Source organism: Budorcas taxicolor, chromosome 9, assembly GCF_023091745.1.
Source record: "Budorcas taxicolor isolate Tak-1 chromosome 9, Takin1.1, whole genome shotgun sequence".
NCBI classification, from domain to species: Eukaryota; Metazoa; Chordata; class Mammalia; order Artiodactyla; family Bovidae; genus Budorcas; species Budorcas taxicolor.
This window is the reverse complement of record NC_068918.1, coordinates 11225644-11802359: the sequence shown is the minus strand read 5'-3', so window position 1 is coordinate 11802359 and position 576716 is coordinate 11225644. Positions and strand designations below refer to the sequence as shown.

The window sequence follows — 576716 nt, the reverse complement described above, 5'->3', positions numbered from 1 at the left end:
CTGTCGATAGGGTGTTTGTTGATTATATCAGCTACATGGCTAGGCACTTGGTGTTAATAATATCATTGATTCCTAATCACAACTCTATGAGGGGGTTGCTATGACACACACTTGATAAATGAAACACCCAAGAACTAAAGAATAACAGTGATGTCACACATACTCACTCAGCTAGAATGCGGCCTAACTAAGGTTCAGTCTCTGAATCCAGAGCCCAAGATCATTTTTTTTTTTTTGAGGTTCTTTCTTTTTCTCTTTTTAATTTATTTTTTTATTAAAGGATAATTGCTGTACAGAATTTTGCTGTTTTCTGTCAAACCTCAACATTATCTCATCCACTGTGCACACAGCCTGTATTTACAGAGACCCAACTGCCTCTTCCATCTACTGAACAATAACTGGAAAGTCTAAGCATTCATACCCAAGTACAAATTCACAGAAAATACCCAGCCTCTGCCATGTGCCCAGATGCCTACAAACACTTTTTCTTCAAAATTTCACTCTGGCTATTGGCTTAACCCATGAGGTGAAATTAGGTTACTGCAGACTGACTTATTATGCATTTTCTCTCATCCAAGAATAAGAAATGTTTTCCTTTGATGGTGTAGAAAGTGTGTGGAAAAAATTAATATGACTGGCAAGCCAGCCCTTCCTTCAACACACTTGGCTTTTCCAAGGGAGTTTGTCCCATTCATTCTTTCGGGAAGCCTAGGTTCTAAGGCTGCATTAAACCCAACCCTAAATTAGGCTTTGGAGAAGTCACAAAAGACCCCAGAGACTGGATCCCTGCTCTTGATGGAAAACGGAGCCTAGTCGGAAAGATCAGTAACTTACAAGAGACGTACGCCCACCTATAACTTTCAGCTAATGATCTCCAAACTACACAAAAGTGCCAAGGACAGCAGAGCAGGGAGGAAAATTGCCCCTATTTCTAGACTCAGAAGCCCTTCATTTCTAAGACACAGATGAAAGGGGACAATTTGCCTTTGATTTCCTGACCACTGGCACTCTCCTATCTTTGCCATTTGTGAGGTTTCTGAATGATGGGAAACCAGAAGACAGCCACAAGGAGGATTAGTGAGTAGCAACAGGTAGACAGCAGGAAGGATCCAGGTCTGAAGTTCCCATAGATGTGATGAGTCCCAGGCTGCATCCTCACGGTAAAGAGAGTCTTGCACTTTTTGGCAGGCCTCTGTACAATCGCACATCAGTTCAGGTCACTGCATTAGCACAGGAGTGCCAAGCCGTTCCAAAGAGAGAGGAGCCAGCCAATAGCTACAGCTGGCAGCCAGGGAAGGGAAAATGTGCTCTGAACCCTCAGTGAGTCACCGAGACAGACAGGAGGGAGTATGTACCAGCTTAGCCTGGATGCCGAGCCAGAGCTCACACAATCCACTGGGTTAGGACTTGCCTTGGAGGTGAGTTCTCAGGAGTCAGGCAGTAGCTGTAGGTGACTGGGTGGGTGGAATATTCCACAGGGGCACCAACATTCATTTCTCCTGGTTCTGTAGGTCCAGAGGCTTGCTTCCAAACAAAGCATAAAGATGAAATCCAGCAGAGGTGGCTGGCCAGCCACAGGTCCCAAGCACACATAAGGGGGACCATAGTCAGTACTTCCAATGGCAAGCCACATTCTAGCTGAGGTTCCATCCCCTAGCTCATTTCCTCCTGTGGTTTTGGATACCACCAAATGCATCCATGCACTTCATATTTGCTATCAAGCTATATATTTGAAAGGAGAGTATGTTAGATACATTTGTCAACCTCAGAGGAGGTTGTGCATGGTAATCTGTTAATGATGAATAGGTCTAATTGGATTATTCTCAAAGAAAAATAAAACAGCTGGTTGTGGCCAACACAGAAATAACACAGGAAAGCGTATGGCTGTCAGCACAGCATAATGAACCCAACCTTTCCTCCATAAGAAAACAGGTGGTTCGTGACAGAAAATGTACTTGTCCTAAGGGAAGAATTTGCTTCTCTTCAGCACAGAGATGAAAAAATGCATGCTTTTAACCATAAGAATCCCCCATGGAATTTATTAAGAAAACAATAAGAATCTTCATAGATTCTGATACAATAAGAATCTGTATTTTCAACAAGCATGTAAAGTGATTTTGATACAGGCCTAAGAACTCACTTGGAAAAATACTGTTTTATGGTATTTGGTGGAGAAGGCAATGGCACCCCACTCCAGTACTCTTGCCTGGAAAATCCCATGGATGGAGGAGCCTGGTGGGCTGCAGTCCATGGGGTCGCTGAGAGTTGGACACGACTCAGTGACTTCACTTTCACTTTTCACTTTCATGAATTGGAGAAGGAAATGGCAACCCACTCCAGTGTTCTTGCCTGGAGAATCCCAAGGACAGCAGAGCCTGGTGGGCTGCCGTTTATGCGGTCACACAGAGTCGGACACGACTGAAGCGACTTAGCAGCAGCAGCATGGTATTTGGGCCACTAAAGAAGTAGCATTTAAGGGACATTTGGCAGGAGCTTCTGCCCAACTATTACCTTCATAGTTAAGCACTTAGCTGCTTTGCTTTGGATCTTGGGAGAACTTGCTGATTTCTGTTGAACGACTGAAAAAGAGAGTGGTAGACATGCCATTAGCATTATAAGACAGACTTTTATATTTCAATATAAAAGATTAGGAACTTTCCTGGTGGTCCAGTGGTTAAGAATCCACTTTCCAATGCAGGGTATGAGGTTCAATCCCTGGCTGAGGAACTGAGATCCCACATGCTACAAGGAAACAAAGCCCATGCACCACAGCTAGAGAAAGCCCGCACAACTCAACAAGAAGCTGAGCACTACAAGAGAGGTGCCAGTTCTGTGCAACTGGAGAAAGCCACAACTGTTCATTTGCTTAGCTTTCCCTCATAATATTGCTCACACAGAGCATTTGTAGTAGCATAATATATTGAAGTAGCCCTTAGATTCCTTTTGGCAGCACATAGTAAAAATAGGATATTTGATACAGCCTTTCTTCAGGATCATTTCAGCAGCTTTGACAGGAAATTTCTCATGAACTAAACTTTCTCCCCAAGACCTACCCTGTGCCGTGAGATGGGCCCTACACACCTGCACCCCTTTCCTGTCCACGTCTCCAAGAGCACAGAAGTCCCCATTCCCCACGTTCCTCTTAATTTCTTTTCAAACTAATTCAGCTGTCTCTTTTCTGACCAGCGCACCTCCAAGCACAGGCTGGGTACCTCACTTGTCACACCCAAGGCAAAGTAGCAGGTCAAGGCAGCACGCTAAAGAGAAGCTCGTCAGCTACTCATGCGGCTCAACTCAGTACTTTAAGTAGCAAGTTTGCTATTCATTCTGATATATTCATATCTTTTTTTTCTTTTTGGTATCACCAAGCATAACGCTTTCACAAAGCAGATAATCCTCATCAGCATCTACATGTTGAAAGAAAGAAGAACTGAGAAACAGCAAGGTCCTACTGGATAGCTTGGGGAACTATATTCAATATCTTGTAATAACCTATAATGGAAAAGAATCTGAAAAAGAATTTTATAGATATCCATGGACTTTCCAGGAAAGAATACTGGAGTGGATTGCCATTTCCTTCTCCAGGAGATCTTTCTGAACCAGGGATTGATCCCATGTCTTCTGTGTCTTTTGCATTCTACATTGCAGGTGGATTCTTTACCCTCTGAGCCGTCAGGGAAGCCCATATATATATATACAAGCATGCTAAATTGCTTCAGTCATGTCTGACTCTTTGGGACCCTATGAACCATAGCCCACCAGACTCTTTTGTCCGTCAGATTCTCCAGGCAGGACTACTAGAGTGGGTTGCAAGCCCTCCTCCAGGGGATCTTCCTGACCCAGAGATCTAATCCCCGTCTCTTAAGTCTCCTGCAGGCAGGTGGGTTCTTTACCACTAGTTCCACCTGGGAAGCCCATATATGTGTAGCTGGTGCCGAGTTGAGACAAAGCAAACTCTCTGGAGATGTGTGAGATTTTGACAAATAGGAAATGGAAATGAGGGTAAAGAATTACAGGAATGAGACCATAAAGAAAGGAAAGTGAACGTGTTGGTCATTCAGTCATATCCGACTCTTTGTGGCCCCATGGACTGTAGCCTGCCAGGTTCCTCTTTCCATGGAATTCTCCAGGCAAGAATACTGGAGTGGGTTGCCTTCTCCAGTATATATATATATATATATATATATATATATATGGGTTTTCCTGATGACTCAGTGGGTAAAGAATCTGCCTGCAATGCAGGAGACACAGGAGACGTGGGTTCAACTCCTGGGTCAGGAAGACCCCTGGAAAAGGAAATGGCAACCCCCGTCAGTATTCTTGCCTGGGAAATCCCACAGACAGAGTAGCCTGGTGGGCTACAGTCTGTGGGGTCGCGAAAGAATCAGACACACACTTAGCAACTAAACAACAACAACAAAACTTCAGCTGACAGCTACAGTACATAAAGGAAAGTAAGGTGTCTTTGCATGCCTACATTTTCCCCTCACTTCCCACACATATAACCCTGGTCTTTAAGGATGTTACTCTTGGGAATATGCGAGACACTCATAATGTTAAATGCAAGATGGTTCTATGTACAAGAAATAAATGGAGCACTGGGGGTAGGGGATGAGACTTCTGGTCAATATATAAAATAGGAAATAGGAGGCAAGATGCCTTCTAGCAGGAGTGATTGAGGAGGATTCATGGGTGAAGTGAGGTCTGAGCTCAATGCTAAAGATCAGGATCAGAATGACACTGAAGGGATAATGTGTGAGGAAAGCACAAACCACAGTGGAGGGTCATTAAGGACAAACTGGGCACAAATGAGGAAGGACAAACCAGAGCCAGACGACAGAATAGCTTGCAAATGCCCCTGAAAAGCATAGAAAGGTCTGTGTTAACTTTGGAGGACCTGGCTGGGCAGGGCTAGAGATGTGTAGAGGGCGACCGCTGACACTGTGTGTGGTCTTGCAGACAGATCCGTGCTCACACTGCAGGGGTCTTCTGGGCCCTCGTCTCCTGAGGACACATCTGGAAAGAGAGTTAGGCATCCGCGACCTTGCAGACAATGCTCAGCTCCGTCCAGGTCTCTGTGGAAGAGCAGAGGCCGTGAGGTCAGCGATCCTGACTTCTATTATTTAAGAGACTTACCAACACACAGCACATCCTCCCACAAGTGTTTCACACTGGAGATTCTCCCAGCCTCGTTGCCTTATTAAACAGAAAGCGAAGCTCCCCAGGAGTGGAGCGGGCCAGTGTGTGAGAGCGTGGTGTCCTCCAGCTCCACGAGTTCACATACCACAATGGTGTGCGCCCAGCACCTCCATCAGGCCACCAAGGAAACGAGTGTGACTAATTGCAACTGGAAAGAACGGTGATCCGGAAACACCTTTCGTAGGAGAACCAGAGCAGATGGTGAGGTTCTGTTCTCAAGAGACAGAGCGCATGTTCAGTCTCCTCGCTGGGTGATCCTCTCCGGGAGCCGTGGGCTTTCTAGCACAGGCTCTGCTTCTCGAATTCTCCTCCGCGCTTGAAGTTGTGTTCCTGCCTCTTCTGTGTTCCACAGTCTCGGCCTCTTGGACACCCCCTGAGCTCAATCCTGATCTCAAAGCCACATTTGCCAAAGTTAAATGGAAATTGGGCAGGTGGAGTGGAGGAAGCAGATTTGTTCAGGGGGCGAGGCTACATAAATTCATGATCCTCTAACAGGAGCCCAGATCCTCTCATCATTAAGCTCCCTGCAAAGAGAAGATGAAATACTGAAGCAGCGCGTCACTCAGACTTGTGCTTGTGGAAAACCGAGGCAGTGGCGTGCAGCAGAGGGTGAGGGGCCAGCTGACCCAGACAGTGTTGGAGGAGGAGAATGGAAATCGGGGGACAGGGGACTACTGTGAGGAGCTCAGTGAGTATCTAGGTAAAGCAGGAAGAGATGTAGAAAACGTTGAAATGCACGAAAACTTTTGAAGCTGTGGGGACCTGCTCCCTTCTCGAGGGTGAGGCTCTCTGCGTCATAGGTATAGAACCCACGTCTGTTACTTCTCCTGCATTGGCAGGTGCGTTCTTTACCACTAGCGCCACCTGAGAATTCTCTATATATAAATATACAGACTCCCTGGAGAAGGAAATGGCAACCCACTCCAGTATTCTTGCTTGGAGAATTCCATGGACAGAAGAGCCTGGTGGGCTACAGTCCGTAGTGTTGCAAAGAGTCAGACACGACTGAGCAACTAACACTCTCACTTTCTGGACTGTAGCCCAGCACACTCCTCTGTCCATGGAATTCTCCAGTCAAGAATACTGGAGTGAATACTAGAGTGGGTTGCCATTCCCTTCTCCAGGAGATCTTCCCGACCCAGGGATCGAACCCAGGTCTCCTGCACTGCAGGCGCCACCAGGGAAGCCTCTTCGTGTCACAGGGAAGAACAAATCTGACTCCATATTGGATCTGTTTCTTGTACTTTAACCTTTGTAGTCTATTGCTTTTGCTTCCAGTTGAGAATGTTGCCAGTAGCCCGAAACATACAAGATAGCCCATTCTCAAGGCTCTGACCGTTAAAGGAATAACACTTTTCCATTCATATAGACAGAAGTTGCAGAACAGAGAATAACCTCTTATTGGAGATTTATAGGAAGATCCTGAACTGACCCACATGGACAGCTGCAAGGACAAAGGATTCTGACACTAAGAAGTTTGTAACAACCGGCCACACCCCCTCCCCTTTCAGTATAAAAAATTCCTGAATTGTAACTCAGGTGAGCTGGTTCTTTGGAACACTGGTTCACCATCTTCTCACTTTGCTGGCCTTCCCAATAAAGTCGCTGTTCTTGGCCCCCTGTCTCTCGGTTTATTGGCCCGTCATGCAGCAAGCAGAACGAGCTTGGACTCGGTGATATTTGGGCTTCGTCTTGGCATCACTTCATGCCCCTCCTTTTATTTTGCCATGTCCCTTCAAACCTCACCAACCAAGTATCCAAAGTTCTCAGGGCCTTGCATCTTTCTGACTGTCTTTTCAGCTAAGTTGTTCTGTGTTTCCAGGAGGCCCAGACACATAGGTTTCACTGTGTTGGTCCTTAACACCTTTCACTAAATATTTCTCATTCTTCCCCTTGGATGTACAGCACAGTCACAGCTTCCTGCCCTTGAACAGTCCTATCTTTTCACCTTGTTTTTCCCTTTGTTCTTGAAGTGGTCCCATGATTTATTTTGGCCACAAGATGTGAAGAAGTGACATGTGGCCTTTCCACACAGAAGCTTCCATGCCTGTGCCTGACTCACTATCTGCCACTTTGCTTCTTCAGTCACAATAGAGCCTGTGTTCAGATGCAACCTTCACCAGCCAGAAGCCCTGGGTAACTATGATGAGCAGACCCTCCCAGCAAAACACACACTTAACCTTGTTGGAGATGAAGCAGGAAAAAGGAATAAAGCTCTGTTAGTTTTATTCACCAACATTTTGGGGGTTGTTTGTGAACAGAGCATGGTCTCTCCAAACTGATGTACATATGTACCCTAACAGTGATTTTTTCTGAAAACAGGAGATAAATGCATGTGGTTTCCATATATGGGGGTCCATGGGGGCATGTCTGTGTGTATGTCTGTGTATGTGTCTTGTGCAGAAGGGAATGTACTTTGAGACACATGAAGGTGGAGCCCTGACGGCAGGTGAGAGTTTCTTCACCTGCCATGGAGGGTTTAGGTTGTTTCCATGTCCTGGCTCTTCTTAATAATGCTGTGATGAACACTAGGGTACGTGCGTGCATTTGAATTATGACTTTCTCAGGGTAGCACAGATGTAGAGAATGGAGAGGAGGGCACAGTAAGGGAGGTGAGGGTGGGATGAACTGGGAGAGTAGGCTTGGCATATATACACCACCATGTGTGAAACAGACAGCTGGTGGGGACCGGCTGCAAAGCCCAGGCAGCTCAGCTCCCTGCTCTGTGATGACCTCGAGTGGCAGATGGGGGTGGGCTGGAAGGAAGGTCTCAAAGGGAGGGGATATATGTATACGTATAGCCGATGCACATCGTTGTATAGCAGACGCTTACGCAACACTGTGAAACGAGTATTTTCCAATAAAAGTATATATATATATATTGCAAAAAAAATTTTTTTAAGAGAGTTTCTTGTATGCTAAGGGGTATTAAGTTGCACAAAATTGCTTGTCTCCAAGTCATCCCAAATAGCTCTGGTTCCTGACATTCTGTTTGTACTTGATTTAGTCATTCTTACGACTTCCTTTGCTATCAACTGTCCTGCTTTCCTTTTGTCACTGTTCACCTTCAGAGTGCTCCCTGTTCACCTTCAGAGTGCTCCCTGTTCACACAACCAGCTTTCTACTTCTAATGCACATCTTAGAACTGTGGGTAAACTAAGAGCAATTCGATTTTGAATGGGGGACTGAAAGTACCTCTGTGAGAAAGAAGTTAAGGAGTCCCATGTGCACATTCCAAACTAATAAAATTAACATTTCATAATCCTTTACGATATAGAAAGGATTGCATTTATTTTTACATTTGTGACCACTTTTAATTCTTACAGCCCTGCATCTATTTTGACCATTTGGAAAACATGTTTGTATAGTGCCATATTATATCTCTATTCCTCTTTTGAAAGATATCACATAATGACAGTCTACCATAGATTGCAATCTTTTTCTCAAGTATTTGCACCAACCCCCTTCCCTGTAATAAAACTTTAATTTCCTGCCTTTGCCATGTGATTTGCAGTGTCTCCTCAGTCAGAGAAATGTACATCATTACCCTGTGAAATGGCACTTGGACATATGATACCGTTCCGTCAGTGGAATGTGAGCAAATGTGGTAAAAACACCCCTGCAAGATTTAAGAGACGTCCTCACTTCCTGCAGCTCTGTCAAGTTTTCAGCTCCACAACAAGACTGCACCAAATAGTGGCCACTCCTACAGCCTGAATCCCAAAAGGGGAAGACGCTTGGAGTGGAGCTGAGCGGATGCCCACCAGCCATAGTCAGCTCATTGCCAGAGACCATATTATGAGAAGGAACAAACTGTTGCTTCAGTCCACGGAGATTTGGGGATTGTTTGTTATCACAGCACAAGCTGATTAGTATCCATGCTAAGCAGGATATTACTAGAGTAATGTACTTTCACATTTCCCTTGTAGAAAAAACTGGGCATAATGGGAGAGTGGGCGTTGGTATCAAATAGGCCTGCCACTGTATCAACTACTTCATCCTGGGAAATATGAAACACTCCCCCAGGAAGAATTTTTTTTTCTGCAACTCTTTCTATCAGAGGCAATTTTCCCCTTCCACTCCACCCAGTCAACCAACTTGAATGCAAAAAGACTACAGGGCTGTAACAGTTTGAAATATATTATTATATTAAAATCCATGAGTTCACTGCAATTCTCAAAAAAAGGAAAGCCAAAAATAAACTTATTAGTCACCACTGAGATAGCCTGGGAACCAAATTTTATTGGAAACTAATGGGAAAGATTACACACTTAAGTATTTCAATATGGACTATATAAATTCTTTTCCAGCAAAACAAATAGTACTGTTTGATGGGGGAAGGTTCTTCTTGACAGGAGAACTCCAGGTAAAGAATTTGCAATAGATAACTATTTATCCATATTATACAATTGTAATTTTACAACCCCTAATAAAAGAATGCTTTCAGGAAATGATTAGTAACAAATTCTAAAACCATTTGGTAAGACACTGATGGGGAGCTGAGTATTTGCAATGTGACAAACTATTATGGTATGGGCTGATGCCTTGTTATAAAAAGTGACATACAACTTTACACTGAAGGGGTCAGACTGTCCATGTCATCATCTCTAAAAATAGGACACCTGGACGTGGGGCGCCCCCTGATGTGATGTAATACAAAGTTCGTAGGAACCTATGAAGGATTTTCGACAGGAAAGGTGAACTGGCATCGAATCAAGAGTTCAGATGTAGCTTTGAGTTTATAGGTAACATGAACAAGTAGACTCTGTTTGATATAATCTTGTATTATTTTTCTGTATTAATAATGTTTGATATTTTTAACTATCCACCTGCCCTTGTGAAATATAAACTCCAGTAGCACAGGGACCTTACATAGCTGATCCACCATCTATTCCCAGGGTCTGTTACCATGTTTGGCACATATTGGGTGTTCAGTGGGATTCTCAGGTAACTCAGCAGTAAAGTATCTGCTTGCCAATGCAGGAGAAAAAAGAGACACGGGTTCATTCCCTGGGTCAGGAAGATCCCCTGGAGCAGGAAATGGCAACATGCTCTAGTATTCTTGCCTGGAAAAGCCCACGGACAGAGGAACCTGGCAGGCTACAGTCCTTGCAAAGAGTCAGAAACAACTCTGCGACTGAGCATGCACATGCGGGTGCTCAACGTGAATGTACTAAATCACACATGAACAGGTAATTTTAACTTTGTCAAACTTGTTTCCACATCTGTGGAAGGGAGAAGACAATATTCACCTTAAAGAGTTTATACAGGGTTAAACAAAGTAACAAACAGAGTGCCTGCTCCAGTTTGTGGTGCATTATGGGTGTTTGATAAATGGCCTCTATTTCTTTCCTGATCTTCACAATAACATCTGATCTGCATAATAACTAATATGTTATCAGGCAGGAATTATTGTTCCCATTTAGCAGATGAGAAAACTGAGGCACAGAAGGACAGATCAGAAACGTGACTCTCATCTGGACTTTATCTGAACACAGCCATTCACGCCCAGAAAAACCTGACTTTCACTCTCCAGCACCTGCTATGACCCTCACCGAGTTTACAAGCTTCATCACCGTCATCCGTCCCTCCCACTCTGGACTGCTCGCTCTCCACATTCTGGGACCCAGCCAAGTGCTGCCTACCAGGCCACCCAGCTCTCCTAGGCAGAGCAGGTCTGTTGTCCTGGTGCCAACATGCTGTACAAACACAGGAAACCATGTACAATGTGTTCTGGACCTTCTCCGGAAGGGCTGTGGTGGAGCAGCCCAATTATCCCACCACATCAGACAATGCCCAGGGCTCAGGCTGTGGAACCACAGCCTCACACACACACACACACACACACACAGTGTCAAAGTTGAGCAACTAAGTCAACATCTCATATACAACTGTGCAGTCAATGATCCATCTAAGGTGCCTTCATCTATGGAGTTCCTTTAACTTATTTGGATTTGGGGGGAATGAGTCAATGTTTACTTGCTTTGACAGATTCACTTTTCATGCCACTGAATCCAGAGATTATTTTTACTCCTAGCGCCTTCTTAACTCTCTGGTGCAACCATGGCCAATAAACCTTGCAGTCCCTGAAATTCTCCATAACACATCTTTCCAAACAAATCTCATTCTTCAGCTCTTTGTGCACCTTACATTCTACTCAGTTTCCTGAACGTTCCTTGGAGCACTCCCTTCTCCAAACCCTTGCTCTCTTGAACAATACAGCACAGAGATGGCCCATGGTATGCATTTATTCACTTACATGCTTTACCTCAAACCTAAAAGTTTGATGAGGCTGGTTTGCAGAAAGAGGCAATAAAATAGATGTGTGTTGAATTTTAAAGAGCATATATTGTCAAAGGGAACTGAAATGTTGGGATGTTCCCTTTGGTTGGCCCTCATCTCCAAGTTGCATAAAGTGGGATCCTCAGGGCCGATTCTATAGTCTGATATAAACACACGTATGCCACAAACCTTTATCGGCTTTTGATATGTCAGATGTGGTCTCCTTAAAATCAGCTGCATCAGGTCCTACACTCCATGGAGTGTTGGAATACCCTTTGTTGACCTGAAATGAATAGACTATCAGGTATTTCTCCAGCAAAGATGGGTTTATTGGGAGCAACTGAGAACTGCAATTTGGGGTCTGCCTCCTTGGTGAGCCACATGCAAGTCTCCACACAGAAAGGGAGCATGAACACTTTTATAGGGGGAAACGGAAGTGGGAGGGCAGGAGTAAACATGAGTAGTAGCTTTTCATTGGCTGACTCTGTCTTCATTTTGGGCTCTGCTGTTATCTCAGGGCATGAGAGCTCCCTCTTCTGGTTTCCCAACTCTATTTGGTTGAGGTTTCTGTTTACTGGGGATTTTCTTACACTATATTTTTTTAATATTTTCATCCTCGTTTGGTTTTCTGTTTTAAATGTAGCAGCATGTCCTTGTCAGTCCCAAACTCCCAATCTACCCTGCCATCTCATCCTTCCCCACTGGTAACCAAAAGTTCATTCTCTAGGTCTCTGAATCTATTCTGTTTTATAAATAGATTGATTTGTATCATTATTTTTAGATTCTACATATAAGCAATATCATATGGTACTTGTCTTCACTGTCCAAATTTACTTTACTTAGTATGATAATCTCTAGGTCCATCCATGTTCCTGCAAATGGTATTATTCCATCCTTTTTAATGGTTGAGTAATATTCCATTGTATATGTGTTACCACATCTTCTTTATCCATTCATCTGTCAATGGACTTTAGATTTCTTCCATGTCTTGGCTGTTATAAACAGTGCTATGCCAAAGCCTTTGACTGTGAGGATCACACTAAACTGTGGAAAATTCTGAAAGAGATTGGAATACCAGACCACCTAACCTGCCTCTTGAGAAATCTGTCTGCAGGCCAGGAAGCAACAGTTAGAACTGGACATGGAACAACAGACTGGTTCCAAATACGAAAAGGAATACATCAAGGCTGTATATTGTCACCCTGCTTATTTAACTTATACGCAGAGTACATCATGAGAAACGCTGGGCTGGAAGAAGCACAAGCTGGAATCAAGATTGCTGGGAGAAATATCAATAACCTCAGATATGCAGATAACACCACCCTTATGGCAGAAAGTGAAGAGGAACTAAAAAGCCTCTTGATGAAAGTGAAAGAGGAGAGTGAAAACATTCAGAAAACGAAGATCATGGCAAACGGTCCTATCACTCCATGGGAAATAGATGGAGAAACAGTGGAAACAGTGTCAGACTTTACTTTTTGGGGGCTCAAAAATCACTGCAGATGGTGACTGCAGCCATGAAATTAAAAGATGCTTACTCCTTGGAAGGAAAGTTATGACCAACCTAGATAGCATATTCAAAAGCAGAGACATTACTTTGCCGACTAAGGTCCGTCTAGTCAAGACAATGGTTTTTCCAGTAGTCATGTATGGATGTGAGAGTTGGACTGTGAAGAAGGCTGAGCGCTGAAGAATTGATGTTTTTGAAGTGTGGTGTTGGAGAAGACTCTTGAGAGTCCCTTGGACTGCAAGCAGATCCAACCAGTCCATTCTGAAGGAGATCAGCCCTGAGCTTTCTTTGGAAGGAATGATGCTAAAGCGGAAACTCCAGTACTTTGGCCACCTGATGCGAAGAGTTGACTCATTGGAAAAGACTTTGATGCTGGGAGGAATTGGGGGCAGGAGGAGAAGGGGACGACTGAGGATGGCTGGATGGCGTCACTGACTCGATGGATGTGAGTCTGAGTGAACTCCGGGAGTTGGTGATGGACAGGGAGGCCTGGCGTGCTGCGATTCATGGGGTCGCAAAGAGTCGGACACGACTGAGTGACTGAACTCAACAGTGAACGTTGGGCTGCAAGCATTCTTTTGAACCATATTGTCTCTGGACACGTGCCCAGGGGTGGAATTGTTAAGTTCTGTAGCAGCTTTATTTTACACTTTAACATAGGTATAGATGCAAATATGTTTATAACCCTGCTTATTTCCTCTTCCTTTACATGGTGTCCACTCTGCCATGGGAATCAGCGCTCACTAACAGTCTTACTAGCTCTGTGAATGAATCATCACAGGTCTTGTCCTTTAGGAAAAAGGGGCAATCACAGCAACCAACACAGACTTACTTTAGGCAACAGTTTGATCAACTTTTTATGAACTACTTTAATCTTGGCAATTGGAGGACATGTAAACAAGAGGCAAGGGCTCACTTTGTGCACACTGAAGGTGATTACTGCTTGGAAACAAAACCTTACAGGTTAGAAGGACACTCAAATGATTGTTTTAGGATATTCATTTCTATATGTATAACTGCGGCATAGGGAGTTGGAGGTCATTTTTTTTTCATTTGTCTCTATGGCAAAAAGGCAAAGAAAATGTAAGCAATTCGGGTCACTTCTTAAAGTTTGCTAAAATATAAGAATACAGACTAACATTTCTGAAACAAAAATTGAAACATAATTTGACAAGGATAAGTATGCTCCTGAGGATGATAGAACACAAAATTGAAAGCTTATATTTGCCTCAGAAAAGCTGGATGTTATAGTGGTCATATCCATAGACAAGATGTTAGAAAAATTGTTTGCAAATGCAATGAATGTAGTAAGAAGCTGCTGGATTCAATTTGGTCAGTTATCAAGAAGTTTTTGCGCACCTGCTGAGATGAAGACAATACATACAAGCTCACATAAAGTTCAATTTTAAAATTTAACAATCATGTGGTTTTATTTAGTCATGAAAAAGAAGTGCTAATAGCAAATATTTTGATTATATTAAAGTAATTTTAAACAAAGTGTTGCAGGATGGGGGACCCCTTCCAGGGCCTGAAACTTGGCTCTTGTCTAACACTTGGAAATGAATTGTCTGAGGAGACACATGTGATGTGCTGACAAAATAAGAGACTTTATTGGGAAAGAGCACCCGGGTGGAGAGCAGTAGGGTAGGGGAACCCAGGAGAACTGCTCTGCCGCGTGGCTTGTAGTCTCGGGTTTTATGATGATGGGATTAGTTTCCGGGTGGTCTTTCGCCAATCATTCTAATTCAGAGTCTTTCCTGGTGGCGTACGCATTGCTCAGCCAAGATGGATGCTAGCAAGAGGGATTCTGGGAAGTGGACAGACACATGGTGTCTCCTTTAGACCTTTCCCAAACTCTTCCGGTTGGTGGTGGCTTATTAGTTCCATATTTCTTATCAGGATCTCCTGTCATAAAACAACTCATGCAAATGGTTATTATGGTGCCTGGCCAGGGTGGGCGGTTTCAATCAGTGTGCTTCCCCTAACAAAAGTCTTAAATTTTGAGTTTTTGTCATCTGTATCTAATATTTCATATGTTAGCAATGTTAAGCAAATTCAGAACTAAAGGTCAAATTCTTTCCAAAAATATCAATAATATAATTCTCACTGTCTTTGTTCTGTTTCCCCTCCATTCTTCCTTCTGCATCAGTTCAGTTCAGTTCAGTCGCTCAGTCATGTCCGACTCTTTGAGACCCCATGAATCGCAGCACGCCAGGCCTCCCTGTCCATCACCAACTCCTGCAGTTCACTCAGCCTCACATCCATTGAGTCAGTGATGCCATCCAGCCATCTCATCCTCTGTCGTACCCTTCTCCTCCTGCCCCCAATCCCTCCCAGCATCAGAGGCTTTTCCAATGAGTCAACTCTTCGCATGAGGTGGCCAAAGTACTGGAGTTTCAGCTTTAGCATCATTCTTTCCAAAGAAAGCTCAGGGCTGATCTCCTTCAGAATGGACTGGTTGGATCTCCTTGCAGTCCAAGGGACTCTCAAGAGTCTTCTCCAACACCACACTTCAAAAGCATCAATTCTTCAGCGCTCAGCCTTCTTCACAGTACAACTCTCACATCCATACATGACTACTGGAAAAACCATTGTCTTGACTAGACGGACCTTAGTTGGCAAAGTAATGTCTCTGCTTTTGAATATGCTATCTAGATTGGTCATAACTTTCCTTCCAAGGAGTAAGCATCTTTTAATTTCATGGCTGCAGGCACCATCTGCAGTGATTTTGGAGCCCCCCAAAATAAAGTCTGACACTGTTTCCACTGTTTTCCCATCTATTTGCCGTGAAGTGATGGGACCGGATGGCATGATCTTTGTTTTCTGCATAGTTACCAAAAAAAAAATCTTCCTAAAGTACAAATGTGGTATTAATCTCCTATTTCAAACTTTTCCATGGTTCTCAATGACATATAAGTCAGATTTTAATTTTAATTTTAATTTTAAGTTATTTTTTAATATTGTTATTGAATTAGTTATTTACAAATGTTAGTTTCAGGTTTATAGCAAAGTTATTCAGATAGATGATAGATAGGTAGACAGATATTCTCTTCAAAGTTCAATTTTAAATCACATTGCTCTTGAAAATATGTGGGTTACTTTCAAATGTCTTTTGATATTGATTTCTAACATAATTCCATAGTGATAAGAGAACAGACTCTGTGTGATTTCAAAATCTGTAGACCATGAAGTTTTTGCACCCTGTTTTCTGTCCCTGGATATGTTTCAGTGTCTTCTGGTTTATGATGTGAGAACTTGAATAGAATTTGTATCCCACTATTGTGTGAAAATTGTATAAATCTTTATTATGTTGAATTGGTTTACTGTTGAGGTCCTTTAATGGACCGGAACCTGGTGGTCTGGAGTCGACCAATAAGAAAGTAAAGGAGAGAGAAAGAGGCTGATATTCCTTGGTTTATGCAGAAAGCCAATAAAGCCCCTGCACAGGGCTTGCTCTTGTTCACAAAGGCCTCAGGCGCCCTCTCGATGGGGTGAAGGCACAGAGCACCTTCTCAAGAGGGTCTTAGAAGCCCGGGCAGGAAAGTGAACTCAGAGAGCCTCTACACTCCAGGGGATCAGCCTGAAAAAGAGAGAGGGAGACAGAGAAAGAAAGACACGGGGACCAGAGCTCTGATGGAGCAAAGGTGTTTTAATCAACATGGTGTGGGCATATATACTGTCTTACAAGGTAGTTATCCTCAGCAAAGATAAAGATTAAAATTCCAGACTTACAAAACATAGGTGATCCATATTAGAGAGAGAGTTGTAAACAATCACTTTTACATACTGTTCACAAGAAGGAAGAGGGTACTTATCGCCATATAGAAAAACTAATGAAGGAAATGCCTGGATTCCTCAGCCCCCAGGATTAATAAGGAACAGAGAATTCCTGACAGATCCAAAACAGCACACAGGAAGCCTCCTGTTAAATGCTTCCTGACAGTTTACACTGCTTTTCAGGTCCACTATATCCTACTTTTCTGTCTGTTCATTATATTAATTTATGAGAGTTTGATATTAAAATTCTAACTAAAAATCTTTAAAAATAGCTATAATATATAGTGGAACTATATGTAACTTTGTATTTTCCAAGTCTCTTGTAAATGTGTTATCATACTTCCATAATTTAAAAAAAAATAAAAAGAAAGAAGATTCCCTTTAAAAAAAAAGTCCATTTTTAAATTGCAGCATAAAAATGTCTTCACAATCTAGCTGGCACTTAACCCTTCTAGTCTCATTTACCTCCAATCCAACCCCTCACACCAAGAAAGAAAATATTTTTCCAGCTCACTGAAACTCATAATTCCTAAACATTTTATGATAGGACTATCAAGTTACCCATATTACAATCTATAGCGTAGTGGAAAATATTATTTCTTTATTTTGGCTTTTAGTACTACATAGAAGGAAAGCTTGCTTCAATCACTCTTAGAAATCCGAGTCTGGGCTTAGATGACTCCAGCAGAGACATCCGTGTTCTGTGTATCTACATATATGAGATTAAGGGAGCATCTTTTTTTTTTTTTTTTTTTAGTCTGGATTTTTTTTTTATTTTTTTTTATGTTTTTTTTTTTATGTTTTTTTTAATTTTAAAATCTTTAATTCTTACATGTGTTCCCAAACATGAACCCCCCTCCCACCTCCCTCCCCAAAACATCTCTGTGGGTCATCCCCATGCACCAGCCCCAAGCATGCTGTATCCTGCATCAGACATAGACTAGCGATTCAATTCTTACATGATAGTATACATGATAGAATGCCATTCTCCCATATCATCCCACCCTCTCCCTCTCCCTCTGAGTCCAAAAGTCCGTTATAGACAGCTGCGTCTTTTTTCCTGTCTTGCATACAGGGTCGTCATTGCCATCTTTCTAAATTCCATATATATGTGTTAGTATACTGTATTGGTGTTTTTCTTTCTGGCTTACTTCACTCTGTATAATCGGCTCCAGTTTCGTCCATCTCATCAGAACTGATTCAAATGAATTCTTTTTAACGGCTGAGTAATACTCCATTGTGTATATGTACCACAGCTTTCTTATCCATTCATCTGCTGATGGACATCTAGGTTGTTTCCATGTCCTGGCTATTATAATCAGCGCTGCGATGAACATTGGGGTACATGTGTCTCTTTCAATTCTGGTTTCCTCGGTGTGTATGCCCAGCAGTGGGATTGCTGGGTCATAAGGGAGTTCTATTTGCAATTTTTTAAGGAATCTCCACACTGTTCTCCATAGTGGCTGTACTAGTTTGCATTCCCACCAACAGTGTAGGAGGGTTCCCTTTTCTCCACACCCTCTCCAGCATTTATTGCTTGCAGATTTTTGGATCGCAGCCATTCTGACTGGTGTGAAGTGGTACCTCATTGTGGTTTTGATTTGCATTTCTCTGATAATGAGTGATGTTGAGCATCTTTTCATGTGTTTGTTAGCCATCCGTATGTCTTCTTTGGAGAAATGTCTATTTAGTTCTTTGGCCCATTTTTTGATTGGGTCGTTTATTTTTCTGGAATTGAGCTGCATAAGTTGCTTGTATATTTTTGAGATTAGTTGTTTGTCAGTTGCTTCATTTGCTATTATTTTCTCCCATTCTGAAGGCTGTCTTTTCACCTTGCTGATATTTTCCTTTGTTGTGCAGAAGCTTTTAATTTTAATTAGATCCCATTTGTTTATTTTTGCTTTTATTTCCAGAATTCTGGGAGGTGGATCATAGAGGATCCTGCTGTGATTTATGTCTGAGAGTGTTTTGCCTATGTTCTCCTCTAGGAGTTTCATAGTTTCTGGTCTTACATTTAGATCTTTAATCCACTTTGAGTTTATTTTTGTGTGTGGTGTTAGAAAGTGATCTAGTTTCATTCTTTTACAAGTGGTTGACCAGTTTTCCCAGCACCACTTGTTAAAGAGATTGTCTTTACTCCATTGTATATTCTTGCCTCCTTTGTCAAAGATAAGGTGTCCATATGTGTGTGGATTTATCTCTGGGCTTTCTATTTTGTTCCATTGATCTATATGTCTGTCTTTGTGCCAGTACCATACTGTTTTGATGACTGTGGCTTTGTAGTAGAGCCTGAAGTCAGGCAAGTTGATTCCTCCAGTTCCATTCTTCTTTCTCAAGATTGCTTTGGCTATTCGAGGTTTTTTGTATTTCCATACAAATCTTGCAATTATTTGTTCTAGTTCTGTGAAAAATATGGCTGGTAGCTTGATAGGGATTGCATTGAATTTGTAAATTGCTTTGGGTAGTATACTCATTTTCACTATATTGATTCTTCCGATCCATGACCATGGTATATTTCTCCATCTATTAGTGTCCTCTTTGATTTCTTTCATCAGTGTTTTATAGTTTTCTATATATAGGTCTTTAGTTTCTTTGGGTAGATATATTCCTAAGTATTTTATTCTTTTCGTTGCAATGGTGAATGGAATTGTTTCCTTAATTGCTTTTTCTACTTTCTCATTATTGGTGTATAGGAATGCAAGGGATTTCTGTGTGTTGATTTTATATCCTGCAACTTTACTATATTCATTGATGAGCTCTAGTAATTTTCTGGTGGAGTCTTTAGGGTTTTCTATGTAGAGGATCATGTCATCTGCAAACAGTGAGAGTTTTACTTCTTCTTTTCCAATTTGGATTCCTTTTATTTCTTTTTCTGCTCTGATTGCTGTGGCCAAAACTTCCAGAACTATGTTGAATAGTAGCGGTGAAAGTGGACACCCTTGTCTTGTTCCTGACTTTAGGGGAAATGCTTTCAATTTTTCACCATTGAGGATAATGTTTGCTGTGGGTTTGTCATATATAGCTTTTATTATGTTGAGGTATGTTCCTTCTATTCCTGCTTTCTGGAGAGTTTTTATCATAAATGGATGTTGAATTTTGTCAAAGGCCTTCTCTGCATCTATTGAGATAATCATATGGTTTTTATTTTTCAATTTGTTAATGTGGTGAATTACATTGATTGATTTGCGGATATTGAAGAATCCTTGCATCCCTGGGATAAAGCCCACTTGGTCATGGTGTATGATCTTTTTAATGTGTTGTTGGATTCTGATTGCTAGAATTTTGTTGAGGATTTTTGCATCTATGTTCATCAGTGATATTGGCCTGTAGTTTTCTTTTTTTGTGACATCTTTGTCAGGTTTTGGTATTAGAGTGATGGTGGCCTCATAGAATGAGTTTGGAAGTTTACCTTCCTCTGCAATTTTCTGGAAGAGTTTGAGTAGGATAGGTGTTAGCTCTTCTCTAAATTTTTGGTAGAATTCAGCTGTGAAGCCGTCTGGACCTGGGCTTTTGTTTGCTGGAAGATTTCTGATTACAGTTTCAATTTCCGTGCTTGTGATGGGTCTGTTAAGATTTTCTATTTCTTCCTGGTTCAGTTTTGGAAAATTGTACTTTTCTAAGAATATGTCCATTTCTTCCACGTTGTCCATTTTATTGGCATACAACTGCTGATAGTAGTCTCTTATGATCCTTTGTATTTCTGTGTTGTCTGTTGTGATCTCTCCATTTTCATTTCTAATTTTATTGATTTGATTTTTCTCTCTTTGCTTCTTGATGAGTCTGGCTAATGGTTTGTCAATTTTATTTATCCTTTCAAAGAACCAGCTTTTGGCTTTGTTGATTTTTGCTATGGTCTCTTTTGTTTCTTTTGCATTTATTTGTGCCCTAATTTTTAAGATTTCTTTCCTTCTACTAACTCTGGGGTTCTCCAATTCTTCCTTTTCTAGTTGCTTTAGTTGTAGAGTTAGGTTATTTATTTGACTTTTTTCTTGTTTCTTGAGGTATGCCTGTATTGCTATGAACTTTCCTCTTAGCACTGCTTTTATAGTGTCCCACAGGTTTTGGGTTGTTGTGTTTTCATTTTCATTAGTTTCTATGCATATTTTGATTTCTTTTTTGATTTCTTCTGTGATTTGTTGGTTATTCAGAAGTGTGTTGTTCAACCTCCATATGTTGGAATTTTTAGTAGTTTTTCTCCTGTAATTGAGATCTAATCTTAATGCATTATGGTCAGAAAAGATGCTTGGAATGATTTCGATTTTTTTGAATTTATCAAGTTTAGATTTATGGCCCAGGATGTGATCTATCCTGGAGAAGGTTCCATGAGCACTTGAGAAAAAGGTGAAATTCATTGTTTTGGGGTGAAATGTCCTATAGATATCAATTAGGTCTAATTGATCTAATGTATCATTTAAAGTTTGCGTTTCTTTGTTAATTTTCTGTTTAGTTGATCTGTCCATAGGTGTGAGTGGGGTATTAAAGTCTCCCACTATTATTGTGTTATTGTTGATTTCCCCTTTCATGCTTGTTAGCATTTGTCTTACATATTGCGGTGCTCCTATGTTGGGTGCATATATATTTATAATTGTTATATCTTCTTCTTGGATTGATCCTTTGATCATTATGTAGTGGCCTTCTTTGTCTCTTTTCACAGCCTTTGTTTTAAAGTCTATTTTATCGGATATGAGTACTGCCACTCCTGCTTTCTTTTGGTCTCTATTTGCGTGGTATATCTTTTTCCAGCCCTTCACTTTCAGTCTGTATGTGTCCCTTGTTTTGAAGTGGGTCTCTTGTAAGCAGCATATAGAGGGGTCTTGTTTTTGTATCCATTCGGCCAGTCTTTGCCTTTTGGTTGGGGCGTTCAACCCATTTACGTTTAAGGTAATTATTGATAAGTATGATCCCGTTATCATTTACTTTATTGTTTTGGGTTCGGGTTTATACACCCTTTTCATGTTTCCTGTCTAGAGAATATCCTTTAGAATTTGTTGGAGAGCTGGTTTGGTGGTGCTGAATTCTCTCAGCTTTTGCTTCTCTGTAAAGCTTTTGATTTCTCCTTCGTATTTGAATGAGATCCTTGCTGGGTACAGTAATCTGGGATGTAGGTTATTGTCTTTCATCACTTTAAGTATGTCTTGCCATTCCCTCCTGGCCTGAAGAGTTTCTATTGAAAGATCAGCTGTTATCCTTATGGGAATCCCCTTGTGTGTTATTTGTTGTTTTTCCCTTGCTGCTTTTAATATTTGTTCTTTGTGTTTGATCTTTGTTAATTTGATTAATATGTGTTTTGGGGTGTTTCGCCTTGGGTTTATCCTATTTGGAACTCTCTGTGTTTCTTGGACTTGGGTGATTATTTCCTTCCCCATTTTAGGGAAGTTTTCAACTATTATCTCCTCAAGGATTTTCTCATGATCTTTCTTTCTGTCTTCTTCTTCTGGGACTCCTATAATTCGAATGTTGGAGCGTTTCATATTGTCCTGGAGGTCTCTGAGATTGTCCTCGTTTCTTTTAATTCGTTTTTTTTGTTTCCTCTCTGATTCATTTATTTCTACCATTCTATCTTCTATTTCACTAATCCTATCTTCTGCCTCCGTTATTCTACTATTTGTTGCCTCCAGAGTGTTACTGATCTCATTTATTGCATTATTCATTATATTTTGACTCTTTTTCATTTCTTCTAGGTCCTTGTTAAACCTTTCTTGCATCTTCTCAATCCTTGTCTCTAGACTATTTATCTGTGATTCTATTTTGATTTCAAGATTTTGGATCATTTTCACTATCAATATTCGGAATTCCTTCTCAGGTAGATTCCCTACTTCTTCCTCTTTTGTTTGGTTTGGTGGGCAACTCTCCTGTTCCTTTACCTGCTGAGTATTCCTCTGTCTCTTCATCTTGGTTATATTGCTGGGTTTGGGGTGGCCTTTTTATATTCTGGTAGTTTGTGGAGTTTTCTTTATTATGGAGCTTCCTCACTGTGGGTGGGGTTCTATCAGTGGCTTGTCAAGGTTTCCTGGTTAGGGAGGCTTGTGTTGGAGTTCTGGTGGGTGGAGCTGGGTTTCTTCTCTCTGGAGTGCAGTGGAGTGACCAGTAATGGGTTATGAGACATCAAGGGTTTTGGAATAATTTTGAGCTGCCTGTATATTGAAGCTCAGGGGAGTGTTCCTGTGTTGCTGGAGAATTTGAGTGGTATGTCTTGTTTTGGAACTTGTTGGCCCTTGGGTGGAGCTTGGTTTCAGTGTAGGTATGAAGGCATTTGATGAGCTCCTATTGCTTAATGTTCCCTGAATTCAAGAGTTCTCTAATGTTTTCAGGCTTTGGATTTAAGCCTCCTGCTTCTGGTTTTCAGTTTTATTTTTACAGTAGCCTCTAGACTTCTCCATCTATACAGCACCGATGATAAAACATCTAGGTTAAAGATGAAAAGTTTCTCCACATTGAGGGACACTCAGAGAGGTTCACTGAGTTACAAGGAGAAGAGAAGATGGAGGGGGTAGTTAGAGGTAACTGGAGTTAGATGTGGTGAGATCAAAAGAGGAGAGAGCAAGCTAGCCAGTAGTCACTTCCTTATGTGTGCTCTATAGTCTGGACCGCTCAGAGGTATTTACGGAGTTATACGGGGAAGAGGAGAGGGCGGAAGTAGACAGAGGTGACCAGGAGGATAAGAGAGAGGAATGAGAAGGAGAGAGACAAATCCTGCCAGTAACCAGTTCCTTAGGTGTTCTCCACCGTCTGGAACACACAGAGATTCACAGAGTTGGATAGAGAAGAGATGGGGGAGAAAAGAGACAGAGGCCACCTGGTGGAGAAAAAGGAGAGTCCAAAGGAGGAGAGAGTGGTCAAGCCAGTAATCTCGCTCTCAGGTAAACTTGGGTAGTGAAGTTTGGGTTTTTAAATGTACAAAATTGACAACAGAAACCTAAGAGCAAAGATTAAAAATCTAGAGTAGAGGTTGGATTTTAAAAAATACAATATTAAAGAAAAGAAGCAGAAGGAAAAAGGAAGAAAGAAAAAAAACACACAAGAATTATTTAAAAAACAAACAAACAAAAAAACAAAACAAACCAAAAAAAAACAAAAAACCACCAACAACCATCCAAAGGCTATATATGGTGTTTGCCTTAAAAAAAAAAAAGTCTTTTTTTTTTTTTAAATAGTAATAGTAGGTTATAGAAATAAAAATTAGAGGATAAATAGAAGACTTAACAATTAAAAAAAATAGTTAGAAAAAAAAGAAGAAAAAAAAGGAATGATTTTAAAATTATTAAAAATATATCTGGCCGTTCTCTGATGTTTTGGGCCGTGTGGGATCACTTCCAAGGTGGTTCCCTCTGTTTAACTTCTTCTGTTTGCTGGTTTTTTAGGCTCACTAGTTCAGTCGCGCTGTGGGGAGGGGGAATGCTGCAAACAAATAGCACTGTCGTGTGCACAGTGTCTCAGCCCTGCCTGACTTGTCCCTTCTTGCGGCGTACAAACCGCTCCGGCTCTACGATGCTCAGCCGGGAACCGTCTGGGGCCGGCCCTAGGCTGCGTGCACTTCCCCGGTCCAAGCTGCTCAGGCCGCCCTCAGAGGCACAGATTCAGCTGGGACTGCGTTTTGTGCCCTTCCCGGGTCCGAGTAGCTCAGGAGTTTGGCGAGCGCGATCGCCGCGGCGTGTCACCTTTTCTGCCGCTGCTGCTCAGCTTTCTGGGTGGACCGCTGGCGCCCCCCGTGAGGCAGATTGTGAGTGTCCAGCACCCCCAGAAGTCTTAGCAAAGAAGCCTGCTTGCAGTTAGGTAAGTAAAGTCTCTCCGGGTCTGCAGTTGCCCCTTTCCAGTCCTTACGGCTCTGGCTGCCTGTCCCCGGCGGGGGATGGTCTGCAGCCGGCTTATTCCGTTCCGTTCTTTGTTCTGTGCTCGGTCCTGGCGGTGTCTTATATTCGAGCTTTTCGGGCGGTAGCTATCCCACAGTCTGGTTTGCTAGCGCAAGTTAGATCGTTCTGGTTGCGCGTGGGGCGTTCCTGCCCGATTCTTACAAAGCACTGCAGCCCGCGCCTCCCGCGCGCCCCTGCCCTGCCCCCACTAGCTTGTGGGGGATGCAGGCGTCTGTGCCGCTTTTCCGCTGGGGGAGTTACTGTTGGGCTTGTAATCTCTTGGTCTTAATTATTTCTTTATTTTTCCTTCCTGTTATGTTGCCCTCTGTGTTTCCAAGACTCGCCACTGACTCGGCAGGGAGAGTGTTTCCTGGTGTTTGGAAACCTCTCTTCTTAAAATTCCCTTCCCGGGACGGGCTTCCCTTCCCGGGACGGAGCTCCCTCCCCACCTCCTTTGTCTCCTTTTTCGTCTTTTATATTTTTTCCTACCTGTTTTTGAAGACAATGGTCTGCTTTTCTGGATGCCTGATGACCTCTGCCAGCCTACAGAAGTTGTTTTGTGGAGTTTGCTCAGAGTTGAAATGTTCTTTTGAGGAATTTGTGAGGGAGAAAGTGGTCTTCCCGTCCTATTCCTCCGCCATCTTTATCCCGTCCCGAAGGGAGCATCTTGCACACTGTTCATTAGACAGACTCTCAATGTGCTTACATGACTATCAGATAGTAAAATTTTGGGTAACATTTTGATGAAAAGGCTAAAAATTACAGATCAAATGATTACCTGTGACCTAAGTAAAGAGGAGGGGCCTAGAAGGCGGTGCAGTGGTAAAGAATCTGCCTGCCAATGCAGGAGACGCAAGAGACACGGGTTCAATCCCTGGGTTGGAAAAAATCCCCTGGAGGAGGAAATGGCAACCTGCTCCGGTATTCTTGCCTGGGAAATCCCATGGACAGAGGAACCTGATGGGCTACAGTCCTTAGGGTTGCAAAGAGTCAGACAGGATTGAATGACTGAACACATATCTACAAAGAATAGAGCGCCAAAGAATTGATGCTTTTGAACTGTGGTGTTGGAGAAGACTCTTCAGAGTCCCTTGGACTGCAAGGAGATCCAACCAGTCCATTCTAAAGGAGATCAGTCCTGGGTGTTCTTTGGAAGGAATGATGCTAAAGCTGAAACTCCAGTAATTTGGCCACCTCATGCGAGGAGTTGACTCATTGGAAAAGACTCTGATGCTGGGAGGGATTGGGAGCAGGAGGAGAAGTTTGTTTTGTTGTTGTTGTTCAGTGACCCAGTTGTGTCTGACTCTTTGTGACCCCATAGACTGCAGCAGGCCAGGCCTCCCTGTCCCTCACCATCTCCCAAAGTTTGCCCAAGTTCATGTCCATTGCATTGGTGATGCCATGCAGCCAACTCATCCTCTGACACCCTCATCTCCTTCTGCCCTCAACCTTTCCCAGCATCAGGGACTTTTCCAATGAGTCGGCTGTTTGCATCAGGTAACTAAAATACTTGATCTTCAGCTTCAGCATCAGTCCTTCCAATGAGTATTCAGGGTTGATTTCCCTTAAGATTGACTGGTTTGATCTCCTTGCTGTCCAAGGGACTCTCAGGAGTCTTCTCCAACACCACAGTTCAAAGGCATGAATTCTTTGGAGCTCTGATTTCTTTATGGTCCAGCTCTCACAACTGTATGTGACCACTAGGAAGACCATATAGCCTTGATTTACAGACCTTTGTCACCAAGATAATGTCTCTGCTTTTCAACACACTGGCTAGGTTTGTCATAGCTTTCCTGCCAAGAAGCAATCATCTGATTTCATGGCTGCAGTCACCATCCACAGTGATTTTAGAGCCCAAGAAGAGGAAATCCATCACTACTTCTACTTTTCCCCTTCTTTTTGCCATGAAGTAGGGCATCTGGTCCCATCATTTCATGGGAAATAGATGGGGAAACAGTGTAGGACTTTATTTTGGGGGGCTCCAAAATCACTGCAGATGGTGATTGCAGCCATGAAATTAAAAGACGCTTACTCCTTGGAAGGAAAGTTATGACCAACCTAGATAGCATATTCAAAAGCAGAGACATTACTTTGCCAACAAAGGTCCATCTAGTCAAGGCTATGGTTTTTCCAGTAGTCATGTATGGATGTGAGAGTTGGACTGTGAAGAAAGCTGAGCACCGAAGAATTGATGCTTTTGAACTGTGCTGCTGGAGAAGACTCTTCAGAGTCCCTTGGACTGCAAGAAGATCCAACCAGTCCATTCTAAAGGAGATCAGCCCTGGGATTTATCTGGAAGGAATGATGCTAAAGCTGAAACTCCAGTACTTTGGCCACCTCATGCGAAGAGTTGACTCATTGGAAAAGCCTCTGATGCTGGGAGGAATTGGGAGCAGGAGGAGAAGGGGACGACAGAGGATGAGATGGCTGATGGCATCACCGACTCGATGGACATGAGTTTGGGTGGACTCCGGGAGTTGGTGATGGACAGGGAGGCCTGGCGTGCTGCGATTCATGGAGTCGCAAAGAGTCGGACACGACTGAGTGACTGACCTGAACTGAATGGGGCCAGGTGTCATGATCTTAGTTTCTTTAATATTAAGACTTAAGGTGACGCTTTCACTCTCCTCCTTTACCCTCATAGAGGCTCTTTAGCTCTTCTTCACTTTCTGCCATCAGAGTGGTACCATCTGCATATCTGAGGTTGTTGAGGTTTCTCCCACCTATCTTAGTTTCAGCTTGTAACTTATCCAGCCCAGCATTTCTCAAGATGTGCTCACTGTATAGGTTAAATAAACATGTGACAGGAGGCAGCCCTCTCATACTCCTTTCTCCATCAGTTGTTCCATACAGGGTTTTAACTGTTGCTTCTTGACCTGTGTACAGGTTTCTCAAGAGACATGTATGATGGTCTGGTGTTCCAATCTTTTTAAGAGCTTCCCACAGTTTGTCATGATCCACAGTCAAAGGCTTTAGCATAGTCGATGAGACAGAGGTTGATGTTTTTCTGGAATTCCCTTGTTTTCACTATGATCCAGCAAATCTTGGCAAATTGATCTCTGGTTCCTCTACCTTTTCTAAACCCAGCTTGGACTTATGTAAGTTCTTGGTTCACATAATGCTGAAGTCTAGCATGCAAGATTTTAAGCATGACCTTACTAACAAGGGAGATGAGTGCAATTATCTGATGGTTAGCACAGTCTTTAGTATTACCCTTCTTGGGAACTGGGATGGGCATTGATCTTTTCCAGTCCTGGGGCCACTGCTGGGTCTTCCAGATTTGCTGACATATTGAGTGCAACACTTCGATAGCATCATCTCTTAGGATTTTGAATAGCTGGAGGAGGGAATGGCAAACCACTCCAGTACACTTGCTGTGAGAACCTCATAAACTGTATTAAAAAAGTTTGATTTTACAAGACGAGAAAGCCAAAGTTTAGCAAGTGTTATTCTTAGCTTATCTGTTTAGTAATAACATGACTGAGAGGCTCTTTCTGGTTTTCATTCCACACCCTTAGCATATTGGCTTTTTCCTCAGGTATCTAGCTTCATGGACAAAAAATGGAGGCTTCCGGCACATATTCACAGTTGAAAAAATAAAAGGGGGTGCTCCTAGCCATATCTCTATCTTATCTAGGTTAAAAATCATTATACAGAAGCCACCCCTCCCACTCCAGCAAATTCTGCTTACATCTTATTGATAAATACTTGGCCAAATATTCACCCGAATCTGTAAAAGAGGAACCAGAAGAGATGATCTGGCTTTCTGACCCCATTAATGGCAAGGGAGAATAGGGTTGGCATTAGAAGTTGGTGTCTTTCTCAGTGCGTGTTAGGAGCTGGGAAAGGTGATACTTAAACACCTCGTGTCCTCGCCAATGCTCTGACTGCCTGGCCTCTGTTGACTTCATACATTTGCTGGGACAGCTGGCATTCCTCTTAGCTCTGATGTCTCTTTGGACCCCAACCATACAGAGGTCTGACTCAGACAGGAAAGAGGCAGGGCACAAACTTTAAAAGAATGACACAGCCAGAGGGCACGACATAAACTCATTAGAACCACAAAGGCCCAAGATGGCAGATGAGTGGTCTTCCACTAGACCTTGATCCCCACTACACACTCATTGTAACACATCAGCAAGCTCCAGGACACACTTACAGGTGCCACACGAGTCAATTCCAAGGCTGACCATAAAGGTCAAAAAGTGGGCAATGACCCAATTTCTGGAAACCCCTACTCTTCCTCCTAAATAGTTGGAATATTCCTCCCACTCATTAGTCTATGAAATTGCCCACCCTTATAAGAATTGAAAACCCCATACCCTCCTGCCTCTCCTGCCTTTCAAGATGGCACACAGTCTGTCTCTGCAGTGTGTTTCCTGCCTGAATAAACCTTCTTTCACCTCACTATGGCTTGCTCTTGAGTTCTTTCCTGAACAAAGCCAAGAGCCCACACTTGGTGGCCAGCCCAGGGACTCAGACATGATCTGGGATGTGACCATCCTCTCGCATCCCACTCTATTTCTTGCAACATGACTATGTTATCCCCCTGGTCCCTTCCCAGATGGTACAATCCAAACCATTTGCTGTAGAATTCCTCGTTTCCATTGCAGCAACTTCCTCTATCCACATAACACAGGAATCAAAAATGTTCGATAAAGACGAATATAGCCCCCTTCTGGTTAATCACCCTCTGCTATCATGTTTATCTACAATATGGAAATGTCCCTCAACTGATCTGGAGGAAGCCTACAAGTTATCTCCTTCTAGAACAGAGCTTCCCTCGTAGCTCAGTTAGTAAAGAATCTGCCTGCAAGGCAGGAGACCCCAGTTCGATTTCTGGGTCAGGAAGATCCTCTGGAGAAGGGAAAGGCTACCCACTCCAGTATCCTTGGGCTTCCCTTGTGGATCAGTTGATAAAGAATCCATCTGCAATGTGGAAGATCTGGGTTTGATCCTTGGTTTGGGAAGATCCCCTGGAGGAGGGAAAGGCTACCCACTATAGTATTCTGGTCTGGAGAATCCCATGGACTGTATGGTCTTATGGGGTCACAAACAGTTGGACACAACTGAATGACTTTCAGTTCAGAACAGAACTAAGTCTCCCTGGTTCTTGAAGTTCCATATCTTCTCCAGTATTCAAAGGCATTCTTTCCCCACTAGCTCAATTCCATTCTCACAGCTAAGCCTAACACTGGTTGAAGTAATCTCTTCTATACACTCAGAGAAATAGCTATGGTAGCCATCAGACTCAGTCCTTGATGTTAAATAATAACTAAAATAATTTTAAAAGTCCTTATTCTCTCAATTTATTGCCTGTTGGCAAAATTCTATTTTGAATGCAACAGTCTAATTTTTTAAAATGATACCCTGTTATAATTTTACATTTTTACCTACAGTCTGTATTTAAGACATGCTATGTATACAAGCCTCTACTTCACATGTCTCTTTCTATATTTGGTGATAATCCTAGGCACCCTGAAAAACTCTTTTAAATTTCACCTCCTCTGTGAAACTATTAACAATGCTGAGGGGTTTTTCTACCCTTGCTTAAGATCCCAAAGAATTTTAACAGTGTTATTTACAGGGCTTTCACCTTATAAGTATTGGATTAATACTCTCTTTCCCTTTGAGGGGAACCTACAGCTTATTTAAACTTTGTTTCCCTAAATCCATGTGGAGATTCATGAATATGTGTTGAATAAATGCCCGATAGCAGGCTTGCTTTTTCTGACAATATATTTTACTCTTATGCTAAGACAATCCAAACTGCAGGTTGATTGTTACTACTCTACTGAAGGCTTTGGCAGAACAGTCCAGAACCACTCATGCCAAGCACTGATATTTTCCAGAGCAGTCTGTGGAAATAACCTTTGGATGTAAGCTTCCTTTTAACTTATTTAAATGATTTTAACATCCCCACCCTAATATTACTAGATGAGGAAAGGAAGATTTGGGTATTGCTTTATTTTCTTTAGTGGTTAAGAGCATTTGAAATAATATTTGATTTGATATGAGTCTGAATTTCTAAACTTCTGAAAAATCCTACTGTCTCAGAAGTTGAGACCTACCCAGTGTTCACATTATAGCTGGCCCTGAATAAAATACCTAAAACCATCACAAAGTTTAGATTTATATATAGATAGATAGATAGATATACATGATTTGCTATATTGATATATATATCATCTATTTATACCTATATATCTACTTATGGCATGGCAACCATGCTCACTTATGTCCAACTCTTTCTGAACCGAAGGACTGTAGCCCACCAGGCTTCTCTGCCCATGAAATTTTCCAGGCAAGAATACCAGGGTGGGTAGCCATTTCCTTCTCCAAAGGAGCGTCCCAACCCAGGGATCAAAACATACGTCTCTCGAATCTCCTGCATTGGCAGGCAGATTCTTTGCCACTGTGCCACCTGGGAAGACCACGTATATACTTATAGGTGCATGTATATCACTAAGCAGTCACAAATAATCGTCTAAGCTGTTGCTGCACTTTCAATTTTTATTTCTGAAAAGGATGTTTCAAAGAAGTATTAATACTAAAGAATGCTCATTTATGGATACTCATAATACTCATTTATGGAAGCCCATGGGATTCTCACACACTAGTAAAGTAATGCTCAAGTTTCTCCAAGCCAGGCTTCAGCAATATGTGAACCATGATCTTCCTGATGCTCAAGCTGGTTTTAGAAAAGGCAAAGGAACCAGAGATCAAATTGCCAACATCCACTGGATCATCAAAAAAGCAAGAGAGTTCCAGAAAAACATCTATTTCTGCTTTATTGACTATGCCAAAGCCTTTGACTGTGTGGATCACAAGAAACTGTGGAAAATTCTGAAAGAGATGGGAATATCAAGCCACCTGACCTGCCTCTTGAGAAACCTATGTGCAGGTCAGGAAGCAACAATTAGAACTAGACATGGAACAACAGACTGGTTCCAAATAGGAAAAGGAGTACGTCAAGGCTGTATATTGTCACCCTGCTTATTTAACTTATACACAGAGTACATCATGAGAAACGCTGGGCTGGAAGAAACACAAGCTGGAATCAAGGTTGCCGGGAGAAATATCAATCACCTCAGATACGCAGATGACACTACCCTTATGGCAGAAAGTGAAGAGAACTAAAAAGCCTCTTGATGAAAGTGAAAGAGGAGAGTGAAAAAGTTGGCTTAAAGCTCAACATCCAGAAAACAAAGATCATGGCATCTGGTCCCATCACTTCATGGCAAATAGATGGGGAAACAGTGGAAACAGTGTCAGACTTTATTTTGGGGGGCTCCAAAATCACTGCAGATGGTGATTGCAGCCATGAAATTAAAAGACACTTACTCCTTGGAAGGAAAGTTATGACCAATCTAGATAGCATATTCAAAAGCAGAGACATTACTTTGCCAACAAAGGTCCGTCTAGTCAAGGCTATGGTTTTTCCTGTGGTCATGTATGGATGTGAGAGTTGGACTGTTAAGAAAGCTGAGCGCCAAAGAATTGATGCTTTTGAGGTGGTGGTGTTGGAGAAGACTCTTCAGAGTCCCTTGGACTGCAAGGAGATCCAACTAGTCCATCCTAAAGGAGATCAGCCCTGGGTGTTCTTTAGAAGGAATGATGCTAGAGCATCCAGTACTTTGGCCAACTGATGTAAAGTTGGAAAAGACTCATTGAAAAAGAGTCTGATGCTAGGAGGGATTGGGGGCAGGAGGAGAAGGGGACGACAGAGGATGAGATGGCTGATGGCATCACCAACTCGATGGACGAGTTTGAGTGAACTCCGGGATTTGGTGATGGACAGGGAGGCCTGGCGTGCTGCAGTTCATGGGGTCGCAAAGAGTCAGACACGACTGAGCGACTGAACTAACTAATTGGATTCTCTTGCCTGGAGAATCCCATGGGCAGAGGAGTCCAGTGGGGCACGAGCCATGAGGTCACAAAGAGTCAGACGTGACTGAAACCACTTAGCCTAGAACAGCACATACTCATTTATACACTTCGCTGTACAGCAGAAAGTAACACAACATTGTAAATAAACTGTATTTCAATAAAATTTTAAAATTAGTAGTACTCATTAATCTCTTCTTTGGAAACCTAACAAGGGATGTGTATCTACCTCCATTTTTGCAAAGGGCCTGACTTTCGAGAAGCTGCATTTAGCAGGCTCCTCTGCTTGTTAACCTGCTATTTTCTTCAGCTCTCTTTGAACAACAATCTCCCAGCTGCAGTGAAGCATTTAGCTTAGAAACTCTCAGCCCACGACACTTTCTCTATGATTCCCAAGTTTACCAACAGGGAAGCTGCAGTGTTCTCACAGAAAAAGCCAAAAGTTCTTTGAAGAGTTCCAGTGTAAGTCATATTTTCCATTTTTATTTTCTTCTGATCTGGAGCCTTAGATCAAGACTAATTTCTTTGAAGCTGGTGGTTTTGAGAACCACCGCAGCATCTGACACTCTGGAAAAACTCCTACATTGCATACGTTTTCACCAAACACTTTAATTGTTTTGTGGTTCTAAATATTACGCTATACTTGAGTTGAGGAGCCATGGGACATAGTTTAAAAGTTAAAAGATAGAGAAATATATAGATCGGAAAAGTGATAGTCCCTCCTTTGTGTTCCACTCTATGCCGCAAATCCCTTTCGCCTTGACGGAAGGAACCTTGCTACATCGTCTTCCTGTACTTTTCCCTATTGACTCACGCGGAAGCAGCTTTTCACACTTTGGCTGATGGGGGAGATGAAGCTCATTATATCTGGGTCAACATCTGGCTTCCATTATATGTGAGATATTACAAAAAACGAAGAAGCACAAAAGCACATTATCTCAGCCTTGATTTCTTCCTCTCATCATAAACACACTCGGAAACACACATATGCACACACACATATGCACACACACTCAGAGGCATTTGTACTGAAATGGTGTCATCTCATACACATCGTTCTGTGACACATTTATCTTACTATTTCCTAGTCCTCTTACCATGTCAGAACATGTGACTGTGCCTCATCTTTCTTAATGACAATCTCAAAGCACAGCTTTTCCCAAAACCTATTAATCATTTCTGTATTGTTAGATGCTTGAGTTGTTTACAGCTTTCCTGTTACCAAAAAAAAAAAAAAAAAATCTCAATTCTTGTCTTTTCACATGTGCAAACAGTTCTGGAAGGTGAGTTTCAAGAAGTAAAACCTAAAGGTGATGCAGTCTTTTGTTTTTGATAGATAACCACAAAATAGCTTCTAAAAGACTGCAGTAATTAATTACATTCCACACTGTATGAAAGTCCAAGATTCCTCATACTCTTATCAATGCTGAATAACAAAGGAGAAAACTTTATATTATAGATATATGAAAAATAAATTATGAAACATGTATATTATTGTTTGCATCTCCAATTCAAGAAGAAACATTTTTGAAGTTTGTTTCTTAAGTTTTAAAACCACAAACTTTGATATAAGCAGACCACATCATTTCCCAATTAAATGAAGTTAGAACTGTGTTAGTTATATTAAAGAGTTAGCTCCTCCAAGAAAGAGAACCCAAAATATAATGAGTTACAGAATATAGAAATTCCTTTCTTTTTCATGTAACAGAACTGAAATGAACAGCTCAGATGGACAGGACAGATCAACTACGTTCAATCATTCAGAGACCACATTCCTGCCACCTTGTTGCTTCTCCATCCTCTAAAAAGCTGGATCCCAACCATATCTAGAAAGAGTCTGGAGGAGATTTGCCCCATGTTTTCATTTCCACATCCTGACACATCACTTCTGCTCACGTTCTGTTGACAAGAACTTGGCTATCTAACTGCAGCAGGGCTGGGAAATGTGGTAAAGCTAAGAGGCCTGGAAAGTGAAAGTGTTTGTTGCTCAGTCATGTCCAACTCTTTGGACCCCAAGAACTGTAGCCCACCAGGCTCCTCCTTCCATGAAATTCTCCAGGCAAGAATACTGGAGTGGGTTGTTATGCCCTCCTCCAGGGGATCTTCCCAACCCAGGGATGGAACCTGGGTCTCCTGCATTGCAGGCAGATTCTATACCGTCTGAGCCACCAGTCCCAAAAGGCCTGGTCTCAACTACAATTCCATTTTCATTTCAGAAGGGGAGAATGGATTTGGTGGAGCTATCGGTCTTGCCTAACTTATTACACCCCCAGATATCATAGTAGTGATTCAGTAACTAAACTAAATTAAGGAGAAAGCATTTCTTAAAGTCAAATCCAGGAGAAGACAGAGCTGCTATATTCAAAAGGTAGTGTTTTTATAAACATATGCTTTAAATACACACAGACTTTGATACAAACAGAGCACATCATTTCAAATTACTCAGAAATTTTCTTCCAATGATTTTTTTGTTGAAATGTTTACTACTATGAGGTTCATCTTATGCCATCTAAAGGTAAAGAATCCACCTGCCAATGCAAAAGATAGAAGTTCGATCCCTGAGTCAGGAAAATCCCCTGGAGAAGGAAATGGCAATACATGCCAGTATTCTTGTCTAGCAAATCCTATGGACAGAGGAACCTAGCAGGCTACAGTCCATGGGGTCCAAAAGAGTCAGATACAACTTAGTGACTAAACAACAACTATGTGGTCCATCCTGTGCCGTCTAAAGGTGACTAGGCTTCTTGACTTTCCCCAGTCAATAGAAATTGAGAAGAGGCCAGACAAGAAATTCAGGCCGGTTTTTACTGGGGCTTCTGCACTGGCTGCAGGATGGAGGGAAAACAAGTAACAGGCTCCCTTGTTCTTTCCTCAAAATGAGGCGTGTTCATTCCTTACATGGGGTGAGGGTAGGGGTGTGTCCATGGGTCAGACTGGAGAAGGGGCATAGGTGGTTTTCCCTCACCTTTGTGGTGCTGAGTGGAGGGGGGCATGCACAGTAACCCTGTTTTATGCCCCTGACACCCATTTTACTCCAGGCTCTTTAGAAATGGCAGTTGGTTTTTTTTTAATTTATTTAATTGGAGGCTAATTACTTGACAATATTGTATTGGTTTTGCCATACATCAACATGAATCTGCCACGGGTGTACACGTGTTCCCCATACTGAACCCCGCTCCCACCTACCTCCCCATACCATCCCTCTGGGTCATCCCAGTGCACCAGCCCCAAGCATCCAGTATCCTGCATCGAACCTGGACTGGCAATTCATTTCATATATGATATTATACATGTTTCAATGCCATTCTCCCAAATCATCCCACCCTCTCCCTCTCCCTCTGAGTCCAAAAGACTGTTCTATACATCTGTGTCTCTTTTGCTGTCTCGCATACAGGGTTATCATTACCATCTTTCTAAATTCCATATATATGTGTTAGTATACTGTATTGGTGTTTTTCTTTCTGGCTTACTTCACTCTGTATAATAGGCTCCAGTTTCATCCACCTCATTAGAACTGATTCAAATGTATTCTTTTTGATGGCTGAGTAATACTCCATTGTGTATATGTACCACAGCTTTCTTATCCATTCATCTGCTGATGGACATCTAGGTTGCTTCCATGTCCTGGCTATTATAAACAGTGCTGCGATGAACATTGGGGTACACGTGTCTCTTTCAATTCTGGTTTCCTCAGTGTGTATGCCCAGCAGTGGGATTGCTGGGTCATAAGGCAGTTCTATTTCCAGTCTTTTAAGGAATCTCCACACTGTTCTCCGTAGTGGCTATACTAGTTTGCATTCCCACCAACAATGTAAGAGGGTTCCCTTTTGTCCACGCCCTCTCCAGCATTTATTGCTTGTAGACTTTTGGATCGCAGCCATTCTGACTGGCGTGAAATGGTACCTCACTGTGGTTTTGATTTGCATTTCTCTGATAATGAGTGATGTTGAGCATCTTTTGATGTGTTTGTTAGCCATCTGTATGTCTTCTTTGGAGAAATGTCTATTTAGTTCTTTGGCCCATTTTTTGATTGGGTCGTTTATTTTATGTATATATATCTTTGGGTCCAGAATTTGCCCCAACTGCACGTGCAGTCCGTCATTTTCAGTTCTATACAGTTTCTTTGTATTTTGTAGCTCGAGAAGAGGTGTGTCCAAGTGCAAGCTTTGCAGCACTGCAGCAAAGGGTCCAGGTCCCCTCCCGTCTTAAAAAAAAAACCTAGTCATTTATCCTTATCTGCAGAAAAGTTCTCTAAACATTGCAATGACTCACAAGGGAAGTCCCAGGACATCCCGCTTGTCACCCATGTTTCTTCAATCTGTGACAGTTTCTTCTCATGACTGTTCAATGCTGGGCCACATTTCAAAAACGAATTTGCAATAACTTATCATTTTGAAAAGCAGACACAAACAGGCCTGAAAAGAATTTAGAGTCTAGAAGAAAAGCCACCAAAAGTATGCTCTACTTACAGCAAGATGTCAGTTTCCAAGCAGGGTCTGGGCTAGAGAGAGAATTGAGGAAGCCATAATCCTCTCTGGCTGGACTCAAGCCTGCCCTGGAAGACAGGCCTAACTCCGGTCTTGCTGGCACACTGAACACATTTCACTAAAGACACACAAAAGGTCCTTTATTGTTTTCTGGAAGATGATAAGACCAGCTGAATTGTTTAATGCCTTTTTTGGCAGCAAGAGACGGAGTCAGGGAACTTTGGCAACTCGAAGGGAGCAATAAAATGGCCATGTGAAAAGGGCACTTTGGAAATAGAATAATGACAGTAATATCAGATGCATAAATGTGATCAAGATTTCCTGCTGGAGATGTTACCAGAGCTTCTGATGTGCTATCACTCTCTACTGAGCCTGGCAGGCCTGTTTATCTTTAGAGGAAGAAGGACTCCAAAATAAGCACCCATCAAGGTAACTTCAGGACTTGAGCCTGCAGCCAGCTTCATTCTGACCTCATAAACAAGGGATTCTGTGGAATGCGTGTACGAGCCAAGGCCATATAAAAGGTGATACGATGACTAAGTTCTCGACATAGAACAGAGGAGTAGGTAGTTTACCATTAAATTCACCAGATGGCTCCTTTAAGCACGGTCATAAATAATAAGTGAACGTTATGTAAAAAGAATCAAAGGAAGAGAATGAATGGACAACTTCTTCAGCATGTTTTTTTCTCCTTTTTTTTTTTAATAGGACGTCTAATGTTTTAAAGAAACTTTGCTCATTTTTTTCTGAAGATGCTCACACCTCCATCCTCTGCCCCTTGTAGATTACACTGATTAGTCTCTTCATGCTCATAACCCTCCCACATGCCCAGGTTTGTTACCTAAAGATATATTTTACTCATGTGTTTGGCTTGGTCCATTTTCCTTTCCAAAAATGTGTCTCTGGGACTTCCCTTCACTAGTAATCATTCTCTTTCCAGTTGAATGCCACTCACCTGTGACAAGGACTCATTAGTTGCTTATTGGGAAGCATGACACAAAAGGAAAGCATGACACAAGCCAACTGCCTGCTCAAGGATCTGGCTTTAATTTTCTCGCTATCCCAACTCCAGTCTTTCTCTAGGAGACCGATGATAGGGTTCTGAATGGACTATTGATCTGACGACTTTCTAATAGGGGGATGGTTCCGAGAGAGTGGGGATGGAGAGAACCAATCTTCTGTACACGTATGACCCAAGCCAAATTACAGTCCAGAGGGTCAGTGATGAAAGACAACGCATTAGCCTGCACTGACCCCTGTTCATCTGACACACCCTTTTCTGAACTCAAAAGGTCTGTTTCCTTTGAAATATTTATGGCGCTGAAAGTAAAGGTCATTCCATTCTGGTCTTTCACTTCACATGGTGATTAAAACTGACACTTTAAACAACGAAATCAGTTTCCAAGACAGAGTGTCAACACACAAAGATATGTCCTTTCTACCGGAGGAGAAGTAAATAAAATGTACATATCAGGTCCTGAAAGGTATTTTTAAATGGGATTCTTATTCAAATATCCAAATGATCATTTCTCTGGAGCCTCTTCAATTAGCGCATAGTAAATGGCACCCCACTCCAGTACTCTTGCCTGGAAAATCCCATGGATGGAGGAGCCTGGCGGGCTGCAGTCCATGGGGTCGCTGAGAGTCGGGCACAACTGAGCGACTTCACTTTCCCTTTTCACTTTCATTCATTGGAGAAGGAAATGGCAACCCACTCCAGTGTTCTTGCCTAGAGAATCCCAGGGACGGAGGAGCCTGGTGGGCTGCCATCTATGGGGTCGCACAGAGTCGAACACGACTGAAGTGACTTAGCAGCAGCAGCAGCAGCAATCATATTGAACCGGAGAAGGCAATGGCATCCCACTCCAGTACTCTTGCCTGGAAAATCCCATGAACGGAGGAGCCTGGAAGGCTGCAGTCCATGGGGTCGCGACACGACTAAGCGACTTCATTTTCCCTTTTCACTTTCATGCATTGGAGTAGGAAATGGCAACCCACTCCAGTGTTCTTGCCTGAAAAATCCCATGAACGGAGGAGCCTGGAAGGCTGCAGTCCGTGGGGTCGCAACACGACTAAGCGACTTCATTTTCCCTTTTCACTTTCACGCATTGGAGTAGGAAATGGCAACCCACTCCAGTGTTCTTGCCTGGAGAATCCCAGGGATGGGGGAGCCTGGTGGGCTGCCATCTATGGGGTCTCATAGAGTCGGACACGACTGAAGCGACTTAGCAGCAGCAGCAGCAGCAACCATATTGAACATATTGCCTTATTCTATTACGCCATGGCCTCTTGACTGTCAAATTCTGGAGCATTCAAAACAAATGTGCAAGTAAAACTGAGAGAGGTTAATATTATGACAGCACTTGCCACTTACTAAGAGCTTCTGTGTGCTGATTCTCAGAGACACGTTAATGATTAAATTAATAAAAATAATTTTGTTTTTTTTACCTGACACTTTAGATTTAAATTTTGTAATTTAAAAGAAAAAACATAATCAAGTGTAAAAAGAATCTGTCATTTTGAAATAAAGGTAGTAACGGATTTCTTTTCTGTTCTCAATGCTTTTTGCAATATGCACTCACCTGTGGTCTTATGTCTTTTCCCATCAATCTACTGAAATTGCTATAAACATGAGTGTTAATGACTTCTTTGTTATTAAATCCAAGTGACATTTCTCAGTCCTTAACCTATTTTACCTCTTACTCATACATCCAAACAATATTTGCCAAATATCTACTAAGTGTCAGGCACTGCATTAAATGCCAGGTATAAATGTTGAAGCAGAGTTTATCCTGGAATAGAGGAGTTGGCTAGTAATGAATTACAGGTAGTGTGTTAGCCACTCAGTCGTGCTCAACTCTTTTGCGACCTCATGGACTATAGCCTGCCAGGCCCCTCTGTCCATGGAATTCTCCAGGTAAGAGTATTGGAGAAATCATTATTCAATTGTTGGCTCTAAAAGAATATCTCTTTGCGACCCAGTGGACTGTAGCTTGCCAGGATCCTTTGTCCATGGAGCTCTCTTGACAAGAATAGTGGAGGGGGGTTGCCATTCCCTTCTCCAGGGACTCTTCCTAACCCAGGAATCAAACCTGGGTCTCCTGCATTGTTGGCAGATTGTTTACTGTCTGAGCCACCAGGGAAGCCCCCCAAAAATATAGTTGGAAAATATAACTTGTTAAGAAATGTCAACAAAATTTCCCTGAGGAAATGACTTCTAAGCTGAAATTTTAAATCTATTTACTCAAAAATAACTGTGCACAACTATGTAGCCTACTTATCTTCCTTTTAGAAATCATCAACTAACCAATACATTCACAGATAACACATAATACTGCTCAATACATCTTAACTGGGATAACTTAAATTGAAAAACTGAGGCTAGAACATAGCACTGTGTCTGGTACATAATAGATTAGTGGGTAGGCTGGGGCTGACTGGTTTACAATAGCTTAACTAGCATAGGTAGGATAAGCAATGTGTCTCTCTCCGTCATCATTCTTCGGCCTGCCAGCTCAGATCTATTCACTCGGCAGGCACAAGGCTTTAGGAAAGAGAAGGGAAGCCTGCAAGGTCTCCTAAGGTCCAGGCTTAAGAACTCACACACATCACTTCTTCCACAGGATACAGACCCAAGCAAGTTACAGGTGAGCCCAGATGTAATGAGTAAAGGAAATTGGTAGAAAAAGTTGCAAGGTCACATTACAAGGTCACAAAGAAAAGTTGGAATAACTTGCGCCATTTTTGCAATCTATCACAATGAAAGTGAAAGTGAAAGTCACTCAGTCGTGTCTGACTATTTGCAACCCCCATGGACTATAGCCTGCCAGGCTCCTCTGTCTGTGGAATTCTCCAGGCAAGAATACTGGAGTGGGCAGCTGTTCCCTTCTTCAGGGGAACTTCCCAACCCAGGAACTGAACCCAGGTCTCCTGCACTGCCTGTGGATTCTTCACCCACTGAGCCACCAGGGAAGCCCCTACCACAGCGAGATAGGTGCTATTTCCCCCTATGTTATAGATGGCAAACTAAGGCTAGAACGTAACACAATGCCCGGCACAAAATAATACTCACTATTATAAAAATAAAAGAACACTGTCATGAATAAGTTGAATAACTAAATTAATGCATGTTTAATGAGAGAGATGATTAAGCCCTGGATTGTCTGTTTCCATGGCCTGATTCTTTCTCATTACTCTATTCTGGCTCCTGAATATAAAAAAATCAAATGAGATATAATAGTTGAGGAATGACATGACGGTCTCCAGTTGCAGATTCCTACAGCTAGCCGTGAGACAGCTACATATGAAGCAGTGGTTTTAAAACAGTGGATAATAAACAGCACAGAACTATGATCCCTAAGAGAAGGGAAACTCACGAGGAAGACCAACTTCTAGGCCAACTGGCTGCCTAGAAGTTTCCAGGCTGAAGTACAGAGCGGGGGAATCCAAATAGAGCCTGGCAGTCTCCCTAAATTTGAGATCAACATTCAGAAAGTCAAAATAGATAGAAATTGTAGAAAAGAGTACTGGAGAGGAGAAAACTATAAAGAGAAAAAGCTCCAAAGAACTATAGAAAAGTACAATTGAGTCTATGACTGAGTTCTGGGAGTGCAAAAGACAGAGCTACCCAAAGCTGGGAGGGGGGTGGAGTCACTGAAAAGCAGAAGGGAAACAAGTTGTAGATTCAAATAAGTCTGGAAATAGTTCATATTCCTGCCAGCCAGAGTAGAAAAATTTTGTAATATACAGGAAAATGAGTAGAGTCCCCTTAGCCCTAGTAGTAGGGCTAAGTTAGCTTGAGACAAGAGGCTTTGGACCTCAGAAAGCCTCAGAAGAATTAAGCTGTTTTCAAATAACTACACATTAGAACAAAACTGACACTCTTTACAGAAAATTTTAAAAGATCTAACAATGAAAAGAATAACAATATTCAAACGAGTAAAAAATTACCAGCCTGCAAGAACCAGGAGAAGGAAGTGGCAGTCACTCCAGTATTCTTACCTAGAAAACTCCATGGACAGAGGAGCCTGGTGGGCTATAGTCCATGGGGTCACAAAGACTCAGACACAACTGAGCACATGTGCAAGGATAAGGAAAATATTTGTCCCATAATCAAGAGAAAAATCAATCAACAGAAACAGAGCCATATGCAAAGGAAATGATAAAACTGCAAAGACTTTAGGACAGCTGTTAGGAATGTTATAAATGGTTCATGTATTCACAAAGCAGAGAAACACATTAAAATGATGAAGAGAAAAATGGAAGACATAAAAAAATCACTCAATATAATCTCATTAAAGAAAAGAAAAAAATAGAAGTTCATGAGATGAAAAAAGCAATATTTGAAATTGAAAAAATTATATTGGATGTGATTAACAATAGATTATAAAAAAGATCAGTGAATTCGAAACACAGAAATACAAACTGTTCAAAAGGAAGCTAGAGAGGTAAAAAGACTAAAAAGGATACTTGCCCCCACCTGGAAATAGAGCATTAGTAACCTGTGAAACAGTGTGAAGTGGCCTAGTGTATGTGCAATTGAAATCATAGAAATGGGAATGTAGGGGGAAGAGAAAACATTTAAAGAAATAATGGTTGAAATTTTTCCAAATTTGATAAAAACCAATTAACCCAAATATCCAAGAAGTTTAATGAATCCAAAGCAAAGAAAGGGAATCTCACACAACTGCACATCATACAAAATTACTGAAAACCAGTGATAAAGAAAAAAAAAGAACTTAAAATTGGCCATGATGGAGAAAACATGTTTTTCCATCATGTTTTTCCATCTTTTCAAATATATGAATTATAGCAGAATTTTTGTCAAGAAGTATACAAGCCAGAACACAATGATATAAGATCTTTGAAGCACTTAAGAATTCTGTAATGAGCAAAAATATCTGGCAAAAATGAGGCATATTAAAGATTTTTTTTCAAATGAAAAGGAAAGAAAGAAAAATAGCTGAAAAAATTCATTGTTACCAAACATACACAAAAACAAATATTAAAGGAAGAGCTTAGACATAAGGAAGATGGTAACAAAGGAAACTAAAATCTACAGAAAAGAATAAAGAATACTGAAAATGAACTATGGTGCTAGAGAAGATTCTTGAGAGTCCCTTGGACTGCAAGGAGATCAAACCAGTCAGTCCTAAAGGAAATCAACAGTGAATACACAATGCAAGGACTGATGCTGAAGTTGAAGCTCCAATACTGGGCCACCTGAACTATGGAATGAGGTTCGTGACATTGTACAGGAGACAGGGAGCAAGACCATCCCCATGGAAAAGAAATGCAAAAAAGCAAAATGGCTGTCTGGGGAGGCCTTACAAATAGCTGTGAAAAGAAGAGAGGTGAAAAGCAAAGGAGAAAAGGAAAGATATAAGCATCTGAATGCAGAGTTCCAAAGAATAGCAAGAAGAGATAAGAAAGCCTTCTTCAGCGATCAATGCAAAGAAATAGAGGAAAAGAACAGAATGGGAAAGACTAGAGATCTCTTCCAGAAAATTAGAGATACCAAGGGAACATTTCATGCAAAGATGGGCTCGATAAAGGACAGAAAAGGTATGGACCTAACAGAAGCAGAAGATATTAAGAAGAGGTGGCAAGAATACACAGAAGAACTGTATAAAAAAGATCTTCATGACCTGGATAATCATGATGATGTGATCACTAATCTAGAGCCAGACATCTTGGAATGTGAAGTCAAGTGGGCCTTAGAAAGCATCACTATGAACAAAGCTAGTGGAGGTGATGGAATTCCAGTGGAGCTGTTTCAAATCCTGAAAGGTGATGCTGTGAAAGTGCTGCACTCAATATGCCAGCAAATTTGGAAAACTCAGCAGTGGCCACAGGACTGGAAAAGGTCAGTTTTCATTCCAATCCCAAGAAAGGCAATGCCAAAGAATGCTCAACCTACCGCAAAATTGCACTCATCTCACATGCTAGTAAAGTAATGCTCACAATTCTCCAAGCCAGGCTTCAGCAATACATGAACTGTGAACAACCTGATGTTCAAGGTGGTTTTAGAAAAGGCAGAGGAACCAGAATCAAATTGTCAACATCCGCTGGATCATTGAAAAAGCAAGAGAGTTCCAGAAAAACATCGATTTCTGCTTTATTGACTATGCCAAAGCCTTTGACTGTGTGGATCACAACAAACTGTGGAAAATTCTTCAAGAGATGGGAATCCCACACCACCTGACCTGCCTCTTGAGAAATCTGTATGCAGGTCAGGAAGCAACAGTTAGAACTGGACATGGAACAACAGACTGGTTCCAAATAGGAAAAGGAGTACGTCAAGGCTGTATCTTGTCACCCTGCTTATTTAACTTCTATGCAGAGTACATCATGAGAAACGCTGGACTGGAAGAAACACAAGCTGGAATCAAGATTGCCGGGAGAAATATCAATAACCTCATATATGCAGATGATACCACCCTTATGGCAGAAAGTGAAGAGGAACTAAAAAGCCTCTTGATGAAAGTGAAAGAGGAGAGTGAAGAAGTTGGCTTAAAGCTCAACATTCAGAAAATGAAGAACATGGCATCTGGTCCCATTACTTCATGGGAAATAGATGGAGAAACAGTGGAAACAGTGTCAAACTTTTTTGGGGGGCTCCAAAATCACTGCAGATGGTGACTGCAGCCATGAAATTAAAAGATGCTTACTCCTTGGAAGGAAAGTTATGACCAACCTAGATAGCATATTCAAAAGCAGAGACATTACTTTGCCGACTAAGGTCCGTCTAGTCAAGGCTATGGTTTCTCCTGTGGTCATGTATGGATGTGAGAGTTGGACTGTTAAGAAAGCTGAGCGCTGAAGAATTGATTCTTTTGAACTGTGGTGTTGGAGAAGACTCTTGAGAGTCCCTTGGACTGCAAGGAGATCCATCCAGTCCATTCTGAAGGAGATCAGCCCTGGGATTTCTTTGGAAGGAATGATGCTAAAGCTGAAACTCCAGTACTTTGGCCACCTCATGGGAAGAGTTGACTCATTGGAAAAGACTCTGATGCTGGGAGGGATTGGGGGCAGGAGGAGAAGGGGACGACCGAGGATGAGATGGCTGGATGGCATCACGGACTTGATGGACATGAGTCTGAGTGAACTCCGAGAGATGGTGATGAACAGGGAGGCCTGGCGTGCTGCGATTTATGGGGTGTCAAAGGGTCAGACACAACTGAGCGACTGAACTGAACTGAACTGATGCCAAGAGCTCATTGGAGAAACCTTGATGCTGGGAAAGATTGAAGGTAGGAGGAGAAGGGAGTGACTGAGGATGAGAAGGTTGGATGGCATCACTGATTCAAAGGACATGAGTTTGAGCACACTCCAGGAGATAGTGAAGGACAGGGAAGCGTGGCATGCTACAGTCCATGGGGTCACAAAATGCAGGACATGATTGAGTGACTGAACAACAATTTGCATATATGTGTGTGTGTGTGTGTGTGTGTGTGTGTGTGTGTGTGTGTGTAGCCTTATCACATGGTACAGTGATAATCAGAAAATGGTAAACCAGTGGCAAAAATATGGTAAAGGTGAAATCCTTTTAAAAATTATTTTTCTTATTTATTCAGTTCAGTTCAGTTGCTCAGTCGTGTCTGACTCTTTGCATCCTCAGTCCTGTCCGACTCTTTGCGACCTCATGAACCACACCAGGCCTCCCTGTCCATCACCAACAGCTCACCAGGCCTCCCTGTCCATCACCAACTCCTGGGGTATACTCAAATTCATGTCCATTGAGTTGGTGATGCCATCCAACCATCTCATCCTCTGTCATTCCCTTCTCCTCATGCCCTCAGCTTCCTCCTGCCCTCAATCTTTCCCAGCATCAGGGTCTTTTCAAATGAGTCAGTTCTTCACATCAGGTGGCTAAAGTATTGGAGTTTCAGCTTTAGCATCAGTCCTTCCAATGAACACCCAGGACTGATCTCCTTTAGGATGGACTGTTTGGATCTCCTTGCAGTCCAAGGGACTCTCAAGAGTCTTCTCCAACACCACAGTTCAAAAGCATCAATTCTTCGGCGCTCAGCTTTCTTTATAGTCCAACTCTCACATCCATACATGACTACTGGAAAAACCATAGCCTTGACTAGACGGACCTTTGTTGACAAAGTAATGTCTCTGCTTTTTAATATGCTGTCTAGGCCAGTCATAACTTTCCTTCCAAGGAGTAAGCATCTTTTACTATCATGGCTGCAAGTCACCATCTGCAGTGATTTTGGAGCCCCCAAAAACAGTCAGCCACTCTTTCCACTGTTTCTCCATCTATTTCCCATGAAGTGATGGGACTGGATGCCATGATCTTAGTTTTCTGAATGTTGAGCTTTAAGCCAACATTTTCATTCTCCTCTTTCACTTTCATCAAGCGGCTCTTTAGTTCTTCTTCACTCTCTGCCATAAGGGTGGTGTCATCTGCATATCTGAGGTTATTGATATTTCTCCTGGCAATCTTGATTCTAGCTTGTGCTTCTTCCAGCCCAGCATAAATACATTCAAAAGATAATTATTTTAAGCAAAAATAATGATGTATTTTGGGATTTAGAGCTTGTAGAAACATAGATCCCTGCAGCAGAAAAAAGATCAGAAGGAGGGAAATGAAAGCATTCCATAGTAAGAATAACTAGGTGATTCTTATACTCTATGTAGTGGTGTAACATTATTATTTGAAAGTTGACTATGATAAGTTAAAGATGTGTACTCTAAAACTTGAAGCAATCACTAAGAAAAATAAAAGCCAATTTTAAAAATGAATGATGAAAATACTTAATTTAAATGAAGGCCAAAAATAGGAATTAAAGTATCAAGGAATAGATGGGACAAATAAAAAATAAGAAAAAGTGCTGAGCAAATGGCTAAATGCTCCATTTAAAAGTCAGAGACCATCACACTGAACTTAAAAGAACCACTCAGTTTTACTCTGCTTTTAAGAAAGCCAGTCTAAATATGAAGACACAAATAAGTTAAAAATAAGGGAATGGAATAAAATATAGTATGCAGATATTAAGCATTATAAAGTTGGAGTGGCTATGTTAATTTCAGGTGAAGTAGATCTTAGAATAAAAGATGTCCAACAGGAATAATAGGGGACGCTTCAAAATTAATGTGGGATCAATTCTTCTAGAGGATGTAGTAACTCTAAATGTTTACATATGCAAGGTATATACAAATACATTTGAACTTTAAAATACATGAACCAAATATTGATGGAACTGAAAAGAGAAATAGACAATCCAAAATTAAAGCTGAAATATTGCCAAAATGTTCTTGCAATAGTAGAGAGCAATTAGACAAAAAATCAATAGAATATAGAAAATACAAACAACACTATCAACTAACTTGATCTAACTGATATTTATAGAATATTCTCCCCAACAACCATAGAATAAACATTTTTTTTCAAACGAATACAAAACATTTACAAAGTAAGAGTATATTCTGGGACATAAAAAAGGCTCAATAAATTTTTAAAAAGTAAAATTATTATAAAATATGTTTTGTGACCATGAAATATTAAACTAGAAGTTAAAAACAATAAGATGTTTGAGGAATCCCCCAAATATTTGGAAATTTTTAAAAACATGCTTCTAAACAACCCAAGAGCCAAAGAAGACATCTCATGGAATATTTTAAAACATTGGGAAATTAATAAAAATTAAAATATGAATTACTAAATGATGAAGAGCAGCTAAAGCAATGCTTAGAGGAAAATGTATAGCATTACATGATTATATAAGAAAAGAGCTTCCTAAATCAGTGATCTAACTTTTCATTTTAATAAACCAGATGGAGAAGAACCAGATGGAGAAATTAAACCCAAATTAAAAGGAAGGAAGCAATTAATAAAGGTGAAAAAAGAGGGAGACCGTAAAACAATGAAGAAAGCAAATGAAGCTAAGCTCTAGTTTCTAGAAATGATTGTGCCCGGCCAAGAAGGCAAAATGAATTCAACAGATTATCTGGTACAGTATCAAGTCACCTCATACAAACGTTATCATTAATCACAAAGAATTCCTCAGTCCCTGGCAGATACAGTCTTACTGTTTATCCTTGTTACTAGAAAACATTTTCCTTTCTGTTTTCCAGAAAATCCAACAGACATAAATAGGCCATCTAACTTTGCCTGGTTGCAAAGCAGGGTGATTATGCGTGTGGGAGCTGAACCCATAATGTGACTCTGCTAAAGTATAACCCAGGAGGAAAATACCAGCCTGTTCCAGACCCGTGTCAGCAGTCAGTCTTTGCCAGGAAGGTCTGAAATGAAACAGAAAAATTGGTCCATTTTTCTAACATACAAAGTTGAAGAAAATGCTTCTGTCAGCCTCTAAACTGAAAAAGAAATCCTCTCGCTTGCAAAACAGCAATATTATATTTGTCTCATTTGATTTTTCAAACCAAGAGAACGAGGTTTCAACTCACAACAGTACCTAACCCTTTTCCACGTACGACACAGAGTACTACTGAAACCAAGCAGAACACGGCAGGACATTCTCGGGATACAAAAGCCTTTCTGTGTCCTCCATTTATAGTTTGCAGGAAAAAAGCTTCAGCCACCTATATCTTTCCTCCAAAGGACAGATTCAAACAGTTACTAATACGGGAGGAAGGGAATGCCAATACAAAGGAAAAGTAGCCAAGAAACAATCAGTTCAGTTCAGTTCAGTTCAGTCACTTAGTTGTGTCCAACTCTTTGCAGCCCCATGGACTGCAGCACACCAGGCCTCCCTGTCCATCACCAACTCCCAGAGCTTACTCAAACTCATGTCCATTGAGTCAGTGATGCCATCCAACCTTCTCATCACGTTCTTCTCCCACCTTCAATCTTTCTCAGCATCAGGGTCTTTTCAAACCAGTAAGTTCTTCACCTCAGGTGGCAAAGTATTGGAATTTCAGCCTCATCATCAGTCTTTACATTGAATATTCAGGACTGATTTCCTTTAGGATGGACCGGTTGGATCTCCATGCTATCCAAGGGACTCCCAAGAGTCTTCTCCAACACCACAGTTCAAAAGCATCAATTCTTTGGTGCTCAGCTTTCTTTATAGTCCAACTCTCACATCCATACGTGACCACTGGAAAAACCATAACTTTTACTAGAAGGACCTTTGTTGGCAAAGTAATGTCTCTGCTTTTTAATATGCTGTCTAGGTTGGTCATACATTTTCTTCCAAAGAGTAAGCGTCTTTTAATTTCAAGGCTGCAGTCACCATCTGCAGTGATTTTGGAGCCCCCCAAAATAAAGTCTGTCACTGTTTCCACTGTTTCCATCTATTTGCCATGAAGTGATGGGACCAGATGCCATGATCTTAGTTTTCTGAATGTTGAGTTTAAAGCCAACTTTTTCACTCCCCTCTTTCACTTTCATCACAAGGCTCTTTAGTTGTTCAGTTTCTGCCATAAGGGTGGTGTCATCTGCCTATCTGAAGTTATTGATATTTCTCCTGGCAATCTTGATTCCAGCTTGTGCTTCATCCAGGTCAGCATTTCTCATGATGTACTCTGCATATAAGTTAAATAGGTAGGGTGACAATATGCAGCCCTGATGTACTCCTTTCCCGATTTGGAACCAGTCTTTTGTTCCATGTCCATTTCTAGCTGTTGCTTCTTGACCTGCATACAGATTTCTCAACAGGCAGGTCAGGTGGTCTGGTATTCCCATTTCTTTCAGAAGTTTCCACAGTTTATTGTGATCCACACGGTCAAAGGCTTTGGCATAGTCAATAAAGCAGAAATCGATGTTTTTCTGGAACTCTCTTGCTTTTACCATGATCCAACAGATGTTGGCAATTTGATCTCTGGTTCCTCTGCCTTTTCTAAATTCACCTTGAACATCTGGAAGTTCATGGTTCGTGTACTGTTGAAGCCTGGCTTGAAGAATTTTGAGCATTACTTTGCTAGTGTATGAGATGAGTGCAATTGTGTGGTAGTTTGAGCATTCTTTGGCATTGCCTTTCTTTGGCATTGGAATGAAAACTGACCTTTTCCAGTCCTGTGGCCACTGCTGAGTTTTCCAAAATTGCTGGCATATTGAGTGCAGCACTTTGACAGCATCATCTTTCAGGATTTGAAACAGCTCCACTGGAATTCCATCACCTCCACTAGCTTTGTTCATAGTGATGCTTCCTAAGGACCACTTGACTTCACATTCCAGGATGTCTGGCTCTAGGTGAGTGATCACACCATCGTGATTATCTAGGCCGTGACGATCTCTTTTGTATACTTCTTCTGCTCCTCCTCATGGGATGCGCGTAACACTCCCATGCATATCTCTGAGTTTTTCTGTAAGAACTAAGGGCCCCACCCAGGTGGAGAATGGTAACTTCAGGATGAGCATAAGTATGTGAACTACAAACTGGTTGGTCCCAGAGAAGTGAAAGTGTCGTTCGCTCAGTTGTGTCCGACTCTTTGCAACCCCATGGACTGTAGCTCACCAGGTTCCTCTGTCCATGAATTTTCCAGGCAAGAATCCTGAAGTGGATTGCCATTTCCCACTCCAGGGGATCTTCCTGACCCAAGGATCATACTTGGGTCTCCTACATTGCAGGCAGATTCCTTACCCTCTGAGCCACCAGGCAAGCCCCTGGTTGGAATCAGAAGGCTGATGACTGGAACTCCTGCAAGCCACATTTTTACTTCCATAATAATTAATCAGAAGAAAGTCATATGCCTTGCACTGCTCACCCCAAACTTTGCCTTTACAAAACTCTTCCTTGAAAACCACAGGGGAGTTCAAATCCTTTTGTTGCAGAGACGAACCAAGTCTGACTCCGTGTTGGAACTGATTCGTTGACTTGCTTTTTCTTGCTGTTATTATAATCATACATAATGGCTTGCCTCAGAGGACCCTGCCCCTCTCCCTGACTGTTGGACTAAAGCGCCTTTGTTCATCTCACAGGGAGGTAATTGACCCTGCCCACCTGCGAATGTCTACAGGAAAGAAGAGATTGGCACATGGCCATTCCCAGAAATGTTTTGTAAGACTAGAGACCTTTTTCAATTTACTTCCTCATTGCCTCTCCCTCTCTACTCCATCTTTGGACTTTAGTTGCTCACTGCTCTCTCTCTGGTTCTATAAAAGAATCTGGCAACCAGACCCCAAGAAGATGGTTGAGACAATAGTTTTCCGTTTTCTCAGTCAGCCAGCTTTCTGCATAAAGTTGTATTCCTTGCCTCAACACTTTGTCCTTTGGATTCATTGGCCTGTCATGCAGAACATCTTGGGGAAGAGGTGTCCATTCTCCTTGCTTGATCCTTGCAATAAACCTTCCTCCAAATTCCAATGCTTTGCTTTGTTGGGCACATGAACTTAGATTCGATAATACTGTGAACAAGAAGAAAATGAAATTCACTGATATGTGAATTAATGAGATAGGACTTTTGAGACCCTTGCAGAAGATCATGCTAAAGTGATTGGGTTTCTTAGGTTTCACTGTCATCACCTGCTTATGCAAAGTGTCCAAAACTGTCATGCCTTCCTGGGAATAAAATAACCTAACCCTATACATGACATTTTTAAATCCTTCCATTTCATCCTGCTTTTGCAATGACTTTTATTTTCAGGCACTCCAGATGTAATCCCTTCACTGACCACAAAGTGGTTTATTCTGAAAAATGCTGTAAAGAGCAAATTCTTTGAATCCATGTTTTCTCAGTTGACATGACCAAGCTGTTACAACTTCTCATGACATGTGGCAATTGCATCTGTAACAAGTCATAACCAGAGGAAATTCTGGCAACGCAGTGGTTGCACAATTTATACTCAACCATTGGAGGAGTTAAGTATTTGGTCTTGGTTCCAGTGTGGCCTAAGGAATGTTAGCAGTCTCTTTTTCCCAATTTGTGGTGTACATATAACCCACTTAATTCCCTTACACAAGGCTTAGTCATTATCCCCTGTATATTTTGAGAATGTTTTGTGTGTGGCAAATTAATGTAAACTCATCTTTGTTTGGCTTCTTCCAAGCTGTAATTCATTAAATTCTCTATCAGTGAGTTGTTCCATTTCTTTAGTCTGGGAAAGTCTTTACCGAATAGTCATCTATAATGTTGGTCATTTCTCGCCTTTTGTAATTATAACTTAATTAGTCATAAAACACCACAGGGGATCCATCTAAGCTCCCTTGGAAGATCTGAAGCCAGGAAGACACAAGGACAAGCTTTTCCTGAATTCCTTTCCACTCTCCACTCCAGAGCACAGGGCTCTCCATGCTAAGGACCCAACCATGATTTCAACTCCTGAGTCCTCCAATCAACCTGAGAAATGGCCCCAGAAACACCTGTTTCTAACAATATTAATAGTTTGCAATAGCCCAAGACCTTTACTGGACTTACTAGAAATGAGGTCAACCATATCTCTTGCAACTGAAGATACTTTCCTGTTTCAAGAAGGGGACTGATGAAAGTCTCATTAGTTTCCAGAACAAACTCTCCTTACCAGGAAAAAAGAGACACTCAATACTTAAAATACAGTATTCTGGTAAATACAGCCAAGACTTATAGCTTGTTCTGTGTTTATTTCTCATTTACTTGCTGGTCTTATGTAAAGCTCCTCATCTCTCAGGGTCTCACATCTCTAAGAGCTTTTGAGATCTCAAAGTCCATGATTTCAAATGATGTAAAAATTTAAGGGTTAGAGTAAGGAGATCACTTAATTATTTCTATTTGTTTTATATTAAAAATGGTAAAAGATTAAGGATACATAATAAAAAAGTGGTAAAAGGTGCATAATATAAGATTTGCCAACTGAGTCATTTCAAGTGCATATTTCAATGGTATGAAGTAATCTACATTGTACAGTCATCACCATGAACCATCTGTAGAAATTTTTCATCTCCCAAAACTAAAATTTTTCAGTCTTGAATAATAATAACTCTGTTTCTCCCTGACCTCAGCCCCTTGCAACCACAATTCTACTTTCTGTTTCCATGATTCTGACTATTTTATGTATCTCGTATATGCAAAGTAACACAATATTGGTCCTTTCTGTGACTAGTTTATTTTACTAGCATAATATCCTCAAGTAACATAGACATTTACAATACCATACGTGAAATAGATAACCAATGGGAATTTTCTGTATGACTCAGGGAACTCAAACAGGGACTCTGTGACAGGCTGAAGGGTGAGGTGGGGAGGGAGATCTAGGAGGGAAGGGACATGGGCGTATCTATGGCTTATTCTTGTTGATGTATGACAGAAAACCATAGAATTCAGTAAACCCTTCAATTAAAAAACTAAAAAAAAAAGATTCATCCATATCGTAGCATGTATCAGAAATCCCTTCCTTCTTAAATCTGAATAATAGTCTTTACATAAATACTACTTATCTGTCAATAGAAACTTGTGTTGTGAGAAAATTGATTTTTTAAACAGATTATCTGCTATAGTGCTAACTTCCTTCCAAATCAGGTCGTTGGCCACATGTCAAAATCATATAGTAGTTTTTAAGAATACAGATTACTGGGCTTAACCCTAGATCTGCTAAATCAAAATTTCCATAGCAGGGCCTAGGAATCTGTCTTTTAAGAAAAACCAAAGGCCTAAGTGAAGTCCCTCAGTCGTGTCCAACTCTTTGCGATCCCATGGACTGTAGTCTACCAGGCTACTCTGTCCATGGGATTTTCCAGGCAAGAGTACTGGAGTGGGGTGCCATTGCCTTCTCCAGGGGATCTTCCTGACCCAGGGATTGAACCCAGGTATCCTGCATTGCAGGCAGACGCTTTATCCTCTGAGCCACCTAAGTTCATATCAAAAAGTAACTGTGTATCTGTCCCTTCTTAAAAAAAATTAAAAAACACTGTGGGATGATCTGAGGACTAGTCACTATACCACATCCAATATAGTCCTGGCAAGTTGTAGCTACAATAATACACGGGTGTGGAGGCAGTGGGTGGGTCACTAGTTCTGTCCTGAGGTAAAGCCTTGGAACTGCAGCAGAAACAAGAAAACCCTGGCAGCAGTGCATGCTGGGAGGGTTTGATTTTCAGTGCACTTTTTTGGCTCACAGATTTAAGGACCAAATCACAGGAGTAATATAGAATTGCACCTTGATGCATTAAAGCAGCTCTAAATGGATGCTAATCAGATACTGAAAACCTTTCAATAGGTAAAGATCCTAGAAAGAGATGCCTCCATAAAAGTAAGTGTAAGGTTAACATAGCCATGTAAAAACAACACTGTCTACTGACAATCTCCATTTTGCAAAAATTACTACATTTTAAAGAATGAGTCAAGAGACAAAAATTAACATGGGACTTATAAATTTGACAATGCAAGGAAAAGAGAACAGCACAAGACTCAGATGATAGAAAATTAGAGAAATTTGGTCATTCTCAAAATGATGTCAAAGATATATGACTTTTACAAGGAAAGCAGGGGAGAAAAAGAAATGCATAATGAACAAACAGGCCTTGGATATTAGCTAAGATAATACTGATTGCTATGACAAATAAACCCCTACATTTCAGTGGGACAAGAAATAAAAGTTTATTGCTCTGGTATGTGAAATCCAAAACAGATGCTCCTGATTAGCAGATGGCTCTCCTCCAACTGGCAGTTCAGGGAACTAGGTTCTTTCTACCATGTGGCTCCACCATCTCCAACACATGGCTTTTAAGGTTGCTGTGGAATGAGAATTAGCATGGGAGATCGCATGCGGGAGATTTTTATAGGCCAGGTGTGGAAGTGATTTTAAATCTGTTCTTCATATACTTCTTTGGTAAAATATGATCACATAACTTCAAGAGGGGCTGAGAAATGTTGTCTAGTGCGTGTGCAGGAGAAAGGAGAAGCAGGTTAGGTGAACAGCTAGTCTGTCTCTAGCACCATAACTACAAAAGGGCTACAAAATGAAATGCCCATACAACCACCTAGGGAGAATGAGGGGCTGAGGGAGATAATGATGGCAATAAAAGAGCAATAGCAAACAAAACCCAATGCAGGAAGCAAAGAGGATAACTGAAATGGCAGAATAGGGAAGAAACTTCTGAAGCCTGCCCAGAATACGGGAGAAAAAGATCTGAAAATAGTAAAAGAAAACAACAGACATGGAAAGCGGAAACGTGAGAACAGAGATTTTAATTTCAGTCTCTAAAAGAAGAAACCGGAACAAAGAATAGACAGAAAGTAGCAAAGATGCACCAGAGAAAAAAAATTTAAAACAAGAGGCCCAAATAGGCAGATGTGAATAGCCAACCAAGGTCCAGGTAAATGTGTGAAAGATCCTCATGCAAAATACATGCGGAAGAACTTTGGAATTAGAAGGATAAGAAAAGAGAAACCCTACAAGCATACATGAAGGAAACAAATCAATAACAGATTATAAACAAAGCAATGAAATTAGATTAGGAACTATTTTCCTCTGCTTCTTGAGATCCCAGGAGACAATGTTGCAGCATCTTTTGATTTGGGGGAAGGAGTTTTGATGAAAAAAGAATTTTATAGGAAGAGTCAACGTTTCAATGCTAAGACAGCAGAATAAAATTCTCAAGAAAGGTAGAATTCAGAAATATTTGACTCAAGTAATAGTTTACAAAGTAAACAAAGGAAAGATAGAACAAAAACAAAATGTTTTCACTGAACAGCATACTCTAAATGAGTGCAAATCAAATTAAATGCCTCAAGAATGAGAGTCTTCTGGGTAAAACCTAGTATTGAAAGCAAATATTAAAACACATGAAACTTGGACTCAGAGAGAGAGGGAGAGGGTGGGATGATCTGGGAGAATGGCATTGAAACATGTATACTATCATGTAAGAATCAAATCGCCAGTCTATGTCTGACGTAGGATACAGCATGCTTGGAGCTGGTGCATGGGAATGACCCAGAGAGATGTTATGGGGAGGGAGGTGGGAGGGGGGGTTCATGTTTGGGAACGCATGTACACCCATGGTGGATTCATGTCAATGTATGGCAAAACCAATACAGTATTGTAAAGTAAAATAAAGTAAAAATAAAAATTAAAAAAAAAATAAAAGAAAAAAAAATAAAAAATAAAAAAAATAAAACACATGAAACATAGCTTAGAATTTTTAAACTGTGTCTTTACAAAACTGAATGCAAATGTCCAAGATAATTCTTAAAAGGAAATATATAATATAAAAGAATGTAGTTACATGAATCTGGCTTATATTACCAGAAACTAGGAAGTGGTGATAGGGATGAGAGGTGAATTGTGGAGTGAAAATTTTCAATATTCTTTAAAATGCACCTTTCAGTCTTGATGTTAGAAAGAAAATTAGGGAACTTTGGGCTAAAAGGATGCTTTTAAAGTTTAAAGTTAATGACAAGTATATTTTCAAATATGGTAAGAATTCTGGCTCAAAGAGAATCTGGGTGGCAATCCCCATCACCCTCTTTCAACTTCTAACTTAATAGCTGTTGAAAATAAAATTTGATGAAAATTCTCAATAACAATGAAAACAAAGACTGAAAGACATTTAGAATCTGGGAGGAATTAGCACTAGTTAAAAGACAGTTGGTGGAGCTGTAGTTTCTGACACATTCTAACTTGGCTTCATGGAACGGAATTCCAAAGAACGAGCTTCCTGCCTCTGCCACCATCCATGTGTTCAGAGTCCCAGGACCTATAACCCACCAGGACACTGCAAATATCTCTCTACCCACTGAGAGATGGTCTCTAAACCAGAGTATCCTCTGCCTAACTCCAGATGCTGCAAAGTCCTGGAAAAACTCAGACACAAAGTAAAAGACAATCTCTGGGTGTAGTGCATTTTCTGAGACAGGTAGTCCTGACAGCAGACGAAGTACCTGGGGAGGAAAGACAGAAGTGCAGCGCATGCCTACAGTATAGTCCTTCAGACACTGTTATCAGTTCAAATGAACAATAAGCTAATCACTGGGGATGGAAGTAAGAAAGGAGGGTGTCGGGGGAAGAAAGAAAAAGAAAGTCTGCTAGAACAAAGCAGAGATACACTCCATCAAAGCAAGAAATATAGAAGCGGGGACAAATTCATGAGGTGTGGAGATGAACCTGCTATCTATAGATCTGTATAGTGATGAGCAGAGTGAGATAATCACGTAACCCAGCTGATGCCTGCAAGTTACAAAATATGGAAGGAGAGAAACTAAGAAGAAACTGACAACAAAGAGCTGATTAAAAAAAAAAAGTGCTGCAGAAGAGAAAGAATAAAGTCACATTCGGGACTCCAGGGTAGATTGAAAACACAACGACCTCTGCTTCCTCTTGATAGACCAATCAAATTATTTAAAGGAATTTCAAACATACACAAGCACACACGACATTAACTTAAATTCAAGAGGACAAAGAGAAAAAGAGAAGATGAGAGTAGGCAAGAAATAGGAATAAAAATTTGAAAACTGAAAAGCAGAGAAAGTATCTGACCCTTCAAGGAGCAGGTAAATAAATACAAGTCAGTGGGCACCACGGGAACCAGGAAAGCCTTTAGGCTTTTGTAAGTTAGCATTAAGAGCAGATATATTGCTTAAGAGTATAAAGGGAAGCGGATAGACCCCGAACTGTGTGAAGCCTGGCCAACACTCACTCCTGTTGGGCCAAGCTGAACTGGAAATTCTGGAATTGGAAATTTTAAGAGCAGAGCTAGAGTTCTACAAGACTCAGAAATTCAAACCAAGAGGCCCAGCATACACAACTGTGGCACTCAGGCTCTCTCTTCACACTTGGCTGTTGGCTCTAAACCGTGGCAGCTGCATTTGCGCCCTGTAGGCAGGGATTGGAGTCCTCACTAGGGAAACACACTTGCACCAGGGGCAAGGTGTGCAGGTACAGACAGTTCAGGATCCCTCCCAGAAAGCTGTCTGAATCTCTGTCCACCCAAACTTGAATGAAGCTGTTACTTGAAAAGCCTCTTTCACACTGCACACAGCTACAATCAGCCTTAAGGGGCCCAGGATCACTGGAGGTTGTAGAGAATCTCAAATATTGAGACTGAAATACCCAAACAGAAATAAGGAACCTCAGGAGAGCTAGAGACAACAGAAGTAAAGTTTTTGGAAAAAAATGATTAATTCATATTCTCAGGAAAGATGAAAGAAATATTGACTCCAAAAGAAAAAAAAAACTAGAATTCTACTTTTAAGACATATTCAGGGAAACATGAAGAAACTTCTGGATATTAAGGATTTGATACAATAAATGCAACATTCAATTAAAATGTTAAAAAAAAAATCTGCCAGGAATAAACAAAATGGTAGGGAAAACATAAGAATGTTAGAGATACTAACCAGGACGGTAAATAGCCAAGTAAAAGAAGGACAAGAAAGATTAAAGAAAACAAAAAAGAGAAAAATATCAAATTAAAATAGAAATTTCTAGAACCAGATAGCATGATCTTCCAGGTTGAGGGCCTGCTTCAAATGTCTCAGTGAACAAAGACACTTCCCAAGTTATTTGGTTGTGGCACTCAAGAAACCTCGGAGATAAAGATCCCGAAAGCCTCCTCAAAGTAATGCTAGACTCCACAAATAAACAGAAATGTCAAGTTGTAACAGAGAATATGTAGAAACTACGGTTCTATACCCTGCCAAAGGAGCAAAAAAATGTGATGGCAGAGTAACAACAGCAACACCATTTCTTTACACCTTCAAATTCTCAAAAGTTTACTTCACTTATACCCTCTCTTAGATGTTCCTAGAAAATTAGCTCTACTGAACTACAGTGTTGGAGAAGACTCTTGAGAGTCCCTTGGACTGCAAGGAGATCCAACCAGTCCATTCTGAAGGAGATCAACCTGGGATGTCTTTGGAAGGAATGATGCTAAAGCTGAAGCTCCAGCACTTTGGCCACCTCATGCAAAGAGTTGACTCATTGGAAAAGACTCTGATGCTGGGAGGGATTGGGGGCAGGAGGAGAAGGGGACGACCCAGGATGAGATGGCTGGATGGTATCACTGACTCGATGGATGAGAGTCTGAGTGAACTCCGGGAGATGGTGATGGACAGGGAGGCCTGGCGTGCTGCGATTCATGGGGTTGCAAAGAGTCGGACACGACTGAGCGACTGAACTGAACTGAACTGAACTGAAGCAAGGAAAGAAACCAAGAAAGAGACACACAAGAGTCCAGGAAAGAAAAGGTTTGCCACAGGAAATAAGTGAATTCTGATGAAGGGGATGAGGATGATGATGATGGTAACGGGGAATTTAACATAGTAGGGAAGCAAAGCCTTCAAAACTGTGCTGCTGGTCCAGTGAGCAGAGAGTCCCAATCAAAGGAGAAAGGGCAACTCCAGGAGATACATAAGACTGACAATTTAAGAGGAGATTAATCTTCAGTGAAAAAGTCTGTGTATGAATTAATGTTAGATATATGAAAATTGGAGTAGGAAATGGCAACCCACTCCAGTATTCTTGCTTGGAACATTTCAGGGACAGAGGAGCCTGGCAGGCTATAGATCACGGGTAGCAAAGAGTCAGACATGACTGAGCGTCAAAGCACACACACATATGAAAATTAATCAAATAATAAATAAGCGTTAGGGAGAGCAAAACAATTGTCTTCATGCTATAGTATATGGATAATGGCTCAGTGGTAAAAGAATATGTCTACAGTGCTCGAGACACGGGTTTGATTGCTGGGTCAGGAAGATCCCCTGGAGAAGGAAATGGCAACCCACTCCAGTATTCTTTCCTGGAAAAGCCCATGGACAGAGGAGACTGGAGGGCTACAGTCCATAGGATCAGCAAAGAGTCAGACACGACTTAGCAACTGAACAACAACACAGTAATGAGGAAAGTATATCTAATCATAATAATGTGAACATTAGACACTGATCGATAGAAAAACTATGAAAATGCTCTTGTGGGATACTGAGGGTGGAGAGTATTAGAGAGATAATACTAAGAAGGTAACTCTTATATTCTGCTGCTGCTGCTAAGTCACTTCAGCCGTGTCCGACTCTGTGTGACCCCATAGACGGCAGCCCACCAGGCTCCTCTGTCCCTGGGATTCTCCAGGCAAGGACACTGGAGTGGGTTGCCAGTTCCTTCTCCAATGCATGAAAGGGAAAAGTGAAAGTGAACTTGCTCAGTCGTGCCTCACTCGTAGCGACCCCATGGACTGCAGCCTACCAGGCTCTGCAGTCCATGGGATTTTCCAGGCAAGAGTACTGGAGTGGGGTGCCATTGCCTTCTCCACCCTTATATTCTAGTATGATGATAAAGAGATAACAATATAAGCAGGCTATTTAAACTAAGAAGGTAATCAGAAGAAACTAAAAGATGATGTTCAGAAGTGTTGTCCTTGGATGGCGGGATGAAATGGTCAGAGTTAAGCCAATGTGAGAAAGATAATTGCTTTTCTTTGTGGTAAACTTGTTACAGGCTATCTGTCATTTTAACTAGAATATTAAATATCATAGCTCAGTTGGTAAACCTTCTGCCTGCAATGCAGGAAACCCAGGCTCAATTTCTGGGTCAGAAAGATCCCCTGGAGAAGGAAATGGCAATAGACTCCCGTACTCTTGGCTGGAGAATCCGATGGACAGAGGAGTCTGGCAGTCCATGGGATCACAAGATGATTTAGTGACTAAACAACCACCACCAATAAGAAAAAGGAAATAACTGTATGATAAAAGCATATGAATTTTACAGAGGAAGATTCTAAGTCTGAAAACAATATACTGCAGGATTCAGAAGAATTTTTCAGGAAAATGTTCAGCATCCTCAATTAAAAATAAGATAAAACCTCTATAAACAAGATTCCAAAAATCATAAGTAACAAACATGATAGAAAAGAAAACTTGCAATTAGAAAAGATTGAAACAGAGCTAAGCACATGAAAATAGAAATCAATATTGGAAACTGTAAGCAAGATAAGAATTGTCGCAGAAAATGGAAGCAATAGTATGGAGGACAAACCTAAACAGCCATCCAAGAAGATGGAGGAAAGGGATGATAGATGAAAATGATGGGAAGATCATGGAGATGTAAGTCAGAGAAGAGGACCTATACAAGACGCAGTGTTCATAAAGAAAAGCTCAAAACAAAAGTAATAACCAGGGCCTGCAATGGGCTAAATGTTTATTTCCCCCTCAAGTTTCATATGCTGAAACTAAATCCCCAATGTCATGATGCTGGAGGTAAAGGGCCTTTGGGAAGTAACTAGTGATTAACTTTGGGAATGAGATAGGACCCTTATAAAACAGAACTGCAAGGAGATCCAACCAGCCCATCCTAAAGGAGATCAGTCCTGGGTGTTCATTGGAAGGACTGAAGCTGAAGCTGAAATTCCAATACTTTGGCCACCTGATGTGAAGAACTGACTCATTGGACAAGACCCTGATGCTGGGAGGGATTGAGGGCAGGAGGAGAAGGGGACGACAGAGGATGAGATGGTTGGATGGCATCACCAACTCGATGGACTTGAGTCTGAGTAAGCTCCGGGAGCTGGTGATGGACAGGGAAGCCTGGTGTGCTGCAGTCCATGGGGTCGCAAAGAGTCGGACACGACTGAGAGACTGAACTGAACGGAAAAGAGGTCTGGGAACACTCTGGACCCTTTCATTATGCAAGTTTCAGCAACGCCACGGCTATCTACAAACAAGAAAGCACAGAATCAATGTAGGGATAAAGATGGCGGAGGAATAGGACGGGAAGACCACTTTCTCCCTCACAAATTCCTCAAAAGAACATTTCAACTCCGAGCAAACTCCACAAAACAACTTCTGTAGGCTGGCAGAGGTCATCAGGCATCCAGAAAAGCAGACCATTGTCTTCAAAAACAGGTAGGAAAAAATATAAAAGACGAAAAAGGAGACAAAGGAGGTGGGGAGGGAGCTCCGTCCCGGGAAGGGAAGCCCGTCCCGGGAAGGGAATTTTAAGAAGAGAGGTTTCCAAACACCAGGAAACACTCTCCCTGCCAAGTCGGTGGCGAATCTTGGAAACACAGAGGGCAACATAACAGGAAGGAAAAATAAAGAAATAATTAAGACCAAGAGATTACAAGCCCAACAGTAACTCCCCCAGTGGAAAAGCAGCACAGACGCCTGCATCCGCCATTGGGAAGTGGGGGCAGGGCAGGGGCGCGCGGGAGGCGCGGGCTGCAGTGCTTTGTAAGAATCGGGCAGGAACGCCCCACGCGCAACCAGAACGATCTAACTTGGGCTAGCAAACCAGACTGTGGGATAGCTACCACGCGAAAAGCTCGAATATAAGACACCGCCAGGACCGAGCACAGAACAAAGGACGGAACGGAAAAAGCCGGAAAAAGACCATCCCCCGCCGGGGACAGGCAGCCAGAGCCGTAAGGGCTGGAAAGGGGCAATTGCAGACCCGGAGAGACTTTACTTACCTAACTGCAAGCAGGCCTCTTTGCTAAGACTTCTGGGGGTGCTGGACACTCACAATCTGCCTCACGGGGGGCGCCAGCGGTCCTCCCAGAAAGCTGAGCAGCAGCGGCAGAAAAGGTGACACGCCGCGGCGATCGCGCTCGCCAAACTCCTGAGCTACTCGGACCCGGGAAGGGCACAAAGCGCAGTCCCAGCCGAATCTGTGCCTCTGAGGGCGGCCTGAGCGGCTTGGACCGGGGAAGTGCACGCAGCCTAGGGCCGGCCCCAGACGGTTCCCGGCTGAGCATCGTAGAGCCGGAGCGGTTTGTACGCCGCAAGAAGGGACAAGTCAGGCGGGGCTGAGACACTGTGCACACGACAGTGCTATTTGTTTGCAGCATCCCCCCTCCCCACAGCGCGACTGAACTAGTGAGCCTAAAAAACCAGCAAACAGAAGAAGTTAAACAGAGGGAACCACCTTGGAAGTGATCCCACACGGCCCAAAACATCAGAGAACGGCCAGATATATTTTTAATAATTTTAAAATCATTCCTTTTTTTTTTTTCTTTTTTTCTTCTTTTTTTTCTAACTATTTTTTTAATTGTTAAGTCTTCTATTTATCCTCTAATTTTTATTTCTATAACCTACTATTACTATTTAAAAAAAAAAAAAGACTTTTTTTTTTTTTTTTTTTTTTTAAGGCAAACAACATATATAGCCTTTGGATGGTTGTTGGTGGTTTTTTGGTTTTTTTTTTGGTTTGTTTTGTTTTTTTGTTTGTTTGTTTTTTAAATAATTCCTGTGTGTTTTTTTTCTTTCTTCCTTTTTCCTTCTGCTTCTTTTCTTTAATATTGTATTTTCTAAAATCCAACCTCTACTCTAGATTTTTAATCTTTGCTCTTAGGTTTCTGTTGTCAATTTTGTACATTTAAAAACCCAAACTTCACTACCCAAGTTTACCTGAGAGCGAGATTACTGGCTCGACCACTCTCTCCTCCTTTGGACTCTCCTTTTTCTCCACCAGGTGGCCTCTGTCTCTTTTCTCCCCCATCTCTTCTCTATCCAACTCTGTGAATCTCAGTGTGTTCCAGACGGTGGAGAACACCTAAGGAACTGGTTACTGGCAGGATTTGTCTCTCTCCTTCTCATTCCTCTCTCTTATCCTCCTGGTCACCTCTGTCTACTTCCTCCCTCTCCTCTTCCCCGTATAACTCCGTAAATACCTCTGAGCGGTCCAGACTATAGAGCACACATAAGGAAGTGACTACTGGCTAGCTTGCTCTCTCCTCTTTTGATCTCACCACATCTAATTCCAGTTACCTCTAACTACCCCCTCCATCTTCTCTTCTCCTTGTAACTCAGTGAACCTCTCTGAGTGTCCCTCAATGTGGAGAAACTTTTCATCTTTAACCTAGATGTTTTATCATTGGTGCTGTATAGATAGAGAAGTCTAGAGGCTACTGTAAAAATAAAACTGAAAACCAGAAGCAGGAGGCTTAAATCCAAAGCCTGAAAACATTAGAGAACTCTTGAATTCAGGGAACATTAAGCAATAGGAGCTCATCAAATGCCTTCATACCTACACTGAAACCAAGCTCCACCCAAGGGCCAACAAGTTCCAAAACAAGACATACCACGCAAATTCTCCAGCAACACAGGAACACTCCCCTGAGCTTCAATATACAGGCAGCTCAAAATTATTCCAAAACCCTTGATGTCTCATAACCCATTACTGGTCACTCCACTGCACTCCAGAGAGAAGAAACCCAGCTCCACCCACCAGAACTCCAACACAAGCCTCCCTAACCAGGAAACCTTGACAAGCCACTGATAGAACCCCACCCACAGTGAGGAAGCTCCATAATAAAGAAAACTCCACAAACTACCAGAATATAAAAAGGCCACCCCAAACCCAGCAATATAACCAAGATGAAGAGACAGAGGAATACTCAGCAGGTAAAGGAACAGGAGAGTTGCCCACCAAACCAAACAAAAGAGGAAGAAGTAGGGAATCTACCTGAGAAGGAATTCCGAATATTGATAGTGAAAATGATCCAAAATCTTGAAATCAAAATAGAATCACAGATAAATAGTCTAGAGACAAGGATTGAGAAGATGCAAGAAAGGTTTAACAAGGACCTAGAAGAAATAAAAAAGAGTCAAAATATAATGAATAATGCAATAAATGAGATCAGTAACACTCTGGAGGCAACAAATAGTAGAATAACGGAGGCAGAAGATAGGATTAGTGAAATAGAAGATAGAATGGTAGGAATAAATGAATCAGAGAGGAAACAAGAAAAACGAATTAAAAGAAACGAGGACAATCTCAGAGACCTCCAGGACAATATGAAACGCTCCAACATTCGAATTATAGGAGTCCCAGAAGAAGAAGACAGAAAGAAAGATCATGAGAAAATCCTTGAGGAGATAATAGTTGAAAACTTCCCTAAAATGGGGAAGGAAATAATCACCCAAGTCCAAGAAACACAGAGAGTTCCAAATAGGATAAACCCAAGGCGAAACACCCCAAAACACATATTAATCAAATTAACAAAGATCAAACACAAAGAACAAATATTAAAAGCAGCAAGGGAAAAACAACAAATAACACACAAGGGGATTCCCATAAGGATAACAGCTGATCTTTCAATAGAAACTCTTCAGGCCAGGAGGGAATGGCAAGACATACTTAAAGTGATGAAAGACAATAACCTACAGCCCAGATTACTGTACCCAGCAAGGATCTCATTCAAATACGAAGGAGAAATCAAAAGCTTTACAGAGAAGCAAAAGCTGAGAGAATTCAGCACCACCAAACCAGCTCTCCAACAAATTCTAAAGGATATTCTCTAGACAGGAAACACGAAAAGGGTGTATAAACCCGAACCCAAAACAATAAAGTAAATGATAACGGGATCATACTTATCAATAATTACCTTAAACGTAAATGGGTTGAACGCCCCAACCAAAAGGCAAAGACTGGCCGAACGGATACAAAAACAAGACCCCTCTATATGCTGCTTACAAGAGACCCACTTCAAAACAAGGGACACATACAGACTGAAAGTGAAGGGCTGGAAAAAGATATACCACGCAAATAGAGACCAAAAGAAAGCAGGAGTGGCAATACTCATATCCGATAAAATAGACTTTAAAACAAAGGATGTGAAAAGAGACAAAGAAGGCCACTACATAATGATCAAAGGATCAATCCAAGAAGAAGATATAACAATTATAAATATATATGCACCCAACATAGGAGCACCGCAATATGTAAGACAAATGCTAACAAGCATGAAAGGGGAAATCAACAATAACACAATAATAGTGGGAGACTTTAATACCCCACTCACACCTATGGACAGATCAACTAAACAGAAAATTAACAAAGAAACGCAAACTTTAAATGATACATTAGATCAATTAGACCTAATTGATATCTATAGGACATTTCACCCCAAAACAATGAATTTCACCTTTTTCTCAAGTGCTCATGGAACCTTCTCCAGGATAGATCACATCCTGGGCCATAAATCTAAACTTGATAAATTCAAAAAAATCGAAATCATTCCAAGTATCTTTTCTGACCATAATGCATTAAGATTAGATCTCAATTACAGGAGAAAAACTACTAAAAATTCCAACATATGGAGGTTGAACAACACACTTCTGAATAACCATCAAATCATAGAAGAAATCAAAAAAGAAATCAAAATATGCATAGAAACTAATGAAAATGAAAACACAACAACCCAAAACCTGTGGGACACTATAAAAGCAGTGCTAAGAGGAAAGTTCATAGCAATACAGGCATACCTCAAGAAACAAGAAAAAAGTCAAATAAATAACCTAACTCTACAACTAAAGCAACTAGAAAAGGAAGAATTGGAGAACCCCAGAGTTAGTAGAAGGAAAGAAATCTTAAAAATTAGGGCACAAATAAATGCAAAAGAAACAAAAGAGACCATAGCAAAAATCAACAAAGCCAAAAGCTGGTTCTTTGAAAGGATAAATAAAATTGACAAACCATTAGCCAGACTCATCAAGAAGCAAAGAGAGAAAAATCAAATCAATAAAATTAGAAATGAAAATGGAGAGATCACAACAGACAACACAGAAATACAAAGGATCATAAGAGACTACTATCAGCAGTTGTATGCCAATAAAATGGACAACGTGGAAGAAATGGACATATTCTTAGAAAAGTACAATTTTCCAAAACTGAACCAGGAAGAAATAGAAAATCTTAACAGACCCATCACAAGCACGGAAATTGAAACTGTAATCAGAAATCTTCCAGCAAACAAAAGCCCAGGTCCAGACGGCTTCACAGCTGAATTCTACCAAAAATTTAGAGAAGAGCTAACACCTATCCTACTCAAACTCTTCCAGAAAATTGCAGAGGAAGGTAAACTTCCAAACTCATTCTATGAGGCCACCATCACTCTAATACCAAAACCTGACAAAGATGTCACAAAAAAAGAAAACTACAGGCCAATATCACTGATGAACAGATGCAAAAATCCTCAACAAAATTCTAGCAATCAGAATCCAACAACACATTAAAAAGATCATACACCATGACCAAGTGGGCTTTATCCCAGGGATGCAAGGATTCTTCAATATCCGCAAATCAATCAATGTAATTCACCACATTAACAAATTGAAAAATAAAAACCATATGATTATCTCAATAGATGCAGAGAAGGCCTTTGACAAAATTCAACATCCATTTATGATAAAAACTCTCCAGAAAGCAGGAATAGAAGGAACATACCTCAACATAATAAAAGCTATATATGACAAACCCACAGCAAACATTATCCTCAATGGTGAAAAATTGAAAGCATTTCCCCTAAAGTCAGGAACAAGACAAGGGTGTCCACTTTCACCGCTACTATTCAACATAGTTCTGGAAGTTTTGGCCACAGCAATCAGAGCAGAAAAAGAAATAAAAGGAATCCAAATTGGAAAAGAAGAAGTAAAACTCTCACTGTTTGCAGATGACATGATCCTCTACATGGAAAACCCTAGTACTTCATGGTGTCAGATCCAAGTGGAACTAGTGTAGTGTATTCAAATCATTTCAAATCCAAGCTACATATAGATTCTTCATAAGTTAACTGTATTAAGGTAGAAAACAGATGCAAGTAAAAAAGACAAACTTACAACATACATTATCAAAATATTGGTACAATCTTGGGAAAACCCTGAATCCTCTACACCAGAAAATTACTAGAGCTCATCAATGAATATAGTAAAGTTGCAGGATATAAAATCAACACACAGAAATCCCTTGCATTCCTATACACCAATAATGAGAAAGTAGAAAAAGCAATTAAGGAAACAATTCCATTCACCATTGCAACGAAAAGAATAAAATACTTAGGAATATATCTACCCAAAGAAACTAAAGACCTATATATAGAAAACTATAAAAGACTGATGAAAGAAATCAAAGAGGACACTAATAGATGGAGAAATATACCATGGTCATGGATTGGAAGAATCAATATAGTGAAAATGAGTATACTACCCAAAGCAATTTACAAATTCAATGCAATCCCTATCAAGCTACCAGCCATATTTTTCACAGAACTAGAACAAATAATTTCAAGATTCGTATGGAAATACAAAAAACCTCGAATTGCCAAAGCAATCTTGAGAAAGAAGAATGGAACTGGAGGAATCAACTTGCCTGACTTCAGGCTCTACTACAAAGCCACAGTCATCAAAACAGTATGGTACTGGCACAAAGACAGACATATAGATCAATGGAACAAAATAGAAAGCCCAGAGATAAATCCACACACATATGGACACCTTATCTTTGACAAAGGAGGCAAGAATATACAATGGAGTAAAGACAATCTCTTTAACAAGTGGTGCTGGGAAAACTGGTCAACCACTTGTAAAAGAATGAAACTAGATCACTTTCTAACACCACACACAAAAATAAATTCAAAATGGATTAAAGATCTAAATGTAAGACCAGAAACTATAAAACTCCTAGAGGAGAACATAGGCAAAACACTCTCAGACATAAATCACAGCAGGATCCTCTATGATCCACCTCCCAGAATTCTGGAAATAAAAGCAAAAATAAACAAATGGGATCTAATTAAAATTAAAAGCTTCTGCACAACAAAGGAAAATATCAGCAAGGTGAAAAGACAGCCTTCTGAATGGGAGAAAATAATAGCAAATGAAGCAACTGACAAACAACTAATCTCAAAAATATACAAGCAACTTATGCAGCTCAATTCCAGAAAAATAAACGACCCAATCAAAAAATGGGCCAAAGAACTAAATAGACATTTCTCCAAAGAAGACATACGGATGGCTAACAAACACATGAAAAGATGCTCAACATCACTCATTATCAGAGAAATGCAAATCAAAACCACAATGAGGTACCACTTCACACCAGTCAGAATGGCTGCGATCCAAAAATCTGCAAGCAATAAATGCTGGAGAGGGTGTGGAGAAAAGGGAACCCTCCTACACTGTTGGTGGGAATGCAAACTAGTACAGCCACTATGGAGAACAGTGTGGAGATTCCTTAAAAAATTGCAAATAGAACTCCCTTATGACCCAGCAATCCCACTGCTGGGCATATACATCGAGGAAACCAGAATTGAAAGAGACACATGTACCCCAATGTTCATCGCAGCACTGATTATAATAGCCAGGACATGGAAACAACCTAGATGTCCATCAGCAGATGAATGGATAAGAAAGCTGTGGTACATATACACAATGGAGTATTACTCAGCCGTTAAAAAGAATTCATTTGAATCAGTTCTGATGAGATGGACGAAACTGGAGCCGATTATACAGAGTGAAGTAAGCCAGAAAGAAAAACACCAATACAGTATACTAACACATATATATGGAATTTAGAAAGATGGCAATGACGACCCTGTATGCAAGACAGGAAAAAAGATGCAGCTGTCTATAACGGACTTTTGGACTCAGAGGGAGAGGGAGAGGGTGGGATGATATGGGAGAATGGCATTCTATCATGTATACTATCATGTAAGAATTGAATCGCTAGTCTATGTCTGACGCAGGATACAGCATGCTTGGGGCTGGTGCATGGGGATGACCCACAGAGATGTTATGGGGAGGGAGGTGGGAGGGGGGTTCATGTTTGGGAACACATGTAAGAATTAAAGATTTTAAAATTAAAAAAAAAAAAAAAGTAAATGTGAAGAAAATCTGGAGGAAAAAAAAAAAAAAAAGAAAGCACAGAATCAGAAAGGCGTCTTTCTTCACCAGACACCAAGTCTACCAGTACCTGGATCTTGGACTTCCAGCTTCCAGAACTGTGAAAAATAAATTTCTGTTATTCATAGGGCACTCAGCCTATGGTGTTACAGCAGCCTGGACAGACTAATACAGAACCCTCATAGGACAGAATATTCTGAGCTGAAGGGAACAACCTCTGCACATCGAGAGGCTCCCTCTATTCTAGAAAGTTTATCAATATAAAGAAGCACACTCTTAAAAAAGTTTTAACCGCCAACCCCCCCCCCTCCCAAAAAAAAAGAAAGGCAGAAGAAAAAAAGATCTTACAAATAATCAGGAGGAAATTTTATGTTCCCTTGAAAAGAATGATGGTTGAGGATAATGGTCAATAAAGCAATGTCCTGAGACTATTAGCGGAATAAGGGTGTAACCCGTCCATTTTATGTGTGTGTGCACTTAGTTGCTCAGTTTTGTCTGTCTCTTTGAGACCCTATGGATTGGAGCCCACCAGGTTCCTCTGTCCATGGAATTTTCCAGGCAAGAATACCAGGTTGGGTTGCCATTTCCTACTCCAGAGGATCTTCCCGACCCAGGGATCAAACTCCTGTCTCTTGCGGCTCCTGCATTGGCAGGCGAATTCTTTACTGCTGAGCCACCTGAATTTTATAAGCCCTCTTTCAATTTTATAACTTGCCAGTTTGTAGTTCATACATTAAAGCAAAAAAAGACCTTGTCACTTCTTTTCTTTTTTAATTGAAGTATGGGTGATTTACAACCTTGTTTTAGTTTCTGGTGTATAACAAAATGATTCAGACACTTTCCATATTTTTTTCCATTCTTTTTCATATTTTTTTCCATTACATCTTATTACAGGATATTGAATATAGTTCCCTGTGTTATACAGTAAGAACTTATTGCTTATTATCTATTTTATATGTGTGTATCTATTAATCTCAAAGTCTGAATTTATTCTTCCTACGCCTCTTTTCGCTTCTGGTAACCATATTTGTTTTCTAAAGACATTCTTATTTATTATACCCTTGCTCATTAAACATCACCTTATTAGTTTCCTACTACTTCTGTAACAAATTACCACAACCTTGGTGGCTTAAAACACCAGGAATTTATTTTCTCAGAGTTCTGGAAGCCAAAAGTTTAAAATCAAGGTGGCGGCTAGGCTATGCACCCTCTGGAGGCTCAGAGGAAGAATCCACTCCTTGCCTCTCCCAGCATCTGATGGCTTCCAGGCATCCCTGGTTTTCCTTGGCTCAGAGTTCCATCAGTCCAGTCTCTGCCTCTCTCTTTCTATTTTCTTCTATTCATGTCTGCTGAAACTCCCTCCGCCTCTCTCTAATAAGGACAAATGTGACTGCACTGAGCTCACCCAGATAATCCTAGATAAATTCTTCAAGCTCTTCAACTTCATCAGAGTTTTGCCATTCCAGGCAAGATTTGATCTTTTGCCAAATAAGGTAATGATCACAGGCTCTAGGGATTAAAATATGGATATATCTTTGGGGCCACCATTCAGCTCACTATACCACTTATGTTAATTTCTTGAAAAAAAAATTACTTGTAAATATCTTCCAGCTGATTAAGAGAATAAAATCAAGAGCTCATGAATGACGAAATTGTGGTATAAAGTATTGGCAGATAAAACGTGATTTTCTAAATAATTGTTCAAAGTCTACCATCTTGTTCAACAAAATACAGAAAAATAATTCTCAAGATAGAAGGTCTATAAAGAAAAGACAATTGTCTGTACGTTAAGTCCATGTTATTTTGCACGTTTAAAATTTTGAAACCTATCAATGTATTCTCATCCAAAAATTAGTTAAAAAGAGATGAATATTTTGGAAAAAGAACTTAAATCCTCACCTCATATTATAAACACACATTTTAAGTTAATTGACTATTTAAACACAAAATGTAAAACTGTTAACTCCCTTGTAAATTATTAGTGAACTTAATTTTATTATGCAAAAGGACATTTAAACTATATAGTCATTTGAAGAATGAAGTTTTTCATATAATTAGTTGCATTTTAAAAAATTATTCTCTATGCATTTAAAGCCAAATGGCAGACTGGAAAGCAAACAAAACAGGGAAATATTTATAAAAGTGATGGCACATGATACAATTATTCTTATTATAATTATATGTCAAAGAAAGAGAAGACTTCCAGGGTTGTGGTGGAGAGAAGAGAGAATTGAGGAAGATGTAATACCCTGGAGAGCAGGATGGACATTTGAACAGATGGGAGGTGCAGGTCAGGGCAGTAGTTTGGGTGCTGAACTAAAGCATCTACAGAGATTCGATGGAAACCCAAGGCATGAACATTTCACTGATGCCAAGTGAAGGTATTTTATATAGAGATTTTCAGTAAAATGTATCCATACAGTAGATGTTGCTACTGCTGCTGCTGCTAAGTCACTTCAGTCATGTCCCACTCTGTGCGACCCCATAGACGGCAGCCCACCAGGCTCCCCCGTCCCTGGGATTCTCCAGGCAAGAACATTGGAGTGGGTTGCCATTTCCTTCTCCAATGCATGAAAGTGAAAAGCGAAAGTGAAGTCAGTGAGTCATGTCTGACTCTTCGCGACCCCATGGACTGCAGCCTACCGGGCTCCTCCGCCCATGGGATTTTCCAGGCAAGAGTACTGGAGTGGGGTGCCATTGCCTTCTCCGTACAGTAGATGTTAGTAACACCTATATATATATATATATATATATATATATATATATATATATATATATATATTTCAAATCTAATGAAGATAGCCCCTGCACGCATGCATGATGCATGCTAAGTTGCTTCGGTCGTCTCTCTTTGTGACTCCGTAAATTGTAGCCCACCAGGCTCCTCTGTCCATGGGATTCTCCAGGCAAGAATACTGGAGTGGGTTGCCATTTCCTTCTCCAGGGGATCTTCATGACCCAGGGATCCAACCCACCTCTCTCATGCGTCCCGCACTGGCAGGCAGGTTCCTTACCACTAGCACCACCTGGGAAATCAAGACAACCCCAGGTCCCATATAATTAGAATCGGAGGCCCTCTAGACGAGAAGGGATTTCAAATACCAATTGTTATCTCAATGCTGTTTCAATAGCTTTCTTACAGTTTTCTTTCTTACACAATTTTATCAAAGCCAAAATTGATAAATCACAATTTATGTCTTGTTATCTCCAGAACCCTGAATATTATAAATTAATTTTGTATCTTTAAAATCTTATTAAATAGATTTGATGGTTGAAAGGAATACAAAAGAGATACTTTTTAGTCTGAAGTTCATGATTGTCAAAAATGCATCAAGGATGATAGTAAACTTTTTCAAAATTTGCTTCCTCTTTCTGGAATATGCTATCATTATCATAAGAAATCTATTGACCATTAATAGGCTTTTTACTACGTGGGTTGTAATTTACCACAAGTTAGACTGAATTTGAATATGAAGGCTTCCCTCAAAGCTCAGTTGGTAAAGAATCCAGCTGCAATGAAGGAGACTCGGGTTCAATTCCTGGGTCAGGAAGATCCCCTGGAGAAGGAAATGGCAACCCACTCCAGTATTCTTGCCTGGAGAATCCCATGGACAGAGGAGTGTGGCGGGCTACAGACTCTTGGGGTTGCAAGAGTCAGACACAACTTAGTGACTAAAGAGAGAGAGACTGAATTTAATAAAAACATAGCAAAAAATAGGTAGAAAACGTATGACATGTTTACCTTTTTAATCAGGTGTTAGAAATTTCCTCAAGCCTCAGAGGATTACACTGAATATGCAAAATATGAAACACCTTTTCTAAGAATATAGCTATTGCTAATAAAATAGATGTTAAGGGAATTACAGGGCTCACCATTTTGCAACTCAGGAAAATGAAGAATAAACCTTATAAACCTTATAGCTGGTGGCAAGAAATGTCCTTTAACAGAGAAGTGATGCAGAATTTATTTTAAATATTTGGTTATCAAAAATAACCACAGAAGCATAATTTAGTGGAATGTTTTTAGACATAAAAGCTGCTGAAAGCGTGAAACACAAGACATATCTCAATGAAGATCAGGGAAAATGCTCTTGTTAGAAACCTGCTGACCTCATTAAGTGAGTTTAATATTTAAATACGATGGACTCTGGAGGGAATGAATGACAAACACCATGTAACTGCTAAAAGTAACAGATGGTGAGAAAAAACCTCATGCATAAAACTTTCCTCCGCTTGTGGCTGTATAGATTGTTAATGAAAAGCAAACTGTATTTAACTGCAACACAAAAAAGGGATCTAATATATTGAACACCTGGAATCATCCTAATTCTGGGTCCAGGGTTACGGACATACATTAGCATTTGGTAGTTCTATCCTCAGAGGTGTCATTGACCTTGATGAGATGGGGCCTATCCAGTGTAGGAAGTTATCCCTTATTCAAAAGAGATATTAGAATAACAGTCTTTACAACGGGCCATACACATAAGGTGAAATGAGACTAGAAAGCATCTAAGAGATACAGGGGGGGTGAAAAATAATTTTGTATCCTGAACTGTATACCTACTCTCCAGAACTAGGATATCAATCATATTTTCCTGATACAGATTGAAAAGGAAAATGGAAAACTCTCTATTAGCAGATGACATTATCCTGTATGTTGAAAATCCTAAGGAATCCACTAAACAACTATCAGAATTAATCAATGTGTTCAGCAAGGTTGTAGGCTATATCAATAAGAGCAATACACAAAAATCAGTTGTACTTCTACACAATAAACAGTCCAGAATCACTTTGCTGTGCACCTGAAATTAATATAATGTTGTAAACCAGTTATATTCAAGTATAACATCAGAATTTTTTTTAAAGTCCAAAAATAAAATTAAGAAAACAATATTATTCACAATTGCATCAAAAAGAATAAAATGGGAATCAAAGTTATCAAATGAAGTATAAAGCATATACTCTGAAAACTATAAAACACTGTAAAAATATTAAAGATCTAAATAAATGGGAAAACATCCATGTTCATGGATCTAAAGACTTAATGTTAAGATGGCAACAAAGAAATAAAAAAGATGACAATAATCCTTCAAAAAACTAATCTACAGTCCTTATCAAGAATCCCAGCAGACTTCTTTGTAGAAATGGACAGATTCCAAAATTCACATGTATTGTAAGTGACTTGAAATAGCCAAAGCAATTCGGGGGAGAGGGGGCCTGGAAAAAGTAGGAGAAATCACACTTCTCCATTTCAAAACTTACTACATGAGTAATCAAAACAGTGTGGTGCTGGCATAAGGACAGACAGGAAGACCGATGGGATGGAATTGTGTCCAGAAATAAACCCATGCAGCCATGGTCAACTGGTCTTTTGACAGCAGTGTCAGGGCCACCCAATGATGAAAGAATAATTTCCTCAACAAATTGCACTGCAACAAATGAAAAACCACATGCAGAAGAATGAAGTGAAACTCCTCCTCGCACCATATACAAAAATCAGCTCAAAACTGATAAAAGGCATAAAAGTCAGAAATAAAGCTACAGTTCTTAGGAAAAAAAAAAAAAACATGGGAGTAAATCTTTAATGGCTTTGGGTTTCAAGTGACTTTTGGATATGATACCAAAAGCATGAGTAACACAGGAAAAAAATAGATAAATTGGACTTGAGAATGTAAAACGTTTATGCTTCAAAGAACATCACACACAGACACAAAAAGTGAAAAGATAATCCACAGAATGGGAGAAATCTGCTTTGCAAATCATATATCTGATATAATTATATCTAGAATATATAAAGGACTGTTCCAACTTAATATTCAAAAAGGAATCCAGTTAAAAATAGAGTCAGAATAGACCATTCTGTGTCCCTCTGCCACTTCACTCCCACTGAGAAGCAGTTTTTTACTCTATCAAGACGAGCTACACTTTCAAAATCTTTAATTCCTCTATAAACTGAGTCACATTCCAGCTCTTCCCTATTCCACACTGCTCAGTGTGTCGTTTACAGCTAAAGAAATGCAAAATATCATGCAGCATCTATCAATGTCTAAAACCGTTTCGGTATTTTGTTTTTCACAAGTCCTCTGAGGATGCCTTCTCTGGTCTTTACCAACTTTGCAAGGAGTAAGACTATTTAAGCTTCACTTTCTCCTCCCCATAGGGACAGTTTCTTCCTCTTCTGACCCCATTTTAAATACTATATTGTTCTGTGCTTTATATAACATAGAACTATATACTATACTGTATTATCCTTTAATTATTCATCTACTGGGTCTCCCTGGTGGCTCAGATAGTAAAGAATCCTCCTGCAATGCAGGAGACCCAGGTTCGATCCCTGAGTCAGGAAGATCCCCTGGAGAAGGGAATGGCAACCCACTCCAGTATTCGTGCCTGGAGAATTCCAAAGACAGTGGAGCCTGGAAGGCTGCAGTCCATGGCATCACAAAGAGTTGGAAACAACGGAGCAAGTAACACTTTCACTTTGTCGTGTTTTTAAACCTCAAAAGGATTGACTCTATTTTTTTTTTTAAAGGTAGGAGTTATGCATTTTACTGCTCTTTTATACCTGTGATAGATGCATCAAAAGTTCAATCAAGTTTCTTGAACTGATTAATATCTTGTTTTATTGGCTTTGATGTTGCATAATGAAATGTCACAGAATTGTTAAGACTGCCTAAAGGAGTAGTGTAAAATAGTTTGGGATATCCTCAAATTAGAAGTTTACCATAAATGAAATCTATCATAGAGTAGCCTAAAAGTAAGTCTTCTGTGAAATCTGACTTTCAAATTTCACAAATAACTAGCACTTTTATTTTTGCCAGAATGCATATTTGGATGGAGTGGTCGATACTGGATTCAAAGTTGGCTTCCAATTTCTTGTGCCTAACAGCTCTCTGGGTCACTTTTGGAAGCCACACGTTATTTTGGCATTTCTTTGGATTTCTTTGGATTTATTATACAAGTAGCACATTGTTTCCAGTGCCTGGGCCATCTGAAAAAAGTAAAAATTCTACCTCTGTGTTGCAGGCAGTTAATGACTGGATGAGCCCCAGTCAAGCAAGAAGGCAGTTAGTCATTCCCCTTGCCAAACCTAGAGCAAAGATGGCTAGGAATTGGCTTGAAGGGTCCTATAAAAACAGAAACTGACTCAAACTTCACTTAAATAGAAACCAAATACCAGCATAAGGTTTGAAATCATCTAAACCCCCATCTTTATTAGTTCTGTTTGTCTCTGTGTTGTTATTGTTGTTTTTAACACCGTTGAACCTTTCCTGGGTTTTAGTCTGAACTGCAAGTGCCAAAAAAACACCACCACCAAATACTGCCATTGTATTTCTGTCCTAACCAGAAGTGGGAAGCACTGAAAATATCAAGACACCATAATTAGAATCCATCCAATTACAATTCATGCAGCGAAGAATACAAATAACAAAACAGTAGCCAATGTGGCTTTGAAAGGATTAAGTTTGAGGCCCACTGGCATTTTTTTAAAAACTGCAAATATATATAAATCAGGAAATAGAAAAGAAGAAATGAAACTGCTTATTTGAGAATGATTGAAAGGCAAAGTTGCAAGCATATGTAAGTGAAATCCACTCCAAGCCTCAGTATCCATTTTAACTATTAATATCAAAGCTTTTCCTGTTAAAAGACTTCAGTGAGGGTTAAATACAAATGGATGGTTAGATTTTACAGTAATTCATTGTTTCTGTACAATGTGTTGAAGATACAGTATAAAAATAATTTTTAAAGTGGAAGAGAATAGAAATAGAGACATGGGTCTTCTACCACCAGGACGATCAACTTCTGAGTGGTTGAGACTGAATGCTGAAAATTTGTAACTGGGAGCAGATTTTCAAAATAAACAATAAACTGGCGTGTATTGAACAGGCACTGCATTATCAGCACTGTGCACACTCAGAACCAAGTGACTGAAAATTTTGGTTTCAGTAGCAGAAGCAGGAAGGAACAGCTTTAGGAGGAACATGGCGGCTTTTATTTGAGACATGTTTTGTGTTGGGATGAATTGGCATTTGAATATTCAGAGCCTAGGGGAAAGCTGGGAACCAGAGACAGTAGTATAAATTGAATCTCTGAGGGTGAATAGAATCTACAAAGAAAACATGATGATGATGCCCCAAATGGGAAGGAAATCCAAGGAAAAGGCAATATACGTATACCTCGATATACTGATAAAGTGTGACTGGTTCACTTTGCTGTACAGCAGAAACCAACACATAAAAAGCAGCTATATTTCAAATAAATAAATGAGGAGATGACGACAGATTACACGTGACCCTTATAGGTGGGCAGGGTGAAAGAGAGAAATCAGAGAGTCTAGGGCCGGCTTCAGGGCCGTGACTTGAGCTGTCTCAAGGGCTCCAAGCCTAGTGACAGTCTGTGCTACTACAGTCTCCAAATTCTGCATAATCTGATCTCTGAACTTGGTTTGTAAGGAAAGTTGGATGGGTGCATGGAGCATGTGAATAAGCAGAGGGATACACACCCTGTACATGTTCACCCCTCCTCGCCTTCCCATCGCATGTCATGCTGTCCCCCAACACAGAATTCCAGTACCCAAGATGTGCAGAAGGGAGTTTGGCAAGACTCAGAGGGAGTACCAGGTGATCTTCAACTGAGGAAGAGGGCCATGCAGGAAGGCTGAAAGCCCCAAGAGGCCATGATTTCTGTTCAAACCAGAATTTGCTGGCTTGAAAGAAATCGATGCCTTTCTGAGAAGCATGACTTACCATGAAACCCTCTTATCTTTTCTTACTTGTGCCACGTCCCTGTATTAGCCCATTGCTTGCGCTGAAAATGACACAGACGGAAAGGGATCAATCAGGTGACCCACAGTTCCTTGGCCTCTCAGTCCTTCCTTACTCACCTGTGGTAGAGTGCCAATAGAATGCATGCATAGCAATAAGTGGACTTAAAAAAACAGCAGTTTGTTTTGCGCAGTGATTCCACTCTTCTGGAAAAAATGAAATGAATACGCATGTATCAGCTAAAAAATTCTAACTGTGCAATTTCAATGATTCTACATATAAACTAAATGTTCTTAAATTTACATTTAAAATTGGTAGGATGCTTGGGGCTGGTGCACGGGGATGATCCAGAGAGATGATATGGGGTGGGAGGTGGGAGGGGGGTTCATGTTTGGGAACGCAGGTACACCCGTGGTGGATTCATGTCAATGTATGGCAAAACCAATACAGTATTGCAAAGTAAAATAAAGTCAAAATAAAAATTAAAAAATAAAATAAAATAAAATTGGTGGTGTAGAAAATAAAGATGAATGGTTAAATTTCACACTAAAAATTTTTACTTTTAATTTTTCTTTATTTAGAATGACATTAAATAGGAAATTAAAAGACACCATCACAAGTGAAGAGAGAAATCATGAGAAAGGAAAAGGCTTTTTTAGTATTTTTCACAGTACTTTTCCCTCTTTTCTGAACAAGGGAACTCATCTTTCCATTTCGCACTCAGCCCCACAGATTTTGGAGCTGACTCTGAGACGGTCATTAGGTTGAAGAGGAATCATTATCATCAGTCATGGAAGGAAAAGGAAATGTGTTTGAGAAAGAGAGTGAGCTTTGGGTCATTTGCTCAAATACAAGCCCTGCAACAGCTCTCTTGCTGGCAGTGGGTAGGACAAGACTTGTCATGCCTGCCCTCCTGCCAGCAGAGGGCTAGAGATCAAGGAAGATGGCTCACCTCTGCAGTCCACCTCCCTTCCCTTCTGTCTCTGGGCTGGGGATTGAGAACAGACATGGGGCACGAGGTTAATCTGGCAATCTTTGAGAGAGCAACATGGGGAGAGTAGCTGGATTGGAAGCCAGTTTCAAAACACTAAGGAGTCAGCAAAGAGAACACGAGTGCAGCAAGGACAAACTACACCCTCAAGAAGAGAGGGGGGTTCATGTTTGGGAAAGCGTGGACACCCGTGGTGGACTCATGTCAATGTATGGCAAAACCAATACAGTATTGCAAAGTAAAATAAAGGATGAATAAAGATTTTTAAAAAATTAATTAAAAAGAAAAAGAAGAAGTGTACTGGAAACAGATAGATGAACAGGCAGAGGACTGAAATGGATGGCTGGATGAACGGAGGCTGCATGAACCGGTAGATGGGGGAAGGCTGGATGGATGAACAGATGGATGGGTAAACTGACTTAAATAATTCCCATTCTATAGATGAATGGCAACCCACTCCAGTGTTCTTGCCTGGAGAATCCCAGGGACGGGGGAGCCTGGTGGGCTGCTGTCTATGGGGTCACACAGAGTCGGAATGAAGTGACTTAGCAGCAGCAGCAGCCCTAATATATTATGAAATGGGAAATGGGAGATTATTGTAATAAGATATTTGAAACCCAAGAACATCACTGAAAATGAAAGAGGAAACAGAACAGGCTCCGTCTTGAAAGCAGGACTCCATCTTGGGCCAGACTGTGGACTTTGAGCTATATGCCCAGTATCTATGGAAACGACATACCAACTGGAAAACCAGACCCCCCGGATGAAAAGCCCCAGGGCTTGTACCTAGACTCTCTGTTGCCTGAAGCATATTTTAATGATCTGTGTAACCAAATAGAATCATAAATTCTATTATGCTTATTGGGGTATGACCACAGGTCTATTGATAATTATTGTCCACTGTTAACTATCTAGGCTTAAGGGGAGGTGGCTTAAGGCTTTGGGGAGGTGGCTTTGGGCACATACTCTTTGGGTATACACGGTTTTCACAAAAACTGGTTGGGGTCCTTGGCTAAGAGGAGACTCTGCCTTGGGCCTGCCAGTGTAATAAACTGCCCTCCACTATCTGCATTGTCCTTCTCAGTGAGTTTGATTCCCGGAACACGTGGGCTACAGCAAAAATATTGTGCAAAAAAAATTCTATGTGGAACAAAATATCACTTTTAGGTCAACAGGACATTGATTTATAAGTGAAAATTGGACTTTCATACATAGGTAACTTGGTCAGTTCCTTTCTGTTTGCTAGATTTTCCTCTCACCATGAAAGGGAAATGCTGCTGTCTATGCCTATGGACAGGCACCAGGGCTATTCTAGACAGCAGGCCATATTTGGTACTTTTAGTCCAGTGGTGGAGAAGGAAATGGCAACCCACTCCAGTATTCTTGCCTGGAGAATCCCAGGGACAGAAGAGCCTGGTGGGCTGCCGTCCATGGGGTCTCACAGAGTCAGACACAACTGAAGCAACTCAGCAGCAGCAGCAGCAGTCCAATGGTAGGTATGGGCTACAGTGAACTCAACATCCAGAGTCTTTCTCAGGAGCAAATTGTATCCCACGCTAGGAATCGGCCTGATGTTTGCCTAGAGATGGGAATTCAATCTGTGCCTTTGAAAGATGCTTCCTTCAACATAAAGCCAAGCAGCCCACATGGGACTTGGCCCTACAACTTCTACCTCATTAACAGCTAACGAGTAGAGCTCAAGGCCAAACAACAGGGAAATTCCTGCTTTGATTATTCCAGGTTCAAGTTTATGGCATTGGCCTTGAGACCGAAATTGGCTTGCAGAAAACTGAAACACACTCTGTACTAATAAAAACACAAACTGCACATACCACAGGCATCTTTGAATGATTACACCTGAAGGACCAATACGCGTTGTAGTGAGATCATTTGCTTTTCAAATATTTCCAAGGGTGTCGTATTATAGCTTCCCATTCAGAACGAATTCCTGGCCCTAACTTTGCTTTCAACAGGTTCATTGATTATACAGGGAAAGCCACAGTAGGAGCCAACCTATCTTTCTCTGAATTGCCAACTCGTGGTCCTGTTATCACATCTGTTTTCACAGCGTGAACAAGTTTGGGTTTTAATCTCAGTTGAGAGCCACCGAGTTTGAGGCTCCTGACAAATGATGGCTTTACCTATTGCGGTGTCAGTGGCTGTAACAAAGAGGCTTGAGGGGGAAAGGGGAGGAAGGAAAAGATGTTCTACTTACTTTTGAAACACAGAGATTCTACTTCTTGTAGAATAATACTCCTCTGAAAATTAGTTTGAACTATCAGAAAGCAGAAATGTCCTGCTTCCACCACTTCATGCCTCAGGACCTCCCCACCCCACATCAAGATAGACAGGACCTGGAGCTCCTTTGTCCCCCTATCCATCAAATACCCATTTCAGACCCAACAGTAATGCCCAGTTCAATTATCTGTGCATCTCTGCAAGCCAGCAGTCTATTTCAGGTCCCTGCTTAGTTGCAGTGTGTCTTAAGGATGCTAGCTATTTGTTCTTTCTTTACTCCGTTGGTCCTGTTAGTGTCAGGTTTGGGTCACTGCATGTTTGAGTTCACGTCAGCAAAAAAAAAAAAAAAAAGGATAAGTCAGTGATAAATACTTTCTAAGTCCAAGTGCACATGACTCATACACATTCAGATTTCAAAAGGTGCATAATATCACTGTTGTACAGCTTTTAGTCATTCCAAACATCATAAGGAAGGTTGGGTGTATTCATGAATTCTTTGTAACTCTCACCTCACTGCCTCCAATGTGTGTCAATGGTAGAACCAACAGCCATACTGGAGTTCCCAAAAGTAGCTCCAGTGCTCTCTGTGAAGTCATATCTATCAAGCACAGGGCCCCCCAGATGTCAACCACCTACAAAATTTTTGCCACATTAACATACTCTTTGTACTTTCCATCTCAGTATTTTTATGCAGACCTTGAAGGAAAGCTGCACGCCTCAAAATAGCTTGGAGTTAAAACTCCCCTCCAGGTCCTCCCCACCATTCTATAAAGAACGTTATCCCTTGAAGAAAGGAATGGACATTAAGATTGATAACGTTCAGCTCCCAGGCGAACCCAGTCTCCGGCCGGTCTCAGGAATCCCTCACCTCAGTTGTTGAAAGCTAATTAATCAAAAGTAATCATGAGGAAAAACAGACCCCCTCAAAACGATGCATCTCTGCATATAAAAGTTTTCTTTATATACCTACTCTCTTCTTGACTTAGGGCAGCAGCCCACTAATCTGACCACTGCCCCTTCTCGCCTCATTAAAGGTGATCTGTTCCTGTAAAATGCCGTCTCCTTCTTGTTCTGAACCTCACCTTCTCTAACTCCCTTACCCTACAGACCTCCTCAGAGTTTTAGGAAGTCAAGTTTATTTATTTTAGAAGGAAACGATTTTTACTTAATTAAATTTTGTCAGGTTTTTTCTTTATTTTCAGATGGAACTTTTAAAAAATTTCATTGAAGTATAGTTGATTTACAATGTTGCGTTAGTTTTAGGTGTACATCAAAGTGGTTACACACACACACACAGACACACACACATATAGTCCTCTTAAAACTTTAGTAAGAGAATGCCGTATTCCTTTTGCTCCTCTGGATTATATGTTCTGGAAGGCATGGATTTGATCCTACATTTCTTTTGCAATCTCCTTGGCCACAGCCCTATGCTAGGCTTGCAATAATATAGTTTGTACAACAATGCTCAGAGAATGAGGTCAGCTTTTCTAACTTCAAAGAGATTAGTCCATGAAGAATATTCTACACCCAAAGCATAGAAAATTCAAAATATTAATTTTCATGTGTGATGGAAAGAAAATGAGAAAAAAATTGCATCCAAGACTCTGAAGACTTCAGAATTTCACATTCTGCATGATTTTTTATTTGAAGAGACAAGAAAATAAATGTTTCCTGAAGATAGGCTCTTGAAAACATAATTTCTGGTAATCAAAACCATATTAGCCCTTGACATGGTATAGTAGTCTCAGCCTTTCGAGAAAGGCTCATGTCAATGTGCTCAAACATGTCTCACCAGTGAAAAGCCAGAGAAGTGGGAAACGCAGAATAGAGGCTGAAATAAAAGTAACCTTTTGAAACAACGTTTGCCTTCATGTTTGTGCTCAGATTTGAAGAGCAGTCATTATTTTCTTTGCTAAAAATTTTCCAAGTGTCATCAAACTGAAAACTTGGGGCATCTTGTCTGGTTTTGGGTAGCGAGTAATTACCATCTGCACCCTACAAATGTGGGTAAACTTGCACTGAAATAAACCATCCAAATCCATGACGAACATCAAAATTGTAGACACAAGGAGCAAAGCGGAAAATTGTAGTATGACAAAATAGCTACAGTTAATTATGTAAAATTACATAGAATTGTAGTCTTCTTTAGAGGTGCTTTATTTAAACTTACATCTAAAGGCACGTCTTTGGTTAATGCAACTTTCCTTTCAAGTGAGAAAGTTAACAACATTTATTACATTTAAAATTAAAGCAGACTGCAATTTTGGAAAGTTTCAGGCTTTTTTTTTTTTTTTTTTTTTTTGAGAAAAGTGTCATTTAACGCTGTGAGGCCAACTTGATCTCCTTATTTTTCACATCAAGTTTCGCCTGTGATCCGATCTACCTGCTCTCTCCCACTGTACGTTCACGCTAAGTCACTTCAGTCGTGTCCAACTCTTTGTGACCCCATTGGCTGCAGCCTGCCAGATTCCTCTGTCCATGGGATTCTCCAGGCAAGAATATTGGAATGGGTTGCCATGCCCTCCTTCAGGGGATCTTCCCCACTCAGGGATGGAACCCACTTCTTTTCTGTTTCCTGCCTCTGCAGGAGGGTTCTTTACCACTAGCTCCACCTTTGGGTTGCAGAGTCTACTAAAGTTTTTGTCCTCTAGAAGAGCATCCCAAGAGATCATGTTCCCACCATACAAGCTTTGGCAGGTCCTGTGACAATCTTCCATGGTCCTTATCCCCAGAGAATTTACAATAGCAACCCCTTGCTATGCCAGCCCCAGGAGAGGGACTGTGGGAGGCTTACTGGCTGGTTGAAGGGCTGAAAAATCAATGATATCAACCTTTGATTACACAGGGAACTCAGTAAGCACTATGACGCCTATCACGTACCCTGACCTCTTATGACCCCTTTTGGAGGAAAGCATTGATGTACCTTCTATAAAACCACTTCAATCCTGGCTATAGGAAACTGAAGAATGGGGGGCTCAAGATTTCAGTTTGAGTAAAAATGAAATCAGATTTCCCTGATCTGAAGGACTGAAGGTAAGAGAAGAAATAAGAGAGCATGAAAGGAAGAATTAAGCTGACCATCACAAAGAAATAGGAAGCCAGTTTCCTAGTGCTGCTTCAGAGCCCAGGCAGGCTTCCTGTTTCAGTCATACCTATTCTTGCAATTAATCATCACTTTTCACAGACATCCTAGCACACAGAGTACAATCTAAGTAATGACACAGTAAATAAATAACCAAAGGCTTTGGTTTGACTATGCCAAAGCCTTTGACTGTGTGGATCACAAGAAACTGTGGAAAATTCTGAAAGAGATGGGAATACCAGACCACCTGACCTGCCTCCTGAGAAATCTGTATGCAGGTCAGGAAGCAACAGTTAGAACTGGACATGGAACAACAGACTGGTTCCAAATAGGAAAAGGAGTACATCAAGGCTGTATATTCTCACCCTACTTATTTAACTTATATGCAGAGTACATCATGAGAAACGCTGGGCTAGAGGAAGCACAAGCTGGAATCAGGATTGCAGGGAGAAATATCAATCACCTCAGATATGCAGATGACACCACCCTTATGGCAGAAAGTGAAGAGAAACTAAAGAGCCTCTTGATGAAAGTGAAAGAGGAGAGTGAAAAAGTTGGCTTAAAGCTCAACATTCAGAAAACGAAGATCATGGCATCTGGTCCCATCACTTCATGGGAAATAGATGGGGAAACAGTGGAAACAGTGTCAGACTTTATTTTTCTGGGCTCCAAAATCACTGCAGATGGTGATTGCAGCCATGAAATTAAAAGACGCTTACTCCTTGGAAGAAAAGTTATGACCAACCTAGACAGCATATTCAACAGCAGAGACATTACTTTGTCAACAAAGGTCCGTCAAGTCAAGGCTATAGTTTTTCCAGTGGTCATATATGGATGTAAGAGTTGGACTATAAAGAAAGCTGAGCGCCGAAGAATTGATGCTTCTGAACTGTGGTGTTGGAGAAGACTCTTGAGAGTCCCTTGGACTGCAAGGAGATCCAACCAGTCCATCCTAAAGGTGATCAGTCCTGGGTATTCACTGGAAGGACTGATGTTGAAGCTGAAACTCCAATACTTTGGCCACCTGATGCAAAGAGCTGACTCATTGGAAAAGACCGTGATGCTGGAAAAGATTGAGGGCAAGAGGAGAAGGGGATGACAGAGGATGAGATGGCTGGATGGCATCACCGACTCAATGGACATGGGTTTGAGTAAACTCTGGGAGTTGGTGATGGACAGGGAGGCCTGGCATGCTGCGGTTCATGGGGTCGCAAAGAGTCAGATATGATTGAGTGACTGGACTGAACTGAAATAAATAACCACTTCTTTTATATGTCACCACACAAAGATATTATAGAGCTATGGACTATATTCTTCACATTGTGCATTGTCTTAATTATGCACTATTCAGGACCACTATTTCTTCACAAAAGGTGACCTTTCCTCCTTGCACCAGCTCTCCAGCTCACCAGCATGCCAGGTGCCTGACTCTCTCTCAGAATCTACCTCCTATTCTAGTCCTGTTTCCAATCTATAGTGTATGCACCTCACACCACTCAGAAAGGCCATGATCAAAAAGTCCACAAAAAAACAAATTATGGAGAGGCCTGGATAAAACAGAACCCTCCTATATTGTCAGTGAAAATGTAAATTGGTGCGGCCACTATGGAGAACAATACGGAGTCTCTTTTAAAAACTAAAAATTGTCATATCATGCAGCAATCTCACTTTGGGGTATACACGCAGAGAAAACTAATTTTAAAAGATACATGCACACAATGTTCATAGCAGCACTATTTACCATAATCAAGACATGAAATCAACCTCAATGTCCATTGATAGATGAATGGATAAAGATGATGTGGTTTATTTTTATACACAATAGACTATTACTCAGTCATAAAAAGAATGAAATGTCATTCACAGCAACATAGATGGAGCTAGAGATTATCATAGTAAGTGAAGTAAGTCAGAGACAAATATCAGTTATATGTAAGACCTTTAAAAATGATATAAGTGAACTTATTTAAAAAACAGAAGTCGACACACAGACACAGAAAACAAACTTATAGTTAACCAAAGGGGATGGTAGGGGAGGGTTAAATTGGAAGTTTGGGATTAATTTGTTCCTTTATATAAAATAGATAAACAACAAGGACTGTAAAGCACCTGGAGCTCTACTCAATAGCTTTTAATAACCTCTAATGGAAAAGAATCTGAAAAAGAATATGCATATATATTAAAAAATGGAATCACTTTGCTGTACACCTGAAAACTAACACAACATTGTAAAATTAATTTCAATTTTTAAATGGTTTAAGTTTTCTAAAAATATCTAAAACATGTGACCTCTGTGTGCCAAGATGGCATTTAGAGGGTCACAGAGTCAGAAACTTGTTAATCCCTCTGTCCGTGTGAGGCTCCCAAAGCTTGGTGTAACAGAGGCTCCGTTTTCCTAAATTTTAGTTGCCAATGCCTTAGTAGCTGCTAGAAGCTGAATGACCCTTTCAGAAATCCGGCTGAAGCAGAGAACAAGAACTGTTTCTTGTGCGTGTGTGCTCCTATTGACCACAGTATAAGCAGCACCAGAGGCGTCCCTGGTGGCTCAGCTGGTCAAGAATCTGCCTGCAACACGGGAGACCTGGGTTCGATCCCCAGGTTGGGAAGACCCCCTGGAGAAGGGAAAGGCTACCCACTCCAGTATTCTGGCCTGGAGAATTCCCTGGACTGTAGAGTCCACGGGGTCGCAAAGACTGGGGCACGACTGACAGACTTTCACTCACGAAGCAGCACCAGATAGGGCTTGAAAGAACCCCCACCCCTCAGGCACCCCCTAAAGGAGAACTTGTCATTCACCTGTCACCTAACCTTTATTCACCAAGTTCTGGATAAAATACTTAGGAAGAAACAGGAACAAGGACAACAATAACAATCATCTCCCTCAGAGAGAGAGGGACCGGTCAAGCACGCTCTCCTGGAGACGCCGTCTTTCCCCGGCCTCTGTATGGCGGGCACGGCACACCCGTGCCCACTGCGGACCAGGAGACACCTGACCCCAGCTGGCCCAATTATTGCTACTCCTGGGAACCTGGAATTAAAATGAACAAATATCAAGTGCATGAATTATGTGAAGCCAAGCTAGAAAGCCAGGTAGAGGCTGCCATTTTAAGGCAGCCAAGCACAAGGGGCTGAGTGAATTGAGGAAGTCAACAAAGAGAGAAAAAAAAAATGAAGCTGGCAAGTGGCAGAGAGGAAATACCCAAAGTCTCTAGCGAAAGATAGAGAGAAAGGAGGGGAATTATTTTAAAATGTGTGTCATTTTCTAATTCTTCTAAGTCCTAGAGTTCTCCTGCAATTAGATTTCTTAGTACAAATTCTGCTTTGCATAAATTAATATGAGTAGATCGTCCCTGCAATGAAACACACACGTATCAGCGGATTTCTCAAGAGTACAACTAGGGCCACTAGTGACCTGTGAATATCCAGCTTTTAGTGTTTGTCACAGCTGATAAGAAGTTCTAAGACTACATTACATTTACCAACTTATTTTCTTCCATTTAAATTGCTCCTATAGCAGGAGTGCCAAGTATATCATACAATTATTCATTGGGCTGGTCTGTGCGTGGTGATAACTAAGGCAGGATTTCTTCCTGCTGGAGGCTGGGGGTGGTCAAAGGCATAAACAGATCAATGGCAATGGCATGTGAGAAGCCTGTCCTGGAGGCATGGGCTGAGGTTCTGGGCCTCAGCAGACATTTCCTTATTTAATTTTCACCTACATCAAAGAGAGTTATGAGAATTGATACTTTGCAGGAACAATCACCCAAGATGGGAAAACATTAGCTTAATCTCTAATTTTCACCTGAAGCTTGAGGAGGTATCATGCTGTTCTCTTGGCACAAAAGTGGCATTTAATAAACGTGGGCCTTTCTGTATCCTGCCACTTCTTACCACTTTCCATGATCACTTTAACAGTAAAAACAATCATAAGAAAAGGTCAGCAAATCATTAACTTGGCTGAGAACCCAGTCTACTTCTGAGCTGACCATTCGTTTCATTCTTAGGTAAAATTTCCCCTGAAAAGTTTTGCAAAAAAAAAAAAAAAAGGTATGAGTTAAACCAGCTTATTGAACAACAAACAGGTTTTTCACCTCTCCTTCCTGAGAAGGCATTACCATGATAATGAAGAAAATGTTTTTATAAAGTATAAGCCCCAAGGACAAAAAAAAAACAGGAGAGGGGAGAAGAGTGTAAGGTCAGAAGAAGGAAATAAGAGGTGCTGCCTCCAAGAAGAGCTTCCCTGCTAGCTCAGCTGGTAAAGAATCTGCCTGCAATGCAGGAGACCCCAGTTCGATTCCTGGGTCAGGAAGATCCACTGGAGAAGGGATAGGCTACCCACTCCAGTCTTCTTGGGATTCCCTGTTGGTTCAGCTGGTAAAGAATCCACCTCAATATGGGAGACCTGGATTCAATGCCTGGGCTGGGAAGATCCCATGGAGAAGGGAACAGCTACCCACTCCAGTATTCTGGCCTGGAGAATTCCATAGACTCTATAGTCCATGGGGTTGCAAAGAGTTGGACATGACTGAGCAACTAAGGAAGCCTCAACCCAGAATGGGAAAGACAATGGAGAGCAGGACCAGTCACTGAAAGAGGCTGCCCTTGGAGGGTCTTGGTGTGGTCCACAGCAGAGGTGAGGCCAGGGGAGAACCTGGAGGCATTCCCTTCCTTCACCCCTACAAAGAGAACTGGGTGTCTGGCTGCCCTGTGGAAACCAGGGGTTATCCTCTGGACAGGTTGAGAGAGACAGCCTCTGGGATCAGGAAGATGTGGTCCAGAGTAAGAATGGAATGATGCCCAAGGTAGAAAACACGGAATTGAATGGGACATCCAGACCCCACGTCCAAGTGGTGCTTAATGAACTAGGCTGTCACCCTCTAGGCGGGAGATTAGAACATGTTTTCTGGGGTACAGCCCCAGAGGACACCCTTTCCTGTGCCAACAATGTTGGGGTGCTCTCAAAGTGGGGGGCTACCTGCCTTTGTTGTTATTCAGTCACTAAGTCACGTCTGTCTCTTTGCGACCCCATGAACTGCAGTACACCAGGCTTCTCTGTCCATCATCAACCCCTGGAGCTTGCTCAAACTCATGTCCATTGAGTTGGTGATGCCATCTAACCATCTCATCCTCTGTCGTCCCCTTCTCCTCCTGCCTTCAATCTTTCCCAGCACCAGGGTCTTTTCCAATGAGTCGGCTCTTTGCATCAGGTGGCCGAAGCTGTGGACTAATCATCTGAAAATGAAGGCCACTGCTCATCTTGCCACACACACATACACAACTCTCCCGTCAGCTTTAAAAAAGTAATTTATTGATGTGATAGTCACGAAACAAAATGAACTGCATCAAAATAATCTGGTGGCAACACAAACCCTCTTCTTCTACTTACTCCCACAACGTGTTCATCACTCCAAAGACAGTCCCCTTACCTGTACTCATTAAGCACTTTCTTCCCATTCACTCCTTCTCCCAGCCCCTGGCAACCACTGAGCTGCACTCCGTCTCCATGGGTTTACTTATTCTGGATCCTTAATATAAACGAAATCACACATCCCCCTTTGTGTCCACAGTCTCTTATGCAGCACATTTTGAAAGTTCACCCCTGTTGCCGTGTGTATCCGAATTTTGTTCATTTTTATGGTTGAATAATATTCCATTGCAGGTATCCATCACAATCCAAGTTGGCTTCGGAAGCTCAGTCTTAAGAAATATCAACCGGGAATCACCATACATAAGACAAAAGAGAGAAACCCAAAAAAGTAGAAGAATGGAAACCAGAGGAAACAATACAATTCAGAGAACACAATAAAATTCATAAAAAAGCAATAACTCATATATCCTGAGCAACTAAACACACACAAGTATGCTTAATACTTGCCAATAGTTTAGTAAAGTATGTATTCAGTACCTTTATTACTTTGCATAACCAACATGGTAAAAAATACCTTTTTATTATGATATAACTCATGGCCCTCATTCTAACACTGCTGTTATAGTCTCTAACTAGTCCTACACAAGAAAAATCATAAGTAATAACGGTCATAATCATACGAAATAATAGTTGTAATTATAATAAACATACAATTCCACATCCTGAGTTTTCCATTTAAAAGTATATATTGAGCATGCTTCCATGTTGCTACATAATCTTCATATTCATTACTTGCAAATTCTATATCGAACCTAATCATACAGATATACCATAAATCACAAACCACTGTTATCCTTTTTCCAAGCAATTTTTCTCATAATCTCTATGAAAATTGTTACTATGCACACAATAAGATCAAATAAATCTAAGAGACATGAGATCCTTCCTTGAAGAGTAAACCAAATTAGGACTAAAGTACACTGCCCTGACTTTGATGGATCTGCAGGATAGGAGGGCAAGTTGGTCAATGGTTTCCCTGTACAAGAGAAAAGAGGAGACTTGCAGAGGAGCCTGGTTTCAAAGAAGAAGCTTGGGAACCCAGAATGGACCAAAAATGCTTGAGCTCCCGAGAAGGACAGAGCCTCCAAGTACAACAGCTGGTGAACAGCACATGGCCTGTTTCACCAAATATCCATGAGCTGTTGGGGGCACATGGCTGCACTCTTTTGGGATCCATGTATCTCAATGGGAGATGAGATTTTCTTGCTCCCAGGAAGAACACAGAGTGCCATCTCTGTTCTAGGGGCCCGAAGATGAACAGCAGCCTCAGCATCCACACCTACACCTCGTCCCTGGGGAGGGGCCTCTGAGGGCTTCAGGGGAGTGAGTGTCAGCTGCAGGTGGCCCCTGTCACAGCAGCAGCCCTGCGGCGCCTTCCATAGCTGCCGGGAACAGACACCTCATCAGAGACCTGCAGCCAGAGAACTGTGGACACCACAGGGTGGTTCAAGCAACCCTCCAGCAATTCCCCCGAATAATTAGGGAAACCTTTAGGAGGCTGTCTAGCAGTTGAATAGAATTAAAAAAAAAAAAAAAAGAAAACCACTGCTGCTATTAATGTTAATTTTTCCTCTGATTAGGATAGCCTTAGGGAAGATGAATTGTACTCTGCAATCTTCACATTTGGTGAAAGGTACTCGAACAGTCACAATACGTTTATCCTCTGACTGCCTTGAAACATTTCACATAAAAGATGAAATAGGGTGAAAGTAAACACATGATTCAATGGGAGGAGGAAAATATGGGGAATTTAGATAAAGTATTCTGAGAGAAACATTGGCCATTAGAATGACCACAAGCACATTAAACCTCTGAAAAAGAAAACTCTCAAGGGCTGTTTGGGGCTATCTGGATACATTTAAAAACAGTTCTAAGGTCTCATGACTTCAGTAAAGAATTTTATATGAATAAGCCTCCAAAAAGTAAGGCTTCCCAAAGACAGATGCTCTGGAACTGCTGGTTTTCTTGGCCTAAGGGAAGGTTACCAGTGTTCAACTTTCAGGCTGGAAGCCTGAATTCATTTATTTTATGGCTAAGATACTTTATATTAATACAACAATATCTGCATCTAATTTGCATGTTGTAGATAAGAAAAAAATCAAGCATGATACACACACAGACTAGTCCCAAGGATGGAAGGTTTTCCCCAAGTATACTGTATTAAAAACATGTGGACTTTCTTCTTTCAAACAGAATGTATTCCAAAGCATTAGAATGACTGAATTAGGATGTTTCTACTTGCAAGCAACAGAGAGGACGTAGAACAAAATAAGTGGAAGGATCCTGGGGTGGTTCCTCACAGAGTGAAAGGGAGTTGAGGCTGTGCACGGCAACAGTGGAGCTGGTCGATCAGCCAGGGGCATGACTGACCCCATCTTGCATAGCATCTTTGCTTGGTAGATTGGTTCCTTTCTTTCTCAGATAAACATGCCTTCCTCCACAAGGAAGGCAACAGTAGGTCCTTCCAGAATAATATCATCCCAGATCTGTTTGCTTGTTTGAAAAACCCTAAAAAGGGCTTGGATTGGTTGGTTTGGGTCATCTTCCTCCACCAGTCATTGTGGCCGAGGAGATGGTGTCCTGCCCTTGATCCATTTCTGAGTCTGCAGACCAACCAGAAAGGGGAACAGCACAGATGGGCCATTAGGACAATAACTCTGAACCAGGCTGTTTCTCCATTTGTGACTGCAAGAACAGAGATGAATAAAATCTCATCACCCTCAAAGGAACAGTTTTGAATGAGCATTCTATTCTGGTTTGTCCATTCACAGATACATTTTAATATACAATATTATCTTAGAGCCCCTTAAAAAATGCACAGTTTTGAAATCTAGCTGAAGAAATGGACCTAAAAGTATAGAAACAATACTCATCTCTTGGGGACTTTTGAGGTCAAGCCCTACAGGAAAGATAGCTTCTATTCCTGAAATGCCTTAAGAAATGACACATAACCCTATGTCTCTGATGGTCTGGAATATCAATTGGTATAAAACATCAAACACTATCAATATATTACTTTAAATGTCTATACTTCTCAAAGAGAGCTTCACCTAAGTGCTTTTCAGGTATAGGTCTGATTCAGGTATAGAACTGCATTTCCTTTCATTGGTTTGTTCAGCAGCACATTGAGAGCCTCTGTAGACCAGGACCCCTCCAGGCATTGCAGAATTGCAATAAACACACCAAAGCCTTGTGGCACCAGTAAAACATGTGGAATCTAATTATGACACAAATGAACCTATCTACAAAAGAGAAACAGACTCATGGACATAGAGAGCAGGCTTGTGGTTGCCACTGGGGAGGGTGTTGGAGGTGGAGTGAAGTGGGAGCTTGGGGTTAGCAGATGTAAGCTTTTATATCTAGAATGGATACATAACAAAGTCCTACTGTACAAAGCACAGGGAACTGTATTGAATCTTATGAGAAACCACAATGAAAAAGAATATTAAAGAAGAATGTGTATATTAAAAAAAAAATATATATATATATATACGTATATATACACACACACACACACATATATATAGCAGAAGGAAATGGCAACCCACGTCAGTATCTTTGCCTGGAGAATCCCGTGGACAGAGGGGCATAGTGGACGATAGTCCATGGGGTCGCAAAGGGTCAGACACAACTAAAGCTCTTAGCATGCGCAGGCACACACACACACATATAACTGAATCACTTTACAGCAGAAATTAATACAACATTGTAATTCAACTATACTGCAACTTTAAAAAATTGGGAATGCAAGGGGAAAACCCCCAGGATAATAATTAGGTAGATGTTCCAAATGATCAAAAAAAATTTTTTTAAGAATTATTCTAATTCTTTATAACATGAAACAAAATTCATATTGTATGGCAAGACTAGACAAGTTTAAACATAAAAATGTTCTCTGCCCTTTGACCTTTCTTCCTCCACTGTGCATTGTTAATCTGCGTTTTGAATCAACCAAACCTTTCCCATTGGGAGAAATGTTGCTCAACCATAAAGAGCAAAATTCTCCTAGCATCAACAAGACAACTTAAAAAAAAAATTACTTATTTGGCTGCGTCAGGTCTTAACTGCGGCCCTCAGGACCTTTACTGTGGTGCTCAGACTCTCTAGTTGTGGTGCATACAGGGCTCAGTAGCTCTGCGTCTGGGACCTTAATTTCCCAACCAAGGATGGAACGCCCACCCCCTGCACCACAAGGCAGGTTCTTACAAGGCAGACCACTAGTGAAGACCCTGGGACAGTGTCTTAAAGACAGCATTCCTTCTTGGTATTGTAAGGGGCCATAGATCTGATACCTAGATCTGAACTGTGTACCTTTCAACAATACATCATTTAATGTACAGCCCTCTGCCTCAAAAAACTGGTACAACTGTGCCTTGACTTCTAATGGGACAGTTAAGACTCTTTTTGACCCCATGGACTGTAGCCCACCAGTCTCGTCTGTCCATGGGATTTTCCATTCAAGAATACTGGAGTGGGTTGCCAGTCCCTTCTCCAGGGGATCTTCCCAACCCAGGGATCGAACCCAGGCCTCCTGCATTGCAGGCAGATTCTTTACCATCTGAATCACCAGGGAATCACCCCCACAACAGTTCTCAGAGATTTCTGAGATGCTCTTCCCGGTTTATAATCCTCAAATTTGACTTGAATAAAATTTTCCAGTTCTTTCTTAGACTGACTGATCAAAAGTTCTTTGACAACAGTCACTGTATCTTATGAAAATTCATAGTTAACATAATATTTATAGTAGCCAAGTAGGCTGCAGCAAGAAACTGAAGGACTTAGGAAAACAAGACCTTAATAATTATTTTATTACAATGATCGAATAAAATATTGTAATACAAAGATCTTTGCTTATCAATACTTTGGATAAACAACTAGGTTTGGCCAAATTTTTTCCTATCCTCAAACAAAGGACCCTGGGAATTATTAACTGATATAGGAACAGCCATTATGTTGCCTTTATTTTCTTTCATTAGTGCATGCATGCATGTTCAGTTGGTTCAGTAATATCCGACTCTTTGCAGCCCTATGGACTGTAGCCCACCCAACTCCTTTGCCCATGGGATTCTCCAGGCAAGAATTCTGGAGTGGGTTGCCATGCCCTCCTCTAGCGGATCTTCCAGACCCAGGGATCAAACCCATGTTTCTTGTGGCTCCTGCACTGGCAGGCAGGTTCTTTACCACTAGTGCCACCAGAGAATACATAAAAACGTCCATCTTTGTAGGAAACAGACATTAAAAAATGAAAGAAAAACTTTCATTTTTGCCAAAAAAAAAAACCTTTTATGGTTTTATTTTTCTCATTTGGAATGTTCTGCTTTTAACCTTATTATTCTTTTCATTCATCTTGTGTGTCTTTATTCTTCATCCCTGTATTTTCAGTTATTTTTTTTTGAAGATTTAAAATTTATGAATTTACCACTAAGTAAAATTTTGGCTGAAGTACATCAGTGATCTTATGTTCTAATTATGCTGTAATTGTTTTCCTTCTTGGTTCCACAGTTACTTGGCTAGGTGCTTTTTTATTTCTCAGTGGGATGTGGTACCTTGGATCTTTTTTTTTTTTGAGGAACTTTTATTTTTCTTTGTGCCTTAATACAGTATATGGTCAATTTTTTAAACTGCTGTTTATAGGCTAAAAGGCAATCTATCCTCTGTTTTTGAAGATACAATGTATAAAATATATTTCTATTGACTTAACCGTTTATTTCTTCTTGTCTACCTCACCTATCAAATTGAAAGCAGAGTGACAAAGCCTTCTACAATCGTTCTGTTCACAGCCTTTCCATTTATAAGCTATTTTAATAGTATGCATTTAGAATGTAAAGAATTTTAACTGTTATATTTTCACTGTGATATATTCCTTTTGTCAAATATAGGATGTTTGCTACCCATAAAAAGTGCGTTTATGGGAATTCCCTGGAAGTCCAGTGGTTAAGCTCTGCAGTCTCACTACTAAGGGCCCACGTTCAATCCCTGACTGGGATACAAAAATCCCACACGTCATGTGGCTCAGCCAAGAAAAAAAAAAAAAAAGGTGTACTTATGACAATTATTGATTTATATCTTTTCATCTAGCTTGTTTCCATTTTCACTTCTAGTCTTTTCCACCTATGACTTCCTCATTCTTGTCCTAATTTTATTTATTATCCTGGCAAATATCTTTAATTACCACATTCAAGGAGGTATCAGGTGTCTTCCCTTGTGGCTCAGCTGGTAAAAGAATCTGTCTGCAATATGGGAGACCTGGGTTCGATTCCTGGGTTGGGAAGATCCCCTGGAGAAGGGAACGGCTATCCACTCCAGTATTCTGGCCTGGAGAATCCCATGGACTCTATAGTCTATTTGGTCGCAAAGAGTCGGACACAACTGAGTGACTTTCACTTTCACATCAGGTGTCAGGGTTTCCAAATTTTTGCCCCTATATGAATGTTTCCTATTACTTTCCAAATTCAATGGCCTAAGAAAACATATCAGAGTCTCCAAACCTCACGTTTCTCTAGAAATTCCAATTTGGTGCTTTGAGGTCATGTTCCTCACCCCATCAGCCAAGCATCTCTGCTAAGGCAGGGCTGTGTGCCTACCTGGGTGTACACGTACTGATTCTATCCCGAGTGTACAAGGAGCAGGTTAAAGTGGGAGAACTTGGAATTTAGCTTCGTTGACAAGGTTAGGCCGAGATTCATTAAGCTGTGCTTTTGCATGAGTAACCCAACTTTCTGATCTGTGGTACCCAGCGAGCCTGGGCCGGGGCCATCTCTGTGGCTGGTCTGGATGCCCTGGGATTGGCAGTCCCCCCTGAGCCACATGCATTGGGAGAGGGAGTTCTTTAAACAAACAGCAGTGCTGTTACTAGAAGTGAGGGCGGGGAGGCCAAGCAGCCAGAAGCCACACGAACCCAACACGGGCAGGCTGACGGGAAGGAGGCTTCACGAGACTGAGTGTGGATGCCCCGTGGGACATCTTCACAGGATCCCACAAGAGATTTTAGCTTCCGTGACTTAAATTTTAGGCACTGAAATGATGTCACTGTCTTGCTCCTATGTGTCATTTTCTCCCCCTAATGTTTATTTAGCTTGGATGACATCTATCGATTGTATAGAACATGAATGTGGTATTTTTTTTTCCTAAAGTGTTAGTTGCTCAGTCGTGTCCAACTCTGCGACCCCATGGACGGTAGCCTATCAGGCTCCTCTATCCATGGGGATTCTCCAAGCAAGAATACTGGCCTAGGTAGCCATTTCCTTCCCCAGGGGATCTTCCTGACCCAGGGATCAAACCCAGATCTCTTGCATTGCAGGCAGGTTCTTTTACCACTGAGTCACCGGGAAGCCCTGAAGGAACTGGGTAATTGGAACTACAGAAGATTACATTGACTGTACATTCATGTTGTCACAAGGAGCAGGCTTTATCCTGAAGCTGGGAGTAGTGCGGAGTTCTTTTTAGTGTCTTCCCATTTCTATTTTCTTATTCTTACAATATGGAACAGTTTGTTTCATGTTAAAAAAAAAGTGTATTTAAGATAATTATGAAGATGCCACATGCTATATACTGAGTTTAACATGAACTGTAAGCTGTTTATTTTGGAGAGAAGGGGTCATTTACTGGTGGGCACTGCAGGGCTAACTGGAGGAGGGAAGCAGAGTCAAAGAAAATAATTTTAAAATAGCTAAGGGAAAATTCTTACAATAACAAATGAATTTTAAAAATAGTATTAAAAAGGATACCAATGGCAATAAAACAAGTAACTTCAACTGAAATCATAAATAATATCAACTAAAAGAGTAAGTGCAACTAAAAGATGTTCTTAAAAAAACCATTATCGGCCAAGACGTAGATGACCAGCTCACTTTCTCTGTTCTGCTGGACTGGCCACGTGAGCACAAAGCTCCCTGCAAAGAAGCTCGGAGACTCACTGGAGAGTGAAGGGACAAAGCCAAGGTTCATACCGAGCTTTGGCGCCTTCAACTCAGAATGTCCTGAGTAAGTAAATGGATTCCCTAAATCTTTCAAACTTCTCACTGACTAGTACATCTTTTCCTGTCTTATACTGTACAGGTATTTCTACTTTTAAACCAAGGACAGGGCCTTATTTTCACCCCTAACAAATGCTTTGCTTCTTTATTTTAGCCCCTGCTCTCTAGAATCTGTTCCAATGTGCCTTTACTTTCCTCCAAGTTTCTGGCAGTCTGCAAATATCACTTTCCATATCCTCCTCCAAATATTTGATAAAAATAAACAGAACACAACTTTTAAATTTCAGTTTTAAAGTAACATATACATTTTCAATCATAAAAAAAAAGTCCATTTTTTTCCAGTGTTCATAGAGTAGGGAAAACATTATTTGATGTTATTTCTCTGCTTTTTGGAGGAGGAAGGCAGGGATCTTTCCACTGGAACTGGTGAGGAGCAGCTCTTCTGGGGTAAATGGGAGGGAAGGCAGCCCTTCGGGGACAGGGCTGGGGGTGAGGGCTCCGCAAAGGGGTCCCTGATGCTGCTGTGAGGCCCCTCTGAACTATGGTGAAGGGCAGGAAAGATACAGACGGAAACAAGGGGCCCTGAGAAAGCCCTCAGCAAGGAGGCTTCCTCCTTTCGTAGCTGTTAATGTTGTTTTTAGCTGCATCACAATATAAAGGCCGTGGAAAAACATATTTGCTTTGCAACATCAGGGCCAAAACCAAAAGGAAACAAAAGCGTGGTGATTTTGTAACAAAAGACAGGCTGAGGATGTCCATCTCCCGAGAAAGGAAGCGAGGCAGCAAGGACGATCCTGCCTCCCTACGCGCAGGAGAAAAAGTGAGTTCCCCTTACTACACCACCTTGTTGGAATGAGACGGAAGAAAAGGAAAAACATTCCAGAAGTTTTGCCAACATACAACCATCTTAGCCATAAAGAACGAAACCAAATACAGCAAAGTTGAAAAAATCAACATTTCTGAACATTTCACTTTCATTCAGATTTAATTAACAAGTTACTAGGACTCTTTCACTCTTCCACAAAAGTTTTTTTTAACTAAATAGAAAGAAAAGACACACGCTGAAGACAATCTGATTTTTGCTTTATTGAATAGTGTCCTACATCCAGTATTTACAGACATAATTGAATGAAATTTATAAGCCTACCATGGGCACTGTTTTTTAAAATGAATCTGAAACACTCAATGGAAATGATCAATTCATATGTGTGAATACATTAATTAATTCATGATTTTTCAGCCAATATCCAAGTCGGTTCATTTCATAAAAACTATTTTCAAGAAGAAGGAATATAAAAAATTCAGAAAAAATATTTCCATATCTAGTCATAATCTTCCAGTTTTTCTGCAAAAGAAATCAATAACAATTATAGACATTCTGGCCACCGTGAATTAAACACAGATTTTCTCAATTACATGACTACTTTCTTTAAGGCCACTTTAAATTTTTAGCATAGAAGAGCAGTCTTTTCATCATCTCATGAAAGGTCTAAACTTTTTTTTTAGGTTTAAAAAGAAACACATACTCAAATTTAAAATCAGCACCTAAATATCACTTTAAAAATACCAACAAGGCACAGAGCTGCACATTATTACCTGGACTGTCCCTAATGGACGGTCCACAGAAGGAACAAGATGCACGTAAAAGTGAGGAAGTCCTCCAACCAGACCTGAGGGAGACTGTTGGCGCGGGGTGCGCTCACAGACAGTTAAGAGGACATCAGAAATGCAGCGTCCACCGTCTACCTCTGCGCGTCTGAGAGAATTCCGCGGCATGGAAACTCCTCTCCCTACTAACACCTATGACAGTATCCTCAGAATGTGTTAGCCGCTTAGTCATGTCCGACTCTTTGTGACCCCATGCACTGTAGCCCGCCGGGCTCCTCTGTCCATGGGATTCTCCAGGCAAGAATACTAGAGCGGGTAGCCATTCCCTTCTCCAGGATCCTCAGAATAGAACTACAAAAAATGGTGGGGATCCCGGTGGCAGAGAAGGCATTACTTCCTCTATATGCCTAAATGGAAAGGTATCTCCTTCTCTGCTTTGAGGTGAGCTGATTTACTACCCACACACAGAGTTTAAGAATCACAGTATTTTCTAATCTTAAAACATACGGGCTTTATTATATGAAGCCCATCCTCACTTTTCCTTTCAAAGATGATGGCTCTTCAAAATGTATTAATAATATTATTATTTGGACAACCTAGATATTAAAATGTAAAGCATTTAATCCCTAGCTACACATTTTGAACCATTTCAAAAATGCTAGAGATCAAATAAATCAGTGTATCGTTGATAGCACCTTCTATATTAAAACCCTGAAAACTAACTTAATGGGTTTTCATTTTTTGCTAGAATAACACTGCTGGAGGAACAGAAAAGCATGACCTAGAAAATCACAATGAATAAATACCATGCATTATCCCCCATTTTAAAACATTCACTAGCCAAGAAAGGTTCTGGAAACGGTAGTGGCACTGGATTTTTCTCCCTCTCTTTTTTTTTAAGTTACAGTTTCTCTTATACATAATAGATAGGTTTCCTGCTCAACAAACCTATCTTTCAAGATAATATAAAGGCAAATTTCAGAATGCTATGGATCACACCATATAGTTTAAACAGCTGGGGTCCAAACGAATGGTGCTTAAAGTTATCTTTATATAACAGAAATTACCTCTATTCACAAATGGTTTAAATTGCTGATAAAAATATACAGAAATGATGGTAAAAGTCGGAAAAACGAGGTAAGGTGTATTTAGAGTCATGGCAGATGGCATGTGCATCCCATAATTATTCAGTGGTAACATGAATGTATCTGTTTTCTAGAAATCAGATAATGCATATACTCGATATGTTTCTATTAAACATAAACATAGTATCGTACGTTAATTTTTTTTCCTGAAATCCATACTTTGTTCTGGAAGTTGCCGTTTATGAAAAGACACACACTGATGACAGCTGTTTCTTGGTCAACCGGACATTAATGTCAGGGGCGCTCACTAGCTTCCTTAAAACACATGGCAGACTTACCCGTGGTCAATAGTTGATCATTTTTCGAAGGGCATCATAGCACTTCCACTTGTCTGGGATGTAGAACGGTTCAAAAATGTGAGGGAACGGTGTGTCGTACCCACACACCCTTGATATAGGAGCTTCCAGGTTCAGGAAACATTCTTCCTGCAGAGAAGAATCCAGATGGTTGACTTCAAGAACTTCCCATTCACAGAAATGAAACATTTCACTTCCAAATACAATGGCATTAAAATAGTTATGTATCTTATAATGCGAAAAAAAAAACAGGTGAAAAAAGAAAGTAACACACAGTATGCTTAGCCTTATCCAAGTTTTACTGAAGATATGTTTTCATATATGTATGTGCATTTTATGCCTACATACATATCTGTTGCTTAAGACAAAATGTGATTACACCTAACAGGTCATTCTACAAATATAAATGTAATGTATGACAAAATCATGACAAATGCTCACAGTAAACTCTGCAGCTTGAAATGAATGATGGTATGTGTCTCTCCTGTTTCGTGCATTTTTCAAATTTTATATACCATAAACATGTGTTACTTTCATAAGTATGTGTGTGTGCCAAGTTGCTTCAATCATGTCCAACTCTTTGCAACCCTATGGACTGTAGTGCACGCCAATAAAAAAGTAAATTAATTAACTAAAAAAAAAATGTAAGAGCTCAATCACAGGAAACCTGTAGAAAGTTATCATCAAGAAAAAAAAAATTATTCAAGTGACAAATCCAAACTTAAAAATAAAATTTTTAGAGAGTTAAAAAAACACTAAAAAGAGATACATGATTAGACTATTCTTAGGAAAATGAAGTTACCATTCACAGCTATTACCTGAAATCAAACCTTTGGTTTTTACGTATCCACTTTCTACATTGGCTTGTGTCAAAAATGCTTTGAAAAGGTCCACATTTTCTTCTATTTCACTAACTGTATTTTTACATTTTCACTTGAGCAGAAACCTTTGAATGTAGTAGTGCTGATGCGCTGTCCCTATCTTCTGTATATATTTCTTCCAGTGACAAGGGCATCCAGGCAGAAAGAGTCAGCTCCCTTACACTCTCCCTGCACCCCAAAACCACTGCGACCAGGTGTTAAAACACCATCATATGACATTGCTTATATGTGGAATCTAAAAAGAATTGATACAAATGAACTTACAAAACAGAAAGAGACTCACAGACAGAAAATGAACTCATGGTTGCCAGGGAGAAAAGGATACTTAAGGACTTTGGGAAGGTTATGTACACACCGGTATATTTTAAATGGAGAAGGAACACAGCTCTATTGTACAGCACATGGAACTCTGCTCAATGTTATGTGCCTGCCTGGACGGGAGGGGGTCTGGGGAGAATGGATACATGTATATGTATGGCTGAGTCCCTTCACTGTTCACCTGAAAATGTCCCAACTTGTTAATCGGCTATACCCCAATACAAAATGTTTTTGCTTTAAAAAAAAAAATAATACATTAAAAAGAAAAAGCATCAAACAACAAATCGTGTTGGCTTTTTCCAACAGAAAATCCTCATCAATAACTTGAGAACGTTGCAGACATAGGGTTTGAAGAGTCACCTAAGAAATTCCACTACTAATAAGCTCAAAAGAGATGACAGACTGGGTAGACTGCTTCTTGACTGAAATAAGTAATTTTAAAGGCATTTAATTGTCAACTTGGGACTAACTCAGTTTATTACTTTAGTTGACATGAGCTGTTTTTCTACCTCCCCTGAATACTACATTCTTCATAAACAAACTTATCCATGGGTACTGCAAAATACAGAAAAGCCAAGGCAAAGGATTTCACTTAAATGCCCTTGATTTTACACCTGTTATAAAATATTATTCTTTCAAACTAGTTCCCTGGAAAGCTGGTTTATGATAAAATGATGCTCCAGTGTTCATGAAAACCACTCCTTTTAGCAGAAAGACCAACATTATCAAACTTTTTTTTTCAATTAACAATGCATCTAATTCTGCAGGAATGTAAGAATCACTCTATAGGAAGACATCTACATGTTTTCAGGGGCATAGAAAAAGGTCTGTGAGGTCACCCTTCAACTGTCAACAGTGGTCACCCTTGGAGGTTAGGAGTGACAAGGAGGGGACAGCAGACTCCATGTGTACATTATACGTACTGCTGAAGCTTTCATGACACGGTATTACTTCTGTGGGCTTTCCAGGGGGCACAGTGGTAAAGAATCCACATGCCACGCAGGAGACACAGGTTTGATCCTTGGGTCAGGAAGATCCCCTGGAGAAGGGAAGGGGAATCCACTCCAAGTATTCTTGTCTAAGAAATCCCATGAACAGAGGTGCCTGCCGGGCTACAGTCCACAGGGTTGCAGAGTCAGACACAATTTAGCAACTGAGTGATTACTTTTGTAATTAACTGGCACTGATACAAAAGAGTAAAAAGAAGAATCATTTTATGAGAATAAAAGTTCCCATTTTATGTTACACAAATTTGTGATTTTACACATAGCACTTTCTTAATTTGGAAACAATTACTGTTAGGTATGTGGAATTAAATGATTATAAAGTACTATATATAAATATATAATATATATTATAAAAAATCGCAGAAGATAATTCAAAAATATATGATTCAGTTTTATAAAGGGGTGTGTGTGTGTGTGTGTGTGTGCTAAATCACTTCAGTCGTGTCCAAGTCTTTGTGACCCCATGGACGGTAGCCCACCATGCTCCTCTGTCCATGGGAGTCTCCAGGCAAGAATACTGGAGTGGGTTGCCATGCCCTGTTCCAGGGGACCTTCCCGACCCAGGGATCAAACCCATGTCTCTCATATCTCCTGCACTGGCAAGAGGATTCTTTACCACTAGTGCCACCTTTATAAAGATGTATCTTAACTGATGAAAACAGTATGAAATTTTAAAGCATTGCTAACTAAAGTGCATTAAAGAGGCAAATCTCTTCTACAGACTTGTATTAAAATTTCCTTTTAAAGCAATTGGAAATAAGATGTTTGGGTCAAGCTGCTTTACAGTTACTTCCCACTGAACTGGTTCATATACAAATGATTTATATGTGACTCTATGTTTTTCTGGTCAACGATCAAAATAAGCATCCTTTTCCAAGCTCAGTTTATTTTCCACATTGAAGCTATACACACAAACACAGAAAAAGAATATTTGAAACTCACTGGCAGATCTGTAGACCAATGGGCCAGATTAATCCCACACAAAGTATATCTCTTTTCATTAAATACATTATGACACCGTAACTATAGCAACCATAAGCTCTGAATTTTCAAGATACTCTAGATTCATCATATTCTTCTTTTCCATTATTACACTCATACTTTTCAAATTGTAATGATTTTTTGATTCCAAAATAGCAATCCGCATAATATTAGGAATGAATAATTACCTAACTCGCGGGGCTGTCGAGAGGATTACAGGTCGTTTCCATCACTGGGGCTAAGATGAGAAGCACCAGTTTCTGGTCTCTCTTCCTGGAGAGCCTGTATGTGGACTGGCTCAAGTGACATGGAACAATGACAGATGGGATGGTGAGGTTCCAAAGCAGATCACAGTGGAACAGGTAACCAGGGGAACAGAAGAGAACCCAGGCAGGTGCCAAGGGAAACTTTCCTCCAGCTATTCATGATCCAAAGTTTCACCTTGGATCCAGCGAAAAGGATTGAAAGCAAACCCTAATGTTATCAGGTGGTTAACACTTCCACATACTGCGCTTGTGGGATGTGCTTTCACATAAATACTCAGATGCTTTGAGAAAAACAGATATTTCTTCCAGAAGACCCTTGCATGAAACTCCAGTACGTGGTATTTGAATTTACTTCTGAATATGTCTTTCTGTAAGTATGAAAATTTTCTTTCCAAAATATGTTAACCATGACAATGGTAACAAGTACTTCTGATGTAAATGAGTTCTATCCTATCTCATTTAAACATTTCAACACACCTATGAGGTAGGTATGATCATCCATTTCACAGATGAGCAAGCTAGGTGAAGGAAGCTGCCCAAGGCTGCAGAGCTCATACAGAGCCAGGACAAGACTCCAGCCTGACCACCTTCATTCTGCGAATGTTGAGGCACAACTACTGAGAAAAGCAACAACAGGAAGCAAATGAATAAATAAAACAGGAGGTAGGCTGGGATTAAAGGCTCACAACAGAGCCTTGGGAAGGTTAAATTCAGTCTAAGAAACTTGTCTCATACATAAAAGGAAGGCAGAGGTTAAGACACGTGAGAAAGCTAACAGCACACATAAGCATAAGCGTGAAGGTAATACACAGAGCAATAAACACATGGTCCTGGGCATCAGAAAACTCCTAGGCTATCCTAAATGATTTAGAAAAGCAGAACTCAAATTATTTACATACAAGCCATCTGGGTTGCTATGCATGTTATAACCAGAAAAGGAAGCAAACCATGTGAAATAACAGTTCCAAATCATAAAAGTCATAGCTGCAGGCAAGGGCATTTCTTTATCTGCCTATCTTCTATACCAAAACAAAATAAAAATTTAAGTATTTTGCAGAACTGCAGAGGGCAGAGATCCTGTAAATTTTTAAGGCAAATAAAAATTAATAAAATAGGATTCATGGTTGTCAAGACAAAATATTGATAGGTTTTAAAATTAAATGTACTTAATAGTAACTATATTAACACTGTATTGCACCTTTGCAAGTTGCTAAGAGAGTAGATCTTAATTAACAGTCCTCATCACACAAAAAATTGAATACTACATTTATTCATATATTTTTCATAAATATAATACAGATTATATGTTAGTATATGTGCACGTAAATACATACATGTTACGGGTTTCATGGGATCGCTCAAAATGTCTCAACGTTAACCTCACTTCCCCATGCAAGTTTTACGGACATCCAGCCATAAATTCTCCTGTCACTGTGTCGCAGCAGTTACAGCACTGAAATCAGTCTCAACATTTCGCACTGTAGCTGTGGTCACTCCCAACAAACCTTTTTGTTGTTTTCATGGCAAGGCTGTATAATATAATTGATACAGCATGTAATTTGGAACTCTATCCGAAGGGAATCGTTGTTCTACTAGGATTTAATCTTTCCAAGGCTCTGTTTACTCAACAGCAAAAGCATTAAAAATTCTGTCCCTATCGTTTTTATACTCTACTATTGCCTTGCCTCTTTGCCTCCCTAGCTCGGGCAGCAGCCTGAGAAGTACCTGCTTTGCACGCCTGACACAGCACAGTGCTCAGTAATTGTAGGGTTTTTGTTTGTTTTTTTCTCCTTCTAGTTTTACTGAGATATGACAGACATACAGCACTGTATAAGCTTAAGGTGTACTGCAGAGTGATTTGACTTACGTACATCATGAAATGATTATCCCAGTAAGTTTAGTGAATATCCATCATCTCATCTAGACACAAACTTGACAAAATAGAAAAAAAAAAAATCTTTTCCCTGTGAGAGAACTCTTCGGATTAATTCTTAACAGCTTTCATGTATAACAAATCGCAGTGTTATTCATAGTTATATTTATCATATTGGTCATGGCATCCCTAGTACTTAATTATTTTAAAACTGGAAGTTTGTGTCTTTTGACCATCTTCATTCAATTCTCCCTCCCCCATCTCCTGCCCCTGGTAACCACAAATCTGATCTCTTTTTCTGTGAGTTTGTTTTTGAAGTACAATGGACCTAATAATTGCTAGGTTTTGTTCTCCTCTTAAAAATTTTCGAGCAATAATAAACATAAGGTATCAGAAATAGCCCAAATCATCATCAAAGATAAAGATTCGGGTACACAGAACCGTCAAATAGATTGAGATGTAATATCCATCATAGCTCAGTGACCGAGAGCTACCATTTATTGGACACTTACTAAGCCTTAAAAAATGCAACAAAATACCAAAACAAGTTTCAGTGCGCTATGAGGAAGGAGGGTGGGGACCACTGAGGTTACTGAAGGAGCCAGGCTGCACCCAATGAAAGACAGGATCTGGTGCTGCCTCCTGGTGGGGAGCAGGGAGCCTACACCCTGTCAGTTCCTGGGCCTAGAAGGACAGATTAAGTGTGGCCAGATGACAGATTAAGTCAGAAACTCTGGAAATGGTTGAAAAATCCCCCCGCACCCCGCAAAAGAACGCAATTTCCAAGCATTACTGTAGAAAAGGAGCCTGTCAGTCAGGCACTGGAAGGTTCCATGTGAAAATGTGCCCAACAGATAAGTGAGTAACCAAGGCACGAACACTCCAAAAAACAGTGAAGAATAAAGACCATATAACATCATTTGATTCATTTTTAAAGCAGTCGTTTGGCTTTTGGTTTTTTTACTTCAATGCAATTTCAGCCTCACGTTTCTTTGTAAAAGCAACTTTACAATACTTTTTATCCAGTCCTTCTAATGACAGAAAGCTGGATATGGCCCACTGTATAAGACTACATAGTATCTTGAGCTGGAAAGTTGTGAAGTTCAAAGTGTGATAAGAAAAATTTAGGTCTTGCATACGTGTTTCTACTTTCTTACAGCTGATTACAGGATGAAGAGTTCCTTTCACTTTCCTGAAAAACTATCCAATTAATTTTCCTAAACATTTAATGGAAAGGTAGACAAGCAGGTCACTGCAATGAGAAACATATCAAAGTCAAAGTACACTGCCTACAGGGTTACCTTATAAATCTGGATATCATGGTCTTCCTTGGAACAATGAGAAGCATTATTCCACAATTTAATTCCAAGTAACCATGGAGAAAATTGATTTTTAAACGACTTTAAGGTCCAGGTTACATCACATAAACATTTTGTCATCATAACACATTTAAACTAGGAGAACATATTTTGTTTCTAAGAGCGGGTTGGGGTGAGGGTAAAATAAGCTATACATGTGGTAAGTACTGAACAAGACATATAGATCACAGAGTTATCATTTCTTCTAGAGGGGAAAACATTAAGAAATAGCTTTAAGTGTTTTGTGAAGTTTTAAACCTAAATTCCACTATCATTTAGTCCCTGTTAGTTATTATTAGCAATAATGTTTATGTGATGTAACCTGGACCTGAAAGTCATTTAAAAATCAATTTTCTCAATGGTTATTTGAAATTAAATTAAGGATACTTTCTTCTAAATGCAATACATTGTCTAGGGATCATAATGAGCAGGACAAGAGTTAAACTAAAAAAATATGAGAAAAACTAAATTAATATACCAAAATGAGGCATATTTGATAGCTTGGAAGTCCATGAACTTAGAGACTTACATGTTGGTTTTAGGTTGATTAGTTCTAGTTATTTATGTAAGGTGAGACATCATCTGGCTTCCAAAAACTATCAGAGAATATTTGTTATTAATAAATGTAGATTTAATCTACCATGAAAATGTGCCCATAGTCAAAACAGTTTCAGCAGCAGAGAAAAAAATGATGCTGGTGTCTTGAATGACAAATGAGTCACAGAAACCTGTGAAGGTACTATGCCAGCAACTGCAAATTAATTTCACTACTGGATTAAATAAATACAACTTTACTAATGCAAAATGAAGTAGGTTTCATTTAAGTTAATGGTTTAAACAGAAGGTATCACATTTTTAAAACGGAGCTTAAAATATACATTTTACGTCTATACCAATTTTCTGTAGAGACCTATGACATAGACCTGTGAAATTTATTCTTCACAGACAGCTGAGTCCCTAATCTATCTCCAAACTAACAGGGTGCTTCCCATTAATACAGCTTTTTATTTTACTTTTCTAATACTATGCACATGAGATGTATTCAACAAACACTGGTTGATATGATGTCTCTCACTTCTAAAACACAGTTGAACGAATATAACTCAATAAGACAGTATATGAATAATATAATTTCATCCACATTTCTATAGCACCTAAAACATTACACTCAATCCCAATTATTTTAGCAAAGCTTTCATTTAAAATCACAACCTTGACTATATGAAAAGCTAAGATCTCTATTAACTTTATTAGAACACCTTCAATGTCTGCTGACTTTAATAATAACAAAGAATGGAACTGAATTCTAAATTAGGATATTCACTGAAATTCAAACTCCATTTTTCAAATGGAAGCTTCTTTTCTGAAGTTAGAAATATAATTTCTGATTTAAACTGGATACAGTCTAGCTACCTAACACAAGGTTGAATGATATTAAGATATATATAGAAATGATTCATGGTTCAAATTCAATAGCTCTATTAGAATATAAAAATGTTAATATAAAGTTATCTATGAATCTCAGCACATTAACTCTATATTATTGTAGAACCTGAGGTCAAGCAAATTTTAAAAAACAACATTAAAATCAATAATTTGTTATATAATAGAAACTGCCTTTTTTCCCTCCAAATGATACTTTTGTAAATTTCACTATTTTAAAATAGGAAAGAAGTGAAAGCAAGTGAAAACTTTCTATAATTTATAATCTTATCTGAACTCACTTTTTTAAAAAGTACACAGTGCTCATTTTGGCCCAATATTTCACAAATATTAACTCCTTTTAATCTTTCATAAACACTAAATTAGCAATCACAAAGGTAAAACTTAGCATCCCATCCAAACCACTTTGGTTTGGTTCTGTTTTCAAACTTTCCCCCAGATATACTCTTAAACTATGACCTAAAGCAGCCTCACCATTTATAATAATTTCTTCATTAAATCTTCCTGCAACACAGTCTATTGATTTGCTGCAATCCATCTTCAATGATGTTCTGAGGTTTAAAAAGTTAGAAGTCTAAATTCTTTTGAGATATACTATGGGCAAATTTGGACATTTACTATGTACTGTGGCTACACCGCTTTTGTTAAAACACTTTACATTCAATAGAGAGAGGAAAAAAAAAAAAGGGGAATGCTCTCAAGTTTCCACAGACGCTAAAGCTTCTCAAATTTTATAGTTCAAAATTCTTCCTATAGAAGAAAGCATCCACACAGCAGCAAAGTTTGAAAGTGGAATTTCCCTAGAATGTGAATGCATAATGATAAACATAAGCGACCGGCAGCACTGGGTCATCTCATGAACAAACCGCCCTCTGTAAGGTAGGACTTTTGCTTTACTTGGCACTAGGAAATTTAAATTGCTCTTGTAAAGCAACTTTTGATGATCCTACAAAGCATTTGATTTTTCTGCTTGTTTTGCAACAAAATTCTTTGTATAGCATTCTCACTCCACCAAATGGTGCTCGGCAGGCAGAAATCAATTCTGGCTAAAGTGACCTGATGATTCTTTTGTTTCATGACGTAGAAAATATATTCTTTTCAAATCTGGGAGATCGAACCTGCACTCAGAAAATTTCTGAGTGTCCCAATTTTGCAACTTGTTTTTTAAGTTTCAACAGTAATTATAAAACGAAACTACTAAAATAGAGTGATTTCTGCCTGATTGGCACCATCTTTCTAAAAAGTTTAAGAAGCTGGATTTAAAATAAAAAGGAGGGGGTTCTAAAATATTTGCTATCTTACAAATGATACTCTTTTGTTATAATGCATTCTTCTTTACTGCTTTTTCTTATTCTTCATGTTACATTTCTAGTGTATGTTTTAGTTTATGTTTAAAAGAATGCCAAAACAACTTGCTAAATGTAAAGAAAAAGTTAAGGAAAAGGGGAAAATCAACTTTATCTACATAATGCCAAAAGAGATGTGTCAATGTTTCCACTGAAATTAAACCTACGTTTTTTTTTTTAAAGTTAATCTTAGGTGTCATAGCAACACAGCCTTTAAGGTTGGTTTTGCTGAATGAATAAATCAGAGCAAGCTATTTTTCAGCAGTTTAATTCTGTTTACCAGATCACTGCGATTTTAATAAGAAAAGCACAGAAACAAATGTTTTAGGCTACCATCAATTATTAGGGAGATTTCTTCCCAAACTTGTTAATTGGATCCCAGTTGTAGTAGCATTCTCAAGCTTTAGTAATTGAATAAATTAACCAAGCAAACAAGTTTTGGGAAGGAGTCTCTGACCTGAGTAAAGAAAAAGACTTGTAAGAGCGCTCATTATTGATATGCAGATAACTTTTGCTAACTGATGAGTTTAATCTATTCATAAAGTAAATCTAGCCATTGTAATTATGGCCTGCAACCAATAAAAATATCATACAGAATCCAAAATATATTTTCCTATTTACTGTGTTTACATATGTATCTTTCTACCTTTAAAGTTGATTAATATTTCTTACAAAGAAGTTTTCCTGGTTGAAAGTCTATGCATTTGCATACAGTTAAAATTTCAAGAATCCAGAGCTATTTGAGAATTAGGGGGATAATACACATGCCCTTCTTTTCTACTTCAAATTTTGTATAAACTGTATGCTGATTCTCACAAAATCTGTATTGCATGCTCAGAGTGGACAAATTTCTAATGAGCCTGATTAAACCACAGATACAACAGTGAAGGTGTAGTTAGTACCGGAGACCTGCTTCTGGTTACTTTTAGAGTTAAGCGCAAAAATTTAATATTAGAAATGCCCAGAGACACTGTTCACTAATGCATTTTTGATGAACTACATTTATACATTTCCTATAAAGAGGCGATGTTCACATGTTTTATCTGGAATATAACCAGAGCATTTACTTCCTATTTTTTAATCTCCTTATTTGAATCTGAGCTGTATAAAACTTCAGTCAGGTCCCTCAACTAGGCAGCCCGCTAAAGCACACAGCACTGATCCCTCAGAGATCACAGCAGAGCCCGTATTTGTCTCATAGCACAGATAACAATGCACGCAAGCACACACACACACAAACAAGTAATTTCATCTTTGGTCAACACATGATGGATATCCTAAGAAGCAACATGGAGGCTGCAGGGAAGACACGCAGTTTGTCGACACGTCCTCTTAGTCAGGAAGAGGAGCATGCTAACGTGTGGGCAGAGCACAGGAAAGCCCAGAGACTCACGAAATAGAAACCAAGAGATATTCTTTAATAATAAGTGTAATTATGTAATCCTTTCAACAATCTAGGTGGCAGGAGCAAGTGAGGCGCTAAGGCTGGCGAAGGTTGAGTGAGGTAAACAGGGTCACGTAAGTGCGTGCAAGCTCTGGTGGTATTTGAACCAGCTGGCGTGGTTACCCTTGGGTGCAGCTGCCAAAGACTTTAAAAGTGGGCAAGAGAGTCTTGCTTGCATACAAGGAAAACGTGTAGCCAGTGCTACCATTATACCTGGGAAACAGAAACGGGTGGAATTGTTGGCTTGTTTATGTCAAATCTGATCAAGAATTTTTTTTCAATTTTAATAAAAAGCTTAGCAGTTTAGGGCCTTTGTGGGGGTGGGGGGTGATGTGAAATAGATGGATCTCTTAGAGTTACAGGAAGACAAGCTCAGATGTATATGTTTTGAACGTTTTAGAGATTCACTGGGGAGACACTGAGGGGCAGTGGGGACCAGACTGGAACTTGTTGCTAGTTAATTGTCAGCAGCTTGCTTGAGTTTAGGGCACAAGCTGCCACTTTGGGGTTCTGAAGCTGGTCCTACATTCTTAGGAAAAACTGAATGTTCAGTCCACCGTAGGCTATATGTCTAAAGTTTCTTCTTTTAAAAGTTTCAAAAAATAAAAATACACGTATCATTGAAGTGCTTCACCAGGAAATTAAATTTGCTTGCTTTCATTTATTTCCTTACCACTGACAGTGTCTAGATGAACTTAAGGTAACTAAGTCATTGGATAAAGAATGCGACGGCTTCTTGATAGATTGCGAAAATCGTTTCAGTAAACATAGGCTACAAATTGTATCCTAGACTTAAGCTGGACTATGAAATGTAATCCTCTCCTCACAGTAAATACTTTATGGCTCTTCTCCACGATTAAGTCACTTTGTACAACTCTAAAACTACAGAAGAAAGTTTCTGGAGCATTTAAAGAAATGTCTGTTGAGAAGAAAAGTAAATTATTTTCCTCCAGTGACAACAACAGGCCAGACATTGCAATGAAGTTCATCTTCAAGTTAAAATGTAAATGTAAACGTGGTATGGGGTCTGCCAGCTTCGATTAGTGCTAATTGGCACAGTCCACATAGCTCGCCCTGGATGTTGATTAAATAGCCGGGAGCTCTCACTCTAGGTGTGAAGCTTGTCATACACACATAATACGTGTCCTCAAGTGGAGCTGGCCGTGTGCAGAGGGGTCCATCTCCTGTGTGGAAGTGGAGAGGTCCCCGTGGTCTGAGACAAGCAATCTGGGCATCCCTGGGAAAGTATCACTTTGACAGCTGGATTAAAAAATGATTTATGTGGAGAATATACCCGGGTTATGCTACATTAGAATGTCATCGTTTTCAATTAGTGCGCTTCTATGTGACCTTGCAAATCACCAACCCACAAGGATTTTCCTCAGGTTTCCTCAAATGCTAATGATGTAGCAAATCTAATTAAGTTCGTATGATTCACTTCAGCAGTAGGTATTTCAGGGACTCCAGAACTGCCAAAAGGAAATCTGAAGCGTCTATTCTTGCTCCAAAACAATCATGCCGCGTGCCAAACTGATAACCGTTAAACACAGCTGCAGAGCAAATGTGGTGGGGTTTTGGTCCTGTAAATATAGTGTTCATACATCAATCTGCCCTGCGAGCAATTTCGGAGGCAGACCCAATGATTGCTGGTTTCTATTGCAGTTATATGAGGATTATATGTGAGTATTAAGTCACTTGTTTCACCCAGCACAGCTTGGGCAGATTGCGACATGCCGTGAGTTTCTTCTACCTGAGAACACTCACGGAAATGCCAGAAACCCCAAATACTGATAAAAGCATCTGATCAGCATCTTGCTGAAATGGCTTTCCAGTTCTGCAGCTCACGTGAAAAAGAGGAAAGGTGGCTTTGGATGTTTGAGAGCCTATTTAGGGAACGCAATAGATTGAAGTTCATTCCTGAAGAAAATCCCATGTTCTGTGTTCGTTATAAATGCTTTTTAAAAAAAACGTTTTTAAAAGAACACTTGCTTCTTAACAGTTAACGTGGGTAAAACACAAGAGGCAAAACAATGAGGTCCTCCTTCATCACAAGCGGTTTACCATTTGCTGTGTCCCTCTAGGTCTCGTTTCTGCATTCACACAACTAATAAATGCTTTTCTTTTTATCACAGTGAGTGTGCACCACAAACCTATGGACACATCTGAGCTACAGAAATTCAACTCTTTTTATTTCAGTAACGCAATTTCCATGAAAGGAAATTCTTTTCAGAGGGGCTCCCTCCAAACTGGGTGGGATACCGGAAGTAAGGCCATGACCACACTCCCTGCAGAGGCTGTTCGATTGCTATGGCAACCACTCTGATCCTATCAATAAGCAACAGCCCTGAACACTAATATTCTGAGAAACAAACACACACACACAGCTTCCTTTTCTGTGGAGACAGCAACACGAACTAGTTTCGAGTCTGAAATGACCACTCTTGATGCTAAAACAGTATCTTTGCTGACTGAATTATTTCCCCAGAATGCAGCTTTGTAAATAAATGCAAAAAATAGTGAAGTCAGCCATTACACTCCAGTTCCATTTTAAAACACGGTCAAATCTATGGCATAAGTAATCTCAGCACATTACAGAGTGGGTTATGTGTGCAGGTCTAGCCAGGAGAAGAAAATCAGATTTCCAGAGAGCATATGCCGTGTCAAAAGCAACACCGGGAGCAAGAAAACAACGCAGGCTTCCAAGCAGCTCTTGGAAGTTTCGGAAAAGAAGCACACATTTCAACAGTTCTGTTTCTTATCTGCGGTTGTCTCCAGACACACAATTATTACGGTGCAAGGTAATTACCTAAATTGATCACATTTATGAAGTTACATACAACCCACTCCTATGTAAGGAGATAATTATTTGTCTTCACGGGCTCAAGCATCATGGCTAAATCTTTAAGATGTGAAACCTTTTATGCTGGCAAAACCACCACCGCAAAGCACCCTGAATGCTGACTTTTACAGCCCACAGACACAGAGGTGCACTGTGCGACACAGAGTAGGCATCTGTAAACATCGGCTAAGCCAACCCTTCCAGTTTTCACTTCTATTCTGTCTCACTCTGGGGTGTCAAGAAGCCTAGTCACAGAAGAGACAGAAAAATCAACAATCCAATAAGTGGGGTGTGGAGATTTTCACTCCTCAGCGATTCAAATGGAACCTTCTTACTCACCCACCAGATGCCACACTGCTGCCACTGAAATCGGGTCCCTCCCTAGGTTCGAAGCTTTTCCTGGCTCCCCAGAGCTTATTCTTCTTTATCCTCATTTCCCTTCCAGCCCGGTGCAGACATACACAGGCCCACCGCCATTCCAAAACTTTTTTTTTTCCTTTTGGCCGAGTCGCATGGCATGAAGGATATAAGATCTTAGCTCCCTGACTGGGGCTCGAACCCATGTCTCCTGCAGTGGAAGCTCAGCACCCTAACCACTGGACCATCAGGGAAGGCCCCAAACTGACTACTTTCTAACACTATTCCTTGCTATTGTCACACAGATCACTTTTCAAATTCAGTTCAAGTACAGATTTTCAAGGTGCTTTGGGGACTTTGATATTGATTTTTTTTTTAATTCATGCATTTGGACTTCTCTGGTGGTCCAGTGCTTAAAATCCATCTGCCAGTGCAGGAGAGAGGGGTTCAATCCCTGGTCCAGGAACTAGAATCTCACATGCCGTGGGGCAAGCAGGCCCATGCATCACCACTAGAGCCCCCGTGCCTAGCATCCAAGCTCTGCAACAGAAGAAGGCACTGCAATGATGGCTCATGCATCGCAGCTTGAGAGTGGCCCCAGCCCACCAGAATGAAGGAGTGCCTGCTTGCAGCCAGACCGCGCGGCCAAAAACGGCTTTTCAAATTAGTGCATTCCATCATTCATCCATCAAACGTTTCAGAGCCTACCTCCAGAGAGCTTTGAATTCCAGTGGGAGAAATAGGTACGAGGAAATGTTAGGAAAGGGGCAGGCACAGTGGTAAAGAATCCACCTGCCAATGCAGGAGACACAGGTTCACCCAGATCCAGGAAGATCCCACATGCTGCGGAGCAACTAAGCCCGTGCACCACAAAAACTGAGCCTGAGCACTTGAGCCTGGGAGCCTCAACTACCAAGCCTCCGTGCCGAGAGCTGGCGCCCTGCAGCAGGAGGAGCCACGGCAATGCGGAGCCCTCACACCGCGACTAGGGAGTAGCCCAGCTCGCTGCAAGAGAGAAAGGCCCAGGCAGCAACGAAGACCCAGGACGGCTAAAACTAAATAATTTTTTTAAAAAAAAGAAAGGGAGCAGGCAGAGGTCTGTAACAGTTAGCAAGCTGCATGTGCTCAGGGAGGGGTTTCCTAAGGGGGCCACATTTGAAAACCACGAGGAACCAGGAGCATCCCCACCAGCTCACAAAACAGGAGTGGGGAGAGTACACACCCAAACAGAGATGACAGAGCAACGAGAAGGGAAGGGGGCCAGATGGTCAGACGGCCAAGAGACCAGCCCTGGCAGGAAGACCGTGACAGGTGGTTCTGATGGCTTACGTATCTGTGTTCTTCAGAGAACATACCAGAGCAGCTATGGAGGCTTAGATTCTTCAGGTAAACTCAGGGTTCACTGATAGGAAATCAGAAATGTCGTTAGAGATGAACGCTAGAGCTGCTGCTGATGTGAGTAAGACACAAAGACAGGAATGAGGGCAGTGAGTACACGGCAGGACAGGTCATTTCTTGTGTGTAATTTCGAGGAAACTATCACTTCATTTGCTAAGAAGACTTTTTAAGGGTCTACACAAAAACGCTCACTCCTGAGGAAGTTTGGAAAATAAAAACCAGAGATTTTAAAATTGAAAATATTTGACTAGAGTTTGCAGCTACATGGAACCCCATCTTGGCTAGGATTCAAATATCTTTTCTAGTGACACATTTATTACCATGTCCAGTGCCCACTCCAGTACTCTTGCCTGGGAAATCCCATGGACGGAGGAGGCTGCAGTCCATGGGGTTGCGAAGAGTCGGACTCAACTGAGCGACTTCCCTTTCACTTTTCACTTTCATGCACTGGAGAAGGAAACAGCAACCCACTCCAGTATTGTTGCCTGGAGAATCCCAGGGATGGGGGAGCCTGGTGGGCTGCCATCTATGGGGTTGCAAAGAGCCTGACACGACTGACGTGACTTAGCAGCAGCAGCCAGTACCTTAATGATAATATCAATCTCCCATTTATTCACCCTACTGACTTCCTCTCCCTGTCTCCTATCTCTACATCTCTCCCAGTGGCTTTTCATGATTATGTATCGTAAAGAAAAAAGACTCCAAATTGAGTAACCTAGCAACATGTACAGAGATCATATTTTAGAAACGTTTTATCTACTGTTCCTTTGGCAAGAGAAGTAGAAATCCACTGCAAATAGAAACAGATTTTCACATGCTTTATCCGGGGTAGCAGAGAGAAATCTTTCCCCCATATCACATTCGCCCCTCACAACTCGGACTTTTTCTGTGACCAAAGCTGATTATAATACAACAAATTCTGAGCTAGTCCCAAAACAATTTCATGACCTAGCAACTTAAGATGTTGATAATTGTGGGGTAATCTAAAAATGAAGGTGAAATATAACTAGAAAGTTTTCTAGGTACACATTACCCAATGTTTAGAAGGGTATATTTTTGCTTAAGGTTTATTTTATTTCTGATTGAAAATTCTGATTGTTTAAAAATTCTATTATTTGGGGCCTCTTAGAAAATTAAATTCTATTTAGCTACCTTTTTGTGTTGTGGAAAAAAAACATTCTCTGACAACAAAACATCTTGACTTCTTTGGGTTTCAGATTAATACTGTTCTAGAGAGTAGAAGCGGAAAGGCAATGGCACCCCACTCCAGTGCTCTTGCCTGGCAAATCCCATGGACAGAGGAGCCTGGAAGGCTGCAGTCCATGGGGTCGCTGAGGGTCGGACACGACTGAGCGACTTCACTTTCACTTTTCACTTTCATGCATTGGAGAAGGAAATGGCAACCCATTCCAGTGTTCTTGCCTGGAGAATCCCAGGGACGGCGAAGCCTGGTGGGCTGCCATCTATGGGTTGCATAGAGTTGGACATGACCAAAGCGACTTAGCAGCAGCAGCAGCAGAGACTAGAAGACCCAGGTCCTTGTCCTGAGCCCGGTAGAAGCTAGATAAGTGACAAGCCAGGGTGGCTCTAGTTTTTCCCCATCATTCATACTGCAGGTATACAATGATCAGAAAGATAATAAATGAAATTAAATTCCAATTCTGAAAGAGAAAATGCCCTTCCTGAATTTTGTTAACAGAAGTTATCCTAGTATGCAATGTCTGGCACACAGCAGGCACTCACTAATCAGAAGTTGTTCACCCGAAAATTTTCAGTTTTTACTTATCTTCACATCTCTCCAGCTGGAGAGAGGCAAGGATTTCAGAGCTGTTAGCCTTTCAACACTGATAACAGAGGTAATAGATTTCAAACCAAAAGGACTTCACCCTGAATTTTTGACAAAGCTTAGAATGCTGCCTCTGATGACCATTTTGACACAAGTGGCAAAAAGGGCAACAAAATATAGACGGCCACATAGCCAAAACACAACAAGCAAAAAGAAAACCCTAGGACCTTACCAAGCCACAAAATGTTTTGTTTTAGGTATTACTCTGATAAATACTGAAGAAGGCTAACTTCACAGTAACAAGATCATGAGAAGTACAAGATCAAGTAAAAGTACATGAGAGCTGACCATCTTGGCGAAAAATAATCCTATCACCATAAACAAATTGGGTGAGAAAGACATCTAGATAGGAAGCAGACAAATTTACTGAATAGAGAGTACAGAGAAACAGGAAACATCATTTCTTTTGTAATAAAACCTCAGAAAGTTTGACAAAATGTTTCTTAGTGGTAAAATGCAAAAAATAATTTCCTGGATGAAAAGTAGGAGCCATCTCCTCAAGGGAAGATCAGAACCTCTAGAAAATCATCAAATGTTACAGATTTAGTCAATGTAGGCACAGGACAGGCTAGAAGCAAATATCAGCAAAGTACAATATCCGAGAGAGGTCTTACACACATGAGATGTAAACGACTCTCAAAAATCAACAGTGAAAAGATAAATGATCCAATCAGACAGTGGGCAAAAGAAAGGAACAGCAGACATTTCATTAAAGGGGAGGTGGAGAGATAAATAAATACATCAAAAGATGTTCAACATATTAGGAATTGGGAAATGAAAATTATAACCACCATGATGTATCACTATACACTTATCTGAACAGAAAAAAAAAGGCGGCAGCAGGGGCAGCACCACACCCCAGTGAGGATATGAAACCTCAAAGACATAGGTAGTGGAAAGATAGAATAGCCCAGCCACTCTGGAAGACAGTTTGGCAGTTTTTTATGAAACTAAACTTACCAGCTAACCCAGCAACTGCACTCTTGGGCCTTTATCTCACAGAAGTGAAAACTTACCTCCAAACAAAAATGTGCACGCAAACATTCACAACAGTTTTTCCATAGTACCAAAAACTGAAAAAAACTCAAGTGTTCTTCAATGGAAGGATGGCTTAAAAACTGTGGTACAATCATATCTGCTTCCCTGATGGCTCAGAGGGTAAAGCATCCGCCTACAATGCGGGAGACCTGGGTTCGATCCCTGGGTCAGGAAGATCCCCTGGAGAAGGAAATGGCAACCCACTCCAGTACTCTTGCTTGGAAAATTCCATGGACGGAGGCACCTGGTAGGCTACAGTCAACAGAATCACAGAGTCTTACACGACCAAGCAACTTCACTTCACCATGAAAAACTAATCAGTCATAAATAGGAATGAACTATTGACGTACACCACAACAGGGATGCAGGTCAAGGGCATGAGAATAAACAAAAAAAAGTCAGGTCTCAAATATTCCATTTATATAAGCCTTGAACTGACAAAACTATACAGATGGAGAAAAGCTTGGTGGTTGCCAGTAAATTGGGGACAGGGAAAGTGTATCATGGTGGATGTGGTGATGTCTATTCAAGTTTGCATACAGGATAAACCTGCACAGAACTACACACACACACACACACACGCAAATGCAGGCTGGATAAATGGCGACAAGTTCTAGTTAACACTGTAGTATTTTCTGTATGCCATTCAAAATGTCCCTATAAAAAACTATCAATAATTTACACATGTAAAGTAATTCATTGTACAGAATCACCGTGACGTCTATGTATGCAGTGGGCAGTACTGGCTGTCTAGGAGTACCCATTGCCATCTTTTCTTCTTCTCATAACTCCAGGGACTTCCCTGGTGATCCGATGGCTAAGACTCCACGCTTCCAGTGCAGGGGGCCCAGGTTCCAACCTAGTCAAGGAACTAGATTCCCACAGGCTGCAGCTAAGACCCAAGGTAGCTAAACAATTAAATAAACAAATACTTCTAAAAACTCATAAACAACAACAAAACACCTAGGATGGGTTCTACAGGTTCTGTTTTTAAAAATAATAATAATAATATCTGGATTCCTTGTAGGGTTCCATTCTTCCTATACCCTCCCACGTATTTGGCAGGAAGTTGACATTTCCTCCAGCTAAAGGGTGGGTCTCCACTGACCTAGCAAATGGGCATATTCCATTCCCTGCCTTCAGTCACTGGTACGGGAAGTGTGGCCTCCTGATCTAATAGGGCTTAATCTAGAACTTTCGCTTGGAATTGTTACAGATCTTTGACCACCAACAGGGAAGCCGACTCTGAGATCCTGCATCTGATACCCAGGCCCCTCCTTTCTGATCTAAAAGAAAATGGAAAGATAGCCAAAGGTAGGGGGGTAGGCTGGAGAGAGAGGGAAGAGGGGAGAAAGGAGGAAAGCGAGGAAAGGACAGGTGTATTAAAATTATCTAGAAACTTTCACAAACTACTGGTGCACCTCCAACCTCTAAATGGTTGACTCCCTGCCCTAGGGAGTGGCTGAGCCTCACTGCTATATAGGCAAGCACAGACAGGCTAGTGGGTTATCCCTGACATGAGCAATCAATTGCTCAGTCATGTCCGACTCTTTGTGACCCCATGGACTGTAGCCCACCAAGCTCCTCTGTCCATGGGACTTTCCAGGCAAGAACACTGGAGCAGGTTGCCATGACCTCCTCCTCCCAGGGGATCTTCCCAACCCAGGAACTGAACCTATGTCTCTTCCGTCTCCTGCATTGGCAGGTGGGTTCTTGACCACTGTGCCACCTGGGAAGCGGCATTCCTGGTGTGAAGATCCTGTATTTCCTGCTGGAGCTCCTTGAGGTACAGGCCCATCCCTCGTCTTCCCTTCCCCACCAATACATATCAGCATGGCGGCCCACATTTCTTGCCATGGTTTCCCGCTGGTTCACTTGCTCCTGTGACGACTCCAATCTAATCAGGCCTCACAGAACCCTCTCCAAGAGCAGGTCTCACTGACTGAACACTAAAATCACTTGAAAAGCTATAAACACAGATGTCTCATTCCACTCCTGTCCCTAAGCTCTGATTTAATTATTCTGGGATAAGGCCAGGGTACTATGGGATCTCTCTTCATTTACATCAGGATTTTTTTTGAAAACCCTGGAGATTCTAACGTTTAGCTAGGATTGAGAACCAGCGCACTGCTAAATGGCTGGTACAAATAACCTCTGAATCACTGAAATCAAGGGTTTTTCCTCTGCTGCCTCTACTTTCAGCTGACCTGGTGGGGAAAATAATCGCGAAACAGGAGAAATAATATGTTTCTCATGAATAAGATTTCATAAAGTTGGAAACAGAGGAGTGGCAAAATCGACATGCAGGAAAGAACTCTAGGAATGCAGAAGTGAACATGGTGGCTAAGGGTGAGAGTTTTATGATAAAAAACAAGTTTTGAGAAAGTATGTGTTAGGGGAATACTGATGGGGAAAGAAAAAAAAATAGCTGTGTACAAAACTGTTGACAACTTTCTCGTTACTTTGAAACACTTTTGAAGTAGGTCTCTCTACTGGGGTATAGACCCACTTGTTAAATTCCGATTAAGAAAATCTCTTTAAGGTGTTTCAGTAGCTTAAAATTTGTGTTGGGAGGTGGTGCGTGTGTTAAAAGAAAATGTGAAGTAACAGAATTTATCACTTTTTTGTGCAATTTCAGAAAAAAAATGATCATTATAAAAAAAGAGAGATCAATTTGTATTATGCGTTCGCACATAACACAATAACTCAAAAGGCATTACTAGCAGAAAACAAAATAAAAAGTTGTGTTTCTGTAGCTAAAATAACACTAATAATATTATGAGCACATAACAGAAGCAGACTTAAGTTATGTGACCTGTGTTACCTCATTAATCCTTATGAACCCTATAAGTAGGAAGAAGCTTCATGATCTCATTTTAGAGATGAGAAAACTGAAGTTTAGAAAGGCAGGTGACTGGTCCAAGTTTGCATGTGGCAGAAACAATATTTGAAACCAAACCGCCCAATTCCAGAGCCTGAGGCCTTAACTGTTATGCTTGTCTATAAACTGTTATAGATTCACCAAAATTAGTTTAATGTTTTTAAAACCCATAGACACACTGGCCTATATTTTTTAAATGTCACTGGCAAATTACAGAGAACATTTTGGGCAACTACAGGGCAGCAAGAACAAAAGGCAAAGGCAAGTCTAGCCCCAAGATGTAAAATCCAGAACAGTCACGCTGGGGAGCCCCCATAAATGTTTATTGGTAATGATGGAGAAATTATGATTTTATACTCTTCTTGATTCATGCTATTTTTGCAATTTTAAAGTCCTCCCTTTGTGACTATATTTCCCAAAACTCTGGTTTTCATTTCCACACAAATACAAGTCACCAGGCCAAAGTCTTCTCTAGCTAAAGATGGCTAGGCAGATCCCAAATCCTGACGGATCCACTTTCGTTCAGAACACACACACTACAGGTTGGCTTCCATGGACCTGAGGATGATAGCTTTATAGTGAACAAAAGAGAAACGATGGCAGCATTCTACATAAGTACTCACCTCGTAGGTGCTAATTAATGCATATATACCTGCTTTAGTATACCTGTTTTACACAGTGATGATCCAAACTGAAAGACTTCTGCTCGCAAATAAATGCTCCCCAAGGCATGTACCATTTTCTACCCAGCACTGACTCCCTATTGCCCACCACACATGGTCCACTTCATGTAAATATCTGCTGAGCTTATTTAAAATTTGATGTTCACCAAAACACTATATAATATATATATATATATATATATATATATATATATATATATATATATATATAAGATAAGAAGATACATGTGATTTCATGACTGCTCTTCTCCTACTGGAAACCCCAGATGTAATTATTTATATTTTATAAAATGTTATTGGTAGTACAGAGGGATAGAGAATCAGGAGAGGAACACTTTATGTTTTAATTACTACAGTATATTTTACATTTCCCAGGGATATCAGACATTAGTTTCCCATTTCTTGAGATACATTAAGGATGATACTCCATCAGAATAAAGAACTATTCTTTGTTTAAGTGTGATCCCTTCTTTAAAATTTAGGCAAACTGGGTTCTCTTAAAGTTTCAGAGGATTCAGTCAATTATGGACATGTTAATGAAAAATACAAACACTTTAAGGTCTGAAAAGAACATATTAGGAATCTAACATCATTCTCACAACCACAAGGATGGCGACTCGTCTGCTTCCCAGCAGATTAAATTGCCATGACCATTCATTTCCCAGGGATCCTATTCAGGGCATCTTCCTTGAGGAAGGCTGTGCCTACAGAAGCAGGGTTTTAAAGGAAACAGCGTCCAGCAGAATTGGGGAAAGATCCCAAGTTACAAATCAGAAGATGAAGATAAGAGGGCTACTGTTCTCTGCTTCCCTTCTCATTCAAGGATGGAAAACACATGCCGCTCCCCACCCAGGGCTACCAGTCCACACCCACGGAGGATGCCACCAACAGGTCCTGCCACCCTTCTTCTCTGAGCCCGGGAACCTTCTCAGCCCATACTCCACGTAGCTCTTACCACGAGTGCTGTACCTGGTGCGGGAAAGGCTGTCTGCCCTAGCTTAGCTACAGCTGACCCTCGAATGACAGGCGTTTGAACTGTTCGGGTCTACTTATACGCATATTTAAATAATAGATGTTATGGAGCTACACATACCCTGATGCGGAGCCACAGAGAGAGAGGAGACCCACAGACACGGAGGGCCAGCTCTAAGTTATATGCAGAGAGGCAGCGCACCTAACCCCTGCGTTGTCTACTTTTTTATCTGTTAAAAGTGTTGCCACTTTCACAATGTAAACTTACTTAGGTCACAACAGACTCTACCTGGGGGTACCGTGTGCCTCGGTATTTTTACTAGATTTTTATAAATTACATACTTTTTTGGGGGTCATATTCCAGGAACAACGAGAAAATATCTCATTTTTGTGAGAGTATAGAAGGTTTAATTGAATCGGTGGCCCAAAAAACTCTCTCTCTGAGAAGGCATTACATTTTGATTAATATTTCAAAAATACAGTCATTCTTGCACATGTATAAATGTCATAAGAAACTATTTATAGACATTAGGAAGGAAGAAGCTGGAAGAAAATAATATAAAGGCATATATGCCACTATTCACAATATGATACTGTAATAAAACAAATTTTAAAAGGTTAACATACTCTATCAAATTTGGAAGAAACAAGGACTGCCTCATTTATAATAGTTTTATAAAAGTTGAATTCAAGTTCTCCCCATTAAAAAAAACAAACGTGTTCACTTTGATATGACTTAGATTTCATTTTGTTCATTGAAGAATAAGGAGAAAGCATTCATATTTAGTAAATCTTTAATTTGGCAATATCTACGTTCAGCAACATTTATACAATGTTTTCTATTTCACTAAAGATTTATAAGCAAATACAACATATGGTTGACGACCCCCTCAAAACCTGTTTCTACAACTTTGTCTATTAATATTTTAAAAGAAGTTACTTCAAAGATCACTTTATTTAAGATGATAATTATATAGCTTAGAGTAAAACTCAGTATCTTTTAAAAGATCATTCTCATTATCTCTTAAAAACAATAATTACATAATTTAAAGAAAAAATGTGAAGTCAACTTTCTAATAGAAATTGAGCATTATAAATGATCTTATAGAAAACTGATAATTTGTTCAGTCACTCAGTCATGTCTGACTCCTAAACAAACACAACACCTCATCTGGAAGTGGTAGCCACATGGCTCCATTGCACACCCAGTTACGTCATATAACCAGAGGACTACGAGTTTCCTTAGACATCCTAGAGGATAACTCCTGAACCATAAATAAGAGAAAAGCTGGCCTGAATCAAGACATTTCTTCCATATGATTATGGTGGGAAAGTGATTCAAAAGAGATCATGATGATAAACGGTGACAGCAGTACTTTACAAGAACATTACTGAATGTTTTCTGCATGCTGTCTGCCATTCTAAAAGCTCAACATTATTAACTCATTCAAACATAACAATGTGGTGACCTGGGTACCACCTGTGGGAAAACAGGAGGGAAAAGAAATGTATGCAAGACCAACTCTTAGCAAGGGGTCAGCCAGTATTCTGATTTCCTAATGATTCCCCCTAAAAACAAGGGGTGAGAAAGAGAGAAGAGAAATACAGGTTGTGACTTGTAATGTTCTCCATAGCGAAAATTCCACAAGCTGAGCTCTTTCCATAAAGACTGAGGGGAAGAAGAAGACTTCTCTGGTTAGGATGGTCATGCTATTGGCTGTCCAATCGCAGCTTCCTTCAAACAACGTTACTTGAATCCCCCAGGGGAACCTGAGGGCTCACCTTTCCTGAACTCCCATTATAACACACATGTACGTATATGTATATACACATATGCACACACATCCATCCTGTACACAGCAATGATCACACTGAGTATCTCACTCAAACTGTTAGCTTCTTGAGGTCAGGGACCGCCTCTTTTCTCCAATTATCTTCAGTGGTAAAGAACCTGCCTGCCAATGCAAGAGACATAAGAGATGCAGGTTCGATCCCTGGGTGGGGAAGATCCCCTGCAGAAGGGAATGGTAGCCCACTCCAGTATTCTTGCCTGGAGAATCCCATGGACAAAGGAGCCTGGTGAGCTACAGTCCATAGGGTTGCACAGAGCTGGACACAGCTGAAGTGACTGAGCACCGCACATTTGAACGATGCACTGTTTAAATGCCTCATCTGGGTTTTAGGAACTCCAAACTGCTCTTTAAAAGAGCAAAGCTGCATTGCGAAGGAGTAGGGCCTGGCGGGGGTGGGGACTGCTGCCCAAATGCCCCCACTGCTGGGACTCTACTGCCCTGTCCATGGAGGAGAGTGTGTGTGCCCGATGTGGCAAGGTGCAGAAAGCTGCAGGAAGAGCTCCAAACAAGATCTAGAGCTGCCGGAGGAAAGCAGAGGGAGAGAGCCAAAACTCCGGCCTCCTGTGGAACAGAAAGGAAACAGGCAGACGGAGGAGCCCTGGTCTGGAGCCAGACACACTGGGTTTGGGGCTTTGAGGGAGACTACATCCTGGCTCACTGTGGGGAGGGGGAAGGGAGATCGGGAGTCTCTCTTTCAAGTCCCCAGCCTCGTGGGGCCCACTAACAAAAACGAGGAGGTCAAGGCAGGAAGAATAACTGTGCTGACAAATGCCCACATTCTAGAACTCAGCAACTCTATGTTCCCTTAAACAGCACTAAGGACTTGGCAGAAGTGGTTCCAGACCCTGAGATGGGAAGGAGTAATCCAGGGACAGGGTCCCTCTGAATTACATAAATTGGGCTTCCGTGGTGGCTCAGATGGTAAAGCATCTGTCTGCAACACAGGAGACCCGGGGTCGATCCCTGGGTTGGGAAGATCCCCTGGAGAAGGAAATGGCAGCCCACTCCAGTATTTTGCCTGGAAAATCCCATGGATGGAGGAGCCTGAGTCCACGGGGTCGCAGAGAGTCAGACATGACTGAGCGACTTGACTTTCATTTTCTTCATTTTGGAGAACCTTCCCCAGCTGTGGTTAGTGAGCGGGCGATGCAACTCCAGAGGGAGACAGAGGGAGGCAGTGCCACAATCCAAGCAGTGCAAGCAGATGCCGGGAGCTGGGAAAACAAACGTGAGCCCTAGAGAGTCCTCCAGAAAGGAATGAGGCCCTGCGGACACCTGGGTGTGAGCCCCGTGAGACTCATGTGGGACTCCAGACCCATAGAGTGCAAAATAAGAAATCTGTGTTGTTTTAAGCTCCTAAATTTGGGGTCATTAGTTATGGCAACGGAGGAAAAGTAAACAAGGTTTCTTCCAATTCTAGGTCACGTCTGCCCCTCTGGAGGGCTGAGGGAGAAGCCGCGGAGACCCCCAGGGTGTGTGGGAGAAGCCCAGGCCTAGAGGGAAGGCCACTTGGGAGCCCGACAGCTCAACAAAGGCTGAAAGGACCTGCAGGAAAATGTTTTAAAGAATTAATGCAAGCCCTGAAAGAGGGCCTAAAGTCAAAGGGTGACAAGGTAAATCGTCTTCATCTTGGGAGAAAGGCTGCTGTAATGCTAAACCCCACTCCAAGCCTCTCTTCTGAGAAGCCTGACTTGATCCAACTTAGAACAGCAAAAAAACAAAGCAGAATAAAAGCCACTCTGTTAGGTGCTCCTAAATGGTTTCTGCTGTCCTCTGCAATCCAAGGGCAGAGGGGTTTGCGCACGGCTTTCTGTAACCCAATCTGCACCCAGGAGGCAGAGAAACAACAGCTAGCCACTGAGGGATTAAAACGAGTAAGATCACTTTCTTGTCACTTCTGCCAGTACTTCTAGGCAAAGAAAGCAGAAATCATAAGACAAAAGTTGGTGCTATGAAGCAGTTTAAGAGCTCTTTGTGAAACGTTATCTTGATTTCAAGATTTTCTCCTTTAATGACAAGGGAAATTGAACTGCATGAAGGATGGACACCATATACACATTTGCTTATGTTGTTACCCTGTATATAATTAGATGATGTGAACCTAGTGGTTGTTGGGAAGTTAAGTTTTAATGGAAAGAAGTATATTTTTATCCCTGTAAAAAGTTAGAATAATGACTATGTAATGCGGGAAAAAAAAAAAACTAATGTAAAATGAGAAAAAAAATAACAGGTTTATGTTTGAGTTTCATTGAATATTTTGTCTCCTAAGGATACAGAACCAGGATTACTTTTATAAACAAATTAAATTATTATGATTCAAGGAAACTCTAAGACAAGAATAGCTTAAGTACTTAAGATGATTGGACTCTCAATTAAAAAAGAGCTCCTTGAGGTTTGTAAGTGTTTTAACATCTGTTTTATGATTTAACTGTCAAACTAAATTATCCTCAACTGGGACTGTACTACCTAGTGAAGCCTACCAGTTACTTTGACTGTTTCAGAACCTTGAAGATACAGAATATGTAGGAAACCTTATTAGTCACTCTAGTCCAGCAACTTGCCTGATGGGAGCAACATCCTTGACAGATATTTGCAGTTTTTAAAAGGTTCCAATTGACAGAGCATTTTTCCTTATAGAATTTTCTCCAGTTTATGGGTGACCTTATACTACAGACAGGAAAGAGAATGACGTAGTCACTTCTGTGCCTACAACATGTCAGATATTGTGGTGGGAGCTTTACATATTTTTTTTAAATGTGCTCTTCACGGGCTTCCCAGGTGACACAGTGGGTAAAGAATCTGCTGCAATGCAGGAGGTGCAAGAGACTCAGGGTCAATCCCTGGGTGGGTGAGAGCCCCTGGAAGAGGGCATGGAAACCCACTCCAGTATTCTTGCCTGGAGACTCCCATGGACAAAGGAGTGGCAGGCTACAATCCGTGTTGTCACAAAGAGTCGAACATGACTGAACTGATTGAGCACACATGCATGCTCTCTTCAGTTCAGTTCAGTTCAGTCGCTCAGTCATGTCCGACTCTTTGCAACCCCATGAGTCGCAGCACGCCAGGCCTCCCTGTCCATCACCAATTCCCGGAGTTCACTCAAACTCAAGTCCATCGAGTTGGTGATGCCACCCAGCCATCTCATCCTCTGTTGTCCCCTTTTCCTCCTGCCCCCAGTCCCTCCCAGCATCAGAGTCTTTTCCAATGAGTCAACTCTTTGTATGAGGTGGCCAAAGTACTGGAGTTTCAGCTTCAGCATCAGTCCTTCCAATGAACACCCTGGACTGACCTCCCTTAGGATGGGCTGGTTGGATCTCCTTGCAGTCCAAGGGTCTCAGCTTTCTTCACAGTCCAACTCTCATATCTATACATGACTACTGGGAAAACCATAGCCTTGACTTTAAATAGGAAAAGGAGTTTGTCAAGGCTGTATATTGTCACCCTGCTTATTTAACTTATATGCAGAGTACATCAAGAGAAACGCTGGGCTGGAAGAAACACAAGCTGGAATCAAGATTGCCGGGAGAAATATCAATAACCTCAGATATGCAGATGACACCACCCTTATGGCAGAAAGTGAAGAAGAACTAAAAAGCCTCTTGATGAAGGTGAAAGAGGAGAGTGAAAAAGTTGACTTAAAGCTCAACATTCAGAAAACGAAGATCATGGCATCTGGTCCCATCACTTCATGGGAAATAGATGGGGAAACAGTGGAAACAGTATCAGACTTTATTTTTTGGGGCTCCAAAATCACTGCAGATGGTGACTGCAGCCATGAAATTAAAAGACGCTTACACCTTGGAAGGAGAGTTAACCTAGATAGTAACCAACCTAGATAGCATATTCAAAAGCAGAGACATTACTTTGCCAACAAAGGTCCATCTAGTCAAGGCTATGGTTTTTTTTCCAGTAGTCATGCTCTCTTCACTTCATTCCAATGAAACATTACCAGCTACGTCTTATAGGTGAAAAAAATGCCAGGCTAAAATATAGGATAATTCTACTTCCTTGCTAACTAAAATAACTAAAAGCCAATAATATCTGACAAGTAAATATTTCAGAGAAATAATGTCATCAAATTAATGCTGAGGCTACCAAAAACAGACAAAAATAGTAGGACAAACATATTCTTACTTTTCAAATTTACTGTCAAGGATCCATATTTTTAATGAAGTGAAAGCCTCTCAGTTGTGTCCAACTCTTTGTGACCCCATGGACTGTATAGTTCATGGAATTCTCCAGGCCAGAATCCTGGAGTGGGTAGCCTTTCCCTTCTCCAGCAGATCTTCCCAACCCAGGGATCAAACCCAGGTCTCCCGCATTGCAGGCAGATTCTTTACCAGCTGAGCCACAGGGAAGTCCAAAAGAATACTGGAGTGGGTAGTCTATCCCTTCTCTAGTGAATCTTCCCAACCCAGAAATCGAATCGGGGTGTCCTGCATTGCAAGTATATTCTTTACCAACTGAGCTCTCAGGGAAGCCCATATTTTTAATAATAGACCAAAAACTAACCAATAGGAAATATTTTAATAATAATAAAATAATAAAAAACAAGTGAAAGTGAAGTCGCTCAGTCGTGTCTGACTCTTTGCGGCCTCATGGACTGTAGCCTACCAGGCTCCTCTGTCCATGGGATTTTCCAGGCAGTATTACTGGAGTGGATTGCCATTTCCTTCTCCAGGGGATCATCCCGACCCAGGGATCGAACCCAGGTCTCCTGTATGGTAGACAGATGCTTAACTGTCTGAGCCACCAAAGGAGTTATAGTATAATAAATAATAGCAGGTATAAAACAGGTTATATTATTTAGTGTGAGTAAAATTACAAAATCATGTGAGTATGCATACATATACATATATATATACACAACATACATATATATATATGAATGGCAAACTAAATTAGTAAATAAGAAAACCTAGCTATTTTTGTCATTTGATCTGAACAGTACTGTTTAACAATTATATGCATAAGGTATTTAACTTTACTGTTGAAATACAATGTAATGATCAAAGGTAGGAAACTTTGATGTATATAGTAGAAAAGAGATCTGAATATATTTTATGTCAAAAATAAACATTAGCAAAATTCTGCTTTCATTTTTGCTCAGGCTTGAAGTGATGGACAGACAACCTAAATGGTCAAACAGAAGGCTTACATTATTTTTATATAATGGAACACCTGATAGTCATTAAACATTTTTGAACATAAGACTATAGGACGTCATGATATAATGCCAACGGAGGCAGGCGGGAATGATAAGAAACAAAAGGCACACAAGAAAATCCCAACAGCATAAAACTAAAACGATACACACATACAGTTAGGTTCACAGGAACTAATATGATAACGAATAGTCATTGCTTCACGAACTTTAGAATTTAGCGTAATCTTTTTCAATTTTGCTCATTTAATTCTGTTATATAATCAGTGTGTGTTTTATTTCTCATTAGATTGCAAACTTTTGTGAGGCCAGGAATCATCCTTTACATTGCAATTGTAGAGACCTTTGCAGTATTTGTCATTCACAAAGTTTTAGATTAAACCCAATGAAGTGTAAGGTAGTCTATGATTTTCCTTTAAGAAGGGTTTCTTTATCTTTTAAAGTTTGTTTTTATTTGAAGGCACATTTATAGCAGTAAGCGTGTCCAAAGCACATCTAGACACAATTCCATCTGGATAGACTGCCTACAATTTCAATAAATTTCTTCTTTTTAAATGGGTTTATAGCCTCATTTTTTTTTTTTAATCTACTTCGTTGTGTTGTGTAAAATTCACATTCTGCTAAAAAGAATAAGACAAGATATAACAAATGTAAGTTTAGCCATTTAGGTCATGTTCCGTATTAAAGTTCAATATGGCTTCCCAGGTGGCGCAGTGGTAAAGGACCTGCCTGCCAATGCAGGAGACACGGGGTTCGATCCCTGGGTGGGGAAGAGCCCCTGGAGCAGGAAATGATGACCCACTCCAGTATTCTTGCCTGGAGAATTCCATCGACAGAGGATCCTGGTGGGCTACACTCCATGAGGAGGAAGTGTCCGAATAAGTTGCTAGTTCCATCATTTAAGGGCTTGTCTCGTGACTCAGGTGGCAAAGAATCTCCCTGCAGTGCAGGAGACCCAGGTTTGATCCCTGGGTCAGAAAGATCACCTGAAGGAGAGAATGCAACCCATTCCAGTATTCTTGCCTGGAAAATTCCATGGACAGAGGAGCCTAGTGGGCTACAGTCCATGGGGTCGGAAAGAGCTGGACACATCTGAGAAACTAACATTTAACACTTAACTACATCATTCAAATGATAGGAGAGACTTGAGGACCAAGGTTCTGCTTCAAGGGTAGAGAAGGAGTTTTATGAACCGATCTAGATGGGCTGGTACTTGACCTGATGAGGAATGCTTCTGGAAAGTGACCTTCACCTCACTCAGTCTCACAGTAAACACCAGTCAGAACTGTATTATGCTTTATTCACACAGCAAGTCCCTTATGAATGAGTTTCATTCTGAGAGTGTATGTGTAAGTCCAATTTGTTCGTAAGTCCAATAAAGTTAGCCGAGGTACCCAACTAACGCCATCAGCTGTATAGTGCTGTACTGTAATAACTGGTTTCTAATACTTTGCACATAAATAACACATAAAATAACACACAAAAAGAAAACACTTCAATCTTACCATACAGCACCTTGAAAAGTATAGCAGTTCAGTACATTAGCTGGCATACAGGGGCTGGCATCGAGTGAACCGGTGAGAAGAGTCACTGCCTGGGGGAGAGAGAGGAGGTGGGAGATGGTGGAGCTGAAGGATCGTCAGCAATAGGAGATGGAGGGCAAGCTGCAATTTCACTCACGCCTGATGCTGATGTAATAGGTTCAGATTTCTCACTGGATTCAACTGTATCTACCCTCTTGGAAAAAGGATCCAGTGATGTCTGGGTAGCAGAATACCAGCTACATCACTGCTTTTACTCTTGCTTCCAGACATGCTGGGCGTAATATAAAAATACACTACTGTCCTCTGTGCAGTAAAGCACACAAAAGCACAGCCCCTTGAAGAGGGTGCATCCACAGGACAATGTAAGCCAGACACATGAACCAACTTACATGATCACAATGTGAGCACAGTTCGCATCTTTGAGCATTTGTAACTTGAAAGGTTTGTCTGTAGGGGACTTATGGCACCAGCCACTAGTTGCTGGTTGCAGGCAGACCTGGGGCCAGTCTCCAGACGGACCTCTAAGTGGGCGGGGAGCCAGCTCTCAGGAGGAAGCTGGGGTCCCAACATCAATCCATGGCGGCATGACTCTGAGGGAAAAGGCAAACCTGTATCTCTATGTGACAGCATGCTATGTCATCACCTGACTTATTTGTGTCCGTAAGTATCTGTATCATCTACCGTTAATGAAACTAAATTCTTCACCTGTGTCTGACGGCGTCTTTCCATCAACACACATCCTATTGCCCCAACCTTGTAAAGGTCACTAAATACCTACTTCCTATGAACGAAATTCTGGTCTTATCAGCCCTGGCTTCTCTGCTTACATGCCCAGGACACTTTTTCCTCATTCTTCAAATCTCAGAGAAAATCCTACATTCTTTATGAGTCTTCAGGCAGGACCGATTTTTTTTTAGGTTCCTTCAAGCACCTTGTTTCTGTATTTAGATTGTGTTTGTGTACCTATTCCCACTGTATCGGTATCTCACTGACAAATATCTCTGCCCAACTAAACTGATCTTTGGCCTGACAGTTCTTTAAACCCTCAACTTTTAAAGAAGTTTCTATATTCATGTGTCAAATAAATCCACTAGCCATTGTTTTTAGCACTTAAGGAACATATTGTTTGAACACCAGCAATGTAACATTGAATTAAACCTGATGTAGATGTAAAAGCGGGTCAAAAAATGACACACTGATGAAAGCTTTTTGAGAAGAAGAATAATGGTGTAAAGAAATAAAAACACAGAGTGGGGGAAGGAAAGAGTGGGAGGAACAGAGAAAGTAGCATCGATATATACACACTACCATGTGTAAAAGAGATAGGCAGTGAGACCCTGCTACATAACACAGGGAGCCCAGCCTGAGCCCAACACAACACTGTAAAACAATTAACTTCCAAATAAAAAATAAATTAAAAAAAGAAAGCAAAACAGAAATATTACTGTCTACCAGATAATGCTCTGCTAGTTTTATGCATTTTAGCTCATTTGATCCTAACAATGATACTATGCAAAAGAGTAGTTATTGCCCCCATATCCCAGATGAAGAAGCTGAAGCAGAGGAAGATGAAATTACCATGAGATCATCCAACTAATAAGAGGTGGAGCAGGGATTTAAATCCAGGCGGTTTGGCTCTAGAGACCTTGCTCTAAGCTACTCACAGTTGGTCATGTATATACTCCTTCCCGTTTATATATCCCTGGAAGCAGACTGTAAGACATCAGGAACACGCTAGGAGAAGTTAAGGGGAACGTACTCGATCCGGCCCCACGGCTCTGCAGGTGAGCGGAAGGGCACATGCTGTCAAGGCTGTGTGTCTGAGTGCCTTGTGACCACACAGACATGCGTGGTGCCGGTGTTATCCACACGTGGGCTGCTCTTCACATCAACAGGGTATTATCCCTTGCCCCATTTGACCTGTTTGTAGCGTTTGGGGCTCTAATTCTTCCATACAGTTTAGAATCAACTTGACAAGTTTCAAGGAAAATACGTACTTGGATTCTGTTTGAAGCTGAACTCAATCTACAGATCAATTAGATAATAATGAATCTATCTGTAAATATAATCTTTCTAAAAAAAAGTCACTTAAAATTGTTCTTCTAATGAGGTTAAGTTTTACAATTATTCCAAAAAAGTCTCAGATGACTTTTTAAAAGATTATTTCCATATATCTATAACTGCCACTGTAAATACTGATTTTTTAAATTATATTTTCAGTTGTATTTGATGTTTATCTATAACATGTTGTTATACCCTCCAATTAATTCTAATAAGCAATGTATAGATTAAATTTTCTATATAGAAACTCATACCCTTTGCAGGAGACCTGGGTTCGATCCCTGGGTTGGGAAGATCCCCTGGAGAAGGGAAAGGCTACCCACTCCAGTATTCTGGCCTGGAGAATTCCATGGAGAAGTCCATGAGATTGCAAAGAGTCGGACACAACTGAACAACTTTCACTTTCACCCTTTGTCAATAAATGACATTTCCTTCTTTTCTCCTTAAATATTTGTAATTCTTCTTCTCATCTTGCTATCTTGCCTTGGACAGCCAGTCCAACAATAAATATAATTAGTCACAGTGGATTTCTTGGTTTCTGATTTTAAAAGTAATGCTTCCAATACTTACCATTAAATATAATGTTTGTTGTAGGTTTTGGTAGATAACCCTTATCAGGTAAAAGAAGTTACTAATTTGCTACGAATTTTATTTTCTTCTTTTCATTAGTGTCAGGTACGGAAAAATTTTGACTGTTCTTTCTGCATTCACTGAGATGATTATGTAGTTTTCCTTTTTTTAGTCAGCTAATGTAATGAATTATATTAATAGATTGTCTAATGTTAAACCAATCTGCCATTCCTGAAATAAATTCAACTTGGTCTTGAATATTTCTGGCTTCAGTCTGCTATTAAAAAAAAAAAAAACTGCCTCTAAGGTTATGAGTGAGAATGGCCTACAGTTTTCTTTTACTGAATTGTCCTTGTCTGGCTTTAAAGTTATACTAACTCCATAAAATGAGAAGGACCATGTTCTTTCTTCTATCCTCTTGAAAAGAATTTGTCTATAAAACTCAACGCCAGTAGAATTCACCTATAAAATCAATTAGACCCAATGCTCTCTTGAAGGGAAGATAAGCTATTGACTCAATTTCTTTCATACTAGAAGAATATTTTAGTTTTCTTCTCTTGTGTTAATTTTGACAGCTTTTTACTTTTCTAGGACAATCAGAAGTACACAATTAATTGACATTCACAAAAATCAAATTCAGAAGTTTGGGGGATAGTAAAGAAGAAATTAAAATGTATAGAAAATCCAGTAAATCAGCTCCAGAAGTCCAAAGTCCAAAATGTGGCAATGGTAAAAGATGATCAGCAGGTATCTGTCCGACCAAAGATAACGAGACAATCAGAGCCGCCAAGAGCCCCTTATAAGTAAAGAACCAATGAGAGGACCATGACATGGATAACATGTCTGCTTTCTTAGACTTCTTGACATTTTTACAAATGTATTTAGTGCATTTAGGACAGTAACTACTTTTCAATTAATCACTTATTATTACCATGGCCTTCCCTATCTTCAGCAAATTATAGATTATTTTCTAAACTTTACTTTTTTCCCCAACATTCCTGTTTCCAGGAAACAATCTTCAGTTTGGTTCCATTTTTTACTTTTTTTTTTCCCATTTCTAGCATCCCAACTTAAGGAAGATGTGGGTCAAACTGCATAAAACTGTGACACCAAGCGCCTCCCTGGTGGCTCAGTGGTACGGAATCCACCTGCGAATGTCGGTGATGCAGGTTTGATCACTAGGTCAGGATGATCCCATGGAGGAAGAAACGGCAACCTACTTTAGTATTTTTGTCTGGAGAATCCCATGGACAGAGGAGCCTGGCAAAGACACTAAGTAGAGTCATGCCTCAGTCTTAACTAAAAGTAAACATCAGGTTTTCACATATGTCAATCAGAGAAACAGATTATAAATCCATACATGTATGTAACTGATATGTGTCAGCAAGCTACCTTTTCTTCCTTTGAATTTCTGAAAAGAAAGATGAGGTACAATAAATAAACTTAAGGAATTTGTAAGTTAAAAAAGTACACTGTATGCCTTTATGACACCTCCAATTAACCCCGTCTCCATTCAAAGCTCATGCTAGAGCACTGTTACCTTAAAAGAGTCCTTTAGAATCTTGGAATAAAAGAAATTACTTCTTGCTATGGTTTTCTAAAACACCATAATGGATTTGGAATATAAAACTCATATTTTCTAAAAGCCTTACAAAAAGTACTCTAGTTGACATTTTCAGACAATAGCTGTCTTAAAAGAAGTGACACCTTGTTCATCTTCAAGACCAAGGTAAATTCGATCAGTGGCACACTGAGCTCCCAAACTGCTACCAAACAACTCAGCCATCAACTCCACAACAGAAGGGAATTTTAAAGACAACTAAGAAGCCCCCAAAAGGATACTTAAATGGCCTACAAAATATTTTTAAAGGCTTATGAAAGAAACAATAAATGTCAAGAAGGTGTAAAGTGAGAAAAGTGTGGTTTAGAGAGAAAGAGAAAAAAGTAGGGGAGGAATTCATTAATTGAGAAAAACAAGTATGAATTGTAAAGAAAGAATATGTGACAGTCTCAAAGGCATTCACAGATGGTTTTCAACTGCATCCAGTTTACCCTGAGCTGTTAAGATCATGTCCAGTGTTTTCACTTTGACATCTTAAGAGGGTCCTGCAATCTCCACCAGGTGTAGGCTGAAATGGAGTTAGCCAACTTCCCTAAAATATCAGCACAGGCAAACAAACTCATCTAAGAACCTCTGTGTCTACCCTTTCTGCTCCATTTAATAGAAAATATAAAGATGGTACAATAACAAGAAGGTTAAGGCAACAGGAAGTTGAAAACAGAAATGAGAGTAAAAACAGACCTGAAGTAAAGACCTTGCTCCCTTCTCCCTTTCCTAGAGGGATGCTTACAGCTTACGGATGTATCAACATCCTCCTGGGAGGCCGAGTTATAAGCTCTGTCTAACCAGCAAAAAAAGTGCCATCTCAAAGTGCTCTGAAGAAAGCAAGATACAATTTCCCTAAAAGTTTTATGAGTACTTCCAATCTATTCACAATTAACTCAAATAAAATAATCACTAGTAAAATGAAAAACTGGGCACAAAATGAGTCCAAAGAAATCAGTTAGTGACTAGAAAGTACTCAGCACAGAAAAGTCAGTTGTGCTTTCTCGATGCTGTTATTTTTAACTGAGGACTTTGAACTGAGTAAGCAATGTAACAAAAATAAAACAACCTATACTTCTTTCCAAAGTATAAAGATTCACAATGAATCTTATTTATCTAGCTTCTTGTTCACATTTGTTGAGAGTGTAAAAACAATTTTTTAAAAAAGAGATAGCATACAATAAATGCTGTATATATCACTTCTTTTATAATGTTGATTTTAAAATTATTGCTTTTCCAGTCTTCTGGAACATAGAAAAATATAAATTTTATAGAATATTAAAATATAGAAAAGATTCCTTGAGTTATATTTCTATGTTTTAGGTGAGGATCTGATCATCTAACAAAAAAGGTTATTAACCAATGGTGTCAAATAACAATACAAGGTGAACATGAAATTAATGGTCAAATCCTTCACACTCAGTACTCACAGTATACAGACAAACCATCTAACAGTTAACTATACAGCTCAGTGGGTAAAGAATCTGCCTGCAATGCAGGAGACCTCAGTTCAAATCCTGGGTTGGGAAGATCCCCTGGAGAAGGGATAGGCTCCCCACTCCAGTATTCTTGGGTTTCCCTTATGGCTCAGCTGGTTAAGAATCCTCCTGCAATGTGGGAGACCTGGGTTTGATCCCTGGGTTGGGAAGATCCCCTGGAGAAGGGAAAGGCTACCCACTCCAATATTCTGGCCTGGAGAATTCCATGAACTGTATAATCCATGGGGTCACAAAGAGTTGGACATGACTGAGCAACTTTCACTCACTCACTGCCTTTGAAGAATTGTGAACAAAGCCAGAAATTCTCCTAACCAAATTTCTCCCATCAGTAATATGAAAGTTTATTAAAACTTAGATTACCTACAACTTTTTTAAAAGATAATGAAATCTTTTAGGTGTTAAAGAAAAAAAAAAAAACAGTATCATAGACACGATGTTATAAATAATGCCCTTTGTGGGAAAAAAATTCGCCAAAACTTATGACAATATCAACTGTTGCATAATTTGATAATTTTATAATGCTTACTCCCGCAAAAAAAGGATTATTCAACTAGAGATTCTTTTTAGTATATTTTTAACCAATAAAACTTGTATCAGACACATATTAAAACAAACTGAAAAGCCACTGTAAAACCAATTCCAAGAGTCCAAATGCTCCATAAATATTCTCATAAATATTTAATATAAGCATTTTTCAACTTTTACCAGGGATACAGCCTCTGGGTTTTCTGTTAGAGACAGATTTTAGGGAAATTTAACAACATGGAATCAGGTGGCCAAAGTTCAATGCTACCCACAGTCCACGGGGCAGCAAAGAGTCAGATACAACTTAGCAGCGAAACAACAGAACTCACTGTGTGCCCTTGATCAAGGTGCTAAACTTCTTTGTGTTTCAGTCCCTTCATCTGTAAAAATGGAGATGACAGTGGTTCCTATTTCATAGTATTGGCTTTTGTTACAGTTTTGTGTTAACAGTATTTTAAATGAAATAACCCAAGTGAAGAGTTTAGAAAGGGGTTTGGCATGATAACTATTGGCCAAACATTCTTCGCTATATTTTCATTTGCTGTCATTTTCCCTAAACAGACTACTGGTCAATGAACAACAAATGGTTAAAAAATGAACTTAAGGGGGAGAAGCAGAGACATTACTTTGCTGACAAAGCTCTGTACAGTCAAAGCTATGGTTTTTCCAGTAGTCATGTAGGGTTGTGAGAGTTGGACCATAAAGAACGCTGAGTGCCAAACAACGGATGCTTTCAAACTGTGGTGTTGGAGAAGACACTTGAGAGTCCCTTGGACAGAAAGGAGATCAAAGCAGACAACCCTAAAGGAAATCAGCCCTGAATACTCTTGGGAAGGACTGATGCTGAAGCTGAAGCTCCAATACTTTGGCAACCTGATGCAAACAGCCGACTCATTGGAAAAGACCCTGATGCTGGGAAAGATTAAAAGCAAGAAGAGAAGGGGACGACAGAGGATGAGATGGTTGGATGGCATCACTGACTCAATGGACAGGAGTTTGAGCGAATTTCGGGAGATGCCGAAGGACAGGGAAGCCTGGCGTGCTGCTGTCCATGGGGTCGCAAAGAGTCAGACACAACTGAGTGACTGAACAACAACAAAGGGAGGAAAACCCTTTAGAAAAGGAATGCATCACTTTCAAGTTAATTATCTAGTTTGAACTTCAAAAGCCCAATATTATTACCTATAATTGAAAGCCTATGACTTAGCTCGAACATTTTATAACCTTGAAATATATAAGATTTTTAAGAAGTTATTAGAAATCTTGAACATTCCGGGAACACCGTTTAGGACAGGCTGTTTCTATTAATTATTTTCTTGGGACCCACCTAAGTGGACGTTTTAGTTGTGTAAAAAAGCAAAGACAAAAGAGAGACATAGTTATAAAGAGTTAAAACAACTGCACAATAAGGAAAAAGTTGGTCTATAGCACCACCATATGAATTGATACAATTCCCTAAGCAAAAGCAAAGAAATGGACAATGTACACCTCATTGAATCATTGACAAAGGCATCAAAACCAATTAACATCATCAGTTAATATGAGGAAAATGTATATAACAGGAATAATAGAAGACGAACAAAAGCGTAGAATAAAGGACTGACCTTCCAAAGGAAGTATTTAAGTATCCGAAGAGTTTCTATTTCCATGGAATAAGAGAGAGGAGGCAGAGGAAAGTGGAGGGAGGCGACAGGGAGGCAGAGACAGCACTCTCACTATTTTCATTTTATAATGAACTGATTTCTTGAGAAAGAGATCCTGGTACAGGCAGAATTGGCTCTGCAGAGTCTCTTCCTAACTTGCTCTAGAGCTAAAGACCCTTGCTGATTTTTATGCAGATGCCTGTCTGCCCCACAGGTAGTTTTCCAGGAGCAGACTCGTGGGTGTGCAAAGAAATTACAAGGGGATCAAGAGAGATTAGAACAGAAGTGGGAAGCTGAATTGGACATTCTCTAAGATTCTTTTTTTTAATATCATATATTCTATCCTAATTATCAGTTCCTTTTTTCTCTCATATATTTTTGCCAGACAACTCAGTTACAACTCAGAAGTGAACTTCGATAGTTTTGAAAAATACCTACTTTTCTCCATCTAGTGTGCTAGGTTGATTACAGTAGTCCTATCTCAACACTAAAGGATCTTGACATAGGATTATGTAAATACCACTAACTGAAGTCATAAAATATAACAGAACTATCCATTGAGTTCAGGCAATATCATACTAAACTTTTCCCTATATAATTTTATTTTAAGGCCCTATCCACATTGGAAACATTACCTTCTTTAATTCCAGTCTTACGCAAATATAATTGACATCCATCACTGTATAAGTTTAAGGTGTACAGCAGAATGATTTGACTTACATATATCATGAAATGTTTATCATAGTAAGTCTAGTGAACAGCCCATATAGACACAAAATTCGAGAAATGGCGAGACTTATTTTCCTTATGATTGGAACTCTTTGGATTCACTCTCTTAACAACTTTCATATAAAACATATAACACTATTAATTACATTTATCATGCTGTACATTATATTCCAAGGACTTATCTTTTAGCTGGAAGTACCTTTTGACTTCCTTCATCCAATTCCCCCTCCTCCCACTGTCCATCTCTAGTAACAACCAATCTGATATCTTTTCTGGGTTTGTTTCTGAAATATAATTGATCTACCACACTGTTAGTTCCTGCTACACAACACAATGGTTTTGTATTTATGTAGATTTCAAAATAATCACCACAATAAATCTAGTTAACAATATGTCACCATATAAAACTATTATACAGTTATTGATTATATGCCCCACACTGTACATTTCATTGTTGTGCTGTTTTGTCAGTAAATCGTGTCAGACTCTTTTGTGACCCCATGGATTGTAGCCCACCTGGCTCCTCTGTCCGTGGAATTCTCTAGGACATTCTAGGACATTCTCTAGAATGGGTTGCCATTTCCTTCTCCAGGGGTCTTCCTGACCAAAAGGATCGAACCTGGATCTCCTGCACTGGTAGGCAGATTCTTTACCAGTGAGCCACCTGAGAAGCCTGTATATTTCATACTTGTGACTAATTTATTTTGCAGCTGGAAGCTTGTACCTCTTAATCTCCCTCACCTATTTCTTTCTTCTATCCTTTCCCCTCCCCTCTGGCAACTACCTGTTTGTTTTTTGTATCTAAAACACTGTTTCTATTTGATGTTTGTACATTTATTTTGCTTTTTTTCCACACATAAGTGAAACCATAAAGTATCTGTCTTTTACTGTCTGATTTTTCACTTAGCCTAGAACCCTCTAGGTCCCTCTATGTTATCACAAATGGCAAGATTTCATTCTTTGTAAGAATGGATAAGATTTTTCATTCTTTGTAAGCTGGGTAAGATTCCATTGTATATATAAATATACCAGATCTTCTTAGTTCATTCATCTATTGACAGGCACTTACGTTGCTTCCATATCTTGACTATTGTAAATAATGCTGCGATGAACATAGGGGTGCATATATCTTTTCTAATTATCGTTTTCATTTTCTTCGGATAAATACCCAGGAGTGAAACTGCAAGACCATACAGTAGTTCTATTTTTAACTTGTTGAGGAAAACCGTTTTTCGTGGTGGCTGCACAAACTGATAGTCCCAGCAACAGTGCGTGGAGGTTCCTTTTCCTCCACATTCTGCTCTCTTTTGCTTTTAAAGCATCATCTCATTTAAGCTAGCAATGCTATTTGTGAAATTTAAATGTAAGTAGTGCTGTCACACCACAGATCTCAGCTTTCCCATAAACGCTGCTTCGTTCCATATGTGCACATTGCAATGTTTGTTTCACAGTAGAGCCCATATTTCATTTTATTCCAGAGCTTTGTTTCCACACAACTACATATAATATTTTTCCTATCAAACATACATGAAGAAAACAATGAATCCAAAATATAGTTTATAGCAAAACAAAAAAGCGCAATTAATGGTAGAATTGGTGGTTGTTTTCAAAGTCTGCCTTAGCTAGAAAACTCAAATTCTTTTGGATTACAATGACATATAACAAACATAACTTGAGCTAGCTGTATCAGAAAATATGACAACATATGGCTTTGCTAGAGAAGTGAGCATTTCAAACATCCAGTCCTCCAATATGTTTCATGCTAATTATATCAAGGTTACAGAAACACACATCTTACAAAATAAAAAGGTGTGTAACAAGCTTTCAGCATTCACAAGAGATCAGTTACAATACTCATAAGAAACTGTATGGTTCATACTCAAAAATAATTTAGGATAATAGTTTTAATTATGTAATTAACATGAAATATATTTTAATACATGCCAAGATACTGTTCTCCTAGAGTTTTCTACATGAGCTTCACATGCATTTCTGAGATGGATCATGGAAACACTATTAATTCATTTTCTAATAAATGCTTCAAAACTATAAGTTAATCACACTGTAAAAAGAAAACCTACAAAAATGTATTCTATTTTACCTTTCATGATTTTAAAATATGTCCCAAAATATTTTACATCAAACTCGCCAGATTCAAAGGGGAGAGAAGAGCCGCCTTTGCCAAATGTATCAGAAAAAGAGTTGTAAAAAAGCTTAATTGCCACTTTTAAAAATAACAGTTCCTAGAAGAAAGCAAAATAAAATCTATTTTTCAGAGTGTTATTATGCCTCCTTTATAAGATCAACATTTAAATTACTAAAATGATGTTCATATCCATGGTGCAGGGTGAGCAGTAGGGGCGCACTTTAATCTTTAAGGCAAAATAAAAGTTTTCGTAACATTCAATATATTTTGAAACAATGATCAGCTTAATTTAAATGGATTTCATTGTACAAATAGAGAAAATGGGTATTGAGCATACTAAACTGGAACAACTGTGTTTTGGATTAAATAAACAAGAGGAAACAGCATGGTCATCAGACAAAAGGCTAAGTAACACCCACACGGGAAATCCAGCTTCATGTGCTCCATGAGCTTTGTACTTTATTTCCTGAGATTAACTATTGCTATGTTCTCAACACATTAGAAGAGTCAGAGGAGCACACTGGATCCTTCTGTGAGATAGATGTGGGGCAGTTTCCAGTTCCTCTACTTGCCTGCTATCTAGCCTTGGGCAAATTAATTACCTTTCTCGAGCCTCAATTTCCTATCTATAAAAATGAGCATAACAGATACTTAATTAAGAGGCTGAAAGGATTAAATAACAGACGGTGCGTAGCAGCAGAGCAAAGAGCACACAGCAGCTGCGGCGCAGTATCTCCCCTCCTCCGCCCGCTCCTGAGCCTGCTCCTGGCGCTCCCTCACCGATAAGAGCACCCAGGTAAAGGCATGCCCAGCACACCACGCCATTCATGTGACTCCCTTACACCGTCTAGATGTCTGCTAGGTCTGTGATGATATTCCTGCTTTCATCGACTATACTGGTGATTTATGTTTTCTCTCTCTTTTCGTTGGTCAGTCTCACTAGCAGATTATCAATTTTATTAATCCTTCCTAAGAATCAATTTTCTTTTTCTGCTCTCTTTGCTTTTTTATTTCCTCTATGGTCTTTTTTCTATTTTATTGATTTCTGTTCTTATCTTTATTTTCTTTTTTCTACTTACTATACCTGTATTTTGCTTTTCTTTCCTTACCTGAAGGTGGAAACTGAACGTTTTTTTAAGGTTTGTTTTTGTTGTTGTTCTTTCTAATATATATATATATATATAATTTATAGTTATTTATATTCATCTAAGCACTGTTTTAGCTGCTTTGCACAAATTTTGTGTAACATGTTCACTATTATTCATCAGTTCAATGGACGTGAGTTTGAGCAAACTCCAGCAGTTGGTGATGGACATGAAGTCTGGTGTGCTACGATCCATGGGGTCACAAAAAGTCGGACACAACTGAGCGACTGAATTGAACTGATTATTGATTTCATAAAAGTATAATTTCTCTTGTTACTTCTTCCTTGACTCATCATTATTTAGACATATTTTAAATTTCCACATGCTTGTTTATTTTCTAGGTTTTTCATTGTTATTAATGTCTCATTTAATTTTTATTGTAGTCAGACAACATTTTAAACAATCTAAAATGCTTATGCCTTTTTAAAAGTTGTTTATGGTGTAACAAACATCTTATGTGCACTAAAAGAAAGTATGTTCACCAGTTTTTAGTTACAGATTTAACAACTGGTGGTGTTCCCATCAACATGAATTCAAAAGAATTTCCTTTTGTATTATATTTCTTGCAGTACAGGTCTGATGGCAGTGAATCCTCTTATTTTTCATTTATCTGAATTTTTTTCCCACTATCTTGAAGGATAGTTTGACTGACTATAGATTTTTAGGTGGTTACGTTTTTTTTAATTCCAGTTCAGTTCAGTTACTCAGTCGTGTCCGACTCTTTATGACCCCATGAATCACAGCACGCCAGGCCTCCCAGTCCATCACCAACCCCCGGAGTTCACTCAGATTCACATCCATCGAGTCAGCGATGCCATCCAGCCATCTCATCCTCTGTCGTCCTCTTCTCCTCCTGCCCCCAATCGCTCCCAGCATCAGAGTCTTTTCCAATGAGTCAACTCTTCGCATGAGGTGGCCAAAGTACTGGAGTTTCAGCTTTAGCATCATTCCTTCCAAAGAAATCCCAGGGTTGATCGCCTTCAGAATGGACTGGTTGGATCTCCTTGCAGTCCAAGGGACTCTCAAGAGTCTTCTCCAACACCACACTTCAAAAGCATCAATTCTTCAGCGCTCAGCCTTCTTCACAGTCCAACTCTCACATCCATACATGACCACAGGAAAAACCATAGCCTTGACTAGAAGGACCTTAGTCGGCAAAGTAATGTCTCTGCTTTTGAATATGCTATCTAGGTTGGTCATAACTTTTCTTCCAAGGAGGAAGCGTCTTTTAATTTCATGGCTGCAGTCACCAACTGCTGTGATTTTGGAGCCCCCCAAAAATAAAGTCTGACACTGTTTCCACTGTTTCCCCACCTATTTCCCATGAAGTGATGGGACCAGATGCCATGATCTTCGTTTTCTGAATATTGAGCTTTAAGTCAACTTTTCACTCTCCTCTTTCACTTTCATCAAGAGGCTTTTTGGTTCCTCTTCACTTTCTGCCATAAGGATGGTGTCATCTGCATATCTGAGGTTATTGATATTTCTCCCAGCAATCTTGATTCCAGCTTGTGCTTCTTCCAGTCCAGCGTTTCTCATGATGTACCCTGCATAGAAGTTAAATAAGCAGGGTGACAATATACAGCCTTGACGTACTCCCTTTCCTATTTGGAACCAATCTGTTGTTCCATGTCCAGTTCTAACTGTTGCTTCCTGACCTGCATACAGATTTCTCAAGAGGCAGGTCAGGTGGTCTGATATTCCCATCTCTTTCAGAATTTTCCACAGTTTCTTGTGATCCACACAGTCAAAGGCTTTGGCATAGTCAAGAAAGCAGAAAGATGTTTTTCTGGAACTCTCTTGCTTTTTCCATGATCCAGCAGATGTTGGCAATTTGATCTCTGGTTCCTCTGTCTTTTCTAAAACCAGCTTGAACATCAGGAAGTTCACGGTTCACATATTGCTGAAGCCTGGCTTGGAGAATTTTGAGCATTACTTTACTAGCACGTGAGATGAGTGCAATTGTGCAGTAGTTTGAGCATTCTTTGGCGCTGCCTTTCTTTGGAATTGGAATGAAAACTGACCTTTTCCAGTCCTGTGGCCACTGCTGAGTTTTCCAAATTTGCTGGCATATTGAGGGCAGCACTTTCACAGCATCCTCTTTCAGGATTTGAAATAGCTCAACTGGAATTTCATCACCTCCACTAGCTTTGTTCATAGCGATGCTTTCTAAGGTGCACTTGACTTCACATTCCAGGATGTCTGGCTCTAGATGAGTGATCACACCATCATGATTATCTGGGTCGTGAAGATCTTTTTTGTACAGTTCTTCTGGGTATCCTTGCCACCTCTTCTTAATATCTTCTGCTTCTGTTAGGTCCATACCATTTCTGTCCTTTATCGAGCCCATTTTTGCATGAAATGTTCCCTTGGTATCTCTAATTTTCTTGAAGAGATCTCTAGTCTTTCCCATTCTGTTCTTTTCCTCTATTTCTTTGCACTGATCGCTGAAGAAGGCTTTCTTATCTCTTCTTGCTATTCTTTGGAACTCTGCTTTCAGATGCTTATATTTTTCCTTTTCTCCTTTGCTTTTCGCCTCTCTTCTCTTCACAGCTATTTGTAAGGCCTCCCCAGACAGCCATTTTGCTTTTTTGCATTTCTTTTCCATGGGGATGGTCTTAGTCCCTGTCTCCTGTACAATGTCACGAACCTCATTCCATAGTTCATCAAGCATTCTATCTATCAGATCTAGGCCCTTAAATCTATTTCTCACTTCTACTGTATAACCATAAGGGATTTGATTTAGGTCATACCTGAATGGTCTAGCAGTTTTCCCTACTTTCTTTAATTTAAGTCTGAATTTGGTAATAAGGAGTTCATGATCTGAGCCACAGTCAGCTCCTGGTCTTGTTTTTGTTGACTGTATAGCGCTTCTCCATTTTTGGCTGCAAAGAATATAATCTTTCTGATTTCGGTGTTGACCATCTGGTGATGTCCATGTGTAGAGTCTTCTCTTGTGTTGTTGGAGGAGGGTGTTTGCTATGATCCGTGCATTTTCTTGGCAAAACTCTATTAGTTTTTGCCCTGCTTCATTCCAGCCCTTTAAAAATGTCATACATTGGCTTTCATTGTTTCTGATTAGAAATAAGTCACCACTTGTAGTGTAATTCCCTATACGTCATATTTTAGGTTTTTTTCCTCTGGCTATTCTGTACTTAATCTACAGATTCTGTCTGTTTTTGAATTTCCAATCTCTCTCCTCTCCCTCAATGACAACATGATCTTTGCAACAGTATTAATGGAATGTAATTGAGGACTACTCTTATCATCATTTGAAAGAAGTAACAGCAAATACAGAAATAAAAAGAAAATCATATACTAACTTTCTGTTCAATGATTACTGAGTTGGTGATTAAAATTATAGGAAAATCTGAATCATATGTGACCAAATATAGCATTTATCCAAGAAACTAAAAGAGAATTTTTTCCTAGTTACTTTCATAACTACATAATCAGCCTTGGCTATAGAAGTTCTAAATGTTATACAAAATATGGTGTCAGGAAAAAGGTAAAGAAAAAAAAAATAGTAACATCACACCATAAGATACTGAAATCACTCATCCAGGGCATTTTTGTCCTAGCTGATCAATTTTTCTATTTTTGTCTGCTCAGTAAGATATTCTGAAACTATGGTCAGAAGGACATGTTTTTAGGCTGGTGTTTTTTGACCACAATTACATTCATTCAAGGAACAAAAAGATCCCTGAGGACAGAGAAGAATGAAGGGGGCAGAGAGGGCTAGAAAATAAGGAGTTAGAATTTCACTGTGAGGGTGATGGGACACCATGGGGACAAGGGATTGCCATGATCTCATCTGCATTTTGAAAAGGCCATTCAAGCTATTCTGTAGGAAGCACTTCTGAGAAGAAAGTGATAGTTCAGAGAAGAAAGGTGGTGGTTTTCACTGATGTAACAAAGTGAAAGTGTTAGTTGCACAGTTGCCTCTGACTCTGCAACCCCATGGACTATAGCCCACCCAGCTCCTCTGTCCATGGGATTTTCCAGGCAAGAATACTGGGGTGGGTTGACATTCTTTTCTGGAGAGGATCTTCCCGACCCAGGGATCAAACCAGGGTCTCCTGCATTGCAGGCAGGTTCTTTACCACCTGAGCCACCACGGAAGCCTGAGGTAGCAGAGGTACTAAGTTAAATGGTTGGGTTAGAGACTTGTTTTTAAGAGTTCTGCTCCACCAGCGGGACTGAATGCAGGGTGTAAGGGAAAGTCAGGCATTAATGAGGCATCCTAGGAGGCTCAGATGATAAAGAATCCGCCTGAAATGCACTTTCTTTTCACTTTCCAGTTTCTGGTCTGAGGTAGCGAACACTGAGAAAATAGTAGGGTTGGGTTTTTTGGGGTTTTTTTTGACACACTTAATAGACAGCCAAATTGAGAAGGAAGTAAGCAGCTGGAAATTTTGCAAAATGGAGAAAAGGATAAAGGATAAAATTTAAATAATTCATAATATAAACCCTCTACCTAGAAAGAAATATCTGCTAATATTTTAGAATATTTCTTTTGAACCTCACTAAATGAATTTGAAAAGTAACCTTCTTCAAATGATTTTACCAGAGTGACTATAAAAAGCAATTATAACTACAGTATACAGCAGAAATTCTCTTTGATCAGTTATTTTAGCACGATGGTTTTCCCTGAAGAATCCAATAAGAATTCTCCATCAATGAAAATACTAACATGTGGGATAGTATCTGTCATCCCTAAAAACATTCAAGTAAGTTTTCTACTATAGCAAACCAAGATGCTATATGAACTGACCAACTATACCAAGAGACAAATTATTTGTTAGCTATTTATCACTTAAGATTACAAATGATTACTATTTTATAAAATTTATTACCATTGCATGTTTATTCATTGATAAAATTATTATTATCATTACATGTTTATTCATTGATCCTGTTTGCAATTGCAATTTGATAATTACTCTGCCTGCTGATATAACTGGCAGGCTTACTATTTTAAAGAACAAAAAGAACAAACTCAACATTGTACTGTATATAACCCTTAAGGGACTCATGGAATCAATGAAAAGGTGACTGTTCTTAGCTTAAATTTTAGACTATGCAATGAAATTTTATATGCAACTATATTATCTAAAAATGCCTTACTAGAATCACAAAAATATCACACCAGGAAACTTCCCTCCCTCACCAAAAAAAAAAAAAAAAAAAAAGGGATGGGGAGGATTGAAAGTTCTAAACATAAACATGGCCATTCAATAATCTATTAGCAATGAGGATTTCACCAACTCTTGTTTTGAGAACACAACTTCATACTTGTTCACCTGAATTTTAAAATGTGAGATCTGTTTATGACACACAGTTATATTCTGCCCCTTAAACAAAAGGACACTTAGCTACTCATGTTCCCTAAACCTCTACCCCGACCTTAGTCTTCCCAACACTGTGTTACTTCAGCCATTCCATAAATGAACAAAGACCAGGAAAGGAAAACCATAACCTTCAGTCCCAGAATAATTTGTAAAAAGGCCGGGCACTTTCACAAGTATTTTGCCTGGATTTTAAGGAAAATAAATGTGTGTGTGTGTGTGTGTGTGTGTGTGTGTGTGTATACCCCAAAAAAGGTGCAATGCAATAAAAGTTGGTCTAAAAAAATCCTTAAGATGAAGTATAGTCTGTATTAACACAAAACATGGGAGAATGTACTTAATACCATGTACCTTTCATCAGCACATTATGAACTGAAGGGCATTCAGGAGAGGTACTTATACTAGCCTTATACCTATGATTAGTGTCTTTTGGAAGCAGTATTCTCATTTACCTTATTTTAAATACATACTTAAAGTATTTTATTTATTTACTCCTAAATCTCTGTTTTCTGTGAGATCTTGATCTTGCCAACAGAGTTTCTCTCATCAAGGCATTTTTCAAAAACATACTCCCCAAAGTCAGTGTGCCATTGAATACATTTTTATAGAATCATTTCAGTTTTTAATAATACGATTCAATGTAATGAAAAGAAAGTTTACTGAAATATGAAACATACTGAAACAGTTAGTGGATCTCTCCGGATCCTTAATTTACTGTTAGGGAACAATGAAATTTTTTTTCCCTTTGGCAATTGTTTCAAAAAGCCAAACTTGTAAAAAAACAAAAGTTGTTACTGATAGAAAAGGTCATTTATCATTCACTGATTGGTAGATCAGCAAAAAGTTTTTTTTTAAGGCACATATAATTATATTTTCATCTCCATTCTGTACATAACACAAAAAATTAAACACCTAGTTTGGGGGAATGAGACATGTTTTAAATTATTTTCAATATATTTGGTACTTGTTGACATTTTCAAGCTATTAAAGATGACAATTTCCAACACAACAAATACCAAGTCATTTAATAATTCCCAGGTAGTTTGCCAGTAACTAAAAATGAATTACATGTAAGAAAAAGCAGCAGCAGCCATTAGCAAAAATAACCCACCTTAAATTTTTCTTTAACATTATATTTAAAAGAAATAATCACTGAACAATGAAATGGCATTTATGTTCTTGAGTTTCATTATGTTTTTTATCTCTTGGACATTTATGAGATCTAAATTTGATTTGATTTAATTTAATAAGAATCCTTCTCATATAGTTCTAATTCCACTGTACTTAATGGACTTAAGATTTAATGTACTTAAGATTTAATTGTAAAATGTAGTAGGTGACGTCGTCCCATAAAATAGCATAAATAGGTAACATCTTGGTTTTGTATCTTGGCTTGCATGAAACTAGTTTACTCCTGCTGTCCAAGATTGAAAGATAAAGTATACAGTAACCTTTATTCCACTACCAGCTCAAGTCTTGTCTGTTCCTATGACAATCTTCCTATCCAGACAATGGGAAATGAGAACTGATAAACAAAACAACTATTTTAAGAGCTGGCCCTAATGGGCCAACAGAAGTGGATCTCATTTCCCAACTCCCTGTCAGTTCCTCTCTCTCCCTGCTACTGCTGCTGCTAACTTGCTTCAGTTGTGTCCGACTCTGTGTGATCCCATAGACGGCAGCCCACCAGGCTCCCCCGTCCCTGGGATTCTCCAGGCAAGAACACTGGAGTGGGTTGCCAGTTCCTTCTCCAATGCATAAAACTGAAAAGTGAAAGTGAAGTCACTTAGCTCTGTCTGACCCTTAGAGACCCCATGGACTGCAGCCTTCCAGGCTCCTCCGTCCATGGGATTTTCCAGGCAAGAGTACTGGAGTGGGGTGCCATTGCCTTCTCCATTCTCTCTCCTTAGACTGACACAGAAGCTGGAACTCTATGGTCACTTACTGCACATACTGAGCATTTCTTTAGATAAATATACCCTAATGCAAATGCCAGCTCTATCTGATGTACAGATGACCAAGGGTTTCATGAAAATCAATGCAAATATGAAGTCACACTGAAAATGCTTGACTTGTAGATGGCACAGAAAGATCAATATGATTACAGGTCATCATTCCCCACATCTGTGACCCCCACAAAACAAAATAAATTTTCACTAACAAAATCTTCACTGATAACAAAGGTCTTTATATTTTATCTATGAAACAGTTATCATTTATATTTTATCTATGGAACAGTTACCATTTTTAAAATGCCAGAGACAATAGCCTGTTGGCTTTACTGTTGTAAGGGAAAGGACTTTCAACAAACACTAGTATCCACCTGATAAGTCCACCTTTCCTTTCCAGTATCTCAAGGGAAGCATCTCTATTTGTGTAACCTAGAATTCTATCCTCTCAAGAAACACTGTTTTAAGGGTATTTGTCTCCGATGAAAACAAATTTTTAGCCAGGTAGCATATGAGCCAAGGCTTCCTTCTAAAAGAACTTTTTCAATAGAAGCAACACAATGATGATGCTAATTATAATTCAATCTTCCATTCTTAGCTAAATGCTGTCTCGGCAATGAACAAGTAATATTTTGTCTCAATTTTGAGTAATAAGGCAAGCAGTAAGAAAACTCATATTAAATGAACTTTTCAACTACTTAGCAAATTTCTTCAAATGGCATAATCAACATTTCAAAGTGGGATTTTTTTTTTGGAAGAGATTTGTTCTGAAGGAAAAAAAATCAGAATTGGGCTTACTCTTTGGAGAATCATTATAAAATGTTTTATGGGCTCTGCTTGTTTTTGTTCTTCTCTTGATATGTGGAAAAGACTGTCTTTCTTAATTATGTGTCATAATGATCCCCCTCATTTCAACTTTAGCAAATTATCCTCCAACAATATCCTTAAAACTACTGTTAGCTATGCTATCCTTGGAGGAAATTAACAATGCAGGCAGAAGTTTCACATATAACACCCTACTCAATGATACCATTTTAAGAAACCATCAGTAAAAAGGTAAAATCAGATATTCTTTGGTGGGAAGCACATACACACACTTTGTGTGTGTGATCAAATTTTAAAATGCTCTTCAGATGGTATTAAGTAATTCTATAATTTTTTAAATATCATTTTTGACCAACTATGTGAAAAGAAAATATATGCCTACATCCAACCTCAATCCTTTAGCTTCCTCTAGTATTACAGGGCACTTCTGATTCTTGTCTAAAAGGATAGCGTAGAATTACAACTTTGCTGCAAAGATCCATGGGCTTGCTGAGACCAGCATGGAGAATACTGTCAAGAAAAGCAAAGAGAAAGAAAGGGAGGGAGGGAGGAAAGAAGGAAGAAAAGGAGAGAAAGAAGACACTGTAGTTCTCTGAAAGGCTAAGAAGATATCCAGGCAGCATCCAGACCAACAAGCGGCTTCTAGCTTCACCTGTACCTTTCATGACTCATTGTGAATATGGGTTAATCAATGTACTAGTTTTCTAAAGTACATGGATTTTATTAAAATGAACACTATTTATTAGGTAAATTGATAGCTGCATACATAATAAAACATTCCATCATAATAAAAGACTATTTTTATCAACATCTGTATAGTACTTCATTATTTTTGAGGTACCAGAATTATGTTTTTGGAACTGCCACAGCAAACCTGGTTTTAATAAAGTATAGGATGGTGTGATGTTGAAATATTATTCACAAAATACATTCAACTGTGTCTGCCGTGCACTCTGAGGTAGAAACCTATGCCCAGAAAAGTTCATGGTTAAAAAGCGAAAGCATAAATTTATTGTCAGAGTGCAGAGGCTGGAGATTCTTCCATAATGAGCTGCAAAGGTAAGACCAAATTTCAATTTTCTTAACTGTTAATACAAATTGGAATAACCACTGGTACTATTTTTAAAAGGCAAGTAGAATAAAGGAGAAAAATGGTGCTAGAACATTTAAAATTACAAGTCATCTCAGGGAAAACAGATTGTCTGACTGGTCCAGAAAGCATTCAACAGTACAGGCATAGCAAGTATTTCATACCTGCATTCTAAGCTGCATATTAAGAATAAGTTCAGTAAAGAAACACAAAAATGTAGATATTTTGATGGTGAAGTAGTCCTATCAAGAGAAAGGAAATAATCAGAACTTGTTTTAAACAATGGCATAACTATAATTGTGGGTTATAAATGTAAATTTTGAAATGTTAGTCATCTCAGTGCACTTTTTAAAACACAAATAATTAGATGCTTTCAATGGTATAGACATGAATTATCATTTCACCGAGCAGTTTTGCTAAAGACAAATTGATTCATAGTGCCATCTGCAATATGAAACTATCTTTAATAGTAAACATCATTATATGATCCTTTCAAGGATTAAAAACAGAAGGTAAGTCTCTTCAAATGGATCAAGAATTAAAAATAAAATCCCTTCTTCAAAGTAATTTTAAAGAATATATCAAATACTCAACACTTCCCCAATCAAATGTAATTTTTCAGACATTTCTGCAAATTAAAACAACCTCTTGAATGATTTCATTAATATTGATAGATTTGCTTCAAATCAAAACAATTATAAACTACATGATTTCTGTTTACAGCTTTCATTTTCGACTGCTTGTTTTGGCAGTTAAGTGTTGATTGTAACTTGTCTTAATTTTCATAAGTGTTTAGATTCAAATTGAGCAGAAAATTCATTAGCAGTAGTTAATCTCTATTTTCGTGTCTATTTTCAACTCAACTGTGTTTTGGCGAGCTGTGAACTCATTCATGGAGAGAGATGACAGGCCTTGTAACAACTAGTAAACTAATTTGAACTATACATTTAATTATTTAAATTACCAAAATAAAACGAACTTTCAACAGCAGCAACTTTACTGCCCACCAAGAGGCTGACAAAGCAGCTGAGAAATTTAGTTCTATCTCCAGAAGGCTGACCAGCTCCTGACGGTGAATACAATGCAGATAAAGCCTGCCTAAAATTTCGTGCCTGACATAAAATGCTTCTCCGTATTTGCCGAGGACATTGTACAAGGTGACCAAGAACACTGACCGCATCATGGGTACATGCTCTGCTGCATCTCATTTACAAAATTTTAAATAACCTTATTGTAGTTTGAAAAATATTAAGACAAGGCCATACTTGATACAATTATTTTTAATATGTGAGAAACTATTTGACAGCAATGAAGAAAAAGAACTATTTTAAATCAGTTGTAATTCTTTTTGATAACACAACCAGATGTTCAAGAATTACTGCTTCCGAAGGCAGCTATAACTCTCTAGGTGCTGAAATACAATTTAAAGGTACCAAATCACAGAAATCATTAACTTTTTTTTTTTTTTAGTATAGCTGAGTAACGATGTTATGTTAGTTTCAGGTGTACAGTAAAGCGATTCAGTTATACATATACATGTATCTTTTCTTTTATAAATTATTTCCCCACTTGAGTTATTAGAGTGTGTTGAGCAGAGCTGCTTGTGCTATACCTGTAGGTCCTTACTGGCTATTTTATATATAGTAATGTATAAATATCAATCTCAAAACTAAATTTTAAAAGAAAGTAATGCCTTAGGTTCTGAGAACCTATGTTACTCATTAAATAGTCTGTTCATTCTATGAAGCTTCATGGGTAACTATTTAAAAGTTAAGTGTTTCCTTTAGCCTCACTAGACAATTATGAGGAGGAAAAAAAGCACCAGTAGATTATTCAAAAGAAGTTACTTTCTGCCAAAAGGACCGGAAGTAGAAATGTGAAATTCTACAGCGCAGAATATCAGTGCTTATTTCAGAGGTTAACTCAACAAATACAAAGCAAATCTTTTTTTTTTTTTTAATTTTTGGGGAGGGGCGGGGAGCAGAGGACAACAAATTGGAGTGGTGATATACAAAAAGACAACACTTCAATCTAGCAGGTTTTGTAACTAGGATTTCTATACACAATATAAGGCAGCAAGAATATCATTCTTCAAAGGAATTGTTAACAACAGCGATGCCTGGGGAGAAACAACTCATTTAAATTATTTATTGAGCACCTGCTTAGTGTCAGGCAGGGTTCTTAGACACCAGGCTTACGGGAGCAAACATGAAGCTTGCCTTCTTTGGAGGGAAGAAAGACACTAAACAAATCAACAAGACACCTGCACACATTTCTCAGGCTACGAGGACAGGAAGATAGAGCCGTGTGATGGAGGAAGACTCTGGGTTGCGGAGCTCCTGTTGATGCAGAGCTCCTGTTGATGCGGCCTCAGGGGCCCTCTGTGGAGATGCTATTTCCAAACTGAGGTCCTGGAGAATCCATATATTCCTTTAAATTTCTACCCCATGATTTAGGACTACATTTTTATAACATAACCTTTCAGTTGAACACATTTATTTTCAAACATTCCAGCAGAATTAATTTTTCCCATCCAACTGGAAGATCTGTTGGTCTTAAGAGGGTTAGACAGGAGTGGTCTGGGACATCACCAAAAGGACACAACAAAAATTAACTGGAGTTTCCAAAGAAAGGGATAACAATGTATAGGAGGTTTAGTGCAAATGCACCTTTGAATTCAAAGGGGACTACTTCTGACTGGAAAAATATTAAGGATTGTATGAGAGAAAGTGAGCACTTTCTTATTACCCAGAGAGATGGAATGTGGATAACCTTTTTTTTCTGACTGGCTTACGTCCAAAAGGATTTCCAAAAGAAAGATGGCAATCCAACGTAAAGCTAATACCAAAGAAAGGAAGAAAAATCAGCAGGGGATCCAATGTTGGTATCCTTACATACTATTAATGTTAGTTTCAGTATCATTGACTGTTTAACCTGGGAAAATGAAATAATCTGAATATCCCAATATTATGCTGCTTTCACTTTCACAATGAGAGCAATGAATCAAATATACCATGCATGTGGGGAAAGAACTACCTTGAATAATAACCAAATCTATGTGCTGGGGCTTCACTGGTTTTAAAACTGTCCCACATCACAAACCTGAGTTAAGGATTACCACTATGAATGATAAGTCCCCAAATTCAAATGTACATGATGAAGAAACCACACCAATGTGAAATATGAAATTTAAAAAACCAACTCTATGAGCAAGCTCCGGGAGTTGGTGATGGACAGGAAAGCCTGGCGTGCTGCAATCCATGGGGTCGCAAAGAGTCGGACACGACTGAGCGACTGAGCTGAACTGAACTGATGAGCAAAACAAGCTTTCTTATTTAAAACAATTTAGGAAGAATTAGAAGACTTACCATGTCTTGTGAGAGAGATATCTAATTATAAGAAAGCTCTTAATTATCAATACTATAAATTATGATATATGTACATAGAAAATAAATTATAAGAGAGAAAATAAAAGTAATAGAAATTTTTACTTTTATTTTTTTCCTAAGCCCGAAGGCTCAGGGGATACAGAATTCGCCAGCATTGCAGGAGACATAGGAGATGGGGGTTTGATCCCTGGATCAGGAAGATTCTCTGGAGTAGGACATGGCAACCCATCCCAGTCGTCTTGCCTGGAAAACCCCATGGACAGAGGAGCCTGGCCAGCTGCAGTCCAAAGGGTTGCAGAAGAGTTGGACGTGACTAAGCGACTAAACATACATGTGTGTATATTTTTTTTCTTTTCACAAAATTGGGCAAGTAAAACACCTGTAGGCTTGCCTAGTGAGTTTTTCATTATGCTACAATGGTTTTAACTATTCTTTCAATGGTTTTAATAAATCCACAATGTTCGGTATAATTCATTGAACCAGGGCTTCCCGTGGCTCAGTGATAAAGAATCCTCCTGCCACTGCGGGAGATACAAGTTCGATCCCTGATCTGGGAAGATTCCATGTGCCTCAAGGCAACTAAGCCCGTGAGCCACAGCTATTGAACTTGTGTTCCAGAGCTTGGGAGCCGCAACTACTACTGAAGTCAGTGGGCCCTAGGGCCCAGGTGCTGCAACAAGAGAAGCCACTTCAATAAGAAGCCAGCGCACTGCAAATAGAGAGTAGCCCTGCTCACGGCAACTAGAGAAAAGCCTGCAAGCAATGAAGACCCAGCACAACCAAAATAAATAAATAATTTATTCAACTATATTCCTGTTGCAATTGATAACTGCTTCCAATATTTTACTAATCAAACGCATGGCACGGAGAAGAATGCCCTTATCCATTTCTGTGTGTAATTCTAAACTGAGGAGCTGTAGAATTCACAAGTCAGAGTGCTGATACACATCACCAAACCAATTTCCTGGAAAGATGAATCGTCAGTTTCTACATTCACCTTGCACCATCTCAACAATAAAAATAATTTATGTGTAAGTAGTACCACTTTTATGGGTAACAAAGAATAGTAATATCCCATTTTGAAATTTGCATTTTTAACTGTAATAAGTGGTGTATAGTTTCATATTCTAAAAATAATCTGCCTCTGACCTTCAAATACAGGGCTGTTAATTTCCGTATTGATATTTAAGAATGTTTAGCACAGTACACATATTTATCTTTTGCCATATGTTCCAACACTTCTTCAGATGTCATACTCCTTTTAACTGTGCTTGCTTTTGTCACACAAACATTTGTAACTTTATGCAAATACTTTAATCTGTGATAATATGATTGACCCTGCTGCGTTTTAATTTTTTGCTCAAAAAATTTCTTGCCCATATCAATCAGTTATTTTCTACATTTTTCCTTTAAATTCTGTAGTTTGATTTCCTTTTCTTTTTCTTTTCTACTCTATTTATTTAATTCATTGTTATTGGAGTAAGTTGCTACACTATGTCAGTTTCTGCTGTACAGCAGAGTGAATCAACGACATGTCTACACATACCGCCTCTATTTTGGATTTCCTTGCCATTTAGTAGAGCTTGCTCCCTGTGTTATACAGTAGGTTCTCATCGGTCATCTATTTTATGCACAGCAACAATAGCATCTACATGCCAATCCCAGTCTCCCAGTTCCTCCCACCATCCCTGCCTGGTATCCATATGTTTGCTCTCTATGTCTGTGTCTCTATTCTGTTTTTGCAAATAAGATCATCTATACCATAGCAACCCACTTCGGTATTCTCGCCTGGAGAATCCCATGGACAGAGGAGCCTGTGGACTATAGCCCATATGGTCACGAAGAGTCAGACACGACTGAAACGCCTTAGCACACGTGCATGCACACCACGCTCCTAGATTCCACACACATGCATTAACACAGGGTATTTGAGTCATTTATAGTTTATCAGGGGAACAGAAAACAAAGGGCAGGTTTGAGAGACTGAAAACCCGATTGCTAGCTGGATAGAGGTGGAGGGAGAGGATGTGGATGGGGAGAAGGAGGTTCAGGAGAACACCAAGGAAGGATTCGAATCGACAAAATGGCATCCCATGCTCAGCAAATATCATTGTGAGACTGAGCCCATTTCTAACAACTTTATCCCTCCTCTTTCACTCTAAGTCATATTTCTTGAAATAGTTGTCTCCGTTTATTTCTTCAGCATTCAATCACCAGACCACATGCATGTGCTCTTTTCAAAGTCACCAGTGTCTTCTGGTTGCCACACTCAAGGCACGACCATCGGTCTAGCTGACAACCTTGGAAGCAGATAATGTTGTTGGCCACGTGTTCCGCGGTGAAAGTCTCCCTCCTGGTCTTCCGCAGTGGCTCGCGCCCCTTCCCTTCCTCCTCTCCAGTCACTGCATCTTACCCTCCTCTACAGCTCTCGCTCTCTGCTCAGAAATGTTGGCAAGGACTGCTTCAGTAACTCCCCTTTTTAAGACTGCCCTTTTCCTGTGTGATCTATACCATATCTATTCGACCTCAGCCAGCAACATAAGAAGATGGTCGCTTAGACCTATCCTATATGTTAGAATCTCTTTGGAGCTTCCAAGACACACTTTCCTTCCTCATCCCAAAGCATACGAGTCTAAAATGAATCCATCATCTTCCACAGGTGATATTCTTAAAGCTGTTTTCCAATGATATTCCCTGAAAAGGCCACCCCCATTCAAAATTCGCCCAAACTGGAAATCAAGCTAAGCCTTCCCTGCCCAACTCCTCCTTAATCAGTCAGCAAGACTTTCTTTCATACTCTCCTCCTCTCTCTAAAATTCACCTTTCTCTCCAACCTCACTTCTATGTCCTTGGTTTAGAAGACCCTTAAATCTCTCATCTAAATTACCCAAATAGGTTCCTAATCAATCTCTGTGACTTCCCATCTCACCCCACCCAGTGCAACCTCAACATAATATGCCAGAGGTTTTTCTAAATTGTAAATCTGTCTGTGTTAACCTCCTGCTTAAAATCCTTCAGTTACACCCCTTTGCCTTAACTAATGATAATTGCGACCATTGTTCTTTAAATTTGTATAACTTCCTTTTTGCCAGGAAGTTTATAAGGTGTACTTTACATGCATATATGATGTATTTAAGCTGCAATTTGTATCTATGTGGCTGGTTCTGCTCTGGCATGTCTATTTCCTCTACACAAAAACAAGCTGCTTAGGATTGATTACATGTAAGATTTTCCCACTTACCTGTTGATCCTTACCTCATGCTACAAACATCACATACTACACTTCACTCATATCAAAACCATTTTAAACTCTAGAATATCAAATATTTTTCCTGCCTCCTTATTTATATTGTTCCTTCTGCCTGAATCCTCACCCATATTCACTTCTCCAAGTTAACTTAGCCATCAAGTATTTTATAATCCCCGCATAGTCTTCTGAATATTTCTCTATCCTAATATGTACCACAGTATAATTATCTGTTTAGTGTCTATTTCTTCAACTGAATGTTAACTGTCTATAAGATAAGGACTCTATTTCTTGAAAGAAAGGTCCAAATTAAGGATATGCTCAGAAGATTCAGTAAAGGCTGGTTGCAAAAATTATCATTCAGGAAATGCCTAGCAGGCCACTGTGATTGAAATAGGAGGGAGGGGGACAGGGTAAAACCTTTAAAAGAATGATATAGCTATAGGATATGACAAAGACCTGGCTGGTTAGAATCAACTAGGTTCAAGATGGTGGAAGATTTGACTTCTAGTAAACCTTGAGCCTCAGTGTATGCTCATTGTAATACAATAGCATAAGCTAAGTGACATACTCACCCAGCACCATGCCAATTCTGAGATGAATCATAGAAGGCCAAAAATTGGGCAGTGGCCCAATTCTTGGAAATCCCCGCCCCATCCCCAAAATAATTGGAATAATCCTCCCACTCATCAGCCTATGAAATTACCCAGCCCATAAAAACTAACCCCACCATATTTCAGGCGCTCTCTCCTTCTGAGAAGGCCCACATTCTTCCTGTGGGGTGTGTTTCTCCCAAGGTGTTTCACCTTCTAGATGGCCCACATTCTGTTCTCTCTAAATAAATCCACTTCTTACCAATGACTTTGTCTCTCACTAAATTCTTTCTGTGATGAGACACGATGAACTTCAAATTCACCAGCAACACGATCACTGTGGTACCAGAATCATAAAAGGATGTGAGAAATAACACTGCAAACGGTTGGGGCAGATAAGGATCGTGACCTAAAGATCTTATTCCTATAGCCAGAGAACTTCTACTGGAGGTTTTCAAACAGATGAGGGGCAACCTTTGATGTGTGTGTTAAGAAAATAATGCATGGTAAAGTGATACAATGTGAGAGGCTTAGGGACAGTGATAAGAAGACAATTTAATAGGCCCAGAAAGAGCTGAGAGAAAGAGAATTCATTTTGAGATGAGCTGATTTCCAGAAACTGGCAGATATCCATATACTGATGTCTACCTTTTCTCCTTATCTCATGTTAAAAATCTTTCCACATAAACCATTTTATCATACAAATTTCTTATCCTTACCAAAATCAGCATGAAGTTGGAGTTTTCAGTCTAAGGCCCCACAGGCAGAGTCAATCATGAAGGTTTCAGATTTGAAGGTTTCAAGACTAGCCTCGCAAATGGTTGAGATCGCCCAGGGAAGAATGGGGAGAGGAAAAAGAGGGCTGATGGGAGAAGCTTGGCCACGTGTACGCTAAGGAGCAAAGGAGAAAGAGACGCTGGAGGAGGCAATGAGTGGGCAGAGCAAGGGGGAAGACCAACAGAGCAGAGCACGCGCTTCACCTCTAACGGGGATGCAGCAGCTCCGCCCATAACGCATCCCCAGAAAGACTGTCTTTGGTTTCTATTTATGACCACAGAAGCTGTTCACTGAACATTCAACAGGCTTCAGGGCAAAGTTCCATTTTAAGAAGGTCACTGCATATCTGAGTACTCTATTCTGATGCTTTGGCTCCATCTAGATAGACGTTAGTACATAAGTACACTTTTCCTGATTGCTCTTTTTGTTGTTGGCAAATGCTTTGAATCACTCATAGAAAAAGAAGAGTAACAAGATTATGAAATTGTCGTTAACTATTCATCCAATTACTGCCTTGACAGTTTCCTCTGATGACTCTTTATCAACACAGTAATTTTATTTCAACATGTTTTTCACAATGGTAAAAAACGCAAGACCACTTAGGATGTTTTCCCTCTTCTTCAGATTGATGTTTTTAAACCAGAGGGTTGGAAATTTGGTGGTAATAATAAGTTTATAGGAAAAAATATCCTTCTGCATAATCCTTTCTAACATGAAACAGAGAGAAAGACAAAATTCTTTACTTGAAAATCATGAAAGCTTCCTTTTACGTGGGCTAATGTAAACCCTATAAAAGCCCTCTCAAACTTTTAGAATATGATTACCTTAAAAATATATGTCTGTATGCACAATTTCTGGGTTCTCATCCTAAGAAATAGAGACTGCACAGAAAGGATGGAACAATGGTATGGAAATTCACCATCCTCTCCAATTGGACTCTTTATTGCAGACTTATTGCTTCCATGTGTTTAAAAAAAAAAAAAAAATTCAAATCTTTAAGCAGCCCCAATCCCTAAAATTTTTGGCACTCTTATTAAGCACTAAATCCAGAGAAGAAAAAAAAAGATTGTATTATTATCCCAACCTTATCTGAGTCAAGATTTAGTTGATCATTATGGGAATGCATTAGAAATTAATAATAAAGTTGGTTTCTACAAGGCTTAAAGAAATTACACTTTCTAAAACTACTAAAATACCAGAAACTATTTAGTCTTAATATTGATAAATAATGCCTATTCCAAATACTGTATTCTAGGATATATGATACATATAAATTGGGGGAAATATTTAAATGGATGAGGTTAACATATTTTTCTACACAATAAAATTTTTGTGTTTTATTTTTAAGCTGTGATTACACAAAGCTGAGGAATACAAACATCACATCAAATTAAATCATAATTTTCCAAAACAACACAATCTTCACTCAAACTCCACAATGAGGTCAATGAATTAGCTAAACTCCGTTGTCTCTGCACTTTTCCACAAATCAGGGTACAGAATGGAACGTGTAACTCCCTAAAAGAAGCTCTCCTCCAAGTTTCGGTATGTGTCAAAGGAAAGAAGGGGAAAGTTCCCTCACCCCAAAGTGAGAACAGATGGGAATGTAAAGTTAGATGGGAAGAGACAGTGAAGCCTTGGATGACCGACCCAGAAATCATCCCCTGAGGGAGCCAGATATACCAGACCTCACTCAGCTTGTTCTGCCCTTCAGTTAACTTCCAAATTAATCCAGCAGGAATGCAAAGGAGTGCTCAGCTTTGATGGATTAGTTTTGATTTTTCTAAGCATTTACATAAATTTTATGAAGAAACTACTGAGAGATATGTTTCAAATGTTAGCTTTAATTAATACAAAGTACCCTCCTAAACACTTCTGTGACTTTAACATTACTCCCAACCGAGACTGGTAACAATGAATATTTACTGAAATAATAAAATAAATGGCTTTAGGAAAAAGACGCAACGGGCATGAGAAAATTTGTGTACACTGAACTCCTTGTATGATAGAAGAACCATCTGCTATAAATTGGAAAGTTATATAAATAAAATATGGACATATTTTATGTTCATTCTTTTCATATTTTATCTAGCTAAAAATCATCAGTAGGAAAGCCAGCAATACTTCCCATACTAGCAAAAAACTTCCTTTACTTGACATTCAATATTATACAACATGATATAATTTTTCCATCAAAAAATATCAATTATAAACTTAAAGAAATATTGTCTAAAGTGCTGTATTCTCTTCAAGATTTTTAATTTTTAATATGGGATATAATTCAAAATTTGAGGAAAATAGAAAATGGTGCTCTCAGTTTTGAATTTAAAGCAATAGTTCTGTTGTTAACAGTCATTCTCTCAAAATATTATATTTTTAAGAGCAATTTCGTAAGATTAAGCATGAGCTCTTAAAGAACTACCAAATGTCTTCCACAAAACGATGCTTGGGGAGTACATTTTGTTTGTGTTTGTTCACTTTCACATAAAATTTAAATTCGTTGATACAACGAGAATAACTCAGCATTTTAATCCTTAGTGCTCACGTGTACAGATCACTCTCATCCCTAATTTCAAACTTCTTTTCTAGGACAACAATGAAAGGTTTCTCTATGTACCTTTTCCCTGTGCCCCAGAAAATCGCTTTCAAAATCTTAACCCTGCTTTATCTTTTTTGACCTTACAAAATATACACAACAAAAAGAAACAGGGAAGCATGAACTGTTCCAAGTGGTGGAAGCAGCTGCACCTCACACTTAAGTGATTTCAGTTTAAACAAAACCAGGCACTGGGTAATTTGATACAGGCTTCACTTACAATAGGGAATGTGACCGATCTTCCGTAAAGAAGAAGCTCAATACGATATGCCGCATTTATTTGAATATGTGCATGAAACAATTACTGAAAAGTAGATTATATTATTCAGATTATTCTACATTTTAAGCAGACATTACCACCAAATTTTTTTTTTAACCCTCTCAAAGTGTTTAGCATTTCTTTTCTTTCTAGTCAACACACAAAAGCCACAACAGGCAGACTATTCAGAGATACTATGCTGATTATATTTTGCTAAAATTCACTTTCTATCCTTTCCATTTGTACAAGTAATATCTGAATTTGGCAAAAACAACTGTGAACATTTTCTAAATCTTTTTCGTATTAATAAATCCAAATTCGAATTCCCCAAAACATCAAATGAAGATCCCTCTACAGATTTTACATTGTTGCCTTAAATCATTTTGTGATTTGTTGGTAGAAAAGTTCTCACATGGGAAACAGAGAACATTTTATAATGAATCCAAAATTTCTATCTTCCTCCTGTGGCAGGAGGGGTACTCTGAATAAAGAATGTGCACTCAACATTTACTCAAGAATCCTATCCTAGACCCAAATCTTCCCTTAATTTTAAAATTGGTTCAATCACGAGCACTATGAACGAAAAACACTCATCTGTTAAAGGAACACAGTTGGTTTGGCTTCAAAATTTCTCAGACCTCAGACACTCAGGATCAGTGGGCATTTTGGGAGTCTGAGTATTACAAGGTATGGTCTTTGTTTTGGTATCTTCATATTATGATAAAAAATATGACCATATTCTGGATCATCTCTTTCACAAACTTGATCACTGATTATTATCATATAAGTTCAGGATCTGATTTTGATACAGTGTTTATGACCTTGGTGTTAACTTTTTACACTGACTGTATTTAGCTCATAATATGATACTCCTCAAACTAGAATTCACTGGTTTATTCTTAGAGCCCGAGAGACAATTTTCCTTCAACACAAGTCCACATATTTTTCAAGACCAGTAGACACTAGGTTAGATAATCTTTCTAATTCTTTTCCACACTGAAACATATGTTACATTCTATTTCAGCTTATAACAATTACTGGAATTCAAATTTTAAAAGCATATTTAGAGAAATCAGATTTTAGTTATAATTTCTAAATTCCATGTTCTACTTATTTTCCTTTTACCTTTAAATGATAGTGAAATTTTTGAGATAACAGTAAGACGATATTCAGTGGGCAAAATGAAACAGGCTGTCAAACAGAGGTTCCTTTAGCAACAGCCAGTTCCTCTCATTCAAATGGGTTTAGTGGACCACATATTAAGTAGGAATCAGAAAATCCTAGTTTCTTTTTCCAGTTTGCCTTTGACTTGAAATGGAATCTTGGTGTTAGTGATTCATTCTTGCAAGCCTCATTTTTTTTTTCTTTCCAAAGATAGTACATTACATTATTCATGAATAAAATGCACAGTAAATACCAGGTATTCGTATTACATAATGATAAGCAATATGCTTCAAATTGTAGTCTCTATAATAAAGAAAACAAATCTACAAAACTCAAGTATTTTCTTAATTTTGTTAATGATAATATATACAATATGTAAAAATAACAGCATAATTTTTATCACAATTATGAATTCTTTTGATCTAGTTTTAATGCTTTAATTTGATTCATCTAATCTTAAAATATTTATAACATTGTCAATTCATATTTAAAGATATTTTATTGGTAGAAATGATCAAGGTTCATATCTCATAATTTCATATCAAAATTTTAAAACTTAAACTCTTAAAGGAATTTTCAATATATATGTATCTCAACAATAGAATCATCTTACCACCAGTAAGGTAAAATGTTTGCCAGCTACAAAGATACTCTAAATTTAAAATTCATGCAAATTTCCACTTAAAATATAGTTATTTAATTTTTTATTTTAGAAAATTGTAAAGATGAAACATTTAAATAATCTTATTCATATCTAAATATAAATGTGAATGAAAGTTTCAAGTAAAAATCCTCTAAAGAGGTCTGTAGAATTTTTTCCTGATAATCAGCATCTTAACTGAATACTTTTTAAAAAGAGGCTTTTAAACCATTTCAAAAGTGTTCAATAGCATAATGTAATGCAGTTAATCAAATTAATAAATTAATCATTGACTGTAAAATTATTTGCTGAATTTAAATTACTGACTTTTGACAGATTCTTTTTTTTTTTTTGTAAGGTGAAGGCTATTAAAATCAGTCTTATAAACCATTTCCTGATAAAGTTTATCATGAAAAGTTCTATCAAAAGAGAAACATCACATTCAAATTTAAGAGTTTGCTTTTCCGGTTATCCTAGCAAACATAGCCCACATGATTTTCTTAAGATCATTTCAAACTTCCTTCTTCCTATTACGGAATTTTTCAGCTTTTAAGATTTCTTTTTAAGAAGATGTAATCAGACCATTATCTGAAGGACAGTGAACAGCAGTCAAACGCAAAAATGTACATTTCTAAACAGTGCATACTTTTACATATTGTGATAAGTAATTTTGTTCTTGGAATAGACATATGCAATTGCACAAATGCTTACATCAGTGCCAAAAAGTTACTCTACCTGAACCGTTGAGCTGATCTCGGAGGCAAAGCCGCCCGTCAAAGGAGCCTCGTGACTTACTAGCAGTCGCCCTGTTTTGATCACAGACTGAAAGAGAAAAGGAAGTCTGAGACTGAAGACAACTCATATTTCAAGTATACAATGGTAGTTTTAAGTAATAAAAATAGATTATTTATATTCAATAAACAATTTAAAATTAGCATTTCAATTTTATGCCAAATAAGTAGTAACTCCCTTTCAACTTGTTTGATTTTTGCACTGCTAAAAAAGTTTTCAGTAGTTTAAAATCCTATGGCAAAAGAAAAATGAGATTTGTAATTCTATGTGTGTCATTAAAAATGTACTTTTGTGCTATAAATGGAATTATTGTATTTCAAATTTTCCTGAGTATTATTTCTTTTCATCATATGACTTTAAGAATGAAAGTGTCTTTTTGTCCATTTGGGAACATATGTGCACATATATAAGTAGTCTTAGGACATTTTTGTGTGGGTGCTGAGAAGGAAAACATAAAAATAGCATGTAAAAACTGTAACAAAGGAAAAGCTCAAGCCACTAGACATTAACGAAAACCAAGCAAGCAGAAATCACCAGGAAAGTAAAAGGCAATTACAACTCTCTTCATTCAAGTGCACTGAAATTTGGTTAACGACCACAAGTCCATTTTAAAGTAGAAAATGTCACAGACAATAAGGACATATTCTCAACACTGGCTTAGTGTGGTGTGCATGGCATACTCTGTACAATAATAAATCAAAAAGTAGAGCTATGATATCATAGCAGGATGCCAGGGTGGCGGAAGGTTAAAGAATATTAAAATCAACAGCAAGTTACTGCTTAAAATACGTCACACAATCACCATATTACAAAGGAGAAGTTGTAATTTCTCCTCTACATTTCCAATCAGTTGCTATCATCTTCTTTAAATTCTACATTACTATTTTAGAAACATGAAATAAAGGCCTTCCAAACAAAAAGCTTACAGGCAGAGGTCATTTGAGCGCCCCTCACTTTACTGCACTTTGCACGTAACTGCAGTTTTTACAAACTGAAGTTGACATTGTCAGATGATGGTTAGCAATATTTTTTTAATTAAGATGACATACATTTTTTAGACATAATGTTATTATACACTTTATAGACGACAGTGTAGTGTAAGCATAATTTTTATATGCATTAGGAAGCCAAAACATTCATGTCACTCGCTTTATTGCAGTATTTGCTTTATTTTGGCCGTCTGGAACCGAATCCTCAATATCTCCAAGGTGTGCCTGTGTATAAATTAAAAATATTTCCTTCATTCTAGGCAATTAAAGTTTAGAATTTCAAGAGCATGCAGCAGTTTCAGCCTGCAGATGTAAAACTCCAAGAGATGGCCAGTAGCCACGGCAAAAATAAGTTACTATATCTACTATGTAAATAGTGACTGAAGAATGTAAAATTTTATGAACACTTTAAAGAACACCATCGCCTACTAATGAAATATTAACCTTGGAACATGTTGGTTTTTGAATTTTATGACTATGATTAATTATGCCAGTGTGAAAGACACAAATTAAATTTTAAAGCACCTGGTTAGAAATATAAAGCCAAAAATATTCCACAATCAGGAAAAAAATAAATGCATTCTCAAAGCATTTCCTAAAAAGGTGTCCTGACTTCAAAGATTGCCTATTCAATAAACAGATTTGACAATCAAACCTTTCTTAAAGCTCTGAAACCCAGAACTCTGCCAACATAAGAGCGTCTAAGAATGATACAGTCAAAATCCATCTCAGCTAGACTGTGCAACCTAGCTAGTGGGTAGAAATGAGAAACATCTATAAAAATGCTGTCATTATGTTCAAACCTCATACAACAGAGCTGGTATTTTTTATGTGAACTGAGTCTTATCCAAGATCAAATGACAAACTTGAGGATGCTCTCAAAAGGCTAATAAGCAGCCAAGGCCAGTGGCCTACCCTTCCTCTAGCCTGCAGAAGGTAGTAGGGACACTAAGCACACACACATGTACTCAAGGTAGAAGTTTCCAACCTGTGGCGTTCATGCAACATGATGCGTAAGCAGATAAACTCTGTCAACAGGGAAAAGCTAAATAAAACGAGATACATCAGTACAGCAGAGTATTATACAGCCATGAAAAAACTGAGGGCACGCAACAGTGCCTGTGATAGCCAGCTGGTAAAATAAGCAAATTGCAGAAGAGCATCATCTCATTTTTCTGAAAAGCCACCACCTCATTAGTGGGGACACCAGTAAATATAGCCATATACACTGAGCCAACATGTATAAAGAGTCTAGAAGAATTTATTCCAAACTATCAAAACTTGTTTCTCCTGCACACTGACAGTGAAGGGAGTGTGGGGGGAAAAACTTTTGCTTCTCTTTTTTACTTCCTGTGAAAAGTATATTTATGTTATTGAAAATATTCTCAATAAGTCTAAAATAAATAAAAACAAAAGGAAGGATCTTTCCAATTGATGCTGAAGGTAACAAATGCATATGATGTTACAGTCATAATCTGAAAAAAATAATATTTTTATGTTATCTTAGGAGTAGCTTCAGATACAAGGGAACCCTGAGATCCCAAACTCCACCAGCAAAAAGGCAAGTGAAAACATAGGGAGTCAGCCAGCCCTGTGCCAGGCTCTGTATGACTAGCTGAATGTCAAGATCATATCATAACCAGCCCATCTCTTGACCTTCAAGCTGGATCCCAGACAAAATGGGAAATCAGCTATTAGCATCAGAGAAGGTGAAGTTCTTCAACACCTCTGCAAGCATGTTACATAAAAATGCAAGTTCTTGAATCAGGAGTTATGCTGACAGTTCTGAAAGTAATTCTAGAAATTTTTAAAACACCAAGACTTAAAGGGTAGACACAAAATGAAATGTTAACAATGCTGCGAGTCTATGGAAATTGTCAAAGCACCCGAACCAGTGAGAAAGTGAAGCTACAGCAACAAGGAAGGAGTCAGAAATAATAATCAAAATCCCTAAACCACTGATTATCACAGCGGTTGCTCTGTGTTAGGCTCTGAGCCTAGTCTTTTAATTTATTTAACTGTGACTGCACCTAAATTTCATTTCTGCTTCTTAAATTCATCTAGTCCCTGAAAAGTATTAAAATGTATAAAATAAAATTACATCAAATTCTGAAAAATGCCCAAGTATAGACAAAACATTGACATTTTCAAAATAATAACATCCATCATAGAAGGCTGAGTCTATAAACAGAATTCCAAGATTTTGTAAGGTCCATAAAGAAGGCTGAGTGCCAAAGAATTGATGCTTTCAAACTGTAGTGCTGGAGAAGACTCTTGAGAGTCCCTTGGACAGCAAGGAGATCAAATCAGCCCATCCTAAAGGAAATCAATTCTGAATATTCATTGGAAGGACAGATGGTGAAGCTGAGGCTCTAATAGTTTAGCCACCTTAGGTAAAGAACCAACTCATTGGAAAAGACCCTGATGCTGAGAAAGATGGAAGGCAAAAGGAGAAGGGGGCAGCAGAGGATGAGATGGTTAGACAACATCACTGACTCAATGGACACGAATTTGAGCAAACTCTGGGAGACAGAGAAGGACAGAGGAGCTTGGAGTGCTGCAGTCCATGGGGTCACAAAGAGTCACACACGACTTAGTGAACGATCACTGAACAAGTATAAGTTCAACTTAGTATGTGCTTTTTATCATTCATAATTTTAACTTACTAAAGTTTCTGACGATAGCTTCTTTTCTATTTTAGAAACTATTAACACTGTTTGCATTACAATAATGAGATCACTGCAAATATACAAAGTAAAGTGTTACTCTTTCCATGCTTGGTGATTCAACCAGACATTCTGATTAAACTACATCTTCTGTCAACTTTAACAGGCATTTCATTTTCATACATTAAGGCACACTGATATACAGCTGCTGGGAAATTTTTCTGGCCAAATTTAGCATTCTGACCTACTTAGATAGTAAAAGTATGATGCCTTTCAACAGAGATAGCCATTAACCTTTTAAAAATAAATCACTGTAGATATAAACACTAATAAGGGTTTACTAGTCCCTTTCTTTAAAAAAAAAGTGGTATTTCAAGTTTCAAGTTTTCTTCTGAGATAAATGTAATGCTCCACTCGAAAAAAAAAATTAAGAGTTTTTAAAAAACTTTTCAATAGGAAAGCTAAACCTATCACAGCCAGGAAAGATCACATAAGGCTGGATTTTCCAGTATCTGCTTCTTCAGCTTCTTGCCACTGAGACCTGTTCCAGGATCCTGGCCTCAGCCAGAGGGAGCAGTAATGAGTTAGAGACACTAATGGCACCAGGAAAAGCTGAGCCAATTCAAGATGAGAACCCCAAATAACATGTCAGTGTCCCCTAGTAGTCATAGTTTAGTCACTAAGTCGTGTCCGACTCCTGCGACTCTGCCAGGCTCCACTGTCCATGAGATTCTCCAGCAAGAATGCTGGAGTGGGTTGCCATTCCCTTCTCCATCAGTGTTCCTTACCAGAAAACGAACGGGCTTTCCCTGTGAGGGCTGGAGAAATTTGTCAAGAAAACTTAGAAAGCAATTCTGAAAGGCAAGGAGTGAAACAACCTACGGCCGTCAAATCTGCCCTGGGTTTCTCCCAGAGATTCTCACTCTTTCTGTCGTCCCCTCCCCCAGGGCATCAACACGAGGGGAACTATGAGGAGCCACCAAAAGGTTAATGCTGAATGTGCAAGGACATTGCAGCTTAGACGGCAAAGAATCTGCCTGCAATGTGGGAGACCTGGGTTCGATCCCTGGGTCGTGAAGATCCTCAGGAGAAGGGAATGGCTACTTACCCACTCCAGTATTTTTGCCTGGAATATTCCACGGACAGAGGAGCCTGGTGGGCTACAGTTCACAGGATTGCAAAGAGTCAGACACAACTGAGCAGCTAACACACACACAACCAACAGATCACAGCACCCCCGCTCTGAAAGAACCTTCAAAATACCTTGTTCCTAGTTTGTTCCTGACTTTTTCCCATTGCGCATCTTTTGCCCAGACATCACTACTAATGGCCACAACGTCAAGCCATCTATGTGGGACATCTAGCCCAAGGCTTAGACTATGGGAGACACTCCAGGAAAGTCAACTAGCTAAAAGTTCATTAAAGTAATTAAACTATATTAAGTATGTCCTTCTTTAATGTCTTGAAGCTACTGCTTTCTTAGCAAAATCTACTTTCGAGATAGCACAATGGCATACTTTAGCACATCCCAGAACAGTGTCTGCACAAAATAACAGACTCTAAATTGAGGACATTTTAATGGAGATTTAACAATAAGATATCTGTAGTAATAGCAGAGTTGAGAAGTTAAACTCCGGTAAAATGATTGCACAGATTTTGGCTTGCCCAAACACGGGACATATGTTTTAGTGAATGCAGCCTTTAAAGATTTTAGCACAATCCAAGCAGGAAAACTGTTAAGCTGTCATTCCAGGAGAAAATGATACAGAAAGGCAGACCATTAAGCTTGCATATGTCTGAAAGTGCAACACACATTCAAAAAGCACAAGTGTATTTTTTTTTTTAAATCTCTAATTCAAAACCTATAGCAAGATCCTCTTCCTACAAAGTAAATCAACCTGACCTACGCCAAGTTCAGTGGCTTATTCTGATGACTAACAAGATAAAGTAGGAATATTACACTGGATAGGCAATTTACAGCCCTTTTAACATTTTTTATCTGAATATAAAGATAATGAAAAGCAAAAGAAACCTCAGAGCTGGCCTTTACTAGCTCCTTTCGAAACCAAATCTGCTTATAAATACATATGAGCAGAAGGAAGAGTCAAGTTGCATCTTTGTTTCATTAATCAAGAGCACGTCCATAACAACTAAATAATCTAGGAGCATTAAGGACATGATTTTAATTAGCCCCAAATATCACTAAGATAAATTAAATTTTTGAGATGTTTTCTTGTTTAGTAGCCAAGTGCATTTGTCACATTAGCTGAAAAGAAACTTCACAATCAGTCACAGGCTAACAAATGCATTCATATATGCCTAGTAACTACTATTAATCTGCCAGAGTGTCACACACAATCAGACCACTGGCTGATAGTCCTCTGGAGAAATACCAGTGCTGAAAGAGAAGGAAGAGTCATGAACTCCAGGGAAAGTTCGGAAAACTCCATTTTGGCAAGGCTATGAGTAATGGGGTTAGAAAGAGTTTGGTATCATAGGAAATTGGTGTAAACGGAGAAAAACTAAATCCTTAGAGCTTTCTCACCCATGTGGAAAAAGGAGGTAAGGGAGCAAGCGGAGCATAAAGAGAATTGAATAAAGTCAACAGAAGAAGCATGAGCAAATCACTCTGACAAAGGCATGAAGGGTTTGGGAAAATGTCAGACAACTTCACTGGTTCACTCTTGCCTGAGTTACTGGCATAATCGGAGCTGACGAGCCTAGGAAAAAAACACTTTTGCAAAAATTAAAAGTGGAAGTCTTTCTGAAAGTTATTTTAAAGCATGTCAGATGAACGTGCTGCCATCACCCAACCTTACCTTCCCAGTTTATGTCCTTATAATCCCTCCAGGCTCCAGGCACATCAGGCTACTCGCTAGTCCATGCCTGTGACCCATACTTTCCTACCTCTGAGTTTGTTCCCCAAATTCTGGAGGCTAACTGTGACCTAACCCTCTTTCCAGCATCATCTCACACAACCCCTCCCTCCCTGATCCCCCCAACTAGCTAGGCTTCTCCTTATTTTAAACCCTATGTTACCCTTTTCCTTTTTTCTGATCATATTATACACATATTATATACTCTTGAGAGTCCCCTGGGCAACAAGATCAAACCAGTCAATCCTAAAGGAAGTCAATCCTGAACATTCATTGGAAGGACTGATGCTGAAGCTCCAACACTTTGGCCACCTGATGCCAAGAGATAGGAAAGATTGAGTGCATGAGGAGAAGAGAAGGACAGAGGATGAGATGGCGGGATGGCATCACTGACTCAATGGACATGAGTTTGAGCAAATTCCAGGAATTGGTGAAGGACAGGGAAGCCTGGCGTGCTGCAGTTCATGGGGTCACAAAGAGTTGGAGATGACCGAGCAACTGAACAACACTATTATATACCTCCTAGTAATCATTTCCTAATAGAATTTAAGGTGGCCAACAAGGCAAGGATATTCTGTGAGTCTGAAAGGGTTCAAGGGCAAGAATCAGGCACTAGGTCAAGGCAGCACTCACTGCCATACCTCTCTTAGGAGCATCAGCAATTTATCTTCTAGGAGAGCCCTGAGTCCATCTGTCCCATTACCAACCACGCTCAAAACCATAAATTCAAAGACAGGGACTCTTATTTAAATCTGTGTCTACTGCAGAACACAGCACATGACAAAATCTCCATTAAACTGAGCAAACTGTGCTCACTGTATTATCTGGGGACAAACACATATGTTATTAAAATTAAAAGTTTGAAAAATTACCTAAGCATCTTTTTTTTGCTTCTTCATGTGGGGATTTTTTTTTTTAATAGAGGAGGTGTGTGTATCTCTATACTGTCTCTGCCAGCAGACTCCAAATCACTCAAGAGCACAAAATTTAGAAAAAATCAAGTATTCCGTACCTAATTACAATATTTAATATGCAATTATAAACGTAGATACTCAATAAATGTTCTTGATATTGATTTTTTTAAAGCATTACAGAGATTTAAATGAATCACCAACAAGCTTCCAATTTTCTGTTGCCTTGAAGCTGTTGCTGCTGCTGCTGCTGCTAAGTCGCTTCAGTCGTGTTCGACTCTGTGAGACCCCATAGACGGCAGCCCACCAAGCTCCCTCATCCCTGGGATTCTCCAGGCAGGAACACTGGAGTGGGTTGCCATTTCCTTCTGCAGAGGGACTAATCATGCTATAAAAGGCATTGAAAGGGAAGTCCTAAAAATTAAGTTCTAATCATCATTCTAATTCTAGTTAAGGACTACCCTGGGCCAGCTCTGCCTATTTCTCCTACTCTAGATTGGTTTTAGAGTAAGAAGTTAGCAGTACTACATGTATTTCTGCTTTTGCAGGCATCTTTTGTAAATGCGTGACTGGAAGAACACACACAACGTTTCCTTACCTTGGTACTGAACATAAATTTTGAACATAAATTTTCTTTCCTGTTGACAAGAGCTCACATACCATGTGATAAAGGTACTGGACTGGTAGATGTTTATTAGATATGTAGTGAAACATAGGTAAATTTAAGTAAATATCTCTTTAAAGTTCTTTTGTTTTTCCGTTTTCCCCTTTAGCTTAAACAATCACCTATAGGGATCAACATAATTTTTTGTGTGCCAAAACAAATTCTGAAAGATTAAGGTAGCCATTTCCCACATTGTTTTCTAATCTTCATTTATCACTGCCCTATCTTTTTTCAGTGAGAATTAAAATACTTCCATAAACTTACACCCAATCTCCACTACAACTCCATTTCTTTTTACGAAAAGGAGAAATTACAACATGTCATTTGAATATTTATTGACCTCCATGTTGCAGAATTTTAGAAAGTTGCTCACAAAGACAATTAAAAGGCCAAGCTGAGGGACTTCTCTGGTGGTCCAGCAGTTAAGAACCTGCCTGCCAATGTACGCGCCACGGGTTTGATCCCTGGTGCGGGAAGGTTCCACATACACTGGGACACCTAAGCCTGGGCGCCAGAACTACTGAACCTGGGCTTTAGAGCCCATGAGCCATAACTACTAAACTCACATGTCACGACTGTGGACGCCCATGCACTCTAGAGATCGCGCTCCAACAAGAAGCTTCCACAGTGAGAAGTGCCTGCACCCCCACTCCCCGCAACGAGAAAAAGTTCACGCACAGCAACGAAGACCCAGTGCAGCCAAAAACAAAATAAATTCATCTATTGTAAAAAGTCAAGCTGTACGTTGATGCACAATCAGGGTGTTGTGTCTCCTACAGCTTCTACTCTTAGCGCATCCTTGGCTCTTCCGGGCTTCTCTGAAGTGTGCAACACACGCGTGCTAAGTCGCTTCAGTCGTGTCTGAGTCTTTGCAATCCTATGCATTGTAGCCCACCAGGTTCCTCTGTCCATGGGATTCTCCATGAAAGAATACTGGAGTGAGTCGCCATGCCTTCCGCCAGGGGATCTTCCAGACCCAGGGATGAAACCCGCATCTCTTATGTCTCCTGCACTGGCAGGTGGGTTCTTTACCACGAGAGCCACCCATCAAGCCCACTGGCAGGAAACATTCAGAAGTACCATGTACTTAAATCTTACTGTAAATTGCTTATATTCTTGTAATACATGGAAAGCGGTAGTACGATTTCTGTACACACTACCTGGCAAATCAAGAACCTGATTTAGCAACAAAGACCATTGGTGGGGCCATTTCATTACATTTATTATTCACTAATTTAGGGAGCAGCCATGAAATTAAAAGATGCTTACTCCTTGGAAGGAAAGTTATGACCAACCTAGATAGCATATTCAAAAGCAGAGACATTACTTTGCCAACAAAGGTCTGTCTAGTCAAGGCTATGGTTTTTCCTGTGGTCATGTATGGATGTGAGAGTTGGACTGCGAAGAAAGCTGAGTGCCGAAGAATTGATGCTTTTGAACTGTGGTGTTGGAGAAGACTCTTGAGAGTCCCTTGGACTGCAAGGAGATCCACAAGTCCATTCTAAAGATCAGCCCTGGGATTTCTTTGGAAGGAATGATGCTAAAGCTGAAACTCCAGTACTTAGGCCACCTCATGCAAAGAGTTGACTCATTGGAAAAGACTCTGATGCTGGGAGGGATTGGGGGCAGGAGGAGAAGGGGACGACAGAGGATGAGATGGCTGGATGGCATCACTGACTCGATGGACGTGAGTTTGAGTAAACTCCGGGAGTTGGTGATGGACAGGGAGGCCTGGCGTGGTGTGATTCATGGGGTCGCAAAGAGATGGACATGACTGAGTGACTGAACTGACTGAACTGACTGCCTTTCATTCAAGTAATAACTTGTTACCATGCTATTATATACATATTGAGGGAAGAGGTTGATAATTCACAGACAGCTTATGTACCTAGTTTAGCATCTAGGTTATGATTATGAGCTGAATGAAAATTCCATATATGGAATTCTATTTGCTTCACCATTTCCACCATTTTTAAGTACAGTCCTGTGGCATTAAGTGTATTCATAGTACAACCATCACCACCATACAACGCCAGAATTTTTTTCAATTTTTTTCCCAGCTGCAACTCTGTACCCATTAAATAATAACTGCTCATCCTTCTCTTCCCCTAGGCCCTAACAACCACCATGCTACTTGTGTCTGTATGAATTTGTCACTATTCTAGGAACCTCACCTAAGTGGAATCACACAGTATTATCCTTTTGTGACTGGCTTTCTTCCCTTAGCATTATGCCTTTAATGGTCATCCATGTTAAAACTTGTGTTAAAATTTCCTTCCTTAAGGCTGAATAGTAACCCATTAGAGTAATAAATCATATTTTGTTTATCCATTCAGCTTTCAGACTCTTCTGGCTATTGTGAATAATGCTTCTACAGACATGGGTGTACAAATGCCTATTTGAGTCTTGGCTTTCAGTTCTTTGACGTATATACCTGAAGTGGAATTGCTGATCACATGGTAATACTATGTTTAATTTTGAAGGAACAGCCATACTGGTTTCCACAGCAGTTGTACCATTTGACATTCCCACCACCAAAGTACAGGGGTTCTGATTATTCTACATCCTCACCAACACTTGTTTTTCATTTTTTACTTTTTTGATAGTAGCCTTCCTAATGGGTGCGGGGTATATAGTTCATTGTGGTTTTGAATTACATTTTCCTAATGGTTCAGCTCAGTTCAGTCGCTCAGTCGTGTCCGACTCTTTGCAACCCCATGAATCGCAGCACGCCAGGCCTCCCTGTCCATCACCAACTCCTGGAGTTCACTCAGACTCACGTCCATCAAGTCAGTGATGCCATCCAGCCATCTCATCCTCTGTCGTCCCCTTCTCCTCCTGCCCCCAATCCCTCCTAATGGTAAGTGATGTCTAATAATCAATCATTTTTAAAATCTTTTTAATTGTTGAATCAGGCTCTTTGACTTTTATTGTTGATACAGATGGTGTTTTCTAAGTGCTTAATGCATTGAATATCTTTAATTGGTCCCTTCTGGGGACCAGAAATAAAATCTTCTCAGAATATGATATACCCTATAAAAATATATATATATATAAGCAAACTCAATTGTTAACTATGTCTTTTCTGAAAACGCATTACATCTGGTTTCCTCACAAACCTCTATTTTGAAACATACACAAGGACATTTTTTCCTAAGATGATTTATGTCACATAAATCCTTTGCCCAACTGATTATCTAAGACAGCACTCCTATCCTGAAAAATCTTCAGTGGTAAGAGAGCTAATTGGAATCACAAAGATTACCTGTAATCAGTAATGGGACCTTGGTAATCACCATCCAAGGCAACAACAGAGTCTAGTTACATATTATATAAGCTCAGAGTCCCATCTCTTTGCTCCATATTCTTCCAATAACTAGAAGATAGAATAATGTCAACTAAGACAGTTTGAAACATTGGTACAAACCAGAAAATCACTGTCATCATCATATTTGAGTATTACACACAATTTCCCAATTATCTTTTAATGTTGTATAAGTTTCAAAGGTCACTGGTTCATGTCAAAGACAATTTATTGAGCCACTCACATGTGCCAATACTGGTAAAACACAGAAGAGTTAACCCAGGTCCCTATAGGACTGTAATATGGGTTGCCACAATGTCCTAGAACAAAACACGCTCAATAAAGAAAGAAATTAATTTACAGGTTGTTTTTTTCTTTATTTGGGGGGGCTCCAAAATCACTGTAGATGGTGACTGCAGCCATGAAATTAAAACACGCTTACTCCTTGGAAGAAAAGTTATGCATATTCAAAAGCAGGGACATTACTTTGCCGAGTAAGGTCCATCTAGTCAAGGCTATGGTTTTTCCTGTGGTCATGTATGGATGTGAGAGTTGGACTGTGAAGAAGGCTGAGCACCGAAGAATTGATGCTTTTGAACTGTGGTGTTGGAGAAGACTCTTGAGAGTCCCTTGGACTGCAAGGAGATCCAACCAGTCCATTCTGAAGGAGATCAGCCCTGGGATTTCTTTGGAAGGAATGATGCTGAAGCTGAAACTCCAGTACTTTGGCCACCTCACGCGAAGAGTTGACTCATTGGAAAAGACTCTGATGCTGGGAGGGATTGGGGGCAGGAGGAGAAGGGGACGACAGAGGATGAGATGGCTGGATGGCATCACCGACTCAATGGACATGAGTTTAAGTGAACTCCGCGAGTTGGTGATGGACAGGGAGGCCTGGCGTGGTGTGATTCATGGGGTCGCAAAGAGTCAGACACGACTGACCAACTGAACTGAACTGAACTGAAGGCAGAACACGAGAATTAATAATCAAGTTATCTTTGGTGAAAACAAATTGTTTTAAATTTTAAATTTCAACCCCTAAGGTCTTTTTAAAAGTAATACAGAAAAAATGAATTTTTCTCTCTTAATATAAACAATTACTAATACTCTTTCCCTTTCTATTCATAAGTCTCCATTTGGCAAGCTTTTCTCAAGCGTTGACGACAGAGGGAAATACTATGTCTGGCCATCATAAGAGTCTTAAGGGTAGAGACTGACATCATCCCCTGAGTTCCCAGCATACCGTGAATAAAGAAGTGGCCCTAACCAAAACCAAGACTGTCAGCCAGTTACATTTTACACTGCTGTTTTAGGCATGTATCGAGGGTACAATCTTCCCTGAAGCCATCTGGTTGTCTACTAAGGTAATACTTCTCTAAGGAAGGATCAAAAGTATGAACACTGCTACACTCTGCATCACCATGGATAAATGCTTTTCTTTTCTAAGACCTGGTCCAAAGCTGTTGGACTAAATGGATTTTTAGTCCATTATGAAACAAAAATCATGTGTAGCTCATAATACATGGGCAAAACTTAAAACCTTTTGGGTCTTTTTTATGACTCAAAAAGGTGGTAAAGGAAAATTCATATGATATTTCAGCAAAAGTTATACATATATTTGAGTATCTATAACTAAGATGGTACAGAGAGAAATAAAGTACATAAATTTCATTCTTTCCTTTTAACCAAGATGATGGGGAAAAATTATTTCTATGACAGGTGGATTCAGGAAAATAATTCCTTTAGCAGAAATAATAATATCTGCCTACAAAACATTCATTAATTACTTGATAGAGTAGCTAAGGGGTAGAGAGGCATAGAAATCTCCAAGTTAAGAATTATAGTGTCAAATTTCCATACTGAAGGAATATGCATAAGAAGCTAAGATGCAATAATAATAGTTGTCCAGAAATACAATTCAATATCTAAAAATAAATTTACACCTAGACTTAAGCCTTTTTTTCAGGGAAATAATTCTGAAACTCTCTTTACTTTCTTTCCTTGTAAACTACAAAAATACTAATAACCCATTCTTGCTGGATTTACAAATCTCTATTCTGCAACTCTTTTATTGACAAGAACTAATAAAATAGAATAAGATGATCACGGCCATGATACCACAAAAAGTGAGACATACCTATTACAACTTCGGCTGTAAATGATTTAAAAAAAAAAAAAAAGAAACGTTTTTTTGAAGAGTAATCCAAGAAGACTTTATGCTTGGTAACTTACTTTATCATAAGTTCATCATTTTGCCTGTCCTCCAACATCACTAATCATCAGGGAAATGCAAATCAAAATCACAATCAGATAGCACCCATACCTGTCAGAATGGCTACTTATCAAAAAGAATACAAATAACAAACATTGGCAAGAATGAGGAGAAAAGGGAACCCTCTACACTGGTGGTAGGAATGTAAACTGGTGCAGCCACTGTGGAAAACAGTGTAGAGGTTTCTCGAAAACCCCAAAATAAAACAGCCATATGATTCAGCAATCCCACTCTTGGTATATATCCAAAATATACATAAACACTAATTTGAAAAGATACAGGCACCCCAATGTTTATAGCAACATTATTAACAATCACCAAGATATGGAAGCAACCTAAGTGTCCTTCAACAGATGAATGGATAAAAAAGCTATGGTATACATATATATATACCATATGCTATGGTATATATATATATATACAAAATGGAATACTACCTTGCCGAAAAAAGACAACAAATTTTTTTGCCATTTGCAGCAAGCCTGGATGGGCTTGGAGGGCATTAAGCTTAAATTAAATCAGTCAGACAAAGAAAGACAAATAATATATAATATCACTTATATGCAGAATCTCAAACATAAAACAAACTAGTGAATATAACAAAAAAGAAGCAGGCCTGCAGATATAGAGAACATATTAGTGGTTAGCAGAGGCGTGGAAATACAGGGGCAGGGGAGTAGGGGGTACTAACTACTGACTGTAAGGCTACAAGGATCTATTGTACAATGTGGGGAACAGAGCTACTATTTTGTAGTAACTGTAAAAGGAGTACAACCTTTAAAAATTATATATGAAAATAGAAATTTTTTAAGAAAGAAAAAGGAAAAATATTGAAACATAGTTGTACACCTGAAACAAATATAATGTAAATCAACTATACTTCAGTTAACAAAACTGTATTATATCCATATAATTAAATACTACTCTGCAATTTAAAAAAAAAAACTATTCATTGTAAAGCAACTATACTCCAATAAAAAAATTTTTTAAAGAATTATTGAGTTAAACAATAATTTGACTATATCTCAAAATATTACATAGTGCATGATTCCTTTCACATGACATTCTCAGGAACTCAAAGTTATAGTGACCATGAACATGTCCCTGCTTCCAGAGATCAGAAGTAGATGTGGTTACAAAGAAAATGCTCAAGAAAATTTTTTGAAGTTATGTAAATACTATGTATCATAAAAATATTGGTGATTATAGGAATCAATACATGTGCTAAAACTCATAAAACTATACAGTAAGACTATATTCACAAAATGCTTACATAACCAAAAATAAAAGGGAAAATGAACCAAAGAGAAATAAATTTTTATTACAGAAGAGAAAATCATTACTAACTAATGAAAATGTCCCAGTGCTGTAATAATTTTTTAAATAAGTTAAAAAGTAAAAATATAATGGCACCCCCCCATCCATTAGAATCACAAAATAATTTAAATTTTAATTCTGGCAAGCCTATCATAAAATCTTGCTGACATTGCCTGACATAAATCCTGTGACGAAGACTGGGAATATATTTAACAAAAGCTAATAACAGTCCAGATTCCTAAAATAAGCAACATCAGTTCTAAGATTTATCCTCAGAAAAGAATTTTAAAGCTGTAAAATATTGGACATATTGGTTTAAAGTGACCATGTGCACAGCTATTAGATAAGAAAAAGAAATAAAAGGAATCCAGGTTGAAAAGAAAGTAGTAAAACCATTGCAGTTTGCAGATAACGTGATACTGTATAGAGAAAATCCCAAAGATGCCAGCAAAGAAACTATCAGAACTAATAAGTGAATTTAGTAAAGTTGCCGGTTTCAAAACTGATACATAGAAATCTGCTGTGCTTTTATACACTAATAATACACTACCAGAAAGAGACACTACGAAAACAACATAAATTACAATTGCATCAAAAAGAATAAAATATCTAGGAATAAATCTAACCAAGGAGATAAAAGAACTATCCTCAGAACACTACAAGACACTGAGGAGGGAAACTGAAGACAGCACAAACGAAGGAAAGGTATACCATGCTCATGTTTTGGAAGGAGTATATTGTTAAAGTCACCACACTAAACAGGGCAATCTACAGATTCAGTGCAATCACTAACAAAATAACAATGGTGCTTTTCACAGGACTCGAACAAATAATTTAAAATCTGTATGAAAACACAAATGACCTTGAATAGACAAAATAATCTTGAGAAAAAACAACAAAGCCAGAGATATCACATTCCATGATTTGAAACTATACCACAAAACTCCACTAAACAAAACAACATGGTTCTGGCAAAAACAAACAAACAAAATTCACATGGCAAAGAAACTGAACTACTGTCTCACACCATGTACAAAACTCAACTCAAAATAGATTAAAGACTGAAATACATAAAACTCCTGGAAGAAAATATAGGTAGTATGCTCTTTGGCATCAGTCCTAGCAATATTTTTTTGGATATCCTTAGGCAAATGAAACAAAGCAAAAATCAAAAAATGGTACTACATCAAACGAAAAAGCTTTTGCACAGCAAAGGAAACTATCAACACAGCAAAAAAGGTAACCTACTGAATGGAAGAGGAAATTGACAATACATCTGATAAGAAGTTGATATTCAAAATAGACAAACAAACCATAAAAAAGTATGAAAAGTGTCAGTCGCTCAGTCATTTCTAACTCTTTGTGACCCTGTGAACGGTACTCTGCCAGGATCCTCTAACCATGGAATTCTCCAGGCAAGAATACTGGAGTGGGTAGTCATTCCTTTCTCCAGGGGATCTTCCCAATCTAGGGATCAAACCCAGGTCTCCTGCATTGCATAAAACTCAACATAAAAAAAAAAATAAACAGCTCAATTTAAAAAGTGGAACTTGAATAGACAGACATTTTTCCAAACGACATACAGAGAACCAACAGGCACAAGAAAAAATGCTCAGTATTACTAATCAACGGGAAAATGCAAATCAAAACCACAATGAGATATCACTTAACACCTGTCAGAATGACTGTTATCAAAAAGACAAGAAATAACAAGTGTTGGTGTGGATATGGAAGAAATCTGCAATCTCTTTTGCAGTGGTATTTCCATCTATGGAAATACCATAGTAATTCCATGTCTGGGTATTTTCCCAAAGAAAACAAGAATGTTAATTCAAAAATATATATGCACCCCTATGTCTGTTACAGCATTATTTACAACAACCAAGATATAGAAGCAACCCAAGCGTCCATCAATAAATAAGTGAATAAAGAAGATGTGATATACATAGATAGATAAAATGAAATATCCTCAGTCATAAAAAAAGAATAATCCATTTGTGACAATATGGATGGACCTAGATGTATTATGCTAAAGTGAAAACGTCAGAGAAAGACCAAAGGATTTCACTTATAAAGCTAGACAAACAAAGAGAGTTTCGGGCGCATGATTCCATTTATACAAAATTCCAGAAAATGCAAACTAATCTTTAGTGACAATTTGCCTGGAAATGGGGGGTGGGTGGGACAGGGAGTAAAAGGGACCCCTGATGGACATGCTCACTAACTTGATTGTGGTGATGGGTTCACAGATGCCCACCTGTCAAAACTTATCAGATTGCACACTTTGACCTGTGCTAGTCATCATTTGCCAATAATACTTTAGTAAAGCTGCGAGTGAAAAAAAAATGAAATTAAATTAAATTTTAAAATAATATAAATAAATGTATACTAAAAAAAATACAAAATAATCTTATGAGGACTTCCCTGGCAGCCAGTGGTTAATACACTACAATTCCAGTGCAGGGGGCATGAACTAAGTGTCCCTGGTTAGGGAAGTAAGATTCCACATGACATGCAGTGTGGCAAAAAATATATATTTTTAAATTTAAAAAAAATAACATAATCTTATATATCATGTGTATGTATTGAGTCAAAAGAGTTAATTTTGTTTAAAAGGACAAAGCACTTTAGAAATATTCCATTTAAATGCTTTCCACAGTTATCATACATTACATACCATCTAAAATCAGGGGCTTCAATAATTCAGGCCCTTGAGTTGGTAGGGCTGGCAGTGTAAGAGAAGCTCTTCCCCATAAGCAGAGCTTATGTCCCGAATGACAAGGCTGGAAGCTGCAACAGTTTACCCTCTGGCTTGAAAATTTGTGGAAGGTTATCTCCTAGCTACAGAGAGCAGAATCAATGTAAAGCCTCACCCTGCTTTTTGGCAGAGGAGTCTGGACAAAATGATATCACCCCATCTATTCAAAGGTGAATAAAGAAAGCAAAACATACAATAAACCATACAGCCTATTAGGGGAAAAAATGCTGGAAATTATCCTGATGACTCAAAGAAAAAGCATGCCTCTGAAAACCATCTACTGGAGATCTAGGAGAGCATGTTATCTATTGTGCATTCAAGAGAATATAAGACCTAAAAAAAACACAACTGGATATATGCATATGTGTAACTGATTCACTCTGCTATACACCTGAAACTAATACAACATTGTAAATGAACCATTCTGTTGTTGCTGTTATTGCTGTTGTTTAGTCATTGAGTCACTGACGCTTTGTGATCTACGGACTACAGCCCACCAGACTCCTCTGTTCACGAGATTCTCCAGGCAAGAATACTGGAGTGGGCTGCCGTTTCCTCCGCCAGGGGATCTTCCTGACCAGGGATCTAACCTGCATCTCCTGCATTGGCAGGCAGATTCTTTACCACTGAGCTACCAAGAAAGCCCCAAATCAACTAGATTCCAATTAAAAGAGAGAGAGGGAAAAAAAAAAACAAAAAACACAAGATCTCACCTCCAAGAGACGGAATCTACAGATAAGACCTGGCATCTCTTGAGGGAACTAAAACCACACTGTGTTTGTGTGTGTGCTAAGTCACTCCAGTCATGTCCAAACTCTGCGACCCCATGGACTGTAGCCCACCAGGCTCCTCTGTCCATGGGATTCTCCGGGGAAGAATACTGGAGCGGGTTGCCATCCCCTTCTCCAGGGGATCTTCCTGACCCACGGATTGAACCTGCATCTCTTACATCTCCTGCATTGGCAGCCAGGTTCTTTTACCACTAGTGCCACCTGGGAAGCCCACTGGAATAACTAAAAACCACTGGAATAACTGAAACCTACAGTGGTGAGAAGGAAATGGCAGCCCACTCCAGTGTTTCTGCCTGGAGAATCCCAGGGACGGGGGAGCCTGGTGGGCTGCCGTCTATGGGGTGGCACAGAGTCGGACATGACTGGAGCGACTTGGCGGCAGCAGCAGCAGTGGTAGTTCTGGGTACCTGGGTCTCTGCCCTCTGCTTGCCCAGCATTGTGCTACCCACTCAGTGGAATTCAAAACTACCTGAAGAATGAATGAGTATGGATAAACTTGCTTCCTAAAAGTGTCAACAACAACAAAAATACAAGGGCAAGAGTTAAGAGAGGATGGCAAGATGATGAAGCAGTACAACAGATAGGAGCCTTCCATGGGTTCCCCGCATCCCTGCGGATGCCTGAGGACCATGACCAGAGAAACTGGGACAAGCATCCTCCTCGACTCCATCCACTGTCCCTTTTCCCAAGAGCCTGCTGTTGCTTGAACTGGAGCCAAGAGGAAAGGAGCATGAGGCGAAAGGGATCCAGGTGTCTGGGTCTGGCAGCAAATTAAAAGATAAGGCACAGAAATGAGAGACTGCAGATAAAGCGACTTCCTTTAGCAAGAGACACAAAACCAGTGTTTCAGAACCCCAGGAAGGAATGTGAGTAACAGAGTCAACACGCAAGGCGGGGTATGGACAACCAGAGAACACCGTCTCTGACTTAGGTGGTCGAACTCTTTTTTTGCTTGTTTTTTAAATATGTGAAAGCCAAGCAAAATATGTCTCCAAGCTGGATTTTGCCCAAGAGCTTGCAACCTATACTTTAAGGAAACATCTTTCTGGCAAGACGACACTTCTTTTCAAATGTCAAGATGTTCTCTCTGCCATGTTATCTTTACCCACAAAATTATACACTGAATTAGGCAGCCTTCCATTCTGGTCTTCCCAAACATTTTGTGGATACTGACCCGTGTAAACATCCATTTCACTGAACGTAACATTTAGCAGAGCAGACTCAGTGTTTCAAAAGAAAGATATTTGAGCATTTTCTTCATCACATGTTTCCAAAACCCAGAAAAACAATAAGCTATCCAAGATGATGTGTTAAGTTTCAGCTTTCAGACGTCCTGCTGTAGGTTCCAAAATGACATCATAAGTGGACAGTTGCAGTATCTTAAATTTTAAATGTACAGGAAGAAAGTACCTGCTGCTCTGAAACTCTTCTGCACGATGCACTTGGTAACCCTGCACCTGAAGCATTCATAGTATCCTTCAAGGCCTTACCAGGGGACCTCCAGAGTGTTCTAGCGAAAGAATGAACACAGTTTGCTAACTAAATTTAGTCCTCCATAGGAGAAACACTACACCAAGAAATCTGCCATTGATGAGATGTATTTTTGTTTATGAAACTTTACTAATTCTATCAAAATATAATTTTCTAGCAAATTTTCTTACAGAAAAGGCAACCTATAGAATTCTTTTTTATTACCCCTGCCTACACACTCACCCACTACCACCGCTTTCACCAGTTCTGGGAAATGTAAATTGCTAACCTTGGCCAGCAGTACTGGGAGCTGGGCCAGGCCAACAGCAGTGAGACTAAAGCCCGGAGCTGGTGTGTCTCTCTCAAGCACAAAGAACAGGTAGGAACGGGAAGCACAGATGTCACGGCCAACATTTTAAAGCAGAAGAAGAAAATGAAGGTGCCACCAGGAAAATAATTGGGTTTCTTCTGGATCCATGCAGAAAAAGGACTAGAAAATCCAAAGATCAAAATGATGAGGATAAGACTACGGGTTCTCTCAGAGGGTCATGGTGTGGGCTCAGGAAAACAGATTTTTAGCACTTCAGCATCACTGTTACCATCTGTCCTCCCAAAGGTTACCAGTCCCCTAATTGGCACATCTTAACTAGACCGAGACACAATGATCAGATTGGATCTTGGTCTTCACTAATCATAAATCCATTCCTTAAGTAGATAAGCTGATGTTTTTAAATCTATGATACACTACCCCTTCAGTTCTGATGGTGACTCACATGATTACTTCTAATAAAGTAAGGGAAATATACAAGGGTTATATTGTTATACTGTTATTCCTGTGACTATTCATAGTCCTAAATAACTCAAAAGTAACCACTTCTAAATCTCAGTCTCAAAGAAACAACAAAACATTTCTCACATCTACTGTAAAAAAAAAAAAAAGGTATGGCCTTTAAAATATGTGCGCTTGTGTTTATATATGCACACCTTTTCCACATTTTTTTTTTTTTTATCTACATGATTTGAAGTCCATGTATTTTAAACCTCAGCCTGAGTGGAAACAAGAAACCTCAACGAAGGTGGCATATTATCATAACCTTCTGCTTCCTGATCCTGCAGTTTCAGGATGCCAGAGCAATCACCTTATGCCGGGACAGCCAACCATAATCCTGAAATCAGAACACAGCGGGCTCTGCATCACTGACACTGAAGCCATAATATTGAAGCTGGCCTGCATCAGGGAGTTAAACTGCTCACTAAGCAAGGCAGTGGGGCTGGGGAAAGGCATTCGAGACATAAATCTGCAAATTCTCAAAAAGCTGCAGTGATTCAGAGCCAGTATTCAACATGAAAAAAGTGTCCAAAGGCCATTCCTTTGAAATTAAGTGGTGAGATCAGTAATATTAATAAACATATCGGCACTACCTTCAATACTGAACTGTTCCAGCATGACTTTTTCAAACCACCAGATAAGAAGTCAACCAGAAAATGAGATAGGGAAGCTGGCAACTATACTTTAATCATCATTTTTTAAATAAAATACTCTAAAGAGAAATGCAGTTCTCAAAGAGGAATCCCTAGCATACATGCCCATATTTTAAGAAACATACATTCAGTTCTGAAATAGAGACAATGTAAACAGGGAAATGCACACAGGCAGGGCAGGAGGTAGAGGGCAGAAGGTAGCTCTTGCCATTATTAACATCATTTTTTTTTTCTTTTTTTTCTGGCAGTTCCACACAGCATGTCGGATCTTACTTCTCCAACCAGATATCAAACCCACATCCCCTGCATGGGAAGCATGGAGTCTTAACCACTGGACCACCAGGAAAGTCGCAAGTATTATCATCATCACCAAATTTTCTGGGCTTCCCAGGTGGCTCAGTCGTTAAAGAATCTGCCTGCAATGCAGGAGACGCGGGTTCGATCCCTGGGTTGGGAAAAATCTCCTGGAGAAGGAAACAGCAACCCATCCAGTATTCTTGCCTGGGAAAAGCCACGGACAGAGGAGACTGGCTGGCTACAGTCCAAGGGGTCGCAAGAACTGGACACAACTTAGCGACCAAACCACCACCACACCCCCAAATTATCCTATCATAAACACTCTAGAGTGGGAAGTCAGTCATAAAAGGAGAGATGGCCTAACCAATACAAACGTTGAGATTCAAATAAAAGCAACTATGCCTAATCAAATTTAACCTCATTTGAGTTAACTATTTCTAAGGTGACCTTTGGGCTCCAATGGGTTCCAAGCCCTCACTGAGGGCAGAGGGTATAACTGCAGGCCCCAAATCACCATCTGGCTTCAAGAATGAGCAACAGTGGGGCCCCAGGAGATAGGAGTCATCAGACAGAGAGTTTGCTTTCCCAGTGCCTATCCTCCAAGCCAGCACTGTGCAACCTGCGCTCACAGAAGCCTGGCCCAGTGTTTCTCAACTTGATTAATGTTCTGAGAAAACCAATCCTCTAGAAGAAAACTTCTCAAAACTAGTTTATAAATTTAAATTATTCTTATGAGACAGTGGGGAGGGATGTCCAGGAGGAAGGGGACCCGTGAGCATACATATGGCCAATTCATGGCGATGTACGGTAAGAAACCATCACAAAATTGTAATCATTCTCCAATTAAAACAAATAAATATTTTTTTAATTTAGATTAATCTTACAAAACAAGTGTGCACAAAATAAAAATATGTTCTTTGTGCCTATAGCTCATAAACAATCATAAAGCAAAGAAATTTCAAACATTTTTTAAAAAGTGATAAAATTTCTAACATCAATATTAATTTAACGTCACCTCCTGAGTCTTAGCTCCTGAGATAGCCTCAAAACAAGGATAAAATGGCATGTCTGTGTGCTCAGTCATGTCCAGCTCTTTGCAACCCCCTGGACTGTAGCCCACCAGGCTCCTCTGTCCATGAAATTTTCCAGGCAAGAATACTGGAGCAGGTTGCCATTTCCTACTCCAGGGGATCTTCCCAACCCAGGAATTGAACCTACATCTCTTTGTGCCTCCTGCATTGGTAATCGGTTTCTTTACCACTGCACCACCTGGGAAGTCAAGTTTTTTTTCACAGATACAGCATATTAAGCATATTCTTTATGCTCAAGAAGCCAAGAGAGAAACGTTGCCAAGAACATGGACAGGATCTGACCTAAAAGAGGTTAACAATCTTGGTCCATGTAACAATACAGGACATTCTCCATTCCTGGCGCCCTGGTCACAGGATACTACCCCAGGACTTCTTATAGTAACGGTCCTCTATTAAGGAAAAAACGCATGCAAATAAAGCAAACTATAATTGGAGGAGAAACAACATCTGCTCCAATTAGCTCCAGATTGAGAGAAAGTTCTAGCGATGAGTTTGGGAGAGAAGTACAACCCAGAGACGTACAGCATGACTGTGAAGAACGTGGTTTATGGCTTCATGTGTTAACCTGAGCTTCAGTGATAGAAAGGTGCTCGTGCTGCCGAAATGTTGCTTTCTCTGCTAACTCTTGTCCTCATGGAATAAATGCTGATTGTCTACTGTCTATTCTCATCAGGTTCACAAATCAGGACACCTGGGCTGGGAAAAGGTACATCTTGATTCTCCTAGCGCTTGGGTGAGACCAAGAGCCATATAGGCAGCCTGCCTCTTTTATTTGTTTCTTTTTCCTTTAACTTATTAGTAGCAGTAAGTCTCAGTTATGCAACATTATCATTCAACATCTGTATATAGTACAGAATGATCATGACTAACAACGGTTGATTCCCTTCACCCGTTTCACCCCGACCCCTTCCCTGGTAGTAACTACTAATCAGTTTTCTATTTCTTTGAGTTTCAGTTTTGTTTTAGATTCCACATATGAGTGAAATCATCAGCTATTTGTCTTTCTCCAACTGATAGGTTTCCTTTAGCATAATACATTCAAGGTCCATGCATGTCATTGCAGATGGCAGGATTTCATTCTTCCTAAGGCTCGGTAATAGTCCATTGTATATACATACCACATCTTTATCCATTCATTCATCAATGGACACAGGTTACTTTCCTATCTTGGCTATTGTAAATAAAGCTGCAATGAAGGTAGGGGTGCATATATTTTTCGAATTAGTGTTTTCATGTTCTACAGAAAGAAAATTATCTTCAGAGCATTACGTGAATATTTCTCCCGGCAATCTGGATTCCAGCTTGTGTTTCTTCCAGTCCAGCATTTCTCATGATGTTCTCTGCATATAAGTTAAATAAGCAGGGTGACAATATACAGCCTTGACGTACTCCTTTTCCTATTTGGAACCAGCCTGTTGTTCCATGTCCAGTTCTAACTGTTGCTTCCTGACCTGCATACAGATTTCTCAAGAGGCAGGTTAGGTGGTCTGGTTTTTCTGGGCTCCAAAATCACTGCAGATGGTGACTGCAGCCATGAAATTAAAAGACACATACTCCTTGGAAGGAAAGTTATGACCAACCTCTGCATATTAAAAAGCAGAGACATTACTTTGCCAACAAAGGTCTGTCTAGCCAAGGCTATGTTTTTTTCAGTGGTCACGTATGGATGTGAGAGTTGGACCATAAAGAGCGCTGAGTGCCAACGAATGGATGCTTCTGAACTGCGGTGCTGGAGAAGATTCTTGAGAGTCCCGTTGGACTGGAAGGAGATCCAACCAGTTCATCCTAAAGGAGATCAGTCCTGGGTATTCACTGGAAGAACTGATGTTGAATCTGAAACTCCAATACTTTTGCCACCTGATGCGAAGAGCTGACTCATTTGAAAAGACCCTGATGCTGGGAAAGATTGAGGGCAGGAGGAGAAGGGGATGACACAGGATGAGATGGTTGGATGGCATCACCGACTCAATGGACATGGGTTTGGGTAAACTCTGGGAATTGGTGATAGACAGGGAGGCCTGGCATGCTGAGGTTCATGGGATCGCAAAGAGTTGAACATGACTGAGTGACTGAACTGAAATACCCAGAAGTGGAATACCTGAATCATATGATAGTTCTATTTTTAATTTTTTGAGTAGCCTTCATAATATTCTCCATAGTGGCTGCACCAAGTTACATTGCCACCAGCAGCGTAGGAGTGTTTCCTTTTCTCCACAAACTCTCCAACAATTGGTGTTTCTTGTCTTTTCAATATTAGCCATTCTGGCAGGTATGAGGTGATATCTCACTGTGGTTCTGCTTTGCATTTCCCTAATAATTAGTAACACTGAACATCTTTTCATGTGCTTGTTGGCCATGTATATATCTTTTTTGGAAAAACATCTATTCAGACCCTCTACCCATTTTTAACCAGCTTTCTTTTCTGTTGCTGAATTGTATGAATTCTTTACCTATTTTGGATATTAACCCTTGATCAGATATATCATTTACAAACATCTTCTCCCATTTACTAGGCTGCCTTCTTGTTTTGCTAATCGGTTCCTTCACTGCACAGCTTTTTAGTTTGATGTAAGTCTATTTGCTCATTTTGGCTTTTGTTTCGCTCAGATCTACAAAAACATCACCAAGACTGTCAATGAGGTTACTGCCTGGGTTTAGGCTGCCGCCTCTCTGTAACCCCAATGCATCAATCCAACCACAAGAGGAAGGAAGAACAAGCTTCAACGTGCACAAAAGGCAGGAAAAGGTGAGTTAGCAGTCACTGTTTGCTGCTTCGGAATGTTTGATTCCACAGAACAGTAGGTTAATGATCAAAAGATAAAGAATGTGCACAAGGCTGAATTTTTTAAGTAAAGATAAAATTTGGTACAAAAGGAGATCCAACCAGTCCATCCTAAAGGAGATCAGTCCTGGGTATTCATTGCTTTTCTCCTGTACCATTCTAAATAAAGAATGGAGTATCTTAACCCAATGCCATGGCCTCATTCTGTAATCAGAGTTCCACCTGTTTTTCTCCCAGTGAGATTAAACAAATGCCAAAGTTCCTTCAAGCGCCAAAGGCTCTTGAGAACATGAATCCGTAACTCAGTCTAGTGACCTCTTCTCAGCTGACCAGAAGCTGGGGAAAACAGAATCTGTCCCTGATCATTGAACACTTGTGGACTTGCAGGGAAAAAGAATGCAGTTTCATCAGTCACCATGTTTTCCTTTGATTCAGTCACAAGGAAAACTACAAAGTCTATGAACAAAGAAATATGGAAGACAGACATATTATAGAGCCAAAATATTTACTAGAAAATTTGGGATACAAAAGAGGGAATATTTAAAGGCAGAATTCAAATTCATAAAATATGCATTATAGTTACACATAATTAATTCTCTGATTATAGGTTTAAACACAAAAGCATAAAATATATGTATGGGATACCCCACACAGGATTCGTTGCTATATTATATATTATCATATTCTTATATATTATCTTTCAGATTATATGATATATAATAATTACATATTTGTGTAGAATAATATATGATGTAATAGTATATATGTATATAGACAGTATCACATGTATAGTGTACGCATATGTATGCAGGTGTGATACAGGTATCACCAATGCAATGGACATGAACTTGGGCAAACTCCAGGAGATGGTGAGGGACAGGGAGGCCTGGCATGCTGCAGTCCATGGGGCCGCAAAGAGTCAGACACGACTGCACAACTACACAACAACAACATGCAGGTGTGAGTGGAAAATGATGTTAAAGACAGGAGAAATTAGGATTTTAAATCAAAAGAAGTCAGCCAGCCCTACGTAAGAATGTAAGCCCCATGACAGAAGAGACTCATGCTGTGTCTTAGTGCCTTGGTACACAGCTGCTCCATAAACATTTATTGAACAGTTATAAATTATAATTTTTTTCCTTTTTAAAAGTAGTCTCATAAGGAACATTAAAGAAGCTATAATTCTAATTCTCCTATACTATTGTGGGAGTGTAAATTGGTACAGCCAGTCTGGACAACAGAATGGAGGATCCTTCAGTTCAGGTCAGTTCAGTTCAGTCGCTTAGGCGTGTCCAACTCTTTGCCACCCCATGGATTACAGCACGCCAGGCCTCCCTGTCCATCACCAACTCCCAGAGCATGCTCAAAATCATGTCCATCAAGTCAGGGATACCATCCAACCATCTCATCCTCTGTTGTCCCTTTCTCCTCCCACCTTCAATCTTTCCCAGCATCAGAGTCTTTTCCAGTGAGTCAGTTCTCATCAGGTGGCCAAAGTATTGGAGTGTCAACTTCAGCATCGGCCTTTCCAATGAATATTCAGGACAGATTTCCTTTAGGATGGACTGGTTTGATCTCCTTGCAGTCCAAGGGACTCTGAAAAGTCTTCTCCAATACCACAATTCAAAAGCATCAGTTCTTCAGCGCTCAGCTTTCTTTATAGTTCAACTCTCACATCCATATATGACCACTGGAGAAACCATAGCTTGACTAGATGGACCTTTGCTGGCTAAGTAATGTCTCTGCCTTTTAATGTGCTGTTTAGTCTGATCATAGCTTTTTTCCCAAGGAGCAAGCATCTTCTACTTTCATAGCTGCAGTCACCATCTGCACTGATTTTGGAGCCCCCCAAAATAAAATCTGTCACTGTTTCCATTGTTTCCCCATCTATTTGAAATGAATTGACGGGACTGGATGCCACGATCTTAGTTCTTTAAATGTTGAGTTTTAAGCCAGCTTTTTCACTCTCCTCTTTCACTTTCATCAAGAAGCTCTTTAGTTCCTCTTCACTTTCTGTCATTAGAGTGGCATCATCTGCGTATCTGAGGTTATCGATATTTCTCCTGGCAATCGTGATTCCAACTTGTGCTTCTTCCAGCCCAGCATTTCACATGATGTACTCTGCATATAAATTAAATAAGCAGGGTGACAACATACAGCCTTGACATACTTCCTTCCCAATGTGGAACCAGTCTGTTGTTCCATGTCTGGTTCTGCTGCTTCTTGACCTGCAGATTTCTCAGGAGGCAAGTAAGGTAGTCTTGGATTCCCATCTCTTTCAGAATTTTCCACAGTTTGTAGTGATCCACACAGTGAAAGGCTTTGCTGTAATCAATAAAGCAGAAGTAGATGTTTTCCTGGAATTCTCTTGCTTTTTCTATCATCCAATGGATGTTAGCAATTTGATCTCTGGTTCCTCTGCCTTTTCTAAATCCAGCTTGAACATCTGGAAGTTCATGGTTCACGTATTGCTGAAGCCTGGCTTGGAGAATTGTGAGCATTATTTTGCTAGCATATGAGATTAGTGCAATTGTGCAGTAGTCTGAACATTCTTTGGCATTGCGTTTCTTTGGGATTGGAATGAAAACTGACCTTTTCCAGTCCTGTGGCCACTGCTGAGTTTTCCAAATTAGCTGGCATATTGAGTGCAACACTTTCACAGCATCATCGTTTAGGATTTGAAACAGCTCAACTGGAATTCCATCACCTCCACTAGCTTTGTTCGTAGTGATGCTTCCAAAGGCCCACTTGACTTCACATTCCAGGATGTCTGGCTCTACGTGAGTGATCACTCCCTCATGGTTATCTGGATCAGGAAGATCTTTTCTGTATAGTTCTTCTGGGTATCCTTGCCACCTCTTCTGAATATCTTCTGCTTCTGTTAGGTCCATACCATTTCTGTCCTTTATCGAGCCCATCTTTGCATGAAATGTTCCCTTGGTATCTCTAATTTTCTTGAAGAGATCTCTAGTCTTTCCCATTCTATTGTTTTCCTCTATTTCTTTGCACTGATCACTGAGGAAGGCTTTCTTATCTCTTCTTGCTCCTCTTTGGAACTCTCCATGCAAATGGATGATCCTTAGTGAACTAAAAGTAGAGTTACCATAAGATCCAGCAACCCCATTCCTGGGCATATATCGAAGAAAGATGAAAACTCTAACTCAAAAAAAAAAAGACAAATGCACCTCAATGTTCATAGCAGCACTGTTTCCAATAGCCAAGACATGAAAGCAACTTAAGTATCCATGAACTGATGACGGGTTTAAGAAGATGTGTTATATATAGATATGTGTATACACACACACACGGAACATAGCTCAGCTGTAAAATAAATAAATAAAATATTGTCATTTCCATCAACATGAATATACCTAGAGAAGAGCATACTAAGTGAATTCTATCAGGCAGAGAAAGACAGACATTATATATGTCACTTATATGTGAAATAAGAAAAAAGTATACAAATTAATCTCTATATGAAACAGAACAGTCTCAGAGACAAAAAACAAACTTATGATTACCAAAGGGAGAAGGTAGAGGGAGAAGGATAAATTAGGATCTTGGGATTAACAAATACCCTCTACTAAACATAAATATATATGCAAGAAAGATGAACTGTATAGCACAGGGAACTATAGTCAATATCTTGTAACAATGTATAATGAAAAATAATCTGAAAAGACACATGTCGATATAAAACACTGAATCACTTTGCTGTACACCTGAAACTAACACAATATTGTAAATCAACCACATGTCTATTTTTAAAAAGTTAAAAAAAACAACAACTATAACACGAGTGGTTAAACTTATTTTCTTTCCCCCACGTTCCTCGAGATAAAATTGACACATACATTAAGATGTGTAACATAATGATTAGCAATTACCACAAATAATTTAGTTAACACATCCATCACCTCACATATAGTTAACAATTGTTTGTGTGTGTGTGTGATGAGAACTTTGAAGATCTACTAGAAGTTTGTACCCTTTGACCACCTTCACCTATTTCCTCCAACCCTAACTTCCCTCCACCCTAGCAACCATCAGTCTGTTCTTTCTATGAGTTTAAGATTTTTAAAATTCCATATAAAAATGAGATCTTTTTTTGCCTTTCTCTGTATGAAATTTATTGTTAAGAATGTAGGTATTCACGTTTGTAAGTAACTTTAGAAACTACCAGACTGGACTTCTCTGGTGGTCCAGTGATTAAGAATCTGCCTGCCAATGCAGGGGGCACAGGTTTGCTCCCTGGTCCGGGAAGACTCCATATGCCGTGGGCAACTGAAGCCCGTGTGCCAGAGCTACTGAGCCTGCACTCTCTGGAGCCTGTGCCTGCCAACAAGAGAAACCACCACAATGAGAAGGCCATCCGCCACAACTGGAGTAGCCCAGTCGGTAACTCCTCTTGCCGGTTTGCCCAGTGTGCCAGCTGCTAGATTGTACTCTGTATTTTCCAAGGTGCTAAAGCAACAATCCTTTGGCCACCTGATGCAAAGAGCTGACTCACTGGAAAAGACCCTGATGCTGGGAAGGATTGAGGGCAGGAGGAGAAGGGGGTGACAGAGGATGAGATGGTTGGATGGCATCACCGGCTCAATAGACATGAGCTTGAGTAAACTCCGGGAGAGGGTGAAGGACAGGGAAGCCTGGCGTGCTGCAGTCTATGGGGTCCCAGAGAGTCAGACATGACTGAGCGACTGAACAACAATTTTTCAAGGTACTGTACTGTAAGATTAAAAATGTTTTAATTTTTTGGTTTTTTTGTGTGTATTATTTCTGTGAAAAGTACTAGAAACCCATTACAGTACAGAACTATATATAGCCAATTGTATTAGTTGGGTTTAGGTTAACTTTGTTGGACTTAACAAATAAAGTGGTCTCGCGAATGTGTTCTCAGAACAGAACTCGTTGACATGTAAGGGGCTTCCTGCAGTGAGAAAGTAAAGGAGACCCAGAAGAAGGGGAAATGAAGGTGTTTCCAATATGGGGGAAATGAACAAAGGCACACAGCATCAGGCACAGATCAGGTCCCTGATGGTAGAGTCACACTTCCAAAATCCAGAAGTCAAACTTCTGCATCTGGCTTATTGTCTTATTAGTTGGCCATAAATAACTTTAGTGACTAGGATAATATATTTAAGATTTTTACATCCTTTGTGTTTTCTCTAATAAGAACAAAAAACATTATGCACAGTACATGAGGCATTTCCTTTATGCTCAGGAGGCTAAGACATATCCCATAGGAAATTACATAACACAATTCAATTTGGAAAACTAAATTTCCATTGTTCTCTAATCACATGGAGCCAAACCCACGCCTTGCATCACTATATGTTGCAAGACAGGCCTAAAAGCCTTCTAGTTTTATGACCCTATAACATGGAAAACTATTTTCTCCATAATGGAGATTTTCCCCACTGCACACTATATAATAATGGCAGGTTCCTTAGGGAGAAACTGACTGGGCTGATCTGAATTCTTATCCTTCTATTTTTTTTGTAAATCAAAGTATTTGAGAAATGAATGCCAGAGCAGTTTTTGAATACAGAAAAATAGAGGTCACTATTAATGACAAGGTGGCACAGTTGGTAAAGAAACCGCCTGTCAATGCTGGAGACACAAGAGATATGAGTTCGATCCCTGGGTGGGGAAGATCCCCTGGAGGAGGGCATGGCAACCCCCTCCAGTATTCTTGCCTGGAAAATTCCATGGACAGAGGAGCCTGGTGGGTTACAGTCCATGGGGTCAAAAACAGTGGGACATGACTGAATGTGTGCATGCACGCGTACGCACACACACACACTAGTGACAAAAAAGGAATGGGATATAAAAACCCTGACATGGAAGATTGATTTTTGGAAAACTGTGGAAGGATGGCTATTTTAAACTGATCTTGAAAAAATTACAATGATTACTATGTTATAATTCCCACAAAGGATTATATATGGCACTTGTCTCTTTCATGCTGCAGTTAATGGAAGCACAATTTAAATCAGCAAAAACCAATAAGGTACAAAATCAATATAAATAATAATTGGGCTTCACCTTCAAGGAGCTGACAATCTAGAAGTTTGTTGAATATATTCCTTGAAGTATATAGAGAAAACAAATAACACCTGGAGGGATAATATAATACAACTCAAATATTATTCTTCAAAAGACTTACCCAAAGTCTCTGTTATTCTAATCATAAGGCTTTTGTAGAATATTTAGAATTTTTCTTTTGGCATTGCTTTTAAAACTTATTTCAGTTCAGTTCCGGTCATTCAGTCATGTCTGACTCTTTGTGATCCCATTGACTGCAGCACACCAGGCTTCCCTGTCCATCACCAACTCCTGGAGCTTGCTTAAACTAATGTCCATCAAGTCAGTGATGCCATCCAACCATCTCATCCTCTGTCATGCACTTTTCCTCCTGCCTTTAATCTTCCCCAGCATGAGGGTATTTTCTAATGAGTCTGTTCTTTGAATCAGGTGGCCAAAGTACTGGAGTTTCAGCTTGAGCATCAGTCTTTCCAATGAATATTCAGGACTGATTTCCTTTAGGATGGACTGGTTGGATCTCCTTGCAGTCCAAGGAGGGACTCTCAAGAGGCTCCTCCAACACCACAATTCAAAAGCATCAATTCTTCCATGATCAGCTTTCTTTATGGTCCAACTCTCACACTGATACATGACTACTGGAAAAACCACAGCTTTGACTATATGGACCTTTGTCAGTATGATAATGTCTCTGCTTTTTAACATTATTTTTAAATTATTTTTAATATTATTTATAATATTTATGAACAACTAAAAAGATCACTAATACAACTTTACAACTGTACTTCATAATGCAGAAGCTGGAGAGGAAAACCACACCTCAAAAAGAATCTGATTTTTTAAAAAATAACATGCCAAAATGACCACCATAAAAATCTATAACCAATAAATGCTGGAGAGGACGTGAAAAAAAACGAATCCTCCTGCAGTGTTGGTGGGAATGAAAACTCATACACCCATTACAGGAAACAGTGTGGAGATTCCTTAAAAAACTAGGAATAAATCTACAATATGAGCCAGCAATCCCACTACTGGGCATACACCCTGAGAAAACCACAATTCTAAAAGACAGTGTATCCCAATGTTCACTGCAGCAATTTCTATAATAGCCGAGATAGGGAGGCAACCTAGACAACCATCAACAGATAAATGGATACAGAAGCTGCAGCACATATATACAATGGAATGTGACTCAGCCATAATAAGGAATGGATCTGAGTCAGCAGTAGTGAGGTGGATGAACCCAGAGCCTCTAATACAGAGTGAAGTGAACGGAAGTGAAAGGCACTCATTGGTGTCCAGCTCTTCACGACCCCGTGCATTGTAGCCCGCCAGTCTCCTCTGTCCATGGGGTTCTCCAGGCAAGACTACTGCAGTGAGTTGCCATTTCCTCCTCCAGATGATCTTCCTGACCCAGGGACTGAACCTGTTAAGGGACCAGACCTGAGCCGTGACAGGCTCAGCGAGCTACACTAGGCCTAAGTTTTGAGTTCTTGTAAACCTGAGTCACGATTCCGGGAAGCTACACCCTGGGAGGGTCCCGCTCACGCCAAATCCGAGCCAATCAGGAAAGTCCCACTCGCGCCAAACTCTCAATCCGGATAAGGATGCGGGATTTAAAATTCACGGGCGCGTACAGCTTAGCCAATCATTACCCGCCAGCTAGGCTGTCACAGAAGCAAGGAACCGCCTGTATAGAAACAGCTGTGATTCAGAGCTCGGGGCTCTCATCAAGCCTCCACTGCGCTGGATGAGACTTGAGCCCTAGCTCGAGCTAGCAATAAAACCCCTTTATGCTTTTGCATTGCTGTGGATGTCTTATTCTCTCAGTTTTGGGGACTCGGACTTCAGGCATAACAAACCCAGGTCTTCTGCCTTACAGGCAGGTTCTTTACCATCTGAGCCCTTACAGAGTGAAGCAAGTCAGAAAGAGAAAAGCAAGTATCATGCATTGACGCATAAATATGGAATCTAGAAAAAATGGTACTGATGAACCTAGTAGAGAACGGAGTTGTGGACTCAGCGGGGGAAGGTCAGGGTGGGGCGAACTGAGAAAGCAGCATTGACATATATAGAGTGAGTGGTGAGTTGCTATATAACACAAAGATCCCAGCCTGGTGCTCTGTGATGACCAGAAGGGTGGGATAGGGGGCGGAGGGGACGGAGGCTCAAGAGGGAGGGGATATAGAGATGTAATTATGGCCAATTTGAGCTGCTGCACAGCAGAAACAAATGAAACACTGCAAGGCAATTTTCCAGCAACTAAAAAATTTTAAAAAGGGAAAAAATGACGTGAGAAAAAAAAAGTTTACACTTGAAAGAGATGAGGATAGGATTAGGATAAAACAGACATAAACTACTAATATGTTAGGATACTAAGAAATCAGAGAAGAAATCAGAGCAGAAATTATTGCTTTTACAGATTTGATTCTGAAAAGAGAAAAGGCACTTCTATGCCCCATCCTGCTGACCCTATACGTACAGTATATAAGCCTGAATCAAACATAGGCACTGTCATTGATACAATAACCTAGACAGTTATTTTGCAATAATACAGAAATGACCACGTTACCTCAACAAAGAAACAATGACTGATGAAATGTTGCCTAAAGATAATTTGATTCAAGTTTTAAAGATTTTTAAAAACTTTTATATCTTCATAATAATTTTAGGAACCTTGACAGAAATCAATGATCTAAAAAAGTTAAAATTATCCTGTTTTCTCTTTTAGAATTAAAAACAAGATATGGTTGAAAACCTTCTTTTGTCAAGGTTTATTATGAAAACTACATAATATTCATAAAATATTATATATGTAGTCATGAATTTTAGGCCAAAGATCATCTGTGATTAACAAGTTAAGATAAATATTTTTACGTATGATAAAGCGAGATGGCACAGCATGACGTGGTGCCAATTCCCCATCTGCCATCCATGCCCTCTCTCCCTTAGGCAACATTCCTTTCGGAAGTTTATCCTCCTCCATAAGATGACAGATTTGAAAGGACTATAAACCAAAGCACCCAACATTCTCTGGACCAAGGAATGGACATATAGCCCATTCTAGCTTCTGTTCTATCTATCCGCTGTATCTTCTGTTCTAAGATACTTTTCAGGCCTTCTTAAGTCTTAGCGTATGTAAAAACCTAACATCTGCATGGCACACTGCGGTTAGAGGGCTAGGCTGCTCACAGGCCAGAAGCACTGGCCCAAGGACCCACCCAGCTGACCGCAGACTGAGGGGTCAACATCTACTCTCACCTGTAACCCATTCCAAGCATGTTGACGTGCCTCGGCACAGCTCCAAGAGGCCTGAGTCCTCAGACTGTACTCAAACTACACACTACAAGGCGTCCTTCCAAACAGACTGCTCCTCGCTGAACTAAGCCTGAGTAGGTTTTTGTCGCTTGAAACTGAAGCACTGATGTAGATGTGAGGATCCAGTTGATGGAGAGGATGGTGGTGGCAGTGATGCTGCTAAGAGGAAAGGGTGGGGAAGGAGAAGAGGAAGAGGAGGAAAGTCACGCCTACAATGTAAGGAACTTTACCAACAAATACACTTAAATGAGTCTGGTTTAAATGGTGTGATATTAGGTTTTGGTTGTCTAACTACATTTTTAAAGCCTAATATTTATGTTACTTTTAGTATTTGTTCTTCTCTTAGATTTATCAATATATGTAATCATTCTCTGCATAAAATTCAGTATTAAGAAATTCAATTTAGATTGCTTTAAATTATTAGATATTACATCTTCATGGATAAGTAACCATCTAGGATGGTGGCCATACAACACCCTAGTTTTATACAAAATACATTGCTTATACTGGCTTCAGCTCATTTGATGCTTTTATAAAACAAATTTTAAAACTGTCTCCATTTCTGTTAAGTTCAGAAGATTTGGAAAATTTGTTAAAATAACTTGTGACCAATAACCTTGTCAAAGAGCGGTTTCACAACTGAGAAGCCAGTGAGTGGAGGGCTAATGTACTTTCCTAATTCTTCTATAACCACATCCAGTTCGTGACACAGTCTCATTCATCAAATACTAGTGACAAAAATAATCTGAATGATCTCAGCAATAATGTTGTTTGGACTTGAATTTCTCCAGAAACCACCCAATTTGCCACTTCAATTCATACAAACAAAAATAAGTCTCAGTGTTGCATGAAGAAAATTTGGGAAATTGGAATTTAAAAACAGCTTCATCATGAACTTTGGACTTGGACTTGGGCAGCTTGGATCAACCCCTAGCCCTGTTGTTCACGAGTTGTGCGAACTCAGGCAAGTTTCTTACTCTGAGCCTCAGTTTCTTCGTCTATGAAATGAATGGGATAATAACACCTACCTGGAGGCATTCTTGAGATGTTTAACGCTCTTATTTTTTAAACATTTTCATTACAGTATAGTTGCATTTACAATGCTGTGTTGGATTCTACTATAAAGCAAAGTGAACCAGCTCCATGCATACATAGAGCCAGTCTTTTTCAGATTTCCTTCCCCCTCAGGTCACCACAGTGTGTTGAGTCGAGTTCCCTGAGCTATACAGTAGGTTCTCATTAGTTCTAATATCTACTTATACAAATATCAATAGTGTGTATATGTCAATCCCAATCTCCCAATTCGTCCCACCCCCATCCTTTCCCCCTTGGTATCCATACGTTTGTTCTCTACCTCTGAGATGTTTAAAGCTCTTAAAGAAACGCCCAGAACCACAGTAAGCATTCTAGAAACATGAGTTATTGTGAGGGCACAGAACTGAGGTTTTGCTCTGTGTTTATTTTCTTTGTTTTTTAAATTCTTACATAATAAAGTCCCTACTCTTTTTAGTAGCAGTGAAGTCCAATAAGCTAATGCTGAAAGTATTTTTGTGGCTTAGATTTGAGACTTAATAACAACTCCCTATCATTATCGTTAAAACTATTATATATGAGGGAGTCCACCATCTGTTGATGTTGGTTGCTGCACACACTATAAACAAACCGAAATATATCAAGGACAAGTCGGTCGTCTCAGACAGTGAGAGTGGCCATGAGACCAGACAGAATGCTGCTGCTGCTGCTGCTGCTGCTGCTGCTGCTGCTAAGTTGCCTCAGTCGTGTCCGACTCTGTGCGACCCCATAGACGGCAGCCCACCAGGCTCCCCCGTCCCTGGGATTCTCCAGGCAAGAACACTGGAGTGGGTTGCCATTTCCTTCTCCAATTCATGAAAGTGAAAAGTGAAACGGAAGTCGCTCAGTCATGTCCGACTCTTCGCGACCCCATGGACTGCAGCCCACCAGGCTCCTCCGTCCATGGGATTTTCCAGGCAAGAGTACTGGAGTGGGGTGCCATTGCCTTCTCCGCCAGACAGAATGAGAGACACTCAGAACCCCAGGCCTGGAGTGGAAGCTGCTGTCTCTTAACGGCACTCACTCTCCTTGGTTTATACAATACACGCATGGCAGAGGAGGGGAAATCTAAATGCAGAAAGGACACATGATTTCCCCTCCCAAGCCCACCCGGCAGCAACAGAGTGCCTGGAAATTAACAGCATTTAGTTACAGATGTCTCTTAGTAGAATTTTGCCTTTGTCACATATTGAGACAGACTGAGTGTTCTGGAGACATTTTAACTAAGTTTATACCATACTCTAATCTTAAATAGGATTCTTTAGTACACAATTAAGTGGTAAAATACCAGGAAAGCTATTTACTCTATTTGTGAGTACTTACCTAGAAAATGATAGGATTATTTGTCAAAGGCTACTTAACCTAGCAGATGAGTCAAACTCCAGTTAGTTAATAGGTCTATCTTTTTTTAACAAAAAGAGATCTAGGTTTTTAAATAGCCAAACAAAACATTTTCGGAGCTTAGAAAATGAAAGGTCATCAATTTTAATGGTTTTTGAACACAACAAGCAAGGCAGGGGCCACAAAATGAAATGACTTCACCAAGGATACTACCTAGTTAGTGGTGAAGTCAAAATAGAAATCTTGAACAATCACAGAACAATTCTTAAATAGTTATTATACAGTTCCTAAGCAAACAATTTATACATTCACCATTTAAACTATAAAAACTGTGGCTACAACTACTAAGTACTTTATGTAATAATTACATTAAATCTACAGAATCTTGAGTAGGATTTATAGATGAGGAGTCAGGACCAGAGACGTTAAGTAGACCAGGTACACACAGGTAGAAAGTCACTAAGCTTGGAAAAGCATGATCTCTCCATTGGTTTAGCCATACTATCTTCACTCCATCTTCCCCATTCCAAATAAGACTAGATGAGCCCAAACCTAATTTTGCCTTAAATGATAAAATATTGCTCTGGTTTCAAAGTGACCTTAGTCATTCCAATCAAATGACAGCAGAAGTAGCACACAGAAAAGACCCTCACTTCCCCTAACTGTCTAGATCCCACTCTTCCCATCTTTTAAGATGAAAAGCAGCAGAAAGAACTCCAAATTCTGGTATTCCCTCCCTTTTCCCCCTTCCCTCTTGTTTCTGCTAATCACAGGACATGATCAGATTTTGAGAAAGCAGCTATGGGGCTCTGAGTGTAAGCTCAATACATGTTACAAATAAGAAGATTAAGAGGGGAGCTAGAAGTCTAAACACAATCCTATAAAACAGCAGACTGGTTCAAAATAGGGGAAAAGGTACGTCAGGGCTGTATATTGTCACCCTGCTTATTTAACATATATGCAGAGTACATCATGTGAAACTGGGCTGGACAAAGCACAAGCTGGAATCAAGATTGCCGGGAGAAGTATCAATAACCTCAGATATGCAGATGATACCACCCTTATGGCAGAAAGTGAAAAGGAACTAAAGAGCCTCTTGATGAAAGTGAAAGAGGAGAGTGAAAAAGCTGGCTTAAAACTCAACATTCAGAAAATGAAGATCACGGCATCCAGTCCCAATACTTCATGGCAAATAGACGGAGAAACAGTGGAAACAGTGACAGGCTTTATTTTCTTGGGTTCCAAAATCACTGCAGATGGCAATTGCAGCTATTAAATTAAAAGATGCTTGACCCTTGGAAGTAAAGCTATGACAAACCTAGACAGCATACTAAAAAGCAGAGACATTACTTTATCAACAAAGGTCTATATAGTTAAAGCAATGGTTTTTCCAATCATCATGTACAGATGTGAGAGCTGGACCATAAAGAAGACTGAGCACTGAAGAACTGATGCTTTTGAACTGGGGTGTTGGAGAAGACTCCTGAGAGTCCCTTGGACTGCAAGGAAATCAAACCAGTCAGTCCTCAAGGAAATCAGTCCTGAATGTTCATTGGAAGGACTGATGCTAAAGCTGAAACTCCAATACTTTGGCCACCTGATACAAAGAGCTGACTCATTAGAAAAGACCCTGATGCTGGGAAAGATTAAAGGCAAGAGGAGAAGGGGGTTACAGAGGATGAGATGGTTGGATGGCATCACCAACTTGAAGGATATGAGTTTAAGCAAGCTCCAGGAGGTGGTGAAGGACAGGGAAGCGTGGTGTGCTGCTGTCCATGGGGTCACAAAGAGTGGGACACGACTGAGTGACTGAACAACAATGAGGTATATAAAATGCACAGCCACCACCATTTTACAAGAGCTTAGGAATAAACGCCAGCAGATATATGATGAGAGGTAATGCCCCATGGTCTAAACCCCTTGCCTCAGCTCCTTCCCCAAATGGAGTGTCAGGAATACCAGTCTATGACGCAGGGGCCAGTGGTCAGGGAAGAAACAAGAGTGGAGCAGATGCTAACTGCTTCCAGAGGCTGCCAAGTATTAATAACACCACTTCGGGTGCTTGCAATCAACCATACCCTATGTTTCTGTAAACTTGAATTTATATAAGCTGATTCAGCTACTAAGATAGGTTATTTATTCAATGACTTTCTCATATTCTTTTTCTTGATGAACTAGAGAAGAATGTAACTTAAAAAATATTAAGTGTTAGTCCTTGTTTCTAAAAAATTGTTTACATTCAAATTACCGGAACAAGGTTCAGTTCACTTGAGCCACAAACGCTCTTCCCTCCATCCTCAAGCGCACTCTCAGGCAACCCTTTTAGACAGTCTGCCTCGAAATTCTTGAGACACAGAGGAATGACAGCCATCTCTGTGAGATGGCTGAGTCTTCACCACAGCTATTTCAGTCTTTGGAATACAGCGTGTACACAGTGAGACACACATGCAGAAACGCATACGATGAGACGCGCATACAGAAACACATACGATGAGACACACATACAGAAACGCATACGATGAGACGCACATACAGAAACGCATACGATGAGACGCACATACAGAAATAAATGCATACAGTGAGACGCACATACAGTAATACATACGATGAGACGCACATACAGAAACGCATGCGATGAGATGCACATGCAGAAATAAATGCATACAGTGAGACGCGCATACAGAGATAAATGCATACAGTGAGACGCACATACAGAAATGCATACGATGAGACGCACATGCAGAAACGCATACAGTGAGACGCACATACAGAAACGCATACGATGAGACGCACATACAGAGATAAATGCATACAGTGAGACGCACATACAGTAATGCATACGATGAGACGCACATACAGAAACGCATGCGATGAGACGCACATACAGAAACGCATACGATAAGACGCACATACAGAAACGCATACAGTGAGACGCACATACAGAAACGCATGCGATGAGACGCACATACAGAAACGCATACGATGAGACGCACATACAGAAATAAATGTATACAGTGAGACGCACATACAGAAACGCATACAGTGAGACGCACATACAGAAACGTATACGATGAGACGCACATACAGAAACGCATACGATGAGACGCACATACAGAAACGCATACGATGAGACGCACATACAGAAACGTATACGATGAGACGCACATACAGAAACGTATACGATGAGACGCACATACAGAAACGTATACGATGAGACGCACATACAGAAACGTATATGATGAGACGCACATACAGAAATAAATGTATACAGTGAGACGCACATACAGTAATGTATACGATGAGACGCACATACAGAAAGATGAGATTCGATTTGAGAATAGAACTGTGAGTGCTTTTCTGTGCAGCACACAATTTTAAAAGAAAAAAAGAAAAACTATAAAATGATTCAATTGATCCTCTGGGATGAGGAAGCTGCTTCCTAATGCAGTCAGAATAATTACAGAAATGAATGCATTTTGCAGTTATTTGGGAACAGAAGGGCTCCTCCTCAAATGCTTGAGGGCAACTCAGAGGAGAACCTGCTCACATGGCACTGTCTAGCCCTGGGAACAGTTAGCAATGACTGCAGGCTGCGCCGGTTGTCACAACAGTTGGTGGGGGGCGGGGGGGGGGGGGGGAGTTGTGGGGGGAGTGGCAGGAGGTGGAAGGCTACCACCATCCAGCAGGTAGGGCCCACCTACAGTGTACACAGCGCCCCCACATGGACTCATCTGAAATACCATGCACACAGTGCCAAGGCTGAGAAGCTCTGTCCTAAGGTTGTCACTGATTTTCAAAACTGTAGTTTCCAGAAAGCTGATCAGTGACACTCAGCACAACATAATGTATGTCAACTTCACTCTTGCTATTTTTGAGGCACTCTCCCCCACCAGGATATCTGCTTACAGAAGAATAACCACGGGAAGCCTGGTAGTTATTCAACAGGCAATTCATCTTCATTTTCTTTCATTCATTCCCTTGGCTGCAATCACAGTCTCTATGCTAATGATTCCCAGCTCTGTCACTTGGAGTCAGAGCCTCTCCCAGGCTTCACACACAGGACAGGACGCCTCCAACCTTCACCACATCCAAAGCTAACAGCAAGCTCTCTTTACTCCCCCACCCCCCAATTTGCCCAAACCCTCCCTGCCTTCTCCATTTCACCTCTCATATTCTCAGCCTTGGGGAGCAGCACCACCACTGACCATGTAGGAAGCCTTAGTCATTCCCCTCCCCAGAACAATCACTAAATTTTGCATGTAACTGCCATTTGACCCACATGTTGACTACAAATTAATCTTCTTTCAAACCAGTTGGTAAGTGATGAGCCCAAAGAAGACTAGAGACAAAAATAAATAAATAACTAAAACCAGGCAAGAGAGAGTGTAGTTCCTGTTCAAAGAGCAGCACCTTTGGAAATGTACTACATGCTCAAAAACAGCATAACAGACCCAATAGGAACCAAAGAAGTCCCAGGGCATGGCTTAAAGGGTAGAAAAAAATACAGATGGCTCTGACCAGCTTAGCTTAGGCTTCCCTTGTACCTCACATGGTAAAGAATCTGCCTACAGTGCAGGAGACCCAGGTTCAATGCCTGGCTCGGGAAGATCCCCTGGAGAAGGGAATGGCAACCCATTCCGGTATTCCTGCCTGGAGAATCCCAAGGACTGCAGACTCTAGGCTCCCCTATCCATGGGGTTGCAAGAGTTGGACACGATTTAGTGAACAAACCACCACCTGACCAGCTAGGGTGCTGACTCTGAGAAAAGATGACCTTCTTTAAAATTCAAGCTTAACAGACATGCTGCTGCTGCTGCTGCTGCTAAGTCACTTCAGTTGTGTCTGACTCTGTGCGACCCCATAGATGGCAGCCCACCAGGCTCCCCCATCCCTGGGATTCTCCAAGCAAGAATACTGGAGTGGGTTGCCATTTCCTTCTCCAATGCATGAAAGTGAAAAGTGAAAGTGAAGTCACTCAGTCGTGTCCGACTCTTCGAAACGCTATGGACTGCAGCCTACCAGACTCCTCTATCCATGGGATTTTCCAGGCAAGAGTACTGGAGTAGGGTGCCATTGCCTTCTCCGTTAATAGACATGACTATCCCAAAACACTGAAATGAAAGGGAAATAGATGAAGGAAAAACATTGGGTTGGCCAACAGGTTCATTCAGGTTTTTCTTCAAGATCTTACAGGGAAACTCAAACAAACTTTTTGGCTAACCAGAGTACAGTAGTATAGTGAAAATCATAACAATCCCCTAACACTTGCACGGTGCTGAAGTTTGCACCATTCATACACGTTATTCTCTGAAAAACTCTCAGGCAGGCAAGCATGACTTATAACTATCGGGCAATGATACTTAGATTCCCACTGATAAGATCCTGAGTTTTTGAATTGCAATTTAGAAAGAATCATGGATCACTCTGATTGTTAAGTAGCAGAAAGCCTCAAACCACCCTGACAAAGCCAGTGTTCAAGTGGTCCTCATCACCCCACAGACTTCCGGTAATAGCCATCAGCAACAATTCACAATGGTGATTATCCAAGAAGCTATTTCAGGAACTACACAGGGGCCATTTCAAGAACCATTTCTATTCATTTTTCGTCTCTGATAATAGAATTTGGTCGGCTGGTGACATTCTTCCACTGTCTCCAGAAGCACCAACAGTATGTGCTATCGTCATAAGTGAGTCATTAAGTCTGTCTTAGAGATAAGAGTCCGGAAGGTGTCAATAAATTGTAAAGACATGCAAGTGAATCAGAGAGGAGTCAGAATTTAAACTTTGACCAACAATTTCCCCTCTGTATCTAACATTAGCTCATTTTAACACATCTTTGACAAGTAACACTTCAGTTTATAAATATGCATGGATTGCAGCCTGACTCATCCTCACAAAGTTAGGGCTATAAACGGCTGAGTATTCCTCTTGTGTGGTGTAACAACTCAGACAGAGGCAATAAGATCTGACAGGTGAGGTGGGTGACAGGTGAGGTGGGTTTGGTGGGTTGTTTGTTTTTGTTTAATATCATCTGATTTGTTTTTCATTCTGACTGATCTTTTTGTTCTACCCAGTAAAGCTGAGACAGCTTCAGTTTAGAGGGACAGGCATGTTGACACAGCCAAGAACAAAGACAAAGCTGTTCAATTCTAACTTTCAAGATAGAATTGTTTAAACGAGATCAGCAGACGTAACTGTCTTGAACCCACACTTTCTACTGTGACAGCTTCAAAGAAAAACAGTATGTTTGATGTTCCAACAGCGTTTGTCTTGGAACATGTAGAACTGAGAGTTTATAAGAAAGATATCGAGAGAGCATAGCAGTAGCGCAACATGATATGAGAGCAGTTTTCCTGGCTCTAGGAAGAGAGACAAAAGTTTGATGGATTGCAAGAAGAGGTAAGGACCAAAGTCTCTCACTAAATTTAAACATCATCTAGGTCCTCAAAGGTGTGTGTATGCGAGCGAGTGTCTGGGTGAGGGATGAACAGGAGATGGCATGGTAAGATGGCTTAAAAAATTCAGATGGACTGAGCGTATCCACAAACACCAAGGGGTTTGCACAGCTTCCAATCTGAATCCATTTTGCTCAGTCTCTAAGTCATGTCCGACTCTTCGTGACCCCATGAACTGCAGCACACCAGGCTTCCCCGTCCTTCACTATTTCATGGGTCTTCCAAGTCAGTGCTGGTAGATATCACAGAGCCGCAGTGGTCAAGTATGGCAGGGTAGAATGGGAGTGAGAACGCTGAGCCTTCCTGTCCTCCTGGCTCCCGTGGGCTGTCGGCGATCCCAAACCATTCCCACAGCCCCTTCAAGGGAAGCCTGGCAGAGCTTTCGCTGCTACACTAGAGGTAGGGGGTGAGGATGTGTGTGTGTGCATGAGTGTGCACCCCGTGGTTTCTGACTGTTTGCAGCCCCATAGACTGTAGCCTGCGAAGCTCCTCTGTCCATGGAATTTTCCATGCAAGAATACTGGAGTGGGTTGTCATTTCCTACCCCAGGGGATCTTCCCAAACCAGGGAATCAAACTGTGTCTCTTACATCTGCTGCCCTGGCAGCTGAGTTCTTTACCACTAGTGCCCCCTGGGAAGCCCCAGGGGGGTAAGGACAGTGAACATGAGGACTACAGAGCCAGCCAATGGGTCAGCAAAAGATGCCCTAGCTTTTGACACAGCAACAAGGAACAACATGAAGAGAGAGGCCAAAGTCCAAGCAAAATGAGACACACAAGAAAGGCCATGGGACCACGAACTGGATGGACACCTCCCTTCTCCCAGTGCTCTCCCAGCCCTGAGACTCCATCTGGAGCACACTGGGGTGGGGGTGAAGGCAGGGGTGGAGCAAGAACCACAGAATGGGAACAGCAGCCCTAAGAATGACCAAAATTTTTTCAGACTGCGTCACATCTTAAAGTTGGCCGAATAGTTACCCCCAAGTGCTTCATAAAGAGATACTAACTTGAAGTAGCAACATGACCTACTTTCTCACTACTGGCAGAAAAAAAGTTTCCAGAGCTACACTGAATTCAGTCCAGGGAAATAAAGTCACACTTCTGCACATCCACAAATGTATAATAAAATGAGATACTTTTTTATTTCAGCTTAACAGTTTAAAGTTTTCACAGGTTAGAGAATAACAAATTATGTCAACATCCAGAGTACCCTAAAGTATGACTCCCACACATTGGTCTTGAAAATGTCATCCTCTCTCTCTCTCTTGTTATAACAATTCTCACCTCTTTCCTCCTTCATTCATTAGAGCTGACAGAGAGTAGAAGAGAAGAGCCATGACATGAAATTGCTGACCATTCTTCATGGCATTCTTCTAACCCAGAAGGCAGTACTTTACCCAACAGTACAGAGAGCTAGGCTGCATGCATGCGTGCTAAGTTGCTTCAGTCGTATCCGACTCTGCAACCCTGTGGACTATAGCCCAACAGGCTCCTCCCTCCATGGGATTCTCTAGGCAGGAATAATGGTGTGGGTTGCCATTTCCTCCTCCGGGGGATCTTTGTGACCCAGGGATCGAACCCGCGTCTCACGTCGCCTGCATTCGCAGGTGGGTTCTTTACCGCCAGTGCCACCTGGGAAGTCCTGAAAACTAGGCAGAGGAATGGTCATTTGCAGTTCTAGTTATCACAATCCCATTAGATTCAACTAGACTATGAGGACACAAGCGAAAGGCATGCCAGAACTTAAAACCATCTCAGTCATGGTTTTACCAAGTGTCTAAACAGTGGCCACAGTGGCCAGATGCAGTGTTTACCGAGGAAGGAAGCTCAAAAAGCTGCAAATGAACGTCTCCCAGCCTCTGGCTTCATCTACTTTTTGTCTCTGGGACTTCTTGGAGGGATATTGTTTCTTTTCCTATAGAAAGCTTGCCTTGAGTCTTACTCCATAAAACCACCCCTCTAAGACTGCTAACTGTCCCACCCTTAGGTTCCCACAGCAGCTTCTGACCATGCTTTCTTGTCACCATCAGAAAATACTGAAATTGCAGGGTCGCTTACCCAGCTTTCCTGTCTCTCTCTCAACACAACACGAGCATCTTTAAATTCCCAGTCTCTAATCAGTTCAGTTTTGAATCAAAGTAGTAAGCACAGGTCTGAATATACGTATTAAAATTCATTTCCTCCTTAAAATAATTACAAAGGGTAAGGACTACAGTCATCCTCTCCATTTTACAGATGAGGAAACAGATGCACAGAGAAGGTAAAATAATACAGCCAAGAATCAAACTCAGGCTGTCTGGCTCCAGAGTAGATGCTCAATAAATATTTGCTGAATTCTATTAAACCCAAACTGGAAAAGCTGTGATTCAAAAATCCACAGTTCCTTTCTTCCAGACACTGCCTTTGGTCAGCATGTTTTAAAGCCATAGGCCATGAGAATCCAATTAAAGAAACACTGTATCTTTTGTTTTAATAATTTGTCTGTTTCATTACAGATGTCTTTCTTTCACTGCCACACTCCTTCACTTTTTCCAAGATATCATTAGTTTCTTGAGCCAAAAAACATAATAATATAATGACTTTTGTCAGGTCCCACAAGGCTAGCTTTTTGGTTGAGAAGAAACAAATTCTTTCCATGAGTTGTAAAAAGACATTATCTATTACTATTCGAGTAGACTCACACAGAAAAGTACACACCTCACAAACAAAAGGACGGCTACTCATTTTTCCTGTGAAACAAAGACATTTCTGGTCTCTATTTAGATAATAACAACAAAACAAAAAGATGTCTGCCTAATCCTCTTCATGGTAATTTTAACAGAGCTAATTTTTTTAAATATAATTATGTTGGAACCCTCTAAGATTTGACTTATGAATAACGCCTTTCAGTGTCTCTATGGGATACTATTTCAAAAGGACACTTAATTTTCTAACAGGTATTTTAAACCACCTCTTAGTTCAACTACAACACATACCTCTAGGTTACACTATTTTGGGGTTCCAGACTCACAACTACACACAAGAGAGTAATCTCAAGAACTCTCTCTCCATACCTCACCAGCCCTCAACTCCATCTGTCATCAGACACCTCAGCCTTCCCCAAATATCACTACTTGACATGTGTTTCCCAGTGACAGTTTCCCAGCATAAAAGCCCAGTAGCTTTTGTCATTTTATAGACTCATGTTTATAGAATGAGGCAGCAGGAAATAGTATATTTTTTTCAAAGACACATTGCTTACATTTAGAGCTGTGACACAGAACTGACTGAAAGAAAACACTGAGCTGTTCATTTATCTTTATATAAATTTATTCAAGCGGACAAATATAAACATAACCTCCATAATTCTAAGGGCCTACATGAACACTGAGATCCACCTATAGTAAGATTTTTTAAATTATAGATAACCTGAAGTCTTTTCTTACTAATTCTTAGCTGCTGTCAAACAGTGCTTCATTTAATTTGGTTTTATCCAGATATGACTTTAGAATGTTCTTTCTAACTTCCCTGAATCTTCCTGTATCGGACATTTACTGATTTCGGCTCATCAAGGATCATCGTCTATCACAAAACACAGCACTTCCCGCTCCCTCTTCTTTTCCATCCTTAGGATATTTCTACCTTTGGATTTATCCTCACTGACATCCCTGCCTTCACTTTGCTGCTGAAGAATAAAGCATAATAACAAGTAAGCTACTACAAATGGAATGGATAAACAACAAGGTCCTACCATATAGTGCAGGGAACTATTCAGTATCCTATGATAAACCATAATGGGAAGAATATTTTTAAAAAGAATATTAAAAGCCCTAATAGACATTTCTCCAAAGAAGACATACGGATGGCTAACAAACACATGAAAAGATGCTCAATATCACTCATTATCAGAGAAATGCAAATCAAAACCACAATGAGGTACCATTTCACACCAGTCAGAATGGCTGCGATCCAAAAGTCTACAAGCAATAAATGCTGGAGAGGGCGTGGAGAAAAGGGAACCCTCCTACACTATTGGTGGGAATGCAAACTAGTACAGCCACTACGGAGAACAGTGTGGAGATTCCTTAAAAAATTGCAAATAGAACTGTCTTATGACCCAGCAATCCCACTGCTGGGCATACACACTGAGGAAACCAGAATTGAAAGAGACACATGTACCCCAATGTTCATCGCAGCACTGTTTATAATAGCCAGGACATGAAAACAACCTAGATGTCCATCAGCAGATGAACGGATAAGAAAGCTGTGGTACATATACACAATGGAGTATTACTCAGCCGTTAAAAAGAATACATTTGAATCAGTTCTGATGAGATGGATGAAACTGGAGCTGATTATACAGAGTGAAGTAAGCCAGAAAGAAAAACACCAATACAGTATAATAATGCATATATATGGAATTTAGAAAGATGGCAATGATGACCCTGTATGCAAGACAGCAAAAAAGACACAGATGTGTATAGCGGACTTTTGGACTCAGAGGGAGAGGGAGAGGGTGGGATGATTTGGGAGAATGGCATTGAAACATGTATACTATCATGTAAGAATCGAATCGCCAGTCTATGTCCAATGCAGGATACAGCATCCTTGGGGCTGGTGCACGGGGATGACCCAGAGAGATGTTATGGGGAGGGAGGTGGGAGGGGGGTTCATGTTTGGGAACGCATGTACACCCATGGTGGATTCATGTCAATGTATGACAAAACCAATACAGTATTGTAAAGTAAAATAAAGTAAAAATAAAATTTTTTTTTTAAAAAAGCCCTATAGACGGTAAAGAGTCCGCATACAATGCAGGAGACTGGGGTTCAACTCCTATGTCAGGAAGATCCCCTGGAGAAGGGAATGGCTACCTGCTCTCCAGCATTCTTTCCTGGAGAACTCCATGGACAAACAAGGTATACCATAGAGCACGGACAACTACATTCAGTATTCTATGATAAACCATTATGGAAAAGCATATTTTTAAAAAGAATATATATATATACATATATGCGTATTAGTATGTATAACTGAATCAGTTTGCTATACAGTAGAAATTAACACAAAATTATGAATCAACTATACTTCAAATAAATAAATAAAGCATAATAAGCTTTGTTTTCTGGGAATAATCCAGCTCAGCATCATCTTCCAAACATGCCTGTACTTGGGCCACCCTGCTAGGCCATGGCTCCTCCTCTGCCCTGTCACTTCACAGCTCGATTTGACCGTGCTGTCCGGTCTCTCAGTGACTAGACCCAGCCCAGTCACTCTGGGACTGGAACGTGGTACCACAGCTCTGATGTTCCGTGCCTCAGTCCTCTCCCCTTAACCCTTGATCAAGAGGGAAAAACCCTTTGCTTGATAAAGACGTGCCAGTTAACCACATACCAAATCATTCTCTTCTCTGATCTGATCTGAATACTCAGACTACAGATCTATCTTTACGCCGATTGACTTGGGTCTCTGGACACCCAGCTAAAGGCCACACTCTATCTGTCCCCTTCCAGTAACATGAGACCCCATTGCCAGTGGAGCATCTCTGGACATCTCACAGATGCTTCACAGCTACCATTACTGTGCCCTACACAGAGCAGAGATGCTACTCAGTACCACCCTCCCTGGCCTTTCCAACCAGCACCACACTCCTGTCCCACAGTCCCTATTTTGGGAATACATGTAGTCATGTTTTGAAGCCCCAGAGACTAGTGAGTAATACAACCAAATAATGTACTGTTTGAACTAAGAGAGTTTCAAAGGCATTATTATTAATTGTTCTTGTTATATAAACTAGATAACCAATAAGGACCTACCGTATAGCACAAGGAACTATACTCAATATTCTGTAATAACCCTTAAGGGAAAAGAATTTGAAATATACATATTAGGTGAGCCAAAAAAATTCAAGTTTTTCCATACCATCTTACGTGTAATATATAAATATAACACACAACAATATATAATACATTGTAACATATGTACATTATAACTGAATCATCTTGCTAGACACCTGAAGCTAATACACACTGTAAATAAACTATACTTCAAAACTTTTAAAAACTGAGAAAGAAAATTATTGTTCTGAAACAGTAATTATGCTGGGCAAACTGGGATGTTTCATCGTCCTACAAAGGACTAAACCAATGGTGAGCACTAGACCAAAACCAACCAAACAAAAACGAAAAACAGCCAATCTGTGGGCTAGCAGGCAATCTAGAACACTGGTTGAAAAGATGATTGGGCCAACGTCACTGTTTGGAATTTCAAATAAGATGTGGGGACTTCCCTGGTGGTCCAGTGGCTAAGATGCCACACTCCCAAAGCAGGGGGCCTGGGTTCAATCCTGGTCAGGGAACGAGATCCCGTGGGCCACAAGAAAAACTGAAGATCCTGTGTGCGGCCACTAAGACCTGGCACAGCCAAATAAAAAAATGAATACATTAATTAATTTAAAAAGATGTGTAGGAAAACTGCTCGCTGGGCACTGGTGCTACGGTTGAAAGGCTGAATCAGAGCTAAAGAAGTCAGGATGATGAAGCTGGCACGTGGAAAGTGGGGAATCAAAACCTGACAGAGAGCCCTGAGGCCTGGTTGGACTGCCAGCTCCTACAGCTGGACGCCCCCCAGACGCCCACTGGATGCACACAATGCTGTCCGTGCTTCTCCTGAGCTAACGCTCATGAATTCCAGGCCTTACAACCAGAGTGGCTTGACTAAAATGCATCCTCCAATGAACCTTCAGCTATCGCTCTTCAATACTTGCTCTCATGCACCCAATCTCGTCCAGCAGGATCATCCATCATTCCCTTATCGTACTTCCCGGTCTCTCTTTGTTCTCTTCCTTGTTCACCATGTTTGCTTGCCTCAGTCAGCTATGGGACCCTCTTCTTTCTGATGCTACATGGTTCATATCTCAGTATGACCCCTCTATTTAAGGAGCTGCTGCCTCCTCCAAAGTGCCCTTTCCATGACTAATCACTCAACCTCCATATAACTCAGTACTCAGCACTGCAGATGGTGACTGCAGCCATGAAATTTAAAGATGCTTACTCCTTGGAAGGAAAGTTATGACTGACCTAGATAACATATTGAAAAGCAGAGATATTACTTTGCCAACAAAGGTCCATCTAGTCAAGGCTATGGTTTTTCCAATGGTCGTGTATGGATGTGAGAGTTGGACTGTAAAGAAAGCTAAGCACCGAAGAATTGTTGGAGAAGACTCTCGGGAGTCCCTTGGACTGCAAGGAGATCCAACCAGTCCAACCTAAAGGAGATCAGTCCTGGGTGTTGATTGGAAGGACTGATGCTAAAGCCGAAACTCCAATCCTCTGGCCACCTCATGCGAAGAGTTGACTCACTGGAAATGACCCTGATGCTGGGAGGGATTGGGGGCAGGAGGAGAAGGGGATGACAGAGGATGAGATGGCTGGATGGCATCACCGCCTCGATGGACATGGGTTTGAGTGAACTCCGGGAGTTGGTGATGGACAGGGAGGCCTGGCGTGCTGCGATTCATGGGGTCGCAAAGAGTCAGACACGACTGAGCGACTGAAATAACTAACTAACTAACAGTGATAAATAATGTTCCATAGAACCAGTAACAGGAACAGACAATGTAATAGGAACAAACAGATCCCATTCATCACAGCAATTAAATCTCTAAGGTATCTAGAAATAAATCTAACCAAATATGAGCAAGAAGTGTGTGGGAAAACAGATAAAAGATTAAAAGGCTAGAATAAATAAAGAAAGGATATTCATAGAAAGGAAGAATCAATGTGTGTTAAAATGTTGTAGCCCCTATATTATATATAGTTCAGTTCAGTTCAGTTCACCCGCTCAGTCGTGTCCAACTCTTTGCAAACCCATGAATCGCAGCATGTCAGGCCTCCCTGTCCATCACCAACTCCCGGAGTTCACTCAGACTCACGTCCGTAGAATCTGTGATGCCATCCAGCCATCTCATCCTCGGTCGTCCCCTTCGCCTCCTGCCCCCAATCCCTCCCAGCATCAGAGTCTTTTCCAATGAGTCAACTCTTTGCATCAGGTGGCCAAAGTACTGGAGTCGCAACTTTAGCATCATTCCTTCCAAAGAACACCCAGGGCTGATCTCCTTCAGAATGGACTGGTTGGATCTCCTTGCAGTCCAAGGGACTCTCAAGAGTCTTCTCCAACACCACAGTTCAAACGCATCAATTCTTCGGTGCTTAGCTTTCTTCATAGTCCAACTCTCACAGCCATACATGACCACAGGAAAAACCATAGTCTTGACTAGACGGACCTTTGTTGGCAAAGTAATGTCTCTGCTTTTCAATATGCTATCTAGGTTGGTCATAACTTTTCTTCCAAGGAGTAAGTGTCTTTTAATTTATATATAAATTAAATGCAATTCCCATCAAAATTCCGAATGGGTGTGTGTGTGCATGTGACTTGACAAATTATCTTCAAATTTCTACAGAAAACTCAAGGACCAAAACTAGTCAAGACAGAGTAGGGAGAACAAGCTAGGGAAACTTGCTCTACCAGACATCTACATTTATTATACAGCAATGTTGTTATGTCAGTGATGTGTTGAGGAAGGCTCTGAAAAGAAGCAGAGAAACACACCAGAACAAACAAGCAAACCCATGCATATATGATAATGAGGTGATGACAGATGCTGCCTTACAAATCACGGAAAAAGGCTGACTAGTCAATGCATGAAAGTGAAAGTGAGTGAAGTCGCTCAGTCGTGTCTGACTCTCTGCGACCCCATGGACTGCAGCCTACCAGGCTCCTCCCTCCGTGGGATTCTCCAGGCAAGAGTACTGGCGTGGGTTGCCATTTCCTTCTCCAAGTCATTACATGAAAGAGTCAAAAACAAAACAGGATTCCTACCTTAAATCATGCTGAAAACATCACATGTGACTGAAGGAGATTGAAGATCTAAGTTTGAAAGGCAAAACTCTAAAACTACTCAAATATAAAAGAATATATAATATTGGGATGAGGAAAGATTTAAGTGAGACAGAAAAGGCACAAACTAAAATGCAAAGATGAATATAACCATGACAAACTATAAAACTTTGGTAGACCAAAAAATGACATTAAAAGAATGAAAAAGGAAGCCACAAACTGAGAAAGTATACATGAGGGATAGATAGGTAGAAAGAAATAGATATAGATACCATCATATGCACTGATAGAAAATATAAAGAACTCCATAAATCATTAAGAAATTTTCTCCCCAGTAGACAAATGGGAGAGAATTTATAAGGAGAAACTAGAATGGCCAATATACTTATGAAAAGACATTCAACCTTGGGATGTATAATAGTTAGGAAATACAGAACTGAGCCCAGCAAGTTACCATTTTCACACAACTGAATTTATCACAGCAAGATATCTCATACATTGCTGGTGAGCATAGAAATGTTGCAACCACACTGCATCAATAGAACCATTTGACAATATCTACTAAAGTGGAAAATACAGATAAAGTATGACCTAAAAGTTTCATTTGCAGGTATTTACTAGAGAAAAATATTGTGTATACCCACTTCCCTGAAGCATTATATATAATAGAGAAAACTAGAAAACAACTTTAATCTCCATTAAGAAGAGAATAGATAAATCAAGGTATTCATCAATAGAACACTAGCAGTTAGAATAAATTAGAAAAAATATTTTTGCATACATATAAGTAAACAATTCAAAATTGTGCTCTGACTGGACCATTCCCATCACGTTCTTATTTACCCCACCTTTTAAAAATAAAGAAAACAACAACATTCTCCTGAGCCTATTTCTACAATTCTACATCATCCTCCTCTCTTTCCCTCTGCCAAAACACTCCCTGATGATTTTCTCTATTAGCAGTTCTCAGTTCCTCTCCTTTTATTCCTCCTAAACACACCACAGTCAGACTTTTTTTCCCGCCTAACAGTTCACTAAAATATTTCTCATTAAGTTCATCAGTGACCTCGGCGCTGACAAACCAATTGCTCAGTTCTCAGCACTCATCCTAGCAGCACCATATGGCACCGCTGACCACACCCTTCTCCTTGATCCTTACTCCACTGGCTTCCAGGATTTCATGCAGCACGGGTATCCGACTTCACTCATCACCCCTCCTCGGCCTCCTTGCCTGGTGTCTTCCCTTCTGCGCCATCTCCAAAGGCCGCAGTGGCCCAAGGCTGCCTCCCTGTACGCATTCTGTCAATGTTCACTCTTCAGGCAATCTCACCCAGCCTCGTGGATTGCACCGTCCATACACTGATGACTCCCAGGTCAGACCTCCTTCCCAAACTTCCAACTCATAGGAGCCAGAGGAAACACAGCACAGTCCAAACCTCATTCCTGATTTTTCCTCCTCAAAGCGTATCCTCACCATCAGTTCATTCAGTCAGCAGCAACTCTGCCCTTCCGAAAGCGCAGAGTTAAAACTCTGGTCAAAACTTCTGAGTCATCCTTGACTCCTCTTTCCCATTTCCTACACCCAATCTGTCCATAAATCCCACCGTCTCTGTCTTAAAGAAACATCCAGACCCTGACCACTTCTTTCACCACTTTTACTGTTAACCATCTTGGTCTAAATCACCACCACCTCTCTTCCAAATTTAGGGGACAATAGTCCCCTAAATCATCTCCCAGACTCTGCTCAGTGTATTCTAACACAGTAACCAGACAAGCTTTTTGCAGAACATTACAGCATTTCACTCCAAACAGCATGAATTTGTTTAATAGAATCCTGCCTCAATTTTTCTATATTTTTAAAAAATTTTTTAACTGGAGGATAATTGCTTTCCAGTGTTGTGTTGGTTTCTGCCATACAACAACATGAATCAGCCATAGGTATTCACATGTCCCCTCTCTCCCTGAACCTCCCCAAAGCTGAAGTATTAACACGCCACCCTCTCTCACTTCACCCCATATTTGGAGTCACTGTTAATGTTACGGCCACACAAACTTCCTTGGTTGTTCCAAAGTACACTAGGCACACTTCTGCCTTCTGACCCCACTCTGCCTTTCTGCCCCCGGAAAGCTGTATGGCTAATTCCCTCAACTGTTTCAAAACTCACTCAACTGACTGCCCAATGAGGCCTATCCTTACCAATTATTTACAATTATCATCCCATACCCCTACAATACTTCTAATCCTCTATCCTAATCAACTTTCTTCTGCCTTATAATGTCTCATTCTAACATACATATAATTAACTTTTTAAAATATCAATTACATATATTAATTACATATATTATCTGTCTCCTTTAGCTAGAATATTAATGCCAAAAGAAAAAGGATCTTTCTTTTGTTCACCTGATGCACCCTAAGCACTTAGAACAATGTCTAGCACAAAGCAGGTGCTCCATAAATATCTGTTGAATTAAAAATTCTAAAAAATATAATGGATATTTTAATTATAGAAAATGTATATAGTAAGAAACCATACTTTTTATGAAAGGATAACTGATTTATAATATATCAGTTTCAGATGTACAATATGGTGATTCAAAATTTTTAAAGATTATACTCTATTTATAGTTATTATAAAAAATTGGCTACATTCTCTGTGCTTCATGATCTATCCTTGATGCTTATTCACCTTATTCCTAGTAGTTTGTATCTCTTAATTCCCCAATCCTATCCTGCCTCTCTCTGTTTCCCTCTCCCCATTAGTAACCAATAGTTTGTTCTCTGTATTGGTGAATCTATTTCGATTTTCTTATAATCACTTTTATTTTTTAGATTCCACAAATAAGTGATACTGTGCACTATTAGTCTTTCTCCTTCTGACTTCTTTCACACAACACAATACCGTCTATGTCCATACATGCTGTTGCAAATGGCAGAATTTCATATTTTTAAAGCTAACATCCCATATAACTATACATATACATACACACACACACACACACACACACCCCATATCGCATTTTCCTTTTCCATACATCTGTTAATGGACACTTAGGTTGTTGCCTTATCTTGACTATTGTAAATAATGTTGTTATGAATACTGGGGTAGTGGGGTGCATGTATCTTTTGAATTAGTGTTTTCATTTTCTTTGGCTATGTATCCAGAAGTAGAATTGCTGGATCATACGGTAATTCTAGTTTTCACTTATGAAAAGGTAAATCTTCTGTGCTGCTTTCCATAGTAACTGCACCAATTTACATTCCCAACAAGAGTGTACTGGGTCTCCCCTTCCTCCACATCCTGTCATTTGTTGTTTTTATACTTTTTGATGATGGTCATTTAAACCATATTTTAAAAGATAAAACAGCCAAAGCAATGTTACACATATAAGTGTAGTAAAACTATAAAAACTTAAGGCTAAAAATCATGTGATCATTCCACTGGATGCCAAAAATGCATTTGACTACACATAACATCTTCCATGATAAAAATTCTTCTAACAAATTGAGTCTAGAAGGAATGAATCTCAACATATTAAAAGTCATATATGATAAGCCCACAGCCAACATCATACTCAATGGTGAAAGTCTGAAAGCTTTTCCTCTAAAATCAGAAACAAAAAAAGGGTGCCCTCTCTCACTACTCCTACTCAACTAGAAATTCTCACCAGAGCAATTAGGAAATAAAAAGAAATAAAAGATATCCAAATCAGAAAGAAGAAGTAGAACTATTTCTGTTTACATATGATATAATCTTACATACAGAAAATCCGAAAGACTCCACAAAAAAACTGTTGGAACTAAACAAAATCAGTAAAGATGCAGGACACAAAATCAATGTACAGAAATTAGGTGGGTTAATATAAACCAAAAATGAAAAAAAGGAAGAAGCAAAAATAAAGAAAATAGTAAAAAAGAATACTTCGGAATAAATTTAATCAACAAGGTGAAAGATCTGTACATTGAAAGATATTGAAGGAGACACAAATAAATGGAAGGAATCCCATGTTCTTGGATCAGAAAAAGTAATACTGTTAAAATATCTATACTTCAAGACATTTACAGGTTCAATATGGTCCCTATAAGAATCTGCATGGGGCTTCCCTGGTGACTCAGACAGTAAAGAATCTGCCTGCAATGTGGGAGACCTGGGTTCAATCCCCGGGTTGGGAAGATGCCCTGGAGAAGGGCAGAGCAACCCACTCCAGTATGCTTGCTTGGAGAATCCCCATGGACAGAGGAGCCTGGTGGGCTGCTGCCCACGTGGTTGCAAAGAGTTGGACACGACTGAGTGAGTAAGCACAAGAATCTTCATGGAATGCAGAAGACCCGGGTTTGATCCCTGGGTCAGGAAGATTCCCTGGAAAAGAACATGGTTACCCACTCCAGTATTCTTGCCTGGAAAATTCCATGGACAGAGGAGCCTGGTGGGCCACAGTCTACAGGTTGCAAAGAGTCGGACACAACTGAGTGACTAACACACACTTAAAAATCCCAATGGCTTTTTTCCACAGCAAGAGAAGAAACAACCCTAAAATATGCACAGAATCACAAAAGACTCCAAGTGCCCAAAGCAGTCCTAATGCAGAACAAGCCGGAGGCATTATACTCCCTGATTTCAAGCTACACTACGAACCTACAGTAATCAAAGCTGTATGGAACTGGCAGAAAAATAGACACATAAACCAATGCAACCGAACTGGGGGCCCAGACATAGACCCTCACATAGATGTTCAACTAATATTTGACAAGGGAACCAAGAATACTCAATGGGGAAAGGATATTCTCTCCAGTAAAGGCACTGGAAAAGCTGGACAATCACATGTAGGAAAGAGACATTAGACCCCTATATTACACCATTCACAAAAACCATGCTAGTTATAGAAACAGACCAAGGACTTAAACAAAAGAAGTATAACCAAAACACTCCTATTAGAAAGCAGGGGGAAAGCTCTTTTGACATTGTTCTTGGTGATGACTTTGTGATAGGCATTTTTTTCCTATATCTAATGGATTGAGTGACCATAAGTTTCACTGGAAATCACTTACATAGAATTTTTCCAGGGGGTGTGGTGTATACTATGAGTAAAATAACAACAAATATTAGAATAAATAATAATAATAGAGCAGAATGCCCTCTGTGTAGGGTGTTAGAATCACTGAATTGTAGGTTTAGAAGGAACTTCATGTCTGGTCACCAAGTTCTGCTATTAGAAAAGCTAAACACTTGATTATTCTCAGTGGCTTCCCTGTTTCCATTCTACTTTTGATCATTTTGGAAAGAAAAACCTCATCATTTTCTAAGTTCATCAGTGCAGAAGTTTCCACCTTACACTGAGCAAAAAGCTATTTTTCTAAAGCATCCACCAATTGGTCCTAAATTTATCTGCCCAAACTATAAAGAACTGACCTAAACTCTTCACCAGCTTCTATCTTTACATATTTGAAAAACACTTTCAATTCCTTCATAAAACATCCTTAAGATGAAATCTTTACAATATTTTCTATGATAACATGACTTAAATTTCCTTACTCTTCTGTTGGTTCCCTTCCAAACTCTTCCCAAATTACCTAAATTTCTCTTACAGTAAATCTATATGAACAAATTTTATTTTACATCCTATTAAAAGTAGACCTTAGAAAATCAGATTTTTCTGCAAAACATTATATATTTTCCAAAGATGTGATAATGAAGTCCATTGCAAAGTATCAAGAACATCTCTTCCGATCTCTCTTTCTTTCTGGGTATAAGACTCACATACATGCATGCACCACATATAGGCCAGTGAGGCAGCATAGAGCATTGGTTCAGAGCACAAGACGCTGAAGTTGGACTACCCAGGTTCAAATCCTGGCTCAACCCTTCTTGGTATGTGGCTTCGGGCTAGTCATCTGACCTCTCCATACATCAGTATTTTCACTGCAGCTACCTCATGCGGAGGTGGTACGGGATAAATGAGTTACTACATGTGAAAAGCTTGAAACGGTTAAAAAGTAAGGGCATTAATTTCTTCCATATAAATTATAGACAGCCTTAGGCTATATATGGAAATATATGACCGTGAAAGTGAAAGTGAAGTCGCTCAGTCGTGTCCGACTCTTTCAACCCCGTGGACTGTAGCCTACCAGGCTCCTCCCTCCATGGGATTCTCCAGGCAAGAGTCCTAGAGTGGGTTGCCATTTCCTTCTCCAGTGGCTCTTCCCAACCCAGGGATCAAAGCCAGGTCTCTTGCATTCCAGGCAGACACTTTAACCTCTGAGCCACCAGGGAAGCCCATATATGAGACCCAAAATTATATTTTCAGTAAGTCCCATACATACAAACGCGTTCCATTCTGAGAGTGCACTGGTAAGTCCAATCTGTTCATAAGTCCAAAAATTCAGCCTAGGTAACTAACTAAGACAATCAGCTCCACACCACTTGCTTTCATACATCCTGGGCTTGAAATAAAAACACTGTACTACTGAACTCCATACAGTACTGTACAGTCGCAAAAGCACAATCACTTGCAGAGGATCCAGGCACACGACAGTATATGCCAGACACGTGAACTAACTTACGTGACTGAACATGCAAATGCACGTTCACATATTTAAAAGTTCGCAACTTGAAGGTTCATATGCAGGGGACTTGTTGTATATTCACAGATAAAATTTTCATTTTTCCAGCTAAACTGAGACCTGTGGTCTGGGTTAAATTTAAGTGAATGCATATGTACATTTTGAACAAAGGCAAAACTGATTGCAACCTTACCGTCAAAATCAGTTCAACAGTAACTGATCACCTAAAAGTCTGCCACTCATTATAACACAAAACTGTATAAGACAACTCTTCTTTCAAACAGTCCTTGGCTAGGCTGGAAATATGCATGCAAACAAATTACCATAATATGGCTAATGCATTAGCTGTAGATATAAAGTGCTTGGGCAACACCAAAACGCAACAATAAAGATACTAGGCAACAATTAATTTGTGGCCTTAAATTTTATTAGAAATAATAAGACATCTAAATGGCTAGTCTTTGGGCAGAATTAATGTGGCAATCGATAAGAAGAAATAGACCTTGAAGATCAACAACATACATAGAATTTGGTATTAATAGTAACCCAAGTTCAAATCTCAGCTCAGACACTGATTCAAAAATAAGCTCTTCTACTAGGTAGAAAAATAGTCTAGGAATTGGCTTTTGTGTTTTTAACAAGTAACCAAAGGTTAGTTACTCAACTCATCTAAATATGTATTCCTCAAAGTAAAAAGAAAATGAACATATATATACATATACAAGAAAATATATATACATAAATACAACTTCCAGGCTCCTCCGTCCATGGGATTTTCCAGGCAAGAGTACTGGAGTGGGGTGCCACTGCCTTCTCCAGGTAATAATATATAATATATTTAATTATAACATAATTATACAATATATATTGAATATATATATATAACTGAATCATTATGCTATACAGCTAAAACTAACATGATATTATAAATCAACATACTTCAATAAAAAGTAAATAAATGTCAGCATCTATCCCTTTAAAGTTGGAAGGATTAAAAGAGGAGCAAGTGTAATGTCTCAGCCAATGCTCAACACTGGAAGTATTGGGCTTCCCTAGCGGCTCAGTGGTAAAGAATCCTCCTGCAATGCAGGAGATGTGGGTTTGATCCCTGGTTCAGCAAGATCCCCTGAAGGAGAAAATGGAAACCCACTCCACCATTCTTGCCTGGAAAATCCCATGGACAGAGGAGCTTAGCGGGCTATAGTTCATGGAGTTGCAAAAAAGTCAGATACAGTATTAACTACTAATATTGCTGTTGCTAAAATCTGTTCTCAAAACTAAGGAACAACATAATTTTAAGATATCATTTATTATCAAGCTACTAACCTACCCAAATCTTTGCCCAAGTGCTGAATTCACATACAGATGTAAATTCCTGCCCCTCCAGCTATAGTATACTATTCCATCTCTGATAACAGCCAATGGAAAGTTAGGTCCCCAACTACCAATAACCAACTAAATACCAACAATGCTCTTTGAAACTATACCTTGGTCTCTTCATGGAATAATAAATAAGACGACGTGGTAGTGACTGACTGACTCTACGTGTACCATACAACTGTTGCCCTGTATGTTCTGTTTGACCTACTTGAGTTTAGAATTTCAGGAAATACAAGGTATAATTTCTAGAGCCCTCTGAATAAAACTCAATACACATTTACAACTTAGTGAAGGAGGAGGAGGTCTAACATGAGATCCAATATTGGAAGGTGTATTGGAAGAAAGCAGTGAACTGTAAAGTCTGCTCTTAGAATATTCTTAATTAAAGCAATGACTTTGAAACATACAAGTTGAATGTTTCAGCATCATATAAAAACATGTCAATGGATTTTTGTCATATTATTCTATAAAACTGAAGCCATAGTGTCTGTATTTCTCTAAAATCTGCATTTCTCTTAAACAATACATCATAATGCTTTCTAAACTTATGGAATACATTTAAAGTAGTTATTTTAAATAACTTCATAAAATTCCATAGCAATTATACATAATTTATTAAAATAATCTATAATGGAAAAGAATCTGAAAAAGACTATATACATGTATAACTGAATCCTTTTGCTGTATACCTGAAGCTAACATAATGTTGCAAACTAACTATACTTCAGTTAATTTCCATTAGTGTATTTCCAGCTATTCCCAACTACAAACAAAGCACCGTAACATCCTTTATCAGCAGTCTTTGCCTACTCATGCTTTTCTCTCTGTTGCTGCTGCTAAGTCGCTCCAGTCGTGTCCGACTCTGTGCAACCCCAGAGACGGCAGCCCACCAGGCTCCCCCGTCCCTGGGATCCTCCAGGCGAGAACCCTGGAGTGGGTTGCCATGTCCTTCTCCAATGCAGGAAAGTGAAAAGTGAAAGTGAAGTTGCTCAGTCGTGTCAGACTCCTAGCGACCCCATGGACTGCAGCCCACCAGGCTCCTCCATCCATGGGATTTTCCAGGCAAGAGGACTGGAGTGGGGGGTGCCACTGCCTTCTCCAGCTTTTATCTCTACAGGGTATTAAACTAACACTTGTGGAACACAGCCCTTAGTACCTTACTTGTATTATTTAACTCTTCCAACAACACTATAAGGTGGGCACTCTAATTATCCCATTTTACAGAAGAAGAGTACAGCCTCTTGTGACACTGAGCATCTTTTCTTTCAACCACTGGCCACTAGTTTTCAAGAACCACTCTCTTTGTACTTTTTTTTTTTTTTTTACTGAGCTAAGTGCAGAGGCACTTTGCATGTTATGGACTTTAGCCCTTTTCTTCACTATGTTACAAACATTTTTAATAGGCTGTCATTTTACTTCTTTGTTAATAGATTATATGCTATCATATTTTGTTTATAAGTCATCAAAGTTTATAACTTTGCCATACAAATTTTCATTTATATGTAGTCAAATGTTTCTCTTTCTTTACAGCTTCTCTGTTTGTTGTCTTGTTTAAAAATATAGCCTCCACTCACAGATTATACAATATTCTCTTACATTTTCTTATATTATTATATTTTTTACCTTTTATATTTAAATCGTATATACCAAGAATTTATTTTTATATTTTAAGAATATTAATTTTTTCAGATGAATATAAACTTTGCCAGCACAACTTATTAAATTCTCTTTTTCAAATGACTTGAAATACCACCTCTGTCACAAATTTTCCTATCTGCTTGTGAACACTATTTTGTTGTAAGGTGTCTATACCATGAATTGGCAAACCGTGGTTTAAAAACTAAATCCAGTCAAACCCATATAACTGCTTGCATACTATGACAGCAAATATTTTGAACTTTGAGCCACAAAGTTCAAAATATTTGCTATCTTGTCCCATACACAAAAAGTTTGCTAACCCCTGATCTATATGTTTATTGCAAGCCACAGATTGTTCACATGGCTTTGTAGTTAGCTTTAATTTCAGCTAATGGAAAATCTCCTTCACTCTTCTTTCTTGGCTCTTTTGAGGCATTTATTTTTCTATATATTTTCATATATTTTAGGCAGTTTAAAAAAAACTAGAAACTCCCATTAGAATTTGAATTGGGGTTGTATTAAATGGCGTTTATATACTTGGGCATCAAAAAATACAGTATGTTCAAGTTTTGTTTTAAGGCTTTTTAAAGGTTTTATTTTCTGCATACATTCACTTCTTTTGTAAAATGTATTTGCACTATGGTTTGTTTTGGTTATGAATAGAGTCTTTTGGCCATTTTCCCTTTCTAGCTATTTATCCCAAATTTTCCTATAGGAGGTCACTTTAAATGTATTAATTTCCTATTGAAAATCACATCTGGCTGGGGAAAACATCCTATATACCTCATTTATTATAAGTTATTTGGAAGGCTGTTGCTGTTTGTTCAGGGAGGACCCCAATGTCATTCCAAAGAGCCTCATCACCACATTTGGTGGTTGGAAAAAGCAACCGCTCTGTCATGCCACAACCTTAGAAAAGAACATTTCCAACCCCCTACAGTGGTTCTTTCTCCAGTTCATGGGGAATAAAAAGCCAAGGAAATACAGTGAGTCACAGACTTACATTTATTTGATAACAGTTCTACCATTTTTAGAAGGCTTCCCTGGTAGCTCAGACGATAAAGAATCCTCCTGCAATGCAGGAGACCGGGTTCGATTCCTGGGTCAGGAAGATCCCCTGGAGAAGGGATGGACTACCCACTCCAGTATTCCTGGGCTTCTCTGGTGGCTCAGATGGTAAAGACTCTTCCTGCAATGCAGGAGACCTGGGTTCAATCACTGTGTTGGAGGAATCCCCTGGAGAAGGGAATGCTTATCCAGGCCAGTAGTCTTGCATCACAATTCCATGAACAGATGGGGCCCGGCAGGCTACAGTCAATGGGGTCGCAAAGAGTCGGACATGACTAAACAGCACTAACACTTTAGAATTTTCAAAACCTTCTCACATTAGACTTTAGCCTCACTGTTACCTCAAGGACAACACTTTTAGAGCCACAAACAGAGGATTCCCATAAAGGAACTTTATGGTCATAAACCTCAGAGCAGAATGCATTATTAAACTGCAGACTGCAGCTCTGGTTACTGAAGTCTATGGGTTCCCAAATATAAGAAATAGAGTGCAAATGAGCTAATAGGATTATAAAGGCAAAACAGACTTTTGGGACACAAAAGCTGGAATTAAGCTTACACTTTCCCAAGCTAAGTATAAGTCGTTTTCTGTGTGTGTGTGTGTGTGTGTGTGTGTGTGTGTGTGTGTGTGTTTAAAGAACGTAAAATTAAATTAAAAAGTGAAAGCCCTAAAGAGATGCAGTAATCCTGATGCAATTTTCAAATCTGGTTAACTAATGATTCTGGAGGGTCCGCATGAATCGACTAGTCTCCCTGAAGGGAGTTTAAGGTTTTAAGTGACTAAACAATCCTTCAGGGTTCCCTGAAGTTCTTTAATGTTGTAATATAATTTACACGAACGACAAAAATAACTACACTGCTTTTCCTCAAAAAAGACTGAAATGGTTGTTACAAATTAAACCAGACTCACATCCCTTATTTAACATACACAATCTGGAATACATATTGAACCCATGTCGGGGTATTTTGTCTATTTATCCTAGTAATCTGAAAAGTCACCCCATCTATATATAGCTAAAGGATCCAGATAGATGTTAACTCACTCAAGAAACTTATCTTTTATTTAGTTGTTGCAAACATTTTTAAGACTAGGAGAAAAAGAAAGTCTCACTTTCATAAAGTAGGAGAGAAAATCAAGCAGTTGACTCACTCGCCCAAGGCACGAGCAACCAGCTGAACACCAGGGCCTGAGCTCCTTCTCCCATGAGAAGCACTCAGAGCTTGGTGAACTACCCAGACCGTGCACAGACTGGGGACCTACAGAAATCAGGATAGGATGTTTCATGGCAGTTAAGAGGGTATCAGATTATCCTCACAAAAGGCTAAAGGCAGGTGCTTGCTGCAGAAAAGGAGGAAAAAAAAAAACAAAAAAAAACAAAGAGGCTCCAGTTGGAAGCCCCTTCTCATCCACTCTCCAAAACGAGTGAAGCAATCCAAGTAAACTCACTTCTTACTATTCATTTCTGGGGAGTGACTTTGGGGAGACTGTTAGTAAAATCAAGAAATGGGAAGAATTCATGAAACACACCCTATACTTACTTGTCAAAGGAACAATCATGCCGTTTACGTACTCCTACTATTTTCATTGTGGTTACTGGGCCCAAAAGGGATGCCCATTGACCCTACTTTTACAGACCTGGCTTGATAAGATGGCTAGAGGATTCAGTCCAACTAGACCATGTATGCTCTTTCTCAAGATTAATAGTCATGGAAGTTTCGAGGAGCCTCCCATTCCCAAGGGTAGAATTATTACAGACCACAATTTGCTTGGGAGATTTTGGGTTTCCAGGATCCATTCCTTTTAATTCAAAAACCCTCTTCATTATCAGACTGAATATCTCACAACAGCCACACATTTTAAAAATCACCTCATGGGGAAAAAAAAAATTAGACTCTATACACTATAGTAGAAAATTGCTAACATAGTCACTAAGAAATTACTTGTCCTAAAATAGACACCACAAGAGCTGTCATTGCCATCATGCAGCAAAATCTATCAGCTACCCAGACTTCCAGGTAGCTCAGTGGGTAAAAAAACCATCGACAAGGCAGGAGATGCAGGTTGGGTCCCTATGTCGGATCCCCTGCAGGAAGGCATGGCAACTCACTCCAGTATTCTTGCCTGGAGAATCCCATGGACAGAGGAGCCTGGCGGGCTATAGCCCATGGGGTTGCAAAGAGTCAGACACGACTGAAGTGACTGAGCAGGCATGTCTCATCTACCTAGCCCCAAATTTTTAGTAAGGTCAATATATATTTCAATAACTTGACATTGAGTGTAAACAATAGTCCATTGACAAACATATTACTGATAAACAGTTCCAATCATCTATTACAAGAAAACACAGTTAACATAACTCTCATAAAAGAAATGGGTGAGTAGTTGGTAATAAACGAAACAATGCTACAAAAATGCTTTTTAAGGGGTTTTTTTTTAAGATGTAACAATCTATTTGTATTCCCCTAAATGTTGACTCTATAAAGAATAAGTAAATAATGTGGACAAATGTGAAGAAAACTATAGCACTATATGCAGACATGAAGGGGAAATGTCAATGAAATTTTTATAAACTAAAGGTTTTTGGCAAAAGATGCAGTCTTTCACAGAAGCAAAATATCCCTCCAAGCTGATTCAGTGACTGGTCAAAGAACAAAAGTATCTAAGCGATATAATGTTATCACTTCTAAGAGAAGAATATTTTCAAGTATTAATTGCAATATTACACATTCTAATATGCCTTTTTTTTTTTTTTGGTGGAAAAAGATGCTTTATTCAGGAAGCCTTCAACCTAGCATCCCCAAGATCATCTCCTAATATGCTCTATATTTTACAGCTGATATTTCACAAAAGTATTTTTAATCAGACATTTTAATTTATTTAGTAAGGACACTCAATATGCTTTCTATTTTTTTTTATCTCTAATATCCCTGACATTACATGCATCTGCTTAACACATCCAATGACATGGAACTCACTCCTTTTCAGGTATTCTGAAACAGAAGCATCAAAAGCATAAGTCTCCTTCTAGGTTATGATAAACCTCAGGTCTCAGGAAAAAACAAGTCCTTCTAGGCATTCAGCTAGACAAACCATATCTCCAGCATTATTTTTAAGCAATCTGAAGTTAATAGGGTCATAGGACATTGACATTACATCCAGAGAAGAGCAGTCAGTACTGTGAGGAATTGGGAAACCAAAAAGTGTAAATAATAGTGGAAAGGGATGGATAGAATACTTAGTCTAGAGATGAGAAGACTATGAGGAGTGTTGGGAAGCTGCCCAAATATCTGAAAACAAGGTATGCAGAAGTAGGTGCATACATGATCTTATGAGAGAGACAAATAAGAATCAATAAGCAGAAGTCAGAGGAAAGGAAGTTTCAGTTGAAGACTTTATAATCAATAGAGCTGCCTGACAAGAAAACTGGGGGCTTCCTTGTATGGAAAGAGTCTAGTTTGAGATTGAATTCTGTCGTCAGGGTGTTACATTGCACAGGGAGCTGGGCTGCTCATTTTGGGTTGCTGCTGCTGCTGCTGCTAAGTCACTTCAGTCATGTCCGACTCCGTACGACCCCATAGACAGCAGCCCACCAGGCTTTCCCGTCCTTGGGATTCTCCAGGCAAGAACACTGGAGTGGGTTGCCATTTCCTTCTCCAATGCATGAAAGTGAAAAGTGAAAGTGAAGTCGCTCAGTCGCGACCCTATGGACTGCAGCCCACCAGGCTCCTCAGCCCATGGGATTTTCCAGGCAAGAGTACTGGAGTGGGGTGCCATTGCCTTCTCCGCCTCATTTTGGGTTGTTTATTTTTCCTCCAGCATCTTGGGCAAAACAACCAATTTCTGTGCCTCTCAGGTTGTAAAACTATGGTAATACAGAAGTGTTATCATTTTATGAGGGCTTCCCTGGTGGCTCAGATGGTAAAGAATCCACCTTCAATGCAGGAAACCCAGGTTTGATCCTTGGGTCAGGAAGATCCCCTGGAGAAGGGAATGGCTACCCACTTCAGTATTCTTGCCTGGAAAATCCCATGGACAGAGGAGCCTGGAGGGCTACAGTTCATGGGGTCACAAAGAGTCAGACACGACTGAACAGCTAACACAACAACATCACTTTATGGCAGTAGATGCGAGGAGGAAAATACCTTTCTTGAAGAGATAATGAAGCGCTAGGCAGCCCTGTGCTGGTGGGAGATATCAGCTGACCCAATTAAAACACATAGATATCGAATAGAGAAGTGAAGGTATTTATAATGCACAGGATGGCAAGTGAAACCCCATGAGAGCCTTTAGAATCATTAGGGAGGAAGGAGTACAAAAGTCTCAAAGGATTAACATACACATAGTACTATATAGGACCTCCCTGGTGGTCCAGCGGTTAAGGCTCCAAGCTCCTAATGCAGAGGGCATGAGTGCAATCCCTAGTCAGGGAACTCAGATCCCATATGCCTTGCTTTGTGGTCAAAAAAACCCCGGGCTCAGACAGTAAAGCGTCTGCCTACAATGCGGGAGATCCAGGTTTGGTCCCTGGGTCGGGAAGATCCTCTGGAGAAGGAAATGGCAACCCACTCCAGTATTCTTGCCTGGAAAATCCCACGGATGGAGAAGCCTGGTAGGCTACAGTCCATGGGGTCGCAAAGAGTTGGACACAACTGAGCGACTTCACTTTCACTACTATATATAAAACAGACACCCCAACAAGGACCCACTGTATAGCACAGGGAACTCTTCTCAGTACCCTGTAATAACCTATATGGGGAAAGTATCTGAAAAAGAATGAATATATATATACGTATAACTGACTCACTTTCCTGTACACCTGAAATGCTGTGTTTCCTAACACAACATTGTAAATCCACTATACGCCAATAAATTTAAAAAGAAAAAAAAAAGTCCCAAGGGAACCGCTGTAACCCCAGAGTAGAGGGACAGGTTCCACGTGAGTCTCACTCCCAGTGGGAAGTCTGCCTCTCGCTCCTACTTGTGAAAGCTTTTCCAGTTGCCAAAATATTTCAGTCAAATGGAAACTGGGGTTGTCAGGCTTCCTTAAAATTCCATTCTTCCAAAATAAGCCTCTCATCCCCGAGAGACTAATTAAAAACAAAACAAAACAAAAAAAATTCGTATTTCCAACCATCAACGCTTTTGGTCAGAAGAACTAATGAGAAACTAGACTCTCAGATAAAAGGCTACTTAGCAGATTAGTCAACCCCCCTCCACCCTTTGGCACCACCTCCCCTGGAGGAGTTTAACCACACCAAGAGACAGAAGAATCACGTCTCGAATGAGTCACACCAAGAAGGTTAACAGTCCCAGCCCCAGCACGGGGACTTGAAGTACTGTAACTACAAATGGTGTGTGTCACACATCAATATCCCAATCTATGGACATTGAGACTTAATCTTCCCTGTTTTCCTCCCCACCAATCTAGTTTGAAAGAACTTAAAAAAAGAAAGAAAGGAAGAGCCAAGAGAAGGGGTCATTTTGTTACTTTCTAAGTGTGACATGAGAAATTAGAAATTAATAGAAAAAAGCCCTAACAGAATATTGCTACATAACAGTATTAGTAATGTGGATATAACCAAAGGGAAATTAATGATTAAAAGCAAAGCGCCCGTCATCCTGCAGCTTTTAGAAAGAGACTCAGTAAGAACTCATTTATCCAGTACTATAGGGAGTTGAGTTATTCAACACATTTGAGAGTGCACCTGACTCATACCTTTAAGCAGTCAGATTGTATTTCAAACACAGTACAGGAAACAAAAATTAATCTCTTCATGACGACGGATAGGATATGGGACATCAATTATAATACTATGCAGTCAAGGCAGATATCTACCTTGTTTTTAAATTCAATGACTACAAACTACTATAACTTTTTTAAAAAAGATATTCTAGGTACTTTTTACTGTGTTTTTTTTTTTTCTTTTCCTAAAGAGTGCCTTGTTTTTAGGCTCTGAGTATGTCAGCTTTAGTCTTGTCAACATACCTTTGTCAGCTTTTCCTGATCTCATGTGTTGCTTCTGATGTAATGTGAGCTACAACATTAAGTAAACACGTTTGTTAGAATTCTATGTAAAGTAAAAGTTGAAGGTACGTGATTAAAGGCCTCAATAGAATCAATGTGTGTGCTTTTATGGATAGGTTTTATGACAACAAACTGTAAGCACTTGGAAGTCTTTTTCTACCTGCTTCAAGAGTCTTAGAAAACAGAGTCTAAGAAACCTAACCTCTGGATAAGTACAGCGTTCACAGGACGAGAGAGGAATTTTGATCTCACACATCCAATAAGATAAACTAGTACTACATGGGCTTCCCAGGTTGTTCTGTGGTAACGTAGAAGGCATAGGTTCAAACCCTGGATTGGGAAGATCCCCTGGAGGAGGAGATGGCTACCCACTCCAACATTCTTGCCTGCAGAATCCTATGGACAGAGGAGCCTGGCAGGCTACTGTCCCTGGGGTTGCAAAGAGCCAGACATGACTGAGCACACACATGCGCTAGTACTACATACACACACTAGTAGCTGTGAAAGATACAGAGATAAGACGAAGAGCCTAACGGGCATAAGACGAGGAAAGGGAAACCTGCTCTCAGAGATGCAAGGAAAGTGCTGCATCAACACAGAGAATGACTCCAATGCAGACAATGGGAGAACAGGTTCAGAAAAGCTTCCTGGAGGAGGGTAAATGTAACTGAGCATTGAAAGATGCATTAGACCTCAGATCCATCCAGGGGAAAGAGATACAGAGGAAAACAACAAGTGCCAAGGGGTTGCTGCAACAGAAAACATGATGTTTTCAGGGAACTGCTGCTGCTGCTGCTAAATCGCTTCAGTCGTGTCTGACTCTGTGCAACCCCATGGACTGTAGCCCACCAGGCTCCTCCATCCATGGGATTCTCCAGGCAAGAATACTGGAGTGGGTTGCCATTTCCTTCTCCAGTGCATGAAAGTGAAAAGCGAAAGTGAAGTCGCTCAGTCGTGTCCGACTCTTAGCGACCCCATGGACTGTAGCCTACCAGGCTCCTCCATCCATGGGATTTCCCAGGCAAGAGTACTGGAGTGGGGTGCCATTGCTTTCTCTCAGACTGGAGGACCCATTATCTTGAGGCCAACCCACATCCACTGACAGGACTGAACTATAGGATTAGGGACTCATGCAGATCTTCAGTTTGGAAAAATTACCTTGGCAAGAAGGATGGGCTTCAAAAGAGCAAGAGGACACTATGTCCTAGAGAGAAATCATGATGGCTTAAGTAAGGCGTGGAAAATGCAAGGAATAGTTCAAGAGGTACCACAGGTGATCCAGTCTAAATCAAAGTGGATAACCCCAATGAGGCGGGTGGTGAGCAGCTGGGAAGGGTGGAGAGAGAGTAGCTGGGGAAAGTTCAAAGGCAACTGTCAGAGATTCATCATAAAATCACTATATCCATTCATCTGTCGATGGACATCTAAATTGCTTCCATGTTCTAGCTATTGTAAACAGTACTGCAATGACCACTGGGATACATACATGTGTCTTTCTCAATTTTGGTTTTCCTCAGGGGAAGTAAGTCAGAAAGAGAAATATAAATGTCATCTACTGCCACATATATATGGAATCTGAAAAGATGACACTGAAGAATTTATTTTCAGGGCAGCAATGGAGAAACAGACATAGAGAACAGACCTATGGACATGGGGGGAAGGGAGAAGGGGAGCTGTATAGAGAGAGTAACATGGAAATCTACAATTCCATATGTAAAATAGATAGCCAATGGGAATTTGCTGTATGACTCAGGGAACTCAAACAGGGGCTCTGTGACAGGCTGAAGGGAGGGATAGGGAGATGGGAGGGAGGTCCAGGAGGGAGGGGACATTGGTGTACCTATGGCTGATTCCTGTTGATGTATGACAGAAAACCACAAAATTTTGTGAAGCAATTATCCTTCAGTTTAAAAATAAACACACATATGGACACAAAAATCACTATAAAACTAGTGGATCTCTCTTCTACTCACAGAAACTGAAGAAATAATTGACCATTCAATTATGAGAAAAGGAAGATTAAGTTAAGAAAAGTCTGTGCTCTTAGGTATTTTACTAAAAATGAGAAAGAAATTCCATATAAATAGATAACCTCTTATATATCTGTATTATTTTCTTACAGTATTTTATACTGAGAGATAATATTTATTATTTCCCAAAATGCTAAAGGATGATTTTTCTTTAGTTTGCACAACCTTTGACACAGAAGGCTGTTTAGGCCACCCTCTCCAGTTCTTCTCTTAACATCTCTGCCAGATGATCATCAAGTTTCTCCCATCAGTGAGGGTCTCATAATCACAAGAGGCAACTCATTTCATTTTTTGACAGTTCCAAATGATTTCTGGTCCCTCTGTGGATAAAACTGGTACACAGTCTCTTTGACATAAGATTGCTTCCCTGCAACTTCCACCAAGCATTTCCAAATATTATACTCTGGATTTTCATATCATGAATTGGTTTTAATAGCTAAAGGCAATTTCTAAAGCACTTTTAAAAAACAAAAATATTGGTAATTTTTTAAAGAATCTCCACACTGTTCTCCATAGTGGCTGAACTAGTTTGCATTCCCACCAACAGTGTAGGAGGGTTCCCTTTTCTCCACACCCTCTCCAGCATTTATTGCTTGCAGATTTTTGGATCGCAGCCATTCTGACTGGTGTGAAGTGGTACCTCATTGTGGTTTTGATTTGCATTTCTCTGATAATGAGTGATGTTGAGCATCTTTTCATGTGTTTGTTAGCCATCCGTATGTCTTCTTTGGAGAAAGGTCTATTTAGTTCTTTGGCCCATTTTTTGATTGGGTCATTTATTTTTCTGGAATTGAGCTGCATAAGTTGCTTGTATATTTTCGAGATTAGTTCTTTGTCAGTTGCTTCATTTGCTATTATTTTCTCCCATTCAGAAGGCTGTCTTTTCACCTTGCTGATATTTTCCTTTGTTGTGCAGAAGCTTTTAATTTTAATTAATCCCATTTGTTTATTTTTGCTTTTATTTCCAGAATTCTGGGAGGTGGATCATAGAGGATCCTGCTGTGATTTATGTCAGAGAGTGTTTTGCCTATGTTCTCCTCTAGGAGTTTTATAGTTTCTGGTCTTACATTTAGATCTTTAATCCATTTTGAGTTTATTTTTGTGTGCGGTGTTAGAAAGTGATCTAGTTTCATTCTTTTACAAGTGGTTGACCAGTTTTCCCAGCACCACTTGTTAAAGAGATTGTCTTTACTCCATTGTATATTCTTGCCTCCTTTGTCAAAGATAAGGTGTCCATATGTGTGTGGATTTATCTCTGGGCTTTCTATTTTGTTCCATTGATCTATATGTCTGTCTTTGTACCAGTACCATACTGTCTTGATGACTGTGGCTTTGTAGTAGAGCCTGAAGTCAGGCAAGTTGATTCCTCCAGTTCCATTCTTCTTTCTCAAGATTGCTTTGGCTATTCGAGGTTTTTTGTATTTCCATACAAATCTTGAAATTATTTGTTCTAGTTCTGTGAAAAAATATGGCTGGTAGCTTGATAGGGATTGCACTGAATTTGTAAATTGCTTTGTGTAGTATACTCATTTTCACTATATTGATTCTTCCGATCCATGAACATGGTATATTTCTCCATCTATTAGTGTCCTCTTTGATTTCTTTCATCAGTGTTTTATAGTTTTCTATATATAGATCTTTAGTTTCTTTAGGTAGATATATTCCTAAGTATTTTATTCTACCTTATGACCCAGCAATCCCACTGCTGGGCATACACACCAAGGAAACCAGAATTGAAAGAGGCACGTGTACCCCAATGTTCATCGCAGCACTGTTTATAATAGCCAGGACATGGAAACAACCTAGATGTCCATCAGCAGATGAATGGATAAGAAAGCTGTGGTACATATACACAATGGAGTATCACTCAGCCGTTAAAAAGAATTCATTTGAATCAGTTCTGATGAGATGGATGAAACTGGAGCCGATTATACAGAGTGAAGTAAGCCAGAAAGAAAAACACCAATACAGTATACTAACACATATATATGGAATTTAGAAAGATGGCAATGACGACCCTGTATGCAAGACAGCAAAAAAGACACAGAGGTGTATAACGGACTTTTGGACTCAGAGGGAGAGGGAGAGGGTGGGATGATTTGGGAGAATGGCATTGAAACATGTATACTATCATGTAAGAATCGAATCGCCAGTCTATGTCTGACACAGGATACAGCATGCTTGGGGCTGGTGCACGGGGATGACCCAGAGAGATGTTATGGGGAGGGAGGTGGGAGGGGAGTTCATGTTTGGGAACGCATGTACACCCATGGTGGATTCATGTCAATGTATGGCAAAACCAATACAGTATTGTAAAGTAAAATAAAGTAAAAATAAAAATTAAAAAAAATTAAAAAATAAAAAATAAAGCTTACCCTTTCAGGTCAAAAAAAAATTAAAAATAAAAATAAAAAAAATAAATAAATCAAGTGGTTCTTTTCTTCTACATGATAATCAATAACCAGATTTTTTTGTCCTTGCAATGACCCATTGTTTAGCTGCCATATTTATCACAGGCAGGCATCTTTCCAATTAAATTTGTTTCACTGGGTCTTTATTGGCTTTTAGGGTTTCCCTGATGGCTCAGATGGTAAAGAATCTGCCTACAATGCAGGAGGTTCCGGTTTGATCCTTGGGTCAGGAAGATCTCCTAAGGAAGAGAATGGCTACCCATATCAGTATTCTTGCCTGGAGAATTAGGACAGAGCATCCTGGCAGGCTACAGTCCATGGGCTTGCAAAGAGTCAAACACAACTGAGCAACTAATCCTTAACACTTTATTGGCTTTAGGAAAGAAGATCCATTACAGCTGCTAGTTAAGTGACTTATTTTGCTTGATTTACTGTCAAGAAATAATATTCATCTTGCTGCCCAATGATAATTTACCATCTTTGTCATCTAAAATTTGACAAAACTTAATTGGAAAGATTTTTATTTTAGAAAGCTAACTTTCCCTTCTTACCCATCCCCTAGTCTGCAATTGTGGTTACCGGCTAAAGAAGTATAAGAGGTACTCAGGTGATAAGTCCCAAAGCCATTCACTCAAAAACACTACCTGTGCAGGAGATTTCTAACACCTTTCTCAGTAAGCAAGAAATCAATATATAATGCAGTTGACACTTTTCATGTTGTACTTAACAATTCAATCAGTTCAAGATCAGGCTTTAGAAACATCACATTCACAGATAACACTCCACATTGTTCAGCAGTTCTGGCCAAATGAGAAAAAAAATAAGTAAAAATAAATAAATAAATGTGTGTGTGTGTGTGTGTGTGTGTGTGTGTGTGTAGATTTTAAAAGAGGAAACAAAATTGGTCTCACTTGCGGAATAAGATTACAAACTAAGAAAATCGGACAAAAATCATGTAAGAAACTACTGAAGTGAATAAAATTGGGGTGAAATAACATATAGATTAAGACATACAAATCATCAGGCTTCCTGTTTTAAAAAAATAATAATAACTGAGAAGCATTCCAACTCAAGATAACTGACTGAATATATGCTTTTGTCTTCCTTCTCTCCCAAAGCAGGAAATGAATACAAAGGGGAAAAAAACCTGTAATAGCCAAAACAACACAGTGGAGGAGGGGGTAGTGATTATGAGGCAAAAGAGACTGAAAGAAGCCTCTGAGGAGTGTGGGGTGGAGCGCAGGCTAAGGGCAGAGCAAGCTGAAGCCTAGACCTGGGGTGTGGAGTGGGATGGACAGGGAAAGAGGAAGCTAGTGTCCTCAGAGACCCCTATGGGTTCATGAGCAGGTGTGGAAGGTGGGTGTAAGAACTGGGAGTGAAAACAGGGGAATTAAATTAAGCAGCTCTACCAACTGCCCCACAGCCCCAATAAAACACATCTTTCCAATTCTGACCCCAGAGACAATCCAAAGAAACTAGTCTCTGACAAAACCATTCAAATTGCCTATAAAGACAGGCCTCTATGGTGGAGGTTGATGTCCAAGAGTCAGTCTTAGCTCTGCCACACATCTAGAGGCACCCCCTCCTGCCCATTCACTCACCGTGAATAGCAGAGTCTCACCCATGGACACAGATCTACACTTCACCACGGATGAGACACCTACTGAGCAAAGAGACCTATGGGAGAACTGTATGTCTGCTCTCCCAAACAGTCAACAGGAAGGAAAAATAAATATTACCAAAGAAACCACACTTCTGAAGAAACAGAGATAATGTATGGAACAGAACTGTAAAAAAAAAGTTGTTTTTTATATTATATATAAATGTGATTTATGTCAGTATACCCAGAACAAGAGAAGAAGATATGACATAAAACAACACAAACAGGACGCTTCAAAAAGAACAGAGCATAAGAAAAGAAGTTCTGATTGCTGAAATTAAAATAGACAAAGGAAGAATTAAAAGACAAAAGAGAGGCAATGTCCCAAATAATGCAAGAACACAATGGGACAAAACGAGGACAGAAAAGATAAGAGCCACAGAGAATCAGTCTAGAAGGTCTGCTCACCAACGAGTAAGAGTTTTTTTAAAAATAATGTACAAAAGAGAAAGGACATAATTATTTTTAAGTAAGTAATAAGTCTCCAGAGGAAAGTCATGAGAGGCAAATTAAGGTAAGTGAAACAGATAGGCATTTAAACAGAGACCTATGGCATTTCAGTATAAAAGAAAAAAAAAATTCATAAAAATTTCCAGAAAAACAAACACACAGAGAAATCACTTACAAAAGAAAGAGAATCAGGCTGGCATGAAACTTTTTTACCCCAATATAATGTAAGTATATAATGAAGCATCCTCTTCAAAGTTCTAAGTGAAAGTGACTATGAGTGCAGAATTATAAGCACAGCCAACTATCAATCAAGTGTCAGTACAAAAAAATACAAGTCTCCCTCATCCAAATACCTTCCGCTTGAAGAAGTTAATTACGTACTTACCTAGGCAAGATGAGGGAGAAAGCTATGTAATAGGGAAGACTCATAAAAAGATATCTGTAAGAGTGAAATGGAGAAATATCCCTGAAGATTTACAAAATGGTAGTAAAGCCTAGTCAAGCCTGGAACTGGAGACCAGAGGACTCCCTTGAGAAGCAGAGAGAAAAGTAGATTCTAAGAGATATTATTGCTCCTGAAGGTATATCAAAGGCTGGTTATGCTTTCTCAAAGAGGAAACAAACAGTAGTCTGAAACTCTAAAAAATCCAAAATGACCTAGAAGAATGTCAATGGTCCAAATATGAAGCATCTAAAATGTGGCAAGATTTTATATATAATTTATGCACTCTAAGAAACTATAAGAATATATCTTTTGAGGGGCTCAGGGGCAGAGAACACTAGGCCTAAATTTAGAAAATAGAATCTTATCCCCTTAGTCGCCTTAGTAGTGAAAAATATTTATGCTAGCAGAATAATAGCAACCAGTATTTACTGGTTTTTAACTTTTAGAATCAACATACAGACAAAGATAAGAAAATTTACTGCAGTTATAGAACAGAATTTAATGTTATGTTTTGGCAACATAAAAATAAGTAACTGATAAAAAGTGTGAATTGGAAAGGAAGAAAGAGGTGAGAGAGAGGACTTTAATGTCACCTTCTCACACAGTGAAAGGTCCATGTATGATGAGAAGAGTTACTGGAACACAATCACAGAGATTTAAAGAAATAATAAAAAATCAAAACAAATAGTAGAAAAATAAAATATTATAACTCAAAATTGAGGAAATGAGGAGGTGAAGCTAAGAGGTAATGTGAGAACATTGAATCTTCATGTATCAGAGTGGGGAGGAAATTATGTTTAAAACTGATGAATGAAGATCTTTGCTCATGGATATATGTGTTTGTGTGTGAATATACATATGCACATATACGTGTGTTGGACCTTATTCCCAATAACCCAAAACTTTTGAATACACTCTCCGCTTTTGACAGCTTCCCTATTACCCCCACTTTCTCAAGGTAAAATATAAGAACCTAGTTTCCAGTCTCCATCACAGCTAAGATAAAGATGTAACTGAGGCTCTGTCATTCAAGACTAATTCATCAGTGAGCTACATGAGGAACTGGGTGAGAGGAGCCTGTATTTGGGGCACAAGGTGTGGAATGTGTTTTGGGGCCAAAGGCAGCAGCAACTGACAGAGGCATGCTCGAACACAAGCAATTTGCCCTAACACATTAATGTTTCATGCCACAAAGAAACATGGGAAAAAGCATAACCAAGGAGCTGAGAGCCTCAGAGAAAGACCATTCCATACAGTATACCTCTTGGCTCAGGTTGGCCCATCTGCTCTGTTTTAGAAGTATTTATTACATGGTTCTCCCCAAATTAAATGCATTTTGACCTTAACTCCATAACTCAGCAGGTTCAATTCTTTCTGACTCTAGTCATAAATTCTTTCTTGATCCAGATACCAAGTGACAAATTTAAGTAGTCTATCCAACCTATTTTTTCCATTAACCATGTCATTTTTTAGTGAGTATTTCTGTAGAATTCAGGACTTTTCAGAAATAAATAAATTTCCTTACAGCAGAAATACCTGTACAATGTATTACTTAAAGATACAGAAGTAGCTATCAAAAGAACAAAAGAGAAATGGCTAAAAGTAGCTGTGTTTACAATCTCACTCCTGGGCATATATCCAAACAAAGCTAATTCAAAAAGATACATGCACCCCTATGTTTACAGCAGCACTAGTCACAACAGCCAAGACGTGGAAACAACCAAACGTCCATCAACAGATGAATGGATAAAGATGCCGTACATATACATAATGGAATACTACTCAGCCATTTAAAAAAAGACAAAAAAACAAAATAACGCCCTCAGAGGCACCATAGATGCAACTAGAGATTACCATACTAAGTGAAGTCAAATAGAGAAAGACAAATACTATATGATCTCACTTATATGTGGGAATGAACCTATCTACAAGACGGAAACAGACTTACGGACCACAGAGAACAGACTTGTAGTTGCCAAGGGCAAGGGTGGTGGGGGAGGGACGGTGTGGGAAGTTGAGATTAGCACATGTAAACTATTATATATAGGATGAATGGACAACAGGGTCCTATTGTACAGCACAGAGAACTGTATTTAGCATCCTATGATAAACCATATGGAAAAGAACATAACAGCATAGTATACATAGTCAATCACTTTACTGTACAGTAAAAATTAACAGCATTGTAAATCAACTAAACTTTATGGGTTCAGAGGTTGGGCCTAGGGACAGAGACAGAAAACATTATCTTGTATTACAAGCTCTGTGGTGCTATCTGTTTGGCCATCATGTTAATGTATTACTTTATTTTCATCTCTGGTACTGTCACACTCAAAAAAAGAAACATGAGGGCAAAAAAGGGGGAAAAATTACATTATTCACAATATCAACAAAGCACTACAAAATAAAGTTAAAATGTCAAACAGCTACGTAAGAAACTATATATATTTAATTAAAGATATAAAAGAAAATATAAACAAGTAGAGAGCAAAAACAAGCTTCTGGAAGAAAAGTCAAGTTAAACATGTGACAGGAAGTGTACATATTTGGAAGGGTTGACTATCCATGACTGATAACAGTAGCCTCAATTCTGGATTAAATAAATTAAACAGGTAAATGGCATACATTCTAATTTTATTTTTTAAAACCTTTATAGACCACAGTTTCAGTAATTTTTAAGTTAAATTTTAATAGTAAAATACTACAAAACCACTGTGTTTAGAAAAGGCAAAAAAAAGTTACAGATTGTAGCATAAATGCTACAATTTCCTAAGTGTGAATACCAATTTAATGGGAAAGTATGTTAGAGAGTCACCAGAGAGAAACAGATTGTAGCATAAATGCTACAATTTCCTAAGTGTGAATACCAATTTAATGGGAAAGTATGTTAGAGAGTCACCAGAGAGAAACACAAAAATTCAATAAATGTATATTTCTTACATAACATCTCAAATGTTAAACTCTGAACACAATGTACCTATGATCTTTGTTCACCATAAATGAGGTGATGAAGTTCTTTCTTTTCATGCTGCTCCTAAAAGCAAAAGCAGGGAGTTTAAACAAAATGAAAATCTTGAGTAAAACTCAAATCATTTAAGTGTACAGGCATACTTCGAGATATTGTGGGTTGGGTTCCTGCTGCTGCTGCTAAGTCACTTCAGTCGTGTCCGACTCTGTGCGACCCCATAGACGGCAGCCCACCAGGCTCCCCCCGTCCCTGGGATTCTCCAGGCAAGAACACTGGAGTCGGTTGCCATTTCCTTCTCCAATGCATGAAAGTGAAAAGTGAAAGTGAAGTCACTCAGTCATGTCCGACTCTTCGCGACCCCATGGACTGCAGCCCACCAGGCTCCTTCGTCCATGGGATTTTCCAGGCAAGAGTACTGGAGTGGGGTGCCATTGCCTTGACCCCTGCAAAAAAACGACTGTCACCATACCGTGATTCACATGAAAGTTTTTGGTTTCTCAGTGCACATAAAAGTTAGGCTTACTCTACATTCTAGTCTACCAAGTGTTCAGTAACATGATGTGTTAAAAAACAATGTACGGACCTAAATTTAAAAAGACTTTATTGCTTAAAAAATGTTAACCATCGACAAAAGTCAGCAAGTCATAATCTTTTTGCTGGTAGATGGTCTTGCCTTGATGTTGATGGCTGCTGACTGATCAGAGTGGTGGTTGCTGAAGGCTGGGGTCACCGTGGTAATTTCTTAAAATAAGACAATGAAGTTTACCTCATCAACTGACTCTTCCTTTCACAAGTAATTTCTCTGTAGCAAGCAATGCTGTTTGATAGCATTCCCATAGAAATCCTTTCAGCCTCCTCAAACGCTGCAGCTGCTTTATCAAATGTTTATAGTGTATTCTAAATCTTTTGTTGTCATTTCAATAATCTTCACAGTGTCCTCACCAGGAGTAGATTTTATCTCAAGAAGCCACTTTCTATGCTCATGCATAAGAAGCAACTCCTCATCTCTTCAAGTTTTATCATGAAATTGCACTTCAGTCACATCCTTCAGCTCCTTTTTGAATTTCAGTGCTCTTGCTATTGGAGAAGCAAATGGCAACCCACTCCAGTACTTCTTGCCTTGAAAATCCCATGGACGGAGGAGCTTGGTGCAGGCTACTATCCATGGGGTTGCAAAGAGTTGGGCACGACTGAGCGACTTCACTTTCACTTTCTCTTGCTATGTGCATCCCGTCTACAATTATTTCCTCCACTGAAGGCTTAAACCTCTCAAAGTCATCCACGAGCGTTGAAATCAACATCTTCCAAACTCTTGTTAATGTTAATAGTTGCACCTCTTCCCATGAATCACAAATGCTCTTAATGGTATCTAGAAAGGTGAAAATTTTTCAGAAGGTTTTTGATTGACTTTGACCAGATATATCAGAGGAATCACTATCTATGGCAGCTATAACTTTATGAAGTGTATTTCTCAAAGAAAGTCAAAATTACTCCCTGATCCATGGGCTGCAAAATGGATGTTATAATACCAGGCATGAATATATCATTAATCTTGTTGTACATCTCCAACAGAGCTCTTGGGTGACTGGGTGCATTGTCAATAAGCAGTAAATACTTTGAAGAAAATCTTTGTTTTTCTCTTTTTCCTTTTTTTTTTTTAAGCAGTATTTCTGAACAGTGGGCTAAAAATACTCAGTAAGCCATGTTGTCAACAGATGGCTGTCATCTAGGCTTTATTGTTCCATTTACAGAGCACAGGCAGAGTAGATTTAGCATGAGTCTTAAGGGCCCTGGGATTTTCAGAATGATTAATGAGCATTGGCTTCAACTTCAGCCATCAGCTGCATCAGCCCCTAACAAGACAGGCAATCTGTCCTTTGCAGCTTTGAAATCAGGCGCTGGCTTCTCCTCTCTAGCTATGGAAGCCCTAGATGGCATCTTCTTTCAGCAGAAGGCTGTTTTGTCTACACTGAAAATCTGTCATTTGGTGTAGCTACCTTCATTCATTTCCTCCGCTAGATCTTCTGGGTGACTTGCTGCAGCTCCTACACCAGCACTTGCTGCTTTATGGTCCCACTTTGTTGTTAGGGAAATGGCTTTTTTTTTTAAAACCTCACACACCAACCTCGGCTAGATTGAAACTTCTCTTCTGCACCTTCCTCACCTTTCTGAAGCCTCATAGAATTGAAGACAGTTAGGGTCTCCCTCTGGATTAGGCTTTGACTTAAGGGAATGTTCTGGCTGATTTGACCTTTTATCCAGAGCACAAAAACTTTCTCCATTTTAGCAATAACGCTATTTTGCCTTATCATCTGTGCTTCTACTGGGGTAGCTCTTTTAATTTCCCTCAAGAACTTCTCTTCTGTAGGAACTCCCTGTCAGTCCAGTTGGTTACGGCTCTGCACTTTCACTGCCAAGGGCCCAGGTTCAATTCCTAGTCAGGGAACTAAGATCCTACAAGCTGCTTAACCAAGAGGAGAAAAAAAAAAGAAAAAAAAAAAAAGAACTTCTCTGCATACACAGCTTGGGTAACTGTTTGGCACAAGGGGACTAGCTTTATGCCATTCTCAGCCTTGGACATGCCCTCATCACGAAGCTGCATCGTTCCTAGCTTTTGATTTAAAGCAAGAGACATAGCACCTTTTCTTTTACTTGAACACTTAGAGGCCTTGTAAGGGTATTAACTGGACTGGTTTTTATATTTTTGTGTTTCAGGGAATATGGAGACCTGAGGAGACGGTGAGAGACAGGAACAGCTGATCAGTGAAGAGCCAGAATACACACCAAATTTATCAGTTTAGCTCATTGTCTTCCACCCTGCTGTCCCCACAAGATCACAAGAATAACATCAAAAATCACTAGTCACAGACTACCATCTCAAATATAAAAATAATGAAAAAGCTTCCAGTACTGCAAGAGTTACCAAAATGTGACTCGGAGACCCACAGTGAGCAGATGCTGCCAGAAAAATGGCACAACAGACTTGGTGGACACAGGGTTGCCACAAACCTGCAATTTTTAAAAATGTAATATACTGTGAAGCATAATAAAATGAGGTATGCCGGTATAAGGGGACCCCTCAAAAAGGATTAGAAATAGAAAAATACAATCAGTAGGTCAACCTTGCTCTCCCCAGTTCTACATGGAAGGAAAATAACAATGCCAAATGAAACAAAATAAGATGGTGTGATTTCTAAGGTTATGCTGTATTAAGAATGTTACATTCTTTTCAAAGTGTTATCCTGGTGGGCAAATGTGAAAGAAAATTACTGGGATGTTGCAAGCTCAAACTTCGAAGCATTTCACCAGCAAAACTCAAATGATAATTTTTAAAGCATGAAGTCAGTTAACTTTAAAATAACTACTCTAACAGGAGGCACTGTTGTACTGTAAAAATAGCAGGGTTCAGGAAGATCTGAGACTGAACTACCATTATTCTGCCACTTATTAACCAAAAGGCTTAGGGACATTGCTAATTTTTCTGAGACTCAGTTACCTCATCTCTAAAATGGGAGTCCTAATTCTTAGCATATAGGATAACTGAAAGGATTAAATCAGAATATATGGAGTTCTAACAGAAAGCCCACATGAAATAAACATGGACAAAAGGACTACCCATCTCTGGAAATACATTTCTATAGCCAGTATCTTTTATACTTTCAAGTTACATCACAAATCAGTTACTTCATCACATCTTGAAAGATACTTAAAAGATTCTGCTCAAACTCTGCTTGAGAAACTGCATGGTGTAAAAAAGAAAAAGGAAAGACTCTGAGTTCAGTAATCTGGGCGGAGCTCAGCTCTGCCTCTCATCAGCTGGGTAGGAGCTGGTAGGAGCAAGTTACTTTCCCTTTTCCGAACTTGAGTTTCCTCACCTATCAAATAATGATACTGATGTCTAATTAGAAGAACTGTCATGCATACTAAGGGAGATATGTGTAAAACATGTCCCTTTAACTTCTTTTATTCACCAATTATCAGACAATACTTTAAGTCTTGTTATATAAAATATATAACACAAAATTAGGGAAGGCCAGGGAGAAGGCAATGGCACCCCACTCCAGTACTCTTGCCTGGAAAATCCCATGGACAGAGCAGCCTGGTAGACTACAGTCCACGGGATCGCAAAGAGTCGGACACAACTGAGTGACTTTACTTTCACTTTCAGGGGGCACTAGTGGTAAAGAACCTGCCTGCCAATGCAGGAGACATAAGAGTTGTGGGTTCAATCCCTGGGTTGGGAAGATCCCCTAGAGGAAGGCACAGCAACCCACTCAAGTATTCTTGCCTGGAGAATTCTGGACAGAGGAGCCTGGCAGGCTACAGTCCATGGGGTCGCAAAGAGTCAGACACAACTGAAGCAGATTAGCATGCCTGCAACACAAAATTAGATCAGAAGCCAGTTTTTATTTTAATCTTCTTCAAAACATATCTAAATCCTAAGTCATATCAAAAATTTGCCAGGGGGCAGGAGCGATACTTGCTATGTATTTTTTTCTACAGGAATTAACCAGTTTCTCCTTTAACTTTGTTCACTGAAAAGGCAAATTATTATTACATGTTATTTTTGCAGTTCAATAAGATCATTCAAGAAAATTTACTGCAGATCTTCTACATACTAGACACTCTTGAAGATTCTTAGGGATACACACAGCAATAAGCAAGATCTACAAAAACTCCCTGCCTTCATGGAACTCAGAGGAATTGGCCAAAGGCCACCACACAGGGCCATAAATGTCCTTAGTTACCTTCTAGATATAGCATCCAACAACCTGGAACTTGCTCCATTTAGTGTAACAACTAACTAGCTGTGGTCACAACAAAGAAAATCCAATAGGAACAATGACATGGAAGGCGGAATAAAGTTCCAACTTTGGACCAGAACAACCATTCTCACCACATGGAATGGTCCTGCCCCACCTGCCTGCTTTCTCACCAAGGTCAACCTACATGCAAAATAATTCCAAACTAAAAATTAGACTTATTTTCATTACTTCTAAAGGAAAGCACTTAATTTTACCCCAGATAACATGAAATCTAGAAAGATTTTCAAATCATTCCTTAAACAGGTTTTTAATATTAGAAGCTTCTTATAATCACAAAAGAATACATGCAACTTTTAGTATATAACTTAATTTTATAGTCTACCGACTGCAAAATATAAACTGTGCTCAAAGATTAAACACATGTTAAATCAGTAATAATTTTCAGCCTAATATCCTTGCATAGTCAGGGAGATATATAATTTTCATCTGGCCATAGTCTTTGATTACATGTTTTCACTAAAAAGCTTATTTAGACAGTGAAAGTGAAGAGCAGAAAAAGATCCCTCATTTGTTTTCAGACTAACAGATCAGAGATGTTAAGATACATACTTTATAGAAAACATTTGGGTTACATTATATGTTCGAGAATAAAAGCTCTATCATACTATTTATTCAGAACCATAACTGAAAATATTCTTAATTTACAATGATGGAGCCAGGCCCCTCTGAGAAAACCTGGTGATATCAAGCATGAAATTTGGTTTAAGAGAGGCCTCTAGTGGTGATAGAAGTTACTAGCTCCTCTTCTCCCCCAACCCCCACTCCTGGGTCAAGTCTAATGCTCACTCAATCTCATATTCTCCCTTCTCCCTCACAAATATAAAGCCTCAAGCAAATAGCTAGTATTCAATCACTGAATTACTCAATGAAGTCCAGAAATCAACTAAAAAGATGGATATAACTGGTAGTACTGTGCCATGATGGATTCTCTAAGGGCAAATTCTCCAACTTTGTCATAAAACCAATTTAGAACCATTCAGTACAGAGCAGAGATCTTAGCATTACCTTGCTAGGCTAGAACTCTTAATAAAAGTGAAATCTATGGTAGTCTAAGCCAACCCTATCATGATAAAAAAAAACACAACAAAGTAAGAATTGAAAGCCCTAAAATACAACCCATACATTTTTATGTTTATCTTCAGTGGTACTACGAGTCTTCTAAAGATGTTTTGCGCTGTTCACAGTTAACACTAATTACCACCAGGTGCAAATACAAAGACCAAGCAAACTTGGTTCTTTATGTATAAATTATATTCAGATGACCATTTAATACCTTCCCAGTTTCACTCCTACAATATCCCTTGGATTGAGTATAGAATCACCCTCTGTTCCCAAAACCCTTCCACACCCACCCCTCCCTGGCAGCCTGAGAACCTGCCTTACCTTAATCTAGGGTCCCAGTGAAGTCTTTTGAAGCAAGAATGGAAAAAAACTAGGGTGACTGGGTAGGATGCTGCTGCTGCTAAGTTGCTTCAGTCATGTCCGACTCTGTCCGACCCCATAGATGGCAGCCCACCAGGCTCCCCCGTCCCTGGGATTCTCCAAGCAAGAATACTGGAGTGGATTGCCATTTCCTTCTCCAATGCATGAAAGTGAAAAGTGAAAGTGAAGTCACTCAGTCGTGTCCAAATCTTAGCGACCCCATGGACTGCAGCCCACCAGGCTCCTCCATCCATGGGATTTTCCAGGCAAGAGTACTGGAGTGGGGTGCCATTGCCTTCTTCACTGGGTAGGATGATAGGATGGTAAATCTAGGAGCACTGAGCCCTCCCTCCTAACCGTGGTCCCTCCCTTGCCCCAGTTGAATTACTTCATTTCTGTCCTGCAGTCGAGTAATACTGAGGCCCTGACCTGCTCCTTTGATAGCCTAAACTCAAAAATACTGAGACTACAACTGCCTCAGAATGAAAATGTTAGTCACTCAGTCGTGTCCGACTCTTTGTAACCCCATGGACTGTAAGCCCACCAGGCTCCTCTGTCCATGGGATTTCCCAGGCTAGAATACTGGAGTGGGATGCCACTTCCTTCTCCAGGGGATCTTCCCAATCCAGGGATAGACCTGGGTCTCCTGCATTTCAGGCAGATTCTTTACTGTCTGAGCTACGAGGGAAGCCCACAGTTGCCTCAGTATGTAGCCAAAGAACAACCATTTGCATCTATGGACACATCATTATCTTTTGTTATATCACTTAGGTTTAAGAGAGAAAGCAGACGGAAAGCAAAAGAGAGAGGTGGAGAGAAAAGTGAAGGAGGTAGAGAAGATTCTTTTTATGTCAGTCCTAACTTTGTTTAAAACACAAAAACACCTCCCATGTAGATTATACTCCAAAAAAAGTAGATTATAGTTGGGGGTGAGATTTCAACACAGTATTTTGTACCCACAGTGCCCCTGAACAGAGAAAACCCCTGATCAGAAGCAGTGCCTAAGAGCTGTGATGGATGCAGAGGTCACAGGCCTCTCCTAGGGCCAGCAAGAAGGCCCAAGGGAATAGGCCCAGACCAGGCTCTTCCAGCTTTAAATTCCACGATCATGACCCACCTGCAATGCAGACAAGGAAATAACAAGAGGAAGGTTCTGAAAAGCCCAAACTGATATCACAAGGTTTGAAGAGTGAAGCATGTGTTCTCAGTTCATGAGGAAACACTACAGGCCTGCCCTGGCCAATGTACGTGTTCTGGTTACAAAGTTTGGTCATCTGGAACAACATGACACCAAAGAATAGGATAAAAGAAAATTTAAATTTAAAAAGGCCTAAAACCATAAAAATTAAGCATAAAAACATATCAGTGAAGCAAACAGCTAAATACCTCAACAAATATAACTGTCAATAGAGTATGACAATCTGAGTTCATTGAACTTGATTTTTCTTGGTTTTGGGGGGCTTCTTCTTCTCAGTTTTACTATTTCTATTGAAGTATAGTTGATTTGCAATGTTGTATTCATTTCTGTTGTGCAGCAAAGTGATTCAGTTATACATATATATACTTTTTTATACTATTTTCCATTATGGTTTCGCATTGGACATTGAATATAGTTCCCTGTGCTATACAGTAAGACCTTGTTCTTCTCCACTCTATATATAAAAGCTAACATCTGCGAACCCCAACCTCCCACTCCATCTCTCCACCAAACTCCACCCTCTTCGCAACCACCAGCCTATTCTCTATTGGACTGTTAGAGATGAAGTTATATACATCATATTTTCTTTGCAAAAATGTTTTAGAAATTTTGATATCCAAAAGGTTCAGTTCAGTTCAGTCGCTCAGTCATGTCTGACTCTTCTTTAGAAGTTGCTACAAATACTATATAGTGATTGAGTGTTGAGTGAAAGTTGCTCAGGCTTGTCCGACTCCTTGCAACTGCATGGACTATACAATCCTTGGAATTCCCCAGGCCAGAACACTGGAGTGGGTAGCCTTTCCCTTCTGCAGGGGATCTTCCCAACCCAGGGATCAAACCCAGGTCTCCCGCATTGCAGGCGGATTCTTTATCAGCTGAGCCACAAGGGAAGCCCAAGAATGCTGGAGTGGGTCGCCTATCCCCTCTCCAGGGGATCTTCCCGACCCAGGAATCAAACTAGGGTCTCCTGCATCGCAGGTGCATTCTTTACCATCCGAGCTATCAGAAGTCCATAAAGAATATATAGTTGTCATCTAAATAAAAAACTATCCTAAGAAGTCACTTCTCAGAAATTACAGATGGCTGATGTTTACTGTAGTCAATTTCACTTTGCTCTTCAGAATAGATATATTGGTCCTATTTTAAATTGATTCAAATGAGGAAATTCTATACATCATTATGAAAAATGTATTTTAAAAAAGGCCAACTTAAGACTTAAATCTTTTGACTTAGAATAAATTTGAGGATTTATTCATAGAGCAATATTATAGAGTTACTTTTCAAACTTTTGTATAAAGCACCAAGAGTAAGAAAAAGCACCAAATTCAGAACATTTCAATACTATAATGGTTTCGTAGCATAGTATCAAACTTTCTCTTGCTATCATTCCTAATAACTTTTCAATAATTTTTTATCAAACACCAAGCATCCAGCCAGGCATTGTTTCAGGTACTGAGAGTTCAGCATTGAGCCAACAGATAAAATCCCTGACCTGACAAAATTTACCTTCCAATGGGAGAAGATCAACAATACAAAAGTTACATAATATGTTAGATCATGTTCACCTTTCTAGAAGAAAACAAAGAGATGAAAGGGAGTCTTGGCAGGAACAATGGGATTCAATATTTACAAATAAGCTGGTCAGGGAAGGCTTTCGTGAGAAAATGATACTTGAGTGATGACCTAACAGAGTCCCTTGTTTGAGAGTGTCAACTTTAAAAACAAAAGCATAATGTGAGAGTTGTGAGTTAAGCTTTATTGGGGGCAAAATGAGGACTATAGCCCGGGAGACAGCACCTCAGATAGCTCTGAGAAACTGCTCCAAAGAGGCAGTAGGAAAAGGTCAGTATATACGTGATTTTGGTGAAGGGGGAGTACACACAATCAAGCACATAATTTTGCAGATTTCTGCTAGTCACAGTGAGCAGTCACCACCATGAAGGATTTTAGTGCTTTCACAGATATAAGGAGATACAAGAATTGGGCTCATAAAGTCGGCTCCTGAAAATATCCAACTATCTGAAGACCTGTTCTGCCAGTTATTCTCAAGCACAGAGTGCTTCCCTTCTGCTCTCCACCCTGAACTTCTTTCAAGAGATAGTGAAAATCAGCAGCTGCAGCAGCAGATGATTTAATCCTTGTAGAAGTATATGGCTAGTGCCAATTTGTAGTTGACAAGAATCAACCAGGAGCATTTCCTGAAGAGTGGATGGGCAGTGAGGTGTGGAGTGCAGTGAGATCAGGTGAATCCCTGTAGACCTTGATTAGGAATTTGACTTTTCCACTGAGTTGAATGGGAAACATTGATGCCTTTTGAGACTAGAAGGGATATTATATGAATCACGTTTCAAAGGATCACCACTGCCTATGGCAAGTATAGGACAGAAGCAGGGACAGTGGTTAGGAGGTTGTGGCCAAAACCCAGGTGAGAATCGTTAGTGGTCTGGACTAGGATCAAGGGTAATAGCAGTAGAAGCTGTGGTCAGATTTTGTACATATTGTGTAGACAAAGCCAGGAGGGTCTGCTTTGGAATTAAATGTGGGAAAGCAGAGCCGGAGAGAAAGAGAGAAATCAGAGACTCCCAAGATATAAAGGAAGACCCTTATTTATTTCAATAATTAGCATTATTTAATCTTTAACACTGGGAAATTTTGAAGGCAAAAGGAGAAGAGGGCGGCAGAAGATGAGATTGTTAGATAGCATCACTGACTCAGTGGACATGAATTTGAGCAAACTCCAAGAGACACTAAAGGACAGGGAAGCCTGGCATGTTGCAGTCCATGAAGTTGCAGAGAGTTGGATACAACTTAGCAAGTGAACAACAAAAAATCTTCAATTAAAGTGTAAGCATACCAAAATTAGGTGTCAATTTTCTCTATTAGTTCAGTTCAGTTCAGTTCAGTCGCTCAGTCGTGTCCGACTCTTTGCGACCCCATGAATCGCAGCACACCAGGCCGCCCTGTCCATCACCAACTCCTGGAGTTCACTCAAACTCACGTCCATCAAATCCATGATGGCATCCAGCCATCTCATCCTCTGTCATCCCCTTCTCCTCCTGCCCCCAATCCCTCCCAGCATCAGAGTCTTTCCCAATGAACCAACTCTTCACATGAGGTGGCCAAAGTACTGGAGTTTCAGTTTTAGCATCATTCCTTCCAAAGAAATCCCAGGACTGATCTCCTTCAGAATGGACTGGTTGGATCTCCTTGCAGTCCATGAGACTCTCAAGAGTCTTCTCCAACACCACAGTTCAAAAGCATCAATTCTTTGGCGCTCAGCTTTCTTCACAGTCCAACTCTCACATTCATACATTACTACTGGAAAAACCATAGTCTTGACTAGATGGACCTTTGTTAGCAAAGTAATGTCTCTGCTTTTCAATATGCTATCTAGGTTGGTCATAACTTTCCTTCCAAGGAGTAAGCGTCTTTCAATTTCATGGCTACAATCACCATCTTCAGTGACTTTGGAGCCCCCCAAAAATAAAGTCAGCCACTGTTTCCACTGTTTCCCCATCTATTTCCCATGAAGTGATGGGACTGGATGCCATGATCCTAGTTTTCTGAATGTTGAGCTTTAAGCCAACTTTTTCACTCTCCTCTTTCCCTTTCATCAAGAGGCTTTTCAGTTCCTCTTCACTTTCTGCCATAAGGGTGGTGTCATCTGCATATCTGAGGTGACTGATCTTTCTCCCGGAAATCACCTACACTTTGTAAATGGTTATTTCTCATTCCTTTTTGCAGTGCTGAATGTTGTATTCTAAGCTGAATGACAATGAGAGTGAAAGTGACAATCACTCAGTGATGTCTGACTCTTTGCGACCCCATGGAGTCCATGGAATTCTCCAGGCCAGAATACTGGAGTGGGTAGTCGTTCCCTTCTCCAGGGGAACTTCCCAACCCAGGGATTGAACCCAGGTCTCCCACTTGCAGGCAGATTCTTTACAAGCTGAGCCACAAGGATACTGGAGTGGGTAATCTACCTTCTCCAGGGGATCTTCCTGACCCAGGAATCAGAATGGGGTCTCCTGCATTGTAGGTGGATTCTTTACCAGCTGAGCTACCAGGGAAGCCCATATGATACTTGAAATCTAGAGTTTCTTTCAAAGCCCATCATTCTCCTACCAAAATCAAGTTCTTGTTTTTCATGGGCAATTACTCTGAATTTCTACTCATTAAAAAAGAATCTTCATTTCCAGCTGGACAGCACCTCAATGGCTAACTCTGAGCCTGTCCACTGCTTTGTTAGCTTGCATTTCACTTCTAAATGCCTTTGAATGAGGTCTGTATCTCAGCAGGGAAGACCAGTCCAGCCCTTAGCTTAGTGTTAAGGCACAGCACTTAGCCACTGTTCTCATTCCTGGGAAGAGCAGAGCTACCGCTCTTGGGATGAGAGTTCCTGTTCTCATCAATGTGACAGCTGAGCTGGGTTAGAACAACATTTAATGACAAGAGAAACTTACCTTGGCCAGAGCATACCACAGCTTTCCCTGAGTCTACACAAACTCCACTACAACCCAAATTCAAAGAAACTAATCAGTGGGAACACAGTGCTTTTTCTGTGTTTTCATTTTTTTTCTTTTACCTTCTTTTGAAGGATAACATACACACACACAAAGCACATAAATGAGTGCTCTGCTCAGTTTTCAAAATTGAACCTATATAACCAGCACCCAGAACAAGAAACTGTTACAGCATCCCATACTTCTCAGGCCCCCTCCTGATTAACCACCATATGACACTTACCTGACTCCAACACCACAGATGAGTTGTATCTGTCTTTGCACACTATATAAACGGAATCATACAGTATGTACTCATTCAAATCTAGCTTTTTTAAGTCAAACTGTTTGTGAGGTGCATACACATTGTTCCATTAAATTTGTTGGTAATCCATTTTCACTGCTGAACAATATCCTATGATAATGTTTCCGTCTTCTGGCTGGTGTGCATCTAATAGTGTGAAGCACTATGAACATTCTTGAACTTATCTTTTATAAACTTCTGTTGGGTATATACATAGGAGTGGATTTCTGGGTCATAGCAATCAGCTGGATAATGCCCAACTATTTTTTAAATGGTTGTAACAACTTAATATCCCCAACAGCAATATGTGAAAGATAAATTGTTCTATCCTTGGCCACACTTGGTTCTGAGGAGTACTTTTCATTTTAGCCAGAATGGTGTGTTTAATGGTATCACATCGTATTTGTGACGAGATGGCTGGATGGCATCACTAATGCAGTGGACATGAACTTGGGCAAGCTCTGGCAAAAGGTGAGGGACAGGGAGGCCTAGTACTGTAGTCCATGGGGCCACAAAGAGTTGGACATGTCTGGGCGACTAAACAACAATATTGTGGTTTTTATTTGCATGTTCTGATGACTAAAGAAATTGAGCAATTTACCCTATGTTTATCAGTCATTTGGATATATTCTTTCATGAAGTAACCTATCAAGACTTGCATCCATATTTCTACTCGGATGTCTTTTTTTCCTTTTGATTGTAACAGTACTCTATATTTCTGAACATAAATTTCCATTAAGTTTCTCCAAGTGTGTCAATGTACTTTTGAGGCCTTTTGATGAATAAGTTTCCCGTTCGTTTGTTTTTTGTATTTTTTTGGCCACACCACATAGCTTGTGGGATCTTAGATCCCAGCCCAGGGACTGAACCCACACCCTCATCAGTAAAAGCACAGAGTCCTAACCACTGGACCACCAGAGAATTCCCAATAAATTCTTAACAAAATTGAACTAATGAAATCCAGTTTCAACAATTTATTTTAATGTTAGCATTTCTGCATTTTTGTTTTGTTTTGTTCTAGTTAAGAAATCTTTGTACAAGATCATAAAGACATTCATCTGTTCTCCCAAGAGCTTTATCATATTCTTTCTCAGAATTAGATTTGCAATTTTCTGAAACTGACATTTGTGTTTTACAGGTTAACATAATTATTTTCTGCGGTATCCAAAACAGCACCATTTACTGAAAAGTCCATCTGTCTTCTCTGAACTGCAATCACCTTTGTCCCAAATCAAACAACCAACAGGTCTGTTTCTGTACTTTTTAATGTGTTCCATTGGTCTATATGCCCACCTTTACACCAATACACTGTTGTAATTCCTACAACCTTGCAACACATTTTGCCTATAACATATTTGACTATTAATTCCTCTAGCTTTATTCTTTTTCAAGATTGTAAGGCCAAGAATAGCCAAAGCAATAATTAAAATACTATGTTCTTCTGTTTGGGTGGATCTTCTTTAATTTCTCTAAATATTTTGTGGCTTTTCTACATAAAGTTTTTATACACATATCACTCCATTTCTCCCTAGGTGTTTGATTCTTGATGTTTTTAAAAATATTATCAACTTCTGAATTAATTATATTTCAAATTAATTTCAAACATTTCCATTATTATCAAATTTTAAGTATCAATTTCTGTGGCTGGTATATAAAAATACAATTGATTGTATTGACAATCAATATACAAAAATATTGACCTTGCTTCCAGAGACCTTGGTAAATTCATTTAATTCCAATAATCTTCCTGTAGATTCTACTGATCTTTCTTGTAAACAAGTCATGTTATCTATGGATAAGTTTTATTTCTTCCTTTTCAAGCCATATAACTGTCATGTCTCTTGCCTTTAAATATGAGGGGTCGCAAAGAGTCGGACACGACTGAGCGACTGAACTGAACTGAACTGATCCTATTGCAGTCTTGATCCCAAGGGGGAAACTGTCAAAATTTCACTGGGAAATTTTGTCCACAGGCTTTTTATAGCTACTTTTGTAGATATAAGATAAACCTATTTTTTATCAGATTAAATCTTATTTATAAAACAAAGATAAAGTGACTCTTTACCAAGTTAATATAGAATTCCCTTTCACATTTGTAGGTTGCTAAGATATTTGAACCATGAATGAATCTGACTTTTAACAAATCAATTTTTTTGTATTAGCAAGACAATAAGATTATTTTTGCCATTTTCTGTTCATGTGGGGAATTGCATCAACCCCTCTGCGAATGCCGTCTCAAACACCCCTTGCTCATTTGAAATAAACCCTCATGTTGGCCTTTTCAATTGCTGGATTTGATTTTCCAGTATTCTGTTTCTCATTTTCCCATCTGTGTTCACAAGAAAAATGTGTCTATATTTTTGTTTTATATACAGCCCTAAACAGGTATGACACAAAGATCAAGCTGGTTATATAAAAGGAATCTAAAAAAATAAAAAAATAAATAAAAAATAAAAGGAATCTGTAAGTTTTCCCTCTTGTTCTACTGTCTGCAAAACTTTACTTAAATTGTGTTTTACAACACTGTAAATCAACTATACTTCAATTAAATAAAAGTGCTGTGTTTTAAAGAATTCCCCAGTAAAGCCATATGGGCCTAGGGTTTGCTTGTATTTGCTTGATAAAAATGGATTCAATTTCTTTGATACCTGACCATTCTGGTTTTCTAATTCCTCTTTGATTAATTTTGAAAAATTTGTATTTTCCCAGGTATTTGTCCATTTCACCCAAAACTTATTTGTAAAATTATTCATAATACCTTTTCATTGCCTTTCTAATGTCTGTAGACTCTGCCATCATTCTTAATTATACCTAGTATTTGTCACTTTGTTTGATCCATGTTTTTCATTAGTCTTATTAAAGATTTATCAGGTTTATTACTCAAATAGTCTTGTTAAAAGTTTATCAAGTATACTAGTCTCTTCAAAGATCTGAAGTTCATTAAATACATCTATTGCACATTTTCTGTTTCATTGATTTCAACTCTGTATTACTTAATTTCTTCTGTCTTTCTCTAGGTTTGATCATTTTTCTGGAGATGGAAACTGAGATTAATTTTGTTGTTATTATTTTTTTTCCTAAATAAATGTATCTACAACTATAAAGTTCCCTCTGAGCATGAGCTTAGCTGAGTCATTAAACTTTTGATAGGTAGTATCTTCATAACCATCCAGTTCAGTATCTTCTCTAATTTTTGTTGCAATTTTTCTTTTACAACCCATGGCTCTTTAAATATAAATTATTTAATTCCGTCTAGTCAATGCTATGGTTTTTCCTGTGGTCATGTATGGATGTGAGAGTTGGACTGTGAAGAAGGCTGAGCACTGAAGAATTGATGCTTTTGAAGTGTGGTGTTGGAGAAGACTCTTGAGAGTCCCTTGGACTGCAAGGAGATCCAACCAGTCCATTCTGAAGATCAGCCTTGGGATTTCTTTGGAAGGAATGATGCTAAAGCTGAAACTCCAGTACTTTGGCCACCTCATGAGAAGAGTTGTCTCATTGGAAAAGACTCTGATGCTGGGAGGGATTGGGGGCAGGAAGAGCAGGGGACAACTGAGGATGAGATGGCTGGATGGCATCACGGACTCGATGGACGTGAGTCTGAGTGAACTCCGGGAGATGGTGATGAACAGGGAGGCCTGGTGTGCTGCGATTCATGGGGTCGCAAAGAGTCGGACACGACTGAGCGACTGAACTGAACTGAACTGAACTGGGGCTTTTCTGGATGTCTTTCTTTTTCCCTCTCAATTTCTAACTGAATATTACTATTGTCAGAGAACACATTCTAAACGAGTTCAAACTCTGAAATTTGTTAAGATTATATTTGAAGTGAAGTAAAGCCACTCAGTCTTGTCTGACTCTTAGCAACCCCATGGACTATAGCCTACCGGGCTCCTCCGTCCAAGGGATTTTCCAAGCAAGAGTACTGGAGCGGGTTGCCATTGCCTTCTCCAGGGGACATTCCAGACACAGGGATTGAACCCGGGTCTCCCACGTTGTAGGCAGACACTTTACCATCTGAGCCACAAGGGAAACCCATAAAGTTATATTTATGTCCTAGCATCTGGTCACTTTTGACAAATGTTCTATATTCAATTAAAAAGAATGATTTCTTTCATAGTTGGGTGCACAATGAGCACAAGTGTACTAACTGTTCAGATCTTCCATACTATTGATGTTGTCTGCTTGCCTGATCAGCCTTTAAGAGAGGGGTCAAAGTCTGCCCGTGTGATTGTGGATATGTCTATTTCCTTTGATTTTGTTTCCTTGGCTTTATATATTTTGAAGCTATGCTATTAAGGACATGACAGATTTAAGAATGTGACATCCTCTGGTCAATGAATCCCTTCAGCATTATGAAATAGTCCTGTTTATTTTTAGTAACACTTCTTGCCTTAAAATTTTATTCAAAACTAGTATAACTATAGCAGCTTTATTTTTCCATACTTTTCTAATTTTTGTGTCCTCATACTTATGGTATGTTTCTCTTTTTTTTAATTTGTTATTCTCTTTTATTTTTTACTATTTATTTGCTCCCGGTCTTAGCTGTGTCACATGAGATTGCTGACCTTGTTTGTGGCATGCAGGATTTTAGTTGCAGCATATGGGATCCAGTTCCCTGACCAAGGATTGAACCCGGGCCCCCTGCACCAAGAGCACAGAGTCCTAGCCACTGGACCACCAGGGAAGTCCCTAAAGTATATCTCATTTAAGCTGCACATTTATCACTATCATTTTTTAATAAAGTTTGAAAATCTCAGTCTTTTACTTGAATTATTCAATTCATCTACATTTAATCTTTACAAAAATACCTGGATTTTTATCTGTCATCTTACTGTTTTCTATTGACGCAACTGTTTTTTGCACATGTATTCCTCTCTTTCTTGTGGTCTAGTCAATATTTTTATCAATCTACACTTCCCTTTTTAATTTGCTGGATATACAGTTTCACTATTATTTCAGTTGTTACTCTAGAGATTACAACATGTATCATTATATCTTTTAGTGAAAATGCACTGCTGATACATTCTCTCAAATTCTATTTGTCTATTTCTTTCACTTTAATTTTAATGGAATGTTTTCACTGGGTAGAGAATTCTAGGTTGGCATCTCCAACAATTTGAGATGTCATTCCATCATGTATATGGGTGTAATTTTCTTTCAATATATCCCTCTTAGCGGTTCATGAGCACCTTGAATTTGTGGGCTGATGTTACAAAAGTTTCATGAGAAATACTCTTAGATATTGTATCTGAGCAATTCATTCTCTCTTCTCCTTTATCAATCCTACAACAGATCTTTTGATCACATTACAAATGTCTTTTATGCTCTTTTCTATTTTAGTCTATTTTTTTTCCTGCCTGTGCTTCAGTTTAGACATTTTCTATTAACTTGCCTTCTAGTTCATTAATTGTATCATCTGCTAAGTTCAATATGCTTTTAAACACATCCATTGAGTTCTGTCAAAAAAATCTTTTTTGGTTCTACAATGCTTGATACACACACACATACACACTCACTTCAATTATCTAGACTAATTCTATACCTTCTTACCTCTTTTGTTTCTTTTTTCTCTATGTTCCTAACCATAATAATCATAACGTCCTCATCTGCTAACTCCAATATCTGGATCACCTGAATTTCGGCTTTCTATTGCTTTATTTTTCTCTTGGTTTTTGCTCAGTTGGTCCTGTCTCTTCATATGCTTTGCAAAAAATTTTTTTATTGAATGCTGATTGTTAAGAGGTTAAAAGATGCTTGCTCCTTCAAAGAAAAGCTATGACAAACCTAGACAGCATATTAAAAACCAGAGACATCACTTTGCCAACAAAGGTCTGTCTAGTCAAAGCTATGGTTTTTCCAGTAGTCATGTACAAATGTGAGATCTGGACCATAAAGAAGGCTGAGCACTGAAGAACTGATGTTTTCCAACTGTGGTGCTGGAGAAGACTCTTGAGAGTCTGTTGGACTGCAAGGAGACCAAACTAGTCAATCCTAAAGGAAATCAACCCTCAATATCCATTGGAAGGACTGATGCTGAAGCTGAAGTTCCAATATTTAGGCCACCTGATGCCAAGAGCTGACTCATTAAAAAAGACCCTGATGCTGGGAAAGATTGAAGGCAAGAGGAGATGAGGGCAACAGAGGATGAGTTGGTTGGATGACATCACTGATTCAACGGACATGAGTTTGAGCAAGATCCAGGAGACGGTGAAGGATAAGGAAGCCTGGTGTGCTGCAGGCCATGGGGTCACAAAGAGTCAGACATGACTGAGCAGCTGGACAGAAACAACAAAAGGTTCCAGGTGATGGGAAGATGCCTCCGTGCTCTAGGCAGATAAGCGCATAAGGTAAATTACATTGATTCAATAAGGAACTGAGAGGGATAGAGGTGCATGCAGGTTTGGGAAGATGTGATCTATTTCTGACTGCCTCTAAACAAAGACCTGACTCCACAGCTTTCAGTGGAAAGTATAATGGGCCTTTGTCACTTCAGCCTCAAGTGACAGCTTGGCATTTCAGATCATTCTGCTTAGCTGCCATCATACAGAGCCCTAGAATTTGGCAAATATCTTGAGACAGAGACTATGTATTTAAGACCCTTCAAATTTCCAATTCTGTCCTTGAGTGAATGAGTGAAAGTTGCTCAGTTGTGTCCAACTCTTTGTATACAGTCCATGGAATTCTCCAGGTCAGAATCCTGGAGTGGGTAGCCTTTCCCTTCTCCAGGGGATCTTCCCAACCCAGGGATCGAACCGAGGTCTCCCACATTGCCAGCCGATTTTTTACCAGTTGAGCCACAAGGGAAGCCCAAAAACACTGGAGTGGGTAGCCTATTCCTTCTCCAGCAGATCTTTCTGACCCAGGAATCCAACTGGGGTCTCCTCCACTGCAGGCAGATTCTTTACCAACTAAGCTATTTACAACCCCATGAAACAAAGTTTCTATACACCTGGATTCTCAGCTTCTAATTGAGACAAACTGGTAAAGAGCAGGTAAAGAGCAGCTGTAGGTCAGTGTCAATTTACCACTCATTTCGGGTCTTGGCACCCTCATCACTGCTGTTCCTAGACCACTCCACCCCTACCGAAACCCCCAGGCCTCAGCGTAGGTACCTCTCTCCTAAATACTTCAAAACTCAAGGATTTCTATTCTGCTTTCCAGTGGCTTCCAGCTTAACTGTTTAATATCAGGTTCAGAATTGAGTAGATAAACTGACTATGGTTCTTAGGCCCACTCCAGTCTCCAACTTTACAGTTTCTGTGAGCAACAATCAGAAACCCGGCTGTTTGGATGGACCTGGAGCACATCACACTCAGTGAAATAATTCAGACAGAGAAAGATAAATACTTATACGTGGAATCTAAAAAATACATCAAACTAGTGAATATAACAAAAAAAGGACAGACTCACAGATAGAGAAAACAAACTAGTGGTTACCAGAGGGGAGAGGGAAGGGGCAAGAGAGGAGTAAAGAGGTACAAACTACTATGTATAAAATAAATAAGCTATAAGGATATATTACACAGCACAGGGAATGTAGCCAATATTTTATAACTTCAAATGGCACATAATCTATAAAAACTCTGAATCACTGTGTTCTACACCTGAAGCTAATGTAATATTGTAAATCAACTATACCTCAATAAAAAATTAATTAAAAAAAAAACTCTGTTGTTCTGCCTCCAAGCAACTATTCCAGTTTATAACTTTTAAACAAAGCTTTAAAGCTTAAGCAAAAAGTATGACAACGTTTTAAAACCATAGTGAAATTTAGATCACGTTAACCAATGTTCCAGAGTCCTTGTACTATGCACAGTATGGTAATGTTTATGTTCAATAAATTATGTTTACCTTTAATAGGCTTTTTTTGACTAGGTATTCCAAGCGATGTATTTTGGTGTTGAGATTAACATGTAATGAATAAAGCTGAGAGATCTAATTTTGTCATAAGACAAAAACATCCAGTAAAACGGCACTAACTGAAAGAGATAGACATAAATCTTGATTACTATAGAATTCATAAAAATAAAAAAAGTTGAATTATTATTTGGTAGTTATTACTTAATAGTTGAATTATTATTATTAAACAAAAAAATGTCATTTTTAAAATCAGTGTTTAGTTATAGGGTCCTCTTTCTTAAAATCATCTTTGATTCCTAGAAGATGCCAAGTATCAAAAATTTTCTTTTGTGCATGAAAAGAAAACTGAAGATGTACCATGATCAACAATGAAGGGAGGCACAAATATACTCAAAGCCATCAAGAAATGATAAGCTGGCTTTCACTGCTGTAACTGGAGGGTCATCAGCAGGAAAAATAACATGATGAAAGCATCAGTCAGAGGTTCCCTGCATCTCTTCCTTGTCCAGTAGAGGCTTTTAGCCTCCTCTTTCATCATCTCCAGTCATACAGAGCCCTAAGGAACAGGGTCTACATTCCAGGATCCTACAAAGACGCACCCACTAGATTTAATAAAGGGTAGGGGTGGAGACAGGGTTCATGCTCACAGACACAAATTGATATAAAAATAGTTTTCCACTTCTTTCTTCCTCTACTTCTTTTCACTTTACTTTCATGGTTACTAACTGGAGTGTTACTTCATTTGCGTTTACCATAAGCTGCTTCAAATTTTTTGACTATATAACGTATATAAATATTTAAATACGGTTTACCCATGTAAATATGTGTTCCAACCATACATCAGTACTCTCCACTGCACCATGACATAGCATCATGTGCTTCATGCAAAAGCACCATTCACATTATAAATATAAAACCCCCGAGTGAGGGAGACACACTGCAAACAAGAAGCCCAAACCTTTGCCCAACCTCTGGGGCAAAGGTTATCGGCCTGGGTTTAACCATAATTTGGAACACTGGCTATTTGAAAGGAAACAATGTCTGACATGACTTGAAAATGCCTGCTAGAAGTGTTATTTTCATGTAGTTACAAGTAGCTCAACCTAAAACACTGCCCTTTATTATGAAAAGTATAAATATAAGGACTTAGAATATTATTGAAGCCATTTGTAATCATCTCAAGTGATTCCAAAGTGTCCAGTGTGTCTACTGAACATTTACTGAACAAATGTTAAATCTTCCTCTAAATTATCAAACAATCGCTACCTAAAAACACCCTATGCTATTGGAGAAGGAAAAGGCAACCCACTCCAGTATTCTTGCCTGGAAAATCCCATGGACAGAGGAGCCTGGGAGGCTACAGTCTATGGAGTTGCAAAGAGTTGGACATGACTTAGCGACTAAGCATGCGCAAACACCCTATGCTGTACTTTCATAGCAGCAGTAACTGCAGATTATTTCTATGTAATAACCTAAGAAACAGCCTATAAAAACTACAAGAATGCCAAAACTCTTGAATATAATAAACGTGAAATACTCTCAGTCTTATGACTCATTTGCTATAAAAGTAGATCAAGAAAAATTACATGCAATGTGACCTAAACTTTAGTAGACAAGATCATCACATACACAGAAAAGAACTTAACCTTCCTTATATACCCATCTGGTAACAGATGCACTCCAACTCATCTAGACATTAATGCGAAGGATATCAGTTACAGCCAATAAGTGAGAATTAAACTGTATTCTTGAGAAGGGACTACATGAATCCTATTAACAGTAAGAACAAGATCAATCTCAACAAGCCAAAGTTCTTGAGACGACTTAGACAGAAAACTGTAAATCAGAGCAGCCAGAATCCCATGACAGAACATGAACCTATGATCCACATTATTAAAGTTATATAAAGAAGTTGCTTTAAAAAAAAAAAAAATCCACCTCACTTCTCTTTCAGAGAAGTAACAAAATGAGAATTCAGCCAAACGGTTTAGCTGGCTGTATTAAACCTGGGCTTACTGAACCATAACCAATAAGAAGTTCAAAAACCCAGGTGATTCCAAGAGCCCTGATATGGTCTCATTTGCATTGGCCCATTATGCACACAAGTCAACCCGAGCTGGCTGCATGCAGAACAGGAGTTGTAATATTTTAAACACAGAACCGTGGGAGGGAAAAATCCTGAAGCGATTTGTTTCCTTGAGCAGCAAGCTCATACATTTCATTCAGGGTATAAGTTTTGAAGTTTTAAAATCAGTTGAAAAGGCTCAGGAAGCTCACAATTTTAAAATAATTATTTGCAAGGACCCAACAAATTTGGGAAAGGGTTTTTGGTAAACAGATTTAGAGGAAAGAAAGGACACTACCAACACTGTATTCTTACCTTGCAAACTGTATCCACATCCCAAGGTAGTATAGTCCTCAGATCAATGACCTCACAAGACACCCCAAGCTTCTCCTGAGCCATGGCAGCCACCTCTCGGATCACATGAACCTGAAAAAAACAGGAAAACAGGCAGAGGGTGACTACAGAGAAAAGCGAGGTGAATTCTGACATTCTTGAAAGAGACAGTGTTTAAGGTCAGGGGACTTGACTTGCAAGGAGAATTTCTTTTAGATGTAGAAGCCCAGTACTCCAACAAAATAATCAGATATAGACGTCCAGAAAACAGCTGGAAAGAGATTCTTTGAGAAAAGGAAAGCAGTCAGTGCCAGAGATACTGATTCCAAAGATACCAACACAGAGAAGGTTAATCAAGTCAGAGGAATAGGTTGAGTTTCTAGAAAAGGCATGTTGGAGAAGTAAAGGGCAAAAATCATAGGCCCCTGTAGATGACCCACATTAAAGAGGAAAGTAGAGGAACAGGAGCTGAAGAATAGGAAGAGGAGGAAAAGAAAGAAGAAAAGGGGAAAGGAGGAGGTGGAGAATAAAAACAAGCAAAAAAAATAGTTAAAGAAACAGAAAGAAAACCAGAAGGCAATATATCCCAGAAACTAAAGAAAGGCTTCATAAAGACAGCAGTCAGTTGGTGTCTCATACTACAGTAATATGAGATAAGGACTGGATGAGCAATTGGAAAGATTAGCGATATTAGCACAAATAGTTTTAACTAGGGGAAACAGAACTCACAGGTAAATAAGTTTTTTAAAAAAATAATGAAGGAATTAAATATAGGGAATAGAAAGTAGCTGCTCAAGTTTAATGATAAAAGAGGAAGATACACTGATATTTAAAGGAAAGGTGGCAGAGAGAAAAGTATTTTTTTAAATAGAAAAGAGAGAGACACACTTTGTTTTTAATAAGAAGGACATGGAAAAGAGAAACTGAAGACACAGGAGAGGGGGACCAGCTGATGAATAGCAAGCAGTCCTGGAGAAGGAGAAACAGAATATATTCTGAAACAGATTTGGAAAGGTAGCTGTGAAAACCAGACACTTCTTGGAAAACAAAAGGAAAAGAGGTAATAACTGGCAGCAGAGGTGATGGTGTGAAGGAAAAGCAAGTTGCAGTTACAACCCAACACTCTCTAACTTATCTAGTAAAAGGAGCGGCAAGGACACACACCAAGGGTGAGTTTTTTAAGGGGGACTCAAGGAGAGCAGATGAGGTTTGCAAAACCCACCATGGGCAGCACCATCAGATGTGGCACACCAACCAGCCACAGGAGGTGGGAAACCTCGAGGGCTGCAGCTCTCCAGGCCACAAATGAAGTGCAGAAGAGAGAAGGAAGCAGTCAGATTGCAAATGATTTTCATGATGGTCTTTGTATTTTACAGTATTAAATTGCCTAAAATAAGAAGTACCTCCTTTTCACAGAAAAAAAAAACTGATCATTTCTTTTTTTTTAATTTTTATTGGAGAATAGCTGATTTACAATGTTGTGTTATCTCAGGTATACAGCAAAGTAAATCAGTTATACATATACATATATCCTCTCTTCTTTAGATGCTTTTTCATGTAGACCACTACAGAGTAAAGACCACAGTTCCCTGTGGTATAACAGTAGGTCCTTGTTGGTTATCTATTTTACATATAGTAGTGTATACCTGTCAGTACACAGGAGAGAGAGAGAGATAGAAGGCTATGGCCAGAGAATGAGTCCTGAGCTTAAAAGTTTGGAAATAGAGCAATATGATAATAAGCTCTGAGGAAAACCAGATCAGCTCACTAGGGGAAGGTATGAAATAATGAGGCTAAACCAGTGGATGGGTCCATGTAGCCAGCAAAGTAATCACAAGAGATGGAAACAGATGGGATGAAAACATCACTAACCATCAGGGAAATGCAAATCAAAGCCACGTGATATCACCTCTCACTTGTCAGCATAGCTATCATCAAAAACAACACAAATAACAAATGTTGGCAAGGAAAAGGAGAAAAGAGATCCCTTGTACACTGCTGGAATGTACATTGGTGCAACCGCTCTGGAAAATAGTACAAAGGTTCCTCAAAAGACTAAAACTAGAACTACCATATGACCTGGCAATTCCACTCTTGGGTATACATACAAAAAAGAAAAAGAAAAACATTAATTTTGAGGATACATGTATCCCACTGGTCATAGCAATATTATCTACAATTGCCAAGGTATGAAAGCAACCTAAGTATATCGATAGAATGGATAAGGAAGCTGCGAAATATAGATAGATAGATAGATAGACAGACAGATAGACAGACACACACTACTTAGCCATAAAAAAAAAAAAAAATGAATGAAATTTTGCCATCTGCAGCAACATGGATGGACTTGGAGGGCATTCCGCTAAGTGAAAAAGATCAGACAGAGAAGACTGCAGGATGTCACTTACATGTGGAACCTAAAAAGCACAACAAACTAGTAAATAAAACAGAAGCAGCAGCAGACTCACAGACCCAGAGAACACACCAGTGGCTACCTGTGGGGAGAGAGAAGCACGGAGGGGACCTACAGGGATGGGGGATAAAAAAGGAGGGATTTTTTATGGGATTAGATGAAGTCTTGTGCGTGAAACTTTTGAAAATTCTAGAGCACTACAGAATTTTTAAATCTTTAATTCAATAGAATAATAAGAATAATGGCCAAAAAAGCAAGATGTCAAAAGCAGCAACAAGTAGTGAGGATGCCTAATGTGTGCTTCAAAAGAAAGTGTCTAATGAATACATTTTTGTAAACTATCAACATATTTTTAAAGGCTTCACCATATGCATATGAATGGAAAGGCATCTTGCCTTCAACCAGAAATCAGTACCGGATACAGATAGAGCATCAAACAAGATTTAAATATGAGAAATAAGGGAGACATTTTTCATGCTTCAGAGAATCAGAATTTTAAATGAGAGCTTCCAATGGGCAGAGCAGCAATGGAGACACAGACATTGAGAACAGACTTATGGACACAGCTAGGGGTGGGGGCGTGCTGTGGGGAGGAAGGAGAGGGTGAGATGTACGGAAAGAGTGACATGGAAACATACATTACCATATATAAAATAGACAGCCAATGGGAGTTTGCTGTATGAGTCAGGGAACTCGAAACTCGGGCTCAGTATCAACCTAGAGGGGTAGGATGGGGGAGGGAGGTGGGAGGGATGTTCAAGTGGGAGGGGGGCATGGGTAAACCTATGACTGATTCATGTTGATATCTGGTAAAAACCAACACAATATTGTAAAGCAGTTATCCTTCAATTAAAAATGAATAATCTTTTTTTTTTTAATGAGAGCTTCCACACACAAGATGGCATTACCAATGGCATAACCATTGCTGTAATGGTTACTGACCTGAGTGCCCCAGGCAACTAGAGTAACATCACTCCCTTCTCGGATGACTTCAGCTTGGGAAAGGGGGATGTTGTATGGCTCTACAGGAACCTGCTCCACTGAACATAAAACAAGGGGGGAAAAAATGTAAGGTTAGTTATCCTTATGTGTCATTTATGCAAAAAGAATATAAGAACTTCATTGTGGCAAAGCTTTATTTCATTTATTCTTCCTCCAAATTCCAGAAGTTATTCATAACTGAAATAGAATTACTATATGACAGCACTACATGGATGAAAAAGTACAATCAAATCAGCTATAGGGAAAAACTAAGAAAATTTTAATAAAGTCTGTTACTTAGTCAATAATAATGTCAATAATATCATCAGTATTGGTTCGTTAATTATACCAAGTATATCACACATAAGATGCAAATAAAGGGGTATATGGGAACTCTGTAGTGTCTTCATACTTTTTCTGTAAACATAAAACAATACAAAAATAAAGTTTAAAAAGATTTTAATATGCCTGCTAAAACTTTATTGGACTGAATTAAGTACTCAGATAACTTTTCTATCAAAGAAAGAGTAAAGAAATTGATGAGTGCTTGAAAAACAGGAAAAAACACATAATATGGCCTACTTTCTAAGCATATTTTATTTTTGCGTCTTGCAACTATGGACACTTTCACCAACCACGGCAGATGACAACACCTCAGTTTTCAACTCTGAATTCTGTAGACCTCAGAGACAAACTGAATCAGCTCCCCCAAGCCAAAGGAAGAATACATCACTGGTATCCCAGAGAAAACCATTTCATGATATCTCTGCCCAGCAAAGTGCAAGTAACCGAGAGTTGATCAAACTCAAGAGGAAATGGTATGATGATTTTTTAAGTGAAACTGAGTAAACCAAATTGCTCCCACGATGATGGGAAGTCTTCTTGAACTACCACATGAAGCAGGATAACAATGGAAGAGATAAGAAAAAAAAGGTCACTCCCTTTTCTTCATTTTCCCCCAGAGTCCTTTCATTATCATTGTTATATGAATTTGCCTTATTTTGTTTTGTTTAAATTTTATTACAGTTGATTTACAATGTTGTGTTAATTTCTGCTGTACAAATTATATGAAATTTTTTTTTTTAATTCAAGGAGCACAGAAGAGTAAAATAAAAGGTTCCCTGTGCTCTCCAGTCAGCCCTTCCAACTCCACTGTCCAGGAGTAATCAATGCCAACAACTTCCTGGGTGTCTGCAGTGGAAAGCTCTCACTCTTGCTGTTGTCCAGCAAGATAACAAGATCTTAAATATCTTTAAGACAAGATCTTATGATCCTTCCTATGATCCTTATGAAGCAGGGCCCCTTGTCCACTACAGAAGTCAGGTCTACATATTCACTTTCCCAGCTTCCCATGCAGCTAGGACATAAAATGTGGGCTCTGCCCATCAAATGCTCCCGCCCATGATAGACTGTGAAGCAGAAGCCAATGACACAAGAGACCAGCAAGTATTTCAGAATCCTGGCAACTGTGGAGGCAGATCCAGCATCCAAGCTCAGTGGGATCAGTGATTCAGACATCTACCCAGTCCCATGTCCACGGCCATCTGCTGGGATATCTTTGTAACACCAGTCACACAGTGAAATTTGGGGTACTGAATCTAGGTACACAGGGTTTCCCTGGCAGCTCAGTGGTAAAGAATCCACCTGCCAATGCAAGAGACATGGGTTCAATCCCTGGGCAGGGAAGATCCCCTGGAGAAGGAAATGGCTACACACTCCAGTATTCTTGCCTGGGAAATCTCATGGACAGAGGAGTTGGTGGGCTACAATCCTTAGGGTTGTAAGAGTCGGACATGACTGAGTACACACAGAGACACACACACACACACACACAACCCTGGTTCTTAGGTACTCCAGGGATCTCTGAGCTACCTGTTATCCTTTAATGAATCTTTTCTGCTTATATTGGACAAAGTTGATCTCATCACTTAAAAATTAAGAACCCTGGCTGTCACTATCTTTTCAGATATTTACAGTATGTAAGTATGCATACACAGTTAACCCTAGAACAATATTATGGCTGAGGGCGAGGACTCTCTGTGCAGTCAACTATCTGCATACAACTTAGAGCTGATCCTCCACATCCTCAGATTCAACCAACTCTGGCCCTGTAGTAACACAGCAATGGGTACTGTCAAAAAAATCTGCACATAGCTGGACCTGCACAGTTCAAAGACATATGCAAATCTTGTTTTCTTTCCACAAATATAATCACACTGTACATGCTATTTAGAACCCTTCCATAATCTCCTTTCCCACTCAACAGTATATATTGGTCATATTTTCACATCAAAAGTATAGTCTTGAAATCATATTTGTAAGTTAAAAATTATAAAATTTAATGGTGCTGCTATCAGTGATACGGTAGAAAATTTTATTCCTTGTATTTTTGTATATTTCCAATCCAATGACTTGTCTTTAACCAGTGCCAGAGAGAAATGAACATTTTAAATCATCAGTATGTTTAATGAAATAAATGAACAAATAAAATAGCAAAACTTCTAAAACTACTTTTGTGGGTAAACCTCAACACTGATGACGATTAAGCCAAGAAACCTGACACACAGCTGTTAGAAGAGCATCAGAAACACTTTTAAAGGCTTTTTCCTTTGTGTGCGTTTATGTGTGTGTGTAGCACACAAACTAGGTTCATTCAGTCAGATACTTCCAACTGTCTAAACCAAGAGTAGGCAAGTCCACTTTTGTAAACAATGTTTTCTTGGCACACAACCTCCTCTGTTTATTTACATATTACCTATGGCTGTTCTCGCCCTTCCTCAACAAAGCTGAGTAGTTCCAAGAGACATCCTGGCCTATACACCTAAAATATTTATTGCCTATCCCTTTACAGAAAACGTTTCCCACCCTCAATTCTAAACAGTGCTTTCAGAGGTTAACTACAGACCATTCGTTGATGGCTTAAATCCAGTATCAGATGAATGGATGGACCAATGGAAATATGAAGGGATGGGTGGACAAAGAAACAGTCAAATAGGAAAACAGACATATTCAACTGGAATAATATATTTTACTTAGCAGTTCTCAGCTGCTCAGCACTAAAGTGACGGTTAAGAACAACAGTGATAACATCTGGCAAGCATGCCAAAGGTAGCACACAGGCTCCTCGCCATCATCAAGTCTTCTTTCCCCAAGCAGCAGGGTCTGCATGCCAAAAGTCAAGGCTAGAAGCCAGCACACGCTCTGCCCTGCCTGTGAATCAGTGGCCACCATTCAAGAGCTCAGTCTTTCCCGCCTTGTAAATCAGGTGCCAGCTAGTAATTAGCAAATCCCTGGAACACACAACTCTAAGGGCTGGAGCACCGAAAGAAGTGGGTTGGCATCTTGGCCCACCTCCTTTGAAAAACTGCCAGTGACTGACTAACTAACTGCTTCATTGTATTCAATAAATTACGCAGAATAATAAGGCTTCATTACTTTAACAACTAATTAAGGGACAACATGGCAAACAAGGCTTAATCTTCCATTAAAAAAATAAAAGCATGCCAAGAACGAAATTCAAGAAGAGACATATTAAAAAGAACCTAAAAAAACCTATCTCCTTGGATTTGCATAAATTTAATCCTGAGAGGATAAAAATAAGATTACAATTTTATGGATTAAAGACCTAAATGTGGGGGGACTCTCTGTGTCCCTTCTGATATCTATGTTAGAACCTTTCTCTGTCCCTTTTCATATTTCAATAAAACTCTGATATACAAAAGCTCTTGAGTGATCAAGCTGGGTCCCTGGTCCCAAAGCTAAATCGTCTTCTTCAGAGATGACAAATCCGACACCGTCCACTGTAAGCTATCACCTTGGGGGCTCGTCCGGGATCTTCAGGACAAGGCAAGAACACTTCAGAGCGCTGACCTCTCTGCTTTCTCAGTATACACGTTTTCTGCTTTACAAACTCTTCAGTGTGCTTGTGTGAATGAATGACATACTCTGCACGAAGCAAGTGAAGAGCCCTTCTCAGCGGTTTCATGGCGCCTCGTAATGACTGAAGGCAGTCCCGGAAAAGGGAGCCTTGTCGAGGGTTTATACCAACCTGCCCACACCAGGAAACACCCAATGTCCCTGCAAGGGGAGCAGCCAGAAATGGGCGAAGCGTGTGGACCGAACTTCCCTTCCTCGGTCAGCTTTTCCTGGTCCCTTTGACCATATCGTAATTGCCCGGGAATTAGAACTACTAACCTAATCTGTTAGATCATGGACTTTCAAGGGACTTGCGATCCATGCTGTTACTATGGACTTTTACTTAGACCCCACGTATGGAAGCCTAGCCTTGCTACGAGCCGAGTTACAGGAGCACTTTTGGGAGCAAGGCGAAGCTCTAGCCCCAAGAACGTCTCTCAGGCTAGAGGTCACGCTCTTGGCTGCCTGCCTCAGGGGCCAGCAACCTGAAAGTGAGTCTTCGTCACGGCTGTGACGGGCTGTGCCTCCCATCTATATGGATAGAAGCACTGCTGATGACCAGGTTTTTGAGAACACAGGTCAGGAACTGCAGGATCTGGTCAGATTGGAAGTACAATGGGCTTCTTCCTTTGGCAGTGCTAGCTCTCAGTGGATCCGAGGAGGCTCTCTGACGGCTTTTGTCTCAAATCCTTAGATATCTTCTGTGTGTGTGGAATCTGTAGAAATGAACTGGAAGGATTGGCCCTAGTAGCTGGAGGACAAAAATCACTTTCTCCTCTCTGGCCAGCCCTCCACCACCTCTTTTGCTATACCAGTGTGGCGACACTCAGAAGGGACATCTTGGTTGTTGTTCGTCCCTTGATGACTCACCGTTTCTACTGCGGTCAGGAATGTAACTCAGCAATGTGCACAAGCACATGGAAGACGGATGCTTCCCCTGGTGGTCCTAGCTTGGGAAACATTCCAGGATGCCACTCTGGGTGGCATCAGAGAAAAGGGCAAATCAAACAAAGGTCTTAGTGGTAAGGAACTCGAAATCCATTTGCGATGCCATCAGGTCTACCCCTGGTGCATCTCCACCCTGCCTTGGTGGTAGAACCGGGAAGGACGAGTAAGATGCCTGCGTCAGTAAGGGACAGACTAAGTCCGACCAGGGAAGGAAAGCTTCCGTGGAAAGTCTGTCTACACCCCCATCTAGAGCAGAGAGGGACGTCTCCAGAAGAAAGAAGCCACGGCTGTAGATGACGCTTTTTTCTTAGCTCTGGTTAGCTCCGGTTCCATAACCACTCCTTTAAAATGTATTTTTAAAAAACTGGGAGAAGTTTGATCCCCCGAGTTTAAAAAAAAAGACACACCTGATCTTCTGTGATACTGAATGGCCACAGTATCCTTTGGAAGAGGGAACACTGACTGGTTGAAAGGTCTCAATTATTACTGTTTTACAACTAAAACAGTAGTTAGAAAACAAGAGAAATGGGTAGAAGCACCGTATGTGTTGCTCTTTATCCCTCTTCAAGACATGCCAGACTTGTGTCCTAAGGGTGCTGTGAAACCTTCAGCTCCGTCCTGCCTTCTAACTTTGCCCCTGTACCTGGGGCTCCCAACCGAACAGGCTGAGAGTCAGAGCACCCTTCCAAGGAGGGGTTGCCTCAGTCTCAGTAGAAATTCCAACAGTCCCAATTGTGGTTGAGCCTATTCAGAGGATCCAAAAAAGTACATAGAAGCCTTTACAGAACTAACTTTACTTTATGGCCTTACTTGGAGAGATGTAATGTATGTCTTGGAATAGACACTGACCCCTCAAAAACTTAAGAGTTTTGGGAGAAGCTACTACTTTTGGAGATGAATGGCTTGACCATGAGACAAGGGGAAAGAGGGAACAAGAAATAGCCCTCCTTCTTACTGGGAGCCAAGAAATTCCCATAGCAGAGCCACTTTGTCAGATGTATTCTTGAAGGACTCAAGCGATTGAGTGCTAAGACTTTAGACTATGCTAAGTTGGCTGACACAGAACAGGGAGGGAAGGAAATTCCTGGTAAATTCCTAGACAGACTACAGGAGGCTCTCCTCAAGTTTACTGCAATTAATTCCAAAAATTCAAAGAGAGAAATAATCTTCAAAGATAGATTCTCACTCAGTCGGCTCCAGATATCCACCGTAAGCTACTAAAACAGGCATATGGAACAAATCAGTCTTTAGATAATCTGTTCCAACTGGCTCAGACAATCTATTATGGCAGAAAATATGAGGAGGCAAGGTGAAAAAAACAAACCAGGCAAAAGACTGAAGCCCCAAAATGGCTGTTAGACCAGCTCTGAAACAGCCTGAGGGAAAATGCCCAGAGAGACCCAGGATAAAAAGGGATGGACTTCACATTACTGTGGATAGGAGGGGGTACCTCAAGTGGGATTGCCCGCAGGCATCTAAGCCGAACCTGGCTCCATGTCCGGTCTGCAAAGGACCATACTGGAGAAGAGACTGCCCTCTGAAGGGTAGGCCCCAGCGATCGGACTCTCAAGGCAATCAGGACTGAAGGTGCCCAGGGGCCCCCACACAAGCTCCCATCCTAATTGCAACTGAGGAACCCCGGGTATTACTAACTGTGGGGGGCCAATCAGTGGATTTTCTTTTGGACACCAGGGCAACTTTCTCTGCTCACTGAAGCCCCGGTCCACTTTCCTCCTGATCCACTACGGTAACGGGACTGTCAGGGTGAGCGAAACACTACTATTTCAGCCATCCTTTAAGCTGCAGCTGGGGCTCCGTGCTGTCTTCTCACGAGCTTCTGATCAAGCCAGAGTCTCCCTAACCCCTTCTGGGGAGGGATGTACTGAACAAGGTCCAGCCCTTTGTTTTCGTTAAAGTGGAGCCTGCTCTTTCTCTCCAATAATTGGACAAAATGCAAATCCTAAAGTGTGGGCTGATGAAAAACTGTGTGTCGAGCACAAAATGCTATTCCTGTAGTTGTCAAGCTCAAAGATCCACACTTATGTCCACGTCAAAAGCAGTACCCACTGGAGTCCAAGGTTAAGGAAGGGTTAAAACCCATCATGGAAAATTTAAAGGAACAGGGACTATTAATTCCCTGTAATAGCCCATGCAGCACTCCTATTTTGGGTGTAAAAGAAATCAAATGATAAATGGAGACTAGTTCAAGATTCCGGAGAAGGCAATGGCACCCCAATCCAATACTCTTGCCTGGCAAATCCCATGGGTGGAGAAGCCTGGTAGGCTGCAGTAAATGGGGTCGCTAAGAGTCGGACACAACTGAGCAACTTCACTTTCACTTTTCACTTTCATACATGGAGAAGGAAATGGCAACCTACTCCAGTGTCCTTGCCTGGAGAATCCCAGGGACGGGGAAGCCTGGTGGGCTGCCGTCTATGGGGTCGCACAGAGTCGGACACGACTGAAGCGACTTAGCAGCAGAAGCAGTTCAAGATTCACAAATAATAAATGAGGCTGCAGTTCCTTTACACCCCGTGGTGCCTAATCCTTATACTTTATTGTCTGAAATTCCTATTTCAGACAATAAGAAGGCTAAGCGCTGAAGAACTGGTGCTTTTGAACTGTGGTGTTGGAGAAGACTCTTGAGAGTCCCTTGGACTGCAAGGAGATCCAACCAGTCCATTCTGAAGGAGATCAGCCCTGGGATTTCTTTGGAAGGAATGATGCTGAAGCTGAAGCTCCAGTACTTTGGCCACCTCATGCGAAGAGTTGACTCATTGGAAAAGACTCTGATGCTGGGAGGGATTGGGGGCAGGAGGAGAAGGGGACGACAGAGGATGAGATGGCTGGGTGGCATCACTGACTCGATGGATGTGACTCTGAGTGAACTCCGGGAGTTGGTGATGGACAGGGAGGCCTGGCGTGCTGTGATTCGTGGGGTCGCAAGGAGTCAGACACGACTGAGTGACTGAACTGAACTGAACTGATAGACTATTGTCACAATGAAAAGGCTAATGACATTTTTAAGAGGCATCTGTGTAAGCTAACTCAGGAAACACAAGATAGTTGGTTTAAAGTTTTACCCATAGCTTTAATGAGGGCTCAAACTGTTCCTAAGAAGGGACTGTCTCAGCGGCAGACCATTTTTGCACACAGATATTGTCATAGATCCTAAAGCCTTAAAATTAACTATGTGATTCAGCTTTCAGCTTTTCAACAGACATTACGAGAACCCTGGGAGGTGACTCCCGACCCAGCCTCCACAATCAGTCTAATTGCTGGATCTCTGGAGCACTCCCCCTTCTCATCAACTGCAGGCTTCCCATGGTGGGTTTCTCTGCTTCAAAAAAAGGACCTTCTTCAGCTCTGCGAATACCTTCATCAACAACAATCATATTTGACCCCTCTTCTTGATCTGATGACATCTAACAATCCTAAGATGGACTGATGTAACCATGGACATAATGTAACTTTTAATTTTGATTACGTTTTAGCTTGGTTTAATGACTATTCTGCCTTACATCTGTGACTGTATAACGGATTTGTTTCTAACGGTCTGAAAGCTTCTAAGTTACAAATGGTTGTCCAGGCTCCTACAAGAGCCACAACCTCCTCCAATTATAACTTGGTGCCCCTGGATCAGAGACCCTCAATATGAGAGTCAGGAGAATATGCTGCCTCAACAATTAAAGGCCTCTGCCCCTGGAGAGCGGGAAGTAGTTACAGAAAGAGAGTGACGCCCCTTTTCCCTTGGCAGACATATTCTCCTAAAAGAAAAGCAGGGAATGAGAGAGTCAGTTCCTAGGCAGGCTGATAAGAAGTCCAGGGTCCCCAAGGAGGGGAGAGGGATCTGGGGCTCTCAAGGAAGAGACAGGGGCCTGAAATTCTCATGGAGGAGGAAAGCACAAATGTCTTTTTTTTTTTCTTTACATTCCTTAGCCTTAGTCACATAAAATGTTTTTTCTTTAAGCCCTGAAGTGATGATTACACAACAAACAACTCTGTTTAAACTTTGTACTAAGGATTAGGTAACAACAATGTATCCTGGTTGAGGACAGTTTCTCCTCCTGAAAACCCTCTGACTAGTCCTGCTGTCTTAAAATGTATATTATGGGAGTGGGTCTGGTAAAATCTTTCTATTGTTAAGTTCTAATCCTGTTACCTTAAAATGTAAATTGTGGGAGTGCATCTGATAAATTTTTTTCAACCTTGAGACATTCTTTTGATTTGTTGTAATAATTAGTTTAGAAAGTATATAACTCCCTGGCTTAGACTAGTGAGGGGGGCACTCTCCATCTCCCTTCTGATGTCTATGTCATAAGATTTCTTTGTCCCTTTTCATATTTTAATAAAATTCTGCTAAACACACACACACACACACAAACAAAACCTAAATGTAAGACCAGAAATCATAAAACTTCCAGGAGAGAACATTGGCCAAACACTCTTTGACATAAATCAGAAGAGTATTTTCTTGGCTCTGTCTCCTCAGGCAAAAGAAATGGAAGCAAAAATAAACAGGTGAAACCTAATTAAAATTAAAAGCTTTTGCACAGCAGAGGAAGCCAGTGACAAAATGAAGACAATTTACTGAATGGGAGAAAATATTTACAAATGATATGACCAAAATCTAAAATATATAAACAACTCATAAACTCAATAACCAAAAAAGCAAAGAAATGATCCTTAAAAACAGGTAGAAGACCTGAACAGACATTTTTTCCAAAGGAAATATACAGGTGGGCAACAGGCATATGAGAAGATGCTCACTGGGGACTCTGCTGGTGGTCCAGCGGTTAAGACAGACACGGGTTCAGTGTTGGGGAACTAATATCCCACATGCCATGAGGCATGGCCAAAAAATGGTGGGGGGAAGGGGGCAAGATGCTCATCATCGCTAATCATCAGAGAAACGCAGGTCAAAACCACAAGAAGATATCACCTCACACCTGTTGAAACGACTATCATCAAAAAGAACACAAATAACAAACACTGGTGAAGAGGTGGAGAAAAGGGAACCCTTGTACAGTGATGGTAGGAATGTAAAGTGCTACAGCCACTGTGGAAAACAGTTATGGAGGTTTTGCAAAAGACTAAAAATAGAACTATCACATGAACCAGCAATTTCACTCCTGTGTATATATCCAGACAAACAAATAAAAACACTAATTCAAAAAGATACATGCATCCCAATGTTCACAGGAGCATTATTTACAATTGCCAAGATATGGAAGCAATCTAAGCACCCATAAACAGATGAATGGATTAAAAAGCTGTGAGATACATATATATATAATATACACACACTACATATAACAGAATACTAATCAGGCATAAAAAAGAATGAAATTTTGCCATTTTCAGCAACATGGATGGACTTGTAGGCATTGTACTAAATGAAATGTCAGATAGCGAAAGGCAAATACTATATGATTATCACTTCTAAGTGGAACCTAAAAAATACAAGAGACTAGTGAATTTAAAAAAAGCAGCAGACTCACAGATATAGAGAATAAACTAGTGGTTATCCATAGGGAGAGGGAAGAGGGAGGGGAAATACAGGAGTAGAGGGGAAAAAGGGTTTTTATGGGACTGCACAAAATCATGCACATAAAAATTTTGATAATTGTAAAGCCCTACAGAATTTAAAGAAATTTTCATTCAATTAAGTAAATTTTAAATAAAAGTCTACAAATCACAAATGCTGGTGAGGATGTGGAAAAAGTGAACCCTTGTACACCGTTGATAGGGATGTCATCTGGTGCAGGCACTGTGGAAAACAGTACAGAGGTTTCTCAAAAAAACTAAGAATAGAACCACCATGTGATCCAGCAACTCCATTCCTGGGTATACATATATATCTGAAGAAAATGAAAGCCCTGATTTGAAAAGATACAAATACCCCAATGTTCACAGCAGCATTAATTACAATAGTCAATTTATGGAAGCAACTGAAATATCCATCAACAGATGAATGGATAAAGATGATGAGTCGGACATGACTTAGTGACTGAACAACTACTACAAATACAATGGGATATTACACGGCAATAAAAAAGAATGAAACTCTGCCACTTCTAGCAACATACAGGGACCCAGAAACTATTATACTTAGTGCAATAAGTCAAAGGGAGAAAAACAAATACTGAATTTTATCACTTACATGTGCAATAAAACAAACAAAGGTATATAACAAATAGAAACAGACTCATAGATATAGACAACTTGTGGCTATCAACAGGGAGAGGGAAGAAGGGCAAGAGAGAGGTAAGGGATTAAGAGATAAAACTACTGTGCACAAAACGGATAAGCAACAAGGTACATTGCACAGCACAGGGAATTATAGCCATTATGTTGTCATAATTTTAAATGAAGTATGAACTATAAAATTACTGAATCACTATGTTGTATACATAAAACTAATATAATATTGTAAATCAACTATATTTCGACAAAAAGAATACAATTTTAATATGTTCATTTATTTAAACTTGGCAAACAGGTCATCTAAGAAAGCAAGCTGTAATTCACAGGTATTTTTTGTTTTATTACATTAAAAAGATACTTATTTCACAAAAAGCTTATTACTTCCAACCATCATTCCTATACCATGGATTTATGAAATCTCTTTATGAAAGAGAACAGGTAAGAGGAGTTAGAGTGTGAAACTTCAGGAACTGAAGGACCCCTATGCAGTCACAATACAGATTACTGTTTTCACAGCAGTGGGACTAACTGAGCCCCTCCATTTCACCACATGCTGATTACATTCTAATCTTGGCACAAATGAGCATCCCACAGAGAAACCCTTCAGCACCAGAGACTGACAAAAATGTGTGACTTTAAAGACAGACAGAGCTTTCCAAGACCAAATAAAAGATGCAATTTTTTGCTCAAAAATCAGACAAGATGGATTGTTAAATGTATACTCTAAGTTCCAGAGACATGCTCCATTTGTAACTGCAAATACACACATCAAATTACATGCACACTGATGGGCTCATGGCATGAATTAGCTTACACTTGCCCCTTGTAATTTCCCATTCTCTTCCTTCTTTCCTCCCAATTTTTTTCTAATTTAGGGACAGATGTCAGATGTATTCTTGAAGGACTCAAGCAGTTGCGTGCTAAGACTTAAGACTATGCTAAGTTGGCTGACATAGAACAGGGAGAGAAGAGAATGCTTACAGGTCTTCTTAAAGACCATATTTTTAAAATATGGAAGAGTGTATAAATTACAGATATATTATGTGATATAGAATATAAATATATGCTTATTTCTTTAACAGTCACTCTGTACCCAACAGAGGCAGACATCATGCAAGATGCTAGATCATGAAACTGAAAAAGCAAAGATCTTAAGAGATAAAGAAGTACTTAAGAGAAAATAAGGGAGGTTTTTCACGTACAAAGAGGTGTGTACAAAGAAATGGAGCTGTGAGATGTGTCTAAGTGTTTATGTCCAGACTTGCGTATACATGTGTAAACACACATATACTTGACGTTTCAGGTCAAGCTGAACAGTGAAACTTTTGAGTTATATTCCCAAGCTCCTTGAAAAACTTTCTAATGCTTTCTGATTTAATATATTAACAACCTGTGGAGAATCAGCAAGAGAATAACAGCTCACTCTTAATGATGCAAGTTTCCCTGGGAGGCACAGTATTACCGTTACAGAGATAATAGGGTCATTTCTCTGCCCTGGCACTAATGTACAGTAATGCTCATTTCCCCACAGATGTCAAGCTCAGTGGGGCTTTATCATATTGCATTATACATGATGCTGTGATAAAACATTAAATGTTGTTTTTAAAAAGAAAGTGTATTTCTGAATTACTTCACTCTGCTTGATTACTATCAGCAGATTCAAAGTCTCCATACCCGAGGAAGTCTCTCTCATTTGCCAGGATTTACAGTCTGATAGGGGAGGGCAGGCACCCACCTAAGAGCCCATTCCCAGCCCTGTGTCTGCATCTAATCCGCCAATCTCTGACAAAGCATCCTATCACTTCTGTGCCCCAGGCTCTCACCTGGAAACCATGAAAAGCAGCCTGTGTCTACCTGCCACATCTCAGAAGCAGAATGAAGACACATTAAGTTAATTGCTGTAGATGTTCTTTCAGTCCTTAGGAAGAAAACAGGTTTACCGTTTAAAATAATTCAATGGTACAGTCATTAAGACTCTAAAGTTTTCACTCCAAGAACACTATTCTTATTTCTATTACCATTTGCTATACAAAACTGATCTGTAATCATAACTTAATCTCTACATTACATTGTTACTTTCTTGAATACTCCTTTTAAATTTGAGGGTATTAATGATGGTCATATTTCTTGGTGATTTTCACTTCTACACTAACCAATACTTTTAACACTGATGTTACAGATAAGAATACATGAAAAAGAAAACTAAACGCCATTTCTTCTACCAATCAAATACTGTTGTACGCAATCTCCCCGTCCTCTGCCCCTCAAATTACTGAAGATCTAAAGATTAACAGTTTAAATTAGAAAGTCAATATACTATCATAATATTGGTCTATCATATTTGTCTATATTTGTCAATATATTTGTTATAATATTAATAAGTGTGTGCATGCTAAGTTGCTTCAGTCGTGTCTGACTCTTTGCAATCCTATAAACTGTAGCCTGCCAGGCTCCTTTGTCCATGGGATTCTCCAGGCAAGAATACTGGAGTGGGTTGTTATGCCCTCCTCCAGGGAATCTTCCCAACCCAGGGATCAAACCCACAGCCCCTGAGGCTCCTGCATTGCAGGCAGATTCTTTACCACTGAGCCACAGGGCAAGCCCCTAATATTAAATGCTACTATCTAATTAGAAAATAAAATTAACTTTCCATAAATAAAATTATTAGGTGCTACACTTTGATATTACTGAAACCATGTTATCATTGGGAACATGTGTGGACAGCACGAAATGGGTAATGTCAACTACAAATTGGCGCTTACCAAGAGCATTGCCAACAGCTGAACAAAGGCGCTTGCCATCTGCCTCTACGGAGACAGAACCCCATGTTGCTATAGCTGTTGCCCCTCAGCCCCTGAGGGAGTTCAGAGTGGAGTGATGCACTGTGTGCTCCAGGGAATCTGGTGGGACAGGTCTTTGGATGTACTTAGGAACAGATTTTATGATCTCAATCCTTGCATCTCCTCATATCTAGAGAAGCAGTAATCCCTTTATGGTGACATCAGATCCTCATGACTACCAAAAAGCCTTTTGTAAAATGAGTGCTTCATGGTATTTGAATTCCCCCTCACCAAAACCGTATATATTGACTTTCCCCCACTGCTGCTTTGAAGCAGTCTCTCAGAGCTATCTGAGATGCTGCTTCCCGGGATGCAGTCCTCATTTTGCCCCAAGTAAAGTTGGTGATGGACAGGGAGGCCTGGCGTGCTGCAATTCATGGGGTCGCAAAGAGTCGGACACGACTGAGCGACTGAACTGAACTGAACTGAAAACTTAACTCGCAACTCTTCAAGTTGTCATCTTTTTTCAGTTGACAGTAATAATCAGCCTCACTACCACAAGGGAGTAACCAAGAGATGCATCCTGGGGGACATACTGGTTAAAGGTCACAGCCACGTGATGAGCTCTGCCTTAAGGCAATGAGGAAAGTAGAAAAGTGAAAAATCCGATGAACTGGAGCAAACAGAGGAAACCACAAGGAAAGGTAGGTCCTGAAAAATAGATAGATGCACAAAGGCAAAAAGCTGGCATTCTAAGCAGTGTAGTACCATACACGACTAACGGGAACGACAAAATGAGTAAACAAGGAAGGCCATCCATCATCTTACAGGATCCGCTACGAGGGTATAGCATCACTCGTGTGGATTCTTGACCAAAAACAGGCATAACCTGAGTTTAATCAGGAAAAAAGACATTCTACAAGAAAGCAAACTAAACGCAGAGACCACAACAGACCAAAAAAAAAAAATCTGTCCCCCAAAAAAGGAGACTATGGAAAAGTAACAATAAGTGGCGCTTCTAGATCAGTTCCTGATCCATAGAAGAATGTAAGTGGGGACTTCTCTGGCAGTCTGGTGGTTACCACTTGGTGCTTCCACTGCAGAGGGCACAGGTTCAATCCCCAGTCAGAGAACTAAGATCCCGCACAGTGCACAGCACAGCCAGTGGTAAATAAATACAAAACTGAGTGGAACTGTTAATGAAATTTGAGTTATGTGTGTAGCAGAGTTAACAGTGTTATATCATTGCTAATTTCCTGGGTTTGATCATTACTGCTGTGGTTACACACGACGTTAATAACCAGGGAAGCTGAGAAAGGGATATATAGGAATCCTCTGCACAATTTCTGAAACCTTTCTATTTGAAGTTTTAATTGAAACATTTAATTAAATATTTATGAAATTTACATTTGAAAATTCAAATGAAATGAATTTTTTAATTACTAAAACTGAAACATTTAATTAAATTTTTAATGTTAAGTTTTTTAAAAGGAGCTGACCCACCTTAGCAAGCCTCACACATATTTGAGGAAATTAACATATGACATGATGGGCAGGTACAGCAAATTAGAAATGTCCTTGAAAACCAACTATGGGAAACTGAGCTCATGACAGCCATGATAGAGGCACTGTAGACTGATCTTGTGAAACAAGCTCTGTGTTTGGAAATGCTAGTACAAATAGAGAAAATGAGGATCTCGATAAACCTATCCAACTGTAAAAGAAGTCAGGTCACATTTGGTGTTGCATTTGTGAACTCCTAATCTATCTGGATGAATTGAAGTGAGTTCTGACTAGCTAAAGACAAGAAGGTGGAAAGACATAAATTTAGTATCTGTGTGTGCACACCCATCAACTTTTAGCTAGAGACTCTTAACAGCTAAATAAAGACCAATAACCCATCAAACTGTCTAAATATAAATACAACATCAAGCCAGAATCAGCAAATATCTTACATATAGCCAGGAAACTTCTCACACTAACTTTTACAGATATGATTTTAAGATTTCAACTGTTTTACAAGTGTTACTGTTTCAGGAGGTCATGTCACTTACCACTGAAATTTGCTTTTTAATTTACCCATTATTTTTAACTGAACAGCTGGACTAACTTGAAACAAAAAGTCCTGGGTCTATTGAAACTCAAATGCATGCTAATTCTTTTTCTTTGATAATTAGTTATCTTAAAAACCCCACATTTCTAGTACTTTGGGGCAATGAGACAAATAAGATTTCCTCTCAAAATAATTTGCAAAAAATATATCACAAAAACAAAGATGTGATAAAAACAACCATCATATTTCTTGACACAATTTCAAAGTTAGCCTCATTACATTTTCCTGTCTCATGTAATTTAACAGAAAAGCTTTAATGAAATGGATATTATTCCACAGTGTGCATCAGTGTATTTAGTGTATATGCCAAAATTCAACCAGACTCATAACATACCTTGCTCAATCTTTGCAATTACTCTTCAGGGTTTTTTCCTCATGTACTGTATGGCACAGCATTGAATAACCTCATATAAGTTCACCCATCAACCATTTGAGTAGCAATTGTCCATTTTTCATATTTAAGACACTAGAATTCCTTTAGTAACTAGTTTCCTATACATTTGCTATAGTAAGGAACTACATCTGAATGAAATTCATTCATATAGATTCTTACAAGAAAAAGTGGCAAAATAATAAAGAAAATAATGCAATGCTGAATTGGAGGGGAGGCACTATTTTAAAGCCATTCTCCATCAGCATGTCAAGAGTTTAAAAGCAGAAAAAAAAAAAAATCACCTAACAAAAAGAATTATGTGGACATAGAAAAAGAACATTTTCATTTTCACAGTCAATTGCAAAATCACCATTATATTATGAACCTCTAAGAAAGAAAATTAAACTAACAGTTAAATGTAGTTGAACAATGAGTTAAACACACAATATTTTAAATTCTTATTTCTTATTCAAAGAAAAAATCTTTTGACTTAATCTGATGTGAATATTACAGATCACCTTTATATATTACATAAAAAAATACAAGCAAAATAAGTTAGTTAAGCCATCTGTCAGACTCTACTTTCAGAATCTAATTCTTCCCACTCACTTTTTGACTAATAATCATTAGTGTGCCCGTTCTCTACAGAATACCCCTTTCTGCGTCAGCAAGCCCATCAGTGATGCAGCACTTTTTAAATGAATCCATTAAGAAATTCTAAAATAGGGGCTTCCCTGGTGGCTTGGTGATAAAGCATCCACCTGCCAATGCAGGAGACATGGGTTCCATACCTGGTCTGGAATTATTCCACATGCCACGGAACAAGTAAGCCCGTGCACCACAACCATTGAACCTATGCTCTAGAGACCGAGACCTGCAACCACTGAGCCCGTGTGCCGCAGCTCCTGAGCCCACAGGGCCTAGAGCCTACGCTCCACAACAAGAGAAGCGCTGCAGTGAGAAGCCTGCGCACCACAACTGGAGTAGCCCCGCCAGCGGGCTCCGCAACAAGAGAAGCGCTGCACTGAGAAGCCTGCGCACCACAACTGGAGTAGCCCCGCCAGCCGCAACTAGGGAAAGGCCCATGGGGCAGCGAAGACTCAGTGCAGCCAAAGTAATAAACAAGTCAATGTTTAAAGAGACCAAAAAATAGGTGGCGCTTTTACGCTATTTGATGTTTAGCAACTGACTGACCGAAGTATAGTTGATTCATAATATCATGCTAGTTTCAGCTATATAGCACTATGATTCCATTTTACATATTATATAGTAAATATATATATATATATATATTTCGTCCCTTATATGTTATTACAAAATACTGAGTATAGTTCCCTATGCTATACAGAAGGTCCTTGCTGGTTGCCTATTTTCTCAACCTGATACACTAAGTAGGCTTTTTATCCCATAAATCAATCCTTTAAAATGCCTACATTCGTATCAACTCAGCACCTGCCTCTCTGCATAGCTCTATGTCACTCCTCTGTTAGAATTCTGTATTTTTCTTTTATATGTTCCTTCATATCAAATCATGGATTAAAACTACCAAATAACTAAGAATGCTGGGCATACATATACAGAAACTATGATATGTAGTTCAGTGATTTAAGACAAATATCATTGATTTAATAATCATTTCACACCCAAGACATACTCAGTGCTTGAGATAAAGATAAATTAGGTAGAGTCCATAAATTCAAAGACAACACCGGAAGATGCTAAAAGAGTAAAGACAAAATTAATAAATGCTTTAAATTGAGAAAAAGTTCCCAATGGTAATTTTTACAAACCTGACAGCTTTATTTCTATCTGTGAAAAGTAAATATGTATGAGAATTCCTAAATAACCTTAATGGACTTACGTGTTCAGTGCTTTCTACCGTTCTAACCTACTGGCATGGGCAGACCTCGAGTCACACAGTTTCAACTTTTGCACAACACACACTTGTATATATTGAGAATGAAAAATGAAAAAGCGTTTTTTGTGTGCCTTTTACTCCAAATTTGAATTTTTCTAGATCAGCTATGAACACATCAGTTCAAAACATCCCTATATGTTAGTTAACAGTTCTGTTTTGACAGTAATATTATTAATAATATTGTGACAATATATAGCAATGTTCTGTCCTATTAGTTATTATATTTGCCCTCAGTATTCTGTAAGCTAAAAAACAACAGAAAACACACACTGATGCCACCCAAGCAAGTACTACTGTAACACAGAGGTCAGCAAAGAGATCATTTGGAACACTGCACACAAATTTTTCACCTCACTCAGACGCTTCGTGCATTTATTCACTAGAACAATTCAGAAAGGAAAAAAAAATTGAAAGATATATATAATGTTGGTAACTATGTCATTGAAAACTGTATCTAAAAAGTGAGGTTCAAATTGGAATTTTTATATTATCTAAAAAGTGAGGTTCAAATTGGAATTTTTATATTTCCTGTCTTGATAAAGAGAAGTGGGAGGTAGGGTCCTCTAAGTTAAAAATAAGAGATGGAGTACCAATTAGGTTCAAAGTTAAGAAAGAATGAAACATTTAAGAAGAACTAAGTATTATGTATAAAACCAGCTACAAGGATATAATGTACAACACAGGTAATATAGCCCATACTTTATAAGTTTAAGTGGAGTATAAACTTAAGAGACTGTGAATCAGTATATTGCATACCTGTAACTTATATAATATCATATATCAAATATACTTCAATAAAATTTTTTAAAAGGATGAGACAGTTCTAATAAAGAAAAAAGAACTGTCTCATCAACTATTGGAGGAAAAAAGAGGTAAAATTATCATTAGCTATGGAGAATAAGACCTTCTACCTAGAACATCTAAGATAATTAATATTACTAACATTATTATTATCTGAAATATTATTAGAGAATCGAGTAAGGTCTCCAAATGCACTATTAACATAATAAACAAAATCAACAGCTTTTCCATATACCAATAATAACCAATTAGAAATACATACATATGGGTAGGAAAAAATATCCTACCCATAACAGCAACAACAACAAAATGAAACACCTACTAATAACCCTAACAATAAAGTGTGCCAAACATAATGGAAATACCTACAGAATTTATTCATGAACATAAAAAGTTTTAATAAACAGAAACAACCACATTCTTGGAGAAGAAGAATCATTACAGGCAAGCTGCAAAGAACAGAAGAAAAAAGTTCTAATTTTTTTGCCAACTTGAAAATAAAAAAAACCTTAGAAACTATATATTTTCCAAATAATATATTTTTGGAAACAAATATGTATTTCCAAATAACAGGATAGATGCTGCTCTCAATGACAACCAGCCCATGGGTATAGCCCATATAGATAGAATGGTGACATTTCCCAGAAGGTAACATTAAACTATTGAGATCTTGGACTCAGAGGGAGAGGGAGAGGGTGGGATGATTTGGGAGAATGGCATTCTATCATGTATACTATCATGTAAGAATTGAATCGCCAGTCTATGTCTGACGCAGGATACAGCATGCTTGGGGCTGGTGCATGGGGATGACCCACAGAGATGTTATGGGGAGGGAGGTGGGAGGGGGGTTCATGTTTGGGAACACATGTAAGAATTAAAGATTTTAAAATTAAAAAAATAATAATAATAAAATAAAATAAAATATGTAAAAAATAAATAAATAAATAAAATGTTAATAAATCACTAAAAAAAATAAAATAAAATAAACTATTGAGATCTACTTGTTACAAGATGAACTTCTAATAAACAGACTAAAAAGACACTTTTTATAACAGAACACAGAAAGAGAAAGTTTAAAAATACAAGAACAGGCTAAATTCTGATACACAGGAAAATAAAAATGCAAGCATTTTATTCTTAGTATTTCCAAGTTAAATGTCTTGCAAACATTTCCAGCTTTCAATTTTTAGTTCAGGTTATAAATAGTTATATATTGAGTTTTGTCTCCCCACAGTATCTGTGTCAGTAACACCTGATCCTTCCAATTTTTCATTAGTTGCCATTTGGAGATTTGCAGTGTCCGCCTTCATCTATTATTTATTACTCAGGGCTTAATCAAAGAATGTAAGAAGCTTACAGGAAACAAGAATAAAATTAAGAAATATAGATTAAAAAGTTTATACTACAAAAAAACAGGCTTATAATTTTCTCCTTCCATATGCCTAAATATATATAAGTAGGAATGTTTAGTTTAGCACTGTTTAGAATGGGCAGAATTTACAGAAAATTCAAAGCTCCATAATAGGAGAAAAAATAAATTATAGTATATTCTAAGAAACTTTATAAGCTAAAAATCAGCTAAATATTTGTGAACTGACACTAAAAATGTATCCAAAATAAACTGAGAAGAAAAGCAAATTATAGAATAGTTACACATAACACATTTATTCTTATTATTTGTATATATGTGTTCTGTATAACACATATTCGTATAAGTGTAAATGTATGGGAAAAGATTTGCAAAGTACCGAAGAATGTTTATAGTATAATCTTATATATATAGTGTAAGCTCAGGCATTGAGAACGCACCCAGTTGGATTAAGCCAATGATCAAAAATAGACATCTGTTTAATGTTCAAAATTAGCCCAACAAGTGAATGAACAGTATAAAGAGTATTAGGAAAATTCTAGTGGGCCCCAGTCCATGAATATTTCATCTTACCAGCTCAATCACAGAATATATATAAACAAATTCAAGGTAATTTTGTAGTTGTTGTAAACCTTCTGATTCTTCTTGCTTTTCAATACTAGTTCAAGGCCTTTTCACACAAAATGGAATAATGGTCTATTCACTGCATTTTCTTCTCATCTCAAGTTTACAATAAATGCTACTTCACAAGGTTAAGACTGAAGTCTTTGTGAACAATTCATACAAAATAAACAAATATGAAACTAAAAGCATGAAAAGTACAAAGTTACTTGTAATCAAATAAATGAAAACAAATATACTGACAGTCATAAAATGTCTAACGTTATAGATAAAAGTCTAGCAGTATGCACAACAACAACCAACAGCAGTCAGGGGATGGATTTATGAGCTGCTTTTATGATGGCTCTTGTACTTTTCAGAAGCTTCAACAAACATACAAGAGATTAAAAAATAGTCATCATCCTTTAACGTCTGTCCACACCCTGTGCTATGTGACTTTGCACTTGTTCCCATGGAGATGTAGAAATCTCTTTGCCCCTCTCCTGAACTTGGGGCCGGCCTTGTGACTTGCTTTGGCCAACACACTCTAGCGGAGGAGATGGTATGCCCGTTCCCAGCCTAGCACTCAGAAGCCTCGCATACTTCTGCTTGCTCTCTGTGACAGCTGCTACCAGCATGTGAACAAGTCTGAGCTGGCTTGCTGGAAAACGAGACAGGTAGACCAAGGCGCACCAACCGCAGCTCCAGGTACGTGAGACAGCCCAACCAACATCAGCAAATTCAACCCACACTTGACTTGCAACTGATGACAGACCTATTAGAGAGCCCATCTGAAACCTGACCTGTTCAGGTGAGTTCAGCCTACATTGCTGGCCTGTACACAAGCGGTACAGAAAGTTGATTTGGGCCCCTAAGTGGTTTGTTAAACATCAAAGCTTGCCAGTAGACCATGAGGTACTTTTATAATGAGAAAAAACTAATCCTTTTAAGAAAACAATGTGAGGCATTGCTAACTACAAAACTATAATCTTGTCTGCACTGAAATATTAAAACATGTTATTTTCAATAGGCATATTTTTTTTAATTGAAAAAAAGAGAAAACTAAAGTAGATCAGATGGAGTAATTGAACTTTGTTGGACTTTCAAGTTGCATTGAGCAAATTTTATCACTGCCCTCATATGTATAGATAAAATAGCTGATATAAAAATAGACTTTTTTTAATCACATATTGAAGACTAATAATAGAACTGAGTTATCCTTGGGAGTCACATCAACTACAAGCAGCACTAAGAACTTTCATTGTGTTGGTATCTTCAAATCTATTCATTTCATCTTTAAATCAACTTGATGAGATAGATACTGTCATTATCCTCATTGTATAGCTGAGACAGCTAAAACACAGAGGTTAAACAGCTTGCCAAAAGTCACCTAACTGGTCAGCAGTGGAGTAAGTACTTCAAACTCAGGCAGTATGGTTCAAAAATCTACAATCTTAACTATATTAATCAATGGCCCCAAAAAAGAGAGTTGCCTATGGGAAAAAGAAGAACCAGACTGACCACCTAATGTGTCTGAATATAATTTAAAAACAAGATTAGGTTGAGGATAGTAGGAATTATATTAGTCATAGAAACATGAGAAATCAAGCAAATGAAAAGAGAAGAGAAAAAAACATTTCAGAGAAAACAAAGTGTTGTGTACCAAAGAGGAAATAAAACCATACAGTTTTCTGGCTCAGTTGTGAATCATACCAATATAGTCATAGCAAGGTAAACACTAAATAATGACCTGACCAAAAATTATGCACTATAATTATACACTAAAAAATTCAGTTCAGCTCAGGTCAGTCGCTCAGTTGTGTCTGACCCTGCGACCACATGAACTGCAGCACGCCAAGCCTCCCTGTCCATCACCAACTCCGGGAGTTCACTCAGACTCACGTCCATCGAGTTGGTGACGCCATCCAGCCATCTCATCCTCTGTCATCCCCTTCTCCTCCTGCCCCCAATCCCTCCAGGCATCAGAGTCTTTTCCAATGAGTCAACTCTTTACATGAGGTGGCCAAAGTACTGGAGTTTCAGCTTCAGCATCATTCCTTCCAAAGAAATCCCAGGGCTGATCTCCTTCAGAATGGACTGGTTGGATCTCCTTGTGGTCCATGGGACTCTCAACAGTCTTCTCCAACACCACAGTTCAAAAGCATCAATTCTTCAGCGCTCAGCTTTCTTCACAGTCCAATTCTCACATTCATACATGACTACTGGATAAACCATAGCCTTGACTAGATGGACCTTGGTTGGCAAAGTAATGTCTCTGCTTTTGAATATGCTATCTAGGTTGGTCATAACTTTTCTTCCAAGGAGTAAGCGTCTTTTAATTTCATGGCTGCAATCACCATCTGCAGCGATTTTGGAGCCCCAAAAAATAAAGTCTGACACTGTTTCCATTGTTTTCCCATCTATTTCCCATGAAGTGATGGGGCCAGATGCCATGATCTTCGTTTTCTGAATGTTGAGCTTTAAGCCAATGTTTTCACTCTCCTCTTTCACTTTTATCAAGAGGCTTTTTAGTTCCTCAAGAGGCTTTTTAGTTCCTCTTCACTTTCTGCCATAAGGGTGGTGTCATCTGCATATCTGAGGTTATTGATATTTCTCCCGGCAATCTTGGTTCCAGCTGTGCTTCTTCCAGCCCAGCATTTCTCATGATGTACTCTGCATAGAAGTTAAATAAGCAGGGTGACAATATACAGCCTTGACGTACTCCTTTGCCTATTTGGAACCAGTCTGTTGTTCCATGTCCAGTTCTAACTGTTGCTTCCTGACTTGCATATAGGTTTCTTAACAGGCATGTCAGGTGGTCTGGTATTCCCATCTCTCTCAGAATTTTCCACAGTTTCTTGTGATCCACACAGTCAAAGGCTTTGGCATAGTCAAGAAAGCAGAAAGATGTTTTTCTGGAACTCTCTTGCTTTTTCCATGATCCAGCAGACGTTGGCAATTTGATCTCTGGTTCCTCTGCCTTTCCTAAAACGAGCTTGAACATCAGGAAGTTCACGGTTCACTCATTGCTGAATCGTGGCTTGGAGAATTTTGAGCATTACTCTACTAGCATGTGAGATGAGTGCAATTGTGTGGTAGTTTGAGCATTCTTTGGCATTGCCTTTCTTTGGCATTGGAATGAAAACTGACCTTTTCCAGTCCTGTGGCCACTGCTGAGTTTTCCAAATTTGCTTTCACAGCATCATCTTTCAGGATTTGAAATAGCTCAACAGGAATTCTATCACCTCCACTAGCTTTGTTCATAGTGATGCTTTCTAAGGCCCACTTGGCGTCACATTCCACTGTAATTCTATAGAGATATTTCTAAAAGTTTGGATATTCTGAAGAGGAGGAATGGCATGGAGCTGGAGGAAAGAAGGTGGCTAAATTCTCTGTTGTTGCTGTTGTTCAGTCACTAAGTCATGTCCGACTCTTTGTGACCTCATGGTCTGCAGCACACCAGGCTCCTCTGCTCTCCCCTATCTCCCGGAGTTTGCTCAAATTCACTGAGTCAGTGATGCTCTCTAACCATTTCATCCTCTGTTGCCCACTTCTTCTTTTGCCTGCAATCTTTCTCAGATGGAAAGATTAGGGTCTTTTTCAATGAGTCAGCTCTTCGCATCAGGTGGCGAAACTGTTGAAGTTTCAGTAACAGGCCTTCCAGTGAATATTCAGGGTTGATTTCCTTTAGGATTGACTGGTTTGATCTCCTTGAAGTCCAAGGGACTCAAGTCTTCTACAGCATTGTAATATGAAAAAATCCATTCTTTGGCACTTAGTCTTCTTTATGGTCCAATTCTCACGTCCATACCTGAGTGCTGGAAAAACTTTACCTTTGATTATACAGACTTTTGTTGGCAAAGTGATGTTTCTGGTTTTTAATATTCTGTCTAGGTTTGTCACAGCTTTCCTTCCAAGAAACAAGCATCTTTAAATTTCATTGCTGCGATCACCATCCATAGTGATTTTGGAGCCCAAGAAAATAAAATCTATCACTGCTTCCACTTTCTCCTTCTATTTGCCATGAAGTGATGGGCTAAATTCTAGTTCAGTTCAGTTCAGTTCAGTCGCTCAGTCATGTCCGACTCTTTGTGACCCCATGAATCGCAGCACACCAGGCCTCCCTGTCCATCACCAACTCCCGGAGTTCACTCAGACTCACGTCCAGCGAGTCCGTGATGCCATCCAGCCATCTCATCCTCTGTCGTCCCCTTCTCCTCCTGCCCCCAATCCCTCCCAGCATCAGAGTCTTTTCCAATGAGTCAACTCTTTACATGAGGTGGCCAAAGTACTGGAGTTTCAGCTTCAGCATCATTCCTTCCAAAGAAATCCCAGGGCTGATCTCCTTTAGAATGGACTGGTTGGATCTCCTTGCAGTCCAAGGGACTCTCAAGAGTCTTCTCCAACACCACACTTCAAAAGCATCAATTCTTCAGCATTCAGCCTTCTTCACAGTCCAACTCTCACATCCATACATGACTACTGGATAAACCATAGCCTTGACTAGATGGACCTTTGTTGGCAAAGTAATGTCTCTGCTTTTGAATATGCTATCTAGTTTGGTCATAACTTTTCTTCCAAGGAGTAAGTGTCTTTTAATTTCAGGGCTGCAATCACCATCTGCAGTGATTTTGGAGCCCAAAAAAATAAAGTCAGACACTGTTTCCACTGTTTCCCCATCTATTTCCCATGAAGTGATGGGACCAGATGCCATGATCTTAGTTTTCTGAATGTTGAGTTTTAAGTCAGCTTTTTCACTCTCCTTTTTCACTTTCATCAAGAGGCTCTTTAGTTCCTTTTCACTTTCTGCCATAAGGGTGGTGTCATCTGTATATCTGAGGTGATTGATATCTCTCCCGGCAATCTTGATTCCAGCTGGTGCTTCTTCCAGCCCCGCATTTCTCATGATGTAGAAAGTTAAATAATAATGCTTAAAATTTTAAAAAGCTGTGTAAGCATATTATTTATTAATACAAATATGATGATCTAAAATGTTACAAGAAACTACTAGAAATGATTGCCTGTGGGGAAAGAAGCATGAATTTGCTACAGGCTGAAGTAAGGAACTACCATTTTTGGTAACATTATCTGCTTTTTTAAATCCTATGCATCATTTTCATTTAAAAACTAACATCTAACAAATGAATTTTCTCTCATTACTGGATGGAACTTAATTCTTATCAGTGAGCATGCTTAGTATTAAATGTTCGAGTCCACATAAAAATAATGTGCTTAATGATGCCAATCAAAACAAATTTATAACAAAAAATACAAATTCTTTTTTGTGTACACTGGTATTTGGCAGAAATATTTTTAAGTCTACTATCATTCAAAAACTACTTAAAACAATTTTCTTCTCTTCAGAATGTGTGAATTCATATATAATCTGTGTATTTGCTTAAAAGAGAAGAAAAGAAAATCCTCGCTGTCATTATGATCTATTTTTGTCTGAAAGGGTAGCATGATTTCAGGAAATAAGGTAGCGAAAGCTTTCAGTCTTACTTTTCCACACTAGGAAGAATCAGAGATGAAAGTCATATTTCCTTCAGTATCACTAATGTCCTGAATTATTCAATTAAATAAAACCAAAAAGTTCAAAAGACATACAAGAACAGCTTCTCCACAAGATGCTTACATGTGATAATGTCACTGACCCATTTTCTTTTTGAACTGAACCTATTTTGTACATTTTTTACACTGTCGAGATGGCTCTTCCTTATCTACCTCTTCTAAATGTCCCTCTGCCATTTTCTAAAAGTTTAAATGTCATAATCAGAATATGTGTTCCCAAGGACTATTTCCTTTTTCCTTCCAGATTGAGAAGGTACAAGGTTTATATCTATTGTATATTCTAAACAAGTAGAAATAAAATTCAAGAAATTTGCTGTCTAAAGAATGGATGACCGACCTCTTTTTCATCTTGGTACTATAAAAAGTTAGTGGCTGAACTGCAAGAAATCCTTGCTAAATGTTCTGGACCAGACATACAGGAGAGTCACCACAGCACAGATATTTGAATATAGACCAGTGTTTGGGGACTAGGTCCAAAAATGAGGGATCAAAGAGTTTCAGAGGAGCTGTGACAGGCACACAGTTCTACCCTTCTCCCTGAAATGCAGGAAAACTACATTTCTCAGCTGCCTTTGCCTCTAGTTCGGAACCTGAGACCAAGTCCCTTAATGACAACACAGAGCACCTGTGACTACAACGGACTGTGTCATGTAATTTTTATAACTTTCAAAGAAGCAAATTAACCCTATGCCAATGGAGAAGTTAATGCAGTCAGTATACAGTCAAGCCTTGGCCCATACACTGGAGGAAGGATTCACAGCCTTATGAATGGCTATTGAGAGCATATATTTCCATTCAATTAAAAAGTGAATCATTTTAATTCTGTAGGAAATTTTTTTTTTCAATAGCATATTTCTTGGCATGAAACTAGGACACCAAAGCAAACTGTTTCAATGATGCCCTCTACTCAATAGTGTTTAAATGGGATGTAAACTAGGGTAAGCTTTTCGACAAAAAGCCACCTCTGGGGTCAGAACATCTTGGTTTAAAACCTAACTCTATCACTCATTCCTCTGTGAGCAAGTTTCTTAAACTCTCTCAACTTCCGTTTCTGGATAATACCACCTGGCAGAGCTTTTGAGGCAATTAAATAGAGCCATCTGTGAATAGACGCCCGTACTCGACTTGAGAGATGGACTGTCTGGATTTGAATCCTGTTTGTGTGGATTTGGGCAGTGGTTTCATCCTCAGGTTCCTCACGGATAAAGCAGCAATAGCAACAATTTCTTGCAAGGTTATTTTGAGGATTAACAATTGGCCTACATAATACTGCATTGTGTCTAGCATATGAGTATTTGTAAAATTCATAAACAGTGCACACGGATTATCTCACCCTTATGAAGTAATAAGTACTATTATAAACAGATGAGCATCCTGCTTAAGCCTGAGGACAAAAGTAGCATTTACATCAAGCTGTGAAAGCCCACGGCTTATTTTGCTAATCCAACTGGGGATGTTTTCATTTTAAAAGAGAATATCTTTTCTCTATCAGGTTAGATGAGTCAAGGTTACCTATTTTTATCAGCAAAGTTTACACGGAAGACTGAAACATAAAGGCGATTTGACTTACAGTGAGATTAAATTGAAGGACCTGGGGGAAATTCATTAGTCAAATAAAGATTCAAGAAATAAAGGACTCAGGGGACTTCCCTGGTGGTCCAGTGGTTCAGACTCTGTGCTTTCATTGCAGGGGGTAAAGGTTCAATCCCTGATCTGGGGACTAATATTCCACATGCCGTGCAGCACAGCCAATAAATAAATAAATACAAATAACTTTTTAAAAAAAGAAATAAGGAGCTCAGAGAAGTTTAGGGACTAACCTAAAGAACAGGAATGGCGCAGATTTTGATTTTGGGTTCCTATTTCTTTCCACCCACAGTGAACACGTTTGTTTGACCTCACAGTCTTCTACTAGAGACCATCATTTACCAAGTGACATGGCTGCAGTCCCACATCACCCCAGGCAAATTGCCCACAGAAAGTGCAGCTTCATCTCCATACAGAAAGTCCCAGAAAAGTGAGAATAGCTGGGCTGGAGCCACATACCCGTTCCCTGAGATGATGGAGTTCAGCTCCTCCAGAACCAAACGCAGCAGACTAGGAGCAGTGCCCATGGGAAGATGTCCCGCAGGAAAATAAAGGACCAATAGACGCCGAAAAACTACCTACTGGGAGACAGCTGTGCATACAAGCTAAAGCCCTGGATAACTGTTACGCTCTATAACTGAACCATTTCTGAGTAGGATTCAGTGATATATAGATAAAAATTCTCCATTAAGGGAAAACACATCTTTGAGTTGGCAAGTTGCATTTTTTTAAGATGCTTAATACTTTAGCTTCCTAAGGAACTCCTGACTTAGTATCTTTTAAATGCTTCAAGAATCATAGAGAAAACATGACTCCATATTTGGGAAAATAACTGCTGGAGGGCAAAATAAGTAATAGCTGAGGCTCCCCTGAAATATTTCCTATTGTATCCATCTAGTTCCGATCGTATAGAGCAGCAAAAAGACGACAGGGAATTTCTTTGTCAGCAAAATTCTATTAATGAACTTTATTAGGAATCTTACTCAACTCTCTTCTTTAGACATATTCAGACCTCCTCATTCTCCCTTCATACTCAATATCTTTCCTCTTCTCCTTCTCTTTGCTTCTCTAGACGACCTTCTGGTAATTTTATTTTTTTTTACCTTATCTTTTAGTTTACTAATTTTTCCTTTATCTGTTTGTAATTTCTGGTTAAATCAGAGGGCATTTTCTTTTCTTTCATCTTTTATTTCCCTTTTCTAGACATTCTAGACATTCAAATTTGCTTGTCTACTACTTCTATTTTCAGGTGTCTTTTTAAAATAGAAAACCTACTTTTTTTGTATTCTCTATATGATATTCTAATATCTGAAGTCTCAAAGGGGCTGTCACTGTCTATTCTTGTTCCTCCTCAAAGAGACTCTATCTTCTTTCAGGGACTTTATCCGTGGGACTCTTGTGAGGCCTGACCAGACCCTGACTGACAGAGAGTATACAGAGATGTGAAGCATAATCCATCAAACGGAGCCAGTTTAATTTACGCAACCAACCCCAAGTCGCCTAGTATGGGCAAACAGGTTGTTTCCAGTCCTTGTTCTTATAGATGGTGCTGTGATGAACCATTTGTACCAATGTATCATTTTCTCAGACTTTTATCAGTATACTCTGAAATAAATCCCTAGAGGCAGACAAGTCAAACCACATTATTTTAGCCCATGGGCTAAAGTCCATGGGGTCACAAAGAGTCAGCCCTGATGAGGAACTAACACACAGAATTGGGATCAAGAAAAGGTTCAGTTAAGAGTCCCTGAAGGAATTCCCTGGCAGTCCAGTGGTTAGGTCTCAGCACTATCACTGCCAAGGGTTCAGGTTCAACTCCTCATCAAGGAACTGAGGCCCTGCAAGTCACGGGCAGTGGCCAGAAAAACCAAACCACAACACAGCAACAGAAACGAGCCCCTGAAATGGCACAGAATCAATCACAGGGAAACTGCGGAAAAACTTTCGAGCCCCAATCTTCATCTGGCTCTTTCATAATCGCTCCCAGCACCAAACCTAAAACAAATTCCTCAAGCTCATTCTCTTAGCTGGAATCCTATAACATTAAACATTTTTCTCACCAATCCCAATTTCAAAATCCGTAGCAAAGTGAATATTTTCCAAATGTTTCTTACTCAGTCTCTATTATTAAATACTGGAAAAAAAAAAAAAACCTGTATTAATTGATTAGCTTGAATTGGTTGGCCTGACAAATACAATACTCATAGAGTATTCAAAGTAAGTAGAAATCAGACAGCTACTCTGTATGACACTGATGTTCTCCTCTTCACCCAAGATTACAAATTGTTTTGTTAGTCACTTTTCATTCCATAATGGGATAGATAATAGTAGAGCTCTTAAAAAGTATATAGATTCAATTTAAAGTATGCTTAAGAGCAACTGAAAATCTGACAAATTTCCAAGAGAAATGTAAAATGGCAAAAGCACTCTGAAAAACTCTTCAGTAGAGTCTTAGAATATTCAACCTACATCTACTCTGTGACACACCAATTCTGTTCCTAGATGTTTATTTTCCCACCACCACCTCTAAAAAAGAAAGAAACAACATGTTCACAAAAACACTTATGCAAGAATGTCCAGAGCAGCCTTGTACAAAATAGACAAAAACTAAAAACAATGACGGTCATTTGTTCATCAACAAAGGATAAACTGTGAAATATTCACAGTGGAAATGCTACTCAGTAATAAGGAATAAACCCCTGATACAAGTAACATTATGAATGAATCTCAAAACTATCCTGCTGAGCTAAAGAAGGCAAACACAAAAGAATATATACAGCACTGATTTGTTTAGATGAACCTCAAAACTGTGTGCAGCTAATCTGTGCTAAAAGCAATTAGAAAGTAAGGAGAAGGGATTGGCAGAGAGAAGGCAGGAAGGAGCTTCCTGGAGCCATGAAAATTTTTCAGTCTTATTCTACAGAGTGGTTATGTAGACACATAAGACTGTCAAATCTATACAACTGAACACTTAATATCTTTTCACATGTATTGAAATGTACATAATTCACATCACCATAAAACAAAATGTTTCTCAGTTTAACTATTCATGGAAAAGAATGATTTGCCAAAGCAACTGTTTCTCAAATTCAAAATAAAGATACACTTTAGGCAGAATAAACAGTTTGATGATTAAATGTCCTTTATGGCTGAAAAAGTAGCTATCATGGATGAGTGTTTACAGAATGATGATTCTAGATGATGAGCTAGAAGGAGGGTGACCAAACACTTCATCTGCCTCAGACGCCCATCCCAGTGTAGACCTTATGTCACAGCTTAATAGTGGCCCCTTCACTCTCTTTTGAACTGTGGTGCTAGAGAAGACTCTTTAGAAGTCCCTTGGACAGCAAGGAGACCAAACCAGTCAATCCTAATGGAAATCAACACTGAATATTCATTTTGAAGGACTGAGGCTAAAACTGAAGCTCCAATACTTTGGCCACCTGACGTGAAGAACTGACTCATTGGAAAAGACTTTGATGCTGGGAAAGACTGAAGGCAGGAGAAGAAGGGGACAGCAGAGGATGAGATGGCTGGATGGCATCACCAACTCAATGGACATGAGTTTGAGCAAGCTCCAGGAGATGGTAAAGGACAGGGAAGCCTGGTATGCTGCAGTCCATGGGGTCACAAAGAGTCGGACATGACTGAGTGAACAACAATTTCACTCTCAAAGGAATCCTAATTTAGATGAAGACCTATAAACACACTTTGGCTAAAAGGCATTTATTATTTAGTACAATGAGTTCATTCACCTTTTTATTCAACTTACATCCACTTAACATCTACTGTGTAGCCAAACATAATCCCTACATTCTTGCTACCACTTCATATTGCTTCTTTGTTTCCAAAATTAAGATTTAAATAACTACAGAATTTCCCCTTGTTAACTTAAAATATATAGATGAGGACAAACTAAGTATAGAAGAAATCAGATCTTTTTCCAAAATGGAAATACAAATCAAGCTTATTAAAGAAAAATTTTAATTTTGAACTATGCCAAAAAAAAATGCATAAAGATGTTTATAAATATAAAATAAAAAAACTTTTACCTGCTGCCCTGTAAAGTATTTTAGGTTCAAAAAATATACAAGGATTTTTATCCTCTATGCATGATAAAAGAAGTCCCTTGGCCTGGAAAGGGCTTCTGGGTACAACCACCTGCAAAAACAGATTATTTTTAAAGACAATTTTAGTGAAAATGTCTCCCAGTAAACTCATTTATAAGAGTCAAAATTTAAATAACCAATTGTTACTAATATAGAAATCTTGTATTTTTAGACTAATTACTATTAATCATAAAATTTACATATTGTCCAAAACAATTCCATTTGTTTCATAAATATTTATCACATGCCCACCATATTCTGGTAATTAAGATACTGTTATTTTTTCAAGGAGCTAAACTTCCACATACATTAAAAAATAAAAGGAAACCACAAAGAACACTCACCAAAGCAAATGAGTAAAGTTGTCAATATCGTCCTGTACTGACCTCTAAAGTCTTTTCTGCTAATATTCTACTGCTGCTTTCAAAGGTATGCAAGTTTCTTCTCTAGATTTAACATGCTAAATAAAATCTCTTTTCCCATGATAAATCTGGCCTTCACTTCTTAAGTGGAAAAATAATCCACTGAACTTTATGATCGAGGTAATATTACATGTAGTTACTGCAAAAGTTTCTGGTGGATCAGACAGTAAAGAATCTGCCTGCAATGCAGGAGACCCAGGTTCAATCCCTGGGTCAGGAAGATCCCCTGGAGAAGGGAATGGCAATCCACTCCAGTATTTTTGCCTGGAAAATTCCACAGACAAAGGAGCCTGGTAGGGTACAGTTCGTGGGGTCAGAAGAGTCAGACACTGCTGAGGGACTAACACTTTCACTTCTTTTTTTCTTTTTTTCACTTCACTGCAAAACCAAAAAGAAAGTGTGGATCCGGCACACTTCCAGCTGGAGAAAGGGCTCAGGACTTTCTTGAAAAGGAGGTTGACAATGAGGAAAGTGATAGTAAAGGCAGCAGGTAGCAAGTGTGTTAACTGGACTAAACTCACTATGTGGATTAATTCACTTACTGTTCATAGCAATTCCATGAAGTAGTTATTATTATTTTCTCCAACTTAGAAATTAAAAGAATGAGGTGTAAGCAGGAACCAAGTAACTTGCCCAAGGTTACATCACTTGCTACATCAGAGATTTTCACCAGTTCTGACTCATCAGGTTCTCAACTTCTACATCACTTTGGTTCAAATCACAAGCTGTTGTCCAGTTTAATCATTTTTAAATAACTGCATACACCTAAGTGTCACATAGGAAGAGTTATCATCAAAATATATCTGAATTTATCACAAAGACTCAAATAAGATTGCTTGAAGCAAACTGTATTTGACTTTCAAAATCATTTTTATACAGTTTTAGTGAAGGATTTTTATTTAAAAAATAAAATAGCACAAATCTCACTATTTTCTGAAAATAGACTGCTAAATAAACAGCTCATTGTAACACACCATGTCTTCATCTTATGTTCCTATTTTAGCTTTTCTTCATCTGCCTTCTTCATGTTTATTTTTAGCCTTTTGTACTATATGTGTATTCTCATTTAGGATAAAATAAAGGAGAAAATGTGGAGGGGAGCGAGGTCTTAAAAATACAGACATTAAACATGAATTGATCTTCAGCTCAAGCACAAAAATAACTGTTGACTGAAATGTTCCTGTCCCAAACTACCACTTGCAGCTTATATTGAAAAATTAATACTAATTTTAATAATTAATACTAAGTAATGCAAACCATTACTTAACTACAAAATTTTACAACTTTGATTTGGTTGAAAAAGTAGTAAAACATACACACACATCCACAAATGACTCCTGTTTTTGAAAAACAGGCATAAAGCCCTGGGTAGACATATCTATGAGTTTCTATAATGACTCACTGGAAAGCTTTTCAGAAAATAAAAAAGAAAATATTATTAAAAATTGGGACATAAAATAAGCATATATATATATATATATTTTAATCAAAAGACCTAAAATTATTGTGGAAGGCTATAAAAGAGAGAGAGGCTGCAAAATTAATTGCTTGAGGAAGTATTACCTTACCCTGGACTAGAAAACACACCAAGGTAAAAAAGTCTTACATTACTGTATTTAAAAAGTAAGAGACTGAAAGCAAAAGTTTTACTCCTCTGACTATGAGGTCAATATGGTCTAAGCAGTAGATTTATTAAAATTACGCCAGAATCAACTGTTAAGTGAGAAAGCTCCATTAGAAAGAAACAGAGCTTTACACACTGCTATGTTTTTAATGGATAACCAGCGAGAACTTATTGTATAGCACATGGAACTCTGTTCAATGTCATATGGCAGCATGGATGGGAGGGGAGTTTGGGGCAGAAGTGATGCATGTATATGTAGAGCTGAGTCCCTTTGCCATTCACCTGAGACTATCAGAATATTGTTAACTGGCTGTACCCCAATACAAAATAAAGCTTTTCTTAAGAAAATAGATAACCATTAAGAACCTGCTGTATAGCACAGGGAACGCTACTCAATTCTCTGTAATGCTCTATATATGGGAAAAGAATCTAAAGAAAAGAGTGGATATATGTATATGTCTAACCAAGTCACTTAGCTGTACACCTGGAACTAACAACACTGTAAACCACCTATACTGCAATAAAAATATTTTAAAAACACAGAAGAAAGAAACAGAGCTTTCTGCTCAAATGGAATTTGCAAGCATGGCCTTTCTATTGAATAAATCTGTGAAATGTGCCAAAGATAGATAGGAATGTATATCTTACTTTGTCATTTTCATTTTTATGTCTTGGTAAAATATGCTATTTTGATAAATAAATATGATTTTTATTGCAAAAAAAAAATAGAAAGAGTTTGGAAAGAGACGGTCTTATTATTTGACGTGTATGAAATTAACATTAGGGTCAAGCCATTGTCACTTCAAAAAGAACAGTCTATAAACCTAGGCTGGGTGCTTAATCTAAAAGAAATAAAAGCTCTCTTTCTTAAAAACAATTAAATTCACATAAATTCCAAAAATTCTAATTGTTTTTCTCTAGATAAGCATATTAGTTAATACTAATAGAATGAACCAAAATGGAAACATAAATGGAGAGCAAGCAAAGTACATTAGTGAGAATACCTTGATTCCTGGGCAGTGGGCAAAGAAAGCTTCAGGACTCTGGGAATGATAGAGAGCCCCGTGGCCGACACAGCCCCAAGGGGACCGGATGGTGAGGCTTCCACAATTAAAAAGGTCCCCAGACCGGTAGCGATACTTGGCAGCTTCATTAACAATCTGAAGGGAAAAGAGAGAAGAGATATCTCATGATGAGTCCTTTTATTCCCATCCATTTTCTTAAGCCATTTTATCTAATCTTTAAATATATGCCCATAACAAAATAGCTCAAAGGTAACAAAAAGTTCCTAAGATAGAGGGCAGGAGACTGGAGTTAAAGGTTCCAAACTTCATAGACTTGCCTTAGAAATGCTCCATTATGGCAAAACCCAATTTTCTCACCTGATCAAAAGCAGGGAAAATATAATCTGCAAACTGAATTTCTGCTATGGCGGTAGCACCAGTGACTGCGATTCCAATTCCAAACCCAACGATTCCTTGTTCACACAGTGGGGTATTAAAAACTCTATCTTTACCTACAAAAGATAAGAAAGTCACCCTCATATGACAAATGAGAGTAATGTGAAGCATGATACAACGGAAAATTCAGAGTTAATAACCCTGAGGTAGAGGAAACAAGCAACACGTGAATGAGACAGTAAAGAAATAGTACAATGGTTGGTTTCAATGTAAATATAGTAATTATATTAACTAAGTAACCTAAATGTCCTAAATTAAGAGAAAGATTGTCACACTAGGAGAAAAGAAAGTAAAACCCAGCTACTTAAAAAAATAAATAAAGTAAATGTAAGAAAAAGGAAAAAAAATATACACACAAAATGAAAAACCTAAACCAAAAGAAGTTGATGTCACTACATTAAAAGCAAACAAACTAGACTTTAAGGGAAAAGGTACTACCAGAGATAAAGAGGGAAAATCCACACTGTCAAAGGAGCCAGTTCATAAGGATGACATAATTCTAAATTCATACTCAGGTAAGTGACATGCATGCTCAATCTCTGAGTCATGCCTGACTCTTTTCAACCCCATGGACTGTAGCCCACCAGGCTCCTCTGTCCATGGGATCTTCCTGGCAGGAATACTGGAGTGGGATGCTACTTCCTCCTCCAAGAGATCTTCCCAGTCCAGGGATCAAACCCTCATCTCCTGCTTGGCAGATAGATTCTTTACTACTGAGCCACCTGGGAAGTCCCATATAATAGTACAAACTGCAAATAAATAGAAAAAACTAACAGAATTAAAAGGATAATTAGATAGAATTCCCAATACAGTGGGAGATTTTCATGTACAAGTCTCACTGACAGAAAAAGCACATCAAATAAAAGAAAAAGCACCACTACTCTTGCCTAGAAAATCCCATGGACGGAGGGGCATGGTGGGCTACAGCCCATGAGGTCACAAAGAGTCGGACACGACTGAGCAACTTCACATTCACTTTCACTTAATACTTATTAAAGGTAAAAACTGTTGAATATTTGAACATGGTTAACAAACATAACTGACATAGAGCACCCAAGAGCTAACAATATAAATTCTTTTCAAGTAAACACAGAATACACAGACACCAATTGACTACAGACCAAGCTATATATTCAATCAACAACATCCAAAAGATTAAAATCATACAGAGTATAATCTCAGACCAAGGTGGAATTAAGCTAGAAGCCAATAGCAAATTTTTTAAAAGATATATGCATCTGCCCCCTCATGTTCACTGCTATAATATTTACAATAGCCAAGATATGGAAGTAACTTGAGGGTCCATCGATTGATGAATGGATAAAGAAGATGTAACACATATAGATAAATAGATAGACACAGACACACACACACACACACACACACACACACACAATGGAATATCACTCAGCCATAACAAAGAATGAAATCTCGCCGTTTGCAACCATCTTTGGATGGACCTAGAGGGTATTTTGCTAAGTAAAATACGTCAGACAGAGAACGAAAAGCACTGTGTGATTTTATTCATATGTATAATCTGGAGGGGGAAAAAAGAAGCAAAAACAAAAACCCAGGCTCATAAGCACCCAGGCTCATAAGCACAGAGAATAGGTTGGTGGTTGCCAGAAGTAGGAATGAGGGTTATTAAGAATGAGTGAAGGTGGTCAAAGGTTACAAACTTCCAGTTACAAAATAAAAAAGTCATGTAATGTACAGCCTTTTCATACTGCTCATGGGATTCTAAAGGCAAGAATGCTGAAGTGGTATGCCATTCCCTTGACTTCCCTGGTGGCTCAGAGGTTAAAGCGTCTGCCTCCAGTGCGGGAGACCCAGGTTCGATCCCTGGGTCGGGAAGATACCCTAGAGAAGGAAATGGTAACCCACTCTAGTATTCTTGCCTGGAGAATCCCATAGACAGAGGAGCCTGGCAGGCTATAGTCCACAGGTTCGCAAAGAGTCGGACACGACTGAGCGACTTCACTTCACTTCTCCAGTGAACCATGTTTTGTCAGAACTCTCTGCCACGACCCAACCATCTTGGGTGGTCCTACAAAGCATGGCTTATAGTTTCATTGAGTTAGATAAGGCTATGATCCATGTGATCACTTTGGTTAGTTTTCTGTGATTGATGCCTTTGAACTGTGGTGTTGGAGAAGACTCTTGAGAGTCCCTTGGACAGCAAGGAGATCAAACCAGTCAATCCTAAAGGAAAACAATCCTGAATATTCATTGGAGGGACTGATGATGAAGCTGAAGTTCCAATAATTTGGGCCACCTGATGCAAAGAGCCAACTCATTAGAAAAGATCCTGATGCTGGGAAAGATTGAAGGCAAGAGGAGAAGGGGATGACAGAGGACAATACCTCAAAAAAAATTTTAAGCCTAAAAAAAGCATTAAATACATGGCTAAATATCCCATGTCCCAGAGAAGAAATTATAATGGAAACCAAAAAGTATTTTGCACTGCAAAAACTATGCATTAGTACTTATTGAAGAAGGAAATGGAAACCCACTACTCTTGCCTGGAAAATCCCATGGACGGAGGGGCATGGTAGGCTACAGCCCATGAGGTCGCAAAGAGTCGGACACGACTGAGCAACCTCACATTCACTTTCACTTAATACTTATTAAAATTCCAATCTCAGTCATGGCAGAATAGCTTTCTTCACTCAAACACTCCCACATCAAATGATTCAAACATGGAGAGAATATAACCAACAACTACTTAAAGGCATGGGAGAACAAAAAAGCAGGCCTGAACAGAAGGAGACTTGACTCTTGAAGGAAAGGAAGCACGGGCGGGACGGGCTCCCCTGGGAGACCTGCCCAGGCTAAATGACTTGAGACAGCTAAGACGAAGACACACAGACTCAGTACTATCTTTTTTTAATATTTATTTATTTATTTGGCTGTGCCAGGTCTTAGTTGCGGCACACAAGATCTTTGATCTTCATTTAAGCATGCAGGCTCTCAGTTGCAGTATATGGGATCTAGTTCCATGACCGGGGGGGGGATTGAGCCCTGGCCCCCTACATTGGGAGCTCTGATTACTATTAATCTGCAGGATACCTTATCTGCATCATACAACTCAATTGTCACCTGAAATTTCACCACCTCTTGGCCAGTATCAGGATTTCATGAAAAATTCTCATTTCAGAGAGCTAGCCAGACATAAGCAATGGCCTAGCCAACAATCTAGCCAGGGGACCAAAAGTCTGGTGACTGATCAGGATTCATGTTTCATGTCCATAACCCAAGGATACCCATTCTTCTCGGTGCACAGGACTCACTTTCAGTTCAGTCATTCCTTTGACAGTGACCCACACAGAGGGGAAGTGTTGGGAAACACTCTCAAGGCAGCTGCAGAAACTTGCAGCATGATTCATACTCATTGGGACCTGGGACTATCTACTAAGATCGTGACCTCCATCCTTCATCAGTTCTCCATCTGACTGCAAGTAGCTTGATAACTGCTGAAGAGCTAGGCTTCACTAACTGAAAATGAACACAGATTCCAGCTGCCAAGGGCAGAATCCTGAACCCTGAAATACTGGAAGCACCATCACCAGATGAACAGGGCTCCTACCTATTCTCTGCTGCTTTAAGCACCCAGATTCAGATATTTTTCATCTCAGTTAGTATAGCCCTTTTTACTGCTAGAAGGCAAAAGTGGAGTTTCCTACAGCTCTTACTTCAAAATGGTTTGAGGAAACTGTTTAATAACTCTCTCCAATGACTTCCTATGATCTCCAGAAACTGCTTCAACAAGAACTAAATATTAAAAATCTGTTTTGAAAAGAAAAGAAAAACATAAATTTTTTAAAAATCTGCTTCTATTATCTCTCAAAGATGTCATGATGGAGGGTAAGAGCATAAATAAAATGCACAGTACTGGTAACTTCTTACACGCCATATTTCAGTGGGTGAATTACTGCATACAGGGATTGCACTCTCAGTCAAGCCTGTTCTGGGTTTAAGTACTATCACCACAAATTACTACACTTCCTAAGCCATTATCTGCAACAAATCGCTCACAATACTGAAAAGATTAAAACAATTCATACACTTGTTCAAATGTTTATAAAGTACCTAATATTGTCTAGACTCTATTCTTGATACAGAGGACACAGCAGCAAACAAAACCAAAAAAAAAAAAAAAAAAAGTCCTATCCTTATGGAACTTACTAGTCAGGGAAAACAGACAATAAAAGCCAAATAAATGACAAAGGACTTCCATCGTGATCTGGTGGTTAAGAATCCACCTGCCAATGCAAGGGACACGGTTCAATTCCCGAGCCAGGAAGATTCCACATGCCGGGGGCAGCTAAGCTCATGCACCACAACTACTCAGCCTGTGTGTTTTAGAGCCTGTGCTCCACAAGAAAAGCCACCGCGATGAGACGCCCTGCACCGCAACTAGAAAGTAGCCCACGACTCATGGCAATGAGAGAGCCTGTGTGCAGCAACAAAGACCCAGCACAGGCAGAGATAAATAAACTTAATTAATCAAAATAGATAAATAAAATACATGGTGCATGAGAGCATGACAAGAGCTAGAGAGAACAGTAAAGCAGGGAGCATTTAGGGGAGGGGACGTGGGACTCCAGTGGTCGTAGCCAGGAAGATCAGGGAGGCACCACTGCCTGATGACATTTAAAGGAAGAGCTGAAGAAGGTGAGGAAATATACCGTGCATACGTCCCAGGGCATAAGTGTTCCGGACAGAGGGATTGGTGAGTGCAAACGTCCTGGGGTATGAACATGCTCAGCATATTAGAGGCCAGTTATCGAGTCCAGAGGGCCTGGTGTGGAGTAAGAGAAATTGTGGGAAGACATGGAGTGGAAGAGTGAAGGGGATGGGCTGGGGAGGTGGGAGAGGTCAGATAGGGCCTTGTAGGGTTGGGGGGGTGGTCACGGTAAACATTCTGACTTTGCCTGTGAGAATGAGTCAGTAAGCATGTGAGCAAGACGGGAAGACATGGAGCAAAGTCACCCCATCCTCCAAATCACATTCCAGCAGGAGCCCTCTGGCTGGTCCTTGGTGACCAGCCTGTAAATAGGCAAATATGGACCCGGCAAGACTGATAACAGGAGGCTGCAATCACCCCCGCAAGAGATGATGACATAGAAGAGCAGCAAAGGTGTGAGCATTCAGATAGACAGTCTAAAGACAGCATCAGAAGGATTTACTGAGGAAATAGACATGAAGCAGAGTCAGGGAAGTGCGCAGGGCAATTCAGAGACTTTTTGACTCAGGCAGCCCGAGGACAGTTACCACTGCTCAAGGAAGGGAAAATTATGAAGCAGGTGGAGGTGAGAGATCAGAAGTCCCACTGTGGAAATGTTACGTCTGAGCTGTGCCTTTAGACACAGAGGGAAAGCCGTTCTTTGGACTGTTAGGTGTATGAGTTGGAAGTCTTCAGCATGAAGATTAAAAACCATGGGACTGATGAGATTCCCAAGTATATTTAAATGCGTACATAGAGAGGAGATACCCAGTGCTAAAAAAGACATGGTGTGGGACTTCCCTGATGGTCCAGTGGCTAAGAATTCACCTTGTAATGCAGGGACGCAGGTTAGATCCCTGGTTGGGAAGCTAAGATCTCACAGGCCCACGTACATCAGTAATGAAGCCCGAGAACTAGAAAACCTGAGCACCGAACTAAAGACTCCATGCACCACAACTAAAGTCCAAGCGCCACACCTAGAGAGTCCACGCACCACAACTACAGAGACCACGCACTACAAATAGAGAGTCCAAGCATCAAAACTAGAGACTCCACGGGCCACAACTAGAGAGTCCACGCGCCACACCTAGAGAGTCCACGCACCACAAATAGAGAGTCCTAGCATCAAAACTAGAGACTCTATGGGCCACAAATAGAGAGTCCACGCGCCACAACTAGAGAGTCCACGCGTCACAACTAAACAGTCCACGGGCCACAGGTAGAGTCCACACGCCACAACTGGAGAGTGCACAGGCGACAAAAAGAGTCCACGCAACACAACTAAAGAGTCAACACGCCACAACTAGCGAGTCCACGCGACACAACTAAAGAGTCCACGGGCCACAACTAAAGAGTCCACAGGCCACAACTAGAGAGCCCACGCGCCCCAACTAGAGAGTCCACGCGCCACAACTAGAGAGTCCACGGGTCACAACTAGAGAGTCCACGGACCACAACTAGGGAGTACGTGGGCCACAACTAGAGTGTCCACGGGCCACAACTAGAGTCCACGCGCCCCAACTAGAGAGTCCACGCGCCACAACTAGAGAGTCCACGGGTCACAACTAGAGAGTCCACGGACCACAACTAGGGAGTACGTGGGCCACAACTAGAGTGTCCACGGGCCACAACTAGAGTCCACGCGCCACAACTAGAGAGTCCACGCTCCACAACTAGAGAGTCCACGGGTCACAACTAGAGAGTCCACGGACCACAACTAGAGAGTCCACGTGTCACAACTAGAGTCCACGCGCCACAACTAGAGAGTCCACAGGCCACAACTGGAGTCCACGTGCCACAACTACAGAGTCCACGCGCCACAACTGGAGAGTCCACACGCCACAACTACAGAGTCCACGCTCCACAACTAGAGAGGACATGCATAACAACTAGAGAGTCCACGGCTCACAACTAGAGTCCACGCGCCACAACTAGGGAGTCCACGTGCCACAACCAGGGAGTCGACGTGCCACAACTAGAGAGTCCATGGGCCACAACTAGAGAGTCCATGGGCCACAACTAGAGAGTCCACGGGCTACAACTAGAGAGTCCACGGGCTACAACTAGGGAGTCCACGCACCACAACGAGAGAGTCCACGCGCCACAACAAGAGAGTCCACGCGCCACAACGAGAGAGTCCACGCGCCACAACTAGGGAGTCCACGCGCCACAACTAGGGAGTCCACGGGCTGCGCCACAACTAGAGAGTCCACGCGCCACAACAAGAGAGTCCACGGACCACAACTAGGGAGTACACAGGCCACAACTAGAGTCCACGCGCCACAACTAGAGAGTCCACCGGCCACAACTAGAGTCCATGGGCCACAACCTGAGAGTCCACGGGCCACAACTAGAGAGTCCACGGGCCACAACTAGGAAGTCCACGGGCCACAACTAGAGAGTCCAGGCGCCACAACTAGAGAATCCACGCGCCATGACTAGAGAGTCCACGCGCCACAACCAGAGAGTCCACGCAACACAACTAGAGAATCGACGGGCCACAACTAGAGAGTCCAGGCGCCACAACTAGCGAGTCCACGCGCCATGACTAGAGAGTCCCAGCACCACAACCAGAGAGTCCACGCAACACAACTAGAGAGGCCACGCCTAACAACTAGAGAGTCCACGTGCCACAACTAGAGTCCACGTACCACAACCAGGGAGTCCACGCGCCATAACCAGGGAGTCCACGCGCCTAAACTAGAGAGTCAACGCGCCACAATTAGAGAGTCCACGGGCCACAACCTGAGAGTCCACAGGCCACAATTAGAGTCCACGCGCCAAAACCAGGGAGTCCACACACCACAACTAGAGAGTCCACGGCCCACAACTAGACAGGCCACACGCCACGACTAGGGAGTACATGGGCCACAACTAGAGAGTCCAGGTGCCACAACTGGAGAGTCCACGGGCCACGACTAGACAGGCCACGCACCACGACTAGGGAGTCCACGGGCCACAACTAGAGTGTCCAGGCGCCACAACTAAGAGTCCAGGGGACACAACTAGCGAGTCCACGGGCCAAAACTAGAGAGTCCACGGACCACAACTAGGGAGTACATGAGCCACAACTAGAGTGTCCACGGGCCACAGCTAGAGTCCACGCGCCACAACTAGAGAGTCCACACGCCACAACTAGAGAGTCCACGGGTCACAACTAGAGAGTCCACGGACCACAACTAGGGAGTACATGGGCCACAACTAGAGAGTCCAGGCGCCACAACTGGAGAGTCCACGGATCACAACTAGAGAGCCCACGGACCACAACTAGGGAGTACGTGGGCCACAACTAGAGTGTCCACGGACCACAACTAGAGTCCACGTGCCACAACTAGAGAGTCCACGCGCCACAACTAGAGAGTCCACGGGTCACAACTAGAGAGTCCACGGACCACAACTAGGGAGTACATGGGCCACAACTAGAGAGTCCAGGCGCCACAACTGGAGAGTCCACGGGCCACGACTAGACAGGCCACGCACCACGACTAGGGAGTACATGGGCCACAACTAGAGAGTCCAGGCGCCACAACTGGAGAGTCCATGGGCCACGACTAGACAGGCCACGCACCATGACTAGGGAGTCCACGGGCCACAACTAGAGTGTCCACGCGCCACAACTAAGAGTCCAGGGGACACAACTAGCGAGTCCACGGGCCAAAACTAGAGAGTCCACGGACCACAACTAGGGAGTACATGGGCCACAACTAGAGAGTCCAGGCGCCACAACTAGAGAGTCCACGGGTCACAACTAGAGAGTCCACGGACCACAACTAGGGAGTACATGGGCCACAACTAGAGTGTCCACGGGCCACAGCTAGAGTCCACGCGCCACAACTAGAGAGTCCACGCACCACAACTAGAGAGTCCACGGGTCACAACTAGAGAGTCCACGGACCACAACTAGGGAGTACATGGGCCACAACTAGAGAGTCCAGGCGCCACAACTGGAGAGTCCACGGGTCACAACTAGTGAGTCCACGGACCACAACTAGGGAGTACATGGGCCACAACTAGAGTGTCCACGGGCCACAGCTAGAGTCCACGCGCCACAACTAGAGAGTCCACGCGCCACAACTAGAGAGTCCACGGGTCACAACTAGAGAGTCCACGGACCACAACTAGGGAGTACATGGGCCACAACTAGAGAGTCCAGGCGCCACAACTGGAGAGTCCACGGGCCACGACTAGACAGGCCACGCGCCACAACTAGAGAGTCCACGGGTCACAACTAGAGAGTCCACGGACCACAACTAGGGAGTACATGGGCCACAACTAGAGAGTCCAGGCGCCACAACTGGAGAGTCCACGGGCCACGACTAGACAGGCCACGCGCCACGACTAGGGAGTACACGGGCCACAACTAGAGAGTCCACGCGCCACAACTGGAGAGTCCACGGGCGACAAATAGAGAGTCCACGTGTCACAACTAGAGTCCACGCGCCACAACTAGAGAGTCCACAGGCCACAACTGGAGTCCACGTGCCACAACTACAGAGTCCACGCGCCACAACTGGAGAGTCCACACGCCACAACTACAGAGTCCACGCTCCACAACTAGAGAGGACATGCATAACAACTAGAGAGTCCACGGCTCACAACTAGAGTCCACGCGCCACAACTAGGGAGTCCACGTGCCATAACCAGGGAGTCCACGTGCCATAACCAGGGAGTCGACGTGCCACAACTAGAGAGTCCACGGGCCACAACTAGAGAGTCCACGGGCTACAACTAGAGAGTCCACGGACCACAACTAGGGAGTACACAGGCCACAACTAGAGTCCACGCGCCACAACTAGAGAGTCCACCGGCCACAACTAGAGTCCACGGGCCACAACCTGAGAGTCCACGGGCCACAACTGGAGTCCACGGGCCACAACTAGAGAGTCCACGGGCCACAACTGGAGTCTACGGGCCACAACCTGAGAGTCCACGGGCCACAACTGGAGTCCACGTGCAACAACTAGAGAGGCCACAGGCCACAACTAGAGAGTCCACGCGCCATGACTAGAGAGTCCACGCGCCACAACCGGAGAGTCCACGCGGCACAACTAGAGAGGCCACGCCTAACAACTAGAGAGTCCACGTGCCACAACTAGAGTCCACGCGCCACAACTAGAGAATCGACGGGCCACAACTAGAGAGTCCACGCGCCATGACTAGAGAGTCCACGCGCCACAACTAGAGTCCACGTACCACAACCAGGGAGTCCACGCGCCATAACCAGGGAGTCCACGCGCCATAACCAGGGAGTCCACGCACCACAACGAGAGAGTCCACGCGCCATAACCAGGGAGTCCACGCGCCTAAACTAGAGAGTCAACGCGCCACAACTAGAGAGTCCACGGACCACAACTAGAGTCCACGGACCACAACCAGGGAGTCCACGCGCCATAACCAGGGAGTCCACGCGCCTAAACTAGAGAGTCAACGCGCCACAATTAGAGAGTCCACGGGCCACAACTAGTGACTCCACGGGCCACAACCTGAGAGTCCACGGGCCACAATTAGAGTCCACGCGCCAAAACCAGGGAGTCCACGCACCACAACTAGAGAGTCCACAGCCCACAACTATGGAGTCCACAGCCCACAACCACAGTCCACGCGCCACAACTAGAGAGTCCATGCGGCCCAACTAGAGAGTCCACGCACCACAACTAGGGAGTCCACACGTCACAACTAGAGATTCCACGCACCACAACTAGAGAGGCCACGCACCACAACTAGAGAGGCCACACGCCACAACTAGAGAGGCCGTGCCACAACTAGAGTGTCCACATGCCACAACTAGAGTGTCCACGGCCCACAACTAGAGAGTCCACGGCCCACAACTAGAGAGTCCACGGGCCACAACTAGAGAGTCCACGGCCCACAACTATGGAGTCCACAGCCCACAACCACAGTCCACGCGCCACAACTAGGGAGTCCACACGTCACAACTAGAGAGTCCACGCGCCACAACTAGAGAGTCCACGCACAACAACTAGAGTCCACACGCCACAACTAGAAAGTCCAAGCATCACAACTGGATTTCACGTGCCGCAATGAAAGATCCTGCATGACGCAAGAAAGGTCCCAAGTGCCTCAACTGAAAGCCGACAAAGCCAATTCATTCATTCATTTTTAAAAGACAAGATGTGAAAAATAATTAGCAACCTTGGAAAGGACAAAACAGCCAGAATTTGGAGGCAAACTAGCAGAGCGTGCTGGCCTACAAGTCAGACGACGTGATCCTAAGAGACTACAGCGACCTTAGCCACGTGCTGTCTACTGGAAAGTAAAACAGACAGCCAACAGGAACTTGCTGTAAGGCTCAGGAAGCTCAAACAGGGACTCTCTATCAACCTAGAAGTTGGGATGGGGAAGGGGATGGGAGGGAGGTTCAAAAGAGAGGGGATGCATGTATACATACGGCTGATTCAGGTTGAAGTCTGACAGAAAACAGCAAAATTCTGTAAAGCAATTACCCTTCAGTAAAAAATAGATTAATTAAGAAAAAAGAAAAGTGAGATGAGGGCTGACCACTTTCTAACTGGTGACCTGGATATAACAGTGTCTGCCAGGTGAGAGGAAGGGAAAAAACAAAGGCCTAATTCAAGAGGGATGGGAGAATAGAAATTGCAGACAAGGAAATAACAATTTCACTTGGAGAAATTTGCTGTAAAGGAAAGAAGAGAAAAGCAGCAACAACTAGCTGAAGAAGAATATGGAATCAGTAGAGGGGTTATTTTAATATGGAAGAAACAGAAGGATATTTGCAGGCTGGTAGAAATGATGAGTTGGGGTGGGGGGTGGAAACTGATGACTGAGAAAACTAATGAAATGGAGACAAGGATGAGCGAGCGGAACCATGTGCTTGAGACGGTGACAGAGGAAGAGGGGGTCCGGTGTGGAGAGTGATAGGAACCCTTATGTTCATTCAGAGAGAAGGCACGTGTGGGCACTGATGCTGGAACACAGGGAGATGCAGTGGAGAGTCTGCCGAAGTTCTCTGTTCTCTCCATCTGTCTTAGTAAAATGTGAATGAGACTATTTGCTAAGAGAAGGATGGGGGAGCCTGGTGGGCTACAGTCCATGGGGTCTCAAAGACACAACTGAGCAACTCACACACACACACACACAAGGATGGGGGAGGCAGTGTATTTTTTTTTTTGGTCACACTGTGGCATGCAGGATCTTAGTTCCCAGACCATGGATCAAACCTGTGCCCCCAGGATGGACGTGTGGAATCCTAACCACTGGGCCACTAGGGAATTCTGGGGAGGCAGTGCTGAGAAAAGAGCATATGAAATAGTCATACGGGAACATGTAGCCTGGGTGGGCCCTGAAGGTCACCAGTATTGATCTGAAAGTGAGTTCACTTGACAAGATGATATGTTTTGCTCCAACAATATTCAGCTCAGGATTGAGGATACAGACAATGATGGATTTAACCAGCATTGAATTTTGCCAAGCAAATCGTGGCATGGAATTTAAAGTGGGTATAAAGAGAAGAAAGGTCATCAGGGGAGTGAGAGTCAGTGATAGGGTGGCAGGATTCATGAATTTCAAGGATCAAGACAGTCAAAGGATTGTTAGGGTGGAGGCATGAGAGGCAGTGAGCTGGGGAGGTTCGAGGTGGAGGTCAGAGTTGAGAAGGTTTCATACTGAGAGGATGGAGGGACTAGGAATGACAGTCTGGGGCAGGACCATAAGAGTGAAAAGCCAAGGTGGGATGGAACACAAGATCCCTAGAGCAAAGGATAAAAAAGTAAGAGAGCATCCAGGTGGATACTGACAGGAGTGCTGGTGAGGCTGGCGGTGAGCCACACTAGTAACAGAGAGGACTGGCCTGGAGTCAGCAGGCACCAAGGAAGGACAGCATTAGCACTTGCTATTCAATACATTATTGAATTATTTATTGCAAACATTCAATAAATGTTTATTTTGAGAGACTAAATTAGATAATAAGAGCTAGGCTTCTTTGGATTTAGAATTCAACTCTAGGGACTTCCCTGATAGTCCAGTGATTAAGACTTCACCTTTCAATGCAGAGGATATGGGTTCAATCCCTGATCAGAGAACGAAGATCCCACACGCTCTGAGGCCAAAACACCAAAACATGAGATAGAAACAATATTGTAACAAATTCAATGAAGACTTTAAAAACAGTTCACATCCAAAAAAAAAAAAAAGGCAATCAAATCTATATGACTGTGTCTTTACTTTCTGAAATAACCAAACTCAACTTTTTGCTATTTGGAACCAAACTTCTAGAATTCAGTACATTTAAGTAGTGATTATATATCTGCATTAAGGATGTGATTACATAATCTCACAGAGACCACATGGTCACTTTAGGTCAGGTGGTACAAAAATTGGATAGTCCTGAAACACATGATAATTTAACATATTCAACCAAGTGATAAACAAAACCTAAAATAAGCTGCAGTTCCTATGGCAGCTAAAGGCTATAAGGACAAATCTATTTCTGAGGCTCCAAGATCACTGTGTTAGGGGAAGCATACTGACTGAAACCGCCCACCCTGGCCAGGCACCATAGTAACCATTAGCATGAGTTGTTTTATGACAGGAGGTCCTGGTAAGGAACAGGGAACCAGAAGAGTTCAGGAAAGGTAAAAAGGAGACACCACATGTCTGACAACCTCTCAGAATCCTTCTCTCTGGCATCCATCTTAGCTGAACAAGGCATGCACCACCAGGAAGGACTCTGAGTCAGAATGATTACCTAAAGACAACCCGGAAACTAATGCCATCACCATAAAATCTGAGACTGCAAGCCACATGGCAGAGCTGTTCTCCTGGGTTCCCTTACCCTACTGCTCTCCACCTGAGTGCCCTTTCCCAGTAAAATCTCTTGCTTTGTCAGCACGTGTGTCTCGTGTCTCCTCAGGCAATTCATTTCGAGTGTTAGACAAGAGCCCAGTCTCGGGCCCTGGAAGGGGTTCCCCCTTCCTGCAACAGTTGTAAGAGGGACAGATACAAACTACTGCAAACAAACTCAGTTAATGTTTACTTAGGTGATTAGTGGCTGTGAGTTCACATGAAGGAAAAAAGTATGCCTACTCTGAAAGTTTTTCAATGCCCAACAGCCTTGGACTGAGTCAGAAAAGAGTAAGTAATATCTGAATTACTTCTTACTGAACTTAAGATAACTGAGTAAGATTAACATTTCAGGTAAACTTATGGTTACTGATAACACAGTAACAGGAATAGAAGATATTCACTTGCAGCAACATGGATGGAACTAGAGGTTATCATACTAAGCGAGGGAAGTCAGAAAGAGAAAGACAAATACCATATGATATCACCTATATGTAGAATCAAATGCAACACAAATGAACTTATCTATGAAACAGAAACAGACTCACAGACATAGAAAATAGATTTGTTCCCAGGGTTGGGGGGCGTGGGCTGGGGAGCGGGTAGGAATGGATTGGGAGTTTGGGATTAACAGATGCAACCTATTATATATAGGATGGATAAAACACGGTCCTACTGTATGGCACAGGGAACTATATTCAATATCCTATGATAAACCATAATGGAAAAGAATATGAAAAAGAATATATATATATATACATATAACTAAATCACTTTGCAGTACACCAGAAACTAATGCAACATTGTAAATCAACTATACTTCAAAATACTAAATCAACTATACTTCCAACACACTAAAAAATAAATTTTAAAAATTAAAAAGTGAGAAAAGATATTCATACAGCATACCATTTTCTTATATTTTGCTACCTTTGCTTAAGTTTTAGGCTAATATCTTTGTGTAACTCCATGATCCCCTGAGTCAATGAAAATGTGAAGAATGCATTAGTGTAGATGGTTGACCATTTAAATAAACGACTTCAACTTCTCATTTGTTAAAGATTAAGTATAAAGTCATACCACCACTTTCTAACTTTTTTTTTTTTTGTAAAGAGAATGTGATTAAGAAGTTGGACATCCCTGGCAGCATACTCTCTGTTGAAGTTATCATCCACTAAATGACGCCAAACATCAAAACAACAGCGGCTGACTTCTCTGTCCAAAGAATCACAAATGAGCAAATCGAGTCCAGCAGTGAACCCAGTTCCCTATGACATCTCTGCCACAAGCAAAGGCCAGAAACAGTGAGAAGAGTGCAAAGAAACAACAATTAGGAAAAAGAAGTAGTCGTGGTTTAAGGTGACAACCAGTTACCTCCTGGTAGGTTAAAAAAACTGCAGACCTCAGTATCTTCAGAACCCATAGCTAGTTCTAAATTAGCTTTCCTTGTGAATAAGTGGTCCTGTAAGCTATTAAATCTACCCAGGGTAAAAATTAAATATTTTCCAATAAAGTTTTCTGAAAAAGCTGAATCCCGGAAGCAAGGCGGACTGAGGCACAAGCATCGGGTAACAGCAGCGGCAGCAGTGTTTCACTTCCTCAGAAAGCCTCCTGAATCTAAAAAGCCGTCGGTACCAGAGATAGAAGCAGAAGGATCTGTCCTTTTAGGAGATAGAGCACATAAACAAAGAATGGCAGCAAGAGGCAACACTTCAGATGCAGAAGACAACCAGCCTTTGGAGGAGCCTGGTCATTCACAGCTCAGGGGGATAAACCCGCAGATGAATGAGGGAACTGGTTTTGAATTTTTGTCATCATTCATCTCTGCAAGGAATTAACAATGTAAACTGGCAAAGAAACACTCATCCCGTGTGACTGTGGCAGGGCCTGAAATGGAAAATAAGGGAGGCCAGATCCTGGAGAACAGCTCACTAATGGCTGAGCTTCTGAGCGATGTACCCTTCACCTTGGTCCCACACGTGTGCCTTGCAGGGCACCGTCAGTGACCTTCCCGAACACTTAGTCTCCTATGATGTCAGCGAAACCTTACCAAGGTTCTGGTATGATTTCACTCTCGAAAACTCAGTACTCTACGGTTCGTAATCGTTATGTCTATGTGCACCTTAACAAACTTTAAAACAAAAGTTTGCCGATTTTATTTCACTCGTCTGATGTTTTTTGTAAAGGCTCTTAAAGGTTATCAGAAAGAAAATAATAATATATTATTCATTGCTCTATTTTTTTTAGAATAAAGCATATATGTATAAAAACTAAACCTAAGATCAACTTCCTTTTCCTCTAGTAATAAATACAAAGATTAATTTATCAAGGCTTTTGGAAAGGTGATTTTGTCAACCAGTCTCTCAAAATATAGCACTTCACATTTATCTTGGAAAAACTGTGAAAAAGAACTGAGACATTTTTTTAGCACAACTCTGAAATATCTACTCAGAGTGTGACTTCCCTGGTTTGGAGGAAAACTTAATGTTATCCCCTTTCTCCTTTCACTGTGTTTATGAATGAATTCAGACCAAAAAAAAAAAAAGTTGCTAGTTAGCTCAATTTCTTCAGTCTTAATTTAGACATTGATGTGGAAGTTTACAACTTTTCCTGGAAAGCAATAGTAGTTTGCTGAGACAAGACTGCTGTATGAAGAATGCTCTGGATACTGTTTCTTTCGAATGGCAGATTCTCCTTAAGCCCATGGCCGTCTTCTCCACCTTGATGGAGACCCAGGTTCCTGTCCTTATTTTTTTGCTACTTCATGGTTTGCTCTCTCACCAGCTTTACAAGAACATCCCCTGCTTCTGCTTCAGTTGGCATTTTCTCTCCTTACCTCTTGTATTTACAGTTTATAAAGAGACCCGCATTTCCTTCCGACCTCTCTGCCTCCCAAAGAAAAGACACTTATGATATGCATTATTGCTGATAAAGCCCTTATTTAGACATTTGTTGGCCACAATACAGAAGGAAAAGTTTAACTGCCAGAAAAACTACAGCTGATACATTTCCAGCTAGAGTGTAGGCAAAACACCTAGCTAGGGCTTTTAATTTGTGAATATCCACTGTCTATTCTGACCAAAATAGAAAACTGCCATTGGTCCATAAGCTATAAAGGGAAGAGATAGATTATGATAGAGTATTTTCTATGCCATGGAAAATTTAAATCATATTTGTTCTGATTAGTGCCAATACAATTTATTGACTCTGTACCAAATCTTAAATATATTTTTCACAAAGATAGAGTGCCATATCAAAACTAAACACTGTGCACAAAAGTACATGAATTAAGTTTTAATGTGGCATGCATGTTTGTTTAATAAATGTGGCATGGTCTTGATAAACTGTTACATGATTAAGAGTTAAATGTACATTTCTATTGACAAAAATATGCTTTATTTACAAATAATGGTACCATATGAGGTAAATGCCTAAATTAGATCTTTACATAATTTTCATAAAACATCAGTGTAGGAAATCTAACTTATTATAAGACAAAAGTGAACATTTTATAGCAGTTTTTGTGAAAACATTTTTTTTCAATATTCATGTAAATATACCTTAACACCAAATGTAAGCATGTTATCCGTTTATCTAATATGTATTAAATTTTGTCTAAAGTACTTATACATTTCATTTATATGTATGTCTACCATGTCATAACTATGCGTATAAGTATTTTAATTTGTCTATAAAAGATATTTAAGCAAACAAGAATTTTAAAAAACTGAAAAAAAAAATTATGAAAAAGCAGCTGTAAAACTGCCTTTCTCTAAGTAACCAGTATTTCCTCAGGACACAAATCTGAATAGGTCAGACTATCCTTCCAGAAAAAAGATCAACTTCCTCAGAGAAATAGCTCAAGTCCAAGATTCCTTGGATAGAAAGATAAATAAGGACATAAACATTTGTGACTCAGATACAAAATAAACCACAGGAAATCAATGTCATTATACATATTCAATACAATTTTAATGGGGCAAGGGATAGGGAGACACAGGAAGCATATTTCAGTCATTTTAATCACAATAGACTTCTTGGTGGCTCAGTGGTAAAGAATCCGCTTGCCAATGCAGGAGACTCAAGTTCAATCCCTGGGTCAGGAAGGTCCCCTGGAGAAGGAAATGGCAACCCAATCCAGTATTCTTGCCTGGGAAATCCCATGGACAAAGGAAAATGGCAGGCTATAGTCCATGGAGTTGCAAAAGAGCTGGACACAACTCAGCACCTAATGACAAGAAATTTCAGTCACACACTTTTTGGAATATGCTGTGATTTCACAGTTTAAAGTTTGCTGATGAAGAATTTAATCAAGATGAAAGGCATTTGTTTGTGGGTCAAACAAAGTAAAAATACAAAGTTAATCCAGATCACTTCTGCCTCTTTAAAATAAGAGAAAGAAAAGAACAGAATGTTGCATTCATTAGATAAATAGGCCAGAGAGACATTTAGAGGATAAATATGCAAATAAAATTTTCTAAACATACTAAGCAAGATGAGTATACAAGTTATCATCCAAATGGAAAATATGTCTGGGAATGCTAGGATACCAAAGATAATTAACAGATGTTAATTGATCAACAGTCTTAACCTGAGTAGTCCCAGGAAAACGGGACTGTCCTTGGTAAACCAAAACTTATTATTAGAGTAAGGAATATTATGGAAGCTTAGGCTTCCCTGGTAGCCCAGATGGTAAAGACTCTGCCTGCAATGCAGGAGACCTGGGTTTGATCCCCAGATTGGGAAGATTCCCTGCAGAATGGAATGGTAACCCACTCCAACTGTTGATCAGAGAATTCCATGGACAGAGCAGCCTAGAGAGCCACAGTTCAGGGGGTTGCAAAGAATTGGACACAACTGAACAACTAATACACACAAGTGGAAACTTATAGGGGAAATATAAACCATGTACTTAGCCATAACTAATCTGCCATTGATTAGCATCCTAAATTCGGCTACTCATGATCCATAACTAGAAAACGGAAGAGTTGACTTAGCACTCCCACCATCAAGGTAGTAGTCATGGTGTACTACCTGGAGGGGCATTCTGAGGCATGCAGCCCAGCTCCCCCGTGTGAAGAGATTGTTGCTCTGGTTCCTAAGGGTGCTCTCAGCAAACCAACACCAGCTGTCACCCCTTCAGAGACTGCCTCAACCACACCGAACCTCCAAATTCAAGGTCATGCTTGGTGGCCACTATCCAATAATTGATCAGTGTGAGTATAAAGGACTGATCATTTCAGCTCAACTAGGGACAACTCAAAAGGGTCATCATGGCTCCAGAGATCCCACAGGTTGGCCAAGGCCATCCTTTGAACTGTAACCCTTTTGGACAGTTCCTTTCTGCTTTCAGAAGGTGCCAGGTTCCAGGGTTTCCAGATTTAGTAAGTTTGCCTCTATTTACAATGATCTTATAGCAACATTCTCCAAATTGTAGCCTCTAGGCAATAATTGCTAGAAAGTGCTGTTTGGGTGTCTTGTCCTATAGATTCTACCTCTATTATATTCTGAATACTACTGGGAAATAGATCTGGGTTACTATAACCGATAAGACAGGAGAATTAAAGATGATAAAAATCAACCAGAAGCAAATGTGCTTAGTAAATGTTTACTCAATGAATGGATAGATGAAATGCAGACGTCTCACTGTAACTAATGAGTCTACAACTCTAGGTGCAGAACCAGCAATGTCCAGATCCTGCGAAGTCCAAATCCGTTTCAAGGATTTAATGATCAGATTAGAATCCATGAGCTCCTCTACTGAGAATACAGACTACATGTCACTCATCTTTGAACACTCAGTGTACCTAGCACAATGCTTTGAACTTAGCAGTCATTCAATAGTTTTGCTTGAGTGACCAGATTTAAAAGGCCCATCATGCCTGGGCTAAAAGGCACATAGTCTGTGACAATGAGGGTGTAGTGACCCAGGTTTGATCCCTGGGTCAGGAAGATGCCCTGGAGAAGGGAATGGCAACCCACTCCAGTATTCTTGCCTGAAGAATTCCTTGGACAGAGGAGTCTGGCAAGCTATAATCCATGGGGTCACAAAGAGTTAGACACGACTGAACAACTAACACTTTCAGTACAACTTTTCAACAATGATCCACCAAGCATTCTAAACAGAGATATGCCAGGAAGGCAGACAATAGTTTAGTTGAAATCGATATGTAATAATACATACATGAAACTTTTCATTCAAATAATGGGGAGATGTGACCGTGAAGGGACTACAGACTCACCCAGGCATAAAGAAGAGAACTATCTTCAGTCATCCTAGTGACTTATGTCGTCTTTAACATGTAACATTTTTAAAATGTTATAAATGAAGAAACTGAATGACCAAAATAACATTAAAATGAGAAATGATAGCCAACATTTGGGGAAATTATAAAATCAGTGAAAAGAAACTGAAATAGGGAACATCTGGTTGGGATGAGCACTATGTTTGAGGCATAATGACGTTCAATATCTGAGACCACGATTTCTCAGACGAAGTACTAGATGGATAACTTTTAAGGGAAAGATATTCTCTTGTACTTCTAATGTCAACTTAAATCAATTTTAATACATATAAAATTAAACTCAGCATTTATTACCCTTATTAAAAGAAAAAGGCAAAAATCTTAAATACAAAAAAATAAACATCTGATAATTAAATTCAAGTTAACAGCAAAACTGAAGTATAACAAATAATGGTTTTCTGCTGTAGCAATGTAGCGTCAGATCAGATTCTATACATAATCTTCATTTTTTAAATCATTCTGATGAAAAAATCCCTTTTCACTTAAATTCACCATATATAATAATGTATGTAACCTCATGGCTTTCTTTGATAACTGATAATCAGATCTCATACTAAAGAAAGAAGAAAAAAACACCCACAGCATTCCTTGAATGCTAATTTTAAGGAAGGTACTTTGAAATAAAGTTGGTATCACAACCACATTGAAATCCTTATCAAATGTGTAAATATTCAATTACTACTGGAATCAGGTATAGAAAATTCTTCAGTGTTTAATTATTGATATACCAACTACTAATGAACTGTTGAAAGTTAAATGGAATCTGTGAAATTCATCTGTCTGTGACTTGAATGTGTTATTGCTATAATGCTGGTTTCTCTGGGTATGGCACACAGAGATGTTATTAGTATTAGCACAATTCAATCCCTGGATTGGGAAGATCCCCTGGAGAAGGGAATGGCTAACCACTCCCATATTCTTGCCTAGAAAATCCCTTTGGCAGGAGCCTGGTGGGCTACAGTCCATGGGGTTGCAAGAGTTAGATACAACTTAGCAACTAAAGAATAGCAACAAATTAAAGGGGCAGAAAGCAGGAAAACCAATTATAGCATCATCATATCCTACCACTGCTGAATATCTTCTCACCAGCTCCACGTCTTCAAAAAAGGAAACTGAGTCTTGATTTAAGTGTAGCCTTGGTTCCTTTACAAAGACTTGTTCTATTCTATTAGAGAGGTTTCTTTCCTAAATTGGCTGTTGCAAATTACTCAACTCATCAATGCTAAAATATATCAAATTAGAACTTAATGATCTGGCACCACAGTCACAGAAGCAAAATAATTCTGAACATTTAATCTGAATGTAAAAATTCTTTATAAACAATATCCTCAAATTCCCTGATGTTTCTCTAAAAACTAAAGCAAATAAAATAGCAGGTTTAAGCCATCACAGCATGTAACATACTTACCAACAACAAAGTAAAACAAAAAGCATCTTTAAAGTAGTGATTTTAAAAATGATCAAGAGACCACATGAGAATTTCTTTACAAGAACCTTGAAAAGAGGTGCTTAAAACTTTGAGTCAATAATTAATTGCACTGCAATATAGCACACTTACTCTGCATAAGTGTATACATGTTTCTACTTTGAAAAGGCAGTATGAAATCTACAAGTTCAGTTCAGTTCATTTCAGTTCAGTTGCTCAGTTGTGTCCGACTCTTTGCGACCTCATGAACTGCAGCATTCCAGGCCTCCCTGTCCATCACCAACTCCCTGAGTTTACCCAAATTCATGTCCATTGAGTCAGTGATGCCATCCAACCATGTCATCCTCTGTCGTCCCCTTCTCCTCCCGCCCTCAATCCTTCCAGCATCACGGTCTTTTCAAATGAGTCAGCTCTCTGCAATAGGTGGCCAAAGTATTGGAGTTTCAGATTCAACATCAGTCCTTCCAATGAACACCCAGGACTGATCTCCTTTAGGATGGACTGGTTGGATCTCCTTGTAGTCCAAAGGACTCTCAAGAGTCTTCTCCAACACCACAGTTCAAAAGCATCAATTCTTCGGCGCTCAGCTTTCTTCACAGTCAAACTCACATCCATACATGATCACTGGAAAAACCATAGCCTTGACTAGATGGACCTTTGTTGACAAAGTAATGTCTCTGCTTTTTAATATGCTGTCTAGGTTGGTCATAACTTTCCTTCCAAGGAGCAAGTGTCTTTTAATTTCATTGCTGCAATCACCATCTGCTGTGATTTTGGAGACAAAAAATAAAGTCTGACACTGTTTCCACTGTTTCCCCATCCATTTGCCATAAAATGATGGGACTGGATGCCATGATCTTAGTTTTCTGAATGTTTCACTCTCCTCCTTCATTTTCATCAAGAGGCTTTTTAGTTCCTCTTCACTTTCTGCCATAAGGGTGGTGTCATCTGCATATCTGAGGTGATTGATATTTCTCCCGGCAATCTTGATCCCAGCTTGTGCTTCTTCCAGCCCAGCGTTTCTCATGATGTACTCTGCACAGAAGCTAAATAAGCAGGGTGACAATATACAGCCTTGACGTACTCCTTTTCCTATTTGGAACCAGTCTGTTGTTCCATGTCCAGTTCTAACTGTTGCTTCCTGACCTGAATATAAGTTTCTCAAGAGGCAGGTCAGGTGGTCTGGTATTTCCATCTCTTTCAGAATTTTCCACAGTTTATCGTGATCCACTCAGTCAAAAACTTTAGCATTGTCAATAAAGCAGAAATAGGTGTATTTCTGGAACTCTCTTGCTTTTTCAATGATCCAGCATGTGTTAGCAATTTGATCTCTGGTTCCTCTGCCTTTTCTAAAACCAGCTTGAACATCTGGAAGTCCACATTTCATCCAATGAAATCTATAAACTTGTGCATAAAACTACAATGTTACAGACAGTAAAGTTATACTTATATCTATATTACATTGGATATAATTTCTATGTACTTAGATATATGGAAAATTTTGATATAAGGGAGATTTCAGGGAAAGTCCTCATATCAATTTGCTGCTGCTGCTGCTGCTGCTGCTGCTAAATCACTTCAGTCGTGTCCGACCCTGTGCAACCCCATAGATGGCAGCCCACCAGGCTCCCCGTCCCTGGGATTCTCAAGCCAAGAACAATGGAGTGGGTTGCCATTTCCTTCTCCAAGGCATGAGAGTGAAAAGTGAAAGTGAAGTCGCTCAGTCGTGTCTGACTCTTAGCGACCCCATGGACTGCAGCTTACCAGGCTCCTCCGTCCATGGGATTTTCCAGGCAAGAGTACTGGAGTGGGATGCCATTGCCTTCTCCGCATATCAGTTTAGATTCAACTAAATATCTCCAACTGAGTATGCCAATCACAGTTCACACGATCTTAATTATGATGTAGTTATTCAAGAATTTTAATTAAATTCAACATTTCCTACTTGCTATGCTCTTGGAAGCTGGGCATAAATCTTAAAAAGATTTTTTTTTTACTTTTCAATGAATGATAATGAAATCATAAAGGGCAAAATAAAAATGACTTTGGGACTCAGAAGTTGGATCGTCTGTTTGCCAAGAAATGCAATAATATTAGCAATAATCAGTTGGAGACTACTAAAAATATGGAACACTGAAATGAAATTTTAAGATAAACCATAATGGAAAAGAATATTTTTTAAAAAGAAGGTGTGTGTGTGTGTGTGTGTGTGTGTGTGTGTGTGTGTGTATATATACACATACACATATACATATGTATATATATATATGTATAACTGAATCACTGTGCATATAGCAATAATTAGCCCAACATTGGGAATCAACTATACTTCAATTAAAAAAAAATTTTTTTAAAGATGAACAATGTGCTCGATTTGTTGCAAGTTAGATAAGCTCTTCAATAAATGAGCTTAGGATACCTATGAAATAACATAAACTGAGGATATACTAACAAAGGGAGATACCTCAAATTTAACTAAGTTATTAGATGTGGCAAGGTGTACTATCAAGCCCTGCATCCTTCTGACACCATCCGAACTTCAACTCTGACCCAGTGAATATATTACTTGATATAATGTATTTTTCCCCAATGGAATAGACATTCACACAATATGTACTTGGCCATAAACAAGGTACGATAAATGACAGAGATGAGATACCATTTAAAGGATGTTAAACATTTAAATATTCAAACAACCTACAAGGTAAAAAGGAGATAGGACAAATATAAATAACTATGATATAGGAAAGAGATGCAAAAATAAAATATTATTAGAGGAGGGGGAAGAAGAGATTTTTTCAGGCCTGGAGGAATCATGCCAAGTTTCATGAAAGAGAATGTGGTGGAACTGGGCACTGAAAAAATGGGCAGAATTTCACTAGGCACAGGTAGAAGAAGGAACAGCAATCAAAGACACAGAGGCAAGAAATGATGTGCAAATTTAGAGTTGGGAAGTGAATCAAGGCAGATGAAGTACAAAGAGACTAGAGAGTTTGGTTCAGTTCAGTTCAGTCGCCCAGTCATGTCCAACTCTTTGCGACCCCATGAATCGCAGCACACCAGGCCTCCCTGTCCATCACCAACTCCCAGAGTTCACTCAGACTCAACATCCATCGAGTCGGTGATGCCATCCAGCCATCTCATCCTCTGTCGTTCCCTTCTCCTTCTGCCCCCAATCCCTCCCAGCATCAGAGTCTTTTCCAATGAGTCAACTCTTCGCTTGAGGTGGCCAAAGTACTGGAGTTTCGGCTGTAGCATCATTCCTTCCAAAGAAATCCCAGGGCTGATCTCCTTCAGAATGGACTGGTTGGATCTCCTTAGAGTCCAAGGGACCCTCAAGAGTCTTCTCCAACACCACAGTTCAAAAGCATCAATTCTTCGGCACTCAGCTTTCATCATAGTCCATCTCTCCCATCCATACATGACCACTGGAAAAACCATAGCCTTGACTAGACTAGAGAGTAATGGCAGCTAAAGATGGGAAGTGCTCAGTAGCTTAGTCATGTCCAACTCTTTGCAAGCCCACCAACTATAGCCTGCCAGGCTTCTCTGTCCAGGGGATTTCCCAGGCAAGAATACTGGAATGCATGGCCAATTCTATCTCCAAGGGATCTTCCTGACCCATATATACTAGTGAGTAGGGTGGTCAAAAATGTGGGCTTCAGGTCAGAACTCACACTTTCTGAGTGTGTGATCTTAGACTGGGCTTCAGTCTCTTCATTCATAAAATTAGGATAAAAATCACTAACCTGCCTACCAATCAGAATCAAACACAATAGGCATGTACAAGTGCTTTGCAAACCAGAAATATTTTAAGAATGTAAAATATTATCAGGACAGTGGTAATGAAAATAAAATGGAGAAAATGTCTGCGTGACACTAGAAAATCAATGGGATTTAAGCGCTGTGAGAGAAGAGGCAAGTGGGAGCAGAGAAATCCTAAGGGCTGGCACTGAGGCACAGGGGCCCAGAAGCAGTCTTCAAGATCCCCAGACCACCAGCTGGAGGAGCCTACTCAGCACGGCAGATGAAGTCAAGGGCACCTGGAGTCCCTCTACAGTGAGTACTCTCTCCATCCGGGGTGATGGCTGGAGAGGGGAAAGGAAGGAAGGTCAGTCATGGTGGCAGAGTTGTGACAAGCAATTGTAACCTAGAAATCACCATCTTGTTCCATTACAAGACCACGAATAGGCACAGCAGGAGGCCGGCACCCACCTTCATCAAAGACAGAGGTTTACCACTGGGCAGAGGGGGGCTACGCATGCAAACCTGTGTATGTTTAGACACTCAGACGTGTCCAACTCTTTGCGACCCCATGGACTGTTACCCACCAGGCTCCTCTGTCCATGGGATTCTCCAGGCAAGAATACTGGAGCGGGTTACCATTTCCTCCTCCAGAGGATCTTCCCAACCCAGGGACTGAACTCGCGTCTCTTGCATCTCCTGCACTGCAGGCGGATTCTTTACCACTGAGCCACCTCAGAAGCCCTACACACAAGAGGCCCGGCCACTGCTAACCTTCCGCAAGTGAGATATATCCCAGCAGTACAGACGGTCAAAATGGTCTCAGTGATCAAAGTGATAGTGGTGATCATTTCATAAAACTCACATAATATTGCACATCACCTATATTTCCATTAAAAAATAACAATAATAACAACAACAACAACAAAAAGATATCCTAGGAGTGGGAATGAAGGGCTGCCAATCAAGGGTAGGTCCTGGATGGAGGAACAAATGCTCTGTGGCTGCAGCTGTATACGTGCAGAAGCCTGGAGACGATGCAAGTTAAGGACTGAGCCCCAGGCGACCAAAGCCTTCTAAGACACTGCCTGGAAACGAGGGCCACCTGATTCTGGTGGACTGCAGTTCTATCCAAGCAGTTGGCCACTTGGTGCCAGGGCTCTGCACCACCATCCTGACTGGGCGTGAGCAAACCAATGTCTGGTCCTGAACTCCGTGCTGCTCACCTGGCATTTGAGTAACACCCTTCCTTACATGATCCACAGAGTTAACCACCTGACTCTGGCAGAACAGAGCCAACTCAGTACCCCAGAGCCCTGGGCATCTGCAGGAATCGCCCAACCCTGACTGTGATGAGGGCTACAGGCCCATAGGGGACCAAGTATAAGTGGAATATCAACCACTGGTATTTTAACACTTATGTGTAAGCTGAAACTTTGTTTCTGAGCATGATCAGTGTGATTTAAGGAGACCCATTTCCCACTAACAAAATCACCTTGTCTTGCATGAAACTAAATCTAAACAAATGTAATCTGAATGCCTGGGTTTTAGAGGATAGGTACTATACAACCCTCTAAGGTTAAATAAGACTTTTCTTTAACTGACACATGGAAAGAAAAACACAAAAACTCATTTTAGTCAAACTGATGTTTTATTATGTCTCAGAAGAAGAACCAGAGTTTTATCATGTAAGAAATAAAATGACCTATTTGGTTCTTCCTTTTCTGATAATCAAATGGACATACTTATTGATGAAACTATACAAATATATTAAGTGAAGCTATCTAAAACTTATTGAGAACCTAGAGTGTTGTTTAGAGAAATGCATACAAAAACACATATTTTTTCAAATAAATGTACACATAGCTGACACTGGAAAAAAGATTCCAATGAATGAATACAAAATGTATTTCTGAATAAACCTATAATGACTTCACTATGCATGAATAATATCTAAAGTTGTTTTTCCAGAAAAGCAAAAGAAACATTTTCACCATCCTTGTGATAGCAGCTGGAATTTCAGGGAAAATCATCTTAGAAAAACAAAGCTTTTTTTAATCTTCCTTCATTTATATGGAAATGAGATGTTTCCTAAAACATATCCATACCCAGTACCTACGTCAAAACCAGAGCTCAAAGCACACACATTCCTCCAGCAGATTCCTGCCTAGAAGGCCACACAGCACACCGACATCATCCATGTGCGTCATTCACCACGGAGGACATTACCAAGCTGTCAATTTCAATTAACCTGCTTCACTTTACAAATAGCCGAAACGTCCCTGTCTAAATAGGCTGGTGCCCTTTTCTCAGAAGCAGAGGGAACAACATGACAAAGAAGCATGAAAAATAAATGAGCTTTCCCCTTTGTAAATAGGAGAGAGTTGACACTAAACCAATTCTAAGTCCAAACTGAAGAGCTATTAATAAAATAAAGCTCAAGAGAATGAAGGACCAGCTTTAACTAGAAAATAAATAACATTCACTAACTCTATCAGCCCTTTTTAAAGTATCTGTGAGTCACAGGGCTAGAGATATAACTCAAGGTCCATATTCAGGCAGAGCTAAACACAGACACCATAAATTACAATCCATAACGTGGTCCCCAGAGTAAAACAGTCTAAAGGGCCCAAGTGCTTGAAATCAAGAAGAAGTTAGTTTTGAAGATTTAATGATATCATTCTCTTCTAAATCTGAAAAGTTTCATAATTTTTATAACCTATAGCATTATCATTTCCTTTGCTAGCTGGATTTTTTTCTCTAAAATCAATGATAACAAAAAAATCCTACATGGCACTTGTACAGTCTAAGTACTTGTGTACAGCACTTTTCCAGTTCACACTTCAGTGAGAAAATAAAAGTAGAGTCAGAAAACATCAATGGAATTTATCAAAAAGTGGAACAGCCACTATGGAGAACCATATGGAAGTTCCTTAAAAAACTAAAAATAGAACTACCACATGCCCCAGAAATTCCAGTCCTGGGCAAACACCCAGAGAAAGCCACAAATCAAAAAGATAAATGCACCCCACTATTCATTTCAGCACTGTTTACAATAGTCAGGACATGGAAGCAACCTAAATGTCCATCAGCAGAGGAATAAAGATGAAGTACATATATACAAGGGAGTATTACTCAGCCATAAAAGGGAACAAAACTGGGCCATCTGCAGAGACGTGGATGGACCTAGAGACTGCGAAGTCAGTCAGAAAGAGAAAAACAAATATCATATATTCATGCATGCATGCAGAATCTAGAAGAACTGCAAAGATTCACCTTCTCTGCAAAGCAGTAACAGAGGCACAGACAAAGGGAACAAACATGGACACCAAGGTGAGACGCGGGTGTGCGATGAATTGGGAGACTGGGCTTGACGCGTATACACGACCGACTCTGTGCATAAGACAGGAAACACGAGAGCCTCCTGTAGCGCACAGGGACCTCTACTCAGCGCTCTGTGGTGACCTAAGTGCGAAGGAAATCCAGAAAAAGGGGGCTACATGGACACACACAGCTGATTCACTTTGCTGTGGAGCAGAAACTAACACAACAGTGTAATGTAACTATGCTGCTGCTAAGTCGCTTCAGTCGTGTCCGACTCTGTGTGACCCCATAGACGGCAGCCCACCAGGCTCCCCCATCCCTGGGATTCTCCAGGCAAGAGCACTGGAGTGGGTTGCCATTTCCTTCTCCAATGCATGAAAGTGAAAAGTGAAAGTGAAGTCGCTCAGTCGTGTCCAACCCTCAGCGACCCCATGGACTGCAGCCCACCAGGCTCCTCCATCCATGGGATTTTCCAGGCAAGAGTACTGGAGTGGGGTGCCATTGTCTTCTCCGAAAAAAAATTAATTATTCAGAAAGGGAGAACATTCCTGGTGATCATTGCAGAAGCTAGTGAACCCATTAACCCACCTATAAACCACTGTGTGGAAAAACACAGCTGGTCACCAAATTAATTTCAGTCATGTGTCACATAGACATAAATATGCGTCACCCGGGCAATACTTAATAAGCATGCCATAAATGGCATAACAGAATATAGTGACAACCCACATGCATCAGAATAGTATTCAGCTCACTGAACCACCTGGGACACCATCAAAAAGTAAGAATTAAGTTGAATAAAAAAGATTTCTGATGGAAGAAAGGTCTGACGAAGTTGACAAACTGTCCTTAAGGAAGTCCCTTAAGCCCTCCTCACAGCAGCTATAAAAATAAAATCCCATTAGAAGTCATTCCTAATAGGTAATTCTCTTGCTGTGACAGTTAAATGAATCATCACTTTATTTGCACTAAGTCTTGACAACCAGCTGCCCACTCTTGCATTCATTCAACCAATTTCCATGCTCGGCGCTATTCTGGGCCTCATGGGCGATAAGAAGATGAACTGTAAATATAAGTAAAACATCGGACCAAATAAGCACATGAGTTATGGATGCGATGTTGGATGGAAATAGAAGAGTCAAGAGAAATTACTTTGACATGGCAAAGGCTGAAAAAGAAGAACTGGGTCAGGTGTAGGGTCAGATTTGAAGCAGGGGAGGACTTTTTGAGGTGCAGAAACAACACCACATTCACAGAGGGGCAACTGGCAACAGTGCGGATACAGCCAGGAGTGTGGTGGGGCAGAGGGGACCAAAGCTGGAAAGAAAAATCAGAGCCAGACCACCCTACAGTCTCAAACACAGGCTAAGGAAACTGGACTTTACCATTCAACAGGAGGAACATTTTAAGCAAGAAAGTATGATGATCAGAGCTGCACTGTGGAAAAATTAATCTCACTGATATATATAACACGAAATAGAGTAGGGAGGAGAGTAAGAACAGACTCAAGACAAAGACTGCAATCATTCAGATCAGACAAAAGGAGGCGGTATAAAAAAGAATGAAAGAACACCATTTGCAGCCACATGGATGGTGCTAGTGATGATCAGACTAAGTGAAGTCAGTCAGACAAAGAAAAATACCATATGACATCACTTACATGTGGAATCCAAAATATGATACAAATGAACTTATCTACAAAACAGAAACAGACCTACGGGCATAGAGAACAGACTTATGGTTGCCAAGGGGTGGGAGGGTAGGGATGGACTGGGAGTTTGGGGTTAGGAGATGCAAACTAGTATATATTGAATGAATAAACAACAAGGTCCTGCTGTACAGCATAGGGAACACGTTCAATGTCCTGTGACAAACCATAATGGAAAAGAATATATATATATTTATATATATATGTATAACTGAATCACTTGCTGTATACCAGAAACTAACACGTTATAAATAAACTTATGCTCAGTCATGTCCGACTCTTTGCAACCCCCTGGCCTGAAGCCCACCAGCTTCTCTGTCCATGGAATTTTTCAGGGTTGTCATTTCCTGCTCCAGGGGATCACCCCAACCCAGGGACCAAGCCCGAGTATCCTGCATCTCCTGCATTGGCAGGCAGGTTCTTTACCACTCTGCCACCTGGGAAACCCAATAAATCAACTACACTTCAATTTCTAAAATTTTTAAAAAAGGAAAGAGAAGTAAGGAGGGAGTGGATTCTAACAGTCACAGTAGGGACAGTAGTGAGAGAAACCCCAATATAGAACCATCAGAACTCGATAACTCTGAAACTAACACAAAATTGTAAATCAACTGTACTCCAATGAAAAATAATTAGAAAAGAAAAAAGAACTCCATAGCTGGAGTTTTCAATCTGGCTTGTTTCGAGAATCCACGGAGCAGGATCCAAGAGGCAGCCTGAAAGTCACTACACGTAACGAAATGAAAGAGAAATAGTTGCCACAGTGATTTAAAACCAATACACATACATTCAGAAGGATGAGTTGCACTTGAAATAAACTAGTTTATTTGAAATAAACCTTTTAAACGTCAGTCCATTTTTAAACAAGAGGTCAGGGGGAAAGTTAGCAAGCATCACAATGTGCAATTTGATGAAGCCTTTAGTTTGGTCCAAACCAGATGGCCAGCTAAAATAAGCGATGGTACACAGGAGAATCCAATGTTTCAGAATTAAAGAAATCTATATTCTATACACTCTTACAAGATAATGATATCTCCTCAAAACTTTAGCCATCTAATCTGTTTCTGACCCCACTCTTCCATGAAAGTTATTTTATTTTGTAGGTCACAAGTCATCAAGGGCCTCCTAACTGCATAATCAATGAAAACTTTATGGTCAATATTTCAATATTTAACCCCTGACAACTGCTCTAAATCCTTTACTTTCCATTTGCCTCCACCTGCAAACAATCATGTGTCCTCTTGGTTCTGCCCGATTGATTCTTCACTGACCCCTTCCTGGCTCCACCTTTCCTCCACTGCCACGGGTCAGATGCTCATTACCTCTCAGACAGACTCCATGGTTCTCAAACTACAGGTCCTGGACCACCAGCAGCAGCAGCATCTGCAGACTTGCTAGAAGTAAAAAATGCTTGGACCCCACGGAAGACCTACTGAATCAGAAACTCTGGGGGCAGCATCCAGTAATCTGTGATGGAGTAAGCCTTCCAGCTGACTCTGATGTGCACTAAAATTTAAGAACCTCTGTAATCAGGAATCATCCTGCTATTGGTCTTCCCACCTTTATGTCTCAGTGTCCCCAAGCCTGTGGCCAGCATTCGATCCTAAACAATCAATTTAACTATGTCATCCACCATCTTTTACAACAGGATTCAAAATATGTAAACACTCTTTAAACAAAAAAGACATTAAATGTTAACTTAAATTCGCATTCTAATGTTATTTGAATTTGTACAGACATAGAAGTTTTATAAAACTAGCAATATCCTTATTTTTCAGGCATAGATAGTTTCTTGCACAGAGAACACAAAACCAATACATTCAACAACATTAATTTGAAACCAAATTTTTCTGAACCTGTGCTGCCCAGTTAGCTGGCCACTCATGTCTGACTCTCTGCAACCTCCTGGACTGCAGCCCGCCAGGCTCCTCTGCCCATGGGATTCTCAGGCAAGAATACTGGAGTGGGCTGCCATTCATGTTGTCTCCAGTCCCACTGTCCCCATCCTTATGAATTTAGCCTCTTACAGAAGAAGATCACTCAACATATTAGTGGGAATTCAGAAGGGAATGAATGTCAATGTCTATATCCCGCTCTTTTTCCAGAAGACTCAGCTGCCATTTTCTACCAAAATTCTCAGCACACAATTTCATTCACCCTCTGTCATGTACATTCTGGACTAAAAGGAAAGTTGCCAGGCATGTCTTCCATCGTTTCATACTGTCACTTCATTCTTACACTGTGATTTTCCTCACCATGGAGGCGATGCTCTGGCAGACCAAGTTTACTGGATGTCCTAAAAGGCAGAGACTACATGTTGAAAATTTTTAGTACCTTTTGGAACAGGAGTTCTCAAACTTGACTGCACATTTGAACCACCTAGGGACCTCTGCAAACTCCCAACACCCTGGCCACACCCCAGACCAGTGACTCAAAATCTCTGGGGTGAAACTGAAGTATCAGAATTGCAACCTATGGGCACAGCTGAGCACCAGTGCTGGGTAGAGAATGGTATGGTCACCTGGAGACCTATGTCTGACACTTATCCCACATAAGCACCATGCCACTGAAAGGCATCAACCCTCCTAAGATGCATCTCCAACAAGCTTCTAGACCTAGTGCATTGGTCTCTGTACCCAGGAAAACAACCTGAGTAACCCAAGGAAATCTGAAAGAAGTGCCTCAGCCTAAGACAAAGTTTGAGGATGTGTTTTCTACCTGTCAGATGACACATTAATATTAACCATCTATTTCCTGTGCCCATTAGTCAATGTGGCAATGATAACAGTCAGTGCCAGTCTTTCCCCATTAAGTGTAATTCAGCCGGTCGCCGCCTTCATTATCCATTACTTGGCCTAACAAGGCTATCACATGCTTGAACTGACCTGGGGCTATTTTGAGTGGCAACCTTTCAGCTCTGCAGAAATTATAAAACTGACCTAAACAAAGAAACTGCTGGAGTTGCCAGGCAGCAGAGGCCCCAGAATATCTATACGGGAGGAGAACAGAAGAAGCATTCTAGTTAGAGACTAAAGGCAGGTGGCTTGTCTTGATCTTATATTCCAATAGCTAGCGCATCATTTTTACTTAGATTCTATGTAGGCAGGAGATGATTTGGGGGAAGTGATGAAGATCAAAGTCGCCTTGAGCACCCCTGAGACCCCCATGCTAGCAAAGTCAGGGACCAGAGATCCATGTCACTGCAACCATCGACAAAGGCCTCCTCATTTTCTTCCTTCGGCTGTTCTCCAGAGGCTGGACACTGGTCCACTTACAGCTGTGCACACAGAGGGGGCTAGAAGGGGACAGGCAAGGCAAGACAGTGACCAACTGCTGAAGCCTCCACCAGAGAGACTCCCCCAGAGGAAAAGAGAAACCCCATCAAAGCCTAACAACTGGGCCTGAGTCCTTAGCAGTCCTGCTGAAATTAAGGACGAAAGGGTCCTGCAGTTGAACTGAGACCCCATGAGAATCCACAAAGAGACACAGATCAAACCAGAAGGGGACCTGCAGCAAGGACATACTGGTATGTTAAACCCCTCTCCCACTGAGCGCCACCTACAGCTTATCTAAAGTACCATGTCTGCTCTCTGATCCTATAAATCTGGACCGCAGAGACTTTTCTGAGACAATGGGAAGTGGACGGACATAGCTGACAACGGTAGCACGCCATTGCCACCAGGAGGTGTAGACTGTGGAAGATCTCTCAGTCACTGGGCTATTGCTCCCTCACTAAACACAAATCACCTAAGGAAGGCTGAGCACTGAAGAACTGATACTTCTGAACTGTGGTGTCGGAGAAGACTCTTCAGAGTCCCCTGGACTGCAAGGAGATCCAACCAGTCAGTCCTAAAGGAAGTCAATCCTGAATATTCATTGGAAGGACTGATGCTGAAGCTCCAATACTTTGGCCACCTGATGTGAAGGACTGACTCATGGGAAAAGACCCTGATGCTGGGAAAGACTGAAGGCAGGAGGAGAAGGGGACGACAGAGGATGAGCTGGTTGGATGGCATCACCGACTCGACGGACATCAGTCTGAGCAAACTGCGGGGGATAATGAAGGACAGGAAAGCCTGGTGTGTCCACGGGGTCATAAAGAGTCAGACACAACTTAGTGACTGAACAGCAATACAGGATCGCCCAGCCTGCAAACACTGGGAACAAATTTACCCAAATTTTACTTTACTGAAATCCTTAAGTGTTAATGGGAGCTAAAGCGGAGTAGTGAGCTGCCTTCTGCCTGCAGAAACAACGGGGGACTTCCCTGGTGGTGCAGTGGTTAAGAATCTGCACTCCCGATGCTGGGGGCCCGGGTTCGATCCCTGGTTAGGGAACTAAGATCCCACAAGTCACAGCTGAGCCCACGTGCCAGAACTACTAGCCCATGCACTCTAGAACCCTAGAGAAGCCCGTGCACCGCACAGAAGATGCAGTACAGCCAAAATAAATAGTAAAATTTAAAAAAAGAAAGAAACAACAGGAACTAGGTACAAACGGGAATGAAAGTAATTTGGCGAGGACGGAGTGAGGGCAATGCTTCATTGAGACTATTTGGCTTAAATCTTGCTTCTGATTATCTGAGAGAAGCCAGGAGAGGCTGCGCAGGCGAGAAGTTCCTGGCTCCCCATATGAGTCCCTATCGACAGACCGGGATGAAGAAAGGCCATTTAAAAGAACACGGCGAGTGCAGTAAGTGGATGCCACCACATCCAACTTTTCTCATTTTGTATAAAGGTTAAACACTAAGCGGAGTCATAGCCTTGAGATACATACGTACACACATACATACAAAGAATAATCAAAAACTAGAAGGTCCCTGGCGGAGAAGGCACTGGTGACCCACTCCAGTGGAGAAGGAAATGGCAACCCACTCCAGTGCTCTTGCCTGGAGAATCCCAGGGACGGAGGAGCCTGGTGGGCTGCTGTCTATGGGGTCGCACAGAGTCGGACACGACTGGTGCGACTTAGCAGCAGCAGCAGCAGCAGCAGCAGAAGGTCCCTGGGCAGAAACTCAGTAGAATATTTAAGAAAGGAAAAGGTACCTTCTTTGGGCAAATAACTAAGTTGCCCTATTGGACTCAGGAATTTGTTCAGAAGGCCAGGGAATTTTCCCTTTAGTCTACTGGTGTTTACTTTAGATTTGAGCAGATAGTATGGGTTTATGCCATTTCACATGTTCCTTTCTCCCTCTGATGAATGAACTAACATGTTCCTAAAGCCATATAAAGGTTTTCTTCTTGAGTTTTGAGGAACCTCTCCATTTTCAAAGAACAAACTGATCAAGTTCAGCACCTGCAGGATGCTGATTAACTTAGCATGCAGTACTGTGTTGGTGTGTGTGCCCTTCTGGCTGAGAAATGAGCTTCCTTGTTTCTGCTGCACTCCAAGCCAGCAGCAACCAGAGGAGGAGAAAGAGGAGGGGGAAGAGAAGCAGCCTGCCCAGAAGCAGAGACGAGGAGAAGTCCCTTGTTACCAGCAGTGCTTAAGTGTCCAGAAGCAAAACTACAGAAAAAGAACCTTTTGGCTAATTTTAAGATCGCCCCGATGCCACCACTTCTGGCTGGTAGTCAGAAGCCCTCAGCGGGGAGAGGGCTGGCAGGATGCCCCTGGAGAAGGTCAGGCGTTTCACTGCTGAAGCTGCCTTTGGGTACAGCTGCTCAGTAGGAAACCAAAAACTTTTTGTCCAACAGGTTTCCCAAGTGATTCCTTAGCACATGACACTCACCAACCTTTACCTAACTGATCCCTCATCCTATTTGCCAATTGAAGCCATGCAGACACACACTAGGAACAGAAAACAAAGCATGGGCTCCCATCATCTCTGACTTGCCACAGGATCTTGCAGATGACATAAATATTTGTTCTCCATGCGGGGCTGCTTTTACTGGCTACTCCCAACTTGACTAGAAAGTTGGGATTTAATTGTTCCATGACTTTGTAAGGGCATGGAAGGTGCTGCTGCTGCTGCTGCTAAATCACTTCAGTCGTGTCCGACTCTGTGCGACCCCACAGACAGCAGCCCACCAGGCTCCCCCATCCCTGGGATTCTCCAGGCAAGAACACTGGAGTGGGTTGCCATTTCCTTCTCCAATGCAGGAAAGTGAAAAGTGAAAGTGAACTTGCTCAGTCGTGCCCGACTCGTAGTGACCCCATGGACTGCAGCCTACCAGGCTCTGCAGTCCATGGGATTCTCCAGGCAAGAACACTGGAGTGGGTTGCCATTTCCTTCTCCAATGCATGAAAGTGAAAAGCAAAAGTGAAGTCGCTCAGTCGTGTCCGACTCTTAGCGACCCCATAGACTGCAGCCTACCAGGCTCCTCCATCCAGAGGATTTTCCAGGCAAGAGTACTGGAGTGGGGTGCCATTGCCTTCTCCATGGAAGGTGCTAACCAGTGGAATTTCGAGTTAGAATTGAAGCACAGACTGTCTAGCCATGTAACCACTTACACATTTAGATTCAAACCTCCTGAGACAGTAAGTGACAACAATAGCTCCACACTGGAGCTGCCACGGCCACCGGGCACGCTACTTCTAGAAGAAAGAGCATTCTCAGTTGTAATTTAATGGGTTTGTGATCTGTTTCCTTAAGATGAATAAAAGAGGGTGAGAAAAGCCAAGGATTCCCAGACACAGAGCAATCTGAACTGCCCATATAAAAATCATTACTGGTCATCTTTCATTCCCTGCGAATGAAATGAATCTGGGATTCATATCTGGGATCTAAAATGAAGCCTTATAATTCAAAAATTAGACTTGAGTCAAATGAGCAGCAATTCTGAAACCATGAAAAATGAAGTTAAAAAACGTTGCTGGTTGTAATGTGTAAAAATTAGGAAGTAAGCTGTCCCAACTAAAACAGTTAAAAATACCAAACACATCTTAATCCAGAAAATATGACATGCTGAAGAAAGAAGTTAGTGTTTTCCCCTCTGTTCAAAGTACCAGCCTTGGGGCTTCTCTGGCGGCCCAGTGGCTAAGACTGTGCCGTTCCAACGTGGGGGCCTCAGGTTCAATCCCTGGTCAGGAGACTAAGAGCCCACATGCCTTGCGGCATGGCCAAAAAGTAAAATTTTTTAAAAAGTGCCAGTCTAGAAGAGGATTTTCATAAGACCTAGCACCAGATTTAGGAAGCTACGTAGCAACATTATCCCTGATAATAAATGGACAAATGAGATATGTCATACTTGAGAGTGAAAATATAAAACAAGACTTTTTACTCTCTTTTAATCTAAGTTGTCCTTGATATACTTCCATTTTTCAAAAATTTTAATGATGATGTTTAAAAAGATATATGAATCAAGTTCATCCTTTCTGACAATAATGACCTCTATTCCCATTTTTCCTGGGCTATTTAGTCTAAGCCCATCTCCTAATCCCCAACTGGTGCTTACATCTGATCATTTTAAAAGCCTGCCATTGTCAACAATGTTGAGAAAAAAAGGCTTAAGGGCATTACACCTGATGCTGAAAATGTCAAAGAGAACACCTGCTGGCAGTTCTAACATTTATTGTTTAATCAACTAAGATAAAAAAAACATTAAAGCACCAGCTGCCACCTCAGAACAGCTTAATGCATTAAAAAAATCTGTCCACAGAAGAGTCACAAAAAATGTCATTAAAAACTTTTTAATACAGATTACTGATGACTAGCTGCTTCTGATCCCATGAACAATCCAAACCCTTAAGCTTTATTAAAATTCCTTATCAATTCCTTATATTTCTCATGCTTTTCGATATCAGTGAGTTGCTCATTTATAAATAAAAACAAAAAACAATGTAGAACCAAGAGCTTAGAACTGCGTTCTGACTGTGGTTCCCCCACTTGCCTCTGGGCAACTTGGTAACAGCATCTAACCTCTCAGAACCTCGGTCTCTATATTATGTGAAGAAGGACTGGATCAAGGTATCTCAACCTCAGAGCTTTGCCATTTGGGGTCAAATCATTCTTTGTTTAGACGGCTCCCTTCTGCCCCAAGAGATGATTATCAGCATTCCTGACCCCTACCCGCTGCATACAGTGGCAATCCCCAGATGCGACAACCAAAACTGTCTCTCTAGATGTGGCCAGATGCTCCCAGGAGGGCAAAGCCACCCTAGCCGAGAATCCCTGAACGAGATATATACTCAATTTCTCTCCAGTTCTAATACCTTCATGGCCTTCACTGGTGGCTCAGTGGTAAACAATCTGCCTGCAATGCCGGATACAAGAGTCCAATCCCTGGGTCGGGACGATCCGCTGGAGAAGGAAATGGCAACCCATTCCCAGTATTCTTGCCTGGGAAATCCCACGGACAGAGGAGCCTGGTGGGCTACCGTCCACGGGGTTGCAAAAGAGCCAGACACGACTTAGCAACTGAGCACATACACACACTAACACCGTACAAAGTTGATTAAATATCTAAATCTCTTAAATGTTATTTGTTAACTCACTGGCCATCATGATGACTGTGATGATATTCAGTGTGATCTTTACAGAAGTTGAAATACAGCGACTGTACCAATTCTAATATATTTTTCTTTAATGAAAATTTACAAAAGGGCGTTAAAGAAATATGTAAAGGAAACTAATACAAGTAAGTGAAAGTGAAGTCGCTCAGTCATGTCCGACTCTTTGCGACCCGTGGACTGTAGCCCACCAAGCTCCTCCATCCATGGGATTCTCCAGGCAAGAATCCTGGAGTGGGGTGCCACTGCCTTCTCCAGGGGATCTTCCCGACCCAGGGAACACACCCAGGTCTCCCACGTTGCAGGCAGACGCTTTAACCTCTGCGCCACCAGGGAAGCCCTTAAATACAAGAATACATTCTCTCAGAAAACCTCCTCTAGAGACACAGAACTTCAGATCCAAGTACTAACATCAAAGATTTCCAAGGGAGGAAAGGAAGCCAGGTTGAAAGAAGAAGGGGGAGGAGGCGGGAGAGGCGGGCGAAAGGGGTGGCCTTACAGACGTCTCCTGCAACCTACAGATACCCAAGCGTTATGGGACTTTTCCCTGGGCCTCCAGAGAAGGGAGGACTGGAACTCGGCCCTACCAGGAATCAGACCAATACAAGTAAAGTATACAATACAAGTCAAGTATATGCTAACAATACATTCATCCCATTTTTGAGGATAACTCCTTCAACTGGATAAAAAGAAAGGCATTTTGACATGTTCTTTAACTAATTCGTCTACATGTGTGCTTTTAGTAAGCAAAGGGGCCTTATAATAGCAGGAGCAATGTGAAGTGCCTGACTTTTAGGAAGGAAGAAAAACACAACTACTAGCAATCCTTTTAAAATAGTTTTTTAAGCATCTTAGAAAAAAAAAGAAGTTTACACCATCTTATGAATTCTTGTTTTTGCTCCAAATTCATGGACCACTTAAGATACCTTACAATCTAAATCTGGTATTCAGTCTGTCCTGAAGTCTTAAATGTATATACTTCAATAGGGGAGATAAGCCAGGTAGTCCATATTCCCAAAGAATTGTCATTAGTTTACCAAATTATTTTTTTCCCCAGCAAAATTAGTTTTAACTGCCCAGAGGCCAAACCCCATCTCACAGGTTCCATTTCTTCAGTGGAACCTGACACGGGATCCAAGAGAATGGTCACCATTCGAGTAGCCCTCTCTTTGCAGGAGGAACATGTAATGTAAGCTCACTTTTTCCTGCTGAAGATGCTAATTTCCTATTTCAGGCACAAGCATGAGATATGTCAAAAGACTCTGCCTTCAGCCTCCACAGTTAAAACTTACACTGGAAAGGGGACTCGTTAAGAGAAAATTAAGAAATCCGTAACTACTCTCTACTAAAGTAGATAATTAACAAGGTACTGTATAGCACAGGAAACTCTATCCAATATTCTGTAATCCTAACATGGGGAAAGAATCTGAAAAATAATGAATATATGTGTATGTATAACTGAATCACTTTGCTGTACACCTGAAACTGATACAACATTGCAGATCAACAATAGCCCAACAATATTAAAAAGAGGGAGAGAATGAAGCGCCCAGAGCAGACCACAGTTCTAGGATGGCCTAATTATTATACTCATAGAACCTCTTAATGTAGAAGAGACGAAAGCCTAAAGCAAACGTGCTCCTCTTTCTAAAAGAAGATAAAAGCATAAAGAATACCTGAACATATGCTCTCCTTGCACTTTACTGACGAGTATGCTGGAGCTCAAAGTCAATTTCCAAATATTGGCAGATGACAGAAGAAAACTCGCCTTCTCCCCATGCCTGTCCTAGTTTTCCTTCCCGAATTCAGTGTCTTAAAGCATCTGGTTATACAATTTCTCTGAAGTTTACATAAGAAAACAAGTGAGTGATTATATTCCTTTTCCCAAGCTGCTACAAGCCACAGTCGAGAAATGAATAGTCATGGAAAAACATCAAACCCCACGAAAAGGCAGATGAATAGGCCTGTGAACGAATTCCCCAAGTCCTCTGCTGTCCCTTTTCTCACCTCCGTGCATGCATGCTCAGTCACCCGGTTGTGTCTGACTCTGACACTCCACGGAGTGGAGCTCACCAGGCTCCTCTGTCCATGGGATTTCCCAGGCAAGGATCCTGGGGTGGGTTGCCACTTCCTTCTCCAGGGGATCTTTCTGACCTAGGGATCGAACTGGCAATCAAAGAGTTATCTCCCATAAAAAGGTAAACCTGCCATGTGTTGATGAGGTTATGCTCTTCCATTTTCGAATGTTTCCAAGCACTCTTTCTCTGTTCTGGCAAAGGACAAGGAAGCAGAAATGCAGATTGGTGATGCTAAACTCGCACTCATCTGGGTTATCTGGGGTACGAAACAGCTCTCTCTTGGGATTTCCCTGGTGGTTCCGGGGTTAAGACTCCGCCCTTCCAATGCAAGGGGCACAGACTCAATCCTTGATAAGGGATATAAGATCCCACATGGCATGCAAAAAAATTTTTTTTTAACTTCTATCTCCCTTCGTTTGTTTTAATAGGATTGCCCCTAATGAGCCAATTTCTTATTTTTAATATTAAGTAGTATCCAGCTTCACAATGTTTATTATGTCAGTAACCCTCAATCCAAACTCTTCTGGTCGAATTTAAAACCCTCGATAGGGACGGTCTCATTTCAAAGTGTAGGCTGCCACCTACTGGCCGATCCCTTCTCAACACCCAGCTCTCCGCAGAAAGGGAATCAATTCACCTCAAGAGGTTTTCCTGCTATGTCATTCAAAGCATTCAGTTACATCAACATAATCTTTGTAATTCTTTTCAATACAAAATCTTTAAACAACAATGATTTTCTGTATAGCACAGGGAACCATATTCAATATCTTGTAATACACTATAATGGAAAAGAATCTTTAAAAATATATAGATTTGAATACATATAAATATGTATAACTGAACCACTTTGTTGTACACCTGAAACAAACACAATACTGTAAATCAATTTCAATTAAAATTTTTTAAATCAAATAAATATGAAATCTTTTAACTTGAAAAAAAGCGACTACCAAGCCAAACATCTTTCTGTATAGCTTAAAATCCCCAGCGTATACTCAAAAGGGTAGAACAGTATTTTTAAAAGATGTGCTATTTCTTAAATATACAAAAAGTTCTGTCTGGATGGATTTCTCTTCCCCATTTCCTTTGTTCTTCACTCCTGAAAACTGAAGCTCATTTCCTCTTAGAGTGATAGTAATTTAATTGTTCATATTGATCTGGAATTATTCAATATTCGAATTCATAGTCCTAAAGCTAGTGTAAAAATTCACAACATCCGCTTACAGTAAAGCTAAGAATTAAATAGCTGTTAATTAGCTCAACTCCTCGTCATGTAAACATCAATCTGCCAGCGCCTTCTACGAGCAGTGGACTTTTTCAAATGACAGCTAGTTTCTCCCTGGTTTAAGCAATTTTTAAGGAAAAATGGGACCAACTAAAATCATTAGAGGGAAATAAGGAAATCCCCTTTCTGAGGCAGCAGGCCCCTGTCTTGGTGAAAGAAGTGAAGGGTAACGACACTCAGCAACATTCACTCAATCAATACTGTCTGATAGTATTAGAGTATATATTAGAAGCTAAGGATCCAAGATGACTTAAATGCCTATTGCCTTGGAGAAGTTGCCTGGTGTAGAAATCACTTGGGAAGACAATTACAACATGTAATTGCAATTTTGTAATATGCAAAAGATGTAAACATCTGGACAGTGATAAAGCAGTGACTGGATAAGCTCGGAGAGTCAGGAAGAACCTTTTTCTCTCTTCTTGGCAACAGTAGTTTCAGGTGTACAGCCCAGCAATTCATATATTCATACATATGAAGAAGAATTTGAGAGTCTGAAGAAGAAAAAATATGTATACGTTTCCTTCTTCAGATTCTCTTCCCTTATGTTAACAGGTAATTACAAAACACTGAGCATAGTTCCCTGTGCTATACTGTAGGTCCTTGTTGGTTATCTATTTTATATACAGGAGTGTGTATATGTTAATCCCAAACTCCTAACTTATCCCTCTCCCATCCTTTGCCCTTTGGTAACCGTAAGTTTGTTGTCTCTTTCTGTTTTGGAAATGAGTTTATATCTTTTTCTTAGATTCCACATCTAAGTGATATCACGTGCTATTTATCTTTCTGTCTGATTTATTTCACTTAGTGTGATAATCTCTAGGTCCATTCATGTTGCTACAAATGGCATTATTTCATTCTTTTTTTATGGCGAAGTTTCCATCATGTGTATGTACTGAATCTTCCTTATCCGTTCATCTGCTGACGGACATTTAGGTTGCTTCCACGTCTTGGCTACTGTAAACAGTGCTGCAATGAACACTGGGGTCCACGCGTCTTTTTAAATTATGGTATTCTCTGGATGTATGCCCAGAAGTGGGATTGCAGGATCGTATGGCAACTTCATCCTTAGTTTTGCTTGCTTTTTTTATTTTTTTACTTTGGGCTGCACTGAGTCTTCATTGCTACACGCAGGCTCTCTCTAGTTGCAGCAAGCAGGCACTGCTCTCCACTTGCCGGGCACAGCTTTTCATTGCAGTGACTTCTCTTGTTGCAGGACACAGGCTCCAGGGCACATGAGCTTCAGGAGTTATGGCACACAGGCTTTCTCTCTAGTTGTTCCGTGAGCACAGGCTCAGCAGTTGTGGCCCACAGGCTTAGCCGCCCCGTGGCATTTGGGATCTTAGTTCCCAGACCAGGAATCGAACCCATGTCCTCTGCATTGGCAGGCAGATTCTTAACCACTGGATCACCGGGGAAATACCAGTGATCAAAGTAAAAAATACTTTTTAGTTGTTTAAGGAAACTTCACATTCTCCATACTAACTGTACCAATTTACATTCCCACCAGTAGTGGAGGAGGGTTCCCTTTTCTCCCCACTCTCTCCAGCATTTATTACTTGTAGACTTTTTGATGTTGGCCATTTTGACTGTGTGAGGTGGGTGATATCTCAGTGTGGTTTTGATTTGCATTTCTCTAAGAATTAGTGACGTTGAGCAAATTTTCATGTACCGTTTGGCCTTCCTTGGAGAAATGTCTGTTGAAGTCTTTTGCCCACTTTTTGAATGGTTGTTTTGTTTTAGGAAGAGCCTTAAAAAGAAGACCTGTGAAGGTAAAACAGGAGTTTCCCCAGGGAATTAAGTGGGTGGGGGCGGGGGAGATCCAAACTGCACGTGCAATGGAAGAGAGATGAAAAACACATAGGCTTAAGGGGAAATAATTCAGTTTTAATAAAGGAATGAGGCCAGGTGAGTGGGAAGAGGGCAGATCTCAAAATCTCCTGCATATTCTGCCAAGAAATGCACATTTTAGCTTGATCACACTGACATCGAGGTTGGGACGGGAGGGAGGGTGATTACTAAGAGAAGCAAGCAGAGACAATTAGGATCCAAAGTGAGCCTCCAGGCAGTGAGGATAGAAAGGAGAGGCCATGGTAAAGACAGACTCTGAAGATAAAATCGGAGGACCTGATGAACGCGGCGAATGAGGAAGAGGGAAGAGACCAGGACCTCCTCAGTTTCCCGGCTTAAGTAACCAAGTGGACGACGGTATATTCGCTAAGAAATGTAGGAGGAGGCATGGAGATTTTCTGAGAGAACATAATAAATTCAGCTGAGTTTGAAAACATGAGCTTAGAAATGCTGAGGCTGAAGTGACGGGAACACCAAAGTGAAGACTGCAGTGGGGTGAGGGGCAGGACACACAGAGGTGACGCTCAGGCCTGAGGTCTAGGCTGGAGATGGAAATTCGGAAGAAGCTTGGAAGTCGCCAAGCCTTCCTCACGAGAAGTAAAAAGCGGAACACGCTGTCAAATCAACTTTTCTTGGGCCCGCTAGAGAAGCAAGGACACAGAGCACACGGCTGTCCCCAAGAATGGAGAGGCAGACCAGTGAATTCAGGGACTCTCGACGCAGAGCAGAGACCAGAAGCAGGGTAGGAAACCTGGGCTGTGGCTGAGGAATTGTTGGAGCTTCCATGAGGACAAGTCTGAGAGTTAAAAACTCAGAAGACCCAGTCATAAGGGGGCTCCCCCTACAATTTTGTGACGTTTCCCTTCAGGAGCTCGATCAGGTTTTCACAGTAAATGTCAGAGAAAATCCCCTCTTGCCTCCAGCAGGCGAAGTAAACGAGGAACCATTCTGAAACAAGCCTGAGCACTCAAGTAAAACCCGCTAGTTAACCAGAGCCCAAACGCCTGTGGAGCATCAGAACCCAGCTGACCTCAAGGCAGGAAAAGACCCAACTCCAGCTCTCTCTAGCCACCCAGTTCTACCAGAGGTGGAGAGAAGAAGCTGAGAAACATTTGGGAAGTTCACGGTCCAAGGGCACAGGCTCACTTAAAAGACAAACTGAATCAGAGGATTATAGAACACTGTCCCTTACCCCACAAACACCTCCCCACCTCATTCCTAAAGGCCTATTTACAGCAGGTTCCTTTTACCCAATGCATCACATCTGGCTAACAAGGAAAGAACAACAAGGCACACCAAAAGGCAAAAAGCACAGTTTGAAGAGACAGCGCAAACATCAGAACCAGATGTGGCAAGGAAGCTAGAATTATCAGACTGGGGATTTAAAACAACTATGATTAATATGCTAGGCTTCCCTGGTGGCTCAGCAATAAAGAATCCGCCTGCAATGCAGGAGATACAGGAGACGCCAGCTCAATCCCTGGGTCTGGAAAATCCCCTGGAGAAGGAAATGGCAACCCACTCCAGTACTCTTGCCTGGAGAATCTCATGTACAGAAAAACCTGGAGGGCCATAGTCCATAGGGTTGCAAAGAGTCACGACTGAGCAACTCAGCAGGCACGCATGCACACACACATGATTAATACGCTAAGGTCTCTACTGGAGAAAACAGACAGCAAGCAACAACAGATGGGCAACGTAAACAGAGTTAAAAATCCTAAGGAAAAAAAAGGCTAATTCTACGCTTTAAATATTGGTTAATATAAATATATTCAAATATGTCCTTGAAGTGTATATAATATCAAGATAGGTATAGTGGTTTTCTCGAGTTTCTCTCTGCTGCTTTGGGCAATTTTTATTTTCTTCTTTATGCTGTTCTACATCTTCCAAATTTTCCACAATGCACATGCATTTAGACATCAAATGCATAAAGGTTTCTAATTTTTTTTGGGGGGGGGGGGCGCTGCACTGGGTCTTCTTTGCAGTGTGAGGGCTTCCTCTAGTTGCAGGACACAGGTTTCCCCTGGTGCAGAGCATGGGCTGTAGAGCCTGCAGGCTTCAGCAGTCACAGTGCACAGGGCTTAGCTGCCCCACAGCATGTGGACTCTTAGTTCCCCAACCAGGGACGGAACACACATCCCCTGATTGGGAGGCAAATTTCCAACCACTGGACCAGCAGGGAAGTCCCTTTGATTTCCTTTTGAAGATCTAAAGTCTCTAGCAGTCAGAATTAGCTGGGGCTAAGATAGTTTGAGATGGCTGAGATGGAACCAACAATCTCGACTCTATTAAAATAGACAGCGAGGAGAAAGCAGAGGGGGACGGGACCCAAACCAAACTGCTATAAAGGGAAAGGAAAAGAACAACCTGAGAGCTCCTAACAAGCGGGATGGAACACCTGATTTCCTGGATTCAGCTAGGGTTTCCTGGATGCAAGTATAACATCAGAGGAAGAGGGCAACAAGAAGGAACAACTGGGAGGAAAAAAAAATCTTAAAGCCCCTCCTTTTTCTACCCACATGAGCTTTACAGTGCAGTGGTCAAGGCCAGAAGGAAGGCAAGTGTCAACTCCTACCCAAACTCAACTGCTTTGACTTCCAGATTAGATAAGACTGAGGAAACAAATGAAAGGTCATGCCTCCAAGGAAGGCAGTGCAACAGCAAGGCACCGGAACACATTCCTTACAGAGCAAATCTGCTGTGAGGATGTTGGAATGGGCCAGTATGCCTCCTCTGACGGCTTTAAGTCTGAGCTGAATGAAGCAAGTGATAGCAATGGGCAGAAATGGCTCACGTGCCAGGCAGAAGACACTGACTGGCGGGGATGAAACGTGAAAGGATGCTGTGATGCTTACTGACAGGTGTCCAGTTGGCTAGGTGATGCGGCCAGGCTGTCAGATACCAGTCTAGATACTCTGGGGAGGTATTTTTAGACGTGATTAACATCTAAGTAAAGCAGATTATCCTTCTTAATGTGGATGGGCTTCATCCAATCACTTGAAGGCCTTAAAGGAAAAGAGAAGGCAATGGCACCCCACTCCAGTACTCTTGCCTGGAAAATCCCACGGATGGAGGTACATAATGGGCTGCAGTCCATGGGGTCTCGAAGAGTCAGACACGACTGAGCGACTTCATTTTCACTTTTCACTTTCATGCATTGAAGAAGGAAATGGCAACCCACTCCAGCGTTCTTGCCTAGAGAATCCTAGGGACAGCGGAAACTGGTGGGCTGCTGTCTACGGGGTCACACACAGTCAGACACGACTGAAGCGACTTAGCAGCAGCAAGGTTTCCCAAACCAGAAGAAATTTGTCCTGAAGACTGCCTGGTTTTCTAGTCGGCTGGCTTGCCCTACAGATTACTGAGTTGTGAGCCCCACAATGGTGTGAGCCAATTCCTTAAATTATAAACCTCTGATTCTTGCTCTCTCAATATAGATTTATGTATTGTGCTAAGCCGCCTCAGCCCTGTCTGACTCTCTGCAACTCTATGGACTGTAACCCGCAACTCTTCTGTCCATGGGATTCTCCAGGCAAAAACACTGGAATGGGTTGCCATTTCCTCCTCCAGGGCATCTTCCCAACCCAGGGATCGAACCCGTGTCTCTCATGTCTCCTGCATTGGCAGGCGGGTTCTTTACCACTAGCACCATCTTGGAAGCATGTACATGTATAAACATAGATATTGACGGGGTGTCCCCAGAGGCTCAGAGGCAAAAAAAAAAAAAAATCCACCTGCACTGCAGAAGATACAGGAGATGCTGGTTTGATCTCTGAGTCCTGGAGGCCCCCTGGAGGAAGGCATGGAAAGCCACTCCAATATTCTTGCTCGTAAAATCCAATGGACAGAGGAGCCTGGCGGGCTAAGGTCCATGGGGTCACAGAGTTGGACATGACTGAAGCGACTGAGCACACTGCACCACATGTAGATATAAAAACACACACGTATACAGGTGTATTTTTTGTACACACACGCATCTACCCACATATAGGTATATCCTAATGGTTCGATTTCTCTGGAGCATCCTAATGCAGATAATAAAAGATGAAATCTATTAGCAGTGACCAATAGGGCAGAACTTTGAATGGGACTGAAACTGGCAAAGGCAGGGGAGCAATAAGAGGCTGAAGATTCCCAGACGCATGAATGACACGGCAAACAATACATCTGATGAAGAATACTTTAGAATCTATAATACTTAGACTAGGAACTAGACCACAGGGAAGCCACAGTTAGAACACATTCAGTGAAACCTAGGCCAAAGGAGTCTGGGGGTGGCTGTGGAAACAAAAGGAATCTGATGATGCAATAAGGGCATGGCAAGCATTTTAACAGGCATACTTTGTACTGCCAAGATGTGTGCACTCTACAGGAATACTGTGCATATAGAAAGATGCTAACTTACCATACTTGTCTCGCAAGCCAACAGTACATCTAAAGACTCCACCAAAGGCAACATCTTCACCAAATATTACTGAAAAACAATAAAGAACATGTTGTATCTAATCATTCCTAAATGAGGCTAACAATAAGTAATGTAAATGCCTACATATGAAATTAGAAAACAGAAATGGATCCCGAGATCTAAATCAAGGTTTCCCAATTTCGATGTCAGTGACACTTTGGCCCGGATAATCCTTCTGTCTGTGCATTGCAGACACAGAGCAACACGCCTGGTCTCCGTGCAGCGGGTGGGCCGCTGACCGCACAGGAGCAAGAGCCGACAGGGTCTTCAGACAGTGAGAAGTGCATGGGGAGGATCCTCCGCTGAGAAAGAAACACTAATCTGGAACCTCATCGTGTTTCACCCATGAAGGAAGCAAGGCCAGAAAAGTAGTCGAGTAACTTAACGAGCCAGAAAGCAAGAGGCAGAACTGTGACTCACACTCTAGGCTTCTGTGTCCCTTGGGCAGTGGCTTTTGAGGGCTGTTTCTGTTGGCTTGGGCGGGGGGAGTGGTTCGTGATTCCCCCTCCCTTTTTTAAAGAATCCTGTGGATCATTTTTAAAGTCTTTAATTGAGTTTGTTACAATATTGCCTCTGTTCTTATGTTTTTGGTTCTTTGGTTGCAAGGCATGTGGGATCTTGGCTCTCCAATTGGGGATCTAACCCACACCCCCTGCATCAAAAGGCGAAGTCTGAGCCACTGGACCACCAGCGAAGTCCCCTGATTTTCTTTTTTTTTTTTCAATAGACAATATACAATGAGAATCAGCAATTTGAAGAAGCTGAAGGAACAGCATTTCAAGCTGAGAGAATAGTCACAAGTAGGAAAGTGACAGAGACTGCAAGTATAATGGAATGTAAAGAGCAAGGCAAAGAATAGTTCTGGTGAGAACTCAGAGGTGCTACGTAGGCAAGGCAAATTCAACTGAATAAGGGATGTTCACAAAGCTGAATTCTAGTCCCATTAATGCACCTCACCAGCTTCAAAGACCTCAAGAAAATAACTCACCCTTCTCTACGTGACTATATCAGTCATTCTCTTTAAAAACAAAGCAAGTCCAGCTCTCACTTTTCCTAAAAACTAATCTGCTTTCCACTTGACCTTAAAACCGGAGATTCTCAAGGGGGAAACCCAAGGTATACTAAATATACATATAAAGTCAAGTCAATCTAATTTAGAAAACACCCAGCGGTACAACTCTTTTTATATCAATAATTTAATAAGATAAGGTACTTATAAAGTTAATTATCAATATTAAAGTTATTTTCCAAAAAAATCTTACAAGTTGAATGATAATGTATCCCAAAGGAAAGCACAGAACTAAACTTTCATTTTATATCAATAAATAGATAACTGAACAAAGTGCTATCTTCCATTTTTTCTATATGCTAGAGAACAGTAGCACATATTTTAAAAGGTATTATGTTAATGTATTATCAGGACCACACATACCAGGGAAAAAAATTAATTTAATAATGTCAGTGTCAGATATGCATGAGAAATAATTCATAATGAGGATAAAAATGTGTTTAATATCATAATTTTATTATTTAGCCTTAAGCATTTGTTCAGGTCTTGTAAAAATTTCAGGTAGATATAATGCTATCCATTGAGCTCCAGACAAATATTTCTGGCAGATCTTCAGTTCTGAATTAACACAACCAACATAGTCAAGCAGGGCTTCCCTGGTGGTGCAGCAGTAACAAATCTGCCTGCCAATGCCGAAGACGAGGGTTCGATCCCTGGGCCAGAAAGATCCCCTGGAGAAAGAAATGGCAACCCACACCAGTATTCTGGACTGGGAAATCCCATGGACAGGGGAGCCTGGGGGGCTACAGTCCATAGGGCTGCAAAACAGTTGGACATGACTGAGCAACTAAACAACAATAACCACAAGCACCAAGGAAGTTTACCTGCCGTAGGATCTTTGGCCAATGAGTTATCTAAGGCACTTGTTACTGCCTGGAAGAGATTCATTTTCTGAGTTTGCCCTGTGAAAATTAAAAAAAAAAAAAAAAAGAAAAACCATGTATTATAACATACATAAAAAATAATCAGTTTTTTAACAGTCAATTAAACTTTGATTAAAGCCAAGGTAGAAAGGAAAGCATGGAATATATTACACAAATTTACTGGATTATTTACCATGGTAAGGTCTCTGTGGAAGATATAAAAGCAATACAACTTTAAAATGCTCGTTGAGGAGCCAAAACTGAAACATATTAAACAATTTAAAAACAACTATTAAAAAAAAAAAGGAAGAAAGAATACAATGATGTTGAACAAATACATGGCCACATAAATAAAAGCTATAGAAAGTCAGTAAAGAGAAGCAAGCAGAGTGGGAGGGGTCTAGGAACATAGGTCATAACAAACACACATGACCAATGGCATGTGTTAAATGTGCCCATAAGAGCAAATAGCCATGGACCATAAACAATGAGAAAGGCTGAAAGAACTTCAGCGCCCAGAACTGTTTGGAGAACTCTACAATCCCATGCCTTAACACAACAGCTTGGTCCTTCCTATTATCTTACTGCTCAAGTAGAATCTCTGTCAGCCAATCTCTATCTCCCTAAATGGGCTGTTAAGATGATCAAATGGAACAATAAATGCACAGAACAGTGAAGAGTGCGTGACTAGTGAGCACTGAATAAATATTAGCTAATTTTTGTTAGACTCTGGACTGTGTCTGTGTCCTTCATCTTGACCTTGGCCATTATTCTGAATGGTATGAAGCTTTATTTGATAAAGTTCCAAATGTCAGAATTCAAAAATAATCATGATTTTAGGGCTTTGATTTAAGCCTCAGTGCTGCCCAGTGCCCACGGTCTTCCTAGAAATTTAGGGTCAGATCATCTGTGAAAACACAACTCAGAGCAAAAAAAGGTTCCTTTCTGTCCATGTCTTCTCTGATGCTCAAGCTCTGTCTTCATAGCTCAGTTGATAAAGAATCTGCCTGCAATGAAGGAGACCTGGGTTTGATTCCTGGGTCAGGAAGATCCCCTGGAGAAGGAAATGACAACCCACTCCAGTATTCTTGCCTGAAGAATCCCCATGGAAAGAGGAAGGAGCCTGGCAGGCTACAGTCCATGGGGTCGCAAGAGTTGGACATGACTTAGCGACTAAACCGCCACTGTCTTCATGTCAGTGCCTGATCCATGCACCTTAATCTATAGCTATGCAGTTATCAAATCCCTCCAATGCCTGCTGCTTATTCCCCAACCACTGGTCCACCTAAATTCTGTGAACGTCAGCTGCCTGTGTGTCCTCAAAGCCAAGGTCTAATTTCCAGGTTGGATCACAACAGCAACTGCTGTTGCCTTCAACCTGCAGCCATGAGACCCTCATCACCTGTCCTTTTCCTGGAGACCTATCCCCAGAACAGCCTGGCTCCACAGCAGGCTCTGACTCAGGACACCACCAATCTGCCATCTTCCACTGACACCCAGCCTTCTGATTCTCTGTCCAGCTCTGGGCTCACACACCTCTCTGATCCCTTCCACACTGCTGAATGACGGTCTGCACCATTACCGACTCAATGCACACAAGTTTGAGCAGCCTCCAAGAGGCAGTGAAGGACAGGGCAGCCTGGTGTGCTGCAGTCCATGGGGTCACGAAGAGTCGGACATGACTTAGCAACTGAACAACAGATACTCAATCAGATCTGCCCTGCTGCCTTCTGAGCCCATAATAAAGCCTGTTTCTACTCATATTTCTGGTGTGGAGAATAGGAATTTATTCAAGAAATTGTTGTCATATCACCATCACACTCCATGTCCATAATTACCTCACAAATTATTTTTCTTCAGGCTAAGTCTATATTATTTAATAGGTACTTTGCTTAAATCCTTTTCTCCATTCTAGAAAAATTCTTGGAAGAGTTGACTGGTGCCGGGTATCAAATGATGATGGCTTAGGGTAAACTGTTTTCTCAACCACCATGACATTCCCACTCCTTCTCCTCTTTCAAACATTTCCTAAAGTAAGATTCTCATCTATGAAAATCTATGAGGATTTTCACAGCTAAGACCCTAGGGAGAATGAAAATGCCTAAACATCTATGCTAGTATTTATCTCAAGTCTGCTGATCATTTGAATTAATACTGAATGCCCGTAAGATATCTCATTGAACTGCAGCTTGGCAAGTTTCCAGTACAAGAATAAAGTAAAGACTCAAATAATAGAAATCATACAGAGTGAATCTGGACAGTATTGCTTCATAACCACAAAGAATTTGCTCATCTTATATGAAAACAATTTACAGGTAAGGGTATTTAAAGGTTATATTTCCATATGAACACATACTCTTTCACTCCTGAATACTTATTTTTCTGAATCAGAATTAGAATTTTGGGGTTTTAGATTAACTACTCTTCTACTAGATGGTTTTAAAAGCTTTAAACGACAATTTTTAATAGAGCAATATTTACTTTTGATTCTTTTTAAATATGCAGTATGATTTATGGATGAATCAGGAAGAAATCACAAGTTATGCAGAGGTAATATCATTTAAATATTTATTTTCCTCAGTTCAGTTCAGTTGCTCAGTCATGTCCGACTCTTTGCGACCCCATGAATTGCAGCACGCCAGGCCTCCCTGTCCATCACCATCTCCCGGAGTTCACTCAGACTCACGTCCATCGAATCGGTGATGCCATCCAGCCATCTCATCCTCTGTCGTCCCCTTCTCCTCCTGCCCCGAGTCCCTCCCAGCATCAGAGTCTTTTCCAATGAGTCAACTCTTCGCATCAGGTGGCCAAAGTACTGGAGTTTCAGCTTTAGCATCAGTCCTTCCAGTGAACAGCCAGGGTTGATCTCCTTCAGAATGGACTGGTTGGATCTCCTTGGGACTCTCAAGAGTCTTCTCCAACACCACACTTCAAAAGCATCAATTCTTCGGTGCTCAGCCTTCTTCACAGTCAAACTCTCACATCCATACATGACCACTAGAAAAACCATAGCCTTGACTAGATAGACCTTTGTTGGCAAAGTAATGTCTCTGCTTTTCAATATGCTGTCTAGGTTGGTCAAAACTTTTCTTCCAAGGAGTAAGCGTCTTTTAATTTCATGGCTGCAGTCACCATCTGCAGTGATTTTGGAGCCCAAAAAAATTAAGTCTGACACTGTTTCCACTGTTTCCCCATCTATTTCCCATGAAGTGATGGGACCGGATGCCATGATCTTCGTTTTCTGAATGTTGAGCTTTAAGCCAACTTTTTCACTCTCCTCTTTCACTTTCATCAAGAGGCTCTTCAGTTTTTCTTCACTTTCTGCCATAAGGGTAGTGTCATCTGCATATCTGAGGCTATTGATATTTCTCTTGGCAATCTTGATTCCAGCTTGTGTTTCTTCCAGTCCAGCATTTCTCATGATGTACTCTGCGTGTAAGTTAAATAAGCAGGGTGACAATATACAGCCTTGACGTACTCCTTTTTCTATTTGGAACCAGTCTGTTGTTCCATGTCCAGTTCTAACTGTTGCTTCCTGACCTGCATACAGATTTCTCAAGAGGCAGGTCAGGTGGTCTGGTACTCCCATCTGTCTCAGAATTTTCCACAGTTTATTGTGATCCACACAGTCAAAGGCTTTGGCATAGTCAATAAAGCAGAAATAGATGTTTTTCTGGAACTCTCTTGCTTTTTTTCCTTAGAATTATTTATTTTCCTGGAGGTGACAGCAAAAACTATTGATAAAGTATGCCTAATCTTCCCTCCTGAGAAGATAAACATACACTGAGCATATCTAATCAGAGCTGTGCCACTGGAAAGACTTTAAAAAAAAAAAGAAAAATGTTTCTGAACACCACTACAAAATTATTAAATCCAGTTGCCAAATCACACAATTACCAGTATCATTAACTGGCTGCAAAATTTCAAAGCTGGACTGATGACTCTTCTTTCCTAAGATAAAAAGTTATAACGAAACAAACTTAAATATACACAGCAGTGCAATTTTCCAAGCCAAAGATGAAAGCTAAAGGGTATCCTCTGGTAAAACAGTGTTTCATGGTTAGATCAGAGCTGCTTCCCTTGTGGCTCAGCTGGTAAAGAATCTGCCTACAATGCGGGAGACCTGGGTTCGATTCCTGGGTTGGGAAGAGCCCCTGGAGAAGGGAAAGGCTACCCACTCCAGTATTCTGGCCTGGAGAATTCCATGGACTGTATAGTCCATGGGGTCGCAGAGTCAGATACGACTGATTTTCACTCACTCACTCAGAGCTGCTTCCTCAAAACTGTCCTAAGTAGAACATCATGAAAAAACAGGCCATCATCTGGCCAACAGGCAAAAGAAAAGATGATCAGTTTTGCTAATTATTAGAGAAATGCACATCAAAATTACAATGAGATATTACCTCACACTGGTCAGAATGGCCATCATTAAAACATCTACAAATAAATGCTGGAGAGGGTGTGGAGAAAAGGAACCCCCCGCCCCAACACTGATGGTGGGGATGTTTTCCACACTGGAAAACAGTATCAAGTCCCTTAAAAAACTAAAATTAGAGCTACCATATAATCCTACAATCCCATTCCTTGGCATATATCCAGAGAAAACTCTAGTTCAAAAAGATACTTGTAATCCAGTGTTCACTGCAGCACTATTTACAAAAGCCAAGACATGGAAGCAATTTAAATGTCCCTCAACAGACAAATGGATAAAGAAGATACAGTACATAGACACAATGGAATAGTACTCATCCATAAAAAAGGGGTGAAGTAATGCCATTTTCAGAAACATGGATCAACCTAGAGATTATAATACTAAGTGAATTAAGTCAGTGTTCACAGCTCAGTCGTGTCCGACTCTTTGTAACCCCATGAATTGTAGCCCACCAGGCTCCTCTGTCCATGGGATTTTCCAGGCAAGAATACTGGAGTGGGTTGCCACTTCTTTCTACAGGGGACCTTCCTGACCCAGGGATCGAACCTGGTTCTCCCTCACTGCGGGAAGAATCTTTTACCATCTGAGCCACCAGGAAAGCCCAATTAAGTCAGAAAAAAAAAGACAAATATTATGTTATCAATTATATGTGGAGTCTAAAATGTGCTACAAATGAACTTATTTACAAAACAGAAACAGACTCACAGACGTAGAAAACAAAACTTATGGTTACCAAAGATGGAGGAGGCAATAAATGAGGAGTTTGAGATTAGCAGATCAAACTACTATACATAAAATAGACTGTATAGCACAGGGAGCTATGTTCAATATCCTGTAATAAACCGTACTGGGAAGGAATAAAAAATATTTTAATTTTAAATAAAAAATAAGCCAGGTCATTATCATTGCTGCAAAAATAAAGTGGCATGCTGGCAGGATGTAAGGGACATAATAGAACATAAACTCCAAGAGGGCAGGGATTCTTAAGGGCCTTTGATCACAGCAACATGCTCAGACCTTACAACAGTATCTAACATGTAACAGGTGCTCAGTAAATATCTGCTGAGTGAATGGCTGAGCAAATAAACCTATGAGGCCATTTCTTAAAAATTAAAAAATACACAGCAAATTGTTCATCAACCACTTAAAAACAGAAGAACGGAGCAGGGAAAAAAATTCTACCAACATCACACATCAAAGACAATTCCGGGCAAAGGGGAGTGAGGGAAGGCGATGCTGCAGGGCCAGTCGGATGAGCAGTACTCGGTTGTTCTGAGCAACTGTTCCCTTCGCAGCATGGAAGGGAGACAGAGACAATCCACAGAGCTAAAGCACCTGAGCCCACGGCATGCTAGCCACTCCGTGTGTGATTCTGGGAAGGCTCCTTTACGGGCATTCAGCTTCCTTTGCTACAAAACATGGGTAATGCTATCTAATATGTAGGACGACTGTGAGAATTCAGTGAGATAACTGCTATCAATGTCCAATATTTACGGACCATCTACTCTGCACTGGTTAACCTTCCCTCCCCCACTCAATAAGATAATCCCTGCAATTACTGCTGCCTGGCACCTCCATTTACTTTTCCAAACTTATTTCCTACCCCTTCCCATTTTCCTCCAAACAAACTAATTCTTGTTCCTTGTATAAACTTTATGCTTTCTAATCTCATTACTTATATTATTCCCGATACTAAAAATTCTAATACAGTAAGTCCCCTATATGTGAACCTTCAAGTTGTGAACTTTCAAAGATGTGAACATATTATAAACCTATTACAGTACAGTACTGTTCAGTAGTTTGAGTTAGTTGGGTACCTAGGCTAACTTTGTTGGACTTACCAACAAACTGAACTTTGCACATGCTCTCGGAACAGAACTCATTGGTACTTTGGGGACTTACTGTACTGGAAAGAACACCCTCATCTCCACAATACAAGGACTCTTCCTTCTATGCTTGACCTTTGAGAGCTGCCTACCATCCCCTACTCAGAACATCCCAACCACAGTGGCTTTCTCAGGTCCTACAGCACAAACTCACCCCACCCCAGGGACTTCACCCTTGCTTGCCCTTGTTTCTTCCTGGAAAACAAACTTGCCCTCTGGTCCTTGCAGAAATGATTCCTTTACTTTTCTTTACAGTACAGTTTAAATGTCACCTCCTCAGAGTCCACTCTGACCACTATTCTATTTAGGGAGGCCCTTTCATGTGTCAAAATAATCAAAAGAATAAAAATTATTTGCAGCACAAATGAAAGTCAGAGAGATAACAATATATTAAGGCAGAGAGAGAATAAATATATTCATTAGTATCTTTACCACACAAAACATTAGTACATTTGTATAGGAGGCTTTGAAGTTAGACGCATCTGGGTTCAAATTCTTGTCCTGCTACTTATCAGACTTGGGCGAGACACCAACATCTCTAAGCCTCAATTTTCTCATCTGTAAAATAAGCAGAATGCTCTTTAACTCAACAGGGCTACTGGGAGGATTATAGACTGATGTCTACAACACCACCTGGAATAGGGCAGCTGCTCAAAAATGGCAGGTAGCATTAGTATTGACAGAAAAAAGTACACCATGTACAAACTTTTAAAGTACACAAAGACAAGGAACGTTCAATTCACACAAGTGCAAAGAAATCTAGCAAACAAATATATGGGAACATATTCAACAGAAATGAAATAAATGCAAACTAAAACAAAGTGCAGTTAGCACAAAATACCCCATAGTGAGTGTGTGTGTGTGTGTGCACGCGCGTGTGCATGAGCACATACAATTCTGACACCAATTCCAAAGTGTGGGTCTTTTAACATATAACCGAGCAAGTCTCCAACCAGGTATCAACTCAATTCTGATACGACCTCCCATAATGTCAGATCCTACAGGTTAAGGGCTTGGTCCTATAAGACCGTCCCTCCCCCAATTCAGGTGCCAACCCCAAGTGCAGGTTGTCACCTGTGCTTCTGACCCGTCGACATAAGATCAGAGGCTCCCACAACTCCTCCTTGGGTTCAATTAATTTGCTAGAGCATCTCACAGAACTCAGAGACATTTTACTTACTAGATAACCAGTTTATTATAAAATACATATAACTCAGGAACAGCCAGATGGAAGAGCTGCAAACAGCAAGGTGTGTGGAAAGATGTGAGACGCTCTCTGAGAGCATCACTCCTTTGGAAGCTCTCAGAACCTGTCCTTTGGGGTTTCAAGGGGGCTTCAATAGATAGGCATGGCTGATTAAATCACTGGCCATTGGCAATCCACTGACCTGGAGGTCCCCCTACCCTTTCCAGAGGTGAGCCGGGTGGGACTGAAAGTTCCAACTCGCTAAGCACATCTGGTGATAATCCCCATCCTTAGGTAACTTTATGTGCTGTATGCTAAGTCGCTTCAGTCATGTCCAACACTTTGCAACACCATGGACAGAAGCCCACCAGGCTTCTCTGTCCATGGGATTCTCCAGGCAAGAGCACTGGAGTGGGTTGTCATTCCTCTTCCAGGGGATCTTCTTGACCCAGGGATCAAACCCATATCTCTTGCATTGGCAGGTGGGTTCTTTACCACTAGCACACCTGGGAAGCCCCTTAGGTAACTTCAGGGCTTACCAAACAGTAATACAACTAAAGACATTTTTATTGCTATCATCATGGGAATTTTCAAGGGTTCTGTTCCAGGAACAGAACAAACACCAGATATGTGTTTCCTACCACAAATCACAGGATCACAGCACACCTGTGATTTTAGCATGATATCCAGTACTCACACTCATACTGCAAATACGAGTATCAACTGGTAACTTGAACTATGCATTAAAAATCCAATGAAGTGTTCATATCTTCAAGTAGGAAATCTCACCCCTGGATTTATTCTTTATCCTAAAGAAATAATCTCAGATACATAAAAGATACAAGAAATGTTTCCATCTGCATTATTTATAACACTGAAAAACTGTAACAACAAAAGTATAAGGGTATAAGTTTCCATTTATTTTCTGAGTGATTGCTTGTTAGCAGTCAGACTGTGTTAAGTACATTACATACATTATCCTTATTTGGTCCTCATAAAAACCTTCCAAAATAGATATTAAGTCCTCATAAACTGAGGCTTATAGAGGGTTAAGTGATAAGTTTATTAAAGTTATAGGTAAGGATAAAGATGGAACCTAGGCCAATTTGATTTTAGAGCCAAGATATGAACCACTGACCTATATAGTGTTTCTGTTCAACAGAACAGGCTTTTTTTGTTTGGTTTGGATTTTTTTGGCGGGGGGAAGGGGTGGTTATATCACACAGCTTACAGGATCTTAGTCCCTCAACCAGGGATTGGACCCAGGACCTCCACTATGAAAGCATGGGGTCCTAACCACTGGACTGCCAGGGAATTCCGAAAACATGTCTTCTTCTAAAGAAAGCTATAAAAAACTATATAACAATATGGGGAAATCCTTCTGATTAAATAATGCAGATTGTATTTATATTAAAACTACAATTATGGGAAATTTTTATTCCACTCATCTTAGCATGTGTGTGCTCAGTCACTCAGTTGTATTCAACTCTTTATGACTCTATGGACTGTAGCCCACTAGGCTCCTGTGTCCATGGGATTATCCCGGCAAGTATACTGGAGTGGGTTGCCATTTCCTCTTACAGGGGATCTTCCCAACCCAGGGATCCAACCCATGTCTCCTGCACTGGCAGGCGGATTCTTTACCACTGAGCCATCTGGAAAGCCCCATTTTATCAGTGGAATTCTTTAACTCCACTAAACTGGAATGAAATCCCTAAAAGGATACATCCAGAAATATTAGCAATATTTACAGTAGTGGGTGTTGAGATTATCTTTTTTGTTTTTTCTATTATTCAAGTTATCTATAATATTCTTTCGTTATTTTTATAATAAGAACAAGCATTTTATTATCATTTACTCAAGCTTTAGGAATTTCATAATTATGGAAGGAGGTTAAGAATACCTATGCGCTATTTCTCAAGTATTGGGCTAGTTTCTTTGAAGACAGAATTCAAGGTTCATTTTGTTGGTGAGAAAAAATTGTGTTCACCTTTATGGTGTCTACTATTTCACAAAACCAGAACACCTCTTAGTAAATAGTTTCCACATGCAGTTTAGCACATTGTTTAGAATGGAAGCTCTGGAATCTAAACAATTAAATTAAAGCTGTGTGCATGCTAAGCTGCTTCAGTGGTCTCCCACTCTTGAGACACGATACCACTAACTTTTCTGTGTAATCCAGGACAAACTATCTCAAGATCTCAGCTACCCAACTGAAAAACTGAGGGGCGGGGCGGGGGGCGGGGGGAGATTACCTACCTCTTAAGATTGTCCTAAGCATCAAATAAGAGAATGAATGTAAATTTCTCAGTCCAGGGCCTGCCTGTGGTTAGCGCTCAATAAATATTCATTTTTATTACTCACAAGTAAATACTGACACACTTCCCCAAAAGTCGGCTCCAGTATGTGAGAAGGGATTAACCAGCCAAGGAAAATTAACTGTTTTCCTATTGTTCCCAACGTTGCGATGATAGGCACTGGATCTTTCGGAGGTTACAGAAAACTCAGCTGCAACAGTCATGCAACTGCCTTTCGGCGGGGTGTGAGAGGTGCCTGATTCTTTGCCGCAGTTGGAAGCACTCGATGGCTTCCTCCGCTCATTACCCACCCACACCGCTTACCCTTCCTTGGCTAAGTGGCAGCCTTGCCCAGCACAAGCTCAGTGCTAGGCTCAGACAGAAAGGAAGATGGCTGTTTCGCATCTCTAGGAAGAAGCTGTTCTGTGACCTTGGGAAAACCAATTCCGTTACTTTAGTCCCTCTGTTCTCTCTACTAGAGCAAACGAAAACAAAAAAGGGAGCGGGGACTGCTTTTTTCTTTAAACATACCTCTCTGCCTGGAGTTTGTGCCCCCCACCCCGCCCCCCGTGGGCAAGCTGGGCCAACTCTGGGGTGGAGGGGTGGGGGCGGACTTGGAAAATCAAGGATGAGAGAGCGGAGGCAAGGAGGCGTTCCCAAGCACGCCCCCCACTCCGCGGCCCTGGCACACCCCGCGCGCCCTCTCACGCGTCTCCAGTGAGACGGGGCTGCCTCTCGAAAGCACGATCCTGGAGCTAAGGAGGAAATCACAGACACACAGGCAGCGGACTCTCGAGAGCAGGGCAGGGACTCTGCTGGGATGCCAGGAGGTCAGCCTGCCGGCCCCCGCCGAGGACGGGCAGGGCGGCACCCTCAGTGACCTCCCACGGGCCCGCGAGACTGGGCTGCAGCGGAGCGGACAGGGCAGCCCCTCGCTCACCGTACTCCACGGGCTCCGGGTCAGGCTGGAAAGTGAAGTGAGCCACCTGCCGCCTCTGGGCCGCAGCCCCGTAGGCCGAGGCGGACTGCAGGAAGCCCCGCGGCAGCCCCGCGCCACACAGCCGACGCCACGGTCCGTCGGCCCCGGCCGCGCGGAGACGCAGCAGCCAGCCCGCGGACGCCGCCACAGCCGCCATCCCGGCTCCCCACCCGGATTCGCAGGCTGCCGGGCCGCCAGCTGCCGGCCGGGAGGGCGGAGCGCCGAGGCGGCTTTTCCATTGGCTGGGCCGAAGGGGCGGACCTGCCACTCGGACCAATGAGAACCAGGAATTCGGGGGGCGGGTCGTGCTGCGAGACGACCCAGTCGCTTTGGCCTGTGGTGCGCATGCGGTAAGGGGGTTGGGGCGGGTGCAAGCTGACAGGTGAGCTCCAATGAGATAGTTCCCAGAGGTGGAGTCCTGCTAGGGTCCGCTGCGAGGTCAGCGGTTCCGCACGCCTGTCCGCCAATTCCCCACTAGGCCTGGGTTCCTGCTTTTTCCATTGTCATCTGCGCCGTGGGGTTCTAATGGCTTTATCACCTTAAGATTTCTGTTTTCTTTGGAAATGGAACCCTTTCTTATCCTCTCCCATTCTTTACCTCTGTTATCCTCTAAGAGATGGAAAGGGTTATGGATTGGTATTTGGTTATTAGTTTGGGGTTTCAGAACACTGCGGGAAACAGTCCTGTTAGCCTCCTCTGTTTATTCAAACCCTCCCTGTGTGCTTAATAAGTATGTATTGATTTTGTTTTATTAATTTTGTTTTTCTGGGTTTAAACGAGAGGAAAAGAGCTAAAACGTATTTTACCTGCAAATCCACTTCATAGAAATTCAGGTGCATTTTTGCCCAGGTGCAGCGAAAATGACCTGATTAGCTTAGAGACCTGGAGAATTTAAGAATTTCCTAATTTACATTTAAAATAATCAACTTTGTAAACTTTCCTCTTAAAAACTCAAATGTTTCAAAGTATACTTTAAAAATAAAAATAAAAGGATACCTTCTCTATCGATGAATTTACGCATTACAGCAAAATATGGTAGAGAGAAGAATGGAAGTGTTTCCATCCGATGAAAGTGGAAAAGAACAGGCCCCAAGCAGAATTTGAAGAAGAAAGGGAAATAATGAAAGGCAAGGAGCAGGGGAAAAGATGTTCCCCTTTGCTATTCCTGACCTTCCAGCTCATCTTTGGTTTTGCAAGCAGACTTTGGCCACCTGATGTGAAGACCTGACTCATTGGAAAAAACCCTGATGCTGGGAAAAATTGAGGGCAAGAGGAGAAGGGGGCGACAGAGGATGGGGTAGTTGGATGGTATCACTGACTCAATGGACATGAGTTTAAACAAACTCAGGGAGATAGTAATAGACAGAAAAGCCTGGCATGCTACAGTTCAGTTCAGTTCAGTCGCTCAGTCGTGTCCAACTCTTTGCGACCCCATGAATTGCAGCACGCCAGGCCTCCCTGTCCATCACCAACTCCCGGAGTTCACTCAGACTCACGTCCATCGAGTCAGTGATGCCATCCAGCCATCTCCAGCTGATCTCTTTCAGAATGGATTGGTTGGATCTCCTTGCAGTCCAAGGGACTCTCAAGAGTCTTCTCCAACACCACAGTTCAAAAGCATCAATTCTTCCGCACTCAGCCTTCTTCACAGTCCAACTCTCACATCCATACATGACCACTGGAAAAACCACAGCCTTGACTAGACGGACCTTAGTTGGCAAAGTAATGTCTCAGCTTTTGAATATGCTATCTAAGTTGGTCGTAACTTTTCTTCTAAGGAGTAAGCGTCTTTTAATTTCATGGCTGCAATCACCATCTGCAGTGATTTTGGAGCCCAAAAAAATAAAATCTGACACTGTTTCCACTGTTTCCCCATCTATTTCCCATGAAGTGATGGGACCAGATGCCATGATCTTCGTTTTCTGAATGTTGAGCTTTAAGCCAACTTTTTCACTCTCCACTTTCACTTTCCTCAAGAAGCTTTTTAGTTCCTCTTCACTTTCTTCCATAAGGGTGGTGTCATCTGCATATCTGAGGTTATTGATATTCCTCCCGAGCTACAGTTCATGGGGTCGAAAAGAGTTAGACATGACTTAGTGACTGAACAACAGCAAAGAGGAGAAATGGGGAAAGGAGGGGCAAGAGAGGCGCCAGCTGCCTGTTTTCTGATTGGGGTTAAGAGATGAGATTTTTTTTTCCCCATTCATAAATCACTCAGCTTATTGCAAATAGTACCAACACAGTTGAGTCTCCAAGGAGACATCCTGGAAGGAGGTATCACAGCGCAAGCAACAGTCTGGCAACAGGTCTCTTGACAAGCATGAGTGGGCAGCAGCCCTCTGGTCAAACAAGGACCCTGGCAGCATCGTCAGGAACAGCTCTGACAGCGTGGAGATGAGTCCTCCAGTGAAGAGACTTCAAGTCACTCAGCACAGTGGTCTGTTTCAAAGAAGTAGCAGTTATTCCAGGGGCAGGGGTTGGAGACACGAATTTAAAACTTCTCAAGAGAGCACCAGAATTATGTCTCCATTGTTCCTGTCAAGCCCCCCAGATTCAACTTTTTGAGGATTTTTCATCTTGTCATTTTTTGTTGTTATGGTCACCTCTTCTGTTTCATGGTGTGTGTGTGTGTGTGTGTGTACGCATGCACACTATATTGTGTATTTTTATGTAAGTGAAGGGTATTTTTTATTTTATTTGAATGAAGGGAGAGGGCAACAAAATAAAATTACATGTATATAGTCAAATTTTAATTTTTAAAAAAGAGGGTAAAAAGCAAGAATAAAAACCAATCAAGTTGCATTTTCTCAGTTTGCTGATAGTCGGCACTCACACAAAGGCAGACTCCCCTACTATCAACATTTCACACTAGAGTGGTACATTTGCTACGATCAATGAGTATATACCCATTGTAATCACACAAACTTCATAGTTCACTAAACTTCACTTGGTTCAATGAGTTTCAAAGGAAAGAACAAGAAACAAAAGAAGCAAATGCCAGCTGAATAAAAAGAGCTTACTAAGTAGACTCTTTTTATTGTCTTAGGAAGTACAATTGTTTTTCAGTATCCCCCTGGGATTGATTCCAGAATCCTGCAAGGGTACCAAAATCCAGGGTGCTCAGGCCCCTCGTATAAAATGATACAGTATTTGTATATAATCTATGCACGTCCTTTCATACTTTGTCATCTCTAGATTACTTATAATACCTAGTGCGAGGTAAATGTTACATAAATAATTGCTGTTGTATAGCAAATAAAAGTTTTGCTTTTTGGAATTTTTTTCCCAAATACTTTTGATCTGTATTGGGTTACATCCATGGATACAAAACTCCCAGATGTGGAGGACCAACTGTAATCAATTCCATATCACTGGAGATTGTCAAGTACAGAATGGATGAACATCATTGAAGGAATCTCTTTATGAAGACTATAATAATGAATAAAGACTAAAATAATGAAATTATTTATGCTTCATTTCATTTATGGCTCAGACGGTAAAGAATTCACCTGCAATGCAGGAGATCTGGGTTCAATCCCTGGGTTGAGAAGATCCCCTGGAGAAGGGAATGGCTACCCATTCCAGTGTTCCCTGGAGAATTCCATGGACAGAGGAGCCTGGCAGGTTACAGTCCATGAGGTCGCAAAGAGTCAGCTATGACTGAGTGACTAACACTTTAACATTTAGGTCTTTCTAGTTTTTAAGAATCTGGTTTCTACTATTCATGAGTGTGTATTCAGAGCCTTCCATGCACCAGGTCCTGTGTTTTAATGAAACTTATTTTAAGCCAAATCTTGGATCTAACCCACCTCTTCACCCAGCGTGTGAGTTACCAAGTAACCCCTCTGTCCACCCTTCCTAAGCATCTAGACAATTTCTCTCTGGCTTCTCATCTCTTGCAGGGGCATGAGACGCCCTGTGATTGGTCCCTCAGGAACCTGAACCAGCCTGCATGGAAGAAAGCCTGTGAGCAGACACTGCAGAAAGGGCATCCTTCAAAGAGACATACCTGGCATTTGTGCTCAGATACAAATGATGCTGGCATATTGAGTGCAGCACTTTCACAGCATCATCTTTCAGGATTTGAAATAGCTCAACTGGAATTCCATCACCTCCACTAGCTTTGTTCGTACTGATGCTTCCTAAGGCCCACTTGACTTCGCATTCCAGGATGTCTGGCTCTAGGTGAGTGATCACACCATCATGATTATCTGAGTCATGAAGATCTTTGTACAGTTCTTCTGTGTATTCTTGCCACCTCTTCTTAATATCTTCTGCTTCTGTTAGGTCCATACCATTTCTGTCCTTTTTCGAGCCTATCTTTGCATTAAATGTCCCCTTGGTATCTCTAATTTTCTTGACGAGATCTCTAGTCTTCCCCATTCTGTTGTTTTCCTCTATTTCTTTGCATTGATCGCTGAGGAAGGCTTTCTTATCTCTCCTTGCTATTCTTTGGAACTCTACATTCAGATGCTTATATCTTTCCTTTTCTCATTTGCTTTTCGCTTCTCTTCTTTTCACAGCTATTTGTAAGGCCTCGCCAGACAGCCATTTTCCTTTTTTTCATTTCTTTTCCATGGGGATGGTCTTGATCCCTGTCTCCTGTACAATATCACGAACTTCCATCGATAGTTCATCAGGCACTCTATCAGCTCTAGTCCCTTAACTATTTCTCACTTCCACCATATAATCATAAGGGATTTGATTTAGGTCATACCTGAATGGTCTAGTGGTTTTCCCTACTTTCTTCAATTTAAGTCTGAATTTGGCAATAAGGAGTTCATGATCTGAGCCACAGTCAGCTCCCGGTCTTGTTTTTGCTGACTGTATAGAGCTTCTCCATCTTTGGCTGCAAAGAATGTAATCAATCTGATTTCGGTGTTGACCATCTGGTGATGTCCATGTGTAGAGTCTTCTCTTGTGTTGTTGGAAGAGGGTGTTTGCTATGACCAGTGCATTCTCTTGGCAAAACTCTATTAGTCTCTGCCCTGCTTCATTCCGCATTCCAAGGCCAAATTTGCCTGTTACTTCAGGTGTTTCTTGACTTCCTACTTTTGCATTCCAGTCCCCTATAATGAAAAGGACATCTTTTTTGTGTGTTAGTTCTAAAAGGTCTTGTAGGTTAGACTCATTGGAAAAGACTCTGATGCTGGGAGGGATTGGGGGCAGGAGGAGAAGGGGCGACAGAGGATGAGATGGCTGGATGACATCACCAACTCGATGGACGTGAGTTTGAGTGAACTCTGGGAGTTGGTGATGGACAGGGAGGCCTGAAGTGCTGCAATTCATGGGGTCACAGAGTCAGACACAACTGAGCAACTGAACTGAACTGAACAAATGATGCCTCGGATTACCGCTCCAAATATTGATAGCTGGCTGTATGCATAACCAAGTTTCAGAGACGGTCACTTATCTGTAAACAAACAAACAAACAAACAAAAAACATGCCAGCCTGGCAGTTGTAAGTTTTTTTTTTAATTCCCAAGATTATTTGTGAGTATTGCAAGGTTTCCAAAAGCCTTATTATTTATGGTTGACAGAATTATGAGTAGGGACTGCAAGAAAGTTTTGAGACTCATATTTTACCTTCCCTTCATTTTCTGTTGTGACTTTTTAAAAAAAATTTTTATGTGGACCATTTTTAAAGTCTTTATTAAATTTGCTACAATATTGCTTCTGTTTTGTTGTTGTTGTTCAGTCCCTAAATCATGTCCCGCTTTTTGCAACCTCATGGACTGCAGCAGGCCAGGCTTCCGCATCCTTCACTATCTCCTGGAGTTTGCTCCAACTCGTGTTCATTGAGTTGGTGATGCTTCTGTTTCATGTGTTGGTTTTTTGGCCAAGAGGCATGTGGTATCTTAGATCCCCACCAGGGATCGAATCCACACCCCTTGCATTGGAAGGTGAAGTCTCAACCCCTGGGCCACCAGAGAAGTCCCTTGTTGTGACTTTTACCCATTTATATGATTTCAAAACCTTGAACAACCATACCCCTGGAGGCATCGGAGACTTTATGAAGCTGTTGGCTATGCCTGGTGGTGACCAGTATGAAAAAGGAAGGGAGACAGCAGGGGCAGGTGAGCAGTGATCACCGCCTATGACCCTCAGTAATTTGTCCCCCCATCATGTAAAGCCACCCATAGATATTAGTAATGTAGAAGTCCACCCAGATCACTTCATGTGCACATTGAACCTGCCCATGTTCATATGAGGCTTTAAATAGTGCAGGTGATTTTTACCTCCCTTCCTGTCAAAGCGTGCAAGCCCAAGACCAGGTCCTTAACTTTCACACTAGAATCCCTTGGGGAGATTTCAGAACACACTGATGTCCAGGCCCCATGGGGTAGCCATCAGTGATACTCGCATATATTTCACTTTACTCTGCTTCTAAGGATTTAGGCAGATGGCACGTCTCTGGACACCTGAAATTAGGCATGGCAACCTGACGTGTTTTGCCAGTGAACTTGAGCATGGGTGTGGAGAACTCCTGGGGGAAGAGTTTAAGAGCTGGTGGCCACTGCCCTGTGCTTTCTTCTGCCGCCTCATCAGCTCACAGTGTTCCAGATGCTAGAGCAGCCATCAGCCTGTTCCTGGAGTGACATTACCAGGAGCATCATTTGCCCCCGTCCACCTCATTTGACATGGAGCATGAGTGAGAAATAATCGGAGAATGTAAAGTGTGGGTTCTTTTTTAAAATAATAGAACATGACTTCTAAGTGCAAGCCAACTATTTTGCATGGATATTTTTCTCACCTATTCTAAGTGTTTCCTAGGTAGCTCAATGGTAAAGAATCTGCCTGCCAATGCAGAAAATACAGGTTTAATCCCTGGGTTGGGAAGACCCTCTGGAAGAGGAAATAGCAACCTACTCCAGTATTCTTGCCTGGAGAATCCCATGGACAGAGGGCCCTGGCGGGCTACAGTCCACAGGATCTCAAAGAGGCAGACTCGACTGAGCACACATGCAACCTAGTCTAATCCTTCAGGAAAATTCTCCCTCAGTCACAACTGAGACGAAGACCAGGCATTTGTCCACAACATGATGCATACATGTAGCCAGTTGTTGCCACTGTGGATTTGCATGGTTTTCATCCATAATATTGGCTACTCACAGTTTTACCTGGACGTATTAGGTTTGGGAATCTAAACACCCAAGAATGATGCAACTCTTCTCTGTTGAGGCAATATAAAAGTCCTTTATATACATTTCAGACTTTTAAAACAACTTAATGAATAAAGTCTTGACTGTTCTCATTTTACAGATGACAAAACAGAATCAGAGAGCTAATGGATTGACCACAGCTTAAATCGTTCCAATGCATGTTTTTCAAATTTCAAAACCTGTGCCCTTATGTGGTTCTCAAATGTATTTTTCAGAATAATCCCTGAGAAACTTGTTAAAATTTCGGACTCCCTGGACCTCACACTGAGAAACTCTTGTCCGTTAAGCACAGAATAAAGCATCTGAGCTTTTTTTCTGAAATATAGTTGATTCACATAGCATCTGCATTTCTTACAAGCTTCCCCTACCCAGTGTCTTTGATATGGACAGTCCACACACTATGCAGACAAACCCCATAACTTCAATATAACCTTTCCATACACTGTGTTCCCTATCAGGAGAACAGCACTCTTACCCTGCTCCCTCTTTCATCAGTTAGGGTTATTTCACTGATTTAAGCAGAACTATAATTAGAATGGGGCTTTCCTGGTAGCTCAGTGGTAAAGCATCTGCCTGCCATTGCAGAAAACGCAGGTTCAATTCCAGGGTTGGAAAGATCCTCTGGAGAAGGGAATGGCTACACACTCCAGTGTTCTTGCCTGGGAAATCCCATGGAGAGAGGAGCCTAGCAGGCTACAGTTCATGGCATCACAAAGAGTCAGACGTGACTTAGCGACTAAACAGCAATAACAACAGTAATCAGAAGATACGAGATAACCCACCAAAATGGAAGCAGCAAACAGCTCAGAAAGAGCATAAAACAAGGTAGCCCCAAAGATCCAGGTAGTTGGAGGTGATTTAGTGACGTACAAGGATATTAAAACTCTAAAGGATGAATTGACTCCAACTATTACTGTCTTTGACTGACTTTTTTCAAGATTCGGTTCTCAAGGGAGAGATTCTGATTAGCCCAAATTAGTTGATTGCTGTTTGTTGACTAAGGAGAAGAAAGGTATCTTATTGACCAAGATTATATGCAAAGTAAAAGAGAGGATTACCCAAACATAAATCAAGGAGCTGCTGTCAACCAGAGGTGGACATTGTGTTTAGAATTCAAAAGAAACCCGCCTGGAGGTGCCTGTGTAGTCCCTCCAGTTGTAAAAATTTCACCACAAAAATCCTTCCTCAGAGTTCTTCAAACTAGAGTGAAACTAGACTATAAGCCTATTTTAATATGTTTCTGAATTTCTGCAGAATAAATCTGAATTCCTCTACGTCTTCTAAAAAAGAAACAGAGTAAAAGGGAAAGCAAATTAAAAACATGCAATCTATATCTCCAGAAGAGTTAGAACACACAGAAGTCTAAAAACACCAAATTCATGTGTTCTTACTATTAGTATGAGGTGGTTTGATATTGAGTCTAAGTAGACAGTGATGAAGTTTGATTGATAAGGTTGTTATATTGGAGTCATCATCATCCCATGAAATAAAAATTGCTACATAAATAAATTGGAATAGATTAAGCACCATATATTATAAAGGCAGTGAGAAAAATAATTGGTTTAAATCTCAGTTCCTCCCTCTCTGGCTGTATGACCTTGGAGGGTGTATCGCTTATTCCTTCTGAGTCTCATGGGGAGAATGTGAAACTTACCTAAAAGGATGTCATGATAATAAAACCACATAATACATAAAAGTTGCTGGTACGCAGTTGTTGCTCAATAAGTGGTTGTTAAATTCATTGATTAGCTAAAAATTTATGTATAAAAGGTTTGTTACAATGACTACTCCAGAAAAATATCTAAGTAATATTTACTATGATTATTTTTATTAGCAACTCCTACTTATGGGTTGTAGTAACTTGGTCAAGGCACCAGGTGGCAGAAGATAATAAAAATTGCCACTTTGGAGTAGAAAAGGAAAAATGCAAATATTACAAAGATTTTCATCCTACATTTGTTCCTGAAAAGTTGACACTCAAATTTCCTAAGTCAACACACAACTTTTTAAATATATATTTTTATTTATTTGGCTGTGCTCAGTCTTAGTTGCAGCATGTGAACCCATGTTGAGACATGTGTGATTTTAGTTCCCCAACAGGGATCAAACCCAAGACCAGTGCTTTGAGAGAACAGAGTTTCAGCCACTGGACCACAAGGGAAATCCCAGCACACAAATTTTGAAATGCCTTTATTAGTTCACCTTCTGGCAGCAATTTCATTTTAGCAGTTCAGTGCATCTGCCTTTGCCTCCATCAAGTAATGACAAGCCAAGCCCAAACGTTATAGACATGGTTTTATTTTATCGTCATCTCTCCTGGGAGGTATGTGTTAACTCCTGCCTAGACAGCATGCTACCCTAGACAGCATGACCAACCTAGACAGCATGCTAAACAGCAAAGACATTATTTTGCCCACAAAGGTCCACCTAGTCAAGGCTATGGTTTTTCCCGTAGTCGTATATGGATGTGAGAGTTGGACTATAAAGAAAGCTGAGCCCCAAAGAATTGAGGCTTTTGAACTGTGGTGTTGGAGAAGACTCTTGAGAGTCCCTTGGACTGCAAGGAGATCCAACCAGTCAATCCTAAAGGAAATTTGTCCTGAAAATTCATTGGAAGGACTGATGCTGAAGCTGAAACTCCAATACTTTGGCCACCTGATGGGAAGAACTGACTCATTAGAAAAGACCCTGATGCTGGGAAAGATTGAAGGCAGGAGGAGAAGGGGATGATAGAGAATGAGATGGTTGGATGGCATCACTGATGCGATGAACATGAGTTTGAGTAAGCTTTGGGGGTTGGTGATGGATAGGAAAGCCTGACGTGCTGCAGTCCATGGGGTCACAAAGAGTTGGACACAACTGAGCAACTGAACTGAGGTATTAACTCTGCTTAACAGAGGAGAAAATTGAAGCTAGGGCAAACCAAAGTTTGACAGAAATGCCTTGAAAAATGTCTATTGCGTGCTCTCGTATGGTCCTTAATTTCTCTCAAGAAGTGTAAATCAGGAAATAACTAAAGTAGCTCTTTTCAAGGAAATATAAGAAGAAATCTCCAAGCTTATTATGCTTTATAAGTTTGCATATGAATGTGCAGTATTAAATTTAACAGGCATATTATGAAGAATTTTCAATTGAAAACTATTAATAATGCAAAAAACATATATAACACTCGTATCCAAGAGTTTTAAAATACTTCGTGGTTTTAAAGTAAGTAATATATAGTGAACAGGCATCCCAATTTTCCATTTACAACTGAAGGAACACTGTACATATGGGGATAAGTCATTTAATCAAAGTTGCTCCCTCCAAACCCATCTTGAACTTGGTTTTAGAATACGCATGTGCTTAGTTCCCTAGACCAAAGTAATGTTTATTTATTTGTCTTTTCATTCACTGAATACTAGTTCTTCATGTTGAGATGATGCCATGACCTAACTCTGTAGCTCCAGAGCTGTCCCCGACGTCTGTCATCCTGAAGTAGAAGCACTCCAGACCTTCATGAGGTCCTGTCCTGGGGCCGTGGAATGGGAGGGCAGAGATGGATCATCACTGCTCTTTTCCCAACCAACATCGATCTCCTTCCCAGACGTAAAAACCTTGGTGCAGAGATGTCCATTCATTGGAAACGTGCGTAAGCTAGGAGAGATACAGTGCATGCGTGTCTGACTCTTTGCGACCCTATGGACTGTAGCCCACCAGCCTCCTCTGTCCATGGGATTCTCCAGGCAAGAATACTGGAGCGGGTTGCCATTTCCTCCTCCAGGGAAATCTTCCCCACCCGGGGTTCAAACCAGTGTCTCTTATGTCTCCTGCATTGGTAGGCGGGTTCTTTACCACCAGCGCCTCCTGGGAAGCCTGAGGATAGATACAGTTAAGTCCCCTAAAACAAACCTTCAAGTTTCAAACTTTCAAAGATGCAAATGTGCATCGACATATCCGATGGTGCAAGTTAGTTCATGAGTTTGCTGTGCATTGCCACATACTTGCATTCTCTACAGGTGGTTGTGTTTTGGACTTTATTGTACAGTACTGTATAGAGTAGAATAGAAAAATATCTTTATTTCAAGCCAGGATGTCCAGACGCAAGCGTAAAAGCAGCAGTGATGTAGCTGGTACAGTATTACCCATCACCGGATTGTTTTTTCAAGAGGGGACCAAAACCTATGCCATCAACATCCAGTGTGCGTGAAATTGCAGCTTGCCCTCCGTCTCCAATTGCTGACGGTCTTTCAGCTCTCCCATCGCTCCCCTCTTCTCCCTCCTCCAGTAACACGTCTTGCCTGTTCACTCGATACCACCCGCTGTGTGCCAGCTGTTGTACTGTGCTGCTGTACTTTTCAAGGTACTGCACTGTAAGATTTAAAACGTTCTCTTTATTTTGTGTGTGTTTGTTTTTCATTTGTGTGGAAAGTGTTATAAACCTCTGTCCATGGAAGTCTCCAGGCAAGAATACTGGAGTGGGTTGCCATTTCCTACTCCAGGGGATCTTCCCTGGGATTGAATGCACATCTCTGGCATCTCCTGCATTGGTAGGCAGATTCTTTACCACTAGTGCCACCTGGGAAGCCCAACAGTACTATATAGCTGATTGTACTTGTTGGGTACCTGTGCTAACTTAGTTGGCCTATAAACAAACTGGGTTTATGAATGTGTCAGGAAGCATTTAACAGGAGGCTTCCTGTGTGCTGTTTTGGATCTGTCAGGAATCCTCTGTTCCTTATTAATTCCTGAATATTCTGGAATTAAGAGGAGAGGGAGAGGCAAGCCTCTCTGGGGGGTGGGGCGGGGCGGGGGGGAGGGGTTGCTGAGGAATCCAGGCATTTCGTTCGTTAGTTTTTCTATACGGTGATATGCACCTTCTTCCTTTTTATGAACCATATGGTAAAAGTGACTATTTACAACTCTCTCTCTCTTTAATATGGACCGCCTATGTTTCATAAGTGTGGAGTTTTTATCTTTATCTTTGCTGAGAATAACTACAGTATATATGCCCACATCATGTTGATGAAAACACCTTTGCTCCATCAGAGCTCTGGTCCCCATGTCTTGCTTTCTTACTCTCTTTCTCTCTCTCAGGCTATTTCCTTGGAGTGCAGAGGTCCTCTGGGTTCACTTTCCTTCCCCGGGCTTCTAAGACCCTCTCGAGAAGGCGCTCTGTGCCTTCACCCCATCGAGAGGGCGCCTGAGGCCTTCGTCAACAGAGCAAGCCCCGTGCAGGGGCTTTATTGGCTTTCTGTGTAAACCAAGGAATATCAGCCTCTTTCTCTCTCCTTTACTTTCTTATCTGTCAACTCCGGACCACCAGGTTCCAGTCCATTAAAGGACCCCAACATGAATGTACTCCCCAAATGGAACTCATTTGTATATAGGGGACTTACCATACAGCTAAACCATTCCAGAGACCATCTTTCAACCCACATAGTATGTAAAACAAACTCTAAAGTAATAACATCCTTAAAGAACACAGCAGTGTTCCTCAGTGTGGTCCCTGACGTCTGTATCGTCATCAGCTAGAAGGTAAGTCAAGTATGGAGCCCTGGCCTCTACTCCAGACCTACCAAGTTCGTAGCCCCTGGGATAGGGCCAGGGAATCCACATTAGGTTTTTAACAGGTTCATTAGGTGACTGTGCTTTAAAAACAAGTTAGAAAATGAAATATTGGAGATTTTCTTTTACCCAAGAGAATCAAGGAGGGGAGTGTCACTGGATCAAGGCCGTGAATATAGGGAAAGAACATTCACCATAGGAAAACAGTAGCTTCAGCAAAGGCAAAGCAGAGTGTAAGAACAAGTCCTTTGGAGTGGGCCAAAGGATGCATGACAGTCCTTAGTAAGAAATAAAGTTGGAATGGTCCATAGGCTCAGGTCGGAAGAGTTGTATATGTCATGCCAGGGAGGGTGAACTTCATTCTTCAGAGCTGGGAAATGAGTTAAGATACAACACTGATTCCAGCCAGGTTTACTGTGGTCCTACACCAACCCAACCCACTGGTTTATTTTTCCATCTTCACAATCCCCTCAAGCTTGAATAAACTCAAAGGAAGGATTTCTTTTGTTCAAAAAAGCCATAGAATATCAGCAGGGACAAAGATTGAGTATAGTGGTTTTCAAACTACGATTGCAAAATCTGGCAGCACACGAGAGGCCAGTCGCTCTGTGCCTCCCCACCTTGTTTAACTGAGTTTAACCTCTCATTTGAAGAAAATGCTTGAAATATGCTAGACTCCAAAGGGAAAGGGGCATGAGACGTGACTGAAAAAGATGGGATCTTTAATTGTTTCTTTAGTCAATGACCCTACAAGTCTCCTTGTCAAGGAAAAATTCTTCTGTCTCTTGAAGAAGGACTCAATGACCCTCTGAAAGACTGTCTCATACTGAAAACATCTCCATAAATTTTTAACTTTGTCTCAGATCTCATTCCGTGAAAGAATCTCTCACCATGGCAGATCCTCTAGCCTCGTTTCTATGTTCAGTACCCTTAGCTCACAGGTGAAAGAGCCCATGGGATGATTAAAGTGTGAATGAGGGCTGATCAGTTACCATCAATGACTTTGCCGTGTCAGCAGCCTGTAGAAGGTTTGCTGGTGGAATCGTTCTAAGGAGGTTATCTTTTTCTTTAGAGTTAGAAGAAGTAAGTAAACAAAAAAACATTCTGGCAAAAATAGTGAGGTGGCTGAAAATCTAACTCTTTCAGAAATGGTGGAGCTAAATTGGTGGTATTAACATTTAAAATATTATTAAGCATTTCTACACAAGAGTTGGACTGTGAAGAAGGCTGAGAGCCAAAGAATTGATGCTTTTGAACTGTGGTGTTGGGGAAGACTCTTGAGAGTCCCTTGGACTGCAAGGAGATCCAACCAGTCCATTCTGAAGGAGATCAGCCCTGGGATTTCTTTGGAAGGAATGATGCTAAAGCTGAAACTCCAGTACTTTGGCCACCTCATGCGAAGAGTTGACTCATTGGAAAAGACTCTGATGCTGGGAGGGATTGGGGGCAGGAGAAGGGATGACAGAGGATGAGATGGCTGGATGGCATCACTGACTCGATGGACGTGAGTCTGAGTGACCTCCGGGAGTTGATGATGGACAGGGAGGCCTGGCATGCTGTGATTCATGGGGTTGCAAAGAGTCGAACACGACTGAGTGACTGAACTGAACTGAACTGAACACAAAAAGTTACACAGTTATGTTTGCAATCATGTACCTTTTTGAAATACAGGTATAGTTTGGGCATCCCTGGTGGCTAATGGGTAAAGAATCTGCCTGCCAATGAAGGGGATACATTCTTCCCTAGGAAATCTCATGGACAGAGGAGCCTGGCGAGCTACAGTCCACGGGATCACAAAGAGTCTGACATGACTTGGCAAGGAAACAACAACAACAAAGAAAGCAGTTTATTTAGACCACAGGACACCAAACCACTCTAGTTAAACAAGGCAGGAAGACTCTTAAATTGATGACTGCTGACCTTGGATTGACACTGTCTTCTTACAAGTAGTCACAGCAGATCGAGATGTCATGTGCAATTAGCTAAAAGAAGTAAGTTAATAAGAACCGGCAAACGGGATCGCCGCCATGACACCCTTCCTCAGCTCTAGTTGGCTTCTGCCCAGGCACACCTGCCAGTGAAACTGTCGTCGTAAAGGAAGCAGGAAGTGGCATTCACTGGCCCCTCCCCAGCACTCATCTCTCTAGACTGATATGAAACATTAGATGGTGCTGACCAGCTGTTTTCCCACTTTTTGTCTGCCACTTCTCCTTCCACTACCACACTGCTGCCTCCTGCAGGAGTTCCTCTTCCTCCTTTCATCCTTCTGAATGTAAGCGTCCTTCCCAGTCCTGTCCGAGGGCTGCTACTCCTGTCTCTCACAGATCTTGCCTCTGCCCACTGTCACTCAGAGGCCAGTGGGAGCGGCTGCTCTTCTGCAACTCTGTTCTTGCCGCTCACTGTTCAGTCTCCAAGTCGTGTCCAACTCTCTGGGGCCCCGTGGACTGCAGCAGCACGCCAGTCTTCCCTGTCCTTTATCTCCCTGAGCTTGCTCAGGCTCACGTCCATTGAGTCGGTGATGCCATCCAACCATCTCATCCTCTGTCACCCCCTTCTCCTCCTGCCTTCAGTCTTTCCCAGCATCAGGGTCTTTTCCTGCGAGTCAGCTCTTCTGACTCGCAGGAAAAGACTCTGCTGTGTTCTGTATTGACTTGTATTTTCAGGGTTACATTTGTATAACATAGAGGATGGGGAAGGACTTTCAATACACGTCACTAAAGGTGGAAAGCATAAATAAATTAGTGACAGACTTGGCTACCCAAAACATCAAACTTCCACAGGAGGGGAAAAAAAAAATCTTACGTCGATAGCTCCAAGCCTGTATTTCCACCTCCCTCCCATCCATGCTACTGGCTTGCATCCTAGGTCTGTTCATAGTTTGCTCTCTTCCCATCACCATCTTACCCGTAATCAAGTAGGACGAAGATCTCTGAACTAGTATTCAACACTTAACCCAAGAGCATACCTGTCATCTCAGGTAGGCCAAACTTTTCAGAACTCAATTCCTTTTCTTACAAATGGAGAGAGTTGACCCATAAACTCTCTGAAGTCTTCATTCCAAAATTATGATTCTGTCTCTGTCTCTCTTTTTTAAGCCTCTATTCCTTCTGTTGCAGTTTGAGTGGGGATAATAAATAACTACCTTTCTCTCCCTGAGTTTAGAACAAATTAAGAAATAAAATACACTCAGTCCAGTTAAGTTCAGTCACTCAGTCGTGTCCAACTCTTTGCGACCCCATGGACCACAGCATGCCAGGCCTCCCTGTCCATCACCAACTCCTGGAGTCTACTTAAACCCATGTCCATTGAGTCATTGATGCCATCCAACCATCTCATCCTCTGTTGGCCCTTTCTCCTCCTGCCTTCAATCTTTCCCAACATCAGGGTCTTTTCCAATGAGTCAGCTCTTCACATCAGGTGGCCAAAGTATTGGAGTTTCAGTTTCAACATCAGTAAAACACACTAGAGAGAGACAAATGGTAACCAAGGGAAGGATGTACTTACTGATAATGCTGAGTTTGAATATATAATTTGAACCCATGGCCTCATGCATATGCTAACACTCTCCCTCCCAACACACAATTAAATTCAATTAAAGTCAAGGCTGAACTTCACCACCACAGTCCCACATCTCCTGCCCTTAACCCATGGCAGAGGAAAAATAAAAGAGAGAATGTGAGAATGAGCCACACAAGTTCATCTGTTCCTCAACCTATGCAGAGGTAGGTGTATAAACCTAGTGTAAGTGCCGATATGTGAAGTGGAAGGAATAAGAAAGTCTCTCATGCTCCCATGGGGAGTTAATCCTCTCACTCTCCCTCCAACCCCACCTTGGTTCCTATCTCTTGATCACTGGCCTAGTTCAGGGTCCTTTCACCCTCATTAAGAGAATATTATCATCTCTAAATGGATTTTCCCATCTCTGGCCTTCCCACCATCTCATCCGTTCTGAGCATCACTTCCAGATTAGTCTTCCACATCAGGCCATGATCATAGGGTTGCCACACAAAGCCTGAAATGGGAGTCAGGAAACAGGGACTTTAATCCTGGTTCTCTTACTAATGAGCTATGTGACCCTCTGCATGCCACTTAATCTTCCTGGGTGTGCGGCCATCTTCTCCACAGTGTGGCAAGGTTAGACTGTCTCTTCCTATTGCATAATATCCATTCAAAGTTCAAAATGTTCAGTAAATTTGTCTGCTGCTGCTGCTGCTGCTAAGTCGCTTCAGTCATGTCCGACTCTGTGCTACCCTATAGACGGCAGTCCACCAGGCTCCCCCGTCCCTGGGATTCTCCAGGCAAGAACACTGGAGTGGGTTGCCATTTCCTTCTCCAATGCATGAAAGTGAAAAGTGAAAGTAAAGTTGCTCAGTCGCGTCCAACTCTTCGAGACCCCATGGACTGCAGCCTACCAGGCAGGCTCCTCTGTCCATGGGATTTTCCAGGCAAGAGTACTGGAGTGGGGTGCCATTGCCTTCTCTATAAATTTGTCTAGATACTAGCTAATTAGTCCATTAGCATGGTATATATGGCTCTATACAATTGACTAATGATTTCCAGACTTTGTTCCCAGATTTTTTTTATATTTATTTATTTACACTTTCATAACTATATTTAAATTTTTATTTTTATTTTAAAATTTATTTTTTAATTGGAGGTAAATTGCTTTACAATGTTGCATTGGTTTCTGCCATACAACAGCACAAATCAGTCATAATTAGATATATAATTTATTTATTTACACTGGCCACATAATGCAAAGAGCCAACTTACTAGAAAAGCCCCTGATGCTGGGAAAGACTAAGGGCAGGAGGAGAAGTGGGTGACAGAGGATGAGATGGTTGGATGGCATCATTGATTAAATGGATATGAGTTTGACCAAACTCTAGGAGATAGTAAACAGCAGGGAAGCCTGGCTTGCTATAGTCCATGGGGTTGCAAAGAGTCAGACAATGACTTAGCAACTGAACAACATTTATTAGGCTGTGCCAGGTTTTCATTCCAACATGTGGGATCTAGTTCCCTGACCAGGGATCAAACCCAGGCCCCCTGGATTGGGAGCACTGAATCTTGGCCACAGGGCCACCAGCAAATTCCCTGTTTCCATACTTCTTAAGGGGCCTGTCTTTTCTAGCAAAATATATCTCTAAAACATGTAATATTTTATTATTCTGTGCTGTTCCTTTATCTGCAACTCCCACTCTGCTTCTCCAGAGACTATATATTCTGGAAGATCCAGCACTTGTTTCCCAAGGCTTTTTGTAGGCAGAAGGGCTTCTCCAATCTTCAGATCTAGGTTGGAACTATGCTTGTCATATATCCACCTGTATCAGAGGAATGCACAGCCCCCTGAATGGCCACACCCCTCTCTCCCACTCTCTTTCCAGGCAGATGGAGCTTTGTAACTAGTTCTAGAACATGGACTGATACGTAAAAGGGACAAATCCTACTTCTGGACCAATTGATCCTCCAGTCTTCTCTTTCTCAGCTATGGCAATCTGACAAAGATGTTTAGATGTCTGTTTCACAAGACCTTGTGACATGAGTGAGAAGGAGGACGATTTGATTAAGCAAGTGGGATTTGTTACCACAGCTTGTTCTAACTCACTGCTTGAAAGCTGGGGTCACATGGCCTCCTGCTATCTCCTCAGTTGTACACAGAGGTATCCAGAGCACTGTTGGGGTACCAATATCTATCATACACTTTTGCTTTTAATTAATCAGCATAATAATCTGTGAAAATAATAATAGTTATTATAATACTGTGGGCGTCCCTAGTGGCTCAGTGATAAAGAATTTGTGTGCAATGTAGAAGATATAGGAGATACACACAGGTCCAATCCCTGAGTCAGAAACATCCCCTGAAGGAGAAAATGGCAACCCAATCCAGTATTCTTGGCTGGAAAATTCCATAGACAGAAGATCCCGGCAGGCTACAGTCCATAGGGTCGCAGAAAGTCAGACAGGGTTGAAGCAACTGAGCATGCAGGCATTGTAATACTATATTCAGTTCAGTTGCTGAGTTGTGTCCAACTCTTTGCAACCCTATGGACTGCCGCTTGCCAGGCTTCCCAGTCCATTACCAGCTCCCAGAGCTTGCTATCCATCGAGCTGGTGATGCCATCCAACCATCTCATCCTCTGTCATCCCCTTCTCTGCCTGCCTTCAATCTTTCCCGGTATCAGGGTGTTTTCAAATGAGTCAGCTCTTCGCATCAGGCGGCTAAAGTATTGGAGTTTCAGCTTCAACATCAGTCCTTCCAATGAATATTCAGGACTGATTTTCTTTAGGATGGACTGGTTGGATCTCCTTGCAGTTCAAGGGACTTTCAAGAGTCTTCTCCAACACCACAGTGCAAAAGCATCAGTTCTTTGGTGCTCAGCTTTCTTATGTTATCGTGTAAATTATGTATTGTATTGGACTACATATTATGTCAATGTTATTACCTTGCTTAACATAAATACAAGTGTTTCTTATATTTTACATTGTTTTTACCTGAAAATCAGCTTTTCATTTAATGCTTTAAAGATAGAATTGAATTTCTGCTCTAAGCAATATGGCAGAGACTCAAACAGAGAGTGCCAGTGTTTTAGAAATTCCACTCTTTTTCCTTATTTTTTGGATTTTATGACATTTTTTGTCACGTTCTGAAAATACAATGACTTTAAAACCAAGATACTCAGATATGACTAAAACGAAGCCTCAGAGAGGTAAGGTGACCTACCTAAGTTCACACAGGTACAGCAAGGTGCCACATGGTTTAGACTCAGATATGTTTAAAACAAAGCCTCAGAGAGGTTAGGTGACCTACCTAAGTTCACACAGGTGCAGCAAGGTGCCACATGGTTTGAGTATAAAACAGCCTCCATGACTTGCCTCATGGTCCAGTGGTTGAGACTCATTGTTTCCAATACAGGGGCACGGGTTCAATCCCTGGTCAGGGAACTAAGCTCCCACATGCCACATAGTGTGGCCAAAAATTTTTTTTAATTTTCAAAAATTAAATACAATTAAAAAATAAGACAGCCTCCAAAGGAATCTGGGGAAGCTTGAAAATGATGCTTTTTGTTCTCCTTCTGTACACATCTTCAAGGATCATCCCTTTGCATTTTCTTTCAAATTGTTATTACAAAAAAACCTTAAGAACACAATGAAAAGTAGAGCTAATGGCCCAATGAGGTTCCATTTATCCATGACCCAGATCTAAACAAATATCAAGATTTTGCCCACTTGCCTCATTTATTTCTAATTTTTTTAAATATTCATATTTTCTTACATAACCATAGTGCTATCATCACACAACAACTTTTTAAATTCTTACAGTGATTTTTTTAAAATTAAAATCTAGGGAAAAATTAATTTTGCTGAGGGCATTCCTTTGAAACGCAACACAGAACCCAACTGTGAAATCTTGAGATGCCCTCAGATTCAACAAAGGACAAACAACAACGGTGGGCTGTCTCTGACAGTCTCCAGGGCTTGCAGGTGGAGTCATCAGGTGACAGTGGATACAGGACACTCAGCCTGTGTCCTCCCTCCAAATGTGAACGCCCACTCCCAGGATGAAAGGTTATCTCTGCTCATCTCCACCAAAAGCCACTTCCCTGAGCCATTTGGCAGGAGGCTTTTTGTTCCAAATATGCCCTTAAGGTAAGTGAGGCTTGAATGGGAGAAGGTGTGTAGGAAGGGGGTGTGTTCGAAGGGGCTGCTGAGATTCAAGGGAAGATAGTCAACGAATCTAGGTACGGAGGAGCTGTGTTGGTGTCACCTAATGTTAACAAGTGTTTGATGTTGTAAGTGTCTGTTGAGATAGGGTGTGTGTTTGTGTATATGTATTGCTCTAAATTTTGATTTGTGTGGAAATGGACTCAGAAAACAGCAGGGGGTGGTCAGAAAGACTTCTGTCAGCCGATTAAAACTGTGAAGGTGGGGGACCTTGTTTGGTATCCATTACAAATCTCCTGGAGATGAACTCCCCAGGTCAGTAGGTGCCAACACGCTACTGAAGATCAGTGCAGAAATAACTTCAAAAAGAATGAAGAGACACAGCCAAAGCAGAAACAACACCCAGCTGTGGATGTGAGGTGATGGAAGTCCAGTGCCGTAAAGAGCGATATTGCATAGGAACCTGGAATGTTAGGTCATGAACCAAAGTAAATTAGAAGTGGTCAAATAGATGGCAAGAGTGAACATCGACATGTTTGGTATCAGTGAAGTAAAATGGACTGGAATGGGTGAATTTAATTCAGATGACCATTATATCTACTACTTTGGGCAAGAATCCCTTAGAAGCAATGGAGTAGCCATCATAGTCAACAAAATGCGGTACTTGGATGCAATCTCAAAACCGACAGAATGATCTCTGTTCATTTCCAAGGCAAACCATTCAATATTACAGTAATCCAAGTCTATGCCTCGACCAGTAATGCTGAAGAAGCTGAAGTTGAACGATTGTATGAAGACCTACAAGACCTTCTAGAACTAACACCCAAAAAAGATGTCCTTTTCATCACAGGGGACTAGAATGCAAAAGTAGGAAGTCAAGAGATACCTGGAGTAGCAAATTTGGCCTTGGAGTACAAAACTAAGCAGGTCAAAAGCTAATATAATTTTGCCAAGAGAATGCACTGGTCATAGCAAACACCCTCTCCCAACAATACAAGAGAACACTCTACACATGGACAGCACCAGGTGGCCAATACCAAAATCAGACTGGTTATATTCTTTGCAGGAAAAGATGGAGACACTCTCTCTATACAGTCAGCAAAAACAAGACCGGGAGCTGACTGTGGCTCAGATCATGAAAGCCTTATTGCCAAATTCAGACTTAAATTGAAGAAACTAGGGAAAACCACCCTAACATTCAGGTATGACATAAATTAAATCAGTTACAATTATACACTGGAACTGACAAATAGATTTACGGGATTAGTTATGATAGAGTGCCCAAAGAGCTATGGATGGAGGTTTGTGACATTGTATGGGAGGCAGGGATCAAGGCCATCTCCAAGAAAAAGAAATGCAAAAAGCCAAAGTGGTTGTCTGAGGAGGCCTTACAAATAGCTGTGAAAAGAAGAAAAGCAAAAGGCAAAGGAGAAAAGGAAAGATACACCCATCTGAATGCAGAGTTTCAAAGAATAGCAAGGAGAAATAAGAAAGCCTTGCTCAGTGATCAGTGCAAAGAAATAGAGGAAAACAATAGAATGGGAAAGACTGGAGATCTCTTCAAGAAAATTAGAGATACCAAGGGAACATTTCATGCAAAGATGGGTGCAATAAAGGACAGAAATGGTATGGACCTAACAGAAGCAGAAGATATTAAGAAAAGGTGGCAAGAATACATAGAAAAACTATACCAAAAAGATCTTCATGATCCAGATAACCACGATGGTGTGATCACTCATGTAGAGCCAGACGTCCGGGAATGAGAAGTAAAGTGGGCTTTAGGAAACATCATTACGAACAAAGCTAGTGGAGGTGATGGAATTCCAGTTGAGCTATTTCAAATCCTAAATGATGATGCTGTGAAAGTGCTGCACTCAATATGCCAGCAATTTTGGAAAACTCAGCAGTGGCCACAGGACTGGAAAAGGTCAGTTTTCATTACAATCCCAAAGAAAGGCAATGCCAAAGAAGGTTCAAACTACCGCACAATTGCACTCATCTCACACGCTAGCAAAGTAATGCTCAAAATTCTTCAAGCCGGGCTTAAACAGTTTGTGAACTGTGAAATTCCAGATGTTCAAGCTGGTTTTAGAAAAGGCAGAGGAACCAGAGATCAAATTGCCAACATCCACTGGATCATTGAAAAAGCAAGAGAGTTCCAGAAAAACATCTACTTCTGCTTTATTGACTACGCCAAAGCCTTTGACTGTATGGATCACAACAAACCGTGGAAAATTAATAAAGAGATGGGAATACCAGATCACCTGACCTGCCTTCTGAGAAATCTGTATGCAGGTCAAGAAGAAAAAGTTAGAACTGGACATGGAACAACAGACAGGTTCCAAACTGGGAAAGGAGTACAGCAAGGCTGTATATTGTCACCCTGCTTATTTAACTTATATGCAGAGTACATCATGTGAAATGCTGGGTTGGATGAAGCACAAGCTGGAATCAAGATTGCCGGGAGAAATATCAATAATCTCAAATACACAGATGACACCGCCCTTATGGCAGAAAGTGAAGAAGAACTAAAGAGCCTCTTGATGAAAGTGAAAGAGGAGAGTGGAAAAGTTGGCTTAAAACTCAACATTCAGAAAACTAAGATCATGGCATCTGGTCCCATCACCTCATAGCAAATAGATGGGAAAACAATGGAAACAGTGAGAGACTTTATTTTGGGGTGCTCTAAAATCACTGCAGATGCTGACTGCAGCCATGAAATTAAAAGACGTTTCCTCATTTCAAGGAAAGCTATAATCAACATAGACAGCATATTCAAGAGCAGAGACATTACTTTGCCAACAAATGTCCATCTAGTCAAAGCTATGGGTTTTCCAGTAGTCATGTATGGATGTGAGAGTTGGACTATAAAGGAAGCTCGGTGCCAAAGAATTGATGTTTTTGAACTGTGATGTTGGAGAAGACTCTTAAGAGTCCCTTGGACTGCAAGGAGATTCAACCAGTGTATTCTAAAGAGTTAGTCCTAAAGATTCATTGGAAGGACTGATGTTGAAGCTGAAACTCCAATACTTTGGCCACCTGATGTGAAGAACTGACTCACTACAAAATACCCTATTGCTGGGAAAGGTTGAAGGTGGGAGGGGAAGGGGACAACAGAGGATGAGATGGTTGGATGGCATTACCAACTCAATGGACATGAGTTTGAGTAAACTCTGGGTGTTGGTGATGGACAGAGAAGCCTGGTGTGCAGCAGTCGACGGGGTGGCAAACAGTTGGACACAACTGAGCAACTGAACTGAACTGAACAAATCTCCTAGCATATGACCTATAACCTTTGATAAAAAGAAACAAAAATAGAAAGAAAGAGAGGGCCATCCCTGCTCTTCCAGAGGTTAAGATGATTAAGACTCTGTGCTTCCAGTGTTTGATTCCTGGTGGGGGAGCTAGGATCCCGCATGCTGCGTGGCCACAATAAAACAAAAAAGAAACAAACGAAATGGAACTAAAGATGAAAGAGCCATGATTTACAAGCCGTGTAGTCCTGGGCAAGTCCTTGATCCCTCAGCTTTGGTTTCCTGAGTTGTAAGTTAGGAGAGAAGCCTCGTCTCATGGGTGTCAGCATGGCAAAGACTCGAGAAAATGTATGCAAGGGGGATCTGCTAGAAGCCATTCTATAAGGACGAGGTCGTTTGGGTGGAATGCGCTTCACCGGCTCCCAGCTTATCCCTGGGATCCAGTTTGGGAGAGGGCTGACTCTGGTTTACTTCTCCTCTTGTCTATGGCTGGTCATAACATTTCAGGAGGGCAAAAGTTTAGGCCTGGATCACCCAGAAAGCACAATCAAGAGATGGGAGCAGGGGCCCTCCGGCTGGGGGGCCTCATCTTCACAGGCTGCGTGTTTCTCTGACCTCAGTGTCTAAGATGACCCAAGAGCCTGGCCCTGAGACATCAGTGGCAAAAATCTCAAGGGCAAACTGAAAGTGAAAAGCTGTGAGACAAGCACCTGCATGTCACCCTGTTTCTAGAAAAAAATATTTCATTATTTGTCAATTTGTGTGAGATTAGAAATCACTGAAGCTGTTGGCTTAATATGGTTAAATCATTGAACTGTTTTGTTCCCAGAAAGAATCCGTGATGGCTTCACAAGGCTTGGGGTAGGGAAGAAAGAAAATTGGAATAAATCCCTTTTTGGTATCTGTAGGGAGAGATGAGAGAGGAGCCCAGTCACAAGGTATAGCGAGGTACACAGGGAAAGGGGTGCCCTCCAAGCTGAAGACATTCCCCACCCCTGAACCTCCAGTCCCTGAGCTGGGCAAAGCCTGAGGTCTGTCCCAACAGTACCTCTTTGGGCCTTACAGAGACACCATAGGGCAGGCTGGGAATTTCATTGCCACAAAGTCAAGCACAGTAGTAGCAACAATAATAATAGAGAAGACTGGGACTTGCGTGGTAGTCCAGGGGTTAAGAATCCGCCTGCCGAGGTAGGGGACACGGGTTCAGTCTCTGGCCTGGGAAGATCCCACATGACATGGAGCAACTAAGCTACTGGAAAAACCATAGCTTTGACAATATGGTCTTTTATCGGCAAAGCGATGTCTCTGCTTTTTAATATGCTGTCTAGGTTTGTCATAGCTTTTCTTTCAAGGAACAAGCGTCTTTTAATTTCATGACTGCAGTCACTATCTGCTGTGATTTTGGAGCCCAAGAAAATAAAACCTGCCAGTTTCCACTTGTTCCCCATCTATTTGCCATTTAGTGATGGGACCAGATGCCCTGATCTGTTTTTTGAATGCTGAGTTTTAAAGTCAGCTTTCTCACTCTCCTCTTTAACCCTCTCCAAGAGGGTCTTCAGTTCCTCTTCACTTTCTACCAAGATGTGCTCGTGGGTAATTGCTCTTCCCTTTATTTCCACTTACGGAAGGTGTCATAGGGATGCCCTACTTTTGGACAGCTGGGGCAAACTGTGTTATCACTTTACCTACTTAACCTAGATTCTATGCCAGAGGTTGGCAAATGTGTTTTGAAAAGGGTCAGATAGTAACTATTCTCTGTTGCACAGGCCAGAGGGTCTCTATTAGAACCATCAACCTGGGCAAAAGTAGCCATAGGCAAGACATAAACAAGTGGGTGTGGCTGTATTCTAATATAACTTTATGGAAAAGCCAGCACCTGATGAGATTGATGGGTTATAGCTTGCTCATCCTGAACCAATGTGTCTCAAAGTGGTCCCCAGACCATCAGCTTGTATATCATGGAAAAAAACCAACACGCAAATTTGGGGACCCTTTCCTAGACTTAGGAATCAGAAACTAAGGAAGCACCAACCTGTGCCTTAGCAAGCCCTCCCACAGGGTTTATGCTGTGTGCTAGAGTTCGAGGACACTGATCTAGACAAGGTACTCATCTTTGTCTTTTAAGACCTTAACACTTTTGAGGAATATAAGCCTATCACTTTGTAGGAAATCCTTCCACTTGGGTTTGATCAGTGCTTATTCATGATTAAATTCAGGTTATACATTTTTGTGGGCAAGGACTTCATGGAAATGACATTGTGTCCCCATCAAGGGAGTGATCACAAAGCATATCAACTTTGGAGGCTGTTGATCACTTGATTAAAGTGTCTGCCAAGTTTCTGCATCACAATGTTACTATTTTTCTCTTTGTATCTAAAGTATCTTGTGGGGAGATATTGTAAATTATGTAAACACTTTCATGAGCTAATTTTAGCATTGCTTGATGCTCCTTGCCTAAGGCAGTGATTACTGTGGTTTTTGAAAAATACGATTTTTCTATTTTCATCATTCGTTCCATACTTTTTACTTAGAATTCTACCTTCATTTAACTATTTATTCAACATTTATTTATATATTATTTATTGGATCCATGGATTATTTTATTCACATGGATTATAATTCATTACACCATCAATAATTGTGTTGCTTCAGCTATCTCCAGTTTAGCTCATGTGAGTCCTTTCAACTTGGCTCTTGTCTTCTCATCCTGTTTTGAGGCTGGAGAGTTTGCATTCTGATTTCCTGCTTTCTGCAGGACTCTTCCTTAGTGACTGGGGTTGAAGAAATGTGGCCCAGTCTTAGACATGCATAAATAAAACAATTATAATGAGAAGAATATAATTTTTTAAAAATGCAAAAAAGTCAACACAAGGTGAACTCAGCTTTTTAAGAATGTCCGTAAGGGACTATCTTCCCAATGTTTTGAATTCATGATTCACTTGTAACTGGATGCAAAGAGTTAGATTTGAACTAGTCTCCCAAGGGGGTGAGAAAAAGACCCAGGGACTACTGAGATCATTGTTAACTAAAGCCAGAATTGGACAATTTCCCATCTATCTCCTTAAGTAACAACCTAGAGTCTCCTCCCAAAGTTTTCATTAGAGACTACCATTTTCATACCTCCTGCTGCTGCTGCTAAGTCGCTTCAGTCTCATCCGACTCTGTGCGACCCCAGAGACGGCAGTCCACCAGGCTCCCCCGTCCCTGGGATTCTCCAGGCAAGAACACTGGAGTGGGTTGCCATTTCCTTCTCCAATGTATGAAAGTGAAAAGTGAAAGTGAGTTGCTCAGTTATGTCCAACTGTTCGCTACCCCATGGACTGCAGCCCACCAGGCTCCTCCGTCCATGGGATTTTCCAGGCAAGAGTGGTTGCAAGTAAAACAGACCTAGATTTTTTTTCTATCTTGACATCTTTGGAATTAAACAATGTATGTGTTCTCCAAAACAAATAACAGAATGATTCAGAGAAGTTGGTAAAACTTGTATTCAGCAAAGACAGACTGTGTCCTGTCCCTCTTTGTGACATTCCTGAGGGAAGAATTTCCAGCCAAAGTCTGCAGTTAGTAAGTGGAATACATACTTCAGGTACACGGTGATGCAAGATGCTCTTCCAGTTGCTTTTGATTGCTCCAGAAAGCTCAGACGGCCCCCTCAAACACCTATTTCTGAATGGCTTGGGATATGATATGGATCACAGGTCAGAAATCATGAATGACAAAGTGCAGCACTGAGAGGAAGGATCACATACTGAATTTTTTTAAATCACTCAGGTCATTGGAGTGGTTGGCAATAACACTGATTTAGTTACGCAGTTATTGTGTATCAACTGAGTACTTCCTGGGTTCAAGGCCCTGGGACACCAGGTTATATGAGACAGTGCATAAGGATCATGCTTATGGATGAAATAACTACTTTTATTAAAGAAAAAATGTGATGAAAAGGCTAAATAATGAAATCAGTTCAGTTCAGTTCAGTTGCTCAGTCGTGTCCGACTCTTTGTACCCCCATGAATCGCAGCACGCCAGGCCTCCCTGTCCATCACCGTCTCCCGGAGTTCACTCAGACTCACGTCCATCGAGTCCGTGATGCCATCCAGCCATCTCATCCTTGGTCGTCCCCTTCTCCTCCTGCCCCCAATCCCTCCCAGCATCAGAGTCTTTGCCAATGAGTCAACTCTTCGCATCAGGCGGCCATAGTACTGGAGTTTCAGCTTGAGCATCATTCCTTCCAAAGAAATCCCAGGGTTGATCGCCTTCAGAATAGATTGGTTGCATCTCCTTGCAGTCCAAGGGACTCTCAAGAGTCTTCTCCAACAACACACTTCAAAAGCATCAATTCTTCAGCACTCAGCCTTCTTCACAGTCCAACTCTCACATCCATACATGACCACAGGAAAAACCATAGCCTTGACTAGACGGACATTAGTCAGCAAAGTAATGTCTCTGCTTTTGAATATACTATCTAGGTTGGTCATAACTTTTCTTCCAAGGAGTAAGCATCTTTTAATTTCATGGCTGCTGTCACCATCCCAGCGATTTTGGAGCCCCCCAAAATAAAGTTTGACACTGTTTCTACTGTTTCCCCATCTATTTCCTATGAAGTGGTGGGACCAGATGCCATGATCTTCGTTTTCTGAATGTTGAGCTTTAAGCCAACTTTTTCGCTCTCCTCTTTAAGTGTTGCACTCAATATGCCAGCAAATTTGGAAAACTCAGCAGTGGCCACAGGACTGGAAAAGTTTTCATTCCAATTCCAAAGAAAGGCAGTGCAAAAGAATGCTCAAACTACCGCACAATTGCACTCATCTCACATGCTAGTAAAGTAATGCTCAAAATTCTCCAAGCCAGGCTTCAGCAATACGTGAACCATGAACTCCCTGATGTTCAAGCTGGTTTTAGAAAAGGCAGAGGAACCAGAGATCAAATTGCCAACATCCGCTGGATCATGGAAAAAGCAAGAGAGTTCCAGAAAAACATCTATTTCTGCTTTATTGACTATGCCAAAGCCTTTGACTGTGTGGATCACAAGAAACTGTGGAAAATTCTGAAAGAGATGGGAATACCAGACCACCTAACCTGCCTCTTGAGAAATCTGTATGCAGGTCAGGAAGCAACAGTTAGAACTGGACATGGAACAACAGACTGGTTCCAAATAGGAAAAGGAGTACGTCAAGGCTGTATATTGTCACCCTGCTTATTTAAGTTATATGCAGAGTACATCATGAGAAACGCTGGACTGGAAGAAGCACAAGCTGGAATCAAGACTGCCGGGAGAAATATCAATCACCTCAGATATGCAGATGACACCACCCTTATGGCAGAAAGTGAAGAGGAGCTAAAAAGCCTCTTGATGAAAGTGATATAATGAAATACATACACACAAATAAGAAATTGCTAAAGCAATTAAGAGGTGCCTCTCTAATCCCGTGAGCAAAAAGTTCTTTAGAAATTTTTCAGGGAATAGCTCAAGCTATTTCAGGGAGTAGCTCAAGCTACTAAGGATCAAATTACATTTTAAAATCAATTATTAATGACACACAGTGTGATTCCATTTATGTCGTTGTTTTTATTTAATCACTAAATCACGTCCAACTCTTTGCAACCCCATGGACTGTAGCCTGCCAGGATCCTCAGTCCATGGGATTTCTCAGGCAAGAATATTGGAGTGGGTTGCCATTTCCTTCTCCCAGGGGTCTTCCCCACCCAGGGATTGAGCCCATGTCTCCTGCGTCTCATGCATTGGCAGGCAGATTCTTTACCGCTGCACCACCTGAGAAGCCTGATTCCATTTATATAAAGTTCTAAAATCAGCAAAATTATTAATAAGATAAAAAGTCAAGAGATAGTGAGGATATAGTAGTATCTGCTGCTCTGTAACAAAGGACCCTAAATTTATCAGTGCAGAATAACAGACATTTATTATCAAACAGTTTCTGTGGGTCAGAAATTTGAGAGTGCCATAGCCCAGTGGTTCTCGGTCAGGGTCCCTTGTGAGGCTGAAATCGGGACATTGACCAGGCATGCAGCCATCTGAAGCTTTGAGCAGGGTTGGCTGATTCACATTCCCGATGGTTCACTCACATACACGGCAGCTGGCAGAAAGCTTCTCATCCCACTGACTGTGGGCAGCAGGCCTTGGTCCCTTGCCAGGGGATCTTTCCATAGGTCTACTGGAGTGTCCTCACAGCTTGGCAGCTGGCTTCTCCTGGAGCAGGCCATCCAAGATAGAGCAAGATGAAATCTACATCTTAAGAATATACGCCATCATTTCAACAGTACCCTACAGTTACCTGAGATATCTTAACTCAGTGTGGGAGGAGACTATTAGGGCGGATGGTAGAAGCCTCTGTGGCCCACCTTAGAGGCTGGTTACCATAACGTGTTGGGGATTGATTAAGAAGGAACCTTCTGGTGAAATGGAAATGTTCTACGGTATGATAAATATGTGGGTTACACATGCATATACATTGGTCAAACCATACAGCGAAGATTTATACATTTCAATCAAGGGTTTCCCAGGTGGCTAAGTGGTAAAGGATTTGCCAGCCAAGCAGGAGACATGAGTTCGATCCCTGGATTGGAAAGATCCTCTTCTGGAGAAGGGAATGGAAACCCACTTCAGTATTCCTGCCTGGAGAATCCCGTGGACACACGGGACTACAGTCCAGGGGATCACAAAACAGTCAGACATGATTTAGCAACTAAACAACGACAATATACATTTTACATAAAACAAACTCTAAAAATAATAATAAGGGATGGGGAGTGGATGGAGGTGATACAGATGATAATAGAGTGACTCAAATGTTGATAATTTTTTTGAAGTTGGATGGATTGGTACAGGTAATGTTTCTAGACCAAGACACTATACATTATACTTTATTAAATTACAGTTCTAAAGGTCATTTAGAAAGAATCAGGGAGTTAAGAAATGTCACATATGGGTTCTTTACGCAAGGATGCATCTCATTTCAATTCATGGAAATGTTTTAAAGTGGGTCACACACATCTTTGCCTTATGAAGTTGTATTTATGAGTCATGTGTGTGGATTGAGGGGGTTTCTCGTTGAGTCAGGGTCATCATCATGCCTGGTTATTATTGGGTTCTCCTGTGCATAAGAGTTCCCGGGTGGCTCAGAGGTTAAAGCGTCTGCCTCCAATGCGGGAGACCCGGGTTTGATCCCTGCGTCGGGAAGAGTCCCTGGAGAAGGAAAATGGCAATCCACTCCAGTATTCTTGCCTGGAGAATCCCATGGACGGAGAAGCCTAGTAGGTTACAGTCCACGGGGTCGCAAAGAGTCGGACACGACTGAGCGGCTTCACATTACCTCACCTTACCTGTGCATAAAGCTTTCCTGGACTAAAGTCGGCTGAGTGATAGTTTAGATTGACTGTCTTAATAGAATTTCAAGCCTCTTCCCTTAGAAATGACTTTGTAAATCCAAAACAACACCCTCAATTTCCCAATGGGACTTAACTCTTTCTGCAAAAGCAATGTTCACAAATGACCCCAGGGTACTTGGCTTTTGTGAAATCTGTTTTCTTTTTATTGCATTGTTTTTGCCTCTTCTCTTCCTGTTAAGCCACAAGCTCTCATGGGGTCAGCTCTAGAGTAAGCCTGTTTTCTAATGCTGCTCCTACTCCACTGAGAACCAAGGGACCAGAGCGCAGTTCTCCCCAGAGAGGTTCTCCCCAGTGCACCTCCATGTCTGAGAGTGGAGTGCACACCGCAGACACAAGGCCTGGGTTCAAATGCAGCCTCTGCCGTCATTTACACAGTGCTTCACCTTGTCTATGTCGCTTAACCTCTCTATGCCTTGTTTTCTTTTTTTTTCAATTGGAGTATAATTGCTTTACAATGTTGTGCTATTTAATAGTACCAAATATTAAGCTATCATTTAATAGTTTCTACTAAATAGAAACTATTTAAGTTTCTACTGTACAATGAAGTGAATCAGCGATGTGTATACATATATCCCCACCCGCTTGGACTTCCCTCTCACCCCACCTCCCATCTTACCCATCTAGGTCAGCACAGAGCACCACACTAGCTCCCTGAACTTTATACCAAGTTCCCACTAGCTGTGTATTTAACATATGGTAGTTGACTGGAAAATCCATGGACGGAGGAGCCTGGTAGGCTGCAGTCCATGGGGTCACTAAGAGTTGGACACGACTGAGCAACTTCACTTTCACTTTTTACTTTCATGCATTGGAGAAGGAAATGGCAACCCACTCCAGTGTTCTTGCCTGGAGAATCCCAGGGATGGGGGAGCCTGGTGGGCTACCATATCTGGGGTTGCACAGAGTTGGACATGACTGAAGTGACTTAGCAGCAGCAACAGTGTATATATGTCAGTCTGAATAATGGCCTTAATAACAGGACGTCAAAAGATTGTTGTCAGAATTCAATGAGCTAATACTTGTAAAATGTTCAAGACAATGTCCAACCTTACAGATATATGTGCTTCAAATTAATTCTGAGGAGTCTGCCCTGCTGCTTCAAGTGTTGAACAAAGGGTCATGCTATAAAAATAAAAATTCACAGAGAGCACACACAAATAGAATTTACTGATTTAATCACAAGAAGCCACCAGGTTAACCTGTTACATACAGAAGATTATCAAGCTGCATAACCATATACCATTTTTGACTATAACTGGAAGGAACTCATGTAATTAAAATTCCTTCAAGTACTGAACCTATTTTAGAGTTTTGTTCATTTAATTTCAATTATTTTCTGATACTCTTTGTCACCATCTTCGTTACAAACGTACATTTCAAACGCCAAGCCACCTGCACCCCAATAGCTAGAATTCACAAGCTCTTGATCCTTACCCAATCTTCCCTTAATTTTACTCCCCTGAACCCACTTCCACATCACTATCTGGTCAGTCTCTTTGGTTGTACTCTCTTAGGGATTCTGGAATATTTGTCCTGTACTTCTGCCTCTGCCTGAAAAATATCAGTTCTGAGAATAGGAGGGCAAGGAAGTAACTATAGCTCTAACGGAATACCCAGACAACACTAGAAACAAGAAAAGCCTTTGCCCACGTAAGAGACTCCTCAATTCTAGACCTTCAAGAGTAAATCAACCTTTGTGCATTTAATTTCATTTTGTTGTTTAAAAAATAAGGGGTCTTGGTGTCTCCTGCCTTGTTTTCTTTTCCTTGGTTTGTTTTTGGCATTCACATGAAAAGTTATACTTTTGTTTCAAAAAAGTTCTTTAAAACTCTCATTGATCCTCTCTCTTAAAGTAAGAGTGGCCTATTTTGGCCCATAGTTCACCGACAAAGGCAGGTCAAGTGCACAGTAAGCAGGAATCGCTGCAGACGGTGACCGCAGCCGTGAAATTAAGACACTTGCTCCTTGGAAGAAAAGTTATGACAAACCTAGACACCGTCTTAAAAAACAGAGACATCACTTTGCCAACAAAGGTCCATATAGTCAAGGCTATGGTTTTCCATAGTCATGGACAGATGTGAGAGGTGGACCATAAAGAAGTCTGACAGCCAAAGAATTGATGCTTTCAAACTGTGATGCTGGAGAAGACTCTTGAGAGTCTCTTGGACTGCAAGATCAAGCCAGTCAATCCTAAAGGAAACCAACCCTGAATATTCATCGGAAGGACTGATGCTGAAGCTCCAATACTTTGGCCAACTGATGTGAAGAGCTGACTCATTGGAAAAGACCCTGAGGATGGGAAAGATTGAGGGCAGGAGGAGAAGGGGGCAACAGAGGATGAGACGATTGGATGGCTTCAATGACACGATGGACATGAGCAAGCTCTAGGAGATAATGAAGGACAGGGAAGCTTGGTGTGCAGAAATCCTTGGGGTCAGAGTTGGACACAACTGAATGACTGAACAACAAGCAGGAATGGGAAAGCCCCCATTAAATAAATGAAAGGGAGGAGCCATGGAAAACAAGATGTGTGTGCCTGTCTGCCCTGTTGATTCTGTAGTGTTACTACAGGGGCATGGCTACCCTCACTGAATGACCTGCCACACCCATCCTAATTCCCTGAAAGGACTTTAAGAATTGAGACTAAAAAGTCAATGCCAAAACCTGGGAGAAAAAACATGCTATTAGGAATGACTTTGGAGATATCAATGATGGTCTCAGACCTTTACACGGAGCAAGAGCCCCAGACTCTAGAAAGGATAAGCAAGCGTAGAGGAACTTGGCACTGGAAAAAGTAAACTGAAAGCAAAGATTCCAGGGAGGGATATGCTTCCTGGCATTTCCCCAGGACTTGGCTCATCTGGATGCTAAGGTCCGACCAAGCTATAGAGCAAGGGACCTCAGCTGGCCAGGCTTGCTCAGGTCTGAACCATCAACCAGCACTGAGATGTCTCCCGGGTTGTGATGCTTCTAGTGACACAACCAGGGAGGTCTTTGACAAACCATGACCTCTGGCCACCCTAATGATACTTCATGCCCAGTGTGGTTCAGAGGGAGGTCATGTGAACCAAAAATCGGATTTCAGAGGAAGGGTCTGAGAGCACTTTTCATGATGCAAAGACATGATTCATGGGTGTTCATTGTAACTGATGGGAACTCCCCGCTATGACTTCTTCCTGGTCCCCAGCATGAGTGGCGAGAAAGCAACAGGTCTGTTGCAGGAAGAGGGACCCCTTTCCAGCACCAGAAAGGGGGTTCTTGTCTAACACTTGGAGATGAATTGTCCAAGGAGACACACGTGCTGACAAAGCAAGAGATGTTTTGGGAAGGGGCACCTGGGCAGAGAGCAGCAGGGTAAGGGGAGCCAGGAGAGCTGCTCTGCCAAGAGGCTTGCAGTCTTGGGTTTTATGAAGATGGGATTAGTTTCTGGGTTGTCTTTGGCCAATCATTCTGGCTCCGGGTCCTTCCTGGTGTTGCCTTCAGTGCTCAGCCAAGATGGACGCAACGAGGATTCTGGGAGGTGGTAGGACACTTGATGTCTTCTTTTGACCTTTCCCGAATTCTTCTGGTTGGTGGTGTCTTGTTAGTTCTGCATTCCTTATCAGGACCTCCTATGTTGAAATAACTCACGAAAATGGTTATTATGGTTCCTGATCAGGGTGTGCAGATTTAGTCAGTGTGTTTTGCCTAACAGGTCCACAACCTTTAAAAGTAACACTTTAATCTTCAGTGAAGGACAAACTCTTCCCAAAGTGCACAAATATTAAGTAAATCAGTTACAGTGAAAGCAGTTTCTGTCCAGTTTTTTAATGCTGTGATTCAGTGATTTGAGGATTACAGAATGGATTTGAGAATTACAGAATGGATGTTGAATTCTTATAAATGCTGTGCTATGCTCAGACACTCCGTTATGTCCGACTCTTTGCAATGAGATGGACTATAGACCATCAGGCTCCTCTGTCCATAGGATTCTCCAGGAAAGAATACTGGAGTGGAGTGCCATTTGCTCCTCCAGGGCATCTTCCTGACCCAGAGATCGAGTCCATGTCTCTGACGACTCCTGTACTGGCACATGGATTCTTTACCACTAGGGCCACTTGGGAAGCTCCTTTTTATAAATAACCTAATTCTGTTACTAATTGTGCTTAACACTTACTTGTGGCCCAACATATGTTGAGTTTTTCTTTCCCTGGGTTTTTCATAGTAAAATGATGAGCTACGGTCCACGAGAATATACTTTAAAATTTTTATTATGGGGTCATATTTACTCCAGTGAGTGTAATGATTTTAGGATCTGGTTGTCAGGCCGTACTAGCTTGAATTACTTACTAATACATGGCCTTGGGTAAATCTTACAACTCCCTTCCCCCATTTACTAAGTGGTCAAATAATAGTTCTTACCTCCGTGAATTGTTGTGATGATTCACTGAGATTGTTTAGAATGAAGTGAAATGAAAGTCACTCAGTTGTGTCCAACTTTTGCGACCCCGTGGACTGCACATACAGTCCATGGAATTCTCCAGGCCAGAATCCTGGAGTGGGTAGTCTTTCCCTTCTCCAGGGGATCTTCCCAACCCAGGGAGTGAACCCAGGTCTCCCACACTGCAGGCGGGTTCTTTACCAGCTGAGCCACAAAGGAAGCCCACGAATACTGGAGTGGGTAGCCTATCCCTTCTCCAGCGGATCTTCCTGACCCAGGAATAGAACTGGGGTCTCCTGCATTGCAGGTGGATTCTTTACCAACGGAGCTATCAGGGAAGCCCTTTATTTAGAATAGTTCCTGGCATAAATTATGTTACTACTAGTATTTTCTATATTGATCATGCATATTTAGTTAACTTGGACTTCCTGTGTGACATATATTTGCAAAACGGTTGATGAGGAACATGAGCCAGGGATTTAAAACATTAGACTTGGGGAGATAAATTTTATTGCTCCCAACTAACTAGTAATGTTTTCAGTAGTTTGATGTGTGACCAGCCCCAGATGGTCAGTGTATTGATGGGATCTAGCACAGACCCCCAGGTGATACAGCACATTGAGATTCAGAGTAACTGGACCCAAGGCATTGGTCAGCCTTCGCTTCCCACTCAAGCAGTGTAGTTGCGTCTGAGGATCTAGAAGGGAAGAACACAGACTGACCGAAGAAACCCGATACCCTCTCCTGCGGTCCCCTCAGAAGTACAGTGTAAAGTGCTGCTTTCAGGATTTTGACCTCTAAAGAGTCATTGAAGTGACTTCACTTTCAAATGTGGCTATTTCTGAGAAGTAGTTATATACAGATTCTTAGTTTATTTTGGTCTTCTGTGTTCCTAATTCCCACAAATAGCAGCCCCACACTGCAAAAGCCAGAAAGCTACTATTGCCCTTGTTTGTCATTTTCCCCAATTAAAGTGACCAAATCCCCCTGCAGTGCAGGAGACCCCGGTTCAATCCCTGGGTTGGGAAGATCCCCTGGAGAAGGGAAAGGCTGCCCACTCCAGTATTCTGGCCTAGAGAATTCCATGGACTGTATAGACTATGGGATCGCAAAGAGTCGGACACGACTGAGCGACTTTCACTTTCACTTTATTGCTTTAAAAGAAAATATTTTATTTGGATCTGTAGGGTGTTAGTTGAGGTACATGAAATCTTTAATCTTCGCAGCATGTGAGAGCTTCAAATGGGGCATGCAGACTCTTAGTTGGGGAATATGGGATCTAGTTTCCTGACCAGGGATCGAACCCAGGCCCCCCTGCATTGGGAGAAGTGTCTTAGCCCCTGGACCACCAGGGAAGCCCCCCGTATTATTGCTTTTACCTCGTATTTACTGAATTCCTCTTCTTTCCACCCTAATCCACAGCCATAGTTGCAGCCCTCACTGTCTCACTGATGACACAGCCTTTAGCAATCATCTTATTTGCTTATGTTCCCACTACTCCATTTTTCTCGAAGAATGAGAAAGACATTTTAAAGTACAAGTGGAGAAGGCAATGACACCCCACTCCAGTACTCTTGCCTGGAAAACCCCATGGATGGAGGAGCCTAGTGGGCTGCAGTCCATGGCGTCGCTAAGAGTCAGACACGACTGAGCGATGTCACTTTCAGTTTTCACTTTCACGCACTGGAGAAGGAAATGGCAACCCACTCCAGTGTTCTTGCCTGGAGAATCCCAGGGACGGGGGAGCCTGGTGGACTGCCGTCTATGGGGTTGCACAGAGTCAGACACGACTGAAGCGACTTAGCAGCAGCAGCAGCAGAGACAGAACTGATTCTCAGTCCTGCTTTAAAGCTTTAAGTGGTTCCCAGCAGGTGGCAGGAAAAGTAACTCCTTCCTGTGGTCTACAAGTTCCTCACATTTGTCCCTTGCTCCCCACTCCAGCTCCTGCTATGCCCCTACCAGCTTTTTGGGATAGAAACTCTGGGAGTTGGCGATGGACAGGGAGGCCTAGCATGCTGCAGTCCATGGGGTCACAAAGAGTTGGACACGACTAAGCGACTGAACTGAACTGAACTGGCTGTCTTATTTACTTTTGTGTCCCCAGCCCTAGATTCAATAAATATCTGCAGAAGGCAGGAATGCCTGCACGCATAATAACAAGCACAAACTTAAAAAGCAAAAAGAAAATTTTCAGCTCTAGGTTTTCTATGAATGGTTCAAATTTGCTTTTAGACTGTAAAAGTGAAACTTCAAATTTCAGCTAGAAACTCAATTTGAACCAACTGTAGAAACCGTATTTAAAACATGTAAGTACATATACATAGGGCTTCCCAGGTGGTTCAGTGGTAAAGAATCTGCCTGCCAATGTAGGAGACTAGGGTTCAATCCCTGGGTTGGGAAGATCCCCTGGAGGAAGAAATGGCAACCCACCCCAGCATTCTTGCCTGGAAAATCCCATGGACAGAGGAGCCCGGTGGGCTATAGTCCATGAGGTCATAAACAGTCGGACATGACTGGGCATGCACGCATGCACATATATATGTTTCTGTGTGTATATACTAATATATATGTATACACACAGAGATATTTTTCATAGACTGTAAATATTATTTCCTAAAAACCTACATATCTTTTAGCATGATAAACATGTTGATGTTTATATTTTTTTGCCAGATTAAAAAAAATATTTTAAAAAATTAAATCATGATAATTAAAAATTAACTTTTAAAGCAGGCATCTAGGCTTTTAAGATTAGCTTCATCATTAGGAAAATAAAGGGTAAAGAGGACCACAGTAAGACCACAAAGAAAGGCAAGGAGTTGCTGTGACTGGAGCCCAAGAATCAGGCTCCAAGGAGTGCACACCTGACCCTTTGCAGCTGTGACCTGGTAGAGCGTCTGGCTGACCCCTGCATGTGGCAACTCATTGGACACCATTTCAGCCACCTGTAAATCACATCATCAAGTACATCAACTGAGTACCTCCTACATAACAAGCACTATGCTAGGTCAGAAGGCGTAGGTGATGTAAAACAGGTCTTGACTGAGGGAGTTCAAAATGTAGCAGGAGAGACAAAGTTATGAATTAGCTACTAATTATGGCAGCATATTCAAAATGCTCTGACCCCGAGCTTCTGCCTTAGTGATGGGACCACTGAGGAGCCTAACCCAGTTTCTCAAGGGAAGTGACTTGAACTGGGCCTTGAAGGGAGATCCATCACAGGACTCAGTGGGCATACTGGCAAAGGAGATGGTGAATCCATGGCAAAGGGATGGAAAGGAAGCTGGACAGGTTGGCTGAGGTCAGTGATGGGTGTGAAGGGCAATCTAAATAATAAATGGAAGGGACTTCTCTGGCGGTCCAGTGGTTAAGACTTCACCTTCCAACGCAGGGGGTGTGGGCTTAATCCCTGGTCAGGAAGCTAAGATCCCACATGCCTTGCAGCCCAAAAACCAAGGCATAACACCAACAATAGGGTAACAAATTCGACAAAGACTGTAACAATGATCCACATCAAAAGCCTACAAGAGTTGCAAACCCAGCATGCCAGTCTGATGCTCTGAAACCAGGCCACTCCACAGAGGGGGATTCCACAGAGGACTGTTCCTTATCCATGAAGCAACAGGGACTACTGAGCCAGGGTCATTTTGATTTGTTAAGTTTCAAAATATAAATCATGGTCTTAATCTAGTGTTAGAGAAGTTGTCCTCTTCTTTGCCATGGTTTTCAAAATGCTAATCAAACCATGTACAATCCAAGCATTTATGATTTTCTAAATGTGGTTTTCTAATATAGCCTTATTAGAGCTAGCTATTTGAGCATCCTAGGAAAATGTGCTTTTTATCTGCCTGCTGTGGAAACTTTTTACTTTTATGTAAAGCTGTGGACCCCATATTTTTACTTTCATGCATTTATTTATACTCCTACCTCTTGTACAAATGAGTTCATGTAGTCTGTAGTGGCCACAGAATAAAATCAGGGTAAAACTTAAGTAGGAATAAAGAACTATGACCAGGAAAATAGGGAAAAAGAAAGTAAAGTTCAAGACCGAGGGAAAAAGAATAAATGTACAGATGGTAAGAACAGATACAGGACTTCCCTGGCTGTCCAGTGGCTAAGACTCCACACTCCCAATGCAGGGGGCCCAAGGGTCAATCCCTGGTCAGGCAACTATATCTCACATGCTGCAACTGAAGTTCACAGACTGCAACGAAAGACCCTGCATGCTGCAATGAAGACTGAAGATCCTGTGTGCTGCCACTAAGACCCAGGACAGGCAAATAAATAAATAAATATTACCCCCAAAAGCCCAGATATAATTCTTTCAGAAAAGCTTCCTGGGAACCAAAGCAAAAAGGGGTATGCCCCATTCAACTGTCTGTTCTCACCAGGAGAAAGAACAGAAGCACAGCAGTTGCTCAGGAGATATGTCTTCTAGATCTCGGTCTTCTACTAACTTGTGTGGCCTTGGAACAGTAACTGAGACACACTGTGTGTCAGAGTCCTCATCTGTGAATGTATGATAATATCTCACTTACCCTCTCTCAGGAGAATCAGATGAATCTGTAAACACAAAAGTGCCTTGAATAATGTGAAATGTCATACACATGGAAGGTATTATCGTTTCTGCTGCTACTGCTGCTAAGTCACTTCAGTCGTGTACAACTCTGTGTGGCCCCATAGATGGCAGTCCCCCAGGCTCCCCCATCCCTGGGATTCTCCAGGCAAGAACACTGGAGTGGGTTGCCATTTCCTTCTCCAGTGCATGAAAGTGAAAAGTGAAAGTGAAGTCGCTCATCGTGTCTGACTCTTAGCAACCTTCAACGTTTCTGTGGTCTTTTGGCAACAAGACTGAGTCCATGGCTCTCAGCAGTCATTCCTGCCAGTAGGGTGCTCACGTAGAGTCACGTCAGCTCACCAGGTAAATCACACTCTAGCTACCCCACAGATAGCGAACCGTCATTCACCTGGACTTAGATGATACAATTCCTGGGACACATCAAGTCTGCCTTTATAGAAACAGCATTCAAAAACATCTCTCAGCTCTTCCACCATAGATAATCCCTTCTCTTCTGTTTACTTATAGATTTATTTGGACCCTCCAGTGCACAGCTGAGTTACTCTATACTGATACTATTCCTGTGCCATTTACGGCACATGCTCATTGCTAATACATGTAAATATCTTCTCTAAATTTCGCCATCAATTAACTGTTTTCCCTCCTTCTCTAGCATTGCCTTCCCCCCAAATAAATACCTATTTTCATTTTTGACTACCATTTAAATTGGGGCTTCCCTTGTGGTTCAGCTGGTAAAGAATCTGGCTGCAATATCGGAGACCTGGGTTCGATCCCTGGGTTGGGAAGATCCCCTGGAGAAGGGAAATGCTACCCACTCCTGTATTCTAGCCTGGAGAATTCTAAGAGTCGGACACAACTGAGCGACTTTCACTTATTCACCATTTAAGTTATATATTTCTTTATAAAAATATTTTTGTGTACTTATTTTATTATTATATTTTAAATATTTATTTGGCTGCACCAGGTCTTAGTTGCAGCATGTTCTCTGCAACTAGGTTCTCAGGGCCTAGTTCTCTGATCAGGGATTGAACCTGGGCTTCCTGTGTTGGAAGCATGAAGTCTTAATCCCTGGACCACCAGGGATGTCTCTGTGTGCACTTATTTAATTAAATGCTCTTGTTTCTCTTTCTCACTTTCTTAGCACTATTTTTGAGATCTATGCACGATCTATGGCTCATGGACAACTAGTATACTGCTACTGGCATTTCCCCCATTGATTTCCATTTCTTCCAAGACAGACTGCCTCCAATTTCTTGCCCACAAATGTGTTGACAGAAACATCCTTGGAATGCTTCTCTGTGAATATTTGTTTAGTCTTATAAGCTTTAAAAATTCTAACAATTTAAATGAGAAACTGTCACTGCAATAAAATAGTTGAAGTGTGGTCTCTGCTATCTTTGACAAGAATTAGGGAGTCAGAAAAAAAGTGAGAAATAAAAGAATTTAAATAATTGAATTTAAAATGAAAAAAAATTACATTTTAAAGTAGGAAGACAACCGATGAATAATCAGTATAAGTTTTATTCTTCTACAACACAAGTAAGAGCATGGAACAATTGGCTGAATGGTACATACCCATTTCCTTTTTAATATTTCTGCTGTGCCGTGGAAAGAAGACAAAGATTGGCCAAGATCTGACTTCTGAAATGCATTTCTTAAAGTGTAAAGACTTCATCTTCATTATATCACGCTCTTGGCTCACTCATGTAATCACGTACCATGACTCACTCGTGCAACAGCCATTGTCTTTCCCTTGTAACCAGGTACATCAACAGCCAAGACTCCTCTGCTTCTGCTCTGAGAACCCAAGACCTACTTGGGCTTTCTTTCCCCTCCCCATCCTAGCAATGACTAGCCTCAGGGTAGAATGTTTATGTCATGGCCTCTGAGTTTGGAAACACATTCAGACCCCTTGTCCAGGGCCATCTGCTATGTTAAACATACAGGCCAAGAGCACAACCAAAATCTAAACATCACTTTTTCTACAAAGCCTTCTAACCCTGGATTGCAAAAGAGGCCTGAGTGTTCCTCTGAGCAAATGTCAAGGGTGTGAGAGTTTGAGCAACTCCTGTGGGCTGCTGGCATTTAATGACTGGGTGACTTCGTGGGGACCAAGGTGTCAAGGTGTCCCATGTTCTTAATTTCCTTGCTCTCCACTCTCTTCCTCTCCTTTACTGTGATCTTTCAAATAACAAGGAGAGAATGTGCTTTAGAGAGCAAAAGCATCTATAGATGAGGGAAATAAGATTAATCAAATTGCTGCAGTTAAAACATCTCTCCTGGTGTCAAAATTGGAACAGAGATGATTCCCCTTACTTCTTGCTCTTTTACTTCACAATACCAATTTTCATATCATGTCTCTCAGGAAGGATGCAATGATTCTTTTTATAGATCCTGTAACAGATTCTTTCTTACCCAGTTTCACTTAGCCTGGTCTTGAAAGTATTTCATATTGACATCCTCTTCTTTGTCACCTGACCTGAGCCTCAATGCAAGAAGAAGGGACAAAGTTGAGGAGTAAATGTATCTTAATCTGGGGCAAGAAGCTCATTTGTGTACATTAAAATGCACCCAAGAGGACTTCCCTGGTGGTTCAGTGGTTAAGAATCTACCTGCCTGTGCAGGGGACATGGGTTCGATTCCTAGTCAGGGAAGAATGCACGTGCCTCGGGGCAACCAACCGCCTGTGCCACAAGTACGGAAACCAGCACTCCCTAGGAGCCGTGTTCTGCAATGAGAAGTCAATACAATGAGAAGCCTGAGCACTGCAACAGAGTAGCCACTGCTGGCAGTAACTAGGGAAAGGCCATGTGCAGCAAAGACCCAGTGCAGCCAAAGACTGAAAAAAAAGCATCCGAGAGCAATAAGACTTAAGTCTTAGAACAGTTCTGGGCCTGTTTCCTCATTTGTATATTCAGAATATTAGTGAAATTACATATATTAGTGAAATATCCTGTTCTTCACTTCCTCCAACCACTGCTGATTGTCCTCTTTCCACGCGTTCTCTTTAGAAATCACAAACTCAGGAGAAGTCGCCTATCTAGTCACATAGAATCAGCTATTGTATACAATGTCATCAAGTGTCCAGCATATCTTTGTCATTTTATATTCCTTGCTCCACTTCATTCTCAAAATAATGCGGTAAGGTATTGTTAACCATATTGTACATAAGGGGGAAAAGGCATTGAGAGAGGTTAAGGAAGTGGCAGGAGAACCCGCAGTTAGCACGTGATGAAGCTGGGGCTCAAGTCCATCAACCCCTAAATCTACCCTCTTTCCATTAAAAGAGTGCACCATGCAAATGAGTGCCAACCAACATGTAGACGGTAAAGGCCAGAGTTGTTCTCTTTCCATCCTAAGTACCACTGGCAATTGGGTGTCTGTTTTTCAGGCAGTGTGCTGGACATTGGGAACCAAAAAGGTATATCAGGGTCTTGCATTTATAGGAAGAGATAAACATGGAGAGGCCACACTGAGTGGATAAAGGAGCTCAAAGGAGAGGCTTGTTATTGGGATACTCACCGAGGCAGTAGAAGTGAAGAAAATGTCTGTGTCCAAGCAGAACAAAGGTATGTGTACTATTTAGGATGCTTTCAACTACATGTAACAGGTGACATGCAGCTTGGCTTAATTATGACTATTTTGAAAACTATTTATTTACTTACTTACTTATTTGGTTGTGCCAGGTCTTACTGGCAGCACACGGGATCTTTAGTTGTGGCAAGCAAACTCTGAATTGTGATCTAGTTCCTTGACCTGGGATCGAACCCAGGCCCCCTATGCGGGGAGCATGGAGTCTTAGCCATTAGACCACCAGGGAAGTCCCCAAATTGGCTCAAGGAAAAGTTATTATCCCATAAAACAAGAACTTCCGCAGTGAGATGGCTTCAGGGCTAACCTCATGCTCCGGTGCATCTCCAAGGATCCATGCTTTTTTCCCACCCTTCTGGTCTGCCCTCCTCCTTCTAACCCCTTCACAGTTGCAGGGGAGCAACTAGTTTAAGATCAATGCAGACATGACTACATCTAGAAGACCAGGTACTGCTTCTTTCCACAAGTTTATTTTTACCACTAGGATATACTTCCAAGAGCTCCCTGACTTCCCTTTGTATTTCATTTGCCAGAATTGAGATCCGTGCCTAGAACTGACGTTGTCTTTGGCAGAACAATGAGACTACCAAGCAGGGCTTCAGCCAATCAAGATCGACTCCTAGAGCCAGGGACAGAGCCAGTCTTCTCTGAGTCCCTTGGAGGGGGGTCTGGACACCTCTGTGGAACCTGAGCCCTGCTTCCAGGCAGAAAGAGGGAAGAGCTGTGAGCAGGCAGTTAGTGTGGTTGCCGTACGCACACAGGATAGGGAGGTGGCTACCCTCTAGAAGCCGACCAGGAAGGGTGTCACATGAAGTACTGGATGGGCACAAGATTGGATTGGCAGCTAGGCAGACCAGAATGAGAATTCTCGGGCTACTTGTTGAAAATACAGAAAAAAAGGAATGAATAAAAGAATGTGTCTTTGGGCAAGCAGAAAGATGTACTATTCCCTTCACATGACAAATAAATAGGAAATAATCTAGCATAGTTTCTATTCTGTCTAGATCATTAATTTCCTTTTTAACATCCTCAAATTTTCCTTAGTTTTTTTTTTTTTTTTTGGAGGGGGTGCTATGCCCCACGGCATGTAGGATTATCCCAATGCCCCCAGCAGTGACAGCATGGAGTTTTAACCACTGGAACATCAGGTAAGTCCTCTAGTTTTTTAAAATTATTTTAAACCGCTAACAGTATCAGCAGTCTTCTTGTTCCTTTACTGCCGACCATTTCTTTCATGCATAATGGGTTATTTTCTGATCATGGAGCAAAGGGTTCCTCTAACTTCAACAGGGAGAAAGGTAGGGAATAAAAGATTTGGGAGGTGCAGGCCGTCAGGTGCAAATACAGACATAGAATAGAAGAATGACAAGAGAGGAGCTTTTCAAGTTCAGTCTTGCCAAGAGGAAGGGATCTCTTCAAAGTCAGAAGAATCTCAAGCCAATACGTACTGAAAGAAATATATTAATCCGAATATTTACTGGGTACTTCTGCTGTGCCATGCACTTATCTAAGCACTTTTCATGTACTGACTCATTCATTGCCCACTGTGACCCTGAAAATTAGGAACAGGACCTTCATCTGTAAAATGGGGACAATAACTGAGGCCTGGAATAGTTAAGTAATGTTTCCAAGATCACACCAGTAGTAAGCAGTGGGGTCAAGATTCAACCTCAGGTAGTTGCCTCAAACCATACTCTCTTTCCATTACTGCATCATAATGAGAAAGTATAGATTGGACTAAAGTTTAATGGCATATCAATAATAAAAAAATAAGCCATATATATTAAGTACTTATTAAGTGTCTAGTATTGTGCTAAGTACTCTGAAGCATCATGACATTCACTTTTCAGAGTAATCATGTAAAGCACTGATGTTGTTCAGTTGCTAAATCATGTCTGTGACCCCGTGGACTGCAGCAAGCCAAGCACCCCTGTCCTTCACTATCTCCTGGAGTTTGCTCAGACTCATGTGCATTGAGTTGATGATACTATCTGACTATCCCCAGCCTCTGCCACTCCCTTCTTCTCCTGCACTCAATCTTTCCCAGCATCAGGGTCTTTTCCAATGAGTTGGCTCTTTGAATCAGATAGCTAAAGTATTGGACATCTTTTTTGGGTCTTAGTTCTACAAGGTCTTGTAGGTCTTCATAAAACCATTCAACTTCAGCTTCTTCAGCATTACTGGTTGAGGCATAGACTTGGATAACTGTGATATTGAATGGTTTGCCTTGGAGACGAACAGAGATCATTCTGTCGTTTTTGAGATTGCATCCAAGTACTGCATTTCGGACTCTTTTGTTGACCATGATGGCTACTCCATTTCTTCTGAGGGATTCCTGCCTGCAGTAGTAGATATAATGGTCATCTGAGTTAAATTCACCCATTCCAGTCCATTTTAGTTTGCTGATTCCTAGAATGTTGACGTTCACCCTTGCCATCTCTTGTTTGACCACTTCCAATTTGCCTTGATTCGTGGACCTGACATTCCAGGTTCCTATGCAATATTGCTCTTTACAGCATCGGATCTTGCTTCTATGACCAGTCACATCCACAGCTGGGTATTGTTTTTGTTTTGGCTCCATCCCTTCATTCTTTCTGGAGTTACTTCTCCACTGATCTCCAGTAGCATATTGGGCACCTAATGACCTGGGGAGTTACTCTTTTGGTATCCTATCATTTTGCCTTTTCATACTGTTCATGGGGTTCTCAAGGCAAGAATACTGAAGTGGCTTGCCATTCCCTTCTCCAGTGGAATGCAAAGTAGGAAGTCAAGAAACACCTGGAGTAATAGGCAAATTTGGCCTTGGAATGCGGAATGAAGCAGGGCAAAGACTAATAGAGTTTTGCCAAGAAAATGCACTGGTCATAGCAAACACCCTCTTCCAACAACACAAGAGAAGACTCTACACATGGACATCACCAGATGGTCAACACCGATATCAGAAAGATTATATTCTTTGCAGCCAAAGATGGAGAAGCTCTATACAGTCAACAAAAATAAGACCAGGAGCTGACTGTGGCTCAGATCATGAACTCCTTATTACCAAATTCAGACTGAAATAGAAGAAAGTAGGGAAAACCGCTAGACCATTCAGGTATGACCTAAATCATATCCCTGATGATTATACAGTGGAAGTGAGAAATAGATTTAAGGGCCTAGATCTGATAGATAGAGTACCTGATGAACTATAGAATGAGGTTCATGACATTGTACAGGAGACAGGGATCAAGACCACCCCCATGGAAAAGAAATGCGAAAAACCAAAATGGCTGTCTGGGGAAGCCTTACAAATAGCTGTGAAAAGGAGAGAGGTGAAAAGCAAAGGAGAAAAGGAAAGATATAAGCATCTGAATGCAGAGTTCCAAAGAATAGCAAGAAGAGATAAGAAAGCCTTCTTCAGCGATCAATGCAAAGAAATAGAGGAAAACAACAGAATGGGAAAGACTAGAGATCTCCTTAAGAAAATTAGAGATACCAAGGGAACATTTCATGCAAAGATGGGCTCGATAAAGGACAGAAATGGTATGGACCTAACAGAAGCAGAACATATTAAGAAGAGGTGGCAAGAATACACGGAAGAACTGTACAAAAAAGATCTTCACGACCCAGATAATCATGATGATGTGATCACTCATCTAGAGCCAGACATCCTGGAATGTGAAGTCAAGTGGGCCTTAGGAAGCATCATTACGAACAAAGCTAGTGGAGGTGATGGAATTCCAGTTGAGCTGTTTCAAATCCTGAAAGATGATGCTGTGAAAGTGCTGCACTCAATATGCCAAAAAATTTGGAAAACTCAGCAGTGGCCACAGGACTGGAAAAGGTCAGTTTTCATTCCAATCCCCAAGAAAGGCAACTCCAAAGAATGCTCAAACTACCGCACAATTGCACTCATCTCACATGCTAATGAAGTAATGCTCAAAATTCTCCAAGCCAGACTTCAGCAATACGTGAACCATGAACTCCCTGATGTTCAAGCTGGTTTTAGAAAAGGCAGAGGAACCAGAGATCAAATTGCCAACATCTGCTGGATCATGGAAAAAGCAAGAGAGTTCCAGAAAAACATCTATTTCTGCTTTATTGACTATGCCAAAGCCTTTGACTGTGTGGATCACAAGAAACTGTGGAAAATTCTGAAAGAGATGGGAATACCAGACCACCTAACCTGCCTCTTGAGAAATTTGTATGCAGGTCAGGAAGCAACAGTTAGAACTGGACATGGAACAACAGACTGGTTCCAAATAGGAAAAGGAGTACGTCAAGGCTGTATATTGTCACCCTGCTTATTTAACTTCTATGCAGAGTACATCATGAGAAACACTGGACTGGAAGAAATGCAAGCTGGAATCAAGATTGCTGGGAGAAATACCAATAACCTCAGATATGCAGATGACACCACCGTTATGGCAGAAAGTGAAGAGGAGCTAAAAAGCCTCTTGATGAAAGTGAAAGTGGAGAGTGAAAAAGTTGGCTTAAAGGTCAACATTCAGAAAACGAAGATCATGGCATCTGGTCCCATCACTTCATGGGAAATAGACGGGGAAACAGTGGAAACAGCGTCAGACTTTTATTTTTGGGGGCTCCAAAATCACTGCAGACGGTGACTGCAGCCATGAAATTAAAAGACGCTTACTCCTTGGAAGAAAAGTTATGACCAACCTAGATAGTATATTCAAAAGCAGAGACATTACTTTGCTGACTAAGGTCCATCTAGTCAAGGCTATGGTTTTTCCTGTGGTCATGTATGGATGGATGTGAGAGTTGGACTGTGAAGAAAGCTGAGCGCTGAAGAATTGATGCTTTTGAAGTGTGGTGTTGGGGAAGACTCTTGAGTGTCCCTTGGACTGCAAGGAGATCCATCCAGTCTATTCTGAAGGAGATCAACCCTGGGATTTCTTTGGAAGGAATGATGCTGAAGCTGAAACTCCAGTACTTTGGCCACCTCATGCAAAGAGTTGACTCTTGGAAAAGACTCTGATGCTGGGAGGGATTGGGGGCAGGAGGAGAAAGGGACGACCGAGGATGAGATGGCTGGATGGCATCACGGACTCGATGGACATGAGTCTGAGTGAACTCCGGGAGATGGTGATGAACAGGGAGGCCTGGCGTGCTGCGATTCATGGGGTCGCAAAGAGTCGGACATGACTGAGCGACTGAACTGAACTGAAAGTATTGGAGCTTCAGCATCAGTCCTTCCAATGAATATTTAGGGTCGATTTCCTTTAGCATTGACTGGTTTGATCTTCTTGCAGTCCATGAGACTCTCAACAGGCTTCTCTAGCACAATTTGAAAGCATCATTTCTTCAGTGCTCAGCCTTTTTATAGTCCAGTTCTCACATCCATACATGACTACTGGAAAAGCTTTCACTATATGAACCTTTGTCAGTAAAGTGATGTCTCTGCTTTTTAAATATGCTGTCTAGGTTTGTCACAGCTTTCCTTCCAAGGAGGGAGCATCTTTTAACTTCATGGCTGCAGTGACCATGTAAAGTGATTCTGGAGCCCAAGAAACTAAACTCTGTTGCTGCTTCTGCTTTTTCACCTTCTAGTTGCCATGAAGTAATGGGACTGCATGCCACGATCTTAGTTTTTTGAATGTTACGTTTTTCACTCTCCTCTTTCACTTTCAAAGAGGCTCTTTAGTTCCTCTTCACTTTCTGCCATTAGAGTGGTATCACCTGCATATTTGAGGTTGTTGATATTTCTCCTGGCAATCTTGATTCTAGCTTGTGAGTGATCCAGCCCAACATTTCCCATAATGTACTCTGCACATAAGTTAAATAAGCAGGGTGACAATATACAGCCTTTTCATTCTCCTTTCCCAATTTTGAACCAGTCAGTTGTTCCATGTCTGATTCTGTTGCTTCTTGACCCACATAGATGTTTCTCAGAGGACAGATAAGGTAGTCTGGTATTCCCATATCTTTTTTTCCACAGTTTATTGTGATCCACACAAAGGCTTTAGCATGGTCAATGAAGCAGAAGTAGATGTTTTTCTGGAATTCCCTTACTTTCTCTATGATCCAATGAATGCTGGCAATTTGACCTCTGGTTCCTCTACCTTTTCTAAAACCAGCTTGTACCTCTGGAATTTCTCAGTTCAAATACTGCTGAAGTCTAACTTGAAGGATTTTGAACATAACCTTACTAGCATGTGAAATAAGTACAACTGTATGGTAGTTTGAACATTCTTTGGGATTGAAATGAAAACTGACCTCTTCCACTGTGGCCACTGCTGAGTTTTCCAAATTTCCTGGCATACTGAGTGCAGCACTTTCACAGCATCATCTTTTAGGATTTGTAATCACTCAGCTAGAATTCCTTCACCTCCACTAGCTTTGTTCGTAGTAATGCTTTCTAAGGCCCACTTGAGGTAGCATGTCTTCAATCACTAGGACATCTGGCTCTAGGTGAGTGACCTCAACATCGTGGTTATCTAGGTCACTAAGATCTTTTTTGTATAGTTAGTTCTGTGTATTCTTGCCACCTCTTAAACTCTTCTGCTTCTGTTAGGTCCTTACTGTTTCTGTCCCTCATCATGCCCATCTTTGCATGAAATGTTCCCACGGTATCTCCAATTTTCTTGAAGAGATCTCTAGTCTTCTCCATTCTATTGTTTTTCTCTATTTCTTTGCATTTTTCATTTAAGAAGGCCTTCTTCTCTCTCCTTGCCTTTCTTTGGACTCTGCATTCAGTTGGCTATGTCTTTCCCTTTCTTCCTTGCCTTTTGCTTCTCTTCTTTTCTGTTATTTGTAAAGCCTCCTCAGACAACCACTTTGCCTTCTTGCATTTCTTTTTCTTGGGGATGGCTTTGGCCACTGTCTCCTGCACAATGTTATCGACCTCTGTCCATGGTTCTTCAGGCATTTGGGATCTCTACCAGGTTTAATCCCTTATCTATTCATCACCTCCACTGTATAATCATAAGGGATTTGATTTAGGTCATACCTGAATGTCCTAGTGGTTTTGCCTACTTTCTTCAATTTAAGCCTGAATTCTGTAATAGGGAGCTCATGATCTGAGCCACTGTCAGCTCCAGGTCTTGCTTTTGCTGAATGTATAGAGCTTCTTCATCTTTGGCTGCAGGAATAAATCAATCTGATTTCGGGACTGACCATCTGATGATGTCTATGTGTACAGTTGTTTCTTGTGTTGTTGGAATAGGGTGTTTGCTATGACCAGTGTGTTCTCTTGATAAAACTTATAAGGTACTGTCAGTTTCATTTTGTAGTGGAGAAAGCAAGGCTTGGAGAGATTAAGCAATTATGAAAAAATTACATAGAGCATGACAGAGCCAGGGTTCAAATTCATATCTGAATAACTCCAAAGACAATGCCCTAAATTATGCAAACAAAGGATGAGGAGAAACTTTCAGGTGAGGACCTGAATTATAATTCAAAGATTAGAAAAACAGAGGCATTAAAGGCCAAGCCTATGCCAATCACTCTGACAGTTGCTTTTACCTCATAATTTAAGTTCATCTCAGTTATTAAACCTTTTTTAAAATTACATCTCACTTCTGAAAATCTAGGATCAAGTTAGGTATTAATTACTCTCACCTAGATAAATAAAGATTCATAAGATACAGACTCTTAAAAATTAACATAGTTTTCTTTAAAAAAAAAAAAGCTATAGAGATTTCAAGAAAAAATAAGAGGTCTAGGATGGTCAGTCAAGATCTGGATCCTAGTTTCTACTCTGAAAAGAAACAGCAGCACATCCTTGGGCAACTTGCTAATGTTCATAGCTGTTTCTTCATCTACTGAGTGACATATTCTAAGAAGACTGCCCTTTTTAGGCATTTCTACAATTACAACTCAGGAAGGAAGCAGTTCCTTGACTCCTGAGGGTCAAAGTCACTCAGCTCACAAAATGAGGCAAGACAAAATGGTTTTTTTTGGTCATCATCTCCCCTGATTTCTACTCATGTGCTCGCCTTACAACCTGAATTCCTAGTCACCAGTTGGCATGAAGGTGACATGCTCCTCTCAGGAGAAACAGGGTGTTATCTAAATCAAACTGTCCACTTGCACTGGTTTCCTGTCACTCCTCTTTCCTCTTACTGGTATATTCTGGTATCTGACGCCCCCATTCACCTTCCTTGATGTCCTCTCAGCTCCCTTTCCAGACTCAGGCATTCAACGAGTATTTATCATGTGTTTACAGGGTGTGTCTAACAAAGCCTCCTATCTTCCTGTTTGTTTCTTTCAATCAAAAAGCCATCTTGGGCTTCCCTGGTGGCTCAGTGGTAAAGAATCCGCCAGCCAATACAAGGGACATAGGTTGAATCCCTGGTCAGGGAAGATCCCACGTGCCTCAGAGCAACTAAGCCCATGTGACACAGCTACTTGGCCTGTGCCCTAGAGCCCATGAACCACAACTGCTGAAGCCCACAGGCCCAAAGCCCATGCTCTGTAACAAGGGAAGCCACTGCAATGAGAAGCCCGAGAACCATAACTAGAGAGTAGTTTCTGCTGGTCCAAACTAGAGAAAATCCAGCGTGCAGGAATGGAGACCCAGCACAGCCATACCTAAATAAATCTTAAAAAGAAAAAAAGAGTCATTTTAACAGCAACAGCAAAAATCAGTGTTTGGACACAATGTTTACAGTGGTATTTCACACACATGGCTTGATGATGAGGAAGCACTTGGGTACTTATTCAAACTATGGATCGTTAAGACCTTCCCCTGAAGAGTCCAGTTCCAAAGGTCTATGGCGGGGGGTGAGGGTGTGAGCCCACACCTTTCACAAATGCACCAGGGGTTCTACTATAAGGCCAGTTTTGGAAGACTGATGGACAAGGAAGTAATTAGGTCTTGTGTATGTAATGCTAGGATGTTCAATATTATAAAACCTTAAGAAGCTTATCATCTATTTGAGGAAACCAAAGCCATATACAGAAAGCAATGGTTGTCAATACAAGGTGGGAAAAACAAGAGGCAAATGTGCATTTGACCATACAAGATTAGAATAAGTTCAGAGGGAGAAGAGAGCTCTGGCCTGGGCTCAGGATTAAGACTTGGGTTCTGCTGCTGGAGACTCAAAGATGATGTGTAAGTATGGAGGGCATGGGGTGGAGAATGGCAGAAACATGTGGGAGAGCAGGAGTCTGACCCGAGCAAAGGAAATGCAGGATGGGAGTTGATCCGTTCAAACTTACACCTGTAAGGAACAGTCATTGAAGACACTTGAGCTGAAGAAGGAACTGATGAAATAATGTTTTTAGCAGGTGAATATGGTTACAAGGTTCATTAGTGGCTCAGGGGTTCTCACTTGGAGGGCATGTTAAAGCCCAAAGCTAAACCCCACCCCCTAAGATTCAGGAGGTCTGGGAAGAAGCCCCCAAAACTTCATTTCTAACAAGTTCCCAAACAATACTGTAAGCAGATAGGGTAGGGTGTCCATGGATGAGAAAACCAGGCATGGCTTTCTTGACATAAGAGAAGCCATTTTTGCCCAAGCCATTTTGTGATCTAAGCCTGGCCACACTGCTTGCCCTTGAACAGGCCTCAGTTAATTAATGAACTTAAGGGAAGGGAGAGAATGCAGGAAGAAAGGAAAAACAAGTCAAGAAACAATAGTTCATGGGGTGGGAGGGAGATTCAAGAGGGAGGGGGACATATGTATACCTATGGCTAATTCATGTTGATGCATGGCAGAAACCAACACGATATTATAAATCAATTATCCTCCAATTAAAAATAAATTAATTTAAAAAATAATAGTTCAGCAACAAAACAAAGCCCTAGATCCTCCTCCAGATACACAGAACAATCTGATACATGTCTTTGAGCTCTGCACAAAGTAAGGCCCCCACCCAGTTGGAGGAAAGAATGATAGTATTACCTTCTTGACTTCAGTCGACTAAAGCCTGGACTCTGCCAACCTTCGCCCCAATTCTATGCTGAATTCTCCTCTGCTTAAGCACTTTCATGAATATGCATGTACCCTTAAATTAAAACTTCCCCAATTTTGCTGTTCCAGGAGACACTGTTTTGGGAAAGATCCCTGGTGTTCTCCTTACTTACTGCAAATAAAAATCCTTCCTTCTCCTGACTTGGTTGCATCTTTTAGCTCGACACCCACTAAGAGGAAAACCCAATTTTCAGGTAAACAACACTGATGCTGCTACTCGAGGAAGCACAATTTGAAAACCACCATTGTACAGGATGGAATGGAGGACACGGGAGTGTCAGGAGAAGGTGGTTTAGAGACGAGAGTGCAAGAATGGGAGGGAGTTATTTACAAATTCGGTGTGTGGTTGGGATAGGTATGGGAAAAGTGGGGGGAAAGGGAGACAAAATTGTTCAGAATTCAAATCTGTGGACTGAAGTGGCAAGAAAAAAGACAGAGAATGTGGGGACTTCCCTGGTGGTCCAGTGGTTAAGACTCCTCACTTCCACTGCAGAGGACATGGGTTTGATCCCTGGTTGGGGAACTAAGATCCTACATGCTGTATGGCACAGCAAAAAAAAAAAAAAAGGAGAATGTTGGCTGTAGAGCCATCTTGATAATCAGAAGACCAAAAACTCAGTCTTTGTCAAAAAAAAAAAAAAATCATTCTTCGTCATAAGGAGTTGCTGCTTGAGCTGAACCCTTCTTGACTTGTTCCATAGGTTAAGCACCAAGGACCAGTTGCTGAGGACAAAGCAAATGCAGTGATCTGCAACAACGCATGGAAAGTTCTCTGGGCAATGACCAGACAGATTTGGGTAACTAGCAATCGTCGTCAGTGTTTCAACCTGACCTGACCCACTTAGCAAGCCGGTCCCTGGCTAAGACCTACAGCAGAGTTTCAAGTCAGTCATTGGTGCAGACTCACACCCAAACCAGAAATTCCTGCTGAAGACCAGAAACACAAATGTTGTTGCTGCTGCTCCACACCCAACCTGGGGGTTGTGAACCTTGACTCACTAAGCCACAGGCTTCCAAACTTCTGGGGTGAATGGCACCCTCAGTACCTCCCACCCTTACCACCAGGGGGCCCTCTCAGCCAGCCAAGCATGTGGAGCTACGGGAGCCTCAGCCTGGGGTGGGAAGAACATGCAAACATGGCTCCTATCGTATCTCCACAAGAAATGTGTTCTCATTCTTCCCTTCCAGGAAGAAAAGCTTTTTTCATGCTTTCAACTAATATGTATCAAGTGGCAATTACCGGCCAGGCACTGCATTAGGCGCTGGGGATACAGCAATGAAGAAAACTAATAAAAGCGGTTTGCTTTCTGAGCCTGGTATTACAATGGAGGGAGGTGAACAGTAAAAAGTTAAATCCGTTATAGATAATGTTAGGAGGATGTTAGAGAATGTTAGAACGGTGGCTCAGCTGGTAAAGAATCCACCTGCAATGCGGGAGACCTGGGTTCAATCCTTGGGATGGGAAGATCCCCTGGGGAAGGAAACAGCTACCCACTACAGTATTCTGGCCTGGAGAATCCCCACGGAGGAGCCTGGCAGCCTGCAGTCCATGGGGTCACAAAGAGTTGGATATGACTGAGCAACTATCACTCAGTTTTCACTCAGGAGGAAAAACAATATTAAAAGTAATAAAGCAAGTAAAGGGATTATGCAGCACAGGGAGAAGGGGGTTGTGATTTGAAATGTGCTGTTTAAGCAAGGCCTTCTTAGGAAAATGACACTTGAACAAACATAAAGAGATGAGGGAATAAGCAGAGAGACTACTGGGGGAAAAGCATTCTAGGAAAGGGAACAGCAAGGACAAAGGCCCTAAGGCCTTGGCCAGATATGACTGCATACAGAAACCCCGCCTTCAAGACAGTGGGCATTTATGTTAAATTAGATGTGCCTCAGGTGGACGGCAGGGCTTCCCAGGTGTCGCAGTGGTGAAGAATCCACCTGCCAGAAGACTCCCTGCAGTAGGAAATGGCAACCCACTCTAGTACTCTTGTCCGGAGAATCCCCATGGACAGAGGAACCTGGCAGGCTACAGTCCATGGGGTTGCAAAGTCAGACAAGACTGAGCGTGCATACACAGGTGGAGGGTATTGAGCCGAGGAGCAACTCGAGCCGCATGTTCTGTGAAGAGCACAGTACAGAGCAACGCAAGTGGAAGCAGGTAGAAACAGAGAACAGGTAGGAAGTTACTGCAATGATCCAAGGGGATACAGGTGGAGTGGGTGAGGACTTCCAATTAGAGATATACCTTGAAAGTGGAACCAACAGGATTTTCTGGTTAGACAGCCTTTTCTTCTCCCTAAAATATTGCTGGAGAAGGCCATGGCACCCCCACTCCAGTACTCTTGCATGGAAAATCCCATGGGCGGAGGAGCCTGGTAGGCTGCAGTCCATGTGGTCGTGAAGAGTTGGACACGACTGAGCGACTTCACTTTCACTTTTCACTTTCATGCATTGGAAAAGGCAATAGCAACCCACTCCAGTGTTCTTGCCTGGAGAATCCCAGGGATGGGAAGCCTGGAAGGCTGCCATCTACGGGGTCACACAGAGTCGGACACGACTGAAGCAACTTAGCAGCAGCAGCAGCAAAATATTGTTAAATTGAATCTACTTACAAAGGCACTGGGTTGACCACTTCACATCAGGAATGGTTTAAATGTAAAATCAAATCTCACTTTCCAAATCTAATATCAAATTGCTGATAGATTAAAAAAAAAAATCCATGACAGTGTCACAGTCTTTATATATTTAGGGATTTATGTTATTAGTTATGTTTCAGGACAAACGATTAACGTCCATTCCTTAAAAGCAAAACAGCTTTGTTGTAGTTTATTCTGAATTATTTAACAAAAATTGTTATAGTTTATTCTGAATTATTTAACACAAAATTTAAAAAATATATATTTTTTACATTCACATGATATTTCATAGGAATCAAAATTATATTTATGAAAGGTTTAAGTGATTTAGGAAAATGCTTATGAGAAAGGCAGGTGAAAAAAGCAGGAGTATAAAGTTATTAATATATTATCTCAATTGTGCAAATATGCCAACTGTTACCAGTAACTAACTCAGGGTGATGGGATTAGGCATTATTTATGCTTCTCTTTTACTTCTCAGGTAGATTAAGATGAGACTATTTTCCTTTTGCAATTAAAAACACAATGAATAAAATAGATAATCAACAAGGACCTATTATATAGCACAGGGAACTACTCAAAAATCTGTAATAACCTATATGGGAAGAGAATCTAAAAAAGAACAGACATATGTATGTACATAACTAAATCACTTCACTGTACACCTGAAACTGAAACATTATAAATCAACCATACTCCAAGAAAACAAACAAAAAGCACTAAGTCACATATCCAAAAGGAAAAGCCTCTGTTTTGCTTGGAGAATTCCATGGACAGAGGAGTCTGCTGAGCTACAGTTCATGAGGTCACAAAGAGTCGGACACGACTGAGCGATTAACACAGCACATGATTAGTTTATATTTATCCCAAGAGATGAGATGGAAGAGGCAATTTACCAGGCATCAGTTCAGCTCAGTCGCTCAGTTGTGTCCGACTCTTTGCGACCCCATGAATCGCAGCACGCCAGGCCTCCCTGTCCATCACCATCTCCCGAAGCTCACTCAGACTCACGTCCATCGAGTCCATGATGCCATCCAGCCATCTCATCCTCTGTCGTCCCCTTCTCCTCCTGCCCCCAATCCCTCCCAGCATCAGAGTCTTTTCCAATGAGTCAACTCTTCGCATGAGGTGGCCAAAGTACTGGAGCTTCAGCTTCAGCATCATTTCTTCCAAAGAAATCCCAGGGTTGATCTTCAGAATGGACTGGTTGGATCTCCTTGCAGTCCAAGGGACTCTCAAGAGTCTTCTCCAACAGCACACTTCAGAAGCATCAATTCTTCAACGCTCAGCCTTCTTCACAGTCCAACTCTCACATCCATACATGACGACTGGAAAACCATAGCCTTGACTAGACGGACATTAGTTGGCAAAGTAATGTCTCTGATTTTGAATATACTATCTAGGTTGGTCATAACTTTTCTTCCAAGGAGTAAGCGTCTTTTAATTTCATGGCTGCAGTCACCATCTGCAGTGATTTTGGAGCCCCCAAAAATAAAGTCTGACACTGTTTCCACTGTTTCTCCATCTATTTCCCATGAAGTGATGGGACCAGATGCCATGATCTTCGTTTTCTGAATGTTGAGCTTTAAGCCGACTTTTTCACTCTCCTCTTTCACTTTCATCAAGAGGCTTTTTAGCTCCTCTTCACTTTCTGCCATAAGGGTGGTATCATCTGCATATCTGAGGTTACTGATATTTCTCCCGGCAATCTTGATTCCGGCTTGTGTTTCTTCCAGCCCAGCGTTTCTCATGATGTACTCTGCATATAAGTTAAATAAGCAAGGTGACAATATACAGCCTTGACGTACTCCTTTTCCTATTTGGAATCAATCTGTTGTCCCATGTCCAGTTCTAACTGTTGCTTCCTGACCTGCATACAGATTTCTCAAGAGGCAGGTCAGGTGGTCTGGTATTCCCATCTCTTTCAGAATTTTCCACAGTTTCTTGTGATCCACACAGTCAAAGGCTTTGGCGTAGTTAGTCAATAAAGCAGAAATAGATGTTTTTCTGGAACTCTCTTGCTTTTTCCATAATCCAGCGGATGTTGGCAATTTGATCTCTGGTTCCTCTGCCTTTTCGAAAACCAGCTTGAACATCAGGGAGTTCACGGTTCACGTATTGCTGAAGCCTGGCTTGGAGAATTTTGAGCATTACTTTATTAGCATGTGGGATGAGTGCAATTGTGCGGTAGTTTGAACCTTCTTTGGCATTGCCTTTCTTTGGAATTGGAATGAAAACTGACCTTTTCCAGTCCTGTGGCCACTGCTGAGTTTTCCAAATTTGCTGGTATATTGAGTGCAGCACTTTCACAGCATTATCTTTCAGGATTTGAAACAGCTCAACTGGAATTCCATCACCTCCACTAGCTTTGTTCGTAGTGATGCTTTCTAAGGCCCACTTGACTTCACATTCCAAGATGTCTGGCTCTAGATGAGTGATCACATCATCATGATTATCTGGGTCGTGAAGATCTTTTTTGTACAGTTCTTCTGGGTATTCTTGCCACCTCTTCTTAATATCTTCTGCTTCTGTTAGGTCCATACCTTTTCTGTCCTTTATCGAGCCCATCTTTGCATGAAATGTTCCCTTGGTATCTCTAATTTTCTTAAGGAGATCTCTAGTCTTTCCCATTCTGTTGTTTTCCTCTATTTCTTTGCATTGATCGCTGAAGAAGGCTTTCTTATCTCTTCTTGCTATTCTTTGGAACTCTGCATTCAGATGCTTATATCTTTCCTTTTCTCCTTTGCTTTTCGCCTCTCTTCTTTTCACAGCTATTTGTAAGGCTTCCCCAGACAGCCATTTTGGTTTTTCGCATTTCTTTTCCATGGGGATGGTCTTGATCCCTGTCTCCTGTACAATGTCATGAACCTCATTCTATAGTTCATCAGGCACTCTTATCTATCAGATCTAGGCCCTTAAATCTATTTCTCACTTCCGCTGCATAATCATAAGGGATTTGATTTAGGTCATACCTGAATGGTCGAGTGGTTTTCTCTATTTTCTTCAATTTGAGTCTGAATTTGGTAATAAGGAGTTCATGATCTGAGCCACAGTCCACTCCTGGTCTTGTTTTTGTTGACTGTTCAGAGCTCCATCTTTGGCTGCAAAGAATATAATCTTTCTGATATCGGTGTTGACCATCTGGTGATGTCCATGTGTAGAGTGTTCTCTTGTACTGTTGGAAGAGGGTGTTTGCTATGACCAGTGCATTTTCTTGGCAAAACTCTATTAGTCTTTGCCCTGCTTCATTCCACATTCCAAGGCCAAATTTGCCTGTTACTCCAGGTGTTTCTTCACTTCCTACTTTTGCATTCCAGTCCCCTATAATGAAAAGGATATCTTTTTGGGGTGTTAGTTCTAAAAGGTCTTGTAGGTCTTCATAAAACCGTTCAACTTCACTTTCTTCAGCGTTACTGGTTAGGGCATAGAGTTGGATAACTGTGATAAGCGTTACTGCTTGGGGCATAGACTTGGATAACTGTGATATTGAATTGTTTGCCTTGGAGACAAACAGAGATCATTCTGTCGTTTTTGAGATTGCATCCAAGTACTGCATTTTGGACTCTTTTGTTGACCATGATGGCTACTCCATTTCTTTTGAGGGATTCCTGCCCGCAGTAATAGATATAATGGTCATCTGAGTTAAATTCACCCATCCCAGTCCATTTTAGTTCGCTGATTCCTGGAATGTCGACGTTCACCCTTGCCATCTCTTGTTTGACCACTTCCAATTTGCCTTGATTCATGGACCTGACATTCCAGGTTCCTATGCAATATTGTTCTTTACAGCATCGGATCTTGCTTCTATGACCAGTCACATCCACAACTGGGTATTGTTTTTGCTTTGGCTCCATCCCTTCATTCTTTCTGGAGTTATTTCTCCACTGACCTCCAGTAGCGTATTGGGCACCTAATGACCTGGGGAGTTCCTTTTTCAGTATCCTATCATTTTGCCTTTTCCTACTGTTCATGGGGTTCTCAAGGCAAGAATACTGAAGTGGCCTGCCATTCCCTTCTCCGGTGGACCACATTCTGTCAGACCTTTCCACCATGACCCACCCGTCTTGGGTTGCCCCACAGGCATGGCTTGGTTTCATTGAGTTAGACCAGGCTGTGGTCCTAGTGTGATTAGATTGACTAGTTTTCTGTGAGTATGGTTTCAGTGTCTGCCCTGTGATGCCCTCTGATCTGTCCCACCAAAGGGAAGAAAGGTAGCATGCTCAATCTCCCCCAGTATGCCTTCCCAGTGTGGTTCCTAACCCTTCTCCGATCCTTCTCCACGGCTCCGTTATCTGCCTTCAACACACCCCACCCTGACTCCACCACCACCACAAACTCCATTAGACTTTCCTCCTGGGTAGAGTTAGCTAGTCCACCATTGCTCCATGACTAGTTATCACTGTTCTTTATTTGCAAATGCTTTAAAAAAAGCATATTATACCTCTTTATATATATATATACACATACACATAATATGTATCTTATAAGGACATTATAATATCCCTGAACTAAGTGAAGACTTTCTTACAGAGTTTGGGCTGGACCCTCTGCTCTGCTTGCTTGAGTACCAACTGTGTTCTTGCTTTACCTCAGTGGTGAAGTTGTAGCCAGAATATAAAACAACCATCCACAATCACCTCCTCCTTACCCTATTTGTGGCTATGAGGACCTTTATGACCTTACTCTCTCAAATGCACTAATTTAGTACATTTCTAATAACAGTATACAAATTGGTTATATACATACATATATATATATATATATATATATATATATATATATATATATGGTTGCCCAAAAAGTTCTTTATGGAAAAACTCAAATGTACTTTCTGACTAACTCAGTATCTATACATATATACATACATTTTACACACACACACACAATTATGGCTCTACAAACATTGTAACCCAATAAAAGTTATTTCTTACTTTAACTATTAAACAATTAGGTAGTGTCATTACAAATACATTTTCCTCTTCAGTACAATATACTTTCTCCCTGGAGGTAAAAGTGTAGAAGTAGAGCAGAGAGGAAGGAAGAAAGAAAAGAAGAAAGAGGAAGGAGAACACCATGGAGAGCACCCCAAAGTTGCTCTTTGGGAAAGGAGCATAAGATAAAAACCCACCAAAGTGATACAAAAGAGAATACTTCTATTCTGGGCTTCCCTGGTGGTTTGATGGTAAAGAATCCGCCTGCCAATGCAGCAGACATGGGTTCAACCCCTGATCTGGGACGATCCCACACACCATGGGACAACTAAGCCCGTGTGCCACAGCAACTGAGGCACATATGCCCTAGAGCCCGTGCTCCACGGAAGCCACCACAATGAGAAGCCCGAGCACTGCAACTAGAGAGCAATCTCTACCTGCAGCAAGTAGAGAAAAGCTGAGCAGAAATGAAGACTCAACAGAGCCAAAAAAAAGACGATACTTCTACTCTCTTTTTGTGTCACTCCACACCCAGCAGTCCTGGGAAGCCCTGAACTACAGGGTAGGAGCCCCTGTTTGAAGCAAAATAAGAAAGCATATTGCTATATCTTCTGTTAACTTTTAACTAGTGTTGTTCATCATATATTTTTAGCCTTTTCTTTTTTGAACACAGGGTTATTACATTAAGCCATGTAACTTCTTTAGCCAATGAATTGTGTATGGAAGTCAAGGATGTCACTTTCAAGGAGTAATTCTAAGAGACAGTGTAAAATTTATCACACTTTCCCTTTCTGTCTGCCATGGCAACCTGAGTCTGGGTCTGAGAGTGTAAGGACAACCCAAAAGTGTCCTCCTTCCTCCCCCATAGATATTAGCAGGAAACAACTTTATTGTTTAAAGCTATTAATACTTTTAGGGTTGCTTGTTACCATGACAATAACCTACTCTGATTGATACTAATACTGGTTTAACAGCAAACACCAGATTCTTTAAGGACTTCCAACAATTGAGATCAAGCAAATACATCACAAACAAAGACCAACAAAACTCACAAAAAGGGAAGCGTACAGAAGAGTCAACATGGCAAGCCTGAGACTGCTGTCCTTAAAAAGGCTTTCTTGTAAGGCTGGCCCTTGGCTGGAGTCTGGGAACTAGGATTTTGGAAGGGTTTCCAGCATTACCTAAGTAGTAAGAATGGGTCCCTATGCCTAAACTGTGACGAACAAGCAATCCGGTTTAAGCTAAACATCTACTTTCCTTCTGGGAGCCTAAAACTTTGGTACATTCCAGACAAAGGGTGAGTATGTGATCAGGCCCCACTAAAAACCCAAGGTGCCAACTCCCTAATGTACTTCTGTGGTATTGTCACAAATTGTTGCTAGGAAATTAAGTGTACCCTATGTGAACCACTGGGAGAGGACCCTCAGACCTAATGTCTTGTTTCCTGTGGATTTTGCTCCACACATCTTTTCCTTTGCTAATTATACCCTTTCACTAGAATAAGCCATAACCATACATTGAATCCTCTGAATTCTCTGAGCAAATCATCAAACTTGGGAGTGGTCTTAGAGATCTCCAATTCAGTAAAAAAAAAAAAAAAAAAAAATCACCATAAGAGTTAGGAAAAAAAAAAAGATTTCAATGCAGAAATTTGACTGGAATCATAGGTATGAAATGTAAAATTGTTCCATGTAAAATGATTAAAGAATAATAATGTAAAAACATTAAAGAATCACACATTTGAGGAAGAAGTAAGAAATCAGCAAGGAAAAATGGGCACATTCGAAAAATAACCAAATGGAATTCTTAAAAATGAAAAAGTTTTAAGACATAATAGCTAAGAAATTTTGAGTCAAGAAGATATGTGATTCCAAACACTTGGAAAGCATAATATGTACCAAACAATTAAAAGAAAAAAAAAAAAAGACTAGCCATAATTTAGTGAAATAGCAGATTACAAAAGGTGGAAAGATCTTAAAATCAGCCAAAGAGAAAGGCAGATCACCTATTTTGAAATAATAATGAGATGGATAGAAGAGTTTCTAATAGCAATAACGGAAACCAGGCATAAAATAATAACCTCAATGTGCAAAGAGAAAATAGCTATCAGTTTAGAATTCAGACCAGAAAAAAATAATGTTTATGTGAATCTTAAATAAATATTGTTTGTATAAAATGATAATAGTCTATGGGGTTATAGTAGGATAAAACTGTTACACCACGATGCCACAGAAGTTGTGTTAATCTATTTAAAATACATTAAAGTCATTGAATTCTCTGGCAGGAAGTCGAGATATTTGCTTAAATCTTTGTTAAGTTAAATAAGCATGGTAAAATTTAAGACTAACAACTGAAAAGAAAAAAAGTGAAATAAAATTCTAAGCCATCAGTGGGGAAATTATGAAATAGAAAAAGATGGAAAAAACTAGGAAAAAAGATGGGAAGGGTGACTAAAAAAAAAGGAAGCATAGAACAAATAGATTAAACAGAAATACAAGCATATGTAGTAGGAACACATTTAATATAATCATAATGAATATTAATAGATTAAATTTGTCAGGTAAGAAAGAAATTCCCAGTGACAATATAAGGTAAAATTCAGGTATGTTATTTACAAGGGATATTCCTAAAAGGACACAGAAATTAAAGAATATATGTGTGTATGAGGCAACTATTAACCAAAGAAACATAGAAAGGCCAAGACAAATATATATTTGGAAATCAATGAGAATCCCAATGAAATGGTGACCATTGTATTTAACAGGAAGATTAAAAAAAAAATTCCAAGTTTGTATGCATCTAGTGAAATAGTCTCAAAATACATAGGGCAAAACTGGACATAATTCAGCAATCAGAAGATGTTATTTTAAACACTGTAATCCTAACTTGATAGCTTGTCCCTTGTTTAAGGGTGTTTTACTATTTTATGAAATGTTATTTTTACATAGAAGATCTGATTTTTCAAGAACAAATTAAGGAGATATCAATATACTGATTAAGAATATATACATATGTAAAACAGTTACTTTTTTTAAAAAAAGGAAAAGGTAATTTAGCCCAATACTCTTAAGGATAAGTTTTCAAATCTGTATGAAATAGGGAAAAATAATCATAAAGAGAGCTAACATTTGCTGGTAGTGAGTCTCAAAAGTAGCCCCTGATGATCTCTGCTTCCTAGAATTCACACCCTGGAGAGAAATTTTAAGATATTTCAATTAATAGAAATGAAAATAGAATTTATCAAAATTTATGGGATGCAGTAAAAGCAGTACATAAAATAAAATTTACAGCAAAATTAAATAAGAATACAAGAAAGATCTATAATCAGTGATTTAAGTCTGTACTTTAGAAAACCAAAAAAGAAAAGCAAATTCAATCCAAACAGAAGAAAAACAATTAATAAAAACTAGAGGAGAAATCACTGAAATTGGAAACAGGAACTCAGCAGAGAAAAATCAACAAAACCAACAGCTGATTTTTTCTGAAAACAGATCAATAAAAATTGATAGGGTAAGTTAATCATAGGGTGGGACTGGGCAGAAGCATTGACAGCTGCACTGTGCACTGGAGGGGCCACTGGGGCAATTGCACAGCTAACTTAGGGCAGGGGCAGGGGCTTGAAAACAAGACACAGTACAATCCTGCTTAAGGTCAGCAGGGGGACAGGAGAAACTAGAAGGGCCCAAGATGATGTCAGCTACACTAACAGCCATACAGTTATCCATTACGTCAGCAGGCTAGAAAAAGAAAAATCACATAATCATTATTAATATTGATACAGAAAAAGCATTTGATAAAATCAAATACCCATTTATGATAAAACTTTCAGCAATCTAGAAACAGAGATTTCTCAATCTGATAAAGAATAGCCATAAAAAATCATACAGCAAACAGCATACCTAATAGTGAGAAACTTTATCATGTATACAGAAAATTAAAAAAAAATCAATAAAACACTCCTGAAACAAATAACCAACAACAGCAACATCGATATATAAATATTGATTGTTTTCCTATATAACCACAAAGAACAAGTGGAATTTGAAATTAAAAACACAATACCATTTACATCGGTGGTGGTTTACTTGCTTAGTAGTGTCCAACTCTTGAGACTCCATAGACTGTAGCCCGCCAGGCTCCTCTGTCCATGGGATTTCCTAGGCAAGAATACTGGAGTGGGTTGCCATTTCCTTCTCCAACCATTTACATTAGCCAGCCCCTGCCCAAAATGAAATGCTTATGTATAAATCTAACAATGTAAGTACAAGGTCTATATGAGGAAAACTGAAAAACTCTGAACAATTAAATCAAGGAAGAGCTAAATAAATGGAGAATAAATGTTCTTGGAACAAGAAGACTCAATATTGTCAAGATGTCAGTTCTTCCCAATCTGATCTACAGATTCAATGCAATCCCAACCAAAATTCTAGCAAGTTTCCTTATGGATATTGACAAAGAGATTCTAAAGTTTACATGAATTGGCAGATAACCCAGAACAGTCAAGGCATTACTAAAAGAGAAGAAAGTTGGAAGACTGACACTGCCTGACTTCAAGACTTACTATAAAGTGACAATAATCAAGACAGCGTTTATTGATGAAGGAAAAGCTAAACTGATTACTGGAACTGAATGGATAGCCCAGAAATAGACTACCCATAAATACAGTTAACAGATCTTTGAAAAAGGAGAAAAGATCTCTCTAAAGAAGCTATCAGATGGTAAGTATATGACAAGATTCTCTACACAATATATGTCAACAGGGAAATGCAAATAAAAAGAAAAATGAGCTATCACAACAAATCTACTAGAGGGACCAAAATCTGGAACATGATGAACACCATCAAATGCTGACAAGGATATGGAGCAACAGAAACTCTCATTCACTGTTAGAGAAAATGCAAAGAGACAGTTTGGCAGTTTCTTACAAAACTGAACATACTTTAACCATATCAATCATGCTCCTTGGTATTCAACTCTTTGAAGCTGAGTATCACACAAAAACCTACTTACAGATGTTTAGAGCAGCTTTATTCATAATTGCCAAAATTTGAAAGCAATCAAGATGGCCTACAGTATGTGAATGGATAAATCGTGGTACATCTGGACAATGGAATACTATTAGGCACTAAAAAGAAATGAGCTCTCAAACCATGAAAAGACAGGAAGGTGGATGTTACTAGGCTAAATGCATATTGCCAAATGAAAGAAGCTAATCTGAAAGGCTAAACACTGTACAATCCCAACTATATGGGATTATTCTAGAAAGGGCAAAATTATGGATGCAGTGAAAAGATCAGTGGTTGCCAGGGGTTAGAAGTAGGAGAGAGATGAACGGGTGGAGCGCAGAGAATTTTTCAGGCAGTGAAAACACTTAAAATAGCATAATGATGGATGTAATTATACATTCGTCTGAATCCCTAGAACGCGCAGCACTGAGACGGAACTGTAATATATACTATGGACTTTGGGTGATTATTAGTGTGTCAATGTAGGTTCATTAAATGTAACAACAGTACCACTCTGGTGGTGGATGTTGATAGGGAGGCAGGCCATGCATGTGTCAGGTCAGAGGTTAAATGGGAAATCTCTGCACCTTCCCCTCAGTTTTGCTGTGAATCCAAAACTATTCTAAAAAAGTCTTAATTTAAAAAAAAAAAGTCTATCAAAATCTAAAGAAAAAATTGGGGAAAAGAATACTATACGATAATATCTTTAAGTAACCTGTTAGATTTAGACTCAGAAATTCTGGGACCACATTTGTAACTGCTCATCATTAAGCAAGTCATACAATGAGGTCATGCTCTATACTGCCTACTTCTAGGAATCCAGCATGACACTCTGAACACCCAAAGCAAACAGATTATGAAGAATCAAAGAGAATTAAAAGAGCCAAGTGCAGCTCCACAATGATGAAGTACTACCAGTACCATGAAGCAACGGGAAATCTTTTTTAGGATTTGAAACCTGTGGAATTTTCCCCCAGAGTTAATTTACGAAGGTCTACTCTCATGTTTCCCTTAATCCATTGTCTTAAGAAATCTGTTGCCCCACCAACAGTATATTCGCTTGAAGAAAACAATTCTATAGCTTTGAGAATTTAGTGTCATTTTATATTATACAAAGCCTATTTACAGAGTTCTTCAGAATACATTTCCATTTTCCATCTACTACCCCAAGTGTGAAAATGTTATCAAATAGATTAGATTTACAGGGAAGCATAAAAGGGAAAACAGTTCTACAATTCAATACATACAGTGCCATTAGCAGGTTTTTACAGTTTTCTTTTGAGGATAATCCACTAGGTTTTTCTGTCAGTAACATTTCAGAGAGAAGCTGTCTTCAAGAGATTTCCACAGAGAACCAAGAGTTTAACAGTCCCGATATTTTACAGGTGATACCTGACAGTTCATGAGTAACCACAAATCATTTTCTTTCCCATTTTTTTGCCAAAGTCTTGGATGATGAAGAGGAATCATGACTTTCACCACCACTGTATTGCTCATATAAAGTCTGAAATTAATAACACACATCTGATTTGTAATATTTATAAATCAGATTAACAAAGGTTTAATTAACTTTACATCTTCTAATATGTAAGACATTTCTCTATTGTTCTTATAATTACAAATTATTTTATACACTATTGGAGATAATTAAAGGTTTTAAACACCTAGCTTGGCTAGAATCAGCTATCATGAGATGCAGCTCAATCTTTCTGGAAGAAAAATGTAACAGTTATTTTTAAGTGTATGGATGCATCCTCAAGGTCACCTTAATCTCCCTTACTTTTTCTTTTATAGCTGATGTACATAGTTTTACATAGCAAAACTTTTTAAATGAAGTATTATAAAGTTGATTTATAATATTGTGTTAGTCTCTGGTATATAGCAAAGTGATTCAGATATATTTATATCTGTCTGTTCCTCTATATATTCTTTTTCATTATGTTATTACAAGATACCTAACTTTTTCTTAAATACAGCCAGTCTTAGATAAAGCCCTATACTGTAAAATAAAATCAACAGGAAATATACTTTTCATTGATATTTAAACTAAACAATGGAAGACATTAAAAAATATAACTGCTATATAAATAAGTCTAATTAATATACTAAAATCTACACATTTAGTAAAGGATTTAAGGCTAAGGCAACATCTAATTTATGAAGAAAGAAGATATCTTTGCCATCAAGGAACACATAGCCTTAGTGATAAATGTAATCCACCTAATTTTATTTATAAAAGGCTTTAAACAATACACTGGTAGAATTAGAGAAATGAAATATAGAGAAAAATTACATAACAAATTTTGGTCCAATTTCAATTCCTAAAGCCATTGATTTAGCTATTAGCACTCAAGAAAACTTAAGAAAAAAATTTATCTTATATAAATACAAATATAATGGTAAATATGTAATAAATTCCTCCAGAAATGTATTCAAGTTCTTAACATCTTAGATTGGTGTTATCCCTATCCAGAGAGCTAAAAGTGTTCTTTAGTTTAAGTTACTGTAATTTTACAATAATGTTATAGCTGAAATATTAAACTAGCAACTAAAGTCAATTAAGTATATAGTGTTAAATGATTAGGTATTTAATGTCAGTGAGATCCAAAACATTATGGTATAAACAGGCACTGGGAGACTAACAGGTTTGAGACATTTGCTTTGAGAAAAGTACTGACTGCTATATACATCTACCCAGAAGTCATTATATGTGATACTGTGATTTGTCTAAGATGGTTTAAAAATAAAATTGGCTATAACAAATAAATTCAAAAGCTGTGTTAAAAATGGGGTTGATTTAAAAGATTCTTTACTGAATTTAGTCTGGTTGAGACCTGCTTGACAGCAATCTTTTCAATGCACCTTATATGACAATCCATTTTCAATTATGCTGTCTGCCCATTGTAAGAGTGTAAATCAAATAAATCTGTATTTGTTAAAAAGCACATATTAAGTATCTAAATACAGAAACACACTTCATAGCTGATCTAATGACTGGGCCAATTTTCCTTTGGTTTACCTGTTTAAGTGCCTAACTCACTAAACTATATAAAACAATTAAGATAGGGTAGACAGAGCATAGACATACTCACTTTAGCAGCTTTCAAAATGGAATTAGGAGAATTCAGGCCAACAAGTTGGCCCAGAACATATTTCATTTCTTCAGCGGTTCCCTTAGCCATCTGGTTACCTATAAAATAATTTGGTTTTGTTGTTTAGTTGCTAAGTTGTGTCTGACTCATGTCCAATCTCATGGACTATAGCCCGCCAGGCTCCTCTTCCATGGGATCTCCCACAAGAATACTGGAGCGGGTTGCCATTTCCTCCTCCAGAGAATTTTTCCAACCTAGGGATTGAACCCACATCTCCTGCTTGGCAGGCAGATTCTTTACCACTGAGCCACCTATGAAGCCCAGGTGTAAAATATATATAGAATTAATAGCACACTGGTATCAAGTAAGAAAAATAGAAGTTCATATATAAATGTATATTCTGCTTAAAAGCACAATAACCACATTCTTATAATTTATCACTGATCATAGTCCCTTTCCTAGGATAAGTTAAAATGAATGGCGGCAAGTAAAGGAAGGCGATCTCATTTATTTTAGTATTTAGCATTAAGGAACTTCCTTAAGGAAGGAGGCATGCAGGAAAAGAGTAGTCAGAAGGTTGCTGATATTACCAATTGGGTAACAAATTTATTTTTAAAGAAGTACCTGGATGAGTTTGAAGCTGAACATATGGATGTGCCAGAAGCTCAGGAATGGATATCCTCTGTTTAGGATCCCTTATTAAACAATGCTATAAACATAAAGGTTAAGTTTTTAAAACAAAAGCAAAGCAAGTTTCCTTATGCAATATTGATAAAGTATTTTTCCAGATTGCATCATATTACAGAAGCTGCTTTCTGCCTACTCAGAAATGACAAGATAATTTTACACACCATGTCTTCAAAATCTCCAAGTATTCATACATTTTAAAAGCCTTCAAAATGAACTTTCAATAGACAAGCTTTATCTACTGCAGATACATAATTCCAATCATTTCAGCTATTTCTCTTTCTTTCATTTTCTGGCTATGCATGCGGCTTGCGGGATCTTAGTTCCCTGGCAATCAACTGAAGTTAGGCCACAGCAGTGAAAGTGCTGAGTCTTAACCACTGGACCACTAGAGAATTCCCTCAGCTATTTCTTTAAGTAAACAATTAAGTACTATATGAAATATATTTCTTCTATATTTATATACTATTAATGTTACCTTTAATACATCTTGAAGATCTTTCTCTGGAATATCAGGAAATTCAATTTCATGATTAGGGTCAATTATGGCATGTAATTTAGAAATCTGATTAATTATATGCTGAAACGGTGTTTTTCCATAAGTCATATAGTACAAAATGCAACCTAAGGACCAAACATCACTTTTGGGGCTTATCTAAGTATAAAAAAAAAAAGAAAAGAAGTTACTGTTATTTTAGCATAAAATTAAAGTATTATACACACACACACACATTTACCCTCATATTTAAAATCATAATTAAACCTCATTACATGTGTCAAGTATTAAATGATGTTCATTACAAAACATCCTTTTCTAGTTTTTATTACATTAGGCTATTTTATCAAAAGAAATGAGCTCCTGAAAAAATTCAACAAACTCATAATTAAAATAGATCGACTGAAACAAAATATTACATTCTTTTCATTCTGTGAAAACACAAAGCTAAAAATCATAACTGCAAGTATGAAATTTACTTGTTTTCCCCAAAATTACTGGATTAAAATATGGTTTTAAATAAATTCATAATATGTAACTATGTACAGACTTTTTAAAAAGTTAAGCTGAGCTACCCTAAAACTAAGAACATAAACTATGGAGCCAGACTGGGCTGGGCTGGGCTTGAATCCCTACCTTAGTACTAGCTGGTAGTTCTCCTTATCTGTTTCCTCACTTCCAAAACAGAAATAATAAAAGGACACTGTCATGCACATTAAATAACCATGAGATATGGGTAAACAGAGAATAGTTTCTGGTTCTCAGTAAATATTAATTATTAAATGTTCTTTGTATTAAATAACCTTATTAGAAGTAATGCAATGTTACAACACAATTCTACTTTTGACTTAAAAAAAACATGATTAAGACAAAGCACAGCAGTGATATAGTAAATGACAATGGCTAAACTCCTCTATTAAAAGATACATACTCAATATATAGTATAACAAAAGTAACCATATGTTCTATACAAAGGATTAATCTAAATCAAATGACACAAAAAGCTAGAGGGGAAAAAAAAAGGACACATATAACCAAATGCAAAAAAGGAAAAGAAGAGACAACAATATTAATATTAGAAAAAGAGAACACAGCAAAATGCTCCTAACAGAAGAAAGTCATTTCACTGTAATAAAAGGTATAATCAACTAAGAGATGTTATGAATTTTTATGCACTGAAACCACATTTAATAGAACTACATTAAGCAACTATAAATTTTTTTTATTAAGCAACTCTTTTGCGACTCCATGGACTGTAGCCTACCAGGCTCCTCTGTCCATGGAATTTTCCAGGCAATAGTACTGGAGTGGGTTGCCATTTCCTTCTCCAGGGGATCTTTCCAACCCAGGGATCGAACCTGGGTCTCCCGCATGGTAGACAGACGCTTTACCATCTGAGCCATCAGGGAAGTCCTATATTAAGCAACTATATTAAATTCTTTGAAGTGGGGGCAAATTTTAACATGCTCTTCAGAACACGAGCAAGAAAATAGATCTCGTTATCTGCACACAAAGAAAACTGATGAATAATAATAATAAATAACCTTTTCCTCCAATTTAATCACTTGGAAATTTAAGTCCATTTCTAAACCTAAATCACAGGCTAAAAAGAATTTCAGATTCTGGGAAAATGGCAGTGTTATGGCAGCATAGTTTTTCAAACTCTCCAAATCCCCAGATAAGTTAGACAGAGCTGCCTGGTAGCAAAACCATAAACATAAGGAAAATATTTACAATAAAACCAGAATGTGAATGGAGACAAACCACCCACAGCCACAAGTCCTGCATGGTAGAGGCATTTGACGCAGAGAAAAGTAATCAATGTGCCCGACAGACCTCAGAACAGAAGCCCCAAGTGGCCATTAGCTGCTCACTGGAAAGCAATTTCAGAACAGAGCTAGACTGGGAGGGGCCCTGAGCTCTTCTATAGAAACAATAAGCTTACATGTTGGGATAAAAATTTATCTTCTATTCAGAATCCCTAAGGCCACTGCACAGCAGGTGATACAATGGAATTGATATTTCCCATTATTACATATTAAAGTACTGAGTTGACAACTGAAAAAAAGATCTGAACATTACATGCAGCTCAAACCCAATTTTATTTTAAAGAAAAATTTAAACCTGAAATCAAGAATTTTGGAAATTAGGGAAAATAAGAAACACTACAGTAACAGTAGCAGCAACAGTAAAACTCAAAGTTTTACTTGAGTAAAACTTTATATGGAAGACTACTAAAATTAAAATAGCAATTATTTAAATGCAGAAGCAAGCAGAAAAAAAACTAAAGGGAATACAAATGACAAAGATAAAAGCAGAAATTAATTAGACAGCAAATGAAAATATAATAAGTGAAATCTAGACCTGGTTCTTTTTTATTTTTAATTGGAAGATAATTACTTTACAATGCTGTGTTAGTTTCTGCTGTACAACAATATGAATCAGCTATAAGTATACATACATGCTCTCCCTCTAGGGCCTCCCTTCTACCTCTACCCAAGACCTGGCTCTTAAAAATTAACAAAACTATGGCAAGTCTAATCAAGAAAAAAGAGCAGACAAATCTAAGTGTTAAAAGGAGAAGCCAAAGAGATTTAAGAAGAATTTTTATAAGAGAAACTGTTAGGCAGTTAGTTGAAAAGGTATTTAGAAACCACAATCTTCTCGGGAGGAAAGTATAATTTAGCAAGTGAAAGCATATTTATTAAGCAACTGTTTTCAGCTGGACAATGTACTAAACACTTTATATTCTTTCTCATTTAATCCTCAAATACTTTTAAAATAGGTACTATTCGGAAGCCTAACTGATAGACAAAGAAACAGTCAAGTCAGGTCACAAAAACAGTTGATAATGAGGTAGATCTGTAACTTGAACACAGGGACTGCACAGCGATGTACGCTTGTATGCGTTAGACTACGCTGCTATAGCGGAAGAAGGATGAGTCTGGAGCCAGAGGCACCATGGCAGGCAAAGCTGACTCAACAAAGGGCACCAGCGAGACTAACATGAGAGCTCACAGTGGTAGCGAAATAAGGGAAGTGGGAAAGTACCTAGAAAAAATCACCTGCTAGAGTTGTACTTGGAAATGTAAAATTTAAAAATGAAGAAACGGTAAGAAATAAAACGTTAGGAGTCAGAGGAAACAAACAATAAAGACTTCTAAGGTTATCAGTTCAGTGTTAATTAAGATGTCCATATCAGAGTTAATTTAGCCTTATTTTTAAAATTAAAAACATATCCAATGTGCATTTCTTATAGGAGCACATTGTAAGGCATCACCACATTAAAAGCACAATATTAAAAGAGCAATCTCAAATCAATAAAGAAGGGTAAAAGTGAATCCCAGGACAGTCTGCTTAATAAGGCAAGGTCTCTAAAACGGCCTAATTTTAGAACTTAAAGAAATAAATTTTCAGTTATCTGTTAATTTAGTCAGAGACCAGCCCATTTCCTGTTTGTGCCAAATAAATGGGATATAAATAATCTTAAAGTACCTTCGATTTGGACTTCCCATTTTCTCTTGAAGAAGACATATCTTTGATTGCTTCTGGTGGCATATAATTAACTGTCCCAACCTACTTGCCAAATCACAGAAAACACAGAAATCAATGAAAATACTTCAGTCTGCTATTTTTAAGAACATGAATACCAAATTCTTGACAACCTGAATAATTAACAGATTTCAGCAATATATTTGTGAAACTCAAATAACTGACAAAAATATTAAAACAAATTTCTTCACATTTCCAGCAAACTAAATTAGATTCAAAATCAAAAAATTGACTCCTTTCAGAATGCTGAGCTATTTCTATGATTATGGTAGGCAGGGACCATAACATTTCACAGGATAAAATTTATTAATGGCCATAAACTTTGAAGGAATTGATCAGTTACTCATTTCTGTGCTGGAACAGACCCAGAACACTTTTCAATATAAACCAACCAATCAACCAAAAATCCAGTTTGTCTGTAAGTACTCCCTGGGCCCATGTTCAAATAGAGACAGGATGGGTGTCTACATCATGCAAGAGTTTCTGCAGCAGGATCATGCCAACCTTACACTGCATTTGTTTTATTCTAAAATGGTTCTGCTTTCAAATATAGAATTGCCTATACTTTAGAGCCTTGCCATAGAAGTTATTGTCAAACCGATTTACAACAAAACGTTCAGCTGTATTTTTGATATAAAAAGAAGTAACTGTCAAACAGAACGGTTTGAAGGGCATGCTGCCCAGCTACTCCTAAAAAAAATCCAGTTTTATTCCTAGGATTCAGGCCGATCCACATCAGAGATCTGCATACATGGAGCACACTGTCCTGGCTCTAAGCAGGATTATTTTTAGTCATTCTTTGATTGTCATCAAAGAATGTTTTTATGGGAACATGTTTATTAAGACTGCTGTTGCATATCTTATTATAAAAATGTGGCTGAGTACAATATTTGTTATGTTGTTTCCAATATGAAGGCCCACTTAAGAATTTTTTTCAAATGTAAGTGATAGGGAAAGCTTTACTTCTCTGGAAGAATGAAATAATCTTACCTCATAAAGGACAATGAAAAACATAAAACTGCAATTCTCTTTGGCTGCTACCAGGAAACTGAGACAAAGTTTTAGGTGAATTTTAGAAAACCAAAATGATTTCAAGGCAGGTATTACTGCTTCTCTACCTCAGCTAAATGAAAATCATCCAAAATTGCTGGATATATGTCTACTGGGTCTTGACTTTCTATACTAAATTGTATTAACTGTGTGACTGATTTATTTTTTATGGTTATAATATCTATCCTTATAAAAAAAGGTTTCAAATCCTTTGAAAAATGAAATAGGGAAAAATAAAATCCTCATTAGCAAACTAATACTTCAAAGATGAAAAGGAATTGAACTCTACTGTGTAGTAACCAGTCATTCATTACCTGAGAGTCTTTAACAATACTTGTTGTATCTGGTTGCATTTGGTTTGCGATTCCAAAATCGATTAGCTTTAGCATTCCATCAACTATCAGAAAGTTAGCAGGTTTCAGATCACTGTGAACAATACCTTCAAAATAAAACCCAGTACAATATCAAACAATGTCAAACATTCTAAGTACAAAGATATTGCACAGTCTACTCATGAGTTGCTTCCTTTAGTCAAATTAAATATTCATTTTTAATATACTCTGTGAACATACAGCAAATTGCTACACGCTAGGCACTATTTTAAGTTTGCAGCTTGTATTGAACCATTCAACCTTCATACCAATGCTGAGGCAAGTACTATTATTATCCCCATTTTTAGTTGCAGAAGATAAGGCAGAGTTTAAGCAATCTGTTCAAGGCTACACAGCCTAAGGAACAAGGTCATGAGTTGAACCAGGCAGTCTGACTTCAGAGTTTATGCTCTTAACAACCACTGTGGTTCTCTGACCACAAGACAGTACTGTAAATTACGCTGCCATATGGTAGGACTCTAATGCCCCTCACATACCCACCCCTAAGCCTGATCTTGATCACTGGTGAATTATCTTCTAACTTATAGGGAAAGAGACATAAGGAGATAATACAATTACCTATATTATCAGTTATTTAAAATAAGGAAAAGGCAAAGAAGCACTAAAAAAAAAACAAGTCCAAACTGTTGAAAAGTTAGAAGGAAATTCAGGATTCTATGAGGAAAGAGAAATGGATTAGGGGTTGCAGGGAGAGACTGGGATGCAAAAACAAGAGACAATTGCTCTGTACAGTATATAAGGCCATGACAGAATTAAAGAGTTTTAAATAAAACAAAAAAGCAAAACAAACAAACAAAAAAGAACCAAGTCCAAGTAAAAAGCCAACCCAGAATGTAGAGCTAGTAGTTAAAAAAAAAACCTCTCACACAGGTGCACAAACAAAACAACTAGAATGAGTAAAATGAAGATTTAAGATTTTTAGGATGCCTGAACCTTAGTCTCAGATCTGCTGTTATTCAAATAGTTGGAGACCCAGGACTAGGGACTATGTTATTACTGATAATGAAACATTTGGTGTTATGGATGCTTCATGAATGTGGGGATTTGAGTTCATGCCCTGTATTCTTTTGTTAACAGTATTTTAAAGAAATGGTGTTGTCTCTTCATCTTTATTAAACTGCCAAATATTTAGTTTATTTAGCCTAAAGCTGCCAATAACCAATACCTTAAAATTATAAGTGTCTTTCTCTAAGATGGCACTACTAATGAATATTTTAACATTATATATGTAGAGATTTTAAAATACCATGTTGATGAATTGTGTAAACTGCCTCCAACATATTTTTCCAGTAACTCTTCCGTTCCCATGGACTGATGGATTTTTTCTTTTTAAGCCAAGTATTCAGATCAATATTTCCACATTCCATTACCATGTAGATGTACTGATCTGTAATTTCACTGCCATTAAAAATAAATGAAAACAAAACAATAAATGGTTAGGTTATAATACCAAGATTTAAGTGTTTATCATAAGAATTAAAGCAAAAAAAAAGTTTTCTTTTAAACTGAAAAATTCTTACTAATCATAAAGTCGGATGATCTTATCACTATGTTGTTGTAGTTTACTCAGATAAGCAATTTCATTCCGGTAACTATCAACTGTTTGGCTATCTGCTTCTTCTAAGTTCACATACTTTATAGCATGTATTTGTTTCTTTTCATTCAATACCTGAAATACCTATACAGTAAAACAAAGGAAAAAGTTTAGAAAAAACTATGTATATATTGTCACAATGCTTCTACATTTATTAAACAGACACTTAAGGATTACTGATGTAAATAATTTAAAATATTTGGCCTTATTCTGAGTATAGAAAGGAAAAAAAAATGTTAGGAGAATAACAGTACATTTTCAACTACCTATGACAATGGGTATTTAATTACTCCAAAGCATAAATCTAATAAAACATCTATCAACATATAAGGTAATTTAAATTTCATAGACATTCATAACACTCTGTTAGATGTCATAACCAGGGAAATAATCTGAAGAAAAAGACATTAAAAAATGCCAAGGAACACTAAAGGCTGAATAAGGAATAAAAAGTAATTCATTTCACAGATGGTATTGATTCCACTATGACTGGAGTTGACAATTTCATCCATGTGGTAAACAATATTTAAAAATAAGTGCTAATTGTAAGCTATCAGTGTATTTGTTTGTGAAAAGTAGATTGAGTTTCAATTTTCAAAATCAAGTTGACAGTAACAAGATGTTGCTATAAGCACGGTGAGGTCCAGGCCAAACTGTTCTAGCTATAATGACAGTCAATTTATAATCAATGTTTATAAGGCAGATAATATTAATACATTTGGAAAAACACTGGTAAGGTGTTTAACTTTCAGCAAATGTGCAACTGGGATAGGGCTTCTAAAATGTATAAATTCAGATACAGAATGCCAGTATAAGCAAGAAATTTTAACTTATCTCTTTTAACATTAAAGAAAACATCATTTATTTAAAAGCCAAGTAACCTTGACTATCCACAACAGTTAGAACTGGACATGGAACAAAAGACTGGTTCCAAAATCAAGAAAGGAGTACATCAAGGCTGTATATTGTCACCCTGCTTATTTAACTTATATGCAGAGTACATCATGAGAAATGCTTGGCTGGATGAAGCACAAGCTGGAATCAAGATTGCCGGGAGAAATATCAATAACCTCAGATATGCAGATGCTGATGCTGCTAAGTCGCTTCAGTCATGTCTGACTCTGTGCAACCCCATTAACGGCAGCCCACCAGGCTCCTCTGTCCATGGGATTCTCTAGGCAAGAATACTGGGGTGGGTTGCCATTTCTGTCTCCTGATATGCAGGTGACACCACCTTATGGCAGAAAGCAAAGAAGAACTAAGAGCCTCTTGATGAAAATGAAAGAGGAAAGTGGAAAAGTTGGCTTAAAACTCAACCTTCAGAAAACTAAGCTCATGGTATCTGGTCCCATCGCTTCATGGCAAATAGATGGGGAAACAGTGGAAACAGTGAAAACAGTGACAGACTATTTTGGGGGGCTCCAAAATCACTGCAGATGGTGACTGCAGCCATGAAATTAAAAGACACTTGCTTGGAAGGAAAGTTATGCCCAACATACACAGCATATTCAAAAGCAGAGACATTACTTTGCCAACAAACATCCATCTAGTCCAAGTTATGGTTTTTCCAGTAGTCATGTATAGATGTGAGAATTGAACTATAAAGAAAGCTGAGCGCCAAAGAATTGATGCTTTTGAACTGTGGTGTTGGAGAAGACTCTTGGGAGTCCCTTGGACAGCAAGGAGATCCAACCAGTCCATCCTAAAGGAGATGAGTCCTGGGTGTTCATTGGAAGGACTGATGCTGAAGCTGAAACTCCAATACTTTTGCCACCTAATGCGAAGAACTGACTCACTGGAAAAGACCCTGATGCTGGGGAAGATTGAAGGGAAGAGAAGGGGACGACAGAGGATGAGACAGTTGGATGGCATCAGCGACTCAATGGACATGAGTCTGAGTAAAGTCTGGGAATTGGTGATGGACAGGGAGGCCAGGCGTGCTGCAGTCCATGGGGCTGCAAAGAGTCAGACACAACTGAGCGACTGAACTGAACTGATCCAGCAAATAGTGGCAAGAAATAAGAAAAGAGCCCAAGAGTAAATGAGATTCATGCATTAAAACTGCACTGAAAGCAGAGTCTATCAGGTTGTTGGCTACATCCAATTACCTGTACTTTAAACACAAAACTCCAACAAAGTATTGTTGGTTTACTTGCACAGAAAGCAAATTAGATGGGGAGGAAGATAAAACAGTGATGGGGCAAGAGGCAGCAGACACAGCAAGGAAGGAAAGAAAAACAATTTAAAAACAGCACAAAGCTATTTGGCATGAGGTAAACACATAGAGTCGGACATGACTGAAGCGACTTAGCAGCAGCAAACAGCCTTACAGGCTTCCCTGGTGGCTCAGTTGTAAAGTATCTGCCTGCTAATGCAGGAAACGTAGGTTCGATTTCTGCGCTGGGAAGAGCCCCTGAAGAAGGAGATGGCAACCCACTCCAGTATTCTGGCCTTGGAAATTCCGTGGATAGAGGAGCCTGTGGGGCTACAGTCCATGAAGTCCTAGAGAGTCAAACACAACTTAGCAACTAAACAACAACAAACAGCCTTATACCTCTCAGAGAATTTAGAGTATCTACTATTCTGTTTCAATACAATTAGAATGTTAGGAGTACCTTCTGCACAGGGCTGGAAGGATGCTGATGACATGTTTGTGTGTAGCAACCACTGGCTACCATTATTAGAGACAATTAGGACAGAATAAAGTGGATATTTCAAAACATATTACCATTGTCAGGTATATCAGAAAAAAAGATTTGCAGGATATTAAAACAAAGATCTCAAAAATCTTGAGCAAGTGCAACTTCTAAATCAGTTTTTTCCCTGTATGTGCTTGTCCTCCCTAATGTCTCTGTTCTGGCAATAGCTGTTGAAAAAGATTAGGGAGCATTTACTTCCAGTTAGAGATAGTGTCAGTTATAATTTTTCAGTTTCATGCAAAGTATGAAAGAAATAGAAAGGTCAATGTCTTGACCATTTCTACTAGCCCCATGAATCTTCTAAAATGTTCTTAATACAGTCTAAGTTGGTCACTGTCTAAACTCTAGCAGACAGAGCATAAACAGTGTTAGGTTCACAAAGCATGTTACCCTCTTTTCCCTGGGGCATACTGAATTTGGCAAGGCCATCATAATAATTAAATAATTTAATTGCACAAAGAAAATACAGGCTGGTCATAACTTTATCGTTTGGCCCTTGACTTAAGCAAGCTTACATCATCATTATCTTCCAAGGAAAATAATGTTTAAAACACTGTTAAGATTAAAATGAACCCAATATGGTTTATTGCATATATATCATCCATAACAACTTAGAGCAGCGAAACAGCTGAGGAGGGTCAGCTTATTCATTTAACAAACACCTCAGTCACTGTTCTGTTCCAGGCACCGTTCTAGATAAGGGAGCAAACATCCCTATGCTGATGGAACTCACATTCCAGTGCAAGGGGACATAAAAAACAAAACCAAGTAAGTAACTTACAGAGCATATTAGACAAGCTAAGGAGAAAAATACAGCAGGAGAGAACACAGTGTGCTGGGGACTGGAAGGCAAGAGTGATGGTTTTAGAATGTAGTCAAGGGAAGGCCTGATCTAGAAGATACCTGAGCAAAGATGTGAGGGTATCTGGAGGAAACTAAACCCTTACGCTAAAGTAGACAAGGAGAGCAACAGTCAGTGAGACAAGTTTGGAGGCGATTTTAAGAATTCAGGTGAAAAGATGAAGCTACTTTGGCCAAAGGGACAACAGTGGAGGCGGTGAGGAAGAGTCAGATTCTGGATGGACTTTGAGGTGGAACCTGCCGATGAGCTGGATGAATGTGTGAGTGTAAGCAGAGTCAGTGATGACCCAGGGTGTTTGGCCTGGTGATTGGAAGGAAGAAGCCGCCATTTACTGAAAGGAGAGGCTATGAAACAAGAGTTACGCTTGGGGCATATGAAGTTTTAAATATCTAGAGACACCCAAGAAGAGATGCTGAGCAGTCAAACTGGATACACAAGGCTGGAATTCAAGGGAGAAGTTTGAGCTGGAAATACAAATTTGGGAACTGTCAGCATACACATGGTATGCAAAACCACAAGGCTGGATGACAGCACCAAGGGAGTGAGTGAGTTTAGAGACAGAAGAAAAGAGGTCAAAACTGAGCTCAGGGGCCTTGCTCCACTGAGGTCAGCGGTATGAGGAAAACACAACGGCCGCTGGAGAAGAGAAACACGGAGAGGCCAAGAAGGAAAAAGAGCTTCAGTGAGGAAAGTGATCAACAGTCCCATTTGCAGTGTAGCCCAGAATCAAAGGCAAGAATTAGTTTTGGTAAAAATATGGAGGTCATTGGTGATTTTTTTTTTTTTTTTTTTGGCCACACTGTGTGGCATACAGGATCTTAGTTCCCCAACCAAGGATCAAAACCAAGCCTCCCAAAGTAGAAGCGTGCACTCTTTGTCTTTTTTAAATTTATTTTTTAACTGAAGGATTTACTGAATTTTATTGTTTTCTGTCAAATGAAACATGCACTCTTAACGACTGGACTCTCAGGAAAGTCCTAGTGATTTTGATAACAATTGTTTTGAAGAGCAAAGAAGGTAAAAATAAAAATCTGTTTTAAGTGAATTGAAGAGAACAGAAAGAGAAGTACTGAAGTTGGAAACTCTTTTGAGATGCCTTCTATCCAGAGAACTAGAACCGTATGGATTTAGAACTGAGATAAGTTTCAGAAATGATCTAGTCCAATTCTAGAGAATCATTTGCTGCTAAACTCTGTTTTTTGAAAAGAAAAACTCAAAACAAGACCCATTAATCAGAAAGCTTGCTGAATCATACTCAGCACACTACCTACTTAATCACCGTCGGCCTCACTTTCAGAAAGATTCTTTGGGAATGTCACAAAGCTGTCGTTTGCCATCCCCAGTCAATGTTAATGTTATTTAGAGAAGAAATACGGAATCATAGGCCACTGGAGGGGAAGAGCAGGGAATTGAGATTGAAAGAAATATGCCATGTGCTGAGGCGGGGGGAAATGGGAGAAAGGGATAAGGATTTTTTGGCTCAAGGGAAATATGGGCCCCTAGAAATTAAGAAAAAAGGCCCCAAAAGGTACACAGACAAACAGAGGAAAGTTTAAAATATTTTTATTCATTCCTTAAAAATTTAAGAAACTTACCTTACTTGAACCTCCACTTCCTATCTGCTTCAGTATGGAATATATTTTTCCTTTAACTGCAATGCATTCATTTGTTGAAGAGGATGCTGAAATCTAAATAATTAAAATAAGATAAAGCTTCAAACATTCATAGAACATGCCTGAGAAACTAACTTGCATTTAATACAGTGAAACATTTCCAATTTTGAAGTTATCTGAAATCTTAAGCAATCAGATATGTCACAACATTTCAATATTTTACAGAAGCAATTTACATACTTCAGTCAAAGAAATAAATTTATTAAATTAATATATAGGCAATGATTCAAAGTTTCCTCGTCTAACTTATCTCGACTTTACATACATAAACAGAAACTTTAAGGGGGAAAAAAACCCCACTTAATGTCCAACAGACAAATTCACAAGCTGTCACTTTTCATCTTTCTCATCTATTCTTTCTTATACAAACCTCTTTACTTACATACATACATATATACATAAACAAACACACAACTTTATCACATTCTTTTTTCTCATTTAGCCTAACATTATAAAGGAAGCAGCATGCTAAAGTGCTAAGTGTTCCTGAGTCAATCAGACAAAGGCAGATTTCAGCAATGTCCCCTTTATGCTGGATAATATTCAACGAATTGCTTAGTTTGAACTTGAGCATCTTCCTCAGCAAACTCTCAACTAATGTACCATATTCAACTTGCATGCCTTCCCTTCCCTGACGTGAGAGCCCTTTGTGGACCTATAAATGCTCTGAATAGATGGAGAGCGTGAGGACTTACTCTGAGCTGAGCAGGAAGCTGGACACAGAGACCACCCAATCAGCTGACTAACCAAGTTGAAACAAGGTCTAAATGAACTTCAGTTCAACTAAGTCCTGCTTTAGATCCCAAACGGTAGAATCTTTCTCGGGTGCTCTCCTTCTACATGATGTAACTGGTACAACGTGCTCGTGCTCGGTCATATCCAACTCTTTGCAACCTTTGGACCGTAGCCCACCAGGATCGTCTGGCCATGGGACTTTTCAGGCAGAATACTGGAATGGGTGGCCATTTCCTCCTCCAGGGGATCTTCCCAACCCAGGGATAGAACCCGGGTCTCCTGTGTCTCCTGCATTGCAAGCAGATTTTTTACCTGCTGAGCCATCAGCAGGGAAGCCCCGATATAAAAGAGGACTGTAACTTCTTTAACTTTTAGGGTTGAAAAGACACTGTTGAGCCATGAAGTATGTTTTCTGTAAGAAAGTGTTAGGCTTTGACATATGGACACCTTATTTTCCACTGAGTTGCCCTTCACTGCCCTTCCCTACTCTTCCTTCTGGAGCTTCCTCTCCTACGAAAATTTCTGAGAGCAAAGGAAGCAGTCCAATATCCTTTCCTCCTAGCTGCTGACTGTTTTTAGAATACAGGAACTCTGACCTATGTCTGATTCAACACCAGTGTGAAGTTCAGTGTCCTACCCAGGACATCCCGCAACCTGCTCAGTCCACTCTCCTCACCCATGACCAGAGTAGATTTCTCCAAAATACAAGTAAGACTGCTTCACTCCCCGACTCCAGCTTGTTCCACAGCTTCCTAATTCCCTCGGAGCAAAGCCTAAAGAGCCCAGCAGAACCCTGAGGATCGCCCTGCCCCTTGGTGAACTCTAGTCACACTCTGGCCTTTCAGTTTCCTCCTGACACCAGGCTCCTCTAGAAGGATCCTCTGGCTTGCCTTTCAGAGTTCAGCTCAAACAAGGCCTGACATGAGTAATTCCTCAATGAATTTTCTTTGAATTAACATGATGGGCAAACCAGGCTATCTTTCTCTTTCTCTTTTTTGTAGTTTACTATACTGTTGAATCAACCCTCAAAACACTATTACCTCTTTTAGCATAATCTACTGTCAGCTAAACTTCTTGTTCCATTGCTTTATAGTAAAATTTACATACCATAAAATGTACCATCTTAACTGTTTTTAAGTGTCCTATCCAGCGGCATGGAGTACAGTCACATCGCTGTGCCAACATTACCACCACTCATCTCCAGGCCTTCTCCTCATCTCATACTGAAACCCATTCCTCTTCCTATAGCCCCTGGTTACCATTGATTTATTTTCTGTAGGCTAATTTTTTAATCTCTTGATTTGTTTAGTTCATTACTTTTTTTTTTGCTGTTTTTCTTAAACAATTGCTACCAACTTTTATTCTTTACCAAGCACTAGTTTCTGTTGTAAGAGTTACATATATATTAACTAAATTAATCTTCACAGTCATCCTATGGGACAGAGAGCTTTATTATCCCTATTTTATAGATGAGGAAACAGAGAATTTAATTAACTTGCAAAAGGTCACATAGTTGGTAAGTAGTGAGGCCAAGAGTCAAGGCCAGGCAAACTCTCACCAAAGCCTATTCTTTCTACCAATATTCAGCTGCTTCTCAAATAGTTAATTAAAAATTAATTTTAGTATTGATATCAAGAGTATCTAAATAATTATCTTTCCAGATGGCAATACAATCGCCTCACCAGCAAAAAAAGGTTTTTTTAAAATAATATATTCTAGCAGCATCTCATATTGCTATTCTGATATTCTTAAAAACTTATATATTACTTGTATATATATTAATATATATACTTGTATATTAATCATCTAATGAAATGAAGCTGCCCACTAACAACTGGTTTAAATAGTTAAGTGGAATGAAAAATCACCTAGATTACAAAAGAAATTTTATCCAGCTATTCAGACTAGATACTTTGGGCAAGTTAATGAAAAATACTTCATTAGTTTCTTCAGTAACTAACCTATCAAAGTCACGAGGCACCCTTATCATAATATCAGTTTGGCCTAATGGGACTAAGATTGAATAAGTTTTTAACACTGTTCTTAACAAATAAATCCTGCAAAAATAAAATCTTTGATCACACCATATCATGTACCATCATAAATAAAGCTTATCAAACCTGTAAATTCTGAAATGGAGTAACTGTACTATCATAAATAAAGTTTATCAAACCTGTAAATTCTGAAGTGGAGTAACAGGTATCTGCTGCTGTTGCTGCTGGAAATAGGCAAGTTGGCTATATGGTGTTGACAACTGACAAGCAGGTGGAAAGTCATTCTTTACTACTGGAGTTCTAAAACTGGGGAAAGGTATATTTTTTAAAATTTAAAACATTAAAGCTTTAAAAACAAGATTGTGACTCAGACTTTGTGTGGTGAATATAAATGTGTTATATCAAATAGAACCCAAGTCAGTTTTCCTAATACATCTGAAATATTTATTTCAGATTCACTATCACCAGAAATTTCACTTTGGGGGAATTCTTTCTGAATGTAATTTTTGTTCCCAGACAAGAAGTCCTTATTAAAATAAATATGATGTCATTTAAAAATACAGTTAAGAGTTATTTTATAAAATTTAGCCAAGACAAAGCTCAGTCTATCATAGATTTTATGAGTGCTTTTTAATAATAATGTTCTATGACAACCTACTAGAAATATCTGAAAGCCAATTACATGAGAGTTTGACCTTGGAACACAAAGCTGTTCAGCTCGCATTTGTGCTTTGCTTCTCTTATTCACTATTGTATCTTCAACACCGAGAATAGCGCTTGGCACAAAGGATTTCTACAAATATTTGTTGAAAATAAATAACTTCATAAGAAATAACGATATCCTATTTTAGTTAGCAGTCATTCTTTAAAGTATTCTAAGTATAATAAAATGAGGTAATAAATAGCAAAATTGTATTAAATAGCTTACTTATTTAATAGAATCAGTTATAAAACTCCAAGGCCAGTTCTGATTAGGATTCAAGATCACATTGTGAAAATGAAAGGCAGAAGACATGAACTTCAGTTATCCTCTAAGACATTAAAACTATATTAAAAATATAGCCACTAGTTGAAGGATATCACATGCCATATCCCCTCTTTTCTTTCTTAGAAATGCCACTGATTTGCTTTTCAACATCCCTTATGTTTTCTGTCAAACAGCACTGATCAGCTTCTTCACTCATTTCTCATTAGCAGCTACTCCAATCTTGAACAAGCCCAGAACTATGTGAGTTATGCTACCAACCTCTCTCACACTCCAATTAACACCTCCTTCCCTACAATATGCATCCACCCTTTATCTACTGTAAGAATGGTAATCTTTAAAGTCTCTCAGTTACAGAGATATACAAGTGGCAGTGCTTGATTAACAAGAATTTTTGCATACTCAAAGTATTTAAAGGTACTGCCTATAGACCTATAGGTATAAAAAGCATATACATAGAGTAGGTACAGATTACAATGACAGAGACTTTCATTACAATCCTTAAAAATATATTGTGGCTACCTTCCCTTCCTTTAGATGAAAAAACTGATGATGAGAAAAATAACATGAATTTAGAAAGTCTTTCAGGTAACAGAGCAGGATTCACCTCCAGATCTGTTTGCCCCAAAGCACACGTTGTACCAAGCTAAGAACCAAAAGGAATTACCAGCTCATGTAATCATCCAAGGCACTGTTGCTGGGTGTCTTACAAATAGATTTTGGGTCAATCCATTTAGGTGTTGATATTGGTGGTGACTGCTTTGAAACGGAAAAGGCAGGTTGCTCAAAAGTGGTTTGTTTCTGCTAGATCAAAATTAAAAACATCATGATTTCGGGTTTTTTAATTAGTCTCCTGTTCAACAATTTCACAAATATTAAACTTCTAAGAGAAAATTAAAATATGAAATACAAAAACATGCTAAAATAAGCAGATGTATGTATTATAGGCTTTCAATAACTTTTCAGTTAAAGCTCTCTTACTCTAAATTTTGAAGCTTGTTACACTTTCCTCAAAGAGACTGCAATTAGAGGGAAGGCACACAGCAGTGCTGAACAAAACAGGATCTAAACATCCTTTCTCTTTAGGGCTACTGTCATAGCATTGGACTTATATTAATAAGTATTCTGTGCTTCAGAAAACCAGTCTTTACAAATAGAATCATGCCCTACTTTTATGTTTGGAGGGAAAATGATCAAATACTAATTATTTAGCAACATTTGAAATGGCAAACACCTATCTAGTGTTCTTCTCCTTTGTAAAAGACATATAGCTTACAGAATTTATCTCATACAAATTCCAAAGCAATGATGAATGAACATCCGCTACAGCAGAGACTGGCAAAGTACAACCTGTAGGTTGAATTCGGTCTGTTGTTTGTTTTTGTAAATAAAGTTTTATTGGAACACAGCAAAGGCCATTTGTTTACATATTGTCTATGGTTGTTTTCACGCAATAATGGCAGAGTTCAAAAGCTACAACAGTGACCATCTGCCTCACAAAGGTTTTACAGAAAATCTTGCCAACTCCTGCAAATCACATTTTGCTTGAACACTATTAGTAACTGATCACCCACTACCTCTACTTTAATTTGGGGACAGCTTTAGTTATTAGTAAGTATTCACCGATATCTAGATTAAATCAGCTTCTATAATTTCAACCCACTGGGTCCACATTATACTCTGGAGATCCACAATGGATAAATCTAAACTATTTTCTACTTTTCAGTCTTTTGTGTTTTTGGCCACTATACCTCTTTTCCCAGATAAATTTTCCATTTAAGATTTCCTCATATACACACACACACACACACACATATATATATGTGTATATATATATATATGCATATGTGTGTATATACATATACACACACACACATATTTGGATTAGTAGCCAGAATGGTATTGAGAAACTGTGGTAGCAAGATTATTTAGTAAGGAAAGGGGAAAGGTTATACTCATGACCATAGATTTAGATGTTTGCATTTGAGATTTTGGAGATCAGAACTGAGGACACAGGAATGGGTAGCTAAGGTGAAATTAAGAAAGTAGGCATGAAAGAGGAAGAAGTTATGAATTTGGAGGCCTGGTGTAGGACTAGTGATACACAGGGGTACAGAAGCTAACAAAACACGATGACAGTTGCTGGGCTGAAGTTGAAAGAAGTGATCCAGAGCCTAATATTTTCAAAGAATGATGGGGAGTCACGAGGATGTTCAGAGATGATGGCAATGAGCAACTGCAGGAGAGCACAGCCCAAAAGAAGGCACCTCAGAAGGGCAGGGTTTTGGGACTTCCCTGGTGGCCCAGTGGCTAAGACTCCATGCTTCCACTGCACAGGACACAGGCTTGATTCCAGGTCAGGGAATTAAAATCTTGCATGCAGCATACACCGCCAAAAGAAAAGGACAGGGTTTTTACAAGGGAAGAAATGGTCTGGACATAGCTAGGGGGAGCTTATAGCTTGCTGTAAGGTAAGTGAAGCAAAGTGAAAGTGGCTCAGTCGTGTCCTGCTCTGCGATCCCATGGACAGTCCATGGAATTCTCCAGGCCAGAATACTGGAGTGGGTAACCATTTCCTTCTCCAGGGGATCTTCCCAACCCAGGGATCGAACCAGACTCCCACATTGTAGGCAGATTCTTTGTCAGTTGAGCCACCAGGGAAGCCCAAGACCACTGGAGTGGGTAGCCTATCTCTTCTCCAGGGGATCTTCCCAACCCAGGAACTGAACCGGGGTCTCCTGCACTGCCTGTGGATTTTTTACAAAAAACTGCCTGGTCTTTTCTTTTTCACCTAAGTGTACTCTTCTGTGGTTTTCAATATATTCATGAGTATGCAATCATCACCACAATTTAAATTACAGAACATTTTCACTATTCTAAGAAGAAACTCTGTATTAGCCATTACCCTCAACCTCTACTCCTCCTGGACTCTGGCGACCACCTGTCTACTTTTTGTCTCTGTGGATGTGCCGATCCCAGGCATTTCTTATAAAGGAGATCACAAAATATATGGCCTTTTGTGACAGGTTTCTATCACTTACCATGCCGTAGCATTTATCAACACTTCACTACTTTTTAAAAAATGTTTTTCTTTTAAGACCAAAAACATCTTGCATTGGGGTATAGCCGATTAGCAATGTTGTGGTAGTTTCAGGGACTCAGTCATATACATACATGTATCCGTTCTCCCCCAAACCCCCATTCCATCCAGGATGACACATAATGTTGAACAGACTTCTATGTGCTATATAATAGGTCTTTGTTGGCTATCCATTTCACATATAGCATTTTTTACATGACCTTCCCAAAGTTCACTAGTTTTTACTGTTGAATAAGAAAATGAAATAAAATCAGAATACCACATTTTGTTTACTCACTCACCAGTTGATGGCTATTTGGGTTAACAATTATGAATAATGCTGCTATGAACATTAACATACAAGTTTTTTTGCAGATATATATTTTCTTGAGTACTACAAATATAATTGTTGAATTTTATAGTAACTGTTTGCTACACCTTCTGAGGAACTGCCATACCATTTTTCAAGAGACTATCAGTTTAGCTCCTCAGTAACAGTGTATGAGGGTTCCAATTTATCCACATTTTCACCAACACTTATTATTGTCTCTTTTTAATTACAGACATCTTGGTGTGGGTGAAATGGCACCTCATTGTGGTTTTAGTCTGACTTTCCCTAATGACAAATAAATAGTTTTAAGTCCTTTCACCATTCTATTAGTTTATAACTTTTAAAAAGAAAAATACAGGAGATGCTGATTGTCCATAATTCAACCAGTCAGGATTCTTCTCATTTAACATTTGTTATCCACTCCATTACTTAGATAAACAGTTCTCAATGAGTGACCCAGAAATAGCAGAAAGTTTGGTGTTTCCCCAAGATACTTACGGGGAGTCTGAGAGGTTAAAACTATTTTCATAATCATACTAAGACATTATTTGCCTTTTTCACTTTCATTCTTTCATGAATATAAACTAAAGTTTTCCCAAGGCATGTGACAGTGAAACAGACTGGATGCAAAAGCAGATACAAGAAATCTAGCCCTCTAATGCCAACCATTAAAAAAACCATAAAGACTGTAAAACAAATATCACTCTCCTCACTGTAATTAGTTTGTTTTGAAAAATACTTATTTTTCAGAAGAAACATATCTCAACATAACAAAGCCACATATGACAAGCACACAGCTGACATCATATTCAACAGTGAAAAGATGAAAGCTTTCCCTCTGAAATCAGGAACAAGACAAGGATGCCCACTCCTGCCACTGTTACTTAAAACGGTACTGGAAATTCTAGCCACAGCAAGTAGACAAGAAGCTGAAATAAAAGGTATCAGAATTAAAAAAAAAAAAAAAGGTATCAGAATTGAAAAGGAAAGAGTAAAACTGTCATTATCTGCAGATAACATATGATATGCAGAAATCCCTAAAGATGCCACAAACACACACACACACACACACACACAAAGAACTTGTTAGAAAAAATGAACAAATTCAGTAAAGTTGCAGGAAACAAAATCAATATACAAAAATCTGTTACATTTCTATACCTTGATAATAAACTATCAGAAAGGGAAATCAAGTAAACAATCCCATCAAAATTAATAAAGTACCTAAGAACAAATTTAACCAAGTAAGTGAAACACTAGTATACTGAAAACTGTAAGACACTGATGTCTTCTTAAACTGAAGAAGACACAAATAAATGGAAAGATATTTTGTGCTCATTGATTGGAAGAATATTGTTAAAATGACCATATTACCCAAAGTAATCTATAGATACAATGCCATCCCTATCAAAATTCCTATGGCATTTTTCACAGAAATAGAACAATCTTAAAATTTGTATAGAATCACAAAAGTTTGGAATACCCAAAGCAATCTTGAGAAAGAACAAAGCTGGAGGCACCACACTCCCTAATTTCAAACCATATTACAAAGTTACAGTATTCAAGACAATATGATATTTGCAAGAAACAGACATAGATCAATGGTCTTCAGACTGGACAGGCACTTGGAAAACAATGAGACTGGACTACTTTCTCACACTACACACAAAAATTAACTCAAAATGAATTAAAGACTTGAATGTAAGACCTTAAAACATTAAACCTTCTAGAAGAAAACTCGGGTGGTAAGCTCCTTAACATGGGTATCGGCAATGAATTTTTGGATCAGACACCAAATGTAAAGACAAAAGCAAAGATAAACAAATAGGACTACATCAAACTAGAAAGCTGCACAGCAAAGGAAACCATCAATGAAATAAAAAAGACAATCTATGAAATAGGAGAAAATATTTGCAAACCACATATCCATTAAGAGGTTAGTATCCAAAATAAACAAGGAACTCATTACAACTCAATACCAAAAATCAAATAACCAACTTAAAAATGGACAAAGGACTTGATTAGATATTTTTTCCATAGAAGACATATAAATAAATATCCAATGGATATGAAAAGAAGTTCAACATCACCAATCATCAGGGAAACATAAATCAAAACCACAATGATGGGTCACCCCATACCTGTCAGAATGTCTATTATCATAAAGATAAGAAATAACAAGTGTTGCCAAGGATGTGGAAAAAATGGAAGTCTTGTGCAGGGTTGGTGAAACTGTATATTAGTGCAGCCACTGTGGAAACTAGTATGGAAGATCCTCAAAAAATTAAAAACAGAACTACCATATGACCTAGCAATTCTACTTCTAGGTATTTATCCAAAGAAAAGGAAAACTAACTTGAAAAGATGTCTATACTCTCATGTTCATAGCAGCAGTATTTATGACAGCCAAGAAACAGAAACAATCCAAATATTCATTGATGGCTGAAGGGATAAAGAAAATATGGTACATATATACAATGGACTATTATTCAGCCATAAATGGTATGAAATCTTGCCATTTGTGACAACACAGATGGATCTTGAAGACATCATACTAAGTGAAATAGCCGGAGAAAGACAAATACTGCATTATATCACTTACATGTAAAATCTGGAGGGGAAAAAAGCAAAAGACCAAGCTCACAGATAGTTTGGGGCTTGCCAAGGGGTGTGGGTGGGAGGAGTGGAGATGGATAAAGAGGATCAAAGGTACAAGCTTCCAGTTACAAAACAGATCAATCATTGGGACGTAATGCACAATGTGGTGACTATAATTAATAATATGTATTGCACATTTGACAGTTGCTAAGTGAATAGATATCAAAAATTCTCATCAGAAGAAAAAAATGTGTAATTAGGTATGGTGATGAATGCTAACTAGACTTATTGTGGTGATCATTTTGCAATATAGTTGATTCTTGAACAGCTCAGAAGTTAGGGGCACTGACTACCCACAAAGTCAAAAATTCATGTATAACTTTACAGTTGGAGTTCTATATCCACTATTCCACATCCTCAGAGTCAATCAACAGAAAATCATGTAGTACTATAATACATATGTACTGAAAAAAAATCCATGCATAAGTTCCCACACAGTTCAAACCCATGTCGTGCAAGGGTCAACTGTATATACAAATATCGAATCATAATGTCATATACCTAAAACTAATATGTTATATATCAATTATACCTCAATAAACAAAACACTTTTTTCATAACAGTATTATTTACATGTAATCTGCTTATTATTGATATTTTTAATAAATTAGCAAATACTTTAAAAATTTATTGGTTTTACTTTCTAATATAGCAAAAAGAGATCAACATAGCCTACATAAACCAAAGTTCTCTAGGGGCTTCAACAATTAAGAATATAAAAGAGGATCCCAAGACTGAAATATCTGAGAACTGCTGAGCGAGACTACAATTGAAAATTAATTTTAAGGAGAGCATGACCAAGGACTATATTCAGATGTACCTCTCTAACAGATCCTTTCTTCTGAAACAGACCCCAGCCATTGGGAATGATCATTCAACTTGTTATGAATTCACATTATCTAGTCTGTATTTTTCTATTTTATCCATGAGGTTTCTGTTGCAATTACTTAGTTCTGCTTTTATAGTTCAAAAACAGGCAAAGACAGTAAGTAAATAAATGGACATAGCTGTGTTCCCAGAAAGTGTTTACATTCAGGCTGGGAAAGAGATTTGGCTCCTAGGCTGTAGTTTGCTGACCTCTGCACCAGTCTACCAGCAATCTAGAAATACTATTGAAAGCAGAAAAGAATTCAGCTTGATATATACTGTTACTAAACTAAACCTATTGTTTAGTTTGTTACTGATCATTGTTTTGTGAATTTAAAACACACACACATACTTCTGAGCAAACTACTCCACTAAAGAATTTAACACAAGAAGAAAACATTTAACATGATCATCATATTATGAAAAATACTACACTTGATGTGGAAAAGAAAGTTTCCTCTGTATCAACTTTGGGGATTACCTCTGGAATCTGCCGCTGACTGGAAGGTGCAGCAGCACGCTGGTTTGCACATTCAGACTTTCTCTTTGATTGCCGTTGTTTCAGATCACTTTCTGGAACCTTTAGTTCTTGATGTTCTTTAGTTTCTGCAATTGCATTTATTGCTGTCATTAATGGACAAAAATATTGAATATAACATAATTAAACCTAAACAACAGAACATGTTACAAACTATATTAGTGTTTGCTCTTAAAAACAGAAATTAAAAGCTTTAGCCAGCTACTGACAATTTGCTTTTAGCAAGTCAACTTTACAAAGCTGCAACAGCCATCTTCCTAGGTTGTTATCTAGAGCTTTATCAGAGACTATTCTCAGTTTAAATACTTCTGTTTTTTACCAGAAAACAAAGAAATAAATACACAAAAGTCCAAAAACATATATCATAAAGTCTAATAAAAGCCAGTTCACCACTTTTTACAGATCCAGTTTTTTTAACAAAAATTTTACCTTAAGTTAGCCTGTAATTTACTATCTTAAGGGTCTCTGAACAAAAGAGACTCAACAATATTGGCTATTTTATGAGTGTCACTATTCTATCCCTATCATGACAAATGCAAAAATTCTAAACAAAATATTTGCAAGTGATATACAAAAGGTACAATAAATTATGACCAAGCTGTGTTTATTCCTAAATGTAAAGTTTGCCTAACACTGAAATTAATTTGGCATAATAATAAAAAAAAGTGCATGACCAACTCAATAAACACAGAAAAAGTATCTCATAAAATTCAACATTCAGTCACAAAAAAACTGTTAACCTCAATCTGTTTTGATATATGATAAAGAACAGCTTTAAGACTCTAAGCCAGTTATTATACAAGGGTAAAACAGTGAAAGTATCTCTCTAAGGAATGAAAAATGCCACCTATCAATCTATTCACCATTATTCTAGAGGTTATAAGTGCAACACAGCAAAGAAATTAAAGTAAAAGGATTGGAAGAAAAAAAATGTTATATTATTTTCCAACAACATGAAAGAATTCATAGGCAAATATTAGATGTAAACAGTGATTTTAGCAATGTCTCTATAAACGAGAACAATAGTTAAAAATCAGTTGTAGTTTTATATACTAGCAACAAAGAGGCAAAGGATAAAAAAAATTTTTTTTTTGATGGAGCATTGGTAGGTTTATTTTATTTTATTTATTTATTTATTTATTTTTACTTTATTTTACTTTACATAAACATGTATACTATCATGTAAGAAACGAAGTGCCAGTCTGTGTTCAATACAGGATACAGGATGCTTGGGGCTGGTGCATGGGGATGATCCAGAGAGATGATATGGGGTGGGAGGTGGGAGGGGGATTCAGGATTGGAAGCTTGTATACACCCGTAGTGGATTCATGTCAATGTATGGATAAAATTTTTTTTAAAGATCTCATCATTGTATTATCAAAAATATCAAATATCTAGGTATATCTCTAGCAAAAGAAATGCAAAATCTCTATACAGGAAACAATTTTTTCAATAATGTTTTAAAGACTACTTAAATGAATGAAGGGGTATGCTAGGTTAGAGGACTAGAAAATTTATTTGTTAAGATGTCAACTTGTCCCACTAGAACTCAAACAAAATACCATTAAAAACAAAAAAGGAAGCTGACAGATTCTAACATTTATATGGAAATCCAAAAGGCTTAGAATAGCTAAAATAGTCTGTAACAAAGAAACAAGTTGGAAGATTTACACTGACAGATATAATAATTAAGACAGAATTAGCACGAAGTCATAAAAGGACTATGGAACAGAGAACTATCCAAAAACCAGACATCACAAACAGACTCATCTAACTTATAACAATTCACTGAGAGGGAAGAAAGGGTCTTCTCAATAAATGCTGCTGGAGTCTACTAGATATCTACATGGAGAAGAAAAAAATGAATCCTGCCCCTTCATCTTAACCATACATAAATATTAAATTCAAGTAGAATACAAGTCTAAATGTTAAAGGTAAAATGATACCTTCCAAAACATATAGAAATATCTTTATGATCTTGGAGTAGGAAGATTTGTTAAAAGACAAAGAAAACACTCACCACAGAGGAAAAGACTGATAAATTAAAATGCATGATAATTTAAAATTTAATCAAGTCTCCACCACATTATGGGAGAAGTTATTTGTAACACATGTACCCAACAAAGGAACTGAATCTAGACCAAAAAGTCATTGAGAAAAAAAAAGAACACTCAGTAGAAAAATCAGTGATACCCAAATGGCCAATAAACACAAAGAGGCATTCAACGTCATTAGACTACAGGAAAATGCAAATTAAAACCAAAATGAACCATTACTTAGCAGAATCAGAATGTGTAACGTTAAAAACCAACAATAAAATGATTGGGAAGAATATGGAGTAAGAGCCAATATAAGTGCTGGTCAAACACAACACTTTGGAAAACTGCTTGGTACTATCGATGAGCTGAATGTATACAATTCCTGTGAACCTGACCACCCCACCCTGAACATACTTGACAGAAATGCATGTGAAAGAAATATTTCATTGGGCTGTATTCTTATGCTTTGGGTAGTTTTCTGATTGCAAATTTTACTACATAATAAAATACCATTAACATAGTGTGGGTACTGAATAAGCATTCACTTAGCATTAAATTAGGTGCCAGATCAGTACTATAAACAAGTTTTTCTGGTAAAGATGCTTTTTCAATCATATCAGTTTGTAACAGATGCCATGAAAATATAAAATAAAATCATTTCCCCCAAATATCAGGAAAAGGAATCTATAGTTGGCCCTTTATATCCACAGGTTCCACAGAACTGACTATACATCATTTTATATAAAGGACTTGAGCGTTCTAGGATCTGAGCATCCGTGGGGGATCCTGGAAACAATTCCCTGCAGGTATTAAGGAATGCTGATGGTCCCAATCAAAATAATGGCATCCCAGTTTTCAGGGTTTCCTGAGACATGGGACTTTCAGGGCTAAAACCTGTCTCATTCATTTATATGCTCTTAGAATATTCACCATAGTACACATATAGTGGAAAAGCAAATGTTTGACAAAAGAGGAAAGAGAGAACTGTCATATAAATACACCTTCCATGTGCTTTCCCAAATATTTCTCAAGCCAACTGAGAAAACTGACTCAATGCCATTGAATTTTCGCTCTATTCTCTTACACACCTTTTAAATCCTCTACTATAGAATTTAATACTTTTCATATGCTGTATAGAATTTAACCAAAACACAAGATAAAGGGACCTACTCTTCCATGGCAATTGTTAGGGGGCTGGTCAACTTTCACAAGTAAAAAAGTGGTTCTCTTAATTAAAGAGGTAGTCTATTTTGTCACTCTTACCTTCTAATTTTGTTAGAAAACTTGATTCACTTTTATTCTTCAGGGTTACTGAATCAGTAATAAGTTCAGAACTCTTCTCATCTGACATCACAGGTTCCTTGGAACGAATATTTTGAACAGACTACATAGAGTAAGATTTTATTTCGATTTGATGTAAGACAAAGTCTTAAAAACAGAAGTAGTACTAATCTTAGTGTTCAACATACTAGAGTCTCATCTATATGAAAAGACTGCTAGGAAAATTATCATAATTATATGTAGACTCACAAACTTCCAACAAAAATAACTTCTTCAATTATTGACTAGAGCAATGGGAATGGCCATAATGATAGATTTAGCCAATTTGCTTTCAGGAGACATATTATCCAATAATAAGACATATTCACTTACAAAGCGAGGTTAGAAAGCTTAAATTCAATATAAAACATGCTTCACTATTTTGTTACTATATTATCACCAAAAATAACAGCATTGGTCAAAATTAAGATTTGTAGAAGTCTCAGACAGTACTTATTCTAAATCCCAAAAGTAAACTTCTGACACAACTATGTGCTATTCCCTAAGATAGCTGTAAATTAGTTAAACTCATTTAAAAGGATGTATCATGAAAGAGAGAGAGAAATTACAAAGAATGTAAAACTGAAAAGACCCACAGTATGATGCCAAGGGTCTAACTGAACTTCAGTAAGAATAGTATAACCCCTAAAAATCAGTGCACCAGGGACTAAAGCTACTTCCTGGCTTGGAAGTTCATGTGTCTGCCATATCAAGACGTCAGGATTGATTATCTTAAAGCCCTCACCTCTGCCCCACCACAAAGACACCCTCTCATTTTTGTCTAATTTGTTCTGTCAGATCATATGATTCAACACACCAAGAAACAAAAGCTGGGGGACAATGCTTGCCCCATTATTCCCAAACCCAGGCCAACTAACCTGCTTAAACACTATATAATAAATACTGCTTCAACAGAAGACGGTCATTCCTTGCCCTCCCACTTCCACTGAGGAGAAACAGTTTAAGACTTCTGTGTCACTTCCCATTAGTGGCCCGACCTCTCCTGGGGTTTTAGGAACACTGTTGGAGATACATAAATCATGGATCCCTTCCCCAGAAAAAGCTCCATGAACCCCGGGTCAGGAACCCTTGCTCCAGATAAACATTTGAAAATGGAAAAACCTTTAAATGTCTCAATTCGCTGGAATCATTTCCACTTGATTTAGATCCAGGTGTGATTGTATCTCGGCACTCTGACCCAGAGATATGTCTGTTACCATGAAACAAAACAATTGTTTAATTTGAAATCAATCATTTCAGGGTATTCAGGGTATTATCTTTTTCATTTTATTTATTATTAGCATTATTTTTTAGAATTAGCAAAGTCATTTAATCTTTTTCATTTTAAAGTTATCTTTTAACTGGAAAAATCACTTGAAAAGGTGTCTTTAACAATAACAAGATCCCAATATAAATGAGACTAAATCAGGTTGTAGGCAGTGACAGAAGTGACAGGGATGAGCAGTAAGCAGGAGACTGGCTGCCTCCCCTACTCCATAACGAGTAACAGCTGGAGTCAAGGCACGACTATGGGAAGGAATAAGGGAGCAGCAGGGTGTAGGTTAAACTGCATTTCAGGTTGTAAATAGCTTTAAGGATAAGAACTAGGGTGTAGACCCTCCTATTGGCCTCCACAGTGCCTAGCTCAGTTTGTCAATACAAACACCAAGAAAATGGCTGTTTTCGTTCTTTTTTTTTTTTTTTTTGGAGTGGAGAAAGTCTCCTTTATTCTTGAGCTAGTACTTGAAGATAACTGGAAAACAGTCACCTCATAAGATTTTTAGAGCTTAACCTTGATATCCAAAATCCTCTTTAATATCAATATTCAGTCAAACCTTAAGTATAATAAGCATTTAAGTAGAGAAGACACCAGTGTTTTATCTCTAAAGTTTACTGGCAAAATGATTCTGTGGAATCCAGGAGTCTTTTACATTAGAAATAATGTTATGAACACTGGTTAGAGTTAAAAATACACCAGAAAAATGAAGACTCAGCTAAACTGGATTATGAGACTCTCATTTTTCAAACTGAAGGAAGGAGAACACTTCAGATGTGGTAGACAATATTTCATCTCTACCTACCCTGCCCCACTTCTTGAAGCCCTAGGCTCAGAAGCAAATGCGTGAGTTAATCGTTTTTCCTACCAATAGCTGCTTTTTCCTTGAACTAGCCGCAAAGAAAACTGTTTTCAGACTTCCCACCCCCAATTGCCACACACACACTAGAGTGTCTTACCAGAGAGGCTACCATAAGCGATTCAAAGGTCATGAGTTTTTACTGCTGGGCTAGTCTGTGCATAGTCCTGTAAGCTTCATATTAACTATACTTTTTCTTCTATTTTTCCTAACTTTTTAACAGTTGCTTTAATGAATATTTTTAATGAGAGAAAAAGCAAAATAAAGTCATATTTCCCACTCATTCCTCATTCTAAATAAAAATGTACTCGTAACCACTTTTATGTAGTAAGAGAATTTATGATCATTTTGCCATCAGTTTTCAAGTTTTGAAAACAAAAGTTAAAACTCAAACATACCTTTTAGTAAAATGTGGTGCAACTGAAACATCCATCTTCTCATGGGAATCCGGGCTACTTAGAAGGTTAACTGGGACTCTTCCAAATGGGCATGACTAAAAATGTTTTGGAAGATTAAGTAACTAACTAGGAAATAAGCATAGACCTCACCACTACTGCTTTAATCAAAGTAAAAAATAACTTACCCGTTTAGCCTTGTTTGTTTGTTTCAAGGGATTTCGATAGCCTATCTCTGCATCTTGAGGGGGGATGTTCTCTCTAAAGAAAAAGAAAGAAAAACCGATTTTTAAAAGAATAATATTGATACAAGCATTTTCATCAACTGCTAAACACTATTATAACATGAAAACATATATGCAGATGTATAAATAATATAAATGTAGGATGAATATTTTAAAAATGAATCCAGTTTCCTTACCCGTATAAGAACCGGGCTTTAGTATGTCCTTTAGAATCACAACTAATGTTCCTATTCTGTAAATGTCCATGTGTATTGGGAAATGGTTCTTGCACACTTGATACTGTAGATGCTGTAAACATTTTGAAACTGTAATTAAATTTGTAAAGACATAAGGAATACACACACACACACAAAAATCTCATACATAATACTTTAACAGTCAACTCATAGTAGATATTTGTCCCTAAATAAGATATTCAGATATGAAGATGCTGTGATGCTAATTCTCCAATGATACTTCATAATTGTTTCATAATTACATAACTGTTTACCCAGAGTAAAGGCACATTCCTTATTTCTAACAGCAAAAGGTGATTCGCTCGCTTGCCTAGATCAAGTTTGTTTGGTTTATTATTTATTTGGCTGCCTTGGGTCTTCATTACAGCACACATCACTGCATCATGCAGGATCTTCCCTTGCGGTGCGCGGGCTCCAGAGAACCCAGGGCTCAGTACTTGAAGCTCACAGGCTTAACTGCCCCACAGTATGTGGGATCTTAACTCCCTAACCAGGGATGGAACCTGGGTCCCCTGCACTACCGGGCAGATTCTTAACCACTGGACCACCAGGGGAGTCCCTGTTTGTTTTCTTAATTGAAATACAGTTGATTTACAATGTTGTGTCAGTTTCTGGTGTACAGCAAAGTAATTAAATTACACATACATATACATATATATATACACACCTTTTCATATTCTTTCCCATTACTATTTATTGCAGATATGGAATATAGTTCCCTGTGCTATACATTAGGACCTTATTGTTTTACTTTAAAGTGTATTTTTTTTTTTGTAGATGTCAATTTTAATTTATTTATTTTTTGGCCATGCTTTGTGGCATATGGGATCCTAGTTCCCCTACCAGGGACTGAACCTGTATCCCTGCAGTGGAAGCAGAAGTCTCAATCTCCAGACCACCAGGGGAGTCCCAGGACCTAACTGTTTTTACTGACTTGTTTTAATGTGTTACTAATTAGAGTTTAACTAGGAAAAAAAAATGCCAATAAGAGAGTAATGACTATGTTACTTCTGCAAGTCTTACCGCCTTTACATCTAAAACTTAACCTTAGATTTTGATCATTCTAAATAAACAATATTTTTCTATAAAATTTTATCCTGAATCCCTTTTTTTGCAGGACTAAACACCACAGAAAAGCATTAGCACACACAAACATATTTACCAGATAAACTCTTCCTTTCCTCCTCTGAAAGCAGCTGCTTTTTCTGAAGGTTTAAATTCCGAATGGCAATTTCCAGCATTTCAAGTGGCACTGCTCCACATTCCACAGCTTTATGAAGAAGTTGCTTACTTTTTTTGAAATTACCTAACAAAGCAAAAAATACGCCATTTTAATTCAGCAACCTTTACTCCCCAGATACATATTCTTCAGAACCTAGGAAAAAAATTTTAAAGTCTCAGGCAAAAATATTTATTCCAAGTCTCACACATTTTATTTATAAGCAAACAAGCAATTTCTCACTTCTGGTAACAATTCATGTTAAACAGTTTAACTTGTGTACTGTGCAAGTGAAAGGGCTAGTATAACAAATGTTTCGTACACTTACGTAGCATCCGTCCCTGAATTTTCACCTGACCAACTTTCATGCCTTTTGCCTCATTATTTCTATTTCACACACATGATCTAAGTTACAATAGGAAGTTATCTTTTACTTAATATCTGGACTTGACATTTTCAGATTACCTTGCGATAGTTCAAACTGTGCAAAAGATATATGCACGAAAGCAAATTTCTTGCAGTTTGCTCTGGCCATTTGGAAGTAGTCACGTGCATCATCTGGCTCTTGAATACTGAAATAAAGATTTCAGAGTTAAGTTTTAAGAAAGAAAACACAGTTGCCTGTTTGATAACTCCTCATCCTATTTCCCAGAAGACACAGAATATTGTTTTCTGTCTGTAAAATTAAATAAGTTAATTAAAAAAAAATTTTAGGTGGCGTCTAGAGTATGTAATTTTTGTGGAAATACGTACATTGTAAAGAAAGTTTACAAATTCACTTGTTAATTATAAACAAAAAGACTTGGTAAAAAAAATATTAAACTTACAAGTAGTTCTGACAACATGTTTTCATTTTACCTTTGGGTGATGTAGTTATGTGTTATGTAATGTAGTTGGCTGAATACAATTAAAATGCTAATACTTACGCTTTTAGTTCAGCAAATCTCACTTGAATCCTAGCAAAACTCTCATTTTGGCCATATTTATCTGGAGGAAGTGCTTCAATTGCTTGGTTGTAATGACCAATCAATTTGTTTAAAAGGGCATCATTTAAAGGGACACTGTTTTTCTCCAGTTTGAGCAACAAATTCAACCAATCCTCTGGGTTGTTTGCCATCATCATTATTTGGTTAACAGTTCCTGAGTTATCTGAATAAGGGACAAAATATAGCAAAAAAAGAAAGTCAAAAAACAAATACCAAATTGCACTTTTCTTTCAAATTACAGGTAATCATTTATACTCTCAGTACAAATGCACACAAACTCCTTAAAATATTTTTTAAAACTTTAACAATTCATGTAAATGTAAACAACTTTTTTACTGCATATATATCTTTTAAGAAGGTATGTTTTACTGTAAAAAGCTGCATATTTTGAAGAAAAGAGAATTGGGAAATGTTTAAAAGTAGCTTTAAAATACCATATGCAGTCTAAGAAAACTATCCTGTAGCAGCCTAACTTTACTTTAGCATCCTACCAAGTCAAAGAAAACCTCAGCCTCTCCTACCACCACCAATACCAACTTTCCTGGAAAATTCTTCATCAATGACTCATTAAAAATTTAGAAACGTATGGTCCTAGCCCTAACATAACCTTCTTTACAACCTTATCCATCCAATATTATCTCCATATTCCTCAATTTACTTTTCAATCAATCAAAACCAGTTTACAGAAGATAAGCAACTCCTATGGTCATTTTCTTCTCCTTCCAAGTTACCCACGTTTCTCCATAATTTTCACATTGTAATTTATTTTTAATTTTCTTTGGTGTTAATAGATTTTAAAAGACAATGTGATTTAATGTCAGTGTCCTTGTCAGGTTACTTTAGTCATTACTAAACATTATTAAATTTAGATTTTTAAGAGAAACTATCATCCCTTCTATTAGTTTGTTACCTTCAACAAGGGCTAAATATTTCCTTTTACAAACAAAAATACTGCTTTTGCTTTTTACTAAAACATAACAGATTCAGAACTTTGTTTTTACCCGTAATCTGTTCTGATCTTAACTTCACTTTCCAGTTTCATTTCCCATCACTTCCCTAACAATTTGTCTTCAAGTTTTCTAAAAAAGTCTTAAAAAATGCAGATGCATTTCTCATGCACTGTGCTCTCTCTATTCAAAACTTCCTGTCTCTATTATGTCAGTAGTCATTTGAGCTAAACATGTATTACAGTGCAGCATGGTAAACAGGTAAATTCCTCTCATCTAGAAACCAGGTCTAACCTTACTCAGTATTATAATGTCTTACATCCCACTTATCAACATGTTACATATTCAGTTTTGAGCAAGCTAAGGATTTTAAATAAGGACTCATCTACCCTATTGTAAACAAGCTTTATTGTTAAGTCATGTCCGACTCTTTTGTCACCCCATGGACTGTAGCCTACCAGGCTCCTCTGTCCATGGGATTTCCCAGGCAAGAATACTGGAGTGTGTTGCCATTTCCTTCTCCAGGGGATCTTTCTGACCCGGGGATCGAACTCACATCTCCTGCATTGGCAGGCAGATTCTTTACCACTGAGTCACCAGGGAAGCCATAACCTTCATTGGTGCTACTTAAATACACAAAGTAAAGTATGCGTTTATTCTATCACCATTAAAAAATTTGCTTAATACCAAAATGATAAGTTCCTAAGTTGTTTCAAGGAATATGACCTGCCATCATGACTATTTATATGGATAGATTCTTCCCTTTGCTTTCCAATCCCTCATCCATTGAATGGTTAGTATAAATAAAACAAAACTTCTCTAAAGGTGACTTTTTTAACAACCTAAAATATAGTAAAGAGTTCAGCTTCTGAGCTAATACTTTTCATAAAACTAAGACATTAAACTTTGGGTATTTTCACTCATTCACCATTCAAAAAATATTTTAAGTACCCACTACTTGCCAGGAACCATTCTTAGTTCTGTAGATAGAGCACCACTGATAAAAACCATGCCCTCATGGAGCTCACATCCTAGTGGAGTAGACAGACAACAAACAAATGAGTAAAGGAGATATGACATGAACTTGGGCAAACTCAGTGAGATGGTGAGGGACAGGGAAGCAGTCCACGGGGTAGTGAAGAATTGAACATGACTTGGTGACTGAACAACAACAAAGGAGATATGAGGCGATTACCACAGTGGAGAAAAATAATACAACAGGTTGCTATTTTAAATAGGTGGGTTAGGACCTACTGTACAGCAAAGGGAATTCTGCTCAATGTTATGCTGCAGCACGGACAGGAGGGGAGTTGGAGAGAGAAAGGATACATGTATATGTGTGGCTAAGCCCGTTTGCTGTCCACCTGAAACTATCACAACGTTGTTAATCAGCTATACCCCAATTCAAAATAAAAAGTTTAATTAAATAAATAAATGGATTAGAGAGGGCCTTGATGAGAAGACATTTGAAGAAAAACCTGAAGAAGGTTTAAGAGTGGGCAGAGAGCAAGAACAAAGGTACTGGGGTAGGGGTTGGTCCAACACACAGGAGACACAGTAGGGAAACTGCTACGGCTGAAACAGAATGAGCAAAGCAGAACAGGAAAGAAAGGCTGGAAGAGTGCTGGGAGGGTAACAGAAAGGTTCTTCAAATCATATATTGTGCGGTTAGCCTTAAATTTATACACCGTTTTATTAAGGTGTATTTAGTGAGGCATTCTCAGATGGCAGCAAAATATGGGGGGAGGGGGGAAAGGAATACCTATTAATGGCAAGCATATGAGCAGAAATGACAGCTGCCAATAATGGAAGAGTAAGAAAACCACCTTTGAGCACACTGTAATAAATAGTGTTGTTTCCTTTTTTAAGAAAGTGGAAAATCGTGGAACTATTTTCACACAAAAGGATTAAAACATAAAATGTTTGTGCTCTCATTGGTGAGCATCAATCAGTTAACATTTTCTTCCTCTACCTCAGAAGGCACTCAAAACAACGCAACTCACCTGTAGTATCAGTGGAGGCTTTATTCAAGCTTAGCTCGTCAGTAAGATCTTCATTTTTAAATTTATTTTTAATATCTCTCACTTTGTTCATTATGGAATCAATTGTCAACTCTCTGCCACTTAACTCCTCAGCCTCCATTTCTAAGGGAAAAAAATCGAACTAATCATAATTCCTACTTTTACTAGCATTTAAAAAAAAATGTTGCAACTAGCCTTTCAGAACCCAGGTGACTAAAACATTAGTTGAATGAACACATCTCAACACAGATATTATCAGGGTGGTATTTGGGAAGCTATATGCACAAAAACAATTGCCATGTCTTTGTAATCTGTCCAGCAAGGTTTCCGACAGGTAAGTATTCAGTACTCTCCTTCTTTCCATCAGAACTTCAAAAAGGTATTGCACAACAGGGAAGTTGCTGCCCCCTTTCAAACTTTCTTCTATGCCTTCCTTTCACTCTTTTTCCAGAATTATTTTCTCTAGGCCATCTGCAAATTCAGTCTTTTTTAAAAATGTGGTAGTATATTTGCTTGGATTCTGGTAGAAACATATAGGCATAAAAAATCCTTTCGACAATGATAAAAACCATTCCTTTATTCACCTGCTTTATGTCAGTAAACTTGCACGTTGCAAGTGGTTACAAAGCAGAACACATACAACATCACAGCCCTTTATTCACAAATGGGATATCAGCAGGCTTATTCTTCTGTGTATCTGGCAGAAAGGTGATGTGCTACCTTAATCATTCCCATACCAAGAATCTACAGTATATGTACAGTACTGAGTACTTGTTCCATCTCCACGGTGTTGATGTTTGTTTAGTCCACAAAGGGTCCGCAGTCTTTCTTCCCGTCAGTCATCTTTGTGATGATTCTCACACCCATCAATCCAGTAACCCAAGGTCACTGATATCAACGCCGCCCCCGACCACAGTTAATGAAAAGGAGCGACAAAGCCGGTGCCTGGTATCACCCCTTGAAGCCAGGTTCCAAAGGTAACTGTCAGAACCACGGCCACCGGCTCCTCTCCTGGTTCTAAAACACCACAAAAGAGGAGGAGTCTCCCGCAGAGGCCCTAGCAGGCCCCTTCTCCCAGCCAAGTCCAGACACCTACCTCTCGCCTCCTGGGTCCTCGACAAATCAACCCCCGGCACTAACAGGAGAACCGGCCGGGGCAGCGGGCCCGCCCCTCCCCCTCCGGCCTGTGAGCCGCACCCCACGTCCTCTTCTAGGCTCGGGGACCTCCCGCCTCGTCCCCACCGCTCACCGGCCAGCGCGGCTCGGCTCAAGGGCCCACAGACCCCGGCCGCCTCCGCCCCTCCGTTCGCCACCAAGGTAGGACTCTGCGGAAAAGCGGAGCTGAGAAGAAAAGATGGGAACTCCAGCCCCTCTCCACACACACGTTTGAATTTCCCCGCCGCTACCGACGCGGTCGCCTATTGGCCAGTGCTGGCCACGTGAAATCATCTGCTGTGATTGGTCGGTGCGCGCCGGCACCGCCCCTTTTCCTGCGAACGTCCCTCGCGGCAGGGGTCTTCCGTTCTGACTCCACCGGGTCCGCCCCCCGGAAGTTCGAGGAGCGGATAGACCAGCTTCTCGGCACCTTCCGGTTAAAAAACCGGGCCAGGGTTTTGCCCCATTAGGAGCCACTCCTGGGAGGAGTTAGTCGGTGAGAGGGAGATAGGGCCCGCAGAAGCTGCTCTCAGCATCAGGACCTTAAAGGTGCCTGGTGAGTCGGCCTTTTTCTGCCCCCTCCGCCGCCTCACTTACTGGTCCTTCCCGGTCCTCGGTGCCGGAGGATGTGGTAGGGGAGGGTCGATCGCAATGCCTTCAGCCCTGCCGCCAGCTCAAAAGTCTCAGTGCTTTTTGTCCTTGAGTTTCCACTAATCTTAGTCCTTCCACTATCTTTAAATGACCCTTTGCCTTTTCTTTAAGCCAAGGTCCTCCCATTCTGTCAGAATTCAGCGCAGAACACACACGCCCACCGAGATTCTACGCTTGAACTCGCCTTATCAGCTTCCCTAACCCCCTCCGCGCCTGTCCCACTTTAGAGCTCAAGTACCCTCCGCGAGGGCTGGCTTGGCTGCTAAGTTCCTTTGCGGTAGGAGGCGATGCTTTCTCTCCTTCATGGAAACGAGATGCCTGTTGTACCAGCAGAATGACGTATGCTCTATGGTAGGAGAAGTTGGTCGGTTTTGTGTACGTGTAAGAAACTTAACTGCAGCTGTCCCTTGTTAACGCCAAAGCTTGTCTTTTGAACCCTCGCGTTCCCAGCTCTTGATTAGCCACCCGGCCAGCCTGAAAGCCCTTCCTTACTGAGTACATTTTTTTTTAATTTTAATTTTTACTTTATTTTACTTTACAATACTGTATTGGTTTTGCCATACATTGACATGAATCCACCACGGGTGTACATGCGTTCCCAAACATGAACCCCCCTCCCAATAACATCTCTCTGGGTCATCACCGTTCACCAGCCCCAACTGAGTACATTTTTAAAATACCTTCTGGCTCTGTATTTTTATTTCATCAGAGCAAAATGATTTACTGTATCTGGTTGGCTCATCCCTGCCTTTGCATTGTTGAGTCCAGCACCTGCTTTTGCTGCTGCTGCTATTGCAGGGAAAAGCCAATCTGTTGGAACTGTCGTGGACTTGCTTTTCCTTGCTTTGTTATTATAATCATACATAATGGCTTACCTCAGAGAATCATGCCCTTGTGCCTGTTAAAGTGCCTTTGTTCAGAGACCTGTCCACCTCTAGATGGCAGGAAGGAGGAACATATACCCGGCCTGAGGCCTGCCATTCTAGGAGATAGCTGCAAGATTAATGGCCTTTTTGTTTCCTCACCTCCCCCCATCTCTGATCAATAAAAGAACCTGGCATCCAAACCCCAACAAGATGGTTATTTTGAGACATTAGTCTGCTATTTTCTCAGTCAGTCAGCTCTCGGAATAAAGTTGTATTCCTTGTCTCATCCTCTGCAATTCATTGGCCTGTTGTAAAGCGAGCAGAGCGAGCTTAGACAAGATAACTTGTTTAGTCCCTAAGTCGTGTCTTATTCTTTTGTGACCCCACAGACTGTAGCCGGCAAGGCTCCTCTGTCCATGGGATTTCCCAGGCAAGAATACTGGAATGGGTTGCTGTTTTCTTCTCCAGGGGAATCTTCCCAAACCAGAGCTCCTGTCTCCTGCTTGGCAGGTGGATTCTTTACCACTGAGCCACCAATTTTTGTTGAGCTCTTGGACCCAATCCCCAAAACTTGCATTTTTCTGAAAATACTACTGCTAACACTTTACAGTGATAGCCTCCACTCTTACATTTTAAAATACCATCTACACATTAATGACTCCCAAATATATTACTCTAGCAGACCTCTCTCCCCTGAACCCCAGATTCATATCCACTGCCTACTTAACATGTCAATGTAAAGTAGATATTATAGAGGCTTCCCTGGTGGCTCAGAGGTTAAAGCGTCTGCCTCCAATGTGGGAGACCCGGGTTCGATCCCTGGGTCGGGAAGATCCTCTGGAGAAGGAAATGGCAATCCACTCCAGTATTCTTGCCTGGAGAATCCCATGGGTGGAGAAGCCTAAACTCAAATGTTCAAAATAGCCCCTTATCTCCCTGCTCTCAATCTGCTTCTTACAAAATCTTCTCTGTAAAAGACATTCATAATATTTTTTTAAGCCCAAGACTTTGGTGTCATTCCTAATCCCACATCTAATCCATAAGCAGATTGTGTCAGGTCTAACAAGGTAATGTTGGAATCCTACCACTTTTCTCCACCTCCGCTACTACTGCCCTAGTCTGAGACACCTTCACCACTCACCTGGTTGTGGTAGTAGCCTCCTGGCTGGACTCCTTGCTTCTGCCCTCACTTCAGTTTGTTCTCCAGCAGAGCAGAGTCAACTTCATTGAGATCCCGTCACTCCTTTACTTGGTTTCCTTGGTGGCTCAGACGGTGAAGCATCTGTCTGCAGTGCAGACACCCGTATTTGATCTGTGGGTCAGGAAGATCCCTTGGAGGAGAGCATGGCTACCCACTCCATTATTCTTGCTTGGAGAATTCCGTGAACAGAGGAGCCTGGTGGGCTATAGTCCATGGGATTGCAAAGAGTCAGACACGACAGGGCGACTAACTCTTCCACTTGAGAGCTCATAATAAATGTCGAAAGTCTTACAGTGGTGTGGAGCTGCACTATTTAGTATGGTAGCCATTAGCCACATAGGGCAATTGAGCCCTTGAAATATGGCTATTGCAACTGAGGAATTAAATTTCTTAATTAATTAATTTTAATTTAAAAACTGATAGTGCAATTATTGGAAGAATTTTAAGTGTATTGGAACCACCAGAGAATGTTAGTCTGCTTTTTCAACTGTAAATTTTGTGAGCTCTCAATTCAGATGAAGTACTTCCAAAGAGAGTGTAATTTGTGCTGTGAGTATACACACTAGATTTTAAAGATTTAGTATGAAAAAACAATGTAAAATAATAGATAATTTTAAAAATACTGATCACAGTTTGAAATGATATTTTGATATATTGTCTTAAAATATATTGTTAAAATTAATATCCCCAGTCACAGACCAGAGGACACTAAGAAGATTTGCCAGATAAAAGCAAGGAGGTATTATGGATTGGATCCTGGAACAAAAAGTGGACATGAATGGAAAAACTGATGGAATTCAAGTAATAAGTAACTAAAGTTTAGTTAATAGTAATGTGCCAGTGTTGGTTTCTTAATTTTGACAAAGGTACAACAGTATATAAGATCTTAGTAGAGAAATGGAGAGAGGCATGTATGTCAATTCTCTGCACTACCTTTACAGCTTCTGTGTAATCAAAAATTACTCCAAAATAAAAAAATTCTTAAAATTTGGAATTTTCAAAGGAAAGGAGGGAGAACTTAAGAATATATCGGAAGGAAGTATGGCCCCAAATTGTTCAAATATGGTAAAGGCTATAAACCAGCAGATCAAGGAAGCTCAACAAATCCAAAGCACAAGAAACTTCATAAAAGTTACATGTAGGCACATGATTAAATTGCTCAAAACTAGTGACAAAGTCTTAAAAAACAACCAGAGAGAAACAACACATACAGAAGAAGAATCATAAAGCTAATAGAAGACTCCTTATCGAAAACAACATAAGTGCAGAGACAATGGAGCGATATCTTTAAGATCAAACAAACCTGAGACACATGGCAGATTTGACTCCACACTGCTGCAAGAAAGCAAATATTGCCATAAAGTGAGTCACATAATTTTTTGATTCTCAGTGCATACAAAACACATATATTATAAACTATTAAATGTGGAATAGCATTATGTCTAAAATATATACAAAGTAATTAAAATACTTTATTGCTAAAAGTACTAACAATCAATCAATCATCTGAGCCTTCAAAAAATCATAACCTTTTTGCTGGTTGAGGGTCTGGCCTTGATGTTGAGGCTGCTGGCTGTTCACGGTGGTTTGCTGAAGATTGAGATGACTATGGCAATTTATTAAAACAAGGAAGTTTGCTAAATCAATTGACTCTTGCTTGAGTGAATGGTTTCTCTGTTCTCTGCATTATCTGCATGCAATGCTGTCTGTAAACATTTTACCCACAGAACTTTGAAAATTGAAGTCGGTCTTCTCAAGGCCTGCAACTGCTGTTTCAAATAAACTGAGGTAACACTCTGTTGTCAGGACTTCCCTGGTGGTCCAGTGGCTAAGACTCCATGCTCCCAATGCAGGGGGCCCAGGTTCAATCCCTGATTAGGGAACTGGATCCCACATGCTGCAACTAAAGAGCCTGCATGCCACAACTACAATCCAGTGCAGCTAAATAAATAAACAAATACATAAATAGGGTGCTAATGAGTGTGGGGCTTCTTTGAAAAATAAACACTCTTGTCATTTCAACCATCTTTAATAACATCTTAACCAGAAGTAGATTCCATCTCAAGAAACCACTTTATTTGCTCATCCTCATGAAGCTAGTTTTATCCAAGTTTTATCTTGAAGTTGCAGCAATTCTGCCCCGCTTCTAATTCTTGTTCTCTTATTATTTCTACCATATCCATCGTTCTATCTTCCACTGAAGTTGTGAGTCTGTCAAAGTCATCCATGAGAGTTGGAATCACTTCCAAACTCCTGTTAATATTCTAACCTCTTTGCTGGATCATGAATGTTCTTCATGGCATCTACAATGATGAGTCCTTTTCAGAAGGACTTTACCCAGATCCATCAGAGGAGTCATTCTCTATGGCAACTACAGCCTTATGAAGTGTGTTTCTTATCCACAGACTTTCTGCGCCTAAGACTTCTGAAAATAAGACTTAAAATAACTCCCTGATTTACGGGCTGCAGAATGGATGTTGTGTTAGCAGGCCTGAAAACAACAGTAAGCTAATTTCACATCTCTATCTGAGCTCTTGGGTGACCAGGTGCATTGTCAATGAGCAGTAAAATTTTGAAAGGAATCTTTTTTTTCTGAGCAGTAGATCTCAACAGTAAGTTAAAGATATTTAGTAAACCATGTTGTAAACAGATGTGCTATCATCCAGGCTTTGCTGTTCCATATATAGAGCACAGGCAGAGTAGATTTAGCATTATTCTTAACAGCCCTTGGATTTTCAGAATGGCAAGTAAGCACTGGCTTCGACTTAAAGTCACCAGCTGCATCAGCCCCTAACAAGAGAGTCAGCCTTTGCTTTGGAGCATTGAAGAGACATTGACTTTTCCTTTCTAGCTATGAAATTCCTAAATGGCATCTTTTTCCAATAGAATGCTGTTTCATTTACATTGAACATCTGTTTTTTAATGTAGCCACCTTTATTCATCATCTTAGCTAGATCTGGATAACTTGCTGCAGCTTCTACATCAGCATTTGCTGCTTCACTTTGTACTGTGATATTATGGAGACAAGTGTCTTTCCTTAAACCTCATGAACCCACCTCTGCTAGCTTTAATTTTTTGTTCTACAGGTTCCTAACTTCTCTCAACCTTCACAGAATTGAAATAATTAGGGCCTTGTTCTGGATTAGGCTTTGGCTTAAGGGAATGTTGAAGCTGGTTTAATATTCTATCCAGACCACTTTCTCTTTAGAGAAAAAGCAGTGAGACTGTTTAAAGCAGTAAGACTGTTTTTCTTTCTTATCATTCATGTTCACTAGAGCAGCACACTTAATTTCCTTCAAGAACTTTTTCCTTTGCATTCACACTTGGCTAACTCTTGGTGCCAGAGGCCTACCTTTGGTTGCCTATCTCTGCTTTTGACATGCCCTTCTCACTAACTTTAACCATTTCTCACTTTTGATTTAAAGTGAGAGACAAGAAATTCGTCCTTTCACTTGAATACTCAGAGGCCACTGTACAGTTACTAATTGCCCTAATTTCAATATCGTTGTGTCTCAGGGAATATGGAGATCCCACAAGAGAGATGGGGTAACTGCTGGTTGGGAGAGCGGCCAGAACACAGATTTATCAGTTAATTTTACCATCTTATATAGATGTGGTTCATGGCACCCAAAAACTAGTACAATAGTAACATCAAAGATCACTGATCACAGATTACCATAACACACGGTAATGAAGTTTAAAATATTGCAAGAATTATCAAAATGTGACAGACAAATTTGAAGCAAGCAAATTCTATTGGAAAGATAGTGTCAATACACTTTCTTGATACAGGGTTGCCACATACCTTCAATTTATTTAAAAAAAAGCAATATCTTTGAAGCACTATAAAATGAGGTATGCCTATACTGAAGAGAGAAGATTATCAACCTACAGTTGTATAGGCTATGAGTATATTTTTCTCTATGAAGGAAAAATAAAGATGTTTTCAGATATCCAAAAGTTGAAAGCATTAATCACCAGTAGATTTGTATAAGAGCTACTAAAAGAAGTCCTTCAGACAGAAAAAAATCTGAATCTACATAAAAACCAAAAAACACTGAACATGGTAAATATGAGTACATATAAATGACATATTTCTTACTTTAAAAATCTTTTTAAAATATACAAAGCAAAAAAATAATAACAATAACAACATGTTGTTCTGTTCAGTTCAGTTCAGTTCAGTCGCTTAGTCATGTCTATACAAAAGAAAAACAAATGACACTAAATGCACTAAGGCCGGGGGGAGGGAAGGTGTTTTGCTTAAGGTTTTTCTACTTTATGTCAAATGGTATTCTATCACTTGTGATAAGAATGCATTCTATAAACCCCCACGGTCTACCTCTGTAGCTATTAGCTACAAATAGTTCTTTACCGCTTGAAATGTGACTCATCTGAAAGGAAATAGCCTACAAGTGTAAAATGCATATCAGATTTCAAAAGCATAGTGGAAAAAATAATTTTAAATTTGTCATTAATAGTTTAGTACTATTATGGGTTGAAATGATAATTTGAATATATTGAATTAGATTTTTAAAGTATTAAAATTTCACCTATTCCTTTTAACTTTGCTTAATACAGCTATTAGAAAAAATATTAATTATATATGTGGCTCACATCTTATATCAGATAGTGTTGTTAAAAACTCTAAAGCAGTAAAAACAGTATTAAAAAAAACCCTCTTAATTCAGTAAAACACTGAAAACCAAGTAAAACTAAACAAGCAGACAAATAAAAAAAAATTATGGCTAAAAAGTGAACAGAAGAGGAAAAATCAAAATGTTCAATTAATAAAAAATGAAGCAGAAGTCAGGGAGAAAAGACTAAAAAAAGAGAAAATAAAATTAAATCCACTCATCAACAATCATACTAGGTATACATGATGTATTAGGTATAAATGATTAGGTATAATCATTATTTATAGGTTATAATAGATTATTATTTATTATTATAGATTAGGTACATATTAGATATACATGATTTATTAGTTATACATGATTAGGTATACATGATGCTGAAGCTGAAACTCCAATACCTTGGCCACCTGATGCGAAGAACTGACTCATCGGAAAATGCTCTGATGCTAGGAAGGATTGAAGGCAGGAGGAGAAGGGGATGATAGAGGATGAGATGGTTGGATGGCATCACTGACTCAATGGACCTGAGTTTGAGTGAACTCCAGGAGTTGGTGATGGACAGGGAAGCCTGGCGTGCTGCAGTCCATGGGGTTGCAAAGAGTCGTACATGACTGAGCAACTGAACTGAACTGATACATGATACAAATACCCCCTGGAAAGGCTAGAGATTTTCATACTGAATAAAGAAGCAAAACCCAATTATATGATGCCTACAATAAACCCACTTTAAATATGAAGAAACAAGTAGGATAAGAATAAAAAATGTAAAATGATACACCATGGCAACACTGCTAAGTGGAGAACTAGAAAGACCTATCTTGGTAGAGGTCTATGAAAACAGATGTAAGTGTTTTCAGTTATTGAGCTCTCTGATCGTTTAGGTCTTTGACCACTGATTTAAGATATATTTTGAAAATGTTCTCAGATATGGATCCAGAGTCGGAACTCATCAGAAGTGAGTACACCTGTCCTGTGGAAGTCTGCCAGTCTTCCTTCATTCTATCCCATTTTCTCTGTCTCTCCTTCAGTTGGCAGCACTTCTGCTGGTATAATCTCATTCCTATTACTGGCTTCAACTGAGATGGCTGATTAAATCTGTGAGTAATCTTCCTATGGAGATCCTGTCCAGATACAGGACAGGAACTGGCACTCCTTCAGGACACACTTTCTCATTTTTGCAGTATGGGATTTTTAAACAATTCCCTCAGGAAAGTAAAAATAGAATATAAAAGAATTTAAAATAGATTTTTAAAAAATATTTTCAAAGAAAGAAAAAAGCAGCAGATGAATAAAAAAATTTTACCCAAAGGTTAATTAAAAAATAATTTTTAAAAAACCCAAGCAATTCCTTCAAAGTATCTCTCTCCTCTTGCATTTTGCTATAAGCAATAAGGAGAAACCCTGCTGCATCTTCACCTTCAAAATTTGTGTAGAAATAACCTCTGCTAAGTATCCAAGGTTATCCCTTGCAAGTTCTACTTTTCACAAGGCACTAGAACACAATTCAGCCAAGTTCCTCATCATTTTATAACAAGTGAAGGAAAGTTGCATGGCTCAAGGTAGCCTGGAGTTAAAACTCCCTTCCAGGTCCTCCCCACCATTCTATGCAAAACAAAGAACTCTCTCACCCAAAGAAAAAAAATGGATATTAGGATGATTATGCCCAGCTCCCAGCCAGTCCAGCCTCTGGCCCATCTCCAGAACTCCTTGCCCCAGCCGTTTAAGAGATAACTACTCCGAACAACTTTGGAGAAGAACAGGCCCCATCAAGACAGTAGCTTTCCACATACATGCCTATATATACTTACTCTTTTCTTGGATAAGCACAGCAGCTTGCTAATCTGACTGCTGCCCCTTCTTGTCTCATTAAAGGTGATCTGTTCCTGTAAAGTGCCGGTCTCCTTTTTCTGAACCTCGCCTTCTCTAACTCCCTTACCCTACATTTTTGGTGCCAAAACCCGGGAGGTTGAGGTTCCTTCTCGGTCTCCACGGCCAGCTCTTCGGAGCTTGGAAGGCTGCCAAGCTCACTTTCCCACCCGGGCTTTCAAGATCTCGAGAGGACGGCCTGTGCCTTCGTGAGTAGTACAAGTCCTGTGTAAGAGCTTTTGGTTTTCCACATAACCCGAAAAATATTGACCTCTCTCTCTCTTCCTCTTTTCTCTACACTTTCTTTTCCATGAGACCGACCAAATCCAGGACAGAAGCCTTTTGCCGTTCGGCTGCTTTTCATGCAACACTCCACTCAAGCCGGCCCCTAGATTAAGGTAAGATCCAGATGGTGTTCCAGAGGCGCCCTAGAACTCAGTCCTCTCTGGGTCCCAGGGACCCCCAACCTAGGGCCACTCTGTGGTCGTCAGTGGGGGATGCTCCACCTTGACACACAGCTCTCTTCTCATAACTCCTATTGCAACTATGGGTGACGACTCGAGCTCCCAATAGAAGTTTCTGCTTGCCTTTCAATTATGGGGGTCTGGCCAATTTGTCCCAAAAGATTCCTCTCTGGCCTGTGTTCTCAAAAATCTCAAACCACTCTTACTCACTGTACTCAAAGCAAACCGCTTAAAACAACTCTATACAGATCACTGGCCTGAGTTCGGGACTTTTGATTTCAATATCTTATCAGATCTCAGTAACTTCCTCAAACGGAATGGCAAGCAGTCGTAGGTCCCCTATATTCAAGCCTTCTGAGAACTTAAAAGTTGTCCTTCTCGCTACAAAGACTGTTCTACCTATCAAATCCTCCTCTGCTTTCTCTCCCCCTCCATTACGAAAGAATCCAAATCTAAAGCTCCTAAAATGCTATCCTCTAGCCCTTCCTCCTCCAAAACAGAAAGTGATTACTCCAAAACCCCAAAAGAGATTTCCACTCGCCCTCCATTGGCCAGGACCCAAAACAAACACACTTCCTCTCAGAGAGGTAGTGGGACCAGAGGGCCCTACATGGGTTCATGTGCCTTTCTCAATTTCTGATATGAGCCAAATTGAAGAAAAATTGAGATCCTTTTCAGAAAATCCTACTCGATTAAAAAAAAAATTCCTCCGTGTTACACAAATATATCATTTAACCTAAAATGATCTTTCAGTTCAGTTCAGTTCGACTCTTTGCAACCCCATGAACCGCAGCACACCAGGCTCCCCTGTCCATCACCAACTCCTAGAGTCCACCCAAACCCATGTCCATTGAGTCAGTAATGCCATCCAACCATGTCATCCTCGATCATCCCCTTCTCCTGCCCTCGATCTTTCCCAGCATCAGGGTCTTTTCAAATGAGTCAGCTCTTTGTATCAGGTGGCCAAAGTAGTGGAGTTTCAGCTTCAACATCAGTCCTACCAATGAACACCCAGGACTGATCTCCTTTAGGATGGACTGGTTGGATCTCCTTGCAGTCCAAGGGACTCTCAAGAGTCTTCTCCAACACCACACTTCAAAAGCATCAATTCTTCGGTGCTCAGCTTTCTTTATAGTCCAACTCTCACATCCATACATGACCACTGGAATAACCATAGCCTTGACTAGACGGACCTTTATTGACAAAGTAATGTCTCTGCTTTTTAATATGCTATCTAGGTTGGTCATAACTTTCCTTCCAAGGAGTAAGCATCTGTTAATTTCATGGCTGCAGTCACCATCTGCAGTGATTTTGGAGCCCAGAAAAATAAAGTCAGCCACTGTTTCCACTGTTACCCCATCTATTTCCTATGAAGTGATGGGACCGGATGCCATGGTCTTAGTTTTCTGAATGTTGAGCTTTAAGCCAACTTTTTCACTCTCCTCTTTCACTTTCATCAAGAAGCTCTTTAGTTCTTCTTCACTTTCTGCCATAAGGGTGGTGTCATCTGCATATCTGAAGTTATTGATATCATCCTAAATGCCACTTTAGCCCCTGATTAAAAAAAAGATGCATATGACAGGCAGCCCAGACTCATGCTGATCAGCTCCATAACCAAGATAAGACTAATCCGGTGACTGATGATACAGCCTCTTTAACTGAGCCATGGTGGACATATCAAGCAGGCAATGCCGCCATCCAGAACCTGCATCATACAATCACCTGTTTACTAGAAAGAATGCTAAAAAGCTCTCACATTCATATTAACTAAGATAAGATTAAGGAAGTGACTCAATAAAAAGATAAAAATCCTGCCCTTTTCCTTTCATAGCTTACTGAGGCAGTCCAAAAATACACTAATCTAGATATTTCCACCCCTGCTGGACTTCTGTACCTACATGTCCAGTTCATAAGCCAGTCAGCCCCCGATATTTGCCGAAAACTATGCCAGTTAGAGAAGGGCCCTGAGACCCCCCCTCCCTAAAGAGACCTTCTAGAAATAGCCTTCAAGATATTCAATAATAGAGAGGAAGAGGCTAAGAGAGAAAAAAAACATGAGAGAAAAGCTAAATATGCCTTTTTGGTGGCAGCAATTAAGATCAGCCCAGCCCAAGTCATCCCAGACTGAAACTTAAGACCCCCCACCCCTGGACCCTGCTTCTGATGCAACAAGTCAGGAAAATGGACAAAGACATGTCTGAACCCATAGACCCCACAAAAGCAGGCCCAACCTGTGGTCAGTGGGGCCACTGGAAGGTGGAATGTCCCCAGAGATGCCCTGACACCCCTGGGGAGATCCCCACCTCCCAGACCTGGAGAGTGGAATGTCCACAGGGACGACCTGCTGCCCCTGGAGAGATCCCCACTTCTCCAAACCCCAGTCCAACCCTGTGAGAGTTATTCCAACGACGGGGCCTGGGTTCCAGCCACCCGGCCGGTGTCTCGGACACAAGCTCGGAACTTGGGGTAGACGGGGTAGTGGCCGGAAAAAAGACCTCCTTTATAGTAGACACTGGAGCCACTTTCTCTCTCTTAACTTCCTACTCTGGCCCAACTCAAGACTCAGAACTCACCATCAAGCGGGTCTCTGGAGTTCCCTTAAGGCCAAAAATCAGCCCTCCATTACTCTGTCAGTTTGGAAAATTGACCCTAATACACTCATTCCTCATAATGCCTAAGTGCCCAATGGCACTCCTAGAGAGAGAGATCTGTTATCCAAATTGGGGGTCTTTATTACCATAAACCCTTCTCTCCTTTCTTCCTTTGATAAGACAACATTAACACATTCTTTTATAATAGTTCCTCAATGCCCAATGACATTGATAGGACATGATCTTCTGAGTAAGCTACAAATTTCTATAAACCTCCCATTCTTAGATCCCATATCAAGTCTTTACATCCAAATGGCACCCAAATCCTTGGTGAGCCCTCACTCCCAACACTTCCCCCCTGGACTTCCCTGGATAGATCTTCAGGTCTGGGACACCGAAGCCCTATCAGTAGCCAGACACCATTCTCCCATGCAGGCCTTTCTTAAAAATATCTCTCCAATAATAACCCAAACTCAGTATACCCCGACCACAGAATCCCGACAAGGACTTAAACCAATAGGCTCCCAACTGTTCAAAGCCGGCCTATTGCGGCCTATCTGTTCTCATAATACTCCCATCAGTTCAGTTCAGTTCATTTCAGTTCAGTCGCTCAGTTGTGTCAGACTCTTTGCGACCCCATGACTTGCAGCACGCCAGGCCTCCCTGTCCATCACTAACTCCTGGAGTTCACTCAAACTCACATCCCATACTGGCAGGCAAAAAGAGACCCCACTCCTGGCATCTAGTCCAAGATCTTCACAAGATCAATGAGGCCATAATACCCGTACACCCTGTGGTCACTAATCCCTTCACCCTTCTCTCATGTATTCCCTCTGACACACTCTATTGCACGGTATAAGACCCCAAAGATGGTCTCTTTACTATACCTCTACACCACTACTCACAGCCCCTATTTGCCTTCACTTGGACATGACTGGAAAAGGTCAGTTTTCATTCCAATCCCAAAGAAAGGCAATGCCAGAGAATGCTCAAACTACCACACAATGGCACTCATCTCACACACTAGTAAAGTAATGCTCAAAATTCTCCAAGCCAGGCTTCAGCAATACGTGAACCGTGAACTTCCTGATGTTCAAGCTGGTTTTAGAAAAGGCAGAGGAACCAGAGATCAAATTGCCAACATCCGCTGGATCATGGAAAAAGCAAGAGAGTTCCAGAGAAACATCTATTTCTGCTTTATTGACTATGCCAAAGCCTTTGACTGTGTGGATCACAAGAAACTGTGGAAAATTCTGAAAGAGATGGGAATACCAGACCACCTAACCTGCCTCTTGAGAAACCTGTATGCAGGTCAGGAAGCAACAGTTAGAACTGGACATGGAACAACAGACTGGTTCCAAATAGGAAAAGGAGTACGTCAAGGCTGTACATTGTCACCTTGCTTATTTAACTTACATGCAGAGTACATCATGAGAAATGCTGGGCTGGAAGAAGCACAAGCTGGAATCAAGATCGCTGGGAGAAATATCAATAACCTCAGATATACAGATGACACCACCCTTATGGCAGAAAGTGAAGAGGAACTAAAAAGTCTCTTGATGAAAGTGAAAGAGGAGAGAGAAAAAAGTTGGCTTAAAGCTCAACATTCAGAAAACAAAGATCATGGCATCCGGTCCCATCACTTCATGGGAAATAGATGGGGAAACAGTGGAAACAGTGTCAGACTTTATTTTGGGGGACTCCAAAATCACTGCAGATGGTGATTGCAGCCATGAAATTAAAAGACACTTCCTCCTTGGAAGGAAAGTTATGACCAACCTAGATAGCATATTAAAAAGCAGAGATATTACTTTGCCAGCAAAGGTCTGTCTAGTCAAGGCTATGGTTTTTCCTGTGGTCATGTATGGATGTGAGACTGTGAGGAAAGGTGAGCGCCGAAGAACTGATGCTTTTGAAGTGTGGTGTTGGAGAAGACTCTTGAGAGTCCCTTGGACTGCAAGGAGATCCAACCAGTCAGTTCTAAAGGAGATCAGCCCTGGGTGTTCTTTGGAAGAACTGATGCTAAAGCTGAAACTCCAATACTTTGGCCACCTCATGTGAAGAGTTGACTCATTGGAAAAGACTCTGATGCTGGGAGGGATTGGGGGCAGGAGGAGAAGGGGACGACAGTGGATGAGATGGCTGGATGGCATCACTGACTCGATGGACGTGAGTCTGAGTGAACTCCGGGAGATGGTGATGGACAGGGAGGCCTGGCGTGCTGCGATTCATGGGGTCGCAAAGAGTCAGGCACAACTGAGTGACTGAACTGAACTGAACTGGATGGATCCAGACACATATCAATCTCAACAATTAACTTAGACTGTTTTACCACAGGAGTTTAGGGATAGCCCTCATTTTTTCGGTCAAGTCCTCCAAAGAGACCTACAAACTTTAGACCTAGGCTCTACTACCTTACTCCAATATGTAGACAATTTATTGTTCCTTTCACCATGGCTGCCTAGTCCATTCTGCAACAGTATTAAGTGCCCTAGACAACTGGGGCTACAGAGTCTCACTCTCCAAAACACAAACTGTTTCCACCACTGTCAATTACATAAAATTACTTCTCACTCCCACATCCAAAATAATCCCAACTCAGAGATTTCGAGCCTTGACACAGACCCCCAGGCCCCAAACCAAGAGAGGACTTCTTTCTCTGCTGCTGCTGCTGCTGCTAAGTCGCTTCAGTCATGTCTGACTCTGTGCAACCCCATAGACAGCAGCCCACCAGGCTCCCCCATCCCTGGGATTCTCCAGGCAAGAACACTGGAGTGGGTTGCCGTTTCCTTCTCCAATGCGTGAAAGTGAAGTCGCTCAGTTGTGTCCAACTCTTAGCGATCCCATGGACTGCAGCCTACCAGCTCCTCCGTCCATGGGATTTTCCAGGCAAGAGTACTGGAGTGGGGTGCCATTGCCTTCTCTGCTTCTTCCTCTATTAGGTCTATTAAACTTCTTCCAAATATAGGTCCCAAATTTTGCCCTCCATGCAAAACGTCTCTACCAAGCTACTTGAAAAAACTCAGATGAACCCTTATTGGGCCCCACCTCTCTCCACACCCTAATACAGACTCTTATCAAACATTTCCTACAGGCCCCTTCTCTTTACCTACCTGATTACCAAGTCTTTTTCCCTTTTTGTACATTCTCAACAAGGACATGCTTTAAAGATTCTGTGCCAAAAAAGGGGAGACATATGGGGCCTCTAGCTTACTTACCTGAACAACTCGATCTCATCACATTCAGATGGCCACCGTGTCTCTAGGCCTTAGCTGCAACCACCCTCTTAATACCTGAAGCCCGAAAACTAACCCAAAATGCTCCTCTAAATCTATGCTCACACCATTCCTTCAAAGATTTACTCTCTCACCAGGCTTTCCTTTCTCTGCCCCCTGCTCAACTACAGATCCTCAACACACACCTCCTCGACCCATCCCTTTCTTTTATGCTTTGTAAACCTCTTAATCCTGCTAGCTTACTCCCTACACCAGATCCAGAAACAGAACACCTATTTCATGACTGTGTTCAGACCTTAGACATGACACTTAATCCCTTTGAACATATGACTGATCAGCCCCTTACTGACCCCAAAGTCCCATCCTGGTTCATAGATGGCAATGCCCCAAAACAAGCCCCATTTGGGGCTGGATATGCTATAATTCAGGGACAGCCCAACAAAGTTATCCCCCCTCAAGTCAGCCACACTCCCAGCTCACACATCCTCACAACAGGCTAAACTGATGACTCTTACATAAGCTTTGACCCTAGCCAAAGACCAAAAGATAAACATTTACACTGACTCCAAATATGCCTATAACATATTACATTCTAACATTATAATCTAGAAAGAGAGGAGATTGCTCACTCAGAAGGGCACACCTATTCTCAATGCTTCTTTTATTTCCGAACCCCTCCATGTGGCTCAGTTCCCAAAACAAGCTGCTGTAATACTTTGCCAGAGACATCAGGTACATAGTCCTACCTCCTTTTATAACAATGTAACAGATCACGACACAAAACGGCAGGCTGCCTCTGTTAGTCCTGTCTTTACTATAGTCCAAACTGATGAGCCTAACATCCACACATTACTTTCATATTTACATTCCTTTTCCACCCCTCTGCAAAAGTACTTAAGGCTTTCCTTCAGAACTTTATTAAACTGATTAAGGACGATGTGACTTATTTAAATAATCTGACCCAAACTTATACCATTTGTCAAAGGACAAATCCTAATTCTAACATTTGCCCCCCTCCTTTCCCCACCCGCCAAATTCACAGACATTTTCCCACACAAGACTGGCAGGTAGATTTCACCCACATGCCACCTGTAAAAAGGGTTAAACTTCTCCTAGTCTTTGTAGATACATTTTCTGGATAGATTGACGCTTTCCCAACTACTAACAAAGGAGCCCCTACTGTGGCTCAGCTTATTCTTCCTGAAATCCTCCCCAGCTTTGGAATGCCTTCCTCCCTCCAGTCTGACAACTGGCCCAAATTCACATCCCAAATCACCCAAAATATTGCGCGAGCCTTTCGAGTTCCTTGGAAGTTTCACATTCCTTATCATCCCTGGTCTTCCAGTAAGGTTGAGAGAGCCAACCGAGTCCGAAAAGAAACTGACCAAATTAACAATCGAACTGCATCAAGACTGGACTAAACTCCTCCCTTTAGCCCTCTTAAAGGTCCTGCTGCTGCTGCTAAGTCACTTTAGTGGTGTCCGATTCTGTGCAACATAGACAGCGGCCCATCAGGCTCCGCCGAGCCTGGGATTCTCCAGGAAAGAACACTGGAGTGGGTTGCCATTTCCTTCTCCAAAGCATGAAAGTGAAAAGTGAAAGTGAAGTCACTCAGTCATGTCCGACTCTTCACGACCCCATGGACTGTAGCCTACCAGGCTCCTCCGTCCATGGGATTTTCCAGGCAAGAGTACTAGAGTGGGTTGCCATTGCCTTCTCTGCTTAAAGGTCCAGGCCTTACCAAAAAAAGCCCCTTAAATATCAGTCCATTTGAGGCCACGTATGGGAGGCCCATAATACCTTTGGGTCTTCCCACCTCCCAAGACAGTCCCAAACTGCCTTCCACCTTCCTTTGCCTTTACTTGCCCAGATACGAGATGCCCTTTGACAACATGTGGATAACTTACTCCCTCGACCACACCCCGATCTTCCATACCCAGCCCTTCAAATAGGAGACAAAGTCAACACGACAGTTCAGTCCCACTCAGATCTAACCCCCAAATGGCAAGGTCCCTAAACAGTAATTCTGCCGACCCCTACCGCTGCAAAATTAAAAGAAATCACCCCTAGGGTATACATCACCTGGTAAAAAAAAAAAAAAAAAGGTTATGCAGCCAGTGATGAAAATGCTTGCCAGACTAATACTTATCAAGTTTCTCACACAGGCCCTACAACTCTAAAGCTCTCACAGCTTCTACTGGCCCCAACTGGCGACAGATGAGCCTATCGGTTTCTCGGCTACAGTTTTTCCTGGAACAACTTCTGGCAGGTTTCTGGGTCTCGAGTCCTCAAGAAGCCACGCTCAAACACATTGACGGCTACATCTCCATCCTGTGGCTACAGGAAACCTTTTATAACTTTTACCCCTTCTCAGACCATTCATTTTTATCATCCTCCTACCCACCTTTGGGTCTTGTTTGTTTAATCTTTTCCAGAGATTCCTCCAAGACTGAATCCGAGTCATTTCCCGAGACCAAGTCAAGACTGTTGTTTTGCTTGAGACCCTGATGGCTAAAATAGAAAATCAACACTACAGGACTTCGACTTCCTTCCTCCCAGACCACAAACCCCTGACCCTCATTTATCAGCATGAAGAAGCCCTGAACATTAACAGCGCCCACCTCTCTTTCTCTTTTTGTATGTATTCCTTAGGGTCTGGATTGAAGGAAAGTTGCATGGCTTGAGGTAGCCTGGAGTTAAAACTCCCTTCCAGGTCCTCCCCATCACTCTATGCAAAACAAAGAACTCCCTCACCCAAAGAAAAAATGGACATTAGGATGATTATGCCCAGCTCCCAGCCGGTCCAGCCTCTGGCCCATCTCCAGAACTCCTTGCCCCAGCCGTTTAAGAGATAATTACTCTGAACAACCTTGGAGAAGAACAGGCCCCATTAAGACAGTAGTTTTCCACAAACATGCCTATATTTACTTACTCTTTCCTTGGATAAGCACAACAGCTCGCCTATCTGACTGCTGCCCCCTGTAAAGTGCCGGTCTCCTTCTTTTTCTGAACCTCACCTTCTCTAACTCCGTTACCCTTCAACAAGGATCATCTACCCTTTAATTTCCAATCATATGTTCCTCATTCCTGTCTGAGATTTCACCAGAAACACCTCTAATGTTCTTTTTTTCTACCAACATTCTGTTCCTTGTGATAATAAAAGCTTCCTCTAGCCATTACAGTTCCTTCAGTTTATATCTCCTCTTGCATTTAACTGTAAGCAATAAGGAAAATGAAAAACAAACCTAGGTGTACCTTCACCTCTTTCAGTCTCTGTCTGTTTCCACTTTGCTTGTTGAGCTCTCTCTACAATCACCTTTAACATCCATATTTCTTTTTCTTATTTGTTTATCTTTTATTATTTTATTTTTTGTCAGGCCGCACAGCCTATGGGATCCCAGTTTCCTGACCAGGGATTGAATCCTGGCCCTTGGCAATGAAAGCGTGGAACCCTAACCACTGGACCATCAAGGAATTTCTAACATCCATATTTCTGTTGCTGTTGTTTAGTCGCTTAGTCATGTCTGACTCTTTGCGACCCCATGGACTGTAGCCCACCAGGTTCCTCTGTCCATGAGATTTCCCAGGCAAGAATACTGGAGTGGGTTGCCATTTCTTTCTCCATGGGATCTTTTCAACCTAGAGATCGAACCCTTGTCTCCTGCATTGGCAGGTGGATTTTTTTTTTTTTTTAACCACTGAACCAACAGGGATGCCCCTTCCATATTTCTACCAACAGACAATTTGGGATTTCTCTAGCATGCACCTCAAAACTCTTCTAGTCTTGACCCATCAAAGCCATTTCTGCATTTTTGGGTATTTGCTTCATCAGCATCCTACTTCATGGTACTAAAATCTGAATTAATCTTGGGCTGTCATAACAAAATACCATCAACTGAGTGGCTTAAACAACAGAAATATATTTTCCCACAGTTCTGGAGGCTGGAAGTCAGAGATCAAGGTGTCAGCGGGGTTGTTTTCTGGGGAGGCCTCTTACCTGGGCTTCCAGATAGCACTTTCTCATTTTCTCAGTGAGTCCTCAGATGGTCCTTCCTCTGTGCACAGGTAGGGAAAATGAGAGAAAGATCTCTGGATGCCTCTTCTCTCCTTATAAGAGCACAGCATATTGGAGGGGACATATGAATTTTGGGGAGACACAAACATTCAGTCCATAATAATTGTAATATATATACAGTGACTCAGATATATATGCCAGTATACATAGTGACTAATATGGTTATACATAGATATTACAATTATTTATAATTGATATTACTATATATATATATAACAATGTAAGTCTATATATATGTGTGTATATGTGTGGGTGATGATGAAAGTAACTTTAATGGTGGTGAATGTATGAAAACAAAATAAACCCAAATGATTCATCTCATCCAGAAACCCCCAATATTTTGAAAATATTTGAGGCTTTTTTGAAGATGGATTTGCTATTCCTTGCTGTAGCCTGTTTGTGACTCACTCTTCCCTAACTGCCTAGCGCAACCTACCATTTCTTTGAAAAATGCACATTCCTCCAACATTTCTCAGAGAAGGCAATGGCACCCCACTCCAGGACTCTTGCCTGGAAAATCCCATGGATGGAGGAGCCTGGTAGGCTGCAGTCCATGGGGTCATGAAGAGTCGGACACAACTGAGTGACTTCACTTTCACTTTTCACCTTCATGCATTGGAGCAGGAAATGGCAACCCACTCCAGTATTCTTTCCTGGAAAATCCCAGGGACAGAGGAGCCTGGTGGGTTCCCATCTATGGGGTTGCACAGGGTTGGACACGACTGAAGGACTTAGCAGCAGCAGCAGCAGCCAACATTTCTGAGAGTCCCTTGAGTTTTGCAGACATGTTCACATACAAGAACATGTAGCTACTATATAGGATGTGATTGTCTTCCTTTATGTGTTTAAACCACCCTCTCACAGTCCTATTTAGTTTGCAGACATCTCTGTGATTTTCCCCTGATGCATGACTATTACTGAAACTCTATTAAACTAGGGGTTGTATGTGTATGTGTGCCAAATTCCTCAACATAGGGCTGTTCTCGTGTGAAAGGCTAGTAGAAATCTTAATACTCATGAATCTCCTGGGAGAGGCAGTTGCTAGATAGTGTTGACATGGAAATCTCCAGCAAAGAAGAGGAAACCAAAGCCCCCCACCACCAGTGTCTTACGGGGTGGCCCATCTTTATGTTCCCAGGATGGTCCAGTGTTTAGGACTCTTTGCAGTGCTTATCATGCAGGAAACACAGGTTCAATCCCTGGTCAGATCCCACATGCCACAAGTTGTGGCCAAAGAATAAACATAAAGAAAATAGTTTAAGTTTCTTAGATACTGGGGGGAGAGTGCTGTTAAAAAGTAGAAATGAAATATCTCACACACATCATTGCAACTTCTCAGATCACAGCAATCCCCTACTTAACAACATCTCTGGCCTTTATAGGATCTTTGGGAAGTTGCGCTCCTTCCCAAAGTCTCTAAGGTCCTGACGGGTTGACCCTTTCTGATTTCCTGAGAGCATCTCATCTCACTCTTTCTTCTCTCCCACTAAGCTGTAGCATACTTTCTTCTCAGTTCTTGAACACGCCAAAATATTTCCTGTGTAAGGGCTCTGTTTTGTATTGTTGCCTTTGCCTAGAACACACACCTGCAGATCTTCAGTGGTTGGCTCCTGTCCATCTTGCAGGTTCCTGTTCAAATAGTTATCTCTTCAATGAGGCCTTTGGTTTTTCTCCATCACATCACCATGTTTTATCTTTTTACAGTACTTATCACTATTTGTAGTTACCTTGTTCAGTTATTTATCTTTGTGTCTATCATCTGTCTCCTCCTACCAAGTAAGCACCATGAGATTAAGATGCTTCCTTGTCTTCTTATTCAGTGTTGTGCCAAAACCATTGAACAGTATCTAGCATATTGTAGGTAGTTATTAAAAATTGTTGATTGAATAAATGAATAAACTTGTTTATGCCTCTTGCTTGCCAGGCTATGAGGTCTTTAAGAATTTACCAAAAAAAAGTCTTACTCTACTGGATAGCGCAGGGAACTCTACTCAATGCTCTGTGGTGACCTAAATGGGAAGGAAATCCAAAAATGAGTATATATGTATTCATATGACTGATTTACTTTGCTGTACAGAGTACAGTAATACAATGTTGTAAAGCAACTATACTCCAATAAAAATTAATAAGAAATATGTCCTGCTCACTACTATACCTTCACACTTATAGAGGATGTACTTATTACGTACACATAATAAATACGTGCTGAATAAAAATGAAAGAGGATAACAAGTCCAGGGGCACCATTACAAACCAAAGAGGCTAAACCATTCGGAACAGATAGTAGTTCTCTATAGCAGCATCTGCCATCTGTGGCTATGTGAGCCTGTGTCTAGCTCTCAGAGGAACTCATCAGTGGGTAGCTGCATTCTAGATCATCTTTCTTTTATTGTCTCAAGTGTTTTCCCAGAGATACCCCAGAACATGCCATCTGCTGTAGTAAATTGAAGGCTGAGTGGTACTGGGAGAGATCGCTGCCCTTTAATACTCGCCCTTCGCTGACAGCTTTCGCTGTGTGCACCGTGTCCCAGCGGCTGCTGGCCCTGGGATCCCGTGAGTGCCCTGATAAATGAGCTGTATCACATACCCCACCAGCAGAGGCTTGCTGCTTCCTGTGTTTTCTAAGGACTGGTCATCTTGTCCACGTAGCTAACTTATTTAGAGACATTTACTTCTGCAGGTGGTGCCTTCATCCCACCTGGTTTCCGAGGAAGTGCTGGGCCCATTTCTGAGAACAGCTGGAATGAACAGCTGTACATTTCAAACCAGTCTAAAAGCGCTTTCCTTTTGGTGTGGATGTGGCTTTATTATTAACGTTGAGATATACTTTGGAATGCTGGGATCTCTGAAACTACTAGATCCATAGAACTGTAACTGTGAAAGTAACTTGCCTGCAACTTTTACAATTAGAAACCTTTCCAAATAAAACTTGTCTTGGGGGGAAAAAACAAGACTCAGATTTCAGGACTTATCACCCCTAACTGTATAATGCTGGTCCTCAGCCCCTGAGGTGTTCCCTTTGTTGTTTCTGAAAGTCACAGGGGTTGCCTTCTTTGTGATTGGGAACAAATCTAGCCTCACTGGGAACCATTTCTCCATCAGGGGTCCCCATTGCTCTCCAAGATCCAGTGCCTCCAAACTCCTCATTCTTTAGCAAATCTGTGGTTACTTTACTGAGCACAAAGGACTTTGCCATGCTCTGTGAGGCTCTTAAAAGTTTGCAGCACTAAAGCTTGGAGATCGGTGGCAAATTAGGGTTACCTGTCTGTCCTTTGTCGGAGAAGGCAATGGCACCCCGGGAAAATCCCATGGACAGAGGAGCCTGGAAGGCTGCAGTCCATGGTGTCACTAAGAGTTGGACACGACTGACCACCTTCACTTTCACTGTTCACTTTCATGCATTGGAGAAGGAAATGGCAACCCACTCCAGTGTTCTTGCCTGGAGAATCCCAGGGACGGGGGAGCCTGGTGGGCTGCCGTCTATGGGGTCTCACAGAGTCGGACATGACTGAAGTGACTTAGCAGCAGCAGTCTGTCCTTTGTAACTTTTAATATGAAGGGTCAAGAACAATGCAGTATGAATGTGTGCACCTTATGTTTTATGAAGTGTTCAGTAAACGATCTTTCACCTTTTACTTATAACCTTCACTTGGACCCAGATATAAATTATGGGACTGGGTTGGAAACAGCTGTAACAGCCACAAAGCTGTACATACTAACGATCTTTCTCCTCTGATGATTAAGCTTCCCTCCTTCTGCACTTTTAATGACTTCTCTCCCTGAAGACTCTATAGCCCTACTTCAGTTTGATTTGTGTCTATCTCATAGTTCAGTTCAGTTCAGTTCAGTTCAGTCGCTCAGTCGTGTTCGACTCTTTGCGACCCCATGGACTGCAGCACGCCAGGCCTCCCTGTCCATCACCATCTCCCGGAGTTCACTCAGACTCACGACTATCTCATAATTTACCCCAAATGCTTACAGTCCAAGGGCTTCCCAGGTGGCACAGTGATGAAGAATCCATCTGCCAGTGCAGGAGACCTGGGTTCAATCCTTGGGTTGGGAAGATCCCCTGGAGGAGGAAATGGCAACCCACTCCAGTACTCTTGCCTGGGAAATCCCATGGATGGAGGAGCCTGGCGGGCTACAGTGCATGGGGTCACCAAGAATTGGACACGACTGCGCGACTAGCATGCACACAGCATGCCTACAGTCCAAGCAGGGATCAAGCTCACACTCTTTCCCATAGGCTCTTCAGGCCCCAGGAAAACAGACTTGCAATTCCCAGACGTGCTCTCACAGGCCTGAGCCTGCTTCTGTTGCCCACCAGGTTTTCTACACTGATGCAGAAGAAAACCTTCAAATCAACTTACAGTGACAAATCTTCCAGTCACAGAAAGCCCCCTCCCACATCCTTGCCAATAAAGGCAGCCAGCAGCAACAGAAGCCACGAGGTGTCAACAAGAGCAATTTAAAGGCCACCAGAGGGAACACAGAGGGCTTCCCTGGTGGCTCAGATGGTAAAGAATCCCTGCCATTGCCGGAGATGCAGGTTTAGTCCCTGGGTTGGGAAGATCCCCTGGAGGAGGAAATGGCAACCCACTCCAGTATTCTTGTGTTAAGAATTCCATGGACAGAGGAGCCTGGTGGGCTACAGTCCATGGGTTTGCAAAGAGTCAGACACGACTGAGTGACTAACACTTTCACTTTCAGAGGGAACGCAGAAGCCAGTCACTGCACGGGGCACTCTACTGACAGCAGGAAGGAATTCGGCTTTAAACAATTTTGCTGAAATTCCTCCATGTTACTCCTCAAACTGGGGACACGGGTTTGTTGTTAATATATAAGTATATTGACTCAAAGGATATACATACACAGCATTAAAATAGTTGACTTGTGGTTGCCAAAGGGGGCAGGGTAGAATTGGGAGTTTGAGATTAGCAGATACAAACCATTATACATGGGATGGATAAACAACAAGGTCCTACTGTAAAGCCCAGGGAAGGATAATCAATAGCCTGTGATAAATCATAATGGAAAAGAATATGACAAAGAATATATATATGTATAACTGAGTCACTTGCTATACAGTAAAAATTAACACAGCATTGTAAATCAACTATACTTCAGTACAATTTTTTAAAAATGAAAAAAAGATAGTTCTATTTGAATGAAATTGTGGTAACTTTTCTAAATAAAATGTAGCTTTTTTACTTTATTTTCACAATGAAAAGACAATGAATAAAATTGAAGATTGCTGTTATATATCTGCGAGCCTAACTAATCTAAGATCATCAGCACAATACTCTCTTGTTCAAACCAAGAAGTCATAGCTAATTCTCTTCAATTCCTGGTTCAGTTTGTGAATGTGTATGTTAAAAGTCAAAACAAAGGACTAGCAGAAGCCCAGGTCACAAATTTAAAAGTCGAGAATTATCCAACTCTGCACCCCTGTCTCTTTTTCTCATGGTTTATATATACATATATTTTTTGAATTGAAGAATAATTGCTTTACACTGTTTTGTTGGTTTCTGCCCTACAACATCGTGAATCAGCCATAAAAATACATATGTCCCTCCCTCCTGCCATTCCCCTTTCTTAGTGCCTGGAAAGAAATTAGTAATAGTTGGGGCCCCACCCACGTGAGACTGAACCTTGTGTCTTGATTATCACTAAGGTTCTGGAGGGCACCTCTCATCAGTCGTTTGCTCACAGTGGTTACTGTTCAAGGGCCAGGACAGTTCCAGAAGATCTGGTGCCTTCGTCCATGTGCCGGGCCCTGGAATCGTCAGCAGGTCTGATAGTAACTGTGCAGGAAAAAAAACAGGCTTCTAAGAGACCTCAGAAAGAGGCCAGCCCTTCTCAGGTGCTTGCCACATCTTGCCTCTGAAGCCAAGAGACACTAAGGGACCGGCCACCTGTTTAGGAGGAATAATTTCAAAAAAGCCATCAACATGAATCCTAGAAGACATTTAGCTAGAACACGAGCAATTAACTTCATAACACTGTGCCATGATAAGAAGCATAATAAACCATATTCTGTGTCACTTTTCTGTACACCTGAAAACTAACACAACATTGTAAACCAACTATACTCCAATATAAAAATTAAAAAAATTTTTTAAGTTAATATTATTGAAAGTGAAAATGAAAGAAACTAAACATGAACACTCTGTTTTCTCCTGTATAAATATACAAAATATATCAATGTCTTAAATAAAAATAAGAATAAAGACAAAATTCAACACTTAAAAGAGAGCAATATTCTGAGATCTTAAAATAATTTCTGAGGATTAAGTATAAGTCATGCAATGGCTAAAATCTTTTCCAATTTATTTATTTATTCTATTTAAAATTATCTTCTAATTGTATCTCTTATGAGAGGCTTGAATTAACTTATCTGAATGCATAAAGTAGCTCAAGACCTTTGGTCAGTAAGTTAAGAAAAAACTTTAATACAGTGTTTTATTCTCATTAAACATATTTATTCTATTTTATTCTAATATGTATTTCTATTATAGTTCTTACACAACTGAATGCATATCTTTTCATTAGGAACAACGTCCTAACGTTTTCACATTGTTGGTTTTTAGTTCAAAGGACTTTTATTTCAGAAGGACTTGACTCACTCAGAGCACCCAGAGGTGGCAAAGTGCTCTTCTGGGGCAAGGATAAAGTTACCCACCCACAGCCTCTTGCACAACCATGTGTCCCCACTGGTCTGATTCAAGTGCCACTTACGCCACGATCATCCAGGAGGGCGACACTAGCGCCTGTCAGAGGCTCGCTCCCTTCTTTACCTGGTAGGGTAAGGTTGTACAACTGGTCCTGCCACGGATGCCTTGGGGTCGAAGAATGGAGGAGCAAGGGCCCTTTTCTCTAAATAGTCAGGCTGAGAATCCTAAGTGGTGCCTTTTGCAACGGCTCTGCAGGAGAGACAGGAAGAAGAAACAGCAGGCGTTGGTTGCATGACAATGTTGCTTTTGATGACATAGGTATCTTACAGAAAATACATCATCTTGAACTGTGTGTGGTGTTGGAGAAGACTCTTGGGAGTCCCTTGGACTGCAAGGAGATCCAACCAGTCCATCCTAAAGGAAATCAGTCCTGAATATTCATTGGAAGGATTGATATTGAAGCTGAAACTCCAATACTTTGGCCACCTGATGCGAAGAGCTGACTCATTGGAAAAGACCCTGATGCTGGGAAAGATTGAAGGCAGGAGGAGAAAGGGACAACAGAGGATGAGATGATTGGATGGCATCACCAACTCAATGGACATGAGTTTGAGCAAGCTCTGGGAGTTGGTGATGGACAGGGAGGCCTGGCGTGCTGCAGTCCATGGGGTCGCAAAGAGTTGGACATGACTGAACGACTGAACTGAATGAACTGAGCTGAACTGAATGGACTGAGCTGAACTGATTTTTAAAGATGGAAGGAGATGGAAAGAGAAATAGTAATTCAAGGGGGAAATAGAACATAGTAGCTTGATATTAGTGAGTGAAATTGATGACAGTTTCTCTGAAATAGGAATTTAAAAGTTTAGATATTTAATAGCTGGTAATTTAGAATTCTGAATGGTAGTCGTTTGGGAAAGAAATATATCTTATTATATGATCACATCAATAACCTATACCAAAATGTATAATGTATAATTATTATACCAAAATGTATAATAATGGTAATAATAGCAATCAGTCCTAACTTCCTGAAGGAAATAGCAAGAGAAACAAAAGATGATCATATTTTATATTTGTAAAGAATGTTACAAGTTTCCAAGGGATTTCACTTAAATGGTCTCATTTAATCCTCACACCAGTTTAAAAAATAGGCTGCACAATTATTTTTCTTCATTTTACAGGCAGAAGATTGAAGCCTAGACCAGCTTGATGATTTGCCCTCGGTTAAAATCTGGGAAATAACAAAACTAGGACTAGAACTCTGGGCTTTTGCTTCCCAGTTGTTTTTTTTTTAATTCTGAAAGAGTGATCATTCCTAACTCCACAATCTCTGTCACTGAAAACAGCCATTTATTTCCAGAGTTGAGTAAAGCTTCTCCATGCTTTGGTATCATTCACAGTACTTATCCCTAGTGAATGGATACTGTGTGTGGTTGTCCCTTTCCGTGTACTGGTAACATAACATGGGAATCAACCTAAACAATTCAGCTCACAGCTTTTCTCTGGGTTTGTCAAGGGCCTCAGTTCTCAGTCATGGTTCAGCTGGCAGATGAATGAACCATCTGTACCAACCGAAAAGCATCACTTCCACCTACTCCACCCTTTGACCCAATTTCTACCAACGGCTGGCACCACAGCAGGCAATTGCATCTACTGCAGAAGTTTTTGAGTTTGCTTTCAATCTGTCACCAACCCCCAATGTCTCTTTCCCACACATACATACATCCCTCACCACACACAGATGTGTACACACACACACAAGCATTCTAGGGGGAAAATTTTGTATTGCTTTTATTTCTTTGTTTAAATAAGTAAATAATTAAGTAAGTAAATTGCTTACTTAACCATAAGTAAAAGTTTGTTATGGGGGTAAGCTGGCTTTCCAGGTGGCACTAGTGGCAAAGAGCCTGCCTGCCAATGCAGGAGATATAAGAGACTTAGGTTCAGTCCCTGGGTTGGGAATATCTTCTGGAGGAGGGGATGGCAACCCACTCCAGTATTCTTGCCTGGAGAATCCCTTAGACAGAGGAACCTGGCGAACTACAGTCCGTAGAGTTGCAAAGAGTTGGACAAGCTTCAGTCCATAGAGTCGCAAAGAGTTGGACACGACTGAAGCCACTTAGTATACATGCATGGTATACTTTATACTTAGTATACCATGCATGGTATACTTAGTATACACGTCATAACATGGTATACTTAGTATACATGCATGGTATACTTTATACTTAGTATACCATGCATGGTATACTTAGTATACACGTCATAACATGGTATACTTAGTATACATGCATGGTATACTTTATACTTAGTATACCATGCATGGTATACTTAGTATACACGTCATAACATGGTATACTTAGTATACATGCATGGTATACTTTATACTTAGTATACCATGCATGGTATACTTAGTATACACGTCATAACATGGTATACTTAGTATACATGCATGGTATACTTAGTATACATGTTATACTTAGTATAACACAGAATGCTCAGATTATAGGAAATTCACAAACTTTTGATAATGCAGCTGTTAACTCAGTTTCTGGGTCACACGTTATTCACCACTGAAACAGAAACATGGGATTCTAGAGAACTTCTTTGGTGGTCCTGTGGCTAAGACTCAGAGCTCCCAATGCAGGGGGCCTGGGTCCAGTTTCTGGACAGGAAAATAGATCCCACATGCCTCAACTGAAAGATCCTGTAGAAAGAAAGAAAGAAAGTGAAGTCATTCAGTTGTGTCCAACTCTTTGCGACCCCGTGGACTGCAGCCTACCAGGCTCCTCCATCCATGGGATTCTCCAGGCAAGAATACTGGAGTGGGTTGTCATTTCCTTTTCTAGGGGATCTTCCTGACCCAGGGATCGAACCCAGGTTGCCCATATTGCAGGCAGATGCTTTACCCTCTGAGCCACCAGGGAAGCCCGTATGATCAACTGAAAGATCCTGCATGCTGCAACTAAGATCTGGTACAGCCAAATAAATAAACATTAAAAAAAAATAAAGAAACATGTGATTCCAGGTTGAGGAGAAAACAGAGCTAACCAAGTCTTTGCTTTTATGACTCTCTCATTTCCTTTAACTCTTTCTTCAGTGGTCCTTTTCTTGGTACTGCCTTTTCTGAGCATTGTATTTTAAATGGGTCATTAAGTACTCAAGCCTCACCCCCAACTCCTGCACTGCTTATTTGCCAGCCCTGCTTCATTTTTCTCCACAGTATCACTACCTGAAATACTATAGATTCTACTTGTCCAGTTTTTCACGTTTGCCTCTAAAATTCTCCACAACAATAGGAATAATTGCCCAATTTGTTCACTACTATATTCCTAGAACCTAGAACAGGGCCGAATGTAACAGTAGCTACTGAATATTTATCAAATGAACAAATGAAGGTTATCGTTTGGGCACTAGGTAGAAGTCATCCTTCATTTTTTTCATCTAAAATTAAAACCCCAAACTCCTGTGAAAATAGCATAAAGCTCTAAAATACTCAGGAACACAAAAAAAGAAGATAGCAGACTGGTAAAATGGAAAGACTGTATTAGACCAGTGATTAGAAAATTTAGCTTTCATCTTATTTAAGCCACTGAAGTGAAATCGCTCAGTTGTGTCCAACTCTGTGACCCCTTGGACAGTAGCCTGCACCAGGCTCCTTCATCCATGGGATTTTCTAGGCAAGAGTACTGGAGTAGGTTGCTATTTCCTTCTCCAGGGAATCTTCCCGACCCAGGGATCGAAGCCAGGTCTCCCGTATTGATAGACAGACGCTTTCCCGTCTGAGACAGCCACTACCCAACTGCAATTTTGGGCAAGTCAATTTACTTCCTAATATTTGACCTCAGCCTGTTCTCTAAGAGAATGTCTTTAAAGAAAACCAAAAACAAAGTATCAATATATGATATTTTATGAACTTGATATTTTCCAAATCTGCAGACAGATATTGTCTGTATTTATAGTGGCAGAAGCTTTTACCTGCAATATATATATATATATATATATATATGTTTTATCTAACCAAAACAATGTTTGTAGATGTTGTTTGTTTCTATTTTGTAAAATTTATCAGAAACTGTAAATCTAGAAAATCTGAAAGAAATTAATTTTAAGTTAAACAAGAAAGAACATGTATATTCATCTTCATATGTTTCTTTTTTAGGTTCCAGCTTTCATACTCTGGGTTCTTAATCTATTAAAATACCCTGCAACTTGAAAATTGCTTTTATCATGAATCATCACTTCTTAGCTCCTTGTTTAAAAAAAATCTTGGTAGTAAGAGACTACATTTTGGCTTTAGGATTATTCATTTATTTTACCCTTACTCTCCACACTCTCTGGGCATTCAAAGAATTTTAATACATATAATCATGCTTATATTTTAGAATACAGAATCCAGCAATGTTTTGTTTAATATGAATATTTTAATTTATAGGTTTGTTCCATGTAAGTTTATTAAGAACGCTTTAATTTGCAGGTTTGTTTCATATATGTAACTTAGTTAACTTACAAATGAGAGAGAACAAGGAGACAGAAGAAATAGTTTGGTTTCCGGGTTCACACATGCAGTCTGTGAGTCCACAGGGCTCAGAGGCTGAGATGGCTGGCTTCTCTTTACATGTGGTCTTTCACCTTAAAGGAAACTAAATGGGACCCTTCAAGTGGCCATAGCAGCACTCTATGAATGCTGAGTGGCAAGGCCAGGTCTAACAGCATGAATGCCTGGGTATGGTTGGTCAACTACGTTAACCTGGAACACACATACTCCATTAAGTTTTGCTAAACTTCTAATTTTCCTTATAGCCAAACATCCAGATACAAAGATGTGAGTTCTGTTAGTGATTATTATTATTATCCTGACTTGGCAGTTAGAGATATCTGTGGCATCTCAAGGTAATTGGGCTATTTGGTGATCAAAAGCCTCAATATACAAACACGTATATAAGCATCTGTTTCTGTCTTCTTCACTGATGTCCCCAAGGGCCAGTGCTGACACATGGCCAAATTCAGAGGGGATTTCGAAGGGGAGCCACAAGGATGCCCAAGGGGTTCAAGGGGGCATTAATATGGCAATCTACCACAAGATCATAGAAAACGTTAATGTATTATTCTCTTAAATAGTTACTAAAATGGGAGCATATTTTGTCAATTAAAGATGTCATCAATCTCAACGCATGGATTTCATTTTACATATTTAGTATTTGTATTTATTTATTTCCTTTAAGTATGTTTTTCAAAGCTTAAACTTCTTATTTTGTATTGGGGTATAGCCAACCAACAATGTTATAGTAGTTTCAGGTGAACAGGAAAGGAACTCAGCCACATATAAACATGTATCTATTATCCCCAAACTCTACTCCCATCCAAGCTGACACATAACATTGAGTAGAGTTCCATGAAAGTATTTTCTTTTACTATCAATGTCATTTTGTGTTTCATGGAGTTCATAGATTTTTTAAAAACAGCATTGCTCTCTATTTTCTCACATTATTCTGCTCTGGATTTCATTGAATAATCAATTAACAACATAGTAACAAATATGGAGAGTCAAATGTGTCAGTGCTTTCAAATTTTTTGTTTGGTAAAGAAAGTTAAGCATGTCAGTAGATCAAGGAAGGTTAATATTTTTAAAGTATTTTTATGGATGAAGTCCTAATTGTAAAATACTGTAACATACAAACAAACAACTTCATATGCCACACAAAACACATCTATAGGTTGAATTGGGTCCAAGAGGTCAGTTTGTAAACCTTGCTCAAACTAAAAATAACTGTTAAAATTAATAGTTTAGCATCAGTTCAGTTCAGTTCAGTCGCTCAGTCGTGTCCGACTCTTTGCAACCCCATGAATCGCAGCACGCCAGGCCTCCTTGTCCATCACCAACTCCCAGAGTTCACCCAAACTCATGTGCATTGTGTCAGTGATGCCATCCAGCCATCTCATCCTCTGTCGTCCCCTTCTCCTGCCCCCAATTCCTCCCAGCATCAGGGTCTTTTCCAGTGAGTCAACTCTTCTCATGAGGTGGCCAAAGTATTGGAGTTTCAGCTTTAGCAACAGTCTTTTCAATGAACACCCAGGACTGATCTCCTTTAGGATGGACTGGTTGGATCTCCTTGCAGTCCAAGGGACTCTCAAGAGTCTTCTCCAACACCACAGTTCAAAAGCATCAGTTCTTCGGCGCTCACCTTTCCTCACAGTCTCACATCCACACACGACCACTGGAAAAACCATAGCTTTGACTAGATGGACCTTTGTTGGCATAGTAATGTCTCTGCTTCTTAATATGCTGTCTAGGTTGGTCATAACTTTCCTTCCAATGAGTAAGCATCTTTTAATTTCATGGCTGCAATCACCATCTGTTGTGATTTTGGAGTCCCCCAAAATAAAGTCTGACACTGTTTCCACTGTTTCCCCATCTATTTCCCATGAAGTGATGGGACCAGATGCCATGATCTTAGTTTTCTGAATGTTGAGCTTTAAGCCAACTTTTTCACTCTCCTCTTTCACTTTCATCAAGAGGCTCATTAGTTCTTCTTCACTTTCTGCCATAAGGGTGGTATCATCTGTATATCTGAGGTTATTGATATTTCTTGAGCTATTTCAAATCCTGAAAGATGATGATGCTGTGAAAGTGCTACACTCAATATGCCAGCAAATTTGTAGAACTCACCAGTGGCCACAGGATTGGAAAATGTCAATTTTCATTCCAATCCCAAAGAAAGGCAATGCCAGAGAATGCTCAGACTACCGCACAATGGCACTCATCTCACACACTAGTAAAGTAATGCTCAAAATTCTCCAAGCCAGGCTTTAGCAATACGTGAACCGTGAACTTCCAGATGTTCAAGCTGGTTTTAGAAAAGGCAGAGGAACCAGAGATCAAATTGCCAACATCCGCTGGATCATGGAAAAAGCAAGAGTTCCAGAAAAACATCTATTTCTGCTTTATTGACTATGCCAAAGCCTTTGACTGTGTGGATCACAAGAAACTGTGGAAAATTCTGAAAGAGATGGGAATACCAGACCACCTGACCTGCCTCTTGAGAAACCTATGTGCAGGTCAGGAAGCAACAGTTAGAACTGGACATGGAACAACAGACTGGGTCCAGATAGGAAAAGGAGTACGTCAAGGCTGTATACTGTCACCCTGCTTATTTAACTTATATGCAGAGTACATCATGAGAAACGGTGGGCTGATAGAAGCACAAGCTGGAATCAAGATTGCTGGGAGAAATAGCAATAGTCTGGCATAACAAGCCCTAAATTTGCTCCATGCTAAGTGGTCCAGATAGCTCTTAAGAGAATTTAGAATGTTAATGTTTTCCACTATCTGCCATTTTCAAGATGAAGTCCCCAAACTAATTTGGAGAAAAAAATCAACCATATAGTAGACTATTACAGAATTATATACCTATTTGTTAGTGATTAAAAATCAGTTTGATTTATACAATTGAAACACTATTCAAGGAAACTTGAATGCAAGCCGTTTAGTCAGAACAATTATAATTTATGGCAACTGATAGAATTGGTTAAATCAGGCCTGTTTCACCAGTAATCACTTGGTTTGTGAAGGCAGAAATGAGATGGGTGGTACCCTCAGAAGTGTGGTCTGCCAACCAACATCAGCATTACCTAGGAATTGGTTAGAAATGCAAAATGTAGAATACCATGCCAGACATACTGAATCAAAATCTATAATTTAACAAGACCCTCCAGGGGCCTGTGTGCATATTAAAGCTTAAGAGGCATCAGGCCAGGATACCTTTCTTGGTTAAATGACGTCATGTTCAAAGTCGATGGGAAGGACCTTATCAGTGAGCTTTTGATGGGAGATGTGAGCATTTGGGGGGATGTGTGTGTGGCTTCCCAGGTGACACTGGTGGTAAAGAACACACCTGCCAACGCAGGAGACATAAGAGATGCAGTTTTGATCCCTGAGTCAGCAAGATCCCCTAGAGGAGGACCACCCACTCCAGTATTGTTGCCTGGAGAATCCCATGGACAGAGGACTCTGGTGGGCTACAGTCTGTAGAGTCACAACAAGGTGGACATGACTGAGTGACTTAGCATGCATGTGAGCACTTGGATCAGGGTACTGGCTCTTGTCATCCTGCTACAGAGATATGTGAATTGGCCCCGGAGCCCACGGAAATTTTTGCTGTGAGGGTCATGCAAAAATGTTATGCTACCACTCCTCAAGCAGCTGAGGAGTGTTTCCAGATGAACGCCAGCTTTCTGAGGGGACACACAATTTCCTGAAATACTTGCTGTTAATACATTTCGCTCAGACTGACTCCTACAACTTACTCTCACATTTAATGACTCAATCTAGTAGTTCCCCCTGAGAACCTTGTGAAGAGGAGTTATGGACCCCCTTGCCCTTCCAGAGACACGGGGCCAGGTAGTGTTACATACTCGCTGGTCTTTCAGTGCTTCATGTCAGAAGGCACATGGCATCAGTCAGTCCCAAGATCGGTCATCATTTGTCAAGATATTATCTGCAATGTTCCATTATAAAAGTTACTTTTCTGCTTTGCAATTAATCTGATTGTGTTACTGGTGAAGTGATATTTCAGATTATGTGACTAACCTGTTCCTTAACAGTTCTTCTGCACTTCTTTTGTTTTTTTTTTTGGCCATGCTGCACAGTATATGGGATCCTAGTTCTTAAACACTAGACTGTCAGAAAGTTCAACAGTTCTTCAACTAATACTTTTAATATCCATGGATAACAAGTTAGAATCAATTATTACTAGGGCGGTTGGAAAATCTTGATTTTTCTACTCCTCTCATCCCTTCTACATTCATTGGTGAGCATTTATGTCAAAAAGTACAAAAGTGTCACTTACATTATATTTGTAAAAAATATTTACTTATTTATTTGGCTGCTTCAGGTCTTTCTTGCGTCATGATCTTCTGCTGTGTCTTATAGACGCGTGAATTCCTTAGCTGTGGTGCTTAGCTCCCCAAGCTGGGATCAAACCCAAATCCTCTGCATCGCAAGGTGGATTCTTAACCACTGGACCACCAGAAAGTCCCTTGTCTACATTACTTTCATGAAAGTTGTAGGAACTTTATTTTGCTACCTCTGATGTAAGCTATGTGTGCAGGCTCAGTCGTATGCGACTCTGTGCAGCTCCGTGGACTGTAGCCCATCAGGCTCTTTTGTCCATAGAATTTTCCAAGCGAGAATACTAGAGTGGGTTGCCATTTCCTACTCCAATGATGTAAGCTACTTCCATTCATATCTTATATGTAATAATTTAATTAAAGCCTGGAAAATAGGAAGCGCCAATTCGGAATATCAAAATAGTGGGTACGTCCACATTAGCATCTCTTTTTTTTCTCTTTACTACTCAACTGCAGTTTATAGGATAGCTCTTATTTCTGCTGCATACTATCCAGGAGAACAGATACTGTAACACTCATATCCAGTCAGGGCATATAAAGGATCTTTCAGAATTTACACATTGCAAGCAATCATTGTTTGGTTCTAGTTGTTTTGTTGTCAAATTTTTTTTCCTTGTCACTCTTACTGACTTCATTTCTATTCAGCTTTACTCTTTAGTCCCCTCTATGTTGGCCAAATGATCACCAGGAGAGTGGAGACTGGCAGAGGTCATTAGACGAGAGACGGATAGGCGTTTGCATCTTCAAGGGCCTAGCTGTTATTCCTGCTTCCTCTTCCATCCTGCCTAATTAACAGGTCTGAAAGAGATTGTGATACCTTGTTTTAGTTTATATTTTCTAAGTAAATCTACTATATCTACTATCAGTCTATCCATACATCAATCCATTCATCCACCCATCCATTCAATATTTGCTATCTCTATCAACCATGTCCGCCTTGCCGGGCACTGTCTGTGCTACCACACATACAAGAATAGGATACACACAAGATGAGTAGGATACGGTCCCTACCCTTAAATCAATGGTCTCCAATCGTTTTGGCATCAGGGACCAGTTTGGTGGAAGACAATTTTTCCACAGACTGGGTGTGGGCTTTGTTTGGGGATGATTCAAGTGTATTGCACTTGTCGTGCACTTCATTTCTATTATAATTACATCAGCTTCACCTCAGATCATCAGGCATTAGATCCCAGAGGCTGGGGACCCCTGCCTTAGAAACCTATCACCAAATAGGAATCAATCCTCCTCTAAGGCCCTCTCTCTTTTCTTTCAGTTATTTCCTCTAAAATATGAGCATTCCTTGCGTTTTTAACCCCTCAATGAAACTGCAGATCAAGTCTCCTTTTTTCTCCCCAATGTTACTTTTAATAAATTTGTTATGTTCATTCTGAGACCAGTAACAGCATTCTTTGATTGTCGCTCTCTTTAAGACAATGTATTGGAAATATGTAAATTAAGCAACTGCTTTTTATGATATGCATATGCTATCCATATGAACAGTCCTGGTTGGCATGTTCACCCAGAGATTCCCTTACACAGTTTGCCAGTTCATCAGTTCCGATCAAGACTTCTTTTCAGGACTGTTACTCACATCTGCCCCTTCATGATCACAGCCTTGGGGAGTGAAAGGGCTTGTGTAACTCAATGAAGCTGTTAACCATGCTGTGCAGGGCCACCCAAGACAGACAGTGAAGAGTTCTGAGAAAATGTGGTCCACTGGAGGATGAAATGGTAACCCACTCCAGTATTCTTGTCTTGAAAATTTCATGGACAGTATGAAAAAGCGAAAAGATATGACACCAGAAGATGAGCACTCCCAGACTGGAAAGTGTCCAATACACTACTGGGGAAGAGCAGAAGGCAATTACTAATAGCTCCAGAAAGAATGAAGCAGCTGGGTCAAAGCGGGAACAATGTTCAGCTGTGGATGTGTCTGGTGGTGAAAGTAAAGCCAAATGTTGTAAAGAACAATACTGCATAGAAACTAAAATGTTAGGTCCATGAATCAAGGTAAATTGGACATAGTCAAGCAGGAGATGGCAAGATTGAACATTGACATTTTAACAACCAATGAACTAAAATGGATGGGAATGGGCAAATTTAATTCAGATGACCATTATATCTACTACTGTGGGCAAGAATCCCTTAGAAGAAATGGAGTAACTCTCAGTCAACAAAAGAGTCCAAAATGCAGGACTTGAGTGCTGTCTTACAAATGAAAGGATGATCTCGGTTTATTTCCAAGGCAAACCATTCAATATCAGAATAATGCAAGTTTATGCCCCAACCACTAGTGCCAAAGAAACTGAAGTTAACAAGTTCTATGAAGACCTACAATACCTTCTAGAACAAACACAAAAAAAAAAAAAAAAAAACAAAAAACCCCAAGATGTTCATCACAGGAGACTGGAATGAGGAAGTCAAATGAGGAAGTATCTCTTTCCCTTTGAGGGAAACGAGGAAGTCAAGAGATACCTGGAATAATAGGCAAGTTTGGCCTTGGAGTTCAAAATGAAGCAGGGCAAGGTTAATAGAGTCTTCTCAAGAGAACAGGCTGATCATAACCAACACCCTTTTTCAACAGCATAAGAGATGACTGTACACATAGACATCACCAGACGGTCAATACAACTATGTTCTTATAGCCAAAGATGGAGAAGCTGTAGAGAGTCTAGAGAAGCTCCAGACAGTCAGTAAAAACAAGACCTGCAGCTGACTGTGTCTTGGATCATGAACTGTTTCTTGCAAACTTCAAGCTTAAATTGAAGAAAGTAGGGGAAACCCACTAAGCCATCCAGGTAGGACCTAAATCAAATCCCTTATGATTATACAGTAGAGAAGATGGATAGATTCAAGGATAAGATCTGATAGAGTGTCTGAAGAACTATGGACAGAGGTTCATAACACTGTACAGCAGGCAGTGACCAAAACCATCCCAAAGAAAAAGATATGCAAGAAGGCAAAGTGGTTGTCTGAGGAGGCCTTACAAATAGCTGAGAAAATGAGAGAAACAAAAGGCAATGGAGAAAGGGAAAGATATACCCAACTGAATGCAGAGTTTCAGAGAATAGCAATGAGAGATAAGAAAGCCTTCATACGAAAACAATGCAAAAAAATAGAGGAAAATAATAGAATGGGAAAGACTAGAGATCTCTCAAAGAAAATTAGAGATACCAATGGAGCATTTAATGCAAAGATGTGCACAATAAAGGACAGAAATGGTAAGGGCCTAACAGAAGCAGAAGAAATTAAGAAGTGGCAAAAGAACTGTACAAAGATGATCTTAATGACCCAGTTAACTGTGATTGTGTAGTTACTCACCTAGAGCCAGATATCCTGGAGGGTGGAGTCAAGGCTGTGATAGGAAACACTACTAGAACAAACCTAGATGGAATTCTAGCTGAGCTATTTAAAATCAGAAAAGATGATGCTGTTAAAGTGCTGCACTCAATATGCTAGCAAATTTGGAAAGCTCAGCAGTGGCCACAGGACTGGAAAAGATCAGTGTTCAATCCAATCCCAAAGAAAGGCAATGCCAAAGAAGGTTCAAACGTACAATTGCACTCATTTCACACGTTAGGAAGGTAATGCTCAAAATCCTTCAAGCTAGACTTCCCCAGTATGTGAACCAAGAACTTCCAGATGTACAAGCTGGGAACAGAAAAGGCAGAAGAATCAGAGATCAAATCGCCAACATTCATTGGATCTCAGATAAAGCAAGAGAATTCCAGAAAAACATCTGCTTCATTGATTACATTAAAGCCTTTGACTGTAGTGTGGGTCACAACAAACTGGAAAATTCAGAAATGGGAGTACCAGACCACCTTACCTGTTTCCTGAGAAACTTGTATGCGGGTCAAGAAGCGACAGTTAGAACCAGACACGAAGCAACTGACTGGTTCAAATTGGGGAAAGAGTACAACAAGACTGCATATTGTCACCCTACTTATTTAACTTATATGCAGACTACATCATGGGAAATGCTGGGCTGGATGAATCACAAGCTGGAATCAAGATTGTCAGGAGAAATATCAACAACCTCAGATACGCAGATAATGGCAGTCTAATGGCAGAAAGTAAAGAGGAACTAAAGAGCCTCTTGGTGAAGATGAAAGAGGAGAGTGAAAAAGCTGGCTTAAAACTCAGCATTCAAAAGATGAAGATCGTGGCATCCAGTCCGATCATTTCATGGCAAATAGAAGGGGAAAAAGTGGAAACTGAGACAGATTTTATTTTCTTAGGTTCCAAAATCACTGCAGCTATGAAATTAAAAGATGCTTGCTCCTTGGAAGCAAAGTGTGACAAACTTAGACAGTATGTTAAAAAGCAGAGACATCACTTTGCCTAAAAAGTCTAGTCAAAGCTGTGATTTTTTCAGTAGTCATGTATGGATGTGACAGTTGGACCATAAAGAAGACCAAGTGCTGAAGAAGTGATGCTTTTGAAATGTGGTTCTGGGGATGACTCTTGAGGGTCCCTTGGACTGCAAGGAGATCAAACCAGTCAATCCTAATGGAAATCAGGCTACCAGGTCCTAAGATGGTGGAGGAATAGGACGGGGAGACCACTTTCTCCCCGACAAATTCATTGAAAGAACATTTGGATGCTGAGCAAATTCCACAAAACAACTTCTGAATGTTGGCAGAGGACATCAGGCACCCAGAAAGGCAGCCCATTGTCTTCGAAAGGAGGTAGGACCCAATCAAAAAACGGGCCAGAGAACTAAACAGACATTTCTCCAAAGAAGACATACGGATGGCTAACAAACACATGAAAAGATGCTCAACATCACTCATTATCAGAGAAATGCAAATCAAAACCACAATGAGGTACCATTTCACGCCAGTCAGAATGGCTGCTATCCAAAAGTCTACAAGCAATAAATGCTGGAGAGGGTGCGGAGAAAAGGGAATCCTCTTACACTGTTGGTGGGAATGCAAACTAGTACAGCCACTATGGAGAACAGTGTGGAGATTCCCTAAAAAACTGGAAATAGAACTGCCATATAACCCAGCAATCCCACTGCTGGGCATACACACCGAGGAAATCAGAATTGAAAGAGACACATGTACCCCAATGTTCATCGCAGCACTGTTTATAATAGCCAGGACATGGAAGCAACCTAGATGTCCATCAGCAGATGAATGGATAAGAAAGCTGTGGTACATATACACAATGGAGTATTACTCAGCCATTAAAAAGAATACATTGGAATCAGTTCTAATGAGGTGGGTGAAACTGGAGCTGATTATAGAGAGTGAAGTAAGCCAGAAAGAAAAATACCAATACAGTATCAGTTCAGTTCAGTTCAGTCGCTCAGTCGTGTCCGACTCTTTGCAACCGCATGAATCGCAGCACGCCAGGCCTCCCTGTCCATCACCAACTCCCAGAGTTCACTCAGACTCACGTCCATCGAGTCAGTGATGCCATCCAGCCATCTCATCCTCTGTTGTCCCCTTCTCCTCCTGCCTCCAATCCCTCCCAGCATCAGAGTCTTTTCCAATGAGTCAACTCTTCGCATGAGGTGGCCAAAGTACTGGAGTTTCAGCTTTAGCATCATTCCTTCCAAAGAAATCCCAGGGCTGATCTCCTTTAGGATGGACTGGTTGAATCTCCTTGCAGTCCAAGGGACTCTCAAGAGTCTTCTCCAACACCACACTTCAAAAGCATCAATTCTTCAGCACTCAGCCTTCTTCACAGTCCAACTCTCACATCCATACATGACCACAGGAAAAACCATAGCCTTGACTAGATGGACTTTAGTCGGCAGAGTAATGTCTCTGCTTTTGAATATCTATCTAGGTTGGTCATAACTTTTCTTCCAAGGAGTAAGCGTCTTTTAATTTCATGGCTGCAGTCACCATCTGCAGTGATTTTGGAGCCCCCAAAAATAAAGTCTGACACTGTTTCCACTGTTTCCCCATCTATTTCCCAGGAAGTGATGGGACCGGATGCCATGATCTTTGTTTTCTGAATGTTGAGCTTTAAGCCAACTTTTTCACTCTTCTCTTTCACTTTCATCAAGAGGCCTTTTAGCTCCTCTTCACTTTCTGCCATAAGGGTGGTGTCATCTGCATATCTGAGGTTATTGATATTTCAAGATGGTAACGATAACCTTGTATGCGAGACAGCAAAAGAGACACACGTCTAGAACAGTCTTTTGGCCTCTGTGGGAGAGGGCGAGGGTGGGATGGTTTGGGAGAGTGGCACTGAAACATGTATATTATCATATGTGAAACAGATCGCCAGTCCAGGTTCAATGCAGGATACAGGATGCTTGGGGCTGGTGCACTGGGATGACCCAGAGGGATGGGATGGTGAAGGAGGTGAGAGGGGGGTTTAGGATGGGGAACACATGTACACCCGTGGCAGATTCATGTCAATGTATGGCAAAACCAATACAACATTGTAAAGCAATTGGCCTCCAGTAAATAAATAAATAAATTTAGATTTTAAAAAATAAATAAAGGAAATCAGTCCTGAATATTCATTGGTGGGTTTGTTGCTGAAGCTGAAGCTCCAATACTTTGGCCACCTAATGCAAAGAGCTGACTCATTGGAAAAGACCCTGATGCTGGGAAACGTTGACGGCAGGAGAAGGGGGCAGCAGAGGATGAGACAATTGGATGGCATCACTGACTCAATGGACATGAGTTTGAGCAAACTCCAGGACATAGTGAAGGACGGAGGAGCTTGGCTTGCTAGAGTCCATGGGGTCACCAAGAGTTGAACATGACTTAGTGACTGAACTACAGCGATATCTTTGTCTGCTATTTTCCCTGGTGGATCAGATGGTAAAGCATCTGCCTACAATGCGGGAGACCCAGGTTCGATCCCTGGGTTGGGAAGATCTCCTGGAGAAGGAAATGGCAACCCACTCCAGGTCTCTTGCCTGGAAAATCCCATGGACGGAGCATTGTAGGCTACGGTCCATGGGGTCGCAAAGAGTCAGACACGACTGAGTGACTCTACTTTCACTTTCACTTTCTAGGAAGCTGAGAACTGCTAAGTAGCATTTCTTGGCCTCTCCTTTTTAGATGACTTCTTAGAGGAATTGTGTATTTCTCCCACCTGTAGTGAAATGACATGGACAGAAAACATGATATCAAGGAAAGGGAGAAAAACATTTGCTGTCAGGGGACAGATATAATTCTAAGGAAAATTTATCATTTATTTTCCCAATATAATCCCTTGATAATTCTGTATGAGAGAAAATAATGTTAATACAGTATTTCATCAAATTTTAGAGAATGTAGCTCATGTTATTCTTTTTAGGAACTATACTAACCATTAACAATGCTAATCTACCTAAAATTACATTTGTGGTGGTCAATCTATATAATTCTTTTAATTATCTTGGTTTTGGGTGTGTTTTTCTCAACATAAGAATATACTACAGAGTATTCAGAGGGCTACAATTTTTCCCCCACAGGAAGAAATAGTAATGGTTAACTATTGTTAACTAGCTATTGCAATGGTCATTTTTTTGTACCTACAAAGTAAAATTTAGAACATTTTCTGTGGTTACTTAATGCAGATGGTGACGGCAGCCATGAAATTAAAAGACGCTTACTACTTGGAAGAAAAGTTATGACCAACCTAGATAGCATATTCAAAAGCAGAGACATTACTTTGCCAACAAAGGTCCATCTAGTCAAGGCTATGGTTTTTCCAGTGGTCATGTATGGATGTGAGAGTTGGACTGTGAAGAAGGCTGAGTGCCAAAGAATTGATGCTTTTGAAGTGTGGTGTTGGAAAAGACTCTTGAGAGTCCCTTGGACTGCAGGGAGATCCAACCAGTCCATTCTGAAGGAGATCAGCCCTGGGATTTCTTTGGAAGGAATGATGCCAAAGCTGAAACTCCAGTACTTCGGCCACCCCATGAGAAGAGTTGACTCATTGGAAAAGACTCTAAGCTGGGAGGGATTGGGGGCAGGAGGAGAAGGGGACGACCAAGGATGAGATGGCTGGATGGCATCACGGACTCGATGGACGTGAGTCTGAGTGAACTCCGGGAGTTGGTGATGGACAGGGAGGCCTGGCATGCTTCGATTCATGGGGTCGCAAAGAGTCGGACACGACTGAGCGACTGAACTGAACTGAACTGAACTGAATTCAATTGTTAATGAAGAGAGGTGTATCACAATAGCTTTTAAAACATTTTTCAATATCTATTGATGAATTTATTCTCTTTAAAGTATATTCATTGATAGCAATTTCAGTGGTAAAATGTCATAATTTAATTCTAATGACCTTTATGTCATTCGACACACACAACACCTATTTGAAAAAGATAAGGAATCTATTATCATCATTTATCAGATAAGGAGAGCCTTAAAGAGACTCTTGTACATGCCTTCGGCCTTGTCCATGCCCACACATCTTAGGGCCAGAGATAAAAACAGAACTGAGGTCTCTTGATTCCTGGACCAAGATGCTTTCCATTATAACATACTATCTATCTTCCTACTTGCTCTTTAAAAAAAAATTATTTGCTTATGTGTTTATTGGCTGTGCTGGGTCTTCATTGCTGCGGGCTTTTCTCTAGTGGCGGCAAATGGGGGCTTCTGTCTGGTTGTGGTGCTTGGGCTTCTTACTTCGGTGGCTTCCCTGTTGCCGACCCCGGGCTCTGGAGCACAAGCTCAGTAGTTGTGGTGCACCAGCTAAGTTGCTCCGTGGCACGTGCAATCTTTCCAGACCAGAAATCAAACCCATGTCTCCTGCATTGGTAGGCAGATAGAGTTTCTTGACCACTGATCCACCAGAGAAGCCCCCTAGTTGCTCCTAAAACCTGTGATCTGTTGCATACAAAGGAAGTGCCAAAGAAAAATTCTGTCAGTAAAATGAGCAATGTCCTAGTTGGGAATCTAACAAAATATGATCAAACTATGTTGTTTTCCTTTGGTCTTGTTCTTACTTATTCTAGATCAAAAAGGAATAAATAAATTCATACTACCAGAAATTTACCAAGAAACTGGTTATTTCACAGTTTTGAGGATTTTGTGCCCAGTACTAATTCATATCTCATCCTTTATTTGGAAATCTTTGGTATTATTCTGGACCAAAAGAGTTAAAAAAAAATAAAAATAAAAATAAAGATTCTGCCAAGAAAAATTCCCCAAAATATGTAACAAAGAAAGAATTCCTTTGAAGCAACAGGAAACAAAGATTAATGGAGGAATGTTTTCATTCTTATCTAAGATATTAAGGCAAAGAAAAATCAGAATTCACTTCAGGATTAAAAAGTGAAATTCCCTTTCCAGTATACAAATAATTCCTGACTTTCTTTAACAAAAAAAAAAAAAGAAGAAATATTGCTGAATCTGATTCATTTTTTATAATTAAAATTTGTGACATTGCAGATCAATTCAATTAGCTCCACCCAATAGGCCTTATGACTTACAGACGGTTTAGTTTCTTGGTAAAAATGATCTCAGTAGAGCATGAGAAAATAATGTTTCTTTCACTTTCTAGTTTGAGTTTAGAACTAGGGATAATTTAATGATTGTTTAGGCCCTATTCACTGCTAAACCCTTGCAATTTTATTCTATACTTGCTCTGGCTACGGAGAACACTGTCCAATTTACAAAGACATTTTTTCTTTAAAGAATGCCTGTTGATTCCAGATATAAAATAGAGTGATGTCAAACATTTATAATAAAAGTAAAAGTTACAGAAGGCAGAGATGTGATGGGGAAATTACTCTTGATTTGAGTCTCAAAAAAATAACGGGGTAGAGCTTAATATATGTAGTAGAAACTCACTGAATGTTTGTATATGAATTAGTTTAACATGTATTCATGACATATATCTTAGCTTTTATCTTTTCTAGAAAACCAGTGACATCCACAGTCTAGGTTAGGAGATCCTGTTGTTTCTATTGCCCCTCAACATACTTCCGTAGCAATTTGTCATCAATGATGTTGTTGAGATTAATATCATTTTTATTACTACATTTCCTGGGGCTGCCAGAGACTGAGGCAGTGAGATTAACTCATCTTCCAAGGTTGGTAAAGGAAGCGTCATTAGTCATCACTTACGACCCTTTATTATACTCGTTTTATTCGTCTCTCTGCTGCACTGTTGATTCTTTGTGGATTACATCTGAGTAATCAGCTTCTACAATAACAAGAGCAACCAATATTCTTTGAGTAGTCATACTGTTTTACGTGTCTGACCTCATTTAAATCTCACAACATACGTATGCTTAGGTACCATTATTCAACTGATTTTACCATAAGATACATTTGGTAGTCATTTCTTTTAAGATAAACCACATAATTGAAATGATTTCAAAAGGCTATAATTATTTTTCACACTTTATTTATTGATGATTTTAAAATAATCTTTATTCTTCAGAATAGATTGAATATAAATGAAAATTGCAAAGTACAGTGTTCCCATATATACCCTACAGTCTCCCTTACTATTAACATCTCACTTTCATATTGCATATTTGTCACAGTTACTAAGCCAATATTGAGTCAGTACTTTATTCAAACTTTCTCAGTGTTTCTTTTTCCATTCTAAGATCCCATCCAAAATACTACGTTACTTTTAGTTTTCAGGTCTCCTCAAACTCCTCTTGTCTATTACAGTTTCTCAAACTTTCCTTGCTTTTGATGAACTTAGTTTTGTGGAGAACTAAAGTATTTTGACTTCCCTGGTGGCTGAGACGGTAAAGCGTCTGCCTACAATGCAGGAGACCTGGGTTCAATCCCTGGGTTGGGAAGATCTCCTGAAGAAGGCAATGGCAACCCACTCCTACTCTTGCATGGAAAATCCCATGGATGGAGGAGCCTGGTAGGCTACAGTCCATGGGTCACAAAGAGTCAGACACGACTGAGCGACTTCACCTTTTCAAGCTATTTTTTTGTAGACTAGTCCTCAACTGGAATTCACCTAATGTTTTTCACGTGATTAGACTGGGGTTATGGGCTTGGGGGAATAAGACCACAGAGGTAAAGTGTTATCTTTATCACATCAAAGCAAGGGTACATATTGTCAGTCTTTCTTATCACTGTCACTGCTGACCTTGATCAACTAGCTTAGACAGTATTTGTCAGATTTATCTACCAAAAAGTTACTTTTCTTCTTCCCTTTCCACATTGTACTCTCTGGAAAGAAGTTACTACAAGCACCCCTCACTTAGGGAATGGGGTGTTATACCCCATCCCATCGAGTGGGGAGTAGCTACCTAATTTTTTAGGATTCTTCTGCAAGGGATTTCTCTTTTCTTCCCTGTATATTTATTTGTTCACTCACTTCTATCTGTATGGACTCGTGGATCTTATTTTACACTTTGGGTTATGAGGCAATACTACTTTCTCTATTTTTTTGCTCAAAGTGTTCCAGCTCTGCGCACTGGGAGCTCTTCCAGTTGTTTCCTGTGTCCCTTTGTCAAAACTCACACCAATTTGCATTTCTTTTCTTGAACACTTCTTGACTTCCTGGTACTAAAAGATGTTCCAGGATCATCTTATACATTCCTACCCAAGTCCTAGAATCAGTCATTTTATCCTTGTTTACTTTGATAGGAGAATAGTGTTAGGAACCAAAATCTGGGTACTAGGTGTGCTTGTTGCCAGAAGGGTGTCAGTGCCTCTAAGCCCTCTCAGCTGACAGAGCAAATATACATGTGTGTCTACACATCTCTATCAATAAACTAAGCTAATCATGATTTTATATGGATTTCTCCAACTCTATTACCACATGGCTAATTTATGATAATCTTTTCCTTGCTTATTTATAAGCTTCCACCTCAACAATGAGAAACCTGGCTCATGCTATTCTCCATCCAGTTACTTAATTGTTCAGTTCCAGCGGACTCATATAGAGTATCAGAACTGTTGACTTGTACTCCTGTGGGAAACAACCTTAGCAACTAGAGTACATTGCTTATGAGCATTTCCTTTTGCCTTTAGTCTTGTAGACTCTACTCACTTCCAAATCTACTAGGGCAGCAAATTTTACCCTGACCCTCTTCAATGTGGTTGTTCCAAGCATTCTGTAATACAATTACATTCTTTTATCACAGCCTGTATTCCATCCTGCTCTTCCCCAACCTTCTAAATGAATAATATGTTAAGGCTCACTCTTTGCTCTAAAGCTCTGTGGATTGTGAGAAATGCATAGTGCTATTTGTCCACCATCACAGTATCATATACAATAGTTATATCACCCACACAATTTCTTGTACTAGGCATATTTAGTCTCTTCCTATCTCCCTGAGCCCTTTGGAAACCACAGATCTTTTTACTTTCTTCATAGTGTTTTGCCTTTTCAGAAATGTCAAATAATTGGAATCATACAGTATGTAGCCCTTTTCATACTAGTTTTTTTCACTTAGCAATATACATTTAAGTTTCATCCATGTCTCTCATGCCTTATTTCTTTGTTTTGCTGAATAATATTCCACTGTATGGATGTACCACAATTTCTGTATCCATTCATCTATGGGAGAGCAGGTTGATTGCTTTCAGTTTTTGGTGGTTATGAAAAAGCTACTTTACATGTCTATGTGCAGCTTTTTGTGTAGACATAAATTTTCAGATTAGTTGGGGAAATATTCATGAGTACAGTTTCTAGACTGCATGGTAAGACTATGTTTAGCATTGTAAAAAAACTGCCAAACTGCCTTCCAGAGTGGCTATACGACTTTGCATTTCTGCTACCAGTGAATGAGAGTTTCTTCTAATGTGTACCTTAACCAGCAGTTGGTATTACCAAGTTTTCTTTTCCTTGTTCTTTTTTTTTTAAATTTAGCCATTCTAATAGGCGTTTAGTAGTATCTCGTTGTTTTAATTTGCTGTTCTCTAATGACACATGATACTGAGCCTCCTACATGTTTCTTTGCCATCTGTATATTTTCTTTGGTGAAGTGTCTAATTCTTTTGCTTAATTTTAAACTGAATTGTTTTATTATTGTTGAATACTAAGAATTTGTTGAATGTTATGAATTCTTTTTATATTTTGGATACAAGTCCTTTATCAGAAAAATGTTTTCAAATATTTTCTCCAAGTCTGTGGCTTGTTTTTTCATTTTCTAAACAGCCTCTAACAGAGCAGAAGTTTTTAATTTTAATGGCTTGTCAGTTTGTTTGTTTGTTTTTGGCTGTGCCATGTGGCATGCAGGATCTTAGTTCCCTGACCAGGGATTGAACCCATGCAGTGGAAGTGTAGAGTCTTAACCACTGAACTGACAGTGCAGCCTCTTAATTTTTTTTTTCATGAATTGTGACTTTGGTGTTGTATCTAAAACCTCATCACTGAAACCAAGGTCACCTAGATTGTATCCTCTGTTTTCATCTAGAAGTTTTATTGTTTTACATTTTACACTTAGATCTGTGATTCAGTTTGAGTTAATTCTAGTGAAAGATGTATGGTCTCTGTGTTTTTGTTTTATTTCGTGTATGGACACAATTTTTTCCAGAACAACTTGTTGAAAAGGCTATTCCTTTTCCATTGAATTGCCTTTGTACTTCTGTCAAAGATCAGTTGGCTACACGTGTGTGTCTATTTCTGGGGTGCTTTTTCTGCTGTTCTGTGCATGCACCCTTTTCTCAGTGCTGCACTGCCTTGATCACTGTAGCTTCATAGCGACTCCTGAAGTCAAGCAGCTAGGCTCTCCCGTTCTGCTCTTTTCCAGCACTGTGCTAGCTGGTCTAGGTCTCCCTCTTTTTTAACTGGCGTATAACTGACCTGCTGCGGCCGCTGCTAAGTCGCCTGCGTCGTGTCCGACTCTGTGCGACCCCACAGACGGCAGCCCACCAGGCTCCCCCATCCCCGGGATTCTCCAGGCAAGAACACTGGAGTGGGTTGCCAGTTCCTTCTCCAATGCATGAAAGGGAAAAGGGAAACTGAAGCCGCTCAGTCGTGTCCGACTCTTCGCGACCCCACGGACTACAGCCCACCAGGCTCCTCCATCCATGGGATTTTCCAGGCAAGAGGACTGGAGTGGGGTGCCATTGCCTTCTCCGAACTGACCTACAAGACTATGTTATTTCCAGGTGCATTACATAGGTGAGTCAATATATCTATACACTACAAAATGATGACCATGATGGCTAGTTACCATGTCACCCAACAAAGTTGTTACAATATTATTAATTGTATTTCCCCATCTTTACATTTAATCCCTGTCACTCAATTTTCTTTTTTTTTTTGGTAACTGGAAGTTTATCTCCCTCACCTATTTCACTCACCCCCCATGCCCTTCCCCCATGGCAACCACATTTGTTCTCTTTATCTATGACTGTTCTGTTACATTTTTTCATTTGTTTTGCTTTCAGATTCCACATATAAGTGAAATCATACAGCATTTGTCTTTCTAAATTTGATTTTTGCTAAGCATAATACCCTCTAGGTCCATCCATGTGGTCACAAATGTAAAGATTTCATTCTTTTTTATGGCTGAATAATAAATCTACTGTGTGTGTGGATGTATCCCTATCTGTGCGGGCATGTATGCTAAGTCACTACACTCGTGTCTGACTCTGTGATCCTATGGATTGCAGCTACCAGACTCCCCTGTCCATAGGATTCTCCAGGCAAGAATACCGGAGTGGACTGCTATGCCCTCCTCTAGAGGATCTTCCCAACCCAGGAATTGAACCCCAGTCTCCTGAATCGTAGGCGGGCTCTTTACCAGTAGCACCACCTAGGAAGCCCATCTATATCTATAGCTATATCATCTGTCTAGCTATACACATCTTCTTTACCCAGTCATCTATTGATGGGTCTGACAGACGAAAATCACTGCAGATGGTGACTGCAGCCATGAAATTAAAAGACGTTTACTCCTTGGAAGAATAGCTATGACCAACCTAGACAACATATTCAAAAGCAGAGACATAGCTTTGCCAACAAAGGTGCATTTAGTCACGTATGAATATTACAGTTGGATTATAAAGAAAGCTGAGAGCCGAAGAATGATGCTTTTGAACTGTGATGGAGAAGACTCTTGAGAGTCCCTTGGACTGTGAGGAGATCCAACCAGTCAATCCTAAAGGAAATCAGTCCTGAATATTCATTGGAAGGACTGATACTGAAGCTGAAACTCCAATACTTTGGCCACCTGATGCAAAGAACTGACTCATTGGACAAGACCCTGATGCTGGGAAAGATTGAAGGCAGGAGGAAAAGGGGAAGACAGAGGATGAGACGGTTGGATGGCATCACTGACTCTATGGACATGAGTTTGAGCAAACTGCGGGGGTCGGTGATGGACAGGGAAGCCTGACGTGCTGCACTCTATGGGGTCACAAAGAGGCGGACATGACTGAGTGACTGAACTAAACTGAACTGACTGATGTGTACTTAGATTGCTTCAATATTTTGGCTATTGTAAATAATGCTGCAATAAAACTAGTGTTTTTATTTTCTTTGGGAAAATACCCAGAAATGGGATTGCTGGGTCACATGGCAGTTCTATTTTTAATTTTTTGAGGAACCTTCATATGTTTTCCATAGTGACTGCATTACCTTACATTCCCACCAACAGTGTGCAAAGGTTCCCTTTTCTCCACATCCTTGCCAGCCCTTGTATTATTTCTTGTCTTTTTGATAACAACAGTTCTCACAGGTGCAAGGTGCTATCTCATTGTGGTTTTCATTTGCATTTTTCTGATGATAGAGATGTTGAGAATCTTTTCATGTGCCTGTCAGCCATCTGTATGTCATCTTCAGAAAAAAACGTCTATTCACATAGTCTGCTCACTTTTTATTTTTTTACTGACTTCTGAATTTTATTTTTCTTTCAATTACATTATTTTTAAAATTTATTTATTTTTAAATTAAGAGATAATTGCTTAACAGAATTTTGTTTTCTGTCAAATCTCAGCACTTTTTAATCAGCTTGTTTCTTTGATACTGAATTCTTTGTATATTTTGGTTATTGACTCCTTATCAGATACATCATTTTCCATGATCTGATGGGCAATTTTAAAAGAGTGTTTAAACGTCTGTGTGAGAAGGAGGAAAGAAATGCATGCAGAGAGAGCAGTTAAGGGGTGGATAAAGTGATTAAGGTGAGGAGGAGATGATGGAAGCTTGGGTTAAAGTGTATGCAGTGGAGCTGAGTGAAGTGGAAGGAGTCAAGATTCATTTTGCAGTAGTAGTGATAGGACTTGGTCATGGATTGGATATGGGTGGTAAGGGAGGGCAAAGTGTCGGTGATGGCTTGGGGCATGTGTAGCAATGAAAGAATATGAAGCAAGAACAGACGTGGGGGAAATATGTTCTAACATCTCAGATTCAGACGCTTGAGGCCCATCAAAGACAAAGTACCACACAAGCTGTGAGATTTATGAACTTGAAAGAAGGCTGTACACCGGAAATTCACATTTGGGAGTTATACAGAGATGGCAAACAATGCCAGGAGAACGGATCAAAAGGCAGGAGGCGTAATATAAGAATTCTGATATTCAAAGATCAGAAAGAAGAGGAGGAGCTAGTGAAAAAGAATGAGAAAAGGGGAGCAGATATAAATGACAGTAGAGAAGCCAAAACTTTCCTTCAGTTATTGCCATTTAATTTTGTCCATGGATTCTTCAGGGTCACGGCTGTTTCTCCAAGGTCTAAGGGAGGTCATTCACTTTTGTGCAGTTGTTCTTCTCATGCGAATGTCCTACTGAATAGCTGCTGGGCCCCAAACACTTCAGCTCGTCACTAGCAACTTTCTTTAAATTCAATCACATATGGCCATTTTCCTAAAGGCATCCCCAGAATAAATATGAAGATGGCTGGTGAAAGATGCCTTCTGCAGTCAGCTAAATGCTGGCCTGGAATCAAGAGTCAGATTTTCAGTACTAAGTCCTTGAAATTCAGCCAGTCTCTTTCTTTATCACGTGAATTGGTTTTCTCTCATGGGTCTCTTTTGTCTTCTGCTATGATGAAACCAGACTGACTGTCAGTAATGGGAAGGTAAGAGCAAGGTGAAGAAGTGTTCACCTTAACACTTTGCATTTGTCATCAGATTTCATGGTCAAGGTCTATATCCTTGGTGAAGATGGTGATATTATAGGATGTAGTAAATGGAAGAACTGTAAACCTAGAAATACTCAGTTGCGTGTGATAGAATCTTTCTGGATTATAACCAAGCCAGAAGAAATGGGAGCAATACTGTGCTTTGCACTCATCACTATGTCCCTGAATGCACAATATGGCCTTGAAGTATGGCTAAGTGAAGAGAGATAGGACCAGTAGCACCGATCTATAAAAGAGTCTAGACGTACTGGGCATCTCAAAATAATGAATATTCAGTGCAAGATGTTTGGAGCTGAGATTCTTGGGAAGGGAGTAGTGTTTGCTCCTGGAAGTGTAGATCAGAATTTCCAGAAGCTACACAGTTTGAAAAAGACCATTCTGATTCATAATTCTGGTGGAGGTGGTGATGAGTTCAGTTCAGTCACTCAGTCGTGTCCAACTTTTTGCAACCCCATGAACCGCAGCATGCCAGGCCTCCCTGTCCATCACCACCTCCCGAAGTCTACTCAAACCCATGTCCATTGAGTCGGTGATGCCATCCAACCATCTCATCCTCTGTCATCCCCTTCTCTTCCTGCCCTCAATCTTTCCCAGCATCAGGTCTTTTCAAATGAGTCAGTTCTTCGCATGAGGTGGCCAAAGTATTGGAGTTTCAGCTTCAACATCAGTCCTTCCCATGAACACCCAGGACTCATCTCCTTTAGGATGGACTGGTTGGATCTTCTTGCAGTCCAAGGGACTCCCAAGAGTCTTCTCCAACACCACAGTTCAAAAGCATCAATTCTTTGGCACTCAGCTTTCTTTATAGTCCAACTCTCACATCCATACATGACTACTGGAAAAACCATAGCCTTGACTAGACAGATCTTTGTTGGCAAAGCAATGTCTCTGCTTTTCAATATGCCATCTAGGTTGGTCATAACTTTCCTTCCAAGGAGTAGGCGTCTTTTAAAAATTTTATGGCTGCAATCACCATCTGCAGTGATTTTGGAGCCCCCCAAAATAAAGTCAGCCACTTTTTCCACTGTTTCCCCATCTATTTGCCATGAAGTGATGGGACTGGATGCCATGATCTTAGTTTTCTGAATGTTGAGCTTTAAGCCAACTTTTTCTTTCTCCTCTTTGATTTTCATCAAGAGGCTCTTTAGTTCTTTACTTTCTGCCATAAGGGTGGTGTCATCTGCATATCTGAGTTTATTGATATTTCTCCAGGCAGTCTTGATTCCAGCATGTGCTTCTTCCAGCCCAGCGTTTCTCATGATGTACTCTGCTGCTGCTGCTACTGCTAACTCACTTCAGTCATGTCTGACTCCGTGCGACCCCATAGATGGCAGCCCACCAGGCTCCCCCGTCCCTGGGATTCTCCAGGCAAGAACACTGGAGTGGGTTGCCATTTCCTTCTCCAATGCATGAAAGTGAAAAGTGAAAGTGAAGTCGCTCAGTCATGTCTGACTCTTCACGACCCTATGGACTGCAGCCTACCAGGCTCCTCCATCCATGGGATTTTCCAGGCAAGAGTACTGGAGTGGGGTGTCATTGCTTTCTCCGGATGTATTCTGCATATAAGTTAAATAAGCAGGGTGACAATATACAGCCTTGAGTGAGCCTAATGTATACTTTATCCCCAGACTCCAATATGTGCAGTTGAAAATTATTATAGGGACTTCCCTGGTGGTCCAGTGGTTAAAGACTTCAAGCTTCTACTGCAGGGGGTGTGTGTGGGTTTGATCCCTGGTTGGGAAACTAGATCCTGCATGCCACAACTAAAAGATTCCCCATGATCAACAAAAAGATCCTGCATGCTGCAACTAAGACCTGGTGCAGCCAAATAAATAAATAAACAGTAGAAACGTGATTCTAGATTGAGGAGAAATCAGAGCTAACCAAGGCCTTTGCATTTATGACTTTCTCATTTCATTTAACTCTTTCTTCAAAGATTCTTTTCTTGGTACTTATTTTTTTGAGCATTGTATTTTACGTGGAACTAAGACCCACATGCTGAGTGGTCTGGCCACCAAAAAAAAGAAAAGATAAAAAAGACAAACAGAAAAAAATTATTATAATAAATCCAGTGAAATATAAATAAACTGGGAAGATACATTTGCAACATATATAGCAAACTGTTAGGGCTATAGTCCATGGGGTCGCAAAGAGGAGGACATGACTGAAGCAACTTACCACACACACACAGAGCAATAATTTTATTACATAAAATCTCTTATAAATCAGTAAGAAAAATAGATGCAACTAATAGAAAGTGTGCAATGAATACAAGTAGACAGTTTTCAAAAGAAAGAAGCTTAAATGCCAATAAACATGATTAACTGTTAAGCAACAGTAAATATCATTATCAGCCTATCTCATTGGTAATGATTATAAAAAATAATTAAATTCAGCAAGAATAATGGGGTGTAAAGAAATGAGCACACTTTCATAATTTTGGTGGAATTATGAACTGATATACTTCTGGAGGTTAATCAGTCATCAGATACCCAAAATTTTAAATTAAAGCTCCTTGACCTAGAAATTTCCCTTGTAGAAATTTATGCTAAGAATATAGTTAGACAAGTTCACAAAACTGTGCATACTGGGGTACTAATAGTTAAATTGCTATAAGAGCTCAAGTTCGAAACAATCTAAATTTCAGAGACTAAATAAATTGTGGTATATCCATATAATGGAATATTACATAGTCAGTATTTTTACATTGAAAAGTGCTCCTAATCTACTGTTAAGAAATAGATTTCTATTATTAGAAAGCAGATTATAGAATAGAATTAAAATAAATAAACATCTGTGTAAAGAGAAAAGAGCTTATATAGATGTGTAATGCATGCATGCCAAGTCACTTCAGTCGTGTCCAACTCTGTGCAACCCTATGGACAGCAGCCCACCAGGCTCCTCTGTCCATGGGATTCTCTAGGCAAGAATACTGGAGTGGGTTGCCGTTTCCTTCTCCAATAGATGTGTAAAAATCTGGAAAAAGAAGAGAAGCGAGATTGTGAGGGATTTTCACTTCACTGTTTTATTTGTAATTTTTTCAATACACAAGAATTATCAGGAGAATCAATATCCACTTCATATAATAAAAATAATTATATACAAGGTAACAAAAAATTAAACATCCTAAAAATCTTTTAATGAACGGTGCGTTAAGGCAAAGATTGTAATTCCAGACTAGCTAAGAATATATGTGGCTCAGCCGTGTATGGGGTCGCACAGAGTTGGACACGACTGAAGCGACTTAGCAGCAGCAGCTGGTAAAGAATTCGCCTATGATATGGGAGACCTGGGTTCGATCCCTGGGTTGGGAAGATCCCCTGGAGAAGGGAAAGGCTATCCACTCCAGTATCCTGCCCTGGAGAATTTCATGGATTGAATAGCCCATGAGGTCACACAACTTTCACTTTCACTTTCTTTCCTGGTGTAATGGATACTACGTACTTTTTTACCTTTTTGGAGTAGGGGTGGAATGGCCAGTGCAATGAATAGAAACCTGGAACTAATAGACAGCAATTACTATTACTATCGATTTTCTTCATTTTCTGTGAGTATGATCCACTTGGCAACATTTACTTCTGTAAGATTCAGCGTCTCTCTACTGCTCTTTATCAGACTTCCTTTCACTTCTGACTCAACAGATTTTTAGGTTCTGCTTTCTTTGAAAGCATAGGTTGCTGACAATATTGGCAACATGGAAATATAGAAACACCAGGGGAAAAGAGTGGATAGCTTGATTTATGTTCTGTATGGGCTGGAAGACATTTAAAATATATTTTGCTATTTTATGTAAAATGATATTTTTATAATCATATCCTCTCCTTTAGTTTTTGTAGGTAACTGTGTTGTATTTATATTCATTCCCCAAGAAGGAACTTCATTCTCAAAATTTTGCAGATACCAACCATGGATGCTTGTATTTGATTTTGTTCTGACATAATGCCACCAAGATCTTGGTTAGATGGCTGCCACTCTAGCTGAGTGGACATGCAAGTCTCCTTCTGTTGCACAAATAGGGCAGGTAGACTTTGGGTTTGGTCAGCCAGTGGTGTCTGTACACACCTTGTGAATTGAGGACTGGCCTGTCAGTCTCCATGCTGGGTGATAGGCCAGGGCAGGTAAGTTCTAGGGCTCTGGTTCCTGGTGTATGTTTGGACAGCCCATAAATGCAAGCAAACGCACTACTCTACCAGGTAGGTCATGGAGGCAGTGCAAGCACCCTGCCTGACACATCTGTCATCACTCGCCTAGGACTTTCATATATGTGACAGGCGCCCCCTAGTGAACAGAGGCACTTGAGTTGGCCTCACTATAAAAAAAGGGGCTGGGGAAATACCATCTGAAATGGTTTTAAGAATTTGATACTTTATTAAACAAGCGGAGATGCCAGAGATTTCGCAAATGTGAAAGGAAAAGAGGGGAGGGATCTGTTCTCCATAGAAAGTATTCAGGATCTCACAATGCAGAAATAGTAGTCAATTTTCTAGATGAAATTCAAACTAATCTGAACCTTGCCAGACCATCAAAATAGAAGAGTAAATTGTTGATCATTATTCACTCTTATCCACTCCAGTATTCTTGCCTGGAAATCCCATGGACAGAGGAGTCTGGCCGGCTACAGTCCATGGGGTCACACAAGAGTCAGACGGGACTTAGGAACTAAAACAACAATCCACTCTCCAAACTTGACAGGATGTTTTATACATAGTGTATAGCTTCTAGAATTGGACAGATACACATCAATTTAGGTTGAGACTTGAGAAACCATAATTTCAATACAAAAACCTTCAATCTGTTTTTTTTGATAAATTACATTTTGTTTGGTTAATTTCAAAAAACAAGAGAGCATTTAATGAAGACTATGGTTGCTTGTGTGATACAATAAATCAGTTACTTTTAGTTATCTCTTCTTTCCTTAAAATGTCTGCCACTTACAGTTCTTTTTGTTCTGAAAAAATACATTATCATTTTGACATCATCATAAATACTTATTTATAGCACTGGGTTGGGTCTTCGAAAAGGAACCCAAAATAATTCTTACCCTCCAGGATGCTTCCAACATAAAATAAAATCAAAGATCATATAACAGGTCAATCGGAAAACAAATAACTACGGCAAAAGATAGTATTCAGATTAATACTGTCAAAGAGCACAAGAAATTAACACTGCACTCAGAGGCCTGTATTTGTTGATCAATCAATGGCCTTTAAATGGAGCATCCTAAATCAACAATTGGGGAAAAGATTACACAAAAAGTAGGTGACATGCTTAAATATCAAGTAGGTGAAAAGGTTATCGGACTCTTCTCAAAGGCCTTGTTTGATGTCAGAAGCTAATTATGAACTGAGTGTAGTGTAGTTTTGCTACTTTTTAGAGGTTCACTTTTCAGGGGTAAGATTATCTTGTGGCCTCCTACCTTCTTCTTATCTAAACAATAAACACATAAACACCTCTTCCCTCTTTTGCCTAGACTGTCTTTTGTCTCCTGAGTAATCATCCTTTCAGATTCACCACCACTCCTTCAGGTCTGAGCAGACTTCTACATCAGGCCCCTCTTTCTTCTCCTAATGACCTCGTTTAATTATTATAACCTCACTTAACAATTACACTGCTTTGATTACTCCCTGAACTCTACCGAAGACTCTACCGAACAATAAACGCAAGCATTCATTCAAATTATTTGTTAACTTGTTAATGATTAGCTCCCCAAAGTTCATTCTCCATCACCGCAGCTCAGGAGACAAATATCCTTTTACTTCTTTAGAAGGATAACTTCAGCATCTCCTTTATCGTGGTGACATCAGTGCAGGCGGAGGTGAAACAAACCAACCAACCAAAAATCAAAAGCAAAAACCCAAGGGACATCGAAATGATTGACAGGTAAGGACCAAAGCACGTCGCCCATCTCAGCCTTGCCCACAAGACGCCCATCCTTCCCCTGTCCTGTTTCCTAAGTCGCATCCCGGGCGGATGCGAGGTCACCTGTGGGCAGGCGGAGGACTTCTCCGCAGCGGCCTAGAGGGAGAGGGGGGCGGGGAAGGGGCTGGGGATGCGGTGGGGCGGGAGCCTAAGGAGGAGAGGGCGCAGGTAAGCCGCCGTCCGGGGCTCCCCGGACGCGGCGGCCAGAGCAGGGATCCGGGGCGCCTGCGCGGCCGCCGCCCCCCCTCCCCCTCCGCAGCATCCCTGCGCCGGGGCCCCGCGCGCGCGCGCGCGCGGGAGGAGGGGCGTGCCGGCCCCGCCGCCCCGCGCGGCCACGTGACGCCGGCCGAGGAGACTGGAGCGGCGGCGGCGGCGCGCGGCGGCAGACCTGTGCAGCGCCCGGCGCGCGCGGCGGCGTCTCCTCCGCTTGCTTCTCCTTCCCTCCTCCTCCTCCCGGGAGCCTCGACGGCCCCTTGTCCTCCGCCCGGCTCCTCGCCGCCTCGTCCCCGCCGCCGCGGCGCCCCGAGGAGGAGGCGAGGACGCAGCTGCGGCGCCGCCGCCGCCGTTAGACGGGGGGACTCGCGGGGGAAGGGGGTCCCCCGGCCGCCGCTGCCGAGGCCAGCCCTCCCGCGGGGTCTCCGCTTCCTCCTCGCGTCGCCGCCGCGCCCGCTCTCGGCCGGGATGGGACTCCTGGACTCGAAGCCGGGCAGCGTCCTGAACGCGATGTCCACGGCGCTCAACGACACCGTGGAGTTCTACCGCTGGACCTTGACCATCACAGGTAAAGCCGCCTCGTCGCCGTCCTCGCCGTCCTCGCCGTCCTCGCCATCCTCCCCCGGGGGGGGGGACCTCGGCCTCAGCCCCGACTGCCCTCCGCCCCCCGCCCGGCGGCTGTTGGGGTGTTGCGGATCCGAGGAGCGGCGGGCGGGCGGGCGGGCGGGCACTGGTTAAATCGGATCCGAACGTTAAGGCGCTCCCCTCCCCCGGCGCCCGCACGGTTTCCCTCTTGAGCTGCTTCCAGCGGGTCTCGGCAGGTTTCTCGGATGCAGGCGCTGCGATCGCAGCTGGAGCCTGGCGCAGGCCCGCCCCACCCTGTGGCCGCGCACCTGCCAGGCTCTGACCGTTCTCTCCGGCTCTGGGCTCTGCTGTAACCTTTAGGAACATTCCGCGGTGGGGCTCGGGGGAGGGGACCAGGGCCCCGGGGTGGGGGTTGGGGATCGCTGTCCTTTTGGGCTCCCGGTTGCCTTGACACACCTGCCCGTAATTTTCTTGTCTGGCCAGTCGGTCCGCAACATCGTTTGGAAGGAAAAGTCGGAAGCCATTGTTCGGCTCCTTGAACCTGGGAGGGGGTTAGTTTCTGAGGCTTTTTCATCTGCACGGAGGTTCCAAGTGATTGTCTGCGAAGGCTTTGCGCAGTGCAGTGCGGTCAGGGGGAGGGGGGAAAGCTAAAACAACCGGGAGAGAAATGGGGAATCTGTAGGATGGGGGGGTTCTCTACAGCAGCACCTAGAGGTGGTCCCAGAAACGTGCATGGGTATCATTTTCTTAAATTGGCCAACTTTTCTCTTTCGCCGTCGCAGTTTGACAGGGATCCTTAGTTAACTGAGCTAGGCGGCTTTCCTGCCTAAGGGGACGCAGTTGTTATACTTTACCATTTATTTTCTTTATTTGCTTCAGTTACTTTTGGGTTTAAAGCATTTACAAAATTTTGAAATAATAAACGAGGCTAACAGGATTTTAGGAGGGATCTTATGTTTTATCATTTGCCAATCCTTTTTGCAGTATTGCCCTGCATGCCAACAGTGGAGGAGGTTTACATGACATGTTACCATCGTGCCTCCCTTCCCTAGAAATGGAAATATATTCCTGTAGTTTGGTGTCTGTTGTATAGTTTGGTGTTTGTTGTTAGAGGCAATGGTTGCAGCATGAATATGTTGTGGAAAAAAAAAAAACGTATTCTGAAATTATTTCTGTGGGAGACAAAATGATTCTTTGGCATTTCCTCGGTTTTAACTTCTTCAGCAAAGTTCTTTTTCAGAAGATGTTAAGTTTGACAGTGAGAAATAAGCGATTTAATTAGCTGTTGCACTTGAAAATGGTTAAAAAGCAGTTTTTAATGGAGTCATTCATTTTTGAAGTCTCCCTTCTATGTAGTGTCCATTGAGGTTTTGTGGTACCTATAAAAACTGGGAGAGATGTATCGTTTCCTTCATCTCTGTGATTTTGGTTATTTAAACATTGCATCAGGGTTTCCCATTACACAATTGTGCCGAGCTGAACATCAGGCAAATTGGTTGGCAGATAATTGCACTTTGCATATTTCAGACTCCAGACATTGTCAAGGTCCTCCAATCTCCATATAGCCAGCCACACCCAGGACTTCTCGTGCCTGTCTGTCTTCCCTCCCTCAGAGCTTTCCCACCTTTGGGAAGGCTCAATTTCAGAACCATTGAGAGCAAATGTAGAATGTACCTTTCTGTGATGGTTAGTTCCTTCCTAATGATGCTGGTATTAAAAAAAAAATCACAAATGAAGTGGGAAATCTCGTGCAGTTGCCTCATGTGAAAGCTTCCCGCTGGCCTGTGAAGGGCAAATAAAATAACATATTGTGGACCGAGCCTGAGAAACGAGAGTAGCCACCAGAAAGAAGTGCCTTCTCACTAGCAGGTCAGAGGGAAGGTATTTGCCCATGCTCTGGCTATCCGCTTACGAAACCTGAGACTGCTTCCTTGCCTTCTGTAATGAGCTACCTAGTGTAGGTAGATGGTATTTCTTAACCAACTTAGAGGCTTAGTGGGATATAGTCTGCTCTGCCTTGCTGCTGTGTAAGGAGGACTATTTCAGACTCAGGCAGAAGAGCTGGTCTGAACCCAGCGCTGCCCCACTTCTTCTCACCCTGTCGCCACACCCCCGCTTCTGTGCTCTCCTGTCTTGATTCACACGACTGATTCCAGGAGGCCCTCCTTCCTATAATTTCATGAATATCTGGGTGAAGGAGTTTCAAAGTAGAAAAGTAGCTTAGGAGATGAGGCTGAAGAAAAAGTTGATGAATCTGGAAGGAGGGTAAGATGAAAGTGGGCAGAGAGAAAGATGGTCTTGAGAAATAGTGTTGAGTATGGTGAAAGGATGCAGATCCTCCTGGGAGAGCAAGAGATGAACAAGGCTGCCTGCCCTGGAGTGCTTTCATCCCCACGCGGTAGCTGTGGGCTTCTTGCTTTCTGTTCTATCAGTTCATTAAATGTTTCTCTCCCCTGAAGTGTCTGCCTAAGTGTAAAGTTAGTGTCAAGGTTTCTGTCTAACTCTATCTACTTTGGGCAGTCTAATAGGAATAGTTACTCCTCTAATAGGGGAGTACGTTTGATGATTCCAAAGATTTTTGCCCTAGGGCGATGTCTGGAAAAATTAAAAATTTCGCTATTATATTAAATGATGGTATTTAATAACACATGTCCAAAGCAATGCATAAAAACCGGGCTTTTCAAAGACACATATCTAGCAAATGCAGAATATGTCCTGCAGTGTATGAACATGCAAAATGTTATTTTTACCATGTAATTAACAGTGTATACCTTGGAATTGAAACTGAAAGAGCTGTACTCTTAGAAAACCTGCAAAAATAATTTTTCCTCTGTATTTTTAGGTATTTTGAACAAGTAAGTGAGTCTTAGTTTATAATATAAAGGAAAGTATAGACTGATACAGTTATTTTTTAATACCGGTTGGTGGCATGAGAGTAGGTACTCTGATGTCATTGTGGTATTTTCCTTCTGTTTTTTCATTTTATGAATACATTAAAATCATTGGACTGGGATCCTAGGTTTAAAGTGTATATCTACTGAAGAAAAATTGTATGTACGATTTGAAAACTGATGAGTCAATATCCCCGACTTACAAATACTCTAATTATCTATATTTTCCATTGCATTTGTTACTTTAGTAATTACTTATTAGTAGCATTTTGTGTTAGTAGCATTAACAGAAATATCTTAGAAAATTAATAGCCAGCATGTCCACTCTAAGGCCAGTTGTCTCTGGAGGTACTATATTTCTTTTTGACAACGTGTTTGTTTGTAAACAGTCATTGTTCATGGAATATGTTTGCACATTTCATGTGTGTTGGGCAAGGCACTGCTCTGCTGCTGCTGCTGCTAAGTCGCTTCAGTCATGTCTGACTCTGTGCGACCCCATAGACAGCAGCCCATCAGGCTCCGCCGTCCCTGGGATTCTCCAGGCAAGAACACTGGAGTGGGTTGCCATTTCCTTCTCCAGTGCATGAAAGTGAAGAGTGAAAGTGAAGTCGCTCAGTCGTGTCCAACGCTTAGCAACGACTGCAGCCCACCAGGCTCCTCTGTCCATGGGATTTTCCAGACAGGAGTACTGCTCTATGTTCACTAATATAGCAGACTATAGTTGGGTGAAAAATGAGTTGTCTACTTGGGAGTTGAGATCAGAGTGGGTAAATGAGTAGGACCTGAGATCAGAGTGTGAAAGGCCAGTCTATCTGACCTTCCCCCTCACTTTGGAGGGTCAGATGGGAGAAGAGAATGTGTGGTCCAAGAGGATGGAGGCCTCTTGTGGGGTGATGCTGAAATCTGGAAACGAGGCTTGTATAAACTTTTATTCTTATCTGATCACTTGCCATGTGCTGGCACTGTTCTGGGCTCTGGGATAGAATGAGGACAAGTGGTCACCACCCCAGGCAGCTTGTGAAGTCTGGGGATGACGCCCATTCCAAATTCCTTGCTGTCATGGTCTCAAAGCAGTGTGGTCAGAGTCAGGGTCAGGGTCAGGCCTCGCTAGAGCCTGGGGAAGGTCAGGAAACTCCTCTGCTCTCCGTGTCTCCACTTCCACTTGCCTGGCAGTCTTGAGTCGTGAGAGGAGTGTATGGCTCTGTCTTTAGAGTATTTAGGCTGTTTCACCATGTGAAATTGATGTGGATGCTGTTGGAGAGTGTTTATTAGGTTGACTAAAAATGGATGTCAAAACTAAAAGTCCATGGAAACTAAGAATGAGTTTAAGGGCCAGCGAGTCAGGCAGGTGTGCCGAAACTTGAGGGCTCACGGAAGGGGGTGTTTAACTCAGCTCAGAAAGGCAAGGGTCTGTTCCTCAGTTTCCTGGGCCCCAGAGGGGCATGGGTCTTAAACAGGCTACTCAGTTACACTGGGGCTTCCCAGGTGGCGTTAGTGGTGAAGAATCACCTGCCAGTGCAAGAGAAGCAAGAGACAGCAAGGGTTCAATCCCTGGGTCAGGAGGATCCCCTAGTGAATGGTGCCCCACTCCAGTATTCTTGCCTGGAAAATTCCATGGGCAGAGGAGCCTGGCGGGCTACAGTCCATGGGGCCGCAGAGTTGAGCACGGTTGAGCACAGCAGAGCATTTTTTGCATTGATCTTGTTATTTGTCACAGTTAATGTATAGTTGTTTTCTTAAAATCCACGTCATTATCTAAAATAGGTTTTCTGTTTGGGCTAGCGTGGGAGCTCATCACTTTCAGTGTTCCTTTGAGAAAAGACGTTCTAAGTTCGAGACAGTGAAAGACAGATGCACGTTCCTCTCCTGACGTGGTGTCTCCCTTGGGCCATGTTTGCAGCGACGTCCTGCTCTTACCTTTTCTCAGAGCCTCTCTGCAGCCTCCAGGAAGTCCCTGCCGCGGCAGGGTTTTGTTCGGTCCTGGTCTCTGATGCCTGCTACTGTCGTCCATTCCCCCAAAGTGTCCAACCACAGGTGAAACGCCAGGAGGGGAAACCAATGCATGCTCTGAAACTGGCATTGGGACACAGTCTTACACAGTTAGTCTTGGCTTTGGGAAACAAGGTTTTAAGAACTACATAGATAATTATATCGAGTGCTTTTGTGATCTTAAGAGCCACAAGAAGTTGGTCATCCTTTTAAAATTCAGTGTTTTGTGTTTTTCTCAAGTCCTATGCTAATGTCATTAGTGAATGATTTAATGTTAACCAAAGTATTATCTTATTGAGTCACGTATTATTTCGAATTAGACGTCTGTGGTCACATACAGAAGAGTTGGATAGCAGAATCTGTTTTTTCTCACGTTGAGGTGGCTCTTTTTTCTTTTTCCTTACTAGGACATTTTTTTCCTGTTCAGTTAAGGTGCCGTTGTTTCATTTTCCCTTAGAATGAGAATGTATTACAATATATATGTTAAAAAATTATATGGATCTTGACTTTTAGAGAAGAGAGGGGAGGAAGAAATACTTAGCCTCTCGAAACCCAGTTTCCAGCTCTCCTGTCTATGCTGGTCCCTGCCCACAGGCCTGTAGCTCGAGCCAGCCTGGAAGGCTCGCGCTTGAGTTAAACAGGTGCACTTGATGTCGCTGTCACACTGCCCTTGCCTTTCCTGCCCTTTTCCCTGGTTCCCTTCCCACATGCCCTTCACCAGGCCCTGGCTCAGTCTCCCTCCCACGTGGAGCCTTTCTCAGCCCTGGTACCCAGCGCAGTTTGTTGCTCCATCTGACCCCATTACCCTGAGCGATCGCTCATGTACCTCCTTGGTGCAGTTTCTTCTGAGACTGTTTTCTTGCACTGTTTTAACCTTCATTATTACTTATTTTTTCCCTTCTTTGTACTTTTCCCCCCAACACTAGGGAGAGCCCATACGTTTGTTGACTTGACACGACTCCCTTAATCTAACTTGATTTCAGATAGTGAAATTTCAGATACATTCTGATTGATAAATATTAGTAAGGCTTGGATTACACTAAATTATGGAGAGTTTAAGGGGTTACACTAAGCTATGGAGCGTTTAAGAATGATCTTTATCATAAGTTAGTCTTAAATCAATCAGTGTTGACACGATTTAATGAAGGAATCAAACCATAAAATCAGTAGCACAGAATATTCTCAAGAGATGTAGAACCGGATGCCGTTCTTCCTCTCTCTTCATCATCTGCACATAAGCACTGTGGTGTGTGTGCAAGTGAGGCGGGCACGTGGTGTAGGAGATGGAGAGGGCCCTGGACTGGGGCTTAGACTTCAGGCTTTAGTCCTGGACCTGCAACTGCCAGTGAGTGTGTATAGCAGGCACTTTGCTTTTCCAGGTCAGCTTTTTTCATCTGAAAATTGGGTTGAATTAGGTAATCTCTACGGAGAAGGCAGTGGCACCCCACTCCAGTACTCTTGCTTGGAAAATCCCATGGACGGAGGAGCCTGGTAGGCTGCAGTCCATGGGGTCGCTGAGAGTCGGACACAACTGAGCGACTTCACTTTCACTTTTCACTTTCATGCATTAGAGAAGGAAATGGCAACCCACTCCAGTGTTCTTGCCTGGAGAATCCCAGGGACGGGGGAGCCTGGTGGGCTGCCGTCTATGGGGTCGCACAGAGTCGGACATGACTGAAGCTACTTAGCAGCAGCAGCAGGTAATCTCTGAGGTCTCTCCTGGCTCTTAAATTCTAAATATAGGTGCAGCTTTTAAAAATTCTTTACATAGATAAAGCAATTTCAAATAAACATATACTGATAAGTAATTGAAAACCTGACTCCAGGCAACAATTCCAATCTTCACCAGTAAAACTGTTATTAGTGCTGTGTAAATGTTAAAAATAAGAGGTTCATGTTTAGTCCTTTTCACTTTCTCTTATCTGCTCCATAGGGATAGGTGAAGGAATAAAAAACACAGAGATACAGATATTTAAGCCCCTGTGTTTTTGACGTAGTACCTGTCTGTTGCTATAATACTCTACTCTACTTTAATGATCTAGGTATTTCTCAAACAACCCGGAGTTAACTATTTTGTCAAAAATAATAACAGTAACATTAAAGAATAAGTTTATTATTCTGAGGATGGCTTTTACATGGTTTTGGAGAAGTTACTCATGATTTGAGGGGGCTCATATTTCTGCTTGTACAATGAGAAGATTTGAAACTGCATGTCCCGTTAAGGCCTTTTTATTGAATTCTCAGAATATCTCCTAAAGCAATGGCTTAGATAGTCTAAATTTAATCTTACTTCATACTTTTTTTTCTATAGAACATGCAAATTTTATCATACATTATTAGAAAAGATTTTCATTTTTAAGCACTTTTTGAGCATTTCTAACAAATTTGGAAGTATGGCTTAAATTTTTTGTAAAATTGCTACTAATATGTAGCTTTTAACATACAGGGAAAACAAAAGAAATTAAGTGGTTTTGGTGTAACTGTGTTCCTTAACTTTGGTTAGGCACTTCGGTATTAAAGGATCTTTTGTCATTTATTCTCCTCCATGGAATATTGTAATTCTTAAAAAAACTCAATATAATACTTCATTTGTGATCACATTTAATTAGAATTTGAAAGTCAAATGCATTAATCCACTGAGGAATCAGTTTCTCGTTGCTAGATGTGATCTCATCAGAGCATTTGTGATTTTTGAACTAGAGTATTTGAAGGAGTAAGCTTCTCTTTTTTCATTTTGTTTGTTTATCAGATGAAAACTTAGGCACAGGCATGTATTGTTAAAGAATTTCATGTATATTTGTTTACCCATATTCAGAACAGCTCTGTTTATAATGGCCGAGAGTGGAAGCAACCCAAATATCCACTGATGGGTGAATAGATAAACTGTGATACATGCGTACAGTGAAATGTTATTCAGCCTTAAAAAGAAAGGAAATTCTGGCACAAGCTACAACATGGCTGAACCTTTTGGACGTTATACTAAGTAAAAAAAGCTAGTCAGGAAGAGACAAATACTTGTGATTGTGAAGTCCCTAAAATAGTTATATTCATAGAAAAAGAAAGTAGAGTGGTGATTGCCAGGGGTTGGGAAGGTGATGGGGAGACAGGGAATTGTTTAATGGATATAGAGTTTCACAAGATGAGAAAGTTCTGGAGGCTGATTGCACAACGATGTGAATACATGTAACACTAATGAAATGTATACTTTAGAAACGGTTGAGATAGTAAAGTTTACGTATTTTTACTACAATTTTAAAAAGATTTTCATGTGTTGCAAAATTAATACAGCATCTTCAGAAATGACCTTTCTTTGGTGTTCATTGCCAAAACACTAAAAGTGGGTTTTTTTTGTTTGTTTATCATAAAATGTCTCTCTTTGTGGAGTATTCATAGCTGTTGCTTTTTAAAAAAAATACCCAAATGGTACTAGAGGGCTTCCCAGGTGGCACTAGTGGCAAAGGACCCACCTGCCAGTGCAGAAGATGTAAGAGATGTGAGTTTGACCCCTGGGTCGGGAAGGTACCCTGGAGGAGGGACTGGCAACCCACGACGGTATTCTTGCCTGGAGAATCCCATGGGCAGAAGAGCCTGGTGGGCTGCAGTCCATGGGGTTGCAAAGAGTCGAACATGACTGAAGCGGCTTAGCACGCATGCATGCAGATGGCTAGGAAGTAGCAAGTGACAGGGACTGCGACCTCGGCTTTGTATTTTGCTTTGCAGGATTACCAAGAACTTCACAACTCTGGGATTTAGGCCTGGCAGGCAGTGATATTTTCCATGTTTAGAAGTTAAACAACTTGCACGTGACAGTGTAGTGGAAATGAATCAAAAGAGGTTGTTTCGTCTCTTAGCCCAGTGCCCTTGTTTTTCCCATTGCGCTTGCCCAGCAAGAAGGCAAAGTCCTTGGACATGTACCTTCTTATTTTACCTTACCTTACTCTGCTTTCTTATGGACATAGTATCACTATTTAGAATACTAAATCTGAACAGAGTCATTATACCACTAGAAGTAATCTAAAGAAAAGCATCTGAAATGCTTAATGGTGCTGTAAGGGCCGTTGTATGAAATTAAACTAAAGTATTATATATATATACACACACACATGCGTATATATGTATATATATTTGTTGTTGCTAAATTGTGTCTGACTCTTTTGTGACTGCATAGAATGGGGAAACAGTGACTGACTATTTTTCTGGGTGCCAAAATCATTGCAGATGGTGATTGCAGCCATGAAATTAACAGACGCTTACTCCTTGGAAGGAAAGTTTTGACCAACCTAGACAACATATTAAAAAGCAGAGACGTTACTTTGCCAGCAAAGGTCCATCTAGTCAAGGCTATGGTTTTTCCAGTGGTCAGTATGGGTGTGAGAGTTGGACTATAAAGAAAGCTGAGTGCCGAAGAATTGATGCTTTTGAAGTGTGGTGTTGGAGAAGACTCTTGAGAGTCCCTTGGACTGCAAGGAGATCCAACCAGTCCATCCTAAAGATCAGTCCTGGGTGTTCACTGGAAGGACTGATGTTGAAGCTGAAACTCCAATATTTTGGCCACCTGATGCGAAGAGCTGACTCATTGGAAAAGACCCTGATGCTGGGAAAGATTGAAGGCAGGAGAATAAGGGGACGACAGAAGATCAGATGGTTGGATGGCATCACCGACTCAATGGACATGGGTTTGGGTGGACTCTGGCAGTTGGTGATGGACAGGGAGGCCTGGTGTGCTGCGGTTCATGAGTTCTCAAAGAGTCAGACACGACTGAGCAACTGAACTGAACTGAGATGTAGCCTGCCAGGCTCTTCTGTCTGTGGGATTTCCCGGGCAAGAATACTGGAGTGGGTTGCCATTCATTTCCTTCTCCAGGGGATCTTCCTGACCCAGGGATTGAACCTGTGTGTCCTGCATTACAGGTGGATTCTTTACCACTGTGCCACCTGGGAAGTTCATATACCATATATATAATATAAAAAGTGGTAGTGGTATTTAGCCTGAGAAGGTGAAGGTGACTTCCATATTATGGACTCACCTAGGACCTTAAAAAAAAGTATATTCAAAGTGAATTATGAAAGTGTTTGCCAAACTTCATAATATAAGAACTAGAAACTTCTTAACTAGTTAATTAGTGAAGAGGAATTCAGGATCCATTATGGATATTCGGCAAATAGAACAGTTAGTAAGAGAAGATCTTAACCAAAGTTCCCGTTAAAACACACCTCATACTCCAGTAGCATCTCAGTGTTTTTTTGCTTTTAGTTTTTTTTAAAGCCACACTGATAGCACTAAGGGTGGTATTTGGACTTTGAACTCTCAGATTAGCACATGGAGGATGTTTTATGACTGCTTTTTCTGAGAAGCCCAGCAAAGTGTGAAAATGGGGTGAGAAGATTACTTGCCTGCATTGTGTCTTGGCTTCCTGTATACATAGCATTATTCTTCTCTATCAAATGTACATGTATTTAAGTCCATTTCTTCATCATAGAGTTGTTAAATAATGCCTACTGTGGACATTAACTTAGGTGATATTACCGCATTTTATAGTCCATAATGATCCTATACTAGAAGCTCAGTAAATAGCAGTGAGTTTTAAAATATGAAGATGATGTCTAAATTCATGGTTAAAAAGCATATATTATACACATGCATATACATCTTTCTCTCCCTGTGACCTATGACTGCCCTATATCTCCCCACTGACTTTTATGAATATGTAATTTTTTAAACCATGGATACAGATATTGTCTGCACATGGCAGGACTCACTACTGTTTATTGAAGTTCTATTATAGGACTGTTATGAATTATAGAATGCTATGATATGAATTTTATACACTTTGTATTATTTAATGTTTCTTAGTGTCCTTAGAAGAGGACTTCCCTGGTGGCTCAGTGGTAAAGAATCTGTCTGCAATGCAGGAGACTTGGGTTTGATCCGTGGGTTAGGAAGAGCCCCTGGGGAGGGAAGGGGCAGCCCACTCCCGTATTCTCGCCTGGGAAATCCCATGGACAGAGGCGCCTGGTGGGCTGCTGTCCATGCGATTGCAAGAGTCAGACACAGTTCAGTGACTAAACCACCACCATGATGAAGAGATAGACTTAAAACTGTACAACTAGAAAGTGACGGAGCTGGGATGGAATTGAGATCTTTCACCTCCGTCTTCCATTGGTGACCTTTGCATAAAGCAACACAGCCTTCTTACTCGTCCTGCAAATACTGCTTTATTGTCCAGTCATCATGGTGAACATTTATTGAATGTTTATTATGTGCCAGGCTCTCTGACCAGTGCTTCGTATGTGTCACACTTAATCCTTATACTCCTTTGGGTTTAGTATGTTACTATCCCCATTTCCTTTCTTTCTTTTTTTTTTTTTAAATTAATTTTTTTTGGAGCTTCCCAGGCAGGTTCGATCTCTGGGTCAGGAAGATTCCCTGAAGAAGGAAATGACTACCCACTTCAGAATTCTTGACTGAGAAGTCCCGTGGACAGAAAAGCCTGGCAGGCTATAGTCCACAGGGTCGCAAAGAGTTGGACATGACTTCACGAAGAAACAACAGCATGTGTGGGTGCTCAATTGTTCAGTCGTGTCCAACTCTTTGTGGCCCATGGACTGTAATCCACCAGGCTCCTCTGTCCATGGGCCTCTCCAGGCCAAGAATACTGGAGGGGGTTGCCATTTTTTTCTTCCAGGGGATCTTCCTGACCCAGGGATCGAACCCGTGTCTCTTGCGTCTCCTGTATTGGCAGGTAGATTATTTACCAGTAAGCCACCTGGGAAGCCCAAACAACAGCAACAGCAATTTTTATTGAAGTATAGCTGCTTTACAATCTTGTGTTAGTTTCTACTATCCCCATTTTCTAAGCAGATAGACCAAGCTTCTGGATAATATCCATCTAGGACCAACCCTCCCAAATTAAGCCTTCGTGTAAATGATCTGCACCTCTTATCACACATGGACTCGCTCACCTTGTCTGTGTTATTGCCTTTTCTCCTTTGAAGCTTCTGAGTCTGTCCCTATTTTATCTGCTCTCCATGAGAAATTTTATAATTTCTCTTGCTTTTCACCTTTATTGTGTTCTCTGTACAGATAAACTTGGAACCAGAATTCTTTTTTCTCTGCTGTTAACTCCTCTCTGCATTCTTGCAGGCTCTTGGGTGACTAGTATCAGCTGAGTTCATGAAACTCCACTCTGGCCATTGAACCCCTCAGAGCCCACAGCTTCCCCTCACCATGCTGGTGATGACCTCCGCTCCCTCCAGTCTGCCCATCACAGTCTGACCTCTTAGTCTTTTCTAGCTCAGCCTCCGAATTCTTCAAGAGCTGCCCTTTCCTTCAGTTCAGCTAGGCATTCTTCCAAACTGAAAGCAGCATCCTCTGCCCTGAGCCCAGAGTGGGTTAAAGCAGACAGACATTCCCCCTGGTCATCACCCTGACTCACCCCCCAGTCCTCCACTATCTTCAGAATGTTTCATTTCTAAAGTAAATCTCAGCTGATGACCTGTCCCCTTGTATCCAGACCTTTCTTCTCTGCTTCTGCCTATTTCATCTCGCTGATACCCCAAATCTTCCTTGGCTTGAAGAATGTATTAAGCATCAGATTTTAGACTGGTACCCAGAAGAGGTGGTATTTAGTTTATCCTTGTCACGGAGATAAGATCTTTCTCAAACTCTTCTTGACAACAGTTATCTACATTTGCTCATTAAAATTTTCTTTTAGCAAGTTTTTGCAAGTTTTGTTGTAGAGATTCATCAAGGAACAAGGGCTGTAGCCCTGGCCCTCATGATACTTACAATAATTGGAGGAAGACATTGACTGCATCCTTCAGAAAAGTAGCAGTTTCTCTTTGGGCTGCTTTCAGTGTACAGCACAACAAGAAGTCAGTGTTATTTTGTATAGTCTTTAGAGGCGAATGGATTTATAACAATATCGCCTGAATATTAGTGATTAGCTTCCAGGTGTTAAAAACATGGAGTTGATTTGCAGCTGTTGGTTCTAACTTATTAAGGAGGGGTGAGTAGTTACGGAGAACAGTGTGTAACACATACTTCTCCATGTCTTGACTACACTACAGAAGCTGCTCAGGGTCTCTAGCTGGTTGCTGGACTTGTGTTTTTCTTTTGTCTGTGGGAGGTTAAGGGCTTCCCTGGTAGCTTGGGTGGAAGAATCTGCCTGCAGTGCAGTGGTTCGCTCCCTGGGTTGGGAAGATCCCACTGGAGAAGGGAATGGCCGCCTCTCCAGTAATTCTTGTCCGGAGAATCCCAGAGGAGCCTGGCGGAGGACAGTCCGTGGGGTCGCAAAGAGTCAGACACGACCGAGACACTGACACCGCAATCACTATGTGCTATGATAGAAGAACAAGAATTTCAAAATATTAATTTAAAATTCTAAAATATTTTTAAGAATTTAAAAATAATGTTATTAAAATTTATTTAAGAGAACCATAGCAATGGCATGGATTTATATAGAATATTTAGGTTTTTGTCCACTCCAGCAGAGACTTTGTATTTCTTTTAGAATGATATTGATCAAGGACTCTTGCTCATTTTATAGGAATCAAAAGGGCAGTTTAGAAATATCCTGAATGTTAGGAATCTGTATAGTTATAACACTGAGTCACTTCGCCGTACAGCAGAGATTGGCACAACAGTGTGAATCAGCTACCTGTGTGCTCAGTCACCCAGCCGTGGCAGGTCCTTTGTGCCCTCATGGACTGTAGCCCACCAGACTCCTCTGTCCATGGGATTCTCCAGGCAAGAATACTGGCGCGGGTCGCCATTGCCTTCTCCAAAGGATCTTCCCGACCCAGGGATTGAACATGCGTCTCCTGGGTCTTCTGCACTGGCAGGTGGTTCTTTACCACTGAGCCCCCTGGGGAGCCCTGTAAATCAACTATACTTCAATAAAAATAAAATGTCTTGAATGTCGATTCTCATAGTAGCCGTAATAATAGTAGCTATTTTCTAGATACTTTGTGGCCTTCAGTGTGCTTGGGCTCAACCATTTGTGGGTGTGGCCACTGTGGGAACCTCTGTGGTTTTAGAGGTCGCGGTCACAGCCCCTGCCCTGTCTGGCATGGGACATAGTTAAACAGACAGCGCCAGGACAGTGTCGTGGCATGCTAGAGGCAATCGCAGCGTGCTTCAAAAGTTTCAGAAGATATTCATGTTTAGTGAATCTTAAGTGCAAAAAGGGTTCATGTTGGAGTGGCTTCCTACAGAGGGTTTTCAGTTTGAACCTCAAAGCAACTCTGTGATTTGGGTAATCTAGTGGCGCTAGTGGTAAAGAACCCACCTGCCAGTGCAAGAGGTGTGGATTCGACCCCTGGGTCAGGAAGATCCCCTGAAGTAGGAAATGGCAACCCACTCCGACATTCTTGCCTGGAGAGCTCCCTGGGCAGAGGAGCCTGGTGGGCCACAGTCCATGGGGTGGCAAAGAGTCAGAGGCAACTGAGTAGCTGAACACACACATTATCACCCCCCTTTTACATGGGGGAAAACGGTGGCCCAAGAGTTTCAGGTTCAGAGTCATGGGGCTGGAAAATGACTGATAGAGCTGGAAGCCAGCTGTTGTCAAGTCACCTCCTGTCCTCTGTCCCTTGGTGCCGTACTCCCTCTGCTTCGTGTGACTCCCCAAGCCGTCACCCAACTAAGATTATTTCCTCCTGTAACCACGCGTCCTTCCCTATCAATTCTGGGGATTGGATCTTCTAAAATTTTAAATTTTTACTAATTTTTCTTTTGATGGCCACTGAGCCACCTGGGAAGCCCTGTAAATCAACTGTCAGCTTAGACTACTTGCAGAAGAAAGTTCATTCTAACTGGTGGAAATCCCAAGTTCTTAAAAGCTTTAAAAGAAATAAGACTTTCAAAGAAAGAAGAGGCCTATAGAGATTTTTAAGAAAATTGCTTTACTATACATGGTTCGTTGTAAAAATTAATTACAGTTGTTTGTATACAAGTAGAAGTTTCCAAGGACTTGGGTTACTTCAAAACTATTGGACTAAAAATATTTTATTATTTATTAAGATCTGGCTTACATGTTCTTAAAAGGATGCTTTTGTTTTTTAAAACAACTTTTTTCAAATAATTAAAAATTTAGAGTTAGACTTGCTATGCATTTGCTCTCCTGAATAAATTATAAAATCTGCTGTGTTCTCAGCATATGTTATAAAATATTCTGTCTTCTCACTTTATAGTCTTCTGCTAAGATTAATTGCTGATGGCGATTTTTCTTTAATTTGCTTTAACTCTTCTCTTGGGAGAGAGGAGGATTTAGTGGTTTGATTATTGTTAATAGTAAAGACAGTGCTGACATGTGCTGAGCTCTTATTCTCTGTCAGACACTGTATGTTGTGTTTTACTCCTCCCGGCAACCCTAGCATCACCCATAAAGTCAGAGACTGGGTAGCTTGCTGGGGCTTATTCAGCTGGTGAATGAGAAAGCTGGGGTCATAAGGCTGCTAGTCTGACTTGAGAGTTCATATTCAGAGCCTAGAGAATGCCTCTAGGTTGGGAAGAAAAGGCCTAGAAGACACAGAGGGCTTGGCTCTTAGCCAGAGGGGCTCAGATGATCCCTGACATAGGACCTACCTGCCAGGTGATCCCTGACCCAGGACCCACCTGCGTGGAGATTCAGAGGGAACAGGGTGCCACAGAATGAAGGGCCTGTGGCGTCCACGTGTGCTGGGAACGTACCCATTTAACTATCACCCAGCAACTTTGTGAGACAGTTATTTTTTCTCATTAAAAAGAGTTGGGAAGAACAGTTGATTCTGCGTCCATAGAGTCTGTTGCCCATCCCCTCTCTTGGTCCTCACGTCTTTTTCTATTTTCTCTTCCTTCCTATCTGGTTGCTTCGCAGCCATCGATCCCACTCTTCCCTTAGGTGTTCCCCAGGGTTCAACCTTCATTTGTTTTAGTCTTTCATTCTGTGTGTTCTTTCCCTTGTGACCTGAAACCCTGGAGGGGTTCTCACTGCCAGTGACTCCTCGGTTTCTGCGGCCCTGGCAGTCATCTGCAGCTCCAGACCCTGCTGGATACCTCCCACTGGGTGTCCCACAAGTGCTTCAGACAGAAGAGGTTTAGAAAGCACCTGATTACCTCCTGCTCCTCTTCCTTTATGCTCTGTCCCAGACCCACAACTTCACCATATGTGCCACCAACCGGGCCAGAAATCTGGGAGTAACCCCGAGCTTTTCTTTCGCTCTCACTTCTCACATCCACATCAGCCATCAAGCCTGTAGATTTTGCTCTTGTGACTTTCACATCCGCCTATCTTTTCCATTGGCAGTGCAACCGTTGAATCCAGGTTGCGCTCATTTCTTGCACAGTGTAGTGGTCTCCAAGGCTGGCTGCCCGCCCATCAGCATCAGCAGGGGAATTTGAAGGCTGTAGTGTTGAGCCCTACCCACAGAGATGTTGATTTGGTAGATCTGGGATGGAAACTAGGAATCTACATTTTTAATGAGCAGATGGTTCTTCTGTGGGCAACAGACAGATATTTGAGAACCACTGACCCAGCTGGTTTTCCTGCCTTTCCCCTTCAGTCCATCCCCTCCTGCCTCCATCAGCATCTGCTGAAAGCCACATGTGGTCTCCAATCTAACCAAGGAAGCATCTCTCTGTTATCTACAGGACAAGTTCCAGCCTCTTCAGCAGAGTTTGTGAGACTCTCCCAGGTCTGATCTGACCTGTAAATCTCTGGTGATTTCCTGCCATCTTTCCTTGTATACATCCTCTACCTCGGGCTTCCCTTGTGTGTCTCAGCTGGTAAAGAATCCGCCTGCAATGTGGGAGACCTGGGTTGGGAAGATCCCCTGGAGAAGGGAAAGGCTACCCACTCCAGTATTCTGGCCCGGAGAATTCCATGGACTACTTGTATAGTCCATGGGGTCGCAGAGAGTTGGACACGAACTTTCACGTCACACCCTCTACCTCAGGCCTGCTTAGATTCCAGAGTAAGTGTTTCGTTTCTTGATTTGTGGCTCCTTGTACATATGGTTCTCTCTGCAGGAAAGCCTTCCGACCTTCCTGTCTGCTCGCCAGGTTTCTCCTCTTTTCTTCAAGGAACGATTTGGGCGTCAGCTCCGGAAGCTGCCCTTGTCGCCTCTCTCCTGTCCCCAGACTGGCCTCTGATGCCACTCTCAGAATCCTGCAAAGCAATTGATCGGTCATGTCTGTCTCCTCTAATAGATGATGCACTTTGAGAGGTCAAGGGCCGAATGACCTGCCCCCAGTCACTGAGCTCAGAAGGGATGGAAGGGCTGTTCTGTTTACTATGCTGGGTGATTTTTAAGGTGCAAGTCAGGTTAAGAATAAACGAAACTATTGGTGGGGAGGGTATTCAAGGGAAGCCCCACTTCAGATGGACCATTTTTTGGGTACCATTTTAAAAATAAAGGTATAATTTACACATAATAAAGTGAGCTCTTTTCTAGTGAACAGCTTGTGAGTTCTCTTGAGCACATAGTTGTTGACCATTACATGGCCTTTTAATATAGATAAAATTGTATGATTGTTGACCAAACTAGTGTTTGTAAACCAGTCTCACTTGGCATGAGCTTTGTGAAACACAGTGTTTTAGAGGGAAACAGTTTCTTAAGAAAGAAGTTAACCCTTAAGGGTCTGGAAGGTTAAGGTAATGTGTCTTGGTAATTCTTATTTTTAAAATAAAGTTCCTTGCTCCGAAACTTGATTTACAGTAACATTTAATTTTAGATTTTTTAACTTTAATTTAAAATTATTTTAATTATTAATACTTAAATAAAGGAAACTCATTTCCAAAGGAGACAGCTTTCTACTTATAGAAGGAGAGACCTCATGGTTAGAAATGTCTGAATTTATAGGCGTAATTTATTTTGCTAAAGCCCTTCTCATGGGTTCTCTGGAAGTAGAGAATAAATCTGGTGCCTCTTTAGGTCTTTCAGTATTTGATGAGGCCTCCTCTTTCGAAGGCTACACGTCCTTGGTCTTTCCTTGGTATTTGGTGTCGTGTCTTCCAGAGCATCGTGACCCTAGACCCGGTCTGCCGGATGCAACACCTGAGAAAGCGCGAGGCTCAGTGTGTTTATCTCTTGTCCTTCTTTCTGCTCAGGGGACTTCTGTAAGTCTCTCTTGTTTTCTTTCCCTTGAAGGGCCATGATGGATAGTCAGAGTTCTATTTGAAAATTTTCTGCGTGCCTATAATTTCGGGGAAAGATGAGTGGGCATGGTGACTGGGAAGGTGGGCTCTGCCTTCTCCTGCAGGTCTCTTGGTCTCTATGTGTCTCATTTTTAACATGAAGGGATCGTTTCTAAGTCTGAAATTCTACACATCTAATTTATTGTTGTTGTTCAGTCGCTCAGTCATGTCTGACTCTTTGCGACCCCGTGGACTGCAGCACGCCAGGCTTCCCTGTCCTTCACCGTCTCCCAGAGCTTGCTCAAACTCATGCCCATTGAGTCGGTGACGCCATCCAACCATCTCATCCTCTGTCATCCCCTTCTCCTGCCTTCTGTCTTTCGCAGCATCAGGGTCTTTACCAATGAGTCAGCTCTGCACATCAGGTAGCCAAGTATCGAAGCTTCAGCATCAGTCCTTCTACTGAATATTCAGGATGGGCAACATGAAAAGCTTAAAACTGTTAATGAAAGTGAAAGTTGCTAAGTCATGTCTGTCTCTTTGTGACCCCATGGACTGTAGCCCACCAGGCTCTTCTGTCCATATAATTCTGCAGGCCAGAAGGCTAGAGTGGGTAGCCATTCCTTTCTCCGGGGGATCTTCCTGACCCAGGGATTGAACTCAGGTCTCGAACCCAGGCCTCTTGCATTGCAGGCAGAGTCTTTACCATCTGAGGCATGAGGAAGGCCCAAAATTGTTAATAAATAGACTCAAAAATAAGAGCAAAATCAGCAGAATATGAAGGCCTAGACATGTTAGTAAACATATTAATAAAATAAAATATAGAAAGAAGACAATATGACGAATCAGCTGGAGTTCAATTTATATACTATTTGCGCCTTATTGACCCTCTCCCTCGCCTGTAAGAGCTTTTCATAGAGAGCATCCCCAAGAATGTTACATAAAACCCATTTGAATCTTGATATGCGTGGATGACAGAATCTGATTTCAGTGTTGGCAAGAGGGATAGTGTTTCAATAGAATTTTTCTTTTTTTCCACCCCTAATAAATTCATGGTGTGGAACCCCACCCATCACTGTGTACTGACAGCATCCCAGAAACATGTCTTCTTTTACTCTAAGACGCATGATCTGTATTTGGATCCCGTGTAACTCAAATAACTAGAGGATTTAATTCCTTCAAAATATTATTTAAGGGCGACTTCCCTGGTGGCTCAGACGGTACAGTGTCTGTCTACAATGCGGGAGACCCGGGTTCGATCCCTGGGTTGGGAAGATCCCCGGGAGAAGGAAATGGCAATCCACTCCAGTACTATTGCCTGGAAAATCCCATGGACAGAGGAGCTTGGTAGGCTACAGTCCATGGGGTTGCAAAGACTCGGACACGACTGAGCAACTTCAGTTTCACTTTCACTGGTGGATCAGTGGTAAAGAGTCCGCCTGCCAATGCAGGAGACATGGGTTCCGTCTCTGGTCCAGGAACATCCCAGCTGCTGTGGAGTAACTGAGCCCGTGCACCACGGCTGCTGAGCCTGTGCTCTGGAGCCCGGGAGCCGCGACTTCTGAGCCCATGGGTTGCAGCTACTGAAGCCCGCATGCCCTGGAGCCCTCACTCGGCCATAAGAGAAGCCGCCGCAACGAGAAGCCCCCGTAGCACAGTTAGGGAGTAGCCCCTAGCAGCCGCAGCTAGAAGGAGATAGCCTGTACAGCCACAGAGATCCAGCACAGCCAGCAGTAAATAAAGAGAGAAAAAGTGACTATTAAAAAAAATAAACACCAAACGCAGAAGAATAGGTCAGACCAGAGGCAGAGGGTGTGGGGATGGGGTGTTGGAGGATGGCCACAGGACGGTGTGATGCGCTATGAGGAGAACATGTGCTGGTCTGGCCGTGAGAAGTGGGTCCCTGGCCAGCAAAAACTGCTCGTTTTCTTAACCCAGTGTTCCTTACCTTCAATCCCATTCTTTCTCTCTGTGAAACAGTGAAAGCTGCTCAGTCATGTCCAACTCTGCGAACCCATGGATGGTAGCCCACCAGGCTCCACTGTCCATGGGATTGTCCCGGCAAGAATACTGGAGTGAGTTGCCATTTCCTCCTCCAGGGGATCTTCCCAACCCAGGGATCAGACTGGGATTTCCTGCATTGTAGGGGGATTCTTTACCATCTGAGCTACCAGGGAACCCTTCTTCTCCTTGCGGTTGTTGTAAAAAGTAGCCATTTTTAGAAGTCAGAAGAAAAACTCCTAAGGGGTCACCTAGTGTTATTCTACTCAAGGATAGTCCATGGAACATTGGCATAGCCTCACTTGGAACTTCTAGAAAGTGCAAAGTCTTCCTAAAGGTGAGCCGTATCCTCAAGCTGCTGAGTCAGAACCTGCATTGTAACTATGCTCCAAGTGATTCTTTTTCTTGTTGAAGTTGGAGAAGCGCTGATCGAGTTTCCCTGCCCCTCATCAGGCTTTACAGATGAAGGGAATGAGGACAAGTTGTGCCCTTAAGGTCTTACCCACAGCCACAGAGCTGGCGTTAAAACAGCCCGCCTGTCTGCTAGTGGAGTCTCGCACGCCTTCTCTGTTGCGAGTGTTTCTCCTTGCCCGCCCCCCGCCGCCTCTTTTACCCCTGTTGGCTTCTGTCGGTATTTCTTCCTGTCTAGACTTCAGCTTCTTACTCGTGTCTCTTTAAATATCTCTGTTGTGTGAGTAACACCATGCATTAAATGGGCATTTTTTTTTCCAAAAGAACTTTCTTTTATTGAAAGATTTCAGTTATTTGAAAAGTAAGTCCTGAATGAAATGGTAACTTTTATGCGGTTTGAGAGAGTCTGTTAAAGAGAGCCTCCGTTCTCCCACCATTCTGATGAAGCAGAGTTCATTGTTCTTGGTTTTACAAAATTATGATGATATAACCAATCATTTATGTCATGTGTAAACTTGCTATTCAGGTTTAAGGAAAATAATATTCAAGTTAATATTTTAAGCAAAGTTTGAGGCTTACGTTCATGGATTGCAACAACCAATGTGTGTTTTTTAGAACTATTTGCATTTAATGGTCATGAAGATCCCTGCAGTAGGCAGTGGGAACCCACTCCAGTATTCTTACGTGGTGAATCCCATGGACAGAGGAGCCTGGCAGGCTACAGTCCATCGGTTCCCAAGGGTAAGACATGATTGAGAATGAGCATGAGCTCTTGAAGATTCAGTTCATTTCAGTTCAGTTCAGTCACTCAGTCGTGTCCAACTCTTTGTGACACCATGATTCCATTGACATTCTTTCTTTTTAAATTTTTTATTAAACTTTTCATTTTGTATTGAGCAGGGCCAGTTAACAATCCAGTACTCTTGCCTGGAAAATCTCATGGACGGGGGAGCCTGGCGGGCTGCAGTCCGTGGGGTCACTAAGAGTCAGACACGACTGAGTGACTTCCCTTTCACTTTTCACTTTCACGCATTGGAGAAGGAAATGGCAACCCACTCCAGCGTTCTTGCCTGGAGAATCCCAGGGACGGGGAGCCTGGTGGGCTGCCGTCTATGGGGTCGCACAGAGTCTGACATGACTGAAACGACTTAGCAGCAGCAGCAGCAGCAGCAGCAGTTAACAGTGTTGTACTAGTTTCAGGTGGACAGCAGAGGAACTCAGCCATACATATACATACGTGTATCCATGTATCCAAACTCCCTCCCAAGAATGCGCGTTTTTATTTATTGTTGATTTGGGGGAAAGTTTGGGCCCACCTCTCTTAATTTTTCCCTTGCTTGCTGCTCGGAACTGCCTTTGAAGTCAATGGGAATTGTGTGTATAAGAGTAAGAAATAATGTAAAATGTTTGAAATTAGAAAAGCCTTACAGGTGAATTTATCTTCCTGTCTTTGTTACATAGTCAGTTCAGTTGCTCAGTCCTGTCCAGCTCTCTGCGACCCCATGGACTGCAGCGCACCAGGCTTCCCTGTCCATCGCCAACTCCCGCAGCTGCTCAAGCTCATGTCCGTCGAGTTGGTGATGCCCTCCAGCTGTCTTGTCTTCTGTCATCTCTTCCTCCTCCTGCCTGCAATCTTTCCCAGCACCAGGGTCTTCTCCAGTGAGTCAGTCCTTCCCATCAGGTAGCCAGAGGATTATAGTTTCAGCTTTAGCGTTAGTCCTTCTAATAAATATTCAGGACTGATTTCCTTTAGGATTGACTAATTTGATCTCCTTGCAGTCCAAGGAACTCTCAAGAGTCTTCTCCAACACCCAGTTCAAAAGCATCAATTCAAAAAAAAAAAAAAAAAAAAGCATCAATTCTTTGGTACTCAGCTTCCTTTATAGTCCAACTCTCACATCCATACATGACTACCGGAAAAATCATAGCTTTGACTAGATAGACCTTCGTTGGCAAAGTAACGTCTCTGTTTTTGAATATGCTGTCTAGGTTGGTCATAACGTTTCTTCCAAGGAGCAAGTGTCTTAATTTCATGGCTGCAGTCACCATCTGCAGTGATTTTGGAGCCCAGGAAAATTGTCTCTCACTGTTTCCATTGTTTCCCCATCTATTTGCCATGAAGTGATGGGACCGGATGCCATGATCCTACTTTTTGGAATGTTGAGTTTTAAGCCAGATTTTTTCACTCTTCCCTTTCATCGTCATCAGGGCTTCCCTGGTGGCGCAGAGGTTAAAGCGTCTGTCTACAATGCGGGAGACCCGGGTTTGATTCCTGGGTTGGGAAGATCCCCTGGAGAAGGAAATAGCAATCCACTCCAGCACTCTTGCCTGGAAAATCCCACGGACGGAGGAGCCTGATAGGCTACAGTCCATGGGGTCGCAAAGAGTTGACACGACTGAGCGACTTCACTTTCACTTTCACCTTCATCAAGAGGCTCCTTAGTTCCTCTTTGCTTTCTCCCTTAAGGGCAATGTTATCTGTATATTTGAGGTTATTGATACTTTCCTGGCAATCTTGATTCCAACTTGGGCAGCCTAGCATTTCGCATGATGTACTCTGCATATAAGTTAAATAAGCAGGGTGACAATATACACCTTTGACGTACTCCTTCCCCAATTTGAAACCAGTCTGTTGTTCCATGTCCAGTTCTAACTTTTGCTTCTTGACCTGCATACAGACTTCTCAGGAGGCAGGTAAGGTGGTCTGGTATTCCCATTTCTTGAAGACTTGTCCACAGTTTATTGTGATCCACAGTCAAAGGCTTTGGTGTAGTCAATAAAACAGAAGTAGATGTTTTTCTATAACTCTCTTGCTTTTTCTATGATCCAGTGGATGTTCACAATGTGATCTCTGGTTCCTCTGCCTTTTGTAAATCCCACTTGAACATCTGAAAGTTCTCAGTTAATGTACTGTTGAGGCCTTGCTTGGAGAATTTTGAGCGTAACTAGCGTGTGAGATGAGGGCAGTTGTATGGTAGTTTGAGCATTCTTTGCCATTGCCTTTCTTTGGGATTGGAATGAAAACTGACCTTTTCCAGTCGTGTGGCCACTGCTGAGTTTTCCAAATTTGCTGGCATATTGAGTGCAGCACTTTAACAGCATCATCTTTTAGGATCTGAAATAGCTCAGCTGGAGTTCCGTCACCTCCACTAGTTTGTTCATAGTGATGCTTCCTAAGGCCCACTTGACTTTGCCCTCCAGGATGTCTAGCTCTAGGTGAGTGATCACACCATCGTGATTATCCAGGTCGTGAAAATCTTTCTCGTACAGTTCTTCTGTGTTTTCTTGCCACTCTCTTCTTAATATCTTCTGCTTCTGTTAGGTCCATGCCATTTCTGTCCTTTATTGTGCCCGTCTTTGCATGAAATGTTCCCTTGGTGTCTCTAATTTTCTTGAAGAGATCTCTAGTCTTTCCCATTCTGTTGTTTTCCTCTATTTCTTTGCATTGATCACTGAGGAAGATGGTCTTAATCTCTCCTTGCTATTCTTTGGAACTCTGCATTCAGATCTTTCCTTTTCTCCTTTGCCTTTTGCTTCTCTTCTTTTCTCAGCTATTTGTAAGGCCTCCTCAGACAACCACTTTGCCTTTTTGCATTTCTTTTCTTGCAGATGGTCTTGATCCCTGCCTCCTGTACAATGTCATGAACCTCTGTCCATAGGTCTTCATGCACTCTGTCTGTCAGATCTAATCCCTTGAATCTGTTTGTCACTTTCACTGTATAATCGTAAGGGATTTTGATTTAGGTCATACCTGAGTGGCCTAGTGGTTTTTCCTAGTTTCTTCAATGTAAGTCTGAATTTTGCAATAAGGAGTTCATGATCTGAACCACAGTCAGCTTCTGGTCTTGTTTTTGCTGACTGTATAGAGCTTCCCCATCTTCAGCTGCAAAGAATATAATCGATCTTTCTTTAATTTTCTTTGTTACATAGATTATCTCATAGCAGAGTTCTTTTGCTCTTCGCATCCATCCCATGGGAAAAGCCCTCTAGTTTGTGGATGGAGGTGGTACACCCCGGCAGCTCCTTTTCTCGTGACCGGAAGTAGAGCCAAGCTTTAGGATTTAGGGGCTTTGTATTAGTCTTTTTCTATAATATGGAAAAATAAAGGTCTAAGTAGATCAATACCCCATGTTTTAAGGGGCGTTTTGACATAGAAAGATATGGGTGCAGAAGGATGGCATAGTGACATTAAAGAAGAGTGCCCAGCCACTAGTGAGACCACGGTGGCACAGTGCCTTCAACAAAAGCCATCCCACCGTCTTTTAAATTACCCTCCCTATAAGAGGACTACTATCCCTCCTGTCTTTTAAGTATTTTCGTTTATTTTTAGTTCTGGAATGTGTTTTGATTTGAGTGACGGAACCATAATAGATGGTAGGCTTCCACTGTAAACTATAAAGTAAAATCAGTTCCTCTGGTCTTCTATTCTTGTTCTCATACTTGTGTGTTTTTTCTTCTTCTTCTTCTTTTCGAGTCAGTATCCCATCCTTGCTGTTGTTTAGCCACTGAGTCTTGCCCGACTCTTTGTGACCCCATGGACTGTAGGCCACCAGGCTCCTCTCTCCATGGGATTTTCCAGGTGAGAATACTGGAGTGGGTTGCTGTTTCCTTCTCCAGAGGATCTTCCTGACCCAGGGGTCGAACCCAGGTCTCCTATATTCTTATCGGCTGAGTCACCTGGGAAGCCCCATCCCACTCTTCTAGCAACTCTTTTTTTTATGGAAACATAGTTATTAAATTACTTCCCAACTTTGGAAGCTATGTGATTAAATATTTTTGTACTTGTGTTTCACATGTTCTATCTTATTTTCTGTTGACAGTAATATAGGAACAGGCTAATTTATTTTTATGTAAAGTATTTTGAAAGATAATTATCTTATCCAGAGCTGCTTCACATATATATAAAACTGACAGTTTAAATAGAGAGACATTGTAATGAGCAATCAAATTACGTTCCTTTAGGCTAGGTTTTAGGAACTGGCTAAAATTTTTTAACTATTGAAAAATATATTATTTTCCTCAAAACACAACATAAAAATAATATGTATTACCAAGAATAAATTAGACGTTAGATTCACAACCTTCAAAATGCCATTTAGCTTTTAGAAATATAAAAATTGACTTCAGTGTCTTTTTATAATGTAAATTTTTATCTACCTCATATTTTATTATTATGCATCTCAGAAATATTTGTGGCAAAACTCTGTTATAAATTTGATTCAAGATTACATATTTGAATTTAAAGACAGCTGATTCAATTTAAATGAATAATGTGTTACATTGGAGATATATATTTACACATACATAAGGTAGGATTTATAGCTTTAGAGAAAAGCGCTTAAATTGATTATATTCATGGGAAAAGAATAAATTCATGTTCTCAGGAAAGAAGAATGTCTTGAATATGGTGGTTGCCATTTAAATAAATTATCAAACTGTAATGACCTGTAACTTAATCCTAAACTTAATTCAGTTATTACCATACTCTTGTCTTCAGTATCCAGATATCTTTCAGGGGATGGCGTCCATTCTCCAGACCTTTTCAGTTTACTAAGGTTTTCCTGCTTTTAGCATAGGAGAGGCTTCCAAACTGTGCTGATTTATTTCACATATTTAATATAGGGTCAAGTTTCTCCTTTAAGTATTTTCTGTCTATGAAACCTTTGATTAACTTTTCATCCCAAGCCTATTCTGTATTTTCAATGAACCTTGTTTCGTCTCTTTGTTGTCAAGGTTCTCTGTCAAATATATAAGGTGTACCATATCTAATGCAACTTCTCTTCCAAAAGCTACTCCCAGGAGTTACTTCTTGTTTCTTTGGTTTAAATGTCATGTATTTTTAAAATGTATATCTTTTTAATTGGAGGATAATTGCTTTACTGTATTGTGTTGGTTTCTGCCTTACATCAACATAAGTCAGCCATCGGTATTCATATGTCCCCTTCTTCTTGAACCTCCCCCCCACTCTGTCCCACCCCTCTAGGCTGTCACACAGCACTGGCCTGAGCTCGCTGCATCATACAGAAAATTCCCACTGGCTATTTTACATATGGTAACATACATGTTTCCATTCTGCTCTCTCAGTTTGTCCCACTGTGTCCCCAAATCTGTTCTCTGTGTCTGCGTCTCCATTCAGTTCAGTTCAGTTCAGTCGTGTCTGACTCTTTGCGACCCCATGAATCGCAACACGCCAGGCCTCCCTGTCCATCACCATCTCCTGGAGTTCACTCAGACTCACGTCCATCGAGTCGGTGATGCCATCCAGCCATCGCATCCTCTGTTGTCCCCTTTTGGTCCTGCCCCCAGTCCCTCCCAGCATCAGAGTCTTTTCCATTGCTGCCCTGCAAATAAGTTCACCAGTACCATCTTTCTAAATTCCATATATATGTGTTAATATACAATATTTGTTTTTCTTTTTCTGACTTAGTTCGCTTTGTATAATAGGGTCTAGGTTCATCCACGTCATTAAAACTGTATGTCATGTGTTTTTGTTGGACCTCTAAGGATCTGTGTTTGGTCACGGAGGGAAGCTAAGGTGAAATGTGGCACTTCCTAATAATTTCATTTGATAAAACGTTTCTCATGTAATGAATTTTGTGTCTCCTCTGTAGATAAGCGCGTCGAGCACTGGCCTCTGATGCAGTCTCCACTGCCTACACTTTGCATCAGCACCCTGTACCTCCTCTTCGTGTGGCTGGGTCCAAAATGGATGAAGGACCGAGAACCTTTCCAGATGCGTTTAGTGCTCATTCTCTATAATTTCGGGATGGTTTTGCTTAACCTTTTTATCTTCAGAGAGGTAGGTTTACTAAAGTTCACTTTATACTCCCTCAGGTCTGTTGCAAATTAAAAAATAAGAATGTGTAAAACTACGATTGGAATGTTGTGCCCTAAGATAACTGTTAGCTCCTCTAAGAGTAAATTTTATGTTATTGACATAAGCATGGATAACAAAAATCTGAAACATACATAAAGTATAAGACTTGTTTAAACTGAAATTTGGAAGCAGACAAACTGGATTCTAAAATAACCCTTACTGATTTTTCTGACATTGCTGCTAAGTCGCTTCAGGCGTGTCCGACTCTGTGCGACCCCATAGACGGCAGCCCACTAGGCTCCTCTGTCCCTGGGATTCTCCAGGCAAGAACACTGGAGTGGGTTGCCATTTCCTTCTCCAATGCATGAAAGTGAAAAGTGAAAGTGAAGTCGCTCGGTCATGTCCGACTCTTAGTGACCCCGTGGACTGCAGCCTACCAGGCTCCTCCGTCCATGGGATTTTCCAGGCAAGAGTACTGGAGTGGGTTGCCATTGCCTTTTCTGACATTGGAAGTTCCTTAACTTTTTTGAGGCTCATTTCCCCCATCAGTAAAATGGGCATAATATATATCTTCTAAGGTATCAGAAGTAAGTGAGATAATTTTTGCATAGTGTTTAGAACATATTAAGACCTCAGTAAATAGTTGTGGCTATTTATATTTCTCATTCAGCAGTTTCAGGTTTGGTAACTGATGAAAATATGCAGATGTGAAATACCGATTTCAAATTTAAATCCTACCACATAATATAAGTGTGTTAATTTTAGGTTGGAACTAAAATGCGTTAACTGTTATACAACTGTTGCTGCTGATCAGTGTATACTTTTCTGGACATCAAGAAATTCTCTATGGCATTTTAAGAGGAAATCCTAAAAGTTAGACTGACCCAACCACTTTTTAAGTTGTAAGACTGAAAGGAATTTGTTTTCCAAGAGACTCCTCCTTAGTGTTCATCCTGAACCCAGCAAACTGAACTGATGATGCTAAGAAAATGAACCGTATGGTCCTTTTAAAAAATCTCTTTAACTGACAGCGTAGCCTACAGAAACTCAACATCATAAAACACTTTAATTTGTTTGGCTACTTTCCCTAATTTGTTAGATGCAATCCACTCTGGTTCAAAACTAGAAACCCGTGCAAGTCTTGCAGCATGGTTAATCACAATTTCTCTTAATATATAAGATAGATAGAGTGTCTCAGTCCAAATTTTACATGTGATTTTAAATTTAGATTTCAACTTAAGAATAAATTGATGGATGATAAATTTTAGAAATTCCAACATATTAAATGTCTAGTGCATTTGAAATTTATTTTTAAGACAATATTGCTCTTAAAAATATTTTGAAAGTTTGCACATTGTATGTAGTGCTTTTAAATGCTATATCTTCTAAAACTTTACTGCAAATGTTATTTTCTTTTTCCAGTTATTCATGGGATCATATAATGCAGGATATAGCTATATTTGCCAGACTGTGGATTATTCTGATAACGTTCATGAAGTCAGGGTAAGTACATTAAAAATACTGCTAATCAGTAGAAGTTGGTTTAATTTTGTAGTCTCTAGTCTGTAAAAAAGCATGCTTTAATGTAGTGGTAAAACTATAGTGGGATTGTTTTGAGTCAATAAAACTACTTTTTAAAAAATATACATAATTTAAAATCCATTTCCTTCCCCCATTATCTTTTCTCATTTGGTGATTTGAGAGTGAATATGTGTTGGACTACTGAAATGCAGTACTCAAATAATAATAATAATAATAATAATAGTTCCATGTTTAGTATAAAGATTATATTTTAGATTTTTGGTTTTGGGGGTCAAGAATAGAAACTCTTGAAGTTGAATTCATTTGTTAAGCAAGTATGAGGAAGACAAATATAAATGATTTAATGTTTAGTAAATTAGGCATAGCACAGCTTGTATAGGTATAAACCCAGTTTTTATTTATATTTGAGAAAAATAGACTAGTAATACAGTGTTATTATATTGTACTTTGTAGTCACCTACATCAGTAAAATTGCCATTTTAGTCAAGTGAAGAAACAATAAATTATCTTACTTTGTTAAGTATTTATTGAACACCTCTTGTATACTGTGTTCATATTAAACATATGTGTCCATAACATATGTTAATTATGTGTGTGTTTTATGTTAGATATAATATATGTAGTAATAATATAATGTGTAGTAGCTGGCCCTGAAAAAAAATAGCTCTTTAGCATTGGGGTTCAACAATATAAACACCAGTATTCATCAAGACCCAAGACTAAATTGCTTTAATGTATTTATGATTTTATGTCTCTGTCTTCATTTCCCCATTGGAAGACTTAACACGCTGATGAAAAATCACCCCTTTTGGTTGTCACGTTGTTTTTATTCATTCAACAAATGTGTATTGAACATCAGCTATATACAGATAGTGCGATGGTACTGGGGACCCAAGTGGGAAGGCAGACGGGGTCCAGCCTTTGTGGAGCTGACCTTCCAGCAGAGGTGGGAGAGGCAGGCATGCAAACAGAAGGTTAGCCAGGAACTCAGACCTGAGATTGCCTGAGGGGAGCCCCTTTGTTGAGGTTTGTTGCTAGAGAACCTTCTGGTTGGAGCACGACTGGTCCTGCTGGCATCTGGAGAGAGAAAAGGAAACGTGTCGGCCTTGCTTTCTCTGAGGAGTGAGCTTAGATAAACCCTTTGGGCCAAACAGCATGTTAACATTTGGGGAATAAAGTTTTTAAAATACCACTCTGGCCATTGTGTACCTGCCCTCCTGGCATGCATAAATTGATCAGTTCTTTTGAAATGTAGCTGTTGTGAGACCTGAAATCTAGGAGGAGAAAGGACAAGAGTGGCAGCAGATTGTATTTGAACATTTCTTCCCTCGGCTATTCTGAGACGTGGCAGAATAAGTGTTTTACTCAGAGCCTCATCTTTGTATTCGTTGTTATGTAGCTAAGAAGGATCTTTTCACTTTGATGAAGCTCTTCAGTTCCCTCGTGGCTCAGATGCAAAAGAATCTGCCTGCCCTGCAGCAGACTTGGGTTTGATTGCTGGGTCGGAAGATCCCCTGGAGAAGGCAGTGGCTACCCATTCCAGTGTTCTAGCCCTGAGAATTCCATGGACAGAGGAGCCCGGCGGGCTACAGTCCATGGGGTCGCAAAGAGTCAGACACTACTGAGCGATTAGCACTTTCACAAACTAGAGAGGATTGTTAATTACTGTTTATGAATCATTGCTGATTTAGAGTGCCAAATAAGAGGGAAAATAAGACATGACCTCTTCCCTTCATACTCTGTTGCTAAGTCATGTCCAAGTCTACAGACTATATCTCACCAGGCTCCTCTGTCCATGGAATTCTCCAAGCAAGAATACTGGAGTGGATTGCTGTTTCTTGCTCCAGGGTATCTTCCCGACCTAGGGATCAAACCTATGTCTCCTTCATTGGCAGGTGGATTCTTTACTGCTGAGCCACCTGCGAAGCCCCTTACTGCACCAAAATGTTACACTTTAAAATACTAACGTAATACTGACTATTAAAATAGTGTTGCTATCAGTAGTTCCCTATTTCAAGTTTGTTTTCACACAACTTTTATCATTTTCAACAATGTTATTATGCAAACAGACTCAGTAAATAATTCTCAGTTTGTAAATACAAGACATTATTTTTTTCTTTGGCTGTTCTCTTTTTTCCTTGCCTACACTTTAAAATCGTAATTTTGTTTTTCAAAAGCGAACAGCCAAACCCAAATAAACACAAACCCATGGCATCCAACAGGTGCTCTTAGCGAATGAAGAAAGACCCTATCAGCTCTGAAGAGCCTAAGCCTTCCTGTGAATGCGTCTGCCACACTGCTGGCACACAGGTTCACCATCAGATTTCAGTTTGTACTGCGGCCTTTGCTGTTGGTATATAGGGCAGATGCCATAGAAAATGCTTGACATAAGAAAGGTGAATCTAGATTCCTATTGTAGTGGGAGTCTTGTGAAGTATTTTAAAATGCATATACCGAGGTCACCTCTCACTGGATCCTTGGATCCTTAATCTCAGCGTGTAATGTAATCTTTCTGCACCATCTGGTGTCTTAATTAGAGCCCAGGAAAAGAAAAGACTTACTCATGTAAGCAGGATTATATTTATGACCTAGGAAATATTTGTTGTGTGTGTGTGTTTATTGCAGTTTATCATTTTAAAATTTTCACTGCCTAATAAAAAATAATGTGGTTAAGTATTTTGTTGCACATGTAAAAGTGAGAAAGAGAGACCAGTTGCCACCAGTTGCAAGAATCTCTGAGGCTGGAATATAGGCTAGGCATGAGCAACTGAAATACCTTTATAGAGTAAATATCTCAGCTTCTCTACCACATTGAAAATCATAGCAGTTGAAAGCGTTCACAGCATTGCAGTCAGCAGGTTGGTACCCATGACATCCAGCTATGAAACAGACTGAAAATTTTCTCTGAACTGTTGGCATAGTGTAGATATTGATTTGGACTCTTTTATTTCCCATCATTTTCCCCATGAAAAGATGCCTAGGTTTCACACCCACTTAAAAATGATTCTATGCCTCATACGTTTTGTGCAGTAAAAATTGCTTAAGACTTAACTTTAGTAGACAGCCATGTGATAGTATCATTCTGGTGTTTATAAAATGCTCTCCCTTTCTTTCTGCAGATAGCTGCTGCTCTGTGGTGGTACTTTATATCTAAAGGAATTGAGTATTTGGACACGGTGTTTTTTATCCTGAGGAAGAAAAACAACCAAGTCTCTTTCCTTCACGTGTATCATCACTGTACCATGTTCACGTTGTGGTGGATTGGAATTAAGTGGGTTGCAGGAGGACAGGGTGAGCATCTTCAGGAATGTGTCCCCGTGCACTGAATTATATAAATGTGTCGGGTGGAAAGTGGTGAGAATTTGGCTTGGTATAACGGCAGCCCACTCCAGTTTTCTTGCCTGGAGAATTCCATGGACAGAAGAGCCTGGCGGTCTACAGTCCATGCGATCACAAAGAGGAGGCTCATGACTGAGAAACTAACACACACACATAAATATAACTTACTTCCAGGCTTAATTATTCCTGTGTTAATGTCACTTTAAAGAAATTTGAAGGAAGTAGAGCTTTAGCTGTTTATCTGTGACTACTTTCACACCTAAAGATTTACCCCAGAGATTAGCATAAATGAATCCTAAGTGTAGCAAACAGTATTTTGAGAGGGAGCAGTTCTAGTGGTTCTGATCCAGAGGATACCAAGATAGAACTTCTCCATCTGAAGGTTCCTTCTCTTCTCCAAGCCCAGAGCCCACTCTTGCTCTCAAACAAGCCCCAGTGCACCTACTGCTTCTTACTCAAAGGAAATTGTATGTAGCCTTCTCAGTATTGAAGAGAATCTGAACTCACAGTTTGGCCAAGATCTACCTCCGGCTTTTCAGATGCCTGTACATTGGAGATAATTCACATCACTGAGCCTGGAAACAGACCATTCCTCTGATGGGAACCCAGGGTACAAGTCATACTACAGTTCACCTTGCTACTTTACTTTTAAACTATTTAGAAATCTAAGAAACGAGTACTATTTTGTTGTAGCTATGTGTATTGGCACATGTAAAGACAATAATGAAGGATTTACAAATCTACTTTAAACCATTATATGTACCCTGGCTCTTATCCCCCAAGAGCAACAGAATGAAAAATAATATTGGCAGTGTTAGGACCTACTTAAGTACATTAGGGCCTCCTTAAGCCACTTGGGAAGTCCTTTGCCTTTGAAGAACACCCATTTTTATTTATATGGTAAAAGCCAGAGCCTTAAACTTTAAAAATACTTGGCATGATCTGAAGAGAAGGCTTGTCCATTAGAACTATTTTACAACTTTTATTTCTCATCTATACTCAGTATTAAATGTTGGAAAATAATGTAGATTGATTTATTTTACGTTCAAATGGTTTATCACCTAAATAAAGATTTCTGTGTCTTGTAATTACCTCTTTTTCTAAAGCATTTTTTGGAGCCCAGATGAATTCCTTCATCCATGTGATTATGTACTCATACTACGGGTTAGCTGCCTTCGGCCCGTGGATTCAGAAATATCTCTGGTGGAAGCGATACCTGACCATGCTGCAGCTGGTGAGTTCTCAACTAAAGCACTGAGAATGTCCGGCTCTCGTTCACTGTGGACGGCTGAGTTACTTTCAGCCACTCTATGTTACCAGACTGGCTTTCTCTGTGCTCCAGCGATAGGCGTTGAGGCTGTCTGGCTCTCAGCCACCTGTTCATAGGCTGAGTGCTCACAGACTCTTGCTCTCTAAATGTCCCTAAAAGACCAGATGCAGGGCCTGCCTGTCTAATAGGAACGCCCTTTAAACACCTCTGTGGGATGGGCAAGTAAAGGCCTAGGCATGTCACAAAATGCGTACTCGTTTATGATTATGTTCAGTTCAGCTCAGCTCAGTCGCTCAGTCGTGTCCGACTCTTTGCGACCCCATGCATCGCAGCACGCCAGGCCTCCCTGTCCATCACCATCTCCCGGAGTTCACTCAGACTCGCGTCCGTCGAGTCGGTGATTAGTGTTAGGTAGTTAGACTAGGAAACAGAAGTCCAAAATGGTGGTGGCTAAAAGACAAGGAAGGGAAAACCGTGCAAAAACAGAATAAAGGAAGGTCTGCTGCTGCTAAGTCACTTCAGTCGTGTCCGACTCTGTGCGACCCCATGGACTACAGCCCACCAGGCTCCCCCGTCCCTGGGATCCTCCAGGCAAGAACACTGGAGTGGGTTGCCATTTCCTTCTCCAATGCATGAAAGTGAAAAGTGAAAGTGAAGTCGCTCAGTCATATCCGACTCTTAGCGATCCCATGGACTACAGCCCACCAGGCTCCTCCATCCATGGGATTTTCCAGGCAAGAGTACTGCAGTGGGGTGTCATTGCCTTCTCCAAAGGAAGGTCTGAGGACCTCGTAAAACAAACAGCACTCTTGGCTAGCCCAATTTGCATAGCGCAGGCCCAGGGGGACAGAAAAACATATAAAAAGAGGAGCCAAAGGGCTCTCCCCACCCCGCCCCACCCCTGTCGTTCTTCTCTTCGCGCCTTTGGGTCGACGTGCTCTCATGCCTCGAGGATGGATTTTCCTGCTATTATCTAAATCAAATAGAGCTGTAACGTGGAGCTGTAACACTGATTTGTCTAAGAGCTATAACACGGTCCGTTTGAGCCCTGAGAGCTAGAACACGGTCTGTCCAAGACCCGAGAGCTGTGACACGCCAAGTGCTTTAATGTCCGTCACTCCAAATCTTTGTTGTGGACGAGACAGAACCGAGGAGCATATACTCACCTGACAATTAGAAAAATAACTTCTTTCTTAGTTTTTTTCCACTTAAAATGTTATTATTACCTCTCTTCATTCTTCTCTTAAATAAACTTTCTGTTTTTTTGCTCCCATTTTTCCGTCCTTGTGAACAGATCCTATGCATTTAGAATAGGAAAGTTGTAGAGAAGTCACAGAGCCAGCGAAGGGGTCGGGTAAAGGATGGGACCAAGGGGAACTTCCCTGGATGCCCAGTGGTTAGGGCTCCATGCTTCTCCTGCAGAGGGTATGAGTTTGATCCCTGGTCAGGGAACTAAGGTCCCATATGCAGCACTGTGTGGCCAAAAAATAAATAAGTTAAAGGACCAAGGATCAAAGAACTCTTAATTTCCTAACACACAATCCTTAGAGAGCAGAGCTTGGTATACTCAAATGTTCATCTTCAGAGGAGACAGTTCGCAGCACCAACCCCTAGTAGGACTTCTGGAAGCATCTGGGTGACTCAGTGCAACCTTCAGAGCTAAAGCACTGGCCCAGTAATCAAACCGGAAATCCAAAACCAACCTGGTAGCTATTCTTCAAGCCTTGGAATTTATTATAATTTGCTTTAATCATAGCATGTGTGCAATTTTATCAGTGGAATCACATTTGGAAATATCATTTGTCTCTGTTTTAAGTTGCCAAACAACAGGCTACCCAAACAGGAAGCACAGCTTTTGGGGAGTGCTGGGTGTGCAGGATTCATCTGTAAGTAAAATGCTACAGGAAGCTTCCTCCAGTTTTTGTGTAACCTGTTTACACAGTTTGTGTAATTAGTTCCTCTCAGTTATTAGTAAATGGGCCCAGGAAAATGAGAAAAAGACAGAAATCATGTGAACTGTTGTTATCTACTTTGCGGGAAGACTGCACCTGATTCTCCTTGAGTGATGCCCTGCTCAGTCACCCCCCAGACACACCCTTTTCCAGCGATGCAGGTTCTAAGAATCATTGTGAAATCAAAAGTCCCTAAAACTTGGATTTTGCCATGGGAAACTTTTAAAGTTTTTTAGTGTGATACAAATTTGGAGCTATACATGGGGTAAACTTTAATATTTAATATAATAATACTGATAATGCTATCCTTAAAGGAGAAGCTGCAATTGCCCATTTTAAAGAGGGTGTTAATTTTGTGAAGGGTAGTGTGTTTCCAAGGCAGAAGTTCTCACAGCAGTAAATCTTGTATGTTAACCCTGTAAAAAATTTAAGTGTTGTTTAACCCCATGAAATTCATGAATTCTTATATTGAGAACCATCTTCTCCTTTTATACTTAATATCAAATATCTACGAAGTTTTACCAAGAATCTTAGTTTTTAAAGGATTGTGTTGATTCAATTTTTAAATTTTTAATTAATTTTAAAATGCATATTTAGCTATCTCTTATTCTATAAGAAAGAGAGAATGAACCATTTTGATAAACTCATTTTTAAAAGTACATGTACCAGCTTGCTAACAACTTTGTGGAAAGAAATCAATATATTTGGGAGGAAAACAAAAACTGAAGAGCCTTCACTAATTCCCTCTCATCAGACAATGTTATTCAGCATTATCCAAAAAATAATCCTCAGGGTCCAGATACCAGGCCAGTCAGTCAGTCAGTTCAGTCGCTCAGTCGTGTCTGACTCTTTGCGACCCCATGAATTGCAGCACGCCAGGCCTCCCTGTCCATCACCAACTCCCGGAGTTCACTCAGATTCACGTCCATCGAGTCTGTGATGCCATCCAGCCATCTCATCCTTTGTCGTCCCCTTCACCTCCTGCCCCCAATCCCTCCCAGCATCAGAGTCTTTTCCAATGAGTCAACTCTTTGCATGAGGTGGCCAAAGTACTGGAGTTTCAGCTTTAGCATCAGTCCTTCCAAAGAAATCCCAGGGTTGATCTCCTTTAGAATAGACTGGTTGGATCTCCTTGCAGTCCAAGGGACTCTCAAGAGTCTTCTCCAACACCACACTTCAGAAGCATCGATTCTTCAGCACTCGGCACTCAGCCTTCTTCACAGTCCAACTCTCACATCCATACGTGACCACAGGAAAAACCATAGCCTTGACTAGACAGACCTTTGTTGGCAAAGTAATGTCTCTGCTTTTCAACATGCTATCTAGGTTGGTCATAACTTTTCTTCCAAGGAGTAAGCGTCTTTTAATTTCATGGCTGCAGTCACCATCTGCAGTGATTTTGGAGCCCAAAAAAATAAAGTCTGACACTGTTTCTACTGTTTCCCCATCTATTTCCCATGAAGTGATGGGACCGGATGCCATGATCTTCGTTTTCTGAATGTTGAGCTTTAAGCCAACTTTTTCGCTCTCCTCTTTCACTTTCATCAAGAGGCTTTTTAGTTCCTCTTCACTTTCTGCCATAAGGGTGGTGTCATCTGCATATCTGAGGTTATTGATATTTCTCCCGGCAATCTTGATTCCAGCTTGTGTTTCTTCCAGTCCAGCGTTTCTCATGATGTACTCTGCATAGAAGTTAAATAAGCAGGGTGACAATATACAGCCTTGACGTACTCCTTTTCCTATTTGGAACCAGTCTGTTGTTCCATGTCCAGTTCTAACTGTTGCTTCCTGACCTGCATACAGATTTCTCAAGAGGCAGGTTAGGTGGTCTGGTATTAATCATAGGGATCAGTGCGGAGCCCTGCCCTCAGGTGGTACTCGAGGGGAGAGATGGACAGTCCAGAAGTCAGCAGATGCAAAAGACATAATTCCTATGAAACAGAAAACCAGCACAAGCCAGACCCCTTTGGTTAAAGGGACGGAGGGCCCCATTGGGTGGGGGTACTTGGATCTTAGCAGGAAGCCCTCGTTGAGGACGTGGTTTTGAGAAGCGGCCCACGGGAGAAGGAGCCAGGGAAGGTGCCAGGGCCGTGCGAGCTGCTTGCTGCCCACAGTGAGCGCCTGTGCTGTTGTGTTTTCCAGGTGCAGTTCCACGTGACCATCGGGCACACAGCGCTGTCCCTTTACACCGATTGCCCCTTCCCCAAATGGATGCACTGGGCTCTCATTGCCTACGCGATCAGCTTCATATTCCTCTTCCTTAACTTCTATGTGCGGACGTACAAAGAGCCTAAGAAAGCAAAACCTGGAAAAACAGCGGCGAATGGTATTTCAGCAAATGGTGTGAACAAATCCGAAAACCACCTAGTGGTAGAAAATGGCAAGAAGCAGAAAAATGGAAAAGCGAAAGGAGAGTAAAACGAACTGGGCCTTACCTGGTGTTGACAGTGAGGAAGTTCCCACTTCGTTTAAGATTTCAGGGAAAACAGAAGCAAATGAGGGTTTGAGGGTGGGGAGCAAAAAGGCAAATGTGCTCTATGTATTATTAGTAACCTTTAGATTGAGTAAAGTGTTAAATACAACACCCAGATGTTTTATTTATGAAGTTTTTATTTTAAACATTTTTTTTATTAGCCTTGATGTTGTCAGACCAAAGCAATCATCACGTGACTTTGGAGACCCTTCCCCTGCGCCCCTCCCCTGCATTCACGTCCAACAGTGCATGAGATTTTTCATTTCTCTTCATCCTTCAGTTTGATGATCACAGAAACACGGTCTTTATGCATTTTTTTTTTTTTTTAGCTAAATTGCAACTTATATACTGATGAAAATCAGTTCCCTTATCTTTTCTGGTCCCAAACTGGAAATGCAGAAATTTTAAAGTGTGCACATTTGAATTCATTTGCTGACTGGAATGATCAAATCTCTCCACCTATAGTCCGAAGATACCCTTTTGGTTGGAATTAAATTTTAAAAATCTGATGATCTTTGTAGACGCTTAGAGGCTTTATGATGATGGTGTTGGTGAAAATAGAATTACAGTGAAATCCTGTCCAGTGGCTCAAAGTTCACTGTGACCTGCAGCACAAATCACTGTGGGGAACAATTTTGTGATGAAAAGGCAGCCTTTCAATACTCCTGTTACTACTAGGTATATATTATGAAAATTAAGATTACTGTCTGATTGGAACATGAAACAACTCGTGTCTACTAGTAACATCATAAAATAGTTACATTTATGTGCTGTTAGAAGAGAGTATGTTGATTTTTATCAGGCTTTCCTTGTTTTGATTTGTTTCTGTTACTGATTTTTCATATGTGGAAATATACCTACCTCTTCTGTTGGAAAGAACATTTAAAATTAAATAAATTTTAATTAAAAAATCAAGGAGTCCTCTAATGTAAATTTTAATACTAACTTTCAAATTCACTAACTTTTTTTTTTTTTTTTACAAATACCGTACAGCAAGCTTTTTTGTGAAATTATCCTTCTCTTTCAATGTGTTTAACTTTGGAGTGATATTTTTCTGTGACAGAGTTGCAAGATCTTATTTGTAACTAGATATGAAGTATAAACCCGTTTTGGTGCAATATTCTTGACTCCTTGGTGCTAAAGATCGTTAAATTCAATGCTTGATTGTCACAAGGTGTTAATTGCTAAGACATAAAGTGAGTAAAAGTGAGAGTAGTCAGAACCAGAAAATTAAATTTGCTCTTTACCGATGAAGTATTTCATGTAATGTAAAAACACAATGGGAAATTCACTAGGAAAGAACTTGTGCTGTGTCTTATTACATAGGTTAAATTGCTAGAGGGTATTGCACAGGGATCTTGTGACCAAAATTTAAAAGGCATGAGTATTTCTACGTATCTTTAACATATCAGAACTGCATGTGCAGGATGTAATGCTGTTTGTGCAGACTATTTCAGAATACTTTGTAAACTATGAAATATTTATTGTGCATTCAAATTACACACTCCCCGCCCCCCCCCCCCCCCCGCCCCCGCCAACCTCTGCTTCAAGGCATGCAGACATGAGAACTACAGAAAATTTGCAGCACGTAATGGTTTGATCTAGGAGGATTCGATACTTTTGTTTTTACCGCTCAGTTTGTAATGACTAGAGATTTGTAAATCTTCGTGAGCATTCTGTACTGGTTCCCTAGAGTTATTCATTCCCTGCTACCTGATTTTAGCACAATAAACATGCTACTGCTGTGGGAAAAATGATGTTTTTGGCTACTCAGTTTATTATAAATCTGCTAGATATTTATTTATTTAATCCAGTTGTTAATATTCTAAATTATTCCCTGCTGCCAATTTCTAATGTAGAAAAGAAACGAAACTAGAACTTGGGTGTCAATAATTTCTGGCAAAAAGCTTATTTTTTTATGGTAGCATGTTTTTACTTTAAAACTTAGATGTTTCTTTGAAAGAATTTTTGGATTCTGACATATTTTGTTGTGAATTCTTACATTTGTCATTTCAAATGTAAGTTTTTTTTTTTGAAGAAACTTTTAATTTTATGTTGGAGTGTAGTTGACTAACAATGTATTGATTTCAGGTGTACAGTGAAGAGATTCAGTTACACATATCCATGTATCTATTCTTTACCAAATTCTTTTCCCATTTAAGTTGTTATATAATATTGAGCAGAGTTCCCTGTGCTATACAGTAGTAGGTCCTTGTTGGTTATCCATTTTAAATATAGCAGTGTTTACATGGTAACACTATTTAATGGTGTGCTGTTTTTTGTTCTAAAAATAAAGTTAGCAAGTTCTCCTGTTCTGATATTTAAATCCTCCAGTCCTTACTATACTTTAAGTTTTTTTTTTTTTTAACCAAAGATGATTTTAAGATGTAATAAATACAGCGTTTTATGATCGCTTTCATAATTTCTCTATCACCCCACTAAATATACATGCCTCATATGTAAAAATCAGTGAGGAGGATTGCATCCTCTTTCTGGTAAAAGTTTGTCATTAACTTAAGAAAAATTTTCTCACACAGAAAATAGGGAATTTCTGAAATACCTGCATTGACTAGGAATAGCTGAGACGTGTTAGCAGTGCGTTTTCCCATTGAACTGATAACTGTGGCTCTCTTCCTTCTCTTCTCTGTGTTCCTCCTGGCTCTGTTTTGCTGGTGGATGCTGACTAGTCCCAGTTTTAGCATTATTCATTTAGTTATTCTCTTTTTCACTCTTTCCACACATACTCTGAGGCATTCAAAAATATTTTCCTATAGATTATTATATTCACATTTTAGAACATGAAATCTAGCAATGCTTTTTTATTTATCAGGAATATTTTAATTTGAAAGCTTGCTTCATAGAGGTTAGTTGCTCAGCCATGTCCGAATTTTTGCGACCCCATGGACTGTAGCCCACCAGGCTCCTCTTGTCCATGGAATTCTCCAGGCAAAAATACAGGAGTGGGTTGCCATTCTCTCCTCCAGTTCTTCCTGACCCAGGGATTGAACCAGGGTCTCCCGCATTGCAGATACATTCGTTACCATCTGAGTCACCAGAGAAGGGCTTCATAGAGGGATACCCTGTAAATGAGAAAGAGAACCTAGAGATGGAGGTGATTTTGCTGTCATATCTTAAGAATGTAATTGAAGCCTTGGGTGTTGACTGTTGGGGCAGAGCTTTTGAATCTCACCTTCATTAGAATGTGACAGCATGCTGAACTGTTCACAGTCTCTCCGCTCTTTCCTTGTTATCACCTTAACCTCAGCCAGCCGTATTTGTAACATTGTCCTTACTGAGAAAAAGATGACTGCGGATGTATAGGCTGTAAGTGGCATCCTCACTACAGACCTGCGTGACTCAGCGTTAGGATTTTGCTGGATGATCAATAGGGTCGAATTGCTGAGAGGCTGAGCAACCCGCCCAGGCACACAGCATCTGAGCAGGACACACAAAACCTGCTTGATGAGATCAGTCATCTGCCACTCAGCATGTAAGCAGTTTTGACAGGTAACCCCAGAAAGCAAGTTCTTACTACTGGGTTTTACAATCCATCCTTAAATTAAGCTTAGGTACTGTAGGCAGAGGCTTCCCTGGTGGCTCAGCGGTAAAAGAACCAATGCAGGAGATGTGAGTTCGATCCCTGGGTCAGGAAGATACCCTGGAGGAGGAAATGACAGCCTATTTCAGGACTCTTGCCTGAAAAATCCCATGGACAGAGGAGCCTGGTGGGCTATATAGTCCATGGGGTAGCGAAAGAGTCGGACACGACTTAGTGACTGAACAGTGACAACAATTTTAGGTGGAGGACATCTGAACCAGAAGAATCTTTGTGAAAAGCAAGAAATATAGAAACCAATTTCTTGTGTCAAAACACTGCAGATCACACAAGTATTTTTCAGGTCAATTCTCCTGATGTAAATTATAGAGGGACAAGTGTCAATTGAAAGGCATAGCTTTTTTTCTTAAGTTATTTATAATAGGAGCCTGTAACAAAATTCTGTGTTCCTGAAGATTCAGAGGTCTAAATTAAAAGTTATAATTGACATACAGAACAAATACCAGGCGAGGACTGTGACATATGAAAAGATGGTAATAGCTTTGTTTGGATGGTGACTAATTACCATCCTGGCAGGGGGATGATCTGAATTATCTCTTGATGTCCTTTTACACTTACAGGTCTAAATTTTGCTGTATCTTCTGAGAAATTAAACATTTTTCTACCTGTTTAAAAGAAACCCCAGAACTTAGATCTCCTTTTTTCTTTGTCTTTTTCATTTTACAACATAGAGACATGTTTACATGTCCACGTGTGACCAAAGTTCCCTTCATACTTTTATTCCTTGGAGATCCATCGGATCTTAAAATTGAAATTCAACTAGAATTTTTTTATTTTTTCCATTCGCATAAGTATGTGTATGCGTGTCAGTCGCTTTAGTCGTGTCTGACTCTTTGCAATTCTATGAACTGTATGTAGCCCACCAGGCTCCTCTGTGCATGGGGATTCTCCAGGCAAGAATACTGGGTTGCCATGCCCTCCTCCAGGGGATCTTCCTGACCCAGGGATAGAACCCACATTTCTTGCATCTCCTGCATTGGCAGACGGGCTCTTTACCACTAGCACCCTCATAGGTGAGGTTTCCCCGAAGAATGTGTCCTTAAAGCAGTATCTTCTTTAAGAATAAATGCATGCTGAAACACATCATTTGATGTCTATCTACCTAATTATAATAATCCAATGCAGCTATCAGAAAGTCACATTGTAACTGAACATCTCCACAAAGAATATGTCCACATTAAAAGCTATTCTAAGATGAAAAACTCTGGGA

At 40.5% G+C, this 576716-nt stretch overlaps 3 protein-coding genes and 1 non-coding gene across 4 annotated transcripts; 2 read left to right on the top strand and 2 right to left on the bottom strand.

The window, feature by feature from the left end:
- Positions 1 to 101005: 101005 nt before the first annotated feature.
- BCKDHB (branched chain keto acid dehydrogenase E1 subunit beta) lies at positions 101006 to 369273 on the bottom strand. Its single transcript, XM_052645765.1, has 10 exons — positions 369077 to 369273; positions 358297 to 358374; positions 356344 to 356412; positions 308149 to 308282; positions 307771 to 307926; positions 304664 to 304772; positions 272391 to 272488; positions 269018 to 269128; positions 167052 to 167138; positions 101006 to 101152 (listed from the first exon to the last, which is right to left on the bottom strand). The coding sequence occupies exons 1-10, from the start codon at positions 369270 to 369272 to the stop codon at positions 101012 to 101014; spliced, it is 1179 nt and encodes a 392-aa protein (XP_052501725.1). The 5' UTR covers position 369273; the 3' UTR covers positions 101006 to 101011.
- Positions 369274 to 436645: 67372 nt separating this feature from the next.
- TTK (TTK protein kinase) lies at positions 436646 to 474176 on the bottom strand. The gene is made up of 21 exons (XM_052645965.1): positions 474038 to 474176; positions 471028 to 471250; positions 470567 to 470673; positions 470045 to 470188; positions 468823 to 468934; positions 468590 to 468662; positions 468405 to 468499; positions 466994 to 467081; positions 465815 to 465935; positions 462456 to 462598; positions 455707 to 455843; positions 454234 to 454360; positions 451248 to 451340; positions 446018 to 446175; positions 445744 to 445895; positions 444420 to 444544; positions 442999 to 443079; positions 439486 to 439662; positions 438945 to 439029; positions 438321 to 438418; positions 436646 to 436732 (listed from the first exon to the last, which is right to left on the bottom strand). The coding sequence occupies exons 1-21, from the start codon at positions 474174 to 474176 to the stop codon at positions 436646 to 436648; spliced, it is 2565 nt and encodes an 854-aa protein (XP_052501925.1).
- Positions 474177 to 521044: 46868 nt separating this feature from the next.
- TRNAC-ACA (transfer RNA cysteine (anticodon ACA)) lies at positions 521045 to 521116 on the top strand. Its single transcript has one exon. It is a non-coding gene; the product is annotated as a tRNA-Cys (tRNA).
- Positions 521117 to 533970: 12854 nt separating this feature from the next.
- ELOVL4 (ELOVL fatty acid elongase 4) lies at positions 533971 to 571835 on the top strand. The gene is made up of 6 exons (XM_052645982.1): positions 533971 to 534070; positions 561109 to 561296; positions 562737 to 562817; positions 565976 to 566147; positions 567302 to 567429; positions 571560 to 571835. Exons 1-6 carry the CDS (start codon positions 533971 to 533973, stop codon positions 571833 to 571835), a joined length of 945 nt encoding a protein of 314 aa, XP_052501942.1.
- Positions 571836 to 576716: the final 4881 nt, after the last annotated feature.

Excerpts from the sequence above, each read along its gene's own strand:
- BCKDHB (XM_052645765.1), bottom strand. The coding sequence starts at position 369,272 with ATGGCGGCTGTGGCGGCGTCCGCGGGCTGGCTGCTGCGTCTCCGCGCG. Across the intron at positions 307,927-308,148 it reads TTTTCCCTGCTTTTGATCAG|ATTGTTAATGAAGCTGCCAA; the intron begins GTGAGAAAATTG and ends TTTTCCCTTCAG. Across the intron at positions 272,489-304,663 it reads AATACTTTACAGGGCAGCAG|TGGAGCAGGTTCCTGTAGAG; the intron begins GTAAAAGTTTTT and ends TTTTATGTTCAG.
- TTK (XM_052645965.1), bottom strand. The coding sequence starts at position 474,176 with ATGGAGGCTGAGGAGTTAAGTGGCAGAGAGTTGACAATTGATTCCATA. Across the intron at positions 470,674-471,027 it reads AGATTTGCTGAACTAAAAGC|TATTCAAGAGCCAGATGATG; the intron begins GTAAGTATTAGC and ends TCTTTATTTCAG. Across the intron at positions 468,500-468,589 it reads AAACAAACAAGGCTAAACGG|TCATGCCCATTTGGAAGAGT; the intron begins GTAAGTTATTTT and ends AAACATTTTTAG.
- ELOVL4 (XM_052645982.1), top strand. The coding sequence starts at position 533,971 with ATGGGACTCCTGGACTCGAAGCCGGGCAGCGTCCTGAACGCGATGTCC. Across the intron at positions 534,071-561,108 it reads CTGGACCTTGACCATCACAG|ATAAGCGCGTCGAGCACTGG; the intron begins GTAAAGCCGCCT and ends TCTCCTCTGTAG. Across the intron at positions 562,818-565,975 it reads ATAACGTTCATGAAGTCAGG|ATAGCTGCTGCTCTGTGGTG; the intron begins GTAAGTACATTA and ends TTCTTTCTGCAG.